This window comes from Muntiacus reevesi, chromosome 8, assembly GCF_963930625.1.
Source record: "Muntiacus reevesi chromosome 8, mMunRee1.1, whole genome shotgun sequence".
Taxonomy (NCBI): Eukaryota; Metazoa; Chordata; class Mammalia; order Artiodactyla; family Cervidae; genus Muntiacus; species Muntiacus reevesi.
The window spans coordinates 32,221,061-32,797,776 of record NC_089256.1 but is presented as its reverse complement, the minus strand read 5'-3'; the positions used below and the strand labels follow the sequence as shown (position 1 = coordinate 32,797,776).

The window sequence follows — 576,716 nt, the reverse complement described above, 5'->3', positions numbered from 1 at the left end:
GAAATGTTCCCTTGGTATCTCTAATACCAAGACCTACAAGACTTTCTAGAACTAACCCCAAAAAAGATGTCCTTTTCATTATAGGGGACTGGAATGCAAACATAGGAAGTCAAGAAACACCTGGAGTAACAGGCAAATTTGACCTTGGAGTACGGAATGAAGCATGGCAAAGGCTAATAGAGTTCTGCCAAAAGAATGCATTGGTCATAGCAAACACCCTCTTCCAACAACACAAGAGAAGACTCTACACATGGACATCACCAGACAGTCGACACCAAAATCAGATTGATTATCTTCTTTACAGCCAAAGATGAAGAAGCTCTATACAGTCAGCAAAAAAGAAAAAAAAAAAAAAGACGGGGAGTTGACTGTGGCTTGGATCATGAACTCCTTATTGCCAAATACAGACTGAAATTGAAGAAAGTGGAGAAAACCACTAGACCATTCAGGTATAAACTAAATAAAATCCCTTATGACTATACAGTGGAAGTGAGAAATAGATTTAAGGGACTAGATCTGATAGACAGAGTGCCTGATGAACTATGGACAGAGGTTCATGGCATTGTACAGGAGACAGGAATCAAGACCATCCTCAAAAAAAAAAAAAAATGCAAAAAAGCAAAATGGCTGTCTGAGGAGGCCTTACAAATAGCTGTGAAAAGAAGGGAAGCGAAAAGCAAAGGAGAAAAGGAAAGATATTCCCATTTGAATGCAGAGTTCCAAAGAATAGCAAGGAGAGATAAGAAAGCCTTCCTCAGCGATCAATGCAAAGAAATAGAGGAAAACAATAGAACGTGGACATTTACCAATCACCATTTAGAGATTCAACTATACAGTTTAATATATATAATTACATAGTTAAAAGCAACTTCTGACTTTCATAAAACATGGGTGGGATGAACCTTGGAGGCATCCAGCATTTATAGAACAATAGTCTTGCAGATGTCCCCCAACAAGGGATAAAAAGAAATTCTGTCCTCAAACAACTTTGGAAAATATGTCATTCTAATATTTGTTCAGAATTGCAACACAAATGAGCTCCAAAGATTCTGAGAAATGCCACAAGGAGAAAAAAGACAGCAGGAATCTGTTTAACTTGACCTTAGGTTTCCCAAGTTTATTTAAGGACAGGAATTAACATCTCAAGGACCCACTGCAAAACACTTAGTCCAACTCACATTTGGTGAAGGTATGAAGGGGTTAAATTATTCAAATCCCTGGGTACTCACTCAGACCACCCTGGGATGAATATTTGCATTATCAAGGATAGGATTCAGTTTTCTTTTAAATATCTCCCATCAAGGAAGGGCTTCCTTGGTGACTCTGACAGTAAAGAATCAGCCTGTAATTCAGGAGAACTGGGTTTGATCTCTGGATTGGGAAGATCCTCTGGAGAAAGGAATGGCTACCCACTCCAATATTCTTGCTAGAGAATTCCATGGACAGAGAAGCCTGTTGGGCTACAGTCCATGGGGGTCACAAAAAGTTGGATGGGACTGAGCAACTAACACTTTCACTTTCATCACAGAAAGCTCTTCCTCCAACCTGGGGTGTTTCTCTGCATTTCTTCACCCAGGACAAGTCAATTGAGGTTCAAAAGTGTTGTAGGAAAGGGGACCCCTTCCAGAGCCCAAAACTGGGCTCTTGTCTAACACTTGGAAATGAATTTCTGAGGAGACACATGTGCTGACAAAGCAAGAGATTTTGTTGGGAAAGGATGCCCAGGCAGAGAGCAGGAGGTCAAGGGAACCCAGGAGAACTGTTCTCTCACATGGCTAACAGTCTCGGGTTTTACGGTGATGGGATTAGTTTCCGGGTTGTTCTTAGCCAATCATCCTGACTCAGAGTCCTTCCTGGCGGTGCACGCCTTGTTCAGTCAAGATGGATGCCAGAGAGGATTCTGGGAGGTGGTCAGACAGGTGGTGTCTCCTTTTGACCTTTCCCGAACTCTTCTGGTTGGTGGAGGCTTATTAGTTCCCTGTTCCTTACCAGGACATCCTGTCATAAAACAACTCATGCAAATGGTTACTATGGCGCCTGGCCAGGGTGGGCGGTTTCAGTCAGTGTGCTTCCCCTAACAAGAGTACCAAACATCTAAGGTGACAGTGCTAGGGATGAATGCTGTTTGAATATTTCACCTGACATATAAATACTCTAAATATCAGAATTTATCTATCAATCCAACAACTACATATTGAGCACATTTTGCCTGGGAGTAGCTCCTCCATGCATTTAACAGGAGTTAGTACAGCTATGGAGTAACAACAATCATAACAGCTAACTCTTCTACCGCACTTATCATGGGCTGACCACTCACAGGCTTTACCTGTATTAACTCATTGAAGTCTCACCACAACCTCTTCAAGTTTGTTGCCACTATTATCCCCATTTCACAGCTGGAAAACTGAGCCAGAAAGAGAGTAAATAATTTGCCCAAGGTCACAGTGCCAACTAGTCAGGAATGGAGCAGGCCTTCCAACCTGGGCGGTCTGGCTCCAGAGGTCAGGTTCCTAACTACTTCTTTACACCGTAGACTTCGGAGAGTGTGGGTGACTGTTTAAACAATTCTGCCCACCAGTTTATTTAATGAGCTTGAGATGAGGGGTTCCCTGCGCCTCTCCCAGTAAAAGAACCTTGCTGCACTAAATGTGATCTATTATTCAAGATCCAATTCTTCAAATCCCCAGTTCAAACGAGTTAGCTCATCTGCTGAAACAGTGATCTTTTCCAATGTTGGGGTAAAAATGACAGTGTGAGCTTGTAAAGAGATGGCATGTTGGCCTCCAACACAACAGACTCGAAAGGAAGTGTTCCAGGGTGGTTTTAACTGTATGCAATTTCCACCTTAAATGCTGCTTTAGAACTGAATTCACTTTCAAGGTGTGCGTAGTGCTGAGTACAGGACATAGAAGCCCAGTTGTTATCCTGGTTCACTTACACTTTTAGTGACTCTTTTCTTCCCTGCTGACATCACCCCCGGTTTAGTTCAGGGCAGCAAGGTAACCAGTCACTTCTGATGAATCACTGTTGGTCTCTGAGGAGACAATTCTCTTCCCATCTCCTGCCGCAGCCTGCCTCTGCAGCAAGGTGGCATGAGGTAGGTCTAGCCAATCAGCTATGAAGGAACATCTGCTGGAGGACTTCTGGAGAAGCTGTGACTTTCCTGAAAAGGGGAGACAGGACCAATACAGCTTGAGTCACACCTTTCCTTTCTTTCTGCCTTGAATGCAAGTATGATGACTGCAACAGTGGTACCCATGAGGGAAGATAACAGTGACACCATCCCTGATGTCACTGAGCCAATATTAGCAACTACCCACTACTGAACCTCATATGTGAAAAACACAAACCTCAGATTCTTCACGTTTTGTGTTACTTCCTTTTGCTGTGCTGTGCTTAATCACTCAGTCATGTCTGACTCTTTGCAACTCCACGGACAGTAGCTCACCAGGCTCCTCTGTCCATGGGGATTCTCCAGGCGAGAATACTGGAGTGGGTTGCCATGCCCTCCTCCAGGGGATCTTCCCAACCCAGGGATCAAATCTAGGTCTGCCACATTGCAGGTGGATTCTTTACTTTTGAGTCACCAGGGAAGCCCAAAAATATTGGAGTGGGTAGCCTATCCCTTCTCCAGGGGGATCTTCCTGACCCAGGAATTGAACCAGGGTTTCTTGCATTGCAGGCAGATTCTTTACCAGCTGAGCTACCTCGGAAGCTCCTATTTCCTTTGACTCATAGTTGAAAAAATTCCTTTACCCATACACCTGCTCTGATGGAGCTTACCATTCGGTTGAGCAGATAGTCAATTATGTAGCACATAGATATATAGAAAGGGCTCTAGCTATATATCTGTTATAATTATATTCAGTTTGCAAACTGAAAAGAAAGAAAGTGAAGTTGTTCAGTCGTGTCCGACTCTGCGATCCCGTTGACTATAACCTACCAGGCTGCTCCATCCATGGGATTTTCCAGGCAAGAGTAACAGAGTGGGTTGCCATTTCCTTCTCCAGGGGATCTTTCTGACCCAGGGAGTGAACCCAGGTCTCCCACATTGCAGGCAGACCGTCTGAGCCATACTTACAAACTGAAGTGTGCAAGATATGTCTCTTCATAGTCTTCATAACTTAACTTTAATTTTTAATTGAGACCTCCTTTGGCCAGGCCTCTTAATTTCATTCATGTCGGTCTCCTGTTTTCCCCTGTGGTTATTTCTAAGACACATGGAGGGAATGGAGGTCATACGGGGGTTAAAGATGTTGATGGATATGGGCATCTTGTCTCAGCCATCATCTTTCCACACTAGTTTCTATGGAGAAATACTTATCGCATCCAGGCCTCACGTTCCTGACCATAGGCTTCTCTGGGCTCAACTGTCAGTGTCCTCCAGGGACTTCTTGGGCACAGAGGGACCACCTACAGTTCCCATATGGGGAATACAGGGCCCCAGGGGACAGCGAAGCTGCCTAAATCTCCTACTTCTCCATCCCATCTGGGGCTGCTCTACCCCAGTAGAGCAGTGCAGTGACCAGTGACCACACGTTTCAGTTCAAATGAGTTGATCCTTTTAATGTGTGGTTTGACTCAGAGTGCCAGGATTCTGAGGCTTTTTGTGTCTGTGTTCATCAGTGATATTGTCCTGATATTGGTTTTGGTATCAGGGTGGTGGTGTCCTCATAGAATGGATTTGAGAGTGTTCCTTCCTCTGCAATTTAATGAACAGTTTCAGAAGGAGGGGTGTTAACTCTTCTCTAAATGTTTCCTAGGATTTGCCTGTGAAGTCATTTGATCCTGGACTTTTATTGGGATTTTTAAATCACGGTTTCAACTTCAGTACTTGTGATTGGCCTGCTCATATTTCCCATTTCTTCCTGTTTCAGTCACCTCACATGGGTCAGAATGGCCATCATTAAAACAATCTACAAATAATAAATGCTGGAGAGGGGGTGGAGAGAAGGGAACCCTCCGACAGTGTGGGTGGGAATGTAAATGGTACAACCACTATGGAGAATAGTATGGAGGTTTCTTAAGAAAACTAAAAACAGAAACAGGTTTATAGACTTAGAGAAAGAACTTAGGGTTACCAGGGGGAAGCATCAGGGGAAAGGATAGTTAGGGAGTTTGGAATTGACATGTACACACAGCTATATTTAAAATGGATAACCAACAAGGACCAACTGGATAGCACAGGGATCTCTGCTCAACATTATGTAACAACCTAAACAGGAAAAGAATTTGAAAAAGAATAGATACACATGCATGTATAACTGAATCACTTTGCTGTCCACCTGAAATTAACACAACGTTGTTAATCAACAATACTAAAGCATAAAATCAGAAGTTTAAGAAGTTGACAAATTTAATCAGAATCATTTAAAAATCAAGAATTCAGTTCCTCAGTCACACTGGCTACATTTCAAGGGCTCATAAGCCACACGTGGCTAGCGGCTTTTCATGTTAGAGAGATAAAGAACATCTCCATCACACTGTAGACAAATAGGATCCCATGCTGCTCCCAGGCCCAGCCAGGCCATGGTGAGGCCAAAAGGCCTCGTGATCTTGCCCCGGGCCAAGTTTCCAAAAGCAGAGTCTGCCCCCTCCCTTGCCCCAGGTCTTGGCTCAGCAGGAAATGGGCACCAGCCTAGTCTAAGAGGCCCACCTAGCCCATCACACCTCCCCACTTCTCTCCTCACCCACAAGCTTGCCACCCTGGGCAGTCCCAGCTTGTTTGGAAGGCCGGGGGCCTTGCTATTCTTCCAAACCTACTGCCTTTGCTAGGCTCTTCCAGGAAGGGCCTAAGCTTTACATCTCAATCAAAAAAAGAAAAAAGGAACTTACTTATGAAACAGAAATTGACCAACACATAGAAAACAAATTTCTGGTTACCAAGGGGGAAAGGGAGGGGAGAGATAAATTAGGAATTTGGAATTAACATATATACAATACTATGTATAAAACAGACAAACCAGGACTGAGTAGCTATTGTATAGCATAGGGAATTCTACTCAATATTCTGTCATAACCTATAAGGGAAAGTAATCTGAAAAAGAATAGATAAATAGATATGCTGCTGCTGCTTAGGTACTTCAATCATGCCCGACTACGTGACCCTATGAACTGTAGTTCTCCAGGCTCCTCTGTCTGTGGGATTCTCCAGGCAAGAATACTGGAGTGGGTTGCCATGCCCTCCTCCATTGAGGCAGATTCTTTACCACTGAACCACCAGGGAAGCCCCTATGTGTGTGTGTGTGTGTTGTAGCCACACGTTCCAGGAAACAAACTCACTCAGCAGGACAATGCAGATAGTGGAGTGCAGTTTACTACACCAGCGGGCCAAAGGCAGAGTCTCCTCTTAGCCAAGGACCTTGACCAGTTTTTGTGAAAATCTTACAAAAGTACACATGCCCAAACCCACCTCCCCAAATTCCCTGAAACTAGTCTGAACAAAGGAAAAGAAAGATACAATCAAAGTTAACCCGCGATTCCTATGCCTTTCACCTAGGTAGTTAACAATGGACAGTTATCAATAGGCCTGTGGTCATACCCCAATAAGCATGATAGAATGTATGATTCTATTTGGTTACACAGATAATAGGGTATTCTTTTAGGCTGTGGAGAGTCTAGGCACGAACCCTGGGGCTCTTCTTTCTGGGCGCCTGGTTTTCCAGTTGGTATGTCGTTTCCACAGACACTGGGCATGGAGCTCAAAGCCTACAGTCCGGCCCAAGATGGAGTCCTGCTTTCAAGATGGCGCCTGTTCTGTTTCCTCCTTCACACACACACGTATGTGTATAGTTGAATCACTGTATAGTTGTACACCTGAAACTAACCTAACATTGTCAATCAAATATACTTCAATTTTTTAAAAAAAGGAAGAAAATAAATAAACAAGTAAATCTCAAAGTCCAAGAGAAGACTGCTTTTTCTTCAGAGGTGCTCTCTCCCTGAGGCAGAAAGCCTACGTGAAGAGTTCCAAACGTTGTCCTCTATATAATCACAGAGACTGCAGAAATACCAATGGGATGAATGCCAGCTCGATGACTCGATGAGAAAATATGACAAGGGGATCTGACCCGCCTTGTTGGAGGGGTCCAGAGAAGGCAGTCTGCTCTCTGTTTGAAATGCATGCAGAATGGACTTCGCTGCACCCCCAGAACCTCAGCTCCACGCCCCCCGACCTGAGCTCATCCCATTGGCTGAGCCCAGAGTCTCCCCACCGGCTCCCAGCTTCCACACAGAAACCGGGGGATCGTTCAGAAGCTAAAGTCAAGCCGTGTGGTTCACCTGTGCACCATCTGTGGGGGCTCTCTACCTCCCGGGGACACAGAGCCCCCGCTCCGGTCTCCCAGGCCCCCCGTGACCTGTGGCCCTCTCCCCGCCCACTGGCTCTCCTGCCCGCTCAGCCTGCCCCAGCCCCGGGAACTCCTAGCTCACCCTTAGACGAGTCAAGGGCACTCCCGCTTCGCAGGCCTCTGCACCTCCTGCTCACGCCCTCGCTTCCTCTGGTCTCCGCTCAGAGGTCTTCTAGCTGAGAACCCTCCCCTCCCACCAGTCCACAGGGAGAACCCCACCCTGTCTCAGCTTCTCCCCACTTACTGGGCTCAGGTTTCTTCTTAGCACTTCTGGGCTTCGCTGGTGACTCAGATGGTAAAGAATCTGCCTGCATTGCAGGAGACTGGGGTTTGATCCCTGGGTCAGGAAGATACCCTGGAGAAGGAAATGGCACCTCACTCCAGTATTCTTGCCTGGAGAATCCCATGGACGGAGGAGCCTGGTAGGCTGCAGTCCATGGGGTCGCAAAGAGTCAGACACCATCGAGTGACTTCACTTTCACTTTTCCCTTTCATGCATTGGAGAAGGAAATGGCAACCCACTCCATTGTTCTTGCCTGGAGAATCACAGGGACGGGGGAGCCTGGTGGGCTGCCGTTTATGGGGTTGCACAGAGTTGGACACGACTGAAGCGATTTAGCAGCAGCAGCTTTACTAATATATTGTTTAAGCACAACTTTCTAAGACACATTTCACAGGCACCCCTGCATTAAGAAACAGAAGATAAGTGTCTACATCAATATCAGATATCATAGTCATTCTGATAGCAGTGCATTTACATTTTATGAGTAAAACGGTGTCTAAGGGATTCAAATAACTTAAGACACAATATGTTTCACATGAATATATATATTCCAAAAAATTGCCACACCTTGGGCAACCCCTGACTGGAGACGGGTTTTCTTGATATCTGTACCTTTGACCTTCCAGTTAAAAGTGTCTACTCACGCTGACTTCTCAAACTTTGAAAACACATTCATTATCCACAAACACAGACCCAACATTTCTGTATGGTTGGGCATCCCAGGAACAGATTATCTCTGGTAATTTTTGTTACATCTGCCAATTAGATGACCAACAGAATGCTTCCTTTTTCAGATAAAAGATGACTAAGTTGAAAAGGGCATCTGTCTTTCTAAGGGTAAATATTCTATCTTTGGGTTATGGAGAGACATTTGAAAACAGTGACAGTTTTTCAATATTATGTTTTCAAGGTTATGAAATACTAAGACTACTTCATGCATAACTTTTTTTCTTTAGTAAGAAGAGCTATATAGTTGACTCTTGAACAGCGTGGGTTTAAACTGCACAGGTCCTCTTATATGTGGATTTTTTCAGTGGTAAATACTATCGTACTACATCATCCACAGTTGGCTGAATCTGAGGATGTAGACCTGTGGATACAAAGGACCCGCTCTTGGAGCGGGCTGACTGTAAGTTATACATGGATTTTTCCACTGCACGGGAGTCAGCACTCCTCAACCACCCCCACCCATATGAAGAATACTGGTCCCCCTCCTTCTTAGGCTGGGCCCCTACATTCCTCACCTGGCAGCACTTTGAACATCTAGTTAACCACTTGTGTTACATAATTACTTGTGTCCATCTTTTCCACCACACTGAGCCCAGAGCTGAGCCGAGAACAGCCTAACACACAGTAGGGCAACAACACAAACTTGTGGCCTGACTGGCTACCCCACCGGCTCCTTTCTGTCTCATTTCGCTGGCAACATACTAGTGGGTTCCCTGTCTGTTCCTTCTGACATTAGCACAATCCCCTCCTCGCAGACTGCCGACTCTCAGCCTCTGCCCCTGGCAAGCCATTCTGCACATGTCTGGCAGCCCACTCAGCCAAAATCCCATGTCCATTATATTGCTCCCTGAAGGAGATTTAGTGCAGCGGTTAAAGGTGACAGGTAGAACAAACTTATGATTACCGAGGGGGAGGGCGGGGAGGGATAAAGGGGGAAGCTGGGATTGACGTATATACACTGTGCTGGGCTTAGTCACTCAGTCGTGTCCGGCTCTTTGCGACCCCGTGGACTGCAGCCCGCCAGGCTCCTCTGTCCATGGGATTCTCCAGGCAAGAATACTGCAGAGGGTTGCCATGTCCTCCTCCAATATACACACTACTAGCCATAAAATAGATGACTAGTAAGGACAACTGTAGAGCTTAGCTAAGGGGACTCTGCTCAACACTCTGCATCTGGGAAAAGAATCTGAAAAAGAGCGAATGTATGTGCCCGTGTAACTGAGGCACTTTACTGGACCCGTGGAACTAACACAACATTGTATATCAGCTATATTCCAACAAAAGTCATTTGTTTAAAGTGAGAGATCTGGAATCAGACTACGTGCATTCAAACCCTGGCTTGCACAGTTGTGTGACCCTGGGTGCGTTACCTGACCTTTCTTTGTCTTATTTCTCTCATCGTTAGCATAAAGGTAACATTACAGCCTATGCCATAGAGGTGCTTCCCAGGGGGCACAGTGGTAAAGAACCCACCTGCCAATGCAGGAGATGCAAGAGACCTGGGTTCAGTCCCTGGGTTGGGAAGACCCCCTGGAGAAGGGAATGGCAACCCACTCCCGTACACTTGCCTGAAAAATTCCATGGACAGAGGAGCCTGGTGGGCTACAGTCCATGGGGTCACAAAGTGTCAGACATGGCTAAGCTGCTGAAAATACACAAGGTACAGAGTTGCTGTGAAAATTAAGTGAAATAAGACATAAAGCATTTATGAAAAGGTTTTGACATATACTAAGTATCTGTAAATGTCAGAAATTATTAATATTATCAGTATAAGAATCAAGTCTAAATTCCTGAACTCTATCCAATGCATTCTACCATCTGATCTTAGTGGATATTTTTAATTTTATCTTTTCAGTTCTACCACTTTCCCAACCTCGTGAACCATCTGCTAAATTTGTCAGGTTCTGTCCCCGTAACTTCAGCTATCCTCCTTCTGGGATTTTGGTCATATCTTTCTGTCCCCCTGGAAAGTCCTCTTACTTCTGTTTATATCATTTCCATCTTTCAGAGGACATGATATTTCGCTTCCACGAAGCCTTCTCTGATCTGATCGGGTCCCACTGGTCTTACCTGGAGCCCGAGGATTATGGCCCCGGGTAAGCAAATACTGCCCAGGGACAACTCATTTTTTTTTTTTTTTTCCTCTCTCATACAACTGACCTGAACAAAATCCTCAGTTTATAGCATACTACCATCACTGGTCAAAGGAAGAGCCCTTATTCTATCTTATTGAATTTTATTATTTGTTTGTTTTTCTTAAAAAGCTTCTGTTCTATCCTCTATTCCAATCCCAGTATTTACACATCATTATATTGTGCCTCACCCTGCTTCTTGCTTTTCCACCCTAACAATTTCTCTTTAAGATCTATCCACTTGATATACAGATCTTTCTATTATATCTTTTATTCCTTGTAGCATCTGAATAATATTCCACTTTTTTTTTTTGGCTTGGACAGCATTTTACTGCTCCCTTTTCTCACTGAAGGTCAGTGAGGTTGTTTCAAGTTTTTTGTTGTTATGAAAATTCTGGGATGAAAATCTTCTAGTTCTCAGCTTGTTTGCCTGTTTATTCCTTTATTCAACATGTATTCATCAGGTGTCTACTCTATACTCCAGGTTCTGGGTATCTGACATGAACAAAAATAGACAGAATCCTTCCCCTTCTTTTTGTAGGAAATAATAACAGACAAATAAATAATGCTAGGTTATGATAAGTGCAAAGAAGAGACTAATTCAGGAAAAAGAGGAATTTGGCAGAGGCGTGAATGAAGTGAGGGAGTAGGCAGTGCTGACATGTGGAGAAGGAGCATTTGGGCAGAAGGAACGGCAAGTGCAAAGGCCCTGAGGTGACCGTGTGCAGGGCTGCTCCGGGGATAGCAGTGGGTGCAGCTGACGCAGAACGATCGAGGGGAGGATCATCAGTGATGAGGTCACCCGGGGAGGCCAGAGTCAAAGCAGATGGAGTCCTAGGGCCGTGGAAAGGACTCCAGCTTCCAATCTGAGTGGGTGGGGAGGGTTTCAAGGAAAAGAGTAGCAAGATCTCACTGACCTTAGAAAGACGCCCCAGCAGCTGGGTGGAGAATAGACTGGAGTGGAGTGAGGGTAAGAGGGGGACAGTTAGAAACCCATCACAGGGGTCCTGGAAGGAGACCATGGTGCCCGGGTGGGGTGGTGGGTAAGGGGGAGGGGTGGGGATGCCACAGCACATTTAGAAGGTGGAGCAAATAAGATTTGCAAGTGACTTGGATCTGGGGTGTGAGAAGGAGGAAAAGAATCAAGGATGACCCTGAGAGTTCTGACTCAAGTCACCATTTACTAAGAGGAAGAAGACAGAGGGGAACAGGTTTCAGGGGTAGAGCAATAATCTGGTTTTGAGCACTTTACACCTGACATGCTTATCAGACATCCAAGCGGAGCTGTCAAGTAGGTAGACGGCTTCTGGAGTTTGGGATCAAGGTCTGTGCTGGAGCTAAACTTGGGAAGTTATCCTGGTGTGTATGATCTTTAAAGCCAGGATTCCCTAGGAAGTGAGCATAGACTGAAAAGATAACAGGGCCACAAACACATGGAGTCTGGAAAGGCCATTAGGAAACAGCGAGGGAAAGTGAGAAGGAGCGGCCATGAGTCAGAAGAATCAAGCACGAGGAATCTGTCCCTGGGGCAATGAAGACGGGGCTCGAGAAGCAGGAAACCATCAGCTGAGTCAGAAGACGCTGGTGAGCCCGGTCAAGAGGAAGGCTGCAAATTACAGACAATGCTTTGGAGAAAATTTGCTCTAGAGGAGAAGATAAAAGTGGAGAAAAGTATAGAGGGGAATGTATGAAAGAGGGAAGTTTTCTTTATTTTTTTCCCTCCTTTCTCCTCTCTCTCTCCTTCTCCTCCTCATCTTCCTCTCCTTCTTGTAGGAAGTCCTCCTACAGGACTCATACCTGCATGCTGGCTTCGACGGCTTTCTGATGTGAATGACCCAACAGGGAAGGAAAAGCAGATGATGCAAAAAAAAGAGGGAACGATCCAGGTTCTGGAGGCCAAAGAGATGGGCGGAGTCAGGATCAGAAGGGAGGAAGGCATAGGATCAGGAGATAGATTCAATGATAGGAGTGCACAGAAATGTTTTCTGTTCACTTCTGTTTTCTTGGTTCAGTAAGAAGTGAGGTCATCAGTGGAATGTGAGGAAGGAAAAGAGGGTATTAGAGGAGAGAAATTAAAAAGGACAGAAATGGAGTTAGGGAATGTCACAGGATTAGCAGGAGCACTGCAGACTGATCCGTAGGGCAAGTGGGTTGGGGGAGTGAGAGCCCCCGTGGGGCCTGTGCAAAGGAGAGTGTTTGTGAGGCTGTAGGGTTTGCAGGTACACAAACCTCCAGGACACCATGACTCACTGTCCAGAATGCCTGCATCCCTGCTCATTCATTCTTTACATTCTCAGAAGCACTTTATGAAATCCAGAGTTGGTTAGTTCAGTCTCTCAACTGTGTCTGACTCTTTGCAACCCCATGGACTGCAGCACGCCAGGCCTCCCTGTCCATCGCCAACTCCCGGAGTTTACTCAAACTCATGTCCATTGAGTCGGTGATGCCATCCAATCACCTCATTCTCTGTCGTCCCCTTCTCCTCCTGCCTTCAATCTTTCCCAGCATCAGGGTCTTTTCCAATGAGTCAGCTCTTCGCATCAGGTGGCCAAAGGATTGGAGCTTCCGCTTCAGCATCAGTCCTTTCAATGAATATTCAAGGTTGATTTCCTTTAGGATAAACCAGTTTGATCTTGGTGATAGGGACTCTCAAGAGTATCCTCCAACACCACAGCTCAAAAGCATCAATTATTTGGCACTCAACCTTCTTTATGGTCCAACTCTCACATTCATACATGACTACTAGAAAAACCATAGCTTTGACTATACAGACCTTTGTTGGCAAAGTGATGTCTCTGCTTTTTTAATATGCTGTTTAGGTTTGTCCTTGCTTTTCTCCCAAGGAGCAAGAATCTTTTAATTTCGTGGCTGCAGTTACCATCTGCAGTGATTTTGGAGCCCAAGAAAATAAAGTCTGTCACTGCTTCCATTGTTTCCCCATCTATTTGCCATGAAGTTATGGGACCAGATGCCATGATCTTACTTTTCTGATTGTTGAGCTTTAAGTCAACTTTTTCACTCTCCTCTTTCACTTTCATCAAGAGGCTCTTTAGTTCCTCTTCGCTTTCTGCCATAAGGGTGATGTCATCTGCATATCTGAGGTTATTGGTATTTCTCCCGGCAATCTTGATTCCAGCCAGGAATCATTAAATCTTGTTTCCAGTTTTAACATTTGCCAAAGGTTTGAGGGTAGTCTGGTAGTGCCCTCTACAGTTTTCATTTCTCTGATTCCTGAAGTTGAGCATCTCATCTCATGCTTAGAGCCTTTCTTATTTCCCCTTCTATGAAATGCTTATCATATTTGTCCTAATTTGCGTTCCCCTGAAAGAAGACCCTCAAAGACTTGAGTACAAGTCATTTATTCAAGTGAGGGAGTAAAGATGGTGAGACAAGGGAAAGTGAAAGAAAGTGAATTCGCTCAGTCGTGTCTGACTCTTTGCCATCCCATGGACTGTAGCCTACCAGGTTCCTCCATCCATGGGATTCTCCAGGCAAGAGTACTGGAGTGGGTTGCCATTGCCTTCTCCAGGGGATCTTCCTGACCCAGGGATTGAACCCAGGTCTCCCACATTGCAGGTAAACGGTTTACCCTCTGAGCCAATGGGGAGACAAGGAAAAAGAATTTCAAAACAAACAACAGTGGGAATGAGAAAGATGCTGCTGTGGGTACCTGAGGCTCCATCCTTCTGGAGACCCTCTGAGGAACCACACTGGATAATTGCCAACACTGTCCTACAAACGAATGGAGAAACTGGGCTATTTGTACTCTACCCCTCATCCTCATTGGCTGAGGGCCACTTGTAGGCAGAGTCAGCCATCAGCCCTTCCAGTTTGCACTGCACCTAAGTTGAATATCTCCCAAGTTGCCTGAAAGAACATTCGGACCCAGAGAGAGAGGTCCCCACATGGAGGCGGGAACCAGCTGTCTGTCATAGCTGCTGATAAAGCCAGAGGAGGGCACAGGGGGGTGGGCAGGATATAGCTACAACATCCTTTTCTTTATCTGAATTCCAGGAGTTCAATGGATTTTCCAAATATTTCTGTGTCAGTTATTACCACTTTGTCATCTCCATCTATCGCCTGTCTGTTCACTTTGTTTATTGTATCAGAAATCTTTAATTTGGTTGCCATTAACTGCATCAGCTGTCTACTTTCTGGTTTTTGCTTTTTGGCATCTTAAGAAATCTTTCTCCATTCTGATGTCACAAAAAATATTCCACCCTTTCTTCTAATAGATGTATAGCTTTCCTTTTCATATTTGACATTTCCCTGCCAAAAAAATTTTGTTGTTGTTGTTTATAGGACAAGGTATAGATCTCATCTTAGTCTTCCCCATGTAGTGAGCCAGTTTTCCAGAGACTATTGAGGAATAATCCATCTTCCCTTCCAGGCTATGATGTCCATACATACAGTGAGCTCTCTTGCACAGAACGGTTAACTAGAGTCTATTCACTTGGTTTCTATTCAGTTCTTCAGGGCTTCCCTGGTGGCTCAGAGAGTAAAGAATCTATGTGCAATTCAGGGACCTGGGTTCGATCCCTGGGTCAGGAAGATCCCCTGAATGGCTACCCACTCCAGTATTCTTGCCTGGAGAATTCCACAGACAGAGGAGCCTTGAGGGTTATAGTCCATGGGGTCACAAAGAGTCAGACATGATTGAGCAAGTAACACTTTCACTTTTTAATTTCTTCAACCCAGTCTTTATTTTGACAATTATATTTTGTATATCCAGTATCTTTAGTTGACTTTCCTTCAAAACCACCAATTCTTATTTTATACTTTCAGTGTCTTACTTAGAAGGAAGAACTGACTCATTTGAAAAGACCCTGATTACTGGAAAAGATTGAGGGCAGGAGGAGAAGGGGATGACAGAGGGTGAGATGGTTGGATGGCATCACCGACTCAGTGGACATGAGTTTGAGCAAACTCCAGGAGTTGGTGACAGACAGGGAAGCCTGGCGTATTGCAATCCATGGGGTCGCAAAGAGTCAGACACGACTGAGTGACTGAACTGAACTGAACTGAACTGAACTAAAGATTCCCATTCACATCTGTCAGTAGGTCTCCTCACACTGCTCCAGATTGTTCTGTTTGTGATTATTCTCTCACAGTACTTGTTTTCTTAAATTGCCCTGTGAGTTTTGGCTGGGTTTATCTTCAGTCCTTTGAAACCATTGACCACCTCCACTTCTGAGGTCTAACTGGGAGAAGTAGCAAAAGCCACGGCCTGGTGGGTGTGGGGAATGGGTGAGAGACATCTTCCTGTGGATGGCCAAGCTTAATGACACCCGGCGTTCCTTTGTGTGCCTCCCCAAGCACTGCCCTTCCCTCATTCCAGGACCCCCCTGGGACAGTCTCCCGGTTTGCCCTGTAGTGGCCAACCGCATCCCAGTCCAACTGTCTCTTGACCTGGCACCTCTGTCTACCCACACCCCATCCCCACCCAAGATTTTTTTCTAAACAAAACATCCCAAGAGCCTTCAGTAATTCCTCATGTCATGGCTTTCAAACTCCTGATTAACAAGAATGGGCATATTTTAATTCATCGCTGTCCTTCTCAAGATGTGGCATCCAGACCAGAATACAATGCCCCAGGGGTTCGTAAGATTTAACATTTGGCCAGGCAAACATCAAGGTAAGGTTGTAAAAAATTCTTTCTGTGTCCTTTCTTTGAACCAGCAAGTTTTCAGTGTCTACTTTAAGTCTTAAGTCTCTGAGGGGAACTTGTAAGATGTGAGAAAATATCCTAGCAAACAAGAGTGAGATTGTTCCAATCACAGATTGAACAGCAAGGAAAGAATAAGTGGAGATGGGATGGTTAAGAGAAGAATACATAGCAGGCTTCACGGGCGTGTGTATCATCACTAACGTCAGCCACCCTGGGGCAGAGAAATTATGAGGATGCCAAGGAGGAGACACGGTGAAATGTAAAGAAAGGACGAAGGGTGTGGGCTTACGAATGGGGGAAAGGAAGATTCTGGGGTTTGGAACACTCCAGAAAGAATTAAATTCAGAAATGTGAAACCTTGAAAACAAAGTGGAAACATTCATGATATTTTCCCATTCATTCCTGAGGGCAGTTTTGCTTTTTCTTATTTTGTTTGTTAAGTTTTTGGTTAGTCCCGTCTTTCTTTCTTTCCTTATTAGGTCATGTGGCACAGTTTGTGGGATCTTGATTCCAGACCAGGGATTGAACCCGTGTCCCCTGCTGTGAAAGTGCAGAGTCCTAACCACTAGACCACTGGGGAATTCTCTGAGGGCAGGTTTAACAATGAAAAGAGAATGGACTATCTTTTTAGCTGAATGAAATTCATCATATAAATTATTTGCCTGTTGCCTTCCCAGCTTCTGTTCTCTAAAAATGTCTTTTAAAAACTATATAATAAGGACATTTCCATGTAAAACAGAGGGAAGCCTGTGATTAAATCAGGGACTGTTCTTTTGGCAGATAAAACCGACCTGTTTTGAGATTTACGGATGTTTCCATCTTCATGTGTAGGAGGAGACAAGATGGAAAATTTTATCTAAAAAGGGAAAGAATTTCATTTTGGCTAATTCACGCCTCCCTCTTGTAGATCCAGGTTCAAAGATGTGGTGGCTTATGTGTTTGTGGAATGAAAGAGCGAAAAATAAGTAAATAAGTGAAAAATAAGATGAAAGAAGAAAGTAAGAGGAGGAGGAAGGAAGAAGGGAAGCGTGTGAGCAGCACGGTCAGGATTCAGGATGTCTGTGCTGAGGAGACACCATCGGGGCCACTCTGCTGGGCCGCATGGTCTGAGGAGTGTCCCACAAGCATGGCAGATGCTTCTGTTATCCTTCCTCTGTTCCTCCACCTGCTGGAGCGCGGGAAAGGAGATGGTCAACATTTGCAAATTAATCAAAATGATGATGGGATGTTTTTCTCTACTCTTTTACCAGGATTCCTTCTTAGAAAGGTATTTGATGTGTTCTCCTCTCCTCTGTCAGGTTCCCTGGGGCTCAGACGGTAAAGAATCCATCCACCTGCTGTGCGGGAGACCCAGGTTTGATCCCTGGGCCGGGAAGATCCCCTGGAGGAGGAAATGGCAACCCCACTCCAGTATTCCTGCCCGGAAAATCCCATGGACAGAGGAGCCTGGCGGGCTACAGTCCATGGGGTTGCAAGAGTCGGACACGACTGAACGACTTCACTTTCACTTTTCCTCTCCTCTGTACCCACTTCTGTACCTACTCCAGGTCCTCTCTCTCTCTCCTGAAGCCACTCCAGCCAGACACTCCCCCTTTTTTTAAGGGGAGTGTCCTTAAAAGGGGGTGGAGGGCATCCCTACTACCACGCCACCTGACAGGATACCCAGTGATCTTCACTTTGCTAAGCCCAACCTGTGGTCAAGTCTTACCCTGATCTCTCTGCCCCACTGGCAGCGGTGGTGTCCAGCTGACCATCTGAAATTCCACATCTGCTGGCTGTTCCTCCTGTGGCTTCTTCACTGGTTTCTGCTCATCTCCCTGACCTCCAACCCTGCCCCGAGGCTCGGTCCTTTGTCTTTTCTTCTTGTATCAACATTTGCCTCTATCTACATATTGACCTCCTAATTTTCACTTGACTGTAAGTCTTTAGAGAGTGCTAAAAATGATTAAAGTTATGCTTGCCTGTGGTAGAGTAAAGCTCCCCTCTCTGAAAATGTCACGGTCACAATGCTCAAAACCCATAAATATGTTACTGCTTTGAACTGAACTGTATCCATCCCCCTGCTTCTGGGCTTCCCTGGTGGCTCAGAGGGTGAAGAATCTGCCTCCAATGCAGGAGACCCAGGTTCAATCCCTGGGTCAGAAAGATCCGCTGGAGGAGGGAGTGGCAACCCACTCCAGTGTTCTTGCCTGGAGAATCCCAAGGCAGAGGAGCCTGGCGGGCTACAGTCCATGGGGTCACAGAGAGTTGGACACAGCTGAGCGATGAACACTTTCTATATTATAGCAGCCCAAGCAGACGAATAGCCACCTTACATAACAAAAGGAACTTTGCAGGTGTGATTAAACGAAGGATCTAGACATCAGTAGATTATCCTGGGATAGTCAAATGGACCCAGTGCAGTCAAACAAGGGAATGGTGATTCCCTCATAAGAGGAGAGGACTTCCCAGGTGGCGCTAGTGGTAAAGAACCCGCCTGCCAGTGCAGGACACATAAGAGACACGGGTATGATCCCTGGATCGGGAAGATCCCCTGAAGGAGGGCATGTCAACCCACTCCAGTATTCTTGCCTGGAGAATCCCATGGACAGAGGAGCCTGGCGGGCCACAGTCCATGGGGTTGCAAAGAGTCAAACAGGACTGAGGCGACTTAGCACACATAAGGGGAAGGCAGGACGGCAGGAGTCAGAGAAGATGTGAGGACAGAAACAGAGATCAGAGAGATCTGAAGACGTTATGGTGCTGGCTTTGAAGACAGAGATGCTTCCACAGTGAAAGACAGGTGTCCTGGGCAGGGGGAGGGGTGGAGAGACACTGAGATGTGTGATGAAGCCAGGACCCCAAAATGTTAGTGGTAGAATTTAGGGGGTGGGTCAATGGGTGCTAACTTAAAATTCTTTCAACTTTTCTCTGTGTTTGAAATTTTTAAAAAATAGCATGTTTTGGAAAAGCAAACAAGTAGGTAGTTATAATGATTTTTCCAAAATTTCTGTTATTTAACTTTCAGAAACAACACGTCTTCTCCTTGCCTCTTCCCTCACAAAGGCTTTGAATTTCTGTGTTATTTGTTTCTGCCTATTTCCAATGTGAGGTCCCGCTGGTGCTTGTATTTTAGAAAGGGCCTGAACGCTGAAAGGTAATCAGAGCCTGCAGAGGCTGGAGTCTTAACCTTCACATCAACAAATAAGTGGTATTTAGCTGGGTCTGCTAGCCTGAGGATAAAGGTATGTAACCTGTGGAATGCTAAATTCAGGTTTGCCATGAACCAGCTTATAAGTTCTTAAGTCAGAAAACTGATCACTATTTTGACTTCAATGGAAAAAAAGCAGAGGGGTGGAGGGAGACAGAAACTGATGTGACCTTTGAGAAGAACTAGATTCCACCCCTACCTTTATGAGAAAATTCCCATTTTCATGGGGAATACTATTGGGCAACGATGAAAACAAGCGGTGTCTGGGGGCCTTTTCATCCAGTACGGAGAGAGATCAGGAGAAAATCTGCTGCTGTGACTTCTTGAGTTAGAAGTCTGCCTTTTTGTGTCTCTCGATAGCTGAAGAAGCTGTTGTGGGGAGGATATGGGAAGGACCGGCTTCTCTGGAAAGTTCTCTGATACCGGTGTGGGGGTGGGGTGGTCATACGTTCATACATTAGCTGCTGTTTCCCATACCCCGTGATGACTTCTGTCAGTGGAAAAATGCAGCCGGCCGTATTAAACAAAGGATGTTACAGCTGCCCCAGTGGGGAGCCCTGAGGAAACTTGGGATGCAAACAGGATGCCCGCCATCTAGCAGTCAGCTGCTGCAGCCACCCCCAAAGACACACCTGAGGAGACAGAAAAAACAGGATCCGGCCCCAGAGAGCTGACCTGCATATCAAAGGAATGACTGCAATGAGCCCAGACTCTTGCATCTTCCCATACACATTGTGGTGTTTAGTCCCTACGTTGTCCGACTCTGCCACCCCATGGTCTGTAGCCCTCCAGTCTCCTCTGTCCATGGGATTCTCCAGGCAAGGAGTGGATGACATTCCCTTCTCCAGGGGATCTTTCCCACCCCAGGGATTGACCCCACATCTCCTGCTTGGTGGGTGGATTCTTTACCACTGAGTCAGCAGGGAAGCCCTCCCATATTCATAGAAAAGTGCTAAATTCATTAACCTGTGATGTCTGCTTTTCTTTAACTAGCAGCGACCTTATGATGTTCTGACTACCTGGTCTTTGTTGCAAAAATGCCTATGTGTCCCGGTTCTTCCCTTACCTCTTTAGAGCAGGCCTTGTCTGAGAGGCTGTGTCCCGGGCTTAAGCTCTCCGTTTTGTCCACCAAACAAAATGTAAGACTCAGCTTTTAAGTTGTGTAATTTTTTTCCAGTAGACACTTTCTTACCCTACATTTTCCATCACCATCACGGCCTGGTGAGGGCAGGCTGAGGCCTGTGGGTTTCCTCCTGAGGAGAGAGGCTGCAGAGAATTTCCAGTCCAATTCTGGGCTGTTTGGATTTCTAAGCAGGCCTTTGAGACGGTTGGATGGCATCACCGACTTGATGGACACGAGTTTGAGCAAACTCCGGGAGTTGGTGATGGACAGGGAGGCCTGGTGTGCTGCATTCCATGAGGTCTCAAAGAGTCGGACACAACTGAGCGACTGAACTGAACTGAACTGAAACAGGCCTTTGAAATTCATGACAGAAAAACAAAGGTTTTCATTTGCAAAAGCTGTGTTTTTTGAGAGAGAAAAAGAGTTCTGAGGTGCAAAATGTTGCTTGGGGTATCAAAAACAAAGATCTGAGGCACTCAGGGCATGCGGTGCTTTCAAACCACCCCCATTTTGCCGGGAGCTGAGACTGCCAGCAGCCCTCTTTGTATAAGGCTGAGCCTTCACTACACACTTGCCCTCTCTGCACCTCGGCTTCCTCAGCAGGAAATGGAATGCAAAACACTTACCTGGCTGCCTGATTGCCAGCATTAGGGATGTTTCTGGCACAGCCTCTGGCTCCCATTGTTTCCTTCCCTGCATGCCCAGGGCCCTTCTGAAAGAAAGAAAAAAGCATACCCCATCTTGGCCATTTCATAGTCTATATGTAATGAAATGAGAAAATTGCATTCTCCCGGTCACTGGTAACTAGAATTCATCTTGAACATAATTTTATCTTTTTGTTTGAAAAAAAATAGCTTAATTAGTACTTGAGGTGTGTGCTATTCACTGATGCTGCTGGTTCTCCTCCTTCTGGCAGATGGTAGGATATGCCCCCCACCTTGAAGTCAGGTGTGGACATGTGAGTGGAAGTGACATGTGGGGGACGTTATGAGCTAGGAAATCATTCTCCACATTCTCTCCCCCCCCCCCCCACCCCATGTTGACAGTAACTGGTGGAGTTCTCAGTGGAGGAGTGTCCATCAGCTCACAGCCTTGAAAATCAATGATGCAGAGCAAAGGTCTCTGCTGACCTGTAGTGAACAACGTCACAAACAACCTTTGTTGTTTTAAAGCACTAATTTTGGGGGAGCTGTTTGTTACCATAGCATAACTTAGCCCATCCTAACTACCCCATCCTTAAGGTGTCAGAGGAGACACCAGGGACTGGGTGTAGATGAGATGACCCTGCACAGGACAAGAGGGAAGAATGTTTTCCCCGGTGATGGAGGAGGAAGAGCAAGAACACAGAAGTGCAGCCAGCAAATGTGGAAATGCTGTGACACTGGCGTATGCTTTTCATTTTTGCAACATTCTCCACTGAAATAAGACTTCAGCTTGTCGCTCACAGCAAAGTCCTGCTTTTCTTGGGCAAGGCCAGATTAGACTGCGAGGATGACATTACCCAGGAAAACCCAGGGCACTGAAGAGACTTTCAAATTTGAAGACTATTCCATTCTGATATTTAGCCCCATTGATGAAAATCACCCTTTGGTAATTATGAGGGCTTGCATTTTTGTCAAATTGCCACCATCACGTAATTAAAAAGTCATGAGAGGTGACCCTGGGGTCGCACCTCGTAGGTTGATCAGACCTAAGGTGCAGGTAAAAAGAAGCAGAAGGGCTTCCGGGGTCAGCATTCTCCAGCCCCGTCACACCAGGGAGCCGCCTTCCTCGTGACCCTGCCAACTGCCGACCCGCAGGTTGTGACTTTCATGGATCACCAGAGACAAAAGGCCCAGGGGTTCAGAGCCTGGATGCTTTGACTCCTTGCCATCATCTAACCGGATGGTTTAGTCCGTGACTTAACCTCTCCGAGTTTCACATTCCTATCTGTAAAATATGGAAACCACTGTCCACCTCATAGGGTTGATATACAGAATAAATGAAATATAGCATATAAATTGCCTACACTTAGTGTTACCTGGCTTATACTAAGCTTTCAATAAATGACAGCAGTCACCTCTTTGAAGAATTACTTTTTATGGCATTTCCTTCTTCTTGTTGATTTTATCACGATATCTTTACTATGGAGTTTTATCCATAGAAGATCAACTAATTGAAGTATTAAGTCCATTTTTAAATTGGCATAGGCAACATAAAGTGAGATTTGGAAGGAAAGAAGGAACTGATTTCCTGCAGGTAACAGACCCTCTGCACTATTTAGAAGTATTACTGGTCATCCAGTATCCACTTTCCCCAAGCGTAGTTTGAGGCATGTATATCCTATGTGATCCAGCACCTTCTTAACTATCACCACCTTACCGCACACATACTTCCTCATGAGCTGTGCTCAGCACACACTGGTATATTTAACACTGACAGGCTTCATACAAAACTTGCTGCTTCCCAGGCCTCTAATTTGTATCTCAAATGTTCTTCCATATTCTCTGTCCTTTGCTAAACCTGCACATCCTCCAGAATGCAGCTTAGCTCCCACCCAGGGTATGTGGATACCCAGAGGCTGACAGATCCAGAGATGAGTGGAGTTGGATGTGTGATGACTATCAAATCATCCAGACTGGTGACCCCCACAGGCCAGTTCCTTACCCTCACTGAGCCTCATTTCCTCATCTACAAGGTTTGAAACTGTTAGTAGCTCAGTCATGTCCGACTCTCTGGGACCCCACAAGGCTCCTCTGTCCATGGGATTCTCCAGGCTAGGTTACTGGAGGGGGTTGCCATGCCCTTCTCCAGGGGATCTTCCCAACTCGGAGACTGAACCCAGGCCTCCTGCATTGGAGGCGGATTCTTTAGCGTCTGAGCCACCAGGGGAGCCCCACAAGGTGTGAGGACAATGCATCTGCCTGGAGTCGTTACAAAGATTAAATGAGATCCTGAGAGGGGCAAGCGCCCATCACACTGCAGGCCCCTCCCACTTCTGTCCCCAGAATTCTCCCATGGGGCTGACACCCTCCCCTCTGAGTGCAGGACGGGGGCAGACGCTTCCAAGCAGAAGGGCTCCCGGCCTCATGCGTGGTCTGTGCTCCCGAGGGAAGCCCATATTCCCAGCTGTTCCTCGCCAAAAGGAACCAGAGCAAAGCACCCTCACGCTCCCTGTCCCCTCTCTGGAGTCCTATCCTCTCAGATGACCCCCAGCTTCACTACTCACAGTTATTCTCACAGCAGCCGTGAGAAGGGAGCACAACTAGGCTTTCTGCTGGCCGCAGAGGCACTTCCTGACTCTCTTGACAACTATCTGCTTTTGGCCATGCCGCTCAGCTGGTGGGAGTCTTAGTTTCCTGACCAGGGACCGAACCCAGGCCCCAGGCAGTGAGAGCTCAGAGTTCGATCCATTGGTTGCTGTTCGGTCGCTCGGTCATGCCTGACTCTTTGCGACCCCGTGGACTGCAACCTACCAGGCCCCCTCCGTCCACGGGCTTCTCCAGGCAAGAACCCTGGACTGGGTGGCCATTTCCTCCTCCCGAACCACTGGACCACCAGGGAATTCCCTTGATGGCTCTTTTGAGGAACTTCATCAGGGGCTCTCAGGAGAGCAGCACCAGAGTGTGGTTCTTAAACTTAAGTGAGCATCAGAATCAGCTGGGGAGGGGGCTTGGTAAACCACAGACTGCTGGGCCCAGCCCCAACTCAGAAGGTCTGCATTTCCCAGTGGTGCTGATGCAGTTGGTGTAGGGCCGCACCCAGAGCGTCTGCACTGGAGACACAATCCCACTTCTTCCCGCCCTTCCCGTTCCCCTGAGGGTCCCAGGCAGGGCCCAGGCTGCCCTCCCGTGGCTCCTGCTCCTAGGACCTGCCTGGAGCCTTGTACCATCTGCGTTCTCCTCTGGTTCCCCGACGGGAGTGCCCCTCACCCTCCTCCTGCTCTCTTTCCCCTTTGCTTTCTCGACACTCTCTCCCGCTGGGGACCATGTCTGTCTTGCTCACCATGGTAACCCCAGCACTCAATCTAACGCCTGGAGAGAAGGCACTCATAAATAAATGCTGAACCGTCCAGATGACCTCCTTGAGTGTGTGATTCTTGTATCAGTCAGGACAGACCAAGTTACGCTGCTGTAACAAACAGCACCCGAGTCTCAGTGGCTCAAACATCAGCTAAAGGTTTACTTTGTTTGCACTGTGTCCGCTGCAGCCTGGCAGGGTGCTGTCCTTGAGCCCACTTCAGGACCTGGTCTAAGACACCTGTCTCATACGGAATGCTGCTGGTGAAGCTCACATCAGCTCTCACAGGCTTCCACCCAGAAGTAAGGCACTTATCTGACTTGGATTTCATTGGCTAATCCTGTTACATGGCCACACCTGACCTCAGAGGGGTAGGAAGTCAGACACCCAGCACTGCCGTGGCCAGCAGGGAAGGATAGCAGGACCCTGGGGGAGCAGTCCTGGGTCTCCCACCGCTTCCTGTAGCCCTCGTTTCTACCCTGGCTTCCAGACTTGTGTTTCCAAATGCCTGCTCGACATTTATACCTGGTAGATCCTCTAGTATGTTGATTTTAAGACTGAATATACTCCCATCAAGTTCCCTTTTCTTCCTTTGTCTGTATTACTGGGTTTATTCCCAGGAAAAATGTATTGGTTCTATCTCTTGGCCTTGTCTTTGCCCTTGCACAATCAGTTGTCATATCCAGCCAATTATACGCCTCATATATCAGTGCTTGAATCCTATCTTACACCCTGCCCTAAGTTACCATCTCATATCCATTCATCCACTAAGAGGTAAAAATACCCCCCACATGCTAGGAACTGCACTGATCTCTGGAAGCACATCACCAGTACAGAACCCCAGTGCTGGCCTCACGGAGCTTACAGTCGGAATGGTGACGACTTGACTGTCCAGGGGCCATGTAATTATGGTTGTTACATAAGCTGTGATGGAGAAAAACGAGGGTGGGGTATGTGTCCAAGGGTAGGCCAGCGCTGCCTCCTGTCCAGAATTGCTGCAGAAGCCTCATCCATGGTCCTCCTCACCTTCTCCCTCGGTCTACCCAGCTCAGCAAAAGACTAGGAAGACCAGAAGTGATCCTCCTCTGCAAGGACTTACCGTGGAATCCCTCACTCAAATGTTTTCAGTGAGTCTCCACTGCTTCTAAACAAAGTGACCTACAAGGTCCTCCAGCTTCAGCCTGATCCGTCTCTCTGCCACTGTTTCCCACTTTGCTGCCCTCACTGATGGTCAAGCCAAACCACACTGCTGATGGTTCTCCTTACGCACCCTCCATACTTTCCAGCTCCTCATCCTGTTCTCTGACTGGGATGCCTCCAGGTCCTTGGGTAAAGATCCCACCCATTCTCCAGACGTCACATCAGCACCCTTGAAGTTTTTCCTTGTAAACCCATCTGAAATGACTTCCCTCTCGCATTAATGCCGACAACCCTTGGTCTGACTTTCTCTAAGTATCTTTCCTGAGTTGTGTCATGTGCCTGCCCTATCCTTCGAGGAGACTGCAACTTTATTGAAAAGGAGATCTGGCTGTGTCGGGCTCCTGTTTCACCCCGGACTCATCAATCGCAGCTGGTATGACTGCAGAATCCATCAGTGCCTGCAGGCTCTGGTCTCAGGAATCCAGGGAATTGCTGCCCTCCGCCCCTATTCTCTTTTTCTCCTAGCAGGAGCACCTCATGATGACTTGAGAGACACCCTCCTTTCTCAGAGGGAGAGCCGTGAGCTGTATTCTACTGCACCTACTCTCTGGAGCTTTCTTCAACCCCTCGGTAAACTTTTCTGCCAAGAAAGATACCTGCTCCTTTCTCCTCCTCTGCCTAGCTCCCCCTAGATTTTTTTTTTTCCTTTTGCTGGATTTGAATGGACATATTTCCACTTCTCTGCATGGATTAAAGGACTAAGAACTGGTGGGTGAGTGGGGCTCATTGCAGCTTTGGAGACGGTCTGGCTCTGGTTTGAATCCTGGCTCTCCAGCCTAGGGCCTTAAGCTCAGGGAGATGCTTTTCTTTCATCTGAATAATGGGGATAGCCACACTCCCGCCCCAGACAGAGTGGGAAAATACACAGGAAGTGCTTTGTGCATTGGTTCCTCCCATAGACACTTCAGTCAATGGGCATCACTATTCTAGTTTGTCTTGCTCCCCTTGCTTTCCTTCCTCCCCACCGCCAACTCTTAACCTCTCTAACCCCAGAAGGAAGGATGTGCCCCAGCAAGAGTGAAATAGACACACGCCAGGGCCGCCTAGCTTCAGACTCAGCCATTTCAGCTTGCGGTATCTCTTGTGCGGAGAGCGGAAGGCTTTAAGTTTAGGGCTCACACGCGTGCTCTTCGGCTCCTCTGGACCACACCTGGTCCAGCCATCACTCTTGCCCTGCTGCCTGCTGCCACGGAATGGCCTGTGGTCCTCCCAGCCCGTCCGGGGCCTCCTGTTCCAGCCCAGCTTTCTCCGCACAGTGGCCCACAGGAAGGAAGAGCCCCCCTCTCCTTTGCCCACAGTGGTCCAGCCAAAGCTGAAGACTGGTGCCTGGCAGTGTTCCAGGGGGCCGTGCTGCAGACTTCCTGCTAAAATACCGCACAGCGACAAGGAGGGTCCCTGGAAAGTTGCAGTATAGGTTTTAATGGGTGAACTGTAATGGGTTCTACTTGTTCTTGGCCTGACTTTGGAGGGACAGTCTGTGGGACCTCAAACAGCTGGAGCTCCAGGGGCCTGCGTTGGAGCTTCAGGAAATGTTCTCGGGTTCCCCGCAGCACAAACACTCTGGGAGCCTCGAAGAAGGCATAGATTTTATGAAACCTTTAGACCCAAGGTTTCCTGGGTAATTTGTGGACATGTTAGGACTATGATCCAACATCAAAGATGCTTTTGAGTCTAAGCAGCTGAAAGCACCAGTTACAATCAGTCAAGGGTTTCTAATAGCCAGAATATTAGGAATAATGGGTAACGCATGCCAGCCACTGAGCTCAGGTTTATATGCACAAACCCTTTAATCCCTCTAACAGTCCTAGGAAACACTTTTACAGAGGAGCATTCATCACAGAGAGGGCCTATTCTGAGTGGATGCCTGGACAGCTCTCCCTCATACCTGGCTCCATAGGGGGATTGACTTTTAAATCCAACCAACAGCAGCCAGCTACGTTTTATACTATATAAAAATGTTAGGAATCATTGATTTTATTCATCCTTGCTATCTTAGTGGGGAAGGGGATCATGTGTGTGTGGGGTGTGTGTGTGTGTGTGTGTGTGTGTGTGTGTGTGTGTGTGTGTGTGTGTATCTGTATTAAGAAGCACACTGTTCCTGTTCTTGATTATCCACATCTAAGCAATGATCCATTTGTTGGTCTTCATGCCTATTAGCCAAGCTATCTGATATAGACTGCTGAGTGCCCTATGCCAAAATAAGTCAGTGTGACATTCTGATGCCTGTTAACTACAGACATGCTTATTTGACAGTTTATTCCTTAAAATGGTACCTGATTTTTAGAATTGTAATAATAGCTGTTCAACAGTATATGAACCATGAACTTATAGAAGTTCAAGCTGGATTTAGAAAAGACAGAGGAACCAGAGGTCAAATTGCCAACATTTGTTGGATCATTGAAAAAGCAAGAGAGTTCTAGAAAAACATCTACTTCTGCTATATTGACTACACCAAAACCTTTGACTATGTGGACCACAACAAACTCTGGAAAATTCTTAAAGAGATGGGAATACCAGGCCACCTGACCTGCCTCTTCAGAAATCTGTATGCAGGTCAGGAAGCAACAGTTAGAACTGGACATGGAACAACATGCTGGTTCCAAATAGGGAAAGGAGTACATCAAGGCTGTATATTGTCACCCTGCTTATTTAACTTATATGTAGAGTACATCATGAGAAATGCTGGACTGGATGAAGCACAAGCTGGAATCAAGATTGCCAGGAGAAATACCAATAACCTCATATATGCAGATGACACCACCCTTATGGCAGAAAGAGAAGAAATAAAGAGACTCTTGATGAAAATGAAAGAGGAGAGTGAAAAAGTTGGCTTCAAACTCAACATTCAGAAAATTAAGATCATGGTATCTGGTCCCATCACTTCATGGCAAATAGATGGGGAAACAGTGGAAATAGTGGCTCACTTCATTTTTGGGGGGTCTCCAAAATCACTGCAGATGGTGATTGCAGCCTTGAAATTAAAAGACATTTGCTCCTTGGAAGGAAAGTTATGACCAACCTAGACGGTGTATTAAAAAGCAGAGACGTTATTTTGCCAACAAAGCTCCGTGTAGTCAAGGCTATGGTTTTTCCAGTGGTCATGTATGGATGTGAGAGTTGGCCTATAAAGAAAGTTGAGTGCCAAACAATTGATGCTTTTGAACTGTGATGTTGGAGAAAACTTTTGAGAGTCCCTTGGACTGCAAGGAGATCAAACTAATCAATCCTAAATGAAATCAGTCCTGATTACTCAATGGAAGGACTGATGTTGAAGCTGAAACTCCAATAGTTTGGCCACCTGATATTAAGAGCTGACTCATTTGAAAAGACCTTGATGCTGGGAAAGATTGAAGGCAGGAGAAGAAGGGGATAACAGAGGATGAGGTGGTTGAATGGCATCGCTGACTCGATGGACATGAGTTTGAGTAAACTCTGGGAGTTGGTGATGGACAGGGAGGCCTGGCGTGCTTTAGTCCATGGGGTCGCGAAGAGTCAGACATGACTAAGTGACTGAACTGAACTGACTGATAGCTAACACTTCTGAGCACTGCCCATGTGCCAGACCCTCACCCCACCACACAAGTGCTACCTCCTCCCTTCCCACAGCCCCTCAACGTCTTCAGAGGCCATCAGCATAGCTCTCACTTAGAGGAGGAAGGAGGCTAGGGAGTAGGGCTGCTTGCTGAGGTCGCACAGGTTGGTCTGCCTCAGGAACCCACAGGCTTAACCACACAGCACCCTGGGGTAATAGTAGCTGATGTACTTTAAGATGTTGATTTAAAAATACATTTATTTCTGCCCTAATTTTTAAGATTTCTTTCCTTCTAATAACCCTGGGGTTCTTCATTTCTTCCTTCTCTAGTTGCTTTAGGAGTAGAGTTAGGGTATTTATTTGACTTTTTTCTTGTTTCTTGAGGTAAGCCTGTAATGCTATGAACCTTTCCCTTAGCACTGCTTGTACAGTGTCCCATAGGTTTTGGGTTGTTGTGTTTTCATTTTCATTCATTTCTATGCATATTTTGATTTCTTCTATGAATTTTTGGTTATTCAGAAGCATGTTACTTAGTCTCCATATGTTTGAATTTTTAATAGTTTTTTTTTTTCCTGTAATTGAGATCTAATCTTACTGCATTGTGGTCAGAAAAGATGACTGGAATGATTTCAATTTTTTTGAATTTACCAAGGCTAGATTTATGACCCCGGATGTGATCTATTCTGGAGAAGGTTCCATGTGCACTTGAGAAAAAGGTGAAATTGATTGTTTTGGGGTGAAATGTCCTATAGATGCCAATTAGGTCTAGCTGGTCCATTGTGTCATTTAAAAGCAACTAGAGAAGGAAGAAATGAAGAACCCCAGGGTTAGTAGAAGGAAAGAAATCTTAAAAATTAGGGCAGAAATAAATGTGTTTCCTTGTTAATTTTGTGTTTAGTTAATCTATCCATAGGTGTGAGTGGGATATTAAAATCTCTCACTATTATTGTGTTACTCTTAGTTTCCCCTTTCATACTTGTTAGCATTTACCTTACATACTGCAGTGCTCCTATGTTGGGTGTATATATATTTATAATTGTTATATCTTCTTCTTGGATTGATCTTTGATCATTATGTAGTGTCCTTCTTTGTCTCTTTTCACATCCTTTATTTTAAAGTCTGTTTTATTTGATATGAGTATTGCGACTCCTGCTTTCTTTTGGTCTCCGTTAGCGTGAAATTTTTTTTTCCAGCCCTTCACTTTCAGTCTGTTTGTGTCCCTTGTTTTGAGGTGGGTCTTTTGTAGAGAGCATATATAGGGGTCTTGCTTTTATATCCATTCAGCCAGTCTTTGTCTTTTGGTTGGGGCATTCAACCCATTTACATTTAAGGTAATTATTGATAAGTATGGTCCAGTTGCCATTTACTTTGTTGTTTTGGGTTCACGTTTATACAACCTTTCTGTGTTTCCTGTCTAGAGAAGATCCTTTAGCATTTCTAGAAGAGCTGGTTTGGTGGTGCTGAATTCTCTCGGCTTTTGCTTGTCTGTAAAGCTTTTGAATTCTCCTTCATATCTGAATGAGATCTTTGCTGGGTACAGTAATCTGGGTTGTAGGTTATTCTCTTTCATTACCTTAAGTAGGGCAGAAATAAATGCAAAAGAAACAAAAGAGACCACAGCAAAAATCAACAAAGCTAAAAGCTGGTTTTTTGAAAAGGTTAGCAAAATTGACAAACCGTTAGCCAGACTCATCAAGAAACAAAGGGAGAAGAACCAAATCAACAAAATTAGAAATGAAAATGGAGAGATCACAACAGACAACACTGAAATACAAAGGATCATAAGAGACTACTACCAGCAGCTCTATGCCAATAAAATACACAACTTGGAAGAAATGGACAAATTCTTAGAAAAGTATAACTTTCCAAAACTGAACCAGGAAGAAATAGAAGATCTTAACAGACCCATCACAAGCATGGAAATTGAAACTATAATCAGAAATCTTCCAGCAAACAAAAGCCCAGGACCAGATGGCTTCACAGCTGAATTTTACCAAAAATTTAGAGAAGAGCTAACACCTATCTTACTCAAACTCTTCCAGAAAATTGCAGAAGAAGGTAAACTTCCAAACTCATTCTATGAGGCCACCATCACCCTAATACCAAAGCCAGACAAAGATACCACAAAAAAAGAAAACTACAGGCCAATATCACTGATGAACATAGTTGTAAAAATCCTTAACAAAATTCTAGCAAACAGAATCCAACAACATATTAAAAGATCATACATCATGACCAAGTGGGCTTTATCCCAGGAATGCAAGGATTCTTTATTTTATTTTATTTTTTTTAAATATTTATTTTTATTTATTTAACTTATTTAGCTGCACAGGGTCTTAGTTGCGGCACATGAAATCTTTTAGCTGTGGCATGTGGGATCTTGTTCCCTGACCAGGGATCGAACCTGGGCCCCCTGCATTGAGAGCTCATAGTCTTAACCACTGGACCAGCAGGGAAGCCCTCAAGGATTCTTTAATAACCACAAATCAATCAGTGTAATACACCACATTAATAAGTTGAAAGATAAAAGCCATATGATTATCTCAACAGATGCAGAAAAAGCCTTTGACGAAATTCAACATCCATTTATGACACAAACTCTCCAGAAAGCAGGAATAGAAGGAACATACCTCAACATAATAAAAGCTATATATGACAAACCCACAGCAAGCATTACCCTCAATGGTGAAAAATTGAAAGCATTTCCCCTAAAGTCAGGAACAAGACAAGGGTGCCCACTCTCACCACTACTATTCAACATAATTTTGGAAGTGTTGGCCACAGCAATCAGAGTAGAAAAAGAAGTAAAAGGAATCCAGATAGGAAAAGAAGTAAAACTCTCACTGTTTGCAGATGACATGATCCTCTACATAGAAAACCCTAAAGACTCTTCCAGAAAATTACTAGAGCTAATCAATGAATGTAGTAAAGTTGCAGGATATAAAATTAACACACAGAAATCCCTTGCATTCCTATACACTAACAATGAAAAAACAGAAAGAGAAATTAAGGAAACAAATACATTCACCATTGCAATAAAAAGAATAAAATACTTAGGAGTATAGCTACCTAAAGAAACAAAAGACCTATATATAGAAAATTATAAAACACTGATGAACAAAATCTAAGAGGACACAAATAGATGGAGAAATATACCGTGTTCATGGATTGGAAGAATCAATATTGTGAAAATGACTATACTACCCAAAGTAATCTATAGATTCAATGCAATCCCTATCAAGCTACCAACAGTATTCTTCACAGAACTAGAACAAATAATTTCACAATTTGTATGGAAATACAAAAAACCTCGAATAGCCAAAGTAATCTTGAGAAAGAAGAATGGAACTGGAGGAATCAACCTGCCTGACTTCAGGCTCTACTACAAAGCCACAGTCATCAAGACAGTATGGTACTGGCACAAAGACAGAAATATAGATCAATGGAACAAAATAGAAAGCCCAGAGATAAATCCACATACCTATGGACACCTTATCTTAGACAAAGGAGGCAAGGATATACAATGGAAAAAAGACAACCTCTTTAACAAGTGGTGCTGGGAAAACTGGTCAACCACTTGTAAAAAATGAAACTAGAACACTTTCTAACACCATACACAAAAATAAACTCAAAATGGATTAAAGATCTAAGTGTAAGACCAGAAACTATAAAACTCCTAGAGGAGAACATAGGCAACAAAACACTCTCCGACATAAATCACACCAAGATCCTCTATGACCCACCTCCCAGAATATTGGAAATAAAAGGAAAAATAAACAAATGGGACCTAATGAAACTTAAAAGCTTTTGCACAACAAAGGAAACTATAAACAAGGTGAAAAGACAGCCCTCAGAATGGGAGAAAATAATAGCAAACAAAGCAACAGACAAAGGATTAACCTCAAAAATATACAAGCAACTCCTGAAGCTCAATTCCAGAAAAATAAATGACCCAATCAAAAAATGGGCCAAAGAACTAAACAGACATATCTCCAAAGAAGACATACAGATGGCTAACAAACACATGAAAAGATGCTCAACATCACTCATTATCAGAGAAATGCAAATCAAAATCTCAATGAGGTACCATTACATGCCAGTCAGAATGGCTGCTATCCAAAAGTCTACAAGCAATAAATGCTGGAGAGGGTGTGGAGAAAAGGGAACCCTCTTACACTGTTGGTGGGAATGCAAACTAGTACAGCCACTATGGAGAACAATGTGGAGATTTCTTAAAAAACTGGAAATAGAACTGCCATATGACCCAGCAATCCCACTGCTGAGCATACACACCGAGGAAACCAGAACTGAAAGAGACACGTGTACCCCAATGTTCATCACAGCAATATTTATAATAGCCAGGACATGGAAGCAACCTAGATGCCCATCAGCAGATGAATGGATAAGGAAGCTGTGGTACATATACACCATGGAATATTACTCAGCCATTAAAAAGAATACATATGAATCAGTTCTAATGAGATGAATGAAACTGGAGCCCATTATACAGAGTGAAGTAAGCCAGAAAGATAAACACCAATACAGTATTCTAATGCATATATATGGAATTTAGGAAGATGGTAATGTTAACCCTATATGCAAGACAGAAAAAGAGACACAGATGTATAGAACAGACTTTTGGACTCTATGGGAGAAGGCAAGGGTGGGATCATCTGATAACATACATTGAAACATGTATATTATCAAGTGTGAAACAGATCGCCAGTCTAGGTTGGATGCATGAGACAAGTGCTCGGGCCTGGTGCATTGGGAAGACCCAGAGGGATGGGAGGGTTCAGGATGGGGAACACATATAAATCCATGGCTGATTCATGTCAATGTATGGTAAAAACCACTACAATATTGTAAAGTAATTAGCCTCCAACTAATAAAAATAAATAAAAATAAAAATACAGAGCATTAGGGGCAGAGAGAGCAAAAAGAAGGAAATTCATGAACTAATGGGGAGCTGGTCTTTCCAGCAGAAATCTGCTCTGAATGAAAGGCTCAAGCCACAGGGAAGCTGAAGCCTGAAAGGGCCTTATTTGCAGCCTTATTCGCAGCCTTCGTGGGGTGGGGAGAGAGCTTTGGGCCCTACCTCCATGCTTTTCCTTCCCTCCAATTCTCTTGTCTCTCCTGAGCCCAGACCATTCTGTTCCAACAATGCCCATTCTCCCTGTCTCAAAAACGCGCTGTCTGTCCTAGAGGATGATTTTTATTGACACCCTCTTCTCTTTGAGACTCCTGACTAATAGGAATGCATATTAGGAATTCATAAATTTGCTTTCAAAGACGCCCCACAGGAAGCAATACAATTTTTTCACAGGTCGCTTTGTCCCCCTTCTAAGAAAAAAAATAAGCCTACAATGGAGTATAGGGAGTTTAAGAAAGGGTCTTAAGTGATAGCAATTGATTTTCTGTGAAGTCCTTTCTTAGAAGGCCTTTGAGAGAGCAGCAGGGGTCCCCCCCACACTCCCCGGGGGTTCTCTTCCTTCTCAGCTTGCAATTCTGAGTTGGCAGGGAGGTGTCAAGCCAACCGCAGAGCTGAGGGCCTGGCCCAGCCTTCAGTGTCTATTCAGGGAGGGCAGCACGGGGCTGAGTTGCCAGAAACCAGTTCTTAAATCACAACCAGCAGGAGTCAGACAATGTGGAGGTAATCACCGCTTTTCATCTGCTAGTTGCAGGGGGCGGGGCGGGGGGGGGTGCGGGGAGAATAGCAATTTAAGACCTTGTAATACAGGTTTTGTATAGGACTGTTTTCAGAGCCTCCAGGAGGATACAGCCCGTGTCACTAATGATTTCTGCGTCCTCTTCTTCACAAGGGAAAAAGCGTCACAAACTGCAATCATATCCAGGTACGCCTGTTCTTTCTTCCCAAGAAAAGCCGTTTGTTTTAAAAAATTTAAACCCTAAGAGACGTACTTTAGACTAGTGTCGTCCAAGAGATATAATGGAGACCACATCAAATTTTCTACTAGTCATTTTTAAAAAGGTAGGAAAAGAAATAACCCAGTAGTAGGTACATGATTTTAATAATGCACTTTATTTAAAACAATATACCCAAAACATCCTAACACATAAATCAATATTTTCAAGATTATTAATGAATTATTCTGCATTCTTTTTTTTCATATTAATCTCTGACCTCAGATGTGTATCTACGCATCTCAACTGGGCCAGTCACATATCAAGTGCTCCTTGAGGGGCATGTGGCTCAAGGCAGTCTGACCGAATGAGGTAGATATAGACACTGTTGGATCTATAGGTGTTGATGCATGTGTACGCTGCTTTAAACAGATCTTAATAAAATTCAAGGTTCACATAAAAGCAGGGAGTGCAACTCTGTCCTAATCTCCCCACTTGCTCTCAAACAAACTGCATGCATGTTGGAGGAAAGGATCCAACTAATAGCCTTCATGTATTTCTTTGTTAATGAGTAATGTGGATAATTTATAATGATTAGATTTATCTGATTGTATGGTTACTAATCCAATTCCTAGCCTGTCAAATTTTATCTTATTCTATTTCTTATTTTTTAAAGGGATTTTCACATTCCTATCAACCATCTATATCCAAAGTGAAAGTGAAAGTCACTCAGTCATGTCCAACTCTTAGAGACCTCATGGGCTATATAGTCCATGGAATTCACTAGGCCAGAATACTGGAGTGGGTAGCCTTTCCCTTCTCCAGTGGATTTTCCTAACCCAGGGATTGAACCCAGGTCTCCCGCATTGCAGGTGGATTCTTCACCAGCTGAGCCACAAGGGAAACCCAAGAATATTGGAGTGAGTAGCCTATCCCTTCTCCAGAGGATCTTCCTGACCCAGGAATTGAACTGGGGTCTCCTGCATTGTAGGCAGATTCTTTACCAACTGAGCTATCAGGGAAGCACTTTGGGTCTATATCCAAAGTGTCCACTTAAAGATCTCAAACTCAACTTGTCCAAAACCGAATTTTTAAAAAAATTTTATTGAAATGTAGTTGATTTACAATGTTGTGTTAGCCTCAGATGTTTGGCAAAGTGATTCATTATTTATTTGTTCTTTTTCCATATAATGGAAAAGAATATGAAAAAAGAACAGATATACACAGTAGGTTCTTGTTGTTCATCTATTTTATATATAGTAGTGTGTATATTTTAATCCCCAACTCCTAATTTATCCCTCCCCACCTTGTGATTGCCTCTGGTTTGTCTTCTATGTCTATGAGTCTATTTCTTTTGTACATGAGTTCACGTGTATCTTCTTTTAAGATCCCACATGTAAGTGACATCATATGATACGTCTTTCTCTTTCTGACTTCACTTAATGTGATAATTTCTATGTCTGTTTATGTTGCTGTATATAGCATTATTTCATTCTTTTTTATTGCTAATATTCCATTGTATGTAAGTACCACATCTTTATCCATTCAAAGGACATTTAGATTGCTTTCATCCATAGCTGGATTTTTGATCCTCCCTTCGCCACCAAAACAGAAAACCCTTGCTCCACCTACAGCCTTTGACAACAGTTGACAGCAATTCCACCTTTGAAGTTACTCAGGTCGAAAATTTTAGAGTCATCTTGATTTCTCTATTTTCTCTCACACCACACATCCAATTCATCAACCCATCATGTTGGCTCCACCTTAAAGTTTATCCAGAAAGCACCACGTCTCACCATTACTTCTCTGGTCTAAGCCACCACCCTCTCAACATGGTCCAGAAGACTCTTTTAAACCTAAGTCAGATCCAGCGGTCTTGCTTTGAAAACTTTCTGATGACTCCTTATTTCATACCCACTAGCGCCCAGGACTAACTGTGCCCTATAAATGAAACATGATCCTCCCGTCCCCATTGCCTCTCAGCCCTGTCTCTGCTCCTCCAACCCCTTCCCTCTCTCTGCCTCTTGGATGCTCCAGTGCACCCTGGCCCCAAGACTTGTGCTCTAGCAGACCCTCTTCCTCATCTGCTTCAAGGCTTCTAAGAGTACCTTCTCCAGTCAATCAGTTTACTCCCACCCTCTCTCTCTAGCCTATTCCCTGCCTCCATGTTCCCAGTCTTCATCCTGGCCGACCTATTACACAGCCCCAGACCCTCTCCTACAGGTATCCACACGGCTTGCTCCCTGCCTCGCTTGACACAGGGTAGGCACTCAACAAATCTGTGATGAACAGGGGTATCTGTGCTATGCAAAATAACGTACTTCCGTAAAACTGTCAAAAGCTTAAAAATTTCCATTACGCTTTCCTTCTCACACCCTCCACAGACCATTTCTGGGCAGTTTTGTTCGTGTTTATAGTGGTTTTATTACAGCAGAATGCTGGACCAGTTCTTCACAAGTTTATGAACTCGATGAAATTTCTCTTTATCTTTCCACCCTGTCTTTCAATATGGTGTCCCCATCTCTTTGACTTTCTATCTTGGATTTATTGAACACCGATTTAAGCCTGTTAGCAAGGATACAACAGAACTGTGATGGATATTCTGGATTCTTCACTGCTCAGTGTAGTAATCAGTAGCCACATGTAGTTATTGAGCCCTTTAAATGTGGCTAACACAAGTAAAGAGATGAATTTTTAATTAAAAGAACAATTGTAATTGATTTAAATCTAAAGAGCCACTTGAGGCTACCTTATTGGAAACTGCAGCTTCATCTTTAAAGAATCTTTATGAGCTCTTTGAGGAAAATATATCTTCTCTTATGATATAATTATAAAGAAAATCAATATCTCCTCTTTTTATTATTTTGAAGTATAGTTGATTTACAATGTTGTGTTAATTTCTGCCGTGGGTGTGTGTACTCAGTCATGTCCAACTCTTTTCGACCCTGTGGACTGTAGCCCAGCAGGCTCATCTGTCCACAGGACTTTCCAGGCGAGAAGAATACTGGAGTGGATTGCCATTTCCTTCTCCAAATTTCTGCTGTACCGCAAAGTGATTCATTTATCCATATATGCACATTCTTTTTTCATATTCTTTTTCATTATGGTTTATCACAGAATATTGAACCCAGTTCCCTGTGCTGCAAGGTAAGACCTTGTTGTTCATCCACTCTGTATATACTAGCTTGTACCTGCTAATCCAAAACTCCCAGTCCATCCCTTCCCTGTGAGTCCTCCCCTTTGACAACCACAGGTCTGTTCTCTATGTCTGTGAGTCTGTCTCTGTTTTGTAGATAAATTCATTTGTGTCATGTTTTAGATTTCACGCTTAAGTGGTATCAAATGGAATTTGTCATTCTCTTTCTTTCTTCACTTTATGATAATCTCTAGGTCTAACCATCATGTTGCTGCAAATGGAATTATTTCATTCTTTTTATGGCTGAGTAGTATTCCATTGTATATATGTACCACGTCTTTATGCATTCATCTGCCAATAGACATTTAGGTTGTTCCCATGTCTTGGCTACTGTGACTAGTGTTGTTATGGACATAGGGGTGCATGTTATATTGTTTTTTTCATTATACTGTTTGAATATTCTGGTTTTGTCCAGACAGTTTTGTCCAGATATATGGCCAGGAGTGGGGTTGGTGGATGACATGGCAATTCTATAGCTTCTTGAGGACCCTCCATTTGTATCATTTTCCATTGTGGCTATACTAACTTACACTCCCAAAAACAGTGTAGGAAGGTTTTCCCTTTTCTCCACAGCCTCTCAAGCATTTGTTATTTGTAGACTTTAAAAAACTTTTTTATTTATTTTTATTTATTTATTTTTGGGTATACCACACAGCATGTGGGATCTTAGTTCCCCCACCAGGGATTGAACCTGTACCTTCTGCATTGGAAGCTCAGAGTCTTAACCACTGGGCCTTCAGAGAAGCTCATTTGTAGACTTTTTAATGATGGCCATTCTGACTGGTGTGAGGCAGTACCTCATTGTAGTTTTGATGCATATTTCTCTAATAATTAGTGATGCTGAACCTCTTTTCACGTGCCTGTTGCCCATCCGTATGTTTTCTTTGGAGAAATGTCTATTTAGGTACTCTGCCCTTTTTTAAATTGGGTTGGGGGGGGTTTTGTTGTTGAGATGTATGAGCTGTTTGTATATTTTGGATATTAAGCCCTTGTTGGTCACATGGTTTGCAAATACTTTCTTCCATTGTGTGGGTTGTCTTTTCATTTGGTTAATGGTTTCCTTTGCTGAGCAAAATTTGATTAGGTCCCATTTGTTTATTTTTTCTTCTATTTCTGTTGCCTAAGAAAACATTGATATGATTTATGTCAGAGAATGTTTTACCTACATTCTCCTCTAGGAATTTTATGATGTCTTGTCTCAGGTTTAAGTCTTTGTTTTGGGTTTAGTTTTGTGCATAGTGTGAGGGTGTGTTCTAACTTTATTAATTTATGTGCTTTCATAAAACCACTTGCTGAACAGACTGTCTTTTCCCCATTGTATGTTTGGGCCTCCTTTTTTGAAGATTAATTTCCCATCAGTGTGTGGGTTTACTTCTGGGTTTTCTATTCTGTTCCATTGATCTAGGTATCTGTTTTTGTGCCAATGGCATGCCATTTTGATTACTGTAGTTTTGCTGTATTGTTTGAAGTCTGGGAGGGTTATGCTTCCTGCTTTGTTCTTTTTCCTCAGCATTGCTTTGGCAATTCTGGGTCTTTTATGGTTCCTATGCATTTTAGGATTATTTGTCCTAGCTCTGTGAAAAATGTTATTTGGGTAATTTGATAAGAATCACATTAAATCTGTAGATTGCTTTCAGTAGCATGGCTCTTTTAACAATACTAATTTTTCCAGTCCAGAAATCACATGATATCTCCATTTCTTTGAATCAGGTTGAATTTCCTTTATTCATATTTTATAGTTCTTAGCACATAAGTCTTTCACCTCCTTGGTCAGGTTTATTAGCAAACTTTTTTTGTTGTGATTTTAAAAGTCTTTTTTACATTCCCTTTCTAATATTTCATTGCCAGTGTAAAGAAATGCACGTGATTTCTGTATGTTAAACTATTTCCTGTACCCTAACTATTTAGTACCTTGACTATTTCCTCTTTATTAACAATTTGAGAAAGTATTACAGAAAGAAATGACTTGAGAGTCAAATTTTAGGTCCATGAAAAGTTGTGAGTTAAACCCAAGATGGCCAGGGTTGGGGGAAAGAGAGTATGGAAATTACTTTTTAAAATCAGTACGCTCATCAAGTTCTCACAATAAGCCAGTGAGGCTGGTTCAACTCTTCCTACTTTCATCACACAGATGGAAAAATGGACCCTCTCAAAGTTCAACTGTGGACAGAGATGCTGTCTGACTGACCCCGGAGCCTGAGCGGTATGCTGTGTGGCCACTCTCTCCTCTCCTAATACTGTTGTTTAAGCCAAAGCACCGTGGAACAGTAACATAGGATACTAGAGGGAAGGAGCTGGACATTCAGACAGTGCACTTGAGATTTTGTAGGGCTTATATGGAAGCGATAAAGTCAAGGATATAGCCCTGGGTATGTAGTTGAAGGTAAGACAGTCAAGCCAACAACTGAAAGAACACGCCTCACAGAACTCATTGGTTAAAACCAAAATTTTGTCATGGGTTCTCTGTGTAGGTCAAAACAATGTGGCAAATTGTGAATGTATTGGAAGTTCCTGTTTGTCTTTTTCACTAGCTGGCATACCCAGCAGAAGATGCGGCCCTCCCCTTTCCTGCAGCTGATCTTTATTAGTGTTTACTGCTCACTGGTATAAACTGTGCTACTCAGAATTGGATTAGGGAGAGATCTGGTCTAAATTAAAGCTGTAATAAATGAGCACTGTTTACATTTCCTCATACCCGCCCTTCTCCACACACACATCAAATTACTCTGGAAATGAAATGCAAAATAAAAATGAGGAAGGACTCTGTTTTTCATTAACGTGTAATTATAAAGTGCTGGGGAGCCCTGCTGGGTGGAGAAGGAAGGCCCATAGTAGGGGCAGCGATGCTGGAGGGTGTGATATTTCTCAGTGCTATTAACTACAGATGGAGTATTATTTCCACATCTTTAAGAAGAGATGAATGACAGTGAGGACTTCTATGGGTCACCCCAGGCTCAAATCAAGACATGTCGGAGCTGTGTTCCTTACTGTGCCTCTCGGTGGGGGCCACTTCCTGGTCTTTTCCAGCTTCTAGAATTCACCTGCAGTCTTTCGCTCATGTCCACCTTCTGCCACTTTCAAAGCCAGCAAGTAAGTTGGGTCCTTCTTAAGTCATGTCTCCCTGACCTTCTCCACTCGCATCTGCCCTAGTTCATCTACTATCTGTTTCCATTTTTAAGGACCCTGTGCTTACATTGGCCCCATTTAGACAATCTTCCTATTTTAAGATAATCTAATTAGAAACCTGATCTATCTAATTCAGATAATCTTCCTATTTTAAGATAATCTAATTAGCAACCTTAATTCTATCTGCAACCTTAATCCCCTTGTGCCAGGTTCCAGAGATCAGGATGTGGGCATCTTGGGTTGGGGCAGATGGGGGTACTGTTCTTTCTACCACATATCCTAACTCCAGGAATCCTTCCATGCTCTGGGACCTAAAATCCATTGTTCCTACAACTTGGAACTTTCTGTCACCTTGCTTCATAGCATCATTTCTGACTTTTCTCAGCCAGAATTCCACAATCAACTATTAAAATTGTGTCTTTCATACACTTGCCATGCCCTTGTCCCCATCTCTTGCTTCACTGTTCTTACCTGGCAAAACCTCAGGGAGTAGGGTTGAATCCAGCGCTCTGCCTGCTCTGCCCCTGCATCCATGTGGCTACAGATCTGGCCAGAGCACAGACACTACCAGTAGGACCGTCAGGCTGCCCACCAATGTAGGACAACTCCCAGGCCCGTTCATCCTCCTGCGTGACAATTTCACACTTCTTGTCCTTCAACTCTCGGCCCAGCCTCCCCCATCAACACTTTCAGCTAATGACCTTTCTCACTGAGAAAATAGAAGTGATTGGAAGAGACCTTCGGGAGACCTCACATCTAAGCCTGGGTCCCCATGTCCTCCGCCTTCCCTCCTGATGTTCCGATCTATCCAAGGACAGCACCTCCTCTTGCATCTGTATCCCGGTCCCCTACCCCATCCTTCCCTGTAGCACAAACGCATGCCTGATTTCTCTGATCCTAAAAGCAAACAGCAAAAGAACTCTCTCTTGACTCCACTGACCCTTCCAGCTACAATCCCATTCCTCTTTTACCCGTTAGGGCAAAACTCCTCAGGAGAGTTACTTGATTTGCTGTGTTCAGCCCTCTCTCTCAATTCTTCCTTAACCTTCTGCAGTCACACTGTTGACGCCAGCCCCTAATCTCAGCTGTCCTTGTTGAGGTCATCGAATGACCACCATGCTGGCAAATCCAAGGGTCCCTTTTTAGTCTCTGTCTTACTTTGCATATTAATTGTTTCATTGCCCTTGAAGTACTTTCCTCACTTGGCGGCCGAGGCTCTTCTTATTCTCCACCTACTTTATTGGCAGCTTTTCAGCCTCCTTTGCTAATTCCACCTGGATTAAAGTACCTCATGTCTTTTCAATCCATACTGCCTTCTGAATGAGCTCAGCCACTCTCACGGCTTTAAATATATCTATATAGTGTTGATGCTCAAACGTGTATTTCCAAAGCCAACATTCCCCCGGGCCCCACACTCAGAGCCAGCACATCCTGGACAAGGGCCCTTACGAGTCTGACAGACATCCCCAAACCAACCGTGTTCAAAACCAGCCAACAGTCTCCTCAAAACCTGATCTCCCTGCAGTGTTTCGTATTTCAGTAAACAGCTGATCCATCCCCTTGTTGCTTAGTCAATGTGCAGTTGCAATGCTTGTGGTCCTTCTCAGCTCCCCTCTTTTTCCTATCCACATCCCGACTACCTCAGACCCTTGACGTGGCTTTCAATGTATGTCCAGGCTCTGTGGAATTCTCTCCAGCTCCACTGCTGGCATCCTGGTCCAAGCCACCATCATCTGGACAGAGTCATTTTAAGAAACTCCTAACTGTTCTTCCTGCTTCCACCCTGGCCCCACTGTTGCAACACAGCAGCCAGAGTAATCCCTGCAAAACCCAAGTCAAAAAGTGTCTCCTGTCTCCTCCGTGGCCGCTCATTTTATTCAGAATAAAAGCCAAGGTCCTTAAAGGGCATGTGCTGTGCTATGCTCAGTCATGTCCGACTCTCTGCGACCCCCTGGACCGTAGCCCACCAGGATCCTCTGTCCATGGGAGTCTTCAGGCAAGAATACTGGATCTTCCTGACCTGGGGATCGAACCCAGGTCTCCCACACTGCAGGCGGATTCTTTACCAGCTGAACCACGAGAGAAGCCCCCTTAAGGGGCATTCGTGGCGCCAGACGCTCCGGCTCTCACTCACCTCCACGTCCTCTGATTGCGCTCTCCCCTGCACCCACATTGGCCTCCTTGCTGGGCTTTGGGTCTGCTGTTCCCTCTGCCTGGACCTCTGCTTCTGCCTCGCCCCCCACCTCACATGCTTGTATGACGTGTTTCCCTGTTAAAGCCATTTCCCCCAAGGAAATCTTCCTAGTCACTCAAAACCACAGGCCCTCATCCCTTCCTATTCTGCTTCCCCACCTGAGTTTTTTTCCTTTGGATTTATAGTCTTCAAAAAAGACTATAGAATGTGTTTACTTTGTACATTGTCTGCATTCACTAGCATCTAAGTACCAGGAGAATCAGATATGGTCTATTTTTTTTCACTGCTCTATGCCCAATGCTTGGTACATAATAACTGCTAGAAAATACTAGTTGGGTGTGAATGAACGTGCGGCTTGTTTTAAAAAGATCATTCTCAGTGAGAAGTTGGACTGTTAAGAAAAATTCAGGGAATTTCAGCTGATTATACACCTAAGCACATCACTCTTATTTTTTTTTTTTAAAGGAATTGTAGTAAATATTATCATTACCTGCAAAAGCCATTCTCCTCTCTCCATCTCTTTCATGCTGATACAATTCTGGTTTTGTTTGGGATGTGTGTCCCTACCTCCAGGAGTGGAATTATAAGGGTCTAAGCCAGTTCTGGCAATTCTAGAAACTCACTTTTTTCATCACTTTGCACCTACATATGACTGAGTAAGAGTTACTGGATGTGATGACGTTAGATGGGCACAGCTGGGGAGGATTCTGCCCTCTGGTCGGAAATGCTCTCTTTAACCTTTTCTGCTCTGAGTCTCCAGATGTCTGGGACAGCAATTAGTGATTGGGAGTTGATAGACGTAAGAAAGGAAGCCCTCACCACGAGGATGGCAGAGCAGAAAGGCACAAAGAGCCCGTCTTTGATGATGCTACTGAGCCTTTGGACCAAATCCTGGAGCTACCTACTTTCAGACTTCCTGTTTTGTGGAAGACTTTTATATCTTTTTGCTTAAGCCTCTGCTTGTCGGGTGCTCTGCTGTTTTTAACCAAAAGCATGCCTAATAGGTACACCTAGGTGAACCTCGGGGTGAACTGTGACATCAAGCAACACCATACCCAACTGAATGTATGCAGATTCACAGAGCTTCTCAAACCTCAGGGGGCATTGGAATCACCTGGCCAGCTTGTTAGGGTTCCGGTCCCGGGGCCCTTCAGAGATTCCAATGCAGGTGCCCCGGGGTGGGCAGGGGACACCGGCTGTGGAGCCATAGAGAAGAGCCCCTCCGATTCCTACCAAGAAAAAAACTGCCTTTCAGCTGCGAGGAGAACAGTCAGAAGACGACCTTGAGGAGCTGGCACCTGCAGGATCCACCCTCATTTCTGAGCCACAAGCAGTGTAGCTTGGTGAGGGTCTAGGACGTGGTCGCTCCTGCCCATTGTGGGGCTCTCCTGGGCGGTCTTTGCTCTGAAGCTTCCCACTGGCTTGGCTGAGTCTTGGTGGACCTGTGTCATGCTCTCATCATTCTCTGCCCAATTCCACTTCCTTCTCTCACATTCCCAGGTGCCAGGCAAGCACTGGGGTGTGAAGGCTCCATGCTCAGTGCCACAGCTGCTTCTTTCTGCCCCTCGCAGGCATTGCTGCTCAATAAACCTCTGTGCTCCTAATTCCTCTCTAGGAACTGCTTCCTGGAGAACCCAACTAACATAACAAACGTTTGTAAGAATCCCCTAGGGATGATTCTAATGCAGGTGATCTGTGAGTCACGTGTGGGAAATGCTAGTTTAGGACTTGGAGTAAGGAACAATCCTTACCCCAACTCAGGGGACGGTAAGAGATGTTGTCCCAGCCTCTTTACTCTTTGGTGATACTTCATTTTTCCCACTGGTACCTGAAAGGTCGGGTATGTTGAGGCATGCCCCGAAAAAAGTGCCGCAGACAAGTTCTGGACGCTGGCTAAACTTCCGGGGTCTGACCCCCTGCAGCCTGGTCCGATCAGGAGCCGACACGGAGCCCTTAGACACCCACCACCGCTGTAGCCCGCGCTTTCTTCCTTATATGGAGGGACCTGGCCTGGATGCCAGCCCTGGCTATAAAACCTCTCCCCACCTCTCATACCTCGCAGACTCCCTTTGTCCCCTCGCTCACCTGCCCCCGGGAGTTCTGCCCGAGAGCGACCGCCCATTAAAGGCCTTCACCACCGGTCCTTAGAGGTGGCTCTTTCTTCCCATGGCATTTTCTAACAGGACCTCTAGCATGAACACTGGACAAATGGACCCAACCGTAGTACCAAGAGCAAACTTTGTGGAACAGACCATTTGCTGTTGAGTCATTTTACAAAACTTGTACAAAACGGTGGTGTGTGCAATTTCACCTTGTTCTGGGGTTGTAGCACTGGAACAACCTGGCCATGCCTTTACTTTCCTTTTTCTGCAGCTAGAAGGCCCATCCACGGTTCTATTTTCTTCTGGACACTCTTATTTCCCTCTTTGGGATAACAGAACTGGATAAGGGAACTGCACACCCTGGGGGGGAGCATATCACGGAGGCCCACGGGAAAGAGGTGCCCCAGTATGGCGAATGCCACTTGACCACATTCCCTGGAACCAGATTCACCTGAAGCTCACTTTTCAGGTGTCTACCTTTCAAAACTGACTTTTTACTAAAGTCCATCTTTGGATTAGTGCTGAGAAACCACAACTGACAGATAAAGCCTAAATCGAAATTTTTAAATGCTCATTGAAGAGAACCAACCCCTCAAAAGTCAGCAAAGAAAAAGAACAAATGGTTCCCCCGTTATTTTTTATATTCTATCCACATCGTAAAGTGCCATTTTGTAGAGTGAGTGGTTCAGTACTGAGTTTGGATGAAGTGAAGTGAAAGTTGCTCAGTCGTGTCCAAATCTTTGTGACCCCATGGACGATACAGTCCATGGGATTCTCCAGGCCAGAATACTGGAGTGGGTAGTCTTTCCTTTCTCCAGGGCATCTTCCCAACTCAGGGATCAAACCCAGGACTCCCACATTGCAGGTGGATTCTTTATCAGCTGAGCCACCAGGGAAACCCAAGGACCAGGAAAGCCTTACTCAAATTCGTCTGCACTCCCCGAGGAGGCAGATGGGCTCAAGGGGCCGCTACTGGTACCAAAGCTCCAGGTCCTTGTGGAGCCCAGTTGAAGGAAGGAAGTCCACTCTGGGTCACTTCGTCGGTTGCTATAACTGTCGACTGAAAAAAGATGTACATCTTGAAAGCTGTGAGTTAAGTTTTATTTGGGGCAAAATGAGGACTGCAGCCCGGGAGGCAGCAAGAGTGCTCATTTTTCCAGCTCTTCTGGTGTCGGTGTCCTGTGACGGCAGCAAGGACGTGAAGTGCACACATCCCTCGCTGGCCCTCCACGCACTGGGTAGCTAAAGTCAGGAGTCTTCCTGTCATGAATCTCTTACCTTGCAGACCGAGCTCAGATATGTCCACCTACTCCCTGATAAGGTCTCCGACCCCGTCAGCGAAACGCCGCATCTCCTGCCTTTCTTGTTGGGCCTTGTCACCCCTCTTCTGGACTCCTCTGGACTGTCACATGAGCCCCCGTGCTTGCTGCCTTCTCGTTCTTTCTCTGCAGGGCCGTTTCCTAACTCCCAGCCTTCCGATGACTCTGCCTGAAGGCTTGTGGTTGGCCTACAAGTCCTGGAGCAACCCGACCCCTTCCCTCCTCCGCAGCATCATCTCCCTGCTCCCTCCTCCTTGTTCAACATGTTCCAGCCACTCTGGGGTTCTTGCAAATTTTTTTTTTTTTTTTTTTTGGGTGGGCCAAGTTCTTTCTCATCCCTGCTTATAACTCTCTTTCATCTACTTCTCATCAGAGTCACCACCGCCTAAATAAAAGTTCCCCTCCCCAGCCCTGCCATCTATATTTGGCCTCTTCTAGAACTCAATACTATTTCTTTATAGACATGACCGTGCGATTATTGTGCAGTGAATGTTTCTTCTGCTCTATTTTAAGCTCCAACATCAGACACAGTGCAGGCTCACAACGTATTAAAAAATGAAGAGGCTTCACTTTATCATAGCACAATCTTACTCTCAACAATTTTTCAAGGAGAATTTTTTTTATCCATCTACCAGGAAATAAAGACTTTAATCCTCACTCCTGATAATCTCTATTTTGCTGTATAAAACATTCTAGGCTTTTTGGACCTAGAGAAGAGGTGAAAAGTAAATAATTTTTATTGGTTCAAATATACAATATCTTAAAAAAAAAAAAAAAAAAGCTTCCCTGCTTTTGAGATACCTTTATTTTATTTATTTAATTTTTTAAAATGTATTCACTTTGGCCATGCTAGGTCCTCGCTGTTGCACGGGCTTTTTCTAGTTGTGGACAGCGGCGTCGGTTTCTCACCGCAGTGAGCGGGCTTCTCATTTCTGCGGCCTCTCCCGTTGCAGAGCACAGGCTCTGGGGCCCAGGCTGAAGTAGTTGCAGCGGGAAAGCTCAGGAGTTGCGGCTCCTGGGCCCTGGAGCACAGCCTCAGCAGCTGTAGTGCACGGGCTTGGTGGCACCATGGGATGTGGAATCGTCCCACAGCAGGAACCGAACCTACGTCCCCTACACCGGCAGGTGGATTCTTTACCACTGCACCACCAGGCAAGTCTCTCAAATACACACCTCTGTACAAAAAATATTTTGGAAAAATAAATAATCAGAAGGTGCTTGAAGGCTTTCAAAACAAAACCTGTGACTATTCTCTCTAGACTCAGATTCTCAACAAAGCAGTAAATTCTGCCGTGACTCTCCAGCCCAGCAAGACTCTGCACAGCCTGCCTCAGCTCAGCCAGCTCCTTAGAGTCAGCACGTGCTAACTCAATAAACCTCTGTGCTCTTAATTCCTCCTGAGGGTCTGCTTCTTGGAGGATTCAACTAACATAGGTCAGCACAGAGGTCAGGGCTGACATGTTCCCACAGCAGGGCTACATCTAGATTCTGTGTGGCAAACCTGTTATGAAGCTGACTCTCCACCTTTCAAGGCCATGTTTCCTCACTGGGGTGGAGGAGAAGGAAGGAGTTGGCATGGGCGGTTGTCTGTATAAGCGGATGAGGAAAAGGAGGGAAGGCGTCCAAGGGGTTCAAGAAGATTCCGCCACTAATCAACCAGTGAGGATTTGTCAGAAAAGCTGAACACCAGGAGAGAGAGAAATAATAAGGACTTCATTTAGGGGTATGACCTTCTGCAATTCGTGGATCTGGTTACGCAGTCTCTGTGAGGCTCCATGTCTGGTGTTAGAACTGGAAGCTACAGCAGGTTGTTGGGAAGACAAGAGGGAGATAATAAAGTGGTTCTTCATCAGGGTCTACCCCCTTCCCACCCCCACGCCTTTGCAGTCAAATGCTCTACCACTGAGCTATACCCCCACCCCCCCCACGCCTTTGGTCACTGAGCCCACCATGCACTTAGTTCACATGTCAGGAAAGTCAAAGAGCTCCAGGGGCAGGTGGAAACTCTGCAGGCCCAGCTGGGGCTCCAAACCAATCAGGGGGTCCCTCCTATAGCAAAAAAGCACGTGATCTACAACATCAACTTGGACCTCTGCCCTTGCTCCCCGCCCCCCGCAAAAGCCCCCAGTTCCACTCCCTCCACATAAAAGCAACATGACCACTGTTTCCAAATCTTGGAAAGAATGTATTTGTGGTCCCTCCTTAAACATCTGGGGAGGAAAATGTAGTCCAGCACTGTCAACTTGACATTTTATAAAGCCACCATAGGATATATATGAAAGAGTTATATTAGGGTTCTCCAGAGAAACAGACCTAGTTGGATATGTGGGTGGATGGATAGAGAGTTAGATAGATAGATAGTAAATAAGGAATTGGTTCATGTGATCATGAAGTCTGACAAGTCCCAGGATTTGTCCTCAGCAAGCTGCAGAACCAGGAGAGCCAGTTAGGTAGTTCCAGTCTGAAAGTTGGCAAGCTGGAGATCTAAGAAAATCTGTATTTCACTCCAGGTATGAACACAGGAGTAGACCAGTGTCTCAGCTCTAAGTCAGTCAAGTAGAAGACATTTTCTCTTACTCAGCCTTTTTATTCTATCCAGACCCTCAACTGATAGGATGAAGACCACCCACATTATGGAGTTCAGTTCAGTTCAGTCACTCAGTTGTTTCCAACACATTGTGACCTCACAAACTGCAGCATGCCAGATTTCCCTGTCCATCACCAACTCCCAGAGTTTACTCAAACTCATGTCCATTGAATCGGTGATGCCATCCAACCATCTCATCCTCTGCCATCCCCTTCTCCTCCCATCTTCAATCTTTCCCAGGATCAATGTCTTTTCCAATGAGTCAGTTCTTCGCATCAGGTGGCCAAAGTATTGATGTTTCAGCTTCAGCAGCAGTCCTTCCAATGAATATTCAGAGTTGATTTCATTTAGGACTGACTGGTTTGATCTCCTTGCTGTTCAAGGGACTCTCAAGAGTCTTCTACAACACCACAGTTTAAAAGCATCAATTTTTTGGCGCTCAGCTTTCTTTATAGTCCAACTCTCACATCCAAACATGACTACTGGGAAAAACATAACCTTGACCAGATGGACTTTTGTCAGCAAACTAATGTCTCTGCTTTTTAGTATGCTGTCTAGGTTGGTCATAGCTTTTCTTCTAAGGAGCAAGCGTCTTTTAATTTCATGGCCACAGTCACCATCTGCAGATATTTTGGAGCCCCAAAAATAAACTCTCTCACTGTTTTCATTGTTTCCCATCTATTTGCCATGAAGTGATGGGACCAGATGCCAAGATCTTAGTTATCTGAAGGTTGAGTTTTAAGCCAGATTTTTCACTCTCCTCTTTCACTTTCATCAAGAGGCTCTTCAGTTCCTCTTTGCTTTCTCCCATAAGGGTGGTGTCATCTGAATATCTGAGGTTATTGATATTTCTCCTGGCAATCTTGATTCCAGCTTGTGCTTCATCCAGCCTGGCATTTTGCATGATGTATTCTGCATAGAAGTTAAATAAGCAGGGTGACAATATACAGCCTTGACATACTCCTTTCCCGATTTGGAACCAGTCTGTTGTTCCATCTCCAGTTCTGACTGTTGCTTCTTGACCTGCACACAGATTTCTCAGGAGGTAGGTCAGGTGGTCCAGTATTCCCATCTCTTTAAGAATTTTCCACAGTTTGTTGTGATTTACACAGTCAAAGGCTTTGACACGGTCAATAAAGCAGAAGTAGATGCTTTTCTGGAACTCTCTTGCTTTTCCTATGATCCAACAGATGTTGGCAATTTGATCTCTGATCTCTGGTTCAACCTTTTCTAAATCCAGCTTGAACTTCTGGAAGTTCATGGTTCACATAGTGTTGAAGCCCAGCTTGGAGAATTTTGAGCATAACTTTGCTAGTGTGTGAGATGAGTGGAACTGTGTGGTAGTCTGAACATTCTTTGGCATTGCTTTTCTTTGGGATTGGAAAGAAACCTGACCTTTTCCAGTCCTGTGGCCACTGCTGAGTTTTCCAAATTTGCTGGCATATTGATTGCTGCACTTTCACAGCATCATCTTTTAGGATTTGAAATAGCTCAACTGGAATTCCATCACCTCCACTAGCTTTGTCTGTGCCCATTTGACTTCGCATTCCAGGATGTCTGGCTCTATGTGAGTGATCACAGCATTGTGGTTATCTGGGTCATGAAGATCTTTTTTTGTACAGTTCTTCTGTGTATTCTTTCCACCTCTTCTTAATATCTTCTGCTTCTGTTAGGTCCATACCATTTCTGTCCTTTATTGTGCCCATCTTTGCATCAAATGTTCCCTTGGTATCTCTAAGTTTCTTGAAGAGATCTCTAGTCATTCCCATTCTATTGTTTTCCTCTATTTCTTTGCATTGATCACTGAGGAAGGCTTTCTTATCTCTCCTTGCTATTATTTGGAACTCTGCATTCAAATGGGTGTATCTACTACCAGGGAAGAAATGTTCTCAAATTCAATTTCCATAAGAGCCAGACTAAGTGAACAGGGAAACACCATAATCTTCATTTAAAGGGAATCTATCATAAGAAGTATCTTACGATATAATAGGTAAAAAGTCCTGATGGAATTAGTTTCAAAACTATGTGAAATGCCTGTGGTTTTATGGAAAGAATTCAAGATTTGGAGTTGGAAAACTTGGATTTAATTTCTGGCATTGCCATTTGTGAGCTCCATGACTAAGAAATGGAGAAGGAGTGTTATGGACCCCCAGATTGCTATATGGAAGCCCTAACCCCAGTGTGATAATATTTGGAGATGGGGCTTATGTTAGATGGGGTTTTTGATGAGGTCATGAAGGTGGGGCCCTTATAATTCCTTATAAAGGATTAGTGCCCTTATAGAATACATCAGAAATCTTGCTCTAGCTTTCTCTCTCCTTTCCTTCCACCTCCTTCTGTCTCTGCCACATAAGGACACACACAGAAAGACATCTGTTATCTGCAAGCCAGGGAGAACCTCGCCAGAACTTAACCACGCAGACACCTTTATCTCAGACTTACAGCCTTCAGAAGTGTGAGAAAATAAATTTGTTGTTTAAGCCACCTAGTCTATGGCATTTTGTTATGATAGCCCGAGCTGACTGGTACAGGCAGGCATTAAATTTCTCTGAGCTTTAGTTCCTGATTTGTAAAGTGGAGATAATTATACCTAAGCTATAGGGTTATTGAGAGAGTCAATAAAATGATATACAATAATAATTTTTAATAAACTTCAAAAAATAGTACAAATGCATGGCCTTGTTCCATGATGACTTATGTAAAAGTAGTTAACATCTCTAGAGTACTTTGGAGTTTATAATATACTTTAATAGACATTTTAATTTGGTGGTTAAAACAACTGTAGTAGGTACACAAAACAGATAGTATGCTCATCTCGTTGTTGAGGAACTGGAAGCCTGAGGAACTAGAAAACCAGATCTTCTGACACCAAATTCAGCAGTATTCCTACCCTGCTCTTAAGAGTTTTACTCAACTTTAACAAGACACTAATAAAGTGTGATAAAGCCTGTACACAAACAGAAGAACTATTCTCCCTGGCTACTGCCCAGTCTGTCTCCTTCCATTCACTGCTCATATGATGGGTGGTATTGATTTGTTTCTGGCACAAGTAAGAAGTGTGGGTACTCAGATTAAGAAAGAAGGTGAGAGATTCCTAGACTTCAGACAAAGCTCCCATAATCAAAACAGCATGGTACTGGCACAAAATCAGACATACAGATCAACTGAACAGAATAGCTAGCCCAGAAATAAACCCATGCACTTATGGTAAATTAATCTATAGCCAAGGAGGTAACCCTATAAATGGAGAAAAGGCAGTCTCTTCAATAAGTGGTGCTGAGAAAACTGGATAGCTACATGTAAAAGGATGAAATTAGAGCATTCTTTAAAACCATATGCAAAAATAAACTCAAAATGGATTAAAGACCTAAATGTAAGTTGTCCTTGTTCAATCGCTAAGTCATGTCTGACTCTTTGAGACGCCATGTACTGTAGCGTTGACTACACCAAAGCCTTTGACTGTGTGGATCACAACAAACTCTGGAAAATTCTTCAAGGGATGGGAATACCAGACTACCTTACCTACCTCCTGAGAAATCTGTATGCAGGTCCAGAAGCAACAGTTAGAACTGGACATGGGACAAAAAACTGATCCCAAATTGGGAAAGGAGTACATCAAGGCTGTATATTCTCTCTCTGCTTATTTAACTTCTATGCAGAGTACATCATGCAAAATGCCAGGCTGGATGAAGCACAAGCTGGAATCAAGATTGCCAGGAGAAATATCAATAACCTCAGATATGCAGATGACACCACCCTTATGGCAGAAAGTGAAGAGGAACTGAAGAGCCTCTTGATGAAAGTGAAAGAGGAGAGTGAAAAATCTGGCTTAAAACTCAACCTTCAGATAACTAAGATCTTGGCATCTGGTCCCATCACTTCATGGCAAATAGATGGGAAAACAGTGAAAACAGTGACAGACTTTATTTTCTTGGGTTCCAAGAAATCACTGCAGATGGTGACTGTGGCCATGAAATTAAAAGATGCTTGCTCCTTGGATTTCCCAGTAGTAAGGTACAAATGTGAGAGTTGGACTATAAAGAAAGCTGAGCGCCAAAGAATTGATGCTTTTGAACTGTGGTGTTGGATAAGACTCTTGAGAGTCCCTTGAACTGCAAGGAGAGCCAACCAGTCCATCCTAAAGGAGATCAGTCCTGGGTGTTCACTGGAAGGACTAATGTTGAAGCTGAAACTCCAATACTTTGGCCACCTGATACGAAGAGCTGACTCATTTGAAAAGATCCTGATGCTGGAAAAGGTTGAGGGCAGGAGGAGAAGGGGACGAGAGTGGAGATGGTTGGATGGCATCACCAACTCAATGGACGTGAGTTTGGGTAAACTCCAGGAGTTGGTGATAGACAGGGAGGCCTGGCGTGCTGCCGTTCATGGGGTCGCAAAGAGTCGGACATGACTGAGCGACTGAACTCAACTGAACTCCTCCTTGGAAGAAAAGCTATGGCCAACCTAGACACTACACTAAAAAGTAGAGACATTACTTCGCTGACAAAAGTCTGTCTAGTCAAAGGCTATGGTTTTTCTAATAGTCATGTATGGATGAGAAGAGTTGGATCATAAAGAATGCTGAGCACTGAAGAATTGATGCTTTTGAACTGTGGTGTTCAAGAAGACTCTTAAGAGTCTCTTGGACTGCAAGGAGATCAAAGCAGTCAGTCCTAAAGGAAATCAACTCTGAATATTCATTGGAAGGACTGATGCTGAAGCTGAAACTCCAATACTTTGGCCATCTGATGGGAAGAACTGACTCATTGGAAAGATCCTGATGCTGGATGCTGGGAAAGATTGAAGGCGGGAGGAGAAGGGGATGACAGAGGATGAGATGGTTGGATGGTATCGCCGACTCAGTGAGCGTGAGTTTGAGAAAGCTCCAGCCAGAATTTGGTGATGGACAGGGAAGCCTGGTGTGCTGTAGTCCATGGGGTCGCAAAGAGTCGGGCATGACTGAGCAACTGAATTGAACTGAGCTGCACTGTAGCATGCCAGGCTTCCCTTTCTTTCACTAATTTTTATTGTTGTTGTTTTTTTTTCCTTTTTAGTTCACTGATTCCTAAAATGTTGATGTTCACTCTTGCCATCTCCTCTTTTAACACATTCAATTTACCTTGACTCATAGACCTACCATTCCAGGTTCCTATGCAATATTGTTCTTTATATCATTGGTCTCTACCTTCACCACCAGATGCCCATCAAAATTGAGCATCATTTCTACTTTGGTTCAGCCTCTTAATTCTTTCTGGAGCTATTTCTCTGCTCTTCCCCAGCATATTGGACACCTACTGACATGGGGGGCTCATCTTCCAATATCATATCTTTTTGCCTTTTTCTACTGTTCATGGGGTTCCCAAAGAAAGAATACAGAAGTGGTCTGTCATTCCCTTCTCCAGTGAAATGTAAGACTGTATACTATAAAACTCCTAGAGTAAAACACGCAGAACATGCTTTGATATAAACTACAGTAATTTTTTTTTTGGGGGGGGGGCGGGTAGGAGCCTGTCTCCTAAAGTAAAGGAAATAAAAGCAAAAAATATACAAATGAGACCTAACTAAACCTAAAAGCTTTTGGACAGCAAAAGAAATCTTCAACAAAACAGAAAGACAACATATTTAATAGGAGAAAATACTTGCAAATGACCAATAAGAGATTAATATCCAAAAGATATAAGTAGCTTATACAACTCAACATAATAAAAAACAAAACCAAAGAATCCGATTAAAAAATGGGCAAAAAAACTGAATATTTGTGTTTCCAAAGAAGACATATAAACAGTCAACAGACACATAAAGAGATGCTCAATATCACTAATCATCAGAGAAATACAAAACCACCAAAAGATATCATCTCACACCTGTTGGAATGGCTACTATTAAGAATACAAGAGATAAAAAATGCTGTCCAGGATATGGAGAGAAGGAAACCTGTGTATACCGTTGGTGAGAATGTAAATTGGTGTAGCCATTATAGAAAGCTGTACAGAGGCTTCTTAAAACACAAAAACAGAACTATCATATATGACTCAGCAATTCCACTCCTGGGTATATATCTGAAAGAAAGCAAAAGCACCAGTTCTAAAAGATATACACACCCCAATGTTCAGAGCAACATTATTTACAATTGCCAAGATATGGAAGCTACCTAAGTGTCCACCAACAGATGAATGGGTAATAAGATATGGTATGTACACACACACACAATGAAATACTACTCAACCAAAAAAATGAACTTTTGCCATTTGCAGCAACATGGATGGATTTGGAGGGCAATAGGCTGAGTGATTAGAGAAGGAAATGACAACCCACTCCAGTATTCTTGCCTAGAGAACTCCATGGACAGAGGAGCCTAGCAGGCTGCAGTCCATGGGGTCACAAAGAGTTGGACATGACTGAGTGACTTTCACTTCACTATGCTAAGTGAAATAAATCAAACAGAGAAATACAAATACTGTATGATATCACTTATATGTAGAATATAAAAAAATAACAAACTAGTGAATATAACAAAACAAGAGAATATATCAGGAGCAGACTCACAGATATAGCAAACAAATGGGAAAGGGGATGCGGTGATATATGGGTAGGACATTAAGAAGTTTAAACTATTAGACATAAATTAAGCTTCAGGGATGTAGTGTAAACATGGGGAATGTAACCAATATTCTATAGTAACTATAAATGGGATACAACCTTTAAAAATTATTAATCACTATATTGAACACCTGTAACATATAATATTATATAACAACTACATAGAAAAATTAAAAGTAAAGTAAAAAAAAGAAAGGGTGAGAGAAGTTACTGGAAATCTGGGCATTTGGCAGGCAAATTTAACCTAAATTGAGCCTCAATTTCTTCATCTGTAATATGGGGATAATAACAATACTATGAAAGTGAGTCACTCAGCCACGTCTGACTCTTTGTGACCCCATGGACTGTAGCCCACCAGCCTCCTCTGTCCATGGAATTCTCCAGGCAAGAATACTGGGGTGGGTAGCCATTCTCTTCTCGAGGGGATCTTCCCGACCCAGGGATCAAACCCAGGTCTCCTGCATTGTGGGCAGACTCTTTACCCACTGAGCCACCAAGGAGTGACTTAACAATACCATAGGACTGCTGCTAAGAATGAGATGAGCTGACCCATTTAAAGTGCTTCTGACACAAAATAAGTGTCAATTTATGGAGCCTCATAAGGAAGGTGACAGGGGCAAGAAAAAGGTGGATGACAAGATGAGAAATGAGGATTCATAGCCCCGTCCTGCCTTCCAGGGAGAGAAGAGCCTGTGTCCCTTCGCAGGCCACTAGTACTAGATTTGCTGGCTGAGGTCGTGGGTAAAGTGATCACAGAATTTATAGCTTTTGTGTGTAAAAGGGATGCAAAAAGAATTCATATTAGGTAATTTTTTGAAGTATTTTAAAGTGACCATTTGATTTCACTATATTAATAGATTTATTATAAAAGAGTTTTTACTCAAAAACTATTTTCAAAAATAACATTACTTCCCCCAAATAAATGCATCATATATTTTGTACATTACAGCAAATTTAAAACTTCTTTATAGTGATTATTTGAGTTTTAAAATATAATCAGGACAGAAAATATAATAGAACAGTTACTCTTGACATATATTCATTTACTTTGATAAGTTTCTTAGCTAAGTCTAATAATACCATTGATATTTTTCAAGGTAGTCTTACTCTTTTCATAAGATAACCTGAAGTCTTCCTTAAAGGTGCATCCTGTGGTTAATAATTTTGAAACTGCTGACACCTTCAATGATCCTCTGCTATAAACCATACCATTTTTAATTGAGAAAATATTCTCTCTATAGACACTGAGGTACCTGGTAAACTCATAGTATATTTTGCTACAAAGAAGATAGTCTCAATTCTTATTTTTAAAATTTGAATATTTAAATATTTCATCCCAAGTACTTTGACATGTGCTTTCTCCATTCAGAATATCTTTCTTAAACAAAGAATATTATAAAACTTAACAAATAGGGAGAAGGCAATGGCACCCCACTCCAGTACTCTTGCCTGGAAAATCCCATGGACGGAGGAGCCTGGTGGGCTACAGTCCATGGGGTCGTGAAGAGTCGGACATGACTGAGCGACTTCAGTTTTCACTTTCATGCACTGGAGAAGGAAATGGCAACCCACTCCAGTGTTCTTGCCTGGAGAATCCCAGGGACAGGGGAGCCTGGTGGGCTGCCGTCTATGGGGTCGCACAGAGTCGGACACGACTAAAGCGACGCAGCAGCAGCATACTTAAGTGGTTAAAAAAAAAAAAAGCGTTACTAGTAAGAACCAAAAAGGTTTGGCTACAAATTGTATTCTTGGTAATGTTTCTAAATGCATTCTGTTAATGTTAAAATTTCTAACATACACATTTCTTATGTGTAAGTTTAAGAAAATTGTCTTATTCAAGTATTACATGCTTGCGGCCTTTCATATAATTCCATATTACTTTTTAAAAATAAAGTTATTTCTAGGAAAACTAAAAAAAAAAAAAAAAACTTAACAAATAAATGATCTGTTATTGGTCACCATAGATACTGCAAAATACTGCCTTCTCAATCTCATTGCTTTCTAATGATATAAATTAACCCAATTAAAAATTGGAGCTCAAAAAGGAAATGGGGAGCTCCATCCAAAGAGTTAACCCTTCTTCTGGAAAATTCTTACTGCCCCCGAGGTCTCAGCATAACCATCTTCCCCAGATCACCACATTTCCCCTCCTCAGAGGCTAGTACAACCCTTTGTCACATGCTTCCACTCCATCTGGCAATATTCTGCTTAAAGTTTCCACCAGGGTCCTCAAGGCAGGGGTCGTGTCTGTTGGGTTCACAGTGGGATCCAACATGGAACCGGTCACACAGGTGAGTACACAATAACTGAATGATGAACAGTCCATTCTAAAAGGGAACAGATAATCAGATTTGACACGTGAGAACCCAATAAGATCCCATGAACTCTAATTTAACACATTTTCTTTCCCTAATAGTAACTCGGCAGTGGAGAAGCCTGGCAGAGCTACTTTGGCCACGTGATCAAAATTAACATTGCCAGTAATAAGACATATCAACATCATGTACCCCCTGATAAGATGCACTGAGAAAAGCACATCATCGCTTCTGTGGTGCTCTTATCAAAAAGTCATAACCTCAGTGCAACCATGAGAAAACATCAATTCAGTTCAGCTCAGTCACTCAGTCATGTCCAACTCTTTGTGACCCCATGAACCGCAGCACACCAGGCCTCCCTGTCCATCACCAACTCCCGGAGTCCACCCAAACCCATGTCCATTGAGTCGGTGATGCCATTCAACCAGCTCATTCTCTGTCGTCCCCATCTCCTCCTGCCCTCAATCTTTCCCAGCATCAGGGTCTTTTCCAATGAGTCAGCTCTTCGCATCAGGTGGTCAAAGTACTGGAGTTTCAGCTTCAACATCAGTCCTTCCAATGAACACCCAGGACTGGTTCCTTTAGGATGGACTGATTGGAACTCCTTGCAGTCCAAGGGACTCTCAAGAGTCTCCTCCAACACCACAGTTCAAAAGCATCAATTCTTTGGTGCTCAGCTTTCTTTATAGTCTAACTCACATCCATACATGACCACTGGAAAAACCATAGCCTTGACTAGATGGACCTTTGTTGACAAAGTGATGTCTCTGCTTTTTGATATGCTGTCTAGGTTGGTCATAACTTTCCTTCCAAGGAGTAAGCATCTTTTAATTTCATTGCTTCAATCACCATCTGCAGTGATTTTGGAGCCCAGAAAAATAAAGTCAGCCACTGTACCATGAGAAAACATCAGACAAGTCCAAATGGAGGGCCATTCCACCAAATAAGTGACCACTGGCCTGGACTGTTCCAACGTGTCACAGTTATGAAGGACAGAGACTAAGCAACTGTCACAGATCAGAGGAGACCACGGGGACATGACCACTATACGCCCTGTGGGGTCCTGCGTTGGGTCGTGACAAAGTGCAAAGGACATTTGTAGGGAAACTGGAAACATTTGAATAATGCCTGTCGATTATATAATAATATTTTACTCATGCTAATTTGGTATGGATAATAGTGCTGTGTCTATGTAACATGTTAATATTAGGAGTAATCAGGTAAAAGCTAAAGTCTCCCCAGGTATTTGTTCAAAGACCAAAAACCTTAAGCACCACGTTTAGAGTGCCTGCTCTTGCCTGAGCACCTGCACTGGTCCATTAGTGCAGATGTAGGAAGCCGATCCACTCTGTCCACCTGTCAAGGCCCCTTCAGCCTGACTGCCCGTGGGAGCAGAATGAAGCGGGTTCTGGGGTCCCCAGCACTCGTCGTATCTGTGTACTTACTCACCCAGTCTCCTGGGGACAAGGTCTTTACCTCTTCTGCTTCTGCCAAAGGCATGGTCCCTCTCCAGCTTTATGTGGCTCAGAGGTCATGAAGGTCTTCCAGAATTTGCCCTTCCCAGGGCTGATGACTCCTCCTCCCACGGCCTGGCCCTTGGATGAATGTGTGTCCCACGGCACAGCTTCCTCATGTGTTGTCCAGTCTTACCTTGCGCATCTCCTGGGACCCCAAACACACCCTGTCCAGCCCGCTCTCGGTTGACTTTTCCATCCTTTCTTCCCTTCCCCGTTCACGTTATCCAAACTCGAGCCAAATGGGATGCTCATCACGTACTCACCAGGGTCTTATCCAGCACCCAGCGAGGGATCTCACACACCAAAGGAAAGAACCGCAGTTTCCCTCCCAAGTCTTGGGCAGTGATGCTCTCCCAACTGGAAATCAGTGAAGACTTTACCTTTGTCTCTTTATACACATTTCCATCTCCTTTTTTAAGGCCTAGTTCAAATACAGTCTGTCTATTTTGGCTCTGTTGTAAGACACGCTGTGGTACACTGCCCAGATGCCCTCTGCCAGGCCCATGCACCCATGCCCCAGCTTCCCTGAGGGTTGACTGCAAATAGCTCACAGATGCCTCCCTTGTCCTGAGAACAGACCTCAGCTGGCAGGATCTCCTTGTCCCTGGAAGTGACTCCCCCAGTCCAACCAGGGCAGCCGACAGCTAACTGCATGATATGAAGTGCAAAGAGCCAACCCCCTTGTCTCAATGGGGAGAGATGGTGGAGCTGTGGGTGCTACAGAGCTGCCACAAGTCAGGCCAAGGCTGCTGAGTCCATGTCCCTGCGTGGCTTCTTCCCCTGTCTCACCGCCTGCACACCCTCCCTTATAGGTTTCTCCTGAAGTACATTTCCTCAATAAAGCACTTTCATGAGAATTCCCATTTCAGGCTCACTTCTTGGAAGCTGGCCTAGAGCAGACATGAAACCACCAACATCCAGCTAAAGGCGGGCACAGGCAGTTATAATGTGTCTGCAATGTGTCATGGACGGCAGCTATTTCATAGGCATCATCTCATCTTCTTAACAATCCTATGCCTTGGCACTGTTACTCACTCTTCTGCAGAAAGGGTAACTGCGGAAAGGCTTAAAGTTAAAATCAGAGTCATGATTTCAACTTGCATCTGTCCTCTCCACCACACTCAGCGGCTCACTCGCATAACCTCAACTCTCAGAGGAACTCAATACCTGTTCCTGAGCAAATACATGAGCCACGGTTAGGCTGTCTCAACTCCATCTATACAGTTTAAAGTTGCCTGTTACTTTGTCCAGCTCAAAGAAATTGGAGCCAGTACTGTGCTAAGAGTAGGGAGCTAAGAGTTGTAAACTGGGGGAAACTTAGTAAGACCTGTTTTGTCGGATTCCTCAGAGAGTTCCCATCTTGGAGATAAAGATCTTCGTTTCTCCCAGGTATACGGAGGACACCTCTCACATGAGGGTCTTATCACCTTCTTCAGGGGAAAGTCAAAGAGTTCTCATATTCCTTCAGCTTAAAATATTCAACACACCAAGGTGCCATGTTTGGGGGTGGCATATCTTGAACACCCCCAGCGCCCCTTTCCTTATTAAAAACCCTGTAAGAAGTGCTGTGCTAGGGAGAGAAAAACAACGGGTCTGCCTTGAAAGAACAGGGGAGGTGGCAGCTGCCTCTGACAAGGGCGGTGGCGGTGGGAGCGGTGGATCTTAGAAGAGCCTCAGGCGGGTCTTGAGGAACAAGGGAAGAGTCATCTAGCAAGCAAGCGAAAAGGGAGCGGAGAATGAGCTCGGTCAGAGAGGACGACGAGGGGCGGCGTGGGTGTGAGGAAGCGCTCAGACGTCGAGGGGCGGCGTGGGTGTGAGGAAGCGCTCGGACGGCCGCAGGTGTGAGACGTGCGTGGTGTGCAGGTGACGCCAGCGGGGAGATACGCAGGAGAGGAAGCTGCGGATCGGGAGCCCGCGACGGCCCGAGAAGGAGTTCGAATCCAAAGGGCCCGGCCCGCAGAAGCCCGGAAGTCCCCTCCATGACGTCAGCCCTCTTCCGGCGAAGGAGGGCTGGACGCTGCCCACGGTGAGACCGTCTGAGGTTGTGGAGCCAGAGGGAGGGTGGGTCGGCTCGCAGCAAAGGCTCAGCGCGGCGCCCGCCCGCTCAACAGGACTGCGGGCAGACGGAGCCAGAAATAAACACCCAGCTGTAACAGAACCAAGGCACGGGTGGTTTTCAAGTAAACAGCCTCACTTCACCCCACCTGAACTCACACGAATTCTCATTTTGTCCTGCCGGCTGGAAACTGACCCAGGAATGCAGGAATTCACTGATAAGATGTCTCGGTTGGAAGGAAACCTGAGCGGCACCCTCTTTGGTCCTTAATCGTGTGTTTTAAAGCACGAGGCCTAGTTCTTAAGGGAAAACTCATCTTGGGTATGAATTTAAGCCCAAAGGGGTAAGAGAACTGTTGAACGTTAGTTTCTGCATAAGCCATCCGGAATCAATGTCCCAGCCCACATTCTGGAATCCAAATATTCTTTAAGCAGGAAGTTTTTCAGTTCCTGATTTCTTACCTCCTTGAACAACAGGGGGCCCAACAGTTTAGAGATCCTCATAAAAATTATGTATACTTTTACATAGGCTTGAAGACACTAGAAAATACTGTCTGCCTTCAATCCCATATGATGAAGAACCATTGTTAACATTTCTAAATAAACCGTTTTGCCTGGCATGCAACTAATGAGTTGTATTCAGTAGTCACGTGACTCTAAATCCTTTATTCCCAGAGATGTGTGTGACAGTACATGAACTCTGCTCATTAGCGCTGGTGACCTGTCTGAGAAGAGATGGGAATAATAAGAGGAACTGGAATGTTCCTTGTGAGTGAGCTGGAGCAGACCGCAGGAAGACACGGCCTGGTGTCGCAGCTGGGACCCGCAGCTGGGACCCAAAGCCCGTGCCTGGTTCCAGCCTTCTCACCCTGCACTGCGGTCCTTCCACAGTGAACCCGAGGCCAGCACAGCCCAGGGGCCCTGGGGAGTGCAGGCCCCTTTGTCCTCAGCCTAGTTCATTGCCCGCCGGCAAAGCAGGAAGGTTTCGTTCCCCTCCCCTTTACTGTTCAAATAATTACCTGGGCCTCCAAAACCCCTGTGGATCATTAATCGGTTATGGACCCTGGACTTTCTCCCAGCCGTGAGCTGGAATGCCCAGTGGGACTCTAGGGGCAGAGCCAGACGAGGGAATTCGTTACGGGCACCTGCTGTCAGCAAGGTCTTGATTTCAGATCCTAAACCTAAGGCAAGGCTCAGAAGCCACACAGCCCGGGGGCTGCTGGATTAGCTTTTCCCGAGAGCTGCTCAGTAATGATAAAGTTTAGATGGATAACCACTAGAGGTAGAAAGAACATGGCCATTTCCTCTTTCGGAAAAGGAGCCCCAAACGGGTTACTCTACAAGCTAGTATACAAAAGGCCAATTTTTCTGTTTTCTTTTTTCCTTCTTATTTCTAATTAAAAAAAAATTGGGGGGGGGGGGGGGGCTGTGCTGTGCAGCTTGCAGGATCTTCGCTCCCCGAGCAGAGATCGAACACTTGCCCTCCTTGGCTGTGGAAGCATGGAGTCCTGGCAACCCGTGGACTGTCAGGGGAATTCCCCAAGGCCACTTTTTCTTAAAAAAAAGAAAGAAAGAAAATTCAGTCCTTGTCACGATAGTCTGTGTTATCCTAACTAGAATATTAGACTTTGAGGTCTGAAAAAGTGTTTTCAAGGGCTTCTTTTTCGGTCTAGCACTGAGAATTTACCTGCCAATGCAGTGGACACGGGTCCCATCCCTGGATCCCACATGCTGTGGAGCAGCTATGCCCACGCACTAAAACTCGTGAGCCCACGCACGGCAACTCCTGGATCCCGCACCCCTGCAGCCTATGCTCTGCCCCAAGGGAAACCTTGACAATGAGACGCCTGCACACGGCAATGAAGAGTAGCCCCCACTCGCTGCAACTGCAGAAAGCCCACAGGCAGCAAGACCCGCCCGGCACAGCCAAAAATTAATAAGCAAATACATAAATCTTGTTTTAAAAAATGCTTTTGCGATGATTTCACTTAAACAGGCCATCTTACAGATGAGGAGACTGAGCTCAGAGAGTCCACACGATTTACTCAAGACCCTCCAGTGAGTCCGTGTTCCCCGAACCTGAATGAGGAATCTCCAGGTCCTGGTCTAGTCCCTCTGGGGTTAAAAGTAACATGCTGGTGTATGTGTACCACAGCTTCCTTACCCATTCGTCTGCTAATGGGCATCGAGGTTGTTTCCATGTCCTGGCTATTACAAACAGTACTGCGATGAACATTGGGGTACACGTGTCTCTTTCAGTTCTGGTTTCCTCAGTGTGTATGCCCAGCATTGGGATTGCTATGTTGTATGGCAGTTCTGTTTCCAGTTTTTTAAGAAATCTCCACACTGTCCTCCATAGTGGCTGTACTAGTTTGCATTCCCACCAACAGTCGAAGAGGGTTCCCTTTTCTCCACACCCTCTCCAGCATTTATTGCTTGTAGACTTTTGGATAGCAGCCATCCTGACTGGTGTGTAATGGTACCTCATTGTGGTTTTGATTTGCATTTCTCTGATAATGAGTGATGTTGAGCATCTTTTCATGTGTTTGTTAGCCATCTGTATGTCTTCTTTGGAGAAATGTCTGTTTAGTTCTTTGGCCCATTTTTTGATTGGGTCATTTATTTTTCTGGAATTGAGCTACAGGAGTTGCTTGTTTGAGATTAATCCTTTGTCTGTTTCTTCATTTGCTATTATTTCCTCCCATTCTGAAGGCTGTCTTTTCACCTTGCTTATAGTTTCCTTTGTTGTGCAAAAGCTTTTAAGTTTAATTAGACACAATGAAATATTACTCAGCCATTAAAAAGAATACATTTGAATCAGTTCTAATGAGATGGATAAAACTGGAGCCCATTATACAGAGTGAAGTAAGCCAGAAAGATAAACACCAATACAGTATACTAACCCATATATATGGAATTTAAAAAGAAGGTAGCGATAACCCTATATGCAAGACAGAAAAAGAGACACAGATGTACAGAACAGACTTTTGGACTCTGTGGGACAAGCTGAGGGTGGGATGATCTGAGAGAACAGCATTGAAACATGCATGCTATCAAGGGTGAAACAGATCGCCAGTCCAGGTTCCATGCATGAGATAAGTGCTCAGGGCTGGTGCACTGGGAAGACCCAGAGGGATGGGATGGGGAGGGAGGTGGGAGGGGGTTCAGGATGAGGAACATATGTAAATCCATGGCTGATTCATGTCAATGTATGGTAAAAACCACTACAATATTGTAATTAGCCTCCAACTAATAAAAATAATTGGGAAAAAATTTTTTAAAAATTTAAAAAAGAAAGAAAGTAACATGCTGGCAAGAAGCAGAGAGCAAGAGGGTCACCATGGCCCATGCTCCTGAGCAATTTTCATGCAATAGTAATTCATTAACACATTGTTTTTATATGAAAATATACATGCTATTTTTAAAATTAAATTCTAAAGGTTTAAAGCAAGTCTCTTCAAGGAAATTCCACGATTGTGGTAGTGTTTAAAGCTATGTTCCTGAGCCATAACACTGGTGATACACTGTCAATATGGAAGCCACATGTGGCTATGGAGCATCTAAAATAGGGTTAATAAGAGTTGAGCTAGGCTGTAAGTGAAGACAGACTTCAAAGACGTAAGTCCAAGAAATAATAAAATTTCTCAATAACTTATTGTGGTTCCATGTTGAAATGATAATATTTTAGGTAAATTGGTTTAAATAAAGTACATTATTAGGGCTTCCCAGGTGGCTCAGTGGTAAAGAATCTGCCTGCCAATGCAGGAGACACAGAAGACACAGGTTCGATCCCTAGGTCAGGAAGATCCCCTGCAGTTGGAAATAGCAACCCACTCCAGTATTCTTGCCTGGAGAATTCCATGGATAAAGTACATTATTAAAAATAATTTCACCTGCCTCTTTCTCTTTTTAAATTTATTTCATTTTTTATTTCTCTTTGGCTGTGCTGGGTCTTCACTGCTGCACGTGAACTTTGTCTAGTTGCAGCTGAAGTGGGGGCTAGTCTTTAGTTGCATGTGGGTTTCTCATCATGGTGACTTCTCTTATTGTGGATCTTGGGTTCTTGAGTGTGGGCATCAGAGTTGTGGTACACGGTGATAGTTGCCCTGCAGCATGGATCTTACTGAACCAGGGATCGAACCCATGTCCCCTGCATTGGCAGGTGTATTCTTAACCACTGGACCACCAGGGAAGTCTTTTTCTTTTAATGTTGTTTAATAAACTGGAAGTTACATTTGGGCTTGTATTATCCTTCTGTTGGACAATGGCCAGACTAGAGGGTGGCTATTAGGGCTGCTCAATAGCTGGCTTCTCTCCCTTACAACACACACAAAGATTGCAGCTCCCTGACCCCAGTGATATTAGGTGTGGTCGTGTAATTGGCTTTGGTCAATGAAATGTGAGTAAAAAAGACATACATTCTTCTGGGCAGTGCATGTAACTGCCCACGCAGAACACTCGAATGTCTTCCAAGGAACTTGTGGACATGAATGTGGAGACTCACAACTGTCAAGCTGCGGTGAACTGAGGCTCCCACTGACTCACCTAAGATCTGGAATGTGAGCTAAAAATCAACTTTTTAAAAATATACATTGAGATTTGGGGATCATTCACTCCTGTAACATCACCTAGTGATAGGAAGTGAAAGTCGCTCAGTTGTGTCTGACTCTGCAGCTCTATGGACTGTAACCCACCAGGCTCCTCTGTCCATGGAATTCTCGAGGCAAGAATACTGGAGTGGGTTGCCATTCCCTCCTCCAAGCATTACCTAACACATTCCTAAATATAACTTTCTGGTGTAAAGGTGTGCGGAGAACTGTGCCCTAGAGCATCTCCCAAACCTGCTTCACCACAGCACACTCTGAAGGTGTGATTTATTGACAGGAGACTAATTAGTGTCCATGCATACCCAGATTAGCAAAATTTAGAACACACAGATCAGTTAATTGAGCCAAAGATCATAATTTGACTTGTCTTAGTCAATAAAACCAAAAGTTAATCACTTTTATGTTAAGAATGAACATCAAAATCATTTATTTTACTTTTTAAAATATATTTCATCAAAAATTTTTATAAGAATAATATTTTGTGACTTTTTAAAACTTGGGTACCTGCTCAGTATCAGAAATACTGTTGCTGATCAAGGATAACACCTAGTATGTTCTTAACTTTTGTCTTTACTACATTATAATCTGAAAAAAGATCACCTTTTCCAGAAAATGAAGAACAATATGATCAGTGTGTTCTGCTGTATTTGGGGGTTACTGAAACAGGCTTCTCCAAAATTCAATTATTTCATCCTGAATAGCTCACTTCCTTCTTTTTTTTAGAAAACAAAGTCTGCGATTTTTCATTTTCACTTTGAAGGATTTACTTTGTGCTTGTTTTAGACTGACACAATTTGCTAACCACTGAGCCTACTTTTGGTTTAAAACTTTCTATTTTCAATCTCAGATCCACAGAGAGCAAGGTAATATAAAAATATAGTATATTTTTACATTCACTGAGAACTATTATTACAAATTATTTTTTAATTGAAATACAATTGCCACAATCTCTTAAAGTGGTTTTTAGTATATTCACAAGTCTTGCCACCATCGTGACTAATTTTAGAATATTTTTTATCACCCTCACAGAAAACCCCATCCCCATGAGTAGCCACTCAGCACGTCCCTCTCCCGCCAGTTCCTGGCCACCACTAGTTAATTTTTATCTCTATGTATTTGCTCTTTCTGTATATTTCTTACAAATGAAATTATACAAGATGTGGTCTTCTGTCTGGCTCCTTCACTTAGCCTAATGTTTTCAAGGTTCATCCATGTTGTAGCATGAATCAGTACTTCATTCCTTTCCATGGCTGAATAATATTCCAATGTATGGAGAATAAGAATTATCATGTTTTGTTTATCCATTCATTAGTTGATGGACATTTGGGTAGTTTTCACTTTGGGGTGTTATGAATAATACTGCTAGGAGCATTCCTGTACGAGCCTTTACAGGAAAGAATGTTTTTAATTATCTTGGGTCAAATTACAATTTTAAGATGAAAAATTATTTTTATGACAAAATGCATTACATAGATTTGGGTGTTCTTTCAGCAAAATGGGGCTTCCAGGGTGGCTCAGATAGGAAAGAATCTGCCTGCCATGTGGGAGACCTGGGTTTAATCCCTGGGTCAGGAAGATCCCCTGGAGGAGGGAATAGCAACTCACTCCAGTATTCTTGTCTGGAGAATTCCATGGACAGAGGAGCCTGGCAGGCTTAGTCCACTTAGTCCACTTAGTCCAAAGGGTCAGACATGACTGAGCAACTAACACTCACTTCTTTTCACAGCAAAATGCAGACTGAACATCCATGCATCAGGTCGGGTGACCTCCTGGGGAGCAAGGGCATGCGGGAAGACTTTTATAGGCTCTGGTTTAGACCCAGTTAGTTCAGGCAGGAGCTTTTTCTTCAAGCGCCCATGATCACCACCACCCTCGACTAGGATCCACCCTGATTCTGCATGCCAGCGAGCTCCTGAACATCCTGGCTGTCATCCTTCCATGATGAGATGGAGAGGGGGCCCTGAACAAGATCTCAGAACACAGAGGGCCGTCACTTTTGCCAGAGGCTTGAAGAGCACAGTGCCCTCCTCTCTGGACCGCAACAGGAGGCATGGACAGGCCTGTGCTTGACTTTGAGAGGGCCTCCTGGGGTGGAAGACATGCTGTACTCATTCTGATGGGAACTCATGGTCTCTCCCAGGTACGCAGCACCCCTCTCAAGTGCTTCCTCCAAATCCTCCCCAATGTATTTCTTCCATCCCCAGGGTTCTTTAGAAGTATCCTGCTCTTCACCATCTTAGCAATTGCCTACCTTTTGCCAGCACATGTTGAATTCAAGAACTAAAGTATGTATTTTCTTGTCTTGGGGAGCCTCTGTCCACCCAGAGGAGAGGGTGACTCACGTCTGGCTACCTGGGTTGGGGGAAGGAGGAGGTGAAAAGCCCCCAAAAAAGGAACTGATTTTCATAGTGATATTATCCCACATAGCAGGGAGCTCAGAAATGCCATACCATTTCTTAATGATAAATTATCCCATGAAACTAAGAACCACCACAAACCGAATGTTTTTCTTAGACATTTAATATGAAAGGACATTGACTAGTATCCTGTGAATTTTCCCCCACCTGGCACAAACTTAGCCCTCTAGAGCACCCTGTTTTGGAGATGAGGCCGCCCAGAGCATGCAGCCACACTAAGGCTCTATCTTGAGCTTTAGATGTCTTCAGCTGTCCCAACTGAGGAGTCAGGATAGCTAGGTGTGTTGCAGAAACAAAAAACCCCAAATGTGAGTTGGCTTACAATAACAAAGGTTTATTTCTCATGTCATTATACACCCACGTGGCCTGCCGCAGCTCTATCCTGCCTCATCCTCACTCCAGGATTCCCAGGACAGCAGGTCCTCTCTGGGACACTGCACAGACGGAGAGACACAGCGGGCTGAACCAGACACTGGCTCTTTGCCTTGCCCAGAAGTAGCACACATCACTTCCTCCTATATGTCATTGGCCAAAGCAAGTCAAGTCTCAGAGCCACGGCCAAATTCATGAGATGGGGATGCACTTCTCGTTGGAGGGGCACCACAGTGAGGAGCCCTGAGTTTTGGCGAGCAGTAAGTGAGTCAACTACAGGACTGGAGCCAGAAAGCCCCATAAAATACGGAACCGTGTGTGGGTCCTAAGTCACCCAGCCGTACCTTCTCTTCACCTCTGTCTTTGAGATTATTCGGGTCCTTCCGTACCAGGATCACATCTCCTGGTCAAAGCCACCCCATTCCACTGCATCATCTTCCTCTAACTTTGAACCTCACACAGTAGAAGTCGGGGTCTCAGACTCTTCCCTCTGAGAATGTCCTCAGCTCCTTCCTTGGCAGGGAGCACAGTGCTCTGCTGCCTCCCTGTTCTACTTCCTACCCAGAGGCAATGTCAAGGGCAGGGGAGCCATCTCAGGAGTGGGCCACATGGCGAGCTCCAACCCCAGGCCAAGTCGTGGAGGGCCCCAGAAGGCTGAGCCACCGATTTTCTCTGCTCATGATTTCCTCCATACACTGATGTTGACTCACTATATTACATAAAGTATCACATCTTGGATATAAAACCATACAGTCAATCAACTAAAGTCAGCAGGGGATGTATTAATAATACATTGAAATGACTCAACAAGTTCTCTCAAACATGCACGCTTTTGTTTATTATCTTAAATCTAAAGCCCTCCCTTTCTCTGATTGCTATATTAGTTAACATTGCGCACATGGTAAGTCACTTCAGTTGTGTCCGACTCTTTGAGACCCTATGGACCAGAGCCCACCAGGCTCCTCTGTCCGTGGGGATTCTCCAAGCAAGAATTAAGATGGCATTCACTTGCAAATAACAGTGTGTGTATGTGCTCAGTCTCTCAATTGTGTCTGACTCTCTGCAACCCTATGGACTTCAGCTCTCCAGGCTCCTCTGTCCATGAGATTTCCCAGGCAAAGATACTGAAGTGAGTTCCATTTCCTCTTCCAAGGGATCTTACTGACCCAGGGATCAAACTCACGTCTCCTGCTTTGGCAAGCAGATTAGGCAGGCGGGAAGTAGGCAAATAACAGAACCCTCCCCTACCCCGACCCCCTCAACTGGTGACTTAAATGACTAGGTGTTCAAGGGAGTATTTTATTTTTTATTTAACACGACCTTCTAAGTTAAGCAGAGCTAGTACTGAAGTTCCATGATGCTATCAGAGACCTAGGCATTTTCTCTTTTTCTACTCCTCCATCTTTAATAACCTGGAGAAGGAAATGGGAAACCACTCCAGTGTTCTTGCCTGGAGAATCCCATGGACAGAGGAACCTGGTGGGGTGCAGTGTGTGGGGTCACAGGAGTTGGACACGACTTATTGACTAAACCACCACCGTCTTTAATAATGATTTTCACGTCACACTTGTCAGTTCACAGTCCTCAGATGGCTGCTGCCCCTCCAAGCCTCATGACTGTGTGGAAGGAAAAGAGAAAGACTGATGGGCAAGAGGCTTCTCTTCAGGAGGCTGTGCCTTTTCTTCAGGAGGTGACACAGTCAGGGCTGCCCCCTCAAGAGTTTCTGCCTGAATCTCACTGACCCGAAGTATGTCGTGTGTTCCACTCACCATAATAGAGGATAGAAAAGAAACATTTCAGCTTTTACCACCTTTGCAATTGAGACAGGTAAGGGAGATGGGGGTTAGAGGTTGAGTTTGAGTCAGCCAGCCTACAGTGCCTGCCATGATCCTTCTTTTGTGGGGTTTCAGCTACTTATACTACTCTTGGTCTGGTCAGTACAATCCCCACAATGCCACCTACTTCTGTGCTCAAATGAGGTGTCTGATTAGATTATACATATCTCCTGTGAAACCTCATGATTGTACTCTTGGGAGTGGTAGCTGTCCCAGCTTCCTTGTTTGATACCTCTGCAGTCCTCCCTTGGTAAATACCCTAATGCCAGCTGGTTTTCATTCAGGTGTGTACTATATTAATCTTAGGTGATCAAAATTACACAAAGAAATAGACGCTTGCTTTCTATTATACATTAGAGACACTAGTTAATATTAATCTGATCTGATTTTTCACTGTCCTTGTATTTTTAATTCTATTCTTGGTTCAAGCTCATTTTTCCTCAGGAAAAAACTCTTTTTTTCTTTACATGAGGCTACTAATTTTTAAAATACTAATTGTACCTGATCACAGTTAAATATTTTATTCTCAGTTTAACTCCTCATGATTTGACTCCCTAATGTGTACCAATATAGCCCATGTTAAAGGCCTGATATTAACAGGGCAGAAAAGAATTTCTTTGTACTGTTTCCCTAGAGAAGTGGGAATCTCTAGTTAGATAAGCAAGGAAGACCATTTTAAGTGGTTCTTCCCTAAATAAAAAATTTGCTCTAAAATAGTTTGCTCTGTCTTATCTAGTAGAGTTACAAGTTGTATAACAATTTATTTGTAAAAGTAGTACCACACTTTCAAAAACGGGTTGGACAAATAAGAATCTACAAATTCAAACAGTCTGTGTGTTAAAGTCAATAGTAAACAAAGGTTCAGAAGGAAAGGCGAAGTCAAATATAATCATGTCAAACACGTATGACAGTGTTATTCTTTCGATTTAGTGAGATGCAGGAAAATATAGAGAAAGAAGAAATGGACTCATATTTCGGTCTCAAACACAAATCTACATACACGATTAAATCTGAGTGTTCCATCGGTTCCATGTAACAGCGTCATCGGCGGTATGTCTGTCCTCACCTAATTCCTGCAGCAGCAGCATGCCCCTTTGAACTTCCAGGTGGCCTACAACAAATACACTGATGGTCGTGCTGAAGACAGTACAGACGGTGCTTCAGCACGTCCCACAAGGGCCTCGGCAGGCTTCTTTCCAAGTCGGCTGGCATTCACCTGTTGCTCCTTATCTTCTCTTCCTTCTCTTCTCTGGCCAGGGTGCAGACATGATGGATGGAACTGGAGCCTCTATCTCAGACCACAAGGTGCCCTTGAGACTAAATGTCACACATAGCAGACCTCCCAGACCCAAGCAACCCTGAGTCAAGGGGGACTTCCTGGAGCCATATCTGCCCTGGACTCCTCACCTCCAGGTGTTCATATGATGAAAAAGGCAACTTCAATCTTATTTATGCCACTGTTGTTTTGTGCATACACTCCAGTCAAGCCTGACCGAGACACACTCAAGGAACAGTTAGAATATGTAAATGCTTCCTCTGTATTTTCATGTTCTCTTCATGGGTGATCTGGCTCTCCTCCACTTCCATTGCCTCTGCAGGAAAGGGCGACAGAGCCTCTGGAAACTGGCAAGATGGAGAAAAGTTTCCCCCAGTTGCTCAGGAGCCCTGTGGGGAGAAGAAAGAGGAGCATGGGCTGTGAGACCTGTGTATCCTGCCACCCCACTCCAGGTCAAAGCCCCAGAGGGCCCGGATACACCGGAAGAAGGGAGGGAAAGCCCCAGGCTGAGTGGTAAGCTGGTGGGCACGCAGAGTGATGGGGTCGGGCTGGGCTGGGCAGGGTCTAGGGCTGGGTCAGCCCCAAGTCCCCCCAGCCCCCGTCCACTTGCTGTGCTTTATAGTGTGGGCTGTGGTGGGGCTTGCAGCGTGGTTTCAGGGTGGGTGCTGCCCAGACCCGCCCCTACAGGAGTATCAGGCCACACAGCTAGGGAGTTACCCATGTCCAGGGGCCTGGCAGGCCCCCCAGGGGTCATCAGCATAGAGAGCCCTCCCCCATACTCCCCCACACACTCCCACTCTACAGCTCCAACCAGTGAGGAACCAGCCTGGATCAGAGGCCCCTCTCCCCCCTCCAACAAGAGGCCTCGGAAAATCTCCATCTATCAGCTGCCATTTTTGAGAGAAATGGGAAGGAAAGAAAGCTTCCCTGGAAAGAAATCTGATCCCAAGACCCAAATGAAATGAGTTCACCCTAAAGGGGAATGCTAAGAGAGACGGAAATGTCACCCACAGGAGCTCGCTCCGCCTCATTCACACCCTCCTCTGTCCCTGTTACCCGAAGCAACCTTTTCTCTGCGTGTCTGAAGGTAGCCTGGGTGAACACTGGCCCCTGATGACCTTTGAAACATCAACAGCGGCGGATTGTTAAAGATGAGGAGTCTGCGTATCTGCTGCCAATGCTGTGATAGGAAGGTGTGGGCCTGATACAACATCATGTCTTGAAGCGCTTTGCTAAAACAATAGCATTTACTGAGAACAAGACTACGGTTTTTCGGTTTTTCGTGGCCTTAATGTGAATTCATAAGTGGAGACTGTTTCTACTTGGAATCAAAACAACAAAAAAATGTACTCCCCTCATTGTTATTGTGGATACATCTGTGGTCCAGTCATGACATCTGGAACCTGTTGGATCCAGCTCTCTTTACAAACAGAAAGAATTTTAGTATTAATTCTGTTTTTTGAAGACATGGATATTTACTTTACACTGGGGCTGTTTGATATAAAATGTTTGGAGTGTTAGGAGAAAAACAGATTTGTCTAATTTGTAGCTTGAAACAAAAGCTTTTGTGATACTGGATTCTGAAGAAATCTTGTTTTTACTTGTCAGGCTTTTGCAGAAATGCCCATTAAACATTTGGATGATCTGTTAACAAAGTAGCATTCCTTTTAAACAATAGTGAGATGTCAAGAAAACTCAAATGATTTTAGGCTTAAAACATAGCCAAGCAATCTTTTGTTCATTTTTTAAATTGTTTTCAATTAAATAGACCTTTTTTTAAAGCTCCTTAAGGGAAAACTTGTGATTTGGTATCATGTGTGCTTAAAATTGGGTTAAACTTGCCTATGAGATTAACATTGCATGGACGCATGCTCAGTCACTTCAGTCATGCCCAACTCTTTGCAAACCTATGGACTACAGCCTGCCAGGCTCCTCTATCCATGGAATTCTCCAGGCAAGAGTATTGGGGTGTGCTGCCATGGCAACCTCCAGGGGATCTTTCCAACTCAGGGGTCAAACCCTTATCTCCTGTGTCTCCTGCATTGAAGGCAGATTCTTTACCCACTGAGCCACCTGGGAAGCCCGACATTAATATTATTCTGGACTTAAAAGTCAAAATTCAAATGTAACACAGTTCTGTGAAGGCCAAAGTGTCTCTAATGGTAAAGTTTATTTGTAGCATACCCTTAGAAAAAAGAAGGAAATTAAGGAACTTATACTAAGTGGCCAAATACATTTTTCCCTGATTGCCTCTTATGAACTTATTTCTTTTCAAATTCTGAAAGTAATTTCATGGTCTGTGTAGAAAATTTGAAAGATTAGTATGATGATAATAGATCCATAATACTACCTGTTAGACCGTAATACAACTGTTTTTATATTGGTTTATGTATCTTTGTTCTTTTGTCAATTTGCTATCTTTTAAGTTAATCAAACCAGCAATCTGGAACTGTATTTTGCTAATCTGATAGATAATATATCACCATGTTTTTGTTTTTATCTACTTCTGGAAGTCTTAAAAATATTAACTAGAAGAGAGTAGCAACCGACCATTCAAACTGTTATTCAAAAAGTATTAAGGGAACTCTTCATTCTTTGTGGCCAATACTACGGGAAATAAGTAAACAGCTGATTTCTGCCTTGAGGGATGTGCAAAATGAGACAAATATGCGTGAAACCATTAAAACACAAAATAGGGCATTTAATATCATAGTAGTTATTATCTTAGTGATTATTAATTGAGACCATTTAAGTGAGTCTCAGGCTCAACCAGGCTCTCTGATTTCAAGCAACAGAAACCCCTTGAATGAGACTTACTGGAAAGATGTGAGCTCTATCACAGAATGTCAGGCGCTGGAATCAGGAAACTGCTGATTCCTGAGCTCTTAATTCATATTCTAACGGGAGAGAACCTGATTGACCCAGGTTAAGTCAATGTTCATTCTGATACAACCGGTCATGGCTGGAAGAACCCAGGTGGCATCTCGAGTTGCCCAGAGGGCAGTCATGGTTGATACCTACATTATAGCCATCCCCTAGAACTCCCTTCTGGTATCAGAAGGGAATGTGCCTGAACCCAGAGGAAGAATTATGACTAGTTCAGGCTGATTACTATAAATGCATTTCCCTTTGGCTAGAGACACACTTACCCAGACTCCCTTTGAGGTGGAAGTGCATACATCACATAGTTCTGGCCAAGAAGGTATAAAAGGAAGTCTACTAGGGAAGATTTTCTTCCCAAATAAAAGAGAGATGTAAAAAGAGATTTCTTTTCTTCCTTCCATGAGGATAAGTCATGCTTTCTAGTATAACCAAAGTGACTCAGAGGTACTGATTCAGAGCCCTGACATCATGAGCCTCAATACCAGAGCTGGCATTGCTTACCCCCAGACTTTACATTTATCAGGTGTTTTTCCTTAATTAGTTTTACTTAATCACTTTTTACCAGGCACTTTTTTTTAACCTGTATCCAAAAAGCATCCAAAACAGTAGGCATCAGTCTGGAAATGTGGTAAGAAGAGGTTCTCTCAGAAGGGTATGATAACAGGAAGCAACATGTTGCCTTATCTGGGGTTCTTTGTGGGCCTAGTGTGATGTTAGGTACCAGATACCTATCCTTCCACCTACCTTCTTCTTCCACTGACTCTCTAAGGTCAAACAGCATTTCCCCCGTTTACAGGCAAGAAAACAGAGCTCCAGAGAGGGTGAACAACTTCACCATCCCTCCTCACCACGAAGTGCTGGAGACAATGCAAACCCGATGAAAATCCAAAGACTTACTATACTCTTTCCCCACGTTCAGAGGTGTTGCCACCAAATACTGCACATTACACAACCTGGGCTCTGAAACGTCGATGAGAGGGGAAGATAAAGGTGGAATAGACAGAAAATTTCACAGGGAAGGGGAGACTTGACTGTCCTTCAAGAACAGGCAGAATTCAGGAAAGAAATGCCCAGCTGGAAGGGTGTTCTAAAAGGCAGGAACACCAAAGGCAGAATGAGAAGGGAATGTCGGCAAGACAGTCTGGTTAGAGCAATGCTGGTGAGGTCATACAGTAAGGACAGCTAAGAGTCAGGATGAAAGGTAAAATTTAATATGATGAAGCTGGAACCAGGAAACGCTGGAAGGCTTGTGAGAAGAGCGAGACAGCAATACTCTGACAGCAGTGTCTGATGCAGATTTAGGTGACGTGGATCCCAGTCACAGAGGTATTGGGATCATCCAGGCACAAGAAGAAGAGAATATGACCTGGCTTTTATTTTAACCCAGGGTATGTCCTATGGTCTAAAAGAAAGTGGTATGAACAGAAAGGAAGCTCTGCTAGGGAATCAAAAAGTCCTGGGTATTCATTGGAAGGACTGATGTTGAAGCTGAAACTCCAGTACTTTGGCCACCTGATGAGAAGAGCTGACTCATTTGAAAAGACCCTGATGCTGGGAAAGATTGAGGGCAGGAGGAGAAGGGACCAACAGAGGATGAGATGGTTGGATGGCATCATCGATTCGATGGACATGGGTTTGGGTGAACCCTGGGAGTTGGTGATGGACAGGGAGGCCTGGCATGCTGCGGTTCATGGGGTCGGAAAGAGTTGGACACGACTGAGCAACTGAACTGAACTGAACTGATAAAGGATAACAGACAGAACTTGTTGACAGAACATATTTTGCAGATATGGAAAATGACAAAAGGATGCTTTCCTCAACTGTCTTTCTTTCTTCTTTTTTTGAAGTATGTGTATTCTCTTCTTTACTATGTCTTTTCTTTATTTTCTGATTTTCCTTCAACTTGTGTTCTGTCCTTTTGACCTTTCACTTCCTTTTCCTTGTCCAGGCTGGCTGAAATGCTAGCAGCAGCTACAAAATACAAAATGTTTACCAGAAGGGAAGCCACAATAGTTCTAAAAACAGATTAAATTAAAGACAGATTCGTTTCAGTCAGTTTCACAGAGAACACAGGAAAAATCCTTAGTAGGGAAAAGGAAACAGCTTCTCCTTTTTAGGGTGATCAGAGATTAATTTTTATTTGTGTTCATCAAGTTGTTTTCTGAGCCCATCCTGCTAGGCTCTAAATGCCGGTCCTGTGAATGTTGTATTTATTCATCTGAAGTCTCACCTCTTTTCTCTACAGGTATTCTCTCTCTAAACAGAGGGGATCAGCAGCAAGAACAGAACTTCAAAAGTTGTTCGATCTTAGCATTGTTGCCCTGAGCAGATTTCTCTGAGTTTTTAGGCACTTTCTTTGACAGTAAGGGGCTGTTTGATTTAAAAAAGAATTCTTGTTGGTTTTTTAGGAGGATGTCTAGGAATGGGTTAATGTTCAAAGGTTCAACAGTTGAGGGGGAGGAGCCAAGATGGCGGAGTAGGACGGAGAAACCACTTTCTCTCCTAGAAATTCATCAAAAGTATAACTGAATGCAGAGCAAACTTCACAAAACAACTTCTAATCACTAGCTGAGGTCATCAGGCGCCCAGAAAAACAGCCCATTGTCTTCAAAAGGAGGTAGGACAAAACATAAAAGATAAAAAGTGAGTCAAAAGAGCTAAGGACGGAGATCCGTCCCGGGAAGGGTTTTAATAGAGGACGTTTCCAGACACCGGGAAACCCTCGCACTGGCGGGCCTGGGGGAAGTGTTTGAATCTCAGAGTTTGAATCTGACTGGGAGGGATACAATAAATAAAACCCACAGATTACGAACCTAAAAGCAACTCCCAGCAGAAAAGTACCCCAGACGCCCGCATCCGCAAACAGCAAGTGGGGGCGGAACGGAGAGGAGCGGGCGGCATTACTTGGGGCAGGGTCCGGGCCTGAGTGCCCTGAGGACAATCGGAGGGAGTTTTGTGAGCTCCCAGCCTGAACTGTGGGAGAGCAAAAGAGAGAGAGAAAATTAACCGGCCCGAGCACACTGCCGGCCGTTCACAGAACAAAGGGACCGAGAAAGTCCTGAGAAGAGCTCGCAGGCTGCGGACCGGCCCAGCCCCGCCTGAGGCACGAGGCAGCGGGGAGGGGAAGGGGGCAGGCTCTTCCCCAAGGATCACATCCCCTACCACACTACAAACGGGCCTCCACCTTCTAATAAAAGACCTCTCGAGATTCTGGATGGTCGACATCTGCTGGGAGGGTCGTGGCTAGACACGGCACACGAGCCCTGCCGGTGTGGGCGGGGATTGGGGCTGGGGACACGGAGGGCAGAAGGCGCACACGCCCGACTGGCGCGGGCGGAAACTGAGGCTGGGATAGAGCAGGGCAGAAGACGCGCCACACCCGGGGAGAGAGCGCCCGTCAAGCGCCTGGCTGCCTGAGCCACTCGGGCGGCGTAGGGACAAAACGCAGGGGCAGCTTTGTGTACTGCGCTTTTGTGAATCACCCGAGGGCTGGAACTGCGCACAGCGTGGGGCGCGCTCCATACAGAGCAGCCAGGAGCCTGAGCAGCCCAGACGGAGAAAATAGGGCCAGCCCCTCCCCGGAGCGCCAGCCCCTCCCCGCAGCGCGACGGAACTAGCTACCTGATTAAGAGTCCACCTCCACCTGCCTGTGTCAGGGCAGAAATTAGGCGCGAAGAGACCGGCAGCAGAAGCCAAATAAACAAAGGGAACCGCTTCAGAAGGGACCAGTGCAACAGATTAAAATCCCTGTAGAAAACACCGACTACACCGGAAGGGCCTGTAGATATCAAGAAGTGTAAGCTGGAACGAGGAGCTATCTGAAACTGAGCCGAACCCACACTGACTGCAACAGCTCCAGAGAAATTCATAGATATATTTTTTCTTTTTTTTTTTAAGTAAGAAAAAAAATTTTTTTTCTTTTTTCTCTTTTATTTTCCTTTAAAATTCCCTATTACACCCCCATTACTCCTTAACTTTCATTTTCATAGATTTTCGCGATTTTTTTAATTAGGTAAAACAATTTTTTTCTCTTCCTTATTTTTTTCTTTTTCTTCTTTTCTTTTTTCTTCTTCTCTTCTATTTTCTATTTTTCTTTTTCTCTTATTTCTTTTAAAGTCCTCTAGTACTCCTCTTACTACTTAATTTTCATTTTCAATACACTATGACCTTACAGAAAAAAAAAAAAGAAGAGAAACCCTATTTTTAAACCGAACTTCATATATATTTCTAAAACTTTTTGTGTGTGTTTTGGTTTTTGTTTTTAATATAGTATTTTTAAGAGTCTAACCTCTACTCTAGATTTTTAATTTTTGTTTTTCAGTATATGATATAAATTGTGAACATTTAAGAATCCAATATTCAGCTCCCATTTTTATTCAGGAGTGTGTTGATTATTCTCTCCCAATCTTGACTCTCTGTTTTCTACCTCAGAACACCTCTATTTCCTCCTTTCCCCTTCTCTTCCCAATCCAATTCTGTGAATCTTTGTGGGTGTGTGGGCTACAGAGAACACTCTGGGAACAGACAAATGCATAGATCTGTCTCTCTCCTCTTGAGTCCCCCTTTTTCTCCTCCTGCTCATCTCTATCTCCTTCCTCCCTCTCCTCTTCTTCATGTAACTCTGTGAACCTCTCTGGGAGTCCCTAACGGGGGAGAATCTTTTCGCCATTAACCTAGAAGTTCTATTATCAGTGCTGTATAGTTGGAGAATTCCTGAGACTACAGGAAGAATAAAACTGAAATCCAGAGGCAGGAGACTTAAGCCCAAAACCTGAGAGCACCAGAAAACTCCTGACTACATGGAACTTTAAGTAATAAGAGACCGTCCAAAAGCCTCCACACCTACACTGAAACCAACCACCACCCAAGAGCCAATAAGTTTTAGAGCAAGACATACCACGCAAATTCTCCAGCAACGCAGGAACATAGCCCTGAACGTCAACATAGAGACTGCCCAAGGTCACACCTAACACATAGACCCATCTCAAAACTCATTACTGGGCACTCCATTGCTCTCCAAAGAGAAGAAATCAAGTTCCATGCACCAGAACACTGACACAAGCTTCCCTAACCAGGAAACCTTGACAACCAATCGTCTAACCCCACCCACTGGGTAAAACCTCCACAATAAAAAGGAACCACAGACCTCCAGATTACAGAAAGCCCATTGCAGACACAGCAATCTAAACACGAGGAAAAGGCAGAGAAATACCCAACAGGTAAAGGAACATGAAAAGTGCCCACCAAGTCAAACAAAAGAGGAGGAGATAGGGAATCTACCTGAAAAAGAATTTAGAATAATGATAATAAAAATGATCCAAAATCTTGAAAACAAAATGGAGTTACAGATAAATAGCCTGGAGACAAAGATTGAAAAGATGCAAGAAATGTTTAATAAAGACCTAGAAGAAATAAAAAAGAGTCAATTAAAAATGAATAATGCAATGAATGAGATCAAAAACACTTTGGAGGGAACCAAGAGTAGAATAATGGAGACAGAAGATAGGATAAGTGAGGTAGAAGATAAAATGATGGAAATAAATGAAGCAGAGAGGAAAAAAGAAAAAAGGATCAAAAGTAATGAGGACAACCTCAGGGACCTCTGGGACAATGTGAAATGCCCCAACATTCAAATTGTAGGAGTCCCAGAAGAAGAAGACAAAAAGAAAGGCCATGAGAAAATACTCGAGGAGATAATAGCTGAAAACTTCCCTAAAATGGGGAAGGAAATAGCCACCCCAGTCCAAGAAACCTAGAGAGTCCCAAACAGAATAAACCCAAGGTGAAACACACCAAGACACATATTAATCAAATTAACAAAGATCAAACACAAAGAACAAATACTAAAAGCAGCAAGGGAGAAATAACAAATAACACACAAAGGGATTCCCATAAGGATAACAGCTGATCTATCAATAGAAACCCTCCAGGCCAGAAGGGAATGGCATGACATACTGAAAATAATGAAAGAGAATAACCTACAACCTAGATTACTGTACCCAGCAAGGATCTCATTCAGATATGAAGGAGAATTCAAAAGCTTTACAGACAAGCAAAAGCTGAGAGAATTCAGCACCACCAAACCAGCGCTTCAACAAATGCTAAAGGATCTTCTCTAGACAGGAAATGCAGAAAGGTTGTATAAACGTGAACCCAAAACAACAAAGTAAATGGCAACGGGACCACACCTATCAATAATTACCTTAAATGTAAATGGGTTGAATGCCCCAACCAAAAGACAAAGATTGGCTGAATGGATACAAAAACAAGACCCCTATATATGCTGTCTACAAGAGACCCACCTCAAAACAAGGGACACATACAGACTAAAAGTGAAGGGCTGGAAAAAAATATTTCACGCAAACAGAGACCAAAAGAAAGCAGGAGTCGCAATACTCATATCAGATAAAACAGACTTTAAAATAAAGGCTGTGAAAAGAGACAAAGAAGGACACTACATAATTATCAAAGGATCAATCCAAGAAGAAGATACAACAATTATAAATATATATGCACCCAACATAGAAAGCACCGCAATATGTACGGCAAACGCTAACGACTATGAAAGAGGAAATTAATAGTAACACAATAATAGTGGGAGACTTTAATACCCCACTCACAACTATGGATAGATCAACTAAACAGAAAATTAACAAGGAAACACAAACCTTAAATGACACAATGGACCAGCTAGACCTAATTGATATCTATAGGACATTTCACCCCCAAACAATCAGCTTCACCTTTTTCTCAAGTGCACACGGAACCTTCTCCAGAATAGATCACATCCTGGGCCACAAATCTGGTCTTGGAAACTTCAAAAAAACTGAAATCATTCCAGTCATCTTTTCTGACCACAGTGCAGTAATTTAGATCTCAATTACAGGAAAAAAAAAATGTTAAAAATCCAAACATATGGAGGCTAAATAACACGCTTCTGAATAACCAACAAATCATAGAAGAAATCAAAAAAAGAAATCAAAATATGTATAGAAATGAATGAAAATGAAAACACAACAACCCAAAACCTATGGGACACTGTAAAAGCAGTGCTAAGGAGAAGGTTCATAGCATTACAGGCTTACATCAAGAAACAAGAAAAAAGCCAAATAAATAACCTAACTCTACACCTAAAGCAATTAGAGAAGGAAGAAATGAAGAACCCCAGGGTTAGCAGAAGGAAAGAAATCTTAAAAATTAGGGCAGAAATAAATGCAAAAGAAACTAAAGAGACCATAGCAAAAATCAACAAAGCTAAAAGCTGGTTTTTTGAAAAAATAAACAAAATTGATAAACCATTAGCAAGACTCATTAAGAAACAAGGAGAGAAGAACCAAATTAACAAAATTAGAAATGAAAAGGGTGAGATCACAACAGACGACACTGAAATACAAAGGATCATAAGAGACTACTACCAGCAGCTCTATGCCAATAAAATAGACAACTTGGATGAAATGGACAAATTCTTAGAAAAGTATAACTTTCCAGAACTGAACCAGGAAGAAATAGATCTTAACAGACCCATCACAAGCAAGGAAATCGAAACTGTAATCAGAAATCTTTCAGCAGACAAAAGCCCAGGACCAGATGGCTTCACAGCTGAATTCTACAAAAAATTTAGAGAAGAGCTAACACCTATCTTACTCAAACTCTTCCAGAAAATTGCAGATGAAGGTAAACTTCCAAACTCATTCTATGAGGCCACCATCACCCTAATTCCAAAACTAGACAAAGATGCCACAAAAAAAGAAAACTACAAGCCAATATCACTGATGAACATAGATGTAAAAATCCTTAAGAAATTTCTAGCAAACAGAATCCAACCAACAGCATATTTAAAAAAATCATACACCATGACCAAGTGGGCTTTATCCCAGGAATGCAAGGATTCTTTAATATCCGCAAATCAATCAATGTAATACACCACATTAACAAATTGAAAGATAAAAACCACATGATTATCTCAATAGATGCAGAGAAAGCCTTTGACAAAATTCAGCACTCATTTATGATTAAAACTCTCCAGGAAGCAGGAATAGAAGGAACACACCTCAACATAATAAAAGCTATATATGACAAACCCACAGCAAGCATCATCCTCAATGGTGAAAACTTGAAAGCATTTCCCCTGAAATCAGGAACAAGACAAGGGTGCCCACTCTCACCACTACTATTCAACATAGTGTTGGAAGTTTTGGCCACAGCAATCAGAGCAGAAAAAGAAGTAAAAAGAATCCAGATAGGAAAAGAAGAAGTGAAACTCTCGCTGTTTGCAGATGACATGATCCTCTACATAGAAAACCCTAAAGACTCTTCCAGAAAATTACTAGAGCTAATCAATGAATATAGGAAAGTTGCAGGATATAAAATTAACACACAGAAATCCCTTGCATTCCTATATACTAACAATGAAAAAACAGAAAGAGAAATTAAGGAAACAATACCATTCACCATTGCAACAGAAAGAATAAAATACTTAGGAGTATATCTACCTAAAGAAACAAAAGACCTATACATAGAAAACTATAAAACACTGATGAAAGAAATCAAAGAGGACACAAACAGATGGAGAAACATACCGTGTTCATGGATTGGAAGAATCAAATTGTCATAATGGCTATTCTACCCAAAGCAATCTATAGATTCAATGCAATCCCTATCAAGCTACCAATGGTATTTTTCACAGAACTAGAACAAATAATTTCACAATTTGTATGGAAATACAAAAAACCTCGAATAGCCAAAGTAATCTTGAGAAAGAAGAATGGAACTGGAGGAATCAACCTGCCTGACTTCAGGCTCTACTACAAAGCCACAGTCATCAAGACAGTATGGTACTGGCACAAAGACAGAAATATAGATCAATGGAACAGAATAGAAAGCCCAGAGATAAATCCACGTACCTACAGACACCTTATCTTTGACAAAGGAGACAAGGATATACAATGGAAAAAAGACAATCTCTTTAACAAGTGGTGCTGGGAAAACTGGTCAAGCACCTGTAAAAGAATGAAACTAGAACACTTTCTAACACCATACACAAAAATAAACTCAAAATGGATTAAAGATCTAAATGTAAGACCAGAAACTATAAAACTCCTAGAGGAGAAATTAGGCAAAACACTCTCCGACATAAATCACAGCAAGATCTTCTATGCCCCACCTCCCAGAATATTGGAAATAAAAGCAAAAATAAACAAATGGGACCTAATGAAAATTAAAAGCTTTTGCACAACAAAGGAAACTATAAGTAAGGTGAAAAGACAGCCCTCAGATTGGGAGAAAATAATAGCAAATGAGGAAACAGACAAAGGATTAATCTCAAAAATATACATGCGACTCCTGAAGCTCAATTCCAGAAAAATAAATGACCCAATCAAAAAATGGGCCAAAGAACTAAACAGACATATCTCCAAAGAAGACATACAGATGGCTAACAAGCACATGAAAAGATGCTCAACATCACTCATTATCAGAGAAATGCAAATCAAAACCACAATGAGGTACCATTACACGCCAGTCAGGATGGCTGCTATCCAAAAGTCTACAAGCAATAAATGCTGGAGAGGGTGTGGAGAAAAGGGAACCCTCTTCCACTGTTGGTGGGAATGCAAACTAGTACAGCCACTATGGAGAACAGTGTGGAGATTTCTTAAAAAACTGGAAATAGAACTGCCATATGACCCAGCAATACCACTTCTGGGCATACACACTGAGGAATCCAGATCTGAAAGAGACACGTGCACCCCAATGTTCATCGCAGCACTGTTTATAATAGCCAGGACATGGAAGCAACCTAGATGCCCATCAGCAGATGAATGGATAAGGAAGCTGTGGTACATATACACCATGGAATATTACTCAGCCGTTAAAAAGAATTCATTTGAATCAGTTCTAATGAGATGGATGAAACTGGAGCCCATTATACAGAGTGAAGTAAGCCAGAAAGATAAAGAACATTACAGCATACTAACACATATATATGGAATTTAGAAAGATGGTAACGATTGCCCTATATGCAAAACAGAAAAAGAGACACAGAGGTACAGAACAGACTTTTGAACTCTGTGGGAGAAGGTGAGGGTGGGATGTTTCGAAAGAACAGCATGTTTATTATCTATGGTGAAACAGATTACCAGCCCAGGTGGGATGCATGAATCAAGTGCTCGGGCCTGGTGCACTGGGAAGACCCAGAGGAATCGGGTGGAGAGGGAGGTGGGATGGGGGACCGGGATGGGGAATACGTGTAACTCTATGGCTGATTCATATCAATGTATGACAAAACCCCCTGAAAAATTCAAAAATTAAAAAAAAAAAAAAAAAGTTCAACAGTTGATCTTTATACCAGAGATTTCCTTTCCTCTCATTTGTGGCTTACATCTCTTCAAGTTAGGGAAAGAAATTCTTGGTAATGAAGGTAAGTAATTCATCACCTTGGATTAGAACTTTAGAGAGGTACCAATACCACTGCACCCTTTGCCAAAGTGGCTGAGGAAGTCAGACTCCCATGAGACAATATACAAAAGACAAGCAACTCAAAAGTGGCCAAAGGCTAAGAACAGGCTGGAAGAAGAAGCTGAACAGTCAACAGACAGCAAAAAGAGACTCGATTCCATGAGCAATCAGGGAAATGAAAAGTAAAATGAAAATGAGATGCTGTTCCTTACCTATTGGGCTGTCAAATTCAAGTGCAATAATATCAATATTAGGTAAGTGAATACACAAACTCACAGTTATAAACTGGTATATAATGGTACAACACTTAAAGGGCAGTTTCCTACTATCTACCAAAATTTGAAAGTGCATATCCTGTGACCCAGTAGTTACACTTTTTGGTGTTCACTGCAGAAAAACACTCATGTGGCTCTAATTAGACAGGCTCGCTATTATTTGTAGCAATGAAAAAGTGAAAACAACCTAAAGGTCCCTTTAACAGGGAATAGCTAAGTAACTATGACATATCCATATTATGCAAAATTATGCCAGTTAAAAGGTATTAGATACTGATATTAGAAGTCTCTTAATCATATTGTTAAAGGAAGAAAACCAAGTTTCAAGATGCATACAGTATGATATCATTTACGTTACAAACATACAACAAAGTATTAAATATAAATATATATAATCTATAGTGTGTTAAAAAGCAGAGACATCAGTTTGCTGACAAAGGTCTGCATAGTCAAAGCTATGGTTTTTCCAGTAGTCATGTATGGATGTGAGAGCTGGACCATAAAGAAGGCTGAGCACTGAAGAATTGATGCTTTTGAACTGTGGTGCTGGAGAAGACTCTTGAGAGTCCTTGGACAGCAAGGAGATAGTCAATCCTAAAAGAAATCAACCCTGAACATTCATTGGAAGGACTGATGCTGAAGCTGAAGCCCCAACACTTTGGCCATCTGATGTGAAGAGCCGACTCATTGGAAAAGACCCTGATGCTGGGAAAGATTGAAGGCAAAAGGAGAAGGAGGTGACAGAGAATGAGATGGTTAGATAGCATCACCAACTTGATGGACATGAATTTGAGTAAGCTCCAGGAGATAGTGAAGGACAGGGAAGCCTGGCATGCTGCAGTCCCTGGGGTCGCAGAGTTGGACATAACTCAGCAACTGAACAACAAACAGCATGTGCTATATTAACTATATATAGTATATCTAGCATAAGTATCCATAGTACATATTTTAACAAGTATACTAAAAGGAGTACATATTTTCCCTTAGCACAAGGACTTTCTATAAATACAAGCCACAAACACTGCATATAAGTATCCAAAAGAGAAAGCCTAGAAAAAGGTCTGCAAGGATTCATACCAAACTGCCAACAGTGTTTACCTGTGCGGAGGGATCTGTGATGCAGAGCTGGTGGTCAGAGGGGATTTAAACTTTACCCTTAATATTTTTAATTTCTTTAGAGAGGGAATGCATTCTCGAGGTATCAAAATGGTTAAGGAAAATAAAACATTTCAATGTGGAAAGAGCAAAACTACGGATATGAAGGTGAGGGTGACTAGGGCAGAGGAAAGGGATCTGAACGAGTTCCACCAGCCTTTTTTCCTCGATCCTCCACAGTGTGAAACAGCTTCTGCCTCTCTAATTTGCAAACTTCTGCTCAGTGATGCCTCTTGATTCCAAAAAACACAGTTACAAAGTGATTGGGAGGAGTACAAGCGTGAGTAGGGAGCCAGCAGTGGGAGCCCAGCCTGAAGATGAGGCTGTTGAACAGTTTAGATGTGACCCCAACACTTGGGGAAAGGACTGGAAGACTTTCCAACAGGCAGAATTCAGAGGGAAACTTCTGTTCATCAGGTAGTCTCCTCAGGGGCCAATTGTGTTGGAGCAATTCACTGGTTAGGTTAGTTTGAGGGTAGATTCGGGGAGTTGCCTTCATTTTGCTCAAATGTCTGAAGTCTTGGTCCTGGCCCTATTTTTTAATGTGACTATATCAGAAATACTGATCAGACTAAAAACCCCTTTCTTTTTTTTTAAATAAGAAAAGCCTCCCAGCCTTCCTTCCTTGGCTGCTCTCATGGAAAGCAGGGATTTAATTTGTTCCACTATATTAGCCCTTTCTTCTTCCACAGAGTTTGCTAAAACAGCATAATGGTTAAGAACTCAGACTCAGAAGCCAGACTGGATTAAAACTGCCCCTCTGGTATTTGCCAGCTGTGCAATCTTGGGCAAGCTATTTGACCTCTCTATGCCTCTGTCTCCTTCTCTACAAAATTGGGATGGTAATAAAAGTACTTATTATTATTATAAAGACTGGATGAACTAATAGAAGTAAAATGGTTAGAATAGTTATGTAGTTAAATGGTTAAATGGTACGTGGTAAGCACCGTATCAGCAGCATGGGTTTTTGTTATCATTGTTATTTTGAATAAGTCAATCAGTTTCATGATTATCTGTTTGGGCAGGTCTTATGAAGCCCCTGTGAAGATTAGTCCAGCTTGGTTCAGATCAACTCCCAAATTCAGGCAAACTGCTTACAAGGTTAAGAGTTGAATGAAAAACGTGATGCAGGTACCAGGGTAAAAGGTGAAAAAGCAGGCCTTAAGCAACACGGCTCAGTGGAGAGACATCTCTGCAAGCATGCATAGTGCCCTCAGGAGGTATGTGCTCTGCTGACCTTGGGAATGCAGGCCCCAAAGAAGCTAAGGTATCATACATTGGCTCAAACTCTAGTGTGCAGCTGGAATAGCACAAGTGACTCTTCCTGTCTCTCTGGGAATTCTGAGTGCATGACTTATGGTTTCCAGGTCACTTCTGACTCCAAGCTCTAGTTCCTACTGAATTATTTCATCTGTGGATTGTCTTGTTGCAGACTGTGCCATCCCTATCTATACTATGTTACTCCAGAGCAAGAAAAAAGACCCTCTCTTGACAACCCTCACAAACGCCACTGGCACAAAGCCTTTATGTATGTAGCAGAACCTTACTAAAGGTTTGAAGCAATAGAGGGGCATCATGTTATGGAGTCCGAGCAAAGAGCCATAAATCTTTTAGCTGTTAACCCTCTTCTTAAAAGTACTTTGGGTGACCTCAGTTCAGTTCAGTCGCTCAGGCATGTCCGACTCCTTGCAGCCCCATGAACTGCAGCACGCCAGGCCTCCCTGTCCATCACCAACTCCTGGAGTCCACCCAAACTCACGTCCATCGAGTCAGTGATGCCATCCAACCAACTCCTCTGTCATCCCCTTCTCCTCCTGCCCTCAATCTTTCCCAGCATCAGGGTCTTTTCCAATGAGTCAGCTCTTTGCATCAGGTGGCCAAAGTATTGGCGTTTCAGCTTCAGCATCATTCCTTCCAATGAACACCAAGGACTGATCTTCTTCAAGATGGACTGGTTGGTTCTCCTTGCAGTCCAAGGGACTCTCATGAGTCTTCTTCAACACCACAGTTCAAAAGCATCAATTTTTGTGCACTCAGCCTTCTTTATGATCCAACTCTCACATCCATACATGACCACTGGAAAAACCATAGCCTTGACTAGAGGGACCTTTGTTGGCAAAGTGATGTCTCTGCTTTTTAATATGCTTTCTAGATTTTCCTTCCAAGGAGTAAGCATCTTTTAATTTCATGGCTGCAATCACCATCTGCAGTGATTTTGGAGCCCCCCAAAATAAAGTCTGACACTGTTTTCACTGCTTCCCCATCTATTTGCCATGAAGTGATGTGACCAGATGCCATGATCTTACTTTTCTGAATGTTGTGCTTTAAGCCAACATCTTCACTCTCCTCTTTCACTTTCATTAAGAGGCTTTTTGGTTCTTCTTCACTTTCTGCCATAAGGGTGATGTCACCTGCATATCTGAGATTATTGATATTTCTCCTGGCAATCTTGATTCCAGCTTGTGCTTCCTCCAGCCCAGCATTTCTCATGATGTACTCTGAATATAAGTTAAATAAGCAGGATGACAATATACAACCTTGATGTACTCCTTTTCCTATTTGCCACCAGTCTGTTGTTCCATGTCCAATTCTAACTGTTGTTTCCTGACCTGGATACGGGTTTCTCAAGAGGCAGGTCAGGTGGTCTGGTATCCCCATCTCTTTCAAAATTTTCCACAGTTTATTGTGATCCACACAGTCAAAGGCTTTGGCATAGTCAATAAAGCATAAGTAGATGTTTTTCTGGAACTCTCTTGCTTTTTCGATGATCCAGTGGATGTTGGCAATTTGATCTCTGGTTCTTCTGCCTTCTCTAAAACCAGCTTGAACATCTGGAAGTTCACAGTTCACGTATTGCTGAGGCCTGGCGTGGAGAATTTTGGGTGACCTCACGCACCACCTAATTCAGTCAAGGTTTCTTGTTGCAAGCAATAACCACAGTACTTTTGGCTTATTTAAATAGGAAAGGAATCTCAAAAAGGACTGAAGAGTCAGGTTGGAAATCTGTGTCTCCAGGGATGACACGTAGAACCATACTGGACAACTAGTATAGTGAAGATGCTTCAGACGCTACCTCTGGGCACTGAACAGCCTCACAGCTTGCACAACTGACCGCAGTAGACACTGATGCTCTAACTGATGAAGGGCTTACTGCTGCTGTGGCCACCCTTCCAGAAAGTATTCTCTGCAGGCTCTGCTTTGTGGCATCTTTAGTCCCCTAGGGTGGATGAATCTCATTGGTGTTCTTCAGGTCACAGGCCCAGGTGCAGCGACAAGAGAAGCTGGAAAAGCAGTCTCTCCCTATAAAGTGAGGGATTCTCAGATCTAAGAATGTAGGTTGTTTATGGCAAACATTCTCTATGTGTGTACTTCCTGAACGTTTTGTTTGTGAGTCATCTGGAGATCTTCTCAAGGTGCAGATTCTGATTCAGTAAGGGTAGATGGCGCCTGAGATTGCACAGCAATGCTGCTGGTCTGAGGACCATACTTTGAGTAGCAAAGCTTTATACCAACGATTTTCAAATTTAGTTGCATATTAGTCACTTGAGAAACATTAAAAAAAAACAACATCTGGGTGTCATCCTCAGCTGACTTAACTGGTCTGAGGGAAGGCCTCGTAATGCAAACTTTTAAAGCTCCAGATGATTGCAGTGACCTCAGATACCATCTTTCACTGCAGGTTCCAGCTGTTTGTCACTTTGCAAGGTTATTTCTTTTCCCCAAAAGCCCAGGTTGCCACTTTTCCAGTCTTGCTTGGTTCCCCCTTCAAACTGAATAACTCTTATTTATTATGCAGAACAATTTGACACTCCACCCCCTAGTTCCTGAGACCTAACTTTGTAAATCCAAAGACTGGATAGAGTTCTCCTAATCCAGGATTTTCCTGTTGCCCTGGGAGAGTGTGATCTAAAGTGATCCATGGACAATATTGTTAGGAATGTTAACAGTTCTATATTTTAACATGCATTGCCAAAAGATGTAACTAACACAATAATTTCATAAATATTTTTCTTTAGGACAAGTCAGTATTTTTAAAAAATAGGTAAATAATGAAATAGAGATTCTTAGCAGATACAACTTAAATTATGAAAATGGTTTGCAAATGAATGAGAGTGTTTATACTGCTAATTTTAAGCTTTCTATCCAAAGTCATGGGCTTTGGGAGCACAAAAGAACTGGCAGAAAAATTTTATTGGTCTTTTTTCTTCTCTCTTCCCTATCCATCTCTGGAGGACAGGAAGCAATACAGAGATTTATTTCTGAATTTATGTGAATTATACTATCAATCTTAGCACACTGAAATAGTTACAGTCAATCTTGATCTTAAATCACAATTGTTTTTCTCTATATTACATGGAGATTTTATAAGGTTTTAAGAAAATATGATCAACCTTTGAAAAGTCATGAGCTAAACAAAAACCATAAGAATTGCTTATGGAATATGAAAAATTAGTGAAATTCCCTAACCAGTTAATCTTTGACAAGAAAATGGGTGAAAATTTTTAGAATCCTTGAAAGTTAATCTATAATTCCAGAGAGTCCAAAAACTCTTCACCTTGCCACATCATTGTGAAATTTCAGAACACCTAAGAAAAACAGCAATTAGATTGACAGCAGATTTCTCTAGCAACAGAAACCAGAAGATAACAGAATAATATGTTCAGTATTCTGAGGAAAAAGACAGTGACCTAGTATTACACATCCAGTAGAATTATCTTAAATGAATAAGGGCAAAATAAACGTGTTTCAGGTGAAAAACTTGAGTTTGCCACATATCACACTTATTAAAGGAAATTCTATAGAATTTACTTCAGGCAAAAGGAAAACCACGCAGAAACAAGATCTGAGATATGCAAAGAAATGGTAATCAAACTATTTTTACACATGCAGATGGGTCTAAAAAAAAAAAGATGTCTAATTTACAGAAGGAAAACAGGATAGAACTAAAGTAGGGATTAATAATAGCTTCTAAATTAGTAGGGGTGTGCCAAGTTAAAACATCCTAAGACCTTTGAATTATTCAAGAGGTAAGTAAAGATATTTAGTGGCTTGGGACTTTGTTTACAAGCTATAAAACAGTAGAAAAATCACCTTACAATATACAAGGTGAATGACTCCAAATAGAGAAAAAGACACATGCCCAAGTGCATGCACTCACATAGGTGCGTGCACACGCACGTGCGTGCGCGCGCGCGCACACACACACACACACACACAAACACACACTCGAAAAAAAATTTCTTTTGCAAGTTCTTGACATTTTAGTCTTCATTGTCTGCCATTCTTATTCATGGTAGATAGTATAATTTTTCATTCTGAGCTTAACTTTAAAGGGTTCTTTTATTCTGAGAATCCCTTTCACCCTTTTATGGAAGCATCCCTACAGGCTGGTTTTGTTTGTTTTTGCCAGGCATTCCAGTTGCACCTTGTCTGGGAACTTTTTGCCGGGAGGAGGCAAAGGTTAAGAGGAATTAATTTGTAGGTTTTGAAATCCCAACACCAGCCCAAGTGCTATAAACTCCAAACTCATGAAATGCAAGCTTAGGATTTTTAAATTTCACCAGTTAAATAATTTTCATTTTCATCCAGAAAGAGGACACCTGCTTGTCTCCTGGGTGTTTTCCATTTGCCCTAGTCTGCCCTTTTCCTGAGTTGATGTCTCATGGCCAACGGCCTTTTGTAGTGTACTCGGACCAGCGCCCACCCTGCGCCACTCCACACCCTTACCTCTGCCCCTGCCCTTTCAGGCCTCAAGTTACAGTGACCAACGTTAAGATGACACAGCTGTTCTCGTCCACCTCTGACCTGGTTTCCAAGGATGTAGCGGTTTTTTAGTTCCAAAACCAGGAAGGTTCAGGGCAAAGCAGCAGATTAATCACTATACACCCCAGCCCTCACACCAACAACGATCAGAGAAGAATCAGTTCAACAAGTCACTGCTCTGATTTTCAGTTTATTTGATTTCTGGCATCTTGGTATTTGCCTTCATTTTTATGAGTTTAGCAGCACATTCAAAGTAAGGTTAATTATTATACTATCCAGTGCCGTTAGGTGTTTGTGGCCAGTTTTCTGGTTACTGAAAAAAATAACATTTTCTTGTTTCTCATCGATACAGAAGTGAAATCTGAGGATAAAAGCCACGGGTACTCCTTGTGGCCACGGCATGCTGGAAGTAGTTTCCAAAGTTCTGCGCTTTGCTGCCCCAGCTGCCCTGCAGTTCACCCTTGCTCTAGGCCTTGTTTCTCTGACCTTGAGAAGGTTTTAGAACTCTCTAATCAGGCCTAGCTTCTTTCTGTGAGGCCTAGAAGGAAAATTCTCCCCCTCACAATGTGAACTCCCCCAAACAAAGGAATGTTTGACTGTTTTGTTCCCTCCTACACCTTGGGTTTCTGGCAACCGCAGGCCTCGATGACTGTTTCTTCAAAGGAGGAACATCTTGAACGCCAAGCTGGCCTGCACTAGCTGGTGTTTCTTCCAATCCAACCCCATCTTCCTCAGAGTTGAAAGGAATTCGCCCAAGTTTTTGTACTTTTGACGCCTCCGTGGCTGTTCTCCATATCCGTACTTCTATTTTCTATTTCTGTTGGCGTTTCCATCGATTTTGGTGGCGAGGGTAGGGGTGACCAGGATCGGGCTAATCCTGTGTCTTCAGGACGCCATTTTGAAACTAGCGCCTGGACATATTCAAGTTTTTCACTTTAATGTATATGTGAGTATGTCTACTTATTTTAGGCGTGCTTCCAACAGCACTTTCGGGGTAACAGGGCTTTCGGTGGGTCAGCCCCCTCATCTGCGGGCGGTGCTTGTGGGAGGGTGGGATGACCGCCTGAACGTGCCGCCTGCGTACCCTCGGCCTGCGCACCCTCGGCCTGCGCAGTCGTGCTCCGCGAGCCTCCCACCCACCCCCACCTCCACCCCCACCTCCACCCCCACCCCCACCCCCGCCCCCGCCCCCGCCGCGGGGGGGGGGGGGGCAGCGCGGCCGCCCATTGGCTGAGGCGCCTCCCCGACGAGCCCCCCACACCTTGCGCAGGAGCCACCTTCCGGTGCCCCGCTGGCCACGCCTCAGTTCGCCGGCGCCCCTCGGCCTCACCACCCGCCTCTGACTTTCTTCGCCTGGTCTGCCGCCGCTCCCTCTGCCCAGTCCGGCCGGGCAGCAGGCACGAGCAGACCCAACAGCAGCTCCGAGCGCGGTGCCCGAAGCCAGCCTCTGCTTCATCCTCGAGCCCCTCGGAGGGAACACTGGCTGTCGCCATCATGGTGAGTGGAGGAGGCCCAAGGGGGCTCCTTGAGGTGGCCAGGACACTGAAGGGAGCGTGGGGTGGGACCCAGAGCGGGGCTGCCAGGCTTGCCTGTCCTGGGGTCCCAGTCTGAGGGCGGACTAGGCGGTCTGGCGCGGCCTCCGTGGCACCGAGGGCGGGCGGAGGGGATGAGGCCGGGCTGTCGGAGCGCTGGGGCCCGCTGCCCAGCACGTGCAAGGCTTGTGGCCTTCGGGCGGCAGCTGCCCGCGTATGGAGGGGCGCCTGGCAATCCGCCGGCCATACTCCGAGCGGGGCCCGCGCTCCCACGCCACCCCAGAAGCCTCGTTTCCCGCGCTTACTGAGGCAGACGGGCGGCCTGGCCTCCGCGAGATGGCGTCGGGCCTGGCGCGGCACTTGAGGCGCACGCGGGCGGGACGCCAGGGGGCGGGGGACACCGAGAGGCCTCTGGAGGCGGGGGCCCCACGGGCCGGAGCGAGGCCGGGGCCGGGGTCTGGGGGCCTGTGGGAGTGTGTCCATGCGGGAGGGTGCGGGCGCCGGCAAGCCCGAACCCCAGGGGTGACCTCGTGCGTGTGCGGTGGCAGCCGCCGCAGCGACCTCGGGTAGGGACGCCATCATCTCCTCATGAGGTTGGCGCTGCCCTCGGCACGGAGCGGTCGCGGAGTGGGAAGCTCGAGGAATTTTTAACTTGGGAAATACTTTCCCTTAAACCAGAAACCTTCCAACAGAGCGTCCCTCGATTATTAACGTGGTCTGTTGGGTGACATTTGTGAGCGTTTTGTTAAATGCATTAAAGTTGATTTACCACCTCAAGGGGCAACTCTTGAGAACACTTTTAACCAATTATCAAACCTTGGATGATGTCCATAGCATCAAATACTGTAGTGTAGTATCGTCTGTAGTGTAACATACACTAGTATACACTATTTTTAAAAGTAAAGGGAGAAATTTTATATACAATTTATTAGTACTCACAAAGTTTAAAAGTTTACAAGTGTATGCAACTGTTTGTAATAATCATGTCTTATACTTATCCACATCAGTAATTACTTAATAAGCTGAGTTACTGTGAATGTTTACAGTTTTGTCCTCTTTTTTTAAGAGGACAAGGGAAGGAATGAATATGTTTTTTGATTTTTTTCTAATATAAAAGTAGCATATTAACTCATTAGAAAGTAATCAGTGTAAGGAAGTAGAGGTCCATCTTAAACTAAGTATGTAAACCACTCTGAAGCTTTGATGTATGTCCTTCAAGATTGCTTTCCTGTATGGATTCCAAATAGATAGGTATATTTTATAAAAATTGTACAGTACTTTGTAATACTATATTACAACCTGTATCTTTCACTTAATATAGTGGGCCTTATTCCAAAGAGAAATTTAAAATAATTTTGAATATATAATTGCTTACTTTACCAAAAATTGTATACATAAATATTACCATTACTTATTTTACAAAATTCCTTTATAATGAATAATTTGTGTACATTAAAACAATACAGTAATGGGTAACTTTGTGAAAATGTTTTGGCCTGTTTATTCTATTAATAGCTTGAAATAAATTGCCAGGAGTAGAGTCACTGGTTGAAAGGGTTATGACCATATTTTAACAGTTTTGAACTATGATAATTTTTTCCTAGTAACTCTTGGTAAAGGATATACTAGTATATATTCCCACTGATGGTGTGTAATATGACCCGCTTTCCATGCATTTCCCAGTAAAAGGTAGTATATGTTTTAAAGTTGCCAGTCTATTTGGAAAATATTCCACTTGTGTTGGTGTACTTTTTTTTTTATCATTAGTTAAGTTAAAGTTTGTCATTAACGTTTTCCATTTTTCTTTTTTCCATTCTTGATCCACCTTTCTATTTGTATTTGTCTTTTCATGGTGATTTATAAGAACTCTATATTAATGTTTACATGTCAAATATAATGAAAAAAATTTATAGTGATGATGAGGAAAGACCCTTATTTCTCGTTTCAGCATACTGTCATGTTTTACTTTGAACTTAATGATAATCTAGAATTAAACTGATAGAAAATAAGGTTCTTTCATTTTACTTGAGTTTTTTTTTAAAATAAGAAATACTGTATTTTATCAAATGATTTTTCTGTGGTGGATTACAGTAACAGATTTCCTAATGACCATACTTGAATTTACAATAAATTGTTCTTAATTGTATATTTTTTTGTATGCTGCTAGACTTTCCCATCTCTGTGCTGAGTGCAGGAGTGGACCATCTTAACCAGGTTTTGGGATAGTAGTCATATCCCATTTTTTCAAGACTAATGTGTATTTTTGTATTCTTGCCTTTTTCTTGCTTAGTTTTCCCAGGATTGTATGTTTATTGTTTGGATTCCACCCCCTCCCCTGAGAGTTTACTCTTGGATTTCCTTAAAAGGCTTTATTCTGATTTTCATGTACAGTTTCCTTAATAGAATTTCTGTTTCTCTTTAATAACTACTTCCTTCTGTGATGTAACACTGATGACTGCAAATTAGAGACTGTTAGTTTGACCCAGTCAGTATACATAGATTTCAGTTTGCTTGCATGTAGATGTTAATAGTTGAATGAAATGTTGTCAAAGAGCTGACATCCCAGATGCTTTAATGATGATAAGTTTTATTTCCAGCTTTTAGTTATCTTTGTCACTTGGTCATTCAAATATAAAAGGGAATCCATTACTGAAATTAGTGATGAGAATTGTGTATATATTGGCCTCCAAGTTCACCCCTACTTAATATTCCAGAATTACTCATTTTAGAACCCATCAACTCAGGTGAAGGTGTAATTAAGAAAAATAATTATTTCTGTCATCTAATTTACATGCAGTTTATTTTCTGCATGCTATTGATTAGTTATGATTAATTCTTTAACACCAAACTTTTAGCTTTAAACTAAAATAGCATCAGTAGCTCAGTGGACATGAGTTTGAGCAAAATTCAGGAGATAGTGAAGGACATGGAAGCTGGGTGTACTGCAGTCCATGGAGTAGCAAATAATCAGACACAACTTAGCAGCTGAACAAAAACAAGAATTCATGTGTAGAGTATTTTTGGCAATAGTTTAAAAGTAATGAAAGATTGTCTATTGGTTGTGGATTTGTATGCATAAGTTGTGCTGCTAATGCTAAGTTGCTTTAGTTGTGTCCAACTCTTTGTGACCCAATGGACTGTAGCCTGCCAGGCTCCTCTGTTCATGGCATTCTCCAGGCAAGAATACTGGAATAGGTTGCCATGTCCTACTCCAGGGCATCTTCCCCACTCAGGAATCAAACCCACGTCTCCTACAAGTGATTCTTTACCCACTGAGCTACCTAGGAAGCTCATATATAAGTTAATAATTGTATAGAAATACACACACAGGCAAAGTTTTAAAATCCCTGTTGTTTAGGCCTCTTAAAAGGAGTACGTTCCTTAGTTTAGCTTTGAGCACCATCTGCTGGCTAACAAGATGGACAGAATGGTGCCTTCCTTAAGACCTAACCATAGTGAAATGATTAGATGAATTTTATACTTAATATCTCAATTTGTACAACCCAAAGGATACTGTCTATAGCATCTAATGGATTTTTCTTTTTCTCAGATTACTGTTTTGTTGTCTCAAATATCCATTTTACTTTGTAAACAGAACATGAGATTTAGAACTTTACTCTTCAATTCTGGCAACAATATCACTGGGTTTTTCAACTGTCAGTTCAGTTCAGTCACTCAATCGTGTCCGACTCTTTGCGACCCCGTGAATTGCAGCACAACAGGCCTCCCCGTCCAGCACCAACTCCCGGAGTCTGCTCAGACCCATGTCCATCGAGTCAATGATGCCATCCAACCATCTCATCCACTGTCGTCCCCTTCTCCTCCTGCCCCCAATCCCTCCCAGCATCTGGGTCTTTCCCAATAAGTCAGCTCTTCACATGAGGTGGCTAAAGTATTGGAGTTTCAGCTTCAGCATCCATCCTTCCAGTGAACACTCAGGACTGACCTCCTTTAGGATGGACTGGTTGGATCTCCTTGCAGTTCAAGGGACTCTCAAGAGTCTTCTCCAACACCACAGTTCAAAAGCATCAATTCTTCGGCACTCAGCCTTCTTTATGGTCCAGCTCTCACATCCGTACATGATTACTGGAAAAACCATAGTTTTGACTATATAGACCTTTGTTGGTAAAGTGATGCCTCTCCTTCTTAATATATTGGCTAGGTTTGTCATAGCTTTTCTTTGAAGGAGCAGGCGACCTTTAACTTCATGGCGGCAGTTACTGTCCAGAGTGATTCTGGAGCTCAAGAAAATGAAGTCTGTCACTGTTTCCATTTTCCCCCATCTGTTTGCCATGAAGTGATGGGACCAGATGCCATGATCTTAATTTTTTGAATGCTGAGTTTTAAGCCAACTTTTTCACTCTCCCCTTTCACCTTCATCAAGAAACTCTTTAGTTCCTCTTCATTTTCTGCCATTAGGGTGGTGTCATCTGTGTATCTGAGGGTGATATTTCTCCCAGCAGTCTTAATTGCAGTTTGTGATTCATCCATCCCGGCATAAGGAAATGGCAACCCACTCCAGTATTCTTAACTGTAAAATCCCATGGACAGAGGAGCCTGGTAGGCTATAGTCAGTCCCTGGGGTCGCAAAGAGTTGGACATGACTGAGCGACTTAACTTTCACTTTCACTTCACTCTTTATAGAAGTTAAATAATCAGGGTTACAATATACAGCCTTGCCATACTCCTTTCCCAATTTTGAACCAGTCTGTTGTTCCATGTCTGGTTCTAACTGTTGCATCTTGACCTGCATACAGGTTTCTCAGGAGGCGGGTAAGGTGGTCTGGTATTCCTATCTTTTGAAGAATTTTCCGGTTTGTTGTGATTCACACAATCAAAGTCTTTAGCATAGTTAATGAATCAGAAGTAGTTGTTTTTCTGGAATTCTCTTGCTTTCTCTATGATCCGAAAGATGTTAGCAGTTTGATCTCTGGTGCCTCTGCCTTTTCCAAATCCAGCTTAAACATCTGGAAGTTCTTGGTTCATGTTTTGTTGAAATCTAGCCTGAAGGATTTTTAGCATAATCTTCCTTATGTGAAACAAGCACAATTATATGTTAGTTTGAACATTCTTTGGCATTATTCATCTTTGGGATTGTAATGAAAACTGACCTTTTCCAGTGCTGTGGCCACTTCTGAGTTTTCCAGATTTGCTGGCATACTGAGTGCAGCACTTTAACAGCATCATCTCATAGGATTTGAAATAGCCCAGCTGGAATACCACCACCTCCACTAGCTTTGTTTGTAGTAATGCGTCCTAAAGCCCACCTGACTTTACACTCCGGGATGTCTGGCTCTAGGTTAGTGACCACACCATTGTGGTTATCCAGGTCATTAAGACTTTTTTGTACAATTCTTCTGTGTATTCTTGCCACCTCTTCTGAATCAGTTCTGCTTCTGTTAGGTCCTTACTTACTGTTTTTGCCCTTTATTGTGCCTATCTTTGCTTGAAATGTTCCCTTCGTATTTCTGGTTTTCTTGAAGAGATTTCTAGTCTTTGCCATTCTGTTGTTTTCCTCTACCAGGTACACCCCTCAGTTGAGAAAAGCAAAAAGTGCCCCTGGGTCACAAAATCTTCCCCAGGTTGAGAATCAATATATTATCATAACCCTTTTTACTCCAGCAGTTTTCTGGGCGACTACTATACCTCTCAACTGAAATACATCTATCCATGGTGGTTTATCCATTAAGTTTATCAAATAAAAAGATATTGAAAATTCATCCACGAATGAAGGGGAAATTGAAGAGAAAGTCTTTAAGAATTTTAGAACTGCCTTGGGTGTTTGAATGTGAGTTAATTGAAAGAGATTAGTAAATTTTCTATCGTGGAAAGAAATCTAGTCAAATTTCTCTATAGTTCAAGGTATATGACTTACGTAATATAGTCCCATTTAGAAAAAAGTTATAGAACATTTAAAAATGGAAAAGCTTTAAAATAGTTTTTTTCTCTCTGACTTCATTGTCATGAAACGTCACTGTAACATAGTTAAAGGAAAGAGTTAGGAGATATTCAGATAGGAAGACAAAGTATGTTAGAACATTAGCATGAGCATGAATTAATAGAGAAAAGCCCAAATACTCCAGTTTGGTAATTCAGCAATTTTTATTTCATCTCTATAGCAGTTTGTAGAAATCTTAAATTTATCATAATTTCTGACATCTAACAAAATAGGAACTCTTAATTTCCATTATTTTAACTAATTTCTATAACATTCTGCTAATACTTTGAAAAATATCTATCAGTTTCTTTTGTCTTTGTTTCTGTTTTCTTTCATAAGCTAAGGTATAATAGCTTCATCTTTATTTTGCATTCTTTTGTACTTAACTGTTATTGTTGTTCAGTCACTCAGTCCTGTCTGACTCTCTGTGACCACACGGACTGCAGCATGCCAGGCTTCCCTGTCCTTTACTGTCTCCCTGAGTTTGCTTAAACTCATATTCATTGAATCAGTGATGCCATCCAACTATCTCATCCTCTGCCACCCTCTTCTCCTTTTGCCTTCAGTGTTTCCCAGGGTCAGGGTTTTTCCAGTGAGTTGGCTCTTCACATGAGGTGACCAGAGTTTTGTAGCTTCAGTCTCAGTCTTTCCAATGAATATTCAGGGTTGGTTTTCTTTAAGATTGATTGGTTGGATCTCCTTGATGTCCAAGGGGCTCTCAAGAGTCTTCTCCAGCACCACCACTCAGAAGCATCAGTTCTTCGGTGCTCAGTGTTCTTTATGATCCAACTCTAACATCCATTCATGACTATTGGAAAAACCACAGCAGTGGACCTTTGTCAGCAAAGTGATGTGTCTGCTTTTTAATACACTGTCTAGGTTTGTCATAGCTTTTCTTCCAAGGAGCAAGCGTCTTTTAACTTCATGGCTACAGTCACCATCCACAGTGATTTTGGAGCCCAAGAAAATAAAGTCTGTTGCTGTTTCCATTTTTCCCTGTCTGTTTGCCATTAAGTGATGGGATCAGATGCCAGGATCTTAGTTTTTTGAATGTTGAGTTTCAAACTAGCTTTTTCGCTCTCCTCTTTCACCTTCATCAAGAGGCTCTTTAGTTCCTCTTCACTTTCTTCCGTTAGGGTGGTGTTATGTGCATATCTGAGGCTGGTGATATTTCTCCCAACAATCTTTGATTCCAGCTTGTGATTCATCCAGCCCAGCATTTTGCATGATGTACTCTGCATAGAAGTTAAACGGGCAGGGTGACAATATGCAGCCTTAAAAACAAATTATATTTTATAGCATCTATCATTTTAGCCTGCAAATCTAGTGATGACATCTGCTTTTCAAATTACAGTCTGCTGCAAATCCTGAGACTCCAAACTCAACCATCTCCAGAGAGGCCAGCACCCAGTCTTCTTCAGCTACCACCAGCCAAGGCTATGTTTTACCAGAAGGCAAAATCATGCCGAACACTGTTTTTGTTGGTGGAATTGATGTTAGGGTAATGTATTCATGTTTTCATTTATTGAAAGTATTTCGTGAATAGTGGAATTTGGGTACTGTTGCAAACGTAAGACTTTTTGGTTTTTTTTTTTAAGTACTTCATGCAGGTTTGGAATTGTTTATATGCATAACATTTAGGGGCTAAAAATATCTTTGATATAGATACGTAGTTTGGGGATACTTGGAGGAGATATTTCCACATCACCAAATCTTCTTTATAGTATAATTGAAATTTTTTAATGTTGAATTTTTACTTTTAAAAATCAAATTCTTCTGCATAGATGGATGAAACAGAAATTAGAAGTTTCTTTGCTAGATATGGTTCAGTAAAAGAAGTGAAGATAATCACGGATCGAACTGGTGTGTCCAAAGGGTGAGTAAAACATATGTTCAATATAAATTATAATAAATATCTGAACTATAGCATATATAGAATTTCAGAAAAGAAAAATTGAAAACTGGTACTCTAACATTTGTGTAAATGAAATTTATTACTTTGTAACTTCTTTCATGTAAAGGATAAGTTTTGCTGACAGCTCTTTTATTTAATCATTTGCCTAGTGTTTGTATTTAAACATTTCTTGTCTTCATTTCACATAAGAGGATTAGTCAGTTTTATCAAAGAATTTTTTTCTTTGTACGTTTCACAGTATCTTAAATTTTAATGATTTTGCCATAGATAATAAGTTAAACTCAGATTCACAGGTATGAATTTTTTTTGTTAAGTTCCTACACTGCCTTAATCTTTGTGAATTCTGACACAGATCTGTAGATCAGGATAGGAAAGTAAAACTGTAGTATTTATAGAGAATCTATCACGTACATCTTAGTTATTTATCTCAGTATATTTTTTATCCTTTTTCATTATTTAGTCAGTTATAGAACACTACTTTTAAAGTATGTACTGATACGGTGGTGATTTTATACTTCATCTATCTGACTTTCTAGCTATGGATTTGTTTCATTTTATAATGACGTGGATGTGCAGAAGATAGTAGAAGTAAGTAATCATCTTTTGGAAAAAGTGTCTGTTACGTTATGGATGTGGTGTTTAGTATTGTTTGCATCCTGAATATATATTCATTCTTTAATAAGATATAGAAATATATTTCCTGTTTGAAATTCAGGCTTGGAATAATTTATATAACTTATCAGAACCTCTGTATTTTTGATTGAGCATCCAGCTTCATGAACTAGAGATAGGAAAGATTAGAGACAGAATAAAGGTTTTGTTTTTTTTTTTATCAAATTTCATAACTTCTCAAAATTTGATTAGAGTGAAGGTAAGTAAGGTGGTTTCATGCTGATAAGTTTTGATTTGGTATATTCTTACCACTGATCTTATCTGATAGTAGTAATTTTAGAGAACTTGGGTATTTATCAAAGTCTTGGAAGTAAAGACTTGGACATTAATTCTAGTTTTGATACTGTTTTATTTTCAGTCACAGATAAATTTCCATGGTAAAAAGCTGAAACTGGGCCCTGCAATCAGGAAACAAAATTTGTGTGAGTAAAGAAAGGAATTTTTCTTGTTGACACATGTATGGTTTTTCAGAGAACTGAAAATAGGCTTTGTTTTCTTTTTACTCTTTAAAAAGGTGCTTATCATATGCAGCCACGTCCTTTGGTTTTTAATCCTCCTCCTCCACCACAGTTTCAGAGTGTCTGGAGTAATCCAAACACTGAAACTTACATGCAGCCTCCGACCATGATGAATCCTATAACTCAGTATGTTCAGGTAAGAAGTACTGTGTTCCTTTTTTATTTTTCTTGGTGTGTGTGTTATATTAGAGATCTTACTATTGATGGGAGCACCTTAGTAGTTAAGCCAGTCTTAGTGCTTACCCTCTGTGGAATCATGTCAACAATTTCCATAATAGGTGACAACCCTAGTGCTGTTTGAATACTTATGAATGATGGGACATCTTGTGAGAAATGTCATTCTTGGTGTTGCTTGTTCTTGTTATTGTTCAGTTGCTAAGTCCTGTCCAACTCTTTGCAACTCCATGGACTGCAGGATGCCAGGCTTCCCTGTCCTTCAGTATCTCCTGGAGTTTTCTCAAACACACATCCATTACTTCAGTGTACCATCCAGCCATTTCATTCTCTGTTGTCCCCTTCTCCTCCCATCCTCAATCTTTCCCAGCATCAGGGTCTTTTCCAGTGAGTTGGCTCTTTGCATCAGGTGGTCATATTGGAGCTTCTGCTTCAATATCAGTCCTTCAGTGAATAATCAGGGTTGATTTCCTTTAGGATTGACTGGTTTGATGTCTTTACTGTCCAGGAGACTCTCAAGAGTCTTCTCCAGCACCACAGTTCAAAAACATCAGTTCTTAAGTGCTCATACTTTATGGTCCAACTCTCACATCCATACATGACTACTGGAAAAACCATAGCTTTGATTATACAGACCTTTGTCAGCAAAGTGATGTCTCCGCTTTTTAATATGCTGTCTAAGTTTGTCATAATTTTTCTTCGAAGGAGCAAGCATCTTTTAATGTCATGGCTGCATTCACCGTCCACAGTGATTTTGGAGCCCAAGAAAATAAAGTCTACCTCTGTTTCCATTTTCTTCCATCTATTTGCCTTTAAGTGATGGGACCAGATGCCAGGATCTTAGTTTTTTGAATGTTGAGTTCTAAGCCAGTTTTTCCACTTGCCTCTTTCACCTTCATCAGGGGGCTTTTTAGTTCTTCACTTTCTGCCATTAAGATGGTATCATCTGCATATCTGAGGTTGGTGATAATTCTTCCAGCAGTCTTCATTCCAGCTTGTGATTCATCCAGCCCAGCATTTAGGATGATGTACTCTGCATAGAAGTTTATTTATCAGGGTTACCATGTACAGCCTTAAAATACTCCTTTCTCAATTTTGAACTAGTCCATTGTTCTATGTCTGGTTCTAACTGTTGCTTCCTGAGCTGCATACAGGTTTCTCAGGAGGCAGGTAAGGTGGTCTAGCATTCCCATGTTTTGAAGAATTTTGCATAATTTTTTGTGATCCATACTTTTCAAAGGCTTTAGTGTAGTCAATGAAGCAGAAGTAGTTGTTTTTCTTGGAATTCTCTTGCTTTCTCTATGATCCAAAAGATGTTAGCAATTTGACCTCTGGTTCCTCTGCCTTTTCTAAATCCAGCTTGTACATCTGGAATTTCTTGGTTTACATGCTGTTGAACCCTAACTTGAAGGATTTTGAGCATTATCTTGCTAGCATGTGAAACAAGCTCAATTGTATGGTAATTCAAACATTTTTGGCATTGCCCTTCTTTGGGATTGAAATGGAAACTAACCTTTTTCAGTCCTGTGGCCACTGCTGAGCTTTCCAAATTTTCTGGTATATTGAGTGCAACACTTTAACAGCATCATCTTTTAGGATTTGAAATAGCCCAGCTGGAAATTCATCACCTCTACTAGCTTTGTTTGTAGTGATGCTTCCTAAGGCCCACTTGACTCCACACTCCAGGATGTCTGACTCTAGGTGAGTGACCACATCCTCGTGGTTATCTGGTTCATTAAGACCTTTGTTGTACAGTTCTTCTGTGTATTCTTGCCACCCCTTCTGAATCTCTTCTACTTCTGGTAAGTCCTTGGCATTTCTGTCCTTTATTTTGCCCATCTTTGCATGAAATGTTCCCTTGGTGTTACTTAAAGCATGAATCTGCTTCTATATAGTTTGTAAGTCTTTATCTGAGAACTGATCACTGTGGCCACATAGAATATATCTCTTCTCTATTTTTCCCCCAAATAACTCCTAAAATGCTTAAAGACAGTTTTCTTCATGTGTTTACCTGGTTTATTCTTTCCTAGGGTCAACTAGTCTTTATTTGCAATGATTTCCAGGTGCCTCTTCATACAGATTGTTGATTTCTAGATGTATTATGGTTCTAACATGGATAAATTTCTGATGATTTAATTATATTTGTAAGTTCTATGAGTTTCTGGCATATAATTTGTCTTGTCTTGATTTGATATTTGAAGTGAAATTTGGAATACTTGTCTCCTATTGATAATAAATAACATTTATTTTATTCCTCCTTCGGTTTACCTTCTTCAGTTCAAAAGACATGTTATTCTTAGGAAAAGAAATAAAATAATAGTGAAAAGGCTCTGCAGTGTCTCTCATTTGTTTGCATTTTTCATCTGCCTGAGGTATAGAATATATCTTTTCTTAAAAAAAAAAAACAACACAGGAAAAAAGCCCTGCTTGTTCATAAAATTTACCATGAGGTATTACTATCTATTATGGTATATTTTTGTATGGTACTACCTAGATATTTTCAGTCAATAAATATTTATTGAAATATATAATACATTGTAGTATCTCTTTTCCAGTTTGGGGTTTGTACATTGCCCTTAACTTTTAGAAGCAAAACACAGAAAGAGCCAGAATGTCTGTGGGGAGTTTTCCATGTTACCCCAAAATACTGTCAAAGGAATACAAAACTGCCTAAAAATATTCTTACAAAAAAAGCACATGTATTAATATAATGCTAATATGGAAAACTATTCTAATAGAGCTTCATCATGATTAAGAAAGAACTTCTGGGTGGGAATAAATATACAAAAAAGATAAACGTAGGCTTGCAAAACCAGTCACTTCCTTTGTTTATCTCTTCCTTCTCCCAGCCCAAAAGGGTAACATTTGACAGAGAATACTTATTTCTTCATGAAAGCTGTCACTCAAATAGCATTTTGGATTGGATATTAAAAAATGAAGATTTCCTTATTTTCATGTTTTTATTGCATTGGGAATGATACTCCTTTGTGATTTTTAAAAATGTACGTTGTTCATTCATTCTTTCTGTAAACTTTGTTTTCAGGCTTATCCTCCTTATCCAAGTTCACCAGTTCAGGTTATCACTGGATATCAGCTGCCTGTTTATAATTATCAGGTAATTTAATAGGGATCAAAATTACTTATTTTGGAATATTATTTAGGCCTTTATGTAAGTTTTCCTAATAGTTTGTCATTTAAAGTAGTTGAGTGTGCCTAAAATTTAAGAAAAATAGAATTAGTCTAGAATTAGGGCTTCTCTATTATTTAGAATAAGAGAATAATATTTTGACAGAAATGAGCTTGGCAAGCTTTCTCTTGTACTGTCTTACACATTTTGGTGTCCTCTCCTGTATTTCAACTTGTAGTCTTCATCTTTGCTGTCTAATAGCTAAAACATACAGGCCGACTCTTAGGAGTCTTTATAGAGGCATAGATTGAGATAAAATGATTACTCAGTTCTTAGAACATTGAATTTCAGTTACGTTTGATAATGTTTATTTTAGCTGGCTACTAGAATTTCTGTCCGTAGATAGGACCATATCTGTGACACTGACTATGGTAATAATTTCAAAGAGCTACTGTCTCTTGAATTTTCCTGAAAACCAACTCCAGAAAATTGAGAAAAACATGGAGTTTATATATGAAAGTAACAATAAAATCATACATATCACAAAGTACTTTTCTCTTCCATTTTCTTTTGTTATAACAAACTCAAGGAAGCCAGCACCGGCACCTCAGCATTGTCTATTTCAGGTCCTTGTGACAATGTAAAGGAATGTTTATTTAAGTGTTCTTTTCTTTTTTTTTTTTTTTTTAAGATGCCACCACAGTGGCCTGCTGGGGAACAAAGGAGTTATGTTATTCCTCCGGTAAGGTGAAGTAGCCAAGCATGTACTTCCTATTCTGTATTTTAAAAGTATTTTACTGTTACATATTTTTAGACCTTTGTGATATCAAGTATGCCTGGAAATATTTTAAATGCCCTTTTACTTTATGTATTACATTTCTTTGCAACTCAAGTGTGTGTGTGTGTGTATATCTATATATCTCTATATATATATACTCCCATAGGAGAAACTATGCTTTTTGTTTCTCAGATTATTTTGTATGTACTTAAGTAATGGCTGCCCCGCGTACAATGGTGCTCAGTTACTTACTGATAGAATATGTCACCAAGAAAGGTAGTACTAATAACCTGTGCTATTTCTAACTCCAAGGATTTATAATTAATATTGAATCTGCCTCGAGTTTTCTAGCCAAAAAAAATCTGTTGAGAGAAGCAAAAATGTTTTCCTCTTAACACTGTTATATAAGAAAATGAATAAAGCAAAAGAGGAAGCTACCTCTAAAATAACTGAGCCTTTGTTACCTTCTGTCTTTCATCAGGATTGGATATTTGAAGGACATAATATGAGCAAAAATTCTGAGGCACTGGGAAATTCTCTTTCCATTCCCATACTACATGTTAAAGTTTCTTAGAGAAATTCTCCTCCTGATTATGTTGGCATTTCAAAATATAAGACTCCCATATTGCATTTCAACTATTTAGTTTAAAATAGTTTCTGAAATAATATAATTGAACTTCAGAACAATGCACATTTAAACTCAGTACAAGCTCACTATTTTGAAGAGTATCTAATGTACATCTCTTTAATTACACTTTTATCCTATTCAATGTAGGCTTATACAACCATTAACTACCACTGTAATGAAGTTGATACAGGAGCTGAAGTTTTGCCAAGTGAATGCTCAGTTCATGAAGCTACTCCATCCTCTGGAAATGGTCCACAAAAGGCAAACATTGAATTTTGTTCATTAATGTTTATATTTCTATATGTGCTTTTTGCAAGTTTTAATAATAGCGCTTTGAGAAACAGATATCTTTGCTCAGATTTAAATGTAATATAGAGCTTGAGTTATTGACTAAAAGCCTCACAATTTACATAAAAGTAAATGAAATTCTAGGTACCTGCAAACCAGTTACTGATTCAGTTGTCCTTCCCTTTCTTCCATTTTCATTGGGTTTTTTTGGTTTGTTTTTTAACCATAGTTTAATAAATATTAACATGGTTTGACAGAGTTCAATGGGTAGTTTTTCTTAAGAATCCTACTCTTCAAAAGAGGGATTAGTATGATTTATATCTACCTGTCTTTTACCAATTTAAACATTTACTTAGATAAATAATAATATATAATTATTTATGGCATTCTCACCGTAACATATCTGGTGGCAGTTCTCAAAAGTGGTGGACTCATTAGTAATTGAAATACTTAAATAGAGGTATTTCTTTTTTATCATTTTAGAGCAAATCCCTGTAATAATAATACTCTCATTCTTGAATTTTATGTTTTTTGAATGGGTGAAGATGTGAAAAGTAATTGATCTGATTGGAATATGCATAACACTGAACGATTCCCTTAACAGTAAACAGTTCCAATTGGAGTATGTGTACTTCCTTCATGTATTTATCAATGGAAAATTTTTAAAATTACTGATCTGTGCAGTGAAAATAATCACAGATTTGTTATATAACTTAAAATTTGGGGAAAAAAAGAAACACCAAAATAACTTGCAGTTATATTATCAGAGTTTAACCTGAATAAATGTTTCTTGAAATATTGAGACTCACTGTTTCCCATCTAACAGGAAAAATTAAAGAGACTTAAAAACAGCTATCTTAAGGCTTGACTAATTGAGCTTTCTAAACCAGTACTCTATCACTAAGTTTCTGAAATAATTCTTAAATTTGGTATAAAAGTTACATACTACATGACATGGTAAAAATTTAAAAATTGCACAAGAATTCTTTAGAAATAAGTATATATATTCATTAAGCTTTTCCAAAAGCTTGTTACCAGTGAGTAAAAGAGTGAATAGTCTACTGAAAACTTCTGTGTTTCAGAAATCTGTGGACAGAAGCATACAGACGGTGGTGTCTTGTCTGTTTAATCCAGAGAATAGACTGAGAAACTCCCTTGTCACTCAGGACGACTACTTCAAGGTATGAGAAGAATAATATGGAGGATAAAAAGCATACTTGGCACCCATATAGCATCTTTTTTTCCTGTGGTATACATATATTTATATATATATACTGAGCTTACATAGAGCATATAATTGAACTCTTAGCTTTTGACTGTAACCCGAGAGTGAGTTTTAAGTAGCAGTGTATCTGCTTAAATCTTGCTTGGTATAGTGTAGGTTACCCGTAGGGAAAAAATCTTTGGCAGAAGCATATGATTTAGGGACTAAACAACAACAATAACACTGTAATTCAAAGGGTTCTTGAAAGAAAATATTGTCTTGACTAAATAGGAAAAGAAAATTTTAAATACAGAAAACAAAACTTAGAGTGCGTGGATATTGGACTAAGAAGAAGAAAGAATTGAATACTAAGATGATGCACTTAAACCTTTGTGGAAGATATAAGTGAAGTAGTAAAAAGAGCTGAGTAGAAAGAAGCAAAAGTTGTTTCAGGATTGCTAAAGTGGAGGAGAATGTGGGTCTTTGAATTTAAAAAAGTGTCTATAGTTTCTGATCCTAGTGCTATCATCTTGGACAAATAACTTAATTCTTACTAAGGCTATAGTTTTTACAATTCTGAAATGAGGAGTCTCTAGGATCCCTTTAGTTCTCAGTCTCTGAATATGGAAAGAAACTTGTTACTTCACCAAAGGAAGAGTATTGTGCTTATTAGTAAAGGGAAGTTTTTTTTTGTTTTTTTACAGCAGCTTTACTGAGATACAATTTTCAGGCCCCGCAATTCACCCATTTAAAGTGTGCAAGTTAATGCTTCATAGAACATGCACAGAGTTGTACGGTCATAAGTACAGTAAATTTTAGAGTGTTTTAATCACCTCCAGAATAACGCTCCCTCCCCATTACTCACTCTCTGTTCTCCCCAGGTCTCTAGCCTTAGGCCACCTCTCATCTCTGTTTAAGAATTTGCTTGTTCTGAATGTTTCATGTCAATAGAGTCACAATACCTTTTGTGACTGACTTCCACCGACTGAAATATTTTTGAGGCTCATCAATATTACAGCATGTGTTAGTACTTCGTTTTCTGTTTATTTATGGATCTGCCAGTTTGTGTTTATCAATTCATCACTTACTTGATAGACATTTGGGTTGTTTTCCACTTTGAGGCCCTGATGAGTAATGGTATGAACATTTGTGTACTAATTTTTGTGTGGACATACGTTTTTATTTCTCTTGGGTATATACCTAAGAATGAAATTGCTGAGTTAAATAGTAACGGTGTTTAACTTTCCAAGGAGCTGCCAGAATTTTTCCAAAATGCAGCATTTTACATCCAAAGGGAAATTTTAAACTGTTGCTTTGTATCTTAAAACAGGGAAAGGAGAATAGCTTTTTTCCATCAATGAATGGAAATAGGATAAAACTTAAGCATTTTTAGAAGAAGTACTTAGGGCTTCCTTTAATACAAAGACTAGAGCTGTAGCACAATTAAGTTCTTAGCCATCATCTCAATAGGGAGTAGACTTAGTCATTTAAAGTTGACTTTTGTTTTCTTGTTTTTCACTGTACATAGATAGTAAATTTAAAAGGAAAGAATTGGGGGCTGTGTGACAGCTTACTTTGCCCAGGGTTCTGAAGGTTAAATAGGCAGTACTACTGGATTTGTTTGTAAAGCAGAAAATGTTTAACCAGCGAGTCTTTAAACTTGATTTTTTACCTGGTATTAAGCAAAAGTCTACCTTTGAACCTTCCAAAGTTTTCTGCTCCTCTGAGCTAAGAGTTAGAAGTTGTCTAGCATCTAGACCTGTTTATTTTGATTAGCTAAATGTTGTTATTGTTGTTTTAATTGAATTTAAATGCACTAAGGCAGGATATGGAGAAGGAAATGGCAGCCCACTCCAGTTATTCTTGCCTGGCAAATCCAGTGGACACAGGAGCCAGGTGGGCTACAGTCCACGTTGTTGCAGAGTCAGACACAACTGAGCACTCACACAGTGCAGGATATACCCTCGTTCCATGATAAATCCCACTCTTAATTCCAGCCCCTTCATAATCTTTCATACCCTATCTGATTTTTTAAAATATTTGAATTTGTGACCACTTTTCTGGAGTTTAACCTAAATAGGATATTACCCTGTTAACACATTACATAATTTCCAGAAGGTACCCTTTATATAATAGCAGAATTTAATTCCTAGGAAAAGGGCACAATTAAGCTAAAAGCATAGAGGAGAAAATACTTTTATTATGTTATTACTGGTTCTCAGCTTCATCCCTCTTTGTAAGGCCTCATTTCTTCTATCTGCACATCTGCTGGCAACGAAGTGAAAGGAAATTTTTGCATATACTTTAATTTTTCTATTCATTTCCTTAAAAATTACATATCTTCTTTATAGCTTAAGGCTATGCCTTTAAAGATGCCAAAACATGTATCTTTTAACCTAAAAGCATAGGGTTTCAGATTGAAATGGAGTGCTGTTCTCAAGCCATCATTGAGAAGCCGTGATTTCTGTTAGATGTATTTTAGTAAAAATACGACTTAAAATTTCATGTTTTTCACTTGCTCTCTTTGGGACATCAGTGCAGAGTCATGAATTAATAAGAATCTGCATATTAGAAAACTGTGTTGATTTCTAAGTCCTCGTTTTCTGAGTCATCAAGCTTTGTTTTTTAACTGAATTGTTGAATAAAACTGATCATTGGTACATTTGTTATCTGAAAGTTCAGGAATGCTTTCACAAAAAGGATCACTTTTCTCTCACTATTTATAGTTTTAAATATTAAAAAAAATGCTTTCTTTAGGTAATTTTCAAGTCTCTTAGGTCATAATGGTAATAGGAATTTTCAGTGAAATTAAAATGGACTATTTCTGTCTTTTCTAGGATAAAAGAGTTCATCACTTTAGAAGAAGTCGGGCAGTGCTTAAGTCTGTTTGATCCTTTCTGCTAACTTTCTAGTCTCATGGGAAGTCACAGGTTTTGAATAGTAAGAGACTGAAAGTTTTCCACTATTATAGAAATTTAATTCTGAATTTTGATAAATCACACTCAGACTTTATATATGTTATATTAGATTGCCTAGTTTTATTTTACGTTGAAAGTTTTTCATTAGACATTTACTTAGAAACTGGTTCTGTGTTGAATATATAGTTAAAAGTGAAAAAATAATTGAGACTGAAAATAACTTTAAGATATATCTGTAAGGATTTTTACTTGACATTTTAAGAGTTTAAAAACAAATGCTGATTTTTCAAAAAAAAATTGTTTTAGAAAACCTATTTTGAAAGGTCAGAATTTTGATGGTTTAAATACAAACACTTCACTTCTCCAACAAGTACCTATGAACAGTACAATATCTGCAATATTGTGCTTTTATGATTTATCTAGAAATTTACCACAAAAGCAGAGTTTTTAAAACTGTATTTTTAATCAGTGAAACTCAATATATAGTTAGTTTTATTGAAGTTTTCCTTATCTAAACCCAGTAAAATAGATTCTATACAAACAGTCCAATCAGTGGGTCTTATATTTATTACTTCAAAATACTTTATCTTTTATCTGGAATCCACACATAGAGATATCCGATTGGGATGGTAATTAGGATAACTAAAATTCTGGACCAATTTTTTTTAAAAAGAATCTAAAACAAACTTAACTTTTCTAGGTACATAAATTTCTTAGTTGAATTACCATTCTCCTTTTTTCTTTTACTTTTTTTTCCCTTGAAATGCTAAACTCAATGGCTGTATCTTAAATTGTGCAAAATATTGGTATTAAAGAAGGCTGAAACTTTATGTCACTTAAAAGTTAATCAGAGTATCTGAAAGGAATTGTTTTTATAAGAAACATTAAAATATTAGTTATTTGTTAAAGAACAGAAAGATTTTTATTTTGTTTTTTAGCCTGTTGTTTTTTTTTTTTTTAAGTAAAATATATCCAGGAGAGTCAGAGCAGTTTTGATGTTTCTAAACCACAAAATAAGCATATCCCAAAAATACACTTGAGTTAGTTAACAATCCATTTTTAGATTAGGTAGGCTCCTCGTTAGACATTGCAAATCGTGACAGATAACTAGAGATCCAGAGCCCCTTTGCTATACCCACGGTCTTGCCTTTCCAGTCTCCAGCGTTCTTGTAGGAGGTTTGCTCCTGGAACAGGTGATGTGAAGGAAAGAAGTAGTAGTATAAGCAGTGTGAGAGTTAAGCCTTGGAAAGGGTAGCAGTGGGATAATCCCTTTCTAAGGGAATCACTTGTAGCAGCATCATTTGACCTGCCATGGGTTTAGAGGAGCTTCCTGGCTTTTCTTTCTTGGGCCAGCCCCTTCATTAACACGTGGAAACTCCATATAGCCCTGTCCTAATGAAGCTTTCATGGGCCATGCCATCAGTGCCCATTGTCTTATCATTCCTAATATTTTTCATTCTGAATCTGAAGGGAAGAATCTTTTAAGGATACCCAAGAGGGCTTTCTTATGCCTCAGAATTTCAAAGTCCCCTGAAATTTGTTCTTTTTAAAATTCTCTGTACTTTTTTGTGTGTGTGCTATAACATTCTTACATGTATTATTCTGTGATTAAATCTCCAGGTTACTATAAATGATACCTAAATTCTAAAGAGCCAATTCTAATTATTCCAATATGACCTTTTTCCCTTAAGAAAAAGGGAATAAACATTTTGTCTGCTATTTTGTTGGACTGAAGTATTTAAAAGAGTAAGGTAGAAAGAAGAGACAAAATCCTGAACCTTTCAAAATGGAGAATTAATTTTAAACTTAAAAATGTGTTCCTATTACCTATGCTGATACTATCTTTTTGCATAAATGAATAAATAGAAATAAAGAAACTTTTTTTCCAAAAGTGTTTTGACCTGCTTACTCATCTCATGTTATCTTTAAAAAATGGTGACAATTTGGGTGGGTAGTATGTGACAAGATTTAGTGAAATCCTTGAAATTGAGAAGTGTAAATATTGTTCAGTTTCTTAAATCTTTCCAAGTTTATAAAAGCACATTTTGGTACATTGTAGTTTTGTTGCTTTATCTTATGAAGCTGAGATATTTTCATGAGGAAATAATTTCTTTTTTTGATTCTTTATTTGGTTCTAATGAAGCTAAATTAGTTTATAACATTTTGGGACCCTAAAACTAGACTATGTATGTATCTTAAAACTGTTGTTTTAAATATGCTTGATAATTTAAGCATATTTGCAGTTAAGGATTACCAGATAAGTCACAACAAAGAGTCAAGTCATTAGGATGGGAAAAAATTTTATACCATGCTTTTTTTTTTTAAGTTGCAAATTATGGCAAAAATCAATGCCATAAAGTTTGGTCACCCCTGTAAGAAACTTATTCTGCCTACTTTCTTTTTTTTCTAATAAGAACATGTTATCCTTGTGATTATTCAGAATAACTATTCAGTATTGATTAGCACCCTTGAATTGCAAGGAAGTCATTGGGTTTAGTTTATAAAACCTTGTACCCACCTCTCTGAAATTCTCTTGGTTGTCTTTAAAGGTAAACTCATAAAACTGGGCTGCCACATTGCTTAGTTGTTTTACCTCCTTTCATTGGTTGTTTGGGGGTAATAAGGAGCAGCAGTGATAAGATAGCATGCTGCTCTGCTTTCACGAAGAAACACTAGAGAGGATGGGAGACTGTAAGACAGAGAAAAGCTTTCCATTGACCGAGTCTTACAGATAGGCCCAGCTGTTGAGTATGATCATTTGGAATCCTCAGAACACTTCTAGATGAAGATTGCTCCTGTACATATTTTGATAACTCTGTAATCTAGCCCTTCCCAATGTTATGTGTAATATGTTTCTCTGTGTGTAACTGAGTATTTTTGAGCAATTCCTCACCACCCATCATCAAAGACACTGAGTTTTCCATCTGTAGATGGTACATTTAGTAGTAGAACACAATAAACATAAGAAGTTGAAACTATAAACATGCGTTTTTGAATGCTCATACAGAATATTCAATCTGCATAGCAAAGAAATGATAGGTAATTCTGCATTACATTTAGAATTAAAAACATCTGTCCAATATGGCTATAGCTGTGGGCCAATATCACGAAAATGCAAAGAAAAATTGTCTCGATAGAGAAACTGAAGCTACCACTGTACAATTAGCTCTCTGTGGTGGCTATATTTTATGTTTTTAACTGGTCTGAAAAGTTTTCCAGTTGAGTCTCCAGTTCATTTTCCCAAGACACATGGGGGCTTTGTATCTTATATTCACCTCTATTAAGGCTGTGTGCTAAGAATATGCCTTTTCTCACATAATGAAATCCTAGATCCCAGTTCGCTAGGTCCTTAACAGTAGAACAAGTGCTTGCATTACTGGGATGTTGGGATCATGAAAGCTCTTTGTAAATTTGAAGCGATAGTAACATTTCAAGCAGTTCAGGAAGTTGAAGGTATTAACCCTTAATCAGTTCTTTTTTTTTTTTAATACAAAAAAACTAGCAAAAACCCATTAAGGCTGTAGTTATATATTGTCTTTCCCCAGAATGAAATAAACAGAGATACACTATATTCTAGTTCACCATTGGGTGAAGCTGTTTACTGTAGAAGAAAGTCAGGGCAGACATGCAACTATAGGTGCTGGAAAAGCCAAATCAGCTGTTTCCAGTGGGCTAGTCCCCTCTGCCATGCACACATGTTGAACATAGTTCATTATTACCAACCTATACCCATCCCCTAGAATAAGTCTGACTGGACCAGTGAGAATAGGAGGAGTGATTTAAAATACAGAGACCATTTTCTCTTCATTTTTACCTAAACTAGACCTCCTTCAGAGTGTCAGTAAAGTTTGAGCAATATTAAAATAGCATAACTGCTATTGAGGGCAGGTGAAGGGGCAACAGAGGATGCGATGGTTGAATGGCATCGTTGGCACAATGGACATGAATTTGAGAGAGTGAAGATAGATAGTGAAGGACAGGGAAACCTGGCGTGCTGCAGTCCATGGGGTCACAAAGAGTTGGACACAACTTAGTGTCTGAACAACAACATACCTGCTAAATGAGTAAAGTTCAACTGCACTTCTTTCCTGAATGTGGCGTGGTTGCAGCTCATTATTTTGGTTGGTGATACGTCTGTCTTTGATGAAAAACCTGTATACTGCCATGAAAGGTTTTATCCATGATTAGATCAGCCTCGTAGGATGTCAGAGGACATTGAAACCATCACCCAGGGTGCTCTTCAGAGATTCAGATTCCTGGGCCCCAGGCTCAGATACACTTACACTGTAGACACAGGTGGGCTTCGTAACATGCATGTTTGTGAAAGTTGCTTGGGATTGATCTCTGTGACATTCACTTTGAGAAGTATTGTCCCAGGTGGGGATAGCTCAGTTAGCATCTCAGGCTACTTCTAGTTGGAGGATAGCTGAATTTGGAGAACAGCTCTGTCAGGTCCATTCTGATTCCTTCATAAGAAATTTTATTGGCTTCATCTTTCCCTACCAAGCCTGTGCCCAGGAGTGCCGGTTGTCCAGGGGTGACTCATGAATAGGCAGAAGAGTGAACCGAATGAAGTCTGAAAGTCAAGACTTGGGACCAAAAGTGAATGGTGAAAGTGACCAGGAGAAAGCTGGACGTTGAGGCCAGGTGTATGTCAGGGTGAGGGACTGGCCTCAGCGAGAAGAGGACAGAGTGGACTCTGGAGGCCGAGCTACCGTGTGTGCTTCCTGGAGGAAGGACCGATGTCTTTGGTCCATTTGGCCAATTTTAGTAACACATAACTGAAGTTTAAAAAAATACGGCCTTAACTCTTTGAGAGTCTCTTGGACTGCAAGGAGATCAAACCTGTCCATTCTAAAGGAAATCAGTCCTGAATGTTCATTGGAAGGACTGATGCTGAAGCTGAAACTCCCCATTACTTTGGCCACCTGATGCGAAGAACTGACTCATTTGAAAAGACCCTGATGCTGGGAGAGATTGAGGGCAGGAGGAGAAGGGGATGACAGAGGATGAGATGGTTGGATGGCATCACTGACACAATGGACATGAGTTTGGGTAGATTCCAGGAGTTGGTGATGGACAGGGAGGCCTGGCGTGCTGCAGTCCATGGGGTCGCGAAGAGTTGGACACGACTGAGCGACTGAACTGAGCTGAAATAATAGCCTGTTGTTTCTCGTTCCTTCCTTGGAATGAACTAATATGTCTCATCCTTAACAAGATTACTAGTGACTTCAATATTGGAAATAATATGTTAAAAACAAGTTTCAGAAACAGTTTTGAGCATAATGAAATCCAAATTGTGTTTATGTGTGTGTGTTTTTAAAAATTCACCCATAATTCATGTTGAGTGTAGGAATAAGTATACCTTTAAAGAATAATAAATACCCTAATTAGCTTAAGAAATATCTACCAATAAACAGCAATTCCCTCAAAAAATAAAATATTCTATTAATTTAAAAATTCCCTGTATGCCTTCCCTGACCATAGCCTTTTTCTCCTTAACAAGAGTTAGCCAGTAAATTGAATTTTGGTTTAATTACCCACTAACTCATTTGTTTCTTCTCACGTGTTTTTAGATGCTTTTAAATTATTTCACTTTTGGGGGGATTTTATTTGTTTATTTAAAGACTTCATATTTTTTTTAGAGGAGTTTTAGGTTCACAGCAAAACTGAGGGGAAGGTACACAGATTTGTCATATACCCCCGACCCCACACATGCACAGTCTTCCCCATTCTCAACATCCCCCGACAGAATGTGACGGTTGTTACAACTGATGAACCTGCACTGACACGTCAGAATCACCCAAAACCATGGCAAATCCATGGTACTTCAGGGTGCGCTCTTGGTATTGTGCGTTCTATAGGTTTGGACAAATGTATGACATAACCACCATATAGAGCATTTTCACTGGCCTATAAATCTGTTCTCTGCCTATTTATGCCTCCAACCTTACCCTCACTCCCAACCCCTGGCAACCACTGTTCTTTCTCTCTGCAGAGTTTTGGCTTTTCTGGAATTTCACATAATTGGAATCTTACAGGGTGTAGTCTTTGCAGACTGGCTTCTTTCACTTACTGACACGCACTTCTTTCCTTCATGTCTTTTTATGTCTTGATAGTGTATTTCTTTTTAGCACTGATGAATAATATCCTGCTGTCTAGATGTACCGTGGTTTATCCTTGCACCACTAAAAGCATCTTGGTCACTTAACAAGTTTTGGCAATAAAGCCACTGTAAGCATCTGTGTGCAGGTTTTCGTGCACGGAAAAGTTTTCAAACCGCTCAGATAAATACCCAGAGTGCAGTTGCTGAGTCACATGGTAAGCGTAGGTTCAGTTTTCTAGGAGACCACCAAACTGCCTTCCAGAGCGTCTGCACCGTTTTGCATTCCCGCACCAGCACGTGGTGGTGTCAGCATTGCGGATCCTGGTCCTTCCGACAAGTGTGCACTGGTATCTTACTGTTGTTTTAGTTTGCATTTCCTGGATGACACATGACATGGAGTACCTTTTCATATACTCGTTTGCCATCCGTGTATTTTCTTTGGAGAACTGTCTGTTAAGGTCTTTGGCACATTTTTTTTTAATTGAGTTGTTTTCTTATTACTGAGTTTTAAGAGTTCTTCATATTTTTGGGAAACAGTTGTTTATCAGAATTACCTTTTATTTTTACTTTATCCTCCAGGATATTTCAGATGTACCTTTAGAGAATAGGCTCTACAAGTCTGTGACATGTCTTCTCATTTCCTTGAAAGTATCTTTTGCAGAGCAGATGCTTTTAATTTTAACAAAGTCTAACATCGATTATTTCTTTCATGGGTCATGATGTTGCATATAAAAAGTCGTCACCATACCCAGGGCCATCTAGGTTTTCTCCTATGTCATCTTTTAGGGTTTTTCTAGTTTTGCATTCTACATTTAGATATGTGATCCATTTTGAGTTAATTTTTGTTAAGGGTGTATAGGTTCTTTTTTTTATACATGTGGATGTCCAGTTGTTCCAGCATCATTTGTTGAAAAGACCAGCTTTGCTCCTTTACATTGCCTTTGCCACCTTTGTTAAAAATTAGTTGACCACACTTTTTTGATCTTTTTCTGTGCTCTCTATTTTGTTCCATTGATTTTGTTTTTCCTTTTCTTTCTTTCCATTCTTCCCCTCTTCCTTCCTTCCTTTCTGTTTCTTTCTTTCAACAGTGGTATTAAAGTTGTATAATTAGTGTGCATTAAGTTACATATATTTAAGATGAACAATTTGATGAGTTTTGACATATGCACAAGCATACACCACTCCCCCCATCACAGCAATCAAGACAAGTAGCGTTGCCATCACCTCTTCGTAACTCATTCCCCATGGGCCCCCAACTACTAGCTTGCTTTTTATCACCATAGATTTGTTTTACACTTTCTAGAATTCTATATAATGGAATTATACAGAGTATTCTTTTGCATCTAGCTTCTTTCAGCATGATTATTTTTAGACTCAACCCTGGTGTTGCATGTATCAGTAGCTTCTTCCTTTTTGTTGCTGTGTTGTATTCCATAATATGAGGCTTCCCAGGTGGCTTAATGGTAAAGAATTCACCTGCCAGTGTTGGAGATGGAGGTTTGATCACTGGGTCGTGAAGATCCCCTGGAGGAGGGCATGGAAACCCACTCCAGTATTCTTGCCTGGAGACTCTCATGGACAGAGGAGCCTGGTGGGCTACAGTTCATGGGGTTGTGAAAGAGTCAAGACACAACTTAGTGACTAAACAACAATTCCATGATATAAATTTACCACAATTTGTTTATCCATTCTTCTGTTGATGGATACTTGGATTGTTTCCTGTTTGGGGCTGTTACAATAAAGCTGCTATGAACATCTGTATACAAGTCTTTGTGTGGACATATGATTTTCTTTCTTTTCTGTGAACACCTGGGATCAGCTGGGGCCATGAGAGGTTCATTTTAAATTTGTAGGGAAACTTCGAGACTGTTTTCCAGAAACACAAGGGTCAGGTAGCATCATCATGTCTCCTGTCACATTTGTGCTACTATATTATTTAAAGTTTCTTATAAACTTAAATGTGGGCATCTGCTTCAGCTGCGCTTCTGACTGCCTGGAGACAATGTCTTCCCTTTTTTTTGCTTACCATTTTATTGTCTTGCAATAGTTTCCTTGTTTTTAATTTTTTATTTATTCAGCTTTGGCTGTGCTGGGTCTTCATCGCTGAACAGGCTTTTCTCCAGTCGTGGCGAGCGGGGCAGCTCGAAGGGGTGTAAGCTTCAGTAGTTTAGGAGTGTGACCCATGGGCTCAGTAGTTCAATAGTCTGCTCCACAGCATGTGGGAACTTCTCTAATCAGGAATGGAACGTCTCCTACACTGGCAGGCATATTCTTTACCACTGAGCCACCAGAGAAACCCAGCAGTTTTCTTTTAAATCAACTTTTTTGCAGTGTAATTAGCATACAATAAACTGCACCTATTTTAGCTGAACAGATAGAGCTTTGGCAAATGTAGGTCCCCCTGTAAGCACTAATCAAGTGTAGAGCATTTCTGTCATCCCCAAACGCCCCTGTCCCATCCCCAGGTGACCACTGACCTGACTGGGCACTGTGGTTGGGACTCCGTAAGCACTAGAATTTCGTGTAAAAGGGATTGAGCAGTCTGCTTTCTTGGACGGCGTCGTGTTTAGGAGAGTCATCTCGTCACTACATGTTTCAGTGGTTCATTCTTTTTTTCCCACTAATTAGTATTTCATTGTGTAGAGGCACCACGCTTTGTCTACTCACCTGTTGTTGATGGGTAGTTGGGCTGTTTCCAGTTTATGGATGGTTATGAATAAGGCTTCTGTCAACATTCATGTAAAGGTTTTGTGTGGATATGTATTTTCATTCTCTTGGGGAAACACCTAGAAATGGAATTTCTGTTCATATGCTAAGTATCTGTGTAACATTTTATAAGAAACTTCCAAGCTGTTTCTCAAGATAGTTGTATTATTTGCATCCGCACTAGCAACATCTGTGACTGCTCACTTGATCTGTTTTGTTCACAACGCAAGGTATTGTCAGTGTTCTTGATTTTAACCACTGCCATGCATAGCAGTTTTTAAAAGCCCCCCAAAATATATATACTTTTCTGTATATAATAAATCAATTAAAAAAATTAAGAAAAAGGGGCTTCCCTCATGGTCCAGTGGTTAAGACTCTGCACTTCTGGTGCAGAGGGCATGGGTTTGATCCCTAGTTGGGGATATAAGATCCCACATGCTGTTCAGTGTGGCAAAAAAAAAATGAAAAAAAAAGTTAAAAAACAACTCCCTAAATGTTTGGAATGTGCAGCCAAGGTTGAAAACTGCCAAGCCAGACTAGACAGATTGCAAATGTTTAAATAAGGGCAGGTATTTTTACTTAAGCATTCACGGTTTTCTTTTCCCCATTCATCCCCTTATTTACCCCAAAAGAACTGTATCAGCTCTTTACTGAGCATTAAAAATATAAAGACAATACATCACTCCTGCCTGCCCTCAAGATATTTGGTGTCAAGTTTTTGTTTTTTTTCCCTCTCCTAAGGAAACCAATTTCACATGTTATGACCACAGTCATTTCAGAGTTTGGTTTCTTACTGACCCTGGAATTTTGCAGCTCTGGCCTACGTTCAGTCCTGATGGTGGTAAGAGTAGGCAATGGGGTGCTTCGTAGTGTCGAGATCCTGCTTTTTGGTTTTGTACTTTTCCTTCCCTGCCTCCTTACATACTGGTACTTTCTTACGTACATATTTAACTTTGGGGACCATGTTTTTTGTTTTTTGGGGTTTTTTGCCACACTGCTCAGCATGTGGGATCCTAGTTCCATGAGCAGGGATCAAACCCGTGCACCCCTCAGTGGAAGCGTGCAATCCCAACCACTGGAGCAATGTCTTTATATGATGTGGCAGGGATTGAACAATAAATATAAAATGGACACATTTTATCCTGGTAATCGCACTGGTGCCTGCACACAGTATCATGGCTGTCTTCTGATCTTTGTATCTTATTTCTTTCGCTGTTTATTTAATATAGAAAACAGTGAACAGAATATTCTTAGAAAAATAAGACACATTGGCATGATACTATAAAATTGTCACCAAAACCCTGGTAAAGAAATATAGTAGGCGGGTGAAGGTAAGATGGCATGTAGACTGAGCAAAGCTCACATGTTAAAACTGGGTCATTAAATAGTAAAATATTGTCTTATTTGATGTTAAACTTAGACTATAAAGAGATTTTGAAGGGATGCACCAAGGTCTGCCTCCCTGGAACCGTTAGAATGAGTTATAAAACTAAGGCAGAGTCTATGCAGAATTGTTTTATCTTCCAGGGTCGAGGTCAGTGTCAGGATTGTAAAATTGCCCATAACTTGCAAAACAGATTCTGCACAGAGAAACTAATAGAAAATAGATTCCATTTTCCTTTTCTTTGTGGCCTTAGTGGTTCCAGAGACCCCAGAAGCCTTGTGGCAAAATAGCTAGTGAAAAAATTCTGACAAAAAAATAGAAATTTATTAATCTAGCTTTGGATCTAAAGAAATCTCATCTCTAACATGGATAAATTTTCATCAAGCAGATATTTTCCAGAACAATCTTAAGTCAATTTCATCCCTTGATTGATATTCTATACAATGGAATGAAACCATTTTCAATACTTGCTCTGTTTAGTTCATTTAAATTTCTTTTCATTACAATTGTTCTTTTTTTCCAGTCATGGAAAATCCCATTCTTTTAAAAATATTTTTATTGAAGTACAGTTGATTCACAATGTTGTTAGATTCAAGTATATAGCAAAGTGGTTCAGTTATGCATATATATATCTATCCAAGATTCTTTCCCATTGATAGGTTATCGCAAAGTGTTGAATACAGTTCCCTGTGTTATACAATAGATCCTTATTGGCTCCTTTTCCTATGTGTGTTGTTTTTTTTATACAAATTGAACACATTATCAATTTTTTCCAGCTTTATTAACTGACAAAATTGTACAACTGACAAAATTTGTATATTTTTGGGTTGTCTAACATGATCTTTTAAGTATACATAATATTGTGAAGTGATTACCATAATCAAGTTCATTAGCACATCCATCATAGTTACTTTGTGTGTGTGTGTGTGTGTGGTTAGAACAGTTAAGATTATTCTCTTAGCATATTTCAGACATATAATACAGTATGATTAACTCTAGTCATCATGCTATACATTAGATCTCCAGAACTTACTCATCTTAAAACTGAAAATCTCCCCATTTTCTCTGATCCCCAGCCCCTGGCAACTACCAGTCTCCTCTCTGGTACTGTGAGTTTGACTTCTCTAGACTCCATATCTGAGATTATACAGTGTTTGTCTTCCTGTGTCTGGTTTCTTTCACTTAGCATGATGTCCTCTAGGTTTGTCCATATTGTTGCAAATGGTAGAATTTTCTCCTTTTTAATACTTGAATAATATTCAGTTGAGTGTGTATATGTACATGTGCCCCACATGGTTCTTATTCATTCATCTATCCGTGTACACTTAATTTGTTTCCGTACCTTGTATTATAAATAAGGCTGCCGTGATCATGGGAGTGCAGGTATGTTTAAGATACCTATTTCATTTCAGAAAGTGAAATCATTAGATCACATGGAAGATCTTAGTTCTTTGAGGAACCTCCGTGCTATTTCCCCTGAGTGGCTGCACCAATTTGCATTCCCACCAATAGCACACCAGGATTCCCTTTGCTCCTCATCTTGCCCACTTGCGTTATCTCTTGTGTTTTTGAGAATAGATTAGTTTCTTGAACCACATCGATCTTTCCTCATTTAGTATCAACCATTGTGATGTTTGTTTCGCTTTTCCAAAGCCAAATTTCCCCGAGGTCAAGTTTTGTGTATCTGAGTTTCGTCAAGAAAATGTAACCCTGCTGTCCTGTCTTAGTAGCATATTTTTGCCATGTACAGTTTTATTTGTTGTCAGTTTTATTCTGTGTTGATTATTTCTACCAGATGACAATTAGAAATTAAATGAAAATTGATTGTATTAATTTCCTACATAATTAGTGAGAAAATTTGGGGTCATTCAGTAAGACAGAGATATGGGTGCACAGAAGCAGAGGAAGGGCCATCGCAGTGCATGCGTGACCAAACTCTCAGTTACTGGATCAAAAATACAGAGTGGAGTGGAATTGCTGGGTCATATGGTATTCAAAGCGTTTTTTAATTTTTTCAGAGAAAGCTTTAGTTCAGAAAGGTAAGGCACTCCAGCATTCATTGCAGCACTATTTACACTAGCCAAGACATGGAAGCAACCTAAATGTCCGTCAGCAGATGAATGGATAAAGAAGATATGGTACACATATGCAATGGAATATTGCCCAACCACAAAAAGACTGAAGTATTGCCATTTGCAGCAACATGGATAGATCTACAGATGATCATGCTGAGTGAAGTAAATCTGACAGAGAAAGACAAATAGATGATATCACTTGCATGTGGAACCTTAGAAAGGTACAAATGAACTTATTTACAAACCAGAAATAGAGCCACAGATGTAGAAAACAAACTTATGATTACCTGAGGGAAAGATGAGGGCGAGAGAAATCGGGAGATTGGAATTGACATATATGCACTGCTGCTGCTGCTAAGTCGCTTCAGTCCTGTCAGACTCTGTGAGACCCCATAGACGGCAGCCCACCAGGCTCCCCTGTCCCTGGGATTCTCCAGGCAAGAACACTGGAGTGGGTTGCCATTTCCTTCTCCAATGCATGAAAGTGAAAAGTGAAAGTGAAGTCGCTCAATCGTGTCCGACTCTTACCGACCCCATGGACTGCAGCCTACCAGGCTCCTCTGTCCATGGGATTTTCCAGGCAAGAGTACTGGAGTGGGTGCCATTGCCTTCTCCTATATATGCAGTACTATATATAAAATAGATAACTATTAAGAACCTATTGTATAGCTCAGAGAACTGTACTCAATACTCTGTAAAGACCTATATGGGAAAAAAAATCTAAAAATGTAAATATATAACTGATTCACTTTACTGTACATTTGAAACTAACACAATAATATAAATCAACTATACTGCAAAAAAAAAAAAAATTCTTTTTAAATACGTAGTGGAAACATCATGGTCAACAAGGGCAGCTCCAAGGCCAGAGCCCAAGCACCCTGCTTCAGCTCTGGGCCGCTCTCTCTGAGGCCAGCCTTCACTCTCTGCCCCCCAACAGATCTCTGGTCTCTTCTCTTCGGGGCTGCCTGGCCATGCGCTCTCCTGGCTCACAAGCCACTGGCCTGAATTGGATAGAAACTCCTATTCCCCTGAATTTATATACATTGAACTTCTTAAAAAGGAACCAATTTCACTTGAGTCAATGAAACACGACCAAGCTACGTGAAGACAATAGAACAGCACAGAGGTGGATGAGGTAAGAGGACCCATGTTTCAGTGCTGGTGCCATTCTCCCCCTTTTAATTATGTGCATTGTTTCCAAGTGCACGTGGCCCCTTACACAGCCCATCCACTGCTGGGAGATATCTTGAGCTGAAACACTGCACCCCTGTCCCAAGACGTAGGTAGAAAACTGTTCATCAACAAAAATTGGCCGCAGACTAAGTGTGTACCTGTAGGGCAGTGATTCATTCAGGGTATTTTCATACTATTTAATACTGTCACAAAGCAAAGATTAACACATTCCTCTGTTAAAGAACAGATAGTAAGGGGACTTCCCTGGTGATCCAGTGGTTAAGGATCGGTGCTTCCCCTGCAAGGGGCCTGGGTTCAATCCCTGGGGAACTAAGATCTGCATGCCGCATGGTGCAGCCTAAATAAAAAAAAAAGGATGGTAAATATTGCAGACTTCGTGGGCTGCATGGTTTCTGTCACAAATAATCGACTCTGCCATTGTAGCCTGAAAGCAGCCAGAGACAATATGTAAAGGAATGGACGTGACTGTGTTCCAGTTAAACTCTAATTATAATTATTTTGAAAACGGTAGATTTGGTTTCAGGGTCTTAATTTACAGACTCCTGGTTTAAAGAGACAATACAGATTTGCATTTATTGACATGGAAAGTTCATCGTAATATACTTAGTGGTTTAAAAAACTACAGATTTTGTCATTGTGATGCCACTTATGTAAGACAAAGGGTTGTATGAGCAAATAGGTACAGATTTCCAGGTGGCACAGTGGCAAACAATCCGTTTGTCAGTGTGGGAGACACAAGAGATGCGGGTTCAATCCCTCAGTTGGGAAGATTTCCTGGAGAAGGAAATGGCAACCTGCTCCAGTGTTCTTGCCTGGAGAATTCCATGGACAGTGGGCTACAGTTCATGGGGTCGCAAAGAGTCAGACACGACTGAGCAAGCCACACTGGCATAGAGAAGGGTCTAGAAGGATGATCAACAAATGATAAGATAATATCTCGAGGTTGAAGGTTTAGGGATGATTTTTTTCTTCTTTATGTTTTATATATATGTTTTTATTATCAGAAAAATATTTTTATTTAGTAATATATACTCTGACAATATAATAGCATGGTTGTTGTTAGGGTCGCTACAAACAGCTGTGGAACCTGTGCACTGCAGTTCTTGAAGATGTCACTCACATAGACTACAGCATAAAGGGTGCCCCCTGGACTTGTGTTGTGGAGCAGCTCTCTTCTCTCCAACTCTCTGTTCAGTCATGTCCAATTATTTCAACAAACATTTACTTGGAATCTACTATGTCAAACCCTTTTCTGCCCTTGCAGTGATTACATTCCAGTGAGGGAGGAAGGCAATAGGCAGAATAAACTGAAGAATGTTAGAAGCAGTCATGAAGCAGAGTAATTAGGAAGACCTAGGATGCTGCAGCAGAGATGGGGTTTCAATTTTAAACAGTGTTGGCTGAAAAAATGCACAGTCTAAAAGTTGAGAATTATGTTTTATCTGACAGACAAAACTGAGGACCTAAGCCCAGAAGAACACCTCTCAGATAGCTCTGAGGGACTGTTTTCAAGAGGTGAGGAAGGAGCCAGGGTATACAGGAGTTTTTGTAACAAAGCCCAGGTAGTTGTAACCTCACAAGATTACTGTTAATTGAAATCAGATGTCTCAAGTCAATGAATTGAGCTTTCTTTTCTGTGTGTGGGAAGATGCCAGAGTCTGAGTTGATTAAAATGATTCCTTTGTTATGCACCTCAGTTATTGAGGGCCGGTAGCCTGTTTCTCTCCATCCTGAATCCTCTTGGGGCACACAGCAGGGGCGGCTGCCAGTTCAATGGCCCCAACATCCTTTGTTTACTGATATGGCACTAATGGTTAAGAACCTGCGTGCAGCGGGTTCAGTCGAGACTGGGGTTTGATCCTTGGGTTGGGAAGGTCCCCTGGAGAAGGGATGGCCACCCACTCCAGTCTTCTCGTCTAGAGAATCCCATGGACAGAGGAGCCTGGCAGGCTACGGTCCCTAGGGTTGCAAGAAGTCAGACACGACTGAGGCGACAGCATGCACGCACATGGCATGTGACGTTCTTCATCCACAGTAGTGAGAGACTTAAAACTTCAGCAGGTCAATAAGGAGTCGGTGAGCATTCTGCCTTTTCACATTCTTTTGCCTTAGACACGTGGCAATAGTATCTGTTATTGAAGGACATGCTTTTTTTGAGCTCAGAATGTATGTTATGGGAGAAGGTCTGGGTAAAACTTCCACAGCCTTGAGCTCTGGGTTAACCTGTTCCTTCTGGCTGATCTCATGCTGATGTCATCCCAGGATGCATGTTACAGATGAGGGTCTGGGTGAAATGTTCACAGCCTTGAGGTAATATTTTCTATTGTCAGCAGCTGGTACAAAAGTATATAATTCCCTGCCTAAAGCTAGCATAGAACATTCAAGATGGCAGAGTAGAAGGACGTGGACCCATCTTCTGTGACAACTCCAAAATTGCAACTCGCTGCTGAACAACCGTCGACAGGAGAATATTGGATCTCACCAGAAAACCCACATCCAAGGGCAAAGGAGAGGCCCCAACAAGATGACGGGAGGGGTAAAATCACGTTTAGAATCAAACCCCATACCCACCAGAGATGCTTGGAGGGCTCAAACAAAAGCTTCTGCGTACCGGGACCCAGAGACACCACAGAGACTAAGCCAGAACTGCCTTTGAAGTGTCTGAGTATCTCCCGAGGAGACACAGGTCAGCAAGGGCCTGCTGCAGGGACAGGGGCTCTGACTGCAGCAGACCTGGGACACACAGCGTGTGGCATGAGCCCTCTTGGAAGAGGTCACCATTAGCTGTACCCTAGAGCCACTGAGCAGAACAATTACACCAAAGAAATTCTCACACTGTTAAAAAAGTTCTGGGGCCAATGACAGATTTCCCAACCCGGGGATCCAGCAAAGGGACTAAGAATCCTTAGGCAATTTGACTTTGGAGGCCAGTGGGATTTGATTACAGAACTTCCACAGGACTGGGAAACAGACTCTTGGAGGGCACAAGCGAAACCTTGTGCTCACCAGGAGCCAGAAGAAAGGATAGGCCTCTTGTCCTTCTCCATTGGAGGGCAGACAGACTGAAACCACAGTCACAGAAAACCAGCCAGTCTGATCACAGGACCACAGCCTTGTCTAACTCCGTGAAACTAAGCCATGCTGTGTGGGGCCACCCAAGACGGACGGGTCATGGTGGAGAGGTCGGACAGAATGTGGTCCATCGGAGAAGGGAATGGCAAGCCACTTCAGTATTCTTGCCTTGAGAGCCCCATGAACAGTATGAAAAGGCAAAAAGATAGGATACTGAAAGATGAACTCCCCAGGTCGGTAGGTCCCCAATATCCTACTGGAGATCAGTGGAGAAATAAGCCCAGAAAGAATAAAGAGATGGAGCCAAAGCAAAAACAACACCCAGTTGTGGATGTGACTGGTGATGGAAGCAAAGTCCAGTGCTGTAAGAGACAGTATCCCATAGGAACCTGGAATGATAGTCCTATGAATCCAGGTAAACTGGAAGTGGTCAAACACGAGATGGCGAGAGTGAGCATAGACATTTAGGAATTCGTGAACTAAAATGGACAGAAATGGGCAAATTTAATTCAGATGACCATTATATCTCTACTGTGGGTAAGAATTCTTTAAAATAAATGGAGTAGACCTCATTGTCAGCAAAAGAGCCTGAAATGCAGTGCTTAGGTGCAGCCTCAAAAATGGCAGAATGATCTCTCTATAACTTCTATGCAGAGGACATCATGCAAAATGCCAGGCCGGATGAAGCTCAAGCTGAAATCAAGATTGCCAGGAGATATACCAGTAGCCTCAGATATGCAGATGTCACCACACTTATGGCAGAAAGTGAAGAGGAACTAAAGAGCCTTTGATGAAGTTGAAAGTTGCTCAGTTGTGTCCGACTCTTTGCAAATTGTCTATGACAGAATACTGCAGTGGATAGCCTTTCCCTTCTCCAGGCATCTTCCCAACCCAGGGATTGAACCCAGGTCTCCCACATCACAGGCAGATTCTTTACCAGCTAAGCCACAAAAAGCGAAGAAGAATAAAGATCCTCTTGATGAAAGTGCAAGAGGAGAGTGAAAAAGCTGGCTTAAAACTCAACATTCAAAAAACTAAGATCATGGCATCTGGTTCCATCACTTCATGGCAAATAGATGGGGAAACAATGGAAACAGTGACAGACTTTATTTTCTTGGGCTCCAGAGTCACTGCAGATGGTGACTGCAGCCTTGAAATTAAAAGATACTTGCTCCTTGGAAGAAAAACTGTGACAAACCTAGACAGTTTACTAAAAAGCAGAGACATTACTTTGCTTACAGAGATCCATCTAGTCAAAGCTATGGTTTTTCCAGTGGTCACGTATGGATGTGAGAGTTGGACTATAAAGAAAGCTGAGCGCTGAAGAATTGATGCTTTTGAACTGTGGTGCTGGAGAAGACTCTCAAGAGTCCCTTGGACTGCAAGGCGATCCAACCAGTCCATCCTGAAGGATATCAGTCCTGGGTGTTCATTGAAGGACTGATGTTGAAGCTGAAACTCCAGTACTTTGGCCACCTGATGCGAAGAGCTGACTCATTGGAAAAGACCCTGATGCTGGGAAAGATTGAGGGCAGGAGGTAAAGGGGACGACAGAGGATGAGATGGTTGGATGGCATCGCCGACTTGATGGACATGAGTTTGAATAAGCTCCGGGAGTTGGTGACGGACAGGGAGACCTGGTGTGTTGCAGTCCATGGGGTCACAAAGAGTTGGACATGAATGAGCAACTGAACTGAACTAAAACTAGCAAGGTGGGTAATCTTTCTACCCCTTTTGATGTCTATGTCAGAAGCTTTTCTCTGTCACTATCGCTTTAATAAAATGTCTACTACACAAAGCTCTGAGTGACTGAGACTGTCTTTGGTGCTGGAGTTGAATCTTCTCCTTTGCGAATCACGTATATGGCTGAACACTGTAAGCTTTCATCTATCAATAGGAAGATCAGAAGAGACCTTACTCAGGAAGTCACAATTGAGCATACTTCCAAGAAGTCAAAGAGGAAGCCCTGTTGCTATCTTGGAGAGAGCATTTGAGATGCAGGGTCAGCCAGTGCAGAGGCCTGGGGGTGAGTGTGCTTGGAGGTGTGAGCCACAGCAAGTGGCCCAGGGAGGAGGCAGGCACGGGAGCAGTTGGGTGAGGACACACCGGAGATGGGGGACGGGTCACAGAGGCCCCTGAGGGTCAGGGCCACCGAAGTGCTTTTCAGCAATGTAGAGCAGCAATACGATTTAACTGAGGCGTTTAAACGGCCACTCCGGATGCCGGGTTGAGAACAAACCGTCAGGATACCTGGGTAGAAGTAGCCCTTGACAAGGTGCTTTGTAATTCCTTTTCTCTACCCCTCTTCCCCACTGGCCTATGGAATCCTGGAGTCAAGGAGTAGTATGCGGTCTCCTCTGTTTCTGGTAGAGGCAAAGCTAGTGCGAAGGCTCCGGGACTTCTTTACTGAACAAAAAAAGGCCAATGGGGCAAATACTTACTGCTCTTGTTTTACAGAAAGGAAAAATTGGAACTTAGGGAAGTTTAAGTGATTGCCCAGAGTCAAGACAGGGTTGGCACCAGACCCAAGGTCTTTTGAGTCCAAGGTCAGGGTTCCTAACAACCTGGGACAAAGACAGACCTTACTACAAGATACACTGAAGTTGGTGAAAAGAAGTTTTGAGTTAAATTCTGCAGACCTTTATGAAAAGCCAAGGCATTGTGACTTCATGTAGTGATCATAATAACAGCTAACGTCACATTAACAAAAGATGACATACACGAGCCTGTCAGGAGATCCACTGCACATGGCTACTTACAAAAGGCAGATTAAAAATCAATGTTTAAAGTATAAGTCGCATGTATCTAATATGTGAGAGCATCACAGGAAAGATTTTCACCAAACGCTAGTGATGCTTATTTCAGGGAGTTTTTATTTTCTTCTTTGTTGTTTCCTGAATTGTTTGAATTTACTGCAAGAAGAATGTAAAAACAGAAGAATTCAAATAAAAAAGCGATGTTACAAAGATAGCACTAAGCCCAGAGTTGCATGCAGCTTGCAGTTTTGTAGCACCTGAATTGCCCATGTTCCCTTGTAAATTCCAGGGTAAGCACTGTTTTACTTGACACTGGATGCCTGGTGTGCAATGCCTGCCACAAATAGGTATGCAACAGGGCATGTGGGATAAATCCAAGGGCCTCTGTGAGCAGTAGTTCATATAATTTTCAGTAGACACAGGGAGGGGCCTGGGGCTCAGGAATGACATAAACACAGGTTCCCCGTGGAGGGAGTTGCATTGCTTCCCTGATGGGCCTTGCCCTAGTGCTCGGGAGACCAGAAATCCTTTTAAGAAGCCTCAACAGTAGATTTACAGATCTGTGATGCCTGGTCTCAGGTCCCACCACACTCTACAAAAATACATTTTTCAATGGAAGAGTTTTAGTAATGAGTCAGTGACGTGGCGAGGTTTACTCTGATCACACTTCAGTCTAGCCTTTTGGTTTTAATGACAGTTGCCGTCACTGTGGGATGACATCATTCTCAAGGAAACCTTTTATTTATTTACTTTTATATCTTTGCCCACACCAAAAGACTTGCAGGATCTTAGTTTCATGACCAGGTATCTAACCTGGGCCCTTGGCAGTGAAAGCACCAACTCCAGGGAATCCCCAGGAAAACCTTCTTTTAAAATCAGCACCTAAGGGCTCCTTTCTGATGGGGCCAATTTGAGTTCCCAAAAAAGTCCTGAGTTTTGCTCTATAAATCCTCTGTTTAGTTTTTAATCTTTCTAAAAAAATAATTAGGAGGGAATGGCTTTCAGCCATGGGTTTAAAATTAGTGGTTTAAAAATGTTTTTCCCCTCCTATTTTTTCTTCTCCATAGTCCCACCACCCCAACACAAAACTCTATTTTTCCATGTTTTTTGTGGTTCTTAACAAAAATGCACATATAATCAAAGGGTTAGTCACAATCTTTCAGTCTTCTTTGTTCACTGTGGATTAGATAATAAACATTTTCATGATGATTTTTAATGTAATTTTTATTTTATATTAGACTGTAGTTGGTTCACAGTGTGGGGTTAGTTTCAGGTATACAACAACGTGATTCAGCAAGGAGAATTCAAAAGCTTTACAGACAAGCAAAAGCTGAGAGAATTCAGCACCACCAAACCAGCGCTTCAACAAATGCTAAAGGATCTTCTCTAGACAGGAAATGCAGAAAGGTTGTATAAACGTGAACCCAAAACAACAAAGTAAATGGCAACGGGACCACACCTATCAATAATTACCTTAAATGTAAATGGGTTGAATGCCCCAACCAAAAGACAAAGATTGGCTGAATGAATACAAAAACAAGACCCCTATATAAGATGTCTACAAGAGGCCCACCTCAAAACAAGGGACACATACAGACTAAAAGTGAAGGGCTGGAAAAAAATATTTCACGCAAACAGAGACCAAAAGAAAGCAGGAGTCGCAATACTCATATCAGATAAAATAGACTTTCAAATAAAGGATGTGAAAAGAGACAAAGAAGGACACTACATAATGACCAAAGGATCAATCTAAGAAGAAGATACAACAATTATAAATATATATGCACCCAACATAGGAGCACCGCAATATGTACGGCAAACGCTAATGAGTATGAAAGAGGAAATTAATAGTAACACAATAATAGTGGGAGACTTTAATACCCCACTCACAACTATGGATAGATCAACTAAACAGAAAATTAACAAGGAAACACAAACCTTAAATGACACAATGGACCAGCTAGACCTAATTGATATCTATAGGACATTTCACCCCAAAACAATCAACTTCACCTTTTTCTCAAGTGCACACGGAACCTTCTGCAGAATAGATCACATCCTGGGCCACAAATCTGGTCTTGGAAACTTCAAAAAAACTGAAATCATTCCAGTCATCTTTTCTGACCACAGTGCAGTAAGATTAGATCTCAATTACAGGAGAAAAAAAAAAATTGTGAAAAATCCAAACATATGGAGGCTAAATAACACGCTTCTGAATAATGAACAAATCATAGAAGAAATCAAAAAAGAAATCAAAATATGTATAGAAATGAATGAAAATGAAAACACAACAACCCAAAACCTATGGGACACTGTAAAAGCAGTGCTAAGGAGAAGGTTCATAGCATTACAGGCTTACATCAAGAAACAAGAAAAAAGCCAAATAAATAACCTAACTCTACACCTAAAGCAATTAGAGAAGGAAGAAATGAAGAACCCCAGGGTTAGCAGAAGGAAAGAAATCTTAAAAATTAGGGCAGAAATAAATGCAAAAGAAACTAAAGAGACCATAGCAAAAATCAACAAAGCTAAAAGCTGGTTTTTTGAAAAAATAAACAAAATTGATAAACCATTAGCAAGACTCATTAAGAAACAAGGAGAGAAGAACCAAATTAACAAAATTAGAAATGAAAAGGGTGAGATCACAACAGACGACACTGAAATACAAAGGATCATAAGAGACTACTACCAGCAGCTCTATGCCAATAAAATAGACAACTTGGATGAAATGGACAAATTCTTAGAAAAGTATAACTTTCCAAAACTGAACCAGGAAGAAATAGAAGATCTTAACAGACCCATCACAAGCAAGGAAATCAAAACTGTAATCAGAAATCTTCCAGCAGACAAAAGCCCAGGACCAGATGGCTTCACAGCTGAATTCTACCAAAAATTTAGAGAAGAGCTAACACCTATCTTACTCAAACTCTTCCAGAAAATTGCAGATGAAGGTAAACTTCCAAACTCATTCTATGAGGCCACCATCACCCTAATTCCAAAACTAGACAAAGATGCCACAAAAAAAGAAAACTACAGGCCAATATCACTGATGAACATAGATGCAAAAATCCTTAACAAATTTCTAGCAAACAGAATCCAACAACATATTAAAAAAATTCATACACCATGACCAAGTGGACTTTATCCCAGGAATGCAAGGATTCTTTAATATCCGCAAATCAATCAATGTAATACACCACATTAACAAATTGAAAGATAAAAACCACATGATTATCTCAATAGATGCAGAGAAAGCCTTTGACAAAATTCAGCACTCATTTATGATTAAAACTCTCCAGGAAGCAGGAATAGAAGGAACACACCTCAACATAATAAAAGCTATATATGACAAACCCACAGCAAGCATCATCCTCAATGGTGAAAACTTGAAAGCATTTCCCCTGAAATCAGGAACAAGACAAGGGTGCCCACTCTCACCACTACTATTCAACATAGTGTTGGAAGTTTTGGCCACAGCAATCAGAGCAGAAAAAGAAGTAAAAAGAATCCAGATAGGAAAAGAAGAAGTGAAACTCTCGCTGTTTGCAGATGACATGATCCTCTACATAGAAAACCCTAAAGATTCTTCCAGAAAATTACTAGAGCTAATCAATGAATATAGGAAAGTTGCAGGATATAAAATTAACACACAGAAATCCCTTGCATTCCTATATACTAACAATGAAAAAACAGAAAGAGAAATTAAGGAAACAATACCATTCACCATTGCAACAGAAAGAATAAAATACTTAGGAGTATATCTACCTAAAGAAACAAAAGACCTATACATAGAAAACTATAAAACACTGATGAAAGAAATCAAAGAGGACACAAACAGATGGAGAAACATACCGTGTTCATGGATTGGAAGAATCAATATTGTCAAAATGGCTATTCTACCCAAAGCAATCTATAGATTCAATGCAATCCCTATCAAACTACCAATGGTATTTTTCACAGAACTAGAACAAATAATTTCACAATTTGTATGGAAATACAAAAAACCTTGAATAGCCAAAGTAATCTTGAGAAAGAAGAATGGAACTGGAGGAATCAACCTGCCTGACTTCAGGCTCTACTACAAAGCCACAGTCATCAAGACAGTATGGTACTGGCACAAAGACAGAAATATAGATCAATGGAACAGAATAGAAAGCCCAGAGATAAATCCACGAACCTATGGACACCTTATCTTTGACAAAGGAGGCAAGGATATACAATGGAAAAAAGACAATCTCTTTAACAAGTGGTGCTGGGAAAACTGGTCAACCACTTGTAAAAAATGAAACTAGAACACTTTCTAACACCATACACAAAAATAAACTCAAAATGGATTAAAGATCTAAGTGTAAGACCAGAAACTATAAAACTCCTAGAGGAGAAATTAGGCAAAACACTCTCCGACATAAATCTCAGCAAGATCTTCTATGACCCACCTCCCAGAATATTGGAAATAAAAGCAAAAATAAACAAATGGGACCTAATGAAAATTAAAAGCTTCTGCACTACAAAAGAAACTATAAGTAAGGTGAAAAGACAGCCCTCAGATTGGGAGAAAATAATAGTAAATGAAGAAACAAAGGATTAATCTCAAAAATATACAAGCAACTCCTGAAGCTCAATTCCAGAAAAATAAATGACTCAATCAAAAATGGGCCAAAGAACTAAACAGACATATCTCCAAAGAAGACATACAGATGGCTAACAAACACATGCAAAGATGCTCAACATCACTCATTATTAGAGAAATGCAAATCAAAACCACAATGAGGTACCATTACACGCCAGTCAGGATGGCTGCTATCCAAAAGTCTACAAGCAATAAATGCTGGAGAGGGTGTGGAGAAAAGGGAACCCTCTTCCACTGTTGGTGGGAATGCAAACTAGTACAGCCACTATGGAGAACAGTGTGGAGATTTCTTAAAAAACTGGAAATAGAACTGCCATATGACCCACAATCCCACTTCTGGGCATACACACCGAGGAAACCAGATCTGAAAGAGACACATGCACTCCAATATTCATTGCAGCACTGTTTATAATAGCCAGGACATGGAAGCAACCTAGATGCCCATCAGCAGATGAATGGATAAGGAAGCTGTGGTACATATACACCATGGAATATTACTCAGCCGTTAAAAAGAATTCATTTGAATCAGTTCTAATGAGATGGATGAAACTGGAACCCATTATACAGAGTGAAGTAAGCCAGAAAGATAAAGAACATTACAGCATACTAACACATATATATGGAATTTAGAAAGATGGTAACGATTGCCTTATATACAAAACAGAAAAAGTGACACAGAAGTACAGAACAGACTTTTGAACTCTGTGGGAGAAGGTGAGGGTGGGATGTTTCGAAAGAACAGCATGTTTATTATCTATGGTGAAACAGATTACCAGCCCAGGTGGGATGCATGAGACAAGTGCTCGGGCCTGGTGGGCTGGGAAGACCCAGAGGAGTCGGGTGGAGAGGGAGGTGGGAGGGGGGATCGGGATGGGGAATACGTGTAACTCTATGGCTGATTCATGACAGTGTATGGCAAAACCCACTGAAATATTGTGAAGTAATGAGCCTCCAACTAATTAAAAAAAATTTAAAAAAAATAAAAAATAAAACAAAAAAGTTAAAAAAAAATAAAACAGATGTGTTGTGGTTTTAACTTGCATTTCCCTCACGGCTAATGAGTTCGGACATCTTTCTTTGCGTTTATCTGTCAACCACAGGATTTTCTACTTTGTAGAAGTACCCAAATCACTTGGTCATTGTTTTATTGAATCACTTGTTTGTTTAATTACTGAATTTTGAGAGTTCTTTTCTCTGGGTGTTAAGTTTCTTGTCAAATATATTCTGTGCAAATAAATATTTTTTCCAATCTCTATCTTGTTTTCTCATTTTCTTAATTGTGTCATCTGAAGACCAGTTTTAAATTTTGATAAAATCCAATTTGTCCTTTTTCGAATTGTAGTTTTGGTGTCATAGTTAAGAAATCTTTGCCTGCCCAAGGTCATAAAGATTTTCTTCTCGAAGTGTTAACATTTTAGGTTTTACGCTTAACCCATTTTCATTTCATTTTTATAAATGATGTAAAGTGTGGATTATTATTGTTTAATTTGAATATCCAAATCTTTACAGCACCATTTGTTGAAAAAACCATCATTTCTCCATGCCTTTGGGGCGAAAATCAGTGTCCGTATACATGTGGGTCTCTTTTTGGGCCTCTGTCCTGTTCTATTTTATCTCTTTTGTCAATACCTGATGTAAAGGTTTAACAATCAGCCCTTGGGAAGGACCCTGCTTGCAGTCTGTAAGTGGTGTGAGCACTCTTACTGTGGCTGATTTCAAGCCTCTTCTGTCCTTCCTTCTTTTCTTTCCCATCCCTCTTTCATTCCCTTTCCCCCTGCCTCCCTTCTTCTTTCCCTCTTTATTCTTGCTCCATTTTCTTATTCTCTGCCCCCATCCTTCTCCCGAATTTGCATTCCACAATGGGAAGATCCAAATGTCTGTCTTAGTCATTGCTTAGAAATGCCAGACACACAATAGTTGTTCCATAAATATTTGGTGAATGAATGAATGATTTTTAATGCTGCACTTCCAGCATTTAAGAACTGAACAAAGTAAGTGGCATGCTTTTTTCATTAAAAAATTTTAAATGTTACTTTCCACTTACAGTTATTACAAAATATATATGCGAAAAAAGTGAAACTGTTAGTTGCTAGGTTGTGTCTGACTCTTTGTGACCGCATGGACCCCAGGCCCCTCTGTCCATGGAATTCTCCAGGCAAGAACACTGGAGTGGGTTGCCATTCCTTTCTCCGGGGGACCGAACCTAGATCTCATGCATTGCTGGCAAACTCTTTACAGTCTCAGCCACAATGCTCAGATATATTGATATGTATATCTATCAGTCACATCCTCTTTATCCATTCATCACTGATGGACATTTAGGTTGCTTCCGTATTTTGGCAATTGTAAATAATGCTGCTGTGAACACTGGGGTGTGTAGATGGTGTAGTCTTAAAATAACCAAATAATGCTCAGCGCTTTCAAGTTTGCAAAGCCTGCCTCACATGTCTTATCACATGACCCAGACATCATCCTGAGAAGCAAGGTGTTCCCCTCCCACACTTTACAGCTCAGGAAACAGAGACCCCAAGAGCTGGAGGTGCCCACCAGAGTCACAATGCGAGTGACGTTATCTGCAGCTCTGATTTGGGCCTGGGGCACCCAAGTGACCGAGGCCGCCAGTGACCGCCCGACTCTGAGGGGTCCCATCAGGGAGGCGGGAGGCTCCAAGGAGAATCGTCCCAGGGAAGAGGAAGGACGTGCGGGAGAGCAGGAACGGGCAGTTATATCTGGGCAAGGCTTACCCAGACCTCTGCTGGGCGGTGCCTCTCACCTCGGCCAGCACGGTGGTGCCATCAGACCCCCAACCCCGTTCCTGTCTCTGGACATTCACCGCCCGCTCCCCCAGACCCGGGATCCCTGTCTTCTCACACATCTATGAAAATGAACCACAGAGATTGCGATTGGAGATCCACCGGCTGAATCCAGTCCCTATGTACCACTTCTTTAGCCCCTGCACCGTTTTAAAATGTGGGTCAGTTTACAGAGCGGCATCTCCACACAGGTGGTTGACTTCTTTTGGCAAAGAGGGAAATCTGGCCCCCGAGTCCCACAGTCCCTTCTGGCCACTCCCTGAGACCAGACACATCTAGGTTGCCACCGTCTCCACAATTTCCGTCACTTCCCCAACCTCAAGGGCAGCAAGCCCCTGCTGTTCACCCCCATGGTTATTATTTTTCATGTTGATGAGAAGTGTACCTCTGAAGCTGTATCTCTATCAAAAGGAGGAACACAAAATAAGTAGGGCCTAATGATTTTATGACATCACAACAGGTTGTCAACTGAATCTGAGAGGCTAGGTTTACAGTTGCTTGCAAACACACCCTCCCAACAATCCAACAAAGAAGGCTTGGAGAACATCCATTTAGGTAGTGATCCTGGGGTTCAGGGGCTTCCCCGGTGGTGCTGGTGATAAAGATTGCCCCTGCCGATGCAGGAGATACAAGAGACTAGGGTTCCATCCCTGGGTTGGGAAGATCCCCTGCCGGAAGGCATGGCAACCCTCTGCAGTATTCCTCCTTGGAGAATCCCACGGAGAGAGGAGCCTGGCGGGCTACAGTTCATGAGGTCGCTTTGCGAGTGGAACACGACTGAAGCGACTTAGCACACACACCTGGGGTTCAGAGAGGTTGAGGGGCTCACCCAAGGCTCTGTAACTAATTGGAGACAGAGGTAAAACTTGAAGGCAACGTCTCACCTGGCACAGAAATCTGCATGAACCGTATTTGCCGCGACAAGCTGCTTTTGTGTTCACCGCACCTTGGGTGCGAGCCGGTGGGACAGCCCTGTGTAATCTTCCGTGCGCCCATTAGGTGGCGCCCGAAGCCAGTAAAGCTTTCTAGGACAATGCCTTTGTGGAAATTCGTTTTCTTCCATTATTACTGAATTTTAAGCCAGAATGGTTTTTCCTTTCTTTTTAAAAAAAAAAAAAAAAAAAAAAAAAAGGTCTTTCAGCACAAAATAGAGCGTGTCTTTCGTGCCAGGCGTAAAATGAAATTTGCCTTAATCCATCGCCTGGGGAGAAAGTGTTTATGTGTCACAATTGACATCTGTTAAATTTTAAATGAAGTAAGTAAGCAATAAGAAGGTCTGAACCACATTCTTTGTTCAAGAAGTCATACAGACACTGCTCAGCTGCTCTGTACAATGAGGAAGAAAACAAGCACCTTTTCTTCCCTGGCAAGCGTAGCTGAAAGCCCTAGAGAGGAGAACGACAGAGGGTGGCTGGAGCTGGGCTCTGAGACGTTAACCCGTGGGTTCAGGCCCAGCTGGGACGACCTGCTTCCACCCAGAGGGCCTTCCCCCCCCTCACCTGCTCCCCCGTTTTTTTCTTTTTTGCAAAATGTAAGACAGTGTGAGGAACTTCAGAGCAGCCAGATCAGTTTTAACCACCAGCATATTTGATGATGAAAGCTATTCTTAAACCAATAAGCGTTTGTTCTTTTGTATTTCACCCTGGCAAGGAAGCTGGAATCAATACCTCTAAAGTTAGCTCTTCCTCCCTGTTATGCAGCTTCATTATTAAAAAGAATGAGTGCAGACACAATTTCAATATGCAGCTTGAGTATCTGTTAACAGTCTGGGCCTTTTGAAGATGTACTAAGATCATCAACCCTGGAGAAGGGAATGGCTACCCACTCCAGTATTCTTGCCTGAAGAATCCCATGGACAGAGGAGCCTGGTGGGCTACAGCCCATGGGATCACAAAGAGTCGGACATGACTGAGCAACTTAGCACACTCAAGATCATCAAATGAGAAAGGGAGGCCTTGCCTAGAAAACCAAATATTATAGTTGTTGAATGGTGTATTTGGGTATTGGAATTTTTTGATTAATGGGGGGAGTAGGAAGCAAAGCTCCCTTCATTGGCTGTGAGTGGAAGTGAAAATATTAGTTGCTTAGTCATGTCCGACTCTTTGTGACCCCATGAACTGTGGCCTGCCAGGCTCCTCTGTTCATGGGATTCTCCAGGCAAGAATACTGGAGTGGGTTGCCATTCCCTTCTCCAGGGGATCTTCCTGACCCAGGGATTGAACCCAGGTCTCCTGCATTACAGGAAGAATGTTTTTACCACCAGGGAAGGCATCATTGACTGTATTGGACATGAAATAAGATGTATAAATACCTTCTTTGTGTGTTAAGCCATTGAGATTAATTCATTACAGCAGCATAACCTGTTGCAGCCAAGAAGGTAGGACTGTACCTTAGCTCACTGGAAACTGAACACTTGGCAAGGACTCCTCAAGAAATGCTTGTTGAACACATGACCCATTTTCACAGTCTTCCCTTAGATTATATGAAATACTTCAGTACCCACGAATAAACTCTAATAATTTTTTGTTCATATGTTTGTTCTATTTTTCTGTTAAGGTATTGCTATTTCGTTATTGACTTGTAAGGGCTCTTTACATATTTTAGAGATTAATTCCTTACTATCATGCATATTGCAATTATCTCCCCAACCTTTCATTTGTCTTTTCATTTCTTATATACAGTCAAATGTATCTAGCAATTTTTTTTTTTGTAATCTCTGCCCTGGAGTCATGCTTAGCCAGGCCTTCCCCATCCTAATATGGTGTAAATGCATGCTCACATTTTCTCCTAGTTCTATTGTGGTCTCCTCTCTCCATGTGAACAGTTAATCCCCTTGGAATTTATTTCTGCATGTTAGTTTTCATCCACATGTTCCCAGATGATGCAATTAGTCTATCTTTCTCCTACTTTTTGCCATTGGCCGTCTCAGGTGTGTACTCATTTGTTCAGTTGTGTTTGGCTCTTTTGCGACCCCACGGACTGTATAGTCTGCCAGGCCCTTTGTCTGTGGGATTTTCCAGGCAAGAATACCGCAGTGGCTTGTCATTTCTTCCTCCAGGGGATCTTTCTGACCCAGGGATCGAACCTGAGTCTTCTGCATTGGCAGGCAGTTTCTTTACCACTGGTGCCACCTGGGAAGCAATCTAGTATATGATAAATTCTCATTTCTAGATTTCTGGTCTCGTAATCTACTTCTTCATTCCTACATTGATAAATTTCCTAAATTATAGTGCTTGGAAATATGTCTTACCATAGGGTAGGGCTTGTCCCCTTTAATTTTAAAATATTATGTTAGCTCCTCACGAACAGATTCCTCCAGTGGAATTTAGAACTCAATTTTTCAAGTTAAAAAAGTAAAGTCCTATTAAACATGTGGGTTAATTTGGAACTAGGTTGTATCTTAGCAGCCTTGAGCCTTCTCATTCAGATGCATGGTGTTTCTCTGCACTACTCAGCTTTCTTTCTGTCCAGGTTGTATGTTTCTGTTGTATTTGGCCCCACATATAGTATCATTTTTGTTGCTTCTGTGAATGTGATATTAGCCTCATCCTATTTTCCAGTATGTATGATTGAACACTGTTCCATTGTATGCGTGCCTCGTGTTTATCCACTCACTCTGGGTGGACATTTGGACATTCGCACCTTTTGTGAAAAGAGCTGCTGTGAGCATGTGTGTCCCCGGGCTTGCATGAGCCCTGCCTTCAGTTCCTCTGGGTGAGCACCGGGAGCGGGATGGCAGCTCACACACTAACTCTGTAGTCACTCCTTGAGGATCTCGAAACTGGTTTCCACAGCAGCTGAGACATTTTGCACTCCCACCAGTAATGTACAAATGCCAGTTTCTCCACATCCTCACCAATGCTGGTCATAATTTTTAAATGACCATATTACTGGGTATTGAGGTGGTATCTCATTGTCATGTTAGCTTGCATTTCCTTAATGACCAATGACGCTGAACATCTTTTCATGTGTTTATGGGCTATTCTCTATCTTCTTTGGAGAAATGTCTGTTGAAATCCATGTCCATTTTGTAAGGACTTGTTTGTCTTTTTGTTGTTTCCTAGCTTTTTGACAGGAAAAACAGCTAATTGAAAGTTGCCATTTTATACAAAACACTTTCAAAATCAAAAGCTGAAAGATTCAACATAAAATGACTTAAATGATAGAAAATCTTTAAATGTTTGAGTGGTTACTATATGCCAGGTATTGCTCTAACATTTTCCATGTATTAATTTTTAAAATTTTAACAACACTAATGAGGAGATGGAGTCAAAATGAAGAAACATGCCCAGGTGTAGATGTGACTGGTGATGAAAGTAAAGTCTGATGCTGTAAGAACAATACTGCATAGGAACCTGGAATGTTAGGTTCATGAATCAAGGCAAATTGGAAGTGATCAAGCAGGAGATGGCAAGAGTGAACATTGACATTTTAGGAATCAGTGAGCTAAAATGGACTGGAATGGGCGAATTTAATTCAGACGACCATTATATCTACTACTGTGGGCAAGAATCCCTTAGAAGAAATGGAGTAGCCCTCATAGTCAACAAAAGAGTCTGAAATGCAGTACTTGGGTGCAATCTCAAAAATGACAAAATGATTTCTGTTCGATTCGGAGGCAAACCATTGAACATCACAGTAATTCAAGTCTATGACCCAACCAGTAATGTGGAAGAAGCTGAAGCTGAACGGTTCTAAGAGGACCTACAAGACTTCCTAGAAGCAACACCAAAAAAAAGATGTCCTTTTCATCATCAGGAACTAGAATGTAAAAGTACAAAGTTAACAGATATCTGGAGTAACAGGCAAGTTTAGCCTTGGAGTACAAAATGAAGCAAGGCAAAGAGTAACAGAGTTTTATCGAGAGAACGCACTGGTCATAGCAAACACCCTCTTCCAACAACGCACAAAACGACTCTACATGTGGACATCACCAGATGGTCAACACCAAAATCAGATTAATTACCTTATTTGAAGCCAAAGACGGAAAAAACGCTATACAGTCAGCAAAAACAAGACTGGAAGCTAACTGTGGCTCAGATCATGAACTCCTTATTGCAAAATTCAGCTTGCAAAATTAAATTGAAGAAAGTATGGAAAACCACTAGACCATTCAGGTATGACCTAAATCAAATCCCTTATGATTATACAGTGGAAGTGACAAACAGATTCAAGGGATTAGATCTGTTAGACAGAGTGCCTGAAGAACTATGATGGAGGTTCGTGACATTATACAGGAGACAGTGATCAAGACCATCCCCAAGGGAAAAAAAGTGCAAAAAGGCAAAACGGTTGTCTGAGGAGGACTTACAAATAGCTGAGAAAAAGCTAAAGGCAAAGGAGAAAAGGAAAGATATACTCATCTGAATGCAGAGTTTCAAAGAACAGCAAGGAAAGATAAAAAAGCCTTCCTCAGCAATCAATGCAAAGAAATAGAGGAAAACAATAGAATAGGAAAGACTAGAGATATCTTCAAGAAAATTAGAGATACCAAGGGAACATTTCATGCAAAAATGGGCTCAATAAAGGACAGGAAAGATACGGACATAACAGAAGGACATAACAGAAGCAGAAGATATTAAGAAGAGGCGGCAAGAATACACAGAACTATTAAAAAAAGATTTTAACGACCCAGATAACCATGATGGTGTGATCACTCACCTAGACACATTCTAGGTAACTAGACATTCCAGATATCCTGGAATGTGAAGTCAAGTGGGCCTTAGGAAGCATCACTACAAACAAAGCTAGTGGAGGTGACAGAATTCCAGTTGAGCTATTTCAAATCCTAAAAGATGATGCTGTGAAAATGCTGCATTCAATATGCCAGCAAACTTGGAAAACTCAGAAGTGACCACAGGACTGGAGAGGTCAGTTTTCATTCCAATCCCAAAGAAGGGAAATGCCAAAGAATGTTCAAACTATTGCACAATTGTATTCATCTCACATGCTAGCAAAATAATGCTCAAAATTCTCCAAGCCAGGCTTCAACAGTACATGAACTGAGAACTTCTAGATGTTCAAGCTGGATTTAGAAAAGGCAGAGGAACCAGAGATCAAATTGTCAATCTCTGTTGGATCATAAAAAAAGTAAGAGAATTCCAGAAAAACATCTATTTCTGCTTTATTGACTACACCAAAGCCTTTGTGTGGATCACAACAAACTGGAAAATTCTTCAAGAGATGGGAATACCAGGCCACCTTACCTGCCTCCTGAGAAATCTGTATGCAGGTCAGGAAGCAACAGTTAAAACTGGACATGGAACAACAGACTGGTTCCAAATAGGATAAGGAGTATGTCAAGTCTGTATATTGTCACCCTGCTTATTTAACTTGTATGCAGAGTACATCATGAGAAATGCTGGGCTGGATGAAGCACAAGCTAGAATCAAGATTGACAGAAGAAATATCAATAACCTCAGGTATGCAGATGACACCCTTATGGCAGAAAGTGAAGAGGAACTAAAGAGCCCCTTGATGAAAGTGAAAGAAGAAAATGAAAAAGCTGGCTTAAAACTCAACATTCAGAAAACTAAGATCATGGTATCTGGTCCCATCACTTCATGGCAAATAGATGGGGAAACAATGGAAACAGTGACAGATTTTAATTTCTTGAGCTCCAAAATCACTGCAGGTAGTGACTGCAGCCATGAAATGAAAAGTTGCTTGCTGCTTAGACGAAAAGCTATGATGAACCTAGACAGCATATTAAAAGCGGAGACATTACTTTGCCAACAAAGGTCCGTCTTGTCAAACTTATAGTTTTTCCAGTAGTCATGTATGGATGTGAGAAACTGTGGTGTTGGAGAAGACTCTTGAGAGTCCCTTGGACTGCAAGGAGATCCAACCAGTTCATCCTAAAGGAGATTAGTCCTGAGTGTTCATTGGAAGGACTGATGAGGAAGCTGAAGCTCCAATACTTTGGGCACCTCATGTGAAGAACTGACTCACTGGAAAAGACCCTGATGCTGGGAAAGACTGAAAGTTGGAAGAGAAGGGGTCAACAGAGGTGGAGATGGTTGGATGGCAACACTGACTCAATGGACATGAGTTTGAGCAAGCTCCTGGAGTTGGTGATGGACAGGGAAGCCTGGTGTGCTGCAGCCCATGGGGTCGTAAAGAGTCGGACACGACTGAGCCACTGAACTGAAGTGATAGGGTAGGTACTCCAATTAGTATCCCCACTTCACAATTCAGAAATATTAATAAGCGGTTCAGAGAAGTTTAAATTCACACAACTGGTAAGGTTAGAATTTGAACCTGAGAACTATATTCAGCATCTTGTGATAAAATAGTGGAGAAGAATAGAAAAAATATATTGTACATAGAGTATGTATAACTGAATTACTTTGTATACAGCAGAAATTAGCACATTGTAAATTAGCTATACTTCAATAAAATAAATTGAAAAAAAAGAATTTGAATCTTGCATAGTATTAAGTTGCATGATAATAAGTTCTTGTATAATAATAAGTTTTTAGGGAGCGATACCAGCATTGATTGGGTTAGGAGTGAGACAGTATTCAGGAATCAGGATTTTGCTATCTTTTTTGTCTATCTATTTTTTTATCTTCTAATCATCCTATGATTGCTGCTGTTACTTTCAGATTGTTTCCTCATGGTCAGAAAATGGCTACAACAGCTCCAAACATCACATTGTTTCCCAGAAACATCCAAATGCCAAAACCAGAAGGACTCTTGGATTTCTTCTTCTTTAAGAAATGAGGAAAACCTTCCTAGCAGTCTTTCTGGCCAACTTCTCATTGGCCAGAATTGTGTCACATGCCCCATCTTCAACCAGTCACTGACAAGGTGTACAGAGCTACAGTTTGGAACTGGGACGAATCGAGATTTGCACCCTGACACCCCCACTGGGCCACCCTCCCAGAACCACTTGCTGCTCAATTCCTGAACAGAATCAGTTTTCTGGGGTTTCTTTTTAAGATTTTCTTTTTTAATATGGACCATTTTTAACATCTTTATTGAATTTGTTATAATGCTGCTTCTGTTTTATCTTTTGGTTTTTTGGTCACGAGACATATGAGATCTCAGCTCCCCAACCAGGGATCAAGCCCACACTTCCTGCATTGGAAGGCAAAGTCATAACCACTGGACCACCAGGGAAGTCCCTATCTGTTAACCAAGGACTAGGAAATGACTACTGGGTTGGTGACCAACAGCTTCTGCAGAATTCCCATTAGCCTCTGTGAAGCTTAAGGTCAGTGATATTTCCTTTCCTGGAGATCCCACACTCTTGAGATTTCTCCTAAGCCTTCTCTTTGATTCCTTTTAGGCCACGCATGCAGTGCATACAGGAGATTTTGAAATTCTGTTGCACAGCTATTTGCAAAACCCCGTCCACCAACTTCTCTCCTGCCTCTGTTTCCCTCTGTGGATCACAGGGGCACGTGTGCCTATAGCCTGTAATCACAGTGATTACAGATTTAAACTGTAAGCCCCAACACTCATAAAATCCTAGTCTCCCTACATAAAAATCCCCCAAAGTGGTGCTTAATTTCACATGCTTGCCAAATCCTAAATCCCAAAGAAAAAGCTGATTTACCTTTGTGCTGAAACCTTGGCTCAACAAAGCTCTTGACTTCGGGAACGCACTGGTGTCCTGGGCAGCACCTCATAACAGCAATTTATGTTAGGGCTCTCCCTGAGTTTTTAAGTGCCATCGAACTGTCCTGGCTAAAGAGAAATGGACACAGCTTTCTACCAAAGTGTCTCAGGCAGGCTTTCCAAGTGACCAAAGTGAAATAATCTCAGGACAGACCATTTTACTCCATGTTCAGACGGTGGGTTTACTGCCTGGGACTTCGTGAATTCTCCTTTCATCTTTCTACACCCTGCCCCCAACCCATTTTAATGTATTTCTGATTATGAAAACAAAAACACACACACTTAACCTTCTAAAAGGCAGATGAAAGCCATTCACTTTGGAATCTGAGACGCATCTCTGTAAGCACCTGGTCACTGACTCAGGAGAAGCGGATGACAGAGGATGAGATGGTTGGATGGCGTCACTGACTCAATGGACATGAGTTTGAGCAGATTCCGGGAGTTGGTGATGGACAGGGAGGCCTGGCGTGCTGCAGTCCATAGGGTCGCAGAGTCGGATACAACTGAGCAACTGAACTGAACTGAACTGGTCACTGAATCTACATGATGATCGTCCTGCAATGACTCTGGAACTTCTGTGAGCTGACTGTGGTTTCACAAAAAACCAGCTTTAGTCAGAAAGCTTGTGGGAGTGAATTTCTTGTTAGAGAAAGGTAGGGAGTTTCCCAACACAGGAAGGATTCAAGCAGAGGGTAGTTGACCTTGTGTCCAGGATTCCTGATTTCAGAGAGGCTGAAGGTAAAGAATTTAAGATCTCCTCCAAAGGATCCTAAGATGAATCAGAAAACACTCTTTATTCACATGGTGTTTTACAAATCATAAAACTGTTAGACACACGTTTTATCTCACTGAAACTTCAAAACAACTCTCGGGTGGATGGGTTTATTATTTTCATTTTAGAGATGGAGAAAGGTTTAGATAGAGGTGAAGGGATTTCTCCAGACTCACATCTTTGGGAAGTGGAGGGTCTTAGGACATTGAGGTCAGAAACAGGGCCACATTCAGGATAGGGGTCAGCCTGAAGCCGGCCCATCACTGAGGCATCCTCTCTGGGGCCCAGAGAAATGTCTGTTCTGGCCATCCCTCCCTCCTGTGTCCTCAGGCTGGGCCTGGGCGAAGTTGCGTGTCCTCAGGACCCCTTATGGATGCTCAGTTACTAGAGCTCAGCGCTTCCTGTCTCCACTGAGGTGGGGTGTGCGGAGTCCGTGGTTTAAACCTGCGCTGTGTTTCAGCCCATTCCTGGAGTATTTCCTCTTTAAAAGGACCACGGGCAGAGGTGCCCTAAGACAGGGGTGTCAGGTGGGCATTCGGCGTGGAAGCCGGGCTATTTCTGCTCGGGGACTCCTTCCAGCCACACTACCCTGGCCGCCCCACCTAGTCCAGCCGTGAGAGCACAAAGGACAATGCCTCGGCCCCGGGGTGGGGTGGGGCGGTGCTGGGGGGGCAGGACGTCCGCTTCCAGCCCTCAGCCCCTGGCCCTCTGCTCGGGGGACGGCCCCTTGTGTGAGGGCCTGGGAAGCAGGCTTTCTTCCACACTGGCTGTCCTATCAGATTTTGCCCTATTTTGGTAATTCAATGGGGAATGAATCCACCCAGGAGTATGGGCTGGCCTCCAAAAGGAAGGTAAACATAACAAAGAGAAAGTCGTTGCCAGTTTTAGAGACCATGCGTTCGCAGGAATAAACAGGAATGCAGCCCAGTGGGAAAGCAGGCGTCTCACCACACCTGCAATCCAAACAGGCAGGAGTCCAGCCACAAACGGGCTTCGTATCTGCTTTCATTCGGGTTGGTCAGTGGGGATGAAGGAGGGAGAAAAAAGGACAAACAGATGGTTTCAAATATAACAGTGCTGGAGTAAACACATATATTTATTTTATATAAATTCTATTTACATTTGATATAATTTACGTGTGTATATTTACTTCCAGTCTTGTTAACTCCTAATGCACCAGGAAGGAGGTCCATTTTCAAAGAATCTGCAAAGAATTTTTTCCCATTGAGTAAATATCTTTAACAGAGTATGAGCTCTGGGTCTGTTGGCAGTAGGTTTTCTGACTCCGAGGGCCTGAGGAAACTGATGTTCAGAGAGAGGCTGAGCGACTTGCCCAGGGATGCACAGCTTGGGAATGTGAAGCCAGACTCTTGCTCAGAGTCTCCTGACCCACTGACAGAGGTTTTTCTGTGCGCCCGGATAAGGCAAGGCATGAGGGGACTAGGCACCCAGCAAGGTACATACATCCGCACAAACATGTGCTTATTTCCCCCCGTGGGCATCCTCTTGCTCAGACTGCCCTGGGCGCACCTGCTGTCTCAGAGAGGGATACTCAGAAATAAAAGTAGACACAGATGTTTTCTGTCTCCCACACCAGGGTTTTAGGGATATTGGAGCTTAAAAAGCAGAACTCTCTGGGACTTCCTGGCAGTCCACTGGTTAATACTCTATGCTTCAGTGCAGCGGTGTGGGCACCATCCCCAACAGGAAACTGAATTGGAGCTCTAAAGAATGAAAGCCCTAAGTTTATGCCAGAAACAAGAAGCTTGGAAGGATAACTGAGATTGCAGAAATCAGGGAGGAGAGCGGCTTGCTCACACTTATGCTCAGTCATGTTTTAGTCTTTGTAAGAATATAGTGTAGCCTGGAGCCCCCTGGGCTCCTCTGGCCTTGGGATTCTCCAGGCAAGTATACTGGAGTGGGTTGCCATTTCCTCCTCTTCCAACCCAGGGATCGAACCTGCATCTCCTGCGTTGCAAGCAGATTCTTTACCCGCTGAGCCATCGAGAAAGACAAGGAGAAGAGCTTAGGGTCCAGGAGAGTCTGGGTGTTCATACATCTCACTGAGAAAGGGGGCTTGGTACATATATTTCACATGTACCCAAGGGGCATGGGGGACCACAAACCTCACAGCAGCCTTGGAGACGGAGCAAGGAGATGGAGCTCTGCATGGATCAGGGACAGACAGCCTAGGCCAGCGAGGCCATCTCAGGGGCTCGGCAGAGTGCACACTGGCTGGGGACCAGGCGGCCCCTGCCTATGGTCCCCACAGTGACGGGGACCCTTCCCCGCATGCTCTGTCGCCGTGTGAGCCCCTGGAGTGTAGAGACAGCCCTGGGAACCAAAATACACTAGAACCATACACAATCGCCATTTTTTTGTTTAGAAATGATCAAACAGCTGTAATTTCATCTTGTTCAGTGTGATGTCATAGGAATCCCAGAACTGGCTGCAATTTCCTTTCCATCACCCAGCAGGGGGTGGGGATTGAAACGGAAATCAAGTTCAGTCACAGTCAAAGACACTTGGACTTGCACCCCCACACCACCCCTTGTTCAGGGGCCGCACAGCTCACACCAACACCAAGCAGTTCTTGGGATGCCCAGTGGCTCCGATCTCCTTCTCCGGGAGAGCCCAGGATATCTTTCCAAGACATTCGGCTCTAATTAGAATGGCTTCTCCTCCACAACCTGCCATTTCCGACATATACATTGCTTCCTGCTTTGGATGGAGCACAGGTGAAGCGGAGAGGACTCATTCTCTCCTTATAATTCAGTCCGGCTGACAATCTTCTCTGCGTCACACATGAGGACGAGGTGGAGGATGCAGGTCATTTTAGAGTGCAAGCAGGCCCCTAGAAATTGCCACCATGAATTTGTAAACGGGTCAGTTTTGCTGTAGGCTTCTTACCAGGGGAAGGCAGGCAGGTGGGGAAGCTTGGTTCCCACAGCAGAGGAACGGCAGCAAGGACAGTGCCGGGAAACTCATCAGCACTCTGGTGTGACCCTTAGGATGAAGTGTAACGTGAGGAGTCTGGAAGCAATTGCCAGAGAGGTTGGAGGACGTTGCCCCTCCAGAAGAAGCCATATCTAGGTGCAGTGCATGACTCACATGGCCAGGGGGACAAGGACAAGTATCTATGGCAGTGGTTCTCAAATTGTGTACCTCAGTGCATACATGGCAGTACCAGATAGTTTGGATTTTTGAGGGAAATGTGTTAACTTCTCAGACTTACCTGGTGGCTCAGATGGTAAGGCCTCTGCCTACAATGTGGGAGACCCGGGTTCGATCCCTGGGTCAGGAAGATCCCCAGGGAAGGAAATGGCAACGCACTCCAGTACTCTTGACTGGAAAATTCCATGGATAGAGGAGCCTGGTGGGCTACAGTCCATGGGATCACAAAGAGTTGGACGCAACTGAGCAACTTCACTGGTTAAATAATCGAGTTTTTTCTTTGTGTGTGTGTGTGTGTGTGTGTATGTGTGTGTCAAACTTGGCTTTACTGAAATAGAGAAAAGAGACAACAGGAATCACACTTGATGCTGGCAGCTCTAGGTCCCCTGCTCCCAGCCCTCTCAGCCCCAAGGCCTGGGGGGCTGCCTCCCCCCAGGGGACTCTCCCACTTGTCTGGACCAGGAGAGGCCTCCCCACTGGAAAACTGCGCGGGGTGGGCACTTTCAATGTGCATTTCACTGCCAGCTTTGTGATGAGCAGCCAGTGCCCACTGTGACAGCAACGACAAGACTAGACTTGACATCTCGGCAGAGGACCCGTGAAAGAGTAACGCAGACCCAGGGTGCACACGTTAACAGCAGACCCACGACAGAAGACAGGACACTAGTGCACCTGGCCACACAGCAGTAGGGGGGCGGGCGACTGGTCTGCGGGGGCTGCACCTTCACCCCCAAGATTAGAGACAGCCAACTGAATGCTCCTGTTCACATTCTCTGGGAGGACAATCAAAGGAGGTACTGAAAGAGAAAACATTTTGAGAACAGCAAAGGCTTCCCGGCCCTGGGCAGATACCAGGCCAGACACTGCAGGCAGCAAGGACCAGCTGCCACCCGGGCGAGCCTCGGCGGTGAGCTCCACGGGGCCACTCCTGGCCGCACAAGGCCTCCCACTGATGGGCCAACAGCAAGATGAGCCTCGTTGGGCTCTCGGCCCTGGGGAGAAACACCGGACCTCATGGCCCTGGCCGCCTCTGGCCGGGCTACCCGGCGCCTCCCCACAGTGGTCCAATGTGACGTGGCCCCCGGGGTGGTGGCCCTGCACGCCATCAAACACCAGGGGTGACGGCCGGCGGATGCGTCTGGTAGCTCACGAGCACGCGGCCAAGGCCCCGGGGGTGGCGGCCATCCCAAAGGGGCCATCCCAAAGCCTCTGAGGCGGCTTTGAGGCGAGCTCGGACAGTGAGTAGAGGACCATGTCTTCTTCCAAGAGGAGGATCTGGGCGCCAGGGAACTAGAGGGAGCATTTGGGGGCGCAGCAAGCCCCTGTAGTGCCTGGCTGCGGCGAGCCCACCTTGCAGGCCTGCACGTTCAGCGGGACGCCCAGCACCGGCGCCTTCTCGGGCTCAGCCCTCCTCTGGGCCGCAGTCAGCATCGGGTCCCCGACCTCCTCCTCACGGGGCTAGGGCAACTTGATGCGGCTTGAGGGGATCAGCTCATAGTTCTCCATCTCCCCTGTAGTCCTGTTTCCAGACTCAGAATAGAAGGCTTTGTGGACAGGCTCAGGAAAGGGCATGCCTTTCAGCGAGGAAAACGCGGCCATGAGGTGCTGGGGGAAGCAGTGTGTCAGGTTGCCGCTCCGTGTCCAGCAGGTAACCACCTGTGTTGGGGAGGAGCCCCTCAGCTGGAAATACTGGTCAAGAAGCCCAGCGTTTTGTTTTGTTTTGTTTTTTAAACCAAGCTTTATTTGCTCAAAAGCAGGTAAGTGCTGCCATTTACAGGCTTGGTTTTAACATATAAAGAATCAGTTACTCCAGCCCCAGTAGCTTATCTATTTATGTGGTATGTTCAGTTCAGTTCAGTTCAGTTCATTCCAGTCACTCAGTCGTGTCCGACTCCTTGGGAATCATGAATCACTCCCCATGAATCACAGCATCCCAGGCCTCCCTGTCCATCACCAACTCCCGGAGTCCCCCCAAACCCATGTCCTTCAAGTCAGTGATGCCATCCAGCCATCTCATCCTCTGTCATCCCCTTCTCCTCCTGCCCCCAATCCTTCCCAGCATTAGGGTCTTATCCAATGAGTTAACTCTTCATGCCACCTCTTTGGCATGAGGTGGCCAAAGTATTGAAGTTTCAGCTTCAGCATCAGTCCTTCCAATGAACACCCAGGACTGATCTCCTTTAGGATGGACTGGGTGGATCTCCTTGCAGTTCAAGGGACTCTCAAGAGTCTTCTCCAACACCACAGTTCAAAAGCATCAATTCTTCTGAGCTCAGCTTTCTTTATAGTACAACGCTCACATCCATACATGACTACTGGAAAAACCATAGCCTTGACTAGACAGATCTTTGTTGGCAAAGTAATGTCTCTGCTTTTTAATACGCTGTCTAGGTTGGTCATAACTTTCCTTCCAAGGAGCAAGCATCTTTTAATTCATGGCTACAATCACCATCTGCAGTGATTTTGGAGCCCCAAAAAATAAAGTCTGACACTGCTTCCCCATCTATTTCCATGAAGTGATGGAACCAGATGCCATGATCTTAGTTTTCTGAATGTTGAACTTTAAGCCAACTTTTTCACTCTCCTCTTTCACTTTCATCAAGAGGCTTTTTAGTTCCTCTTCACTTTCTGCCATAAGGGTGGTATCGTCTGCATATCTGAGGTTATTGATATGTGATATGACTACCAATAAACTCATCAGGGTTCCAAAACAATGAATTCTCTTAAATAGTTAAACGGTCTTACTGTCAAACTGAAAATGTTAGTCACTCAGTTGTGTCTGACTCTTCAGGATTTCCCAGGCAAGAATACTGGAAAGTGAAGTGAAAGTCCCTCAGTCATGTCCGACTGTTGGAGACCCTGTGGACTATACAGCCCATGGAATTCTTCAGGCCAGTATACTGCAGTGGGTAGCCTTTTCCATCTCCAGGGGATCTTCCCAACCCAGGGATCAAACCTGGGTCTCCCACATTGAGGGCGGATTCTTTACCAACTGAGCTATCAGGGAAGTCCAAGAATACTAGAGTGGGTTGCAATTTCCTTCTCCAGGGGATTTTCCTTACCTGGGGATCAAACCCAGGTCTCCTGCATTGCAGGCAGACTCTTTACCATCTGAGCCACCAGGGAAGCCTCTAAGTAGTTAAGCAATCTTCCATTTTATTGATAGTTTTATTTATTAGAAATCTTTCATGTCTTTGTCAATGTCATCGTTAATCCCCACTGCACCCCCCCCGCCCCCCGCCCCGTATGGGTTCTTATAATAACAAATTAGTAAGACCTGATTTTATAACAGTTTGGGGTAAATTCGTCAGATCCAAGGAGCCTAGGAAAGAATAATCTGAGAGGTGACCCTAGAGGGGCGCCTGGACCAGACGGAGCCTGTCTGGCATCCACGCCCCTCTGGGACTGCCCCCTTTGAGGGGTCTTCCGTCTTGTGGGGCCTTGGGGTAGGAACTTGGGCTCAGTGGCCCTTCCAGGCTCTAAAGCCTGAAAACCATGGGGCAGCAGTGGCCTTGGTGCTTCACAGGCTAAGGAGGGGTGTGCAGGTCATTCCTGGGACACTGTGCTTTTCACAACCCCCTTGGTTCTGGGGCCCTAACCTACCGTCACATCAGCCAGCCCCAGCATCCTTCCAATCACAGCCTACTCTGTCCAAGACACCCAGAGTCAGGTTTGTTTTTTTGTTGTTTATTTATTTGCTGCTCAGGTTCTTAGTTGCAACACCTGGGATCGTCTATCTACATTGTGTCATGCGGGGTCTTGAGGTGTCCATTATGGCCTGTGAACTCCTTAACTGCGGCATGTGGGATCTGGTTCCCTGACCAGGAGTCAGTTCTTTTATTTGTTAAAAAAAAGTACAGATGGCCTGCTACCATGCCCTTTTCCAAAGAGTTTTTGATCCGCAAATACTTTGCAAGCCAATCGACTGTGTTATTGATGTTAAATGTTTAACAAGAAGGAAATCAGAGTGATTTTAGAAACAAGAGCACTCAATCCTGTCTTGATTGGGAATTCCTGAGTTGAAGATTTAAGATGTATCTGGAAAAAGCCTGTGGGCTCTTAAAATGTAGCCATGTTTCCATAATTGATATATTATGCCTTTTTCATATTCTTCATCTGTGTGTGGCTGCAAAAATCATAAAGAAAACTTTCTCTTCCCAAAGGAGTACTCCTTTATGGAAAAGTGTTGATTTTTTTTTTTAAGCCACAATCGTGCTTCTGAGAATGTTTATCTTACTTTACTAAAACCTCATGGGCGTTCTTTATTCTGACACTTAAGACTCTGAGTAAGAACGCCATCCATCTTGGGAGAAAAAACATAAAGAGAATGTTTCTTTCTAAATATTCTTGCTGTTCAATTTCAAGTGTGTTTATAGTGGAGAAGGGAGAGGATGGATTTTTCTTGAAACTTTGGAGAACCTAGTTATTCAACATTGTCTATTCTAAATTACCTTTATCATGTAAAATTATTTAGAATTTAGGTCTTTGAAGGTTGATCTTCTTATTTTCAAAGGAAATGGATGTGACACCAATGACTATGTTTGGTCTGTGATATTTGTTCCGAAGGAGAGTCAGTAATTAGGAATGTAATCTTGCCTTTCTGTGTATGGAATTTTTTATCTTACTTTTTAAAAAAAATTTTTTTTGGCTGTACCTGGTGGCATGTGGGATCTTGGTTCCCAGACCAGGGATTGATCCCACACCCCTTGTATTAGAAGAGAGAATCTTAACCCCTGGACCACCAGGGAATTCCCATTTACCTTACCTTCTTAATGTTTGATTCAGCTTTGTCTCTGCTGATCACCTAGTTTGATCACTTCCCTGGTCACCTGCTTCTCTCCAACTCCACTGTCGCCATTTGGTTCAGGCTGCTGCTGCCTTCTGCCCATATTAACACCTTTTATCTGTTGGAGAAGACTCTTGAGAGTCCCATGGACTGCAAGGAGATCCAACCAGTCCATTCTAAAGCAGATCAGTCCTGGGTGTTCACTGGAAGGACTGATGCTGAAGCTGAAACTCCAATACTTTGGCCACCTGATGCGAAGAACTGACTCATTGGAAAAGACCCTGATGCTGGGAAAGATTGAGGGCCAGAGGAGAAGGGGATGACAGAGGATGAGATGGTTGGATGGCATCACCAACACAATGGAAATGGGTTTGGGTAGACTCCAGGAGTTGGTGATGGACAGGGAGGCCTGGTGTGCTGCGATTCATGGGATCGCAAAGAGTCGGACACGACTTAGCGACTGAACTGAACTGATCTGCTTTCATTGCCTCTCTTCTCACCTTTCACTCCCAATTTCCAATCCATTTTCAATAGCTAGCAAAATCTGCTAAACACACAAATCCGGTCATTTTATCATCTGTCAAATATCATTCAATGTCTTCTCATTGTTCTTAAGGTGAAAAAATCCTTAACCGACTGAGAAGGCCAACATTATCACTTTGTTTTTAGCACTAAAAAGTGCTGAAAGATGAAAGGGTCATTATTGCAAACAGATTCACCAGAGTTGGATTTTTAAATTTCATAACTTGCAATTACTTCATTTTTCAATAACTCTTTATCAGTAAATTATTTCTGTCAAATTTCATACTTTTGAGAAGGGAAAAAAACCCTGAAATGGTGAAGCAATAGAAATAATTCGTTCAATGGAAAAAAGATGTTGAAACTAAGCAAAAATGTTTAAGTTGGCAAAAATTAGAGCCAAGAAAAAGTAGAGAAAACAGCCAAAACCCATCCATCAGGAAGTGCCTGGGAAGTGCCCACATCCAAACTGGAATAGGCAATCCCCAAAGTTGCAAAATATGTGGGCAAAATGTATCTTTGACCTAGCGTCACTTATTTTTTTAAGGAAAATGGATCTCTGTGTGTGTGTGTGTGTGTGTGTGTGTGTGTGTGTGTGCATGCGCACGCATGTGTGTGTGTACATCAGTGGGAAATAAAACAATATTTATGTAAATAAAACAAGATTTGGGGATTAGATTGTTTAGCAACTTCCTAGGTGAGCATACATTATAAGAATGCTCATAATGAGGGAGCCAGAGGCAGACACTTAATGCCAGAAATGAACAACTGTCATAGTCCGGGACTTCAGATGCATCAGCCATTGAGTGGCTTCCTCAATATCAGCCCCAGTTGGCCTACAAGAAAGGACTCATGTAAAACTTGTTTTTTATTCCTCTGGCGAGAGGTGATGGATCAAGGTGCATCACTGTCTGCTGTAACTTGAGGTTCAGGAAATCTCCAAAATGGCGGGTTTGGCCATGAAAATTCTTCCATCTGAGCTGGGGGTACATTCTTTAGAGAGACAGTGACAACACCTTTGTTTTCTGGAGGAAATATTTGGAGACTATCACAGGTTACGCCCTTCCTGGGAACCACACAAGGGTCTGTGTTTCACAGTGTAGTCCATCTATTCCACATCAAAGAGGAAGAGATGGAGTCTTGGAAAGAAAGTAGACATTTCCTCTGTGCTCAGCATCCTTCTGCTTTGTCTCTGGTTTTCGTTTTGAGGGTCGTGCCTTCATCAGTCTTGGTAGGGATTAGGGGGACGCTACTACTCATGGTCTCCTGCTCTCTTCTAGCCAAGCCTGTGCACTTCTGAAAGAATCCCAATCTTGGTAAAATACCTCATGGATGGAAACTGGTTGGAGCTCTCCTAAAGTATCAGTTCCCAGGAGCTTCCTTCTAGTCTTTCTAAAGCTGGATTCTTCAGCTTTTCATCTGATACTTCTTTTCTGATCTCATTAGTCCAGAGTCAATGTCTGTTGCTTGCAATCAGATGTCCTTGGCTGAGACAATGGTCAGTAACTCACCTGCACACTTTCCCACTGCTAGGCCCAGTCCTTTTGCTTTCTTTCCTTACTGCTTGTGGTTATGATTTCCATGTACTGGGTGTGTGATGCATGTGGATCTCACCCTCTTTTCCACATCAGGAGAGTGAAGAAGGGGGTGTGTGCTATGCTGCCTAGGCACAGCTGCCCCAGTTCAAGTCCATGGATTTGTGTTTCTCAGTAAAGCCACACTGCACATGAGCTGAGCTCCCATCTCAATGTGATTTGAAGGTGACCAGAAAGACTGGTAGCCTTCACTTATTTGTCTCCTGAGCTGCTTCTGTGTCTGAAACTCCACCATGAGAATCACTAGCTATGGGGCTCTTTCTGAAAGTTTTTGTTGAGTACCATTAAGCTAGGGGTTCAGTTCTCATGTGATAGTAGGTGTGTATTTAGCATCTATTGATTGATTGTTGTTGTCCAGTCACTAAGTGGTGTCCAACTCTTTGTGACCCCATGGACTGCAGCACTCCAGGCTTCCTTCCCTGTCCTTCACTATCTATTGGAGTTTGCTCAAATTTATGTCCATTGAGATATTTGTCTCATCCTCTGTTGCCCCCTTCTCCTTTTGCCTTCAATCTTTCCCAGTATTAGATTCTTTTCCAATGAGTCATTTCTTCACATCAGGTGGCCAAAGTATTGGAGCTTCAGTTCCACCATCCATCCCTCCAATGAATATTCAGGGTTGAATTCCTTTAGGATTGAATGGTTTGATCTCCTTGCAGTCCAAGGGACTCTCAGGAATCTTCTCCAGAACCACAATTCTAAAGTATCAATTCTTTGGCACTCACCCTTCTTTATGGTCCAACTCTCACATCCATACAAGACTACTGGAAAAACCATGGCTTTGACTAGATGGATATTTCTTGGCAAAGTGATGTCTTTGCTTTTTAATATGCTGTCTAGGTTTGTCATAGCTTTCCTTCCAAGGAGCAAGCATCTTTTAATCTCATGGCTACAGTCACCATCTGCAGTGATATTGGAGCCCAAGAAAAGAAAGTTTATCACTGCTTAAACTTTTTCCCTATTTGCCATGAAATGATGGGACTGGATGCCATGATCTTAGTTTTTTGAATATTGACTTTTTTCACTCTCCTCTCTCACCTTCATCAAGAGGCTCTTCAGTTCCTCTTCATTTTCTGCGATTAGAGTGGTATCATCTGAATATCTGAGGTTGTTGATATTTCTCCCAGCAGTCTTGATTCTGGCTTGTGATTCATCCAGCCCAGCATTTTGCATGATGTACTCTGAATATAAGTTAAATAAGCAGCCTGAATATACAGCCTTATCATATTCCTTTCCCAATTTAGAATAGCTGTTGCTTCTTGACCCACATACAGGGTTCTCAGGAAACAGATTAGGTGGTCTGATACTCCCATCACTTGAAGAATTTTCCACAGGTTTTTTGTGATCCACACAATCAAAGGCTTTATCCTAGTCAATGAAGCAGAAGTCAATGTTTTTCTAGAATTCCCTTGTCTTCCATGATCTAATGAATGTCTGCAATTTGATCTCTGATTCCTCTGCCTTTTCTAAACTCACTTTTACATCTGGAAGTTCTTGATTCATGTACTGCTGAAGGCTCAGCATAAACTTGCTAGCATGTGAAATGAGTACAACTGTACAGTAGCTGGAACATTCTTTGGCTTTGCCCTTCTTTGGAATTGGAATGAAAACTGGCCTTTTCTAGTTCTGTGGCCACTGCTGTTTTCCAAATTTGCTGGCATATTGAGTGCAGCACTTTCACAGCATCATCTTTTAGGATTTTAAATAGCTCAGTTGGAATTCCATCACCTCCACCAGCTTTATTCGTAGTGATGCTTCTAAGGCCCACTTGACTTCATACTCTATGATGTATGACTCTAGGTGAGTGACCACACCATCATGGTAATCTGGATCATTAAGACCTTTTTGTATAGTTCTTCTGTATACTCTTGCCACCTTTTCTTAACCTCTTCTGCTTGTGTTAGAGCCTTACCACTTCTGTTCTTTATTTTGCCCATCCTTGCATATCTCCAATTTTCTTGAAGAGATCGCTAGTCTTTTGCATTGTTTTCCTCTATTTCTTTGCATTGTTCATGTAAGAAGGCCTTCTTATCTCTCCTTGCTATTCTCTGGAACTCTGAATTCAGTTGGGTATATCTTTCCCTTTCTTCCTTGCACTGGTTACCTAATGCTTATACAATTCTTTTAAGTTAAATATTATTCATCACAATAGGACATGTATACATCTGAATAATAGTGGTATAACCCTGTGGGAGACACCTAAGAGATTGAGTTTATGGACAGTAAAGCAGGCAGATGGATTTGAGGGTCTCCTTGCACAAACTGTGTGCCCCTAACCACCAAAGCCTCATGTGCTACAGGTGGGGAACCAGTGTAATTATCCCTGCAGTATTCATCATCACATCAGAAGGATTCACTCATCAGAGAGCAGGGATCACGAGGAACAGCACCCAGACAGAGAAGTTAGGCTGGTATCACCCTGCTAAAGGATATACATTCCGCAGGCACCTGTGAGAGTGTGTGTGACTTCCGGGGTGGTTCCAAAGACAAGTTTTGATGCCTTATGGTTTGTTTGGGTTTCTTGGAGGCAACTTCTTTGAGAATGAGCACTGGAAATGTAGTAAGTACAAGCTCTGATTTTAGGAAGACCAAATTTCTTGCTAAAACTGCCTTGTGCTTGATAATTTGGGTCCACAGCTGGGGTTTGGCAACCTGTGTGTTTCAGTGCTGGCTGAGTCTAAGGTGCATAGATTGTATGAGAGATTTGCATGGGTGGGGGTTAGTGGTGGGTGGGGAACTCAGTCTGCAAGGAGAAAAGGCATGTTTGTTTAATCTTGTTTGAGGATTGACCCTGTGGAACTGATTAAAGAAACTCAGCTAAAGTTGGAGTCAGCCAGGCCCATAAGGGGAGCTCTCCTGCCCCACCATGCATCATCAATTACTCCAAACAGGAAGAGGTTTAGATCTAGGACTCCATCAGGAGGGTACTTCTTACTATCCAGCAGGAAGAAAACTTTCTTCTGTCCCAGGGCAGTCCAGCCGATTGGAGACTGTAGCAGCTCAACCAATGGAGAAGTCTCCATACTTTGGAACCCCAGCTCTTCCAATGGGCTCTTTGGTTATCACAGTTCTGGTTTTCTGGATTTGCCTATGGTCTGACATACTTCTCCCATTCTGAATTGCAATTACTCTGGCTATTCCATAATAAATTCACTTTTTCTGGTAACATTAACAGCTATTATAGTATTTAACTTATATGCAGAGTACATCATTTGAAATGCTGGGCTGGATGAAGCACAAGCTGGAATCAAGATTGCCGGGAGAAATATCAATAACCTCAGATACACAGATGACACCACCCTTATGGCAGAAAGTGAAAAGGAACTAAAGAGCCTCTTGATGAAAGTGAAAGAGGAGAATGAAAAAGTTGGTTTAAAACTCAACATTCAGAAAACTAAGATCATGGCATTTGGTCCCATCACTTCATGGCAAATAGATGGGGTAACAATGAAAACAATGACAGACCTTTTTCTGGAGCTCCAAAATCACTGCAGATGGTGACTGTAGCCATGAAATTAAAAGATGTTTGCTGCTTGGAAGAAAAGCTATGACCGATCTAGATAGCATATTAAAAAGCAGAGACAGTACCAACAAAGGTCCATCTAGTCAAAGCTATGGTTTTTCTAGTAGTCATGTAGGGATGTGAGAGTTGGACCATAAAGAAAGCTGAGCACCAAAGAATTGATGCTTTTGAACTGTGGTGCTAGAGAAAACTCTTCAGAGTCCCTTATACAGCAAGGAGATCCAACCAGTCAATCCTAAAGGAAATCAGTCCTGAACACTCACTGGAAGAACTGATGCTGAAGCTGAAACTCCAATACTTTTACCACCTGATGGGAAGAGCTGACTCATTGGAAAAGACTCTGATGCTAGGAAAGATTGAAGGCGAGAGGAGAAGGGGACAACAGAGGATGAGATGGTTGGATGGCATCACCGACTTGATGGACTTGAGGTTGAGCAAGCTTCAGGAGTTGGTGATGGACAGGGAGGCCTGACGTGCTGCAGTCCAAAGGGTCGCAAAGAGCCAGACACGACTGAGCAACTGAACTGAGCTGATAGTGTTTGAATTGACAGCCCCAAAATGGAAGACAGGGAGATATGGACAAAGAAATACTGAGCATGTGATTTCAGCCCAGCCTCAGGAACTAATAATAAAAGCCAGAATTTATTGATAGCTTAGTTAGTGGCAGACAGCATATCCACTCCTTAGCCCTCCCAGTGACTCTGTCACAGAAACAGTTACCATCATCTCCATCTTAGAAGAAATGAGCTTTGCGATATTAAGGGACCTTCTCAGAATCACATGCCCAGGTCTTTTGCTCTTAAGGAAGGTGTGGCCTGCTGCGTGTATTTGTGGGCACAGGTCCTGGCTCCAGTGAGTGAAACCCAAAGAGGATATTTTTGGCATCTCTATGTTATCAGCTTTGGGAGTCAGGCAATCAACCAACCTCAAGGGTGAGGCATCATTCTCAAGGAACCAGCGTGAATCTCAGCTGTGTAAACTGGAGACTCAGTCTGTTCATCTGTAAAATGGGGAGAGCAACATTTCCTATTTTAGAATTATATTCAGTTAGAATGCTAGAAAACGCACACTAACAGTAGCTTAAGCAAAAGAAGTGTGTGTTTCTCTCATATAAACAAACTCTAGAGATGTACAGTCTAGGACTCATATGCTGGTTCCCTGGAAATCAAATACCCAGGCTTTCTTCATATTTGTTCTGCCATCCCCACCACACTTCTTCCACCTCATAGTTCTAAATGGCTTCTCTATCTCCAGCCATTATATCTGCTTCCATTCATCTGGAAGGAGGAAGGAGCAAAGGTCATTTCCTTTAAGGTCACTCTCTTCCTGGAAGTTACACATGCCCTTTCCATTTATATCCCACTGGTCAGAACTCAGCAAATGCCAAATCTAGTTGCAAAGGAAGCTGAGAAATGTTTTCCTCCTGTGAGGCCACTTATCTAGCTAAAAGTCAGGAGTTCCATTACTAAGAAAGAAGGTGAGAATGGGTATTGAGGTCACTGGGAGGATGAAATGAGTTAAACGTAGGTAAGTTATCCAGCAGAGGATCTTCCTAGCACTCAGGGTACACTAGACAAACACCAATTGTAAATCTTTCCTTCCTTCACAGGTTCCCTATTAAACATCCCTTTAAAACATTCCAACGTGGTCATATCAGCTTATTATGAACAAAGGGCCAATCAAACACGTATCTTTTGGAGCTCTTATTCTTTTATAAATTTTGTAATCTTGTTGTAGGAAAGATTAATTTTTTAATCTTGTAATTTTTTAAATTCCCTGTTGTTCTTGAAGATTTGTTACTAAGGAATTCTCTTTCTTCCTAATGCTGTAAACCTTGGCTCTCTGCTTTCCTTTAAGGTAATTAAGGCCCATCATAGAAGGCAAATAAAAATGATGTCAGTGTCACAATAAAGTGTGATAACTGAAAAAGTAAAGCACCATAGTCATCTTTTCTCAGCCTTGAAGTCATTATTGATATTCATGCTGTATTCCAAAAGGTGAGTAAGGTCTGCCCCGTATGAGCTACTAGGACTTGAGCAAATCAGTTCCCACCCTAAGCCTCAGTTCTACTCCAGAAGACAAGACTGTGAAGGGGTACTGGAAGGACCAATGGAAGGAAAATCTCTCCACAGACTCCTTGGCATCTGGCACACCCACCTCAAGGGATAGCTCTTTTATTTTTCTATCCAGAAGACTATCAGACTTAGTTGGAGATTTTTATTGAGGTTTCAAGTTCAGGACATTTTATTTTCTGTAATAGTAAAAAGCAAGTACTTAACAATTTCTTCAGGATAGCCACAAACTGGAGATAACCCAGTCCTTCAACAAAAGAGTGGATAAACAAATTCTCCCTGTTCTTACAAAGGCACACTGCTCAGCAATCAAAAGCAAGGAGCAGCTCACGTCCATAGCCACAGGGATGAATCCCAAACCATTGTGCTGAGTGAAAAGAAGCCAGCCCCCAAAAAGTACATAATGTATGATTCCACATATTTGTGGCAAAATTAATCTGTGGCGGAAAAGAAAAACAGAACAGTGGTTGCCTCTGGGGGGTGGCAGCAGGGAGTGACTGAGACAGGATCTCAGTGAATGTCCTGGAATGTTCCAGGGCCCTCCACTCGGGAGCATTTCTGACGGTGGTTATTCTGCATGTCTGGCGGAATTCTTCCCTCACATCTGTGGCTCCATCAGACTGTGGGTTCCAGGAGCTAGGGTCAGGAGGTTTGGCTCACCACTGTCTCTCCAGACCCCAGCACAGTAGCTGGCTGGGAACAGAGACCACTTATCGTTCACTGAAGGAAGGAGAAGGAGGGGGCGGTAGCCTCGAGGGTGTACCAGCTGCCCTCCCCCCAGGCACGGGAGCACAGATGCCCAGGGCCCCTAGCTCTGCCCTGAGCTGGAGGCCCAGCTCCAGGTCGGTGTGGAGGCTGCCCCGAGGCCCGGAACAGAGCACAGCAGGACCCTGAGTCAGTCCTGCTCCTGAGGGAACATGGGACCCCCGCGTGGCCTGCTTTTTCTCAAGGACTCTCTCACAGAAGCAGCCAAACCTGTGGACCCCAGAGCAGCCTCGCACATTCCCACCCAGTATTCCTTCCCTGCCCCCTGCCCCCTCCCTGGGGTCTGACCGGCTCCCCACCGGGCCGCTCTCCAAGTCCTTCCCAGTCCATCTCTCCTGCGGGAATTTCCGCTGATAAAAACCTGTGCAAAGCGCACCCTGTCTTGGTGTCTGCTTCCTAGAAGGTCCAAGCTGATGGAGCGGGAGGGAATGCACGTGTGAGGAAGGGAGGCAGCTCGGGCTCAGCCCCCATCACAGCGTGACTGCTGGGGGATAGGACGGGGCCCGCGCTGACCGCCGGGGCAGGACGGGGCCCTGCACCGACTTACTGTTGCTCTGTGTTGCAGGTCAGTTTCCTGACCTCCGCGCCTCGCCTCCATGATCAGCTTCCTGAAGCGGGGAGGATTGGCCGGTGTGCTTTCTGTAGTTTTTGCCTTTTCCAGAATAGGAAAGCAGTACATGGAGGAAGCAAAGTTCTAGACCCTCAACTTTAGCCACGCAAAGGATGAGAAGCACCGTTTTCTAAACTAAGCCATTTCGTAAATGGTTTGTGACCCATTGCAAGTCAGCTGAGTGAGTCTCAACCACCATTTAAGAAAAAAAATTGAAAGTAACTCAGTCTTGTCTGACTTTTTGTGATCCCATGGACTATACCATGGAATTCTCCAGGCCAGAGTACTGGAGTGGGTAGCCTTTCCCTTCTCCAGGGGATCTTCCCAACCCAGGTCTTCTGGATTGCAGGCGGATTCTTTACCAGCTGAGCCATAAGGGAAGCCCAAGGATACTGGAGTGGGTAGCTTCTCCCTTCTCCAGCAGATCTTCCCAACCCAGGAATTGAACCAGGGTCTCCCGCATTGCAGGTGGATTCTCTACCAACTGAACTATCAGGGAAGCCCTAAGAAAAGAAGGAAACCGATTGAACACATAGAACAGAGCAAGGTGTAAGAATCAGGATCCATCATAGAAAGAAGGGGCCAGATTTGTGTCCTGAATGTTGTTTTTACAGACAGGTGTGTTTGTAGCAGGTTGGGGGTGAAATGTGTTTTTAAACATTGGTGAGTCGTGGTTCAAAATGTTTAGAAAACTCTGATCTCCTGGCATCGTCTTGTTCAGCATTGCTCCAGGACACATTTCTCCACCAAAGTGCTCCTTTCTAAAGGGATTTCCTAGGCAAACTGATACGACAGCTCAGAGCCGACAGCTGACTCTCTGGAAGAAAATCTCCCAGGGTGGTCTCAACCCACGTGCAGGCTCATAGGAGTTAAGGATATTAAAGACTGCATCCGCATCATCAGTGTCACTGAATGTGTAGGACTTTCAAAACCTGTCTGACCTCTAAATGCCTCCTCCCTCTTATATTTTCAAAAACCCCGGAGCACCTCTATTTCTCTCCCTAGACATGACCGTGGAGAGAGACTGACCCAGCTCACGTCCGCTCTGAGGATTCCTCATCACGCTGTCCTTGTTGGTGGGATGAGGGGAGAGGGAGAGGGGCTGAGCCCCACCCCTTGGCCTCTGACCTCCCACTCAGATGATAATTTTGTACGCAGCTGCTTCTTGCACTCAGAGACCCACTCAGGAGTGGTGAGCACCTACAGGCTTTTCCCATTATTCCCCCAAATGCCCCCAGGATGTATTTAGGCTGTTCTGTGCGAAGTGCATGCATTTGCAGGACAGTGGCCTGTCACTGGTGTGGCCCCTGGGCCATGGCTCATCCGGGGACCCAGCTGTGACCTGCACCTCATTCCACATGCTTGGCAAGACAGAGTTCAACAGTCAGGTACTCTCCAACAAATGAAAGTCATGCCCATTGCCCATCAGCCCCTGCCACCCTTCCATAACTGGCAAGAAGGCTGGTGTGACTTTGAGGAGAGTCTGGGAGTCGGGAGGTCCTGGTTCTAGACTATGTCTTTGCTGTAGGGCCTGGGCAAGCCCCTGGACCTTATGGATAAAATCAGGCGTCAGGCTCAGTGGTCACACTGACAGAGCAGGAGAGGCAAATTGGGCCTCAGAAGGCCTTAGTTCATGTCTTTGGTTGAACAGACAAACTGAAGCTCAGAGAGGCCAAGGGATTTTACTAGACCACACAGCACAGGTGGGAACTCAGACATCTAAATCCTGTTTCAGTCATTCCCATCTGAGCACACTGTTACCCTAAGGTCCCTTCCAAGTATTTTTCAACATATAAAGTAATCAGAGAAGAGGGGCAGATAGTACACACAGCTCACCTGAGAGGTCTTTAAACAGCCTCTAAAGAAAATTGAGGAGATAGTTACAGAAACCATAATTGTTTAATAGCAGTGTATTTGCATGCATGATATTTCTAAGTGCTTTTAAAAATATCCTAAACTCAATATAAGTAAATGAAGGTTTCTCTCATTTCCCTTTGGCAAACTTCTTAATTCCAAATAAATGGCATTTACCTTGTTGGGTGTTTGTCTAACCTCTTAATCAAGAATGTCAGGTACAGTGGAGGGAAATCCAACTAAAATAGTTTGAAGAAAAAGAGGATCTATGACTAACGTAAGTGGAAATACACTTACAATTAGAGTCAGAGACTGAAAGCTGTAGTCTTGCTCTCACAGGAGTTCCAAACTCTGCGCGCATCGCTATATGGTTGAGGCATCCTTTTCTCCTTCTAAAGATGTACTTTCTCTTTTTGGAGAAGACGTTTGCCAGCAGCCTGTTTCCAGCTCTTTCACCAAAAATGATGACTTCTTTTTCTCTACCTCTAAATAAACAATCCTAGGGAATAAGTCTGATTGGTCCTGCTCGGGTCACATGACCCCTCTAAACTGTAGACCAATCACTGGGGCCAGGGGGTAGGGTTATGATAAATGGCTGGGCCCAGGTCATGTGCCTACACACCTGTGGCCAGGATATCTTTCTCCTGGGCACACACTAAGATAAAGAGCCAAATGTGAATGGCTAGTTGACTTAGAAAGTTGAGATGGTGTATGAGAGACAAGTGGGCTGCCTAAATTGCAGGAATGAACTCCTCGCCTGGAACAAATATTTACTTGTCCACACCATGTTCACAGGTATATATTTATAAAAATAATGCAACACAATGGATCAGGTTGATCTAACTCCCATTCTCAATCCTTCACCTATAGCTACTTGTTAGCTGGAGATGGCCAAGTATGTAATTCTGACCAATAAGACACAAGTTTGTGTTTACTCTGTGAGTCTTGGAAAAGCACACACTTTCCCCAGATAGGTGTTGTTTCTTCCTCCATCCTTCTTTTTTCTTATGGAAGATGGGTGTAATACTTGGACTTGTGGCAGCCTTCTTGGAAATATGAGGTAAAGGCCAAAAGAATTATAAGCTGCAAACCAGAGCCAGCAAGCTGTTGCCTTGAGACTTTTTGTTAAGTAAAAGAAACAATCCCCTATTTGTTTAAAACACTAAAGTCAGTTTTTTGGATACTTGCAGCCAAAATATTCCTAAACTGATAAAATGGATAAATGACATTCCTTGGTAGCCATAAATAAAATCTTAGAAGTTGTAGAATCTGGTATTGGTCTATATATCTCTTTGTTTTACTCTTTTTTTCAGTTATTCACCCTTTCAAACTTTGGGGGAGATGAAGAAGACACAGTTCTTTTACCCAGAGGAAGCTTACAATTAAATAGAGCTTAAAATTTAGGCCAGTGTTGAACAAAGAATTCCTTATCATGCTTAATTCCCCAATGCTGCAATTAAGCCCATTTGCTTTTTATCTCATCCTCAGTAGAGCTCAAGAATGGCTAGTTACCATCTTTTTAAATAAGGAAGACAACTTAATTAAAAATACACTTCAATCTCTGTGATGTGTGTGTGTGTGTGGTGTGTGTGTGCATGCGTGTATTTCCTTTGTTTTCCCTGGTTAATTAACACCAATTTTTTTTACTTTCTTCACAGATTTTATTTTTCAAACCTCTAATCTTTATGCGATATTTGATCAAACAAAAGCTACAGTTAACGGTTTTTAAAAGTTAGTGTGGTCACTTAGAATCTTTGGTTTATCTGAAAAATTGTAAAGACTTTTTGGCCTCCCGCTTTCAAGTTCCTTCAATCCTGAAGCTGGAGCCACAAAGCCTCTCCCAGATGATTAAACCTTCATGTTCATGACTCTGGCTCCAAATCCTATAATCAAGATTGTCCCTGGAGAGAGGAATCAGATGCAACCTAGGCTGAAGGACATCTGACTCTAAATGAGATCTAAGGACCTCTCATGATCATTTAACCTGGTCCTAGCTTACCAGTGACTGGATTCTCCAATTGTGCTCAGTCTTTTCTGACTCCTTGCAATCCCATGGACTGTAGCCCACCAGGCTCCTCTGTCCACGGAATTCTCCCGGCAAGAATACTGGAGTGGGTTGCCATTTCCTTCTCCAGGGGATCTTCCCGACCCAGGGATTAAACTAGTCTCTTGCATCTCCTGCACTGGCAGGCGGATTCTTTACCAACTGCACCTCCTGGGCTCTCCACATGCTCTTTAATTTCCTCTGTGGAGGGTATTTCCCAGTTTTGTCTTATCCCTCTTCTTCTACCACCTGTCCCCTGGTCTTCCTGTAGCCTTTATTTCTTCCTGCCCCTCCTTTATTTCTCATCCTTGTGCTTCCAGGGAAATTAACCCCATCTTTTGCTCAAGGGCGAGCATGTGACTCAGGCTGACCAGTCAGAGCATTATATCACCTTGGCCACGGTAATCAGTTCAGGATGTCCACATGAACCAAGTCGGGCTCCTCAAAGCTAATGACTTTTGTTGTAAGAATGATTGATAAAGAAAAGTCCTTTCCCCACAAGGGTTACTGAGAGGAGAGGCTATGGGCCTGGCATTATTGGCAGCCATCATGTCACCAGATAGGACACATCTCCTGAGAAGACAACACAAAAAAGGCAGGAAGAATGGAAAGACAGAGAGCCACATCTTGAAAATAACTTGGAGTCCCAGATCCAGCCTGGATCGGCACTTTCTACTGACTTTCTCATTTCATCATCCAAAACCTTTTCTTTTTAGCTTAAGCCAATTTAAGTAGATTTCCTACCCTGAAATCTGCATGTCTTCTGAGCAGGTCCCCAAATCCTGTTTGGATTCCACACCATGAATGTGGCATGAATGCACATCCCACTCAACCCTTTAGCATCTCCCATCCTAAGGGTGGACCTCCTGGACTTACTTGAGGCTCAGGCTTGTCCTGCTGGTCCCGATAGACATTAGCCCCTGAATATGCCCTCAGAGGCCCTTACACCTTATTCAGATTCCCAGTGATTCTTCTACTAACATCTCCCATGGAAATCCTTACCTGAGAAGTGCCCTTGGGCAGCTGGAGCCGATTCTTGCTGAGGTTCCTGGGAGTTACAGCCCCACAGCCGCGACTCCTTTGAGCTAGCAGGTGACTGAAGTGGGTGTGCTTCTTCGCTTCAGTGTGGGCCAGACGGTACAGAGCAATGTCAATTCCAGAGCTCCTCCCGAGACAGGGCAGAGGCTAGAGCTCACGCAAAACCACGTCTCAACTTGGTGTCTCCTTCCCTGTTCCTTCATAAGTGATTGCACAAGAATCCTTATTTCCAGCTCTGCTCCTAAAGAACCTGGTCTCTCAGTCCAGTTCAGTTCAGTCACTCAGTCATGTCTGACTCTTTGCGACCCGATGAACCACAGCACACCAGGCCTCCCTGTCCATCACCAACTCCCGGAGTCCACCCAAACCCATGTCCATGGAGTCGGTAATGCCATCCAACCATCTCATCCTCTGTCGTCCCCTTCTCCTCCTGCCTTCAATCTTTCCAGCATCAGGGTCTTTTCCAATGAGTCAGTTTGTCACATCAGGTGGCCCTAGTATCGGAGCTTCAGCTTCAGCACCATTCCTTCCAATGAACACCCAGGACTGATCTCCTTTAGGATGGACTGGTTGGATCTCCTTGCAGTCCAAGGGACTCTCAAGATCTTCTCCAACATCACAGTTCAAAAGCATCAAACTCCAGTGCTCAGCTTTCTTTATAGTCCAACTCTCACATCCATATATGACTACTGGAAAAACCATAGCCTTGACTAGATCGACCTTTGTTGGCAAAGTAATGTCACTGCTTTTTAATATGCTGTCTAGGTTGGTCATAGCTTTTCTTCCAAGGAGCAATCATCTTTTAATTTCATGGTTGCAGTCACCATCTGCAGTGATGTTGCAGATGGCAATTAGTAATTTCCAAAGATGATGACCACAATATCTCTCACTTCACATGTTCTTCTTACAACTCAACTTACCTCATTGTGGGGTGGGGGGGGGGGGTGGTCTATGTCCCTCCTCTTGAATCTGAGTGCACGTGCGATCGTTTTGTGTGACAGAGTATGGTGAAAATATTACCCTGTGATTCCCAGCGGAGCATCAGCATTTCGGTGTGGTTCGTTGTTCGGTGACAGAGTCAGGAGCCCTGAGACATCTCAGTCCTTAGCCTTTATCCAAATGTGCATGATGGCCTGATCATCCCTGGTCCTGTTGGGCAGTCCAGACAAACCAAGTTCTGGCAACATCTGTTGGTAGTCCTCCTGGCAAGCATGCCTGGAAAAGCTGTGGCTTTCCAGGATTCTACCATCTGGAAACGGGGCAACGCTGTCATTTGTGGGTTATCATTGTCCTTCCAACACCCAGGAGGGTTTATGTTTCAGGAATAGATGATGCGCTACTCATTGTGTGGTCAGGCAGATGAGTCAGGGGCTGTATTTTCCCTTCTGAACACATTTCACTTGTAATATTAATAACGCTTTTTCTGGGAAACTCCCAGACATCAAGGTTTGAAAATCCTGAAACAGCTGTTCATTCTGTCTCGGTTTTGCTTAAGTAAAAATGCTAATGAAAGTTTCTTTCGAGTGTTATAATAAGAACTAAAAATAAGAACTCGTGGGTGAGGTAAGTTAGAAGTTCTCAAAAAGTAACAAGAGTGCTTATTGTCATTGTCCCTTTGTGAGCCAAAGGGCTGTCTATTCAAATGATCTGCAGATTGAATGAAACAATGCGCAAGTCTCACAAGGTATGCATGTGAGTGTTTTAAAAGCTTAGTGATCTTTTTCTTGCATATTCTAACCAATGATTTTAAAATAGGAAAATGAGCATCTAAAAAATGTAGCTCCAGTTTTAAAAAGAAAATGGGCTTTCCTTGTGGCTCAGCTGGAAAAGAATCTGCCTGGAATGCAGGAGACCTGGGTTCGATCCCTGGATTGGGAAGATCCCCTGGAGAAGGGAAAGGCTACCCACTCCAGTATTCTAGCCAGGGGAATTCCATGGATTGTATGGTCCATGGGGTTACAAAGAGCTGGACACGACTGAGCAACTTTCACTTTAAAAAGAATGTAGAGTCACAAAAAAATGAGTGCCTCCCCAGACAAAACACCACCTGACATCTTTGGCTGAGTTGTGTTTTGTAGTAGGGAAAGACGTGGGAAGGCATGAGGGTGATGAGGAAACTGTGGCGGGGGGACGTGGTTTCCTTCAGGTTATTAACATTACACTTAAGAAAACAATCCATATGCCATTGAAATTCTAAGATTTCCATTCATTCACTGCCCATTTTCTCATATATCTCTACAGCACCAGGAACTTGGCAGCATAAAGTCTGGAAGGAGGTGGAGGAAAAATCTGGTGAGAGGGTCTTGTTTCTGATCCTTTTCTTATACCCCTTTGTCCCTGACTGTTTTGGTTAGCTCCTGCTACATAACAAATAACCCCCAAACCTGTGACAAAATAGTGTTCAGTTTTCATCATGACTTTTGTGACTAAGGAGGCACAGTCATGAGCGGGTGGTCCTGGGGGTGTGCAGTGAGGGCCTGGAGTGGCCTGGGCCCGGCTGGGCGTCCCTTCCTCACTTTCTGTGCTCCCAGAGTCTCTCCCCAATTGCACGACTTGCCCGGGGGCTTCGTGGTTTGTGAGGGAACTGAGCTTCTAACTACCGAAGTCACAGGGCTTCACCTATGCCACACTCGACTGGTTACTAATGTGTCATCAACTGCTCAGAGTAAGGGGAGGGAAATTAGACCCCTCATTTGATGGGGGAATGGCAAGGTTCTGGAAGAGAACACGAGGCAGGAGGTATTGTTGCAGGCCGCCTTGGGGAAATACAACTAGCTACACTGCTCAGGCCTGGTACCTCAGGGCTCTGATGGGCTCTGTGAGCTGCCCCAAAGCCTTTTCCTGATTTTCTTTTCACTTGAGGTCATCAGAGCCCAGGTCTCTGGCGTGCAACAGAAACCCTGCCTGGCACCCTTGCAATGATGTACAATGAAGTTTACTTAAAGATTCTTGGCTAGAACCTCTTACTGGCGTTTAGAGCAAAGATAGAGCAGAGGGAGCTGTAGGAGCCATTTTCCCTCTCTAAGATGATCAGATCTCTATAATGGTCTTGAGAGGAGTGGACAGGTGAGAACAAGACCTTGCCTGTTGTGTCTTGACCACTGAGGTCTTGTCTGTGTGACTTTACTAGCTGTGTTTTTAGGAAGTGATAACACCTGTAAAATTTGATAATTCCCTAATAATAGCATTAGTACAGAAACTAATGCTTGGACAAGAAGGCAGATGTCTGATGCTGGTTTATTGCTGGCCAGCTGTTGCTTAACTGAGGCTGCAGACCAAAACCAGGATTTACACCTGTTGAAAAGCCTCTCATGCTCTCAGCCCAAAGTGCCAGGGCTGTCAACCTGACTTCCAATACTTGGTCTTGGAAGTGCTAGGGCTGAGAAAATAGGTTCAGTGGTGACTAATAGAGAGCTCTGTTCCAAAACTCCCATCTCAGCTTAGTACAGAGACAACAGACAGTAAGAAGCAGGAGATTGGGCATTTAAACCCTCTACATGTGTTTCCAAAAGGGACAGTGAAAACAGAATGAATTAGTAGGAGTAAAAACAAGGGCTTTTCAAGAAACATTGTTAATCTAACATAGAAGTACGTGCTAGCTCCTGGAATGAATGGAGCTGTGGTCTGAACCTGTGCATCCACTCAAAATTCCTATGCTGAAACCCTAACCCCCAAGATGATGGTAATAGAAGGTGGGGACTTTGGGAGGTGATTAGGTCATGAAGGTGGAGCCCTCATGAATGGGATTAATGCCCTTATAAAAGAGGCCCCAGGGAGCTCCCTGATCATTTCCACCATGTGAGAATATATTAAGAAGGTGGGTTTTTAGAAAGTGGCCCCTCATCAGACAGTGAATTTTGTGGTGGGGTGGGGAACGATCAAGGACTTCTCACTCCCTGAACCATGAGAAACCAGTGTTGTTTATAAGCTACCAGATCTATGGTATTTAATTACAGCAGCCTAGATAGACTCAGACAAATGGTATTCATCTGTTTATCCTATTCATTCAGTTATTCACTCATCATATGATTTCATAAGCCAGAGAATGCCAGGAAATGGAGAAATGACTAGTTAAGAACCAGGAGACCCCTTGTACGGTTGGGGAAATGGGAGAGGAATAAATGGCTACATATCAGGCAAGGCACTTAAATTTCTGTTAACAAAACCTCTTGAAGGAAACCCCTTTAAAAGAAATCCTATTTGGAAATGTTTTCTAAAAAGCATACATCTTGAGAAGCTGTGCTTCACAGCATACAGCCTGAGCCATATGCTAATGGTTAAGAGTTTCTCTCTGTACAGCAGAGGGAGAAGTCAGAGGAGGACCTTATGTTTGTATGCTAATCATCAATGTCAGCCTTCAAGTGTCTAATCCCCCCTCCCTATCACACACACTTCTACTATCATAGTAGGCATTCAGATATGCTAAAATAAAACTTGAGCTTCTATAACAACATTTCTGGGGGCAGACGTGGTAGAAATTTATTCCCAATCAGTTTCAGAATTGGCTCAGCTCCCTAGACTTGCACAGGGGTCCTGGGGGGCTCACGTGCCAAAGCCTGAGCAGGGTGAGTAAACCTGGTCCGTGTCATCTACTTCCGGAATGGCTTCTGTTGGGATGTTTTCACATCCTCCAGTTGCCTATTGTTTTGTACTGCTCTCTGCTGTATTAGGGCTTCCCAGGCGGTGCTAGTGGTAAAGAACCCACCTGCCAATACTGGAGACCTAAGAGACTTGGGTTCAATACATGGATCAGGAAGATCCCCTGGAGGAGGACACGGCAACTCACTCCAGTATTCTTGCTTGGAGAATCCCATGGACAGAGGAGCCTGGCAGGCTACGGTCCATAGTGTTGAAAAGAGTCGGACATGACTGAGGCAACTTAGCACAACTGCTGTATTATACCTAAGATTTGTTGCTTCTGTTGGTCCAGGTCTCTCAAATTCTTTTAGTATATAGAAGCATTTTTGCTGCTTCTGTGCCTTCACTCACTGAAGCAATCTTTGTGGGGCTTTTTAATCACTTTGGTGCTTCCTTTGGGTCTCAGAGTCATTCTGTTTCTTTCACAGAATGGTATGTTCATGGTTTTCCTCAGATCCATCTGCCCAGACATACCATGCAGGCCACCACCCTGAGCTCAAGCTGGGGAAGGAGCCATGAGACCCTTCTGTACTGGAGTTCTGCCAAACACAACTCAGGTTTCTATTACACCACCCACCATTTTTATTTCAGATATTCAGCTTTAGAATTTTCATTTGGTTCCTTTTTGTAGTTTCTGTTTCTTTGCTGAGAGTTCCTATCCGTTCCTTCATTACAACCATATTTTCCTTTATATAGTTATAATAGCTGTAGTATACTTGTAATGGGGCTTTCCGGGTGGCACAGTGATGAAGAATCTACCAGCCAATGTAGGAGACACAGGTTTGATCTCTGGGTAAGGAAGATCCCGTGGAGTAGGAAATGGCAACCCAGTTCAGTAGCCTTGCCTGGGAAATTGCAAGGACAGAGGGGCCTGGTGGGCTATGGTCCATGGATTGCAAAAAGTCAGACATAGCTGTGTGACGGAGCATGCCACACCCACACTGATAGTTATAATAGCTGCTTTCACATCTTACTTCAACACGGGGCTCATCTTTGGTTGGTCTTCATTGATTAACTTTTATCTTGGATATGGATACGTTTTCCTTTTCTAAAAATGTCCAGTAATTTTGGATTGTATTGTGGACCTTTGTGAATGATACATTGTCAAGACTCTGGATTCTGCTATATTACTCTCAAGAATATTATTATTATTTTTTTAAATGTTAGCAAGCAGTTAACTTTGCTGAACTGAAATTCCAAACTCAGTCACCTTTGCAATGAGTACTGCTTGGAGTCTTGTTTAGGGGTCAGTCAGGGGTTATGCACAGTTTGCTGCTCCCCAATCTGTGGCAGAGTACATCATGAGAAACGCTGGGCTGGATGAAGCACAAGCTGGAATCAAGATTGCCGGGAGAAATATCAATAACCTCAGATATGCAGATGACACCAGGCTTACGACAGAAAGCAAAGAAGACCTAAAGAGCCTCTTGATGAAAGTGAAAGAGAGAGTGAAAAAGTTGGGTAAGTTGGGTTAAAACTCAGCATCCAGAAAACTAAGATCATGGCATCTGGTCCCATCACCTCATGGGAAATAGATGGGGAAACAGTGGAAACAGTGTCAGACTTTATCTTGGGGGACTCCAAAATCACTGCAGATGGTGACTGCAGCCATGAAATTAAAAGACGCTTGCTGCTTGGAAGGAAAGTTATGACCAACCTAGACAGCATATTAAAAAGCAGAGACATTACTTTGCCAACAAAGGTCCATCTAGTCAAGGCTATGGTTTTTCCAGTGGTCATGTATGGATGTGAGAGCTGGACTATAAAGAAAGTTGAGTGCCGAAGAGTTGATACTTTTGAACTGTGGTGTTGGGGAAGACTCTTGAGAGTCCCTTGGACTGCAAGGAGATCCAACCAGTCCATCCTAAAAGAGATCAGTCCTGGGTATTCATTGGAAGGACTGATGTTGAAGCTGAAACTCCAATACTTTGGCCACCTCATGCAAAGAGTTGACTCATTGGAAAAGACCCTAATGCTGGGAGGATTGGGGGCAGGAGGAGAAGGGGATGACAGAGGATGAGATGGTTGGATGGCATCACCAACTCGATGGACATGAATCTGAGTAAACTCTGACTGGTGATGGACAGGGAGGCCTGGCATGCTGCAGTCCATGGGGTCACAGAGAATCAGACACGACTGAGGGACTGAACTGAACTGGACCTGTTGCTCTCTTACTTCTGCGATTCTGCCTCTCACATTCCAGCTACTCTGATCACTCTGAACTCTGTCCTCTGATTCCTTAGCTGGTTAAGAGTGGGTGTCTGTCCACGTTTTGGCTGCCTTGTAGGGGGGCCTGGCCTCCGGTGAAAAGCAAGAAAAGAATGGAAACCCACCCTATTTTCAGTTGCTTTCTACTGCCTCCGCAGAGTTATTTTTTGAGTTTATTTAGAGTTTCTATAGGACAGTTGGTTCAGTACAAGCTACTACACCATGCTGGAGTAGAATCTGCTGCCTTCCTTTTGAATAAACTGTGAAAAGTGAAAGTGAAAATTGCTAAGTCCTGTCTGACTCTTTGTGACCCCATGACTGTAGCCCGTCAAGTTCCTCTGTCCATGAAATTCCCATGAAGAATACTAGGGTTGGTGGCCATTCCCTTCTCCTGGGGATCTTCTCAACCCAGGGATCAAACTTGGTCTCCTGAATTATAAGCGATTCTTTAGTGTCTGAGCCGCCATGGATCCCAAGTAAACTGCAGGGGCAGGACATTTGGTTTCCCTTTCTCAGGGATTTACAATGTCCATTCATCCCCACTTCTCACGTTTTTGTCCCTGCCTGCAGTCTAGGGTTATGCTATATAGTTTGAGAAGTTGGGAAGATTTTTTTCCGCCTAAATTTTTTCCCCCTAAATTTTGAGTCGCTTTGGGTAACTGAAACTTAGAAGTCAAAATTTTCAAGACCTCAAAAGCTTTTCTTTGCCACTTTGGTAAAACCACCATTCCCTGGCTATAGATGCCTTATAATATATACATTATACAGTGTGTGTCCTCATTTGCCCAGTCATGTCTAGTTCTTTGTGATCCTATGGACTGTATCTGCCAGGATCCTCTGTGCATGGGATTTTTCAGGCAGGAATACTGGACTGGGTTGCCATTTCCTTTTCCAGGGGATCTCCCCAACCCAGGGATCAAATCCATGTCTCCTGTGTCTCCTGCTTGGCAGGGGAATTCTTTACCACTGAGACACCTGGGAAGCCCATATTATACAGCATCTATATATAAATATATAAAAATACAAATATGTATAAATAGGGAAGAGATAACAGGAAATATTGGGATTGAAAAGAGCATCAGTATTTCACAAAACATTATTCCTCCATATCAGGAATGACACCTATGCTTGGTGGTGGTTTAGTACATGTGAGACTGAGTGTATCTGATATTTAAATCAATAGTTTTAAGTATTTAAGCCTTCTTAGTTTATTTATTCATTTAAACATGCTTCACACACACACAAAAACCATTTGAGAGTGCCTATTATTTGTTAGGCTTTGTGCTAGGTACTAATTATGCAATAAAAAGTGGTATTTATTAAAAAAATTCAGATCTCAGCAAACATTAGGAGTGAGGCATAAGGTAAGGCAGCCTAGAATTAAATCTCACCTGCTCTATCAAGCAGACGTGAAGCAATACAGATGCTATTATTTTAAAGTCATTTGGGATAATGAAGATAGCACAAAATTTGGATTAAAAAAGCCTAAGTTTAACTCCCAGTTCACCGTTTATTTAAACTACTACCTTGGGCCAATCTCTCAACTGCTCTGGGCTCTACTTTCATTTTCAATTAACTGTTGAATGTTGCTAGACTGAAAGCTTTCTGAGAACAGGCCTTGTTCCTTCCCCACTGTATCCTAGCCTAGTGTTGGCACATACTAGGTTCTCAATAAGTGCTTTAACATTAAATGAACAAGCAAAGAAGAGCTCTTATTGCTTTTTCAACATGGACTTCTCCAGCTGGAAATCTTGAGAATTACCAGGATTCCAGGTTAATGTAGGAAACAGTCCTCTAATTGGATTCCTCCTTTGTTCTTTTAGCTCCCAGATATACTCATGATGGCTTCCAGAGCATCTGATGGATTCTAATAGGTAATAATTAGGATACTGTGCTGTAGAAAGGAAGGACTTGCAGTCCGTTTGTGGACTAGACTGAGGAGCAGCCACCATATGGAATGTTGCCAGTGGCCCGTGAGAGGAAGGCAGGTGAGAGCTCTGGAAAGTCTCGTCCTAACAATTAAGTAATTGCTGTGGAGTGACATACGTCACTTCTGCTCACAACTCATCAGCCAGAACTAGCCATATAGCCTCTCCCAGCCTCAAGGAGCCGGGAAAAGCAATTCCACCACGAGCGCAGAAGAGGACCAGAACTGTTTGGGGAACCGCACTGATGGTGATCATAGTCCTGCTTGTAAGGGAGACCCTGAGCTGGTCCACTCAGGTTCATCGAAGTACAAGTCTGATGGGAAGCTAGCAGGCGCATTTTCACACTCTTGGATCTCCTAACTCCTCGCAGGGGTGGGGCGGGCGGAACCCCACTCTCCATCTCAAGGGCTTTACGGCATCATAGGCCTTCAGGTGAGGATTGAACTGAACTCAAAGAATAAGAGTTACATCTTTCCAGATGACTGAGAGGTTGCGCCCTGGCTGTTGATGGAAGTTCACTGCCAAATGTCTAATTCTATGGATTGTGGTCCAGTTGTATACAGGGTTCTCCAGTGGTTGTGGATGGATGATTCTCCTTTGAGTGGAGGAGCTGGGTTTCTGATTTCTGACTCCGATCGGTCCATGAGTCCTACAGATTGCACCCTATGGACACAGCCCTTTGATTTCTGCTCCCTGTGCCCCAGCCTGACAACTTCAATCTGTTCCTGGCAGGCGTGTGTGTGTGTGTGTGTGTATGTGTACATGGCGGGTGGGGGATGGTGGTGGGTAGTGGGGAAGGAAAGGAAATATGATGGGGACAATGGTTCCATCTGGTTTCATATTTTTGCAGAGTTTTTCATTTCATGTTTGGACTTGACTTTGGAAACCCCAAACCCAATACTCTGGCTTTTTTTCCCTGGTGTTTTCATGATAACTCTCCTTGGTGGCCAATGATGCTTTCTCTGAGCTTCTCTGGTGGCTGAGACAGTGAAGAATCCACCTGCAATGCAGGAGACCCAGGTTCAATCCCTGGGTTGAGAAGATCCCCTGGAGGAGGGAATGGCTACCCACTCCAGTATTCTTGCCTTAAGAATTCCACGGACAGAGGAGCCTGGTGGGCTACAGTCCATGGGGTCACAAAGAGTTGGACGTGGGTGAGTGACTAATACTCACTGTCTTTCTAACTGTCTAAATCAGTAAGAATAAAGTTGGTAAAGCGTAACAAGAGATACAGTGCAGCCCAATGCAGTATTACCCAGCCATAAAAAGAATGAAATGTTGGCATTTTCAGCAATATGGATGGGCCTAGAGATTATCATACTAAGTGAAGTAAGTCAGACAGAGAAAGACAAATATCATATGATATCGCTTACACATGGAATCTAAAAACAAGATACAAGGAACTTATCTACAAAACAGAAACAGGTTCACAGACACGAAGAACAGATTTATGGCCATCAAGGGGGAGAGAGGATGGGAAGGGATAAAATCAGGGGGTTGGGATGAATATGTACACACTACCATATGTAAACTAGATAAATAGCTATCCTCAGTGTCTTCTTATAACCTAAGGGGAAAAAAACCTGAAAAAGGATATAAACATATATATATAACAGAATTACTGCCATAATTTGAAACTAACATGACATTATAAAGCAACTATACTTCAATTTAAAAAAAAAAAAGAAAAAGGGGGAAAGGTTTTTAAAAAAGAAATACAGTGGGGAAAGGGAAATCAAATCAATTAATATATCAAAGTATTATTATTTAATGAGCTATTTCCACAATCTCCTTTATTTTCTTACATCTGTGGAACATACAGACTTCCTACATATTTCCATATATATATACATATATGAATATATGAAATATATATAATATATATGTTAAATGTATATATATACATTTCAACAGAGGATGAAATGATTGGATGGCATCACCAACTTGATGGACATGAGTTTGAGAAGCTCCGGGAGTTGGTGATGGACAAGGAGGCCTGATGTGCTGCAGTCCACGGGGTCACAAAGAGTCAGACAGGACTGAGCAACTGAAACTGATATATTTCTATCTCTGGTAATAAAGTTTGTTCCCAAATGCAAGTAAATAGGTGTGTCCCACCAGTGGAATGACCAGTGCAGAGGCGTGGCTCTTGCTAAGGGCCAGCAGTAGCAGTGCGCCTCACACTATATTCCTGCATTGAGTCTCGCACCGCTCCTTGCTCCAGAGAGCAAGTTCTATCTCAGCCACAGGAGGGCCCCTGCTTCCCTGAACTGCCTGTCTGACAGATTGGGAATTCAGAGATAAAACGAGGAGTGGATGCAGGGGCAGAATAACAATCTTTTTTTTTTTTTTTTAAATACTGGGGTGAATGGAACATTTGGCAATCATTCAAACATTTCCTGAAACTGGTGGTGTCTGCGAGTGGCATTTGCAAAGTAATAGTTTGACTACACTTTGGACAAAAGTCCCCGGCCTTGGCCATCAATGCAAACATACAAAACATCCTGACAGGCTCCCCGTCCCGCCCCAGTGCACACTCCCACGTGGCTAAGCGGCTGCAGGGCACATCTGGATGCAGGCCTGAAGGGGCCCTGCAGAGCAGGGCTCAGGGGTGCCATGGACTGGCTCGGGGTGTGTCTGCAAGCGTGTGCCCATCGCAGTGAACACAAGGGAGGGGGCTCCTGTGAAAACCACTGGCTCTGGTGCGCCGTAGAGAAACTCCTTATGTGAAGGCGCATTGCCCTAGGCGGGGCCAGCTTTCTGCAGCCATTCAGTATGGAGCAGCCAACCAAACTGTGATCTCACTGTGGCTGCAAACCCACTTAAAATACTAACAGTGATGATAAAGATGAATAATCCCTGCACCTCCGGGCATATATGAGTTTATGCTTATCTCTCCTGTCAGCCCTGAAAGGTTACTGTTCAGCTGCCCTGGAGAAGATCTGGTTTTGGTGGTCCTGCAAATAAACAATTAGGTCAGTAACTCTTCAGGCTCTGTAGCTTCTGATGGCTCTGCTTTCTGCAGAAGCTGCTGTTGCTCTCCACAGAAGGACGGGAACCGAGGGTTTTTAAGCGAAGTTGGTTGAGAGGGGATGCGTGCAGTGGGCGGTGGGGGAGAAATCACGGGCTGGGGGTGGGGTAGGGGAGGGAAGGTGGTGGGCAGGACTGAAGGTTAGCTGGGATTTTCCCTCTCAGCAAGGCTCAGCGGAGCTGTAATGCATCACAAGTGCTCTGGCGGCTGGTACCCATGGCCTTAATCATCTCCAGAGTGGGGCGATACTGCTGAGGCTGAGGGAGAGAATTGCTCCAGCGGGGGGGGCTCCGGGAACCAAGGTTTTACAGGAATTGCACAGTCTGGCCACGACTGCTTCTTATGCTTGCCTAGGCTCGCTTAACTCTTCTCCTTTCCACAGCGGGTGTGAGGAGAACCAGTTTCCCCATTAACTTGGGGCCTGCACTTTATCGACTGCAAACGCTCAGGATCCCAGCGCTGGGGCCATCTGCGACCTGTCGGGCTGTAATAGCTTGGTTTTCCCCCTGTTTGGCTCCCTCCTTGAATACTTAGTGTTAAATCATAGGGGAAGGAAGTGTGAGCAGAGGAAAAACAGCACCATTACATGACCCCCGATGAGACCGCTGTGATAGAATTAAAAGCTGCCGCCCTAGGACATTCTAACAGATGACACTGTGAGGTTGCCAAGGTAACCCACCAGGATACAGCTCCAGCATCTTTGGGGTTGATGCTGGGTGGATGAGGTCAGTCAGAGGTGAGGCCTAGCTGCCCAAGGTACATCCCTTGGCTGGCCAGTCCATGGCAGTCAAGAGGAAAATCAAGGCTGACCTCTACACAATACAAATGAACTCAACCTCGTCCCCTCATTGGCTATTCCAGGTGAAAGAGAAGCATCATACTCCAGGTCACTTGATCAGTGTATGTTACACAGGGCTGAAAAAGGTCTGTATATGAATGACTCACCCATTCACTCCATGTATGTGGATTAAACACCTGCTGTGTACATTCGTTCCATGTATGTGGATTAAACACTTGCTGTGTACCAAAGAGGAAGCATCAGAATATCTAGGGGGAAAGGTGAGTTCTAGAAAACCCCGAAAAAAATGCAGGTCCAATCAGGGAAACAAGATCATTTAAGACATTTACACACTGTCAGTAGTCAGGAAAAGGTTGAGTGGAAGAAAATGAAAAACAGAATAACTTATTAACCCCAAGGACCTAGTGTTAAAAAAAAAAATACATGCAAAAATTGTACAGAGTGGAAATGAGTTGCTTAAAAGAAATCAACCTTCTCCCCCAAACACATCAAGTTATGTGGCATTCCCCTATTTTCCCTTTATCTTTTAAATACTCCGTGTTTGCTCTGAACTACTGGTTAACACCTAGAAATGTTGTTTTCTTTCTCCCATGTAAGGACCAGAAAGATTTCAGATGGATCCTGCCTTGCAATAACTCTAGGCCTCGGGCATATAAATAACAAAGATTCCTCATTTTGGCCTCGAAGGTGGGTGTTCAAAAACCATCACTGAGGCCAGAGGACACGCTTTCCCACATGATACTGCTTGAATCTGGACCTGGGCTGTCGTCTGATCCCGTTTTCTCCCAGATGGCAAGCCAGGCGGGGGAGAGTGGGAGAGCCTGGAGGGGGTGGTGGTGAGCACAACAACCAGCGGGGCGTGGAAAGGGCAAGGGGCAAAAAAACACGCCAAGTTGGGGGTGGCGGGAACACAGAACTGGGGTGGCTAGGAAAAAGCAAAGGAGAGAGAAAGGCTGTGAGAAACTGTTTACAGGAATCCCTGAAAACAAGATAGGGCTTCCTTACCCCCGGGGGTGTTATTAGCACCAGAAGGACACCATTAAAACACTCTGGGGCCTACACTAGCCCTCCATCCTGTGGGCTCCAATGCTTAAAGCCCCCTCTTTGCGCAATCAGAAAATGTAGACAATTAATCAGATTATGTCAGTTGGTGATGGACACCAGTTGCTGCAGTCCACCAGGTTGCCAAGAGTTGGACTCGACTGAGCGCCAGAACTGAACTGAAGGGCTGTCTTACTGCAGCCCCCATATAACAAGAGGGTAACAGCTAAGCTATTGGGTGCTTTCCTAAACACTTTACTTCTAAAACCCACGAGAAAGTGCTACCTAACAAAGGAGAAAACAGGCTCAGAGCCAGTGAGGCACGTACCCACATCACACAGAAGGCAAATAAGGATGGAGGCCCAAGGCCCACCTGAACCCTGGCTCTAGGGCCCGGGTAGTAACCCTGGCGTTTTTAATTCTGCTTTGTTTAAAACGCACCACGAACAAAGACAACAGGCTCACTGCCTTCCATCTCGGCTTCACTAACGCAGCCTGACGTTTTATGCATCCAACCGCCTCCTCGGGCGGCCTAAAGTTGGTTCCCTAGATTTTCCCACACCTTCTGGGCACCTGCAGTAGGTGGGCGAGAGGGCGGCAAGCGGACAGTGGCACTAGCCGGCTTCCTAGGCACTAAATGCCCAGTAAATAACTCAAGCGCCCGGGGAAGGGCCCACCTGCAGCATGGGCAGGCGGGAGGGTCTCAACCTTCCTCCCCGCCCCGCTGCACCTCAGCGCCCAGCGCCCTCCAACACCCTGTCCAGAGCGAGGAGGGGGGCGGGCTCCGCAACCCCCACGCGTGCTTCTGACCTCGTGACCTCGGTTACCAGGGGTCTAGAAGGGGGGCAGGGGAGCCACGGGGCTCGCTGCAGAGGCGCGGCGAGGGTCTGTGGCTCCGGGGCCCGTGGGCAGGGCGCGGATCGCGGGGGCGCGGGGCGGGCGCGGGTCGCGGGGGCGCGGTTGGGGGCGCGGGGCGTGGTTGGGGGCACCGGCGCTGGGGCGCGGACTGGGAGCGCGCGGTGGGCGCGGGGCGCGCCGGCTGCTCCCCCGAAGATGCCGCGCGGCGTCTGTTGCCCGTGAGTTCAGAGGAAGAGGAAGTATAGGCGGCGGACGCGCGGCGGCGACGGGGGCGCGTCGGGGCTGCGGGCGGAGCGCGCCGGGCTCTGGGAGCCGCGAGCGGGAGCGCGGCGGCCGCGGGCTCTCGGGCAGGACGCACGCACCGCTCGCGGTGGGGGACGGACGCGCGGGCCCGCCTCGCCGCCCGCCCCGCGCCCACCCCCTGTCGCCTACGCCTTCCCCCGCGCCGCCCCCTCTGCATGGCACAAACTTTCCTCCCGGGACGGAACACGCTGTCTCCGGGAGCCCCAGCGCGCGCCCTCTCACCGGCTGGCCCTAAGCGGTAGGTGGGCGCCTGCGGGACTCGGAGCGGAGGTGGGTGCAGCGGCGCGGGGATCCCGGCGGGCGGGGAGAGCCCAGCGCGGGGCGCCTCCCTGCAGGTTGCGGGGGCCTGGGCGTGCTGCTCGGGCGCGCTGGGGCCCCCTCGTCCTCTGCGCCCGGGCTCGGGTTGGATGGGGCCGGGGACCGGCTCCGTGGGACGCGGCGATCTTGGGCCAACTTTTCTGAAAAAGAAATAAATCAGCCCTGGCGCGCTAGGGAGAGAGGCACCCCCAGAGCGGTCTGTGGGGGGTAGTGGGCTCCGCCGGCCCCAGGGCGCCCGGGGAGGAAGCGGAGGAGAGGCTTCGAGGCTACAGGTGGGTCTGGGACACTCTGCACGGCGCCCTCTGCGAAGAGCGGGCGGGCACTGGCCCCGGAATCTGGGTTCAGGAGGGCGCGAGGCGGCGGGGAGCTGGGGCGGGGTGCGTGGGCCCCCGAGGCGCGTCCGTCCCCGGGCGGGGCTGCCGGCCGCGCGGCCCCCGAAGGCGCTGAGACTCCCGGGAATTCCCGGCACCGAAAACTGCTGTCTCGTCTTCCGTAAGGGATTTCTTCCCTCGTCCTCGCAGCTTTCTTAGGCCCCAGGGTGGACCCGGGTCAGGGCAGGGTGGCGGCGGCGGCGTTTATTTCAGGAAGCCCCGCGGGCGGGCATGCCCACCCTCCTCCCCGGCCGGGTGCCCTTCACCTGCACGGTCGCTGCTTTGGCAGCGAGGGCCGCGTGGAGGCCGCCGGGCTGTAACCCGGGGCACTGCCTCCTGGCTCCCCTGTGTGACTGCGGGTGGTCCCCGGGGACGCTGGGTGGTGTCACCGAGTTTGTTAGGGGTTTTCAAAACAAAAAGTTAAAAACAAAAACAAAAACAACCCAACAGCCTGGCACGGGTCCCTGTGTTTGAGTGACTGCCCTGGCTTCCAGCAACAGTCCCTTCTTGTAACTGGTGGTACAGCTGTTTTCAGATGCTGGGCACAGTCGGGCCATGGGGTGTCATCTCAGGATAAGTGAGGCCCCGGCCAGGAAGGAAGGCGGGTGTGGTGTCAGCGACCTCTGCGCCTGTGGGGAGGGTGTGCGCTGCACCCCACGTGTCCTCAACCCCGAGTACCTCTGAAGGCTGAATTCCCTACCAAGTTCAAGTGACCCCTGATGTCACCAAACCCCACAGAGGGGTTAAAGCAGCAAGCTGTTTGGGACTCCTCCGTGCCTGTGTGTGCTAACCTCAGTGAAATCACTTTAACCTCAGAGGGAGCTCTGCTTCCTCTTTTGCCTGCAGTGGAGTTTCTGGTCTGAGAGGCAGCCCCTCATCCCTCTGTCGCTGGGTTGGTTTTTCTTTGTTTGTCTTTTGGCTGCTTGGACCGTGGGGCAAATGGAAACGGGGGTGTTGTGCAGTTAGCTAATTGATCTGGTGCAGGAAGCAAAAGAGAGTAAATTGGGAATACAAGTCAGTGAGTTCTTTTTCTCCCTCTGGAGCAGGAATTTTTGGCTTCCATTCAAATAATTGCTTTGTCTGTAGGGAAACAGGCAGAAAATCTTTGGCATGAGTGATGTGAGTTCCTGTAAAGCTACTTGCATTCTTCCAACCTTAACTTTTCAGCAGAACTGAAATTATGTGGGCCCCTGGTTTGGTGGGCATGGGTGTCTTGCTAGATTTCTGAGTTGGTGGGCTAGGGAGATGGTCCTGGGGCTCATCCAATGTCTATCTCCTTCTAAAAAATACAGAAAAGTTGCAAGAACAGGTACCACCCAAACAACCATATCTAGAGGCTGTAATTTTGCAATACTTTATTGGCTTTATTATACGTCTGTCCATCCATTCATCCTCTGTCCATCCATCAGTTCTACTCACTGTTTTATGCATTTTAAATTAAATTTCAAACATTGGTATGGGTCACCTCTAAAAGTTTTGTTAGAGTTCAATATATGTTCATGACTTTCTTAAGGTGAAATTTATACATATGATGAATTTATACATACATACCTATCGACATATAGTGAAATGCACAGATCTTGAGGGTAGCATTTGCATCATGTTTTGACAGATGCCTACACCTGTATAAACCTCATCTGTAATCAAGGTAGAGAATATTGCCCTCGCCCCCAGGAAGTTCCCGCATCCCCATTCCCAGTCAGTCTATGGCCCCAACCTTTTTTTTAAACAATCACTCCAAGCTAGTTTAGCCTGTTCTTGAACTTCAGTTATTGTAGAAATCCACAATACTGTGTAAAGCTTCTTAAACTCAGCATGTTTTTGAGATTCACTCATGTTTTATGTATCAGTAATTTGGTCTTTTTTTAAAATTGCTGGGTTATAGTCCAGGATCAGTTTATACCACGGTTTATGTATTCCCCTGTTAATGGACACAAGAGTTATCCCCAGGTTTTGGGAATGAAGCTGCTGTGAATATTTGTTTATAAGTCTTCCTAGGGACATGTGCTTCATGTTTCGTGGGTAAATGGAGTGAAATTGCTGGGTCATAAAAGAGATGTATGTGAACTTTGTAAGAAACTGCCGAACTTTCTCCCAATGTGATTAGACCATTTTACACTCCCATCAGCAAGGAATACATACGTCAGATTCCAGATACCACAGCTCATTTCCCTAGCTCAGGGTCAAGAACATGGTTGACCAGGGTTCTTCTGGGGTCAAAAGGTGCCAAAAATCGGGACCACTAGAGACAGTCTGGAGCGTGTTGTTTTCGTAGATGGAGGAGCTAAGGGAAATCCCTGACTCTGCAGGTAAATGGGTTTATCCTTAAATTATTGTGGATGATCAGACACATATTTTATTTTTAGAGGTCTTCAGAGAAGGGATTTCTGTAGGGGAACGTCCCCTTGGTTGTGAAAGAAGATTGAGTACTTTCTATATAGAGGAAAATAACCACCCCCACCTCCCCGCCAACCTTGCAGAATTCCACTAAACTTCTGCTTTGAAACTCCTGGGGGATTTCTGGTGCGTTGGTCTGGTTGCTGGGAATCTGGTGGAGATTCCCGCTGGATTTCTCTGACTGGGGCAGCTGGCTGTTTAAAGGCGTTTTGTTTGCTCTGTGAGACAGGTCAGATTTGACTTTTTGAAGGCTCCGAGAACACCGCTTTTCTGTTAGAGTGATTCGGCCTGCCAGTGAGAAACGCGGCCTGTCAGCGCTGTTCTTGTTCTGGCTGAGAGAACGGGCCGTTCCCTCTCAGGTCTCCTCTCGAACCCTTAACGAAAATTGGTCTTCGCAGATCCAGCAGTAGGGCGTCCTGCTGGCGTGGGCCCCAGGAGGAAGCCTTTACATCTCGCCAAGGTGCGTCAGTGGGGTCAGGGGACGTGTAAGAGATCGTGAGACATTGGACTATGTTTGGGGACCGTTGCCCTCGTCTGCCAGCCTAGTACAGTGCCTGCCACAGGGCAGAGGCCGTGAATAACCCTCATGGTACCCATCTGGGTGATTACCTCTCTGGAGGTTGACAGGGATCGCCAAGATGTCAGGACCCCAAGATGTGTTTTGACTGGAAGCCACTTTCCTACCACCTGGGAAACAGGTTCAGACTATTAGGAAAATTTTGCCAACTGTAAACTTCCATTCTAAGTAGCACGGTCCTTATTTTATTGTAGATTTTACTGTTGTTATTAACAGAATACTAATTACAAATCCCCTGGGCCAGGTGCCCACTTCGAATCCAACTCTCATGAGAGGTGGGCGCTAATCTTATCTGCACTTCGCCTCTGAGGAAACTGAAGCCCAGTGAGGTTAAAGAACTTGTCCCAAGTTCACATTTTCATTTTTCCTGGACATTGAGGAGAGGGACTCTGACATTCTGGTTTCACAGATGCAGATTCCGTCTACACGCATAGGTTTCCAAACGCAGGAAGCCCTTGTAGAATAGAATATAAACTGGAGCGGGGACGAAGTTGCAAGAAACGACACCCTGAACCCGCTTCCTCAAGTCTTTTGTCTGTTTCTCTTGGCGCACCTGGGGCCTGAATGGAGGTACTTGTTTTGATGCCGGTTTAAGGTATTATTAGTTATCTGATTATAATTTTATTGTGGGAAAAGAAAGACATTGCCAGATGTTTAGTTGGAGTGTCTGTCACTGAGCCACCCAGTGCTGTAGCCACGGTCTACAGGCGGCTATTTACATCTGAATATCAAGGAATAACAATGAAATAAAATGAAAAGTGCAGTTCCACAGTCTCACCGGCCACCTTTCAAGGGCTTTGGAGCCACATGTGGTTATTTGCTACCATACTGGACAGAGGAGATGTGGAATATTTCCAGCCTTGCTGAAAGTTTGGTTCAATGGCACTACTCTGGAGTGAGCAGTTCTCTTTTGTCCCTCGGGTAAGAATTGGCAACACTCTTGGCTAAAGCTTAGGCTATTTTTCACTGACAAAGAGATAAATTTAGCCAGACATTTCTTTTATGTTTACCTTTTAAAGGGGTGTGTGTGTGTGTGTGTGTGTGTGTGTGTGTGTGTGATCTTTCCTCCCATTCACATTCAGTTTTTGACATAAATTTTGAGTTTCCCTTTTCTCCTGGGCCCCCAGAGGGGTTAGCAAGAGGGGCTTACGTTATTATCATTGTGTATTTTACCAAGAGACTTTCTCTGAAAAGATCAGTACAGCCGGCAAGTGATGGCCACTGCTTGAAGCCCTGTTAATACCTTGCTCTCCAAAGAAGAATTCTGTTCTGCTTTTAAATATGCATTTGTGTTACTTACTCCCTACCTGGGCTGAATTCACGAAGAAAAAGCGTTCTCAGCAGGGCCAGGACCAAAGAGCTAGAAAATCAGGTCACATTCTACGTGTGATGGCTGCCTGCCAGGCCTGAGGTGGAGGAGATGCCCTCTGGGGTACCTGAGGGCTCTGTGTGGGGGTTCTCCTGGGTCGGGCCTGCCCCCGTGGGGTAGTGTTTGCTGGAGGGGCCGCAGGTTGTAGCTGGTGGCGTGGGGTGATGGGGAGGGGGCCTGGCTGGCTGTCCCCCTTAGGGGCATCCACTACTCAGGCTGGGTTCAGAGGAGTGGGCACCAGCCCCCGGATGTTGGCGGGAAACCCAGACGCTCCAGGGCCAGGCCATCAGCTATGAGTGCCCATCTTGTCCGATGTTCACCAAGTCTCATGCCGCTCTATGAAGCTGCGTTGGTTGTTTTCACACTGTTCAACCAGGAAACCAGAGACACTTCACTGACTGTGGTTCTTGGGCTTTTAAAACTAAACTGTCCCTAAACTGTGTTGTTCCCTAGGTGGACCCTGCGAATGGGCAGCGTTTATTCTTTGCAAAGGATTATCAGCTTCAAACTTGTGTATGTGTGTGTGTGTGTTGAAATTCCCTACTTTGTATTTCACCCCCAAGGAAATTCTTCTGTGGAAGCCTTCAAGTTTTATGGAGTAACTCCCAAATTCCTCAGATTTGGAGAAATTTTTGTAATAGACCTTATCCGTAAAGGTGAATGAGAAGAAATTAGGTTAATTTCAGACTCTAGTTAAGAGAACGTGATCATATCATGTTTTACAAAATTTTGAGAAGGCAGAGTACAGGGAATCAGACTATTCATTTAAATACTTTTTTGATTTGGAGAGGTCTTTGGGGATTTTTTCCAGTGTCTAGGGCCACTTTATAAGCACCCTTTCAGTGTGGTTTAATTATTATGACAGGTTAACAGGGATCTTTATCATGGATAACAAGTAATATCCATGATAACAACTAGTAGCAACTAATTATTAGATAACAACTAATAACAATTAACATTCAGACAGTTGTTTCTAGATGCCTCAGTTCAGTTCAATTCAGTCGCTCAGTCGTGTCTGACTCTTTGTGACCCCATGAATCACAGCACGCCAGGCCTCCCTGTCCATCACCAACTCCCAGAGTTTACTCAAACTCATGTCCATCGAGTTGGTGATGCCATCCAACCATCTCATCCTCTGTCATCCCCCTCTCCTCCTGCCCCCAGTCCCTCCCAGCATCAGGGTCTTTTCCAATGAGTCAACTCTTTGCATGAGGTGGCCAAAGTATTGGAGTTTCAGCTTCAGCATCAGTGCTTCCAATGAACACCCAGGACTGATCTGCTTTAGGATGGACTGGTTGGATCTCCTTGCAGTCCAAGGGACTCTCAAGAGTCTTCCCCAACACCACAGTTCAAAAGCATCAGTTTATTGGTGCTCAGCTTTCTTCACTGTCCAACTCTCAGATCCATACATGACAACTGGAAAAACCATAGCCTTGACTAGACGGACTTTTGTTGGCAAAGTAATGTCTCTGCTTTTTAATATGCTATCTAGGTTGGTCATAACTTTCCTTCCAAGGAGTAAGCGTCTTTTAATTTCAAGTCTGCAGTCACCATCTGCAGTGATTTTGGAGCCCCCCAAAATAAAGTCTGACACTGTTTCCACTGTCTCGCCATCTATTTCCCATGAAGTGATGGGACCAGATGCCATGATCTTTGTTTTCTGAATGTTGAGCTTTAAGCCAACTTTTTCACTCTCCTCTTTCACTTTCATCAAGAGGCTTTTTAGTTCCTCTTCACTTTCTGCCATTAGGGTGGTGTCATCTGCATATCTGAGGTTATTGATATTTCTCCCGGCAATCTTGATTCCAGCTTGTGCACATATTGCTGAAGCCTGGCTTGGAGAATTTTGAGCATTACTTTACTAGCATGTGAGATGAGTGCAATTGTGCTGCAGTTTGAACGTTCTTTGGGATTGCCTTTCTTTGTGATTGGAATGAAAACTGACATTTTCCAGTCCTGTGGCCACTGCTGAGTTTTCCAAATTTGCTGGCATATTGAGTGCAGCACTTTCATAGCATCATCTTTTAGGATTTGAAATAGCTCAACTGGAATTCCATCACCTCCACTAGCTTTGTTTGTAGTGATGCTTTCTAAGGCCAACTTGACTTCACATTCCAGGATGTCTGGCTCTAGGTGAGTGATCACACCATCGTGATTATCTGGGTCATGAAGATCTTTTTTGTACAGTTCTTCTGTGTATTCTTGCCGCCTCAGTTCAGTTCAGTCGCTCAGTCATGTCCAACTCTTTGTGACCCCATGAATCACAGCACTCTTTCCGCCTAGGGCCTCACAGTTGTTAACGTATTTAATCCTCACCATGCCAGTGGATTCTGCAGCCCTCCCCCACTTTATGATTGAGATCCCTGAGGTTAAACAGCTTCCTTGAGGTCCCTCAACTAAGAAGTTGGGCCCTGGGACCTGAATCCAGGCAGTCTGGCTCCAGAGCCTCACCCAGGGCCTGTGCTGTGCTTTCAGAAAGATGGACTTGGCAGCGATGGGCAGGTATTCCCAAGCCCCCTCTCCCTCCTTTCCCAGACGGCAGGCATCCTCGCTGCTCCTGAAGACTGTGAGTTGTGTTTCTGGTGCACCTGTTGGGGCAGGGCCCTGGGGTAGCCATTCTTGGGACGAGGCAGCGGCTGCCCTCGAGAGGTTGGCGCTCCCATGGGAAGACGGGGCAGTCCCAGGAGCGTCGGGGCTCAGCCCCGGACAGATCCATACCACTGCTCACCCTGCTGCCCTTGGCTGGAGTTAGCGCAGCCAGAACAGACTCCCACCTCCTTTGGCTCCATTCAACGTGGGAAGTGCTGCTGCAAGATGCTGAGAGCGCACGCCCTGGAGGCGTCTTGGATGCCCCGTCTCCAGACCCACGAGAAATCCCACTGGCTACCTCCCAGACATATCCAGAATTTGACTGCTCCTCACCCCTGGTCACCACTTGGTCTCCCCCTTCCCAGGGTCAGAGGGGTCCTGCCTCACCCTGGGCTCAGAACCCTCTATGGGTTCCCACCTGCCTTGAGGCAGCCAGGGGTCGAATTGCCCACGACCACCAGCTCGCGCCTTCCGGAGTCCACTGCCGCCCAGGCGCCCCTCGCCTCCCGGCAGGTCCCAAAGGCCCCAGCCTGTTTGCCACGTGAGGCCGCCATGAAGGCTGTGTCCGCCCACTTCTCCCAGGGCTCGGCTTTCTCGAATTCTGCTCATTGTCGCCTTCTGCGGGAGGCCTGCCCTCATCACCTTGTTTTTTTTTTTTCTTTAAAAATCCCTGCCTTCCTTGTCTCTGTGCGACATTCTTTCAAGCTTGAACTTCATTCATTATTTTTATGCACCTAACGTCTGTTTCTCTGCTCCTGAAAGTAAGGTTCATAAGGCTGGCGTGGTTCTTGTTTTGGTTTTTTGTCCCTGTTTCACCTTGGTATCCCCAGCGTTAGGAACCGTGTATTAGATTATACTGTTAGTCACTGAGTCATGAGTTATGTATGACTCTCTGTGACCCCATGGACTATAGCCCACCAGGCTCCTCTGTCCATGGGATTCTCCAGGCCAGAATACTGGAGTGGGTTGCCATTCCCTTCTCCAGAGGATCTTCCCGACCCAGGGATCAAACTGGGTCTCCTGCATTGCAGGTGGATTCATTACCATCTGAACTACAGGGATAGTGCCTTGCATGTATTAAGTGCTCAGTGAAGAAGGGCGTGATGGTTATCTTACTTATCAAGTTGGCTACACAGCGGTCCCCAGTTTTGGTCAAGTAGCAGTCTAGGTGTTGCCCTGCAGTATTTTTTAAAGATGTGATTGACATTTGAATCAGTAAAAGCAGACCAGTCTCCACAGAATGAGTGGGCATCGTCCGGCCAGTTCAGGGACTTAAAAGATCGAGATATCCGAGGACGGGCCTTCAGCCTCTGGGGCTCAGGGCTGCTCCATCCCCTCTTCCCTGGGTCTTTGGCCTCCTGGTCCGCTCTGTAGATTTCAGACTTGCCAGCCTCTAAGTCCAAAGACAAGTCCTCTAAAACAACTCTGCCCCAACTTCTGTCTGTAGATGTCTATATATGGAAACACATGTACACACACACAAGAAACCCAGGAGGAAGAGCTGGCTTTGGGGGCAGGACGTTGAGTTCTCTTTGGAGCATATCCTTCTGGAAGTGCTGGGAAAGAAAGTTCTAGGGGGAGATGTTGGAATGGGTAGGTGGGCCTGTGAGCTGGAGTTGAAAAGCAGTCAGGTTGAGAGGGGGTCTGACAGCTAAGGGGAGAGGAGGTAGTTAGGGAACTTTCTCGAGTGACACGTCCAGTCCTATATTGGAGGGCCCCAGACTCTGTGCTGAGACCCTCCAAGGCACTGCAGCAAGCTTGTTAGATGTCTTTCACTGCCAGCCGGAGGTGGTTCACAGTACCAACATCAAAGGGCACCACTTCCTTTTGATGATGTCGTCTCTTTGCGAAGCTGGATTTGGGGTGGTTGCTACGATCGTTGTGGAACAGGAGATGGTGGGGGGGTGGGGTGGGGCTGTCTAGTATGTCTGAGGTTTGAGAAGTTGCCCAGTGCACACGTCCCAGAAGTAAGCAATAATGGTGACCGAAAGGTGCAGAGAAAGATTTTTTTCTTTCAGTTTATGTAGTCTGTTCTTTCCAAAGACTGCTAAGTTGTTTGGACATAATTATCAATTTGTTTGAACCCGACTACTTAATTAATCAAACTTCGCAGCCTGGGGTTGCTGTGAAAAAACATACATGGACACTGGGGGTCGTACACGCCATGACCTGAAAAGCATCAGGGCCTTTGCCCTGTATTGTTCTGGGTATTATATGTAATGTGCTCAGGCGTGAGGAACAGGGACTGCAAGATATGGGACAAAGGGACTGGCATGAAGCCTGTATCCCAAAAGTATTTCTGCAAAAATAAGAGCTGAGAGCAAATAAAATGCAAGCATTTGTTAAATCGCGATAGTGGGTGCAGAGATGCCTCATTTTTTCATCCTGATCCATGTGTTTGCAGGGGTTAATAGTGAAAGCAGTTTGAAGAGAGAGAAGGACAGAAGGAGACCAGGGTAGAAATTTGGAGTGCACTTGTGCGGGAGGAAAGCAGACAGGCTGGAGAGGTAGGACATGAGGTCACAAGAGGTTCAGGAGAAACGGGGGTGAAACCAAGGAGGTCCGCAAAACCCCCCTCCTCTAGACTGCGGTCTCCAGCCCCCGGCTACGTGCTTCAGACTCAGGGCCCGGGAGACCCGGGTGTTGGGAGGCTGGAGAGGTCAGGAGCGGGAAGGGACGGGGTTTGCTCTGAGGGTGTCGGTGCTTAACCCTGGATCTCAGTTCCTGTCAGTCTTAAAAAGGGATGCTTGGCCCATCCGAACGGCCCGGGCGTCTGGACCTCCCAACAGCCGTCAGTGATCCGGTGGGCAGCTGAGATGAAGAGCCACCTCCGTGGTCCAGGCTCTCTGGAGCTTTCCTGTGGTTTAGACGTTGCTGAACCACACGTGGCAGTGTGGACTCGGACGGCAGGCCTGGGTGGGCCATTCCCACGGGTGGCGGCGCTGCTGGTCTGAGGACCGCACTTTGAGTGGCGGCCTCTTGGGAGGGGGGCTGTTTTCAGCGAAGGGTGGTTGTGATGGACGCTCGTTGGAGAGCAGAAAGGAAGTCTGGATCCGTCTCCGCCGGGTGTTTTCTTTTGATAAATACCCCTCTTATCTTTCTTTTTTTTTTTCATCTTTTTTTTTCCCCCTTATCTTTTGCTGTGTAACATTTTACCCCCAAACTTGGCAACTGGAAACAGCAGTGAACGTTTCTCGTTTCTCGGGGCTCCTGTGAGTCAGGAATCCAGAGGCGGCTGAGCTGGGTGGTCTGACCGGGGGCCTCTCCTGAGGTTCTGGCCAGGACGCCGGCTGGCCTGAAGACTGCTGAGTGGTGCTGACACTTGGGTATTGGGTTTGTGGTGGCTGTTGGGTGGTGGCCTCAGTGCCCGCCCGGGGGCTTCTCCATGCGGTTAATAGCGTGTCTTCCCAATATGGCGGGGCTTCCCCGGGGGCTCAGTGGTGAAGAACTCACCTGCACTGCAGGAGATGTGGATTCGATCCCTGGGTGGGGAAGATGCCCTGGAGGAGGACATGGCACCCCACTCCAGTACTCTTGCCTGGGACGTCCCATGGACAGAGGAGCCTGGTGGGCTACAGTCCGTGGGGTCGCAGAGTCAGACGTGACTCGGCGGCTGAGCGCAAGCACCCAGAATGGCAGCGGGCTTCCCCCAGGCACGCGCGCCCTTCTGCCGCATCCCGATGGCTGCTCCGGCCAGCCCCGTTGAGTGCGGGGGTGTCCCCTGGTGAGCAGGAGAACTACTGAGGCCCATCTTGGAGGCTGGCTGTGATACACCTTGATGTCTTCAACTAGAACAGGAATGCCCATCCAACACGGAAAACTTGAAAAATGCGAAAAGCTATAAAGTGAATGTCTCCCATCACCTCAGACCCAGACGAAAGTTCTGTGAATGCTATGGTCCCTGTCCTGTCAGTTAAGGAAAAAAAAACAAAAACACATGGATTTTCATATGCAGATGCACACATAGACACTTAAAAACAGCACCATAAAATAGTCCCTTTCATACAGATTGTTCTTTTCCTTGGCGTCAAGTCAGGCACACTGTCAGTGGGTCCGTTTCAGTTATGCTTGGGTTTCTCTCGTAGACAGTTTGTAGGATATCAAGATTTGACACCATCCAAATAGCTGGTTGGGTTTTCAAATTTTCATACATTTCTGAGTGAAGAGAAATGTTCTCATCATGTAAAAACCTCTTAATTTGGATCATCAGTTCTTGCTTTGGGTGCCTGAATGATGTAATAAACACGCTCGAGTCTTCAAATATAGGATTTGAGTGAAGAAATAAAGAATGAGTTTGCCAGCTGATCCGGCATCATTGCATATAATTGCACCATCTCTGGTCGCTTGTCATGAGCTGTTGGCAGTTGTTAAAATTAGCTTTACAGTCTGCCTCAGATTAGTAGCAAATGTGGTAAATGAGAGCTCACTCTTAATGAAACTAATTTGTATTTGAAAATATAACTACATTTATTGCCCCCATTATTGAAATACATGCATGCTAGTTGGTAGTAAAAATGAACTTTAAACTGAGGTTTTTTTTTTTTAATCCCAGCTGAAAAATAATCTTTTCAGAAGATGATCCTTTTCGAATGAACTTTAAACTGAGGTTTTTTTTTTTTTTTTTAATCCCAGCTGAAAAATAATCTTTTCAGAAGATGATCCTTTTCGAAGTGATTTTCCAGTGTTGTATGGGCATCTGGGCTTCCCTGATAGCTCAGTTGGTAAAGAATCCGCCTGCAATGCAGGAGAACCCGGTTCGATCCCTGGGTTGGGAAGATTCCCTGGAGAAGGGAAAGGCTACCCACTCCAGTATTCTGGCCTGGAGAATTCCATGGACTGTATCGTCTATGGGGTCTCCAAGAGTCGGACACGACTGAGCGGCTTTCATGGGCATCTGGGGAGATATTTAAAAAACAAATTAGAAATACTTCAAAAATAAAAATTTCTAACATTTGAAATGACACAGTGGAACTTATGTGGCGGTCCCGCGATTGAGACTTTGCCTTCCAGTGAGGTCAGTGCAAGTTCAGTCCCTAGTTGGGAAGCTGGGATCCTGCATGCCTTTTCACCAAGAAGCCAGGGCATAGAAATGGAATCAGTGTTGCAGAAAATTTGATGAGGGCTTTGGAAGTGGTTCACATTAAAAAAAAAAAAAAAACTCAACAAATAAATAAAGAAGTAAAATGGCACAGGATATTGTGTCCTGTTGCTGATGCGTTTTTTCTGGAAGCAGGTCTCTGGGGACGTGCCATCTGTTTGATTTCACAGTGGTTTTCTCTGAACGCCCTGCGCCCCACCCAGACTTCTAGAACAACCAGCCTCCCTGTTTCATGCGCATCCCTTCATTTTCTGTCTCCTTTACCTCTGGTCCTCTTGAGCCTATGACCTGATCTTTCCATTTTTATGTTTCCTAATTCAGGGCAGGACTCAAAGCAGGTTATAATAAGTTTACATTGAATGAATGAATGGGTGAACTTGAAACATAAATTCTCTCCCTCATGGAGCTGACAATTCCTGGACGAAGCTGGTCCCCATAAACACCAAAGACTCACTTCCTTCTGGGCTTGATTCAGAAAGAGTCACTTTTCCAGAATGTCACCAGTTGGAGGGTCTTTGCTTCTGGGTCATTTGCAGTGTCTAACGTCCTGTCTTTGCAATTGGGTCTCAGAACCCCCGGTGATTATCTTACTCTCCTCCCCAGTTAGCATCCAGTTCCTAATGACGCTCAGCCAGTTTCTAGTAGAGAACTGGAAGGATATTTTTTTTTCATTTATTTTTATTAGTTGGAGGCTAATGAGATGGATGAAACTGGAGCCCATTATACAGAGTGAAATAAGCCAGAAAGATAAAGAACATTACAGCATACTGACACATATATATGGAAGGATATTTTGTCTCTGTAGGAGTGGGGAAAGGCTTTCTCTTTCTTCTGCCTTTGAAGACCTCTTGGATGGGTTTTCTTGGAGCCATTAGAGTGGTATCGTCTGCATACGTGAGGTTGTTGATATTTCTCCCAGCAGTCTTGATTCCAGCTTGTGATTCATCCAGCTGAGCATCTCACATGATGTACTCTGCATGGAAGTTAAATAAGCAGGGTGACAATATGTAGCTTTGACATACTCCTTTCCCAGCTGTGAACCAGTCCATTGTTCCATGTCTAGTTCTAACTTTTGCTTCTTGACCCACATACAGGTAAGGTGGTTTGGTACTCCCATCTCTTTAGTAATTTTTTATAGTTGATTATGACCTACACAGCCAGAGGCTTTAGCATAGTCAGTGAAGCAGAAGTAGATGTTTTTCTGGAACTCTCTTGCATTCTGCATGATCCAGTGAATGTTGTCAATTTGATCTCTGGTTCCTCTGTCTCTTCAAAACCCAGCTTGTGCATCTGGAGGTCCTCAGTTCATGTGCTGTTGAAGCCTAGCTTGAAGGATTTTGAGTATTACCTTGCTAGTGTGTGAGGCCTTCCTTGGTGACTCAGATGGTAAAGAATCCACCTGCAATGCAAGAGACCTGGGTTTGATCCCTGTGTTGGGAAGATCCCTTGGAGGAGGGTATGGCAACCCACTCCAGTATTCTTTTCTGGAGAATCCCCATGGACAGAGGAGCCTGGTGGGCTATAGTCCCTGGGATTGCACAGAGTCTGACATGACCGAAGTGACTGAGCAGCATGTGAAATGAGCGCAATTTTTACAATAGTTGGAACATTCTTTGGGATTGCCTTTCTTTGGAATTGGAATGAAAACCGACCTTTTACAGTCCTATGGCCATTGCTGAGTTTTCCAAATGTGTTGGCATATTGAGTGCAACATTTTAACAGCATCATCTTTTAGGATTTGAAATAGCTCAGGTGGAATTCCATCACCTCCACTAGCTTTGTTTATAGCAATGCTTCCCAAGGCCCGCTTTGCTTCACATCCCAGGGTGTCTGGCTGTAGGTGAGTGACCACACCATCACACAAGAAGGCAAAATGGTTGTCTGAGGAGGCTTTACACATAGCTGGGGAAAGAAGAGAAAGGAAAGGCAAAAGAGAAAGGGGATGGTATACCCACCTGAATGCAAAGTTTCAGAGAATAACAAGGAGAGATAAGAAGGCCTTCTTAAATGAAAAAGAAATAGAGGAAAACAACAGAATGGGAAAGACTGGAGATCTCTTCAAGAAAAGTGGAGGTATCAAGGGAACATTTCATGCAAGGATGGGCGTGATAAAGGACAGAAACTGTAAGGACCTAAAAGAAGCAGAAGAGATTAAGAAGAGGTGGCAAGAATACACAGAGAGACTATACAAAACAGGCCTCAATGACCTGGATAACCATGATGGTGTGGTCACTCACCTAGATAGCACCCTAGAGAAATGGAAGCTTCTGTCCACAGAAGAACTTCTCCATGCATGTCTGCAGCCACTTTGTTTAGCATTGACCCAGACTGGAGAGACTCCAAATGTCCTCCCGGCATGAGTGACTGAAGCAGGCTCGTGACTGCAGACCAGTGCTTGGCCCTGGAGGCGGCTGGCCAGGATCGTTTGGCCCAGACTCATGTATAGGTTACCTCTGGCCTGAAGCATCATACCCAAACGGAGAGGCCTGAGACAGCCACAGTGGCATATTTTGCCCAGGAACCTGCTGATCTGACAGGTCTTAGGGGAAACAGCTCATTTCTGCTCTGTGGTTTCAGCAGCTTGACTGAGGCAGAGGCTTGCCTTCCAGGGTGGCTCCCTGGCCTGCAAGTTGGCGCTGGCTATGGGTTCCTCCCCACATGGGCCTCTCTTCAAGGCTACTGGAGCTTCCTCCTGGCATGGTGGCTGGGTTCCAAGAGCAAGTTTCCCAAGAGTCGGGCAATGGATGTTCCCAGTTTCTGAAGATTCGTGTCCAGAAGCTGGTACGGCATCATTTGACACTTTTTATGGCAAGCAGACTGCAAGGCTATCCAACCAGTCCATCCTAAAGGAAATCAGCCTTGGATGTCCATTGGAAGGACTGATGCTGAAGCTCCAATACTTTGGCTACCTGATGTGAACAGTTGACTCATTTGAAAAGACCCTGATGCTGGGAAAGATTGAAGGCAGGAGTAGAAGAGGACGTCAGAGTAGGAGATGGCTGGATGGCATCACCAATTCAATGGACATGAACTTGGGCAAACTCCAGGAGATGGTGAGGGACAGGGAAGCCGGGTGTGCTACAGTCCATGGGGTCCCAAAGAGTTGGACTTGACTTGGTGCCTGAACAACAACAAATGGCAAGCCAACTGCAAGGAGTTCCAACCAGTCCATCCTAAAGGAAAGCAACCCTGAATGTTCACTGAAAGGACTGATGCTGAAGCTTCAGTACTTTGGCCACCGGATGCAAAGAACCAACTCATTGGAAAAGAGACTCATGCTGGGAAAGATTGAAGGTGGGAGGAGAAGGGGATGACAGAGGATGAGATGGTTGGATGGCGTCACGGACTGAATGGATGTGAATCTGAGCAAACTCCGAGAGGTAGTGATGGACAGGGAACCCTGGCGTGATGCAGTCTGTGAGGTCACAAACAATCGGACACGACTGGGTGACTGACGGACAGCACTAGTGGCAAACAGTCATGAGCCCGGATTCAGGGGAGGTGACAGAAGCCCCATCTCTCGGTGGCAGGAATGTTGGAAGGGCCAGATGTGAAAAGAGTCACCCCGTTTACCTTCTGTCCTGCCGGAGACCTTGAGCCCCAAGGGAGACAGGCTCTGGCTGAGACCCTCGCGTGCAGCCCCGCGGACCCCGTCCGCCCGAATCTGGCAGGGCTCTGCCCTTCTCCTCCCTCCTCCCACAGCCTCACTGCCCCGCGAAGCCCAGAGCCAGCCTTGGCCCAGCTCCCTGTGGAGCTGAAATCTGCCAAACGTGGATGATCACGTAAGGTGCTGCCACGTCTTCATTCTCCTTCTTTCCGTAAGCTAGGTTTCATGCCTTCCTTCAGCACAGTAGGGACTGTAGTAGCCATTTGTGGGGCGCTGTCCAAGTCTTTCCTATTTTACAGGGGTCGGGTGAGTGGGAGGACACAGGAAGGAGCTGGGAGGACAGCAGCAATGCCAGGAGCCGGCAAGGGAGGGCTCTAACACGACCGCGTCAGAGGAACGAATTCACACTCTGCACTTTTGATGGCGGTGGCTCGGCAGGGTCTCCCTTCCCAGAGAGAACTATGCTTTAGAAGCAGTTGCTTAACTGGGGCTGCTTGTGCCCCCAAAGAAACGAATGCCTAGAATTTGTGACCTCGAGGATTCACTGAAGCCGCAGTTCTGCTCCTGGCTGGTCCAGTGTCTGATCACATAGGTGCTTCGCTTGCCCAGAGGCTCATCGCATCCTGTGAGTCCAGCACAGTGCCCTTCCGGCGGGGGTGGGGGGGTGGGGGGACTGGGGGCTCAAGTTTGGATGGTGTGATTGAAGCTGAAAATTCACAGCTTGTGAAATGGGACTTTTTCTAATAGTTTCTGGCACTCCCTCCCCTCAATGTCAGATTTGTCTATCTTGACTCATCCTGGTAATCCCCTCCTCCTTTTTTTTCCTGCTGTCAGGAACCTGTCCTGGAGAGAAGAAATTAAATCATACTGAAGTGTTAGGGTCTACCAGGAGCTTGGTTTGATGTCCTTCCCAGGGAGAAGGCAATGGTGGTTTCAGAGGCTGCTGAGGCAGAGTGTTCTCAAAGGAAGGAATCTCTAGTGCTAGAATTTACCTAGTAGGATAGCAAGAATGGAAAGACTTTTGAGGAAAGGTTTCTTTGTCTCTTGCCCGCGTGTTAAGTCGCTTCAGTCATGTCTGACTCTTTGCAACCCTGTGGATCATAGCTCACCAGGCTCCTCTGTCCATGGGATTCTCCAGGCAAGAAAACTGGTGTAGGCTGCCATGTCCTCCTCCATGGATTCTTTCCGACCCAGGGATCGAACCCACGTCTCTTACGTCTTTCCATTGGCAGGCAGGTTACCATTAGCACCAGTTGGGAAGTGCCTTTATGTTTTTTTTACTTTCTTGGAGGCCCCCATTCAGGCTTTTGTAGGAAGGAAGGTGAGTGAGTGACTGGTAAGCCTTCAGGTGTTTCCAACTCTGTTCTGGGGGTGATAGCGCTTATCTGCCCAGTTTACCTGTTCCCCAGCACTTAGGGGCCTCCCTGTCCACTTCTGCGTTGCCCCAGCGGATGCCCGTCGACTTGCTTTCTAGCAGTTAAACATACAGCCTCGGTGCATATCAGCTATTCTATCAGCAGAACTGCAGAGTATTTTACAAGTAATCAGTTCATGCAGATGGCACATAAATCATGTCTGCTCTGGCCCTTTGGACACTAATGTTCCCTTATTAAGGCATAAGTAAGCCTTCCTGTTCTCATCCATCCTCCCAGGCTTTTTTTAATTACTGACAAGTATTGCCTGCTGGTTGCTCCACCAGTCCCATCATCCCTCCCCGGCTAAGTTGCTTTTGTGAGGTTCGTCTTGTTTTTCCAGACCTGCCCAAGTTGCTGTAGGAAGCTGGGTACCTTGCGAATGGCCTGAGCCCAGGGAGACCCTTATCTCTGAGAGGAAGTGGCCGCCGCATTTGTGTTTGTGATAGTCGTGACTGATTCATGTTTTTGTGAAACGTGTCCTGATGACCGCAACGGTGCTCCAGGGAGGAGGGACAGATTGGCCAGGCTTGGTCACCATGGGTAACTGAAATCCCCGCTGAAGTCTGGAGGGTGCACGCAGAGCCGTTTCGTGCATGCTGTTCTGCCCAAAGAAACAGAACGGTCAATGTTTTTCAGCCCCCGGAAGGCCGGATGTCCAGTCCACCCTTGTGTGCGCTCCGTTTCAACATCTTGTCCTTTTTCATCCAAACCGTGGCTGCGGATCTTTGCTGTGACACACGTGGGTTTCTGCTTCCAGATTCTCCTGCCCTGCTGGTCGTGTTCAGCCAGTTTTCATTTTGGTCTGAAATGACTCTCAGAGTCTGGAAGAACCCCTGGGTTCTTGTGGTTTAGTCTCAGAATAAACAACTTTTAGACAATGCCTGTAAAAATACCACCGTCTACCTTGAGAGACGTTTTCTGAATGTGAAATCTGTCTAAATAGTTACTGTGGAGGGTGGAAAGGGCTTTGGAAATTGTAACAACTTCTTGTCCCCTTTTAGAGACCGCCACGAAGTGACGGACCATCTTGTCTCTTTTTCAGATGGGCCAACACCGTCACGCGGGGTGTTGCTTTTTAGATCTCCTTTTTTAAGATCATGCATACAGAGTATAGCAGGATTGAGGCACTCCGAGGCGTTGTTTTCCTCAGATGGGGAGAGAAATGATATAAAACAGGCATGTTTGGGGTGTCAGTTCAGAACCCCAGGCTTGCCAGCCAGAGAAGCCAACCCGAGCAGAGAGCCTCCGGGTTGCAGGTCATGGATTTCAGCCAGCCTGGGGTCCTTTATGTGGGCTTCCGGGACGTGATGGTCTTGCACACGATGGTGTGTAAGGACAGTGTCTCAGAACAGAGATCATTCTCTTTCTCTCCTTCTGCTGGCAGCTGCTGAGATGGGGTGCGGGTTGAACAAGCTGGAGAAACGTGACGACCGACGACCTGGAAATATCTACTCGACGTTGAAGAGGCCCCAAGTGGAGACCAAGATAGATGTGTCCTACGAGTATCGCTTCCTGGAGTTCACCACGCTGAGTGCCGGTGAGCCTGGGCACTCAGCCCCGGTGGGCTCAGGGGGCCTGGGGGCCTGGGGACAGGCTTGTGGGTTGGGGGGGTCTTGGGGGGACAGGCAGGGGGCCCTGGGGGGCCTAGGGGGGATGGGCTTGGGGGGCAGGCTAAGGGGCCTGGGGGAACAGGCTGAGGGACTTGGGGGGGCCTGGGGGGTCTGGGGGGATGGGTGGGGGGGTGGGAGTCTGGGGATCGAGTTGGGGGCCGACTGACAGGGGGTTTTGTCAAGAAGGGAGTGCTCTCAGGAAGCCAGATGTCTAGGTAAAAATCTCTCACTTTCTGCAAACTAGCAACTGATTTAAATGTTAACGAATTAAAACCAGGTGGGCCAACTGGTACCCGGGGCAGCATTGAATGGGGCTACCATGGGTCTACCCGCTTGCGGAGTGTTTCATGGCAGGCCGGGCGAAGGAGGTGGCGGCTGTGTCTGCTCGTGGCCGTCTGTCTGTCCTCCCAGCTCCTCCTGCCCCTTGTCCATCACGCTTGGCCCTGCGTCCCAGAGGCCCCGGGGTGACTGATGAGTGAGGCTCAGTGTTCCCATCTGGAGCATTTGCCGAGCGCCGGCTGGATGCGGAGACGCGGGTGGTGCTGCAGGGAAATCGCGTGGCCCGTCCTGGTGTCTCTCGTCCCCACGGAAGAACTCGACAGGCCGTGCCCGCAAGGTGGAAGCTTGTAAATTAGGCTTTTGGAAGAGGGACCAGGGCTTTCTTCCTTGTGGGGTGGGAGGTCCCTTGAAGTGGGGAGCCCCTAGCGGGCACTTGCTGACACGGGCGTCTGAAGACGGACTTTCTCCTCCCTGTGACCGTGATAAGAGAGGAGAATTTGTGGCTAGAGCCCTCCTAGGGGCTGGGTTTGAGTCCTGGCTCTGCTGTGGACCTGCGTCTGAGCAGCGGGTGCTGGCAGGGCATCCCTGGGGGCAGCAGGGGGGAAGTGTGGCCCCAGGTGGGCGGCTGGCCCCACTGACCACTCCCCTCCTCCCCGCCGCTGCCTAACCACCTCCATCCGGGGCTAATGCTGCTCCCTGAGCCCCGGGCGGGGTGGGCGACTGGGCCTCTCTAGGGGCGGCCTGAGCACCCCTCACAGCTCCCCAGACGGACCCCTGGCTGTCCCAGCCCACTGCTTCCTGCCAGCACCTCTGATGAATACCGCCACCCCCGTCCTCAGCAGCCAGACCCGACACCTCACTCACTGCGAACCACGCCTTCCCTTCCTCACCCCCAGTTTCCAAGCCTCTTAAAGCATCTTCCGAAAATGCTTGTGATGTCGCTGATGCAATGTGAACAAATCTGAACCCAAAAGCATTCGGAGCATTTCATCAACCAGTATTTGCTCAGTGAGCACTTGAGTGCTTTCGACGTGCTGAGCCTGGTAGACGGGTGAAGGAAAGGCCAGAGTGTGTGCAGGAGAAAAGACCAAAAGGAAACATAGCAAGGTGTTAAACACGGATTGTTAGGATGCTGACACGAGGGGGCAGTTCTTTTCCTCTTTTTCATAGTTTTGTGCATCGTGTTTTATTCCTTTCATCACCAAGAGGAGTGACGTTTTGCTTTTCATGGTGATCACTTCCAGGAACATAGCAGGTGCCTCCCCACCCCCAACCCCTGCACCTCCTGATTCTTGGCTCATCGCCTGAACTCCCTTCCCGACCTGCTGGCCTGTTTCCGTGCCGCCCTGTGCCCCAGGCGCAGCACCTACATGGCTGTCTGCGGTTGGATCACGTTTTGTTGTCTGATTACAAAATGGGCATGTATCCACTGAAAAAGTTAGGAAAACCCCAGAGCGACCCCGCTGGTCTCCCTGCTTCTCTCCTTTCCCCCTGCCCTCGGATCACGTCCCTGCCCTGGCTCCCGGCCCTGGGGCACCAGCTTCCCTCCGCCTCATCCTCCCGCTCTCTGTCCTGCATGTTCTGCTGCTTCGGCCTTGCTGTTTCTCAGCAACCCTCCCCCACCTCAGCCTCCTCAGGGCCTTTGCACTGCCTGTTGCCTCTGCCTGGAAGTCCTCCCAGATACACTCTGGGCTCAAACCCTCAACCCCCTTCTCTGTGAAACCTCCCTGACCCCCTGTTTAAAATGTCTGCCTCCCCCGACTCCCCACCCCCTTCCTCTCTTGGTTATCCTCCTGGGGAACCCTGCCATCTGCGTGCTCTATATTTCACTCGTAATCCATTTCCTTGTTTGTCGTCTGCCTTCCTTCATTAGCAAGTGGAATCCCTTCTAACAGGAGCAGGACTGTGTCTCTATTTCTTCTCTGCTATATCGTCAGTATTTAGAACAGTGCCCGGCACATAGTAATCATGTTGAATGAATCCTCAGTGTATATTTTTGTGTTCTGCTTTTATACAGCTTACAGTGAGGCACACGCTGTGGCCCCACGTGTTCCTAAAATATGGTTCAGTGGCCCTAAGTGCTTGAATCAATCAGGGTGCCATAGTTTATTTTGGGCTCCCCTTTATGGACATTTAAGTTATTTTGGGCTTTGGGCTCTTCTAAATAATGTTGTGATCAGCAGCATTGTACGTACATCTCTGCATACATTTCTGATTATTTCCTCAGGAATGGCTGAGATGAGAGATGTGGGTGTCGGGACCCTTAGTAGATTGGCACCTTGCTCCCTGGGTGGGACCTGTGGGTGTGCAGCTCAAATCCCGCCACAGTGAGCCCTTTAGCTGGTTCCCTGGGTGATGACAGGGGGGCTCCCGCTGCTGCCCAGACTGTGCGGGCCCCCTCCCTCATCTCTGCAGGATCACGTGCCGGGGCCCTCAGCCTTGCCCGCTGTCCCCACTAGGACCCCCCCCCCAGTCCAGCCTCCGTGTTCTGGCACTGTCAGACCACCCTCTGCACAGGCCCCCCCCCCCCCCGTTGCCAGCATCCCACCCTGAAGTCCTTCCTGAAATCCTTCCTCCTGGACACCCGTCCCGTCAGAATCACACTTTTCTGCCTAGCGGTTGCTCGTCCCCACTGTCTTTACGATCCTTTTATTCCATCGTATGTTAAACTCTTGTGTGTTTCCTTCAGGGCAGAGACTAAGCCTTGCCCACCTTTCTGTTCATCCTCTGGCTCGCGCCTTCTGGCCGACAACAGACAGCCATTCTGGTTAGTTGGGCTCCAGGAAGCCTGCGGGGCTGGGCTTACATCTGCTGATGCCTTTCCAGGTCACCTGTCAAGGTCCTTTTCCAGAAAGTCTCGTGGGGTCGTCTGCCACTGCTCTGTAACGGAGCCTTCTATGTGCCAGGTCCTATGATGGGGCCTTCGACCCCTGATCTCATGTTTTAAACCCTTTTCAACTTTGCTGACATGTAACTTTAGCACACCACACTGCACGTCTTTAAAATGTCCAGACCCAGGAAACCATCACCTCATCAAGACGTGGGGTGTCTTCATTGCCCCCCAAGTGTCCTCCTCCTCCTTTAGTCCAGCCCTCTGTCCCCTGACGATATGCTTTCTGTCACTGACTTCATTTTTCTAGAATTTTCTATAAACGAAATTGTGAAATTGGATTTTTCCACTCCGTTTCCTTATTTTGAGATCATTTATGTTGTCTGGTGTGCCAGTGGTCCATTCCTGTTCCGTCGCTGAGTGATCTTCCAGCATGTGGATTGACCACAGTGTATTTTTCTCTTCACCTGTTGATGGACAACTGGATCATTTTCAGTTTGGCGCTCTTACAAATTAAGTTGCTATGAACAGTTGTCTTTGTGGGCTGCTTTGGTGGTTTTATCACCGCTGTAACCTAGGGAGGTGTATGGGTACACTTGTTTTTATTTTTTATTTTTGGCAGAAGAGGAAATGGACTTTCAGAGAGGTCAAATACGTTTTCTAAAGATGTGGTGCTGGGAAGTGATCAGGGCAGAAACTGAATCTGGGTCTCTTCGGCATCCTAGCTCTTGTACCATATAAGCTGCAAGGTCCCAGATGAACAGGTGTGAACGGCGGTCGGCACGTTCTTGCCGTAAAGCTTATGTTGCCAAGCAGAGGGCTGAGCTGTTCCTCTTCCGTGTGGGGTTGCCATAGGAGGTTTTTGAGGAGCACTTGATGTGCTTATTTTTTCATAGAGAAGATGCTCGTCCGACTCACATATTCCAAGTTGGGGCTAGGGTGTTGTCCACTGCCACCTGCTGCCTTAGGAAGAGGACCCCACACCCTTTAAAAAACCGGAGAACACGCACTTTCAAGATCAGAATCCACCCTGGTTTTTCTGCCCCTCACTCAGAGCCTGGTGCTTCTGTGGATGATTGTGGAACTTGCAACCTCGCTTGTAGCGCTGACGGAGGCGAAAAGCAGCAGGAAACTCACCTCGAAGCACATAGGCTGCCAAAAATCTCAGTTCTGGGTGATTTGATTGGGCCTTCAATTTTCAATTAACTCTGGTCACCGAGGGCTGAACCTGCTCTTGGATGGGTCTCCTCGCAGGTGGAGGCCCATAAAGCATCACGATTCCCGCGGCACGGTGCCTCGTTAGCCCTTTTATGTGTGCGGCTTGCCAGCTTCTCGATGCCAGGCCACTGACACCACTCGAAAGCTACCTGTGTGAACCCATGGTGCTTGTCACAGGAGCAGTTGGCACAGTCTGCGGCCCATAGGGCGACAGTAATGCCTCGGGCATGACCCTTGCCTGACTGTCTGGCCCCACGCTGTCCAGGACAGGAGCCGCCAGAAACGCGGCTGTTTAGTATAATAATTAACACTGAATGAAATAAATGTATGAATACAGATGAATGAAAGATACGAGAAAACATGAACCGAAGTAAAAATCAGTTGCTCTGCCACCCCGGGCACCCGTCACGTGCTCAGCAGATGCGTGCGGCTCGTGGCCACCGTACTGGGCGTCACAGGCAGAGGATGTGCCCACCGGAGCGGCCGGGCCCGTGGGTGGTGCTCTCCCGGTCGGCTTTCGAGGGGGGAAGACTCGATTCCAGGTCGGACTCTGCATCCCTAATCTGGTTAACGTACCGTTGGTGTTATGAAAGCTTGCTCCTGGCTTCACTAGGGGCCGCAGGATGACAGTTCATCGATGTCATACACATTTACTGAGTGTGGACCGGACCCAGGTGTGCCATCTGGAGCTTGTAAGGGTGACCCAGACAGGAGGTGCCCACCCACCTGGGTCGCAGTCAGCTGGGCTGCTGCAGCAAAGTGCTCCAGGTGATGTTTATTTTTAATCGTGGATCTGGAGGCTGGAAGTCCACGATCGGGAGGCCCCCACAATGGGGCATTCTGGTGGGAATTGTCTTCCTGGCCCGTGGACAGCCGCCTTGCTGCCGCATCTTCACACCTGAGTGAGACAGAGTGCCCCCTTCCTGTCTCTTCTTAGAAGGACGTTGGTCTTATGGGAATAGAGTCCCACGCTTATGACCTCATTTCCCTAGTTACTTGTGTCCTGGCCGGCTCAGCCCTGTCTGATTCTTTGCAACCTCAAGGACTGTAGCTCACCAGGCTCCTCTGTCCATGGAGTTTTCCAGGCAAGAATACTGGAATGCGTTGCCATTTGTTTTTCTCCAGGGGAACTTCCTGACCCAGGGATTGAACCCATGTCTCCCGTGGCCCGTGCGTTAACAGGTGGATTCTTCACTGTTGAGCCGCCCAGGAAGCCCCAGTACATGTCACCTTAGTTACTGCGCTGGGGCTTCAGCATTTGGATTTCAGAGGGACACCATTCAGTCCATACCACGAGTCTAGCCTGCTGGTCTCCATTGCTTCAGTATCTTCCAGATGAATAACCAAGTGACTAGAGTGCTGGTGATGGAGGGGATGTGGTGAAAGGTTCCCTTGTTGGAGGATGTGTGTGTCAAGGAAGGTTTGAGGCCTGCAGGGGGATTTGGAGTTAGCCAGGTGGAGAATGCTGTGGTGCTGGAGAAGGCTCTTGAGAGTCGCTTGGACTGCAAGATCAACCAGTCCATCCTAAAGGAGATCAGTCCTGAATATTCATTGGAAAGACTGATGCTGAAGCTGAAACTCCAATACTTTGGCCATGTGATGCAAAGAACTGACTCACTGGAAAAGACCCTGATGCTGGGAAAGATTGAGGGCAGGAGGAGAAGGGGATGACAGAGCATGAGGTGGTTGGATGGCATCACCGACTCGATGGACATGAGTTTGAGTGAGCTCCGGGAGTTGGTGAAGAACAGGGAGGCCAGGTGTGCTGCGGTCCATGGGGTCACAAAGAGTCGGACACGACTGAGCGACTGAATAATAAGGTGGGGAATGAGGCTGGGAACAGGTGATCTTTTCAGGCAAAGGGGACAGAGCATACAGACAACGCCGCATATCTGAGAAGCCGTGGGTGGTTCAAGTTGATTGGCGTGTGTCCTTTTTGGGGCCAGATGACTGAAGGTCTTAGGTCTTGGACTGAGGAGTCTAGGCTCTCTCAAGAGCTCTCAAGGCTCTTAAGGTGGGGCTAGGGTAGGTGACATGATCAGATTTGTGTTCTGGAAAGCTTGCTCTGGGTTTAGAAAGAAGGGATGGAAGGGGTAAAACTGGGGGAGAGGAGAACATTTTGAAGCCGTTGCAGTCATGAGCAGGGAGTGAAGCGAATGGAGTGGCTGTCGGGACAAGACGGTGGGTGGGTTGAGAGAAGTCAGCGGGTGGCCCCAGGGCCTGACTGGCCAGTGAGGGGGTGGGGGGTTGGGGGGCGGAGGTGGCTTATCTGGGCACCTGGATGTCTGGCATGGGGGCACAGTGTGATGCTCTGATTCTGCTTTAAATCATTGACTTTTTTTTAAATTCGAATAGAGTTGCTTTACAATGCTGTGTTAGTTTCAGCTGTACCCAGCGTGAATCAGCCGTATTCTTACACATCTCCCTCCCTCTTGCGCCTCCCTCCCGCCATCCCACCCCCCGGGTCATCACAGAGGACTGAACTGAGTCCCCTGTGCACACAGCGGCTGCCCACTATCCATCTATTTCACACATGACAGTGTGCATGCCAACACAGTGTTTCCTTTTTTAAAAGCAGTTTGTCTATTGTTTATTTTGCGTGGGCTGGGTCTTTGTTGCAGCGTTTGGGTGTCCCTGGTGGTCCAGTGGAGAAGACTCCATGCTGCCAATACTGGGGGGCCCAGGTTCTAACTCGGATCGGGAATTCAGATCCTACATACCACTCCTGGGCCCGTGCACCGCAACTAGAGACACCCGTGTTGCTCGGCAACTAAAGCGTTTTCAGATAATGCCCGCAAGGAGCCTGAGAGCCAGAGGGAAGGCTCTCTCTCTCTCTCTCCTTCAGACGAGGAGATTGCCTCAACAGGTAGTAGTACTAAGTGGGACCAGAATCCAGTATTCGAACCCCCTTCACATAGGACCTTTCTACTGCGTGAAAGAGAGCGCTCAGACCTCTTGAATGATGCCTCAGTCTAAAAAAGAACTTCACTGGGGTCTAACTTACCTGCAGTAAAATGCACCCATGTGAGGTGCATGGCTTGCTGAGTTTTGGTAGCTGACACACCCTTGTGATTACCACCACATAATCACACCGCCCCCGGGGATTCCCTGCCCCGGACCGCCACTGATTGGCCTTCGGTCACTGTAGATTCACCTGCTCCTTCCAGAATAGTATAGCACTGTTGTCATACAGGGTGCAGGCTTTGGTGTCTGATTTCCTTAACTCGGTGTAATGTTTCGGGGATTCATCCATGCCGTTGTACGAATAGAGAGCTCATTCCCTTCTGTTTCTGGGTAATATTCCGTTGTTTGGATGTGCCCAGTGTTTCTAGTCATTTCCTGTTGAATACTTGGGCTGTTTCCACTTTGGGGCTAGTCTCAAATAAGCTGCTGTGAACGTCTGTGGACAAGCCTTGTGTGGACCTGTTTTCTTTCCTGTTGTGTGTAAATAGGAGGGGTGGGATTTCCGGGTGGTGTGATAAATGTATCGTTTACCTCTATGAGAAGCTGCGCAACTGCTCTCCAGAGTAACTGTACTATTTGACATTTCAAACGATACGTGAGGGGTGGTGGGGCTTTCCCAGCTCAGTGGTAAAGAATCCACCTGCCAAAGGGGAAGACGCAGGAGATGTGGGTTTGATCCTTGAGTTGGGAAGATCCCCTGGAGGAGGAAATGGCAACCTGCTCCAGTATTCTTGCCTGGGAAATCCCATGGACAGAGGAGCCTGGTGGATACAGTCCGTGGGGTCGCACAGAGTCGGACACGACTGAAGTGACCTAGTAGCAGCAGCAGCAGCAGATTCACTTTTTTACGTGTGATAATTACAGATGCCGTGTATTCAGTACCTGTGTGTGTGTGCCCAGTCTCATCCGACTCTTTGCAACCCCATGGATTGTAGCCCGCCAGGCTCCTCTGTCCAGGGGACTTCCCAGGCAAGAATACTGGAGTGGGTTGCCATTTCCTCCTCCAGGGGGATCTTCCCAGAGATGGAACCAGTGTCTCCTGCATTGGCAGCCTGATTCTTTTACCTCTGTGCCACCTGGGAAGCCCAATTCAGCACCTAGTGTGTGTTAATCAATTTTAAATGAAGTAACAACAGTCTTACGAGGTAGGTGAAGTTACCTCCAGGATATAGGAGGACAAATTGAGGTCTCGAGTATGGGGTCGTTGCTCTAGGCCACCAAGCTGCTGGGTGTTTGTAGCCAATTCCACCGTCTTACCGAGCAGCAGAGCCTTCGCTTTGGTCTGCTTTTGATTCCCGCATCGCCTGCACGCTGTGGTGGTTTTGGCTAAACAGAAGGGCTTCACCGTGAAAACGCTGAGAAGCACCTCGTGCTCCACCGCACGTCTTCTTCAAGCTTGTCTCCTGTTTCTCCGCTTAAATTCCTGCTTGTAAAACATTCCCATGGCACACGTTACAACTTCTAGGATCAGTTCACATTGCCACATTTCTAAAATTCCCGTCTTTGTGGGTTTCCGGTCTCAGAGGTCTTGAAGAGCTGACCTTTGGGGTTTTTTGCTTCAACATTTATGCTGACCAGGCTCATACTTGCATTTTGACTGCCAGCATTTCAGCCTTAAACCCTGTGGATAAATTTTGGGTGGTCATGAGAATAACACAGGGTCACATTCATTATTCAAAACATGTGTATTGTGCAATGAATCATGTAAGGGTCCAATTTTTATTTCACCTCCAGTCTGGGTAACCTTACCCTAAGCACAACTGCAGAAGCAACTGGTAATCATTGTCTCTTTAAGTTATTCTTTTAATCTCTCCTCCCAACTGGGATAGAGATTCGCCTAAAAAGATGTATCACAGTTTACTTTAAAGTCAAAAAACTAACAGGTTAAAGTGTTTTGGGGCCAAGAGCCTGGGTACTGAGTGACTTGTCATAAATCTTGGTGCTGCTAGCCTGTCGGATTTCATGGGTTGTCAAGGGACGTGATAAGAAAATTCTAAAATGTCATCAAACATGATGTTAACCTCCAGAGAAAGACTCCAGGCCTTAAGAACGAATCATTTCACTAAAGGCATGGTTCGCTAACTTGATAGTGAGTCAGAGTCACCTGAAAAGCCCTTTGAAACCCAGACTCCTGGGCCTCAGAATTTCTGATTCATTAGGTCTGGGGCCAAGCCTGGGAATGGTATTGTCACAAGTTCCCAGGTGATGCTGATACGACTCATCTGGGGACCACGCTGAGAACCTTCCAAGACCAGGTGGGCTGCGAATTTCTTTGATCTGAGTGGAGAAGGACGAGAGAAATGATACTGGTGTGACTTTTTAAAGTATGAAATAAAGTTTAGTAAATGTTTGCATACATAACTATATATCATAACCAGTTCAGATTTTATTTCCTTGAAGTAGCTTGCCATATATTTGGAAGGACAGGCCATACTCCTCAAATAAAAATGCTGCCAGTGGAACACAGTGATTCTCCAACTTTGGTTAAAAGGTTCCCATGCCAGGCTGCACCCTGGGCCCCTGAAGTCCGTCCTGGGAGAGGCAGCCAGGCCTTGGTGCTTTTTGAGACTGTGGGTGAAGCCGTGGGCAGCCGTGGTGGAGGGTGAGTGGGGGGCATTGGTGAAGTGCCAGGCAGTCTTTCCCAGCCTGGGTATCTCAGCTGGTCACCATCAGGTAGGCCACCTGTCCTGAGATTTTGTTTCCCTTCAGCCCTTGGAGAGGTTTGTAATTCCTGCAGGTCACCTCCAGTTCCCTGAAGCCTGGGTTCTTTCCCCAGAATACCGAGCAGGAGACGTGGTGTAGCTTGGAAACATGGCTTAAACAGTTCTCCAACTTTAGCAACAACAGAATCAGCGGTGGGCTTGTGGGTTCAGATTACCGAGCCCCAGTCCGTGGCTTTTGTCATCTGGACGTCCAGGATTTTGCACCTCTCGCAAGTTCCCGGGCAATGCTGCCGTTTGCCACTGCTGCCACAGGGACCACCTTGGAACCCACTGGACTGGCCCGTGGGCAGTCGGTTCCCCCAGCAGCTGCAGTCGTTCTGCTGGCCTGAGTCCCCACATCTCCATTGTCACTGAAACCCAGCCTCCCCAGGGCCCCCCGCAGACTTCAGGGGTTGGCCGTCATGAAAGCCAGTGCTTCTAACCTGGCTTCCTCCTCTCCGAGCAGACTCCACGCACCGCCTCACTGGTCCTGAGGTGGACCTTACATTTCCCCCCTCTGCCTCGGCGTTAACCATCCACCCATGGAGCACTCCCCCCACCCCCGCACACATACACACAGCCCCAAGGTCCCCCGGGGCCCACACCCTCCTTCATGGTCCTCGAAAAGCTCCACCAGCTCTCGGGGGTGACTGGCTGCGGTGCAGGCAGATGGGAGCGCGTGGGTTTGGGGATGAGAGGCTTTGTGGTTGGTAATGAGTGTTTGCAAGGAGGTTGCTGGGCTCAGCTGAAGGCCAAGGAGTGAGAGGTGGGTCTCAGTCCAGTCGCTCAGTTGTGTCGGACTCTTTGCGACCTTGTGAACCGCAGCACGCCAGGCCTCCCTGTCCATCACCAAGTCCCGGAGTTTACTCAAACTCATGTCCATCGAGTTGGTGATGCCATCCAGCCATCTCATCCTCTGTCGTCCCCTTCTCCTCCACCTTCAATCTTTCCCAGCATCAGGGTCTTTTCAGATAAGTTGGTTCTTCGAATCAGGTGGCCAAAGTATTGGAGTTTCAGCTTCAGCATCAGTCCTTCCAATGAACACCCAGGACTGATCTCCTTTAGGATGGACTGGTTGGAACTCCTTGCAGTCCAAGGGACTCTCAAGAGTCTACTCCAACACCACAGTTCAAAAGCATCAATTCTTCGGTGCTTAGCTTTCTTTACAGTCCAACTCTCACATCCATACATGACCACTGGAAAAACCATAGCTTTGACTAGACGGACCTTTGTTGGCAAAGTAATGTCTCTGCTTTTCAATAACCTATCTAGGTTGGTCATAACTTTTCTTCCAAGAAGCAAGAGGTGGGGGTCTAGGGAACAATTTTGTACTGGCTAACAGGTGTGTTGCCAGTGGTCTGGGGTCTGCGGAAGACCGTTCTTGGACCAGGGGCCTTGACTCCTGAGTGTCTGTGCCCTTCCATCTTATCCAGGGTGGAGGGGGAGCGTAGGCCAGCGGGGGGACAGTCAGTGTACTGTGGCTTGACCAGAACATGCCGGGCATATTAGGGGTCCAGTTACACCCACAACATCTAAACAAACCTTAGTTTTCATTTACACAGCTCATCACGTCTAGCTGGAAACACTGGACCTTGGCAGGTTTGTAAGATGTACTTGGGCCTCAGGGGTCACGTGGTCCAGCCTCCTCCTGGTCTTTTTCTAGAAGCCTTTGTTTTGGTTAGGTCTCTACTATCTCTGTCCCCTGCACCCTGTTTCTACTCCTTTCCCACCCTCGCCAGTGTGACCAGACCCGTAGAGATAACCTCGATCCTGGGCATATATTCAGGGAAAGCTTTAATTCTAAAAGATACATGCACCTCTTTGTTCGTGGCAGCACTATTTACAGTAACCAAGATGGGAGAGCAACTTAAGGTGTCCGTCGACAGATGGATGGATAAAGATGTCTCACAGTCACACACACACACACACACACACACACACACACACACACACACACACACACACACACACACACACACACACACACACACACACACACACACACAGAGAGGAATACTACTCAGCCATGAAAAGAATGAAATAATGCTATTTGCAGCAATGTGGATGGACCCTGAAAAGATCATACTAAGTGAAGTAAGCCAGCCAAAGACAAATGTCATATGATATCACTGGTATGTGGAATCTTAAGAAAGAAAAGGACACAAATAAACTTATTTACAAAACAAAGAGACTCACAGACAAAGAAGACAAATTTCCGGTCCCCAAAGGTGAAAGAGTGTGGCGGGGGTGGGGGGGGATGAATTGGTAATTTGGAACATGTGGAATATGTCCACACTACTGTGTGTAAAACAAATAACAACAAAGACCTACTTTTGTAGACAGGGGACTATACTCAATATTTTGTCATAACCTGTAAGGGAAAAGAATCTGAAAAAGTGTATGTATATATATACACACACATACATACATATGCATATATGTATATACAACTGAATCACTATGCTGAATACCTAAAACTAACATGACACTGTACATCAGCTATACATAAGTAGAAAAATAAAATTGAGAAATGACCCAGAGGCGACAGCATAGACCGGAGCTCATGGACTGAGCTTAAGTGGACTGGGTCAGGGCGCTGCCCGGGACGCCTGGCCGTCTGACCCCTGACTGCCATTGCCTGTGCTGCACGAGTGAGCCCCCCTTTTTCAGGGAAGCCTTCAGCTCAGGGAAGGAAGGAAGAGCCCCGGGGGATGGGGGTTTATTTGCATTACAGGAGGAGTCTCGGTTTAAAGTGGCTTTCGCCATGGGGTTCCTTTCCTGGAGCCTCGAGTGCCCTGAAGTGTTTGTTTTGCCATCCATAACGAGGTATTTATTACCTCTCTAAATATGATACCTGCAGCTTTAGAACATAACAAATTCATCTGTAACATTTGCTGCTCTTCCGCAGAACCGAACATGGAGGCTCTGATGTTGATGGTGTGTGTTTTTTTTTCAGGGAAAACAAACAAACAGATCTTGAAGTAAAATGTCAGAAGCCAGGAAGGAGGGTGAAGAGAAGCTGCTCTTGAGGCTGTGGCATAAGGCAGGGGTCCCCTGTATGTTGGGGGGACAGCTTTTCGTATCTCCCAGCCGTGAAGCTCATCCCTGAGGGGAGGGTCCTCCTGCCGCAGCCCTGAATCTCAGTGTCAGAAGGCCTGACTGCGTCTGTGCCCTCCATGGTTGGCTGAGGTTGTCCGTAGGTGATGAGGTGTGGACAGGAGCTTCCTGTGATGATAAGGGTATTATTACTGTTGGTAGCAGTAACAGCGGTGACGACTGCCAGTGAGTCACGTACCATGCCTGGGATGAGTTCATCCTCAGGGCATCCTGACTTGGGAGATGAGGAAATGGGGCTCAGAGAGGTTATCCAGCATGCCCACGGCCACACAGCACATACGTGGTGGGGCAGGCATCGGAGCTCAGACGAATGCTTTGCTTGTAAGCAGAGCTGGCTGTTGGGCAAGCCTCCCGGGCCCAGCCCTGAGGCTCGGCCGGCCCTGATCTGTGACCCCAAGACCCCAGCAGTCAGGGCTCTGCCTGTGCGGGCGGGTCTTGCTCTAGGGAGAGCGTGCTCATGTGGCTTGGTGACTCATAGGCAGTGGGGGTGAAAATAGCCGCTGACTGTGACGCCACGTGGGTCTTCATCGTCTTCATCATCTTCGTCTCAAGTAACCGGTAACAGCCCTGGCGGTGCCTTTCAGTCCTGGTATGGGCAGGGAGGCTCAGGCCCAGGGCGATTCCGTGCCAAAGCGCCAGTCTCCCTGCTGCCCGGGGCCCTCAAGACCTGGGGATGGGCAACCACGTCAGGATCACGCTGCCCACGACCTGCTGAGAACCACCGGTATTCGCATTTGCCAAGATCGCAAATGTCAGTGCCTGACCCGCTGTAGCGGAGCATGGCCTTCCGTATGTTGCTGGTGTTAAATCGGGCTGTTTGACCTCCAGCTCAGGTTTGGAGGCCAAGTGTGAAGCGGGTGCGTGTGGAAGTCTGCCACGCAGTCCTGGTTTTGTCAGCGTGCCAGGCTCGGAGCTTGTCCTGTGCTGAATATAGACTCCTCCTTTGCTGAAAATAGTACGGGCAGTAGGTAGGGAAACATTTTTCTTTCCTAGAAAATCGCTCCCTGCGCCTCTGGGTTGCTTTGACTTCTGTGAAACCATCTGTTCCTTCCGATGTAATTTCCAGACTATTAGATTAAACGGTTTCTCCTGTCCCACTTTTCAGCTTCTGCTTCCTTTCACTGTTCATTAATAAATTGCATGGCGGAGTTTTCATGGCGAGGGGGTGGGGGTGGCGTGTCTATATTTACTTAATTTCAGCTTGGGCAATGGCAATTGTTGGGGCCTGTGAATTTCTGATTTCCTACATGTGTTTCATTTTTATTTTTAGTGTCTATAATTGCTAAGAGTTGGTTGCATTTTGATGTTGTTGTTGTTTTTGAGACTCATGAAAGGAAGTCAGTTGCATGAGTTAGGAGCTGAGGTTCTGGTGGGGAGGCGCGCTAGACACAGATCCTGTTTTTAAACAGAAAATACGAAGAATTGGTAAGGAAATCGGCTCCCATAAAACATGTCTCACCGCAGATGAATACACTTGTACGGAGTCTTCAGGGATTTTTAAAGATAAATGAGATAATATGTGTGACGTGGCTTCAAGCTTTTCTGAGCATAGCTACTACATTCATCTTCTGTATGGTTGTTGCTTTTGAGAATGCAACCAAGCCTGCTATTAGTATTAATGCTATTGTTAGATATTCACTAATGGAGGTAATAAGATTTAAGAGGGAAGAGGGCATTCTTTGAATTCCTTTCTTAATGTAAAAACTCTTCTTGTTGTTTCCCCAGTGTCTCTGTGTCCATACCAGGAATCAGCACTCAGTCTTGTTTGAAAATGGGCTCAGAGGTGTGTGTGTGTGTGTGTCTGTGTGTGTGTGTGTGTGTGTCTGTGTGTGTGCAAGCAGTAAATTCCAGCAACTTAAGCCTACCTTCAGTAAAATAAAATTCCTTGGTGATGACTGTGATGTGTCAAAGCAAAATCAAATTCTTTTTCTGTAGGGAGTCATAAAAATGGCACTGTGGTCATGATAATAATTTTTATCTCCTTTGGTTAAAACAGAACAGAAAACAAGTTTATGTGCTATGCATCCTGTTAATTATGGTTATTAGCTATATTGCTCAAATAATTTTTATAGAAATGCTTTAGACAATGCTTGGACCAGATTTCACGCGTGCTTCAGAAGAAAGGTGGCCTGTTGAATTTTATCTATGAAGTATTTTCAAATAGTGTGAAAGTGTAGGTGATTCTGCCTTCAGGTCACTTGTCACTGTCGTTAATTCTGGAGAGTCATTTTCTCAGTGCTGTGTTTCAGACATGCCTTAAGCTGTTCTTTGTTTATAGGTCAGATCTCCTGATAAATAAAAATGAGGTAAGCAGTTGGTACTTGCTCGAGTCATCAGCAGCTGGGGTTTATTTCTATTCTGTTGCATAAACATGCTTTTCAGGTGCATATACATGATTCATACGGAGGAGGATACCTTCTTTTGACAGCCTCATTGGGCCCTCCTAAAAGAGGAAGGGGGTTACTTCAGTTGGGCATCTCGGGTGTAGGTTCTGAGTTGCTTGTTAAGCGTGAGGATGGTATGGAGCCATATGGAATGTGTGTTGCCTTTGATGGTGATCTGTTCCTAAGGGAGCTGGCATACTTGGTGGGTGAACTTTCTTTAATGGAGAAGGCAGCCCTGTCTGACAGGGTTATTCAACAACATGAATTCATTGGATATTTATTGATTACCTGCCCTTTCTCTGGCTCCAGGCTGGGCCTGCACGAATGAACAAGATGGCGAGGCCTCCTGTCATAGGAACCAGCGTCTGAACCCTCCCTGTCCAATTCAACCTTATTGATGCCCCAGCCTGGTGCCCATTTTCCCATATCCAGAAACCAGTCCACTGGGGCCACAGCCTTAACAGAGTCTGTGTGTTATCTTGGGAAAGCATCGTCCTTGATTTCCCATGATATGTCTTTGACCTGGTGGGCCTTGCATGGCTGGAGACTTGTCTCCTCTTGGGTGGGAGCAGGAAAGCCCTGGAAATCTTAGACCAGGTGCGATCCCTTGTCTCACACACACCCCCGCCCTGCTGCTTGGAAAAAAAGTCCTGGATTAGTGGCTCAAGTCATACCAACTTCCTGGGGCTGGAGGACTCATCAGGGCTGTTTGTGCCTACAGACTGAACTTTGGGGGGCTTAAAAGAAGCACCCAGGCTTCCAGACCACCATGGCTCTCTTGATGAGACACGGTGTGTTGGTCTAGAGTGAGATAAACCTTGGAGAAGTGGCACTGCTGGTTCCTCCAACAGCCTGGGCTGAGATGGTGCTGGAGAGCTGACGGGCGGGAGGAGGGCACCGGGGTTTGCCGGATCTGTGCTTTATCCTCTAGGCCAGTGGCCCAGCTTTGCTTGTCTAAAACCACTGTTTTCTGCCAACCTGGAAACTGTAAATTAGAGCAGAAACTTGCTCTTTTTTTTTTCTACCTGGTGATTTATTACCATGGACTTCATACAAATGGCTTAGACTAAAATAGCTAAAATCCAAGACAGCTTTTGTCCAAGAGCCTTAACTTTCTTTGCTGTAAGTGAGAAGCCAGAGGTGGCTTAGTCAGGTGATGGGGGCCAGTGCCCCCAGAGAGGTGGACTAGCCAAGGTTGTGTGCTGGGAAGTGGGGTGGAATCGTAGAGTCCTGGGCAGAGCTTGGGGTTGACAACCAAGTTAATGAAGGTGTAAACAACTTTAAACTCAACTTTTCTGCGTATTGGGCTTCCCTGGTGGCTCAGAAGGTAGAGAATCTGCCTGCAGTGAGAGAGATCTGGGTTCGATTCCTGGGTCAAGAAGATCCCCTGGAGGAGGGAATGGCCACCCAGTCCAATATTCTTGCTTTGGAATTTGCACTCCAAATTCCGTGGACGGAGGAGCCTGGAGGGCTGCAGTCCATGGGGTCCCAGAGTCAGACAGCTAAGCCTGTGTGCTCAAGAGCCTCTGCTCTGAAACAGTAGAAGCCACTGCAATGTGTAGCCCACCCACCACAACGAAGAGTAGACCCCACTCAGAGCAACTGGGGAAAGTCCATATGCAGCATTGCAGACTCAGCACGGCCAAAAATAAATAAAGAAACAGATAGTTTTTTTTTTTTTTTTTTAAAGAGGTCTTGCTTCTCTATGAGAGGCAGTGTTGTGAGTAGTTGAGGGTGCAGACTCTTGAGCCAGACTTCAAATTCTGATTCTGCCACCGATTAGCTATGTGACTTTGAGAAAGTCACTTAACCTCTCTGTTACAGGGTCATCATCTGTAAAGGGGGCATGTATTTTTGGGCTTCTAGCTTCTATATTCTAGGAAAACTACCTTGAAGACTGTGGGTGGGTTTTAACAGACATAGTCCACTCTTCCTGCCACGATGAGTAGAAAGAGGGGCCACTTGAATAGCTTTTGTGACTCTTCCAGCCTCTTAGGTGCCTATCCTTGGACTGAGGGCAGTTTTCCAGGGGAAGGGGCAGCGGACACCTAGCCTCTGGGGGAGGGGTGCTTGAGTCCCTTAAATAACAGCCGTCAGCAGGGACGATCCCTACCCTGGGTGATCTTCCAGTCCAAAAGCAGAGGACCACCGCTTGCTTTTCCATCCTTGTCTTGTCTTTGATGCCGTGAGCTGTGTCCATAGCATCTCTAATTTCACTTCATAGGCCTTGCTGAGTGGAGTGCATCTCTTCTCGAGACTAAATTCTGTTTTAGAAAAGCTTTCTGCTTTGCCACGGTTATTCTTTGGCCTGTATGTAAATCAGTCGCTAAGCCCGGCTTCCAGCTGTGAAAGTCAGGATTTGTGACCTCTTAGCCTATTGATGAAATGCAGATGCCCTGTGTTTACCCTTCCACAGGGCCCTAGCACCTGCAGAAATTCATGACCAAGAGGAGCTGGAAGACTTGGGTTTCTAGAGCCATGAGCTTGAGAACTGTTCCTCACTCATACCGGCATCTGGCCCCCCAATGGCCACGCCTGCCAGTCACTTGTAATGAGCATCACTGTTCCCGCAGGTCCCTGGTCCAGGGCAGGCTGTTTAATTGTGGGTCCAACGTGATTTTCCCTCCTTTCCTCTTCTCTTTCCTCTCTTCCCCCTTCCCTACTTCCTCCTTCATGCCTCCCTCCTTTCCTTTCTTCTCTCCTTCCTTCATCCCTCCTCTAAAAATAAATACCAAATTTTTGCCTCGGAAAAGACAGAAAAATATATAAATGAGACTCGCCTTCCTCAGTGTCTGGGTCGATCGTGCCTTCTTGCTGTTTTCACTTTCTCTGCTCTCTAGCAGGAAAATGAAATTGCATTCGATGGACGCGCTTTCCTGCGGGGAACCCAGGGTTCTATCATGCCCTTTCTGTGAGCTACTGATTGTGATGAAATGGGGGAAATCTCTGGCAACCTTAGACAAAATCAGCGCTGGCAGTTTATCCACTATCAGGAAGGAATATAATAATTTGCTCATTTTTACCCCATTAAAGAAACACCAGAAGTGCTAAAGCAGCTGATGCCTTCGGAAGACGGGTGTGCTTTAATGGAGACGCCATTAATAATTTACTTTTATAATGTAATAGTTGCCATTTTTGTGACCAAAAATTTGTTTCAACTCTGGCTTTATGGATGAAAGTAGGATCAATTAATATTGAGTGATGACAGCCTCCCTGCAGAGAGAAAATGGGAAATCTTGGTGTCGTCATCCGCCTTGTGACTAAGAAATAGCTTTTCTTAATTGTATGGAACGGAGAAGCCCACGGGGATGTAATTCATTTCTCTCCAGCTTGCGATGTAAATTGAAAGTAAGGAGGAATAACCGCAGGCTGATGTGGGCATGTGGACGCAGCCACTGAACTGGGTCTGACTTCGGGGGGGTTGCTGGAAAGGAGAGGAATGGACTGCTTCCCCCGTGATGGACCGCCTCGGTTCATGGCTCCCATATGTTGGTGGTGTTCTGGAGCTTTCTCCTGGAAGGCTGGCTCGCACGTCTTGGGGCTCATCACTTCTCTTCATCCCAGTCTCTTCTAAATGCCTTCTCCTCAGGGGGACCTTCTCTCACCCTCCTGCCTGAAATGGTCCCTCCGTTCACCCCATTCACTTGCAGCTTCCACCAGCCACTTACTTCCTCTGAGCAACTTGCCGTCATCTGAAGTCATAGTTTTGTGTGTTTGTTGTTACTTGTGGGGGCCCCCACTAATGTAGGCTCCCCAACAGCATGGCTTTACTTACTCGTTGCCAAGCCTTCCTGATGAGTGCACTGTTGAATGAATGAATGAATGATTAATGTAAGAATTCCAGGGTTGCAGAATAATTTAAGTCTCTTGAATGCACAGCAGCCTCCCTGAAGGGCGTGTTGGCTCTGGGCAGGTAACACAGTCAGAGCTGTGACTCTGAGTGTGCTCTGGTGCCAATATTTGTGTGTATCTGAGCAGGTAGCCAGCAGTCCCAGGGTGTAGCCACGCCACCGACATCCGTCCCCAGACCTCCTGTGATGCGCTCTCCAAGGAGCCTGGACGTCCTGGTGGCAGCGATCATAGTGCCTGCTTTGTTCAGCGGCTTCTCCTTGCTGGGTTTTAAGTGCCTGAAGGATCGTGGCTGTTCATATCTCATTAGCTGCGCTGTCTTCAGCACCTACTGCTGAGCTTCATGAGGCTGCTTCGGGGAGTAGGGAGAGACGCCAGGTGGGAGGCTGGAGCCGGCTGCCGCCCCCAGGATGAGGCGTCACGAGCAGAAGACGGAGGTCCCTTCTCCCCTCGCCTGCCGTCCAGTCTCCACCTAGAGCCTCCCCTGCAGACTTGATAGGAAGTTGGCTGGCAGAGGAGGAATGCTGCTTGCAGGCTTCTAGTTCACAGCAAAGATCGGGGTCTTGAAGGTAGTTTGGGAACCGAGATGAAACGACCAACACAGTCCACCCCTTTGCATTTTCCACGTCCACACGTCCTTCTCCACTTTTAACTCAACATAATGATAGAACAGCTCCGTTTCTACCTAACAAGTGACAACTACGCTTCACACAAGTGATCCAGCTCGCTCTTTCGTCTGAAAGGGGAGCCACAAGGCCCCAGGGGCACGTGTCCTCCTCTGGGTGATGGGGATTATTTTTCTGGTTCAGTCTGCAGGATAGGGCATATTCAGCTGGGACCGGGGGAACCGGGGGAGAAGTCAGCATTGCCGCCATGACTGCGGGAACTTGGCTTTGCGTTCGGCCAACACCTCACCTGGCTGGGGTTATTTGCCTGCTGGGGTAATCTAGGAATCAGAATTCTTACTGCTTCTTGCCTCCCCCCATCTCCCCAACTGCTTTAGTTTTCCATTAATATGTGCTCCTAGACAAGAGAAGCTCCAGAGACTCCCCTAGGTTCCATTTTTGATGACATCCAGTTTCCCCTTGAAAATCAGGATCGCTCACCCCAGTCACTACAGGGGCCACTTCTTGGCCTCTGTTTTCTGCGGTGTCGGTCATCCAGAATGGCCAGGGGTGCTGTCAGCTTCCGGCTCAGTGATGCCAGGGCTGTGTGGTCTGGTGGCAGTTTTCCTCTCTTGGGAACCCCGACCTCAACACCAGCAGATCGAAGCTGTGGGACCAGGAAGCACCGATTCCCCGTCTGTCTATACTGGGTTTAAGAGAGGTGAGGCACCATCCTGGCTTCACCGGTGGTTGCTAGAAATAGAGCCGATTCAGTTTACAGTCCTCGTCCTGCAGGAAAGAGCTCCAGCTTGCCTGGATGTCTCCCGCCTGGCTCTGCAGGGAATGCTGGACCAATACATGGTGTGTGTGTGTGTGTGTTTTAACAATGTATAGGATTTTGCAAACACAGTGTGGCTGAGGCTCTTTTGATAACACGGCCCTGCATGGTGAATTGGTGGTTTAAAAACAGCATTGGATGGAAGCCTGTTTCTTCCCTCACTTCTCATTGAGTGCTTTGACGAGGCCATCAGACACCCGTCGATGTCCAGGCCGGCGTCGCTCAGCACCGCAGGGCTGGCTGCCTTTCTGAGGGTGTGCTGGCCTCTTTCTTACGGCCCCAGGATCAGCCTGTGTTTATCTGGGAGAAAAGGGGACAAATAGCAGTAGCATTAACTGATTAATCAGAGGCTGTTTATCAGTCCATCAGCCTGGATGTCGGGCAGTCACCCCAGTGGAGTGATTTAAAAGCGTGGGCTTTTGGGGGAGCACAGATCTGGGTGTGAGGCTGCAGAGCTGGTGGAGAGCTGTCTCTCATTTGCTCTGTGACCTGAGTGAGGTTCTTAGCCCCTCAGGGTCTCGGTTTTGTATCTGTAAAATGCCAGCGTATTCCCCAGGGCTGTTAAAGCTGAATAGGCCTTGGGTAGCGCCATGGTCAAGGCTCAGGAGATGGTGGCCATTTTCATCACATCAGTGTAGAGTCCGTTAAGAACAGTGTCCAGGAGAGCCCAGCAGGGGTTGCTGCCCAGGAATGGAAGTGATTGAAATGATTCTTTGACCTTGCTTCCCTTCTCTGCAAAACGAGGCTGTCTGTCCTTGCTGACCCCTGTCCAGGGTCCCCTTCGCCTATAGGATGGTGGCAGGCGGGGGTTGGCCACCTGGGGTGGGACTCTGCGAGGCAGAGCCGCGGGGGTGTGGTCCAGCCCCAGGCCTCGAGGACCGCAGGCGTCTGACGAGAAGCGCCTCCTCTGAGGGAGAAACCTCTGGGTGGGAGAGACACGTGATGCCTGACTGAGTGGAGAGCTTGCAGGAAAACGGAGCGCCTCTGTGGACCTCATCTCAGGCGGTTGTTGGGTCCTTAGCCGCTTGAGTCTTACTTTATCAGCAGGTGTGATACGCCGGTGGCCGACCTTTGGAAGTCTGGCGCCCCGTGGGACGCTGGGTGCCTCAGCATCACGGCTCATGGCCAGTTTGGGAGCTGAGGTCTTTGACTCTGGCCAGCAGTGTTGAACTAGCTCGGCTGAAGGGTCTGACTGGGGAACTGTGTTTCAAGTTATTATGTGTGCATGTGCACACAGGTGATGGGAAGCGGGTGTTACAGGTAAAGATGTTTGTGGTCGATGGTGATTTTGGCCATTTAGGTCATTTAGGAGGGAGGGAGGCCTCTGAGGTCCTTGCAGTTCCAGAACCTTCTAGCCGAGTCCCCTTTGCGCCTCCCACCGTAGCCTTATCAGAAGTTCCTGGAACTTTGGGTTCCTCTAGCCTTGTCAGGAGTTCCTGGAAGCTTTGGGTTTCTCTGGGTTCTCCCCCTCCTCTTTGTGGCGTCAGTTGCCTGGGCCCTTGTGCTGAGGAATTTTTAAGGCTGTGACTCCTTCTCACGAGATGAGGGTGAGGAGTAGGCTCCTGGCTCTGGCTTGAACCCGCCCACGTAGACCTTCTCCACTGCTTCCTTGCGGCCAGTGTGTAGTGAATTCCTGGTTTTCATTTCTTGCTCACAGGGAGACAGAGGGCTCTGTGGGGAAGGATATCGCTTCTCTCTGTGGCTCCCTGTCCCAACATTTGTTGGTTTTCTTTTTTTTAAGGCAAAATCTTGAGTTTCATAAACAGTGATAATATTGGTTATGGCAGGCAAAAAAATAAAAGTGACTTTCCCTCTTCAATTCCTAGGCGGTTTCTTTTTTTTACAGCTTAAACTTCTTAATGCTGTGTCAGCTGTTAGGAAAATGGGAAGGAAAAGAAGAGAAAAACAGTGAGTGCAGGAACTATGAGCAGGCAGTCCTTGCTCTGCTCAGACCAGAGTCCGCAGTGTGGTCCTGGCAGAGATATGGTGGGCCGTCACCCGTAAGGCAAGTTCTGAGGCTGGGGTCCCTGCAGAGACATGCTGGGCCAACTCTCTGAGGCTGGGGTCCCTGCAGAGACATGCTGGGCCAACTCTCTGGGGTCCCTGCAGAGACATACTGGGCAGACTCTCTGGGGCTGGGGTCCTCGCAAAGACGTGCTGGGCCAATCCTTTGAGCTTGGGGTCCCTGCAGAGACATACTGGGCAGACTCTCTGAGGCTGGGGTCCTCACAGAGACGTGCTGGGCCAATCCTTTGAGCTTGGGGTCCCTGCAGAGACATACTGGGCAGACTCTCTGGGGCTGGGTCCCTGCAGAGACATGCTGGGCAGACTCTCTGAGGCTGGGGTCCTGGCAGAGACATGCTGGGCCGATTCTCTGAGGTGGGGTCCCTGCAGAGACGTCCTGGGCCGTCGCATGTGAGATGAGTTCTGAGGCTCTGGGTGGCCCTGGAGAAGAGGGCTGGGAGGAAGGCACTCTCAAACTGCCATATGTGAAGCAGAGAAGCAGTAAGCTTGTGCTGGATGGCACAGGGAACTCTCTTCAGTATCCTGTAATAAACCATGAGGGCTTCCCTGCTGGCTCAGCGGTAAAGAATGGCCTGCCAGTGCAAGAGATGTGAGTTTGATCCCTGGGTCGGGAAGATCCCCTGGAGGAGGAAATGGCAGCCCACTCCAGTATTCCTACCTGGGAAATCCCATGGACAGAGGAGTCTGGTGGGCTACAGTCCATGCGGTTGCAGAATCATCAGACCTGACTTATTTAGAGACTGAACAACAACAGCAACAATAAACCATGAAGGGAAAGAATACGAAAAAGGATGGGTATAGGTATAGCTGAATCACTTTGCTGTGCATCAGAAACTAACACAACATTGTAAATCCACTCTATCTTAATGAAAAATTTAAAAGACATTCATACAGATTCCCCAGGATCACCTTTTTGAAAGAATGGTTTCCTTCTAAACCACATCTGAAGACCTTTCAAATTCAAAGGAAGAAAAAGAGGATGTTTAAAAGTCAAACATTCTACTTTTAGATTTAATTTTTGGATCAAATATGTGACATGGCAGGGTTGGCTTTCTGTGTATTTTTCACATTTTAGAGTTCTTCAGGAACTTGGAATAACCCATTTACAGTGTGTTTGTGCCTGTTTGAAGAACGTTTGTGAAGAAGTGGTTGGAAACGGGAGCTCGGATCCAGGAGTTACTCCCAGCTCCTGGGCAGACTCGTCAGGTCACCTCCCTTCTCGCAACTCCTGTTTCCTGAGCACTTGACTCTGAGCCACATAGGCCCTGAATGTGAATTATCACCAGGATCCTGTGAGGCTGATACTATGATGATCAACAGTTTCCAGTAGGAAACTGAGGTGTAAAGAGGCTCCGTGACTCGTGGAGGGAGACCCAGCTTCTATGTTGTGAGGCTGACATTTGAGTCCAGGCTGTATGGCTTCTTAAGCCCACAGTGATAACCCAGTGCACACTGCCCCTTCCTTCTGCACAAAACAGGCTCTGCCACCTGGCTCAATTTTGTTTTCTAAAAAGATGTGTGGGGAAAAAAAAGATTTTTGGTGGTATCTGGGCATTACAGGCTTTGATTTATCATAACACATTATTATTTGTGTTCTGAAGAGTCTCAAGATTCTTGAGAGTCCCTTGGACTGCAAGGAAATCAAACCAGTCAGTCCTAAAGGAAATCACTCCTGAATATTCATTGGAAGGGCTGATGCTGAAGCTGAAACTCCTGAAACTCCAACACCGACTCGACGGACATGAGTTTCAGCAAGCTCTGGGAGTTGGTGATGGACAGGGAAGCCTGGTGTGCTGCAATCCATGGGGTTGCAGAGAGTCGGGCAAGACTGCGCGACTGAACTGAACTGATGTGAAGAACTGACTCACTGGAAAAGACCCTGATGTTGGGAAAGAGTGAAGGCAGGAGAAGGGGATGACAGAGGATGAGATGGTTGGATGGCATCACCGACTCGATGGACATGGGTTTGGGTGGACTCCGGGAGCTGGTGATGGACAGGGAGGCCTGGCGTGCTGCGGTTCATGGGGTCGCAAAGAGTCGGACACGACTGAGCAACTGAACTGAACTGATGATTATTTGTCTTTGTGATTTATTTAAAAACAAGATTTTGATCATAAATTCAGTCCTTGAGTATAACTTGTTCTTTGAAAAAAAGTCATGTATATTAAAATGGTTTCTTTTAATGTATGGTTTCTGGAAACATGTGAGAAGCGGAAGCCACCTAAATTCTTACGTCAGGTGGAGCATATGTGAAACTTTTCAAAGCTCCTTTTTTTACCTGACCTTAACTTCAGCTTTGAACAACTCTTTGACCTTGGTTGGACGGGTACTGAGTATACTTCTAAAGGAGCTGCTTTAAAATTCTTGTCTAACTTCCGGGTGAGTGTGGGTTGAGTTTTCTCTGAGTGTCTTTTTGTTTCTTGAGTGTGAGCCACATATTCACTTGATTTTGGATAATTCTGGATGGTGTCCTGGACACCTGTTACATCACGGAGACTCTAGATTCTGCTATGTTTGTCTGGTGAGGATTGGTTTTTCTGTCTGTTTCAGCCTGTGGTTTACTTGTGAACTGTGAACTCTGCTTCTGAGGTGGGGGCTTTCAGGGCTCTGTCCTTCCAGACTTGACGGGGCTGTTTGGAGAGTGCTTCGTGCATGTGTGGTCCAGAGGTCAGTCGATGTGGACACAGTTTATACTCAGAATGTGAGAAGTCCTCTCTCTGGCTCCCTCCTTTCTGGGATTTCCCCCTTCATATTCCAGCAGCAGAAGCACCCCAGGATTCTGTCTTTAGTTTCTCCAAGCCAGTAAAACTGAGTTTCTGGGTTTTAGATGCCCCTGTGGCATGGACCGGGACTTGACCTTGGCCAAGAGCTGTAAATAATAGGAACTCCGTGTACCAGCTTTCCTCCAAGTATCAACTCCGCTTCAGTACCTACCTGCCTTGGCTCACTCTCCAGAGCCTTCAGATAGATTTTCTTTCTTTTTTTGGTTTTGTCCTGTGTTTAGTTATCGTTTGTGGGAGACTTGTTCTGCTAGGGGCTTCCTCAGCCTGTATACAGAAGTAGAGCTAGAAGGACAAATATCAATACTCACATTTTACAGCTGGATAGATGAAGCACTGAGGAATCCACCTCAGAGCTTGTTAGTAAGGACTGAACACAAGTTTCTGGGGCTGCGAACCTGTCTCACCCACCTCTGTCCTCACGAGGACTGGCTCAGCAGTTGTCCAGGGGAAATTTCCCTTTCTGCTTCAGTGTCATTGGAAAGACGCATGAGGGCTTCCTGCTGATTCTGATAAATTGATCATCTGTGGAGGGCCAGAGCTCCGGTATGTGCTGGATGGGGCATGCTTTGGGGTCTCTGATTGATCCAGTTCATGATTACAGTTCATACTGCTTGCTGCTAACTCCATGACCTCACCTCTCTGAGCCTGCAGCGACAAGGGGTCTCCACCAGGGTGAAATGAGATGCCGTAGCCGGAGGGCCTAGTACAGAGCAGACCTTCAGGAGGTATCTCTGAATGGACAGGAGGGGTCTTTGGGCTGTCTTCTGTGATTCATCTCCCCATCTCCCGTGGGGCTGGCCTTGGCTGTGCGTCCAGGAGTTGGTATTATGGGAGGAAAGAAAGAAAGTCGCTCAGTCGTGTCTGACTCTTGCGACCCCATGGACTGTAGCCCACCAGGCTCTTCTGTCCATGGGATTCTCCAGGCAAGAATACTGGAGTGGGTTGCCATTTCCTTCTCCAAGGGATCTTCCTGGCCCAGGGATTGAACCCAGACCTCCTGCATTGCAGGCAGACACTTTACCCTCTGAGCCACCGGGGAAGCTGATGTGGGAGGCAGGGAGAAGGGAAATGTCCTATTCAAGGTGAGCAGGCATCTGCAGGGCCCAGGGTCTTTCTCTCTGGAAGTCTTCGGGGGCCCGGACCCGGGTGTCTGTGCTGAGCTCCCCTCTGTTCCCCTGTCCCCCCACTCTCCGTCCCTGGCCCAGGCTTGTGCTGAGGGCTGTAGGCCTGCCTTTCTAAGGCCTCTCAGCTCTGGCATGTCCTGCTGTTCCCATGACTGGTGCCCAGTGTTTATCCTGCCCCGATAACTGTACCTGGCTGCTGCTGACAGCTCCCGCCATTGTGAAAGCCTAATAAAAACCATCAGTTCAGCTCAGTTCAGTCGCTCAGACGTGTCCAACTCTTTGCGACCCCATGAACCTTAGCACGCCAGGCCTCCCTGTCCATCACCAACTCCCGGAGTCCACCCAAACCCATGTCCGTCGAGTCGGTGATGGTATCCAACCATCTCATCCTTTGTCGTCCCCTTCTCCTCCTGTCCTCAATCTTTCCCAGCATCAGGGTCTTTTCAAATGAGTCAGCTCTTCGCATCAGGTGACCAAAGTATTGGAGCTTCAGCTTCAGCATCAGTCCTTCCAATGAACACCCAGGACTGATCTCCTTTAGGATGGACTGGTTGGATCTTCTTGCAGTCCTAGGGACTCTCAAGAGTCTTCTCTAACACCACAGTTCAAAAGCATCAATTCTTCAATCCTCAGCTTTCTTTATGGTCCAACTCTCACATGCATACATGACCACTGGAAAAATCATAGCCTTGACTGGACAGACCTTTGTTGGCAAAGTAATGTCTCTGCTTTTTAATATGCTGTCTAGGTGATAGACACTGTTGTGGAATACTTACCAACAGCATCCCAGCGGCCACCGGCAGCTCGATCGGCATTTTACTACATGCCCGGCCCCGGTTGAAGCCTTTCACTTATATTGACTGCTTTAATCCTCATAACACTCCAGCAGGCTTGTACTATGATCATGCCCATTTTACAGATGAGAAAACGGCTAGGCACTTGGGCCCAGGTACCTAACTCCGGGAGCTGTGCCCTTGGCCACTTTGCTGAACAGATTTTATTTATTTTTTTACATGCAGCCGGGTGGGCACCTGTGGCGTAGGGACCCTGTTACTCTTTTACTTACTTAGACCTGGAGTAGGCAAGGAACTCAAGGACTGTGAGGGGCCTGTGGCCAAAGGAAACCACCCCCCTCGGGCCTGCTATCGGATCTGGTTCAGGCCGGCCGTGTGGGGGAGGACGGGCCGGCCTCCTTCCCAGGGAGGGGTGGCCACATGCTGCCCTCGCGGGCCAGCTGCAGGAAGGGGAAGCGCGTGTGCCCCTTTCTGGCTGGGTCTGATTTTGTGGCATTCACTGTCTCCCTTATAAAGATTTAATTGGTCCATTGTCCTGAGGCGTCGGGGCCTAAGTCATCTTTTACGACCGGTAAAAATTGGCTCAGCTGAAATTGGCCTCAGCTCATCCCAGTTTCCTTACCATTTTCAATCCGAGATCTTATTTTAGCCTTATCTTTGTTCCAAGTTAAGCTTTGTTTTGTTTTGCAGCTCTATGCTCTAGGTTTAGTGAAGCAATGCCTCAGTCTTTTTCTCCACCCCATTGCTCTGCTTGGTGGACCCTGATATTGAACATCTAGTCGAAGGATAGTAGACATACGAAAAACATCTGCAAAGGTCTTAACGGGGAAGACAAAAGACTGTGATGGGGGGTAAGGGCTGCATTCCACAGCCATGGGGTGGAGACAGTCAGCAGAAGAGGAGCCCTGCTCATCCACAAGAACTCCGGACAGACCCTAGTGCCTCAGAAGTTAGCAGCGCAGGTTTGGAAAGTCGCAAAAATAAGTTTCCAAATGAAAAAGATAAAAAGCCTTGTCGCCTGAAGGGGAATGAGGTGTGAGCCACATAAACTACGCTGACAGGATTTCTGGAAAGTGGGAAGCGTGCTGAGGCATGGCCCAGTGTGGTGGAGAAATACGTCTCAGCTGGCTGCCCTTCCAGGGCCTCGGGTCTTCGTATGGACATTTCCCTGTGTTTCGAGTGAGTGCTTGCTGAACGCTCTGGTCTCTGAGTTTATGAAGAGGTTTGATTTATGAAGGGCCTAGTTTATGAAGAAAAGATGGTGATCATGCATGCAGATGGTCTGCTGAGGAATTAATTTGGGGTTTTAGGAGTGAGCCTGCTTCTCCCAGCCTCCTTCCCCACAGGGCAGTTCGCAGGCGGCCGTTACTGACCTCAGGAGACGAGGGGACCGGGGCCAAGGAGCTTTACAGCCTCGTCCTACGCGTCTGCCCCACTCTGCTGTGACCAGTGCGCATCCTCCCCTCTAGAGAGAAGGTCGGCATTTAGTTGAAAATCAGAACTGGCCTTAAGGTCTGGCTCTGAAGGACACGAGGGGACCACTGGTCCCCGAGAAGCTGCCTTCTTGTAAAAAAAATTCTTATTTTTTTTGTCTGCACCACACGGCCTGTGGGATCTTCCTTCCCCAACCAGAGATCGAACATACTGCCCCTGGAGTGGGAATGCGGAGTCTTCACCGCTGGACTGCCAGGAAGTCCTGAAACTGCTCTCTTGATGGAGTTTATCAGTGAGGAGAGAGGGATATTCCACTGCATTCTATCGTGGGCTTCCTGAACCACCGACTGGGAAAATGAGAGTCGATGATGTCAGGGGTCTCTTCAGATTTTGTGATTCAGTACTTCTGTTATCCTAAGTGAATGACTGTTGGGCTTTTTATTGCTAGTACATCTTCCAGTTCAGTTCAGTTCAGTTGCTCAGTCGAGTCCACCTTTTTGCAACCCCATGGACTGCAGCACGCCAGGCCTCCCTGTCCATCACCAACTCCTGGAGTTTACTCAAACTCATGTCCATCAAGTTGGCGATACCATCCAACCATCTCATCCTCTGTCGTCCCCTTCTCCTCCTGCCCTCAATCTTTCCCAGCATCAGAGTCTTTTCAAATGAGTCAGCTCTTCCCATCAGGTGGCCAAAGTATTGGAGCTTCAGCTTCAGCATCAGTCCTTCCAATGAATATTCAGGGTTGATTTCTTTAGGATGGACTAGTTGGATCTCCTTCCAGTCCTAGGGACTCTCAAGAGTCTTCTCCAACACCACAGTTCAAAAGCATCAATTCTTCATTGCTCAGCTTTCTTTATGGTCCAACTCTCACATCCATACATGACCACTAGGAAAACCATAGCTTTGACTAGATGGATGTTTGTTGGCAAAGTACATCTTTAGAATAAAATAATTTTTCGTGGCAAAGTCAGAAGGAGGAATATGTTCCTCGAGTAGCGCTTCATTGCTTTGCAGGTTGGGAAGGCGGGATGGTGTGCTTTAAAGGGACTCTTTATTGCAGAAGTGGAGGGGCAAGGAGGAGAGGCTGGAAGGTGCATTTGGGGGAGACCCAGGGTCGGGGAGCCCCGCGGACGCTGCCCTCGGGGCTGGGCCTGCGGGCCTGGCGCAGGGCAGCCACTGAAGGGCCCAGGGCGTGAGGGTCGCGGGGCGCTGGGCTTGCCCGGGGAACGCGGGTGGGTCCTGCCCTTGCCTGTGTGTCTCGGGCTCAGTTGAAGCGCCGGGAGAATTTGGGGTGCTGTCAGTGTGGCCTCGAGGGCCCTTCCCTTCACCACGTCTGCCTTCCTCACCACGAAGAGGAGTTGATGCTTCTTTGTGAGGCCGTGATTCCATTACTTTGATGTATTCATCTTTCTCCGCGCTTACCCTGGGCTTTGCACTCTGGAGCCCTACGTGTGTTCTTCCTGGGAAAACTGGGCTTCATAGTTGGCAGGATGGAGACAAGCTCAGCTCAGGCTTCTGCACAAGATGCAGTGAAACAGAACAGGCTAACTGTGCCATCAGGGGGTGTGTGTGTATAGGCATGTGTGTGCGTGCGTATGTGTGGGTGTGTGTGTATGTATGGGTGTGTGTATGTGTGGGGGTGTGTGTATGTGTATAGGGGTGTGTGTGTGCATGCATATGTGTGGGTATGTATGTATGGGTGTGCGTATGTGTGAGGGTATGTGTATGTGTGTACGTGTATAGGTATGTGTGTGGGTGTGTGTAGGTATGTGTATAGGTACGTGTATAGGTATGTGTGTAGGGGTGTGTGTATGTGTGTGTACATGTGTAGGTATGTGTGTGGGTGTGTGTATGTGTGTGTACATGTGTAGGTATGTGTGAAGGGGGGTGTGTGTGTGTGTACGTGTATAGGTATGTGTGTGGGTGTGTGTAGGTGCATATGTGTAGGGGTGTGTATATGTGTGTGTACATGTATAGGTATGTGTGTGGGTGTGTGCCTGTGTGTATATGTATGGGGGTGTGTGTGTGTGTACATGTCTAGGTATGTGTGGGGTGTGTGTAGGTATGTAGGTATATGTGTGTAGGTGCATATGTGTAGGTGTGTGTGTGCGTGTGTGTGTATGTGTATAGGTATGTGTGTGGGTGTGTGTATGTGTGTGTACATGTGTAGGTATGTGTGAAGGGGTGTGTGTGTGTGTGTACGTGTATAGGTATGTGTGTGGGTGTGTGTAGGTGCATATGTGTAGGGGTGTGTATATGTGTGTGTACATGTATAGGTATGTGGGGGGGTGTGTATGTGTGTGTACATGTGTAGGTATGTGTGTAGGTGTGTGTGGGTGTGTATGTGTATGGGGTGTGTGTGGGTATGTGTATATGTATGGGAGTGTGTGTGTGTGTGTGTGTGCATGTACGTGTATAGGTATGTGTGGGGGTGTTTGTATGTACGTGTATAGGTATTTGTGTGGGTGTGTGTGGGTATATACGTGTAGGTATGTAGGTGTATGTGCATGTAGGTGTGTACGTGTATAGGTATGTGTGGGGGTGTGTGTAGGTATATACATGTAGGTATGTAGGTATATGTGTGTAGGTGTATATGTGTAGGTGTATGTGCATGCAGGTGTGTACGTGTATAGGTGTGTGTGTAGGTGTATATGTGTAGGGGTGTGTGTACATGTATGTATATGTATGGGGTGTGTGTGTGTGTGTGTGTACATGTATAGGTATGTGTGGGGCTGTGTGTAGGTATATACGTGTAGGTATGTAGGTATATGTGTGTAGGTATATATGTGTAGGTGTATGTGCCTGTAGGTGTGTAGTGTGTGTTCTGTGTGTGAGATAATTTTGGAGATCTTATGATCTGAAATTTTTAGCATCCGTAATTGACGTGGGGTGCTAAATTGCACCACTCATTAGATTGTACAATTTATTAACAAGAAGCAAATTACCATGTACTTGTATTAAGCAAAGGCGGGGAAAAGGAAGATGGCCTTTCTTTTAAGGCCTTAAGTTTGAAACGGCATCGGATTTTTTCCGCTGTGTTTTGTTTAGTCACATATTGCGTGCGTGCATGTGTTTGTGTCCTTCTGAGTTGCCATCCTCTGTTAGGGATATTTTTTCCTCTGCTCAGGGAGTGCCTTGATGAAAACTCTCAGCAATCAAATGGATACGGATTGAACACACTCATCAGGATTCCTTTCATTGTTCTGCCTTACATGTTTATTTTCTGAACAGCAACAATAAAAAAAGACTTTCCTACCTCAGAGTGGCATCCTTGACTACTTGTCACCCGTTATTTGTTTCAGCAGATTTCCAAGGTGACGGCTGAAATTCCCCAAATATTCCAAAGATAGACGAGTCCTTCCCTGTGTTTGCCGGGACTCTTTCTTTTTCCATATTCGGACTATCTGGTTGAAAATCATCACTCTCTCGTTGTTGTGTTCGTCTTATAATAAATCACTGTAATAGGAGACAACTTGTGACTAATGGGGAGGCAGCTGGACGAGAAACCAGGTCCCCTGGATGCAGTCTTCTCTCTGAAGCTGGCTTGTAAGTCATAAAACCAACACCCGTTCCCTGCGTGCTCCGTGCTGTGCTCGGCCACGTCTGACTCTTTGCGACCCTTTAGACTGTAGGCAGCCAGGTTCCTCTGTCCATGGCATTTCCCAGGCAAGAATGCTGGAGTGGGTTGCCATTTCCTTCTTCAAAGTTCCTTGGACCCGTATAAAATAGGCTGACACACTTTTTCTGTGAAGGGGAAGACATGTAGTTCGGGTTTGGAGGGCAGTATGGTCCCTCTCACAGCTGTTCAACTCTGCCCTTGCAGGGCTGCCAAATGCAAAAGCAGCCCCCCACAGTATGTGAGCAGTCATGACCATGTGCAGACCTGGCCACACACTGGGCCTGACCCACGGGCCATGGTTCACCAACCTCTGGTTTCAGATATCCATGTAACGAACATTGCTCCCTTTTTTTCTTATGGGTTTATAAGTTCAGTTCAGTTCAGTCAGCTCTTCACATCAGGTGGCCAAAGTATTGGAGTTTCAGCTTCAGCATCAGTCCTTCCAATGAACACCCAGGACTGATCTCCTTTAGGATGGACTGGTTGGCTCTCCTTGCTGTCCAAGGGACTCTCAAGTGTCTTCTCCAACACCACAGTTCAAAAGCATCAATTCTTCATTGCTCAGCTTTCCTTATGGTCCAACTCTCACATCCATACATGACTGCTGGAAAAAACATAGCCTTGACTAGATGGACCTTTGTTGGCAAAGTAACGTTTGTTGGCAAAGTAACGTTGACCACAGCCTTTCTAACTCAATGAAACTAAGCCACGCCGTGTGGGGTCACCCAAGATGGACGGGTCATGGTGGAGAAGTCTGACCGAATGTGGTCCACTGGAGAAGGGAATGGCAAACCACGTCAGTATTCTTGCCTCAAGAACGCCATGAACAGTATGAAAAGGCAAAAAGATAGGACACCGAAAGATAGGTTTACAAGGGGAAGGTTAAATGTTGTAATGAAAGCACTTTGAGAAATTTAAGGGAGGGTTTTCTGTTTCTGGGTGAGATTGAGTCGTTTGGGGCAAACTAATGATCCTGACAACCAAAGAAAAGCTGTATGAAGTACTTTTTAAAAGGCATTCTGTTTAAAGGCATCTGAGAGGTGTTGAGACAGTGAGGGCTTGGGAGAGGGGAGGGTGCTGAGGAGGTAAAGACTGGGGCACAGGGCCCTTTGGGGAGATTGGAGGATGCAGGAGCCGTCCAGCTGAGAGCCGGATCCTCAGAGAGGGGGACCAGCTCTCTCCAGATCAGGGTGCCGGGCCCCCCACCCCTGCTCCATCTGCTCAGCGCGAGGGAAGGACAGCCGTCTCCTGAGGAGGCACCCTTATCACAAGTCCCCTTAACTTTTAGTACCGGATGCTGGTATCAGTCAGAAGTTGTTGTCATGCCTTTGTGACTAAAAAAACAGATAACAGAAACAGACTCACAGGTGAACCAGAATTAACTGATGTGATTTAGCAAAAAAAATAAATTTACAAAAAACTATGATTCATATGCTCAAGAGAAAAGGTTTTTAATGGAGAAAAGGGGAAAAGATGGAAAATTTCTTAAGAGAATTGGAATCTGTAACGAATCAAGTGGAATCAAAAGATCAAAAAAATCTATAAAGAATCTATCTGTGGGAAAGTACCTGAAATAAAAGATCTTGACAGAATGTGGAATCACAGATCATATGTGGCAGAAGACAAGGAAGAGTGGATTGGGGAAAGGTTAACGGAAATTGTTCAAACTGAAGTGCAGAGAGTTAACAGTGGAACAAACAGAAAAGAGATATGTGGGTCACAATGAGAAAGTCTAAGGTATGTGTAATTGGAGTCTCAGGAGAAGACAGGGACAGATGGGACAGAAGCAGTATTTGAAGAGAGAACGGCTAAGAATTTCCCCCACACTTATGAGCCGTATCAGCCCAGAGAGTCAAGAAGCTATGCCAACTCCAAGCATAATAAAGACAGAACACATAGTGCTGAATGGATGAAGATGTTATTAAAAGCACACAACACGCTGGCACTTTAGATTTCTGTTACCAGTGGGTGAGGGTATCGCAGCCTCATGTTCATGTGTTTACCTAATATTTACCTATTTGCCACTCAAGTATTCTTGCCTGGGAAATCCCGTGGACAGAGGAGCCTGGCAGGCTACAGCCCCCAGGGTTGCAAGAGTCGGACACAGCTGAGCAACTAAACCAAACCAATGCCATTTTCAGCAACGTGGATGGATCTAGAGATTGTCATACTAAGCAAAGTAAGTCAGAAAGGGAAAGACACATACCGTATGATACCGCTTAATGTGGAATCTAAAATGTGACACAAATGAACTTACTTACAGACCAGAAATGGATTCACAGACGTAGAGAACGAATTTGTGTTTGCCGAGGGAACGGGGAGGAATGGCTCAGGAGTTCAGGATTAACAGATGCAGGCTATTATATGGAGAATGGACAGACAACAAGGTCCTACTGTAGAGCAGAGGGAAGTATATTCAATGTCCTGTGATAAACCATAATGGAAAAGAACATGAAAAATATGTGTATGCATGTGTATATGTGTGTGTGTGTGTGTGTGTGTGTGTGTGTATAAAACTGAATCACATTACTGGACACTGGGAACTACCCCAACATGGTAAATCAACTATACTTCAGTAATTTTTTTAATGTATTTACTTTTAATTGAAGGATAATTGCTTTACAGAATTGTGCTAGTTTCCACCAAACATCGACATGAACCAGCCGTGTGTATTCATGTGTCCCCTCCCTCTGGAGCCTCACTCCTGCCTCCCTCCCCATCCCACCCCTCCAGGTTGTTACCGATCCCGGTTTGGGTTCCCTGAGTCAGACAGCAGATTCCCACTGGCTGTCTATCTTACACATGGTCGTGTATGTTTCTGTGTTACAATCTCCATGCATCTTTTAAAAGGCAGGATGTGCCTGGAGCTACACTAAGTGCATCACACGTGTCCTCTCGTTTTTCTCAAACACCTAAGACACGTGCCATGATTCCCACCTTCGTCCGGATGAAAACTCTTAGGTCCGGAGAGCTCAGCGCTGGCCGAGGTCACCGTGCAGCCCATGAGAGGTAGAGCCAGGACTGGATGCCAGCATCTGGGCTTTGGCGCGCCCTCCCTGGTTTCTGGTCAGACTGCTGCCGGCAGCTGGCTTTTAGACCTTGGACCCTAAAGTTCTATGGCCCTGTGAGTTTTTGTCAGGGGGAAAAAAAACCTTCAAGCCTGGATTATTAAGAATATGACTCCCTGGGACTTCCCTTGTGGCCCAGTGGTTACGACGCCACACTCCTAATGCAGGGGGCATGGGTTCGATCCCTGCTTGGGGAACAAAGATCTCACAAGCTGCATGGTGCACTCAAGGAAAAAAACAAAACAACAACAGTGATGAGAGTAACATGTTAATCTGCCAGGCAATGGAGGCAATTTGCTTACACTGCTTACAGACAAGGCTGGCGTGGGCTTACTGCCGCGCACTGTGATTTTTGCTGATGGTGGAGGCGTTCTGGAAGGAAAAACTACCTCTGGATTCACTGGCCAAACCTATACCATCTGAGTAAATTTGAGGTAATGACTCTCATTATTTAGACCCTGCCTGCCAGATAATGGAGGAAAATGGGGTTATTAATTTGAAGTAGCTAGGTAATTGGGTCTGCCTCCCTTTGATAATGTAAACATGGTCATCGTGTGTAATTGTGTAATTGCCTGAAAGGGCCCTATTCTTTCTCTTGAATCGTCTGTTACTGTCTCTGGTCTGGCCATTGGGTTATAGCACTTTAGATTATTACAGACAAACTCCAGTACTTAGCTTGGCTTTCCTAGTGAGACATACATACATATATGTGTACGTGTTTATATACAGGTGTGGAGCTGCATGTATATGTTTTAATTAAAAATGAAAATATAGAGGGGTATTTTAAAGTTTGATTATTGCTGATAATTTGTGTAAGTTTTAAAGAAGTATTTGCCTCCAAGGCAAGCCACCTTCGAGTCTATTTGAGATTGACCCCTCTTTATAAGAGGCTTTTCACTGTACCCCACCCCCTACCAGAAAGTCTGTATTTGAATGTAGCAGAGATTATTCCTTGTCGAAGATGGTCAGAGAAAAATTAGGTTAGGTTTGTTAGCAGCGACCTAATTTTTGCCTAATGAGGTCTGTGTTGTGGTTTTGATGTTGAAAGAAAAGTGAAAGTAAAGTGTTAGTCGCTCAGTCATGTCTGACTCTCTGCAATCCCATAGACTGTAGCCCACCAGGCTCCTCTGTCCATGGGATTCTCCAGGCAACAATACGGGCGTGGGTTGCCATACCCTCGTCCAGGGGGTCTTCCTGACCCAGAGATCGAACCCAGGTCTCCTGCATCGCAGGCAGATCCTTCACTGACTGAGCCATCAGGGAAACCCTTCGCTGTTGAGGCACGTACGTTTCTCTCCATCCTTCCTGAGCCTGGCACTGGCCCCTGCCTCAGGGGCCTCCGTGGGCTTTTCCATCTCCCTTTCCAGAATGACTGCTGTCTTCTGAGATCTCTCCATTTGACTTTGGGGCTGATCCTCCTTTGCCTGTCGTTTCGTTTCAGAAGTCTGGCCAATCGAGGGTAGGGGCTGCCTTAGGAAGGGTGAATTTCTGGGGGTTGGGGGAGCAGGTGGAGGGGGAGTGAGTGGATCACGTCACAGCTGCAGAGACGGCGCTCAGAGGTTCTGACGTCATCAGGGTCTAAAAGATTCTTCCTGGTTTCAGACCTTCCACTCTGAACTTTGGCTTGGAAAAGGAGGCTCACGGTTCATGTCTCTTTTTGCGTAACAGGTCTCTGATGTGATACTTCTACCTTAGCGAAAAAGAAGAAAACTGGGAAGATGAAAACTGGGAAAGATGAGAACTAGGAAGTCAGTTAAGATGAAATATTCCCCACCCCACCTCTGATTGAAATGTGCGGCTCCGGTCCTGGCTGGAGGTGTGGGTGGTTGACCCCGCTGATCTGAATTTTCTGTTTCCTGCTTCAATTTGCTTGCCCAGGTGCGGTCAGGTGGTTAAGAGGGCTTTTCAGACAAAATGGGCTCAGCACATTCTGACGCGATGTCCACCTGGGCTTCCTGAGGTCTTTTCTCTGGGCTCTGGGTTTATTTATAACATGATGGGCCTTGGGGGAAGGAGAAAGGAGAAGACGGTTTCTAGAAAACCAAATATGGTTACTTAAATCTGTCCATGTGCAACTCACCACTAGCCTCCAATAAACCTGCAAATATAAAAATACACATAATAGGAAAAAAAATCACATTGCAAAAGGGGAATTGAGACAGTTTTGGTATTTTACTGGGTGAGAAAATTCCACATAATTTTTGCCTTCTGCAGTGTGTATTATTTTGCATTGCATGTGTGCTCAATCATATCCCACTCTTTGAGACCCCAGGGACTGTAGTCTGTCAGGCTTGCTTCTCTGTCCATGGGATTTCCCAGGCAAGAATACTGGGCTGCATTGCCATTTCCTCCTCCAGGAGATCTTCCTGACTCAGGGATGGAACCTGGGTCTCCTGCATTGGCAGGTGGATTCTTTACCACAGAGCCACCTGGGAAGCCCAGTGTATATTTTGCGTACTACTTATCGGATTGTGTCTGATATTCATGTGGATTTGGATCACTGTTAAGCCTCAGAAAAATTCAAACCAAAGCTATGTCCACATGCATTGTTGAAATCAGCCAATCACCTGAAAAATTCATGCTTTCAAAAGCATCTTGGTTTTGGTTATCTGAGAAGAAAATATCACATTTAATTTTCTTAGTTTTTTGTTTTGGTCTGCAAATGTCAAATAGCTCTGAGTTATAGACACAAAAAAGATAAACATAATGTATATAAATATGAGAGTTTACTTTTTTCTAACATTTAAACATATAGTCATGGTCAACATTCTATAATAACATGTTCATTTTTAATCTTTTTCTATATCATGATGATACTGACTAGGTCTTTAAAGATATGAGTGATAGCTAGTTAGGTAAGTGAATTCTAGTAAAACTAGAATTTTAAAGAATATTTTGAGTGTAGATTTGAGTTTGGTTTTTAGTTTTCAGTCTTTTGGCGTATGGTAAATGAAAAATTGTCTTTCACTATGGCAAAGGACTTTTCATGTCTGAGTTTAGACGTCTGAAATACTTTGTGAACATCACTTAGCACTTTTTGGTTCTATTAAGACTAATTTCATTCAGCAAAAACCAGGGTGTACTGGTTTGTAACTTTAGAGAATTCCTAAAGGCGAGCATCATATTTTTGATTTACTCTTCAGATTTTTATACTTTTAATCTGGTAGAAAAAAAAAGATGAACAAGCTCTCTATGTGTATAAAATAAGAGTAACTATAGCTTGAGACACTCTTCAAAAGGGGCTGAAGTTTATGGAACGTGGCTATGGTTTTGAGAATTATTTTGACTTCTTTGTGCTTTGGGTTTGTTTTGTATGCATTTGAGTTTTTAGTTGCTGAAATTTGACATCTAAATAAGAGGCTGTTACTGTGCTATGTAAATAGGACGTATGGGTCGAATGCTTCTCATTGTGGATGTTGAAAGGACAGTTTATGATTTACAAAGACGGAAAAGCTCAATAAAGATCTGTACTGAAGAGCTGGTGCAATAGAAAGCTATAGATAGACAGGCTTCTTGCAAATGAACAGAATTAATGACATGAGGGGAAGAATTGACTTCTCTGGTAGGAAGATGTTTTCCAAATGTCAGCAAGGACAATATTGTCACCTTTCCTCTGCCCTCAAGAGGCTAAGCACACTACTACCTGAGGCCCCAGGACCCAGCCTGAGCTTAACTGGACCGAGCTAGTACCATAGACATGCCCTGTTGATCCACTTCTAGCCCGCTAGACTGCATTGGCTAGACACCTTGTCTGTTTTCTTTTTATCTCTTTGGCACCTAGTACAAACCTGACACATAGTAAAGTGCTCAGTTCAGTTCATTTTGGTTCAGTCGCTCAGTCATGTCCAACTCTTTGTGACCCCATGGACCACAGCACGCCAGGCCTCCCTGTCAATCACCAACTCCCGGAGTTTACTCAAACTCATGTCCATCGAGTCAGTGATGCCATCCAACCATCTCATCCTCTGTCGTCCCCTTCTCCTCCTGCCCTCAGTCTTTCCCAGCATCAGGGTCTTTTCAAGTGAATCAGTTCTTCACATCAGGTGGCCAGAGTATTGGAGTTTTAGCTTCAACATCTGTCCCTTCAATGAATAATCAGATTGATTTCCTTTAGGATGGACTGGTTGGATCTCCTTGCAGTCCGAGGGACTCTCAAGAGTCTTCTCCAACAGCACTGTTCAAAAGCATCAATTCTTCCACACTCAGCTTTCTTCACAGTCCAACTCTCACATCCATACATGACCACTGGAAAAACCATAGCTTTGACTAGATGGACCTTTGTTGGCAAAGTAATGTCTCTGCTTTTTAACATGCTGTCTAGGTTGGTCATAACTTTTCTTCGAAGGAGCAAGCATCTTTTAATTTCATGGCTGCAATCACCATCTGCAGTGATTTTGGAGCCCAAGAAAATAAAGTCTGTCACTGTTTTCACTGTTTCCCCAACTATTTGCTGTGAAGTGATGGGACCAGATACCATGAACTTAGTTTTCTGAATATTGAGCTGTAAGCCAACTTTTTCACTATCCTCTTTCACTTTCATCAAGAAGCTCTTTAGTTCTTCTTCACTTTCTGCCATAAGGGTGGTGTCATCTGCATATCTGAGGTTATTGATATTTCTTCTGGTAATCTTGATTCCAGCTTGTGCTTCATCCAGCTCAGCGTTTCTCATGATGTATTCTACATATAAGTTAAATAAGCAGGGCAACAAGATACAGTCTGCTGTTCCATGTCCAGTTCTAACTATTGCATCTTGACCTGCATACAGATTTCTCAGGAGGCAGGTCAGGTGGTCTGGTATTCCCGTCTCTTGAAGAATTTTCCACAGTTTGCTGTGATCCACACAGTCAAAGGCTTTGACGTAGTCAATGAAGCAGAAATAGATGTTTTTCTGGAACTCTCTTGCTTTTTTGATGATCCAAGGGATGTTGGCAGTTTGATCTCTGGTTCCTTTGCCTTTTCTAAATCCAGCTTGAACATCTGGAAGTTCATGGTTCATGTATTGCTGAAGCCTGGCTTGGAGAATTTTGAGCATTACTTTACTAGCATGTGAGATGAGTGCAATTGTGCAGTAGTTTGAGCATTTTTTGGCATTGCCTTTCTTTGGGCCTGGAGTGAAAAACTGAGCTTTTACAGTCCTGTGGCCACTGCTGAGTTTTCCAAATTTGCTGGCATATTGAGTGCAGCACTTTCACAGCATCATCTTTTAGGATTTGAAATAGCTCAACTGGAATTCCATCACCTCCACTAGCTTTGTTCATGCTTCCTAAGGCGCCCTTGACTTCGCATTCCAGGATGTCTGGCTCTAGGTGAGTGATCACACCATCATGATTATCTGGGTTGTGAAGATCTTTTTTGTACAGTTCTTCTGTGTATTCTTGCCACCTCTTCTTAATATCTTCTGCTTCTGTTAGGTCCATACCATTTTGTCCTTTATTGTGCCCATCTTTGCATGAAATGTTCCCTTGGTATCTCTAATTCTCTTAAAGAAATCTCTGTAGTCTTTCCTGTTCTATTGTAGGTGCTCAATAAATGTCTATTAAATTAACATGTCTTAATGGTAAAAAAAAATCTTTTTGTAAGGATCATTTATATATTCATCTTATTCCCCACCTCACGATGACAGTTGTAGTTAAATTTTTGTTTCAGGTAGCATTCTCCATTTTCAATGAACTGAAACAAAAAATGGAAATTTTATTATTTAAAATTCACAGAATTCAACAACTTGTTTGGTAAGTTTGTGTTGCTTGTACTCCTAAAGTTTGAGCTTAAAACTGCATTGAGACTTTTGGGGTACCTTGTATATTGTCAAAGAAGGTACACTAACAGCTGATGTTTATGAAGTACTTACTATGTCTTAGGTGGCTAACCCTCTTGATTTCTGTAAATATCCTGAGAGGTAAATACTGTTATTGGCCCTTTTTATATTTGGGGAAGCGAAGGCATTGAGAGATTAAGTAACTCACCCAACACCAGCCATCAAGTGGCCGAGCCAGGATTCAAACCCAGGATATCCCACTGTAGAGGCTGCACCTCTCACCACTAGGGTCACCCGCCTCTGGGAATGACTGACTTGAATAAGGTATTTGTTGATGGGATCGCATTTACCCAGGCAGGCCCGTCCCTTAGTGAAGACATTGCACAGCCCTGTGTGGAAGCAGCAAGTCTTCTGTATCAGCAGAGGCCATAAAATCAAACGTGGTGAGCTGTAGGAGACTCAAGAGCCCGTTCTCTTGTCATCGAAAGTTGCACACATTCTTTCTGAAGTTCTCCTAGTGCTGGCATCTGTTAGCTTGTAAGCATTTTATGGATGCGTTGAACACAGTGGGTGTTTAGATTTTATGGCAGAAGTGACTCTCGAAGCAGTTGTCATCTCTGCGTCAGCCAGAGCCCAGCAGGTCTCAGAGTGTGGTCCCTGGGAGTCCCTGAGGACAGAGCTGTTTTCAAAATAATACTATTTTTTCCCCTACTTTTGCCTTCTTTTCCACTCTTACTCTTTTACGAGCCCATGGTGGAATTTTCTAAAGGTTATGTGGTGTGTAATGACACCATCACTAATTCATGTGTGCTCAGATACTCTTGTTTTTGAATTTTTCTAATATTATAAATATCACTAGATAGAATTCATAGAAACTCTTAGGGAATCTCCCAGAATTTAAAAACACAGTTTTTTTTTTTTTTGCTATGCTGGATTTGCTCTGAGGTGCACGGGTTTCTTTTGTTGCATTGCATGGGTTTAGCTGCCCTGACATGTGTGGGAGATTTTAGTTCCCTGACCAGGGATCAAACCTGGGTCCCCTGCATTAGAAGGCAAATTCTTAACCACTGGAACACCTGGGAAGTCCCTCCCAGAATTTTTAAAAATGAAAAAGATTTCTTTTTTTCTTAGATTTCCTTTTTTCTCAGTGGAGGTTGGTTATTGCTTCTTATAATAAACTTATTCCAAATCTAGGTCTGCAGTCCTTTTCCAGGGTGTAAGCAGTTCGGCAAAGTGAAATTTCTCTTCGGAAGACAAAACCATTCTCCCCTTTGAACTGCTTGCATCTTTTAGGAGAATCCCTAAGCCCTGAGCAACATATTTCCTAAAAGGAAGGGTGTTCTTTCTCTCTTGGTTCTCTGAAGATTGGGTCCTCTTTCTAACTTGCAGCGCGCATGACCCTCGTTACTGTAATTGTTAACAGGGCAGCCTACTGAGCGCCAGAATCCATTTTTCTGCGTGATCAAAACTAAGCGGCATCCCTCCTTCCTGACCTCTCCTCCACTCCACTTGGAGGCTTTGAGAATTAGCTGCTCGTAGATTAAGTGCCCTTAATCAGCTCATCTTACATTACAATGGGAAGTTTCTCTCCTGTTCTGCAGAGGGCTTGATTTTCATTTGATATCTGAGATCGTAAGAATAGTAAGTGGATTCCCAGGAAATTTCATGAAGAGGAATAATAATGCAGAGATGGGGTGGAGATAGTGGGGATGTGGAGCTAATTGATTAGTTTAGAATCTTCTAATTTCCATGAGGAGTGGAGGAGCCCAATTTGTCTTTCTTCTCCTTGGCATGGCATTCTCACAGATTGATGTTTCATTAGCATCTCGACAGAACAGCTGATGTCTAATTCTGTTGAGTAGTACTATCCGTTGTGTTTTTGCCATGTGCATTTATTACTTCGTGATTAGATTATTTGGGCTCTATTAGCTGATTATCTGAGAGCTGGGGAGTGAACTCAGAGGCGAGAAGACCTCTTGGGGTCCTAAATTTTCAGTGTCACTGGGCCTTTGAACACAGTGGACAGCTCCTGCCCTGGTGCTCACAGATTGGACTTAGGGGACCATGAATGCTTGGTGCGAATGCTGTCTCCTAATAAAACTTTGGGGCGGAATGCTCCCTTGCTCAGAATTTTCCTCGCCCTGACGTGCCGTCAGCTTCATTGTTTTCTGTCCGCCATTCCTGGCTCCTCGCCTGGTTCCAGGGTTAGTTTGCATGCTTGTCATCCTGGGGTGTTTATTTTCCCGCCTCTGACCTGTGTGTGGAGACTCTTCCCGGTGGATTTGAGAACCACCACCTTCACACCCGCACGCAGAGCCCAGGCGAACAAATGGTGTTCTTTAGCCAAATAAGCCTCTTCAGTGTCCCCTGCCCCCTAAAAACAACATCCTTCCTCCAAGTGACAGTGGCAGGAACTCATCACAGGGCAAGTTCGCCTCACGGCCTCTCAGCAGCCGAACAAACCTAGGTGACCAAACGGAGCCGAACCGAACCGAACCAAGCCACAGGAGTGGCCCCCGTGGGCGTGTCTGCGCCTGCTCCCCAAGCCCGGTGGTACCCGGTCCCAGCCTGGAGCCTCCATCACACACCCAGACGAGGCTGGTCCTGGAGCGGGACTGTGCCTGCCTCGGTCTGTCAGCCAGGCTCACCTCATCTCCGGAGGCCCCGGGTCTCGGGAGGCCGCGTGGTGCCGGGGAAGAGGCGGGCTCACCCATTTGTCCGTCGCAGTGACAGATGTGTTCGCTGCGTCATGTTCATTGCGTATCTGTCTGCTGAGTACTGTTGAGTTCTGCTTGGTAGCTGGGCAGACGGGAGCCGGTTGAGGGGACCGAATGGGCAGGATGAGGTCCAGGCCTCTTGCGAGACGCCCTAGCAGCTGCGGGGGCGCCAGGTGGGGTCTGGAGGGAGACGGGCCGTGGGGGAAGGCTGAGGAAACATCTTCTAGAAAGAGCCATGAGGGCGGATTCTCCGGGCAGACGGGACGGGGGAGGGGAAGGGCGGGAAGCTGGGCCTTGTCCACTTGCATGGATTCCGGTTCTGCCACTGCAGACGTCACCCATCCCCATTGACCGGGAACTGTTTCCTGTGAGCTCAGTCTTGGCCCCACAGCCCTTTCCAGAACACGACTCCTGAAGCCTCATACAGAATCCTCCTCGAACAGAGGGAGCCAGGGAAGCCGGTGGCCCTCTCTGTTGAGATGCAGGTCTGACCCAGTGCATGGGGAGGGGCCTGGGGATCTACCCCACCCCTGGGCCGGGAAATAGGCCTTGACCACCCAGGAGGCAGCGTCCCTGACAGCTCAGCTGGTAAAGAATCTGCCTGCAATGCGGAAGACCTGAGTTTGATCCCTGGATGGGGAAGATCTGCTGGAGAAGGGATAGGCTACCCACTCCATTATTCTGGGGCTTCCCTGGTGGCTCAGCTGCTAAAGAATTTGCCTGCAATGTGGGAGACCTGGGTGCGATCCCTGGGCTGGGAAGATCCCCCGGAGAAGGGAAAGGCTACCCACTGCAGTATTCTGGTATGGAGAATTCCATAGACAGTCCATGGGGTTGCAGAGTTGGACACGACTGAGTGACTTTCACTTTCACCCTTGAGGTACTCAGGACTACGTTCCTGGAAGGTTCAGTGTACCGTAAACTTCGTGCGCTTACTTTTGTTTCTATGCGGAGTGAAATTCTAGGCTTCGATAATTAGAGCCAGACTTTTCCTCTACAAAGAATGTCCAGCAGTATAGGTGATCTTATTTACAAAACAGAAATAGAGACACAGACATAGAAAAGAAAGATAGGAACACCAAAGGGGGAGAAGAGATGGGATGAGCTGGGAGATGGGGATTGACGTGCACACTCTCCTGTGTATAGAACAGGTAGGTAGTGAGAACCTGCTGTAGGGCTCGGGGAGCTCTCCTCCGTGCTCTGGGGTGACCGAAGTGGGAAGGACACCCCAAAAGGAGGGGCTGTATGTGCACATATAACTGATGCACTTTCCTGTATAGCAGAAACCAGCACAACATTGAAAAGCAAAACTGTACTCGAATAAAAATTAAATAGAAGTAAATTTTTATAAATGTATATTTTTGATGTACAAAAGAATAAAGCACATACTCCGGGTTATTCTATTATTTAAAAAATAAATAAAAAAGACTGTCCAGTAGGATTTTCAAAAACTGTGCGGCGGTCGGGAGAGTCCTTAGTGCCTACCCAGTGCATCGTAGCCGTCCAGCTGGCCTGGGCTCCCCGCGAAGTGATGATGAGCCCCCATCCCTGTGATAACTAATAATACCCCCGTCTCTAAAATATTCCCTGGGAGACAACCATCCCTCCTGAGAACCACTGGACCGAAGGGTGGGGCCCTGGGTTTGGGGCCGGTGGGGGGGGGGTGGGGGGTGGAGTGTGCAAGCCTATACTTTAGTCGGTTTGTCCGTGTAGACGGAGGGCAGCCTGCAGGCGGCCTGGAGAGCAGGAAAGCTGAGGCGGTGGCCGTGCAAAGGAGGGACCCTCATAACGGAGAGTTCACAGAAGGCTTGGCAGGAGACGGGCCGGTTGGATGCCGAGAAGAGCGAGAGGCGGAGGAAGCGTCCGTGCATATCCGGTTTCGGGCCCGTGTCTCCCTTGGCTGTGATGTTGCAAAGCGTGGGGAGGCGCGGGAGGCAGGGCAGGCGCGGCGGCCGTGAGCGGGTTTGTTTTGAACATGGTGAGTTTCGATCCCCTGTGGGACTTGCCAGGGGGATTTTTCTGAACCCAGCTTCAGATGGAGATTTAGGAGTGTGGGCCACGTGGAATCGTCAGGAAGGTAATGGTGCCTGCAGCCACTGGCATGGATGAGGCGTGCTTCGTGTGTGATTCCTCCGGGCCAGTTGGGGGCGGGGGTCACAGAGACCCTGGCAGTGGTGGCCCTCCCGTATTGGAGACCATGACTCTCTTGTAACTCTCTCCAGCTGTCCCCGAATAGGGTGGCTCTGAGGGGAGAAGCCCCAGTTTCCCTTTTTGCAAAACCAGTCTCTTTCTGTTAGAGTTGGAACTCTATAAAGTTCCAAAAGCATGTGTGTTTTTGAATTGTCAAGAAAAATATTTTATTAGGCATTAACACAAGGAATCTGCAATCTAAAGTTATATAGACTTGACCTGGTAGATAAGATCATCTCAGTAGCTTTACAAGAAAGAGGGCTCCTGGATGTTTAATTCATCCTCTTTTGGGGCTCTCGACCCTGTTCAGACACACGCTATTCCTGGCCCTCAGCCAGTGTGCAGGACTGTTCTGGGGGCCACGCGCTACCTGGCACCATAGCGGAAACCCAGTTCAAAGCAGTCACTTATCTGAGGGGCTAGTGGTGCCACTTTTAACTATAAGTGGGGCTTTATAGGAGCCCCGGCTTTGCATTTAGAAAGGATGCCATGTAACCCAGAATCCTCAGAGTTTCAGAAGTTTTTATCACATACACTTTTAAAACTTCAATGTTAAAAAAAAAAGAATTGCAGTACAAGCATACCTCAGAGAAATTGCAGTTCGGTTTCAGACACCACAGTAAAGCGAGTCACACAAATGTTTTGTTTTCTGTGTGTATAAAAGTTATGATTGAAGAAGCACAAGCTGGAATCGAGATTGCCGGGAGAAATATCAATAACCTCAGATATGCAGGTGACACCACCCTTATGGCAGAAAGTGAAGAGGAACTAAAAAGCCTCTTGATGAAAGTGGAAGAGGAGAGTGAAAAAGTTGGCTTAAAGCTCAACATTCAGAAAACAAAGATCATGGCATCTGGTTCCATCACTTCATGGGAAATAGATGGGGAAACAGTGGAAACAATGGCTGACTTTATTTTTTTGGGCTGCAGAATCACTGCAGATAGTGATTGCAGCCATAAAATTAAAAGATGCTTACTCCTTGGAAGGAAAGTTATGACCAACCTAGATAGCATATTAAAAAGCAGAGTCATTACTTTACCAACAAAGGTCTGTCTAGTCAAGGCTATGGTTTTTCCAGTGGTCGTGTGTGGATGTGAGAGTTGGATGGTGAAGAAAGCTGAGTGCCGAAGAATTGATGCTTTAGAACTGTGGTGTTGGGGAAGACTCTTGAGAGTCCCTTGGACTGCAAGGAGATCCAACCAGTCCATCCTAAAGTTTAGTCCTGTGTTCTCATTGAAAGGACTGAAGCTGAAGCTGAAGCTCCAGTACTTTGGCCACCCAGTGCAAAGAACTGACTCATTGGAAAAGGCACTGATGCTGGGAAAGATTGAGGGCAAGAGAAGAAGGGGATGACAGAGGATGAGATGGTTAGATAGAATCACTGACTCAGTGGACATGAATTTGAGCAAACTCTGAGATAGTGGAGGAAAGAGGAGCCTGGTGTGCTACAGCCCGTGGGGTCACAAAGAGTCAGATACAACTTAGCAGCAATAACAACAACATCATAAAGAAAATCTTACTATAATCGATAAGAAAAAGGTAAGCTGAGTTATAGGAAAATGGGCAGCAGGATTGTTAACTGAAGAATCAGACGTATATAACTGTACATTATATATAAAGCTTACTGTCAATTATAGAAATTTAGAACAAAGCAACACGATCAATTTTCACCTATTGGATGAGTAACATAGGGAAACAGGCATCGATTGGACTGTGAGTGGTCAGACTGATACATAGGGCAATTTGGGAATTCCTATCAGATCCTGAACCTGTAAAGATATGTGAACATGAGTGTTTGGGAATGTGCTAATAATGACACAAGGGGAGTAAAGGTGAATGAAGAAACTTACAGCAACACCTGTCCTGTCCCCCAAGTACCAGGGGATGCTCAAACCAGATACGGATCAGACTCTGTAGAGGTCCACCAAGGCACCTGTCACTCCCCGGCCTTGACCTTTGTCCTGTGCCTCCCCTTCTGCACTGTGGGCAGGAGTCCAGGGACATGGAGAAGGTCAGCAACGTGTTATTTGCGTTTGCTCACCTGAATTCCATCAGTCCTCACTTTATAAATATCTTTGAATGTCACTGTGAAAATTTAACTTGGCCAACTGGATTTGCTTTTTAAACAGTTGCTTTATTTTTGCTTGCCATACCCTGAAATGAGGCAAGTCTGGTTTCTGATGGTTATTTATAAGCACTAGGTAGCTATTCTTATTTTTCTGGTTTCCAAATTGTAGATTTCCTGGCTCTGAACGTGGTGCACACATCCATGCTGTACTTTTTTTTTTTCTATCATGATTACACTGCCAAATTCATTGACGAAATCAACGTTGCATTTCAAGGAAAGGCTTTGTTATGCTCAGCCTTTCAAGGAAAACAGAGATCCAAGCAGTTGGCTATTGCTGGATCAGAAACAAACTGCGGAGCCTGGGAAGGGAGCCACAGTTGTGCAGAAGCAGGAGACAGTGCCCATCGGTTTCCTGGAGCCTTTTGTTCTAATCCTACTGCGCCCGCCATACTTCTGTGGTATAGTGGGAGAGCCGTGGTCTGTGGTCCAGGGGTCTCGCAGAGTCTTGATTCTGCTGCTAGCTATGTCTATAAGCCAGTTGTTTAATACCTTGGGGGCATCACGTTACGATCTGTAAAATGAGGGGTGGCTTGGGCAGTTAGAGAAACTCATAGCATCGAGGTTAAATGCTTTGGCTCTGAATGCCTGAGTTTGAATCTTAGGCCACCACTTACCAGCTGTACAACCTTGGGAAAGTTACTCAACCTCTCTGATCCAGAGTCTTCTCATTTTTAAAGTGGAGATAGTAATAATGCACCCCTCAGGGGTGGTTTGGTAATTAAATGAGGATTCGTGTGGAACACATGAGACAATGTCTGGCATGAAGTGTATGGTCAGAGGAGGTTAGTATCATTGTTATCATCGCTGTTAGCATTATTTCTGAAATAACTTCTGTCATTGTCTCATCATCATCATCATCTTTAAGGGCTCTTTCAGCTAAAAAAAATCCTTTGAAACTGTTCTCAGAAAAGCAGGTTAAAAGTAGTATTTAAATTGTAAAACACCCAGTGGGAAAGGTTTTGATAGCTGGGGAAGGACAGGCCGCAGGCTGGCCAGATGACTCCTGACTTGTCCGCAGTCTGACTTCAGCTGAGTTCCTCTCTCACAGCTGTCTCTCTCCCCCAGGGTATTTTCTGTTCCCGTCTTACTGAATGGCTTGGCCAATCCCTCATTATCACTGTTGAGTCCATAATTGGTCAGTAAAGCAAAAAAGTTGGTTTGTCCAGGGACTCATATTTCAAGTGTATATACACGCTGTTGCTGGTTAGTCGCTAAGTTGTGTCCGACTCTTTGGCGACCCCGTGGACCGTAGCCCTCCTCTGTCCACGGAATTTTCCAGGCAGGAATACTGGAGTGGGTTGCCATGCCCTCCTCCAGGGGGTCTGTTAATCTCTTGCATTGGCAGACAGGTTCTTTACCGTGAGCGCCTCCGTGAAGTCTCCCTAATTGCCCAAACCACAGTCCTTTTGCTTTACAGATCGTTATGTGATGTCCTCAGGGATCTGGCTGAGGACACAGAGCTAACAGCAGCATTGGGACTCTAAAAGACCCCTGGACTGCATACACACCACGGGTCTTTTCACGGTACCACCCAAGTGCAGCCTCGGTCACTGCACCACCCATCTCTGCCTTCGCCGGCTTGGAGACATCACCAGCTTTCCACCCTGTAATTCAGTTGCAGGTTTCTGTTCTCTTTCTGCCTACGTTGTTTAGAGTTAAGACACTGATCTGTAGTGATAACGAAGTACTAATGATACTCCCTTCTTACTGGTATGTGGGAACTGAACATCATGAAGTTCTCATCCCACTCCCAAAGGAGCCAGACGGAAGCCCAAGAAGGGAGCCGACTCTGTTAAATAGGAGTGTGACCACAGCGATATGTTAAATGCGTGAGGGAGAATTCGCGTTTCTGGAATGTAACATAAATCACCCAGAAAAATCCAATCCAGAGCACTTGCACGGACTTAACAAAACAGACGGTAGGGATCTATTGGTATTTCTGATGTGAATAATCTCAGCCACGATGCTGGCTGGCTGGCGGCCTCCGAGGTTATTTCCAGTTTTGCCAGAGCAGTGCTTTGCAGGAGAGATGCTCTCTTTGAGGTTCGCTGCCCGGCGGGGTGAGACTCGGGTGTGTGGGCTGCAGACAGAGTAAGGGCAGAAAAAGGTTGCGAACCCACCTGCTCCAGAGAGGTGAATACCTTAGGAGCTGGTGTGATGGTGTTACTAGGAATTCCCCAAGAGCGGATATTTAAGGGCTCAGGGACCAAACGTCAGATGTGAGGGCTTCCCTGATAGCTCAGTTGGTGAAGAATCTGCCTGCGATGCAGGAGACCCTGGTTTGATTCCTGGATCAGGAAGATCTGCTGGAGAAGGGATAGGCTATCCACTCCAGTATTCTGGGACTTCCCTTGTGGCTCAGCTGGTAAAGAATCCCCCTGCGATGCGGGAGACATGGGTTCAATCCCTGGGTTAAGAAGATCCCCTGGAGAAGGGAAAGGCTACCCACTCCAGTATTCTGGCCTGAAGAGTTCCACGGAATCACAGAGTCAGACACGACTGAGCTCCTTTCACTATCAGATGTGAAGACTGTAAGAAGTTTTGCTTTTCCACTCCAATTTGGAGTAGTGACAACGAGTAAGAAGAAAAGATGTAATATATTTGAAGACAGATGACTCACTGATCCCACACTGTAAATATTTCAGCAGCTTTGCCCCATTTCTCTGTGTTACAGGTTTATTTTTGGAAAAGAAGTGACTGTACTGATGCCTGTGGCTAACGGATGCTTAGTAAGGAGCTAAATTGGCAGCTTAATAAAAGTAGAGATGGGATCATGTTTTTCTTTTTTTGACTGAAATCAGCTTAAATAATTAATTTAAAACAAAAGGTTCTAGAACAAATCTATCCAATAGAAATATAATGTGAGCCATGGATCTAATTTAAAATAAAAGTAGAGGAGGGATGTTTTTTGGATTGAAATAAGTTTAAAAAATTTAAGTAACTGAATTTAAAACAAAAGTTTCTAGAATAGACCTTGTCTGATAGAAATATAAGGTGAGCCATGGATCTATTTTAAAATTTTCTAGTAGTGACATTAAAAAAAATTAAAATAGGTAAATAAATTTTAACGTATTTTATTTAACCCAGTATATTCAGAATATTATCAATTCAACGTGTGATCAGTAAAACACTCTGAGATATTTTACATTCTTTTTCTTTTTTCCACAAAGTCTTTGAAATCGTGTGTATTTCTCACACTTCCAGTGTATCTCAGTTCACACTAGCTGCATGTCAAGTGAAAAAGGAAAGTGGCAAGGGAGGGAAGGAATGTTAGAGAAAACTTTTAAGATGCCTTATGAGCATGGAGATGCCTGTCAGGGCCTCACTGGCAGTCTCAAAGGCCATGCTTCCTGGTCCATTTCAATAAATATCATTGACTGAATCAGGGAAGTCCTTTTCCTGCCTGGTTAATATCCATCTTTCTCTTCTTATGCAAACTGTCATTGATAGATGGCATTTTTCTGGGTGAAAACACGATTTTTTGCCATGTTTCTTCTTTGTTCTATTACTCGTTCTATATCCGTTACCCATTATTCTACTTAATCTCATTCTCAGGCTTTTCCGTTCTTCCACTGAAATGCGTGAGAAGTCAGCTGGGAAGGATTTTATATATGTGTGTGTAGACCCAGACATCATCAGGGACCCCCCTTTTTAATAGTGGGAACCAAAATGCCTCCTAAAAATCAGTCTCCTGAGGCATCATTGACCGCCCCCAGCCCATATCTTACATGGCAAAAAATAAACCAGAGATTGCTGATGACAATTTTGCATGCAAATTGGTGAGTGGGGCCCATGTGTACGATTTTCTATTTCCATGCACCAATTTGGGAGTTTGCACGTGAATGCAGTAATTGTTCATGCAAAGCTGAAAATGCAGGTGTGACGCCTTTTTTAGAGCTTGGGAGCTGTCTGGTCCTATCCTCATCTGAGCGCTGTTGAATCTTTTGTGATGTCATATACATAAGAATTTTATTTATTAAAAGGCGTTTGCGTATATGGAACTTTGGTAAATCTTGCAAGTGGTTTATTGACTGCACTGCTGACTGCATGTCTCCACTGCAGCAGGAGGGGGGATCCACTGGTGTACATCGCTGGTGTGTCTGGGAACAGTGCCTTTGAAACCACAAGTGGGCTTCCTTTGAGGGTAGACGTGGTACTAAGCCAGCAGAGAGAGAATGGGATTTATTCTGTCATAAACTCTTCTTTTTTTCATGACTGAAGTACTGACATCCTATTTTTTTCAAATTTTGGTAAAGTGAAGGTGAAGTTCCTCGTTCGTGTCTGACTCTTTGCGACCCCATGGACTGTAGCCCGCCATGCTCCTCGGTCCATAGAATTCTCCAGGCAAGAGTACTGCAGTGGGTTGCCATTTCCTCCAGGGGATCGTCCCGACCCAAGGGTCGAACCCAGGTCTCCCACATTGCAAGAAGACGCTTTACCGTCTGAGACACCAGGAAAGTTTTGGTAACGCACACACCTAACATAAAACTTAACCCTTTGATCTATTTTTCTGTGTACAGTGTCATTAAGTACATTCGAATTGTTGGGCAACCATCACCACCATCCATCTCCAAATCTTATCTTCCTCAATTGAAATCCTATATCTATTAAACACCAGTTCCCCGTTCTTCCCTTCCCCAAACCCTGGAAACCATCATTTACTTCCTATCTTCATGAATCTATTCCAGGAATGACTCTACAACTTTATTTGTGTAGTGACTGAATTTTAGACATTTCTGTACGGAGCGTCTGTTGTTGTGGCACCGTTTCTAGGAAAGTTCACCTTTGGCGTGTTGATTTTTATTTACCTTTTGCCCCGTGGCAGGTGGGATCTTAGTTCCCCAACCAGGGATCAGACACACGTCCCCTGTACTGGAAGTGTGAAGCCTTAACCTCTGGGCCACCGGGGAGGCCCCTAACTGTCATAAACTCTTAAAACTAGTCTGTGTGCCTGGAGAATTTTTATGCTTTTTGACAGTTTCCATAGTGTATTATTTTATATTATTATATGCTGAAATGTAAGGGGAAAAAAAACTCTCCTAAGTAAAGACTTCATTGACATATTAATGTAAAGTCCTGTTGCAGAGTGGAGTCCCATTATGGTAATGATTCAGGATAAAAAGAAATAGTAATACGCTCTTATGTCCCATGGAAATGCCAAACTGAAGTGCACTTATGCCCCCGGGGCACCACGCTTTTTGGGAAATTTCTCCGCCCCCCCCCTCCCCATTTTATCCTGCTTGCGACTAGGATGCTGAGTCTCGGTGCTGTCTTTCGGCCATGTCTGCAAAGTGAGATTCTTGCATTCTTCCTTTGCTTCTGTTGTCACCTCAACCTTTGGTTCTTCCCCAGTGGCGGGTTTTTCACGTTTGGGAATTCCTGTGAGTCAGAGCAGCTTCTTTTTTTCTCCGTGCTGCTCTTGTATCTCTTGCCCCTGCCGGAGCGGGCAGAGGAAACAGGGCTGGGGGATGGAGGCGCGGTCCTCTCTGCTTGGGCGGCTGAGGGGTGGCTGCAGCCGGCGCTGTTGGTTGAGAGAAGGTTTCCTGGTGATGGTTACGCAGCAGCGTTAGTGTACTTGGAACTGTGGAACTGTACACTGAAATAGGGTTACAGTGGTAAATTTTTATGTATGTTTTACCATGATTAAGAAAAAAATAAACTCCCTCTGGGTTTTACCCTGGGTGATGGTTTTTTAGGACTTATTATGGTTTCTTTCATGGTGTTTGTAGTTGTTCAGTTGATCAGTCGTGTCCGACTCTTTGGGATCCCATGAGCTGCAGCACGCCAGGTTTCTCTGTCCTTCACTGTCTCCCGGAGTTTGCTCAAACTCATGTCATCTTGGTATCATCTTGGCTCATTTACTTGGAGCCTAGAGTGTGTGGCTCCTCCAAGTGGCTGCAGGGGGCAGTTTGCACTGGCCTTCCTTTGGTAGAAAAAGTCTGGTATGGTCATGACGGGGGTGGTGACCGGATCAGCCGGTGGAGGAATTCTTCATTTAGTGATGATTGTTAATGATCCTTCTCCAGGCACTCTGGGTTGGCCAGCTTGTTGGCGAACAAACCCAGCCTTGCCTGGCAGAACTTATTTATTGGGAAGGACAGAAAAAGATTAAATGAATAATTTGTATAATTAAAAACAGTGATAAATGTTAAGCAAATGCTTAATAAGTAATTATAAGGGCAGTGCTATCCCGCTCATATGTGAGCTCAATATGTAAGTTTACATTTTCCAGTAGCCACATTTAAAACAGGTAGAAACAGGTGAGATTCACTTTAATATATTTTATTTAATCCTCATATATTCCAAATATTGTCATTTCAGTATGTTAGCAGTAAAAAACAACTTCTTAGCCTAGGTGTCTTGCATTCTTATTTTCATGCTAAGTCATTGAAATCTCATGGGCATTTTACACGTGTGGCACATTCAATTCAGACCAGCCACGTTTTCAGCCTTGAAGATTTTCTGTGCTGATTACTTTTATACCAGGTCTTGAGACTTCTATCATAGAAATCCATATAGGGTCTCATTTACATTCTAAATAGTTCCATTTCCATATTGTTTGTACATATTCATTAGAGGCTGGTCTTTGATGCAATCAGTTTATTGTAGTCTCAGAATCAAAAGAGGACTTCCAGGAGTGTCAGCTATAGAGTTATCATGCTCAATTAGGAAAAAGGGCATAAAATACTGATAATTAGGTTCCCTTCTGACTCATGCTAAGCTGTTTTTGGGTCTGGTGTGAATGAGTTTGGTTAAAAGTTTGAAGACTTGGTAATCCTTTCTGTCTTCTCTATACAAAGTACATTTATTTAAGTGTGTGAAATATTTTATTAATACTGTGGGTTCAGCGTCTAGCTGGTTGCTTTTGATATATGAGCACCCTCACTGTGAGATCTAAGCTGCACTGTGCCTGGTATTGTTTTTTTTTTTTTTAATTATTTATTTTATATTGGAGTATAGGCGATTAGCAATGTTTAGGTGGAGAGCAAAGGGACTCAGCCTTACGTAAACATGTATCCATTCTCCCCCAAACTCCCCTCCCATCCAGGCTGTTCCATGGTCTGTGGGATTCTCCCAGACCAGGGGTTGAATCCATGCCTCCCGCATGGGGGATTCGTCACCACTTGCGGACTGGTGACCCCATCTCAGAACTCCTTGGATGCGCATCTGTTGTTTTGTCAGTTATTGCTGCTTGACCTGTAGAATCCTAGGTTCATGAAAGCTTGAAGAAGTCCTTTTAGTCCTACTGAGATTTCCCTCTTGAGTTTATCTGTGATATAGTTAAGGTGTTAAGAACTGTGTTTTACGAAAGCAGGTTGCTGATTGCCTGGGGCCAGGGGAGAGAGGAATGGTGAATAAGTGCTTAATGGACTTGCAGTTGCCTCATTTCAGAACTAGATACAGGCGATGGTCATATAACATTGTAAATATATTTAAATGCCCCGACTCTTTCACTTTAAATGAGTGACTTCATGTTAAGTGGATTTCAGTCCAATTAACAGAACATAAAAGAATAAATAGTCTTTTGATGGTGTGGTCTTCTGAGTCTGGAGTGTGTGTTTCTTTTTGTTTTGCTTTGTTTCAGAAACACGAATTTGTGGATAAAAAGTTGACAAAACTTTGAATTTGAAGACCCTAAGATGGACATTTTATGCCCCAGATTTAGAAATGATACCAAAGACATGGACTGCAAACCTTGTCTTAAAACGCAAATGTGTGAAAAACCCCACATCGAGCATTAATTGACTTTTGTGTTTTGCTGAATTGGTTCTACTGCGAAGCCAGGCAGATTGATATTATAGAAATGGTGGCCTTCAAGGAACTTAGAGGGAAAAAAAGAATTTGGTTGAACAGTATCCTTATCAGCCTCACCTGAGCGGGCGCTGACCCTCGGGAGATGGTGTCTGTCTCTCGTGTTGGGCTCCTGATGCTGACAGATACTGACAGATCCATTAGTGGATGTAATTAGAAAAGCAAAGTCAGACTTTGAGTAATCGGGTTAAAGCACAAACGATCGCTGGTCACGATCGTGGGGGCTGTTGCAGCTGGGCGTGGCTGGCCTGCTGCAGAGACTTAAGTCACATGTGAGGTCATTGGTCATTGTGCACACGCTTTCTTTCTTGTGTTGGAAGCTGGTGTGTGTGTGTGTGTGCTGAGTCACTTCAGTCGTGTCCAACTCTTTGCGACCCCATGGACTGTAGCCCGCCAGGCTCCTCTGTCCGTGGGATTCTCCAGGCAAGAACACTGGAGTGGGTGGCCGTCCCCCTCCAGGGGATCTTTCCTTCCCCATAAGGAAATTTGAAGCAGCAGCAACATCGCTTTGGCTCTTCTGCAGATGTCTGAAAGGCCTCGTTTCCAGGGAGTCAGTGGGGCTGCAGAATGTTTTTGTTAAACAAACATAGTCATAGCAAAAGCAATCTACTTTATCCCAGGAGTGTTAAGAAATATGTGGTTTTGTGGATTATGCTTTTCCCCCTGTTTCATTCCTTTCTTTAAAAAAAAAAAAAAGAAAAGAAAACTCCTGGAATAGTGGTGTATTTATTCATACGGAATTATGTTCTAAACACTGAAGAGCAGAACAGTATTTCAAAAGACCTTTGGACTCTCATGTTACCCAAAATACCTTTCCAGCAGTTTTGATTTTTAAAAAAGATTCTTATTGGTAATTGAATGAGGACAAAGCAAAGGTTTCCAAGGGATTTGAAATGTAGTTATATGGTCCTAATCTCTTTGTTCACATCTACATCAGTATAGAAAAGGGAGGAATTGGGGATTAACATATACACACTACTACATATAAAATAGCTTACCAACAAGGACCTACTATATAGCACAGGGAAGTATACTCAATACTTTGTAATAACCTATAAGAGAAAAGTGAAGGCGCTCAGTCATGTCCGACTCTTTGCGACCCCATGGACTGTAGCCTACCAGGCTCCTCCGTCCATGGGATTTTCCAGGCAAGAGTACTGGAGTGGACTGCCATTTCCTTCTCCAGGGGATCTTCCTGACCCAGGGATCAAACCCGAGGTCACCCCTTGGCAGTGTCACCATCTGGGATGAGAAGGATGTGGGGGGCATCCGTCCTCCTATGTTCATCAAATGCCCCAGCCAGACTCCACAACCTACCAGGTCTTGGCTCTGGGTCATGTGTGTTAGTCGCTCAGTCTTGTCTGACTCTGTGTGACCCCATGGCCTGTAGCTCACCAGGCTCCTCTATCCATGGAAATCTCCAGGCAAGAATACTGGAGTGGGTGACCATTTCCTTCTCCGGGGGATGCTCCCAACCCAGGGATTGAACCTGGGTCTCCTGCCTTGCATGGAGATCCTTACCATCTGAGCCACCAGGCAAGCTGTGTGGGGTTGAAAATGAAATGGGACTTACTTGCCAAAGCTGAGTATTAGGAGAGTTTCTACAAAGGTCAAGAATTTTGAGTTCTTGGGGGTAAGAATTAGAGAAGTTCTGGCACCATTGGACCCCCCAAACCCCTTGGTAACAATCCGACTGGGAGGACAGGTGGGATTCCCTCTCCCGGTGAGGTGGGACTTCCACCTCCTTGTCCATCCCTAGCTCTGTCTCTTGCTTACCCTATCCATTGGGCCCTGGGGGCCTCAGATCCTGGCCTTGGGTCTGTCCCAGGCCCACTGCAGGTCACAGGATGAGACCCAGCCCCTGCTTGGGCTGGAGAACTGGGCTTTTGCACGGCGGCGGGACGAGGCCCCATGTGGCATGGAGTTGGCTTCCCGAGCACGGGACCCCGGCTTGCAGACTGATCACTGTTGGTGAAGTCTGTGAAACAGGGCAGTTTAAAAAGTGGGGAGGAAAGTCTGACCTTCGAGTGGGTGTCGGGCCCTAGCCCGGAGAGTCACACTGGCCAAGACGGTCCCATCGGGGCTCTCTCCTTCAGCAGTGAGGTTTTTGGATAAGTGCATCCCAGTATCTCGGGCTGCGCTGAGTCTCCGTGGCTGTGCGTGGACCTCCTCCAGGGGTGGCAAGCAGGGCTCCTCTGGCGTTGTGGTGCGCAGCTTCTTGTTGCGGTGACTCGGCGTGTTGCGGAGTGCCGGCTCTGGGGTGCTTGGGTTTCGGTGGTCGCAGCTGGTTAGGGTTAGGGTTAGGGTTAGGGTTTTGCTGGAGGGCGCAGGCTTGGTAGTTGGGACATGCAGGCTTAGTTGCTCCGACGTGTGGGGGATCTTCCCAGAGCAGGGATGGAACCCGTGTCCCCTGCGTGGGCCCACGGACCCTTAACCACCAGGCCACCAGGGAAGGCCTTCAGTGGTGAGTTTCACCCGGCCACGCCAGCGACAGGTTCTTTTCCCCCATCTTTCCGTCTCTCCACCCGTGCACCCGCCCGTGTGGTTGTTCCTTCTCCTTTTGGCTCTGGTCGGGAGGACCCTTTCAGTTCACACTGGAAATATTTATTCTATTCTCCAATGTCACTTTCTAGTTAGAAACTTACAGCTTAGTCTCCAGCTTGAAATAATGATATCGTTGCATTTGAAAGTTGGACACTCTGAAAGGAATGGCCTGTCAGGGGTCTTTGTTTTCAAAAGGAGGAACCCAAGAGACAGGGTGGGAATTACATGAGTCGCCCGAGGTTATGTAATTTGTAAACGAAATCAGGCAAATATTACAAAACAAAAATAGTGGAGAGGTTATTCTGGTGGGAGGGGTGAGAAAAATAGACCAAGAGGCCACGTTTGGTATGTTCATCCAAACACATAAGTCAGTCTTTCATTTGTTTTCCCAGTAATAATATTAGGGAATTGGTCACTTTATAGGAACAGGGCTTTTTTTTTTTTTTTTAGGTTAAGGTTCAAAAAGAAACACTGAATTAAGGCCTTTAATCATATTTACAATAGGGGCCATTTTTTATTGCCATAAGATGGTTTAGATTCATTTTTATTTGTTTTTTAGCCATGAAGATCAACTTACTTTGACAGCATGCATACCAAAAATTAAAACCATAAAATCCCTGAGTTTTGACAGGAGATGCATCTTTAGATTTGGAGATAAAAATTTTAAAGGTGTTATGTTTTATTCAGGAGGCATTTAGCTGTAAAGTGGTTGATTGACTAATATTTTTAGTGCCCTGGTTCGGAGGGTGGAGGTGAAGGGGTGTGGGGAGGTGGGGAGGTTCAGGGTCCCCAGGGCTGAACCGTCCTCAATGTCTGCAGCTAACCAGGCCCCATGGCCAGCTGTCTGTCCACCGCTCCCCACGCTACTGGGCTTGGCCGTTTTGAGCTTCATCAATTACATGTGCGTCATCCCATGTGATTCTTACGTTGATTCTGTGATAGAAGTAATCTCCGTTTTATAAGCAGAAACTGACCATTCACACATCTGGGGTTGAGGCCAGTGAGGAACGTAGCTGATCCTAGCATCCCAAGGCTTCTGAGTGCATCGACTGCTTTTATTTATTTATTTTTTAATTATAGGATGATGTGTAAGAGGAAACACATACAAATTATTAACATTTTGGTACAAGCTTACTTTATCATTGCAGAAAGAGTCTGAGATACTTGAAACATTTACCAAATACCAACCTGTAGAGCCTGACTTTAAGGTCTCATCTTTGATGACTCACAGATGCTCTTTATGTACAGTTTCTTCAAAGAGGAGGGTGGTCTCCTTGCTGTATGGTATTTTTAGGTTTGATGGTTATTATAAAATTACCCTCCAGAAAGGTGGCTCAGAAGGTGAAGAATCTGCCTGCAATGTAGGAGACCCCACTTCGATTCCTGGGTTGAGAAGATCCCTTTGGAGGAGGAAATGACAGCCCACTCCAGTATCCTTGCCTGGAGAATCCCATGGACAGAGGAGCTACGGTCCGTGGGGTCGCAGAGTCCGACATGACTTCTTCCGAGGTGCTGCCCTCCAGGAAGGCTTACTCCAGTCAAAAGTCCATTCGGGTTTTTTAAATGAAACACGCAGTGTCTGTGCGTCACACACACGCTTCTGTTGCTTCGTCATCTGACAGCGGGGGAAACACGCCCCTGCTTCCCTATACAGAGGCCCACTCCCGTCGTTTGCAGGGCCCCAGACAAGAATGCGAGAGAGGCGAAACTGGGCCGGCACTCGGGTGAGGCAGGCGAGGCAACTTGTTTTACAAAGAGGTGATCCGGAACAGTACCGTGCCGAGCTGTATTGGAGCTTGAGGCAAAAGGAAAATCGATAATACTGATCCTATCTTTATTAACATTTCTGATAGTGTGTTCAGGGTGGACTGCGGGCATTAATTTTCGCTTTTTAGCATATTGCATTCCATATTGATTTGTTTTGGTTGCTGAGTTTTCGGCTCCCCTTGAATTTTGCACCTGCAGCAGTGTCTCCTCACCTGCTCTCTGCTAGCTTCTGTGCTGCCCTGGGCCTGGGGTGTGTGTAGATTGGGGAGGGGGCCTGTGCAGGGCCCACGGTGGGCCTGTGGCTTCCAGGGGCAGGGACCGCCAGGGTCTCAGCTGTGTGGGGTTGGAGCGCGAGTCACAGGGTCACAGGGGGGTGTGTGCCCTCAGACCCAAAGGGTCTCTGTCCCGTGGACGAACGCCAAAGGGAAACTATCTAGAAAATCACTCCTATTGTTCAGCTACTGAGTCATGTCTGACTCTTTGCGACTCCATGGACTGCAGCACGCCAGGCTCCTCTGTCCTGCACTATCTCCCGGAGTTTGCTCAGATCCATGTCCATTGAATTGGTGATGCTGTCTAACCCTCTCATCCTCTGCCACCTCCTTCTCCTTTTGCCTTCCATCTTTCCCAGCATCAGTGTCTTTTCCAGTGAGCCAACTCTTCGCATCAGGTGGGCACAGTATTGTACTTAGGCTTCAATCTCCTGGAAGGGTTGTGAATACATGAGGGGGAAAAAAAGTGAAAGTGTTAGTCACTCAGTGAGTCCAACTCTTTGCAACCCCTGAGTGACTGAGTTAGGGACTCAGTCGTATCCAACTCTTTGCAACCCCATGGACTGTAGCCCACCAGGCTCCTGTGTCCATGAATTTTCCAAGCAAGACTACTGGAGTGGGTGGCCGTCCCCTTCTCCAGGAGATCTTCCCAAGCCAGGGGTGGAATCCAGGTCTCCTGCATTGCAGGTGGATTCTTCACCAGCTGGGCCACCAGGGAAGATATATGAGGCTCCAGTTCCTATGCAGTAGGTCTAGGGTGAGGCCTGAGAGTCTCCGTTTGTAGTGACGCTGGGTGCAGCCTCTGTTGGCACACAGAGGGGCGGGCATACACGAACCCTGCTCCAAAGCCGGGGTCCTGGGCAGGGGCACCCCTGGCCCGCTGGGTTTCTGTGCCTGGGAGTATGTTCTTTCCAGACTTACCTTCAAGTCTTGTTTTGTTCTGTTTTTTTGTAAATCTGACAGCATATCTAGAACTACTCTTAAAGGGAAACATTGCATTCTTTCCAGCTCTCTCCATCAGCCTTATCTTTGTCAGTGTTATCATGGCAGTTTCTCCAGGATGGCGGTCATTTGCTTTAGTATAAACTATTGCTGTAGATTTTCTTTTCCTATAAATTTCGTGTGTGATGTGTGGAATGAGAACTATAGTGTCTGACTTTAAGTGCATTCTTAAGTACCCTTAGATTTCATCCTCATTCTGTTTTTAAAGTAACACATTATTTTTTAAAATACATAAAATTTTTAAATAATATTTTTCATCTTTAGTTTGTTTTTTTAAAGTAACACATTATTTTTTAAAATTCATAAAATTTTTAAATAATATTTTTATGTATAAAGAAGAAAATTAAAATGTCTCCTCAGCCCTCCACCCCAACGATTGCTGTGGACGGTAATAGTGTTGAAAGTACAAAATAAAGTAAAATCTACCTTTCCATCCTCCCCTCCCTACTCCAGTCTCTCCAATATTGATGCTTTTATGGTTTCTTCCAGAAAAAGAGATTTTTATTCATCTCTATCTATTCTCCCATTTTTTTTATATGTTAGTATCCTGTGATAAATACTGCTAGACCCCTTGTCTCTTAACTTAGTCGTGGATCTCGGACACATTTTCATTAGCATGTAATCCTCTTAACGGCTCATAGGATTCATCACTGGGGTGTCCCCAGTGTTGAGCTCGCTCTACAATGAAGAGCGCTTTGACTCTTAGATTTTGCAGTAATCCCGTGGTGAACATCTTTGCCCATGCATCTTGAGACACATTTATGTGTCCAGCATAGGCATAATACCCAGTGGTGAGGTTGTTGGACGAAGGGTGAATGCACTTTTAAGATTGAAGGCAGATACCACATGACCCTCCACACAGGTTCTCCCATTAGCCACGATGAGCGAGACTGTTTCCCCAACATTCTTGCCCACGATGAATATCACAGAATGAAAAGAAGGAAAAAATCTATTCAAATAGCAATAAAATATAAAATAACTAGAAGAGACTTCATAACTGTGCAGTATCTATGTGAAAAAAAATTGTAATATGCATCTGAGGGACCCCCAAAAAGTCTTGAATAAATGAAAGTCATGCCAGGTTCTTGGATGGAAACTTGTAGCATGATGAAAATATCCATTCTCGGGATGTTGACATTGTTAACTTTCTGTAAAATATTCGTTGGCTTCAATTTCCAATTCCTATGGATTAAAAAGAAACTCAAATAGTCTGAGGGGAGAGTGAAAGGTTAGGAATTTGAGATTAATATATCAAACTGCTATATGTAAAATACATCAACAGGGACCTGCTCTGCGGCACAGGGAACTGTATTCAGGATCGTGTAATAACCTGTAATGAGACAGAATTTGAAAAAGTACAGATACATAGAGATATGTATAACTGAATCACTTTTCTGTACACCTTAAACTAACAAAATGTTGTAAATTAACTGTTTTTCAATTAAAAATGAATAAAAAGAAGAAAGTCCATTCTCTCTCAGCTGTAATGTGAACATGATCTGATAAAAATAGCAGCAAGATTTTTTTTTGAGGGGTAATTTGATGAGCTTATTTTAAAGATCACTTGGAAAAACAAATAAACAGAAAGATTCAGAAAACAAACAGGGAGATAGGAAAATTCAGAAAATAATGTGGCCAGAGTTTAAAACATAATATAAAATTTTTAAAATGTGTATAACATTTATATAAAACATAATATAAAAATTATTAGAATAGATTAATGGATCACAGGTATAGACTTAAATATACTTAGGAATATAATATATGATAAAGACAACATCTCAAATCAGGAAAAAACGGATAAACTGGGAGTGTATGGGAAATGTTGAATTCATATTTCACAAATTCCTAATGGAGCAAAGATTCACATGTAAGAAATGAAATATTACTGTAGGAATTCAGCAGAGAATTGTTTTATAATACAGGTTTGTTCTGTAACCTAAAACTTAGAAGCTCCTGAAGGCAAGATTGACAAATTCAACTTCATTAAAAAAAATTCTTCATGGCAAAACTCATGTTATGCAAAGTCAAAAGACAAAACGAATTGAGAGGTATTTGCAACTGTTATCATGTATAAGAACTGGATTTCCTAATATATTAAGAATTACAAACCAGTAGATCAATAACCCAGTTGACAACTAGGCAAAAATTATGAATTAACAGAAAAGACAACATAAATAGCATTTAAACGTGAAATGTTTAATGTTTAAGTACAAATTACATAACAAGAGAAATAGAAATTACCACCTTCTAGGAATCATTTTTTCACTGTGACAATAGCCAGGGCATGGGGAAAAGAAATGGGCTTCCCGGGTGGCACTAATGGTCAGGGACCCCCCTACAAAAGCAGGAGACGTAGGAGATGCAGCCCTGGTCCCTGGGTCGGGAAAATCCCCTGGAGGAGGGCATGGCAGCCCACTCCAGCGTTCTTTCCTGGAGAATCCCCATGGACAGAGGAGCCTGGCGGGCTACAGTCCATGGGGTCACAAACAGTCAGGCAGGACTGAGTGACTAGCACAGTTGATAAAAATGGATAAAAAGTTGGATTGTAAACATTATTCTACCATTTGTACAAAAAATTGAGATACGTAAACTTATTTACTTGTGTACAAATTTAGCGATTGTTAACATGTATACCAAAAAATGGATAGTATTGATTGCCTCTAGAGAAAAAAAAAATCTAAGACATGGGGATTGGGCAGGTATGTACACTTTTCACTTGAATCTGTTAACTTTTGAATGTTGTCTGCCCTTCTCAAAAAGATTTTAAAATCATTCAGTAGGTGAAAAACATTTATTTTGATATGCAGAACTCTAATCTTGAGTTAATTTGAGTGTCCTTTCAAATAGTGATTACCCTTTTATGCTTTTTAGCCAATTACCTTTGCCCATTTTTCTTTTCTTTCCTTTTTTTATTGTTTGTTTTTCAAATTAAGGAAATAACCCCTTTATATTAAGTGGCTTATCAATGTTGTTCCAGTTTGTCTTTGGACTTTGTTTTGCTCCTGCTTTTTGCTACACAGCAGTTTTATATTTGTATGCAGCTGTCATCGTCTTCTGATCCTCCTCCTCCTTCTTTTCCTTCTTTCTTATGTTTTGAGGGGGTGGAAGTTACTTTTCCAGTGTGATATCTGGGAAGTTTGGCTCTAGATTCAGTCCAGATCAGTCACTCAGTCGTGTCCGACTCTTTGCAACCCCATGGACTGCAGCACACCAGGCCTCCCTGTCCATTACCAATTCCCGGAATTTACTCAAACTCATGCCCACTGAGTCTGTGATGCCATCCAACCATCTCATCCTCTGTTGTCCCCTTCTCCTCCCACCTTCAATGTTTCCCAGCATCAGGGTCTCTTCTAGTGAGTCAGCTCTTCGCATCAGGTAGCCAAAGTATTGGAGTTTCAGCTTCAACATCAGTCCTTCCAGTGAATATTCAGGATTGATTTCCTTTAGGATGGACTGGTTGGATCTCCTTGCAGTCGAAGGGACTTTCAAGAGTCTTTTCCAACAACACAGTTCAAAAGCACCGATTCTTCGGAGCTCGGCTTTCCTCACAGTCCAACTCTCACATCCACACACAACCACTGGAAAAGTCATAGCCTTGACTAGACGGATCTTTTTTGGCAAAGAAATGTCTCTGCTTTTTAATATGCTGTCTAGGTTGGTCATAGCTCTTCTTCCAAGGAGTAAGGCTCTAGATTGAAACTATCCAGTCGTCAGTGCCTATGGTTGAGTTTGAAATTAACCAGCTGTTTGTAGGTTTCCCTGAAGATGGTAGTTGAGAAGGGGACAGGCTCTTGAGTGGGAGGTGACCTGGAGATTTTCTGCTGGGCTGAGTGGCGCGGGGTGTGGGTGGGGCAGGGTGGCCAGGTCGGTGGGTCTCTGATGGGCCTCCCCCCTCTCTTTCCTGCAGCTGAGCTCCCGAGGGCCTCCGCCGTGAGGCTGGCCTCCCTCCTCGACCTGCCCGCCCAGCTGCTGGAGCTGTACCAGCAGGGCTTCTCGCTGGCGGCCCTGCACCCCTTCGTGCAGCCAACCCCCGAGAGGGAGAAGACGCCCCTCGAGCACATCTTCAGGGCCATCTTGATCAAGAAGACTGACAGGTAAGGCCCCTGAGGGAGGGTGCTCACCATAGCATCACCAGGTGCTTGGGAGTGTGTTGGAGGGAGGAGGGGATGGGAAAGGGTTAGGGTGGGGGCGTGTGTGTTTGGGCGGCTGCCCTAGTGCCTGAGACAGTAAAGAATCTGCCTGCAATGTGGGAGACCCAGGTTCAATGCCTGGATCTGGAAGATCCCCTGGAGGAGGGCATGGCAGCCCACTCCAGTATTCTTGCCTGGAGAATCCCATGGACGGAGAAACCTGGTGGGCTACAGTCCATGGGTTGCAAAGAGTCAGACACAACTAAGTGACTAAGCCCCACACGTGTCTGTTTGGAGTTTACCTCTGTTTCCAGGGCCTCTGCCCTCTGACGGGTTAAGACCAAACATTAGACAACTGAAGAGTTTCATAGTGTCCTGCAGCTGTCCACACCAGGAGACATAAGTAGAGAATTCATTTTACAGCCTTTTCTCCTTTTAATTTACTGGATTACACTCAGCTAGAAAAGTGTCTCCTTGAGGATGTGTACTCCCAAAACAAAGCAGCTAGTAAAAGTATAATACTGTTAATCTGAAAAGTATGGCTGGAGAACACACTAATTTTGGTTAAAGGCTGTATGCAAATTCTATGTCTTCCCCCAAACTCTAAAAATACTTGAACATTCTGTCAGTACATTCTATCAGTCCCTTGGGAGGAAACACAAAATTCACTTGAATTAAATGCTGTGATTGATTTGGTCTTGATTTGGATTTTCAAGACTTGGACTGATGTTTTTCAATATGGCTTGTCCAGTAATGCTTGCTCTTATACTCTTATTGGGTCTAATTAGGAAATGAAGAGGTGGAGATTTTTTTTTCAAAAGGAGCTGTATGAATTTTAAATGCTTTTAAAAAAATGATGAAGGGGCATGGAGGGATAAGTTAGGAGTTTGGGGTTAACATGTACATACTTCTGTATATAAAAGGTGGCTTCCTGCATCGCTGTAACAGTAAAGAATCTGCCTACAATGCAGGACCCTGGGTTTGATCCCTCAGTCGGGCATGGCAACCCACTCCAGACTTCTCGCCTGGAGAATTCCATGGACAGAGGAGCCCGGTGGGCTACAGTCCATGGGGTCACAAAGAATCAGCCACGACTGAGCGACTAGCACTTTCACTTTCACATATAAAATAGACAGCCAACAAGGACCTACTGTATAGCACAGGGAACTCTACTGAAGATTTTATAATTACTTATAAAGGAAGAAATCTGAGAAAGAATATACAAAGAATCTATATATACATGTATATGTAAAACTGCTGTAGGCTTGACACTAATACAACATTGTAAATCAACTTTACTTCAGTTTAAAATGAATAAATCAAAACAGTGAAGATGGGCTCGAAAACACATTATACTTCTGCTGCTTTCGTGAAAGTAAAAATGGAAAGCTTGGCAAAGGAGATCGGATCTGACTTTCGGCCAGTTATTAGGCGGGGAGTGACAGCTTGTGCTGTGTTTTTAAAAAAGAGACAGTAGGACAGCTGTCCGTCTTTCTCTCTTGCTTTGCCTGCTGAGCAGACGTTTGGCTGGTGATCTCAGGAGGGCCAGCTGGGAGACCAGAGGCTGTGTGACAGAGACCCACCCCTCTTTCCTGGCCAGCAGAGTTCTTCAGCTTCTCACAGCTGATCGAGCCCTGTGTCAGTGCGTGTTAGAATCTGAAGTGAAAGGGGGCGTCCACCTCTGCTCCTGCCCAGAATTACCGTGGTTTCTGCAGAGCGAAACGCGTCTCAGCGTCTGCTCTTTTTGCGTGTTGCTTGGTTCGTGTTGAACGGCAGTGGGTCAATATCTGGTCAGTCACAAGACGGAATTGTTCTGGGAGCCCTAGTGGTTTTAAGGCCCTCTGACACACAGGGAATGCATGGTAACAGTAGGTCGCATTCATTGGGCGCTCACTCTGTGCCAGGCTTTGTAAGCATCCGAGCATCCTCACAGTCAGCCTATGAAGTAGTACCTGTTCTTGGGTACCAGTGAGACAGGTACAGTTTGCATATGCGGAAGCTGAGGCGCAGCCTGGAGGTAGCTATCAAGGAGGCAGAGACGGCAGCCAGCACCCTGCCAGGCTCTTAGCCCTAACGTGAGGCGCCTGCTGCGTCCCCGCACCCAGGGTTCCTGTGGCTGACCTCTTCATGAAAAAAGCGGAAGGGGGCATCTTTGATTTTTAGATGAGGTGGTAATTTCAATGCTCTACCTTTTCTCCGTATCAAAATTCCAGAAAAGAGACAAAATAAGAGCAACTTATCTTGTGTCTTCCTGGTTACCTAAGGCATTCGCTGGGCTCCAGGGTTTCTGATCCTTGGGCCATTGCGTTGGTCTCGATGTGTGAAGGGGACAAGTCCACTTCGGTCAGGACACAGGACTGCCCCTCCCTGTAATTCTGCCGCAGGTACTGCCCATACGGGACTTGCCATGAAGTCAGCAGATCAGAAATGGACTTGTTTCTAATGTGAAGGTGTCTGCTTTTTTTTTTTCCCTCTGCTATGCAGCAGCACTTCTCAAACTTGGATGCCTTTCCCATGAGTCTCCCACAGATACTGCTCAGATGCAGAGTCAGTCAGAGGTCTGGGGTGGGGCCTGGGGCCCATCTCTAACACGCGCCCAGGTGGTGTGGATGCTCTTGGTCCATGGACCACACTTAGAGTAGCCCGAGATCCTGACTCCTCGCCTGGCTCCATGCCTGGCACTCCTCAACACCTCCTGACTCCCTGGAGAGTACTGGGCCCCAGAAAAGGGGAGAAAGAGCCCTGGGTTCCTGGTCGGAGCAACTGTGTTCTGCGCTGCACTCGGCTCCTCGTAGGAGGTGTTGTGTGCAGGACACATCAGTAGATTTTTCTGAGCCCCCATTTTCTAGCGGGTACTATGTGGGGTTTGTACTAAATGATTTGCGAGACCGGAGCCAACTCTAAATTTTAGTGTGACTGGATGAGGTGGGCGAGAAGGTTGCTCTGTAGGAATAAGAAATAAATGATCCCTCTTTGTGAGCAGTTCGTTACCAGCCAGTGGTAAAGCTGGGCATTCGGTAGGAGTTCTTTCCTCCTGAGGGCAGGCCCTGAGCTAATGCGCTTACTTTTCAGAAGAGAAAATGGGTCAAGCTGTTAAGAAGGAGACACGGAAGATTTTTCAAAAGAGAGTTGGTGTGCTCCTTGGTGTGAGTTCAGTCCAGTCCGGGGTGTCTGGACCACCTGCCTGGGTGGCTTTAATGAACACTTCAGCTCCTTAATAAGCAGATACAGAGAGAGAATTGCTTGGATATCTTGGTACCAGATCTTTGCAAGCGCTCCTCCCCCTTTAAAGGAAGTTGCAGAAGCTTGGTAATTTGCCAGGTTCGGTAACAGCCATGGTAATTTGCCATTCTCCTGGAAAACATGACCCAGAGAATTTCCCCTACTTCCACTTCGTATTAGTGGGAACCAGTCATTATACTATTTTAAAGGCTAGGCATTTTCTGCCCTAGCACATGCAATAACTCCATGTTTTTGCATCATGAGGAAAAAGACCCCATGCTATGAAAAATAAACAAAACCCAGCTGCACATTTTCCATATCAGTTGGGAGTTTAAGTAGTAAAAATGAAGCAAAGGAGATCTTATATAATTAATTTTTAATATGGGCAGTTAATGGTATTTTTTCACCAAGTCTGCCAAAGTCCTGACGGCTATAGATGCAGATCAATGAAATGATAAGCTCTCAAAGAGCAGGTGAATGCCTAATATTTTCCAAGTGAACTTCATTGAAAGAGTGTGTGTAAACTTTCTAGATTACTCTCTGCTTAAATCAACTTTGTTGGCAAGAATCATCATGAGATGACTACTTGGAATATCAACCTTAATGTGTTGAAGTGAAAGTCGCTCAGTCGTGTCTGGCTCTTTGTGACCCCATGGACTACATGGAATTCTCTCGGCTAGAATAGTGGAGTGGGAAGCCTTTCTCTTCTCTGGGGGATCTTCCTGAACCCAGGGATTGAACCCAGGTCTCCCAAGTTGCAGGCGGATTCTTTACCAGTTGAGCCACAAGGGAAGCCCCAATGTGTTGAAAGGTGAACATAAAGTTTGTAGCAAATAACTGGCCTTTGGAATCTGCAGTAAGACAGGGGGAAAAAAAAACCCAGAACCATTCAAGCTTGCGTTCACCCATTCACTCAGTCACGGATTCATTTGCAAGCATTTAGCTTCTGCTGTTTGCAGGGTATTATAGAAGGGACTTTGCTTGGTGAGAAAAGGGAGGATGCGGATGCAGGATTCAGCCGCATGTGAGACCTGCTAGCCAGGTATGTGTGTGCCTACTCGCTCAGTCATGTCTGACTCTCTGCAATCCCATGGACTGTAACCCACCAGGCTCCTCTGTCCATGGGATTCTCCAGGCAAGAATACTGGAGTGAGTATCCTTTCCCTTCTCCAGAGGCTCTTCCCAACCCAGGGATCAAACCCAGGTCTCCCGCATCAAAGGTGGATTCTTTATCGTCTGAGCCACCAGAATAACCTTCCAGGTACCTGCAGTTTAACTGAGAAAATAAGATGCCCCTCATGCATGGGGGTTTGGAAAAGGGGGAAGTCACCTCCTGCTAGAAAGAAAACTACAGAAATGTTTCAGAAGGAAATATTTCTTTTGGATAGTAATATGATTGAAGAGGGAAGAGTTTATTTAAGTCTTATAATGAAATATTTTCGAGTGAGGTTTGAGCAATTTAAGAGCATCATTGACAGCCTAACTGTATTATTCATTTCAGTTCAGTCGCTCAGTCGTGTCCAACTCTTTGCGACCCCATGGAGTGCAGCACACCAGGCCTCCCTGTCCATCACCAACTCCCGGAGCTTGCTCAAACTCATGTCCATTGAGTCGGTGATGCCATCCAACCATCTCATCCTCTGTCATCCCCTTCTCCTCTTGCCTTCAATCTTTCCCCGCTTCAGAATCTGTTCCAATGAGTCGACTATTCACACCATGTGGCCAAAGTATTGGAGTTTCAGCTTCAGCATCAGTCCTTCCAATGAACACCCAGGACTGATGTCCTTTAGGATGGACTGGTTGGATCTCCTTGCAGTCCAAGGGACTCTCAAGAGTCTTCTCCAACACCACAGTTCAAAACCATCAATTATTTGGCACTCAGCTTTCTTTATAGTCTAACTCTCACATCCATACATGACTACTGGAAAAGCCATAGCCTTGACTAATGGACCTTTGTTGGCAAAGTAATGTCTCTGCTTTTTAATATGCTGTCTAGGTTGGTCATAGCTTTTCTTCCTAGGAGCAAGCGTCTTTTAGAACCCCATGAACCGTATTATTAGTTATTACCAAAGCATAGTGCGGTAATGTTCCTCCAAGCCCTCTGCCACTTTGACAAATATAACTTCAATCCATGAAACACTGTATGATCTTTTCCTCTGAAGATTTTGATAACTGCCATTTCATTTGAAGATGACGGGTCAAACCACACATCTGATTCTGTTGTTCCTGATCCTGAGTGTGTTGAATTGAGTCAGTCAGTGACTTTGGAAAGTGACTTGAGGAGGAGTAGCTGACTATGAGATCCCTGATAAGTGAGTGTCTGCACTTCCTTCTCTCAGCTCTTTCTTGGGAACAGTAGGTGGTTTGTAACAGACAATATAGTTGCATTCAGTTTGATTTCGAAGTACATTTTAAGTTGTCCTTCATTTTTTCCCGGGCAGTTTTCCTCTGAACAAGTTGCCAAAGATCTCAAAACTTGATGGCCGAGGGCAGTCAGTTATTAAAATGTCACCCTGAGGTTTCGTGCGTGTGGGTTTAATTCTAGGTCATTTCATGGCTATGGATGTTAAGTACAGAATTGCCTTGCGCTGCGCCGTCTTTCAGCCGTTGAACTGTCGTTTTTCACACGCAGAACTAGTTCAGGGTGTCATCCATGTGTTTTTTTCATTGCTAATGGGTTGAAGCCATTTGGGTCCGGGTCCCCTGGAATAACGCCTTATATGGTGCGGGGAAGCGGGACACGTGTGCCCTCTCGACTTTCATCAGCTGCCTTCTGGCTTTGGGCCACGGAGCGGGGCACGCAGAGGAGCCGCAGCTAATGCGGGGGTGGGATTCTGAAGCCCCGGCGGAGGGTGAAAAACGCATGTAATCAAAGCTGCCCTTGAAAATCTCTTTAATTGCCCATGAAATGTAATCCTGTAGCATCTCTCTGCCCAACGAGGCAAGCTTCCCTTCAGGACTAGATCGTTTTGGTGTTTCCAGCAGTGAGCCCCGTGGGGAGGAAATCAGTTGGTTTGGGTTTATGGTGAACATTGGGTCACACCCGGGGTGGTGAGATGCTCACGCCCAGAGGGGCGTTTGTGGGAACTGAGATGGGGGAGCCGCCTCTCCCCGCCCCCACCCCCGCTCAGGTCCACTCTGGAGCACATCTGCCTGTTGGCTGGAATAACCGGCACTGTTTTAAGTGGTAAACGTTTCTGCCCTTTCCGTTAGATTTTCCTAAGGTGAATGTGCAGGGGAAACTCTAACAGAACTCCCAGCTCTCAAGAATCTTCTCCGCTAGGAGGATGAAAGTCTCATGCCAGTTGTGTGGGTGCCCACCATCTGTGGGTCTTGATTTCTTACCTCTGCCCTGGAATTTGTTAATGCAAGGGCTTTAGCAAAGGAAGCCCCGTGACTCCCGCATGCTCTGGGTCTGGACGGATGGGCAGACTGGAGCAGGGGCCCCAGTGCTGGGAAGGGCCTTCGGGAGTCTGGGGGAGCCTGGAGAAGCGGACCCTGGGGGGCGATGACGTGGGGTGACTGGAACACGAGGTCTGCAGGGAAACGCGGGGCCTGGGCAGGGGGCCTCTGGAGGCCGGGCTAAGGAATTCGAACTTCATGCTGTGGTCAGTGGGGATCCACTGCAGTGTCTTTGTATTGTTTTAGAGGCACAGCTACTAGAACTGCTGCGGTTTCAAAAGTCTGAAGCAGGGGAAGCCTGGAAGGAGAAGAAAACGGGGGCTGAGAAAGCAGAGTGCCCGTGATGGTGGGAGGTGATGGGTGGTTAAAGTCGGTCGTGCTAAGAAGGTGAGGGTTCGTGTCCCGTAGGAGGAAATACTGGGTTTAACATTTAGGGAGAAAGGGACAGCCTGGAGGAAGAGGAAGAATCGAAGTCTGAGTGAGCTTTCTTTCTTTGTAATTAATTAATTTATTTTAATCAGAGGTTGATTCCTTTACAATATTGTGGTGGTTTTGGCCATCCATCGACGTGGATCAGCCACGGGTGCACACGTGTCCCCCATCCCGAACCCCCTCCCACCTCCCTCTCCACCCCATCCCTCAGGGTGGTCCCAGAGCACCGGCCCTGAGCGCCTGCTTCCTCTGAGTGAGCCCTTGGCCCTGAGCGCCTGCTTCATCTGAGTGCGCCCTTGGCTGCGGGTGGCTGGAGGAGCAACTGGGAGGGCGCAGTGGGCAGGGGAGGGGCCGTGTCTGGTGGGATTTCCCAGCCGCAGACCCCAGAGGGGACTCCACGTGCAAGTGGCGATTAAGGTAGTGCTTCCAGGAGGAGTCCCTCTGGGATGGGGACCCAGGCAGGGAAGGGAAGGGAGCTGGCGAGCGTGGCTGGGCCTCTGGGGAGCGGCAAGTCCACGGGAGGCAGGGGCACTGGTTCTCCTGCTTCTGCATCTGGGAGCCATTGTCCGGGAGCTCCTTGGGATACTTGCAGGCCTGGGGCCAGCCAGCCGAGGCAGAGCCAGTAGTGAAGCCTACAGAAGCTGGGGGACACCCAGAACCGGGAGTGGGGTGGAGGGGGCCTAGTTGGGAAATGGAGCGCATCCTTCCCGGGAGGAGAGGAACAGCATCAGTTGGTTGCATCCTATCTGTGTCTGTTGCTGGACACACACCCGCTGGGAGGTGTCCCCTGGGCAGCCAGGAGCCGAGAGAGAAGTCCGAGCTAGGGGGAGTCTGGGGGGGAGCTCGGGGAGGCTGGGGTGAGGACCTGCTCACTGCTGGGATGCTCACTGAGCCCCTGCTGCTGACCGTCTGACCAGAGGCTTCCAGCGGTACTTAGGAGGGACTTCCCCAGTGACTCAGCTGGTAAAGAATCCGCCTGCAATGCAGCAGACCTGGGTTCGATCCCTGGGTTGGGAAGACCCCCTGGGGAAGGGAAAGGCTACCCACTCCAGTATTCTGGCCTGGAGAATTCCACGTACTGTACAGTCCATGGGGTCCCAAAAGAGGCGAACATGACTGAGTGACTCCTGAGTGCATGCCGAGAGCCTTGCGGAGCTGCTGTCTTCCACACTGCCCGTGTGCGTGGAGCCTGGGGAGGTTCTCCTGTCCAACCCCACCAGCAGGCCGTTCTCTCAAGTACTTATGAGCGGCAGACAAGCGGGATGGAGCCAGCTCTGGCCGCCGAGTGTCAGGAGTTGCAGACAGAGACAGTCCTTTGGGCTTTTTGCTATTTCGTTTCTAGGAAAGCAAGCCTCAAGAGCATTCAGCTTTCCCCCTTGCTTCCCCTTCTTGGGTCGGGACACTGAAATCTTGACGACTCTGCCTTTGTTCCAAGACAGGGCTTAAAAATGCCGGTGCCTACAGGGGCCCGGCTCCTTGCATGGGAACCCCTAGGTGAAGCTGAGCCTAACTCTGTTCCGTTGTTGCCCAGAGTTTCAGATCTTGCAGCTTTCTGCAGGAAAGCCAGAAGTCTGAATTCTTATGTGAAAACTTCTCCTTTTAAACTGTTGCCTGACTTTTTCTAAATAACATCGTGTGTCCCTGACCCACCCCGCTGGCTGCCTTGTCGCCACCTTGAAGATTTCTATGTGGGGGAGGGCTCATCACTCAGCCTTGGAGTTGCGTGTTCTTTCACTCTCAGCAGTCATCACCCTTCCAAGTCCTTTATTACTCTTTTTCATACGTCTGCCCGCCGCCCCTCCTCCTGGCTGTCTTCTTTCGTCTTTGGATTCTCTTTGTTTACTTACTAGAGTGCCAGGTGCTGAGTAGGTTTGGCCCCAGTAGAATTTTTCTGAATCAAGTGGAATAAAACCATGCTTCTGTCTTTCACTGAACAACCATAAGTTCACTGAAAGATGAATTTGTCTTTGGTTTACATATTTAACCGTTACCAGAAGTGCATCTTGTTAACATAGCCACACAGCGTGGACCCCAAATAATGGAACCACACACAGACACACACACACAAGATCCTCTTATTGCCCAAATAGCAGTGGTTTGCCACAAAGGTATGTATATGTTATTTTTCACACTTTTTTTGTTTGTTTTTAAAAAACAACCGAAGCGTGGCCTTCAAAGGAAGGGCAGTCTTTGCAGACCTTAAGTGGTGTACAGATGCCTTCTGTCGCTGTAGGAGCAGGCCCTCAAGATGCGGTTCTTCGCTTCCTGACCCGTGCCTGCCTCATGGGACTGACCTTCCCACACCCTAGCTCTGCCGGGGCCCGTGATGGTCTCCCTCGGAGGGGCAGCGAGGCGCCTGCCCCACTGCCGGTTCCCTTGGTAACCAAGTTCAGGCCGTCTGCCGTGATGCCCCCCTGACAGGCAACCCCCTCCGGCCCCGGGTGCAGAGCCTGACCCCATGTGCTGCCTGCCTTCAGCCGCACGTGGTGGGGTTTCCTCCAGGACCCTGCTGCAGACGGATGAGGCCTCCCCCCACCCATGAAGCCATTTCTGTCTCCGTGGCCCCCTCTGTGGTCTGTCTTTGGCCGTAAGGTCTTAAAGGCAGGCAGGCGCTGGCCTTGTCGGCCTGCAGGCTGCAGCCCAGTGGTGGCCTTTGTTCGTAGCCCACGAGATAACGTGAATGTTTTCGTTGGCGTTTGAAAAGGGCAGAATTGGGAAAGTACAGAATCCTGTTGGGACAGAACAGAAAATTCTTTTAAAAATTACAGCCGACAGCGTCCTCTTTAAGTGGCCCTGTGTCTCTTCGTGTCTAATTTCTACCAATTACTCTGACTCTTGGGAGAATTGCAGGGCTTCTAGAAAGAGGTTTCATAATGAAATGGAATACACAGGAGGGAGGGGTGCCTTCTGGGAGGCGCCCTAGAAAACGCTCACACGCGAGCTGGGCTTCAGCCTGGAGCGTCTGACTGTCAGAATCACACGTGGGGAGGGCGCGTAGCGCTGGGCTTGGGGTGATTGACACGTGCTGCTGTCGGGGGGACCACAGCAGCTGGTTTATTCCCAGAGAGCAGAAATGCAGGAAGGGGGACTCGGAGTTCTTTTCTTAACTCTGGCGGGGGGAGGAGGTCTTTGTTTGGTGCGGAGGTCATCGTTTGGGATTCCAATTTGGGAAGGACCCCGATCTTTCCTCACAGTGCTCCTACCCGGCCCCCCATTGCTGGCGTGGGAGCATCCTCATCAGCTTTCTCTAGCTTCCTGAGGTGTCGGGAACTTGATTAGTTCTCAGGGGCTGCTGCCTTGCTCCCCACAGAGCTGTCCGGCCGCTCCGCAGACCTCCTTAATGTATTCCTCCTATTTCCTCCTCTCACTCCAGGCTGACACCCTTCTCCGGCGTGTGGAAGTTTCAGGATTCACTGTTAATTACTGTGTTTGCACTTTCCAATCTAATATGTCGGCATATAGCCACACTCTCTTGGGGAAAGAGAGGTTTTTTTTTTTCCCCCCAATCCACACCCCTAACTGGCTTGCCTGCTTATTCTTCCTCTGTCTCTCCACGTGTCGGATTTTATCCTAGGTTGGGATAAAACTGTCTGATCGCTGTCCTGGATTGCCTGTGTCTTTCCCCACGTGTTCTACGATATTTATTTTTTTGCCTCCTCTGAGAGACAATTAGCATACTAGCGGTTTCCAGTGTTTCTCGGAAGTCGTTTGGAATGGCGGAGAATAGCAAGCAAAGTACCCAGAACACCAATATCACAAGCAACTCTGTTTCTTTGAAATTTCCTGCTGATCGTATACCCTGTGCAAATTCGGCAGTACTGTGACATGCCTGTGTTTGTTTTAGAATAAAGTAAAGAGAAGCCCTCCCCTCCCACATGCGCACACAACCTTTAAATTACCGTGGACTCTAGGAAGCTGTGTTCTGTGGCATTGTATGCTTATTCCATGTTAAATTTAGGAACTCAGAGTGTCTTCCTGGCAAGTCTTTTTTTGTCCTTAGTCTTGCTTGTCAGTTAGTAGTAACTTAGATGGTGTGTATTGCTCCAGCTAAGAAGGATACTGTGGGCATTACACGTGTTGGGGTCTGGAAAAGGCTAAGTACTCGTTTAGTTTTGCATTTTTAGCCATGAATGCAGCAGCAGGTGAGAAATAACTCCCAGATCCACATAAGTGCATTATTAGTGATGGCAACGTTCTTGAGATTGCGATGTAATGATTATCTCTATGATCTACCCAAGCTGTTTTCTGTAATGTTTTAAATGGTGGAAAAATGGAACCATTTTACAAAGAGGTAAATGCTGTAATGTGATTTAGTGGAGTACATCATTTCATTTGCTTCCTATTCAGCCACCATGAGATGGAACTTGAAATGGCTACAGAGACTTTAAAAACCAAATTAGTAACTGATATTCACATCACACCTGTTTCCGAGGGCCTGGGAGGCTTTCCCTTCATTCCTGTGTGTCTTAAGTGTTACAATCTAGTCTCACCACGTCCTCATGAGGGTTGTTTTTGTTGTCCTTGTTTGTGGAAAACACTCATGCATTCAGCAGAGGTTTTAGACTCTATTTTATAGCTAAAAAATAGAGGAAGTCTTGTGTTATCCCTCACTTCTATTTTATGTCCTAAGAAGATGAGGCTGGAGAAGTCACTGATGACCTCTCAGGACCGGAGTGCAGGCTGGGTGAGCGGGAGTGTTGGTGGGGGTGGGGCTCACAGCCCGTCTTGGGGCTCATGGCTCAGAAACGAATCTTCTTTGGTTTAAGGACCCGGAGCTTATGGGAGGGTCCTCTGAGAATCCCCAGATTCCTCTGGGCTCTGCAGTATCTGTCCAGGCTGTGGGACCACGAGCCTGGTCACCCCCATGCTGGTTTCAGGACACGGGCCGCTGCTGCGAACCATCGGGAGACCCTCAGACGCCTCCGTTCAGCAGACTGCCCGGGCCTTGTCAGTTTCTGCATTGAACAGCGCTGTACCGGGGATGGGTCTAAGGCCATCAGTACCTTGTTTCCCTCTGTGCCCTAAAAGCAAAAGCAGCATGAATCTACGTGTCTGTGTTTCTAAGGCAGTGACCCTTGTAAGGTAAGTGAAAGCAGCCTGTGCTCTGGGGGGATTTACAGCAGACCTGATTTGTCGAAGTTTTCATGATTTTCATCCTCAGCTCTACAGGTTAAGTCCCCAGAATTGCTCTGCCAGGCAACCTCGATCTTAACAAAGAGGAACAAAAAGCCCGCTTTTATTGTGAAGAACGTTTATATACGTTTGCTGCTGCTGCTAAGTCGCTTCAGTCGAGTCCAACTCTGTGCAACCCCATAGGCGGCAGCCCACCAGGCTCCCCCATCCCTGGGATTCTCCAGGCAGGAACACTGGAGTGGGTTGCCCTTTCCTTCTCCAACGCATGAAAGCGAAAAGTGAAAGTGAAGCCTCTCAGTTGTGTCCGACTCTTCGTGACCCCATGGACTGTAGCCTACCAGGCTCCTCCGTCCATGGGATCTTCCAGGCAAGATTACCGGAGTGGGGTGCCATTGCCTTCTCCCATATATGTTTGTAGGAACTTTTTTAAAAAAAAATTATTTTATTCAAGTGTCATTGATTCACATGCTGTATTAAATTCTGCTGCACAGTGAAGTGATTCAGTTATACATATATGTATTTTATATATGTACATTCTTTTTCATATTCTTTGCTGTGGTGGTTTTATCCCAGGATATTGAGTATAGTTCCCTGTGCTCTAAACAGGATCTTGTTGTTTATCCATCCTGTATATAATATGTTTGCCTCTGATAATCCCAGGCTCCCGACTTATCCTTCTGCTGCCCCGTCCCCCCGGCAACCACAGGTCTGTTCCCTGTGTCTGTGAGCCTGTTCTGTTTCGTAGAGAAGTTCCCTTGTGCCATATCTTAGATTCAAAGGCAGTTCTTAACGTGATTTACCATTTATTGGCCATGATGCTGATCATGTATTTATTGCCGGAGCCAGAGTCCTTTCTCTTTGCTTTGTGATATACCTTGTCTTTCCTCTGGGAATCCAAGATGTAGAAAACAGTGCTCAGAATGGTGACTGTCACAGTCACCCTTCTGATGGCACGGAGGAGCCGAGATTCCCCCCAGGATCTTTCTGCATCTAACACTTTAACTTTATAACCATTAGGGTTAGGGGAGGATTTTTCAACCTTCATAGCTTTTCAGCCGTTGACCTTCTGGGCCAGAAGCCATCCTGTGAGATGTAGGGTATTTGGCATCATGCCCACCTCTACCCACTGGGCATCGGTAGCAAACACCTCCCTTCCTGCCCTTGCAGTTATGACGATCAGAAATGTTTCCAGACGTTACCAAATGTCCCTGACCCACAAAACTGCCCCAGTTGGATTAGTGTAAGGGCGTGAGGTGGAGAGTCTTAACTGTATTTCCTTCTCCTTTTGTCAGCAGCATTGATTGTGCTAACCTAACTTAGCCATGGAATGAAATGCCGCCTTTATCATAGGTTGGATTTCTGCATATACCCTAATTTACTCCTGATTCTCTATTGTTCCTTTGATCTGTTGATTGATTTTTGTGCTAACACCATGCTCTTTTGATTACAATAAATTTGTAGTGTGTATTAATATCTAGTCAGGCACTCTTCTTCTCCTGCAGGATCTTGGCAACTTTTGCATATTGATTTTTTCATATATAGTCTATGGTTGTTTCCTTCAGTTCCTAGTAAACCCTGTTGAAATTGTAATTTCATTTACATGCTGATCTGAGAAGAATTTCTCCCTTGTGTTTTTAAGACCATAAGTGTAAGCGTAGTTGCTCAGTTGTGTCCAGCTCTTTGCAACCCCATGGACTATAGCGACCAGACTCCTCTGTCCATGGAATTCTCCAGGCAAGAATACTGGAGTGGGTTGCCATTCCCTTCTCCAGGGGATCTTCCCATCCTAGGGATCAAATCTGGGTCTCCCACACTACAGGCAGATTCTTTACTGTCTGAGCCACAGGGGAAGCCCACTTTAAGACCATGGAGTTCAGTATTATTGTCAGAAGTTAATTTTTTATTTTAGAGTTTTCTGATTGTTCTGAAAATTCTACACAGTCTAGACCAGTTGTTACCAAAGGTGGGCACCCATGTTAAAAGATCACTGAGACTTATGCTTATCTATATTGAAAATGAGGAGAGACATTATACATTAGTAACATCGATGTTCAGCATTCAGGTTGCAGGTAGTGGCCTGGCTGGGTGCAGACCTCAGAGGGGCCCTGTCCTCACAAAGCAGGTTGTGGGTTCCTGGAGGGGCCTGGGTTCAGGGAGCTGTTTCAGTTGAGAACCCAGAAAAGTGGATTTGTGGATTCTTTTTGGTCGTTTTAACTAAGTTAGCTCTCATGACATATACACATGGTTAAAAAATTCCAGTTAAGTGATTGCAGATTGAGGAGAATGCAGAATACCAGTCATGTAAATGTGAAATTCTCTTTCACACACACAGACACATGAAACGGCCACATTGAGCCTTCTCTTCACTGTGTGTAAGAGCTTTCTTAGTGACATTAAAAAAGCCAGTGCCTACCTACTTCGATCTGACAGAAGGTGACCAAAGAAATTTTAACTTCAAGATGACATTTTGCAATGTGGATTTACTTCCACTATTGTTAGCAGTGAACCTCATTTCCAGTGTATATTATGCCTTGGAGTATTAATTATTAATAAATAGTAACCTGTTGTGATTATAGGATTCCCTGGTGGGCTCAAACAGTAAAGAGTCTGCCTGCAATGGGGGAGACCTGGGTTCGATCCCTGGGTGGGAAGATCCCCGGGAGAAGGAAATGGCAACTCACTCCAGTGTTCTGGCCTGGAGAATCCCATGGACAGAGAAGCCGGGGGGTAACAAAGAATCAGACACAATTGAGTGACTTCACATGTATCGTGATTATACTTTTTAAATACTGCTCATTTCATCTGTGTCTCACCTTCTAAATGTTTAGTGCTATGTGTATTGTTTTCTAACATACGTAAGATGCTGGCACTATAGTACTCAGGAGACTGTTACTGATGGATTGTGTGATTAAAAAGCTTTGGAGACCACCGATTTGTGAAGTTTCCAGGTCACACCAGTGGTTCCTGAAGCAGTTTTGAGCCTGCGTGGTGCTCCATGCACAGTATCTCCTGGGAGCTCCTTAGAAATGCGGATCCAGCCGGACAGAGCGGCTGACTCCTAATCTGCATGTTAACAGGATCCCAGGGGTCTCTATGCACATCAAAGTCTGAGAAAGGCGATAAACTGTACTTTCCTCTTAGGGAGCCACTAGCACCCACACACGCACACACGCACAGCCACGTATATCAACTAAAGTTAAATAAAACTAAGCGCTCATTTCCTCAGTGGCACTGGCCACATTTTAGATGCTCAGCAGCAGCGTGTGGGTTGCTACTGGTAGCTCAGAGATGGAGCACGTGCCCTGTGTAACTCAGCAGGTTAAAGGGTGCCAGCAGGAAGACCCAGAAAAGAAGGAAACCATAAGCAAACTTGATCTGGGATGTGTGCATTATCTGTAAATGAAAAAGAGACTTCCTGTTGCTTCACCGGACGTGGCCTGTGAGAGTCTTAGGAAGGGCATTCATGTGTGGAGCTGCGGCTGTTATTTTTGTTTGCAGATATTGTGACTTTTCTGAGCCAATCAGTACCGAGCAGACCTGCCTGCCTTTATTCAGTGTTATGTTAAGTAATAAATATGCATTATAAAAATAATATTGATGCATCAGTACTACTGTTCATCATTTCCATATCTTTCAAAGCCAGGGAGGAGCCTTGCAGAGTTTGTGAGAAAGTAGGACTCTGCCCCAAGTCCCATTTCGTGCGGTGGGGGTTCTCTTAGCTGTCGTCCAGTGCGGTGGAAATTGAATTTCTTTCGCAGCAACGTTATACAGGGACCCCTGGGGTAGAGTTTGTTTGTTAGCTTTTTTCCTTGCCTTCAAGTTTAAAGGTGAACTCTTTATGTCTTGGCGCTTGCTGATGGCTTATCAACCAGAGAACACGCAGAGCAAGGCAGGATGTGGCAAGGTTTCTGTAGAATAAATAGCAGCGTGGCTGGCTAGGCACCCATGGTGCCTTGCACCCACTGGCAGCGCACAGCTCCCTGGGAGAGTGTGTGGTTAGGGTACCACTTGCACCCCCCCCCCATCCTTTCTGAAATGTTCCTGGGGATACCAAACCAGTATCCACAGCTGGGGGTGCATGTCTGTTGGTGAAAAAAGAAGGGAGAAGGCAAGGCAGTGACCCCCTGAGGAGTTCTTTCTTTCCCTTCTACTTCAGCACTCCCCTGATGAACTCCATAATGAGGTGCTTTATTGAAAAATTCACTCGGGTTTGTTCACTTGACTTTTTTCTTCCTCAAGTATTTCTTGTTTTTCAATAAGGTAGGTTTAAGTTTATTTGTTTATTTACGTGTTTCCTGGCCCCCCTTCTCAGCCTGCGGCAGGCAGGACCTTCGCTCCCCGAGCAGGGATGGAACTGGCACTGTTGCGCTGGAAGCACAAGGTCTCGAGCGCCGGGTGGCGGGGAAGCCCCTGCAAGCCTTTCTCAAGCGTCCCTGTTAGAAAAAACTGTGGACTCCAGCAGCCTTTTTTTTTTTTTTTCCTTTTGTAGATTTGGTTCATTTTACAAAGAGGAGTTCATGGGAATTGTCAGTACTGTTTTCTCTGTTGAACTAGAGCATCTTTGGGGAGCGGCAGTCTGTCCCCCTCCTCCGACCCCAGCCACCACCAACTGCAGAGATAAGAAATACCTTTCATCTCTCTCCCATCCAGTCACTCCTTCTGCAAAAAGATCTTCACTCTCATTTCTGCTCTCCTAAAATATTCTTTCACCTCCTCCTCCATTGTGCCCAATGATGCTTGCTTAATCTTCTTAGAATCTGTACTTTCCTATCTTCTTTTGTCTAAGATGATTCATGACTCCTCTTTACCTCAGATTGAAGGCCAGGCCTGTCCTGTTGCAACCCCCTCCGGTTCTTTCCATCCACCTTTCTCCCTTTCTGCTCCAGCCAGCACTGCAGAGCCCTCATCTCATCCGTTCCAACAACAGATTCACCCGTTCATTTGTCAGGCTTCTGTTTACTGATCCAGCTGAATTATAATAAACAAACCTTGCCTTCCTGTATCTTTTACCAGATTGACCTATTTATTATTTCCATCATGTAACGCTTGCTTTTTTTTTCATCTGGATCCTTACTAACTTCCGTTCTCAGTGCCTGGAATGTCTTTTTACCCATGGTCTCATGACTAATGTTCACACAGCTTCAGAGACTCAGCTGACATGCTCCTGGCTTTTTAAAACTTTCCCTGATCCCTGACTCTAGAAGCAACTGAACTTTCATAGCTCTTCTCTATGGTTGGAGAAGGAAATGGCAACCCACTCCAGTATTCTTGCCTGGAAAATCCCATGGATAGAGAAGCCTGGTAGGCTACAGTCCCTGGGGTCACAAAGACTCGGACATGACTGAGTGACTGTACTTTTCTCTGTGGTTAGAATAAACAGCAGTATTGGGTAGATAGATGCCTGTAGATGCTAAGTTTCCTTTTTAAATGATTGAAGTGTGGTTGATTTACAGAATTATATAAGTTCCAGTGTACAACATAGTGACTCACAATTTTTAAGGATTACATGCTGTTTATAGTTATTGTAAAGTGTTGGCTATGTTCCCCATGTTGTACAGTTTATTCTTATAGCTTATTTTATGTACAATAATTTGTCTTTGAAACCCCTCCCCCTAAGTCTCCCCTCCCCATTCCCCTCTCCCCACTGTTAACCACTAGTTTCTTCTCCCTCTGAGTCTATTTCTACTTTGTCATATTGACTAATTTGTTTTGTTTTGTAGATTCCACATTTAACTGATAACATGCAGTATTTGTCTTTCCCTGTCTGACATTTCACTAAGCAAAATGCTGAACTGTAAGTTTCCTGAGAGTGGGACCTAACTCCAGCCCTACATGTGGTCAGTGGTTAAGCAGACGATGAAGAAAGAGACGATAAATGAGCAGGTGTCTTTATTGTCATTAATTTTACATAAGCTCATGAAGCTAGAAGAAACTTTCTTTTTCTTTCACTCATAGATTTTTTTCAGATCTGTAGTTCATTTTCCTCCCTATTACTCCTTAAACACACACACACACACACACACACACACACACACACACACACACGAACACCATTCAGATCATTTTACTTGAACCTGGCATTGCCTTGAGGGAAATAGTTTAAAATTCCTTCCTATTCCCAGAGATAGAGAATTTGTTTCTGTCAACTGACATTTAATGCTTTTTTTTTTTTCCTCGTTGGAGAAGTGCCTAGTGATCTAAGTTTGTGTTTGTCACCATTTCTTTATGACTGTTCCTAAAAGAGACAAAAATAGCCCTATTGATGAACTGTACATTCTCCCTCATTTCTTTTCATAACTCAAGTTCAAACTGTGCTTTCTGTCCTGGGAAAAAGAAGATGATGCTTCAGCTCATGGTCTTGGAAGCTGTCTAAGGGATTAATGAGTTGGAGTGAGATCTATTACATGTTTATTATTTAAAAGACGTGTGTATGATAGATTTTATTAACATGTTTATTGTTGAAGCAGATAGTTTATAGTAGTTTTTTGACGGGCATCTGCTTTTTAGTGGCCTGATTTCAGATCTGTCTGTGAGACCAAAATAGGTATTCAACTTACTGCTTGGCATTTCATGGGAATAACTTGAGGATTAACCCTTTTGCCCTTGATCATGTTGAATGTTTAAACACTCAGAAGTGTTGCAATCGTGGACAGAAAAAGGTTCTGTCCCAGCCACCATGAGATCAGGCAGGTCGGAGTCAAGTCCTGATCCTGGTCACAGGGAGCGGAGCGGGGAAGAGTCGGCCGGGCCATCCCTAGGGGTGAAATGCCGGACTCGGGTTTCTGGGTCAGCGGTCCCGATGCTGAGCCCATGAGACAGTCTGTTCCCTCTTATCTTTCGCCTGGCCTCCAGCCTCCGTGACTCACAGCGGGGCCCTGTGTATGGATCCCAGGGGCCAGGGCCTGGTGGCCAAGAGGTCAGAGTCAATCCCAAGGACATTGACTTACGTGCTATTCATAAACATTGCTTAGAGCCAAAATTGGACATTTGTGGCCAACATAAAAACACAACTTAGTAGCCTCTTTAGAAGAATTAGAAGGTCTGGCAGCGCTGGCCTGGAGTTTTGAGTGATGGCTTGGCTTGAGCTGCCCGTCTCACGGAGCTTTCAGGGAACGGCCATGGCAGTTGTGACGGCGGTGCTGTGAGTGAGCCTGCATCTGAGTGTGAGGGCAGCATCTCGCGGAGTGAGTTATTGTTTACATGGTTTGAAACAACCCTACTGGGTTCACCTCTCAGGGGCTCCATCAGCGTGTAGATGACTCTTTGCCGCCCTGCCTTACCTTTAGGAAAGGTCTGCGCACACACACTCAGCGTCCGAATCTGGTTTCACATGTTTGTTTGACTAGCATTTATACGAATTTTCTTACATGGCCGTGTTCAGTGTTGGCCCAAGTCCCGTTTATGCAGTTTGGGGTGATGAGAAAGTTCTGGAAATGATCGTGGTGACAGCTGCCTAGCATTGTGAACGAACTTACTGACACTGAATGTTCCTGAGAAATGGCTGAAATGGTCAGTGTTTTATGTGTGTTCTGCCGCAGTAAAAAATAAGAAGAGTGCAGACAGCAACGAGTGGGAAGTATTTTTGAGTTTTTCTAATGGAAAGAGGCACAGATAGTGTTATGCATTCATATATTTCCTCAAGGTCGGGTCCTTTTTCTGGGGGCTTGGTCTTCTGAGCAGACTGGGGTGGACACGACTGGTCTCTCCAGGACCCTCTTTCTGCGTTTTCTCTTTCTTATGGACTCGTTCCTTTGTCGCCAAGGAAAGCCTCCAGGAAAGGGGCGGCTGGAACACAGGCCGTCAGTTCCCGCGCTGGCTGCCCGCCAGGATCACCGGGGTGTTTGCAGAGCCCCGTGGCCCAGGCTGCACCTCACACCAGATAAACCACAGTCTGTGCGAGCTCCCAAGGTGAGCCCAAGGTTGGGTGCAGCCGGGGGGGACACCTGCCTGAGGGGACACGCCGTCTGAGTCACTGAGCCCGGGGTTTACCTGCTGACTTGCTCCGTGTCTAAAGTCGGAGCACATCAAGGAAGATTATTCTTCCTTTTCCCTCAGACCCAGTTGTTTCACTCATTGTCTTCTTGTGATTTGAGGAGCATCTTAAAAAAAATTTATGTATTTATTTGGCTTTGCTAGGCCTCACTTGCGGGATCAGACTCTTTTCGTTGTGGCCTGTGGGGTCTTGTTCCCTGACCAGGGATCAAACCTGGGCCCTCATGTTGGGAGTAGAGTTTTAGCCTCTTAACCTCAGGGAAGTCCCTCGAGGAGCTTCTTATATGGAAAGAATAGTCAGGCAGGGGCGTCGGTGCAATTTAGGACAAGAAACACTGACTTTAAACATTACAGAATCCAAACAAACAAGCGTCCTCACCCCCAGCATTGCTGATGGCTTTCTTTCTTTAAAAAAAAAAAAAGTAAATTATTATTTGGAATAATTTCAGGCTTAAGAGAACAGTTTCAAAGAAATTAAAGAAAATTCCCTTATACTCTTCACTGAGTTTCCGCCATCATTCACATCTTACATCACTGAGGTACATTTGTCAAAACTAGGAAATTGACATCAGTACGCTGCTGGTAACTAAAGCGTGGATTTTATTTGGATTTCATCGGTTTTTCTGTTAATGTCCTTTTCTGGTTGTGGGCCCTTGTCCAGGATACCACAGCATTTAGTTCTGATGTTAAGGATTTAAAAAGCAAAAACTAAGCAGGACTGTGAAGTCTTAGTCGCTTCTCTGGTGTCTTAAGTGGTTGGGGGTGCTCGATTTATGTGCCTTGTTGACGCTTTCCTGCTGTGCTCTGAGAATCTGAACTCGTCTTGTCTCATTCATTCTTGGCTTTCAGGACCTTACATTTGTGCTGTGTGTGTGTGTGTGTGTGTGTGTGTGTGTGTGTGTGCGCGCGCGCGCGTGCTCAGTTGTATCCGACTATCTCTGACCCCCTGGAATGTAGCCTGCCAGGTTCCTCTGTCCATGGGATTTTCAAGGCAAGAATACCTGAGCAGTTTGCCATTTTCTTCTGCAGGGGATCTTTCCGACCTGGGGATGGAACCCGGGTCTCCTGCATTTCAGGCTGATTCTTTCCCATCTGAACCACCAGGGAAGCCCGCTATCCTCTGTATGCTTTTATTCCCTCTTCCTTTCAGAAACTCCCTTTGGAGTGGCTGGAAATAACCCCCTCCCAACTCTGCAGTGTGTTTAGTTGGGGCCCCAGGACATGAGATGAGAGGCCCTGTTTAGTTAATGTTCCCTCCAGGCTGGTTCTGAGAAATGACCCAACAGCACAAGAATGGTGTTTTTTTTTTTCAAAAAGCCAAGAACCCATGTCTTAGATTAATTTCACCATCAGCCCATTTAACAGGATAGTCATATATTAAATGTGAACAGATTTCTTTGCAAAGCCTTTTTTCCATAGGGTGTATCAAATCTAGTTTCTCTCTTAGGTTTTCAAGAGGATAAGTCAATTGAAGAGGATGTGGTAAATATGTTAATGAAGCCGTGAAGCCGGCGGCTCCTCCCCTCCCCTGGATGTGCCTCCTTGACTTGATCCCAGGCAGTACGTTCTCTCGGTTCTCTCTCTTCCTCTGTGGTTGCTCTTTCTTTGTCTCCTTGGCTGCTTTCTCTTCTTTCCTTCCGAACTTCTTCAGGCTGGAGGGTCCCCAGACTCAGTCCTGATTCCCCTCCCTCTCTTAATTAAGATCTCATCCAGTCTTGTGCTTTGACTAGCATCCGGAAGTGGCTAACTCGCAAATTGACCTCCCTAGCCCTGTCTCTTGAAGTCCAGACTCGAACATGAGTTCAGTTCTCTACTAGACATCTCTGCTTGGCTGTCTGCTGGATGTGTCAAGTTTGGGACGTGGCAAACCAAATTCTTCCCGGGACACTGCTCCCGCAGCCTTCCTTCCTCATCACAGTCCTGCATCATCCATTCTCTGCATCATCCATTCTCTGCCGCTGGGGCAGAAACCCTTGGAGTCATCCTCACATGCTTGCTTGCTTTCACACAAACTGTTCATAAGGAAATTCTGAAGATTCCGCCTTGAAAATTTATCCAGAATCCAGCACTTTCCACCATTGTCACACTGCTACCAGTCCACTTTGGGCCACCATCACCCCCCACCTGGACCACTGGGTTAGTCTCTTAGTGCCCCCTGAAGCCAGAAGGATCCTTTTCTGTAATACTTATTTTTATTCGATCATTTATTTGGCTAAGCCGGGCCCTAGTTAAGGCACTCGGGATATTTACTTGCAGCATGCAAACTCTTAGTTGTGGCATATGGGCCCTAGTTCCTTAACCAGGGATTGAACCCAGGCCCCCTGGATGGGGAGCGTGGAGTCTCAGTCATGAGACCCGTGGGGAAGTCCCCAGGAGGATCCTTTTAGAATAAATCAGATCATATCACTTCTCTGTTCAACATCCTCCAAGGACTTCCCCTGTCGTTCTGAGTAAACGCCGCTGTCGTCACTGTGGCCTGTGGGGTCTCTGCTCCCGGGCTCCTCACTGGCTGTCTGATCTTGTCTCTTCTTCCTCTTCTGCCCCTTGTTCGCTGAGCTGCAGCCGCAAGGCCTTTTCGTACCATCTCATCCCAGGGCCTTCGCACTGACTGGTCCTCTGCCTGGAAGCTTGTTTCCCGGCTGTCAGCACGGTCAACTGCCTCACCTCCCAGAGACCTTTATCCAGGTGCCACCTTCTCAAGGAGACTGCCCTGAGCCCCTCATAGAAACGGCATAACCCAACCCACCCCCCGATTCTCCTTACCTTGCTGTTTCTTTATTCTCCAGTGCTTGCCGCTGCGGGACGTACTGTAGGTGCTCTTGTGTATTTCTTATTAACTGCCTGTCCCCTTCCACCCGACTGTGAGCTCAGTGGGGGCAGAGGTTCCGTCTCCCTTGTCTGTTGGTCTGTGCTAAAGAAGAGTGTCTGCCACACGGTCGTAGTGTAGTCGGTATTCATTGTGTGCACGAGTAATCAGGAACCGTGGTAAAGGCCAAGAATGCAGATGATAGGAGTAGATCGGCAGCTGCTCATGTGTGAGGAGCCCAGACTTCTAGCCTTTCTTTGTGCTCAGGGCTGGACGTGTTTTTGTCTTATTTAATCTTTACGGGGATGCCAAGAGATGGCTACTCATTGAACAGTGATAGAGACTAACCATAAAATGTTTAAATCAATTCTCCAAAGACACACCTCTGGGAGATGACCCACCTCCAATTAGCTTTAAGTACTATAGCCTCTAATAAACCTAGAGGAAATTGTGGAGGGGAAGGGTGGAGGGAGGTGGGGAGGTATATTTCTTTGTTAGCAATGCTCTTCTGTGAGTGTCCGCATTTAATCTCAGTGTATTTGGTGGTAATTTCCAGATAAGAGAGGCTTTGAAGTGAAGTGAAGTGAAAGTCGCTCAGTCATGTCCAACTATTTGAGACCCCATAGCCTATAGGGTCCATGGGATCCTCCAGAATACTCAAGTGGGTTGCCTTTCCCTTCTCCACGGGATCTCCCCAACCCACAGATCGAACTCAGGTCTGCCGCATTGCAGGCAGATTCTTTACCAGCGAACCACGAGGAAAGCCCCAGAGAGGCTTTGGCTGGTAGTTAATCCTGCATCTCCAGAAATGCAGTCTGGGTCCCACTTTTTTCTTACTGTTTAGACCCAGATCTTTCTGTCCCTTCGGGAAGTGGAAGCCTGAATCGGGGCGTCAGTCTAGGGGGAAGTTTGGTGGTTTCCAGTAGCCTTTTCCAGGACAACACAAGGATGTGGCCTTTGGGGAAACGTAGGTGGAGTTCCCCTCCCACACGGGAGGGAGGCAGATGCTGCTGAGCCAGTGATGCATCTTTGGGATTCTTAGGAACTCAGCTGAGTGCAGGACACCCCGTCTGCCATGCTGGGGTCCCCTGGGGGCCAGCCCATGGTTCCTGGATTCTTAGCAACTCAACTGAATGCAGGACACCCCGTCTGCCATGCTGGAGTCCCTTGGGGGCCAGCCCGTGGTTCCTGGACCCACTTCTAGGGCGTGTCTGCTTCTTGATGCCAGGGTGGTCCTTGTCCTCTGGGACTTGAAGACCTCATCACCTGGCAGAGGCTGTTCTCAGGTGTCTGACTGGATCTTGGGGCCTAGACTTGGCCCCCCAGGAGGAGGCCTGGTCTGAGCACGAAGCTGCTGTGTCTTCCTGCTCGGCCACTGCGTGAGTTTTCTTTGCTCTGTGATAAGTCACCACCAGCCTAGTGGCTCAGACAGCATGCGTTGATGACCTCAGTTTCTCCAGCTGTTCCGGGTTCTTGGCCGTGGGCCTCGTGGGGCTGCTGCAGAGGTGTGGGCTGGGGCTGTGGTCTCATCAGGGGCTTGGCTGGGGAAGGCTCTGTGGCCAGGCTCCCTCTGGTGGTGGGCAGAATTTCATCTCCTAGGGCCGAGATGCCTGCTTCGTGCTGGCTGTTTGTTGCCCACACGGCACTCTCACTGCCGGGCAGCCAGCACAGGTGGTGTGTGGCTCACCGCTGCTAAGATGGAGTCGTACAATGTCACGTCGTCACGGGAGGGAACTTCTGTCCCTTTGCCTGGGTCTGTTTATTAGAAGCAAGCCACAGGTCCTGCCCACTCGGAGGGATTGTAGGAAGGCATGAACGCCAGAAGGGGGGGGTCACTGGGGTCACCTTAGGTCACATTCACTCAGGCAGCCAGGTTACTGCCCCCCTCCTGCCTGACCCCCAGAAGGAGCCCAGAAGCGCCCGCTGATAGTGCTGTAGGCAAACATCACACTTTTGTGGATTTGATGCTGTTTTCCGTAGGACTGGTGGCAAGGAGGGGGACTCTGCTGCCCACCCGGGCTTCCCAGGTGGCGCGGCAGCAAAGAGTCCACCTTCCAATGCAGTAGACGCGAGAGATGCAGGTTCCATCCCTGGGTTGGGAAGATGCCCTGGAGGAGGGCATGGCACCCCACTCCAGTATCCTTGCCTGGAGAAGCCCAGGGACAGAGAAGCCTGGCGAGCTGCAGTCCCTGGGGTCGCAGAGAGTTGGGCATGACTGAGCACGCATGACTGAGGGCTGGGGTAGCCAGCATCGGTCCTCAGAGCCCTCAAGGGCCCTTACCACCTCCCCTGTCCTGCAGCCACGCTTGAGAGTTCCGACCCTTTCGTTTAAACTGCAGAGTTATTCCTCAAGGTGGGGGTGTGGGGTGGTGGGGGGGTGCCTCTGAGCTACTCCCCTACTCCTCTGAAATGCATGGATTTGCTTCAAGTGACCAAGGACCAAGATGGGAGTTTTCATCTTTAATCTAGAATATTTGTAACAGTGCGACTTTCCTCCCTCTTCTGTGCTTCTTTCAGTTCAGATGTAACTGAGTTAATGCTCTGATGAAATGAACCAGAGCTGCCTTCCTCCTCAGAGTAAGTCTTGTTCCAGAACAAAAACTGGTAGCTATTAGAGCCTGTAGGAATGAATATCCCCTGGGACTGGGCCCTGAGTTGCTGAAAGATAGACTCAGCTTCCCTCCTTTCATTCTGTGGTTGTTCTACAAACTGGAAACAATGTTGACTTTCTTGTTTTTTTGCTTTCTCACTAGAAGACTCTTTTTATCTAGTTGATTTACAATGTTGTGTTGGTTCCAACAGGCACCAAAGTAATTTAGTTATTTCCTTAGATTCTTTTCCCTTATAGATTAGAACAAAATATTGAATATTTGCATTTTATATACAGTAGTATGTGTCTGTTAATCACAAACTCCTAGTTTATCCCTCCTCATTCTATCCCTTGCTTTCCCCTTTGGTAATCATAGTTCATTGTTTGTGAGGCTGTCTCTGTTTTCTAAGGAAGATCGTTTGTATGATTTTTTAATATTTCACACATGAGCAATAGTAACAATATTTGTCTTTGTCTAATTTACTTTACCGAATATGATAATCCCTATGACACCACCCTTATGGCAGAAAGTGAAGCAGAACTAAAGAGCCTCTTGATGAAAGTGAAAGAGGAGAGTGAAAAAGTTGGCTGAAAGCTCAACATTCAGAAAACTAAGATCATGGCATCTGGTCCCATCACTTCATGGCAAATAGATGGGGAAACAGTGGAAGCAGTGGCTGGCTTTATTTTGGGGGGCTCCAAAGTCACTGCAGATGGTGATTGCAGCCATGAAATTAAAAGATGCTTACTCCTTGGAAGAAAAGTTATGACCAACCTAGATAGCATATTAAAAATCAGAGACATTACTTTGTCAACAAAGGTCCATCTAGTCAAGGCTATGGTTTTTCCAGTAGTCATGTATGGATGTGAGAGTTGGACTATAAAGAAAGCTGAGCACTGAAGAATTGATGGTTTTGAACTGTGGTGTTGGAGAAGACTCTTGAGAGTCCCTTGGACTGCAAGGAGATCCAACCAGTGCATCCTAAAGGAGATCAGTCCTGGGTGTTCACTGAAAGGACTGATGTTGAAGCTGAAACTCCAATACTTTGGCCACCTGATGGGAAGAGTTGACTCATTTGAAAAGACCCTGATGCTGGGAAAGATTGAGGGCAGGAGGAGAAGGGGACAATAGAGGTTGAGATGGTTGGATAGCATCACCGACTCAATGGACATGGGTTTGGGTAAACTCCAGCAGTTGGTGATGGACAAGGTGGCCTGGTGTGCTGCAGTCCATGGGGTCGCAAAGAGTCGGACACGACTGAGCAACTAAACTAACTAATAATTAGTGATGTTGAGTATCTTTTCATGTACCTGTTGGCCATATGGATGTCACCTTTAGAGAAACCCCTATTTGACTTATGTTCAGTGATCACTGTTTTCCACTCTAGTCATTTAAAATGTCAGTGGGTATTTGTAAATATTCTTGTACCAGCTGATGTCCCCATGTGACAGCAACTGGGATCACACATCCAAGGACTTTCCTTCTCCGATTCCTGTCTTTGTTGTCTGAGAACCCCTCATGATGCACATGACCGTGTGTTGACTAAGTCTTCTCTTTTAAAAGTCTGGAATCTTCTGCTTTAGTTCCTCTTAGCCTGTCTTTTGTTCAGAGCACGGTGAGAATAACCCTGGGGAGAAGAACACGGGGGATAAAAGGAACATGAATCTAACCCCTGATGAAGTTTTAAGGCGAGAAGGGAGGGGGCTCAGAATTGGTTGATTCTTTCATCATTAGTTTATTCTGACGTAGCCAGTTTGGAATCAGCTGATTCTTTTACATATCAGAAGTATCAGTCTGTCCCCCGAAAGGATTTGTTAATGGGGAGATTAAAATCAAAATAAGTTATTGACACTTGCTTACCTAATCACAGTTGTACATGTGGGGAAATCCAAATCCTCTTTAACTTTTCCACTTTTGAATTTAGATTTTTTAAAATTTTAGTTTTATTTTTTTTAAATCATTTATCTATTTGTGGCCATGCTGGGTCTTCGTCGCTGCATGGGCTTCTCTGGGGTTGCGTTTCTCTGGTTGTGGAGGGTGGGGCTCCTCTCCGGGCACGGTGCAGGGGCTCCTCTTGTGGAGCGTGGCTTCTAGGGCTCGCAGACTTCAGTAGTTGCCACACGTGGGCTCAGGACTTGAGACTCCCGGGCTCTGGGGCATGGACTCAGTAGTTGTAACTCATCGGTTTAGTTGCTCTGAGGCACGTGGGATCTTCCCAGACTAGGGATCGATCCCGTGTCTCCTGCATTGGCAGGCAGAATCGTTACCACTCAGCCACCAGGGAGGTCCTGAGTTTAATTGTTAATGGCAGCTTACATCGCTTTGAATGATAAGTAAGACTCCTAGAAACACGTCTTAAAATAGTGTGGCCAATAGACATGCAGAAATCGTTTCCTTGTGGGATGTGCGTGTCTCAGGGGTTCAGTGTGGAGGTGCCTGTGGGGTACCCCGGCTCTCATGGGGCGGCCGCAGCCCCTCCGTGGTAGGGACCCTCCTGAGTGGGCAAGGAGGGCCCTGCCCTGCCCTTGGCCTTGGAGAGGCGCTATGCATGTTGCATGAGCCCTGGGGAACCTGGCCCTGGTCTCTCAGTCCTGCTCCCCCCAAGGAGAGGGCCCAGTCCGTGGACCCGTGGCTGCCGTCCACTTCCTGTGGTCTGCTGTCCCGCTGGGCCCACCGGTCCACTTCCATTTCTGACCACCACGTGGCTCCCAGGAGCCCATCACCCCCGAGTGTCATCCTAGGGTCCCTCAAAGGAGCGGCGTGAGTGATGGGGTATCCCCCTGGTGGCCGCTTGCTGCTGAGTGTGCCGAGTGTTGGGTCACGTGTGTGTGAGTGGTAGGATCAGGGAAGCAGCCTGCCGTCCGCAGGGCACATAGGCATCTCTGTTTTGACGCAGGGCTGAAGGTGTTTGCCGCAGGGAGCCCTTCACGTCCGCTCTTGCCCTCAGATGCCTGCTTCAGTCGCCTTGGAGTCTCTCTGTTTTTCTGAATTGAAGTGTGGTTGATTTACAGCATCACGTTGGTTTCAGGTGTATAGCAAGGTGATTCAGCTATATATATATATTCTTTATTGCACGTGCATGCACATGGGAAACTCATTTGTGGTACACAGCCGTACATGTATGTGTCATACGTGTACAAAGTGCCCTTTTTCTTTTCTGTGAGGTGGCCCCACACATCACCCTGGCATCCTGAGCTGAGGACTTCTCTGGGCCCTTCCGCTGAGGATATGGGGGGCTTCCAGAGAAGGCCTGCGCTAGGAGGAGGCTGGCTGCAGCCCCCCACAGCCGCCGCACCCAGAGAGGCCAGACTGAGGCCCCAGTGCCTGGCCCCCCACCTGTCAGAGCCATGGAAAGCCAAGGGTGTTCTCAGTGAGAGGGCTTTGGGAGGAGAGAACCAGGAAAGAACACGAAGCCGGGAGTTTTCCCGGAAGAAAAGCAAAGTCACACAGACCTGCCAGCCCCATCACCTGAAACCCTGCACAGAGCAAGCTCAGCCCCAGTGGCAGAGACCAGGCGGCCCACGCGGCCCACACTGCCGCCCTGACAGCCCGTTATACACACGTGTGTGCATATATGTGTGTGTGTGCATAGTATGGACTTCCCTGGTGGCTCAGGCGTAGAGGATCTGCCTGCAACGTGGGAGACCTGGGTTCAGTCCATGGGTTGGGAAGAACCCCTGGAGGAGGGCCTGGCAACCGCCTCCAGTATTCTCACCTGGAAAATCCCCATAGACAGAGGAGCCTGGCGGGCTACGGTCCATAGGGTCACAAAGAGTCAGACAAGTGTATATGTGTTCTTTTTCAGATTCTTTTCCTCTGTAGATTATTGCAAGATGTTGAGTCGAGTTCTCTGTGCTGTGCAGCAGGTCCTTGTTGGTTATCTGTTATATCGATGTGTATATATTAGTCCCAAGCTCCTAATTTACTAATTTACAGCCCTCCCCCCACGCCTTATAGTCTTTCTTTAATGCATTTTTAGTTTTGATAGATTTTGCCAGATTGCCCTCTGGAGGGGTTGAACTCTTTAAAAAATCTTTTGCAAATTATTTTTAAAATTTCTGAGTGACACATGAATATTTTCTCTTTCAAAAAAAAGTGAAAAAATTAGCGATCCAGCCAGAGTCCCTTTGGGTCACCAGTGGCATCCACACCCAGCTCCCTCCCAAGCCGTCCGTGTCCTCCAGGGTCACTGCTGTCCACGGGTGTTGGTTCGCCTGCATCTTAGTGGTTCTGTTTCCGTGCCCTGCGGGCAGAAGCCAGTAATGGGAAACAAACATGACTGGAGTGTGCGTGAGTGAGAGTGCATGTGAGTGCATGTGTGTGAGTGCGTGAGTGTGCATGAGTGCATGTGAGTGTGAGTGAGTGCGTGTGAGTGAGAGTGTGTGTGAGTGCATGAGTGCGTGTGAGTGCGTGTGAGTGCACGTATGTGTGAGTGTGTATGAGTGTGAGTGCATGTGAGTGCGTGAGTGTGCATGAATGCATGTGAGTGCATGAGTGCATGTGCGTGTATGTGAGTGTGTGAGTGCGTGAGTGCGTGTAAGTGTGCGTGAGTGCGTGTAAGTGTGCGTGAGTGTATGTGAGTGAGTGTGTGTGTGCATGAGTGCATGTGAGTGCACGTGAGTGCGTGTGAGTGTGTATGAGTGAGAGTGCATGTGAGTACATGTGAGTGTGTGTGAGTATGAGTTCATGTGAGTGCGTGAGTGTGCATGAATGCATGTGAGTGCATGAGTGCATGTGAGTGTGTGTGTGTGTCTGAGTGCGTGAGTGCGTGTGAGTGTGCATGAGTGTATGTGAATGAGTGTGTGTGAGTGCATGAGTGCGTGTGAGTGCGTGTGAGAGTGTGTGAGTGTGAGTGCATGTGAGTACGTGTATGAGTGCATGTGAGTGTGTGAGTGCATGAATGCGTTTGAGTGCGCGTGTGTGCGTGAGTGCGTGAATGCATGTGTGCTTGTTTAACAGACAAGCCAGGTTGTACTGAACCCGTCGTTCCATAATGATGCCTTTTCCGTGATGATTCATTGTAGAGGTTTTTCCGTGATGTAGACCCCTCTCCCTCTATATTATTTGAGTATTTTACCATCAGTTATTTTTTGAAAACTGCCTTTTGGGTGATTCGTTTAAGGGAAAAAATTAGGATTTCATTGAATACCCCAGTGATTAAAAAAAATATATATATATATGTATATATATATATATATATATATGCTGCTGCTGCTGCTAAGTCACTTAAGTCGTGTCCGACTCTGTGCATCCCCATAGATGGCAGCCCACCAGACTCCCCCTGTCCCTGGGATTCTCCAGGCAAGAACACTGGAGTGGGTTGCCATTTCCTGCTCCAGTGCATGAAAGTGAAAAGTGAAAGTGAAGTCGCTCAGTCGTGTCCGACTCTTAGCGACCCCACGGACTGCAGTCCACCAGGCTCCTCCATCCATGGGATTTTCCAGGCAAGAGTACTGGAGTGGGGTGCCATTGCCTTCTCCATATATATATATATACTGTGCAAAATCTTGATGTGTGTATGTATTTCTCTTTTTCAGATCTCAGAATGCTGATCTTCACAATGAAGGCTACATCTTGGAATTAGATTGCTGTTCTTCCCTAGACCACCTGACAGACCAGAAAATCCTCCCAGAGTTCATTAAGAAGGTCAGTGCTGCAGTCGACGGACTGTGGGGTGGGTTGGCTGGGTGTTTGCCCGGGTGAACTGCGGGTGGACCTCACTCCGCGGGCCTGCTCTAACCTGGGGCTTCGGGAGGCCTCGCAGGGGCCGCCCCTTCCTGCTCAGGCTGCCCCTGACCCTGGAGCAAGGTGGCTTCCTGCCCCCCAGGATGCCAGACCCCGCCTTTTTAGGGCTGGAGTGGCGTTAATAGCTGGCAGGCCTGCTGGCCCCACGGCCAGGAAGCCCTTCAAATCCTCAAGGCGGTGTGAGCCCCCAGCTCCCAGCTCCCACTCGCCCCGTGGGTCTTCTTCGCCTCCTTCCGTCCCTAGAGTGAGCGGGAACGTGCCACCGTCCAGCAACCACGGGCGTGCGATCATCCTGGGGAAAACTGCCTCGTTGCAGGGGCTTCACTTCCTGCCCAGAACCGTGTCTGGTTTTGCACTTCTGTTTGGGCTGACTGAGGTTTCCTGCTTAATTGCAGGGTGCACTCGGTTTCCGTATGCTGACATCTACATAGGAGGAATGTCCTTGCCCAAACTGGGGCAAAGTTCATCGCTTAATGCTCGCCTTCTCCTCCCTACCCAGTCTTCCAAGATGATTGGCAGTTCCCCATCCTGTTTAGGGGATTAGGATTTGTTTGAGATACAATCAGTCAATTGTTGTTGATGTTCAGTCGCTCAGTCATGTCTGACTTTCTGCGACCCCATGAACCACAGCACACCATGCCTCCCTGTCCATCACCAACACCCGGAGTTTACTCAAACTCATGTCCATTGAGTCGGTGATGCCATCCAACCATCTCATCCTCTGTCGTCCCCTTCTCCTCCTGCCCTCAATCTTTCCCAGCATCAGGGTCTTTTCCAGTGAGTCAGTTCTTTGCATCACATGGCCAAAGTATTGGAGTTTCAGCTTCAGCATCAGTCTTTCCAATGAATATTCAGGACTGATCTCCTTTAGGATGGACTGGTTTGATCTCCTTGTACTCCAAGGGACTCTCAAGAGTCTTCTCCAATACCACGGTTCAATCAAAAGCATCAGTTCTTTGGGGCTCAGCCTTCTTTGTGGTCTCACATCCATACATGACTACTGGAAAAACCATAGCTTTGGCTAGATGGACCTTTGTTGGCCAAGTAATGTGTCTGCTTTGTAATACGCTGTCCAGGAGCAAGCGTCTTTTAATTTCATGGCTGCCATCTGCAGTGATTTTGGAGCCCAGAAAAATAAAGTCTGTCATTGTTTCTCTCATTTCCCCATCTGTCTGCCAGTTGATTGGTGAATTAGTGAATTAGTCAACTAGTGAATTTATTAGTAAATATCGTAGGCGGTCAGCATTGGGCCAGAAATGGTACGGTGTGCTGGGATGCAGAGGATAAAATTGTCATGGTTTCTGCCCTCACGTCCTTACAAGGGGGGAATCTCTTCTGAATACGAGTGATGAGCGTGAGCAGCAGGGAAGCGGCGGAGACCCAGAGTGGTGTGGGGTCAGGGCGGTGCGTCAGGTGGAGAGGGCAGGATGAGGTCTGATGGGGCTGCAGAGGGCTGGGGCGGGGCGGGAAGCGGGGCGAGGCTGGCAGGGGGCCTCCCAGCAACGCGAGCAGCTGGTGTGAGGGTCGGAGCAGAATGAAAGGAAGATCGGGGCCTTCTGCAAGAAAGGGGCCATGAGAGGTGGGAGGACAGGCTAGGACTCAGCTGTGAAAGCAGCGAGAGTCGTGGAGAGTTCGGCAGCAGAGGGAAAGGATTGGGTGGTTCCTTTCCACAGCCAGTAACTCTGGGTTTTTTATTTGGGGGGGGTCACTCCCTGCCTCCCTCCCTTCAGCCTTGTTGAGTGTTCAGGCTCTTCAAGCCCAGGGAATCATCACTCAGGTGTGGTGGGAGCCAAGACCTACAGCCCAGGAATCAGATGACTTCTTTGGTCAGACATTTGGGTAATTTTACTCGGACGATAGAAGATTCCTTCTGCTCTGCTTAGAATTCAGATCATTACTTAAGAAATGGAAGGAAGAGCAGTTTTTGTTCACACATGCGTAAGCCTGAGAACACGGGTACTTTGGTAACTCTGGGAGATGTCCCTATAAATAGAGCCATCTTCTTTGGATTTGCTGTGAATGACTTGTCCTCATAAACTTGGTGGGGACCTTCTAGAGGTAGAATTTCCCCATCATCTGAGTCCTGGGGAAAAACGGTTGTGGAAATGATTTTGTAATGAGGACTCAGATGCTTAAGAGTATTTGAGGGCAAGTTGGTAGGATGGGGCATAGGTTCTGGCCACACCATACAACAGGCTCTTTTAAAAACACGTGGTTTGGCACTTTTGTCTTAACCCAACCAGACCCTTGCAGGACGGACCCTCTGCCTCATGGCCATACGAGCTGCCGAGCATCGTGGCGGGTGGGCACCCAGCTGCCGTGTGTCTGTAGTGCCTGCAGGTGGGCATCTGTCCCACAGGATAGAACCTCAGAGTTATGACTGGTATGCCCCGGAAGACGTCGGCTACTCGTGGCTTAATTTTTACTTTCGTCCCACCATTCTTTCCCCTCCAACTGACTGTGTGTGGGGAACAGTATCTCCTGGTTTGATCAGTATTCAGTTAGATCAGTCATTGACTCCTGCTCCTTCTGTGTTTGCATAAGAATTCTGTTATTAGCATGTAAAATTTTTTTAATTTTTTTTTTTAATGAAATATAGTTGATTTGCCATATCATGTTAGTTTCAGGTGTACAATGCAGTGATTCGGTTATACATATATATACTTACATATATACATGTATGTATATGTCTACATATTCTTTTTCAGATTTTTTTCCCTTATAGGTTTCTACAAAAAATTCAGTATAGTTCCCTGTGCTACACAGTAGGGCCTTACTGTTTAGGTATTTTATATATAGTCGTGTATTTATGTTAATCCCAAAATCCTAAGTTATCCCTCCCCTTTTCCCCGCTTTCCCCTCTGGTAGCCCTAAGTTTGTTTTCTGTATCTGAGGGTCTCTTTCTGTGTTGGAAATAAGCTCATCTGTATCTTTCTGTGGATTCCACATGTAAGTGATGTCGTATGATGTCTGTCTGTCTGTCTGTCTGTCTGACCTCACTTAGTGTGACAGTCTCCTTACCCTTCTTTTTTAACACTTTGCAGATGATACACTCTCGAAGCCCACCGGGCCGTCAGGCCCCTGCCTACCCCTGGTTTTTCAAATAAACCTGCCCGGGTTCAGGCAGACTGGACCAACCTGCACGCTCGGGAGGCATGTGGTTTCCCGTAACTGGTCTCCAGCTGTGGCCCGGAGTCTCTGATCCCTGTTTCTCTCAATGGAGATGCAGTTCGGGGTCGCGGTCAGCACAGTGGGGGAAGCCCCCAGCCCACCCTGGACTGCCCAGGTGTGGAGGTGGCCTCACCGACTGTCCCTGCCCCGTCTGTGGCTGGTGGCTCCCCCGGGAGGGTACGGCCCGTCTTGCTGTCGGTAGCGGCTGCGGCTCTGGTTTTTAGGCCTGTGACTATGACAACCAGGAGGAGCAGGACAAGATGATGGGACTGGGCCCCGCCCTCTGCTCCTGTTTCCTGTTGCTGGACGTGATTTCTCAGGAAAACACCGCCTCTGGTGCAGCAAAGAGACAGGCGTGGGGGCTCTCTGCAGGGCCAACAGCTGTTCCATCTGATGGCAGGATTTCACACGGGCGTAAAATTTGTCTGTCATCACACAGGAGGAAGACCACAGGAGTTCCCTGGGAAGAAAGGTAGTGAAAAAAAAATATTTGTGTGTTTTCAGTAAATATTTGATGAATGGCTTGGTACACACACACACACACACACACACACACACACACACACACACACACACACACACACACACACACACACACACACACTGAAGACACTTGTTAATTGCCATTCACTTAGGCCAAGATGAAGCTGTGTCTCTGGCGGCTACTGCCTACAGCCGTTCTTTTTTATCTGGGTCATTATTTTGTGTGAAATAATGGCTTCTGTTCTCATGACAAGTAGATCCATCTTGCGATGAGATGGTAATTAACTCATTTTTGTCGCTGTGCCATCACCCAGGAGAAGCTCATCTCCTTCTCCGCACAGTAGGATTAAACTCAGAACGACTCGAATTTTTTCCTTAAGAACAATGCCTCAGTATTGTTTTTCCGTTGTAAATGAGCAGCACCTTTGGATAGAGGACATAGATAGAGGGAGGTGAAGGACAGCTCATTATTTTCCACAATTAGGGCAAATAAAGCCATTTGTACCTGCGTCGTGTGAAATGAGCTGAAGGTGCCAGGATTCACAGCCCCCCTCGCCACGATTTTGCACTGGGAGTGAAGCAAGCGGGTGTAAAGATGACTCTTCCTTTCCGTGTGGCCTAATGGCGTTCTGGGCACTTTGGCTGATGGAATTAAATCTGGGCTACAGGGTTGTGTTCTTCCTCTCGTATCCCGCTGTGCTCCATGCAACCGGCCCCTTATGTGAATTGTTTATTATGGACCACAGAACATTTAAGATGCAGATTTATGGGCAGACTTGGAGAAAATGTGTTTTTCAAGCCCTAGAACCAAGTGCTCGAGAGACCGGGCTGTGGAGCTGGGAGAGCGTCAGCGCTGCCTCCTTGCTTTGAAACCAGGGCTCAGCTCGCCAGGTCGTCCCGGGGCCTGTTCTGTGTGGCGGGCGGGTCTGCGAGACCCTTTGGGGATTCCCTGTCCTTGAGTTCCCCGAGGATTGTAGAGCAGATGGGGTGATGTAGAAGGAGATGCCCACGGCTTCATCTTCAGAGGACTTTGCATTCTTCGGGGCTTCTTGGGAAAGTGCCTGGGTGTTTGGAAAGCACTTGAAACGTTGCAGAGTCGTTGTGCACAGTTTCTAACTTGGGTTGCATGGTATTTGCATCCCAGGGGCCACACTGGCAGGGATGTCTCCTTTCTTGATGAGCTGGAGAGGGTGGGGCTTCGTCTCAGGCTGGGACTGCAGAGATGAGCCTGGTTATTGTCTGCGGTGGGGGGTGCGGGGTGTTCGGAGCTCCAGCCGGGGGCCTGGGGGCTGGGATTGACGTCGGCTCTGAGTGGTGAGTGAGGAACGCTTGCAGAGGGGAGTGGCCAGGTGGACAACGCTGTTGCTGGTGTGGACGGAGGTGTGGAAGGAAAGCTCAAGCCTGAAAACGGGCCACGACCGGCCTGGCCGGAGTGTAGGATGGATAGGGGGGAAGAAGCCTGTTCTGTGCGCGGTGCTCTTGGTTACGGGGAAGGGACCCTGCTCACTGCCCAGTGTGGGGTGGGGTGGGGAGGACGGTCCTTGCTCTGAAGGTGCAGGAAGGGCCTGGAGGCTCGAGCCCAGGAGCAGTGACTCCCCTGGGGATGGAATAAGGGGGAAAGAGGAAATGGTCTCTGCATTCTGTGCTGCTGGCGTCTACCTATGTGCTGTAGGTTGATTGAGTTTTACCTGAGGCTTGACTCCGCAGAGGGAAGCCCCCAGATGCAGACCCCGTGCTGAAGGGCTGTGACCAGCACGCTCTCAGTTTCCCTCTCATCTGTTTGAAGGCCTGTCACCACCTTATGGGAAAGAAACAAAGGCATAGTTTGCTTGGAGTTACCCCAAAAAGAAGTGGGCTGGGCCTCAGTATGGTCCAGGGGCCGCACTGCAAGCCCTGGGCTCTGCTGCCTCCTCTGGGGAGCCCTCGGGGCCCGAGAGGGTGCCGTCTGAGCCCCAAGCGGGGGTGTACTTGGGGGCAGCTGTGTCCCTGTGTCTGGTACATGGGGATAGACTTTGGAGCAACTTGAGGGCGTCTCCTCGGGCAAGGCTGGGGTTCTGTGCTTGGCTACCTTGGGGAGACAGTCTCACCCCTGCCCTTGACCCCCACCAGACGTCAGGGCCTCACCCCTAGGCCTCAGCTTCCTCCTCTCTTTCCCAGATTCACTCCTTTTATGATGAACCTGCAGGATCTAGTGATTGATGCTTAGAACAGGGTGTTGGTTCTCACTGAACCATGGAGCCTTTAGAACCTCGACACAGGGGGAAGGGAAGCGGGCCCTGCCGGGTCCTGGGGGGCACACCTCAAGGTCGGAAACCAGGGAGTGGGGCACCTCAAGATCAGAACCCAGGGAGCGGGGGACACCTCGGGGTCAGAACCCAGGGAGCAGGGGGGCCCTCAGGGTGGGGAACCAGGGAGCAGGGGGCACCTCGGGGTCAGAACCCAGGGAGCAGGGGGCACCTCAGGGTCAGAACCCAGGGAGCAGGGGGCACCTCAGGGTCAGAACCCAGGGAGCAGGGGGCACCTCGGGGTCAGAACCCATGGGGTGGGAGGCCCTTGGGGTGGGGAACCAGGGACCTGGATTAAACTGCAGGCGTTGTCCTTTGGCGAATGTGCTACTTCCGTCTTGTTCTAGAGAAGTCGACATACGCTTCAGATCTCAGTGGTTTCTTTTAATGAAGCGTGGTATGCCAGATCCCCGGGACTATGAAACTTCGCCTGTGGTATCTAAGTGACTCACGTTTCTTCTGAGTGATTGTTGAGTATTCCAGGCTTCATTTCTCCAAGTGCTGCGTGGGGTCTAATTTTAATTAGTGCGAGATGCCGACCCAGGGTGAAAGGGAAATTATGTTAAAAAGCTGCCGTGTCCTCACCGTTCCCCCACCTGCTCTGAAACCTGGGGAATCATGATGTTTTTCGAAGGCTGCCTTGGCAGGATGGGGGGTGTGGTTCGAGCCTCGAGGGTGCCCTCGGCGTGGAGGGAGTTTGGCCGGGGACGGGGTGTCCTGTTCGCCATTGTGTCTCCAAAACATAGTGCGTATTTGTCATGCGATCAAACCAATGTGAAGCGGGCAGCAGAGCTGTATCATCGAGACTCTGTGTCGTAGAAGGGGTGGAGGCTGACGTGATGCTCGGTGACTGGAGAGGTGTTGGGGGGGGTCTTCTGTGACGATGAGGGCCACGCGGCCCCAAGGAGCCGTTTGGGACAGGAGGCCACGAGGTTGGCGATGGGCATGCGGTCGCTGAGGGGCCGGGGAGCCCGGAACCCTTGTGGGAACGTTCCAGAAGGCAGCTGGAACGTGGGAAAAGGCGGCAAACGGGGATCTGGCCAACCAAGGGCAGGTGAGTCGCGGGGGAAGCGGTCTGGGGGGTCGTCCGGGGGCACGTGCCCCCCTCCCATGGGCAGGCACCTTGCCACCTCAGCGCACAGCTGCCTCGTGGAGGAGACAGAGCCAGGATCTCCTGAGGTTTCCCGTGGCGTGGCTGGCTGGTGGGCTGGCTTTATTTTAGAGATGTGGGTGAGGGTTTTGATTTTCTGATCGGGAAGTCTCTTGGTTTCTCCACGTGAGGAGGTAGATCCGTCAGAGAACTACAAGAAGACCCTGGCCCAGGATTTCTCGAATCCTCTGCGGTGGAGGGCCGGGTTTTCTCTCTGTGTTCGGTTTTCTCCAGTCTGTTGAGGAGCAACCCCTCTGTGAGACGCAGCAGCGGTGAGGAGCTGGAGGAGGGTCTTGACGCTCCCTCTGGTTTCCTGTTCCCGGCTCGTCTCAGGCTGGCAGCAGACAGTTGTGCGGTGCAAGTTCGCTCGTCTTGGCAGAGGAAAGAGGGGAGAGCTCCGGAGAGGAGCCAGAGGAGGAGGGAAAGGAGCTTTTAGAAGAAGCAGGAGCAGGAAGGGAAGGGACCGGGGTCACCACAGCAGCAGGAGAGGGGTCCGTTTTAACTCACTCCGGGGGCCGGCCCACGGGCTCCGGCCGCTGGAGGCCACTCCTAAATCATACACGAGCAGTTCTGAAGGATGCACCAGGCAGAGGCCCCTCTGCCGCGGGTTTACAAGTAAGTTTAGAGGACCTCCCTGGCGGTCCAGTGCCTAAGACTCTTCACTTCCAACGCAGGGGGCGCAGCTGCGATCCCTAGTCAGGGAGCAAGGATCCCACTTCCTGAGGGGTGTGGCCAAAAAATAAATACATAAAAATAAAATAACAACCCCCCCACCGTAAAGGGGGCTTCCCTCGTGGCTCAGACGGTAAAGAATCTGCCTGTTAAGCGGGAGACTTGGGTTCAGTTCCTGGGTTGGGAAGATCCCGTGGAGTAAGGCATGGCGACCCACTCCAGTATTCTGGCCTGGAGAAGTCCATGGACAGAGGAGCCTGGAAGGCTACAGTCCATGGGGTTGCAAAGAGTCAGACATGACTGAGCAACTAAGCACATAGCCAAAAAGAGTTAAGTTTGGAAGGAGAGAAAGAGTGGTCAAGATAGGGCCCAGGTCTAAGATATTCTTGTTAGGTTGTTTCTAATAGGTGGTTTGAGTGTCTGTAAAAGCTGAGAGGTAGAGAAAAGTTGATGAAGTCGCAGGTGATAGAGGGAAGGCAGGTCCGAGGTGGGCTGAGCAGCACATGGGACACCCTGTATTAGGTGTTAGGTGGGCGGGAGGCCAGCCCGGGGGCTCCTGCAGGTGAGGCCTGACTCCCATAGCTTCCAAAACAGGTCCCAGAGAGAGTCTGTGATAGATAGGTTGGGATGACCACCAGATGTGGGCTTCCACTGCCTCTGAACCATGCTTACAACAGATGGCCCTGTTCCTCTGGGCTGGTGGGGGGAATCAAAAACACTGAAGATCTGAGCAACTTCCTGCTAAGCCATCACTTCTTGATGCATGCTCCTCGTGCAACATACACTGGAAAAACTTCAGTCCAGAATGTTTGGGAAACAGGTCTGGTGTAAGCCCTCCTGAGGGTTCTGATGCTCCTTAGGAAGAGTCAAGGCTCTGACAAGGTCTGCAATTGGGTATTTCTCAAAGGTCATTTAAGAACTTTACCCTTGCTTCTCTTTCTCCCCACATACCTCCTTATATCATGGTGCATGCTGGCAAAACTGTTCCAAGTCAACAAGGAACTCATGGAGCACTTACAGACCATGGAATGGACGGTCATAGGTGGTCAGCAGGTGGCAGGTGTGGTCTCCTCTCTTTTTACAGTGACTCCTAATACTAATTGTCTCCTTTGCATAGAACTGTCCTAAGACCATTGTAGAAAATTCTGAAAGAGATGGACATACCAGACCACCTGACCTGCCTCTTGAGAAACCTGTATGCAGGTCAGGAAGCAACAGTTAGAACTGAACATGGAACAACAGACTGGTTCCAAATAGGAAAGGAGTACGTCAAGGCTATATACTGTCACCCTGCTTATTTAACCTATATGCAGAGTACATCATGAGAAATGCTGGGCTGGAAGAAGCACAAGCTGGAATCAAGATTGCTGGGAGAAATATCAATAACCTCAGATATGCAGATGACACCACCATTATGGCAGAAAGTGAAAAACTAAAGAGCCTCTTGATGAAAGTGAAAGAGGAAAGTAAAAAAGTTGGCTTAAAGCTCACCATTCTGAAAACTAAGATCATGGCATCCGGTCCCATCACTTCATGGCAAATAGATGGGGAAACAGTGGCTGACTTCTGTTTTTCTGGGCTCCAAAATCACAGCAGATGGTGACTGCAGCCATGAAATTAAAAGACGCTTACTCCTCGGAAGAAAAGTTATGACCAACCTAGACAGCATGTTAAAAAGCAGAGACATTACTTTGTCAACAAAGGTCCATCTAGTCAAGGCTATGACTTTTCCAGTCATCATGTATGGATGTGAGAGCTGGACTATAAAGAAAGCTGAGTGCCGAAGAATTGATGCTTTTGAACTGTGGTGTTGGAGATTCTTGAGAGTCCCTTGGACTGCAAGGAGATCCAACCAGTCCATCCTAAAGGAGATCAGTCCTGGGTGTTCATTGGAGGGACTGATGTTGAAGCTGAGGCTGTAATACTTTGTCCACCTGATGCGAAGAGCTGACTCCTTGGAAAAGCCCCTGATGCTGGGAACGATTAAAGGCAGGAGGAGAAGGGGACAACAGAGGATGAGATGGTTGAATGGCATCACTGACTCAATGGACATGGGTTTGGGTGGACTCCGGGAGTTGGTGATGAACAGGGAGGCCTGGCGTGCTGTGGTTCATGGGATCACAGAGAGTCGGACACGACTGAGTAACTGGACTGAACTTCAGTTCACTGAAGGCCACAAGAGTGGAGTACATGACTGTATTTTCTTTGGTTCAACTAAAACAAGTCTTTCCTCCTAGACTCTTGGTGGAACTTTTTGCTAATCCCCATCCAGACCTCCAGCGGAGGGGAGATTTGAAGCTGGGCAATGAAACACTCCCCTTCTCTCTTCTGTCCCCCCAGAAAGACACGCACTTGGTGCCTCTATCATCCTTCTTTAATAACAGACACAGCAACCTTCTAAGACCCGATCAGCACACACTGGGTCCTGGGGTCTGCTGACAGCTGTGGGATTGTAGACGGCCTTTGCTCTGCCCTCTGGGTTGGTCCCAGCTTCTCTGACTTTGGTCTTTGGACTTTTCTGCCTTCTCCCTGCCCTCACCCCACCCGTCTGGACTTCTTCTGTCATAGTTGTGCATCAGATCTTCAAGTATATTGGTTTTTCCAGCTTTGATTTTCATTCTTTTATCTCTCCCCTATAGTGCTTATCAAAAGTGGCATTTTCAAGTTATTATATATAGAATGAATAAGCGACAAGGTCCTACGGAACAGCACAGGGAACTATACTCAGTATCCTGTGATAAACTATGGTGGAACAGAATGTGAACAAGAATATATGTAAAACTAGATCACTTTGCTGTACCGCAGAAATTAACACAACATTGTAAATCAGCTAGACTTCAGTCACATTTTTTTAAGAACTGGCATTTTATTCCTTAGCTGTGCTGGCCAGTAGAAATATAATTTGAGCCCCCTGCATCATTTGGGCTTCCCTGGTGGGCTCAGATGGTAAAGAATCTGCCAGCAATGTGGGAGATGCAGGTTTGATCCCTGGGTCAGGAAGATCCCCTGGAGAAGGGAATAGCTGCCCACTGAAGGAAGTGGGAACCCATTCTGGTACTCTTGCCTGGAGAATCCCATGGACAGAGGAGCCTCGCGGGCTACAGTCTATCGCATCGCAAAGAGTCAGACACAACTGAGCAAATAGCACTTTCACTTTCAAATTTTCTAGTAGCCCTGTTAAAAAAGTGAAAACAAAGGTGAAATTAATTTTAGTAATATATTTAGTTTAGCTCAGTATATCCATAATACTATGTTTTCAGCATCCAATGAGATGCTTCATGTTCTTTAAAAAAAACAACAAACTGGAATGTGGTATATATTTTACGATTGTATCATGTCTCAATTTGGATGCTAAGTTTTCAGTGAAGTGAAATGGCCTACAAAATAAAGTTGTGTTTAGCAGAAAAGTAGTTTATATGGCTTAAGTTTTTAAATTTAAGCTCATTAAAATTCAATAAAATTAAGAATTCGGCTCCTTAGTCAAACCAGCCACATTGCCCATGTTCAAAGGCCAGGTGTGGCTGGTGGGTACTATCTAGGACAGCATCGTTTGAAGGGCTCGTTTATTTGAACAGCTTTCCGTTCTCCATGTTTTTTAAATTGACACATAATATTTGCAATCATGAGTCTCATCAGCCCCAAGGAGAAGAAGTGTTTATTAGATAACTGAAGAAAATTTTGCTCATGGAAAGATCCAAAGAAAGTAAGTTGGGTCATTACTATATAACGTTTGAGGAATATATTTGAAATGATTAAATTTCCTTTTAGAATATTAATTATTATTTTAGTTTTCATACATATATTATCTAAAAATACATAAATTTGGAAATAGTACTCCCCCACCCCCATGTCTTATGAAAGTGTTAGTCACTCAGTCGTCTCTGAACTGGTCCATAGCTTGGATGGTAAAGAATTCGCCTGTAATGCAGGAGACTTGGATATGATCTGTGAGTCAGGAAGATCCCCTGGAGAAGGGCACGGCAACCCACTCCAATGTTCTTGCCTGGAGAATCCCATGCACAGAGGAGCCTGGCGGGCTACAGTCTGTGGGGTTTCAAAGAGTGGGACATGACGGAGCGACTAACACTTCCACTTTCCCCATCTTTACATTTCGTGAAACACTATTTTTCACACACTTTTCATGCATCTTTGCTCTCAGTGTCTCTGTCATCGCCAGAGGGACTTCTGGGAGCTTCTCACACAAGTTTCAAGCTCATCATTTTTACTTTCATCCAAATCATGTGGAATTCGGCCCTTTTCAAATTCAAGAACAATCTAAGTCCTAAGAGCCCATCCATTTAACATGAGGATGGTTGCTTTTTCTTATCTAGCTCATAAATGAATGAGAAATCTCTGGAATGCAGCTGTTTAATCTGGGTTTCTCTGTTTTAAGTCTCTTTATTAAAAATAACAAATATAAGAAATAAGAACAAATACAGAAGGATGCATAAATGGTAAGTGGACAGCTCAGTGAATGTACACAAAATGTACGCACCTGGGTAACCAGCATGCAGGTCAAGAGAGCAAACAGCTCAGGGGCCTCCCATAGCAACTCCCATCACTCCCCTCCCTTTCCTCCCCAAAGGTAGCTCTGTCTAGTTTTTAACACCAAAGCTTACTTTGCTTGGTTTTGGACTTGATGTAAGAGTAGCCTTTATAAATCACATCTTTTGCTCAACACTCTGTGAGATTTGTCCACGTCCCAATAGTTCATTTGCACTTGTGTATAGAATTCTTTGCATTGCTTTGAAAAGTGATCTTTAAGAAGCATGCTTAGCACAGCTCCTCACTTTTTTTTTAATGCTGTAGGAATTATTTAAAGTTGTTAATGAACGTATTTCCCTCTTTTTAAAGTCAAGTCCATCAGATGACTTCAGTAAATGCCCCCAACTAGCTTGAACTATTGTACTACTCCCCAGTCAGTATTTGTTGTTCAAAATAAAGTGACAGAGTCCTTGTGTTATGAGAGACTTTGTAAAAGTCTGTGAATGTATAAGTAAATCCCTCTTTTATGAGAAGTGACTCTTGGGGAGTAAAACCCAGGGAGTCCCCAAGTTGCATCCAGGAGATGCAGCGTGTGACTCACTGTGGACTGTGTATTTTCCCTTTTGGCTCGCTGTGAATTGGACCATCGAGTTGTGGTTATTGAATCCAGTCTAACTCTTGAAAAGGGACGTTGCTTTTATGGACCTCTTTTCCTACCAGACATCTGCTTGGCTGACTCCTTCCTTTCCTTCAAATCTCTGTTCAAGTTCACCTTCTCAGCCCCCTGACCATCTTTTTATTTGCTGTTAATTGAAGTGTAGTTGATTTACACTGTTTTGTTACTTTCATGTGTACAAAAAAGTGATTCAGTTACACACGCACACGTGCTTTTCAGATTCTTTTCCCTATAGCTTATACGAGATATTGAGTAGAGTTTCATGTGCTCTACAGTAGATCCTTCAGGTCAGTTCAGTTCAGTCACACAGTCGTGTCCGACTCTCTGTGACCCATGGACTGCAGCACACTCGGCCTCCCTGTCCATCACCAACTCCCGGAGTCTACGCAAACTCATGTCCATTGAGTCGGTGATGCCATCCAACCATCTCATCCTCTGTCATCCCCTTCTCCTCCTGCCCTCAATCTTTCCCAGCATCAGGGTCTTTTCCAATGAGTCAACTCTTCACATCAGGTGGCCAAACTATTAGAGTTTCAACTTCAGCATCAGGCCTTCCAGTGAATATTCAGGACTGATTTCCTTTAGGATTGACTGCTTTGGTCTCTTTGCTGTCCAAGGGACTCTCAAGAGTCTTCTCCAACACCACAGCTCAGAAGCATCAATTTTTCAGTGCTCAGCTCTCTTTATAGTTCAACTCTCACGTCAATATATGACTACTGGGAAAACCATAGCCTTGACTAGATGGACCTTTGTTGCCAAAGAAATGTCTCTGTTTTTTAATATGCTGTCTAGGTTGGTCATAGCTTTTCTTCCAAGGAGCAAGCGCCTTTTAATTTCATGGCTGCAGTCACCATCTGTAGTGATTCTGGAGCCAAAAAAAATAAAGTCTCTCACTGTCTCCATTGTGTCCTCATCCATTTGCCATGAAGTGATGGGACTCGATGCCATGATCTTAGTTTTTTGAATGTTAAGTTTTAAGCCAACTTTTTTACTCTCCACTTTCACTTTCATCAAGAGGCTTTTCAGTTCCTCCTTACTTTCTGCCATAAGGGTGGTGTCATCTGCATATCTGATGTTATTGATATTTCTCCCAGCAATCTTGATTCCAACTTGTGCTTCCTCCAGTCTAGTGTTTCTCCTGATGTACTCTACATATTGGTTAAATAAGCAGGGTGACAATATACAGCCTTGACGTACTCCTTTCCCGATTTGGAACCAGTCTGTTGTTCCATGTCCAGTTCTAACTGTTGCTTCTTGACCTGCATACAGATTTCTCAGGAGGCAGGTCAGGTGGTCTGGTATTCCCATCTCTTGAAGAATTCTCCACAGTTTGTCGTGATCCACTATGCCAAAGTCAAATAAAGCAGAAATAGTCAATAAAGCAGAAACAGATGTTTTTCTAGAACTCTCTTGCTTTTTCAATGATCCAACGGATGTTGGCAGTTTGATCTCTGGTGCCTCTGCCTTTTCTAAATCCAGCTTGAACATTTGGAAATTCTCAGTTCACATACTATATCTATTTTCTTTAGAGTAGTGTGTATCCCTGATAGCTCAGTTGGTAAAGAATCCGCCTGCAATGCAGGAGACCCTGGTTCGATTCCTGGGTCGGGAAGATCCGCTGGAGATGGGATAGGCTATCCACTCCAGTATTCTTGGGCTTCCCTTGTGGCTCAGCTGGTAAAGAATCCACCTGCGATGCAGGAGACCTGCGTTCAATCCCTGGGTTGGGAAGATCTCCTGGAGAAGGGAAAGCTGTTCACTCCAGTAATCTGGCCTGGAGAATTCCATGGAGTGCGTAAGTCCATGGGGTCTCAAAGAATAAGACACGACTGAGCGACTTGCGCTTTCACTTTCGAGTGTGCATCTGTTAGAAGAGAACCATAGCGCCTCCCGCCCCACCGGAGGGATTCCCTTCATCCTACTTTATTTCTGTAGTATCTCTTTCGCCTCCTAAGATACTTTGCCATTTTTACTGAATTATTGTATTACTTCCTGTCTCTCTTTTTTCCATGCCGTGAAGAGTATAGGTCATAGAATAGATGCTCAATGTATATTTATGGAATGACAGAGTGAAAGCCTTGGATTCCCGAGGCTTTGAAAGGTGTTAGAATTGTATATAAAGAGATGCTTTCCAGGGCTTTCTTGGTGGCTCAGTTGTAAATAATCTGCCTGCAACACAGGAGACGCAGGTTCGATCCTGGGATTGGGAAGATCCCCTGGAGGAGGTCATGGCAACCCACTCCAGTACTCTTGCCTGGACACTCCCATGGACAGAGGAGCCTGGCGGGCTACAGTCCTTGAGTCGCAAAGAGTCGGACACGACTGAGCGACGAAGCAGGAGCTCGAGCAGGCGGTTTCGGATGTGAGGCAGGGCGCCGAGGAAATGAACGTGCGCGTGTTTTGGGCTTCCTGTCCCTCGTTTTGTGGGTGCTTGAAGCGTGTCGAGCCAGCCCTCCCTCAGAATGACTTGGGAGGGTTACAGTGACGTGCCGGCCTTCTTCCCGCCAGGCCTGTTTACAAATACAGAATTAGCTGTTCTTGCCAGAGAAGTTTCTAAAGTGACACGCGTGGCATGCAAAAAAATCTGTTTTCTGGGAGGGGCCCTGGTGTGAGCGCTGATCATGCAGTGTCAGTGACACACGTGGTCGCCGGCGGGCTGAACTTCCCCATCTGGGTTGCTGGGAGGTGCCGAGCCGCCTTGCACAGCACGACCTCCTGTCTGCCGGATTTGTGTGCGATCCAGCACGGATCACAAGTGTGGGAATTTGGACAAACCTCGAGGCACGTGGAGGGTGGGGCGTCTCATCTAAGGGCTGGGACTTTATCCCTGCAGGTGATTTCTTTCCCCCCAGCTGGAAGGTTTCTGTTTTATTGCTCGAGATTGTGTGCAATCTTTTCGGAGGGCTTCGAGAGCCGGCGTGACAGGTTTATAGCCCATGTACGTTTTTCTCCTCCTCTGCCTTTGGGAAAATTCCCCCTCAGAGAGCTGGGTCCCCTTAGGACCCGTCAGCGGTGCTGAGGCTGGCTTGGGGAGGAGGAGGCACTTTGCATGCTAAGTACCCAATTCCTGAACCTGATGAGCTGCCTCTAGGAGAAATGTGGAACTTAAAAGTCCGGTTCCAGAATTTTCTCCCGACTCCAGTAAAGCAAACCTGTTGCTGAATGAATCAGGGACATGTTGGTGGCACACAGTATTTTCTCAGATTCTTGTTTTTCTTCTCTATGTAATGGAGACAAACGTTTCCCCTTCCCCGCCTCCCCAGTCCCTTGTGACCAGCATTCTACTCTGTGTTTCTGTGAGTCTGACTTTTTCAGATAGCACATGTCAGGGATATTTGCTTTTCTTTGTCTGGCTTATTTCACTTAGCGTGATGCCCTCCAGGTTCATCCAGGTTGCTGCGAATGGCAGGTTTGTTCTTTTTAATGGTTGGATTGTGTTCCATGTACACACGTAACACTTTTCCTTTAAGTAGGGGCACTATTGGTGGCAGTGTACATGTTATCGATGGGGATAGTAAGCATGTTACTGGTGGGGTGATAAGGATGTTACTGAACTGAAGGAGGTAAAACAAGTTTTATGAAGAAAACTCTTTCCAAGAGAGAAAGATTGGGACATGGTGGATACAAGGAGTAGACGTCAAAAGAAATATACCTGAAGAGATGGAAAAGCATTAAAAGCAAGTGTTTAAATATATTGCTGGTAAAAAGTAAAGTTAGCTTTTGATGGAACTTTTCATTGTTCAGTTGGCATATAAACTTCATTTCAAAGACTTCGCGCTTTAAATGCAAGATGCAGTTGCCACTCCAACTTCTGCAACACTCCCCAGAGGGCAAGGAACAAGTCTCTTTAGGATGCCTTAAGAATACAGATGGATTTTTTTCCAAAGCCTCAAGCACAGGGTCTCCCTGTGACTTTTTCCGAGTCTGATGGGGCCTGGGAATGTGGGCAGCGTTCTGTGTGGTTCCTAAGTAGTGAAATATCATCACTAATTCATGGGCTGCGCGTTTGTATCTTGTAATAAACAAGAACCAGGCCTCCCTATGCCTGCAGTTTTGCTCAGCCGGTTAATAATGTAAGGCGCGCTGCAGGGGCCACGCTTGCCTCCCCACCCCCCCGCCTGCCCCCAACCCCCGACCTGCTTGTGCCAGCCGTTCAGATGGATCATCACAAACGGAGAGGCTAATTACAGACGGCTCTTACCTCTTTATTAAAGCGAATCCCTGGAGGCCCACGCCTTGGAAGACTTTGTGTTATCCTTGTTTACATTTCTGCATGTTTGCAAATGCTCCTAACCGCCTGCTTTATAAAGGACTGTGGATTTTACTTTAAGAAATTACTGCAGTCTGCTGTCCTCCCGTGGGTATGAATTAGTGAGGATTACTGTATTTTAAGAGGATGTCTATTGCTGTGTAACCACCACCTCAAAACCTAGTGGCGTACAGCCACATTCATTCATTTTGCTCACAAATGTGCACCTTGGGCAGGAGTTGGCAAGGCTGCTAATCTCTGCTCCACGTGGTACCCACGGGTCAGTGACTGGGGAATCCACTTTCAAGATGGCGCACTCACACCATTGGCAAGTAGTTGCTAGGCTACAGGCCTCTCCATAGACGACTTGGGATTCCTCAAAGCATATGGCTGAGTTCTTCCCAAAAAACAAGGTGGAAGTTCTTGGAAACTTTATGACCAGGCCTCAAAAGTCACATAGCGTCCTTTTAACTTTACTCACTGGTGGAGAGCCATACTGGTCCAAGGAGATGGAGATAGAGTCTGCCTCTTGACGGGGGAGTGACAAGGTTCTAGCAGGTCATGGAAGGGTGAGAGATATCTTTGAAACATATAGCCTGCCACAGATGTGAACTCAGACATCTGTGTTCATTTACAGTTCATTCTACTAGGAGAGAACTTTGAGATCATTTAGGGCTCATAGAATTAAAAAATATGAAGGCAGGAAGTGGAAATAAGGAGTTGAGTGTTGAATATGAAGGTTATTGGGTGTTGGAAATCATCTTTAAGTGTAATCCTCAACAGTTGTAAATGGAAAATCAGCCCCTTAAAAAAAAAAACCCTATTTGTTACTCAAAGAGATCACATATCTTCATGAGATCTGAAACTCTCAGATCATTTTCATCTTCTAGAAAAGCCATCCCAGGGTTCTTCAGGGTATTTACAAAAAGAACAACAAAACATTCATTTCTTTAGCATTGTAATGAAAACCATCCCCAAGTACTTAGTTTCACTGTTCTGTTAACCATGGGAGTTTCAAATGCCATTCAGACTGAGTTATATTCTTGTTGGTCTGGAGTCATGGGGACCGAAAAGGGTTTTTAACCAAGGGTTAAAACTGGGACAGCATTGGTCCAACCACACCATCTCAATATTTTGTTCAAGGGCCCTTCATGAATGCTTTGTAAGCCTGTGTAAATCAGGGAATGGTGGGGAAAAGTCACGAATTCTGGATGTTAAAACAGCAGCGTAGGATGAAGGAAAACATCTGCTCCTGGTTAAACGTCTTTAGACTCAGGTTCTTTGGCCTTACTTGCTTAGCTGTGGTGCTGAGATTTGAGTTCCATGAAGACTCTCAAACTGGTTTTCCAGAACATTCCCAGGAGGGTTGATAAGCCCTTGAGGTTCTTTGTCCTAAGCTAATAATTCCAGGGTCACTGCTGTTACCAAAGAATAAAGTTGGGGTTGTCAGTGTCAGCTGATCCAGGATTCTAGATTCCAGCTGGTTCTTTCTTTGCTTTTCTGGAAATGCACTATCTTATCTTGGGTAGTGCCTGGGGAAAGAAGGCCCAGTGGAATGCCCAGCTCGGAGGCTTTTTTTGTTTGTTTGTTTTTAACCTTGATGAGAATTACTGAGACACAGGTGACCCTGTGTCTGTCTGGGTTTGCTCGGACAGTTCAGGCTCATGCCTCTTGTCACAGCATACCTTTTGCTTTCAAAAGTGTCAGACTGTTCAAAAGTTTGGACAGTAGGTCACCAATGATTTGACACATCGCATCCCATCGCGTCTCGTGGTATGTCACCTCGTAGTCAGTACTGCCATCTCTGCTCTGGGTCTCCATCTCCCTTGTCCGTCCTTTCCCACGGCAAGTGTAGTCTCTTCTGACCTCTCCCATGAGCTCTGCAGTGACTGCTGGGCCCCATCCCTATCTCTGCCTCTCCCCCCCAGCCCTCTCCCCATCCATACCACATCCTGCGGAAACATCGGTCCTCCTTGGGAAAGGCCTGATTACGTCCCTGGGCCAGAAACGGTGATGGCATCTCATCACCTACAGAGTAAAAACCCAGACTCTAGAGACTCAGTACTCTTGAAGAGCTAGCCCTGATTTTCACAATATGGCTTAAAGGGTAGGATGTTCCATTGCAGACACTTGCTGAGCAGTGTAAGAGGTGGGAATATGGAGCCTGAAGCCAGGTTCACTAGGTTTGAATCCTCCCTGAGATTTTCTAGCTGTGTGCCCTTCGGCAAACTGGGAAGCCTGTCTGTGTCTGTTTCCTAATCTGTAACATGAGAATATTTTTTTTTAAATCTGTTTTTTAAAAAATTTTATTGTAGTACAATTGCTTTACAATGTTGTGTTAGTATATATAGGGCTTCCTTGGGGACTCAGTGGTAAAGAATCCACCGGTAATGCAGGAGACTCAGGTTTGATCCCTGGGTCAGGAAGATGGAGGATGGCATGGCAACCCGCTCCAATATTCTTGATTGGAGAATCCCATGGACAGAAGAGCCTGATGGCTACAGTGCATGGGATTACAGAGTCGGACACGAGTGAAGCGACAGCACACACGCACACATTTCCACTCCCTCTGGGACCTTCCCACCCCACTCCTGCCCTCAATCCTTCCCAGCATCAGGGTCTTTTCCAAGGAGTCAGTTCTTCACATCAGGTGGACAAAGGATTGGAGTTTCAGTTTCAGCATCACTCCTTCCAATGAACACCCAGGACTGATCTCCTTTAGAATGGACTGGTTGGATCTCCTTGCAATCCAAGAGACTCTCAAGAGTCTTCTCCAACATCACAGTTCAAAAGCATCAGTTCTTCAGCGCTCAGCTTTCTTCACAGTCCAACTCTCACATCCATACATGACCACTGGAAAAATCATAGCCTTGACTATGAACCTTTGTTGACAAAGTAATGTCTCTGCTTTTTAATATACTGTCTAGGTTGGTCATAACTTTCCTTCCAAGGAGTAAGCGTCTTTTAATTTCATGGCCGCAATCACCATCTGCAGTGATTTGGAGCCCAAAAAAATAAAGTCTGTCACTGTTTCCACTCTTTCCCCATCTATTTGCCATGAAGTAATGGTGGGTACTGAACAAATTTCAAATTTTATTTCCCATGAGATGATGTATCTACATGACAGACATTGCCTATTTTTTCTGCCCTGAGATTCCTTTTCTTCTGAAAGCGGCTTTATTCCCACAGTCCAGCTGTGTGATTTCTGCAGGAGCCACCCTAACGCTGGCCAGAGCTGATTGGCCCCGAAATGAACACCTGACCCAAGCTGAGACAATCAGAGCCCTTTCCTGAGCTCTTTTACTTGTGTGGACCCAGGACATTTAGATAGTCTATCTCCAATGGCTAAGGCACGAGCAGAGAACCTCAGAAGTTGGGAGTGGCCATATTTTCTGCCCCATGGAGAAAATTGGTCCTACAAGAGAAAGAAGAAGAATGCTAACAATTTTTTTTAAAAGATGTAGGGAGAAAACCTGCAACCGTTTTCCTGACGGTGGTGGACATGCTGGTCCTAAGATTCTACTCTGGCTGTACCCTGCTGGCCACTTGGGTCACTGTTAGATCCTTCCCCAGAGATAGGCCTTTCCTTGGTCCCTTTCCATCTCTGATTTAGACTTTTGACGTCAGGTTGGGATCTTCTGGTGGGTTGGTTTTCACAGGGCATTTAGAGCTAGTTAAAGAGACTTCCCTGGTGGTCCAGTGGCTAAGACTCCACAGTCCCAGTACAGGGGGCCCAGGTTTGATCCTCAGTCAGGGAACTATATCCCACATGCTGCAACTAAGACCCAGCACAGCCAAATAAGTAAATAAATAATTTTCTTAAAAAGAGCTAGTTGAAGATTTTTGAGAGTTGAGAGCTTAACAGCATACTCCCTCTTGGGTCTACTGATTTCCCAGGAATGACATTTTCAGTGAACAGTGAAAGGATAGGCACAATGTAAGTGAAAGCACCCAGCCAGTTAATAAAGATAATGAAGGCCAATAAAACTCCTTTTGTCAGAAATACTTGCCCTGAACAGTGCCACCAGAGGATGAATCTTTTCTCTGCTTCTGTCCCAGCGCTGGACTCTTATCTCTTCCTTTTGTCTTTAAGGGAGTTTACGGTTTTCTAGGTTATTCCATCATTTCTCAAGTGTCCCACCAGGTCACTGCTAGTAGCTGAGGAGAATCAAACCTCTTCTCCCAACTGCAGCCCTGCCAGGGACTTAAGAGTTAGGAAGCAGTAGTCCTTCAGACTAAGCGCAGGCAGGTTGAGAAGGAGATCAGATGGACTCTTCAGAGTCTCTGAGTTGCCCCTAGACTGAGACCAAAAATTATTGAATCCAGGAGGTCAAGGATCGTGCCTGTTTGCTTCCCCAGGACCTCGTGCTCAGCACATAGTAAGTAACTGAATAAGTAATATCTTACTCAGTAAGATACTGAGTAAGTAATTAGTGAGTGAATTAATCCTTAGCATTATCCCCATTTTACAGATTAGGAAACTGAGGCTCAGATAAATCAACTGGGTCGACCAGTGACATAGCCAAGGGAGTGGCAGGGCTGAGTCCAGAGCTTTAAGCCTCAGACTCCTCATCTCAGGCTCATTCTGAGACCTCTCAGTCATTGAAAGAGAAAACCACAACCCCAGAAGGGCTGTGCGATCTTTCTGTGTGGTCTCATAACAGAGCTGAATACACAGCAGCACTTGGTAAAAGTTTCAGTTCCTGAAGCTACGTGTTAACACGTCAGAACTAAGGACCGCTTCAGACTTAAGCTAAAGCCTGTGTTATTTTTGAACCTCCATTTTCTGAAAGCTGTACCAGAGCTCAGGCGACAGAAGATGAGAAGGGCTATGTGTGTGTGTGTGTGTGTGTGTGTGTGTGTGTGTGCATGTGATAAAATATTCACCGTAAAGACTCACGTGTAACTGTGCAACCAGAACGGCATTTTTGTGTCTGCTCTTGACATATGGTTCATGCCTCTGTTTGTAGGTCCCCTTTGTATGTCACGGGTCCCCAGAGACTTTAAAAATGTCAGCTCTCACAGAATGTTGGCCGCTGAGTTACAGAGGGGGGTCAGAGTGGTCAGTGGTCCAGTTTAGGGTCCATTTGGGATGTGTGAGTCTTGGTCTTTACCCTGTGTTATATATATGCCTGTGCAGGCACTGTTGAAAACCCTGTTTCTGTTGCCTTGCATTTTATATGGTTTATTATGCTCTGTATGGGCAGTGTCCAGTAGAACTCTCTGTGATGATGGAAGTATTCTGTATTTGCACCAGATGTTCTATATTTGCATTCAGAAGGGCAGTCGCCAGCCACCGGGGCCGTCAAACCCTTGAAATGTGGCTGGTGTGACTGAGGAATTGAATTTTTAATTTTATTTTATTTGAAGTAATTTAAATTTAAATATTAATAGTCACACTTGGCTAGTGGCTACTATCATATTGGATGACGCATCTTTGTATTTTCAAAAAGTCAGTACGTTTCTGATTCCCAGCCTTAGTTAGCATGTTAGTTATAGGGATTCCACTCAGTTCATCTGAAAGTTACAAATTGTGTATAGACATTAAATCTGCCAGTTAAAGATTGAATTCCTTTACCGTCAAATATGGCCAGGAGACTTCTTTCACATGGGCAAGAGTAAGTGGGGTCCACCTTCTTGTGCACCTCAGCCTGTCCTCTGGGACCTTTGATCATCACCAGACTGAATCCTTTTCTTTGCTCCTGTTCGGGGCCCACTTCTCTCCCTGCCTTTGGGGACCTCTTAAGAAGCCCTTCCTTTTCTGCTCGGTCTATTTAGGTTGCAGCATCAACCTGCTGCTGCAGTCCTCTTCCCCCTCATTCGCTTCATCTGCCCTTCTCCTGTGTGACGTTTCTCCAGAGAAACAGCTCATAGTGTTATCTGTCTGTCTGTCTGTCTGTAGTAGGAGACTGAGATTGAGATTGACTTTCATTACTGGCCCAAGTGACTGTGGGAGCTGGGCAGTCCCAAACCTCCAGGGCCATGTGGTAGACTAGAGGTTTTGGGTAAGAGTGATGTCACAGTCTCAACTCTGAAGGCCGAAAACTCGGGCAGGTTGTCTGGAGGCAGAATTCCTTCTTTGCCAGGGTCCAGCCCCGGCGGAGTCCAGGGGTTCCCTTCAGATGAGCAGTGTCGGCGAAGAAAAGAAAGCGAGTCTTGGTTGAGTGCAGGATCAAGACTACTTTATTCTTTTACATCAGTGCTTATATACCCTAAAACCAATAATCCTTTAAAGAGGTTTAAGGAGGGAGGAATGATAAGATTGTACCAGGTGCATAATCATGGGTTACATCATAAATAACTTTCCAGAACATAACTTTTAAACATACCTACACATAACTTTTAAACAATTCAATGGCAGCAGCTAGTCAACTGTGAAAAGCCATCTACAAACCTTATCTTGGGAAGCTCAGCCCCCAAGGTCTTAGCTCTGGTATGTAATCCTAAGAGGGTCAGAGGTCTCATAATTCCATTCTGATCACACCCTAAGGAATCTTCTCAATCTCATAATGAACTCTATCTACTTTTGCTTATGGGATAGATAGGCCTGTTTATTGGGACCCATGTGCCCCCAGGGGCTGTGTTGCTGCCATGCTAAGGTTTCAAGGAGGGATTTTAGGTAAGAGTCAGAATAGTTTTTAGGGAATATAGAAGAACGCCAAGCATCAGAAGAAGAAAGGACGAAGACCTGGGAGTAGATGGTGGGGGGATCCCGAGAAACCCTCGGAGGACCGGACGCCTTTGCGTGCCAATTCCTTGAATCCAGACCTTGTCACGGGTGGGGTTTCTCTCACTGGCTCCAACACTTCTTCTTTGGAAAACCTTGCTCTTCGCTTTTAAGGCCTTCACCTGATTGCCAGAGGCCTGTCCCCGTTAGAGAGGGTGACTTGCTTTACTGAAAGCCAGTGGACTGTAGATGTCAACTGCATCTAAAAGTATCTTTATAGCGGTATCTGGGCTAGTGTTGACAGTTAGTCACTGTAGTTTTTTGCAGGGTGACACATACAATGAACCATGATACCGTCTTCATTAGATTCAGACCGAACGATCCTAGACCGTCTCTGGCCCTTTGCCTGTGCCATCTCATGTGGCCGGTGGGTACTCAAGTCCTGCTGACCTGTTAGCAGAAGTCTTTTCTGCTGCCTTTCCTCTATTACATATGGCTTCCATTTTTACCAAACCCAATCAGGACCCCATTTCCCCCTTACTGGTTTTATCCTCATTGCTAAATGTACTCTAAACAAGTGTGTGTTTAAGACAAGATAGTATGTATTTACACTCAGCAGCAGCTGCATGGCATTCATTTTGAAAGTAGAATAACAGACAGTATGTCCTAGATTTTCAGGGACTATCCCAACATCATGGTGTTACTTTTAATAAAAATGATTCTTGAAATATATAACCAAAGATGACATCATTTTCTGATGCATTGAGACTTTTTATAGAAACAAATTTTTTTCAATAGAAAAAAGAAACCAAAGAAATAAGAAACCTTTTTCACATTATTATGTCTGGTTTTACGTCAGGAGAATGTAATTATTGCCATTTGTTCTTACTCATCAGAGTTGAACGAAGTCTTGGGTCAGTTGAAAACCCTCTTGTTTAATTTTTGGTGCTTAAACCAGCAGTTGTTACTCTTATAAGTGTTGAGGGTGAGATTGTTCTTAAATGCAGCCAATGTGATAAAAAGGTGGATGAGGGTGTATTTCAGTTAAATCTTGTATTGAGTGGGCATCTTGGGACAGTTTGGGTTGTATAATGTGAAGGAGTGCTGTCATTTAGGAGCACTGATGTGCATTAAGATACTCAGAGTCGGATCCAGGCTTTGCCATGATCTAATTGCAGTTGTTAGAGAAATTACTTGGGCTTGTGTGTGACAGTCTGTGGGGAACTCCTTCCCCAAGGTGGCTTGAATATTCAGGGTTTGATCTTCTGTATGGATTCGATTCCATGCTCTTGAAGACCTGCCATAGCTTGACGTCATGGTGGTGTCCAGTAGCACCTAGCGAGTCCCTGAAAGTAAAGTGACCTGGATGTCTGGAGGATGGGGGTGGGACTCCAGAAACATTGCAGGATGGTTCGGCAGGACATGGTGAGTGGATACATGGGTTACAGAAAGGAAGGAGCGGAAGAAGAGGCACCTTGACCCCAGTTTGAGACCCATGGTGGACCCATCAGCTGTGATCATTAGCCATGGAGGTCTGAGCCCCAGAGCAAAGGTAGGGATGGGGAGTCCAAACTTGGGAGTAATGAACACATGACTAGTGGCTAAATCTGAGTGAGTATCTCCTAAATCTGAGGAGGTTCCCATGGGGGTGAGGAGAGCTGGTGGTCAGAAGCGAACCCTGATGAACACCGTCTCATGCCTGCCTTTCTGAGGTTTGTGAGACTTGCTTAACGAAGGTTATAAATGAAGGAATGAGTGAATGAGTAACAAACAGAGTTTGGTTTGACACCTCTAGAGAAATCAAAGGTGTCACAGCCCCTAGGGTCTGGCCAAATATTGATCTTTATAAAATCTAAATGTGGGTTTTCTGGTTAAAAAAGACTGCTCACCCTTTCTGGGAAACAATTTGGCAGCCTGCATCCAGCCTTTGAAGAGCTGATATCCCTTGGCCCACCTGTTCCACTTTCAGGAATCCACCCCAAGGAGATAAACAGAACTGCAAAGATGTGTGCACAAGGATGTTTCATATTCTTGAGATACACGTTCCCTGGAAGGTTTGCCTTGGGGAGAGGGAGTGTCTTTACCATTTACCCTGAGCATCTTTTTAAGAGTTTTGATTATTAAACAATGCCAGGTGTAGGATACAACACTTTCATTAATGTCTAAGGTAAAAAGTGAGCATTCAAAGAAATCTGAGCTTTGCCCTTGGACACTACCCACCCTACCCCCACCCCCACCCCCGGCCCCATCTGCTCTTCAGAGTTGCTGTGTTGGGTAAGTTAGGGACCTGTTGCTGCTGAGTGAAGTCTGAGCCTTTGTTGTCTTGTTATTTGGTGATATCCATGGTATGGCCCTTGTGATTTCTGGTCCAGCCTCATTTCTGGGTGCTCCTGGCTTCTCATGTCATGTTCCAGAAATATTTCTAGAAATTTCTTCAATACCCAGACTGTTGCACACCATCAGGCCTTTGACCACGATGATCCATCTTACCTGCACTGCCCTCTTGCTTTCTTTGATCTGTCTGGTGAACTCCTATTCATCCTTCAAAGCCTCCTGCAGGTTGAGTCCCCAAATAGGTTTTGCTTAGCATGATACTTGGGGGAAAATTTGAATCTGAGTGTTGCAGGAGAGGCTCACACACTCCAGCTCTGCCATGGCCTTCGCCTCCTCCAGCTGTGTTACCCTATTTCATTTGTAATAGCCCTGACCTTCTGTGAGAAAGGTCTCCGTGTCCCCTTCAGGCAGAAATAATCACTTTCTATACCTTTATATCCATTACTGTGCTTAGCTTCTCTATGAAAATTTTCTGAAATGTGTACTTATTTTCAGTTGTAAAGGTAATATGTATGCTTGTTAGATAAATTTTGAAAAATTACACATAAAGCTATCATAATGCTGTGTTTTAAAAGTTTAGAATCTTTATTTTTTATCATCATAACATAAACATTATTGTGCCACAGTAGTATAATTATTTTTAAAATATTTTTACCATAATCAACTGAATCTTTTGACAGTTAAGACTCCTCTATTTTGTAGCCCGAGCACCTAAGTGTGATGCTGCTTTGAGCCACTGTAGGAACTTAATAAATGTTTGTTAGTTTGTTGGATTCTAGAGCTGAAAAATTGGTCTCCATCCCTGCCTTCCAGGAGTCGTTCTGGAAGAAGAGACACAGATCCACTCGGTATTTAATGTGTTCATTCACTCATTCATTCAACAGATCCTTATTGATCACCTACTATATGTTAGACAAATCACTAGCAAATTACGCTTCTCTCTTATTGACCATGAGTTAATCCACTGCTTTTCTCTTTTGCCTGTGCTGCCAGGAACCTCGGCGCTTAGCCTCCCTGAACCTCAGGCTGTTTGGTACAGTTACCTCCTCATTGTTCTGTTTTTAAAAAGTTTGTGACCTATGTCTTCTTTTAGAAATTTTCTTACACAGTTTCTAAAAATAGGTAGATATCACAGATTAAAGGGTAAAAAAATGAATTTTCAGAATGGAAATGATGACTTCAAGGTTTTTTTAAAAAAGCGTTTGAAGTGTGAATTGCGCCAGCCGCGGGCACTTGTGTGGGCACGTGCATATCCGAGAACTTGACGCTTTGACATGTGTCCACTTGGCCTTGTACTTAAGAGAATGAGCTTGGACCTGAGCCAAACCTGACTGCCCACAGCTCGCCTTATAACTTTAATGTCTCTGGGCTTCAGTATCCTCATCTGAAATGAAGGTCATGATATCATGTAGGGTTGTTGGAGGATTAAGCCAAACCGTTGATATAAAATGCATGGTGCAGGGTTTGACACATAGTAGATCCTTGGTAATCATTACATCTAGCACAGGCTAGACTTTGGAAGGACTGATGCTGAAGCTGAAACTCCAGTCCTTTGGCCACCTGATGCAAAGAACTGACTCATTTGAAAAGACCCTGATGCTGGGAAAGATTGAGGGCAGGAGGAGAGGGGGATGACAGAGGATGAGATGGTTGGATGGCATCACCGACTCAATGGACATGAGTTTGAGTAAACTCCGGGAGTTGGTGATGGACAGGGAGGCCTGGCGTGCTGCAGTCCATGGGGTCGCAAAGAGTCAGACACGACTGAGCGACTGAACTGAACTGAACTGGGCTGTACTTTTGTATCACTGCTCCTGATCATGTTCCAGAACGGCCAGGGCTGAACTAAAACGACCTTCTGCCTTAAGTTCGGGTGGGCCATCCGCAGAGGGCGACTGAGGCTTGCTTCTCCTTTGGAGAGGTGCTCGTGCTAGTGTTTCTGATTCCTTCTCAAAAGACAGGAGCGGGTCGCTGCTGACGCCTGCCGGCTTTCCGAGGTCATCCACTTGGGGGTTGGTGACTGAGCCTCCCAGGGCTCCGAGGTCTCCCCCTCCTGCTGCATTTGTAAAGAGACTTGAGTACCCTTGCCCAACAAGTGCCCTAGAGCCTGTCTTCAAATTTTGGCCGGCTCTGCTTTTGTTTAGCTTTGACTTTCTGTTTGTCTTTCACTTATGACAGTTACATTCAGTTGCCTGTGGGGGGGACGGGGTTGCTTTTTTAGGGAGGGGAGGGTTCACGCGGCCCAAAACTCTTGTAGTCATGTGTCCCCCGTCTTGAGGCTCAAGAGGTGAGAAGGTGCCACCTGTTACCTGGACTGGATGGGGGATGGAGAGCCGTGGGTCAGCCTGTGCAGTGCCCACGGCCTGGGCATGGCCTTCGGGCATCCTTGCTTCCCCCTGGGCTGCTGTCCTCAGAGGTCCCCTCTCTCGGGGAGTGCCATCAGCTTTTGCACGTGGGTGATTCCTGCCACCTTTGCCCTTCTCTGCCAGAGCAGTTGTTTCAGAGAGGAAGCTCTTTGGGTCATAAAATGTCATCTGGTAGTTAGTATGTGGTTATATAAATGTATTGAGTTATACAGTAGCCTGATTAGCAGGAAGTAGGTGATTCATCAGAAAAAAAAAAAATCACACAAAAAAATAAACTCTTACCAAAATGAGCTTCCTCTTTCAGCCTCTTTTTGTTCCAGCTCATCCTTTATAGAACCTTTTTTCAGCTTCTTAGGAAAAAAAAAAAATTACTAATTGGGACTAACATAGTGTTTCACAGAGAGGCCATCCCAGCCCTTCACAGTCAAATGCTTTATTTTTTTTACAGTTTAAGAAAACAAGTCCCATGCTGTCTGTCCCCAGTCAGGCCAGAGTTGGGGTGTGGACACCGCCTTGAGGAGGTGGAGCCTTGGCCAGCTTGAGAGATTTCACGTTCAAACAGGAACATCCAGACTTCCCCGGTGCTCCATTGGTTAAGACTCAGTGCAATTGGGCATGGGTTTGATCCCTGCTTGGAGAACTCAGTTCAGTCGCTCAGTCGTGTCCGACTCTTTGCGACCCCATGGACTGCAGCACACCAGGCCTCCCTGCCCATCACCAACTACCGGAGTTTACTCAGACCCATGTCTGTCGAGTCAGTGATGCCATCCAACCATCTCTTCTGTCGTCCCCTTCTCCTCCTACCTTCAGTCCTTCCCAGCATCAGGGTCTTTTCAAATGAGTCAGTTCTTCGCATCAGGTGGCCAAAGGATTGGAGTTTCTGCTTCAGTGTCAGAGAACTAAGATCCCATTTTCCATGTGCTGCAGCCACACACACACACACACACCTGGAAACACCCCCGAGGCCTCCCTGAGGGGCCGCGTATGCCCCTGCTCTGATAGAACATCCAGTTTACCTGTTTCCCTTGGTTTGGTTTGCCTCGCAGATCCAGGAGGCCGCGAGTCGCGGCCTGAAGTTCGTCGGGGTCGTGCCTCAGTACCGCTGCCCTGGGAACCCGACGGGCAGCTGCCCCCCAGCAGATGCCCAAGACGCGACACAGGAGCCTGGTGGTCATGGGGCTGCGGAGGAGCTGGGGGCTGCAGACGCTGCAGCGGGGACCAACGGAAGCCCGGAGCCTGGCCAGGACCCCCGAGGAGAGACACCCGCCGCCCAGCAGCCCAGCTTGCTCCCGGGAGAGGGGGACGGTGCAGGGTCTCCTGCTCGAGGGACTCAGGAGGGACCAGATGCTGATCTGCCATCTGAAGGGCCTGGAGAGCCTCCCGCGGCCAGTAAGTATGTCAGCGCCGGGACTCTGAGCCACTTGGAGTGCGACTGCTAGCTTTTCAGTAATCGCCAGGGGCCTTTTAGGAAAAATGAATGGAATCTGAGCGTAGAGATGGCAGTCCATCAAACGGGAGAAGCTGTCAGGCAGTCTTCCCGGCCTCCTGACTCTTTTCCTTCCTGAGGCTGTGCCTTCTGGGGGTGGGGGTGGGCAGACCATGTGACGCTGACCTGTCGCAGCTCCAGAATGTCACATGTGCAGCAGGTTCTAGAATGCAAGGTGTTTTCTCCCCCACGCCCACGCACTGCCCCCAAATGACCCCGTGTGACCCCAGGAAGCGTGGTGATGGCTGGGCACCGGTGCAGAAAGCACCTTCCACGTCTGGTCCTCTTGTTTTGAATTTCTGCCTAAAGAAGGAAATCCAGAGCACCAGCTGAGGACAAGGTGTGCAGGAAGCTGGTGATTCAGCCCTTGCGGCTGTAAACAGCCAGGCTTCGGGGGGGCCTGTCTTGTGGACAGACCAGCACCGTGGAACACACGTGGCCAGGGAGAGGCCGCCGGGAAGCGACTGTTCTGAGTCGCGGTGGTTAACAGCCGCTGGGGCACGGACTTTAGGTTGGAGATTTCAAATAATGATGCAGGAAGGAGGCTGGCAGCCAGTGTTAGCAAATGCTTCCTTCTTCCTGTGATGTGGATGGCCGCTTTGCATCGTCACCCTGTTTACAGCTGAGCAGACTGAGGTTCAGAGGGTCCATCCGTCGCCTAGGCTGGAAACAGATTTGCTGGGTGAGCCCAGGCCGGCTCCCCACCTGGTCCTTCCTGTGTGATGCTCAGACAGCCGATCAGGGTTTATTGAGGCCCTCAGACTGCAGAGAGTGACGTTTCTCTTCGTTTCCGTGTGATTCTCTTTCACTTTCCTGCCCCAAGAAATCTCACGTCCCGCCGTTTCCTGGAAGCCAGGCCCTTGTATGAGCTGTCTACCCTTTGGAAGGTGACGAGTGACAAGACGGATGGAAGGAGGCCCAGGTCTTAGGAAGACTTTCTCTTTAGGCTTTTCTGAATCATCTCCCTGGTTAATGTTATGGTGGTTTAGTTGCCAAGTTGTGTCTGACTCTTGCAGTCCCATGGACTGGCCCTCCATCCATGAGATTCTCCAGGTAAGAATACCGCAGTGGCTTGCCATGTCCTCCTCCAGGGGATCTTCCCCACCCAGAAATCGAACCCGGGTCTCCTGCATTGCAGGCAGATTCTTTACCAACTGAGCTATGAGGGCTGGTTAGTGTTATTATTTATGTACTAATTCTTGAGGTTAGCTTCTTATAAATGAGGAGAAACTGCTTATGCTTTGAGAATAGAAAAGGGTGAGGGACTTCCCTAGAGGTCGAGTGGTTAAGACTCTGCACTTCCACTGCAGGGCACACAGGTTCAATCCTTGGTCAGGGAACTAAGATGCCACATGCCACAGGGCGCAGCCAGAAAAAAAGAGAGGATAAAAGAGCTTTTCTTGTTATGTTGTAGACTCCGAAAAGAGAATTGTGGGATGGTTAATTCTGGGGCTTGTCTGCAAGGATGACTTAGAAGGGGAGATGATAGCCACCTCACTTCTCAGAGAGATTAGGGCTAGTGTTTCATCAGGGCCTTGATTTGTGGTGGCTCAGATGGTAAAGAATCTGCGTACAATGCAGGAGGTGAGGGCTTGATCCCTGGGTCAGGAAGATCCCCTGGAGGAGGGCATGGCAACCCACTCCAGTACCCTTGCCTGGAGAATCTCAGGGACTGAGGAGCCTGGCGGGCTACAGTCCATGGGATTGCAGAGAGCTGGGCATGACTGAGCAACAGAGCATGCATGCCAGATGAGATGTCCACCTAAAGCAGTCCAAAGTAGGAGCCCTTACCACTGGGGTGCAGGCCCCGTCATCCTGACCATTGCCGCCAGCTCTGCACGGAGCCCTGGCTTTGGGAAAGGAGGCCGTCGATACTGAAAGGCCCCTCAGGAGTTTCAGACGTTCCCTGTTCCGGAGTGCACCTTCCTCCAAGACTCCCTCAAGACCGCCTGCCCCCTGGGGTTAAGTAACTGGGGAGACTTGTCCCAGGACTTTCCCTCCAAGACCCCCCCTGCTGTATGTGACTGTTCCTTCCCTCAGACCCTTCCCCCATTGCTGGGTGCACAGAGACCCCCCCAGCACCCAAGTGTCTTGGCCTGCACCTCATTTCCTCAAGCCCCTGCTCTCTACCGGAAAACCAGAACCTTCTGAGGGATGCACGGTTCAGGTGCGTCTGGAGGCGGTCAGCCCGAGCGCGTGTGAGAACTGCAACTGTGAGGGGTGACGGTGCCCCCGACCCCCAGTCCTGCTTGGTAGGTGGCTGTCTGTCTGTCTGTCGTCTGCTCATGCGCCTGGCTCTCAGCTCTCCTTGTAGGAGGCCACAGCTCTCCGAGACTTAAGTAGCTCACTGTGGCCCTTATGTCTCTTCCAGTGGAATAAATGAATCTTTGGCTCTTTCTCACCAGCCCGTGAACACACAGCGGGTACTGGTGCCCAGGCTTGGCCTCCAGGGGACAGACAGAGGACGGTCATCATGGTGACAGCCCTCCAGTGGCCGGAGCTCAGCTTGCCTGGGTGACCATGCGTCACAGTAGCTTTGACAGAAGATGCTCTTACTACGCCTGTGTCACAGATACAGGAAGTGGCCTGTGCACCCTCATAGAGTTACACTTTATCTCATAGTTTGAGCGTTAGTGCTTCCCTGGGGGCTTAGCTGGTAAAGAATCCGGCTGCAATGCGGGAGACCTGGGCTCAATCCCTGGGTTGGGAAGATTCCCTGGAGGAGGGCGAGGCTACCCACTCCAGTATTCTGGCCTGGAGAATCTCATGGACTGTATAGTCCATGGGGTTGCAGAGTTGGACACGACTGAGTGAGTTTGACTTGAGCATCCGTTGAGCATAGTTTCCGCCCCCTCGAAGGCTGGCCAGGGGCGCTGTCCCTGCTGGTCAGCTGGCCCGGCCCTCAGCTCAGTCCAGCTTCTGTTCTGGTTGTTTTCCTGTTCCAGGGCGTCCCCCAGCGCCCCCTCCCCGCTCTCAGCCCCCCTCCTCTCAGGGCCCCCTAAGGAGGGCCAAGTGCTTTAATTCTGCTTCCTGCCAGGTGGATTTAAATAGGCAATCACAGCAAGACAATTAAAAAAGATCGGAAGGGCGTCTCCCTGCTCCCCCTGCCACTCCGCCTTTAATTCATCTGCTGTATAGACGCTGGGGGGCTCTGTCTGTCTGGGCGGCCCCCCACCCCCGAGCTGTGGGGGCCCTCGGGTCCGGGGGTTCGCTCCCCACGTCCACCTGGGCTCTGGTCATCCGGGGAGCGTCCTGTCGGTTCAACGTCCGCTGGGCAGGCGTCCCTCCACACCTGCCTCGTTCCTGGCCGCGCATGGACGCAGGGCCCCCGGGAAGAGCCGACCCACCCCGGGGCTGGGTTCCCGGTCCATTTCTGTGCAGGGGTGGAGGGGGACAGCTTCCTCCATTGACTGTAAGCAGGCCAGGGGGCAAGGCCTGGGCTCGGGAAGCTTAGAGCGGCGTCTCTGGATAGGTGTTCCCTGGCCTTCTTGTCTGGCCTCCGGCATCCCTGTCTGGTCTCGGGCGCTGCAGCGTTAGTAGGAGAAACGAGGGGGCTGCCCTGGTTCATGCAGATTCAGCTTCTTCTCTCTGTCACCCGAGTAATAAGGCAGCGTCGTCCCCGAGTTGCCCTTCCTACCTACACTGGCTCACTTGAAATGTCCAGAATGCAGAAGCCTGAGCCGGATCTCCGTGTCCTTCTCCAGGGCCTTCTGTGAGTAAGCCTCCTGGCAGGCAGCTCCTTCTGGGGGGACGCCACCCGAGTCTGCCCTCCCTCACCAGACCTGGTCCTCCCCTCCCGGAGCCCCCTGGACAGCTCTGCCCTGGGGTCCGTGCGCCCCCCGCCTGCCGCCGTTGGCCTGGCCGTTTGCACTCAGTCTGTTTACAGCAGCCGCTGAGCACCTCCCCGCCCGCCCACGGGCGTCAGCTCCCGCTCTTTCTGCTGAGGAAACCGGCCTCTCCTGAGGTTTGGGAAACAGCCCAGGGCTGGGAGATTTGGAAGAGTCTTGACTGATGTTGAAGCTGAAACTCCAATCCTTTGGCCACCTGATGCGAAGAGCTGACTCACTGGAGAAGACCCTGATGCTGGGAAAGATTGATGGCGGGAGGAGAAGGGGACGACAGAGGATGAGATGGTTGGATGGCATCACCAGTCAATGGACATGAGTTTGAGCAAGCTCCAGGAGTTGGTGATAGACAGGGAGATCTGGCGTGCTGCAGTCCATGGGGCCGCAAAGAGTCAGACACAACTGAACGACTCAACTGAATTGGCTTTGCCACTTGCCGGCTTGTGATTCTGGGGAATCCATTTAAGGCTTCCAGGGCGTAGAAGGGACACGGTTTCCCCGTGGAGGTGGGCATCGCAGGAGATGGTGGCGGTAACGACCCTCACTGACACACTCGCGTCCCACAACTGCTGTCCAGGCAGTGGGTCCCACACTCCTCCTGGCGAGGCGACCTACCCCCGACCCGGAGGTGCCCCACACTGCACCCACACCGGAAGCGGCATCTCCCCGTCCCAGCACCTGGCTGGGCCCGAGGCCCCTCCTCCCCCTCGCGCTGTGGTGCCCACCACCCCGTCCTCCCAGCGTAACCTTTGGCCCCAGCCCTCCTGCGGTGACCTCAGCTGACCAGGGCCCCCGCCCAACCTGGCTCCCAGACCGAGTCTGGTGCCCACTTGTCTCTCCACCCCGGCCGACGTGCCAGCCGGCTCCTTCTCCCCGTCCAGCCTGGGGAGCTCGTGCTTTCAGCCCGACTCTGAGCCCCCCTCCCTCCTGCCACCTGGAGGTCCCCCGGAGTGCTAGGACCGCAGCAGCTCAACCTGCGGGTCACCGTCTCCCGGGGGCCCCAGCTGCAGACAGACTGCAGGCGTCCGTCCCGTGCCTACGTCCCTACTGCCTGGTACCTGCCTCGGACCTGCGCGTCTGCCTTCTTCCTGCTCGTTCCCGGGGAGCCTGACAAGGCCTGGCTGGCTGACCCCAGCTGCGGACACCCCGTGACCCCCGCCCCAGCTGCTTGCGCTTCTCTGGCTGAGGTCAGTCCAGCGAATGCACATGCAGCCCCGGACGTGTTTTCTAGACTGCCGCTTTTTCTGGACACCGAGGGTCTAGATGGCACCAGACCAGGCTCCCCGCCCCTGTGTGCAAGGGGGTCAGAGGAGACGAGACAGAAATAGAAATACAAGACAGAACCATCTGGAAGCTGCTTGGGTGCCCTGCCAGGCCCGGCCCGCAGCCATCCTCGGAACATTCTCAGCAACAACGCCTTCCCCCTCCTTGGGGACTCTGTCCCGTGTCTGCAAAAACCTTCCAGCTGGGGTCAGGGCAGAGTCAACGGAGCAGCTGAGAAAATGTAAACACACTTGGTCTTCTTTGTGGAATCCCTGGTGACCGCTCCCGTGAGGATGTGTACTGGAGAGCCAGAACATTAAAGCATGAAAAGGTGTCGTCTGGGGACAGTTTCTCTTGGCTGGTTTCCGGGTGAAGACCGTGACCGGGGAGCCGGCGGGACAGAGTTTACTGCGGGGCTGGGCATCTGCAAGCAGGTTTCTTCTCATGCTTTGGAGGCTCTTGATTCCAATAGCCTTCCCCTTTTCCTTCCCGAAAAGTTTTATTTCTGTCTCTGGCTCTGGCCCCGCTCCCCCGGGAGGACCCAGATGGAGAGCTGGGCGCGCTGGCAGCACCTCGCTGCCGGCCGGGTCTGCAGGCTCTGTCTTCGTGGCCCCGGGCCTGCACCCGCCTTCTCCTTCGGCCTTCCCCTTTTCTGTTTCGTTATGCGTGTGGGAAAGTCATGGTTCTGTCTTGCCGTGTGACTGGGGGTCCTTCTGTGTGATCAGGTGTTGGGCCGCTTCTCAGTTCCCCTTGCGGAGGCTGTGGTTTCTTTTTCTTCTTAGTTTGCATGGCCTTGGGCTTGCTTGATCGTCACCGAGTGCAGTGATGGATGCTTTGGCCCACCGTGAGGGTCACCTGAGGACAGCTTCCCTAGCCTCTGCCTGCGGAGTTCTCTGGAGTAATGGGCAGGTGCCCCAGGCATTAATGCCCCAGGAATGGCCTCAATCCGTGAGGACAGATGCCCGCCTTCCTTGCCCCTCATAGGGCAACACACGGCATCTCCGGTCCCCAGGAACCTGCTTGTGGAAGCCTGCCTTGTCTTTCATCTCCTCCTTGTTTCTTATCCCTGCTCCCCCACTCTTATTGTCTGGGATGACTCCCCAGAGAAACAGCTTGCACCCCAAAGCTTAGTCAAGCCCTCCCTAAAGCCTGCTTCCCACTCTTCCCTTTTAGTAGCTGCAGTTCTTACTTGAACCCCCAACTCCTCAGACTGGAAAAGGGCACTTCCTGTCCCACCCCCCAGCCCTAATCCCCTTGCTTGATTCTCTTCCTTTACAAACCTTTCTCGGCATGATGCCATGGCTAACACTTGAACTTGAAACTCACAAAATAGTCGGGGGATTGCTAGCTCCATATACCAAGAGCTAATTTCTCCCCTGAAAGCACATGCTGGCTGCCTTTTCCATGGCTTCCTGAGTCAGGGAAGTGGACCGAGGAAATAATTTGGGCTGGGGATGAGGGACAGGCCAGCATTGGTTGTTGGAGAGCCGGGCGGCCGTTTGTGAAGACGGGGTCCCCTCCTTCCTTATTGATTCTAGCCCCTGGATTGCTTGAAATGGCCTGCCTGACGGCTTCACTGTTGCTGACAGCAAAGTCTTTGGCCCGGAATTGCTCCCTGAGGTCTCTGCTGGCGCTCACTCAGGTGGAGCTGTGGAAAGACTCCCTTTGTCCCAAAATACAGTTGTCCTGTGAGATGACTTGAGATGCTACGTGTAGAAACGTTTTTGGTGTGAAAGTGCCTCACCACCTGCTCCTGTTTGTGGCAAATGGTAATGGTTTCCCTTATGGTTGTGAAGCATCGTTTCCTGTTTAAGCAGACTTTTCTAGATAAAGGATAGTGGGCCCATTTTCAGATAAAGGATAGTGGGCCCATTTTCAAGGGTAATGTGTTTGGAGACTGGAAAACTGGGAAATAAACAGGGGATACAGTGTCCCAGAATGTGGGGTCCAGGCAAGGTGTCTCCTGCAGGGAGTGTGTGGGTGTCCCTTGTCTTTTTTGCTAATGTCAGCCATTGTTTATGACCTTTAGAATATTTCTTTGGAAGAAGGGTGGGGATTTTCTTATTATCTGAGTAGATATTTTTGGAAACCAAAGCGTGTTCCTGAGTAGCCTGTGTAAGCAAAGCTTCTCAAGCGGGGTGAACTCTTGATTGCCCGACTAAATGAGTAACACAAAAATAGACCTTCAGCCTTTGATTGAAACTCCAGGTATTTGCTTCCGGAGGCTGAGACTGCTCGCTCATGGCCGGCCGCACGTAGGGCGGGAGGCAAGTGTCAGCCGCCTGGTGACAGGGAGCATCAGTTTGTAAAGAGCCCAGCCATAAACGAAGGCCCAGGAAGCTGCGCCTCACTGTCAGGGCCTGTGTGGCTGTTGGAGCGGCCTTACCACTCCAGGCAGGAACCCTCACTTACTGGAACGTATTTATTTTTACATTTCAATGATGTATTTTTGATGCATTTGATTAAGTATTATGCGCTCAGCCCCAGGAAACACCACTGCAGTTTATAAATAGTGAATTCAGGGAGGTGCAGAGTTCCTGGAATTACGGCAGTATTTTTGTTTTTTCATGCCTCTGTGCATTTCCTTTTTTTAAAAAAAAAAAAAGATCAGCTCTTACCCCAAAACATGTCTGCTTTTTCTTCTAAAATACACCTTTGTATGGATTTCTAGAAATGTCTACTATGTTCTTTCAAACACCTAAACCATACAAACTAATCCTAGCTAACAGCTGTACATCATGTGTCATATTCAGGACTAAGTTCTGTTGACTAAAAAACACACAGCATGAGAGTTGCAAGCTAAGTTTTACTGGGGACTTAGCCTGGGAGACAGCATTTCCGGTAGCCCTGAAAAATGGCTCCAGAGAGGTAGGGGGAGAGGTCAGTGTTACATATGGTTTCAGTGAAGGGAATATATGTGTCAGGCACACGTTTTGGTGGAGGCTTGCTGCTAGCCACAAGGAGCAGATGTCACCAGTAATGATTTTAGTCCTTTTCTCGATTGGAGGAGATGCAAGAATTCAGCTCATAAAATGTTCTCTTAAAGATACCTCTCTAAAAAAGAAAAAAAGATATCTCTCTAAAGGCTTAACCTGCCAGTTTTTCACAGAGCACAGAATACCCCTTCCCTGATCTCCGCTCTGGATGCCTCTCAGGGGGTGTTGAAGGTCCATGGCTGCAGTGGCCAAGGACTTCATCCTCATGGGCGTGGATGACAAGTGCCGGTTTTCTGTTGGCAGTCCCCGTAGGACTCGGCCTTCGAGGCCCGTGTCGCTTTCGAGGCTCCCTGACATGCTGCCTGGGTTTTCTTGTTAGGCAACAGGCACCCTCGGAGAATGCTGGCCTTTGACACCATGTCTGCAGGTTCCTGTTAGATCGCATCCGGCCCCATAAGGCAGTTTGTCACCGTTTGACCTCCTGTCTCCCCGTTCTCTTTGCGAATCCCCGCAGAAATGGAGTTCTTCGCTCTTTTCAACAAACCGAAGAGCCATCAGAAGTGCCGGCAGTACTACCCGGTCAGCATTCCTCTCCGGGTCTCCAAGAACGGCCCGACGGTCAGCGGTCTGGACGCCAACTGGCTGGAGCACATGAGCGACCACTTCCGGAAGGGCGGCGTCCTGGTGAACGCGGTCTCCTGGCTTGGCTTGGTCCACGGTAAGGACACATCCCCCACCCCACCATCAAGTGGCGCTCCTGAACCCTGCTTCTCACGCATGATATCTCAGCCCGCCTTCAGAGCACCCCCCCCATTCAGAAAGTTCCGTGGGTTTGATTTCAGTTCACACATCTGGAGTCCCTGCAAAGCCCACACCCACGTTCGCCCAGCCCCTCCAGGAGGCAGCCAGGTCTACGCTAACACCACGGAGGGGGGGGGGGGGGGGGCAGTTTCGTTTCATCATGGTGGCCTCCATCGAGGTTGCTTTTAAAGGCTTTTAAAGAGATTATTCCTGGGGTTTGTTAATTACCCCCTAGGATCCTGCCGCTCTGAAAGTGCAAATTGTTTGTAGACACCATTACAGTTTGAAGTAACAGTAGCAGCACCTTGGAATTAACAGCAGAGGAGTGAACGGAACAGCTGGGTTTCTGTAAACTCCATCGGGATGCACGCTGCTCCCAGGCCTCACGGTACCCGGCGGCCCTGCCGGTAATGGGTTCTCTCTGGGGGTTTGCTGCTCAGGCAGCCCTATTGGCGTCAGCTCCTCTGAGGCAGAGAGAAAGCTTGCCCCAAATGGGTAAGTGTGTCAAGCAAAGAAGGAGTTTTCAAGCTAACACGAAGGTGGGTTGAGTCGCTAGGGTACATCGAAAGCCAGAGACCATTTGGGGCGTGGGGCCAACCTGCCAGCACATGTGGATCCTGAGGGCTGCCAGTCAGCAGGATTCTTGAGCAAGTGAAACGTAAAGTGACACGTATCCATTGATCCCAGTGAAACCTGGCAGGGGGCACTGACGTTGAGCAGTTTTCTCTCTAAAAAATAGCAGAGTCAGGAACAGAGTTTGGATTCTGTATTACTGGTAGTCCTTGAGCTGTTAGTAGACATCCTTGGAAGAGGCATCAGTCTTAATTCTGAGTGTTCATGCGTGCAGTCATCCAAAACCTTAAGAACGTTGTAGAGTACAAGCCAGTCTTGTTCAATGCAAGTCCTTTGTCACTATCTAAATAGCAATATCTAATGGTAACGAGTCCACGTAGGAGCAGCAGGCGCTGCATAGCATCGTGGGCCACGCCCACTTGTGGATGGAAGCAGGACATAGGATAGGAGATGAATGGGCCGGTGGGACTTGCCGTGTGGGTGAAGATGTTCTGTGTCTGTGCCACCAGCCACAAGTGGCCCCTGACCACTGAAGATGTGGCAAGTAAGACTGAGAAACTCAATTTTTAATTTACTTAATTTTTTTATTAATTTCCATTTCAGTAGCCACAAGTGGCTCTCAGCTAGTATATTGGACAGTGCAATCCTAAAGCATATTTTCTTTCTTTTTTAAATAACTGTATTTATTTGTTTTCACTGTGCGGGGTCTTCGTTGCTGCATGCAGGCTTTCTCTAGTTGCAACAGGCGGGGGCTCCTCTCTAGTTGGGCTTCTCTGGATGTGTGGGCTTCTCTTGTTATAGAGCATGGGCTCCAGGGTGCGCGGGCCTCAGTCTTCGTGGGCTTCAGTTGTTGTGACACGCGGGCCTCAGTCATTGTGGCATGCAGGCCTCGGTTGTGGCACGTGGGCTTCAGTCGTTGTGGTTCACAGGCTTAGTTGCCCCACAGCATGTGGAATCTCCCCAGACCAGGGATCGAACCTGTATCCCCTGCCTTGGCAGGGTGGATTCTTAACTGCTGGACCACCAGGGAAGCCCTAGAGTATTTTTCATTAATACAGCTAAGGAAGAGCCAGTTCCGTTCCCTGTCGACAAGATCAGTAAACTCCCTGAGTGCCAGGAGCCCTTCCCTGGGCACTGGCAGAGTTCCTGCAAGCTGGGGGCTGTGCTGGCTGGTTGGATATGCACCATCCAACCCCAGGGCACGTGCTCAGAGCAGACGGTTACCGCCTCGTTCACCGACGTTGGAAGGCCTGGCAGGAACCCTTTGCCTCCTGCTTCCGCAGGGACACCCCGTCATGCCTCTCCGGGCATGCAGTGACGGCTCCTTTTCAGCTCCTCCTGGGCCCAGAGAGGCGCTCTGTGGCTACGCGTGGTTTTAAGTCTCCGCCTAGGAAACCGACAGTTAGTGGTACTAGCATCTTAAAGATGAGCAGGGAGGTGTGGGGGCCAGGAGCCGCCCAGGCCGCCGCTGGTCCTGCTCCACCCCTGGGGGAACTGGGGCTTCAGAGTGGAAGTTCTCTCTTTGGCCCTTTGCCTGTCAGGGCCGAGCCAAGCCCTGAGAGAAGACACTGTGAACACGAAAGTCTCTGCAGCCCTTCAGGGTCCATCTGGCTGTCGCGCTTCAGCCGTCTAGGCTACGTTCTCACTTCCACTCCTCCCCTCCCCTCATTCTCCAACCTTGAGTCCAGAAACACAGACAGCGCATGCAGTCTTTCTTCGCATCTGACTTGAGTGTTGGAAATGCTGTTTTAGCCTCCCTTGGCTTCAGCTGCATGAAATCCAGCCTTCCCGCCTTGAAGACAGAACATGACATTTCCTCTGGCACGTGAGCGGGAAGCCTTGCACTGAGCCCGCGGCGTCTCCACAGCAGGGCTGCCCTCCTCGAGTCCAGCTCCCCCGGCTGCGTGTCCTTGTTCCGGGAATGCCTGCAGACTCCTCACATCAAAATGAATCTAAACCCACTCAGCATTCCAACAGGCTTTCTTCCTGATGTTTCTGATGGGGTGGGTGGGGGGTGACCTGGGAGCAGAACTTACTGGGTGAGGGAGTTTCTGCTCTGGAAAAGCCGAGGCTTTCCAGGGAAGAAATACGTTCTTTTCGCAGAATTTGGGGGAAAAAAAGGAAAAAAGCAAGCTAATCATCATTATAAAAGGAACCTATTTCTAGTAGGATAATTAGCGTCCTTACAAATAAACCTGGCAGAGCCAGGAGCACATCTTTAAGCTGTTCGCCATCTGGGAAAAAAACCCCCAGTCTTCTGAACTGGATATTTGTGCTTCAAAATATTTTCCACAAAGTTATAAAATGCCTGAGAACTTTGTCCCGTAAATTAGGTGATGTTCGGCTGAAAGAATCCAGCTCAGTTCAGTTCACTCACTCAGTCGTGTCAGACTCTTTGCAACCCCATGCACACCAGGCCTCCCTGCCCATCAGCAACTCCCGGACTTTATTCAAACTCATGTCCATCAAGTCGGTGATGCCATCCAACCATCTCATCCTCTGTCGTCCCCTTCTCCTCCCGCCTTCAATCTTTCCCAGCATCAGGGTCTTTTCAAGTGAGTCAGTTCTTCGCATCAGGTGGCCAAAGTATTGGAGTTTCAGCTTCAGCTCAGTCCTTTCAATGAACACCCAGGACTGATTCCCTTTAGGATGGACTGGTTGGATCTCCTTGCAGTGCAAGGGACTCTCAAGAGTCTTCTCCAACACCACAGTTCAAAAGCATCAATTCTTCGGTGCTCAGCTTTCTTTATGGTCCAACTCTCACATCCATACAGACTACTGGAAAAATCATAGCTTTGACTAGACAGGCCTTTGTTGGCAATGTCTCTGCTTTTTAATATGCTGTCTAGGTTGGCCATAACTTTTCTTCCAAGGAGTAAGCGTCTTTTAATTTCATGGCTGCAATCACCATCTACAGTGATTTTGGAGCCCAAAAAATAAAGTCAGCCATGCTTTCCACTGTTTCCCCATCTATTTGCCTTGAAGTGATGGGACCGATGCCATGATCTTAGTTTTATGAATGTTGAGTTTTAAGTCAACTTTTTTACTTTCCTCTTTCACTTTCATCAAGAGGCTTTTTAGTTCTTCTTCACTTTCTGCCATAAGGGCGGTGTCATCTGCATATCTGAGGTTATTGATATTTCTCCCAGCAATCTTGATTACAGCTTGTGCTTCCTCCAGCCCAGCGTTTCTCATGACATACTCTGCATATAAGTTAAATAAGTAGGGTGACAATATACAGCCTTGACATGCTTCTTTTCCTCTTTGGAACCAGTCTGTTGTTCCATGTCCAGTTCTAACTATTGCTTCTTGACCTGTATACAGATTTCTCAAGAGGCAGGTCAGGTGGTCTAGTATTCCCACCTCCTTCAGAATTTTCCACAGCTTGTTGTGATCCACACCAGAAGTCTGGGGTAGGGAGACCCACTCAGAACTTGTTTCCCACCAAGGGCTCCCAGGCCTGCGGAGTCCCTGCCGCCATCAGTGGGGGCGGGGCCGCCCTCGCTGGGGGAGGGACCACCACTGCTGTCCTTGCCCCGCAGTCGCCTCCCTTTGTCCCCCTGGCCCTGGCCTTGCTCTGCGTCCCTCTTGTCCTCCCCTCCTTTGCGTGTCTTGCCCTCCCCTTGGCCTTGCCCATGACCATATCCCGGCCCTCCCCTTTCCCTCTCTGACCCTCTGACCCTCACTCTGTCCTCAGCTTCTCTCCCCACCCTCACCCTCACCTGGACTTCTGCCTCTGGCAGCAGCATCTCTGTGTAGCCTATATGTACATATCTTCCATCATTTCTAAAATGTCCTTTGCAGCACGTTGTCCAAACCAGATTCCAGTCCAGCCACAAGCACCACATACGGTGACCACATCCTCAGTTCTTTTTGACCTGAAAGGGTTGTTCTTCAGGACCCTGCCTGCTTCAGATTAACCTAGCCTCTTAGAGTGTCCTGCATTCTGGATTTGTCCAGCCAGAGCCTCATGGTGGTATCTTATTTCTCCTGCCTTTATCACCTATAAACTAGAATGTAGTTCTAAGACCTTGGTAGACTAAGCACTTAGGACTAGGATACATTCCGGATGCTGTCGTGTTTGATGAGCTGTGTCACATCAGGGGACGTGTGGTACCTGGATGCCCCGCCTTCCCTGCCTCTTCAAAGTGTAGGTTTTCTTTAAGACTGATGCCCCAGCTTCATGTCATCCAAATAACATTTGGTATTTAGATCACATTTTTGATGCCTAGAATAAGCCAGATTGCCTTATATTTGCAAAATACATATGTAAAAAACATGTGCATATTCCAAGTAAAACATACATAGGGACACATATTGTAGGCAGACATATTTTTTTACCTTTTTGTTTTGCATTGGAGTACAGCTGATGAACAGTGCTGTGATGGGTTCAGGCGAACAGCGAAGGGACTCAGTCATACATAGACAGGAGCCATTCTCCCCCAAACCCCTCTCCCGTCCAGGCTGGAGGCAGACATGTTTGCAAATCCTTGGGCAGGGCCTGCTTCCTATGCTTCTTAGCGTCCCAGTGTCTATAATCTGTGCTCTGTATGCAGAAAGCAACCAGTAAAGGTTTTCAGATGCTGCTCGGTGATTCTGGGTGCTGAGGAGAGCCGGTGTTGGGATGTGCCTCCCCAGGGTCCTGCGGACTGGGAGAGCAGGGAGGGTGAGGTTGCAGCGGGTTCACAGCCACTCCCTTGGCCGGCCACGGGCTCCAGGCATGTTGACTCCATGTTTGCAGGCGTGGCTTCTATTTCAGAAGAGCTGCTGAATAGAGCAAAGGATTTCACTAAGATTTCACTTAGGCTATGAATGCATTTTCTCCTCTATCCATGGCATGTCTTTAAGTAAACTTTTTCCTGCAGTATACCCCACATACAGACACCTACACAGATCCTGAGCTCAGCAGATTTTTCCCAAGGTGAGTGTACCTGTGTGACCAGCCCCAGATCAACAAACAGAACATCCCAACCCATCAGAGACTCTCTCACGGCCTCCTGGTGCCTCTCCCCAAGGGCGACAGCAGTGCTGGTTGGAAGCGTCGCGGATGGGCGTGAACTTTGTATGGGTGGAGCCTGCCCTTCTTGTGTTTGGCTTCTTTCCATCATTCTCTTTGTGAGACTCATCCCCATTTTTACACATCATTCGGATTACTTTTTCTCACTCCTGTGTACTACCCCTTGTGTTGATAGTTACAGCTTATCCATTTACAAGCATGTTCTTGGTCTTTCTTTGCCTGCTGCGGGAAAGGATGGCCTCTGCACAGATTTGGTCCCCAGCAGAAGTTGTCAAGCCATCTCACTGCAACTCCACTGGGATGCACCCAAAATACGAAGGCAGGAGCACAGCCTCATGGTCAGAGCACGCCTGCTCCATGAGACCAGGCTCTGAGGCTGTCCATCGCCCACCACCAGCTGGACCACAGCCCTGGCACATCCTCGTGGTAGCAAAATTAAGTGGCTGTCAGCTCTTGAAAGAACAAAGGCTTTGGAATCAAACAAACTACTTTCAGGTCAAGATTGGCCCTTGTGTGCACTTGAACGTGGACATATGACTTCAGTCCTGTAGCTTCCTTCCATGTTCTCACCACTTAGAGGGAAATATAAGCCTTGTAGAACTGGGGAGAAGATTCACCGAGAATCCATGAATGTGCCTGGCAGAGGGCCTCCTAGTCGGCATGCACCAAATCAGGGCACTTGCTTCCCATCCGGTCATCTGGTCAGGTAAATGACACAACTTTGAGTCTGACCCTTACCGGCACTGAAGGTTATTCAACGCTTCCAACAGGGACTGCAGGGAGGGAAGGCAGGCAGGTTGAGAGCAGCAGTGAGGGCTGGAGAAGCAGGAGAGGCAGATACCCTGTGGTGTGAATCAGGAGTGGCACACACCATTGCCCAGACTGGTTGATTCCATTTGCAGTGGGGTTGCGTATCCGTATAACCCAGGCAGGTAGGGCTGAGCGGTTGGTATAGGCCACTCCTGGAACCAGGGTGGTGCCATGACTGCCATGCTGGTAGGGAGAAGGGATGCCAGGGGCCCAAGTACATCTGGGATGCCAGCGACGCCAGTATGGGTAATTTACACCGTCTTAGCATATTACTGGGTTGGCTCTAAAGTTCGTTCAGGTTTTTCCATAAGATGTTACAGACAGAGCAAATGAACTTTGGGGCCAACCCAATAAAAGGAAAACAGTGACATCTTCTAGTAGACCATATATCGGCCAGTTGTCACGACGTGTGCATTTCAGGCTGGCCTTGGCAGAGGACCAGCACCCAGGGTGGGCTGAAGGATCGCTTGCTTGACAGGGTCTTCATGTCCCAGAGGCTGCAGAGGGAGAGCAGTTTTCTCACAGCATTTACCTCTTGGGGGAACAGGGCGAGTCTCCTTTTCCCACACTCTTCTTGTATATCATAAGCTTGGAAAGTCAAGGCGGCCTTTTGCCCAAAGACCAGCATCAAATATTTATACAATGCCAGGGCAAACCACTTCCTGTGCACAGTAGGGAAGCATCTTTACTTTAATAAAAAATGCAGTGATAATGGAGTGTTTTCCATCGATGGAGGGTGAGTTAACCTTTTTGCAGGGGGAGCCTCGCTCTGAGAGCGACCTTTTAATCCCATCTCGAAGCTCACGACAGCGAGGCTGAGCTGAGAAGGTGATAGAGAGACGGGCGGTGGATGAGGCCATCAAAACAAGGGGCTCTTTAAAAGCCCAGCTGTCTGCTCTCTGTGGTTCATTGACTTTTTTGCTGTTACAGATGACCAGATTTTGACAGCCGCTCTGAACGTGCTGGGTAGTTAAGTGGGTGAATCAGTACTCTGGATTCAGAGCAGAGCAGTGGGCTGAGAGGCTGGAGGTGGCACTGAATGAGGAGGATGGTGAACAAGGACTCGATTGGTTCCTGCTTCCCGCCCCCAAGCCTGGACCACACAGCCCTCCTCCCTGTGGGTGGAGGAGGGGAGGCCAGGCAGGGATTAGGAGAGCAAGTCCCCGTCCCCCTGGGGACCTCAGCTGTGTCACCTTGGGCATTCTAGTACTCAGAGGGAGCTGGGCACATTTAAAGGACTTGCAGGCTTACCGGTGAGGAAATCTGTAGGTGGAGACTTTGAAAATTGGGTTTAATATATTTTGTAGAAGCCTCGTAGGCATGTGTGCTATGTTGATATAGTACTGAAGGATCAGTGAGTATCTTCCGGTCCCAAGCATCCCCAGGTCAGGGCTTGGGAAAGCTTTATTCACAAGGGTTCCATAGGGTATCCCTACATGGCAGGGTCTTCCGCTAGACCTGTGTTGCCCAAAACTTAAAAAGTGAGCTAGACTATTGCCCATGCTTGTCCTGGATCCCAAAAGACTTACAATATGGTTCAGCCGAAGAGTAGTTCTATTCTTCCTTGCTTACCTTAGTAAAAGGTGTCTTAGAAGGGTATTGGACTTGGGAGGGACTTTTCAGCAGAGCAAATGAGAGAAATAAGGTTAGTGCTTTTGCTAAGGCTAGTTGATAACAGACTATCGGTTTAGGAAATAAAATTAAAAGCAGAGCGTGGTACTGATTAACCCACAGGGATCTTACTGGAAATGGAGTGTTGTTTTGTCAGGTAGGAATAATATGAGACTACCATGCTCCAGGAATTCCCCTGAGAGCCGTGGTTTGTTGAGTTGATCGGGCCCCTCTCTCACTCTGGAATAATCAGGAATATCCCCCAGGTATTCCTGGCCTCGAATGTCTTAAGTTTTGATCGAGCCTTGTAACGGTCAGTTATTGCCACGATAATGCTGTGTAACAAACCGCTCCAAAGTTTCCATATTTGCACTTTGGCTGGAGCAGCTTCGTTGAGGCAGCTGGGCCCGCTCTCAGGTCTGAGGGTCAGCGGATCTAGGCTGTGCTCCACTGGGGCAGGCGAGCTGGGGCACGTCCTCTCAAAGTGGTGGCAGAGACGTGAGATCAAGTTCAGCCCTGCCTGTGTTTCCCAAGCCCCCGCTTGCATCCCATCTGCTGAAATCCCACTGGCCAAGCAAGTCACCTGGGTCAGCCCCTGGTGGGCTGGTCTCCTCCCCAGCCCTAGGTTGACTTGGTCTTGACTTTCTTCTCACGACTCTGCTGCTCATCTGGCCCTCGGTGGCCCCTCATTCACTCTGCAGTCTACTCCCTTGAACTCTCAAAGCCCGTGTTCCCATGCGGCTTGCTTGCAATTCAAATCTCTACTCAAAGTGGAGGGTCCTACTCTGAGCATTTCAGTCAGAAACAGCCACATGGTTACCTCCACCTCCACACGCCTCCTCCCCTAACCCACTTTATATTCTCATAGCATTGACCTCCTCGCACGCAGTGTCATCATCTCCCTGCCCCAGGGCGGGGGAAAGCTTCATGAGGGCAGGGTCTTCATTTATCACCCATAACCTCAAGGGCACCTGGCACATAGTAGGTGCTCAGAATAGACTGAAGGAGGCAGGGTCTCTGGGGTGAAAGAGGATGGACGTTTGTCTTTCAGGCTTTTGAGACCTTGCTCAGTTGTTCTCTGGAAAGGTGGTGCAGTTAAAATTCCCTTCAGTGCTGGAAGCTTTTTCTATATGGTAAAGAGTGGTAAGCAGAGCCATTTATTTGTTCCTTATTTTGTTGCTGCAAATAAGATGCATGTTTCTCATCCTAATGGCTTTTTTGGCTTTGCTTGTGAGATCTGTTGGAAGTCAGGTGCTGAAGGTCCCTGTGTGTGTCCATCTGTCTGTCTGCTTGTGACTGCTGAACAGTGCAGGCAGTTCTTGAACTCCACTGTGACTGGGGCTTTCTGTATCTGTCCTCCTTCCCTTCCAGACGAAGACAAGATCACATTCTTGTGTGAACTGCCCTTTATACCATGAAACATGTTTTGTCTCTGTTGCTGTAACCAAACTCCATGCACTGCGGGGCTTAAGCAATAGACGTTTATCTTCTCATGGATCAGGAGCTGCACACCCGTGGTCAGGGGGCTGCCACGTTGTGTTTCTGGCGAGGTCTCCTTTCCTGACTTGCAGACAGCAACCTCTGTGTCCTCCTATAGCCCTTCCTCTCACAAGGCTGGGGGGTGCTCTGGTGTCTCTTCCTTGTCTTCTGAGGACTCCAGTCCTGTTGGACTAGGGCCACCCTTATGACATCACTGAACCTTAACTACCCCCGGAAAAGATCTGTCTCCAAATATAGTCACTTTAGAGGTCAGAGCGTCAGCGTCTGAGTTGGGAGTGGGGCTGGGGACGGAGTTCAGCCCAGGAGAATGTGACGGAGCAGATTTGTACAGTACTGACTGGCAGGAACGCTGTGTCCCTACTCCCCCTTCACAGACAAGAGGACAGACCCATGGAAGGGTCATTTTCCTTTTCCAGCACAGCACAGGCCCAACCGCTTGCTTCTGAGTCCATTCCTCTATTCCACACAGCTCTTCATCTAAGTGGATCCAGGGCATTTAGGAGCCATTTACTAGATGTACCTCCTCGAAGTTCTTCTACAGGGGCGAGGGGGGTGTATTTTTCTTGACACTCTCATTGCCTGAGGCTGTTCTGAATCGTGTCGTACGCGTGATGTAGGTTTGATGAATTGTACAGAACTCAGAATCTTACCATTGATACGCCCAAGGAAACGTTTTCCATGGTAAATCATTTGGAAAAAGTCCCCCTTTCCCCAAATTTCACCTCCTGACAAGAGCGTCCTGTGTTCGGCATGCACGTCACACAGTTGTCAAGGAACCAGCACCTGTGGATCTGGCCTGCAAGCCCAGAGCTGCTGGGTTACACCCAGCCCCCCTTCCAAACAATCTGTCTCCCCTCCGTATAGTTTTCTCCTAAAAATTGTCCCTGAACGACTGCGTTTTCCCCCCGAATCCATTCTCGCTAGTGCTTCCTGACGCTGGAGCGTGAAAAGGAAGGTAAACGCGTGAAATCAAATGGTGATTGCTAACAATGAGATTTGGGCTCATAAAATCAAGGATATTATTCAAAACCGCGAGGTAAATGAGTCTCATTCATTCTGATGGGGCTAGACTCTACGACTGTGTGTGCCTTCTTTAATTAACATGCTGAAAAGATGTTCTGATTGGGATTATTAATGAATGCAGTGAATATTTTCACTGCTTGTGAGGCTTCTGCCACAGACAGTTTACAGCAACCACCACCCCCCTCCCGCCCCGCTTTTTCTTTCTCCACAGATTCCTTGCACGACTTGACAGATGGAGTCTTCATCTTTGAAGCTGTTTCCACAGAAGACAGCAGAAACACGCAGGGCTACGATGCTATTGTAGTCGAACAATGGACGGTTCTGGACGTAAGTGTGGGGTTTGGCTGCGATGCTTTTTTGTTTGGACTGTGGTGGTTTTATCCGCTCGCTCCTCTGAGCGAGGCTGCCCCTGGACAGCAGGTGGACCTCTGGACACCCCTAAGACCCCTGTTGTTCTTAGGGACCCTCCTGTGTCCCCCAAGGTGGGAGAGAGGCCCCCACTTTTCCCCTTTGGTAGAAAACACACATCGTGTGTGCCCAACCACTGGGTAGAACAGATTCTTCTTCACTCATCTGAAAGATCCAAGTGACATAAGTGAGGTAGACGCATGGTTTGTGGGCCCCGTGATAATGACAGCGTCATCAGCATTGGAGCACAACCCTCTGGCCCCCCTCTGACAGGGGGCCACAGAAGTTTATACACCAGAACAAGTGTACATGTGCCTGTGTTTTTAACCTTTACAGTGAGTCTATGGGTGAGTGCTGTGATGGCTTCCACCATACAGATGAGGAAACCGAGGCATCTGGCGGTTAGGTCCCTGGCCCGTTAAGTGCAGCAGGATGGCTTTGGCATATTGACCCGAAAGGCCACCAGATCTGGGCTATGGGCAGAGGAATTCCCCAAGCTGTGTTCTGTTGGGATTTGGGAAGAGCTGGTACATTTCTGAGGTTTGCTGGTGTGGATTTGAAAGCTGCGAAACTGTGGACTTTTTAGACCCGTCTCTTGTGCACCCAGCATTTGGGGTGATTGAAGCTAGTGGACTGCTGTCTGCATGCTCTCAAGTCACCTTAGGAGCACAGGGTCAGTGGGCTCGGGAGGGCCCCACCAGACAGGACCGCCTATGCCAGAGTAATATGGACAAGGAAGTGGCTCTCTCTGCAGAGTGAGGGCACGGGGATCCGCCACCTCTGTGCCAGCCGGCGGCCAGCCCCGGGCACTGCTGCTTCCAGCCTTGAAGCCTGCGGCCGTTCTGAGCAGCCTGCCTCTGAGCCAGGGTGGGCAGTAACTGCTTGTAGGCGTGGCAGAACAGAGTCCACGGAAAAGCTGAGATGATCAGAAATGGGAATTCCAGCATTGCAGCAACCAAGCCAGTCAGGTTGGGGACCAAGAGTCCCATGGACGTAGGTAGAGAGGGAGGTGAGGAGGTGGGTGGTGACCTGGTCTGCCGCCCAGCTCCACCAGGGACCCCACCTGACCTGGGTCCCTGTGGGCCTCCATGCGCCTGACTGCAAACGGGATGCCAGGGAAGTGAGACTCTTGAGACTGCAGAGTCCAGTGTGGGCAGTTCATGTCCCCCCAACCCCTCCGTGGGGACCCTAGACTTCCTCAGCTGTGAGACGGCCGTCCGTTCACCCAGCCCGCCTCCGGGGGTGGGTGCAGGCTGTGGGATGGAGCAGGACCACCCAGACGGGCCCGAGCTGGCCACCCGCACCCACGGGCTACAGCAATGGAACACAGGGGCTGTGTCAGCGAGTGAGGCGTGACTACCCCAGAAACATGTGCATGATTTTGCACATGCGCGATTGGCAGCAGGGCAGTGGGGACCGTGTCAAATCCCTTGTTCTCCGCACATTAAAGTGGCTATTAAAGGCGGACTTTGAGGTTTCCTCAGGAAAGATGGCTAGATGGCAGTGATCCAGAACTGTCTACGAAAGTGGTTCTCAGAGTGTGGTCCTGGGGTCAGCAGCAGCAACAGCCCTTGATGAGGTGTTAAGAAATGCAAATGCTCGGGCCCCACCCTGGACACAGTGAATCTGAAGCCCTGGGGGTGGGCCCAATTGTGTTTTGGTGGTGGTGGTTTTTTTTTTTTTTTTCTTTTTTTTTTTTTGCAGAGGGTGGGGTGGGTTTCCCTGGTATCTCAGCAGGTAAAGAATCCGCCTGCAATGCAGGAGACTCTGGTTCGATTCCTGGGTCGGGAAGATCCGCTGAAGAAGGGATAGGCTACCAATATTCTTGGGCTTCCCTGGTGGCTCAGATGGTAAAGAATCTGCCTACAGTGCAGGAGACCTGAGTTCAAGGTCTGGGAAGATCCCCTGGAGAAGAGCGTGGCAACCCACTCCAGTCTTCTTGCCTGGAGAAAGTCATGGACAGAGGAGCCTGGCAGGCTATAGTCCATGGGGTCACGCAGAGTCAGGCCCAAGTGAAGTGACTTAGCATGCATGCAGACCAGGTCTTAGCTGTGGGATGTGGGATCTAGTTCCCTGACCAGGGATTGAATGCAGTCCCCTGCTTTGGGAGCATGGAGTCTTAGCTACTGGACCATCAGGGACGTCCCACCATTAGAGTTTTAACAAGCCCTCAAAGTGATTCTGAAGCTCACTCAGTTCTAAAGAATCAATATCTGAAAGAACGGTACAGACGCTCCTTTCTCCAGACGTCTGTGGTAATGTGGTATTTGATGCAACGGGTGATGGGAAAAGCACCCCAAGGATTTGTCCTTCTTCAGTGTTTACAGTACTGAAATTTCAAAATGTGACCTTGATGTGTAACTGGAGGGAATGCCTACAGTCTGAAATATCTGCGGGAGGGGGATATGGTTATAAACTCAAGTAAGTACATGGTAGTCTTTTCTTCCCCCTTGTCAGTTTGTAAAATTATTACTATCTTTTTAATTGAAGTATAGTTGATTTACAATGTCATGTTAGTTTCAGGTGTATAGCAAAGTGATTCAGTTTTATGTATATATATATTCTGTATACTTTACATATATTCTTCATATTCTTTTTCTTTATAGGCATACAGAATATATGTTCCTCACAGTTGGTCCTTGTTAGTCCCAAACCCCTCATTTATCCCTCTTGTCTCCCCTTTGGTAACCATGTCTGTTTTCTGTGTCTGTGGGTCTGTTTTTGTTTTGTATATAAAGTTATTCCTAGCTTTTTAAAGGTTCCACATATAAGTGATACCACATTTGTCTTTGGCTTACTTTAGTTAGTACGATGATCTCTACATCCACCCGCATTGCTGCAAATGGCATTATTTCGTGTTTGTTATGGCTGGGTAATATTCCACTGTATGTACATGCCACATCTTCTTTATCCATTCATCTGTCAGTGGATGTTCACCTTTGTTTTTCAAGGCACCCACGAGTTGCTTCTTGAATTGCGCCAAAGAGTAGACCAGTGTTTCTCAAAACTGAGCTTGTATCAGAGTCCCCTGGAGAGCTTTTTAAGACAGACACCCAGACTCTCGCCCCGAGCTCCCCACTTGCGCCCGCCGTGAGCATCAGCCCCCGCTTGCAGGAGCCACGTGTGCGCAGGTGTTACGGTGCAGCCCAGCAGGGGCCATTCCGGGTGGACTTGCCTCTGACCCAGCAGTCGGAAGAGCTCTGTCAGACCCTCGCCGCCGCCCCCAGATGGTTCCTGCCCTGCACACGTGTGCAGGTACCGTCCAGACCCCGGACCAGGTCCTCCAGGCCCGGCCCCTTCCTCTCCTCCCCACCCTTTCAGCCTCTGGGGAGGACCCTTCCATTCAAGCCTGGGCAGGGCCCTCTTGGCTCGTGGTTGGCCCTGCTTGTCTGGCAGCCACTGTCCTGGAGAAGCTCCCAGGGCTCCAACCGCAAAAGACCTCTGAGCAGCTCTTTCTCTTCTCAGAGCTGGGACTGGCTTGTCCTTATCCAGCCCTTTACTCCTGGATACGCTGATTCCTCAAACTCTGGGTGCAGACACGCCTTTCTAATTCTGCCTCGTCTTCCTGGCCATCCTGTGTCCCTCTACACACACACACACACACACACACACACAGACAGACACACACGCACACTTTCATAAGAAAACCTACCTGGCTCTTCACAGCTCTGCAGACAGTGTGAGTGAGTGAAGTTGCTCAGTCGCTCTTTGCGACCCATGGACTGTAGCCCACCAGGCTCCTCCTTGCATGGGATTTTCCAGGCAAGAATACTGGAGTGGGTTGCCATTTCCTTCTCCAGGAGATCTTCCCGACCCAGGGATTGAACCCAGGTCTCCCACATTGTAGGCAGACACTTTGCCGTCTGATCTACCAGGGAAGCTCAGTGTAGTAGGTTGCAAAGAGAATGTGGATTCTAGAATCTCGCCCGGGTACACATCCTGCTCTTTTACTTCCCGCCGACTGAGTGTGAAAAGGAAACCACCCCCTGTCTGCTTTTCCATTTTTCACTTGTGCAAATGAAGACACCAGTAACCACCTCTTGAAGTCTATGAGAATGAAAAGAGATAATGGATTTAAAAGTGGTGAATGTCTATAGTGAGTAAATGGGGCTTGCTTTCTTCATTCACCTGGGATCATCAGTTAGAAAGATCCTCCGCCTGTTGTGTTAACCTTGTCCTAAAATCCCAGAGGAGGCTGGACTAGGGAACGCGTGGAGTCAAAGGCCAATATAATGATTGCGTTTGTCTCCTACGACCTAAGACTAAAGGCAGTTGTGAATGGGATGAAAGTCCATCCATAGGGCATTTATAATGTGTGTTTTGTTTATGTTCTTTGAGCCTACTTAATTTACAGTCTGGAGTGTGAGCAGAGAGGGTAACTCTTCGAAAGGAGGAAAGGGAGATGGTGCACAGACAGAGAGGTGAGAGGCAGAGACGAGGGTGGTCTTCCCTGTATCCCGTTCCTCAGCCTGCCCGCCCCTCAGAGCCGCGGGACCTGGTGCTCGGGAGCCCTGGCGCCTCCTCCAGGCACAGCCCTCTCTCCTGCAGGGTCTTCGAGCTTCTTGTGAAACTCACCACCAGAACTAAACATAACACAGTAGGGAGAACACCTAGAGCTGACGCAGTTGCTATGGGAGCTGCGGGGTTAATTGAGAAAATCAACGCAAAGGAGCCAAAGAATATCACATTCAGAGGGAAGGATTGGGAGTTTGGGATTGCAGATGTAAACTAGTATATGTAGGATGGATACGCAGCAAGATCCTACGTATAGCACAGGAAATTATATTCAATATCCTGTGATAAACCACAAGGGAAAAGAATATGAAAAGGAATATATATATGTATCACTTTGCCAGACAGCAGAAATTAGCACAACATTGTAAATCAGCTCTACTTTAATGCAATTTTTAAAAAAGAAAAAAATCATATTCACATCTTATTCAGTTGAGTATAAAATATGTAAGTACACATCCAGTCTTTTTGAGTTTTGGGTCTGCTGGTTAGAATTCTGCTTCATCCTTGTTTTATAAACCAAAGTGTGCTGTACCCCAGAGCCAGTGACACTGTCTTTAAAGTACAGCAAAGGGCTCTGACTGCAGAATCCTGTTTCCATGATTTTTTCCTGGTCTTTTCCAGCTCCACCCCTGCCTTCCCACCTACCTGCCCCACCCACCCCCTGACAGTGACAGCTGTTATTTTTTAAGCAACTGTCCTTTGTCAGATCTCTTCAAAGCGCTCTACCTGGTTTTCCTAGAAACAACTTTCCGTTGCACTTCCTATCCACTCTAAATAATTTAAATTAAGACATGGAGCTGTGGTAACGGGTCTGACTGACCTGAATTGGTGTGGGAACACAGAAGACTCACCTGGAAGTGCTCACCTGTGCAGCATCCCGGGATCTGAAGGGCCTCGTGGAGAGCAGCCTGCCTCGTGGGCTTCTCGTGCAGCTGGAGACGGGATGGGCTTCTGGGTCCCCTGTTTGGGTCAGGTCAGTTCAGTTCAGTTCAGTCACTCAGTCATGTCTGACTCTTTGCAACCCCATGGACAGCAGCACGCCAGGCCTCCCTGTCCATCACCACCTCCCGGAGTTTACTCAGACTCATGTCCATTGAGTTGGTGATGCCATCCAGCCATGTCATCCTCTGTCATCCCCTTCTCCTCCTGCACCCAGTCCCTCTCAGCATCAGGGTCTTTTTCCAGTGAGTCAGCTCTTCGCATCAGGTGGCCAAAGTATTGAAGTTTCAGCTTCAGCATCAGTCCTTCCAATGAACACCCAGGATGGATCTCCTTTAGGATGGACTAGTTGGATCTCCTTGCAGTCCAAGGAACTCTCAAGAGTCTTCTCCAACACCACAGTTCAAAAGCACCAATTCTTTGGTGCTTAGCTTTCTTTATGGTCCAGCTCTCACATCCGTCCGTGACCACTGGAACTCCCCTATTAGAATCTCTGAACCCCCATAGGTTTCATCCCAGGAGTTGCTGTCGTCAGGGGTCTCTCCCCCCTCTACCTTTAGATTCCATTTGCTGTTGAATTGCCTCCACAGCATCTCCTCCCTTTGGTTTCTGCCCTTTTTTCCAGCCTGCTGAGAAAATTTGTGATTTTCTCAATCCTGGTGATCACATTTGTGATCAGGATCATATCATCCTACATCTGGGGGATCTTCCCAGCTCTGGCTTCTCTGAGCCTTTCTTGTGTCAGGTTGCTCCCTGCTGCCTGGACTGAGGCAGACTGAATGGAGGCCTCAGCCCTTTGGTGTGCTGTGGGAACCTCTCCAGGCCCTCAGGCGACCCCAGCCCCCTCTGCAGAGGTTTAAGACGGCCCAGTCATTCCACCCAGCAGTCCCCATCTTGTCCCTGAAGGACCCAGGAGAGGCTTGATACGAGGCATTTCTATAACTGGAACCACTCTGGGCTACCCTCCACCCCCAGCCTGAACTTCTGCAGGCTCCTGGGGGCCCATCTCCTGATTCCATGGGCCCCCAACCATCCCTCTAACTGTCCCCACTGGGATTTGCCAGGCAGTAACAGCAATGTCTGCAGTATCTAGAATTCACCACCGTCTGCTTCAACAAAGACGCCAATATTTGTCCTTTTAAAACCATCTGGCTTTTTTTTTTTCACTGCCACAGTTTCTCCAAGATAATTATTTTGGTTCTGAGATCATAGCCTTTAGTGCCAACAGCAGCAGATCTCGGCCTTGTTTCTGCGATACAGGAGATTTTCCCGTGGACGATCACTGCCGAGGAAGGACCAGGCCTGCCCTCCCAGGCGGCAGTTACACTGTGTCCCACCCAGGGCAAACCGCAGCTCAGCGGAGTCTGCCGGTGGCTGGGTAAATGAGACGTCTAGCCTCCTGGCTTTCCCTTTGATCAAGTTCCTCACTTCCACCTTTGATAGTGACATGCCAGTGTGCTCAGCACTGTTTCCTTAAAATGGAATTCTTCTTGGCTTGATGAATTGTAAATTCATCATTTAAAAAACTGAGGTTGCTTTGGAAGGCAGGTTGCCAACCTCTATGAAAAGTTTTCAACGCCCACCCTACCCATGATTTGTGACATCCACACGTCACGTCCATCTCTTTTGGAAAAACACAGGCATTTGTTCACCAGAAGGCAGATCGATACCAAGACACAGTTTCAGCATCTTAGTAGTAACGGGAAAAAGGAAATAAGGTGCATGTCCATCAGTAGGGGAATGGTTAAATAGTGGATGGTGCCTCCTTGCTGCGTGTGTGGTCATTCTATACAGACTGACACGGAAGGAACTCCAGGACATGTTCACTGGGGAGACAAGTTGCAGGTTAACTGCAATGGTTACTTTTATGTGACACCCTGGTCAGGCTGGGCTACCCATTGGTTCGGTCAAACACCAGTGCAGATGTTGCAGTGGAGGTGTACGATTATTGTTCGGAGGAGTAGACTCTAAGTAGGTGATGAACCCTCCATACTGTGAGTAGACCTCATCCAGTCAGTTGAGGACCTCAGGAGCAGGCCTACCCTGCAGAGCTGGACTTGCCAGCCTCCCAGTTGCACAAGCCAATTCCTCTAAATCAATCTGTCTCTCTCTGTCTCATCTGTCTGTCTGTCTGTCCTAAAGTCTGTCTGTGTTCTCTACCTGTTCTGTTGGTTCTGTCTCTCAGGAGAACCCTGACCAATACAGAGATACCCTCACCAATGTGATACCTTTAACGGGGAAAAAAACTTCACAAAATAATGTGATGCATATTCTGTGGGAGTATGCAAGTGCAGAGAAAGGCCTGGAAGGACCGCCATCAAGCTGGTGAGCGTGGTTACATATGACTTGGAATGGAAGGGCAGAAGGCGGCTTTACCTGTAATGGTTTAATTTTTATGTATAGAATTATTCATTCACTTGAGGAATCAAAAACTTGTTTTTAGAAGATAGCTAGTTCCGTATCCCCGTAGCCTTTCTTCTCTGAGGCTTTGAGAGAGAGAGGGAAGTCACTCAGTCGTGTCTGACTCTTTGCAACCCCATGGACTGTAGCCCTCCAGGCTCCTCTGTCCATGGGATTTTCCAGGCAAGAATCCTGGAGTGGGTTGTCATTTCCTTCTCCAGGGAATCTTCCCAACCCAGAGATTGAACTTGGGTCTCCTGCATTGCAGGCAGACTCCTTACCGTCTCAGCCACCAGGGAAGTGGCTAAGATGTATTTAGGTGTATTTATTGAACCACTTTATACACCTGAGGCTTTAGGTGTATTTATTTTCTCCTTGTGGAAAAGAAAGTAAAATAGGAATTGAGTAATTCCACTTTCCATTGTCTTACATGTATTTTTTCTTGTGCAGCTTCTTGTTTGGAACAGAATTTTTTTATTCAAGTAGATTTACAGGGTTTCAGGTATATAGTAAAGTGGTTCAATTATATATGTTATGTTCTTTTTCAGATTCTTTTCCATTGTAAGTCACTACAAGATACTGAATATAGTTCTCTGTTCTATGGAGTAGGACCTTGTTGCTTATCTGTTTTATATACAATAATGTGCATCTGCTAATTCCAAACTCCTAACTTTTCCCTCTCTCCCTGTTCTGTATGGTAGCCATAAGTTTGTTTTCTATGTCTGTGAATATATTTCTGTTTTGTAAATGGCTTCATTTGTACCATTTTTTTATGTTCCACATATAAGTGATATCATATGATACTTGTCACTGTCTGACTTCACTTGATATAATAATTTTATGTCCATTTATGTAACTGCAAACAGCATGATTTCATTCATTTTTATGGCTGAGTAGTATTCCATTGGGCTTCCATGATGACTCAGTGGTAAAGAATACACCTGCCAACGCAGGAGATGCGAGTTCAGTCCCTAGGTTGGGAAGATCTCCTGGAGAAGGATGTGCCAACGCACTCCAGTATCCTTCTCTGGGAAATCCCATGGACAGAGGAGCCTGGCAGATACAGTCCATGGGGTCGCAAAAGAGTCTGACACAGCTTAGTGACTAAACAGCGAGTATCCCGTTGTATATATGTCCCACATCTTCTTTATCTGTTCTTCTGTCTATGGACATTTAAGTTGCTTCCATGTCTTCCCCAGTGTAAATTGTGCTGCTATAAACATTGGGGTTGAACATAGTTTTGAAAGGTGTGTGCATGTGTGTATATATATATATTAGCTATGACAAACCTAGAGAGCATATTAAAAAGCAGAGACATCGTTTTGCTAACAAAGGTCTGTATAGTCAAAACTGTGGTTTTTCCAGTAGTCGTGTAACAGATGGACCATAAAAAAGGCTGAGCGCCAAAGAATTGATGCTTTTGAACTGTGGTGTTGGAGAAGACTCTTTGAGAGTCCCTTGGACAGCAAAAAGATCAAACCAGTCAAACTTAAAGGAAATCAACCCTGAATATCCTGCTATATTCAGGGTACGTACCTGAATATGATGCTAAAGCTGAAGCTCCGATACTTGGGCCACCTGATGCAAAGAGCTAACTCATTGGAAAAGACCCTGATGCTGGGAAAGATTGAAGGCAGGAGGAGAAGGGGATGACAGAGGATGAGATGGTTGGATGGCATCACCGACTCAGTGGGCATGAGTTTGAGCAAACTCTGGGAGATAGTGAAGGACAGGGAAGCCTGGTGTACTGCGGTCCACAGGGTTGCAAAGAGGCAAACACGACTTAGCGACTGAACAGTGTGTATATATGTAGGTAGTCAAATGTACCCGATCTCATTCAAGACTTGACCTTCTTCCTCCTGTGTTGGCTTTGCCTCACTCTGCCTCTCTGGGGGGCCGGGTACATCCCTTCCACCCTTGTGAATCACATTATCCATCTCCACAGACTCACCATTTTCTTAGCTGCTTCCAACTTTTGCTCGGGAGTCACATGTCCACCTGGAGCCAGCCTCCCATGGAGCACTTCTATCCGTGGGGCCATATTGAACTTCCCGGAACTTTTGAAATCCTTCTTCTTGTCTCTGGAAAGGGCTTACAGTGCTCTTTGGCTGTAAGAGACTTGGCGGAAGACAGCTTAGTCTGAACAGTATGTGTTCTCTAGGTTAATTGTTCTCCTTCCCAAACGATGGAGATCATATTTTAAAACAGTGACTTAGAAAGGCCACTCTTAGGTCATTGAGTCGTGACTTTTTTTTTTGCCTGCGCCAAGAGGCTTGTGAGATCTCACCTTCCCAACCAGGGATCAAACCCAGGCCCTTGGCAGTGCAAGCACAGAGTCCTAACTACTGGACCACCAGGCAGGTCCCAAGGCCTGAGTCCTGAGTCCTGCCCTGACTCTGACCCTGTGCTGGGAGGGCGGAGCTCAGCATGGCCCTGTGATGTCTTTAATTCTTTTCAGACAGATGTTTTCCTCTGCATCCTCCTGGTCAGCAGCAACCTGGCTGGGAGGTCATGAGTGTTGCGTGGATTGTAGCAGACGCAGAGACAGCACGTAGAGACGATGGGGGCTTGGATTAATGCCAGCCCTCCAGTTCCCCGAGATGCGGCCGTCCCTCGGTGGAGGATTACATAGGAGTAAAAATAATTTAGGGTGAAGGGGATTCGTGGGCACAAAACGGAGAGCCCTCAGGGAATCGGGAAGCCCCAGAGGGTCAGAGTGAGTGGCCGGCTGTTTGCTGTCCTGGGACGGGAATGCAGAGTCCCGGCCTGTGGGGACCCTCCAGGCGGGACGCAGACTTCCTGCAATATGTTCCGTGCCCTGCGGACAAGACGTTCGCGGGCAGGGCCGAGACTGACCAAGGCCCCTGGGCCCCGTGGGCTCAGGCGAGGTGGCCATGGTTAGGATGTGGATGAGCCGGGGGCATTAGGGGGGCTTCCTGCCGCTGGGACGTGGGGCGGAGCGGAGGAAAGGCGCGTCTGCTCGCTCTGGTCACCGTTCGGAGATGCAGCGGACACTGCCGGCCATCCTCTGGATCCCGTCTCGCTTGCTTCTTTCACTTCCCCTGTGTCTTCGCTGCCACCTGCCACTGGGTACCGAGCCTGGGGCTCAGGCAGGGGGAACTATAAGTGCCTGGAGCTTCAGATGCCCCTGGGGTGGTCCCTCCCCAAGGGGGAGGAGTCTGAAACCCGGGGTGGTCCATCTCCAAGGGGGTGGAGTATGAAACCCGGCATGATCCATCCCCAAGGGGGTGGAGTATGAAACCCAGGGTGGTCCATCCCCAAGGGGGAGGAGTGTGAAACCCGGGGTGGTCCATCCCCAAGGGGGGAGGAATATGAAACCCGGAGTGGTCCATCCCCAAGGGGGAGGAGTGTGAAACCCGGGGTGGTCCATCCCCAAGGGGGGAGTAATATGAAACCCAGGGTGGTCCATCCCCAAGGGGGAGGAGTGTGAAACCCGGGGTGGTCCATCTCCAAGGGGGTGGAGTATGAAACCCGGCATGATCCATCCCCAAGGGGGTGGAATATGAAACCCAGGGTGGTCCATCCCCAAGGGGGAGGAGTGTGAAACCCGGGGTGGTCCATCACCACGGGGGAGGGATGTGAAACCGGAGTGGTCCATCCAAGGGGGAAGAATTAACCTCATTTGGAAAAAGGGTCTTTGCCGATGTGATCAGAGTTAAGGATCTTGGGGTAGGGGATGATTCCAGATTATATGTTGGGTTGTAAGAGCAGTCTCACGGTTCTTGTTGGAAAGGAGGGTCAGGGGATGTGAAGACAGAGCTCAGAGATTTGAAATGCTGGCCTTGAAGCTCGCAGGGACGCAGCCGCAGGCCCAGGAAGGAGCCGGCCACCTGCAGAGGGGAGAAACAGGAAACAGTTCCCGGATAGAGCCTCCAGAGGGGGCATTGCCCCGCTGACGCCTTGCTCGGAGCGCTGATGCTGACCGTGAACGTCTGGCCTCCAAAACGGGGGACAATTCGTATCTGTTGCTGTAAGCCACCGAGGTTGTGGGCAGTTGTTAGCGCAGCCCTGGGAAATGGGTACAGCACCCACAGACATACCTCCAAAGGAGCCCTGGGATGTGTACTTGAGGCGGGTCTGTGTGGGAAGGGAGCCTGCGGGCGGCTCTGTGCTCCAGGCAAGTGCTGGGCTTGTGGGCTGAAGGGGACAAGGTGGGAATCTCATCAGAGAGCCCCGCTTCCAGCCTGTTGGCCTCGAAGTGATGCATGTTTGGAGAAACGGACTGGAAAGGGGAAGGCAGGCAGGAGCCTGGGGGAGAGGTCCCCAGGTGAGAGAGTAGGGGTGTTCTTCGAGAGCATCAGTCAGGATGCTTCCCACGGTCCGCGCCGAAGTCCGCCTGGCGGTGGCCGGGACTGTTGGGGTCTGTCAGCATGTTTGCCTGGGCAGGAAGTCTGGAGCAAGGCGCTGGCTGCAGAGTCAGCTTTTTCAGCAGCTTGGGGACATGACCAGGGACACGGGTACCGTCACCTCCTGCGTCCTGGTCCTTGACATGTCTGCCAGGTCTCCTCTCACGACCCCGACCCCCAGGCAGCTGCAGCAGATCCCAGCATCTCATGGGAACATGACGACTGCGACGGGGAAGAACAGGGCGTTTCCTGCCATGTGCCCTTTTTTATTAGCAAGCAAGACCTTTCCCAGGAACTCCCAAGCAGTTTCCCTTGGGTCCTGTTGGCCAGGGTTGGGTCCCAGATGCATGTCGCTCTCAAGACTGTGATGAGCTGGGGCTGGGGAGGGGCTGGGGACCTGGGCTATTGGCTTTGGAAGTCAATAGTTTGCCGCTGAGTGGGAGCAGAAGGCAGGGACGCCCCAGGAGTATTTTAAAGAAGACAGTTAATCTTGGACTTGGTGACGGCTCGCAGACCGGGGAGATGAAAGGAAGAATTTTATTTTTACTCTCTGTCTGCACTTTTTTCTTCCATAAACTAGATGGCCCTGTCTCTCCGATTCCCATACTTCACTTCCTGCTCAAAATTTAGTTATACACTCAGTTAGACTTTTTAAAAAATGTATTCAACAAATAAATATTGAGTTCCTACTGTGTGTCAGCCGCTGCGAAACGTGATGAATAGAGGAAATCCAGGCAGAAGGATTGATTTCTTTAACCGAGGGGAAGAAGTGCAGTCATTAAAAATGAATGCCACCCCCTTTCCATGCCCGTAAATAACTTCTCTTCCTTGTCAAGCTTCCTGAGGGGTGGTGAGAGGCCCTAAATCACCAGGAACCTTTGAAGGCTGATGAGAGTGGAGGGGCAAGTGTGTGGTCTGGTGAAGATCCCAGGACACAGCAAATTTAGAGCCTGGGTGCAGTGGAAAGGAGAGGGAAAGAAATCACCCCATTTTCAGAATCACGGGACAAGCGCATTGTTTGAAAGTGATATGCTTTAAACCATCCATGCGTTCCACAGAATGACAAAAAGGAGGCGTGAAAATAAAGAAAGGCTTTATCTTTAGGCTTTCTTGATGTGTTTGGAATTAGAAGGGTGGGAGATTATTCTAGAAGATCTTTAAACACACACATGCACACGCACTTTATTGTCGTATAGTTTCTGTAGGTCAGAAGTCCAGGTGAACTCAACTGGGTCTGCTCCTTCGGGTCTCGTAAGTTTGAAATCAGGGGGTGGCAGGGCTGTGGTTCTTACCAGAGGCTCTGGTGGAAGGATCCGCTCCCAGGCTCATCCAGGTTGTTGGCCAAATCCAGCTCCTGGTGGTTATAGGACTGGGGGCCTTGCTTCCTTGCCGGCTGCCAGCCGAGGGCTGGTCTTTGCCCTGAGGACTGCCTGCACTCTTTCTCACACACTCCACGTGGCCCCTCTGAGAACGTTTTAAATGCACAGACAGCCTGGGAGCCACAGGTGAGGACAGGACAAATGCTTCTCTGAGAATTTAGTACATGAAGTTAGTGAGAATAGAAGGTAGGCAAGTATTCTTCTAAGTGATCATTAATCACTGCTCCTTGGAATTTGTTCTTTTTAAGTCCAGTAGGCCAAGAATTTTAGGAAAACCAAATAAAAAGGAAGGGTCTATGAGGGGAGCAAACGGGTGAGGGGCTGCCCTCTGTAAGAACATCTGTAACTGGGTGGAGGGCTTCCTTCCTGGGCCCCATGTTGCCCTCCTGTGCCTCCTGCCCTTTTCCACATCTTGGTCCATGTCTTGTTTAGAAGGTGGGGACCTCTGGGAGGCTGTGGAGCATACAGGGTGGCCGTCAGCATCCAAAGAACAGAGGTATTCTTCAGTTCAGTTCGGTCGCTCAGTCGTGTCAGACTCTTTGCAACCCCAAAACCGCAGCATGCCAGGCCTCCCTGTCCATCACCAACTCCCGGAGTTTACTCAAACTCACGTCCATTGAGTCGGTGATGCCATCCAACCATATCATCCTCTGTCGTCCCCTTCTCCTCCCGCCCTCAATCTTTCCCAGCATCAGGGTCTTTTCAAATGAGATGCTCTTGGACTCCACAAAAAGAATTTCAGTTGTGTATGGAGTTGGGGGGAAGAATTGAGGGAATCCTTGAGAGTGAGGGGTGGGCATGATTCTGGATAACCTACTCATAGCAGTGGGACCCAGAGCTGCTTTTTCTGCATCTATCTGCTTCTCCATATTGGGCTCCCAAATTAGATTTCATTGGTCTCTGTGGAAACTCTTTCACTACTTCTTAAAAAAAAGAAACAAACAAAAGCAAAAACCTTGAGAACTACTTCTCTAGTCCAGCTTCTTTTTTGAGTAGGGTTTCCTGACTTCTTAAACTCCTTCCAGTTTCATCATCTACTAGTTTATCAATGTTAGGTCAAAACCAGTTCAATAAAATGCAATAGGGTACATTTAAGTATGAAAAAAATCAATTGTATTTAAGTGCAAAAAAAAGTCAATAATACAGAATGGAGAATACCTGATTTGAAAGCAGTCCTAGTGACTAAGTTTAATGCAGGTGAAGAGTCTGCCCGCCGCTCCCTGCCAGTACTCCAGGGCTCTGAACTGGGACCCAGCGGGGTTCTCCAGATCACACCTGCTTACTTGTCCCTCCATCTGTATCCTCTCCTGCCCTCTGCCGAGTCACGTCTGCACCCCAGTCTCCACCTCTGTGATCTTCGCCCTTCCAGCTGCTCCTCTTTGTGACGTCACCTGTGATGTCCTGGGCTGGATTTGCGTTCCCTTCCTTTTGGCACTTACCATGTTCCACCTTCCTTTAGAGTTACATAATTTTTTTAAAATATGTGTTTCATTGAAGTGTAGCTGATTTATAATGTTGCATTGGTTTCACATGTACAGCAAAGCAATTCAGTTACATGTATATATGCATTCGTTTTAAATGCTCTCTTCCATTATGTTTTATCACAGGATGTTTATCATAGTTCTCTGTGGTACACAGTAGGACCTTGTTGTGTACCTATTCTCTTTATGTAATAGTTTGCATCTGCTAATTCCAGCTCCTAATGCATTCCGCCCCTGATCCTACCTCCATTTTGCCCCGGATTGGAACCACAAATCCGGTCTCTGTGTCTGTGAGTCTGTTTCTGCTTCATAGATAAGTTCATTTCTGTAATATATTAGATTCCACATATAAGTAATATCATACACGTTTCTTTCTCAGAAGCCTTACTTCCCTTAGTATGGTAATTTCTAGATCCATCCATTTTCTAATTTTTCATTTGCTTTGCCTAAGTTTCCCAGATAAATTGTGAGCTGAAAATGGCGTTATTTCATTCTTTTTTATGGCTGAGTAGTATTCCACTATATCTATCTATCTATCTATCTATCTATATATATGAAGATGTGGCATATATGTATATGCATAGATGCCGTATCTTCTTTATCCATTCATCTGTGGGTGGACATTTAAGTTGCTTCCATGTCTTGGTTATTGTAAATAGTTCCGTTGTGAACATTGGGACACACGTATTTTTTCAAATTATAGTTTTGTCCGGATGTATGCCCAGGAGTGGGATTGATGGATCGTACGGCATAGAGTTATTTTTTAAATGCTCTGCAAACTCCTCGAGTCAGGAACTAGCTGTTTCTAATGTTCATGTTCCCTGGATCCAAATTAACCCCTTTTGTGTTACAGCTTCTCATCCAACACTGGTTGGATGGATACGGAACAATCTGAGGTTACTGCTGTGTTTAAAAGATAACTGGCCATGTTGTGAAATGCACACGGGAGGTTCTTATCCTCTGGTCTGCATTGTGATCTTGGCTGACTGTGGACGGTTATGCCCACCACACTGCTGTGTTTGACAAGAACCACAGACAGATGGGGGTGGGGGGCAGAGGTGGGGGACGTGCCTGGAAATGGTTGAAAACATGTGGGCGTGTTTATGTTGGAGGAGGAAGAAACACGGGGAGTCAGGAAGCTGATTCCGCGTCTTTGAAGGGCAAACCTCTGATAAGGGGTCAGGCTCTGTTTTCCTTGCCTGCAAGGGGAAAGTTGGGTCCCCTTGGGGAACTCTGGTGGAGCCACGTGCCAGAGGAGGTGGCTGGGGCATGCTGCTGCTGACCCAGGTACCAACTCTCAGGGGTGATGGAGGTGGCCTTCCTGAATCACCTGGGGACTTGATACAAATGCACATTCCCAGGTGCCAGCCCTGGCAGCTCAGAGTCGGGAGGTCTGGGGGTGGAGATTAGGGGTCTGCATGTTAAAAATCCAACCAGGAACCACTGGACAGAGAACCACCCTGGTCCCTTCCAGCTTTAATAAACTAGGATGCATGGGTCAACTACTGCTTTTAATTCAGTGGCCTCTTTAAGGAAGAATTCTTAAACATCCTCTTCAACTCAGTGGAAAGGGGGATCATTTGGCAAATTAGACAAGAAGGCTCAAAAGCTAGTCTAATGAGGCCACGTTTTATAGCTTTTTTCTTATTGCAAAAGTGATGCGTGGAGAGTTCCTTAAAATGTTCAGCATCATTACCATATGACTGACCTGCAATTCTACTCTAAGACGTATATTCAAGAGAAATTGAAAATGTAGGTCTGCATAAAACCCTGTACATGAATCTTCCTGGCAGCATTATTCACAATATCCAAAAAGTAGAGACACTCCAAATGCCCATCAATTAACAAATAAGTAAAATGTGTGCCATGGAGTATTCTTCAGATAACCTTTTATTCAACTCATGACTCTTTGGGTCCTCTGAGCAGTTCCTCTGCTCTGGAGCAGCTTAGCGGACCTGTCCTGGGCTCTGAATCAGGTGATGGGAGGATCCAGGTGGCCTCACTTGTGTGTCTGACAGTTGGCTGGCTGTTGGCTGGGCCAGTGGGGCCCTGTGGGTCTTAACGTCTAGTAGGCTAGCCTGGGCTTCTTCCCAGGAGGGCAGTCACAGGGCCCCCAAGAGCCCCAGGGTGCTAGCTTACTTCTTTCATTTGTTAATATCCTATTCATTTCCAAAGAAAGTCTCAAAACTAAGCTCAGATTCAAGAGACAGAGTCATAGACCCTTAGACTCTTACCTCCTGGTAGGACCATCTGCAACAGTGCAGTGAGTGGCACAGAGGCTGGGCAGGGTGGATCTGTGTGTGGTCAGTTTAATAATTTACCAGTCTTTGCTAAAGCATCCAGTGGCCTTAGTGGTTGATGACCAACGTGATTTTGCATTTAATTTTCATGCATGAATACACTTCCAGCTTCCATGTACAAAAAGGTCAGAAGGTTGGTATCACAACACCCTGGCAGATTAACTCCCATTTTTAAAGGCAAATTCCTGTCTCGTTAGTGTTGGATGTGATTTACAGCAATTTTGACAAGATTTTGAGCATATAGGACAGTGGTGGCAGAATCTACCCCAGAAATACTAGGAAAGGTGCATTCGTTCATTCACTCACCCATTTTGTGACAGACAATTCCCTAGTTGCTTGGGATCCATCAGGAATAAGATAAACCCCTTGCCTTTGTAGAGAATGCGTTCCAGGAAAGGAGATAGTGATATGTCGATAAACTCATTGGTGTTAAGTACTGATCAACATGATGAAGTGTTAGGAGACAGAGGATAGTGGGGGATTTCCTCCAGGACCCCAGGCAGAGTTGGCCAGTCTCTCTGACACCATGTTTATTTTCTTGACCTTGGTTCTCTTAGTCAGCTCCTCCTCTGATGGGTCACAACCCAGATGCAGGTGGAAACCCAGCGGGGCACCTGTGACAGCCTCTGCTGCACGTGTCTCCAGGCCGCAGTGGAGCAGGAAACCAGAGGGAACTGAAGGACTCCGGAGACCCGGGAGCCGACAGTCAGGGCTACGACATGTCCTGAAGGCTGGATATTCCCGCCAGCGTCTCCCAGCCCCTCGGAAGCTGTAGAAGATGCCCCCCTAGCAGGAGCAGGGTCCTCAGAGAGCACGCTGAGGATCTGTGCAACACAATTAGGCGTAAGGGAGAGGGGACGATAAGAAGACGGGGTCCAGTTAGCATCCTGGTAACCATGGCAACAAGAAACTGACAGTTGGGTCACCACCAAGAAACTATTGACCAGGGAGGACATTGACTGAATGCCAAAGTGGGCCCTTGAATTTCCCAGATGGAGAAAGTCAGGGAGAGAAATGTATTGTGTTGAATGTTGCACAGTGAGACTTCTTTTCGGAGTGACTGTGCTTTTCAGCTCTGATGCTGCTGGCTGCCCGGCGACAGTTGCGTAGCCCTTAACTTCCATCTCCTCTGCTCGGGTTTTGAACCAACCTTTGCTCAGGGACATCCTCTGGGCCGGCGTTTTGTGATTATTGGTAAACAGTCAGGAATGAGAACTGGTGATAACTTGGATGTAGTTTTCGAACGTTTTAGCTGACACACTTCCCCCCCCCACCCCCACCCCCGCCAACTCCAAAATAAATCCCTTTTCATTGTATACTTTGGGAAAGCTGTTTTTAAATCCTCTATTCTCTGGGTTGTAGATACGGTGGAAAAATAAGCAGAATTTAAAAGTGATCCCTCGTTCACGTCTTGTCTAAAGACAAAGTGACAAATCCCAGTTACTCCCAGAAAGCCCAGTTTCCTTTCACTCCTCCCAGCAAGTGGAAGGGACTTGGCGAGTCCCCGGATGGAGAAAACGTTTCTTGTGTAATTGTTATCAAACAAAGCTGTTTCCAAGTCTGCCTGCCTGAGAGGACGCGCTCACCCTCGACACGGTCAGCCCGCGCGCGCGCGCGCGCGTGTGTGTGAGTGTGAGTGAAATGTCCGCAGCGCGTGTGTGTGTGTGTGTGTGTGTGAGTGAAATGTCCGCAGCGCGTGTGTGTGTGTGTGTGTGTGTGTGTGTGTGTGTGTGTGAGTGAAATGTCCGCAGCGCGCGTGTGTGTGTGTGTGTGTGTGTGTGTGTGTGTGTGTGTGAAATGTCCGCTCCTGGAGGACGCGGGCCCTGCAGAGCTGCCCATGGGGTGTGACAGCTTTGAGCTGCGCGTTTGCCCTTGGAGCGGCAGGAGCCCCTGCCCACTGATGGTCAGGGTCTGCCCCGGCCGTGCCCCCTCAGCCTTAACCCGTCCAGCCTTATTCAGTTCAGCTCAGTCACTCAGTCATGTCCGACTCTTTGCAACCCCATGGACCGCAGCATGCCAGGCCTCCATGTCCATCACCAACTCCCGGAGTTTACCCAAATGCATGTCCATTGAGTCAGTGATGCCATCCAACCATTTCATCCTCTGTCGTCCCCTTCTCCTCCTGCTCTCAATCTTTCCCAGCATCAGGGTCTTTTCCAGTGAGTTAGCCCTTTGCATCACGTGGCCAAAGTATTGGGACTTCAGCATCAGTCCTTGCAATGGATATTCAGGACTGATTCCCTTTAGGATGGACTGGGTGGATCTCCAGTGTAATCGGGGAGCCCTGGTCGTCACACACCTGACCTGGTTCTCACTCTGCCCGGCCGGCAGCTCTGGTGAGCGTGTGCAGCCCCCAGCCCCTCTCCCCACACCACCCACCCCAGGACCACATCGCCTGTCCGGCCTGGAATCCAGGAGATGGCTATCTTGCTAGGCAGGTTCAGGCTGCCTGCCAGCCTGGCGCGCGTGGTGCTTTGGGAGGCGGCCGACAGCATCTCGAGCTGGCGCGCCTGCCTGCGTGCGTGTTTATCTCTCCCTCCCAGAACTCGCTGGCGGCAGTGCCCAGCCTCACAGTCGCTTGTCACCAGTGAGACTGGGGGGCCGCTGTGCCAGGCCGGGTCCCCGTGCGTCTGCCATGGAGGAGATGAGGGCGAGGTGCTGCCGGCTCTGAGGGAGGGGAGACATTAGCCAGCCCGGCTCCGCTCAGCGGTAGCAGTCACCGTCTCTCCTCTCACGCATGTTTTCCAATGAGGTGACTTTCCCTCTGATGTTCCTCCCAGAGGTCTGCCCCGGGGAATTGACTCTTTCTTAAATGATCGTGATCTGTGTTAGCTTCTGCCATGGGATGAGGCGTCCCAAAGCCTGGCGAGCTGAGATGAGCAGCGTTTGCTGTTGCCGTGAGCGCACAGGTCCGCCGGGGGTTCCTGCTCACCTGCCCTGAGCTTCTCTAACCTCACTCTGCTTCTGCATCGCTGGAGGGTCCTCGGCCCACTCCGCTGGCTCAGGATGGCATCTCTCCTGTCTGCCGGTTGCCTGGGCCGCGGGGCTCCTGTCCTCCCGCAGGCCAGCCTGGGCTTGTCCCCGGTCCCCTGAGAGCAGGTAGAAGCAGCAAGCTCCCTCTCGGCCCGGGCTGAGAGCAGCGTGTGGTCATGCCTACCATCTGCTGTTGGTCAGAGCACGTCCCAAGCCCGGCCTGGATTCAGGGGGTGGAGAAGTGGACTCTATGGGAGTTGCTGCTCATTTACCTTGTCAAGAGGCCTCGAGGCAGGCAAGTAATCATTAAGGCCATTCTTTGCAAACAATGTGTCTCAAATAATAATGACAGTCATTATTGCTATTCTGTTGGGCTCTCAAAGGGCTACTGAGTTGACTGTTTTTCTTGCATGGTAGAGAATATCAGGGTAAGATGTGAGGAACCAGCAGGGGTGGGTAAGGAGTCCCAGGAAGGAAGCCTTCCGCACATTGCATGCATTTATTTCATCTGCCCCCTTTTCCGCATCTGAGAACTAGGCTTTCTTTCTTTCTTTTTTTTTTTTTTTTAACGTATTCTCTTTGAACGTTATGAAAGCCAAAGTTGTCGAAAATGAGACCGACGGCTTTCTTAGACTCTATTATGTTGGCCTAATTACATATCAGCAAAATGTTGTTTCTGGGGCATTGTGTGTAAAACAAAGAGGGAAACAGCGTCTCCAGCCAGCCCCAGCATCGGCTGGCAGAAGCGGTGGTCCCTGCCAGCCGTGGTCCCAGGAGAGGCCTCTGGAGGGATGGGGGCCAGGGAGGCAGGCCCACAGCAGCTGCCGCTGGCTCAGAGGGGTCAGGCCTTCCCCAGAGTGGGGGGCCTTCCGCCCTCCTTCCTCAGCACACCCCGGCGGCTCCCCTCTGGGGAGGGGCCGGGTGTCTGGCCTCCCCACCCCCTGGACTAGGATTGCCTGCAGTAGCAGAAGAGCTGGTGCAGCTTCGCTTCCCTGATGCCTGGCACAGAGCCAGATGGACTGGATGCAGAGATTCCTCGGGGAACAGTGGTACCCAGGAGAGCCTTGCCCCTGGGGACACTGAAGGACGCGGGGAGTTTCCCGCAGGACCACCCCAGGGTTAATCAGCGCCCGCTTTCTATTTGATAGGGAGAAGGAAATGGCAGCCCACTCCAGTATTCTTGCCTGGAGAATCCCGTGGACAGAGGAGCCTGGTGGATTGCTGTCCATGGGGTTGCATGGTCAGACACAACTGAAGTGACTTAGCATACATGCATGCATCTATTTGATAAAGAGAGATGCAATGGTGCCTCTTTGGCCTTCCCTCCTGCCCCATCCTTGGAGCTTTCCATCACCTGAGGGCATGATCTTTCCTTCCCCACCTGCCCTAGAGGTCAGGGTCTCTGCTCAGCCCAGGCCACGTCACGGGGAAGCCCAGATTTCCCAAGAATGTGTTCACACACTGGTCGCTGCCTCCTGCCCCCTGAAGCACCCTGGCCGCGGTCACCCAAGACCTCACTGTCCATCCCGAGCTGGTTTTTCAGCCTCCACGGTGCTTCCGTTCTCAAGGCAGTAGACCCTGGGGATCTCCCTTCTCTTCCTTTGCCTGCACAGCTTGGCATGAGATCTTAGTTCCCGACCAGGGGTGAAACCCGCCCCCCTGCGGTGCAAGCGCGGAGTCTTCAACATGCGACTGCCAGAGGAGTTCCTGGATCTTTCTTCTCAAACGCATTTCCCACCCTGGACGGCCGTCTGGCCTGGTTCCTCCCAGTTCAGTGCTTTTTTATCAGCTTCTTCTCCGCCCACCCCAGGAGATCCAGTCCTCAGTCACCTCACCCTTCCTGAGTTGCCATCTGCCTGGTGTTGGCCAAAGCCTGCAAGTCTTCATTTTCACCCTGACCTCTCCCTGGCTTTAGACTATGTTTCGGTGCCGCTATGAAAAGTGACTGCAGACTTAAGACAACACAGATTTAGTCTCTCAACAGTTCTGGAGGCCAGAAATCCAAATCGAGTCGTAAGAGATTATAATCGAGGGGTGGGCAGAGCGGCTTTCTTTCTGGGACCGTCTGTTCCTCGCTTTCGACTTCTAGAGGCCGACTCGCTTGTGGCCAAGCGCTCTGCTCCCTGCCCACCTCTCTTTCCCTGACTCTGACCCGCCTCCCGCCTCCTTTTTTGATTTTTTGGCATTATGTGGGATCTTAGTTCACCAACCAGGGATTAAACCAGCGACCCCTGAAGTGGAAGCGCAGAGTCTTAACTCCTGGGCTACGAGGGAAGTCCCTAAGGCCCTGTTTGATTACACTGAACCCCCCTTGTAAATCTCCCCATCAGGTGATTCATAACTTCATCACTCTGCCAGATCCCTTTGACTGTGCCGTAGAACGTAGCCTCTTCCCAAGCCCCAGGGTTTAGGATGTGGAGATGTGGGGAGGGAGTGTGTGGGTGTTATTCTTTCTGCCACAGAAATCATTCCCTCTCGCTGTGGTCCTTGCATTGGTTCAATACACAAGGAACCATTACCGCACCCCCCAAGCCATCACGTGATACAGTATAATTTATTTAACAAGCCCAACATGCATGGACACAGGTGTCACTCAGGGTTCTGCTGTTGCAAGCAGTTCTCCAGCGAACACCTTTGTCCGTTTGTGATTTTTTATATATAGGATCCATTACCAGAAATGAGATTGATGGGTCAAAGGGCAAATGTATTTATAATTTAGAGAGATGCCATCAGATTGTTCTCCCTGAGGTTGAATCCGTCCCCCTGCCAGCCTGTGTGAGGATACCTGCCTCCCCCCCAGCCTTGCCAGCTAAGTAGTCATTAAACTTTTGGATTTTTCCAATATGAGAGGTGGAACTGTGATACCTCAGGGCAGTTTTGGTTTGGACTTCTCTTACTGTGAATTTGGCATAGTTTCCTTTGCTTCATGACCATTTGAATTTCCTTTTCTCTGACTCTTTTTGCACCTTCATCCCATCTTAAAATTTGGATTACTGGATTTTTTTTTTCTCATCAGTTTTTAGGAGCTCTTTTTTGACTGTAATTTGTGCTACAAATCTTTTCCCATCTTGTCATTTGTCTTTTGACTTTGCATAGCTTACCTTTTGTCATGGTGAAGGAGTTTTTATGTCACCAGATTTATTATTTTTACTTTATGGTTTCTGGATTCTAACCTGTTTAGAAATGGCTTCCAGTAGACCTTTAAAATTTTAAATAATAAAATTGTGTTGAATGTGGGGGATTGGCCACCGGCATCTATTTCTTCTGAAAAATCCCAGTGAACCGATACCAAGAGAATGTTTGAGAGATAGATGTGTGTAAGTCACTCCTGCTTATTCATGGATTCCATTTTTGCAAATCCTGTTTGCTGACACTTGTTTGTAACCCCTGAACCAGCACCTTCGGTGCTCCCACAGTCACTTGCAGATGTACGCTTTGTTGTTGATCAGTCGCTCAGTCGGGTCCAACTCTTTGCGACCCCATGAACCGCAGCACGCCAGACCGCCCTGTCCTTCACCAAGTTTACCCAAACTCATGTCCATTGAGTCAGTGATGCGATCCAGCCCTCTCATCCTCTGTCGTCCCCTTCTCCTCCTGCCTTCAATCATTTCCAGCATCAGGGTCTTTTCCAATGAGTCAGCTCTTCGCAGCAGGTAGCAGAGGCATTGGAGCTTCAGGTTCAGTGTCAGTCCTTCCAGTGAATATTCAGGGTTGACCTCCTTTAGGATAGCCTGGTTGGATCTCCTTGCAGTCCAAAGGACTCTCAGGAGTCTCCGGCAGCACCACATTCATGTTGCAAACGAGCGTGTTCCCAGCTGAGCAGCTTTCACGCTGCACACTAGTGTCCTGCTCGCAGCTCACTTAGGGCCGCGTCTCTCGCAGGCTCCTGCTCTTTGTCGGTGACCTCACTGTGTCGTCCTGCTGCAGGGCCGCCTGCATTCCCAAGCGCAGGAAAGCTGACGGGGACCCCACAGAGTGGATGCACGTGTTAGGAGCTCTGCTCATGAGTGAGTTACAGTGCTGCTGGCGGGAGGTTCAATAGTAACGAATCCACGATATATACTAATCCAAGGTGTCTTTCAACAGAAACTCTCGTTAAACAAAGTTATGTACTGATCAGGTAGAAAAAATCTGACCAAAGGCTCACAGGATGCTAATCCTGTGTTTCCCCAGGTGCACTGGTTCAGTATCTGCTAATTTAGTGTTTGTGATGCCATTGTAGTACATAGTTCCCACAAATAGTTAAAACTGACTGTAAAACTGCTAGATGGATAGAGACACAGGCAGGTAGGTAGGTGGATGGATGGATAGATAGGTACATACATACATAGAGATGCAGACAGGTGGATGGACGGATAGATAGGTACATACACATAGAGATGCAGACAGGTGGATGGACAGATACACAGAGAGACGATAAGCAGAGACACAGATATGTAGGTAGGTGGATGGATAGATGGATGGATGGATAGATAGATAGGTACATACGTACATAGAGATGCAGACAGGTGGATGGACAGATACATAGATGGATAAACAGAGACACAGATATGCAGGTAGGTGGGTGGATGGATGGATGGATGGATGGAGAGATACATACATACATAGAGATGTAGACAGGTGGATGGACAGATACACAGAGAGACGGATAAACAGAGACACAAATATGTAGGTAGGTGGATGGATGGATGGATGGATAGATAGGTACATACATTCATACAGATGCAGACAGGTGGATGGACAGATACATAGACGGATAAACAGAGACACATATGTAGGTAGGTGAGTGGATGGATGGATGGATGGATGGATGGATAGACAGATACATACATACACAGAGATGTAGACAGGTAGATGGACAGATAGATGATACATAGAGAGATGGATAAACAGAGACATAGATATGTAGGTAGGTAGATGGATGGATAGATAGGTACATACATACATAGAGATGCAGACAGGTGGATGGATGGATAGATAGGTACATACATACATAGAGATGCAGACAGGTGGATGGATGGATAGATAGGTACATACATACATAGAGATGCAGGCAGGTGGATAGACGGATAGATAGGTACATACACATAGAGATGCAGACAGGTGGATGGACAGATACACAGAGAGACAGATAAACAGAGACACAGATATGTAAGTAGGTAGGTGGATGGATGGATAGATGGATGCCCATAAGAACAAAAAGACTGAAGAAGAGAAAGAGGAAGCTGTGTGATTTGAACAGATTTTTAGAAGATGGCAGGTGCATGGAGAAAAGCTGACTGATTCAGCACAGTGGTGGGAGCGGCACCTGGAAGAGGAAGGGATTGTGAGGAAATCTCTGGCCTTGGAAGCTTAAGTCCCTGCAGCATGGTGGGATGAACTGTAGAGCTGGAGGCAGGCATCGGTGCGAGGTCCGCACACAGTGTGGTGAGATTCCTGGCTCCCACCTCTGCCTCATAGACGCAATCCAAGGGTCAGATGAAACCACTTCAAGAGACAGAGTATGCGTATCCGTGAGAGAAAACCAAGATGCTATAAAAAAAGAAATGATCAAAAGAGAAGAAGGAGCTTCAGGGCCTGAAAATAGGACAGCAGAGCACTTTAAAACATTACAAAAGGTCTGGAAAATGAAATAAAGGACATCTTTAAGAAGGTAAAATTAAAAAGAAAGTGAGTCCGACTCTTTGTGACCCCATGGACTGCAGCCCACCAGGCTCCTCTGTCCATGAAACTATCCCAGGCCAGGATACTGGAGTGAGTTGCCATTTCCTTCTCCAGGGGATCTTCCCAACCCAGGGATTGAACCCAGGTCTCTCGCATCGCAGGAGGATTCTTTACCATCTGAGCCACCAGGGAAGAGAGTAAGAAAACAGCACGGGGGAAGGTCATAAAATTATAATATCAGTCCTACATTTTGACTAACAGGAAGTCTGAAAAGAAAAAAGACAGAAATGGAGGAGAGCAAAATTATCAAAGAGAAGGAAAAAAGAATACTTTTCAGAGCTGAAGGGCAGGAATCGTTTGAGGGCAAAGCTATTGAGTGTACAGCCCTTTGAGTAAAAAAAAAAAAAAAACACCCACATGAAGGCATATTGTGAATTCCGGAACTTCATGGGGAAAAACATCCTAAGATCTTGCAACGCAGCACAGCAGGGTACACTCAAAGCCTGAGTAATCACATGGGTATCACAATAGCAGTGCTGACATAGAGAAGCTAGTGGAGTGATGTTTGGAAAGTTGTTGATGGAAAGTGATCACAGCCTAGACTTCTGGACCAAAATGGTTAGTTAAAGGTGAAGAGAAAGACACTTGTAGGAATGCAGGGGTGCAAATAACTTCCAGGTCACTGTTTCCTAGGGAGCCACCAGAGGGTGTGCTCCAGCAAAACGAGGGGGAAACCCAGGAGAAGACATCCGCCCTAGACAGAGCAGAGGGAGAACCCGGGCCAGAGAAGCATCCACGCCAGTTGGAGCAAGGGCACAGAACGTTCTAGAAATGAGGCCTCCAAATGGGAAAAAACAGAACTGATAGCTTATGGTGAGCGATGTCGGATTCGTGACCTCCAAAGAAGATTTAGCTTCGGGACCAGGGACCAGGTGTGATCACTCAAGAGCTTTTGTGTAGCAGAGTTTTATTAAAGTAATAAAGGGACAGAGGAAGCTTCTGACACAGACATCAGAAGGGGGGCGGAGAGTGCCCCCTCGCTAGTGTTAGCAAGGGAGCTATACACTTTAAATTAGTTATTACAGTAAATCAAAAGAATGTCTCAAGTTTGTGACGATTCTACCAGACCCACTCCTACAATTTACATTTTAGGATAACAGGATTAGAACTCAACAGTAGAAAGATCCTACCAGACCCACTCCCATAATAGACATTTTAAGATACCAGGATTAGTCAGAAGGGTTCAGGAAGGAGAAACTGCCTTCAAGCAGGATACACTGTTGTTATATAATCTTTGTGCAGAGTTTAAACTGAGTTGTTTGTTGTGTAATGATCAGTTCCAGGCTTAAAGAAAAAGCATTTTATGTGACTAAGAAATGTAGAAAAAAAAAACAAAACAAAAACCTACGTTTGTCTTTTCCTCCTCCTTGAGAATTCCAGACCCCTTTCTCCTCCTCAGAAGCCCTAGCCTCTCCTTCTTGGGGACCCCAGACTTCTTATCAACCTGCCTAGGAATTGATTCTCTCAGTTCAGTTCAGTTCAGTCGCTCAGTCGTGTTCGACTCTTTGCAACCCCATGGACTGCAGCACGCCAGGCCTCCCTGAACTAATATATTAATATTTAGGCACATGGGATATTTACTGGTGGGTACAAAGAAGAGGTGTTGGAACATGTGGAGTGAGTTTTAGTGATGAGTTCCTATATGACCAGACAGGTGAAAAGAATTGAGGCCTCAGGAAAAATAAAGGACTATATATTTTTTTAAAGGTGTCACACTTCATTACTTGACCGAGCAATATTTGCAATGCTGTAGTGACATAGACTTTTGATTTAATTACATTAAAACCATTGGGGGCACCAAGAAAGAGAAAGTAAGAAATGTGAACGGGAACGCTAAGCCTTCATGTCCCATGATAGGAAATCAAAAGATGCCTTCAGTTGATACGTAAGAAAATCATATATAAATGTGCCTTGCCAATTAGTGTTGGGCATTAGTGCTTTGGCAGCAGTTTACAAAAGCCTCTCGTGGGCTGTTACTTCACGTGTCCTCTTGGGGAATGGAGGGGAAGGACCCCCCAAGGCTGCTAGGAGACCAGCCCAGAGGTCCTGCGTACTTTTCAGACATGGAAACTGAATTCCCTTCTTCACCTCCAGTCCCAAGTCAGGAGCAAAGTGTTTTTTAAGCTGCTTTTGTCCCAGATCCTTCTAGAATGGAAACAAGAAGAAAAAGAGGTGTGTGGTGATGATACCAGTATAAAAACTTTCTCACTGGGCCAGGGCGTCACCTCCTAATATTCCCTGCTGCAGGGGATCTTGGAAAGGATTAGAAGACACAAGTGTTTGTTAGTAAACCCTGCGCGTGTTGTCCTGGTTTTGGAGGGCAAAGGAAGGTTGCGTTGGATGTCCCTTTCTTTAGTGGATTCGTAGCCACCGGAGGCATCATTGGGAACAAAGGAAAAAGAGCCATAAATACAAACGAATCCCTTTTGTGCAAGTCGAAGAACCACAGGACCTGCCCCGTTTTTTTTTTTAACACTCCAGGTGTGATCGGAGATGCTGCATCCACACAGGAGAGTGGGGAGTTAATTAAAGTTTTTGCTCCTGTTCCCTGAAATGTCTTTCCGTTTGATCAGCGGACTGGCTTTGGAGTGCTGCGTGTGCGTCCCTCCTCACTGGAGTGTCACGGAAAAGCAGATCAGAGAGAGCCTTCCATCCGACGCCTGCCCGACCCCCTTTCCTAGCGCACGGACTTGAAAGCCGCTTCCGCTGACTGCATGGGGCCCGTGTCGTGTTTTTAGAAATGTCATCTTCTGACTATTGATAATATGCAAACCGGCTTTGATACAGGTGCCTGTGGAAAACCGCATGAACCGTTAATTAAATCAGTGCCAGCCCAGAGGGCTGGGCGTGGCAGAGATTGGCAGGGTGAGCCCCCTCACCCCTGGACCGTTCGTATTTCCCTTTTCCACCCGTCCTGTGACCGCCGGCTGGCAGCACCCAGGACGGAACCCTCGGCTGCCTCAGTAGGACCGTGTTTTGCTGTGTTTTTTTCTGTTTTCCTTTTGGTCTTTATGGTTCTGGGCCCTCTGGCTGGCATCCCCCACCTTGAGGGGGAAAGCTGCTGGGGAGGAATCCTGCCGCTTTCCTCTTGAAGATGGTGAAGGAGGAGAAGAGCGCAGAGCAAAGCCCGAGCAGCTCGGGAGCCCCGTCTGGGCAGGCGGGCCAGGCTGCCCCCGGGGTGCCCATTGTCCGGCCGCGCTGGGCGCGGAGGAGCGAACCCGGCCCAGCGCCGATGAAAGGGCTCCATCCTGCCGCTCGGGCTTTGTGAGCACCGCTGGGCCTGGTCCTGGTTGCCATGGCGACTGTCTGATTGTGGCGGGCCTGTCACGGCGCTTGATAAAGTGGGAAGGCTATTCTTGATAGACCCGAGTAATCACAACCTCTCAAAGCCCGAGTGTGGATTTCACATTTTCTTCCTTCTTCAATCCGGGATGCAGGGATGGGGGCCCGGCTTCTCAGGGTAAAGCGGCCTCAGCAGGCGGGGAGGGCCCTGCCCAGCGCCGGGGATGTACTGGCCAGGAGGGCCTGGCAGGGAGGACCTCCTGTGCCCGGGGGTGGGGCAGAAATGGGGTGGGGCCTGCGTGGGGGCTTCAGGGTCAGGCCAAAACGGGCCCTCCCATCCCCTCCGCCGTTGGTTTTTACACGGCCCTCCCTCCCCCCCTCCCTCCCTCCCCCGTCCAGCTGTCCCCGCACCGTGTCAGTGCAGGGCTGAGCCTTTCAGAGCCCCCTGACCTCTCCTCCCCTCGTGGAGAATGAGGGGAGGGCTTAGCTTCCAGCTAACAGCAGACAGATTCTGGCAACAAAACTGCAGACTCTTTTCTGTCATAAGAAGAAACCTAATTGATTCTCTAGGCAGTCTTCTCCAGACTAAGTTGCATCTCAACTATTAGAAGTGTTCTTTAAAAAAAAAAAAAAATAGAGCTGCCATATGATCCACTCCTGGGTGTGTTTCCAAAGGAAATGAAAATGCTAATTAGAAGAGATACATGTACCTCAGTGTTCATAGCAGCAATATTTACAATTGCTAAAATACAGAAGAAACCCGTCGATAGATAAATGGATTAAAAAGAGTGGTGTATTTGTGTACACACACACACATACACACTATATGTCTATACACACACAGTGGAATATTACTCTACCATAGAAAAGGATGAAATAATATCATTTGCAGCAACACGGATGGACCTAGGAGGTATTACGCTTATCAGTGAAATAAGGCAGAGAAAGAGATGCTTTATGATTCCAGTTACATGTGAAGTCTAAGTAAAATGAATAAATGTAGCAAAGCAGAAACAGCCTCACAGACATAGAGGACAAGCTAGTGCTTACCAGTGGAGAGAATGAAGGGGGGGGGGGGCAAGGCAGGTAGAGGGGATCAAGAGGTACAACCTATCATGTATAAAATAAACAAGATGCAGGGGTGTAATATGCAGCACACGGAATATGCGTTTTAGGATCACTTTATATGGAGTTTCACCCAGTGACTCAGCGCTAACGAATCCAGCTGCCATTGCCAGAGGCACAGGTTCAATCCCTGGGTTGGGAAGATCCTCTGGAGGAGGAAATGGCACCCCAGTCCAGTATTCTTGCTGGGAAATCACATGAACAGAGGAGCCTGGCGGACTGCAGCCAGTGGGGTGGCGAAGAGTCAGACATGACTGAGCATGCATGTGGCGGGCACAGCTTATGTGGAATGTAATCTGTAAAAATACTGGATTGCTGTGGTGTACACCTGAAAACAACAGAATACTGTGAGTTGGCAGCACTTCTGTGATTTCCTTTGGCCACACAAGCACGCGGCATGTGAGATTTTGGCTCCCTGACCAGGGCTACTGTGGGGTCTGAACCACTAGACTGATGGCATGCCCTGGTCCCGTACAGCACTTTCATTAAGAAAAGAAGGAAAAAGCAGCCCCCTGGGCCCACCCCCAGAGTTTCTGATGTGCAGGTCTGGGTGGGTCCGGAGACTGTCTGCAGCAGGTTCCAGGGGGAGGCTGCTCACGGGACCACACTGGGAGAGCTACTGGCATGAGCCACGAGGTCCTGTGTGCAGGGGCTCCCGGGGACGCTGGCTGCAGTGGCCGCGCTGGGACAGGTGCCTACGACGGGAGATCTAGAGGCCCCTGGGGAAGCAGGGCTGCCCGCCCGCTTCTTTTTCCGGGCCCCCGGTTCTGTCCCCAGAGGCCCCCTCGCTGCAGGCCAGCCCTCTGCCCAGCGCTGGCTGTATTGCTCGTGCTGGGGTCCCCCCAGGAAGCCCCTCCCGGCTCTGCCTGTCCGCGTTCCCCAGCCCCCAAGCCCCAGGCAGCCCGCCCTCACCACGATGGCCCCGGCTGCTTTGCGCTGACCGGCCAGCCTCCTGGCCCTGCCAGTGGGCCGTCTTGTGTTCAGGGGCGTGTGTGTGTGTGTGTGCACCGTCTTGTGTTCAGGGGTGCGTGTGTGTGTCTGTGCGCGTGCGCGCGCCCTGGCGTCTGCGGGATGGGAACCCAGCGGCAGGGCTGAGCCCCTCCCCTCCGCCCCTCCACCGGCCTGCGGTCCTCCTGAGCGGGTCCTGCGGTGGTCTCGGCCGCAGGGACTCTGGACGCCTGTCAGGGTGCAGGGCCGGGTGGGGCTGCCCCCGGAAGTCCGCCAGCCTCTTGAGAAAGCAGGGTACAGGGTCAGGGGTGGGGGGTCCTAGGCAGGGGCGTCTCGGTGGGGTCCTCTCCCCGTGGGAGCAGCACTGGGTTTTAAATTGAGAGACAAGCGTCAGTCCCCTCCTCTCCTCCCTCCCTGCCTGATTGGAAGTGAAACAGGTTTCATCTACACCTTTATGGCAGGATGTGTGACGCGGTGAAGTTCCCCGCCTGTGTGCCCGCGCACACGCGTGTGTGTGTGTGACCGCGCTGGTTGGATGCAGTGACTCGATGTTTGCTCAGATGTACTCTTAACTCCCACAAGACGCTCTGAATCCGCCTGAGCAGCGCGTGGTCACGGGCCCTGGGTTTGTCCTGGAGGCGAAGTGACTGTGCTTCTTCAGTGACTCTCACGGAGGAAGCGATTTGTCCAAATGAGAGTAAAACAAACGCGTTTAACCCCTCGGCTCAAACGGCACAGACCCGGGCGAGAGGGAGACCCCACGACAGTGCAAACCTGGGCGGAGGGAGACCCTCAATGGCGCAGACCTGGATGGGGATGGGGGGAGGAGGGAGACCCCCGATGGCGCAGACCCGGGCAGGGGGAGAACCCAGGGTGGCACAGACCCCGGCGGCAGCATGGAGACCCCATGATGGCACAGACCCGGGCCGGGGGGCCCGGGGCGGGGGCGGGCGGAGGGAGACGCCCGATGGCGCAGACCTGAACGGGCTGGGGGTGGGGGGGCGGAGGGAGACCCCCGATGGCACAGACCCGGGCCAGGGGAGACCCCACGCTGGCCGTTGGACCCAGGCTCTTGCAGCATCTTTGCTCCGGAGCGCGAGCCCCCTTCCGCTCTGTTGGGTTGGTTGCCGGGTGGTCCCTCCCTGAGCCGTGGTCAGCGGAGGCGGCCCCAGCCCTGACCTGGCCTTTCTCCCCAGGGTATGGAGGTGCAGACGGACTACGTGCCCCTGCTGAACTCGCTGGCTGCCTACGGCTGGCAGCTCACCTGTGTGCTGCCGACCCCCGTCATCAGGACGACCAGGTACCGATAACCAGCGTTACCTTACCGAACGCTTGCACCATTCCGACTAGCTCTTCGTGTGCGTGACTCGTGGAATCCTATGGCATCATCTCTCCACCTGAGGAAGGGCAGGCCCAGCATTTCAGATTCTTAACCACCCCTGCCCTGAGTACCCCACATGGGCAGCCCAGCCTGTCGCGGGGCAGAGGGGGCCCAGGCCTCTCATTTGCAAGAGAAACTTAGCACCTAGTGTGTGCCCCGGGCCAGGCACGGCACAGTCTCATCTAGATGTCCAGTCTCATCCATTCCTCAGAGCATCTCGGGAGGCGGGATTGTTCGTTTTGGGGATTTATCCCAGTCTTACCAACCCTCAAAGGCCTTGTCTCCGTTTTCTGGGCTTGCTGTCAAACTAGTCCTCCTAACTACCTGTAGTTTGGTAAGCACAGATATCATGCCCATTTTATAGATGAAGAAACTGAGGCTCAGGGAGGCTCCATCACAAACCTGAGGACACAGCCTGCAGGAGCCTCAGCCTGGGCCAAGGTCCTCACTGGCCACCCATCCCGGGCCAACCAGGCCACCCCTCCCCCAGCCTTATCCCCAAAGACAGACTTGGAAGAGTTCCCCCCCCCCCCCCGCCCCTCCCAACCCGTCTGGTGTTCACGATCATTTGGCCAAGATGCCAGCTGTCATTTCACACCATGGGAAGGGGCGTTTTCAGACACAGAACTGTCTTTCAGTGGTGCCTGCTTCTGTTGGGCCCACGAGACAGCCCCCCAGAAGCAAAGGTGTATGCCGTTGGGGGACTTCATGACCTCTGACCTGTCCCTCTGGGGCAGACCCCTTCCCTCCCTGGGCGGCTGGCCTGGATGAAGTTGGAGGTGGCGGCCTCCGTGTGAGGTCTGGGCCCCTGGGTGTAACAGACTCATCCTCGCCTCCCGTGTGTGTGTTGCAGGGAGGGGACCGTGTCCACCAAGCAAGTCGTCTTTCTCCAGAGGCCATGTCTACCTCAGAAGGTCAAGAAGAAGGAATCGAAGGTGAGCGACCTTGCCGCCCACCCTGGGCCTAGCTCCGCGGAACCCGGGGGGACCCCTGAGCCCCCCTCTGCAAAAATGAGCCACGTCACCTGCAGGTGGGGGGCGCTGGGGTCCACGTGGTTGGCCGCGTCCTGCAAGGATGCTTGGGCAGGCAGGGTTCGCCTTCTTGGGGCTGAAGTGGGGGGCACGGGGAGGCGGCTGCAGCCTGGGCAGGGGACCCACGCCCGGCTCCTCTGTCTTCGTCACCGTGCAAGCTGGCCAGAGCTCCGGCCTGGCCCCCATCCCTCCAGCCATCGGAAGTTTGGAGATCTTGGCAGAGAGAACATGCCAGAACGCCTTCCCCAAAGGGCTCACGCCGTAGGGCTGAGTGGCCGTGGCTGGTGTGGGCGCAGGGAGGCGCCCCTCAGGAGCGAGTCTGTCCCTGTGACGGGCATGGCCGCGCCGTGGAGCAGAGCCGGCTGGACGCCCCCACCCTTCCCCGGGTACCGCCACAGGGCCTCCTCGTGTGCTGGGGCCTAGGGCCCTGGGCAGGCGCGCCAGGCCGTGAACAGGTTGGGGCCGCCCCTCTGCAGGCAGCACGTTGGGGGGCAGTGCGTGTGGTGGGAGGGACCCTGAGGGCAGCCTGGGGCCGGTTCTGGTGCGCGCTGGACCATCACCGAGGGAAGGGCGGGTGGAACCTGGACTGCGGGGTTCAGGATGGGGCGCCGGGCTGCTGTGAATGTTCGGCAGGGAGGGTCCGGAGGGCAGCGCCGGCTCTGCTGGGTCGGGAAAAGCGTCCACCGCGCCCAGCGCCTCAAGGCCCCACGTCCTCAAGGAGGCTCGCTCAGCCCTGCGCCTCGCGGGGGTGACTGGCAGTGGGCACTGCCCTCGCTGTGACGCGGGGTGGTCCCCGGAGGGCGGCCTGTACCGGCCCCGCCCCGCGGGCCCTCTCCTGAGCCCAGAGTTCGCTGTTCGGCTCCTGGGAGACCCCGGGCGCCCTCACACCGGCCTCGCCTTCCAGCCCAGGAAGCACTTTGTTCTCTCTCTGCCCCACCACGCCTGCCTCGTTTCCCACCCACTGCCTCTTTGGAAGCTCTGCATCTCCCCACTTTCTCTTCCTTAGAGAATCTCCTGCACCCCCAGACCTAGATGGCGCCCGTGCCTACCCCTGGGCCTTCCCCACCAAGAGGGCCGGCCCTTCCAATGCCCCAGGCTCCCGCCCCCCTGGAGCTCACCTGGGGCCTCCGTCTCCTCCCCCACCACCAGTCTATCCTGAAGGCATGTCTAGTTTTAGGCCCTTGACCCTCTGGAACCCCCTTTCCCATCATCACCTGCCTGGACTACCCTCATCTCCTGAGGACAGGCCTCCCTTTCAAGTGTGTTCTCCACTCAGAACCAAAGTGATCTTCTAAAAAAGCAGAGTCGTGTCACCTGGGCTACTTACAATGCTTCTAAAGCTTCGTGTTTTTCAAGATAAAGGTGGGAGCTTTTGCTGGGGTCCACATAGCCCTGTGGGGTCTCCCCGCACCCTGCCCCCCCCCCATCCCACCCATCTTCTGCATCCCACCTGTCTTCTGCATCCCAGCGCCCTGGCCTGCAGGCTCTCTTGGGCTCCTCGCTGCCACAGGGCCTTTGGGTGGTCCCTGCACCTGGGATGCTCTCTTCCTTTGTATTGTCTCAAGACAGCGTCCTCTCCCTTTAGACCAAGACAGGTTCTTCTGCGATTCCCCAGGAAGAGCCATGTTCCTCTCCTCTTTGTTCCTGTCTCCTCTCTGTTCCTAGTTATTTGTGATCAATAGCTTATCCTCTGTCAGGAGAATCGGACATTCACTCTGTGAGATCACACCCTTTCTGTCCTCACTGCTGTATGCCCGGCCCCTGGCTTTAAGTTCATACTCAGCAAACACTTGTTGAACCAGCGAATGAACAATCAAACTGCTGGACCCAGGACGTGCGTGGTGTGTGTAGCACTGACGTTTGAGGAAAAAGAGTACAAAATTCAGACGTCAAGGATGTGGCATATTTAGTCCTCTTTTAATCAACCAAGTGGATAAAATTCTCCAAACAGGACTTTCCAGTATTTGAAAGAAACCTCTTTGTTCACCTGTGAGTGTGGCTTTAAAAGCAAATATTAACTTCCTTTGAAGGTAACACGTGCTTTCTGCAACCCGGGAGACATCTGTCTTCAGCTAAACTACCAAAGTGGAGGCAGATACAGACAGGTTTTAAAACGTGTGAATTAAATCCACCAGCCCTGCTGACGTGGAACTCTGGACATGTGCATGCTGCTGTAAAGAGAACGGTCCCTTTCCTGCACTTATTTCGGGCACGAATGGCAAGTCGGGGTTTTCTCGGTTTCCGCGCTGGCCGCACACCCTCACCCGACTCATGCCCTGGCTGGGGAAGGCCTGTCCACCCCGCTCTGTCTGCAGCAGCTGGTCGTATTCAGAGACTTGCCTTGGAACCGCTCAGGACGCTACACGTCCTCCAGCCTGGCAACCTGCCTCTGCGTGTGATGCCGACGACCTCTGCTCAGAGCCGCCCCACGGCAAGCTCTCCCGCCTCAGGGTCTGAGATACAGACCACCCACCCTTGGACAGCGCGGAGGTTAATCTGAGTGTAATTCAGAGTGAGCCTCCCATATCTGAAGTTACCTGAATCCAAGGATGCAAGCAACCACTGACCTCGTAGCTCTGTAATTTTTACTGCTGCAAGCCACCTGCGTTAAGGGGACCCATGTGGTCCCAGGGTCAAGCGTCCTTTTGTTGTTCCTTCAAGACTGTGACTGTCCCGAGCACAGCAGTGAGGGGAGCCTGGTGAGGCTGGTGGAGGCTGGTGGAGGAGACCCTCCCACGGATGCCGGACTGGGGCTGGTGGGGGTGTGGGGGGTGGGGGGAGGCCGTTTCCCGCAGTGAACTGGTGGTGGTCTTCGCTGTGCGCTTCTCACACTGTGGCCCATGAACCTGCGGAATCGGCATCACCAAGGAGCTTGTGTGAAGGGCCAGTCTCTGTGGCCTCCCCAGGCCCCCCGATCAGAAACCCTGGGATAAGGTGGGGACCCTGTGTCTGAAGGCATCCCCCAGGTGATCCTGAACACCTGCTTAAGTCTGAGAGCCAGTGTCTCAGCTGAATAGTTTAGGGCCCTTTTCCAGGCTCACCATGTGGATCTCCATTCAAAATTTATCATTATTGATTTTTTAAAAATAGGCCTGTCAGAGTATGTTCAATGTAGATATTTGTTTTGTTTTGTTTTTAATCAGACAAACAGAAGCATCTTTCATGGCAGTTAAATCTGTCCTTCCATTAGCTGACCACTTGGTTTCATGCATCAAGCCTTGACCTAGCAGATTCTGTCCTGATGTCGTCAAGTCTGAAAGCTGAGGCACTTACGGGCAGGCTGAGCTATTCCAAAGGCGCGTGGCGTCTCCCCTGTCTTCATGTCCTCACTTCCTTCCAGAATGTGAGTCTGAAATCTTTTACCCACCAAGAAGGAGCAGACGGAACATTAGTGTAGGGTCACAGAAAGCTGTGTTTCAATTTCAGCTCTGCTGTTTTCTAGCTGTGTGACCTTCAGTTACTTCACCTCTCTGAACCACTACAGACTCATCATAAAATGGTGCCAGCAGTTCCTAGTGAGATCACTGCTTCGGGGATTCACGGAGATGGGAAACCTTGTCACAGCATGGGACACTTAGAACATTTAGTTTTCAGATTCTAGAGACCCTGAGGTTCAGCCAGGACTACTTCCCTGCTTTGTGAGAGTGCTCCCTGCAAAGGAGAGAGGGAAGGGCAGGACTCCAGTGCAGCCTCCAGGTGACGTGGCTGGGGTCTCCCAGGAGCTTGGGGAGTCGGTGACATCACCACCCTCCATCTAAAGACAGACAGAATGGTGCCATCCTTGAAGGCGTTTGGCTTGGCAGAGTTTTCCGAAGGACAGAAAAACACTGGTCGGAGTAGTCCCATCCAGCTCGGCGTGGACAGTCCCAAATCCTCCTCCGCCCAGCAGCCCTGGTGGAGGCCTGGAAAGAGTGAGCAGAGCGCCCCCCGCAGGCCTGGCCCGGCCGTGTCCTCCGTGGTGTATCAGGAGGGTGGTGCAGCGTGATCCTCTGCGGGAATCCGGACGCGGCCAGGACTCGTCTGCTGTTCACTTAGTAAGAGCAGCCTCTGCGAGGACATCAGGTTCGCATTAGAGACTCGCCAGGGTCTGCCACAGCTAAGAGATCCTGCGTGCCACGGTTGAGACCCGGCTCAGCCAGATAAATGCATAAATAATTTAAAAAGGAAAGAAAAAAAGAGCCAGGGTCCGGGGTGGACTCTGGGCCCCGGGGGATGGGCACGATCGTGTGCACCAGCCGCCTGCAGGGGGCGCTATGAGTGGGCCTCCTGCACCCCACCGCCTGGTGAGTGGGATTCCCGGGAGTGACTCACATCCACTGCGGGTGAGTGGGTCCCCAGGGGTGTTCACCCAGCCCCCGGGGGCAAGGGCAGCTCTTCTGGAGATTACTGTCTTGCCTAAGGACAGTCAGTTCAGTTCAGTTGCTCAGTCGTGTCCGACTCTTTGCGTCCCCATGAACGGCAGCCCACCATGCCTCCCTGTCCATCACCAACTCCCGGAGTCCACCCAAACCCATGTCCATCGAGTTGGTGATGCCATCCAACCATCTCATGCTCTGTCTTCCCCTTCTCCTCCTGCCCTCAGTCTTTCCCAGCATCGAGGTCTTTTCAAATGAGTCAGCTCTTTGCATCAGGTGGCCAAAGTATGGGAGTTCCATCTTCAACATCAGTCCTTCCAGTGAACACCCAGGACTGATCTCCTTCAGGATGGACTGGTTGGATCTCCTTGCAGTCCAAGGGACTCTCAGCAACACAGTTCTTTCCAGCAACACAGTTCAAAAGCATCAATTCTTTGGTGCTCAGCTTTCTTTATAGTCCAACTCTCACATCCATACATGACTACTGGAAAAACCATAGCCTTGACTAGATGGACCTTTGTTGGCAAAGTAATGTCTCTGCTTTTTAATATGCTGTCTAGGTTGGTCATAACCTTCCTTCCAAGGAGTAAGCGTCTTTTAAGTTCATTGTCGCAATCACCATCTGGAGTGACTCTGGAACCCAGAAAAATAAAGTCAGCCACTGTTTCCACTATTTCCCCATCTATCTGCCATGAAGTGATGGGACCAGATGTCATGATCTTAGTTTTCTGAATGTTGATCTTTAAGCCAACTTTTTCACTCTCCTCTTTCACTTTCATCAAGAGGCTTTTTAGTTCCTCTTCACTTTCTGCCATAAGGGTGGTGTCATCTGCATATCTGAGATTATTGATATTTCTCCCAGCAATCTTGATTCCAGCTTGTGCTTCCTCCAGCCCAACATTTCTCATGATGTACTCTGCGTATAAGTTAAATAAGCAGGGTGACATATACAGCCTTGACGTACTCCTTTTCCTATTTGGAACCAGTCTGTTGTTCCGTGTCCAGTTCTAACTGTTGCTTCCTTACCTGCATACAGGTTTCTCAGCAGGCAGGTCAGGTGGTCTGGTATTCCCATCTCTTTTAGAAGTTTCCACAGTTTATTGTGATCCACACAGTCAAAAGCTTTGGCATAGTCAATAAAGCAGAAATAGATGTTTTTTCTGGAACTCTCTTTTTCGATGATCCAGCGGATGTTGGCAATTTGATCTCTGGTTCCTCTGCCTTTTCTAAAACCAGCTTGAACATCTGGAAGTTCACGGTTCACGTATTGCTGAAGCCTGGCTTGGAGAATTTTGAGCATTACTTTACTAGCATGTGAGATGAGTGCAATTGTGTGGTAGTTTGAGCATTCTTTGCATTGTCTTTCTTTGGGATTGGAATGAAAACTGACCTTTTCCAGTCCTGTGGCCACTGCTGAGTTTTCCAAATTTGCTGGCATGTTGAGTGCAGCACTTTCACAGCGTCATCTTTCAGGATTTGAAATAGCTCAACTGGAATTCCATCACCTCCACTAGCTTTGTTCATAGTGATGCTTCCTAAGGCCCACTTGACTTCACATTCCAGGATGTCTGGCTCTAGGTGAGTGATCACACCATCCTGATTATCTGGGTCGTGAAGATCTTTTTTGTACAGTTCTTCTGTGTATCCTTGCCACCTCTTCTTAATATCTTCTGCTTCTGTTAGGTCCATCCCATTTCTGTCCTTTATTGAGCCCATCTCTGCATGAAATGTTCCCTTGGTATCTCTAATTTTCTTGAAGAGGTCTCTAGTCTTTCCCATTCTATTGTTTTCCTCTATTACTTTGCCAACAGACAGCTACCAGACACCAGAACCGGGGTTTGAACCGGGGTCTTAGCCACCACACTACCTGTAGCACTGTGTTGTCTTACTTTGGGCCTTTCAGCCGAAGCAGTCTCACCAGGTTTTTTTTTTTACAAAAGTACAACTTCTTCCAACTTCTCTGAGAGCTGGCTGGCTCTCAGCTCGCTGTATATTGACCAGCTTAACTGGCCTTTTTGTAAAACCATGCAGATGAAGAGAGTATTTGGAGTATCTGACTATTTGGAGACACCCATTTAAAAAAAAACTTCGTGTGGGCTGAAATTAAAACACAGCAGCAGCACACGAGAAGGCAGCAGTAATGAAGGATGACCGCATGGTACCCAAGAGCCATGCAGGGCTGGCCCTGGAGGCCACAGCATCCGTGCTGAGGTCAGAGGTCCTAGTCCCCCACTGGTGATCGTGGGGCCCCAAGATGCCTGCTGCAGTCTTGGCTGAAGAATCTTCTTGCCTGGAGAATCCCATGGACCGAGGAGTCTGGCGGGCTACAGTTCATGGAGTTGCAAAGAGTTGGATACGACTGAAAGAGTTGGATACGACTGAGCGCCTGACACACACAACCTCAGCATACACACTTCACTGCTTTTCCTGTTGGTTGATGGAATATCCAGATTTGCCGGTCTTGTTCAAAAGGAGTCAGCGCGCTCACCCCAGGATGTGTTCCATCTCGGAGCCCTGAGTGTGTCCAGGCAGATGTCTTATTTGGGGAAGTAGACCTCTCCCGCTGAGAATGCCATGGAGGTGGCAGATTTTTAAAGAATTTTTGCGGTACATTTTTGCTTCTTCCTGGGAAAGCACCCAGATTTATCTGCAGTGTGGTAAAGCCTTAGGAAATGGTTTTCCCTGGATGGTACAGCTGCCCGCGTGGAGCCTCACCAGAAGTCATTCAGACGGAAGGCTCCCTTCGCTTCTCTTTAAGTCGCAGAAGGGCTTAGCTCCAAGTCCGGGTTTGGTGACACCAGTGTGCTTCGACTCACGTGGAAAGAAATGAAGCGAAAGGAAGACGTGCAACTTCAAGTGGAGCCACGTGTCCAGGGGTGGGGAGACCGACACCCTCCCCTGGGGTCGAGGCCTCCGCCCCCCCCCCACCCCGTTCCCTTCCCTGTAAAACCCAAGTTTCCAGAGGGGACACCGCCCCCCCACCCCGCCGGCGGAGCTCTGGGGTGCAGGGGAAGGCCGTGGTCCCCTCTGAGCCGTCTGCACAGCGCGTGCCTCCCTTGTGAACACAGGGACCCACGTCTCTGCCTTCCTTCACCGCCCCTCGCGCCTCTGTGTCTGCCCCAGCTCTGCACCCGGATTTCTCCCTAGTGCACAGGCTCCCAAACCGCCTCCCTCCAGAGTGGCTCTTCTTGTCAGCAGGCTCAGCAGGACTTGGATGTTTTACTCCTCTTTTCTTCCCAGATTAATCTCTCTTTCTGGAGCTCCTCCAGACCTGATGTGGGGATGCGCCCCCGCCTCCTTGCTAAAGCCCAGGCTGTGTTTTGACTTAAAATTACAGGACCGGCTTCCCCTGATGCGCAGGGCAGCCAACTTGGCCGGCGCTGAGTCCTCCCCGTCATCTGTCTCACAAAGGGCTCTGAGCATCTTCTCCGCACCAGACTCCCTGCTGTATCCCTGGGATGCCGGAGCCAAAGACAGGCGGCATCCCTGACGCTCTGAACTGACATGCAGCATCAGTCGCGGTGAATACACCTGGTACATCATGTGCTGGATGCAGCGCTAAGCCTGACACGTGGATTGTCGAATCATCAAATGGACGTGAACACCTACGGCAGAGCTTGGCTCACTGCAGCTCTCAGTCCAAAAGGGGCCGGCCCACTGCCTGATGTTGTCGATAAAGTTTTATTGGAACACGGTGACGGCCGTTTATGTATTATTACCCGTGACTGCTTTTGCGCTACAATAGCAGAGTGGAGAGGCTGCAACAGAGAACACGTGGCCTGAAAAACCTAAAGTCCTTATTATCTGACTTGGTGCAGATAGAGTCACCGCCCTGATTTAAGTTAGAGGAACTCCCCCGTCGTATAGATTAGCACGCAGCCGAGCTGGGTGGACTCTGCCCTGGGCAGTCCCCCTCCACGGCGTCCCTGTGACCCAGTCCTTGTCCAGCCCTGGTGCTGACTGTGCCCTTGGGTCTCTCCGCTCCGTGGACCCCCCTGCCCACAGGGAGCGCAGCGTGGAGCGCAGCGTGGAGCGCAGCGTGGGGCTCCCTGGGAAGCGGCAGCTGGGGTGGGTTTGGAGGAGGTTTCAGGGGGAGTGCTGTGGGAACGCCGGTGGGGAAGGGGGCCGTGGCTGAAGGAGGTGCTGGGCTCCCTCACGGTGACCGCAGTGACCTGACCAGTGCTGGGGGGACCAGGAGGATGGTCCGTTGTCCCCACGTGGCCTGGCCATTGGGCGTTGCTTGGCCCAGAAGGGAGTGAAGGCTTTGGGGGGGCTCTCTAGCAGAGCGGGGTGCAGCTGGTGGCTGGCACGGCCTGCCAGTCCTTTAGGGGGACCTGAGTGCCCAGGTTCTGACCCGGGTGATACCCTGAGGAAGAGCAGGCCCGTGTGCCCACACCCCTCCTGCTTCTCCAGATGACAGGGTTTCAGCACCTCCCTTCCCAGGCCTTTGGTATGGGGCCCTCTCCCCGGAAATTCACCCCTAGAGTCCATGCTGTGGCAGGAGCTGCTGGCTCCCAGTGGGTGCGAGGTTTGGGCCGTGGCTGGGGAATAGCGGACCTTGTGTGTCTCGCTGCCAGACGTGGGTGTGAACGCAGAGCTCGTGTCCAGGGATGCTCCGGGGTCACGGAAGCTGCATGTATTTATCTCCCTTCTCCCCCGATCTCTAGTTTCAGTGGCGATTCTCCCGAGACGAGATGCGTAACAGGCCGACGAGGAAATCCAGAGGGAAACTCCGTGCCAGGGGCAAGCGGCAAGCCGAAGAAAGCGAGAAGAACCCAGAAGAGCAGCTTCCCAGAGCGGGAGACGCGGGGAGCCATGCGCCCGGGCGGGAGGACTGGGCCTCCGCGGAAGGGGCGGCCCCCGGCTGGGCGGAGGGCCCCGTGGAGAAGCCGTGTCCAGACGGACGGCCGTGTGTGGAGGGCGAGGTTGTGCAGAACGGCCCCGCGGGCCCCAGCCCGGCCCCTGTAGGGGGCAGCGCGGGGCGCCCCTGCTCTGAGCCTGGAGAGGATGCTGAGCCTGGAGAGGATGCCGGCGCGGGGGTTTCCGCGGAGGTGGCTCCGGGGCCCGCAGCAGCCGAGCGCCCCTGAGTCTCGCTGGGCCGGCCGGCTGGGGGCTTGTGCGCCCTGGAGTGGCGCGTTACCTTTGGCTTGGCGTGACCCCTCATGGTGAGCTTAATGAGCCCTCTGAGGAGGGCCGGGTCCTCGGCAGCGTTGGTTTCTGCACATCCTTTTGAAATGTGTCCTGGGCTCCAGTGTTAGCACCCAGGAGGGCGGGTCGCTTCTAGACCTCGGGGCTGGGAGTCCAACCCGGACTCTTACCGCTCCTGGAGGGGCTGCACCACCCACGGTCTCCAGGGAGCCTCAGGCCAAACCCCGGGGCCTGCCTGGCTGCCAGTCAAGGCGGACGTGGTCGTTGCCCCCAGCCCCCGCCCCGAGATGGGGGTCCAGCCCCTGCTGCTGCTGCAGCTGCTGGGTGCTTGTAACAAGCCCTGGAGCCCGGCCACTGCTTTCCTCTGTCTAACCCCTGGACCCTGCTGCTTTGGCAAAGAACGTGACATTGGGAGGGGAGGTGCCTCACCTCCTGGCTTTTCTCTAAGTGTTCCCATAGATACTGGTGATCGGGAAACGCAGAGGGAATTCTGTGCTTGTACCCACTTGGGCAGAATGTCCGCGAAAGTATTCTGTGTTCGTATTAATGCCAAAAAAAACATTTAAGGTTTTGTCTTCAGCACACCCTAGGAACACACCTTCTTTCTGTTGTTTCAGGGCAGCTGACTGGTGGGGAGCCTCTATGGTGTTTCTGTAATCCGTGTGTCCTTGGCCAGGTCGCTTCCCACGCGTGTTATGATGTGTTTATGTCGTCCAGAAAATACTGTGGAGGCTCTAAGTAGATGCAGCTGCAAAGCCTGGAGAGAGTGCTGACTGATGTAACCAGCAGCCTGTCTCTTCTCTTTCTTGTTTAGCTACTTAAAGCAATAAATCACCTGAGTTCAGTGCATTGTGAGTACCAGTCTTTCTTGACGTCACGCTGAAGAGTCCTACCCTGGTGTCCAGACACCCCGACCCCTGGTCCCCTGGTCCTGTTTCCTGAGTCCCTTAACTCCTGGCAGCAGCAGGGGGAGCCAGCTGAGCTTGCTCTGCTTTCGTGTCATTTGTACAAAGAAGATGAAAGCGGGATTCAAGGGCCACCAGGCCTGTCAGGGCACCCCCATCACCCCAGGGTGGGGGAGACAGTACCTTTTTAAAACTAAAAGCCCCACGTTGATTACTCAGCATGCCTCCAAGCTTTTTAAGTAAATTATTCAGTGTGCAAATAATTTATCTGTGTGCAGATAAATTTTTATTTATTTTTAATCTTTCTATCTGTGTGCAAATTTGCTAAAATAAAACACATTTTAAATATAATGTAATAGGGAAGAATTGAAAATCCTAACACAGTCACATTGCACATTTTCCTTTTATGAGCAAACTTTGAGCCTAAGCCCCAGAGCTTATGATAAAGGATGAAGACTGTTCAAAGAGAAGATAGGCTGTATTTCAGTTATACACCCACACACACCCACACACACTCAGATTCTTTCCTTTTATAGGTGATTACAAAGTACGGAGTAGAGCTCTCTGTGCTAAACAGTAGATCCTTGTTGGTTATCTATTTTATATACAGTGGTGTGTATATGTTAATCCCAAACTCCTAATTTGTACTGTTTCAATATGTAAGTTCATTTGTATCATTTTTGTTTAAGATTCCACATATAAGCGGTATCATATGATACTTGTTTTTCTCTGACTTACTTCACTCAGTATAATAATCTCTAGGTCCATCCATGTTGCTGCAAATGGCATTATTTCATCCTTTTTTATGGCTGAGTAATATTCCATCGTGTACATGTACCACATCTTCTTTATCCGTTTATCTACCAGTGGACGTTTAGGTTGCTTCCTGTCTTGCCTATTGTGAATAGTGCTGCAGTGAACACTTGGGTACATGTATCATTTTGAATTTGGTTTTCTCGGATATGAGCCCAGGAATGGAACTCCAGAACTGTATGGTAGCTCTGTTTTCAGTTTTTTAAGGGCCCTCCGTACTGTTCTGTATCATGGCTACACCAATTTACATTCCCACCGACAGTGTAGGATGTTCCACACCCTCTCTGACATTTATTATTTCTTGACTTTGATTATGGCCATTCTGACAGGTGTGAGGTGATACCTCATTGTAGTTTTGATTTGCATTTCTCTAATAATTAGCAATGTTGAGCATCTCTTCATGTGCCTCTTAACCATCTTTATGTCTTTTTTGGAGAATTGTCTATTTAGGTCTTGAACCCATTTTTTTTGTTTGTTTTTTAAGTTGGGCTGTTTGTTTTTTTAATTGAGCTGTGTGTGTATTTTGGAAATTAATCCCTTGTTGGTAGCATCATTTACAAGTATTTTCACCCATTCTGTAGGTTGTCTTTTTGTTTTACTTATGGTTTCCTTTGCTGTGCAAAGCTTTTTCATTACATTAGGTCCCATTTCTTTATTTTTATCTATCTCTGACTAGGAGATGGATCCAAAAAGGTCTTGCTGTGATTTATGTCAGAGTGTCCAGCCTATATTTTCCTCTAGTTTTATATTAGTAGTATCTAGTTATATGTTTAGGTCTTTAATCCATTTTGAGTTTACTTCTGTGTATGGTGTTAGAGAAGGTTCTAATTTCATTCTTTTAAATGTAGCTGTCCAGTTTTCCCAGCAACACTTAGTGACGACCTTGTCTTTTCTACATTGTATATTCTTGCCTCCTTTCACATAGATTAATTGACCATAGGTGCATGGGTTTATTTCCATCCCATCCCATTGATAATTGCTTTTGTGCCAGTACCACACTGTTTTGATGACTGTGGCTTTGTAGTATAGTCTGAAGTCAGAGAGCCTGGTTTGTCCAGCTCTGCTTTTCTTTCTCACGATTGCTCTGACTATACAGAGTAAAAGAATATGTGTACAGGCTTCCATACAAATTTAAAATTTTTTTTCTAGTTTTGTGAAAAATGCCATTCGTAATTTGCTGGAATTGCATTAAATCTGTAGATTATCTTGGGTAGTATGGTCATTTTGACAATATTCATTCTTCCAATCCAAGAACACATTTTTCATCTGTGTCATCTTCAATTTCTTTCATCAGTATCTTATAGGTTTCCAAGTACAGATCTTTTGCCTCCTTATGTAGGTTCATTTCTAGGTATTTTATTAAGATTGTTTTTAAAATAAAAGACAGTTTTAAAGAAGATGTTTTTTAAAAATTATTTTAAAATGACATTTTCCACACTTACACTCACAAATACCTACACAGTATTTTGATTTAGTAAGAATATCACCTCTTTTAGCTCATATCTTAGAGGAGTGCGATGCTTGAAAAATAAGCTCCCAAAGTAGCAGGCTGGGACAAAAGCCACACCGATTCTTAGGGCTCTGAGAAGCACAGGATGCCGGCTGCATCCTCAGGTGGATGCCTTAGATCACAGAGTGGGGTGTGTTTTTTGATAATTAAATGACATCTCTGCGGGCAGAATTGTGGAAAAATAGTCACAGGTGAATGTAGCTAATTGGAACTCCTCAGGGAGCATGGCCCCAGCACAGGGAACAAGGAGGTCTTGTTTTGGCAGGCTGCGGCACATTCCCACTGCCATCTGGTCTACCTCGGGCAGGGCCCAGATTGGCAGCACCTTAGTCACTGGGGGAGCTTAAAAATCTCAGGACTTCCTGGAGGCCTGGTGGTTGATGCTGTGATTCTGATGCAGGGGGAGCGGGTTCAGTCCCTGATTGGGGAACTGAGATCCCACAAGTGGTATAGCAAAAAAAATAAATAAAAGATCTCTGACACCTGGGTCCCACCCCAGAGACTGCCCCTGGGGAGTGGTCAGGCCTTGGGATTTGCAAACCGCCACCCCGCCCCCACCCCTGCAAATTCTCTGGTGCAGCTGAGGGTGAGACGCGTGGTCACAGGATGGCGATGAGCTGACTCCCAGCTTGTTCCTTGTGAAATGAGACATTTCTGATGAAAGGTGAATAAACCCCTAAATCCCACTCCCTTCCTCCTGCATGCGCCGGGTAAATATGGGGATTTCTGAAGGGAATTTTACATTGCCAAGGTTGCCAGTGGGGGACAAGGCCATCTTTGGCATTGCCAAGGCCCCAGGATACCAGTGAAACTTGGAGAATTTGGTGAGAGGCTTGTGTGCATGGAGATCAGTCTCTAGGGCTGCAGCTGTCACAGCAGGCCTGGAAGAAGCGGGGTGTTTTGAGGTGATCAAGTGATGAAGAGGGGGGCCCCAAGTAACCCCAAGTGGCTCCTGATGTCAGCACTGTGCAGCCTAGCGGGTTGTTCCTGACGCTCAGCCATCTCATCCCAACAGAAGCTCTATGACAACGTTTATAGTCCTAACATATTTGTTGTTCATTAGTCGTGTCCAACTCGAAGACCTTGCGAATGTAGCCCGTCAGGCCCCTTGGTTCATGGGACTCCCAGGCAAGAACACTGGAGTGGGTTGCTGTTTCCTCCTCCAGTGTATTTGTTACTGGTCTGTAAGTAACCAAACAATGAACATCAGCTCAGTTGTTGCCGAGTTTTTCCAAACCTCTAAATGGATTATACTTCAGTCATGCTTGAGGGGACCGGCTTCAAGAGGACATCAGCAGGAGACATTCTAATTCACTTCTTAGGAAGCATGTTTGATCAGTAATCTAAACATATTAATCACAGCCCTGGCTAAACCACAAATTATCCTAGTTGAGGATGAGCTCTCAAAGGGAAGAGTGGGACGTCACTGGCAGGAGTGTTGTTGTGAAGCTCACCGCCCACATCCGGGGCAGGGTCACGCAGGCCCTGGGGGCCGTCTGCTGGGCTCACCTGAGCAGGCCGAGAGCTGCAGTCAGGGTTAAAGATGACGTTGTGGGGGGCTGTATGGGGGCGAGGAGAGGGCTGGGGGCACAGGTGGCCTGGAAGAGGCTGCAGAGAGGTTGGCACCACATGGGGAGTCTGGGTTTCCTGTACCTGCCCCCAGAGTGATGGTATCCCGTCAGATCAATGACAGGACCCGCCAAGCTGTAGACTGGCTTTCCGAGGCAGTGTTCCCCACAGGTTTCTGTTGCCAAACATCACTTCTGCGGCCAGACCACAGTGAACGGTCCCCAAGTTGCGGGCCCCGCGCCCGGCTGGTGCTGGCTGCCCCCAGCCCTGCAAGACCAGCCCCTGCGCGTTCACCTGGGCATGGGCTCAGACCACTCTCTCTTCTGGACTTGCGGCTTTAACGCCTACCCCCCTGTGCTGGGTGCTGGGGAGACAGAGCCAACCCCCGCTCCCCTGGGTCCCACGGCACACCCCGAATGACTGCACAGGGGCAGGGACTGTGCTATCGTGGGCCGCGGAGCTCGGCAGGGCATGAAGGCGAACGCTGGACAGGCCGTGGAAAAGGTGGGCCCTGAGGTCGGGTGAGTGGTCTGCGGGGAGGCCGTGTGCCTGGTGGTCCAGACAAGGGGCATGGATGCTGGGGCTGCGTTGCTGGATAGAAGCCTGACAGTCACTTCCCAGGCGCGGGGTCTGGGTAATATGCATAGGACAGTGTGAGAGTTAAATGAATACATGCAGAGCTCTTGGAGAATGGCTGGCACACGGCAGGTGCTGCATAAATGTCCGTGACGAGGAGGAATCTGAGAGCGGGCTCTGAAGATTCTGCAACTGACCAGAGAATGAAGAGGTGCTGAAACTACCTGTCACACCAGAATACTGTCTTTTTTTCAGATTTTTTTTTTTTTCATTGTGAACCATTTTTAAAGTCTTTATTGAATTTGTTACAAGTTACTTCTGTTTTCTGTTTTGACTCTTTTGGCTGTGTGGGAGCCCAGATCCCCAACCAAGGATCAAACGCACTCCCTGCGCTGGGAGGCAGTTTTAACCAGTGGACCAGGAAGCCCCAGGAACACTGTCCTCATCAGACATTTCCTCAGAGGAACCAATACTGTTGTTGAGGACTTCCCTAGAACCTCTCTAGAGGGTTCGTGTGCAGGATTTGAACCACTCATCCAGCATTATTCCACAAAGTCACTAAAATGCAAGTCTCGAGCCTTTCCTTAAGACCCAGGGAATATGTCTTAACTTCTGGGGAGTCAGGACGTTTCAGGGCATCAGGGAGGCAGTTGGCGTGGAGACTCCAGGTGAGGCATGCGCTTGTACGACTGTTTACCCTGCGTGTGGGGGCAGAGCCTAACTTCTTTCTCCCAAATGATTCAACAGGGATGCTGGCAATCACAGCCACGCTGGCCACGGTATCTCAGAAACGGGGCAAAGGGATTCATTCAATCCAGAGACGGTTTAAAACGCAGACCCCATGTTGGCTGACTGGTGAAAGAGGTTTTTCACCCTATAACTAATGCAGTAAAACCTACACATCCATAGTTAAATGTGTTGCTCAGTAGTCATTAAACCCAATATGCCTCTGGATTTTTCTGCTGCCTCTAAACAATGTAAAAGTCTCAGTGATGGTAAGGAACAGCCTTCACTTATCAGGGTGAGTATTAAAATGCTCCGTGTAATGGACCCCTGTGTCTGAGACTCTTCAGGCCTGTACCTCCCCTGTCTTATGGATTCTTCAACAAAAACAACAAGGAAGTCATCCTGGAAGAAAGGACAACCAGCAAGCTTGCCAGTTTCTGGGTCCAAGAAATGCCGAAGTTGCAGTCTACAGCCTCCTTTTCTTGAAGCGGGGGAACTATCAATTCAGCCCTGTCTCAGTCCAGCCCACCTAAAGCCCCAGTAGGCAAATGTTTTGTCAGCCTTCTCTCTTATTAATGGTGATCCCACCACTTCTCTTGAGCCCCAACTCCAGAATTTAATCAGTGGCAGAGTGCAAGAGTCCTCTTCATCAAACCAAACTTTTCCCTTGCTTCAGTCCAAGGCAATTTTGTCTTATGCTGGAGATGCAAACTACAGTCACTGTGACAATTAATCAAGCGCCTGAAGACAGTTAAGACAGTCTTTGGTCATCGCTCATCAGAATGGCCAACCGCAACTCCCCGTGGCCCCTAAGGCCCGCTTTCCGTCATGAAACCATAGGACGGTAAAGCGGAAAGGGATTTCAGTTGACAGTCCTACCTGCTTGACAGATGACAGCAGGTCAGAGAGCCGGGCAAGCCGGGCAGGTCTCCGGATGCCTGGCACCACGCCCTTGCCATCAGACCACACTCTCACTCTATACTCCTCTCTAGGCGCCTGACAACAGAGATGCCAGTGGGATTTAAAAACCTCACCCAGCGGGATGCTCTCACACTGGTCAAAATGGCGAAAGTCTACAAATAATAAATGCTGAAGGTTTGGAGAAAATGGAACCCTCCTACACTGTTGGTGGGAATGTAAACTGGTGCAGCCACTGTGGAGAACAGTGTGGAGGTTTCTCAAAAAACTAAAGCTAGAACTACCATATGACCCAGCAACCCCACTCCTGGGCATGTATCCAGAGAAAATCATAATTCAGAAAGATCCATGCATCCCAGGGTTCACTGCAGCACTATTTACAATAGCCAAGACATGAAAACAACCTGAATGTCCATCAACAGATGAGTGGATGAAGAAGGTGCCAAGTATGCAGACAGAATGGAACGTTACTCATTCATGAAAAAGAGCAAGTCAGAAAGAGAAAGACAAATACCGTATATCACTTGTGCAATCACATGTGGAATATAAAATACTATACACGCGAACATACCTATGAACAGAGACGGACTCACAACTTGTGGTTACCAGGTGGGTGGGGGGATGGATTGGGAGCCCGGGCTGAGCAGATACAAACTCATATATAGGAAGGATAAACAACAGGGTCCTACTGGACAGCACAGGGAATTTTACTCAATATCCTGTCATAACCCTAATGAAAAAGAATATGAAACAGAATATGTAGATGTATAACCAAATCACTTTGCAAAAATAAATACATTTTAAATCAACTATCAGTTCAGTTGCTCAGTTGGGTCCCACTCTTTGCAACCCCAAGGATAATCACTATACTGCAAAAAAATTTTTGTGATAAGTAAAATTTTTTAATAGGAGCTCTTTTGACCCTATTCCCCTTTCCAGCTGCCATCCTATCTTTTTCCTTCCCTTAACAGTGAAATTCTTTGCAATTATAATCAATACTCACTCGCTGTAATTTCCTCCCCAAACCCACTCCAGTGTTTCCCTTGTAATGGCCCTCTTATCACGACCACTGGTGACCTTCCAGTTGCTGTGTCAGTGACTGCTCATTAGAACCTCTCTCCTGTTACTTCAAGCATGGTACAGCTGACCCATCTGTCCTACTGGAAACACTTTGCTCACGTGGGGTTGACACCACTCTCTTCTTGTCTATGCGAGCACTTTCTGCAACTCTAGAAGCGCCAAACCTCATCAACCCTCCACAGTTTACTGAGGGCCACTAACTCAGCCCAGGAAGCCCCAAACAAGCTGAACATTAAAAATTTGAGCACAGTGGATACAAACAATCAAATGTACAAAAAGCCAAGAGTTCACAGGGAGACTTAAAAAAACCTCATCGGTCACTTTGGAGGTTGCTTGGACACCCAACTCATAACAGGTTAGTTGGTAAACGAAGAGAAAGAATGGAGCGCTGATCCCACCTTTCCAATTCAGACTCATTTCAGGGCAAAGTCGATGAGGGCAAGTTCTTTGTAGAAGAATCATGGGCAATAAATGCAGGCCAGATGATAGAAATGGACAGTTAGTTCTTAATGAAATAGCACACAAAGATCAACAGCTACTAAGATAACTTGGGTGAAAGGCTGACAGAGAACTTTATAGTCGGAGGAATCAGGCTGACAAAAGCTGAACCCACCAACCAATCTTAAAAACACTGAAAGCGGGACAGACATTAGGTGCCACCTCAGGATGCAACAGAAATATGTAACACCACTCACAATGTGGCCTTGCAAAAGAAAAAAAAAATCTTGAGTCTGAGTGTAAATAAGCTCCAGACCTACTTCCCAGTTTATGTGACATACAGCACAGAGGGCCATGTTCAGCCACACCGAAGGATACCGCGGGCTGGGTTCACAACGTGGGAAAGTCTGCAGGACAGACGACCCGGTTTCTTCAGCAAAGTGTCTGGACATGCGTGTGGGGAGGGGAGAGGGGACTGTGGATTGAAAGACGCTCACAAGAGACACCAACCGAATTGCGAGATGTGGACTTCAAGGCAATGTGGGGAGAACAATGTACGGAAAACAATGACCTCTCAGACGATAGTAAGCGGTCATTGTTACTTGTGCTGGTATGACAATAGCTTAGTAAGCGGTCATTGTTACTTGTGCTGGTATGACAATAGCTTTATGGTCATGTTGAGGTGATATGGCTGTTACCCGCTCAAGAATTTAAAGCTATGATTTCTAGGGTTTGCTTCAAAATACTCCTGAAACATCAAAACCCAAGAAACTGAGGACAGACAAAAATAGACCAGAGCATGCTGGTAATCAATGACGTGGGTGATGGATGTATAAGAGTTAATTCTACTGCCTTCTCTACTTTGGTGTCTCTGCCATTTCCTCCTCCAGGGGATCTTTCCAACCCAGGGATCAAGCTCACGTCTCCTGCACTGGAGGGGGGCGGGGCGGATTCTTTACCGCTGAGGCTCCAGGGAAGCCCAGCTAAGACCTGGTGACGCCAGTGTGTGTGTGTGGTAGTCGCTGAGTCGTGGCCGACTCCTTGCAACCCCAGGGATGGTAGCTCGCCAGGCTCTGCTGCCTGTGGGACTCTCCAGGCAAGAATACCGAGGTGGGTGGCCACTGCCTTCTCCAGATGTAGCCAATAAATAATTAAAAAAAAAAAAAAAACAGGGCCCAGTTCACCAGCTCTGGGAAGGCCGTCTCACCCATGTAAGAAGTATCTACTAAGTGCCTATCTCACGTTCAGGAGAGCTCTGAACAAGGCAGAGCCCTCCTCACAGGCAGGCTCCAGGCCGGCGGGCGAACCCCGGGCTGTCCAGCCTCTCACATCTCACATCCTGAACAGGAAAAGGAAACGCAGAGTCGCACCACACGAGAGGATACAGCAGGCTGGGTTCACGCACTGCCCTGCTGAGCCCTCCCTGTGGACCACCACTTTCAGTCCTGTGAACGGCCCCGAGTGGGAGGTGGCACAATTCTGTGCCCACACTTGTGTAATTACAACCTGGGGCATGGCGCAGGTCAGCGACGAGCTCTAGGTCACCCAGAGCAGGGTGGAGCTGAGATGCGAACCCAAGCAGTCTGGCTCAGGGTTCTCCCCAGCCGCCGTTCTCAGCCACCATGCCATCAGTTCCAAGCCACGTGGGCTGGACTTCCCCGAGACGGAGCTAGGAGCTCCCAGGGGGATCCTGACTATCCTGGCCGGCAAGGGCAAACGGATATCCTTGAGCAGCGGACCAGAAGCACCATTCCATGTTCATCGCCTGAAAGGACAGAGCTGGAAGGAACTGCCGTGCAGGCAAAGGTCATGACCTGGCCCCGCAGGGGTTTACAGCCAGTGCCAGGGAGCGAGCAGCTGGTGAGAGTTAACTCAGGGCGGGAGTCTGGGGCTCTTCCAGGAGGAGGTGAACATTCTCACTCATGTTTTCCTTAAGCTGTGTGCAGCAGTGGGTCTTGCCTGAGAGCTGGCCTTTCTTTAGGACCTAAGGATAATACTGCACAAGGTCTCACTCATGGAAATGCTTTTCTCAGGCTCTTTGTTAAAGGCTGTAATTGTAGCAAATCTTGCCTGGGGACCTGTTTCTCAAGACTTGTTCCCCTGATGACACAGCCCAGGACCTGTTCTCCCTGGCTAGTCTCCGATGGTTATCTCAGGATGTCTGCCTTGGGGGAGGGTCTGGGGGAGCTCTTACCACCTCAAGGTATTCTTTTTCTCTATTCTCAGCAGTTAGCTGAGAAGTATCCAATGCCCTGCTTAAAACAGTGGGGGTGGGTACTCTTTCTATCCCCTTCTGATGTCCATGTCAGCAGCTTTATCTGTCACTTTCACTTTCAATGAACATCTACCCAAGGCTCTGGTGAATGAGACAGCCTCTGGTCCCGGAGGTGAGACTTCGGAGACCACGGATCCAGCACCGAGACTCGCATCAGCTGTGCCGGGCAGAGCTGGGCGCCCCAGGGCGGGCAGCCCTTGTTCTCTGACAGCCTGCCCCAGGCCGTGCTGCAGACGCCCCAGCACCCCTGGGCGGGCACAGAAAGGCCCGGGACAGCCCTGTGCACTGGGCGTCTCCTCCCAGGGCTGCCAGGGCCAGGGCGGAGCGCGCCACCACGATCCCCGCCCCTCCCCTCACCTGCTCCTCGGCCTCCTGACTGCGCGGCCCTCGGGCCCAGCCTGCGGCCTGGACACTCGGGGCCTCCTGACTCAGGGCTCCAAGGAGCCAGAGCTCCCTGTGTGCCCTCCACCTCTGAACATTGCCGATCACCGCCCTAAACGGACCCTGACGTTCCCATTGGGTCACAGGTCCCCCTTTGCTCCTCAGTTCAGTTCAGTTGCTCAGTTGTGTCCGACTCTTTGGGACCCAATCAATCGCAGCACACCAGGCCTCCCTGTCCATCACCAACTCTCGGAGTTTACTCAAACTCATGTCCATTCAGTCAGTGATGCCATCCAACCATCTCATTCACTGTTGTCCCCTTCTCCTCCTGCCCTCAATACTTCCCAGCATCAGGGTCTTTTCCAATGAGTCAGCTCTTCGCATGAGGTGGCCAAAGTATTGGAGTTTCAGCTTCAACATCAGTCCTTCCAATGAATATTCAGGCTGATTTCCTTTAGGATGGACTGGCTGGATCTCCTTGCAGTCCAAAGGACTCTCAAGAGTCTTCTCTAACACCACAGTTCAAAAGCATCCATTCTTTGGTGCTCAGCTTTCTTTATAGTTCAACTCTCACATCCATACGTGACCACTGGAAAAACCATAGACTTGACTAGATGGACCTTTGTTGGCAAAGTAATGTCTCTGCTTTTTAATATGCTGTCTAGGTTGGTCATAACTTTCCTTCCAAGGAGTAAGTGTCTTTTTATTTCATGGCTGCAGTCAACATCTGCAGTGATCTTGGCGCCCCCAAAAATAAAGTCAGCCACTGTTTCCCCATCTATTTCCCATGAAGCGATGGGACTGGATGCCATGATCTTATTCTGAATGTTGAGCTTTAAGCCAACCTTTTCACTCTCCTCTTTCACTTTCAATGAGACGCTTTTTAGTTCTTCTTTGCTCCTAGTGAAATCAAATCTGGGATTGAAATAGGTGACCAACGATCTCTGCTTAAAACATAACAAAATTCAAAACATCCTAGTCGAAGCTAGTGCGGTGATGCCAGCCATCACGAGGCCCCACAGATCAATGATATGTTTACGCCCTGGAGTCCCCGAGACCTGCCTGGAGAGGAGAAAGGCCCCTGCCCTCTCTCCTCAGCTGAGGACTGAACCCCCCATGGTCCCTACACCTCCAGCACTGGTCTGCCTCTCTTCCCAGACCGCACACGCCTCATGAGGTTCTCCAAGAAGCCGGCCGCAGTCCTTGTCACAGAAAAGAACGTCTGCCCTAAGCCTGGGGAATTCTCTCAGATTTTTAAAAATCTACACAAAGATAAGGAGTACAGTCTTCTTTCTAGCGGTTCCCCCAGAGCAGCCTTGAATAAGGCCCTCCACTCTTTCCACACACTCTGGGGACCACTTCCTGACCCCAGGCTTAGCAAGAGCTTAAATGGTAGCTGCTCTCTTTCAGCCACTCAACAGGTATGCGAGAAGCTGCGACGCCAGGAACAACCCTGGCCAAAGAATGAAATACGAGGCCGAGCAGCAGGACTTGGAATCAGCTCTGCACCCCCTGATCAATCCTGAGTACACGTCCACAGCCCGTCAAGCCCAGCCACTGAGGGTAGAATCACAGAGGACACAGCACTCATCGTCGCCTTGGTCCTGAAAGAGAAGCCGCCTCCCACGTGGGTGCTGAGACAGACAGCCAAGACACGGGCCTCAGAAAAGGTTTCATCTGAGAAGAAACTCAGTCAGGATACATACTTCAGATATTCATTAACACAAAGCAAATACACTGGACATTCAATACCCTAAAGCAGTTTTCCTAACAGCTTCCTATTTCCAAACCCAACTTTAACAGTCTGAACAAAGGTGGCTACAGGCCACAAGAAAGTAAACTAAGACATTAAACAGAAACAATTTCAAATGAAATTACATTTAAGTTTATTCAACAAAAGACACATAGGTGGCTGTCAAATAATTTAAAGAACCTACATTTCACACACAAAACCTGTATTTTCATATGTTTGAAGGATGTGTCTTTTTTCCCTTAAGGGGAAATAAAATACATATTGACCAATTGAAGGTACACCATGAGAAATCAGTCATTCATAAGAGAAAGTCAATGTAGTAAAAATCAGTTTAATTAATGAAGTTTTGGCAACAATTTATCATTTAAGTCTGTCAGCTGATTTTTCTTGTTTCTCCAACTGGTCAGAGTCCACAGCCTTAAAAAATAAGAGTGGGCAGAGGTAAATCATGGGCCCGAACCACAGAGCATCCTGAGTGTCAGGCCTTGGGGACCTCTGTCTGCCTCCTTCTCCCAGCCCCGCCCGCCCCTACCACCACTTCTCAAAGCAGATGTGCTCTCTGGGGACGCGGCTGCTCTCCAGCTCCTTGGAGAAGAAGTCTGTCATGGGAGGTGGACCACAAATGTAGAACAAGGTCTCTTTCGAAATGTAATCCCTTATCTCCTTCTCCGTTATTCTTCCTTCTGCCGAAAGCACAGAATAAACACCAAGTTAAGCCAGATGTGTTTGTACTGAAAGGGGGAAGGACCGACCACAGCTCGGCAACAGAGTTTATTTTCATTAACTGGGCCCAGAGGTCTCGCCCTGAGTCATCCATGCTGGACCCCAGCGGACAGCATGTCTCCAGGCTTCCTGAAGCCACAGCGAGCAACGCGGGCAACTGGTCACCATGAACTCTCCAGACAGGGCCAGGCAGCATGCTGGTCTTTGGGACAGATTCAAAACTGCCTTCAGCAAAGTAACTAAACTGCTTTGTGAGAAATCCTTCCAGGAGGGGAAACCACGAGAAATTTAAATGACTATTAATGGCAAATGGAACTGATTCAGTCAAAGCCGGAGGATAAATTCTCTGTATGCATTATTACAGCAATGACGCAAAGATCCCCGAAAAAAATGCAGAAAATAAATTTTTAATATAGGCAGCAGGAGATCTGTATATAATAAGTGAACACAACTAATCTCTCTTTATGTTTCCATGATGAATCATCTCTCAATCCCCCAGGTAGTGACATTCCTAGCCAGAAACTCCCAACAATAAAGCATTTACACTCAACCAACTGGTACGTCCACACAGTAATGGCATGGAGACAGTCAAAATACCTTTTAGAAAATACCTTTTAGGAGACTCACCCGTGATGTATGGTCTGAGGTCTGCACTGATTTGTGTAGTCTGTTTTGTAACATGGAAACTGCATGCAATCTTCTCAGGAAATTCATTTACTAGATCGAGGATATTTTTCTGGAATGTCAAACGTATTTGGTCACACGACAATTTTAAAAAATCAAAACAGATGTGCACCCCCCGGACGCCGACGCTCCACTGACAATTCTGCACACGTCCGTTGCTCGGCTCTCCACTTAGAGAGACATTGTTTGCAGCCGGGCAGGCCAGAGCAATCTGAGTGCGGGGGGCTATTTGCCTTTAATTGAAATCTGAATATGCTAACAAGCATATTACTAACTCTCCAGGAGTTTTTGCTTTTTTCTCTCAGCCGTGGGCAATTAAGCAGCAGTTTCACTGACCACAGTTGCGTCTTTTAACTGTTTCTGTTCTTTTGTTCATCCTTGCAGCTGCAAAGCAACCCAGAGCGAAAGCCTTCTCCTGTCAGATGGACTTGGTTCCTGCAGATGCGCCGATGGGGGTTTCACACACTGAGCTGGGTCTCACCTACTCCTGGGGCACCCAGGCCCACTTGTAGGCCTCCTGACCCTCTGGGAAGCCCCAGAGGCAGGCTGAATTTTCTGCTCACCCACCTCCAGACTTAAGCCCACCAGACCCGCCCTCTTCTGTGACTGCACTGGGAGGCTCCTTAGCACTAGCTTTTTTTAATAGTTTTGGGCAGGATAGGATGCGTTGGTTAATTCTCACTTGAACAGGGCTCAGCCTTTCAAGCCTCTGGCTTGAACTGTTGCAGAGAAGAGCGATGCAGAGAAGGCAGGCCCGGGCCACGAGCCTGCTCACGCCCAGCTAATCGAGACACACGCTGCTCCCTACCTTGAACAGGAGCTCGCTGGTGTCTTTTGCGCTGTAGAGCAGTCTGACTGTCCCCATCTCATACCCCCGCCCCTTGCTCGCCCATTCTCTGTGGAGGTCGGCCGCGTGCCGCAGGATGGAAAGCAGGGGGTTAATCCCAACGCCTCCTGCAATCAACACGAGGTTTCTGGAGGCGTCCGTGGGCTGCGGGTCGAAGAAGAACTCCCCCCCGACTCTGACAGCCACCTCGGAGTCCAGGGTGCACTGCAGGGGACAGAGAAGAGCCTTCAGTCCTCTGTGGCAAAGGCCTGACACCAAACGCTCGCCCGTAGTAAGGCTGAGCGTCTGCCCCCGGCGCGTCTATCGCTTTCTAGGCCATCGTCACTCACTCACAGCTGCTGTGGGGCCATGAACCGATTCCACTCGCACGTTCCCCAGGCCGTTTGCGCGTCCACCTTCGTGATGCAGGCAGCACAGCCACGCCGGATGCAGACAAGGAGTCCTGCCTCAGGGACTCTGCCACATGCTGACTTCCCGGGTGATGAACTAGCTGGCTTGTGCAGAGAGGCCCTGGGCCCAGGGGACAGCCTGGAAGCATGAGGTGAGGACCACTCCCACCCCTGCAGGCCAAGGGGCTGCTCCTGGGTGAGGACACCTAAAGCAGGGTGACTGTTGGGACTGCACGCGCTGGCTCTCCAGGGGGGCATGCTGCCCCAAGGGCGGCATTCTGGAGGCTGTAACCAGGATCTGAGGGACCCAGGTGGCATTTAGAGGGCGGGGCCTGAGATGCTGGATGTGAGGTCAGGGGTGTCCCAAAGCTGCTCCTACTAAGCAGACAGCTAAACCGGCAGGAGTTCCATGGGCCAGTTTCTGCTGGTAGTTTGATGCCAGCCCTCTGGGGGGCACTCAAACCACGGAAATCAGCAGATACAACAAATGGCAGAGAGCCGGTCTGACAGCACACCACGATCTGCAACACACAGGGGCTGCCCTGCATGATGTCTTTCTGAACGATCCACGGGACGTTCATGTAGGTAAAACCAGTTCACAAGGATCTGAGACTAGACCCTAACTCATTTTATTAAAAAAACTGAAAACAGTATTTGCATGGATCTAACGTCACCTGCTTTTGAACTATGGTGTTGGAGAAGACTCTTGAGAGTCCCTTGGACTGCAAGGAGATCCAACCAGTCCATCCTAAAGGAGATCAGTCCTGGGTGTTCATTGGAAGGACTGATGCTGAAGCTGAAACTCCAGTACTTTGGCCACCTCATGCGAAGAGCTGACTCATTGGAAAAGACCCTGATGCTGGGAGGGACTGGGGGCAGGAGGAGAAGGGGACGACAGAGGATGAGATGCCTGGATGGCATCACTGACTCGATGAACATGGGTTTGGGTAGACTCCGGGAGCTGGTGATGGACAGGGAGGCCTGGCGTGCTGCGATTCATGGGGTTGCAAAGAGTTGGACACGACTGAGCAACTGAACTGAACTGACTGAACACCACCTGAATTTTCCAGAATGTTACCGCCATGTAGACTGTATGGTTTGTGTCCAGAACTTTACCAAGCATGTTCACTGTTCTATAAAACCACACCTGAGTGTGCAGCACACATGGGTGGTCCTGTAGCCAGGCGATGGCTGTGCGCCATCTGCATTTGCAGACAAGTATTCACACATGGTGATTCTATGCTGAGGAGAAGAAACCTGACCAAATGCCTCATGCTACCTTCTAGTTTAGACATGCCCCACCATTTCCTGGGCTTCCCTTGTGGCTCCGCTGGTAAAGAATCCCCCTGCAATGCAGGAGACCTGGGTTCAATTCCTGAGTTGGGAAGATCCCCTGGAGAAGAGAAAGGCTGCCCACTCCAGTATTCTGGCCTGGAGAATCCCATGGACTGTATAGTCCACGGGATCACAAAGAGTCAGACATGACTGAGTGACTTTCATGTCACTCACCATTTCTATGCTGAAGCACAGTCTGATTATGGATCACTTTCCTTTGCTTCTCCTTTGTATTATACTTTGTATTATAGACAGCATATTAAAAAACAGAGCGATTACTTTGCCAACAAAGGTCCGTCTAGTCAAGGCTATGGTTTTTCCAGTGGTCATGTATGCATGTGAGAGTTGGACCATAAAGAAAGCTGAGCACCGAAGAATTGATGCTTTTGAACTGTGGTGCTAGAAAAGACTCTTGAGAGTCCCTTGGACTGCGAGGAGATCCAACCAGTCCATCCTAAAGGAGATCAGTCCTGGGTGTTCATTGGAAGGACTGATGTTGAAGCTGAAACTCCAGTACTTTGGCCACCTGATGCAAAGAGCTGACTCATTGGAAAAGACCCTGATGCTGGGAGGGACTGGGGGCAGGAGGAGAAGGGGACGAGAGAGTATGAGATGGTTGTATGGCATCACCAACTCAATGGACATGAGTTTGGGTGGGCTCTGGGAGCTGCTCCGTGGTGGGCTCCCTGTTGGACAGGGAGGCCTGGTGTGCTGCGGTTCATGGGTTGCAAAGAGTTGGACACGACTGAGCGACTGAACTGAACTGATGATGTTTTCTTTTTTTTTTAATGTACTTTGATTACATGAACTCTGAATTTCATTTCGGAAATGGAAGAAGGCACTGGATCTGGCTGTGTTGAGAACCCCTAGTTAGGAGAAAAACACATTGACCGAGGGGTCACTATGAGTCAGCAAGCCCATGCCCTCCTCAGAGCCTCTGCTTCCGCACCTGGACAATGGGCCCCTGCCCTCGGCCTGCTCACTGCCCCCGGGGTGCAGTGGGCATCGCAAGACACCGTGGGGAGGCCCTCGGCAGCAAGTGCCACGTGGAGGGTGTTCTGGTCACGGGGCTGTAACAGAAGAAGAGACACAGAGGTGCCTGCCTCCTTCTCTCCTGTCACCAAAGGAATCAAGAAACCTATGTTAGGAGCATTCCTGATCAAATCAACTGAGTGGACTCCCTCCTAAGGATTCTGAAGACCAACCCTGAGCACTCACCCAGCACCCTGCCCGACAAGTACGCAGTAAGTACTTTTTGATATGAATTTAATTTGTGGCTCTATCACTCAAAGAGTTAAAATTTAGAAAAAAAATCAAAGAAAAAATGAAAATCATTTGGTCAAGAACTGCTAAATGAATGGAAATCCTCCCTCTGAGTGGGGGGTGGGGGGGTGGTAACTGAACTTAACTATTCTTAACTATTTTAAATATATAGGAGATTTTTACATGAAGGATAGTAAGTGGGTTTTCATTCTTGACAGAAGAAATTAGCAGCAAGGCCACATTCCATTAGGAATAACTAAAATCTAGGAACTGCAACACTAGCTACCATGTGCTTTTAAAATGCTCCTTTTCCTTACAAGTCTCAAAAATAGAAACAAGAAGAGGCTCAACCTAATGACGACAGTGGCGTTAATCCCTCTCTAACCCCCCTCCCCTTCTTGCTTGCCTATATATTTCTCTTTATCTGTAAGAATAGAAGAGTAGAAGAGGCTAAGAAACAGGAGAGAAGACATTCTATCCAACAGTCACCTTCAGCGTGGTTAGTGATGACAAGCAAAGCCTTTAGGTTATTGTTTTTAGAAACCAGAGTATTTTCAACCCTAAAGTTGGCAAGAAAACGTGCCACAGGGAAAGATAATACTCAAGAAGCCTGTCGTATCCTTAGTGACAAGATGATCTTCAGGAGACCTATCTGCTAATTTGCTAGCATCTGGAAGGAATCAAAAGCCATCTTTGTCTTTTGTTGATCAATAAAAACCGCCAGGGTAGCAGGAACACGAGACTTAAAGGTACTGTAGAGTATAAAATTGAAGCGCGTAAAGGGACATTACCTCCAATTACACGAAAATGTATCTAATCTGGGTATAGATTTTCTACTTGTGAAATAAACAACTTTTTCACAGCAACTGGAGCCCAGCACACAATAGCTGTCTAGAACCCTTTACCCTGCCAAGAGCTTGAGCCAAAGTAGATAAAATAAAGGAAGATGTTTATGGCACTTTATTCCACGTCCCAGCAGAGCAGCCTGCTGCCACCCAGACACTCACGCGCCTCTATTGTCCACTCTAATAGCTTAATAAAGACAAATTCTCAGGAGGAAAACAGCCACCTGAGAACAGTTCCAAGAAAAACCTGACTTCATAAAGGCTGCCTGCAACTACCACTGGGCAGAGTGGAGCAGGCACCACAATTAGGATGTGCATTCAAGCAATGCCACTTGGAGATTTTCTGCAGCCTCTTAGAATAAGTTCCTTCACTGAAGTGTCAATGAGCCATGAAACCAAGCAAGGAGCTATGGACCAGGACCAGGTCACGTGGGCGGCCAACGGCCGGAGGGGACCGTGGTACTGCAGGGTCGGGGTGGCCGAGCTCCTTTAACACTGAGCTCCCGCCCCCAGGGCGTGTGTTAACAGCTCAGGATACAACCTGGAGATAGTATAGGGGAAAATCCAAAAGGAATCAAAAAAGGAATGAGGTAGCCCAGGCCACACCAAAGGAAGGACACAGAAGTTCAAAGGGTAAAAATGTGACAGGATACATTTACAATGGAAACGCCAAGGCAAGCAGCTGGAAATGTGTCTAAACTTACACAACGTGCCATGTAAAACCTAAGAATATATTTTTAATGCTGCTGTAGGTTTAGAAATCTTTTAGTTTTTAAAATTATCTTCTAGTAACATTTTTTTTTTTGTTACACAGTTCAATGAATTTTAACACAAACATAGAGAAGCGCAACTACCACCAAAAGCAAGATACTGAACAGTCCCGTCAGCGCCCCAAGCTCCACTTTGCTATCCCTTTCTGCTCCCACCCTTCCCCGCTCTAGCCCATCAAGCACTGATCTGTTTCTACAGCTGTATTTTTGTATTCCAGACTGTAGCATAAATGAGACTGGCTTCTTTCACGCACATAACGCCCCTGAGATTCACCTACGCTGCTGTGTGCATCGACAGCTTATCTGTTTTTACTGCTGAATAATAAATACAGGCAGACCTGGGAAATACTGCAGATTCGGTTCTAGACCACTGCCATAAAGTACTGAAATCAAGCATGCTTGCCTGTGCGTGCTCAGTCATCTCTGACTCTGTGACCCCGTGGGCTCCCCTGTTCATGGAATTTTCCCAGGCCAGAATACTGGAGTGGGCTGCCATTCCCTTCTCCAGGGGCTCTTACTGACTCAGGGATCAAACCTGCATCTCCTGCACTGGCAGGCAGGTTCTTTATCACTGGGCCGCGTGGCAGATCACAGCTGTTGTTAGGTTTCCCATAAAAGTTACGCTTACACTATACTTCAGTCTTTTAAGTGTGCAATACCAATGTGTCTTAAAAACACCAACAATGTACATAACTTAATCTAAAAATACTTTATACTATTAATACAAAGATATAGCAATCAAAACAGTTTTGTACTGGCATAGACAGATAGATCAAAGGAAAAGGTCAGAAAGCCCAGAAATAAATCCACACACTTATGGCCACTTAATCGATGACAAAGGAGGCAAAAATACACAGTGGAGGAAAGACAGTCTCTTTACTAAAGTGGTGCAGGGAAAACTGGACAGTTGTTATGTAAAAGAATGAAATAAGAACATTCTCTAACACCATACAGAAAAATAAAACCTCAAAATGGATTAAATACCTAAATGTTAAGACCAGATACTATAAAACTAGAGGAAAATATAGGCTACTCTTTGACAGAAATCGCAGCAATATTTTCTTGGATCTATCTCCTAGAGTAAGGGAAATAAAATAAATAAATAAATAAATGGTACTTAATTAAATTTAAAAGCTTTCCTTTGCATAGCAAAGAAAAACATAAAGACTACGGGAAAGTATTTGCAAATGCTGCTACCAACAAGGGTTTAATTTCCAAAATATACAAACAGATCATACAGCTTAATACAAAAAAAGAAGAAAAAAACAATTAAAACACAGGCAGAAGGCCTAAACAGACATTTCTCCAAAGAGATGTACAAATGGCTAATAGGCACATGAAAAGATGCTCCATATCACTGATTACTGGAGAAATGCAAATCAAAGAACTACAATGAGGACCCCCCCTCACCTCACTCCAGTCAGAATGACCATCACCAGAAAGTCTACAAATAAGAAATACTAAAGAGGGTGTTGGTCAGAATATAAACTGATAATCACAGTCACTATGGAGAACAGCATGGAAGTTCCTTAAAAAACTAAGAATAGAGTTACCATATGATCCCAGAATCCCACTCCTGGGCTTATCTAGAGAAAACTCTAATTTTAAAAGATACATGCACCGCTATGTTCATAGCAGCAGTATTCACAATTGCCAAGACATGGCAACAACTTAACTGTCCATCAACAGATGAATGGATAAAGAAAATGCAGTACACAAATGCAATGGACTACTACTCAGCCATAAAAAAGAATGAAATAATGCCATTTGAAGCTACATGGATGGACTTGAAGATTGTCATATTAAGTGAAGTAAGTCAGACAGAGAAAGACAAATACTATATAATCACATATGAAGTCTAAAAGATGATACCAAAAAAAAAAAAAAAAAAAAACGTATTTACAAAACAGAAATGAAGAGGATGGCAGTAAAAAAAAAACTCAAGGTTACCAAAGGGGAAAGCAGAGGGAGAGATACTTTAGGAGTTTGGGATTAACATACATGCACCTATAATGAAGACAGTGAACAAGGACCTACTATATAGCACAGGGAACTATATTCAGTATCTCATAACAACCTATAATGGAAAAGTATCTGAAAAACAACTTATATGCATATATGAATAGCTGAGCCACTGCTGGACATCTGATACAATATTGTAAATGACAATAAAAAAATTTTCTTCATATAAAGAAACCTTTATTGCTAAAAAAATGCTAATAACCATCTAACAGCACAGGGCTGCCACAAACATTCAATTATAGAAGAACACAATTTTCTATAAAGTGTAGTAAGGTGAAACACAGTAAAACAAGGTCTGCCTGTACATTATATGAATGTATCACAGTTCCTTCACCCATTCACCTGCTGAGGGATGTTTGGATTGTTTCTGGTTTTTGAGGACTATGATTAGAACCACTATAAACATTCAGATTCAGATTTCTGTATGAATAATTCTTTTGCTTCTCTAGAATGAACACCCAGGAGTCATACTGCTAGGTACTGTGGTGAAGTGTGTCTTTAGTTTCATATGAAATTGCAGAAATAATTTCCAGAACGGCTGTAGCCCTTGCATTCCTGCTGACACCATAAGCAACATAAGAGTTCCAGTTGCTCCACGTCGCTGGCATCACTTGCTATGGTTGACACTTTAAATCTGAGATGTTCTAATAGGTCTGCAGATGTATCCCACTAGATATAGTTTTAACCTGCATTTCCCTAATGATGAATGATGTGGACTGTCGTTTCACTCCTAATTTGTCATCTTTATATCCTTTTTAGCAAAGATTGAACAGTGTCTGTTCAATCCTTTGTCCATTTAAAAATTAGGTTTGCTTCCTTTTTGCTGCCTTTTGAGTTCTTCATATATCAAGGATACAAGTTCTTTGTTGGCTATCTAAAGTGCAAACACTTTCTCACAGGCTGTGGCTTGTTATTAAAACTTCTGTTAATAGGGTATTTTGCAGAAAAAAAAAAATGTTTAGTTTTGATTAAATCCAATATATAAACCTTCCCTTTTATGGATCTCACTTTCTGTGTCATGTCTAAGAACTATCTGCCTATGCTGCTGTCCAGAATATTTCCTATGTCTTCTAAAACCTTTATAGTTTTACATTTTACACCTTAGACCTAAAACATATTTTAATTTTGAATATAACGTGTGAGATTTAGGTCAGGGCTCTCTGTTTTATTTTTGCATATGGACAGACAACTACTCAGCACTGATTGTTGAAAAGGTCACTGCTTCTCCGTTGAGTTTCTTTAGCACCTTTGTCAAAGTTCAAAAGGTTGTATGTGTCAATCTATTTCTGAACACCTTAATTTGTCCCTTTGATCTGTATGCCTATTCCTTCACCAATACTATACTGTACTGATTATTGTAGCCTTATTTTAATCTTAAATTTGAGCAGTATGATTCCTCATACTTTAGGCTTCTTTTTTAAAACTGCTTTTGCCATCCTAGTTTCTTTTCTCTTGCATATAAATTTCAAAATCAGTTTGTCTGTATCTACAATATTTGCAGTACAGCACACTCTGTTTTGTGATCCCAGGTGGCTCAGTGGTAAAGAATCCGCCTGCTAAAGCAGGATATCCAGGTGCAGTCCCTGGGTCAGGAAGATCCCCTGAAGGAGGAAATGGCAACCTACTCCAGTATTCTTGCCTGGAAAATCCCATGGACAGGGGAGCCTGGTGGGTGGGCTACAGTCCATGGGGTCGCAAAGAGTCAGACAAGATTTAAGGACTGAGTAGGTACGCACCCATTCTCCTTTCTGGTAGAGAGGAGAATAAAGTGCCTGGGATGGGATGTAGACTGTTGGTAAGTAAAGAAGGCACACTCCAGAAATGAAGGGGATGGTAGTAAAAAAAAAAAAAAAAAGACAAGGATCAAAAGGATCAAAAAGCAAGAAGACAGATCTTTTCTGAGTTCACTCTTTATTATGAGAATTCTAGCAGATGTGTGGAGCCGCATAGGGCCGTGCTGAGCCCCACGGTGAACCGTGAGTTATTAGCAGCAAATGCAGACTCCACAGAGTCATGAGTGCAGAGCTTCCCAGAGACTGAAATGGAGAGGCAACCACACCACGGGTTTAGCAGTGCTCAGGTCTGGGCAGGAAACGTATGTAATCAGAGATCGTTTCCCCCCCAAATAATGAAAGAATGGTAGCTTAATTCCCTTCATTTAGGACAGTGAGGACAAAATAATCTGATTTATAGAATCACCACTGACAAGACACCCAGAGAGCCAATTTTCAAAACCTTACATATAAAGTAAAATGCTTTAAGTCTAAAGTAGGATTCAACTGAATGCTGTTTGCTGACCCAGAAGGAATTTCCAGACCCCAGGGTATCTTTGCATCATCCTTTAGTGCATCAGAACGATTCTGCTTCTTGGGGACTTCCCTGGTGGACCCGGGGTTAAGACTCCACCCTTCCACTGCATGGGGTGCATGTTCTTTCCCTCGTCAGGGAGCTAGGAGTCCACACGCCATGTGGCAAGACCAAAAAGTACTAAATAAATAAACAAACATGCTGCACCTGTAACCCTTCTGGAACCTGAGTTCTGGCTGGAAGGGAGCTCTTTGTGAGGGTGGACCCTTTGCACCCAAGCCTAGGTTCCTTAGGTGGATTAAGTGAGCTGAATTTTGTGAGACACAGATCCCAGATCTCCAAGTTTAAACAGAGGTTTGCTCACCTGATTGTGAATCCAGAGAGCAGGAGGGTGGTTTGTATGTTTCACTGCCAGTTCTATCATTCTCTCTTGTTCCAGCAGTCTAGGGCTGGAGTATATTGAGAACCCACCAACCACAGAGACTCCTGGGATAAAGAAATCAACCCTAAAAAGAAAAGCAAATAAATTAACTATCATTAACACTTTACAGTGGGTAACAAGGTAAACAAAACTGACAAGCTTTTAGCTAGAATGACTAAGAAAAAAGGAAAAAAAATAAAATTACTAAAATCAAGAATGAAAGATGGGATATTATCACCAACTCTACCAAAAAAATAAAAAAGATTATAAAGGAATCCTATGAATAACTGTAAGACAAAAATCTGGCTAACTCAGATGAAATGGATGCGTTCCTAGAAAAACACAAACTGCCAAACTGGACTCTAGAAGAAGCAGAAAATCTGAACAGATCCACAATAAATGGACTGAATTAGTGCAATTTAAAAATTTCCCACAAGGATAAGTCCTGATGGCAGCAGAGGTGAACTATGTTAAACATTTGAAGAAGAATTAATGCTTATCTTTCACAAATACCTCCCCCCAAAACAGAAAAACACACTTTCCAATTCACTCTATCATGTCAGTATTAGTCTAATACCAAAGCCAGACAAAGCTATCACAAGAAAATAAACTACAGCTCTACCTCCCTTATGAAAGCAGATGCAAAATCCACAGGAACATTGGTTCAACATATGAAAATCATTAATGAATTAAACCACTTAACACATTAAAAGACAAAATCCATGTGATCATCTCAACAGATGCAAAAATGGCATTTGACAAAATTCAACACCCTTACAAAATAAATATATGCAACAAACCAGGAATAAATGGTAATTTCCTCAGCCTGATAAAGAAAATTACAAAATATCTAATCATATTTAACCCTGAAAGGCTTAAAATTCCCCACCTAAGAAGAGAAATGAGGCAAAAATGTCTGCTCTGACCAATTCTACTCAACACTGTACTAGACATTCTAGCCAAGGCAATTAAATGCAAGAAAATGAAATAAGAGGCATCCAGACCGAACAGAAAGAAGTTGCAGATGACATAATATTATATATAGAAAATCCTAATGAATTTACTATAAATATATAAGAACTAAAAAATAACTTCAAATAAAGTTGCATTATATAAAATTAATAATAAAAACCAACTGTATTTCTACCCACTAGCAATGAACAATCTAAATGTGAAATTAAGAAAAATAGTCCTACTTATAATAAAGTAATAAAATAATTGGGAATAAACTTCACAAGTGTAAGACTTTGTACAAGTTATTAAAAAAATCATTATTAAAAAAATTAAAAAAAATTTTTTAAATTATTTAAAAAATCATTAGTAAAAAAATCAAAGAGATCTAACCAACAGAAACAAGATCTAAATAAACAGAAAGGCTTTTTATATTCATGGGCTGGAAGACTTAATACTGTTAAGATGGCAATAGTTCCCAAAATGATCTACAGATTTAATACAATACCTATCAAACCCTAGCCGGTTTCTTTGATAAGTTGATCATAAACTGATATGAAATTCAAGGAACCTAGAATCATCAAAATAATCTTTAAAAAGAAGAACAAATTTGGAGGATTCACACCTTCTGATTTCAAAATTATTTTAAATCACAATAATGAAGACACTGTGATACTAGTGTTAGGACAGGTATAGGTATCAATGGCAAAAGACTGAGAATCAAAACATAAACTTAGTTTATTTTTGGTCAACTGATTTTCAACAAGGCTACCAACACAATTTAATGCAAAAGAAGAGTCTTTTCAGTAAGTGGTGATGGTTTTATAATAATCTATAAAGGAAAAAGAATCTGAAAAAGAGCAATAACACACACACACACATATAACCGAATCACTTCGCTGTACACGAGAAACTAATATAACACTGAAAATCAACTACACTTCCATTTAAAAAAAAGCGCTAGGACAACTGAACAGGAACCAGAGAAGGATAAAGTTACAAACACTAACTCCAGTTAGACCAGAGAAGAATAAAGCTGGACCCCTGCCTCATACCCTACACAAACGCTAACCCCAGTTAGATCACAGCCCTAAACATAAACACTAAGATTATAAACTCAGACTTACACAGGGGTAACTTCATGGCCAGTTACGTAGAAACGACACTAAAACACAGAGGTCAAAGAAAACCTGGAGAAACTAGACTGCGTAAAACGAAAAACTCTGTGCCACACACTCATGTGTAGCACACACCATCAAGACAATTAAAAGACGACCCTTGGAATGGGAGAAAATATTTTTGAATCATGTATCCAACGAGTAATTTGTATACAGAATATAGTAATAAAAAGAAAATTCAAAGAATGGGCAAAGGAGGCCTCCCTGGCGGCTCCATGGTAATGGACCTGCCTGCCAGTGCAGGAGGTTGGTCTGGGAAGATCCCACGGGCCAGGGAGCAACTAAGCCTGTGTGTCACAACTTTGGGCCTGGGAGCCAGAGCTCCTGAGCCCACATACCCTGGAGTCCGCGCTCCACAACAAGAGAAGCCTCCGCAACGAGAAACGCACGCACCACAACTAGGAGCTCCTGCTCCCCAAAACTAGAGAGAAGTCCACGCAGCAACAAAGACCCAGCACAGCCAAAAAACTAAATAAAATCACATTTTAAAAGTGGGCAAAGGATTTGGACAAGCATTTCTCCAAAGAAGATACATAAATGGATAATAAGTACATGAGAAAACGCTCAACCTCATGTTATTAGGGAAATGTGAATCGAAATCACAATGAACCATCCCGTCACACTCACCTGGATGGATGGCTGATCAAAAAGACAATGGCAAGTGTTAGTGAGGATCTGGAGAAATTGGAACCTTTATACACTGCTTATGGGAATGTAAAATGGCCTTGCTACTTTAGAGAACAATTTGGCAGTGCCTGAAAATGTTAAGATGTGACCAGCAGTTCTACTCTGAGGTATATACTAAAGAAAAAAGAAAACACATATCCACTTAAAAATAGGCACATGAATGTTCACAGCAGCATTATTGATAACAGTCTAAAGTTCCAAAACAACCTAAATGTTCACCAACTGATGAATATGTAAACAAAGGCGGTACATTCACAGGTGGAATGAAATACTGATACATGCCACACACAGACGCGTTAAGTGAAAGAAGTGAAGTCGCTCAGTCGTGTTGGACTCTGCGACCCCATGGGCTGTAGCCTGCCAGGCTCCTCTGTCCATGGGACTTTCCAGGCAAGAGTACTGGAGTAGAGTGCCATTTGCTTCTCCAGGAGATCTTCCCCACCCAGGGACTGAACCCGGGTCTCCTGTACTGCTGGCAGACTCTACCGTCTGAGCCACCAGGGAAGTCAAAGAAGTTAAAGATGCTGGTCACAAAAAAAGACCACATACTACATAATTCCATTGACACAAAATGTCCAGAACAGGAAAATCCATAAAAGACAGAAACTAGAACAGTGGTTGCCTAAGGGTGAGGATGGGGGGTGAATGATATTCAGGGCAGAGTTTCTTTCTGGGATGATGAGAATGTTCTGAAAGTTGACTGGCTGATCACTATACAATTCTAGAATATATTGTGAATTCAATTCTGTGAATATACTAGAAATCACTGAACTGTACCCTTTAAATGGGTGAATTTTATGATACGTTTATCTTGATAAAAGTTTCTTAAATGTGAAAAAGAAGGCAACAAAAACTCTCTTGCTGGCACTTGACCAACTCAGTTAAATGCAGTCTCCTAAATCCTGACAATCTCAAGTTGCCTTCTTCGCTTCTAAGCCTTCTCCTAGAGTGGAGAACTCATGTGAGTTTCAAACCATCAATAATTGCAGGCCACAAACTTTTTTTGGGTGAGGGTGCTAGGAAATGCAATAAATCAAGTCATATACCAAGGAAAGAGAAATCTACTAGAAACTGAGAACCACAGGGAACTCCCACCCCCACATCCAGGAAACTCATGTACCCATCAGAGCTGCTCCTCAGCCAGCGAAGGACAGACAGTATAATAAAAAAGGCAACAGTCTCATCCCCCGCCCCCAGGAGGAAAAAGCACTTGATGTCCTCTCCTGATCTGCTCTATGGCCTTAGAAGCTGTTCTCTTCTCAACTCTGGCCTTAGGTATCTGGTCATTTTTTATAGCCTTAGAAAACAAGTTCTGGGCAGGAAGTGCCCCAGAAAAGGTCCCCAGGTTATTTCCGCCTGTATTTACTTCCTTCTTTCCCATGAACACTTTAATTTCCTTTCCATTTCAGACAAGATACAAATTTTAAAAGACTATAGTTAACACTTACTAACACCGCTGCTATATGCTTTCAGAGAAGAGGTGAATGGCATTTCCAAAGCCATTCACAAAGGTGAATGTTTAAACACAAAGGTTTGTGTTTAAAAAAATTAATCTCTGAGCTATTTTTTGCTGCTTTATTTCCTGAACTATAGCACCCTCTGCTGTTTGATGATGATAAAGACCTTTTTCTCAGGTAACTGACAGGGAATCCCTCTTCTCTAGTAACTCTGGAAACCCTCCACCTTTAGGAAAAAGGACTCCTTCATGAAATGCTACAGAAGAACCTCATCTGAATAGGCTTAAGAAAAGATGCACAATACATATTTAGTAAAACATCTTTCCAAGAAAGAAAAAGTTTTGGACACACACACACACACACACCCTGTTAAAAAGGATGTCCTTCACAGTGAGTACATGAAGAGCACAGACAAAGGGCCTCGTTCTGCAGCGAAGCATGCATATCCATGTCTAAGGTGACACCTGGCAGCCCTGTCCCGCCCCAGGGCCCAGCACACAGCAGGCACACGAGCCACAGCCGAGTGACCATGCTTCACCCTGAGATCCCAGCTCTCAGCTGCCCTCCTCCGCATACATGATGGACAGCATCTGTTGACCATGTACAGGCAAGGAGGCTGGTGCTGGCGGTAAAGATTTAAGTCTGTCTTGGTTCCCGCCCTCACATACCTCCCTAATGGGAGGAAGATTAACCTGACGGCTCAGCAGGTAAAGAATCTGCCTGAAATAAAGGGGACACAGGAGACTCCTTGGGTCTGACCCAATCCCTGGGTCGGGAAGACCCCCTGGAGGAGGAAATGGCAACCCACTCCAGTATTCCTGCCCGGAGAATGCCATGGACAGAGGAGCCTGGTGGGCCACAGTTCAAAGGGTCGCGGAGAGTCAGACACGACTGCGCACTAGTGTAGTCAGCAAAGAAGCAGCAGGGCTACGAAAAAAATCAGCTTGGGAGAGAACGTTCATCACTTGAGATGGGTCTGGAAGTACCATACTTAGTGCAGGCTTCTACTTAGCTCCAATATGTGTGATCCCGATTTTATCAGGAAAATACTAATAAAGCTACTGCATTTTTTTTTTTTTTTAATTTGCTTGGGGGTGGAAGGGACATGGGGAGGGGAGGAAAAAGAAGTTAATTCCACCAGGAGGAATCAGGAAAGACTTCACAGAGGAGTCCTGAAAGACAGTGCTCATCAGACAGGCAGCAGAGGAGGACACCATCTGCACAAAGACTTCCAGGAACGCGGCACCTCCCCCACGGGGTCCTGTGAGTCCGGGTCCTATGAGTCCGGCGGATGACGTAGTGCTTAAGTCTGCAGTGCAGCTGCCCTGCTGGCAGGCGGGGCAGAGTCCTAGCTCTCTAACCTGGCTCCACTCACCTCATTACCCCAAGCACTTTCAAGCATGAAATTCTGCTATCTCGTATGAAGTCAGAGACACAGCCTGCCCCACTCAGAAACGCGCTGCCTGATCCCCGGTGTGCTGTGCACACAGCCCGGGCGGGGGGCAAGCACTGCACCAGCGTTGTGCGCCCGCCCACTCCTCACAGACCGGCTGCTCTCCCCACAGTGGCCTCGGTGCCCGGGAGGCCAGCGAGGCGCTTAGTCTGTCCCCGGGACCTCACTCCTCAGAGGACCTCACCAGCACAGGTGCTCTCTGACGGCCTGAGCAAAGCACTGGCCACAACAGACACCAAAAACATGCATAAAGGAAACATCAGGCACTGTGCCAAATGCCAGACACATCCTACAACACCGACGTGTTACTCTTTCCTCTTCAAGGACATGGAAATCTAACCCCAGAGCAAAAAGGAAGCCGCCCACCTCGCAGAGCCAGCAGGTGGGAAGGGAGAGCGGCAGGTGGGAAGGCAGAGTCGGCAGGTGGGAAGGCAGAGCAGCAGACTGGGACCGTGACACAGCCCCCGGGACGGACCCGCTCACAGCACCGGCACCGCTGAACCTGGCAGCCCTGAGCACTCACAGGCGAGGGGAGACCACTGGGGCCACGCCCAGCTCCATCCTTCCCCTCCTCTGTCGGGGAAGCGCAGAGCAAGGTCCAGCGCAGAGCAAGGTCCAGCGCAGGACTCCCCAGGGAGCTACGTGCTAAGCCATGAGCTCCTGGTGGGAGAAGCCCCGAAGGGTCAGCTCTGCTCGTGCGGGAAACGGGTTGGAAGGAATTCTCCCTTTCGGCCTCTCTCTCTGGATGGGATGGCGTGAGCTCTGAGAGCGGTCTCCCAGTACAGGAAGCAGTCTCTTCCAGAGGGTCAGGAAGAACGCACCACAGCAGCGAACAGCCCCGGGAGACCATCCCTGGTCCAGGCTGGAGTGTCCACCCATGGGTCAGGGCCCAAGGCCGCAGAGCATGCACTTGCGCACTCAGAGGCGGCTCTGCGCCTCCCTTCAGAGTTTGGCAGGCGTCAGCAGGGGCCACTGCTCATGAGTCCAGGGACGTGGATCGTGGATCATGGCCCAGCGGGCGCCCTCCCCTTCACCTCCAGTTGCTCTCACTCCAACCACCCTGACCCCGCAAGCGCATGGCAGCCACATCCACTCTCCCTCCCGCCCCCCGAGTGCCATGTGGGGTGAGGGCCGAGAGGGCCATCCCGGCGACAGGGCCGACGGAGCAGTGCCCACCACCTCACATAGCCAAAGGGCTCACAGCGTTCAGAGCCGTGCGGAGAGGCGGTGTCAAGGCAGCAGCCTTTTACAGAAGTGGTCCGGGTGCCAGGGACAAGTGATGGACTCGCCTGGCAGGGAACACGGACCAGCTGGGGCTGACCCCCACCCCACGCCGGCCCTCTGCCCAGCGTGCACTGAACCAGCGCCCGCATGGATGGGCTTACCAGACCCATTCAGTGACACTGCCTATGCGACACCCACCCTGAGGAGTCTTCCACCGTGGCGCATGGGGAGACCCTAATCTGTGCATAGCGCTAGGCAATGCCGTCTTCTTACGAGATAACTACAGTTTGCATGTGCTACCATACTCACATGCACACCGCGGGAGCAGCAGGATAACCAGGCACAAGCTTTCTCTAATCGGGACACCGGGGTCAGAGCTGGCACCATTCCAAGCGGAAGGCACACAGAGAACGCTGTGCACAGAACACAGACACCTCCCCGGAAGGGAAACGTCGAAAGACAGAGCCTCATAATTGAAGTTTGCACTTTTCAAGGCAATAACTGCTAAACTAGTTTTGAAGGGTAAAAACGTTGCCAACTGCCCCCACCCTCAAAACAGCCCAAATGCACTTAATATGTATCACTGAACATGTGCAAAGATTGCAGTAAATTGCTTCACAAGCGCAAATTATTGCAATCAGCATCTTGTTTTCTGGTTCTAAATTCAAAGCAAACTATTAACACAAGCCTGCTAACTCTTGCTATTATCACACATCCTCCTCCTAACAAAACCACATTTCCAGATGGACTGCCAAAATTAGTCAAGTGGCTCCTAAGAAAGACGACTAAGATTGACATGCCAGAAACTCATTTAGAAATGAATGCTGGATTTAAATAAAGGAAACAGACACCCAAACACACCTTTCCTAAGGAAATGCGGGTTGCGTTTACGATCCAACTTCCAGAGCCGCTCAGTGAAGCCCTTCGCGGGAACACTGGGACAGCTGGGCTGCTCCCATCAGCACAACGACCAGCCCTCGGTCATGAGAGTGATGCGGGCTGGGTCCGATTGGGGGGATGTTCTGATAACAAATTAGGCAAGATATTTCAACTCAACCCAGACAAGGTGCGAGGGTTGCAGAATTCAGGCGAGACGGCGGGCACTTCTGTGAGGAGACTGATTGCCATAACCAGTTTCAGACTCATGCATTTACTAGGCATTTGACATAAAGGCTGATAATTTAAAAATGTATCCACCCACAGCAACACGTAAGTGAAGCAGAGGGGACGACTGCAGTGCATTCTGTCGGCAGCCAGTCCTGCAGAAGAGAATCACTGTCAGAGTTACCGGGTCCGGACTATGACTAGCCACTCTGTTTCCCTCTGGAAAACTCAAGGAAGCAACTTTCATCTACAATGAGAGGCTCCAAGGCTCAGAACCAAGGGGGGACCTGAGGCTAGGAAAGGAATCAGGTTCTCCATGCCAGGAAGAGTATCAGGCTGAAGGGAGACGCCCTAGAATTCTTCTTCCCAGGAGAAAAAGTAGTCACAGAAGCCTTTCTAGAAAGAAAAAGCAGCTCTGGTGTCTGATGGCACCTTGGACACTCACGCTGAGGACACAGAAGAGCCACTTACCACTGGCCGGCCTTAAAAGAAAAGTCTTTATCGGCAACGAGCAGGCGGAGCCTCTTCACCAAAGGGGACTCGCTGGCCACTCCACACACCTTGGCTGCGGAAACGACCTGGAACCAAAAGACGATGCTGGCTGAGGTTAGGGGCGCTCAACTCAGAAACAAAATGGCTTTCTAGTAACTAGATTTTTTTTTTTTTTTAATTTACAAAGATGTGGTTTTCAAAAATTGCAAAACAAGGTAGAGCATACTTTGCTTCAGAATTCTGCCTACCACCAGATGAACGAATTTCAACTACTTTGGGAGACTTGCTGTCATACTCACTGAATTTTATTCTGCGTATAAAAACTGTCTCTTAAGGGGACTGTTTAACAGGTGCGTATTTGCTGAGTGTGCAGCCTGTGCCAGCACCAGGCTGGGGTCTCTGGAAAAAGTGTCCCCCAGCCCCGTGAGGCCCTGCCTGCCACCCCAGTGCTCTGGAGCAAGCATGTTAATGAGTCACGGTCAGTCACAAGCCTGTGTTTGTACTGAGTCTGCCAAAGTCCAAGTCAAGCTGACTTGGAAATGAAAAGCAAACACTTAGAAACTTTTTGTTTAGCAATCTCGAAGAGTAAACTGTGTTTCTGTTGACTCTGACAACAGACAACAAATTGGATGTGTACTCCCTGTGTCTTTGCTTTCTTCATCTTTTCCAGTTCATTTTTATTGTATTTTACAAGATATAAACAGTTCACAACCTTCAAACAGCAACGAAAACAGACTTTTGCTACAGGTTGCTGGAGAAGCACTGTTTTAAATGACGTGTCTGATTTTCAGAAAATTCTAAACAGGCCTGAGTCAGGCCCTCCTCAGTTCAGTGTCATCCATACCCCACGTTCCTCAAGCTCCACATGGTTCTACTTCTGACATTCCTCGTTTCTTCCACCTTTGGGTCTCTTCTCTTCCTCCCAGAGCTGGGACTTTTTCACCACAGCAGAGAGAAGACAATAAGACTCTCCCCGCCTCCTAAGATTACCGCTCCACTTTTGGCAGCAAATCCCATCAGCAGCAGGTGTCCAAACACAGCCTTTCTGCCTGTGTTACCTTCTCAGCTCCACCAGGGGGCACCCCGGGGCTCTGTCAAGGTCAGGGGGCCGCCCCTGCTAATGTGAGCCTGTTTCAGTTCAGTCGCTCAGTTGTGTCCGACTCTTTGCGACCCCATGAACCGCAGCACACCAGGCCTCCCTGTCCATCACCAACTCCCGGAGCTTACTCAAACTCATGTCCATCGAATTGGTGATGCCATCCAACCATCTCATCCTCTGTCGTCCCCTTCTCCTCCTGCCCTCAATCCTTCCCAGCATCAGGGTCTTTTCTAATGAGTCGACTCCTCACATCAGGTAGCCAAAGTATTGGAGCTTCGGCTTCAGCATCAGTCCCTCCAACGAATGAGAGCTCATCCAGCCCCTTCTCTCCAGTAGGACCAAGTCTAGTCAAACAAGCAGTGGGAGACAATTCCTAAAATTCCACAGGAAAGTTCTCCAGATGCTGGTGATCTCCCTCACTGCAAAACACCTCTGAAAACGTGCTGGCTTTCTCATCCTCCTGTAAAATCCCTGCCCCTGAGGACCTTTCTCAGCACTCACCGGCCCTCTCTCGTCTACCTGAGAGTAAGCGGGGTAGCTCTGCCCTGTGGAGCCCCCACCTGTGCCTCTGTGATCCCAGCCCCACCCACCCTGCCTGGAACACTGCCTCACTCAGCTCACCCAGCCTGCCCCCCAGACTCCCGATTCATCAGACATGATGCCCAATGCCAACGGCCCGTCTGTAACAATTCAGCCAACATGAGGAAGCAGCAGAGGATGGCTGTTTGCAGCACAGGTCCCACAGCCACAGTGCAGGCTACCGCAGCCTGGCTCCACCACGGACCTGCGGTATGAGCCCCGGCACACGAGTGAGCCCAGCCCCTCAGCCTGGTGAGAGGAACAGCGTTCGTCCCTCAGAGTTGGCAGGAGGCTTCAACATGCAACTCATGCAAAGCCTGTGTGAGTAACACTGCTGCCCCTCAGTAAGTGCTCAGTAAGCGTTTACTGTATCTTACCACATTAATGGTAACAAGCCTACCAGTATGTATCTGTTATTACAAGGCAATCTTACACTTGATCCCTGCACCACTGCACAGGTCACGTTGTTGCTGCCGCCACACAGGGCCTCAAAGACCGAGCACCCAAACCCAGGAGGCTGTTCTCACGGACAGCATGGTGGTCTTGGAACCACAGCCTACATGTTATTTTGCTAGAACCAACTTAAAGCCATACTGTCTTTATTTTAGAAATCCAGCTTTTAACCCCAGAATCTACCAATACTCTCATCCAACAGAACCTTCCCTGCCCCCTGGATGCTCTCGGTGCCCACGATCACCTGGCTGCTGCCCTCCCGTGACCTTCCCCCTCCCGTGATGTCCCCTGTCCCGTGACATCCCCCCTCCCATGACTTGCCCCAGGGCTAGTGGGCATCTTCTCCAACAACCAAACTCAACACCCAGTCTCAGTTCTCAGCCTCCCTGATCTCTCCTAATCGGATGCTGCCAACTTCCTCTCCACATCCTAAGGCCTCCTCCTTGCCTGGGACATGGGACACTGAACTCCCCCAATCCCCCCCACCTCCCTGACCTGGTCCCCCTGCCCCTTCTTTGCTCCTCCTCCCATTCCTCACCAGGAGCCTCACCCCGGCTTGCTTTCCACCTTGGGGCCAAGGCCCTCAAGCACTCCCAAAGCTACTGTCCCTTCACCCCAACTTGGCATTCCTTTTCAGCCAACTGTCGGCTCACAGCTACACTCTCTGTTACGACAGCCAACATCTGAGAGGTATCTAGCACAGGTGCACTCCAGGTTCTGGAGTACATGTTAACACACCTTAATTCACTCAGCTAATATGGATAACTACATTCCACCCCAAGAGACAGGACTGTTACCCTCCATTGTGCGGAAGAGGAAACAGAAAGGTTCAGTAACGTGCTCACGATCACTCGGGCATGGCTGAGTCCAGAGTCACAACAGGCCTGTCTGGCTCTTGGCCGCCTGAGAGCTCTGTCCTGACGGCAAAGTCACTGACACGCACAACTAAACCCACCACACTCCTTCCTTCCACAACCCTTCTGGAGCCTGGGACTGGCCTCGGCGGGGTCGAGGTAGAGAAGGCTGTACCTCCCCCAGGGGCCTGTAAAAGCAGCCGCCTCCCGCCGCCGGGGCTTCCGTTCTGGATCCACCCAGAACTCAGCATGTCAACCCCACACCAGGCACAGGCACACACAGTTGGGCTCATCCCTGATGCAGGAGCCAGCTCTATGAGCTCCCCTCATGCCGTCTCCTCCCCTCGCTCACCCACCACCACCGAGCCAGGAGCCCCACTCTCCTCGCACAAATTTCCGCCTCAGCCTTCCTCTTATCGCCCTCAAAACAGCCAATAGGCTGTTGGACCTTGGTGGGTCACTCTCCCGCTCCAAACTCCTAAGGGCTCCCTAACACTAAACTGCAAACGGAATGCTAAGAGGTCTGGGCAACGCCCACCAGTTCGAGCCCCTCTTGGTGTACCAGCCCAACCAGACAGCCTGCCAGCCCTCAAGGGCACCTGACACCTGCCTACCTTTCAAAGCCCTGCTGAGGGCATGGGGGATCCTCAGTCCTGTCTGACACCCTCCAACCCACACCCCGGGCACTGCACAGGTCCTCCCTCCAATCTCCAGCCTCTCAACCTAACTTAGCATTTTATGTAAATAGAAATATTCATGAACACATCTTTTCCACACGCAGACCACAAGCCTCCTGCAGGCAGGAAGAGATAGAATGGACATCTAGATCAACTCCCTACCTTAAGCACAGGGCTAAACACATAGTTTAAGATTCAGTCAATATTTGCAGAATGGATCAAAACTCTTAGTTCAGTTCAGTCGCTCAGTCATGTCCGACTCTTTGCAACCCCATGAATCGCAGCCTCCCTGTTCATCACCAACTCCCAGAGTCTACCCAAACCTATGTCCATCGAGTCGGTGATGCCATCCAGCCATCTCATCCTGTGTCATCCCCTTCTCCTCCTGCCCTCAATCCTTCCCAGCATCAGGGTCTTTTCCAATGAGTCAACTCTTTGCAGGAAGTGGCCAAAGTATTGGAGTTTCAGCTTCAACATCAGTCCTTCCAATGAACACCCAGGACTGATCTCCTTCAGGATGGACTGGTTGGATCTCCTTGCAGTCCAAGGGACTCTCAAGAGTCTTTCTCCAACACCACAGTTCAAAAGCATCAATTCTTTGGCGCTCAGCTTTCTTCACCGTCCAACTCTCACATCCATACATGACCACTGGAAAAACCATAGCCTTGACTAGATGGACCTTTGTTGGCAAAGTAATGTCTCTGCTTTTAAATATGCTGTCTAGGTTGGTCATAACCTTCCTTCCAAGGAGTAAGCGTCTTTTAATTTCATGGCTGCAATCAGTGACCTAAAACTGGTTTCTATAACAAAGGTTAGTAGAAATTCAGGAGCTTTTTATGGTCAAAACAGAAAGAAAGGAGATGGGAGACCATTAAAGAAAGCCTGGCCTAGTTCATATTCAAAACATAGAAGACAGCACGGAAGACAGGGACTTTTTTCGTGGGATAGGACTCTTACTCACATACTCTAGTCACATACTCTAAACATCTTATTACAAAGACAAGTAACAACGATCATCAGGGGACTCTCCGTTACATTAATATTCTCAAATTTTTTTTTAGGTTTACAAAAAGGAAACATTTGTTTTCATTATTTTCTTTCAGTATAATAATCCGTGAAAACACAGCCAAAAGCTCGATTATTTCACCAAAACAGTTAAATGGGCTTCTGTCAGATTCATTAAAATCTAGGTAAGTGCAAGCTTTAAACACATCCCAAAGAGTCACCTGGTGGCAGGGAAGTGACATTCATAGTCATGGGGGGAAGGGGGGTGGGGGAAAGTGCAGAGAACTGAGCTGAAATGCAAGCTTGCTCGGTCAGCAAATGTTAGACCATGTAAAATACCATCAACAACCGTCTGTCAAAGTCCAAATAAAGAATTCAATGAAGAAGAGAAAGAAGTTACACCTCCTATTGAAAAGGTCCACTTTTCATTTGGAAAGCCTTCATGAAAAAATTCCCAGGTGCTTTTTGCCTACTTGTATTACTACAAAAGGCAACATTCCTGTGGCTATTAGTCTAAATAACCTAGGCAAAAATGCAAACTACCTTGCACAATCCTGGATTTTTAAAGACATGTCTCCCTCTTAATATTTCATTTTATTAATACAAATACTGTTCACTATATACAGATTTCTGGCGATGTAGAGTGAAAAACATTAGCAAAATCTTTTTGAAGGCCACATCATTTTTATTCTGAAAATGATTTCATGTAATTAAGATCTGTCATCATGGCTCTGGTTATATGCTATTCTTTCTCTACTTTTAGTGAAAAGGCAAAATACAATGGAGAAACTACATGTTTTAACATTTGTACTTGTTCTCATGCTCAATGAATCAGAAGATTTCGCAACTGAAACCTCAACTGGCCACGTCCTAAGGTAAAACACATGGCAGGAAATGAAGTTTTCCATAAAATAACTCTTCTACTGTTCAATAAAACAATATATTTGCGAGCTCTCAGTAGCACACATTTCTCATGCTTTGACAGAGTCAGCACCTAAAAGGAAATGCCATCACACTAATTGAGGTTTTGTGGATGGTATTTTGAGTTTCCTGCTGCTACAGGAGTCTCTGCAGGAAATGGGCCTTTCTCTGGGAAACCCGGCTGCCTTCCCCCTTCCACATCCATTCATTCTTTTGCTGGCTTAAAAATTTAGACCAAGTTAGGACTGGAGACAACCTGTAACAAAAACACAGTCGGGGCACACAGCATTGCAGGACTGAAGGAAAATTTAGTCATTACCAAGGATAGTGTGTCATCTTACACATAAGCACACCAAGGCCCAGAAACATGATTTCAATTGTGGCCGTAGAGCAACCTGATGAGTGGGAATCTGATGACGAGAAGGTTTTTACGGAAGTAAATCACTGATGAAGAAAGAGCGCACATTCTGCCACCTGTACGACCTCTTCGGTGGCTGAGCTGTCAGCACCGCAGCCTGGTGTGACCACACACTCTCCCCGCTCCTCCCGAAGACTCAGCCGCCCATCCGGACTGAGTCTGCCCTCTGCCCCTCAAGCATTCCCTTTCTTGGGCACCACCCTCTTCTCACTTGTCTCCATGACAACACGCACACCAGGGTCTCCCGCCACAGGAGGAGATGCCGGTGAACGCCCACAGACAGAGTTCACTGGGCACTGCATGCACAGTAATTGATTCTACTGTCACAACAGCCCTAAGGAGCGAGTATCACTAACATCCCCGCTTTGTATGTGAGAAAACTGAGGTCCCAGAGCTGCTAAGTGGCAAAGCTGAGATTTGAATCCAGAAACTTGACTACTGTGCTCTGCTTCCTCTCAAAATACAACACACAAAACAAGCCTCTCCCTTCATCAAGCTGTTACCCCATGTCTCTGCTCCCATCCACATAAAAAACTGAAGAGCAGTCCATGGTCCTGGCTCCACTTTCTTATTTCCCACTCGACTCCCCTCCAGTCTGGCAGGCGTTCACACTCAGTGATGCATGGAAGGTGGTCACTCTGGCCCCACCACCCACTGCACGACGCCTGGCGCTGGCCTCTCGGGATCCACGTGGCTGCCTGCACCCTCCCAGAAGCGCTCCTCCCCCTGGCTTCACCCACACCTGCTCATCGCCCTCCCGCCCCGTTTCCTCCACTGGCTAGTCCTCTTCCACTTGACTGCAAGATGTGGGCACATCGTAGGCAGAGTCCCGCAAGCCCGCCCCCTCCTCTCCACGTGGCTTACACGGTTATCTCCAGCAGCGAACTCCAAACTCATAAATTCAACTGCCGACCTCAGTTTTCAACTCAAACAACATAAGCTGACATAGAACGCTTTTATCTCTCAACGTTTCTTCCTTTTTCACTATGGAAAATTTCAAGTACATACAAAACCAGTAAAAACAGCATGATGAATTTCCATGTAGATTAACAGCTGACATGAGCTGACAAAGCTCATGGCTAATCTCATCTCACCTGTAACTCCATCCACCTGCCACCTCCCCCCCAGGCTATCCCCAAACAGAGCCCTTTATTCCCTCCTCCAAACCTGTTCTCTGTTTTAACAAATGAGCCCCCACCATCATCTTCCCCGATTATCCAAACCCCAAAGCTACAAGTCTCTGGCTCTCCTGTCCTCTTCTATCTATGTGGACCCCCCCACACCACCTGTGAATCCCATCAGCCCCACCCCAATCCCCACCACCCTGCTCTAAGCCACCATCATCTCTTCCAGGACTAAGTCATGTCTGACTCTTTGCAACCCCATGGATTGCAGCCGCCAGGTTCCTCTGTCCATGGAATTCCCAAGCAAGAATACTGGAGTGGGTTGCCATTTCCTTCTCCAGGAGATGTTCCAGACCCAGGGATTGAACCTGGGTCTCCCACACTGCAAGCAGATTCCTTACCGTCTGAGCCACCAGGGAAGCCCCAAATAGCCTCCAACTTGGTATCAAAGCACAACAAAATCAAAACAAAACCTCTGCAGGCCAGAAGAGGGCGGCATGACACACAATATTCAAAGTGATGACGGAAAAACTTACAACCAAGAACACCCCCAGCAAGGCTCTCCTTTAGAGCTGATGGAGAAATCAAAAGCTCTACAGACAAGCAAAAGCTAAAAGAATTCAGCACCACCAGACTGGCTTTACAACAAATACTAAAGGAACTTCTCTAAGTGGAAAAGGAAAGGCCACAACTAAAAACAAGAGAATGATGAAATGGGAAGGCTCACTGGTGAAGACAACATACAGTAAAGAGAGTAAAAAATCCACACACAAATATGAGTCACCTCAAAACCAGTAATCATGAGGTGAGTACAAGCACATGGCACTTGAAATGCATTTGAAATTAAGAGACCAGCAACTTAAAACCATCATATATATACACATACAGACTGCTATATCAAAACCCAATAACCACAAGTAAAAGATCTATAATAAGTATATACACAAAAAAGAAAAGGGAATCCAAACACAACATTAAAGATAGTCATCATATCACAGAAGAACAAAAGAGCAGCAAAGGAAGAAAAAAATACCTACAAAAACAGATCCAAAACAATTGATAAAATGGCAGTAAGTCCCCTACATACGAACCTTCAATTTGTTAACTTTCAAACATGCAACATGCATTCACATGTCCAATCACGTGAGTTCACATCTCTGTAAAAGTTATCTGTAAAAGCTGGATGCCTAGGTTAACTCTGTTGAACTTACAAACAAACTGGGCTTACAAATGCACTCCCAGAATACAACTCATTCATATGTAGGAGACTGTAAGAACATATATAAGCGATAATTATCTTATATGTAAATGAATTAAATGCTTCAACCAAAAACTCAGACTGGCTGAATGATACAAAAACAAGACTCATATATATGATGTCTACAAGAGGCTTACTTCAAATCTAGTGACACACACAGACTGAAAGTGAGGGGATGAAAAGAGAAAAGAGACAGTCTATGCAAATAGAGATCAAAGGAAAGCAGGAGTAGCAATACTTGTATCAGACAAAATGGACTTTAAAATAAAGACTGTTACAAGAAATAAAGAAAGACACACTGATCTCTGATCAAAGTGTGTCCACTTTGAAGATGATCAAAGAATCAATCCAAGAAGATGTAACAATTGTAAACATGTGTGCCCAGCACAGGAAGCACCTCAGTATATGAGGCCAATGTTAACAGACAAAAAGTGAGAATTGACAGTAACGCCGTAATAGTTACATCAATGGACAGATCATCCAGACAGAATAAAAGAACACAAATCTTAAATGACACATTAGATCAGATAGACTTAAGTGATATTTATAGAGCATTCCATCTGAAAGTAGCAAGGTTCAAATGTACATGGAACACTCTCCAGGACAGCTCCCATGCGAGGCCACAAAGCAAGCCTCAGTAAATTTAAGAGAACTGAAATCATATCAAGTAATTTTTCCAACCACAACATTATGAGATTAGAAATCAATTACAGGGGAAAAAACTGCAATAAACATGTGGAGGCTAAACAGTAAGCTACTAAACAACCAATGAATCACTGAAGATATCAAAGAGGAGAGTAAAAAATACCTAAGAACAAATGAAAATGAAAACACAGTCATACAAAACCTATGGGATGCAGCAAGAGCAGTTCTAAGAGATAAGTTTATAGCAATACAAGCTTACCTAAGGAATAAGACAATTCACAAATAACAATCTAACCTCACATCTAAAGCAACTAGAAAAAGAAGAACAAACAAAACCCAAAGTTAGTAGAAAGAAAGAAGTCATAAAGATTGGCGCAGAAACGAAATAGAGATAAAGAAAATAAATGGCGCAGAAATGAAATAGAGATAAAGAAAATAAAAAGATCAATGAAACTAAAAGCTGATTTCCTGAAAAGATAAACAAAATTGATAAACCTTTAGCAAGACTCATCAAGAAAAAAAGGAAGAGGGCCTAAATCAGTAAAATTAGAAATGTAAAAGAAGTTACTACTGACATCACAGAAACACAAAGGACCATAAGAGACTACTACAAAAAAACTATATGCCAATAAAATGGACAACCTGGAAGAAATGGACCAATCCTTAGAAAGGTACAATCTCCCAAGAATGAACCAGGAAGAGAGAGAAAATATGAACAAACCAATTACAAGTACTGAAATTGAAACTGTGATTTAAAAACTCCCAACAAAGTAAACTCCAGGAACAGATGGCTTCACAGGCGAATTCTATCAAACACTTAGAAAAGAGTTAACGCCAATCCTTCTGAAACTATTCCAAAATAATTGCAAAGGAAGGAATACTTCCAAACTCATTCTATAAGGCCACCATCACCCTGATTTCAAAACCAGACACAAATACCACAAAAAGAAGAAAATTACAGGCCAACATCACTGATGAACATACATGCAAAAATCCTCAACTAGCAAACTGAATCCAATAATACATTAAAAGAATCACAAACCCTGACGAAGTGGGATTTATACCAAGGATGCAAGAATTTTTTAACACATCATTGACAAGAGACATACTTATACGTCTTTTGTTACCTGAATGTTATTGACCACCATGTTTCAATATTCACTTACATAACAAATCACTGGCTACAAGCATTAATTTCTGCAAAAATTCCCCAATCAATAATATGTTAATATCCACTAATCAATCAGTGTGACATAACACATTAACAAATTGGAGAACAAAAACCACAGGACCATTTCAATAAATGCAGAAAAAGCTTTTGATAAAATTAAACATCCATTTATGATTAAAAACTCTCCAGAAAGTGGGCTTAGAGGGAACCCACCTCAACATAATAAAAGTCATATATGACAAACCCACAACTAATATCATACTCAACAGTGAAAAGCTGAAAGCATTTCCTCTAAAATCAGGAATAACACAAAGATGTCCACTCTTGCCACTTTTATTCAACATACTTCTGGAAGTCCCAGTCACTGCAATCAGAGAAAAAAAAGGCTGGGGCAGAATCCATATTGGAAAAGAAGTAAAACTGTTGCTGTTTGCAGATGACATTATACTATACATAGAAAATCCTAAAGATGCTACTAGAAAACTTCTAGAGTTCATCAGTGATTAAGTCAAGTTGTAGGATAGAAAACTAACACAAGAAATCTGCTGCATTCCTACACACTAACAATGAAAGATAAGAAAGAGAAAGGAAACAACCACATTCACTATCACATCAAAAAGAATAAGATACCTAGGAATAAACCTACCTTAGGAGATAAAAGACTTGTACTCTGAAAACTATGAGATGCTGATGAAAGAAATCAAAGATGACACAAACAGATGGAAAGATATACCAAGTTCTTGGATTGGAAAAATCAATATTGTCTAAATGACTATACTAACCAATGCAATCTACAGATTCAATGAAAACCCTATCAAATTATCAAAGGCATTTTTCATAAAACTAGAACCAAAAATGTTTTAATTTGTATGGAAACACAAAAGATCCTGAAGAGCCAAAACAATCTGGAGGAAGTAAAGTATAGCTGTAGGAATCAGACTCATGATTTCAGACTATACTACAAAGTTACAGTCATCAAGAGTAGGGTACTGGCATAAAAACAAACATATAAATCAACAGACAGGATAGAAAGTCTAGAAATAAACCCATAGACCTATAGTCAATTAATCTAGATGGAGGCAAAAATATACAATGGAGAAAGATGGTCTCTTCAATAAGTGGTGCTTGAAAAACTGGACAGCTACATGTGAAAAAATAAAATTAGAATGTTCCCTAACACTACAGACAAAAATAAACTCAAAGTGAATCAGAGACTTAAAAGCAAGTCTGGATACTATAAAACTCCTAGAGGAAAATATATGCAGGACACTCTGACACAAATTATAGCAGTATCCTATTGGATCCATCTCCCAGAGTAATAGAAATAAAAACAAAAATAAACAAATGGAGCCTAATTAAACTTAAAAGCTTTTGGAAAGCAAAGGAAACCATAAATAAAATGAAAAGACAACTACAGAATGGGAGAAAAAATTTGTAAACAATGCAACCAACAAAGGATTAATCTCCAAAATGTACAAATAGACTACACAGCTTAAATCAAAAATCAAACCACCCAATCAAAAACTGGGCAGAAGATCTAAATAGACACCTCTCCAAAGAAGATATACAGATGGCCAATAAACACATGAAGAGATGCTCAACAATGCTCATCAATAGAGAAATGCAAATTAAAATTACGAGGGACTTCTCTGGTGGTCCAATGGTAATCTGCCTTTTAATACAAGGGACACAGGTTTGATCCCTCGTCATGCAACCCAATGGTTACAGCAGTTAAGACAAGGAAGCAACCTAAATGTCCATCAACAGATGAATGGACAAAGAAAATGTGGTACGTATATATATATATATAATACATATGTATGCATGTATGTGAGTGTGTGTATATATATATATATGTATGTATATAATGGTATATTACTACATATATATATAATACATATGTATGTATGTATGTGAGTGTGTGTATATATATATATGCATGTATATAATGGTATATTACTCAGCCATAAAGAAGAATGAAACATGCCATTTAAAGCAACATGGATGGACCTAGAGATTATCATATGAACTGAAGCCAGAGAGAGAAAAAGACAAGTATCATATGGTATCAGTTATATGTGGAATCTAAAAAAATGATACAAATTAACTTATTTACAAAATAGACTCACAAAAGGAAGAGGGGTAGGAATAAGTTAGGAGTCAGGGATTAAGATACACATACTACTATATATAAAACAGATAATCAACAAGGACCTACTGCATAGCACAGGGAACTATACTCAGTATTTTGTAATAACTCGTAAGTGAAGAATCTGGAAAGACACACACATGTAAGTGTGCATGTGTATAACTGAACTGCTGTGCTGTACACCTGAAGCTAACATGATACTGTCAATCAATCACACTTTGATAAAAATAAACTTTAAAAAGAAAGAAAAAAAGAGAAGGAGGGAGCAAAAAGATTAGTGCACTAGAATTAATCAGGTACACAGAATCAGTTTCTTCTGACCACTGAGAATCTGAGATTAGGAACCTTATCTAACGTTTTCAACACTGCAGCCCCAGGACCTAGCCTAGCGTCTGGTATGTTTCTCAAAGAAAACATAAGGATTAGTAAGTTTAAAATTCTTTCATTACCAGAATCTCCCAGTAATTGATGAAAAGAGTATGTCTTGCTCAGAGAGCCAGTCCTCCATAGAGGCCGAGCAGGGAGTGAGTGACTCCCGGGGTGAAAGCTTAGTCTTGCCTGAATAATCCTTATTGCCTTGCAGTATCTCTATTCTGATCTCCTTGACATCTCTAAGGTTACCCAGACTGTTTACACTGGATCCTTAAAAGGAAAAAACGTGAGCCCGAGTTCAGAGCTCAGTTCCCTGCATCAGCAGGACTCTACAGGGCCCAGGTAAGAGGTGTTAACATCACAGGATGGCCGTTCAGGGATCCTGCAGAGGGAACCGTGCAAGTCCAGAAAGGACCCTCCCGGCGGGGTGAGCGCCCCGTTCAGGACGCAGGGTCCCAGGGACTAGGAATCAGAGACGTGGCGCTCCCCTCTGGTTCCAGGCTCTGTCCCCTCTGCTGAAGAGGCAGAGGCCAAGCAACCCTTGGGCTGCCTCCCGGGCTGGAGCTGACGGGAAGTGACGCGTGGGGAAGTCTGTGAAGCGCTCTCGCCACATGGCAGGGCCGGCAGATGAGGGAACCCGGATGTGATCCGGCCAGACCTGAGGAGCCGGTGGTGCCCTCGCGTCCAAGCTGAGGGCCCGCTCTATGGCGGGGATCGGGGGCGTGTGCTCTCTGGGGGCGTGGGTGAGGTGGCGGTCACCTCACACCACGGAAGTCACCTCACACCGCGGAGGTCACCTCACACGGCGGCGGTCACCTCACACCGCGGCGGACACCTCACACCGCGGTGGTCACCTCACACCGTGGAGGTCACGGCTCCCGATGCCCCCAAGCTTCACCCAGACCCCGCCCCCAGCTCCTGCTCTCCTTCTGTAGTGGAGGAGTGGAAACGAGAAACAGGAGAGGAGTGGCTGCTGGAAAAAATCTGCCCCTGCCTCCCCCAAAGCGATGCCACAACTGGAATCACCCCACAAATCTCTGACTTCTGGGTGTGAAAACCCTCAGCTGTTCACGCTAACAGAGCTTACACTGACTTTCTGTCAAGTTTTCTTCAACTTGGCTCAAAATAACCTCTCACAAGTCTCCATAGTTTTGTCCTGGCAAATTTTGAAATGCTACTCTGAGGGATTAGCAAACTACAATCAAACCATAGGCCAAATCCAGGTGTTCTGGTAAATACCATCTCACTGGCAAACAGCCCCACCAATTTGCCCACATGCTGCCTACGGCCATCCTCACATGACAAAGGCAGTTTTGTAGTTGTAACTAAGCTTGGCCCTGGACGCCTAAAACATTCACTATCTTGCCCTTTAAGGAAAGGCTGCCAAACTCAACTCTTAATTCCACCTGCCTCAAAATACAAAAGAAAAAAGTACAGTCCAAGCCTGCTAAATAAACTGCTTTTTCTTCAAAACTGGCAAGATTTCACTTTTCAAAATGGAATTCTAACAAATATCACATTTACAGAATCAGCACTTTTGTGTGTTGAACAAACCAAAAAAAGTATTTTCAGATTTATCATCAGTGGGAAAAGCATATTTTCCTACACATCCATAAATCTATTATGCTGAACTACTTTTACACAGACTCCTCAAAATCACACGAGCGTAAAGCTGAATCCACAAATACACCACTCTTGGTCCCAAAGCAATTTTCTGAAAGTAGAATAAGCTTGAAAAGTGGAGCCTAAATAATGCTCTCTTACATTAAATTCTATTATTAACACTAAAAACTAAACTACAGCAACAATATAATTTCTGACCATGTTTATAGAAGTGGATAATCCTTCTTTATATAAAATACATAGTTTTTTAACTGTTATAAATACTTATAAAACTAAGCTAAACACAAACCAAGTATTTGAAGAATCATTCAAAAGAAAAATCAAATATCTAATTTATGTTTTTAAAAGAAAATGGGGTTACTCCCAGAGGGAAAGGGTAAGGATCCTTTACTTTCCAGCCCGTGACACCCCTTCGGGTTGGTGGATTAGCCCTTCCATGGTCTGAATGTGGAGGAAAAATTCTGTACATGGGAAGGTAACGAGAGCTCACTCACCTTCCTTTCTCAGTTGTTAGTGCTTTCTCCCTTTTGATGAATTAAGAAGGTGTTCTAAAGTAGGGATAAGAACAAGGACTTTGAGACATGGTGCCAAAAAAAGAAAGAAAAGGCAAGCTACTCATAAAATTGAGGCTCTAAAGGAAGATCTCTTCCTAAAATAGCACCCTAAACCTTATGCCTGTGAGGTCAGTTCCCTCCGTTGCTACAACACTCCCTTCATCAGAAACAAAGCCATCCATTCTGAGTTTCAAGGGAACGACTGGAGTATGTGGCTATCGTCTGTTCAAATCAGTTGTCCTATGTCACATTTGGAGAAGTTCTGGAGAGAAATATAACAAACCTGCCCAGACTGTCCCTCAAAGGGATTCAAGCTCATCTAAAGCCGCTGTGGTAATCCAGGCCTAACCATGTGCAGACTGCAAGCTAGGAGAACCTGCCCTGGCCCGAGATACAAACCTCCTGGCGAACGACATCTGCAGTTCTCTCCAAGTGATCAGGTCTCCTTTTGGATTTCATTACACTTTAATAGAAAGTAAAATTAGGTTATTTAAGTATTATCCTCCTAAAAATTAATTATAGTATTAATTATTGTGACTATCCAGTACCTGTGAGTGGAAAGGAACACCATCCAGTACACAATATAACTGGCTGTCCAGGATACAATATAACATTATGAATCCTAGAGAACAGCCCATGGGAATCTACAAACTAACTAAAGCTTACAACCCACTGACACCAGGCACAGTTCAGAAAGATGCTACGACCTGCCTCCAACCGTCTTCAGCAGGTCCAGGCTCTTTGAAAATCCACTGCCAACGACACTGAAGATGACCACTCACCTGCTCCGAGTGAGGTGGCGCAAAGCGCTGGGTGTCAATCTCAGCAGAGCCGCCTGAGTGCAGATGGCGCCCACAGAGCCTCGCAGCAGCCTGGGGATCATGACCACCATGGTGTTTCCTGGGAGACAGCAAACTCAAAGTCACAACATTCCAAGAAAAAGGAGGGAAACATCAGACTGTCTTAGGGGCCAGTGAAAATGAGTTTGGATTTTTGTTGCTGATGCTACAAGCTGATCTAACAGCAAAACAATTATAAACCTAACTTTACCCTGACAAAACTGCTGCTGCTATTTAGAGTTGAGTCAACTGATCCCCACAACACATGCATATGTATCAATAATTATCGGTGCTGTCAAATATTCCTGTCCTCTATTAGTTTCCAAAATCTTTGACCAAGCTCGTGGGACTGATCTTACACTATCACAGAAGAGGACAGCAGATTTTATAACTGCCTAGTAATTATATTCCGCCCAGAGCACCACATAAGTCTTTAATATTTCTTATGAGATAAAGAGAAAAGGGCAGACAAATTTTCTGAGGTTCACAGCAATGAGAATAAACAGACTCCAACCACAGGCAGTAAAATAAATAACACAAATACCTCAGTAAATGAAAAGAATGACAGAAAAGACTCAAAAGAGCACCTATACAAAGCACCTATTCTACGAGTCCAGTCATACATAGTACAAAAACAGAAAAAAATGAACCTGTCAAGCTGGAAATCAAATGAGCAGTTACCCATGGTGAGGTGGCCGTAACAAAGTTGTTTCTTAATCTGAATGTTGATTATATGGGTATTTTCATTTTGAAAAAAAGTCCTCCAACACAAGAGGAGTTTCAAAGCAGTCAAAATACTCCAAATGGTACCATAATGATGGATACATGTCATCAAACACTTGTCCACATCCACAGAACATACAACACCAAGAGTGAGCATGCTGTTAGACTTGGGATGGCTCTCCGAGTCAGTGCAGGTTCACCGATTATAACCAAGGCCCCACTCCGGTGGGGGCTGTGGGGACGATGGGGGGCTGTGCATATGTGGGGGCAGGCAGTGGAAGGGAAACCTCTATACTTGCCTTCAATCTTGCTGTGAACCTAAAATTGCTCCCCCCAAAAAATTTTGTCTTAAAAATTCAACCAAGCAGTCTTAAGATTTATGTACTTTCGCTTACATGTCAAATTTCAAAATCAAGTTTAAAGAAAGAAAGAAAAAAAAAAAACAGAAAGATTCTCCAACACATCAAATTCTAAAAACTACTGCCTATCAGAAAAACCACTCATCGGGAGTCAGATGATATATTTTTTTTTGCTTCCTATCACTCTGTTCTTTCTCTGCTAATTCTAAAATCCTTCTTTGCTTAAAAGGGCTTCCCAGGTGGTGCTAGTGGTAAAGAACTCACTTGCCAATGCAGGAGACATAAAAGACATGGGTTCGATCACTGGGCTGGGAAGATCCCCTGGGGAAGGGCATGGCAACCCACTCCAGTACTCTTGCCTAGAGAATCCCAAGGACACAGGCATCTAACCCTACAATCAATGGGATCACAAAGAGTCGGACATAACTGAAGCGACTTAGCAAGCAAGCACACTGCTAAGGATGGCCACTTGTAACAAGTGATATTGCCACATATATCTGTCCTTTCCTATCTTAGTTGGCTTCAGAATAAATGAAAACATATGTAAACACTCTATTTCCTGAGCTCTTTGGGAGGTACCACATAAATGAACTGCAACAAATACAATGTTAGAAAATATTCAAGTGAAGTCTACATTCCTACTCCAAGGGAAGTGTGCTACATTCCTACTCCACACTCATTAATTTAGCCCTTCATTTGACCAATATTTATTATTAAGAGCCCATCATGTAGCAGGCCCTGGGGCCACATGAACAAAACAAAGACCTTTGGGAGCTTGAAGATACTTTAGAAGATACAGACAGGAAATGAAAGTAAATAAATTGAGAGGTGACAATTATCATATGTAATTCATTCAGTTACAATGAAATCATATTAAAAAGCCACTGCTCTCTAACTAGCCTTTGGATAAAAGATCTATTTCTTGCCATTGTGGATAAACATGCTACTTGCTGTTTTTCTCTCTAGTAAATGAACGAAGTAAAAGGCCTCTTTCCACCTCATGTAAAACGTAGTTTCTCTCCTCTGAACGTGCTAAACCAAAAATGGTATATTAATCACTGAAAGAAGGAAGGCAAAACTTACTTCAGAGGTCCACGAGAGTTTGGGAGTCATTAAGTATGTGGCTGGCTGGCTGGCTGGCTGGCTGACATGCAATATCCTGAGCCTGGAATTACACTGAGTCCTCTGGCATACACACGGGTTGGAACACAAACAGTGCCATCTACTGAAACTCTCACCAAGTTCCTACAACAGCAGAGACAACATGTAAGAACAATGTTTGGGAAGCTGTTCAAATGCACTGCCATCTCGGGACTTCCCTGGTGGCACAGCGGATGGGAGTCCACCAGCCAATGCAGGGGTATGGGTCCAATCCCTGGTCCAGGAAGATTCCACACGCCTAGGAGCAATGAAGCCCATGCGCCACGACTACTGAAGTCCGTGCTCCACAACAAGAGAAGCACGTGCTCCACAACCCCTGCTCACCACAACCAGAGAAAGCCCCTGACCCACAACAAAGGCCCTGCACAGTCAAAAACAGATAAATAGACTTGTTTAAAAAACAAACAAAAAACTGCACTCCTGTCTGTTAACGGTAAAAGCAAAGGCTCATTGTAATAAGCAAGCACCACCTCACAGCCAGCCTACTCTCCACAACGTCCCCCCTTCCATCCATTCCTCATGTTCCCACTTCTCTTGTCTGTTTTTCTTGCTGCTTCTCTCTTTCATCTTTCTTGTTGTTGTTTCATCGCTCAGTCGTTTCCGACTCTTTGCAACCCCATGTACTATAGCCTGCCAAGCTCCCCTGTCCACAGGATTTCCCAGACAAGAGTACTGGAGTGGGTTGCCATGTCCTCCTCCAGGGCATCTTCCCCACCCAGGGATCGAACCCGTGTCTCCTGCAGCGCAGGTGGATTCTTTACCGCTGAGCCACCAGGGACACCCACTCATCATTCTTGAACCGTCTGTATGTCCTGCTGCTTAGGGTCTCCACCCCATGAACAACCAGACCAGTGACTGGGCTGATAACAGGTACATGTCATTTGGGACCAAACTCCCTGACAAAATTTAACTGATAAGTAGGCAAACATGGACACACTGTTCTGCTCAATATTTTGGACATCTATTGCTACAATAAGTTACCCTCATCTAAGACACATCTTTTAGTGATTATACTGTTTGATCTACTGCTCAACTTGAGCTGGAAAACAAAGAACACTTAATTTTTAAAAGCTGTTTTCTTTAAAATTCTAAAATCTTGTTTCTTAACAATAGTAACCATAACCAAGAGTGCCACCTACTGGTAAATAAAGGGTATTTTATCAAACTGTGTTTAAAGTGCCTTCTAAAGCAATAGGGTATTTAAAGAAAAAACCTATCCATATTTTGAAATACATCCAGTGGCTTCATATAGTCAACGAAAGTATTAATTAACTATAGAAAATTAACATATACTAAGTAATTTACTACTAGACCTCATCAATGAATTTGGTAAGGTCCCAATATACAAAATTAATGCAGAGAAATCTGTTGCGTTCTGATACACTAACAATGAAAGATCAGAAAGAGAAATTAAGAAAAGAATTGCAATTACCATACATCGAAAAGAATAAAATACTTAGGAATAAACCTACCTTAGGAGATAAAAGACCTATACTCTTAAAACTACAGGAAGCTGATCAAAGAAATCAAAGATGACACAAACAAATGGAAAGATAGACCATGGTCTTGGGTTAGAAGGATCAATACTGTCAAAATGACTATATTACCCAAGGCAATCTACAGATTCAATACAATCTCTATCAAATTACCAATTGAATTTTTCACAGAACTAGAACAAAAAAAATGTTTTAATTTGTATAGAAACACAAAAAAAACCCTGAAGAGCCAAAACAATCTTGAGAAAGAAATGCAGAGCTGAAGACTCCATGACTTCAGACTATACTACAAAGCTACAGTCATACAAAGAGTATAGTACTGGCATAAAGACTAACATATAGATCAGTGAAACAGGATACAAAGCCCAGACAGAAACCCACACACCTATGGTCAATTAATCTATGACAGAGGCAAGAATATACAATGGAGAAAAGATAGTCTCTTTAATAAGTGGGGCTGCAAAAACTGGACAGCTACATGCAAAAGAATGAAATTAGAATACTCCCTAACATCACATACAAAAATAAACTCAAAATGAATTAGAGACCTAAATGTGAGACTGGATATTATAAAAATTGTGAAGGAAAACATAGACAGCACTCTCTTTAACAGAAATCACAGAAAGAATTTTTTTAATCTGTCTCCTAGAGTAATAAAAATTTAAAAAATAAGCAAATGGGACCTAATTAAACTTAAAAGTTTTTGCAAAGCAAAGGAAACCATAAACCAAATAAAAAGACAACCTGCAGAATGGGAGAAAATATTTGCAAACAATGTGACTGACCCACAAGGGCTTAATCTCCAAAATACACAAACAGCTCTATATTAAAAAAATTACTCAATCAAACAATCGGCATAAGATTAAACAGACATTTCCCCAAAGACATACAGACAGCAAAGAAGGCACACGAAAAGATGCTCAACATCACTAATTATGAGAGAAATGCAAATAAAAAATACAATGAGGTATAACCTCACACCAGTCAGAATGGCCATCAACAAAAAAGTCTACAAATACTAAATGCTAAAGAGGGTGCAGAGAGAGGAACAATTCTACACTATAGGTGGGAATGCAAATTGGTATAGCCTTTACGGAGAAGAGTGTGGAGGCTCCTTAAAAAACTAAAAATAGAGCTACCATATGATCCTTCAATCCCACTCCTGGACATGTACCTGGAGAAAATCACAACTGAAAAGATACACACACTCCAATGCTCACTGCAGCACTCTTTACAAAGTCAAGACATGGGAGTAACCTAAATGTCCACTGAAAGATGAAATGCATACAAATGTGGATAAAATACACAATGGAATATTACTCAGCCTTAAAAAAAGAATGAAATAATGCTATTTGCAGCAACACGGGTGGACCTAAGATGAACATACGAGGTGAAGTCAGAGAAAGACACTCATGTGGGATCACCTACACGTGGATCTAAAGTATGATATAACTGAACTTATCGACAAAACAGAAACAGACTCACAGACACAGAAAATAAACTTATGGTTACCAAAGAGGAAGGGGGGGTATATGTTAGGAGATTGGGATTAACATACACACACTACCATATATAAAACAGATAACCAGTGAGGACCTACTGTATAACACAGGGAACGATACTCAGTATTATGTAAAAACCTCTAAGGGAAGAGAATCTGATATATATATACATGTATGTATAATATAACTGAATCATTGTGGTGTTCACCTGAAACTAAGGGATATTATAAATCAACTATACTTCAATAAGGGCTTCCCAGGCGGCCTGCCAATGCAGAAGACACAAGAGATGCAGGTTCGATCTCCTGGAGTAGGAAATGGCAACCCACTCCAGTATTCTTGCCTGGAAAATTCCATGGACAGAGGAGCCTGGCAGACTACAATCCGGGAGGTTCCAAAGAGTAGGACACAACTGAGCATGCATGCACTCATACTTCAATAAAAAAAGAAAATTAAAATGGCCACATTTTAATGCCACATTCAAAAACTTAAAAAGTAAACAATACAAAACAAAAAGGAAAACACCTATCCATATCTTGGAATGTGTCCAATGGTTTTATTCATTCAATGTAAGCATTAATTAACTATAGAAAATTAACATATATTAAGTAATTTTCAAAACCATACAAAAAAGAACATTCCATCAACGTTTGCATCCTCATTTGGGCCTTACCTCACCAAAAAGTTATTTTATTTCTGGAACAGAGAAAAGTATCATAAATACTCAATGAAACACACAGCCATTTAAGTAGTCCTACAAGCAACAGATTAAATTTAAGATTTAAAATGAACTATACTAGCTTCTGTTCAACAAGTACATTCAAATCATTTAACAATTACTGGGGCACCCAGCACTATTTTAGGTTGCGGAGACACAATAAAGAACCAGACACAAGGCCTTTGCCATCACATGAAGCTTTTATCACAATGTCTACAGCAGCTAATAAACAGATACGTAAAAGAATAAACAGATAAGTAAAAGACACAGATCACAGTAAGTGTGCAAAGGAAATAAGAGTGATGGAGGCTGGGGAATATCAGGACAGGTCTCTCTCAAGAGGAGTCTCAGCTGAGACCTGAACTATGAGGAAGAGGCGGCCAAGTGCAGAGCAAAGGAGCAGAGGCCCCATCACAGAAACCACGCTGGTGTGTGAGACGGAGCACATCCAGTGTGACTGGAGGGCAGAGAGCCAGGGACCATGACAGACGAGCCCCAGCATGGAGACACATGCCAGGCCACGGCAGGCCACGGCTAGGGGTAGGCCTTCTTCTAAAGGCAAAGGGAGGCAACTGGAGGGTTTGAACAAACCAGAGGAGGGTCATGATCTCATTCACACTAAAGGATCACTCCGGCTTGCCTTGTAAAGAACAGACCAAGAGCTGAAGCAGGAAGTTCAGTTAGAAGGTGCCAGGCTAAGCTCAGACAGAATAAAACTAAGACAGAAACAGATGAACATGGACTAGATTTTGGAACTAGAGCCCTATCACTTGCTGAGACAGGATGATGTGTGAACAAGCAGTGAGAGAAAGAAAAAAAAAAAAACAAGAATGCCTCAAAGAGCATGAAGGCACAGAAATAAACTCAGAACTAGCACGGCACTTGCTGATTTAGAATCCCAGGTGCCAGTGAGGAAGCACAGGGGTTCTCAGCATTTGAAAAGGGGACCAGAGTGAAATACAAGTTACTGCAGAGTGCTGGACTCAGAACCAGCAGAATCGGGCTCAGATCTGACTCCTTTCTAGCTTTTGACCTTGGGCCAGTCACCTCTTCCCCTTTTTAAATGGAAATGGTGAGACTACCTCACTGGGTTGCTGAAAGGGGTACATGTCTGGGAAAATACCTGGCAGGCAGGAGGATCACTTAAAAACAACCCCAATCTAGAGGGGCAGTGGGTTATGTGCCAAAAAAACAACTGCCCAGCCTGACCTACAACAACACTCATAAACATAGCTGCTATGACATAAGTATGACCTAGTTCTAAATTCAATCTCATGCTAAGAATTTTGGTCACTGTTGTTTATAAGCAGCATTACGATTTTTAAAAAATTATTTTTAAACCATAAATGTGATCTCAAATGACCGTACAGCTTCTAGTAAACTTGTTTTTGTCATACTCTCAAGAGTCCAAAGATATCTCATTATGAAATGTGTCCACTCTTTTCTAGGAATAATAGTAGTTCAGTAGTCACTGTTATGTTTTATTCAAAAACGTTGGGTGGCATAAAATAAAGCATCACCGGTTTTGCTACAGTTTTACTTTCTTCAGCACAGTATGCACTCAAACTGACAGAACCATAAGGGGACCCACCTCTGGCCAAACAAGGGATGTGGCAACAGATGGCATGATGAAAGCAGTACGCAAGGCCAAGGAGACCCCCAAATCAGGTCTCAAGGGAACCAGCACCACTCTAGAGGAAAATCTGAGCAGAGAAAATCTGAGTGCCAGAGCTGTCTATTTAACCCAGCCCTGCTTCAAGCACCATCAGATCACAGATGGCGCTGAAGGTCATGAAGACCCAGTTTCCGGGCTCAGCCAGGCCGGAGTTCTCACCATAGCTTACTGCCATTCATGGGCTTGGTCCCTTTCAGCAAGTTTCTAAACCTAAGCCTCTAACCCTCAGGTTTCCCAATGTTAAAAATAGGAGTGATACCTATACCTCATTGTTTTAATAACATGATGCATGTAAATACCATCTGCTACAGGGTCTGGCACACAGTGCCACCTACTATTAATAAAATGGTTCATTCACTTTTCTTTTTCCATTTGAGGTAATACCTACTCAAAGAAAACTTGGAAAATTACAAAAAAATTATAAAGAAAAATTACCCAACAACTTCTGTAACTTTTAGGATTACTAACTTCAGATTTCAAAATTCCTCAGCAAATTGCTTTTGACAGACCCAAAAACAATTTGCTTTCTAAAGGGTCTACCAATTTACACTTTCATGAACGAAATATGCCCCCATTTCTGGACCTTCAAAAACAACTCACCTTTATTCTGGAGGTACTTATGCTCAGAAGTACTAAAGAACAAAAAAGATTCCCAACCTCAAAATGATCACTGGGACTACAGTTCTGACACTAACAACTCTCTTCTGTCCTCCTCTCTCCAAGAGGCTACTTGGGAAAATCCTTGTCTACAAAGACTTTCCCTGTGGCTCAGCTGGTAAAGAATCCGCCTGCAATGTGGGAGACCTAGGTTCGATCCCTGGGTTGGAAAGATCTTCTGGAGAAGGGAAAGGCTACCCACTCCAGTATTCTGGCCTGGAGAATAGTCCGTGGGGTCGCAAAGAGTCGGACACAACTAAGCGACTTTCACTTCACTCACAAAGACACAGCGAACAGCCTCTGAGCTACACAGGTTTTACTAAAAGAGCTTTTCTAAGCTCCTTTGCTCAAAGCAGAATCAGTCCAGTTAACCCTCAACGAGTTTAACAAACGTTTAACAAACATTTTCCAACTGCTGGTTAGATCTCCAATTAAGCAAAATGGAATGTTTGTGAGGCCTCTGAAATATTCTATAAACCTTCTAAATGTAACTTCCAAATTTTCTCCCAAAGACTCCTTTGCCATTAGGTTTTCAAGCTTTAAAAGAGCTAAACCAGCTGGAACTTCAGTACACACAAAATTGGTAATTCATGCAAACGTTTGTGTATGCATAAATAAGCATAGGGAAATGTACATATGTATTATGTTAACATAAACTAAATATGGTACATGTGATTGCTGAATCAAGTAAAACTCTCAATTTCCACGCAAAAGTAAAATGTTAGAGTTGAAAGGAATCTTGTAAATCATCTCTAATCCAACTCTTCTTCAGTCAGAAGAGGAAATAAGGCCAAAGAATGTAAACATCCAGCTCCCAGATAGAGATCCAAACAGTCATATTCTGAGCCCAGATCTGCTTCTCCTTAGGGCTTTTCCCCACTGCCTTACTGCTCTACCAAGATTTGAATAAATACTTAGTAATAGAGCAAAACTCCCATGAAACGCCATTTTGCCAACACAAGACCTATCACCTTTTATCTGCATTTCACTTTAAGGTATATTAAGGTCTCATGATATTATAATAACGCTGCGTCCTGATTCCATTTTCCTTACAAAGAAGAAACTGTGGTTCAGTTCAGTTCAGTCGCTCAGTCGTGTCCGACTCTTTGCGACCCCACGCACGTCAGGCCTCCCTGTCCATCACCAACTCCCGGAGTTGTGGTTCAACACCAGTTAAGTCATTCGTTCCTAGACTTTGGGGACAGCCAGGCTCTTCATTTTCCAGGTGTGTGATTTGGGTCAAGACATCTGACTCTCTGTATCTCCGTTTAAAGACTAATAACACGGTATGAATGACACCTAGATTCCCAGCACTGGTGGAAGAATGACACTGAGCGTCAACACCGCGTAAAAGACCTCGCTTTGTCCTTTCGACCACACACCTCACGGGCTCCTGAAGAGAAGCTGGGCTGAGGGAGAGGCCGGGCTGTACCTGGACAGTCAAGCGCGGCGCGATCACAAGCTACGCGCTGCTCGCAGCTCAAAGTCACAAGGTGAATCAAGACCCCTGAGGAGCTTTCCGCCCCTCACCCGGGAGGTCCAGGGGGCTGAGCAGTTCCCGCCGCCGCCTCTCACCCCGCAAAGCGCTTTCCACCAGCAGCGCCAAGGGCCCGGCTGACGCTACCTAGGCCGGCCGGGGCCTCCTACGGAGTCTGCTTAAGGCCTAAGGTCCACGGACGTGAGACACGGGACGCTACGCCTCAGTCAGGAGGCTCCACACCGCCGCCACCGCGACGACCCAGCCGCTAGAACAGCGCCAAGCTCCGCCCTGGCGCCGGAAAGCTTCCGGCGTCCTCGACGTGACGCACAGCGGCGCAGAGCGAAACCCACATTCCATTGGTTGCAGTCGCCCGATGGGCGGAGCGACGCTCGACCGACCTCGAGCCCCGAGCCCTATCCGCCCGTGTCTCCGCCCCCTAAAGCCGCCATCTCCATGGTGACCGATGCCCGGTCACCCCTTCGGCCTCATGCCCGGAGTTTCATCGTTGTCTCTGCGCCGGAAGCGGACCTCCGTAGACCGGAAGCGGACCTCCGCAGGCCGGTGCTCTGTAAAGACGCCCGTCTGGGCGGGCGCAAGCGAAGTTGGCCGAGGGCCCCGGATTGGGTCGGACGGCGAAACTGACGGGCCTATGCCGGTCCCAGTGACGATGGCGGTATTTCACGACGAGGTGGAGATCGAGGACTTCCAATACGACGAGGACTCGGAGACCTACTTCTACCCCTGCCCGTGTGGGGATAACTTCTGCATCACCAAGGTGACGGGCGGCTCCTCGGAGCGGGCGCGTGTTCGTTCTGCCGAGTCCTGCCGCTGACCCGCGCGGCTCAGAGTTATCCGCTCCCTTTTTTCATCCCTTCTGAGTTCTCCCAGAGTCGGTACTTGGCGCCGTTTGTGGCCACTTGGTTCTGGTCTTCAGTCAAGCCTGAGGGGAGAGGGGAGAGGGTGGACGGCGGCGAGTACCAGTCTTCTCGCCAACCCCCGCCGCTCAAGCTTCTCCTCCCTAGGATGCTTTTTGGAGGAAGGAGTGTGTTTTTGTCTTCCGGGGGGGGGGGGGGAGGGAGGGTGTTGAGACGACTAAACCATGACTCACCCTCCTGAGTGTTTTTTTCCCCAAGTGACGCTTCCAGGGAAGAATGGGGCTGGCATTTCTCTCGGGAGGTGCTTTTGGTCCTCACGTGCCTTGTGGGTTTGTCCAGTGGTCATGTATGGATGTGAGAGTTGGACTATAAAGAAAGCTGAGCACCGAACAGTTGATGTTTTTGAACTATCATGTTGGAGAAGACTCTTGAGAGTCCCTTGGACTGCAAGGAGATCCAACCAGCCCATCCTAAAGGAGATCAGTCCTGAATATTCATTGGAAGGACTGATGTTGAAGCCGAAACTCTAATACCCTTGCCACCTGATGCGAAGAGCTGACTCCTTGGGAAAGACTCTGATGCTGGGAAAGATTGAAGGCGGGAGAAGAAGGGGACAACAGAGGATGAGATGGTTGGATGGCATCAACCACTCGATGGACATGAGTTTGAGTAAACTCCGGGAGTTGGTGATGGTCAGGGAGGCCTGACTTGCGGTCCGTGGGGTTGCAAAGAGTCAGACGCGACTGAACTGAACTGAACTGCCTTGTGGGGAGGCCAGTCTCCTAGGAGCTTGCTCACAGAATGAGAGGGTTGGGGAGGAAGAGATCGCCAAGGGAAGGTTGCGCTGACCATACGGTGTTTAATTTTATTTATAGGAAGATTTGGAGAACGGGGAAGACGTGGCAACTTGCCCTAGCTGCTCTCTCATTATAAAAGTGATTTATGACAAGGTAAGAAGTCAGTTTTTAAAACGGGGGGTAGGGGGGAGAGGGTTGCAAGAACCTTGAGCAGTCTGCCTGTGATATGTAAGTGCAGGAGATTGTTTTCTAATGGTGTGTTAGAAAAATGCTATGTTTTTTAAACGAATTTTTAAAAGCCATTCATAAGTAATTGTAAATTAAATTTTTGTATTGTAAATTAAAATTTTAAAAGCTCAATTTATTAACTTTTTGGAGAAGGCAATAAACTGTTCTGTATCTAATGAATATTACTGGAATTACTTATTTAACAGAGGAAAATGATCATAAAGATTATTTAATTGAAAGTCTTTATTCCTCCATTATTTAATAAGTAATTAAAATCGTTCAGAGCTCCTGGGCTTATTTTGAAAGGAACAGTTTTATAGTATCTCTTACCTGACTTATACATAGAATTCTGCATTATCTTGTTTGAGCTGTGTCATAGTTGGAATTTTACAACTTTCATTTTAATCTTTAGTTGTCCTGTTGTTTTCATCCAAAGATGTTGACAATAGAAAATAAAACAAGTGTTATGACTGCCCGCCTCAGCCCTAACTTTTGGTCAGTACTTTGAAAGGAGTCTTAAGAGACTTAACATTCTACTTGCTGAGTTTGTTGTTGTTGAGATATAATTGTCACGTAACAGTGCTTAACATTCTTAAGAATAAACTCTAAAGTGGTTATAGGCAAGGTGGGCACAAGACCCTTAGACTCCTGACAGAAACAGGCTATAATTTAGACTGTACTTTAGCAGTTTACTGATTTATTCTTGCATTTAAATGTGTTCTGAAAAAGCAGAGAACAAGCCAATGGTGAGCAGGAGTGCTGGTATGAGGAGAGATGGCGATCTCAAGTCAGGTGATCAGGCAGTTAGGCTGTTGAGTAGCATCCCTGGCCTCTGCCCATCCGATGCCAAGTGGCACCCCTCAGTATGTCACCCCAGAATGTTTCTACACATTGCCAAGTGTCCCCAAAGATAAAAGTAACACCTCCTTTCCACCACCCATTGAGAACCCTGTGTTATAGCAAGAAGGCTGTTTTACAGACGTTGAGAACATGGAACCTCCTGTTGATGGTGGACCATAGGTTCCAAAGAACACAGTGGGAGGGTTCCAGGTGCTGGGCAGGAGTCAAAGATTGCCGGGGACCGAATAAGGCTGATCCTCACAGGAATCAGACTACAGGAGATGAGGAGTAACCTGGAACGCAGAGGTTTCCTGGGGTGGCAGGCATAAGCCAGGATAAATCATCAGAGGGTGAACTTCATTTACAGAGTAGCTAATTTGCAGATTATCTGTGTTGGGAAGCATAAAAGAGCTACCCACTTTAGTTGGAAGAAGTAATTTGAAGAGAACAAGTATTTGAGCGACCAAATATTGAAGTGGAGAAGTAGTAGTGCAAGTAGTAATTAATACAGAAACTTAAAAGATATAACTTGTGTTTCATAAATGTGATTTCTGAGAAGTGGGAGCTCTGTAGTGAAGATAGACATGTTTGCTTATAAGGTAAGGTGTGTGTGTGCTAAGTCACTTTAGTCGTGTCTTACTGTGCAAGCCTATGGACATTAGCCCGCCAGTCTTCTCTGTCCATGGGATTATCCAGGCAAGAATACTGGAGTGGGTTGCCATGCCCTCCTCCAGAGGATCTTCCAGACCCACGGATCAAATCTATGTCTGTTACCTCTCCTGCACTGGCAGTTGGGTTCTTTACCACTAGCGTGACCTAAGATAATAATATGGTGCATTAAATATGAATTTTGGGCTAAAAACTTACACATGTTCAAGATCATGTTTCTGGTGCTGACTTTGACCAAGGATGAAGTCATAGAGCAAAGGAAAAACTTAACAGAGCAAGACTGATTGTGTAACAAAATGAAATCTTACTATTGATGCATCTGTGACACACACTCAATGACTGGTGTAATTTCTTGTTCTGTCTTAGGATCAGTTCACGTGTGGAGAGACAGTCCCAGCCCCTTCCACCAGCAAAGAACTAGTTAAATGCTGAAGAAGACTTTTAGATTCTAAAACCTGAACTTGAGGAATGAGGCAAGCTGGAAAAGTCTAACGCAGAGTCTCCGGCTTCTTCACGGGGAACAATCATTTTGTGGTTTGCTGTTCATGAGAGTCGATTCTTTCCATCGGGCGCCAAGTTCATCTCCGGTTGAAGAAGCAAGTCCACCACATGACATACCTTGATTTTGTGCTTAAACTTTGAACTGGAAGTGTTTCCATCCAAACATAAAAGAAGATAATTTGAAATCAGTGCTTTTTTCCCTCGGTTTTATTTTTATATCTTTATGACTTTGTTATCTGACCACAGCATCATCTACCTCAAAGCATTAGGTTTCTTTAACTTAAAGATTTTTATTTTGGTCACTTACGAAGATTTTTAAAATCAGCCCTTTCTTTGCAGCTTAACATCAGCTTTGCTGCTGTAAGCTAAAGGAAGTCAGTTGCCTCTGGTCCATTGGGACTGCACCTTCTACTCACTCACCACACTGACCTTCGTCAGGGATCTGTGTTCTGTTAAATATTCCATTTCATTATGCTTCATATACTGGGTCCTGGTCGTGGTGCAAAGGAAAAATATACTGAGCTCACAAAGTTAGTGAGTTAAGAAGAAAAGTCAAAAAACAAAATGGTCAAAGAATATGGACTTTGCTTATCAATATTCTGTGTTTTCCTTGAAAATCAGGACATGATAAAAAACAGCCAAAGGAAGTGAAACTGGTAACAGAATGATAGGAGAAAACTGTGCCTACTTAGTTATTTAATTAAATGCTTGAGTGATTTTGTGAGATCAGTGCAACTAATATTTCTGTATCTGGGTTCTTGGGTGTGTATTTGTTTTTTGATAAGGCTAATGAAATTTCACTCTAGATGGGGGTTAACGTCAAGTCTTCGTGGTTGGCGGCTGTGCTTTTAGCACTACCACCAAATCAAGTCACCAGTCCTAAAAGGTAAAGCTTTGATAACAGCTCTTGTATTTACTAAGGATGAACTTGAAAATGAGATGCCTGTTCTAATTAAATATGCCCCTGAGGGCATATATGTGCTGCGCTTAGTTGCTCAGTCGAATCCGACTCTTTCTGACCCCATAGACTGCAGCCTGCCAGACTCCTGTGTCCATGGGGATTCTCCAGGCAAGAATACTGGGGTGGGTAGCCATTCCCTTCTCTAGGGGACCTTCCCAACCCAGGGATCAAACCCAGGTCTCCCATATTGCAGGCAGATTCTTTACTGACTGAGCCACCAGGAAAGCCCAAGGGCATATATAATAAGTCTCTATAAGCTGCAACCACACATACATTCACTCTTGCAGAGAATATTTGCCCTGGAGAAAAAGAAACATACAAAGATAGGCCATTGGTCTTCCCTTGCCACAGCCGTGAGAGTAGCAAAAAATAGAATCACTTGCATAGAAATTCAAAAATTCCCTTTATGTACACACCTTTGTGTGTACATAAAATTAACTGATGTCTGGTGGGTTGTTGTGGAATTGGCTCCTGCAATTAATGAGAAAAATAGCTTGCCAGAATGTGAGCATTTTATCACTAATAAATGTGCTGTACACTCATTGGGGGTTTAAATTAAAACAGGCCAGTGGCCTTTTTGCTCCTGCCAATAGCATGGCTATGTGAAGCCATTAGACTGAGAAGTAAATTGCCAAAAATTGCATGCCAGAACTGCTTGGTACAATATATGAAGTGTATGACGTGTTCTTGATGTGTTGAGAAATCACTGTCGGGGACACTGACACCCCAGAAGTCATCCACAGTTGCTTTGAAACCAGTGATGGCTCAAGTGAACAGAGCAGGGTGTGTGCTAACTGGTGGGGATGAATTGCAAAGAGAAAGACTGTCCCACACTCAGATCTGATGGTTTTGTAGATACCGATAACCGATGATGAATTTCAAATAAGAACAGACATCTTTAATGTCACTTCTGCTGTGAGCAAAAGAGCAGGAAGAAAAGGTGCCCAAGTCCAAATGTCCCAGGAGACAAGCCAATGGCACTGATGATCAGTGATATTCAAGAACGTGATCACAGGCATGATTTCATTCCCTAAAGCAACTGAGTCACTACATCTGTTAACCACAAAGAACACATCAGGATTTAATCCTATGTTAAGCAGAAAGTAAAACCAGGGTCTTGCAGATATGACTAGAGTTCTGTGGTGTCCCTTGCTTAGCTTCACAGACATTTCAGAGCCCCTCAGGACTGATTGGTAATCCAGGCTCTGTCACCTGCTAGCTTTGTAATCTTTGGCAAGACCAGTGGGTTCCTCATCTGTTAAAATCAGGAGACTGAATCGGGATTTCTAAATTCAGGACTATAATTTCAGGCTTTGTGGTTTGCAGGTGCTGGAATGGTAATCGAAACCTTTCTAAACTAAACACTAAAGATGACTTACAGAGAAGGACACTCCATTCTTCAGAAACTCCACATCAGAGGATTCTGCATATACTTGAGTGTATACATTCAGAAACCCTTTTCTTGGAAAGCACCCAACATTTTTGATAACTGTACATACTAATTTATTAATAGTTTAAACTGTGTTAGCATGCCAAATAAAGTCAGATTATTCACATCCATTTCTTTTCATATAATTTTTCTTCTGCTAAATACCAGCATTATTAATTTAAATTTGTAATGTGTTTATATATGAGATGGACATCTTTAACCTGCTTTGGGACTTTGTAGGTAGGTTTCTGGTGTGGACAGTACAGTTTTTAAATAGGAAAGAAATTGCCACTATTTCTAGTTTGGCCAGATGGGCATTGGTTCTGGATCTTTATTTGGGAAAAAATATACTTTGAATTAAGTGGCAGTAAGGCAGATAGTTGGACTGTGAAGAAAGCTGAGCACCAAAAAATTGATGCTTTTGAACTGTGGTGTTGGAGAAGACTTGAGAGTCCCTTGGACTGCAAGGAGATCCAACCAGTCCATCCTAAAGGAGATCAGTCCTGGGTGTTCATTGGAAGGACTGATGTTGAAGCTGAAATTCCAATACTTTGGCCACCTCCTGCGAAGAGTTGACTCATTGGAAAAGACCCTGATGCTGGGAGGGATTGGGGACAGGAGGAGAAGGGGACAACAGAAGATGAGATGGCTGGATGGCATCACCAACTCGATGGACATGAGTTTGAGTAAACCCGGGGAGTTGGTGATGGACAGGGAGGCCTGGTGTGCTGTGATTCATGGGGTCGCAAAGAGTCGGCCACAACTGAGCGACTGAAATGAACTGAAGGCAGATATAGTTGGCATTCTTAGGTGAGTATTTCAGTTTATTGCTGGGAAGGAAGGTTGCTACTTAATACTGATGGTAATTCTTATAGTGGTTTAAGAGCCCAGCTATAGTCAGGACACAGGTTGAATCTCAGTTTCTCCACTGTGATCTTGGACAGGTTTCTCAATCTTTATGTATCTCTGTCCTGGTCTGTGAAATATAGATGATAATGGTAGCTTTTTTCCCAGGGTTGCTCCGTGGGAACAACAGACCCACATTCAGCAAGGGTCTGTGGAATGCTTACCACTAAGTGAAGAAGGCAGGTAGGTTTGTGTCGTTATGGAGCTTACTTGCAAGAAGAAGGGAGGAAACAGAGAACAGGCTGTGTTTAAGGCCCAGGAGGAAATAAACCACGTGATGTGATACAAGTGCCTTTCTAAAGGGCAGACCAGAGGCATCTCAGTCTTGCACCTTTTCTGAGACCTGAAAAATGAAAATGAAACAGTCTTGTAAAAATGACTACTTTAGCTAATGATGACAACATTCAGTACTGCCTGTAGTATGTGCAAAAACAAAAAAGATTACCTATTCTGATGCAAAAGGAATTCATCGTTTTGAGCACTGACAACATTATATGAAACACGCAAAATATTGAACACCCTTGCTCCACATTTACTGATCTCTGGCATGGATTTTGACAAGCCCTCAACATGGTTCTGATGCAGCTAAAGCTTGAGAACTGCTGGCCGAGCACTGGTGTTCAAACTCAGCAGTTCACTAGAATCACCTGAGGAGCTTTTGAAACTGTGCTGCCCCATTGGTCTATATCTCTGGGCCAGTACCATACTGTTTTGATGACTGTAGCTTTGCAGTATAGTCTGAAGTCAGGGAGGTTGATTCTTCCAGCTCCACTTTTCTTTCTCAAGATTGCTTTGGTTATTCAGGGTCTTTAGTGTTTCCCTGAGAAATCTGTGTGTAGGTCAAGAAGCAACAGTTAAAACTGGATATGGAACAACGGGCTGGTTTCAAATTGGGAAAGGACTACATCAAGGCTGTATGTTGTCATCTTGCTTATTTAACTTACATGCAGAGTACATCATGTGAAATGTCTGGCTGGATGAAGCACAAGCTGGAATCAAGATTGCCAGGAGAAATATCAATAACCTCAGATATGCAGATGACAACACCCTTACGGCAGAAAGTGAAGAGGAACTAAAGAGCCTCTTGATGAAAGTAAAACTGAAAAGGCTGGCTTAAAACTCAACATTCAAAACACTAAGATCATGGCATCTGGTCCCATCACTTCATGGCAAATAGATGGGGAAACAATGGAAACAGTGACAGACTTTATTTTTTGAGCTCCAAATCACTGCAGATGGTGACTGCAGCCATGAAATTAAAAGACGATTGCTCCTTGGAAGAAAAGTTACAACAGACCTAGACAGCATGTTAAAAAGCTGTCTTCCCCAGCAAAGGTCCGTCTAGTCAAAGCTATGGTTTTTCCAGTAGTTATGTATGGATGTCAGAATTGAAGGCTGAGCACCAAAGAATTGATGCTTTTGAACTATGATGTTGGAGGAGACTCTTGAGAGTCCCTTGTACTGCAAGGAGATCAAACCAGTCAATCCTAAAGGAAATCAACCCTGAATATTCATTGGAAGGACTGATGCTGAAGCTCCAATACTTTGGCCACCTGATGTGAAGAACTGACTCATTGGAAAAGATGCTGATGCTGGGAAAGATTGAAGGCAGGAGGAGAAGGGGACAACAGAGGATGAGATGGTTGGATGGCATCACTGACCCGATGGACATGAGTGTGAGCATGCTCCGGGAGTTGGTAATGGACAGGGAGGCCTGGCATGCTGCAGTCCATGGGGTGGCAAAGAATCAAACATGAGAAAGCAACTGAACTGACCTGGTTTCCATACACTTTGTGAATTTTTTTTTTCTAGTTCTGTGAAAAATACCATTGGTAATTTGATAGCGGTTGCATTGAATCTGTAGATTGCTTTTGGGTAGTATAGTCATTTAGACAGTTTGAGTCTTTGAAGATAGCCTCTTCAATAAGTGGTGCTGGGAAAACTGGACAGCTACCTGTCAAAGAATGAAATTAAAACACTTCCTAACACCATACACAGAAGTAAATTCAAAGTGGATTAAAGGCGTAAATTTAAGGCCGGAAACTATAAAGTTCTTAGAGGAAAACATAGACAGTACACTCTGACATAAATTGCAGCAAGATTCTGACCCACTTCCTAGATTAATGGGAATAAAAACAAAAATAAATGGGACCTAATAAAACACTTTTGCACAAAAAACTATAAACAAGATGAAAAGACAACTATCAGAAAGGAAGAAAATAATTGCAAATGAAGCAACTGACAAGGGATTAATCTCCAAAATACATAAGCAGCTCATACAGCTCAATATCAGAAAAACAACCCAATCAAAAAATAAGCAGGAGACCTAGACAGACATTTCTCCAAAGAAGGCATAAAGATGGCTAATAAACACATGAAACGATGCTCAACATCTCTCATTATTAGAGAAATGCAAATCAAAACTACAATAAGGCATCACTTCACACCATTCAGAATGGCCATCATCAAAAAAAAAAAATCTATAAACAATAAATGCTAGAGAGGATGTGGGGAAAAGAGAATCTTCCTGCTTTGTTGATGGGAATGTAAACTAATGGAACCATTGTGGAAAAGAGTGTGGAGATTCCTTTAAAAACTAGGAATAGATCTACCATATGACCCAGCAATCCTACTACCAGGCGTATACCCGGAGAAAACCACAATTCTAAAAGACACATGCACCCTGATGTTCATTGCAGCACTATTTACAATAGCCAGGACATAGAACCAACCTAGATGTCCATCAGCAGATGGATGGATAAAGAAGATATGTTACATGTTTACATTGAAATATTACTCAGCCCTGCTGTGGATAAGTTGGGGCAGGGAGGAGAGGGTAGGACGAATTGTGAAAGTAGCGTTGACATATATCCACTATTGGATAAAACAGATAGTGTCGACTTAAAAAGGTGTTACGACCTAGAAGCTGAGAGTTACGTTTTATTTGGTGGTCATTCTTAGGACTTCAAGCCTGGGAGACAGCATCACAAGTTACACTGAGAGAACTGAGTAGGCAGGCGGAGGAGTCAGTTTATATCTAAGTTTGGCAGCAAAGGGGGCAGGTATTCTGAACACTGGAGGTTATTGTTAATTAAGGAAAGCCAGATACCTGAAACTAAGGAATTTAGCGCTCTTCTATGTATGGCAAGATGCAAACAGTGATCTCAGTGATTCAGTGATTTCATTAACATCACTCCTTTCATATGCATTTCAGCTGTCTAGGGCCAACATCCTGCTTCTTGACTTTTCCCATCCTTAGGTCCTCACTTTCCGAAGGGAGTGGCGGCAGCCGACAGCTGCTGGATCGAAGACATTGTTCTTCCTTTTGGGTGCCCGTTGGACTCAGAAATTTATGTTTTGCGGCCCAAAATTGCAATGGCTGTGACATCCTTGTTTACTGATATAGCAGGAAATACTCCATTTCACAGTAGCTGTGGAAAGTTGGTATATAACACAGGGAGCCCAGCCTGTTGCTCTGCGATGACCCAGAGGGGTGGGATGTTGGGAGGGGATATGAATATATATAATTATGACTGATTCTCTTTGTACAGCAGAAACCAACACAACATTATATAGCAATTTTCCTCCAATTAAGAAAAATGAAGATCAAACTGTGCTGCTCAAGAGAGGCTGATTTACTTGGTCTAGGTGCAATTTGAACATCAGGGTTTGTAGAGTCTCCCTGGTGATTCTAACGTGCCGGCCACGCTGTGATCCACCAGACTCAGCTGGAAAAGAGGATTCACACTCACAAAGGAAGAAAGATTCAGTTTTTTCAATGGTCACAACTTGTTTGCATGTGGAACAGGCGTGTGGGCTCACTTGGCCACCTGCTTTTATGTCCAGGCATGCAATACACCTTAACAAATGCTGGCAGAGCCCAAGCTGGGCTAATAACCCCAGTAGGAGAGCCTCAATCTGGGCAGGCTCTGAGCTGTGCCCCAGGCTTAAACAATCACATTTTCCCAGCACACACTTGGGCAGCTAATTGCACAGCTTACAGAGGTGACAGCTTCTGCAGGTGTAAGTAATTAGGATTCCTTTAATCCATTTGGGGGTGCCTGCCATCCCCTACTTCCTACAGAGCTAATTATTCAGGATTATATATTTGACTGGGAAACAATTTTTCAAATTATTCTTCTTTAAGGGTTTAAAACAAAGAAAAAGAAATGAAAAAGAAAATCACATGAAAAAGAAATCACAGTTAAAAAGGCTGTCCCCTAGCCCACAACATGCTTAAAATGCAGGAGGGATATGTCAGCCACCTCAGTCCGGCAAATGAAGGGTATTTGATGGGAAAGGGGTTCCAGACAAAGTGACTTCCAAATAGAGTGAATGTCTAGTAAGGGATGGGGTATCCTAGTAAGTGGCACAGAGCCCAGACACTGCTTCAGGGGGTCAACACTTTGGACTGTGACAGGCAAGCAGGACCCAGTCCCTAGGCAGAGATTTGAGGCCAGACTTTATTCTTGGAGGGGAACTAAGTTTTGGATAGGGCCAAAGTTTGTACATCTGGGCAGTGATTAATGCCAAGGCTGAGGGTGTGGAAGAGGGGAAACACAGTCTTAACAGGTACCTCCTGTGTTCCAGGCTGTTTCCCCGAAAGTGGGACTGGGCACCCAGGGTCACCCTAGAGAGCACTGGGTCCCGGCCTACAATCCCAAATGGCAAAGCCTGGACTATTACTGGACCCAGCAGGACTCTGAACCACCAAACGGTGATGAGGAAAAAGTCAGCCAGCTGGAAGGGGGCTTTGAACCCTGTAATGAGATGAAGTGAGATGATACACATAAAGCAGGGAGCGGTGTTTGCACATAGTAAGGGCTCAGTAAACAGTTATTTAATTGCACTTAATTCTTGCTGTATCAGAAATGACCCAGGACCACGGTTTGAGAAACTTGCCTGCATTCCAAGGTTAAGACCACAAGGAACCCAGCCATGATGTGTCAGGGTTCGATGCAGAGAAGTGGAAAAGCCATGAGTGGTAGAGAATGAGGGGTTTGTTAGAGGATCAGGCTTCACGTGATGCAGGAGTGAGAAGGAGGCATCGTACCTGTTATCTTGCACCTGGTGTTGAGATGAAAGCCACTTACAGGTCAGCCCAACACACAGGTGAGGAGAAAAAGGCTTGGTGTGAAGAAGAGAAAATACAGACTGGAGATGTAACTGTCCCCTCCCCCTAGACACCGTGGGTGATTTTTGAGGGAGACTGGCACCATTCCCTGGGGAGCTGGGTAAGTAGTTAGCCCAGAACAAGGCAAGCTGGTAGATGGGCAACAGTGTGTGTGGGCTCTCACTGTTGCAGAGGCCCTGCTCCAACCTTCCGAGCATAAAAACGCGTCTGCCATTTTCCTTCTTGCTCCCTTTTCTTGGCCACGTGACTGGTGGAAACTTAGCTCGCCAGCCAGGGACTGAACCCAGGTCCCAGCCTTAAGAGAGCGTAGTCCTAACCACTGGACTGCCAGGACGTCAGTGTTCACCCAGGACCGTACAGAGAAGGGGATTCTGGGAAATGTAGTCCCCGAGTCCCAGGGCAATCACCATACCCAAGGTTGGGGAAGCCATGGCAGGAGTGGGACACTCGTTTTGTTGTTAGACAGGTAAAGTGATCCTAGCATGGTGTCATTTAGATTACACTGTGATGTTGATTTCATCATCCCCGGATTAACTGAAATACTAGGTCATCAGCCTCTTTTGCTGGCCAGACATCAGACAACAGTCCCATAGGATTAATTTTTGCTACACTTGTGTTGTGAGATGAGCAAGGCTTTGGCTGTGCTTTCTGTATTCAAATGTAAAGCAACTTCACCCTAGCATTAAATAATCAGTTCAGTTCAGTTGCTCAGTCGTGTCTGCCTCTTTGTGACCCCATGGACTGCAGCACGCCAGGCTTCCCTGTCCATCCCCAACTCCCAGAGTTTACTCAAACTCATGTCCATCTAGTCGGTGATGCCATCCAGCCATCTCATCCTCTGTCATCCCCTTCTCCTCCCGCCTTCAATCTTTCCCAGCACCAGGGTCTTTTCAAATGAGTCAGTTCTTCGTGTCAGATCGCCAAAGTATTGGAGTTTCAGCTTCAGCATCAGTCCTTCCAATGAATATTTAGGACTGATTTTCTTTAGGATTGACTGGCTGTATCTCCTTGCTGTCCAAGAGACTCTCAAGAGTCTCATCCAACACCACAGTTCAAAAGCATCAATTTAGGTTAATATTTTCAAAGTCTGCTGTATATAGTCACATGAAGGTAGGTATACATGAGCTCTAATTATAGAGAGAAATGGAATATGTGGTCATACAATGTCATTAAAAGTGAAATGTAATACCCCTGGGAATCTTACTGATGTGTCGTTTCCTGGTTGCTGGAAAATTTGGGATGACCCATTTTGAGTGTTTTTATTGCAATGGATTCCCTGATATATTTCAGTGGTGCCCAACAGTTTCTCATCCCGACTGTTTAAAATTGGGTGAGAAGCTCACATGTCAAGTCGGATATGGTCTGAAACCTTGAACTTGGACCTTGAACAGAACCTGCCAGATATTGCTCATATATTCCTGGCAAAATACGACCTACTTATGACTTGTCCATCTGGCTTGGCTAAGTGCTTGTCACACAACGCTGAGGTCTAGAGAAAAAAAAATCTGTGAAGTTAGACATGAAAAAGGATTTTCTGCTTGTAAAAGTGTTAAGGTTATTAGTAGTTACTCAGCCACCAAATTGGATAAGCAGTGTCACTCAATCAATAAAGATGCCGTAAGCACTTTTGTTTATGAGTTAGGCCAAATCTCTGTGCCAAGAGGGGATTTAAAAAAAATATAATCATATTACAGAGAAAGTTTAAGAGCAGAATGGAAATGCTTTTCACCAATGTGACAAATATGTGTTGGCAGATATTATAAATGATTGGAAGCTTTGTTCTCTTTGCCGAGCATACCCCTTCCTCCTCAGAAATCTTGAGGAATTAAGCACCGTATGGACACAATGAGGCAGAAGGGCCCTGATCTCAGCCAGATGGCTTCTGCTGTCCCAGCTCGCACACGTGTTCCCTCCCATCTGTGGGATCCGCAGGGCAGGGCCCTGGGCAAAGCGCCCAAGGACGGTGCTGGTCACCTGTCCAGGCCTTGGTCTCTCTGCTGTAAAGTGGGAGGGGGGTTGAAGGAGTGATTTCCTCTGAAATCACTGTTGGCTCCATTCTGGCGTGACTTTGACGAGGTGACTATTTCCAGACTCCGATGAAGCTGTCCTGGCAACCTGAGGGGGCCTCCTGGAGGGGACTGCCATGCCCTGGGCTGGGAGGGGGCACACCCAGAGAGCAGGGGAGGGGACAGCCTCTCAAGAGTGGCCATGAGTGACAGTCATCAGGCCTGTGGGAGAAGCCAGAGCCCCACGGGGTACGGGTGTGGGCAGCCCAAGCCCCGCCTGCTGGGCCCCGTGTCCCCTCTCCAAATGAGCAGGCTACCACATGCTAATGCCACCTGCGGGAGCTTCAGCCCAGGTCTGCAGCAAATGTGGCCCACTAGGCCCTGGCCACCTGATGCACAGAACCGACTCATTAGAAAAGACCCTGATGCTGGGAAAGATTGAAGGCAAGAGAAGGGGATGACAGAGGATGAGATGGCTGGATGGCATCACCCACTCCATGGCCATGAGTTTGAGTAAACTCGGGGAGTTGGTGATGGACAGGGAGACCTGGTGTGCTGCAGTCCATGGGGTCGGTCACAAAGAGTCAGACACAGCTGAGCTGACTGAGCCTGCCATCTTCCTGGTCTGCCAGCTCCGCAATTCAAGTTTCTTCCTTGCCTCCACACCTGTCTCTCAGATCCATCGGCCCGTCGTGCAGTGGGCGGGGCGAGCTTGGACTCGGCGGCACGGACAGCACAGGGCGCTCCATTCAATGCTCCCATGGCTCAGCCGGTGAGTCTCAGTGCTCTGTGGCCACCTAAATGGGAAAGAAATCCAAGAAACAGGGAATGTATGTGCACATACAGCTGATTCACTGTGCTGTACAAGAGAAACTAACTTTGTAAAGCAACTGTACTCCAATAAAGATTAATAAAAATTAAATAAAACAGTGCTGGGTCAGAGTGGAGACAGCAAGTTGGGATCAAGGGAAACCCCGGAAATTTGTCAGGGGCAGGAGGATGACAAGAGCCTTTTGTGTTTCCAAGATTTAAAAAAAAAAGTATTTCAATAGGAAACTAGGCTTCATCTAGAAGTTTGTTGCTGTTTAGTTGCTAAGTCGTGTCTGACTCTTTTGCAACCCCAATAACTGTAGCCTTCCAGGCTCCTCTGTCCATGGGATTTCCCAGGCAAGAATATTGGAGTGGGTTGCCATTTCCTTCTCCAGGGGATCTTCCTGACCCAGGGACTTAACCTGCATCTCCTGCACTGCAGGTAGGCTGTTTACCGATACACAACCAGGGAACAACCTCCGATTTATCTGCTTCTGGTTTCACTGTCTCTGAGCTGTTTTAACTGGATTTATTGGTGGTGCTGTTCAGTTGCTCAGTCGTGTCCTACTCTCTGCGACCCCGTGGACCGCAGCATGTCAGGCCTCCCTGTCCATCACCAACTCCCAGAGTTTACTCAAACTCATGTCCATCGAGCCGGTGATGCCATCCAACCATCTCATCCTCTGTCATCCCCTTCTCCTCCTGCCCTCAATCTTTCCCAGCATCAGGGTCTTTTCCAGTGAGTCGGTTCTTTCCATCAGGTGGCCGCAGCATTGGCCTCTCAGCTTGGGCATCCGTCCTTGTCTGTAAGCGTTCCTGGTTCCCGGGCGTCCGACTGTTGCAGTCCGGCCACCAGGTGGCGCAGGCTCCTCGCTCAGCGCAGCGGTGAGAGGGCCGCTCCTAGGAGTCCTTTGTTGTACCGTGACCTTGGGAGAGCCGGTTTCGCCTCCTGCGAACCCAGAACCGTGAAAATCACCTTGCAGGGCGGCGGTGAGGTTAAACACAGGCTAAGTGCCTCGCACGGGTCAAGCGCGCAGTGGATGCTGTATCATCCCTACCTTTCTCTTTCCACTCCTTCTATTCACGCTTATCAGCCCCTGCTTCTGTGCTGTGGGTCACAAGCCCCCTGCAATGTAGCAGAGTGACTTACACTGTTACACACACACACACACACACACACACACACACACACACACATCTGTATAGTACTGGAATAAAAGACATGGCCTCCCTCTCCCCCAACCTCGCCCAGTTCCTAAATCACCCAAAATTTCCTCTTCTTCAGATGCATTTCAGTATGACAAGCCACATCCTGAAGAGCTAAAAATAATGATAAAAGATGTAGCAATTGTAGAAGAGTGTTAACTTTGTGTTCAGAACCTGCTATTCCCCACTGGGCTCCACTATAGAGGATTATACAGACAAGATAAGATGTTGCTCCATAAAACTAACTTGAAATCATTCTTGAAACAGGTGTGATGTTTTCCCCAGAGGAGGGACAGTGATGCTGGCTCAGGAGATCTCCCTCAGGACAGCTTCAGGCTCGTGGACCAGCAAGCCCTGAGTGCAGGGTTATAGGGCTGTAAGGAGAGGTGGAGAAGTGGATGGAGCTGGACTGGGTGGGGGTTGGACACAGCCCCCTTCTGGACTGAGGGATGATCGGTCAGCATTCCCGGCCCCACACCGTAGAGAGAGCCACGGCCCTCCAAGGCTGGGGGCTAGGTAAGTCCCTCCTTCACCCCCCCCACCCCGAACCTTCTTCCTTTATCCCACCTCCTCTTTCCCATCCTCTCCTCCTTCTATTCAATGCTTCACTCATTCATTCGTTCAGTAATTATCTTCATTCATTCATTCAATAATTATCTATGAATTCTTGGGCTTCTCTGGTGGCTCAGCGGGTAAAGAATCTGCCTGCAATGCGGGAGATCTGGGTTGGATCCCTAGGTTGGGAAGATCCCCTGGAGAAGGGTAAGGCTCCCTACTCCAGTGTTCTGGCCTGGAGAACACCATGGACTGTATAGTCCATGGGGTCGCAAAGAGTCGGACACGACTGAGCGACTTTCACTTGCACTTTTCAACCATACACCAGTTGCAAATACGTTTTAGGCCCTTGAGTCAATCAGTGAGCAACAATGACAAAGAGTCTTTCTGGAACTTACAGACACTCATTCACGTTACGATATTTATATACACACTTGTCTTCTTTTGGGCCACCACAGCTGTTCCCTGGTAGCTGAGACAGTAATAAATCTGCCTGCAATGCAGGAGACTCGGGTTGGATCCCTGTGTTGGGAAGATCCCCTGGAGAAAGAAATGGTAACCTACTCCAGTATTCTTGCCTGGAAAATCCCACGGACAGAGGAGCCTGTAGTTCTATAGTCCATGGGGTTGCAAAGAGTTGGACATGGCTGAGCGACTTGGGGCCGTCTGCCTCCCCATGTGAAAAGGCCAGCATTGTGACTTATTCTCTGAGGCCCAGCCACACTGCCGCCATTCCGAAGGGCTGGTTGAGCAATCTTTCCTTCAGCTACACAAGATGCTTTGTTATTTTCCTATAATCTCCCCGGCCTCTGAAGGACTAAGGTTGTGTCATTTGTGTTTCTGTTACCTGTCACCTAAAGGTTCTGCCAGGAAGGCGGAGCCCTTGAAGGAAGCGGATAAGAACCGGTTGCTTGTGTTAGGATGTGGGGCCAGCCCTGGGGGCGGGATTAGCTTGAAGGCCACTTGGTAGCCTGGGCCAGTCCCTCCACATCAAGGAAGGCTGCCTTCATTGAGGTTTGGCTTGGCGTCCCCTGAGGGCAGAGCCTGAGGCAAGGATTAGGTGCAGGTGCTGCCGTGGGAGGTGCGCCTCAGAAGCAGGGGCGTGTGAGTGAGGACATGGGAGGGGGAAGGAGAGGTGAGTGTAAGGGCACCTTCCCAGCTGCTGCTGGATGCCACAGGCCCTGCTGAGAAGAGTACGAGATGCCTCCCTTCGGAATCACCCCCCTTAGAGATGCAGACTGGGCCCTCCACTGGTCCCCTCCCCTCAGTGACGAGGGCTTGCCCTGAAGTGCTCACTCTCCAGGGGGCATGCTTCCTGGCTCTGTGGACTGCTCTGCCTTCAGAGAAGACCCTGGGGCAGAGAAGAGCCTCAGCACGGAGCTGAGGGAAACCGAGCCACGCAGTGATGTCCAGGCACTGGGGCTGGCGCAGCGGCGGCCACAGGACGCGTCTGCATCAGCGCCTCGCTGAATGTTGCAGCGTCCTGTGCGTTCCCTAACCCCAGCCCAGATGGGGCCGCCTCTGGCTTCTCTCCAGAACACAGCCTTCGTGCGTAACTGCGGTTTAAGCAGTGGCCTGGCAAGAAAGAGCTCAGCTTTCAGAACCTCTGAGGAGGTCTTTCTTTGACTCCGCACCATTTGAGCATCAGTGGTGGGGCTGATTTGGGGACCATGAGTTTGCACCTGCTCTGGCACATGCCGCGTTCTCCCCAGTGGACCCCGACTCTGCTGACCGCCTCCAACCCTTGATTTGCCCGACGGCGTTAAGACCCCTGGCGGTCCTCCAGCCCGGGCCGCCACTGACCCTGGTCAACACAGAGCCTGTGCACGAGCTCTGCTTCCCGAACTGGTCTGAGGGCTCCGAACCCCGTTTTAAGCTCTCCTGTGGTTGGTTGCAGCTGGCGGCCGAGCCTACAGCACGCGGAGCGCCTGCCACTCTCCTTCCTGACAGCCTGGCCCTGTTTAGCTTGCAGATCTGGGGGCCCAGGCTGTCGTCTGGGCGGTCACCATCATGCGCTGTCACCCTGAGATGGGGGGCAGGAGGCGGGTGGGTGAGCCCTGTTGGTTCTCTTGCTGCTGGCATCACTGCTGGGTTCAGCCGCGGGCACCCGGGCCACGAGTCACTGAGGATGCGGAGAGAATCCGCTCAGATGTCTGCGGCCACACTTGGAAAGAGCTCTTCAGACAGAAGAGCCTCTTCTGTGCCTGTCCCCTGCTCTTGTTCCCCGTGAGCTGACTGCCGTCTGGAGTCACACAGCTGGGCTAATGGGGTGCACAGAGCCTGTGTCGCGTGAGACCTGAGAGAAGAAATCCACGGGGCCTGGCATCACCCCAGGCTGCAGGGCCCCCATCCCTTCTCAGCACGCAGTTTCCCGGACACCAGCGTTGGACAGGGCCACTCTGGGCCGGTGATGGAGCAAGACGGAAACAGGGTCACGCCGTCGTCCGTGTGCCTGGACAAAGCGAGAACTCTGGGCAGACCTCAGAATGAGCAGAGCCCCTCCCCTGGCAAACAGGGATGGCGCTCCCTCCACCCACGATGGCTGTAGCCCTGTTCATGCCTGCCCTCACCTCGAATGAAGACCTGAGATTCCCAGTCACAGCATGGCTCCGTTTCCTGGCAGCCTCCAGCCCAGAGCAAGATCGGGTTTCCCGGTACCCTTTCCAAAGGCCCCTCGCCCCACGTCTGGCTTCCCAAGCCCCTCTGTGCCCTCCTGCTGGGACCCCCATGGTGCCTCACGGGGTGTGACCCCCCTGGCGGCAGTGAGTCCCGCTTGCACGGCCGCAGGTGCATTCCTGGCGGTGGCGTCTGGTTGGGGAGAGGCCAGTTCTGACCAGCTGCCCTGCGGGAGCTCCTGGTAACCTTCATCAGCTGCAGAAGTGTTCCCGGGAGCCCCTGGGCCGGGCATCGGTGCTCTGCACCCCCTCCCCCAGGGCAGACAAAGGGGGCATTGGATTGGCTCCTGCTGCAGACATTTTGGTACCCACCCACTGTGGCATCCCTGGCTGTGTCCAGGTTTCAGCCCTAGGGCACCTTGCCAGCGAACTCAGACTCATCTTGCGCTGCTGAGCCCAGGCCTCCCTGCTTTCCTGCCCCGGGGCCTCCTCTGAAGCCTGGAAGCTTTCTGCCCTCTCAGTCTCTAAGGTGCCCAAAGAGAGCTGACACCCCCAGGGGCCATGTCAACCAGGAAGAGAGGAGCTCTGGTGGAAAAAGGTCCCAGCCTCCGCCCTGCCGGTGGACGCTTCTGGAACACCCACGTCCTGTGAGCGTCTCAGAGGATGAAGAACCAAGCCCTTGGTTCATGTCACCCTTCCACTGGCTTTTCCTCACTCTCTACCCCACTCTCCTGACTCGCTGACTCCTCTTTCCTGGGGTCACCTCTTAAAGAAGGCACCCACATCCACAGCCTCATTCCCATCTGCTGTTAGGATTGCCCCAAGCTAGCCTGCCTCCCCAGGACCCGCCCAATACTAGCTCTTGCCTGCAGAGTTTCCGAGCTGCAGTGTGACCTGGGGCTATCTCCACTCCCAGCTCCGATCACAATCCCCAAGCTCCTGGTCACAGATGGTGGGCTGGGGCAGGTGCATCTCCCCAGCCAGTTTAAACAGAGTGACCCTCAGAGCTCTTGCTGTGGATTCTGGACATGAACTCTGACCCTGCCACTGGGCTTGTTAGGATGGTGCTTCCCTGGTGGCTCAGATGGTAAAGCATCTGCTTGCAATGCAGGAGACCTGGGTTCGACCCCCGGGTTGGGAAGATCCCCTGGAGAAGAAAATGGCAACCCACTCCAGTACTCTCGCCTGGAAAATCCCACGGACAGAGGAGCCTGGTAGGCTACAGTCCGTGGGGTTTCGAAGAGTTGGACATGACTGAGCGACTTCACTTCACTTTACTGATGAGTGCAGGTTTGTTTTTTTTTAACTCCTCCCTTTGATGACTGGGTTATGAGATGGTTGGATGGCATCACTGACTCGATGGACATGAGTTTGAGTAAGCTCCGGGAGTTGGTGATGGACAGGGAGACCTGGCGTGCTGCAGTCCATGGGGTCGCAAAGAGTTGGACACGACTGAGCGACTGAACTAAACTGAACTTGATGGGCAGAGTCTGTTTGCCCTCCTCTTCAATGTGGGTTGATCTGTGGTTGCTCTGAGCAAGGAGAATGGTGGAAGGGGTGTGTACGAGTCCCAGGTCAGGCCTTTAAGAGGACCGGCAGCTTCTGTGCTGGTCCACTGAGCCACAGGGAAGAGGCCAGACAGCGCTGCTGTAGGGACCATGGGAAAGGCCCTGAGTGGGGAGGGCCTAGCCGAGCAGCCTGCCGGACACCCTGGCCAAGGGGCTGGGTGTGTAAGTGCAGCTGTTTTGGACCCTCCAGGCTAGACCAGCCAGACACCAGCTGAAAACCACCAAGCAGCACCTGTTGTTGCCACATGAAGCAGAGGACTTGCCTAGTTCAGTCATGCCCAAACTCACAATCCATGAAACTACAAGTTATAACAAAGTAACTGTTTTAGTCCATTAATTTAGGGATAATTTGTTATGCAGCAAGAGTTGTTGTGGCCACAATTAGGGGTGTCTAAAGCCAGCAAGTAGCCATTCCTGGGGACCAGGTAATAGAGTTGAACCAGGAAATCAGACCAGGTAATGGATCTGGTGATCCTTTTGAATCCTGGATCAAGCTTGACCTGAAGCTGTCCCACGTTTGTCAGTTATACGAGTCTACTATTTCCCTCTTTTGCCAGTTAGGATTAGGTTTTCTTCTGCTTATAAACCAAAGTATCCTAAGTAATCCAGCACCCAGTTTTTTTAAGCTAGGAAGAATATAAAGTTTAGTTTTGTCCTGGTGTCTGCAGTGGTTAAAAGGCAGTTACTTGATAAGGCTACGTCTCAAGGGCATGAGAATCCTGATTCTGGCTACCTGTCAGAAACACTGAGAGATCTTTAAAAAAAAAAAAATAATACAGATGCCTAGGCCCATCTGGTTGGTAGCACCGACCTCGGGGGAAAAAATAAAAATTCAAACAAAAATCTACGTTCTAAGGGGACTTGAGGGTAGACGCACAGATTCTGAGGCTTTCCTTGCAGAGCCAGAGGGAAACTCACACCATGCCCCTCCCCATTGTCCCAGAGGTTGGCCACGCCCAGCTTGCAGTGGGACCGAGCTGGGATGAAGCAAACGCTGGGCCAGCCCAGGTGGGGTGAGGGGCCTGTCAAGGGCAGAGTGAATCTGTGGCTTCCCAGGAGGACCCGAGAGGATGACAAGCCCCCAGTGTGTCCCCGGGGTCAACTTAGCACGGGAGCCCAGGTGGCTGTGGGGTGAGTGAGGGCAGAGGGTGTCTCTAACATCCAGCGTGGGGCAGCTGAGGATGGGAGTTAGTCTTTCCCGCCCCTGGGAATATCCCGGAGGTAATAATGGACAGAAGACCCGCCCAGCAAGTCTCCTGTGGCCCCAGAGAGGCGCAGGGAGAAGCACTGTTTCCAGATCCTGAGTTCAGCAGTCTGGGCTCAGAGGGACCTTCTCCGTGTTAACGAAGAAGATTCAGAAATCACTCGTGTAGACCAAAGCAAAGATGCCCACTTGGCCTCTGACGCCTCTATCCTGTGCCAGCCCTGAAAACTCAGACTCCGCCCAGGGGAGGTGCCCAGGACTCACGGGATAGGAGCCCTACATCCACTTATTCCTGAGGAGCGAAAATAAAAGCGCGTTTGAGTTTGGGAACTGTATGCATGGCTGCTACGCTTATTCTGCGACTGTATAAGAACCCACCCCCATCGGGAATCCACTGCTCCATGTTTAACCAGAGTCTGCAGTGTGTCTTCACCTCCCTGGTTTGCTCTGGGACCCCACTGACTCGGGGTAGAAGGCCAGGTCTTCCATATGAGGTTTGGGGGCTTACTTGTCCTCTGCACTGTTACCTTCCGGGTCATTTCCAGGCTTTGAAGTGTTTCTCCTTAGTGTCCTTATTTAAAGTAATGGATTGCACATAGTCTGCTTCTATAGTCAGCACACTGACTTGCCTGATTCATGTGCCTTTATGCATCATTATTATTTTTTTTAAGATGATACTCTTTTGACAAAGTTTGATTCCAAAGAACTAGACTTGTGAGTTCTTTTAAAAAATTGTTTTAGCTTGTTTAGAACTTTTGCCTCCTAATCTAAAGAGTCTGGAAGACAAGAAAGTAATCAAGACAACATCTTCTTAATATATATATATATATATATTTTTTTTTTTTTTTTTTTGGTTATACCGCACAGCATGTGGGAGTTCTCAGCTCAAGGGTCGAACCTATGCCCCCTGCAGTCAAAGTGTGGAGTCTTAACCACGGGACCACCAGGGAAGTTCCCAAAGTTTTCTTAACTTTGAGCTCAAATAAGAGCTCTTAAATTGAAGTTCTGTAACTTTTCTTGCATTCATTCTACTTGACTCAAGGTACATACACAAACATGTTATCACTTCTGTTAAAGTTCCACAAGCGTATATTATGTGTCTAACAAAAGTCAGATACTGCGCTAGGGACTCTGGGTAAAAATATGGGCAAAACTCTAGACTAGTGGAGGAGGCATATGTTTGATCATTTCCATACAGAGTGGTCCATGTTCATGCAAAGCTACATACCCAGCTCCCCAGAAGACAGGCGCTTAGCACAGCCCTGGGGCTTGGGGAGGACTCTCTGGGGGAGATGCTACATGAAATGTCAGGCGTGATAGATAAGAACAAGCTGATAGGAGGAGAAAAGGGAGCTCTTTTTAAAAAATTATTTTATTGAAGTATAGTTGATTTACAATGTTGTCATTTCTGTCATACAGCAAAGTGATTTAGTTATACATATATAGACGTTCTTTTCCATTATAGTTTATCACAGGATATCAAATATAGGTCCCTGTGATTTACAGTAGGACCTTGTTGTTATTCATTCTATATATAACAGTTTACCTCTGCTAATCCCAAATTCCCTAATTCTCCCTCCCCCTCCCCTTCCCCCGGTAACCATAAGTTTGTTCTCTGTGAGTCTATTTCTGTTTTGCAAATAAGTTCATCTGTATCATTATTTTTTTTAGATTCAGTATGTAAGCAGTATCCATATAATACTTGTCTTTCCCTAACTTACTTCACTCAATATGACAATATCTGGATCCACGCACATTGCTGCAAATAGCTGTATTTCATTCTTTTTTATGGCTGAGTAATATTCTTTTGTGGCCTATATGTGCACCTCTTCTTCCTCCACTCATCTGTGGATGGACATGAAGGTTGCCTCCATGTCTTGGCTGTTGTTCACAGTGCTGCAGTCAACACTGAGTGCACGTGTCCTTCAGATCATGTTTTTCTCTGGGTGTACGTCCAGGAGCAGGACTGCGGTATCATATGGCAGCTCTATGTTTAGTTTTTTTAAGGAACTTTCATACAGTTCTCCACAGTGGCCACACCAATGCATATTCCCACCAACAGTGTAGGACGGTTCCCTTCTCTCTACACCCTCTCCAGCATTTATTGTTTATAAATTTTTTGATGATGACCATTCTGACTGGTGTGAGGTGATATCCCAATATAGTTTTGATTCGCATTTCTCTTATAATTAATGAACTTCCCTGGCAGTTCAGACAGTAAAGCGTCTGCCTACAATGCGGGAGACCTGGGTTCGATTCCTGGGTTGGGAAGATCCCCAGGAGAAGGCAATGGCAACCCACTCCAGTACTCTTGCCTGGAAAATCCCATGGACCGAGGAGCCTGGTAGGCTACAGTCCATGGGGTTGCAAACAGTTGGACACGACTGAGTGACTTCACTTTCTTTACTTTCTATAATTAATGCTGTTGAACATCTTTTCGTATGCCTATTAGCCATCTGCATGTCTTATTTGAAGAAATGTCTATTTAGGTCTTCTGCCTATTTTTTGAGTGGGTTGTTTATTTTTATATTACACTGCATGAACTGTTTGTAAATTTTGGAAACACCCCTTGTCGGTTACATCATTTGCAAATATTTTCTCCCAATCTGTGGGTTGTCTTTTGGTGTTGTTTATAGTTTCCTTTGCTGCGTAAAAACTTTTGAGCTTAATTAGGTCTCATTTGTTTATTTTTGTTTTTATTTCCATTACTCTGGGGGGTGGAATGAAGATACTACTGCAATTTATGTCAGAGAGTGTTCTGCCTATGTTTTCCTCTAACGTTTTACAGTGTCCAGTCTTACATTTAGGGCTCTAATGCATTTTGAGTTCATTTTTTGTGTATGGTGTTGAAGAGAGTTTTAATTTCCATTTTTTTACATGTGGCTGTCCAGTTTTCCCAGCACCATTTATTGAAGAGACCGTCTTTCCTCCACTGTATAGTCTTATCTCCTTTGTTGTAAATCAATTGACCATAGGTGTGTGGGTTTATCTCTGGGCTTTCTGTCCTGTTCCATTGATCTATATGTCTGCTTTTGTGCCAGTGCCACACTCTTTTGCTGACTATGGCTTTGTAGGATAGTCTGCAGTCAGGGTATCTTATTATTCCAGCTCCACTTTTCTTTCTAAAAATTGCTTTCTCTGTTTGGGATCTTCTGTGTCTTCATACAAATTTTAAGATTTTTTTGTTCTAGTTCTGTGAAAAATGCTGTTGGTAATTTGATTGCAATCTGTAGATTGCTTTGGGTAGTGTAGTCATTTTTGACAATATTCATTCTTCCAATTCAAAACACGGTGTATCTGTGAAAAATGCTGTTGGTAATTTGATTGCAATCTGTAGATTGCTTTGGGTAGTGTAGTCATTTTTGACAATATTCATTCTTCCAATTCAAAACACGGTGTATCTTTCCATCTGTTTGTGTCCTCTTCGATTTCTTTCATCATCCTATAGTTTTTAGTTTTTTGAGGAAGGGGCTGCACCAACCTACATTCCTACTGACAGTGGGAGGAGGGCTCCCTAGAAAAGGGCAGTCTTGGTAAAGGGCACAGCATAACAAAGGCAGGTAGAAAAGAAAGAGTGTTGTATTAGGGACTATGTGTTGGAGACAGTGGGATGAGTGGCGGCTGGTGAGTCCAGAGGCTAAAGGCCAGGCTAGGATAGACGTTGTAGGCATGCTATGTTGGGGACCCGTGGCATTACTCTGAAAATAATGGGTGAGCCATAGAGGGGATTCCATCAAGGGAAGCATTTTAGCGAGATCACTTGAACTGTAGGAAAGATTGAAGGTGCTTGAATGAATGAATCCGAGGTTCAAGGGAGGAGTCGAGGCTGGAGAAACACCTGGGAATTATTTGAATATAGGTGAATTATTACATCACACATAGGTATTTGAAGGGTCACTGGATGCTGGGCCTGTTGCTGTGGCATTTTTGGAAAAGATAATTATTTACAAATGTAAGTCTATTTTGTGTCCCACTTGGCAAGTGTACTTAAGAAGCCTGTTCATTTACTTTCCTGGAATTGTTTTTGAAATAGCTTTGCCTTCTCAGAAACCAGAGAGTACATATCCAACTCCATGTGAGTCTGTACTGATATAATAGGCAGTGAAGATGATGTATTGCAATTTTCTGATTCATGGATGGCTCATCAAGATCATCCAAGCTTAGCTTCCCCAAAACACACGGGATGAGGACTTAGCCATGTCCTTGGTACATAATAGAAATTCAAGAAATACTTGGTTCTTTTTAATTTGGAAAGTGACCCAAAGTGTCTAGAATTCACTCTGGAAAGAGCAATGTAATCTGGGATGCGAACAGTAAACGTTTCATTCAGAAGCTTAACTTTGAGCTCTGCAAGCCTCCTAAAGCCCAGCCATTGAAACTCGTCAGAGAACAAAAAGTTTCTCACTTTGCCAACTCATTCCTCGTGGGTGTCAGCAGATGCCGCACCTTCTGGTTAATCACTGAGCAAAGAAGACAAGGATTAGGACCAAAGGGCTAGAGGATTTTGTTCTAAGCACTTGCCTTATGAGAAAGCCTTGAGGAAATCCAGAGGCCCCTTGACAACTGCCATGTAATGAGCTCTCCCACTCATGAGGAGCAGATGAGTCAGCAGGCTGAAACTTGTTTTAAATAAAATCCCCCAAACAAATTCCTATATCGTACACAAGACAGGAGGAATGTCATTGTAAATCCCAAGGGGCATGACTTCCTCATGTTCAGAAGAAGCAAGCTGTATGTACTTGCTATTTATGTTTCATTTAGAAAGCAAATGGAAGCCTGCCTCTCAGAGACAGGAGTAAAGGAAAAGAGTTTTATGGACTGGTGCTTGGGGCCACGGTGTTTTCCAGAAGGTGTGTGAGAAAAGAGATCAAAACACCTCTGCGTCTTATCCCGTCTGAGCAGCCCCCGGGGGTGGAGGGTGGGATCTGCATGGCAGGCACCCAGTGAACTCCCCCACCCCCACACTGAGGTGCGGGCAGAAGCTGGTTGGACAACACCCAGGAGTTACGAGCCCAGGATTTTGTAGGTCTTGGACTCAGGGTCTGGTAATTTTCATTTCATAACAATAAGGAACAGGAGCAGAGCCCTGAGAGAAGCGTTGTCTCAGTGGCAGACACAGGCCCTGCCCCAGTCAAGCTCCCGTCTTCCCGGCTGGCAGAGCCCCAGTGAAGTCTGGGTGGCAGGGTGCCCAGCCTCCTCTGTGTGAGGTACTTTCTGTGACCCTGTGACCCAGTTCTGGCCAATGAAGCAGAGGGACGTCTAATGATAGGGAGTCAGGGGCAGGTCAGGGGAAGATCTCTCTCAGCACAAAGATGCAGGAGGAGAGCATCCTTCCGCCACCTCTCTTCCTTCCTACCTGGGATCCTGGGCAAGGACGTCATGGTAGGTGTCGGGATGGATGTCCTGTAACCATGAAGGGATGGATGCCAGAATCCAAAGCCAGCAGGGAGGATAAACGGAAGGCACCAAGAGCCTGCTGATGAATGAGGTCTGTGGGCTATTGCAGCCAATGGGGACCTACCTGCCTTTGAACAGGGCATCTGAAATGACTGAAGAGTGCCATTTCATCATCCCCTGGGAGCTGGTTATTCTTTTACTTGCACCCGAACTCATTAAACAGACTAAGTTTTGGTAGATCCTAAAACGATCATGCGAACAGTTGACTCATTGGAAAAGACCCTGATGCTGGGAGGGATTGGGGGCAGGAGGAGAAGGGGATGAAAGAGGATGAGATGGCTGGATGGCATCACCAACTCGATGGACGTGAGTTTGAGTAAACTCCAGGAGTTGGTGATGGACAGGGAGTCCTGGCGTGCTGCAATTCATGGGGTCGCAAAGAATCAGACATGACTGAGCGACTGAATTGAACTGAACTGAAAACAACTTGACCCTTATTTTCACCCATTCCTGTTTAGGTCATTGTAACAAACACTGGAAGGCAATATTGAGAGAGATAATCCTTAGGTAGGTTGATAAGGAGTCCGGGGTCCTCAAGGAGGAGAAAGGGACAAACATTTTTTTTTATACATTTTTTGGTCACATAAGATGTTCTTTTCTTAAACTCTGAGTTGTTATGACAACAATCTTTAAGACTTTCTTTAAGCCCAGAGCTAATGATTACACAACAAAACAACTCATGTTCTCCCCTACGCTCTGTGAAAAGTGAAAGTGAAGTCGCTCAGTCATGTTCGACTCTTTGTGACCCCATAGACTATAGCCTACCAGGCTCCTCCGTCCATGGGATTTTCCAGGCAAGAATACTGGAGTGGGTTGCCATTTCCTTCTCCAGGAGATCTTCCTGACCCAGGGATTGAACCCGGATCTCCTGCATTATAGGCAGATGCTTTACTGTCTGAACCACACAGTTCAATTCAGTCACTCAGTCGTGTCCAGCTCTTTGCGACCCCATGAACCACAGCACACCAGGCCTCCCTGTCCATCACCAACTCCTGGAGTTCACCCAAACCTATGTTCCTTGAGTTGGTGATGCCATCCAACCATCTCATCCTCTGTCGTCCCCTTTTCCTCCTGCCCTCAATCTTTCCCAGAATCAGGGTCTTTTCCAATGAGGTAGCTCTTTGCATCAGGTGGCCAAAGTATTGGAGTTTCAGCTTCAACATCAGTCCTTCCAGTGAACACCCAGGACTGATCTCCTTTAGGAAGGACTGGTTGGATCTCCTTGAAGTTCAAGGGACTCTCAAGAGTCTTCTCCAACACCACAGTTCAAAAGCATGCTTCCCTTGTGACTCAGCTGGTAAAGAATCTGCTTGCAATGTGGGAGACCTGGGTTTGATTCCTGGATTGGGAAGATCCCCTGGAGAAGGGAAAGGCTACCCACTCCAGTATTCTGGCCTGGAGAATTCCATGGATTGTATAGTCCTTGGGGTTGCAAAGAGTCAGACACAGCTGAGCGACTTTCACTCATTCCACTGGCTTCCCTTGTGTCTCAGCTCAGCCACACAGCCTCCCCTCAAAATCAAAAGGTGAAGGGAAGGCATCCCTCGGTGGACGTCCTCTGTACTAATGATTATATAACATCAATGTATCTTGCTCAAGGACATGTTTTTTTCCTAACAAGAAACTCTGACGAAACTTATTATCTTAAGACTGTGCGTGGGAGTGGGTCTGGTAAGACCTTTCTATTGTTAGTTCTAATCTTATTAACTTAAGATGCATGTTGTGGGAGTGGGTCTGGTAAAAGTGTATAAGGCCTTGATAAGACTAGCGAGGGGGGGTGCTCTCCTGATGTCCCCCTTCTGATGTCTCTGTCAGAAGCTTCCTCTGTCCCTTTTTACACTTTAGTAAGACTCTGTTACACAAATGCTCTTGAGTGATCAAGCCTGGTCCCTGGTCCCAAAGGTAAATCTTCGGAGATCGTGAATCCAACATCGTTCACTGTAAACTATCAATACAATGTGGAGGTTGAAAATAAAGACCTTGGAACCAGGTGAACCTGGGTTTGTGATCTAACTGCATCCCTTTCTTAGTTTGTGGCCTTGGGAAGATTTCTTCATCCATGTAAGCCTTTCTTTCTTCAACTATAGAATGGGAAAAGATAAAATGAGGATTATAATGATACCTACTTTGTTGGCCTATTGTGAATATAACAAGAAATTATGTGAGTTAAGGGTTACGCACAGATTTATCACCTGTGGCTGTCATTACTATTATTTCTGATGATGGGTACGTGTCTTTGTCACAGAGGTCTTATTGTCTCTTGCCTATTTAGCGTAGAAAGCTTTTTCAACTTGATTTTTCTCCAATCTCTTGAAACATCGTTCATCTGTACTACACTTCCTGGTTTTCCCTCTGTGATAGAATCCATGGAGTCGAGCACCCAGCCCTTGGGTTAGTGCTAAGAGGGACAGGGGCTTCCCTGGTGGCTCAGATGGTAAAGAATCTGCCTACCAATGCAGGAGACCTTGTTTGATCCCTGGGTCGGGAAGATCCGCTGGAGAAGGAAATGGCAACCCACTCCGGTATTCTTGCCTGGAGAATCCCATGGACAGAGAAGTCTCTGGCTGGCTACAGTCCATGGGGTATCGAAGAGTCAGATACAACTGAGTGACTAACCGTTTCACTCACTTTTAAGGGGGAACGAGGAAGCGCAGACCATGGCTCTTTGCTGAAGAAAGCCTGCTGCTCAGCCTGGGATAGAGTTCCACCGTGAGTCAGGCGGACATGCAGTGCTGGACAAGGGCCGTCGTAAGGCAACTGGTACCACGTGTCCATCCGGGCCCCACCTGTTAGGCTCGGGCCAGCTGGGTAGGGAGGCGATGCAAGGTTTGAGAAGGGCGCCGGAGCCCTGAGCAGCTGGGAGGGCTTTGCTCAAGTGGTCCGTGCAGAGATGTCCCTGTCAAGGGCTGGAGCCTCGGGGAGACGGGAGCAGCTCCACCACCCAGCAAAGCAACCACCACTAGAGCCGTGGGCACGGGCCTCTGTGGAGAGAGGTTAAGGATACTCTTAAGAGCTGACTGGAGAAGAAAATAGCATTCCCGATAAAGAGTAGGAAGCGGTGCTCCTCATCCTCCCGTTCCATGAGGCATCTGACCAGCAGGGGCGAACAAAGCAAGCCCTGTCCTTGGCCGCTCAGCGTGCCCAGCCGAGCCTCTCTCTGGGCAGTCGGAGCGATGCAGACGCCTGTCCCTTGTGCGTGGTGACGGCTCACTGCACAGGCGGGGTCAGCGACGTGCAGAGCAGAGGTGGGGTTGGGCGCTTTGAGCTGTGTGTGTGGTGGGGAGGAGGCGTCCCCAGGCTGTTTATCCGGAGCCAGCCTTGGGCATGCGGGCACCAACTCTCAAAGCGCATGACGGGCTGGCAGCTTTGTATGTAGACTGCACCAGGCAAGAGATGCCCCTGGGTCTGGCCTTTCAACACACTCCATGGGCCGTGTCGGCTCAGGAGCACAAGGAGGGAGGCTGGTTGGCCTCGTACAGCCTGGCCCCGAGCCCTGCTGTTGGGAGACCCTCTGCTTGACTTGATTCCAGCTTGTGTGCTGAAGTCTGGCTGAATGGGCTGCCAAGGACCAGAGTTTATGTAAACACGCAGAAGCCATGGTTCTTGCTCCACACAGGAGCGCATATCTGATCGTCCTCACATCCCAGTTGCAAGGGAAGCGTGTTGGGGGAAGGCGGGGAGGGTGTGCGCTGTCCTTTGTGAGTGTCTTCACCACTGTAACCTAGAAACACGTCAGATTTCATCTGTTCCTGCAGTTGAATCCCATTGGCTTGGCTGAGATGCTGAGGGGTACTCTGCTCCTTAGTACCCCTCCCTTCCTTGGTGATGCTGCCTGTGGTCTCATTTAGGAAGCTGGCCCTGCCCGACCTGTCAAGAGGGAAGGTGCGAGGCAGCTGTGCGTCCAGGGAAAGGCAGCTGACAGCTACAGGGTCAGTGTTTTATATTTTGATTTTTAAAAAAATGAGTCATTTGTTTATTTCTATTTCTTTCTAAAAAGGATTGGAGTCTGTTTACAATTAGATCCTGTTTTTTCCCCTCTTGTGTTTTCTTTGCCTTTTGGTTATTTATAATGTAAAAACACCCTATTTTTAAACTTTCCACCTTTAGTCACAGTTTCTTTGGGAACAGTTTTCTGTTTTTAAAGACTCTATCATTTGTCTCCTTCTGCAGCTCAAAGGAGATGGTAAACATGGCCTGTGAGCCACATCAGCCCCACCGCCTGTTTTTGTAAATAAAGTTTTATTGGAACACAGGCACGTGCATCTGTCTATTATTGACTCTGCCTGCTTTTGTGCTACTAGGGCAGAGCTGTGGAGTCAGGGCAGAGACCATGCGGCTGCAAAGCCAAAAATAGTTACTATCTAGCCCTCTGTAGAAAAAGGATAAATACTAAATATAATTTAAAACTTTAAGTTATCATTTTAAAATGCTATCTGACCCAAGTGCATTTATCCGGATTGGCACTGTGAGGTGATGTGCGGCTCGAATTGGTGTCCATTCTTTTCTGTAACAGTGTTGCCCTGGTTCCCGAGGCCCAGCCTTTTGGGATCTAAAACTTTATTTCTGACCTGCAAAGGCTGCTCTTTCTGGACTCAGTCCCAGACAGGGGCTCAGCCCAGTTCTGTGATTCCCATCTTCCAACACAGGACTCGGTCAGTGTGGAAGGCTTGGCTGAAAGTTCGGGGCAATGCAAATAAAGTTTTAGACTGAGGACTAGACACAATTCTGAAAATCCCTCTGGTAACCCTTTCTGCCCCCACTAGGAATATGTTTTTGACCATCTTGCTCTTTAGATGTTCATGATATTGTTTGACCCTTCTCTTCCACTTTCTTCTGGAGAGCTATCATGCTCTCTACTCCTAATTTAGAGTATACCTGATATCCTCCAATACTGGTATGTACCAGTAACTGAAAAATAACTGGAATATGAGAGGGAAATTTTCTGTGCTGCGGGGGAACTTTGCTTCCCTAGGCTTCAGTTTTCCACAAGGAGGGGCATCAATTAGCGGAACATGAGGGGCCTCTCTCTACTTCTCACTCACTGGTCCTCAAGGAGAGGACCTTAAGTCCAAGATGCAGGAGAATTGGCCCTGTCATCTTCATTTAGCGTTTGTCAAGGGTTCTGGAATATCACTTGACTGTGAGTTAGCTGTATGGTTCAGAAATTTTCAAACTCCTCTAAGGGCAGAAAGTGAAGAGGAACTTAAGAGCCTCTTGATGAGGGTGAAAGAGGGGAGTGAAAAAGCTGGCTTGAAACTCAACAATAAAAAAATCTAAGATCACGGCTTCCAGTCCCATCACTTCATGGCAAATGGAAGGGGAAAAAGTGGAAGCAGTGTGAGATTTTATTTTCTTGGGCTCCAAAATCACTGCAAATGGTAAGTGAAGTCATGAAATTAAAAGATGCTTGCTCCTTGGAAAAAGAACTATGACAAGCCTAGACAGCATATTAAGAAGCAGAGACATTACTTTCCCAACAAGATCCGTGTAGTCAAAGCTATGGTTTTCCTGGTAATCATGTACAGACATGAGGGATGAACCATAAAGAAGGCTGAGCACCAAAGAACTGATGCTTTTGAACTGTGGTGCTGGAGAAGATTCTTGAGAGTCCCTTGGACTGCAAAGAGATCCAACCAGTCCATCCTAAAGGAGAACAGTCCTGCATAGTCATTGGAAGGACTGATGCTAAAGGTGAAGCTCCAATACTTTGGCCACCTGATGTGAAGAGCTGACTCATTTGAAAAGACCCTGATGCTGGGAAAGATTGAGGGCAGGAGGAGAAGGGGACGACAGAGGATGAGATGGTTGGATGGCATCACCGACTCGATGGACATGAGTTTGAGCAAGCTCTGGAAGATAGTGGAGGACAGAGGGGCCTGGTGTGCTGCAGTCCATGGGGTGGCAAAGAGTTGGACATGATTTAGCAACTGAACAACAACAACAATTTTCAGACATGATGCTGATCTGTTTGGGCTGAGCTTGCAAACTATCACTGGAAGTGAAGTAACCATGCCGACTCTGTTCTTAACCCAAAAAAGAGTCAGGTGACTTGCTTTGATCTCATGAGAGCATAGCATATTGGTATAATGTAGAGACTTTGGTGATTAAAAAATATCCACATCCCAGACCTGTGCAAAGAACAGCCACATCAGCAAAGATCCTCACAATATTAAAGCAATGCTAAGGACACACTTCCCTATTTAAAGAGCACATTTTACAAAAGAGGAGGTTGAAACTGCAGAAACATTGAAGTCAAGTGAAGTCTGTTGTGTCCAACTCTTTGCGACCCTATGGACTGCAGCCCTCCAGGCTTCTCCATCCATAAGATTTTCCAGGCAAGAGTACTGGAGTGGGTTGCCATTTCCTTCTCCAGGGGATCTTCCCGACCCAGGGATCGAACTCGGGTCTTCCGCATTGTGGGCAGATGCTTTACCATCTGAGCCACCAGGAGATTGCAGAAACATTGGAGACTGGAATATAATTAACGCAGAAATAGCAGAGGATTCTAGAATCCTGGAAATATCACCTCCTTGGTTATTGTGTTCAACATAATTATTGAAAATATGCCCAAATCAAGGCGTTTGAAGAGTCAGGGCAGGACTTGTAGGTGCTTTGGGCTTTGGCCAAACAAGCTGCATTTCTAACAGAGCCTTTACAGAACAAGCATAAACAGTGTCCACAATATGTAGAGCTGTGCCCATCAGGCAGCCCACGGCAGTGTCAAGATTTAGTGACTGGTCACAGGTCGTTTGGTGCCCCACTGGCTTTTTCACGGCCTCTCAGGGCAAAGCAGAAGGCTCCCCTTGAGGTGGGCATGATAACGTGACCTCCAATGATGTCAAATTCTGGCACAGTGACTGACACACCATCAGCTTGGGCCGGGGGACTGTCTGATGTTCGTGGGAGTTGAGATTCTAAGTTGGCCAGTGAGATTAATGCATTGAGACCAAAGAGGAAATAGATCAGGGCCCCTCTGGGGATGACATCTGCTTTCATTATGAAATAACACAAAGAGTGTTGGACTCTTAACATTGTTGGCTGAAAACTCTGTCCCCACAGCAGGACAGTCTCAGGATATCAGGAGAATTTGTGTTGAATAGAAACAAGTCTGAAAGAAGAAGATGGTGGCTGAATCTCTTCTTTCCATGGGATGATGAATCTGTCTAGATCATTACTTACTAATGATGGTGAATTCAATCTTAAAATCCAAACAATAAAGTCTTATAAAATTCAGATAGACAAGTGAAACTCTTGGGAATCAAATCTTCTGATGGCCAGGTTTCTCCACTTTTAAACTGATCATTGTTGATAAAATCAGAACTGAGTCCATAGAGGAGAGGATTTGAATACTATACTCTATGATGAGAAGGTTGAATTTCTTTGAGAATTAAGTGGAGGCATCTGTTTTGTTTAAATTAAGGGTCTTTAAGTACCAGCCAGGGACTGAGTTGACAGCCATTTCTCTAACAAAGTAATAAATCATGGGGATGGTTAAGGAAGCAAGGAACACCACATTCTTGCTTTGTTCAACCAATTAAGCAATAAGCCATCTGGGTCCTTTTGCAAATTACTGTCAAGCACAACTTATACGATTCAATTCAGCCTTTCATTTAATTATATTAATTTATTCCAGCAACTTTAAATGCCAAACAATGCCAATACCAATGTTCATTGGTAAAACAGAAGTCTAGTTTAGCTTTTATTTTTTTAACTATTAACACTCTTCCCAAGGTTGTCATATGAGAATTTTTAGCTCTGTCTCAGCCTCAGGATATTAGGAGAATTTGTGTTGAACATAAACAAGTCTGAAAGAAGAAGATGGTGGCTGAATCTCTTCTTTCCATGGGATGATGAATCTGTCTAGATCAGTGCTATCCAATAGGCCTGTTTTCATGATGGAAGGTGCTATTATCTATGCTGTCCAACACAGTGGCTCTTGAGTACTTGAAATGTGGCCAGTACCACTGAGGAACAGAGCCTAAATTTTCTTTAGTTTTAATGAATTTATGTTTAGATAGCCACATGTGGCCAGTGGCTCTTTACCCAGGTCTAGAGTATATTCTAAGGAAGGAAAAATACAGTGTGCCGTTAACTTCAACAGGTAGAGAAGAGATGCATAGTTATGAGGGATATTTTTTGGAAACCCTCAGTGTTTGTTATCTGAAACACACTGTATCCCAAGACAGCCCAGAAGAGATCAGCATCTTTGAGGGGAGATTTATAAGCTGACCGTGTGAAGAGGGAACTCCATCTGGAAGAGAAATGGGCACCACCTCTTCTTAATCGCAGAACCAACCCCACTCAACAACCCTTAAGTCACATCTAGATGGGCCAAGTCACAGCATCAGAGCCATCCGGCTTTCACCAGCATGGACTCTGCCCTGACGAAGATGTGTTCTTCCTGTGGCTGAATGTTCAGATGTGGGCCCCTTTGGGGATAACCAGACATTTCCTGGGGGCTCAGACCCAGCCCTTTCAACCTCATGGACATCAACACCCCACTCTAGTTCCTCTCAAAGGAATTTTGACTCAGATGCTGGCACTTCCCTCCCAGGGAGATTTGCCTCTTTGCAAAAGTTGCTTGTTCTGATCCCATCAACGCAAGCCTAGTAACAGGACATCAGGAGTTTCTCAACTGTACACACTTCCTTTTAGTGGGAGCGTTCAGTTTAAGCTGACCCAACACCAATGACTATAGAGAAGCATATTGCATGAGAATCTGATTATGGTTAATCTAGCTAGAGAACAGTGAGGGCAAGGGTGAATGGAGGTAGAAAGTTCCAAGAAAATTCTCATGAACATGAAAACATCTTATTCCAGGTCTACTGACTCTTTGCAGCTGCTAGGCTGAGCTGAAAATTGGGCAAAAGTCTCTGTAATACTATTTTCTCTTGAGTAGCTTACTTCCTTCATCTGAGCTATGGTTCAACCAATGAACATGAAATTTGTCTCAAGCTTATTCTAAAGTTTTTGGATGTCAGAACTTTGCACCTTCTTCACACTTTAATTTTATGGTTGTCAACACAGACAGTCCAAGGAAAGGCAGTCTAGAATAAATTGATCAGTAGGAATTATGTATCCTGAAGATGTTGTCAGGCCTCTTTTCTTTGTTGTTGCTGTTTAGTTGCTGAGTTGTGTCCAACTCTTTATGACCCCATGGACTACAGCCTGCCAGGCTCCCCTGTCCATGGAATTTTCCAGGCAAGAATACTGGAGTGGGTTGCTATTTCCTTCTCCAGGGGATCATCCCAACCCAGGGACAGAACCCACTTCTCCTGCATTGGCAGGTGGATCCTTTACTGCTGAGCCACCAGAGAAGACCCTTCTTTCCTTAGTCAGAGATAAAAGAAATGGTATACTGCTCAGTAGGGGGAAAAAAAAAACAAGAATCTTCTGTACCATGCTATGATCATCTACCAGTGATGAAGACAGTGAGACAATGGGTCCATATTTTTTGTCTAAAATAGACAGTGGGCTGTGAAATAAAGGGCAGGAAGAAAAGACGTTCCGTATTCATTCATGGAGCTTGCATCTCTGTTTTTGCCACTGCACACACGTAAAGGGCCTGCTTCATGAAAGGCACGTGCTGCTGCAGTTCCCTGGGGTTGAACTGCGATGGCCACGCTTCTGTGTTCCTCCTGAGGGTGGCGTTCACCGTTCATCCACGGTGCTGACGTTGTCAAATCGCCACAGCTGGCTGGCTTTTCCATCACACTCACGCAAGTACAGATCTTTATTGTTTTCCTGTGCCACAGCTTCCATGCATTTCCCAGAGAGAATGTGAATAATCATTCCATTCTGAAAGGAGAGAAGAAAAAGAAAAATAAAGAAAGAAAACCAGTTGGACCCTCACAATCAGTCAGCAAAGAAAGAAATATCTACAATTTGTGCTAGTCATTAAGAGAATGACAAAAGTGTTGTCAACCGGCCTGATAGGGTATTAGAGTATTCTGTTTACTATATAATATAATTTATGCAGCCCTAAGTTTCCCAGGTGGCTCGGAGGTAAAGAATCCACCTGCCAAGCAGCAGACACAGGTTGGATCCCTGGATCAGGAAGATCCCCTGTAGAAGGGAATGGCAACCCACTCCAGTATCCTTGCCTGGGAAATCCCATGGACAGAGGAGCCTGGTGGGGCGATGGTCCATGGGGTTGCAAAAGAGTCAGACACAACTTCGCAACTAAACAACAGCAACAACGATATGTAACACAAAAACGCCCCGCCTTAACCATTTTTAAATGTAAAATGTATTCGTGTTAAGTATATTCACATTGTGATGAAACAGATCTCCAGAACTTTCTCTTCTTTCAAAACGGAAACTCAATACCCGTTAACTGACAACTTCCCTTTCCCTCCTTCCTCTTGTGCTAGGTAACTACCATTCTATCTTCTGTTTGTATGAATCTGACTTCTCTATACACCTCATATTAAGTGTAATCATATAGCATTTGTCTTCTTGTGACTGGCTTATTTCACTTAGAATAATGTCTTCAAGTTTCATCCATGTTGAAGCAAATGACAGGATTTCCTTCTTTCTTAAGATGGAATAATAGTCCATTGTATGTACATAGTATATTTGGTTTATTCATTTATCAATCACTGGATTCTTGGGTTGCTTCTGCCTCTTGACTATTGTGAATAGTGTTGCTATGAACAGTACCTCATTTCTTTTTATGGCTGAATGAGAATACTTTTTTAAAGTCTTACTTTTTAATGCCTGAAAGATTCTGGGTATATCTTAGTCACTAATCTTTTACACATTATGTTTAAATGCTGTTTCTAAATCTATCTTACCCAGAGGCCTTGCTTAGAACGATCCTTTGTGATCATTTATAAAGTGCCTTAATTTGGTTTCTAAGAATTCCTTGAGCACATGTGGCCCCCTGAGCCCTGGGTTCACTTGTCGCCAAAGCCCCAAGAGCTTTGTTCTCAACATTTATTGTGAGTTCAGCTTAAGTCTTACACTATATGATTTTCCTCTTTCACAGCCTGCTTTAAGAGAGCTGATGCATGGAGTTCTGATTAGTTATTTAACCTCCCATATTTCTAAGCAAAAGGTGAAGATAAGACATTTTTAAAAGATGTGTGTATTAATTTTTTTTTCATGTACTTATACCCTAGCTCCCATCAGAAGGGATTTGAGGTGAAGGAAAAACAATGTACAGACAGTTGTTAATACTGTCTCCTTCCAATCCTTAAACTGCCCACTCTGTTTAAATACTTAGACTCCTCCTATTCCCTCTTTATGGATGCTAACCTCTGGAAATGAGCTAGAGCCTCTCTCTGGGCAACGGGAATTAAATTCTTATGAAAATGATGAAATGCTCAGCACGAAATTAGCCAAGGAAGAAAGTATGATCGATGCCATCATCTATTTGATTGTGGAACAGGAGGCGGGCCTTTCCTCTGCTCCTAAAAGCACACCGCCAGTGGGGTTTGACAGCCTCTGTAACACGCCCCACAGTCCTACTTGAGGCCTAAAGCTGATAAACTTGACAGCCAGGGGGTTTCCTCTTTCCAGGGCATGAAGACCAGAGCAACACAGAGACCTGGTAAATTAGCACCTTTCCGGATGCTGGCAGAAAACTGGGCTGCGAGGCTGGCTTCACCACCCCCTGAGGCCTTAGCACCAGGCCGCTAAGTTCAGCGCCAGGGACACAGGCTTGTGTGGTAAGACTCAACCTCTCAGAAGAGCCAGACAGGTGCCCGCCAGCGGCCCCACGAGCTCCTCCTGGGCGGGCCACTCACCTTCTGATGGTCCCAGTGCTGCTGGTGGACGGCAGGGGCCCCCTCGGTGCAGTTCTGGAGAATCACCTGCTCTCCCCTGACGTCAAAGCACAGATGCTGTGGGCTGCCGTAGCGGATGGCATGCCGGCCCATGTGCTCCAAGCGCTGGGACAGAGGAACGGCTGTCAGCACAGCTAGAAGGAGACCCTGCCAAAGCTGGACGAGGGGAGGAGAGCTCACCGCAACAGGGCCGAGGTCTGGGGGCAGATTCCGCAGGAGTCAGCAAGACCCCGTCTCATTGTCAGGTCCACAGATAGCATGCTGCACTAGCCCTGACCTCTGACACCGCTTCACTCCAGTTACCGTGGCATTCATATTTATACATTCTGACAGCTTCCTCCTTTATTCTATTTACTGTGACACAGGCGAAGCCATTGGTCTTCCCTCATAGCTCAGTTGGTAAAGAATCCGCCTGCCATGCAGGAGACCCTGGTTCAATTCCCAGGTCAGGAAGATCCCCTGGAGAAGGGATCGGCTACCCACTCCAGTATTCTTGGGCTTCCCTGGTGGCTCAGCTGGGAAAGAATCTGCCTGCAATGCTGGAGACCTGGGTTTGATCCCTGGGTTGGGAAGATCCCCTGGAGAAGGGAAAGGCAACCCACTCCAGTCTTCTGGCCTGGAGAATCCCATGGACAGTATAGTCCACAGGGTCGCAAAGAGTCAGACATGACTGAGTGACTTTCACTTTCCTTTCAGGTGAAGCAATGAAGGACGCCCTGTGTTTTGTGAGGGTCCTTGGAGATTTCTCTTTGCTATAAACTTAGTTTCTTATACATAAAAAAGTGTGTTTCTTCTTATTCTTAATACAGCAGATGGTGGTTTCAGCTTAGCTAGTTCACAATTTTTCTGGATACAGAAGCCGTTGCTAATCCCCACCTCCTCACCAAGACTCTTGGTGGTGGTCTAGTCGCTAAGTCATGTCCGATTCTTGCAACCCCAGGGACTGGGAACCTACCAGGCTCCTCTGTCCATGGGATTCCTCAGGCAAGAAAACTAGAGTGGGTTGCCGTTCCATTCTCCAGGGGATCTTCCCGACCCAGGAATCGAACCCAGATCTCCTGCACTGCAGGCAGATTCTTTACCGACTGAGCTACAAGGGAAGCCCAAGAATCTTAACTCCAAAACTCCAAAACATTCCTCTTGCATGAGGCAGTCTATTATCCCTACTTGCAGGTGAGGAAACCAAGACTCAGAGAGGTTAAGAAGGCTGCCTGATGTCACACAGCCAGAAGGTGAGGTGCTTCCACGGTCACAAGGCCTCCTCACTTAACTGCTTTCTTTCTGTCCTCTGGGCCGGGAGTGAGTGCCTATGGGTGTGTTCTAGAACACTGGTAGACAGTAAAACTGGAAGGTGACAGAGGGATCCTGATTCCCTGCTTCCCGACAAGTCCTCCAGGCCCAGGGCCATCCCCTGGGGTCCCAGAGCCTCGCCGGTCCTGCCTGCAGGGTTGGACCCTCCAAAGCACTTTCCTGGCTTTGGCCCCAGGCCCTCGGGGGCTTATCTGATTCGTTCCATCAGTATCTCCAGGAACTCACACTTTGTTGTTCGTTTTTAATAGAAGCCTTTGGGATAGAACAGTTTAATGCAACAGCCCCATCCCAGGCTGAAAGCAGAGAGGTTTGGGCCAAACTTTCTAGGTTATCATCCAAGCTGTGAAAAGAAGTGAACCCCCCAACCCTCAGTCACAGTCACAGGGGCGTCCCATTACCTGGGCAGGTATCTGTGTGATGGGAATTTGAAGAGAAGAAACGCCCTCACACAGAAGGAGCCCTTCCTTATAAGACAGGACCCCACATGATGCTGGAAGCACCCTCTGCCTCTCGATCCTCCCCCTCACTCGGCGCCGATCTCCTAGTCCATCCTGCTGGCCACATGCGCCCACGAGCAGGACCTCAGGGTCAAGGAGACCCTCCCCGTGTGGGAGAACCTGCTGGTCATGCTCATCGTCTCCCTTTGGCCGCCCCTCAGGTCATAAGCTGGAGAAGGAAATAGCAACCCACTGCAGTATTCTTGCCTAGAGAATCCCACGGACAGAGGAGTCTGGTGGGCTGCTGTCCATGGGGTCACACAAAGTTGGACACGACTGAAGTGAGTTAGCAGCAACAGCAGCAGCCGGTCAGAAGCTTCTGTTGTCACCGGGCAGCCCGCCCTTCCGGCTACCCCGGGCTCCAGCCTCGCTGCAGAGGGAGCCCCCGGGAATCCGTGGACAGTCTCCATCATGCCCGCCCCAGGAGAGCTGTTCCCCTCCCTTCCCCAGGGGCGTTTCCACCCTCTGCCTCCCTTCTGACTGTGGAGTGCAAGCCCTTCTCCCCAAGGAAGGAGTTTCACAGACCACATGCTCGGTGCATGGGGAGTGAAGCCGCTGCTCTGAGACCTGCAGCCGATGACCCAGCTGGGTGACCCCTCCTCTGGCAAGTGGGGCGGGGGTCGCTGAAACCATGAGGCTGTCTGCCCAAACCCAGCCCTCTCTTCCCATCACACACACACACACACACACACACACACACACACACACACACACACGGCTCTTGTGTTACCCTGAGAGACTCCTCTGGCCTGGGAGTCTTGGTCCCCAGAGATCCGCATTAAATGCCTGAAAGACACAGCGTATCTATGCGGGCAAGACTCAGCGCCAGCAGCCTGGAGCCTCAGGAACACAGTCACGAGTCTCGGGTTTGTTGCACCGCTGTACATGGGGGACATTTTCTGGGGTCTCCTCGCTTGCTCGGGGCTTCTGTGCCTATAGCGCCTGCTTGGTGACCGACTGTCCCCGTCTCTGGTTCTAGTTGGCTAATGGTCTTGAACTGGTTTCAAAAGGTGGCCTGGTGGGAATTTGCCTGCAGATAAGTTTTCTTTGATCTCTGATTACAGATTTTTAATTTAAATGATCAACTTTTCCATTTTGTAAATAAGTTCATTTGCATCATCTTTTAGATTCCACACATAAGAGACATCTTATGATATTTGTCTTTCTCTGTCTGAGTTACTTCACTTAGTATGTTTACAAAACAGGAACAGACCCACATAGAGAGAAGATAAACTTACGGTTACCAAAGGGGAAAAGGGGTGGGAGGAACAGATAAATTAGGAGTTTGGGATTAGCAGACACAAACTACTACATACAAAATAGATAAACAGCAAGGCCCTACTATATAGCACAGGGAGCTATATTCAATATCCTGTAACAAGCTACAACAGGAAAGAACCCGAAAAAGAACATAAATAGGTATGTAGAACTGAATCACTTTGTTAATACACCAGAAGCTAACACAACATTGTAGATACTCCAGTGGAAAGAAAAAGAGGAAATTCCCTAGCAGGACAGAGGTTGGGATTCCACACTTCCCCTGTAGGGGACATGGGTTTGATCCCTATTTGGGGAGATCCTGCATACTGTGAGGCTTGGCCGTAAATTTATTTATTTTTTTTAATGGGAGTCTTTTCCATGAATTCTAGATTTCCAGTGTCTTTTATGTTTTTGGATGATCTTGTAATACTGGATCCGCTTGTGTAGACAAGACAAGAGACATGCATGCGGCCGGGGCAGGCTCTCCTCTCCGCTCCCACTGCCCCTTACCCACCGGGATTCTGGAGACACCTGCTTTGGTCGCCCTGAGCTAGCCACCCTCCAGGCCCCCGTTTCCTTATCTGTCAGCTGAACGCACTGGCTAAACAGCCTGGCCCTTCCCCTTGAGCACAGAGGCTCGCCTTCTCTGACGGCTCCACATCTAGGCTAGGAGCTGGGGACAGGTTGGGGGGGACAGGTCACAAGAGTGGGGGATCAGGCACAGTCACGGACGCGGGACCCGGGAAAGGAGAGGCCAGCAGAGGAAGAGAGGGGCATCCCGGCAAACACTCCCTGGCGGTCTGGGAGCGCTGGCCACCCACCTGCTGCTGCTGGGCGTCGCTGCAAGGGGCCAGCACCACGGCGCAGCCCGGGGCGGCCCCTTCTGCCGCGCAGTCGGCGCAGAAGCCCAGTCCCGTGTTGTGGAGCTGTAAGCAGACACACGCAGGGGTGAATCCCGCCCTCCCCGCGAAGACGCCCTCTGTCGGCTGCGTTCCCCTCCTTCACTCTCAACGGTGGCGCTCAAGGCCCACGATCGGGCTGCAGAATCGAGGGAGCCCAAGCTCAAGCCAGCGATCCTAAGAGCCGGGCCTCCTGAAGGACGTGGAAGCACCTCAGGGCGAGGGGCCCCGCGGTGGGTTACGGCCCAGCCCAGCCATCCCCCGCAGGGAGGCCCCGCTGGGCTGGGCCTGGGTGCCCGGGGCGGTGGGAGAGCCTCTGAACCCAGGGCCTGGCGCTCGGCCCCGTTTCCTCCTCCTCTGCTCTTTGTCTTTCTCATGCCTTGCCTTTCCGGAGAACCTGGGCCCGCGTTCCAGTGGGTACAGCTCGGGGTAGACGTTGGCCAGAAACCAGTGGAAGGTCCGGCAGCCCAGCCTCCTCTGCAGTTGCTGACGCTCCATGCAGTCCGGCTTCCCAGCCTGGGGAGGGGGAGACACAGGCGGCAGCCCGAGAAAGCAGCTTTACATCACAGCTCACGTGGGGGAGGGACCGGGGGTCTGGGAGGAGGCTGAGGGATGCCGACAGGACACGTCACTATGAGCCGCGACCCACGCCAAACAGTATTCACATGTCCTGCCATCAGAACTGTGCTGAGTGGTCGTGGACCAGTTGAAAATGCCCTGTTTGTGGACATTTAATCACATTTGAAAGGTTTATTTTTCTGGGCCTTTGGGGGGAGGTCCTTTACATTTACTTTTATGCTTCTATTTGTTTCACGTCTTGGGGTAATTGCATAGCCTTGAACACTTTCCCTGGGATGAAAGGGCCCTCAGGGACCCATCTCAGCAATTACGCCCCACCCAGTCTCTGCTCTGGGCCCAGGGTGAACGGTCGCAGCCTTAAATGTGATGACAGACCCTGCCCCACAGACATCTGAGGATTCGAGGCCAGGACCAGCTGTGACTGCCTCCCCCTCCAACTCCCCCCGCCCCCCAGAGATGCTGGGAGAGACAGAGGACAACCCCACCGGGAGGGGGAGCCCCTTGAGAGGGCCCCCATGGAAGTATCAGCTGGAAACTTCTGTCTGCCCTTCAAGGCAGAGGGGAAGTACTCCTGACCCAGCCTCCCCCTGGGGGAGCCCTGGGTGGGCCCAGAAGCCTCTGCTGGGCTCCCTCCTTACCTTGCTCAGGGACAAGGCCTCTGGACTGTGCCTGTAGAAGGTTTCTTTGAAGGAGCCCAGCCAGGTCTCAGCAATGCGGACCTTGTTCTGCAGGGTGGCCTCCCGCTCACGCTGGGAGTGGGCATCTTCATTTCGGTAGAGGTGCCCCACGCGGGAGCAGGGCAGGATTTCCACGGAGCCCCCACAGAGCCAGGTCTGCCAGGAAAGGAGAAGACTCACACCTCTGTGCTCCTCTCCAGAGACATGGGACATGAGGGGCCCTGGGAGGGGATGGCAAAATGTCTGGGACGTACTGAGTGCAGAATGACCCTAGTTCTCAGGATGGAACAGAGTTTACTGATCTGAGAGTTCTGGACAGGGGGGTGAGGGACAAGGTGGGGAGAACGAGGGTGGTGGTCCCCGGCTGGGACCTGTGGGTTGAGGGGCCACACCCCTGCAACAATGGGAAACAGTGGAAACAGTGGCTGACTTTATTTTCTTGGGCTCCAAAATCACTGCAAATGGTGATTGCAGCCATGAAATTAAAAGATGCTTACTCCTTGGAAGAAAAGTTATGACCAACCTAGACAGCATATTCAAAATGTCAACAAAGGTCTGTCTAGTCAAGGCTATGGTCTTTTCAGTGGTCATGTATGGATGTGAGAGTTGGACTATAAAGAAAGCTGAGCACTGAAGAATTGATGCTTTTGAACTGTGGTGTTGGAGAAGACTCTTGAGAGTCCCTTGGACTGCAAGGAGATCCAACCAGTCCATCTGAAAGGAACTCGGTCCTGGGTATTCATTGGAAGGACTGAAACTCCAATACTTTGGCCACCTGATGTGAAGAACTGACTCATTAGAAAAGACCCTGATGCAGGGAAAGACTGAAGGCAGGAGGAGAAGGGGACGACAGAGGATGAGATAGTTAGATGGCACCACCGACTCGATGGACATGAGTTTGAGTAAGCTCTGGGAGTTGGTGATGGACAGGGAGGCCTGGCGTGCTGCAGTCCATGGGGTCGTAGAGTCAGACACAGCTGAGCGACTGAACTGAACCCCTGCAACTGCCTGAATGTCCCTGCCCCACTCCTGAAACACATGCCCAGATTCAGCACTTAGAGGATGCATCCGTGCTGTTAACACCTGGACTCTCCCAAAGCTGCTTCCTGAGGGGAAAGGGAGCCCCTAGTGGCCAGGGAATCTCTAAAAGCTTGTGAAGTCTCCTGCTGCAAAGTTACCAGAAGCCATCCGGGTGGAGATCAAAGCAAGCTTTCCTCAAACAGAGTTTTTCCTACTTCTAGGAGTTTCTTTGCTCTCCACTCACTCCTACTCCCAAATGCCTGGAGTTCATCTGACAAGAAGTGTCTTATTCCCTACTTGGGAACAAAGAGGAAAGTGAAAACCTGCCTCAGATAGGCAGAACAGGAACCAAAAGACATCAAGAAGGCAAACCATGGTCTTTCCAAACTGGGTGCCAAGGCACCCCAGGGTGCCAGAGCAAACTCAGATGGCTGAGTGGGCTATTTTCAACATTCAGGAGAAACAGAATGACACCTGTTGGATGTTCTGCAAACTGATTTCAACCTCAGATTGCTGTACTTTCAATGCTGTTTGTCTTCGCTGGGTTGGGTTTTCAGGGGTTGCTGCAGTGAAAAAGCAGGCTAGAAATCAATGAGGAACAGGAAATGTGGGTGGACGGTCTATTCTGATCCAAGGCTTGAGAAATTGTGTGGTGCACAGTGGGGCTATACTGTTTGGACAAATGCTCATTAAGTTGTTTGGTGGTGGTTTAGTCGCCAAGTTGTGTCCGACTCTTGTGACCTCATGGACAGAGGAGCCTGGCAGGCTACAGCCCATGGGATTCTCCAGGCAAGAATACTGGAGTGGGTGGCCATTTCCTTCTGCAGGGGATATTCCCGCCCTAGGAATTGAACCCGGGCCTCCTGCATTGTAGGCAGATTCTTTACCAACTGAGCTACAAGGGAAGTCCCATTAAGTTGTTTGGATCAAATGAAGCACACAGAACTGTGTGGTATTTGCTCCGGCCAGTGGGTGCAGTGAAAAGTCTCTAAGGGCTAAGTGTGCTGGCCTCGGAGGACATCTGGGAAGCTCTGTGTCAGGCAGAGATGGCTGAAGACATGCCCTTTCCTACGAGTGGGCTCAAGTGGGTTCAGGAGAGAGGCTGTGGTGACGCCAGAGAGAGGCCAGAGGGGCAGAAAGCAGGGTGGGACACCCCCCGGATGATGACTCTGTTTGTCTGAAGCCGCATTCTTGACCTCAAAGCTGTGAACCTACCCATGGCTCCAGAGAACCTTCTGGGCCTCCCGCGGCCCAGGGCATACCTTGAGAGACAGCTCGAGGTTTTCGCCTCCTTGCAGTGACAGGAGAGGGTCATACGCTCCGGTGTTTTGGAAGTAATGTCGGTCCATGGCCACCACCCCGCCAGGCACCACAGGGCTCCTGGGAAGAGAGGGAGAGAACAGATCGCAGTTCAGAACCCGGAGCGCCTGGGGGTGGGCATGGCAGGTGTGGGTGCTCCAGGGGCCCAGAGAGTGGACTCGGGGCTCAGTCAGACCTCAGGGCTTTTAATTGTGAGACTGGGGCCAAGCGAGCATGTCACAAGTCCTGGTGGTTCATGAAAAGAGAGCACTGGCTGCCTGGACCTTTTATACCCCATCCTTGGACTCTGCTCCTTCAGGGAGGGACCCCTCTCTGGTGAAGTCTTTGGGAAGAAGACCTTGGTTAAAATAAGGTGCCCCCAGGCCAGCAGCACCAGGCCTGGACCAGAGGGACCAGCAGGCCTCTTCCTGCCCTCACTCTTGACCTCACACTCTTATCTGCTTCACGAGCACGCACCCCCTAAGATGAATGCTGCAGGGACTCTGGAATAGGTAGGTCCCCAGATGCTCTGGGGGAAATACACGTGCCTTAAAAACACAGAAAGCTGGAATCCCTGAGTGAGGGAATTAAGATGACAGCAACAGCCTTTAGAAGAGCTTACCTGAGGAGGACAGAGCCAGAGGCTTCGGAATCAGAATCTCTTCATTCAAAAGAGTACACATTTCAATATGGCCAAACTCTGGGTGTGCCTCAGGAGTGGATGACTCAGAGTTCAGATTTTTTAAATTACTAAGACAATAGTTTTACATGAACAAAACTACTGACATTTGGGCTATTAAAAATACGAAGTTACACCACAATAAAAACCAGTAGTGTAATTCTTTCCAGTTTTACCACTTACAATTTGTAAGATCTTGGATGAGATAGATGACCACTCTGGGCTCAATTTCATCACCTCTAACTGGGGACAATAATGGAGTTTTGGGAGACTCAAAGAAATGTCATGTAAAGTACATCTGCTTGCCAAAACCCAAAGATCTCTGAAAATCAAGTGCTTTTTCATGATGCCTTTGGCAGCAAGCCCTGCCCTGAACTGACACGGGTATCTGTATAGCCTTTATGTACCTGGCAATGATAGATTGTATTTAAAACTTGTCTTTAAAACACATCAGGGCAGAGCCATGAAGAGCATTGTGGCAGAAGACTGGCCTCCAAGTTTAACCTTGGATCTACTACTTAACAACTTTATGCAACTGGGCAACCTCTGGAGAGTTCATGTCTAATTTAACCTCTGTGTACCTCCATTTTCACATGTGTGAAATGGGACTAATAATAGTAATTACTACCAGTAACTGCTTCACAGAATCATGTGCATGGTAAGTCACTTCAGTCATGTCGGACTCTGCATGACCCTATGGACTGAAGCCCACCAGGCTCCTCTGTCCATGGGATTCTCCAGGCAAGAAAACGAGTGGTTGCCATGCCCTCCTCCAGGGGATCTTCATGACCCAGGGATCCAACCTGTGTCTCTTGTGTCTCCTGCATTGGAAGGCAGGTTCTTTACCACTGAGCCAGCTGATATGTATAATACGTTTATAGCATTAACTAAGCACATGTTCAGTAAATATCGCTTAATACTGTCATTTGCAAATGTACAAATGATGATATCCTTTCTGGAATTTTCTTGGCATCTGTATATAGTCGGTACCCAACCTCATCCTAATTCCACTTTCATGCTCTGATGAGAGAGGCCATGGAGTCAGAGTACCCAGGGTGGGGAAGACACAGTTAGAAACGTATGAATATGTGTGAAAAGAGATGTGGGCCCTTCACGGGGAGCCTGAGGCCTCCACAGGGGCCGGGCAGCAGCTGGTCTCAGGGAAGGAGCAGCTGCCCCAGGCAAAGGCGACTGGGCTCTCTCTGGCTAGAACAGGAGAGGCGCTGACTTTGGCCAATGGTAGGTCAAACTGGGTGGGTCAAGGTGACTGCAGTGACCTTGGGCATCAGAGAGACCCTGAGGCCTAAAAGAAGGTTCCAGAGAGGACTGGTGCCTAGAGTCAAGGAGCCTTTGCCTCAGGTTGGGCAGAGGTCCTCTGAGGAGTCTGTTCTCTTGAATGGAATCCCTTCGCTTTGGCTGGAGCAGAATACCTTGCTCCCTCAGGCAGGCCCCTCTCTTAACTCTCTGGGGACCCACCTATCCAGCACTCCTCATAATGCTGAGATCTACCATCCTCCCACACTATAACTCAGAGAGGTCCAGAAACTTCCCTTTCAATTCTTTGGGGTCACAGACCTCAGTAGAGTGTCTGGCATGAAACAGGGGCTCAGGAGATGCTGACAGGCCAGTAATGAAGTTAGAATTAGCTCTCTGTGCTTCCAGGATGCATGCCTATGACAGAAGGAGGTAAAATATATCTGGTTCTGCACCCTACCCCTTATACCTGCATCTTAGTACCATGACCCTTCCCCACTGGGAATACGAGGCCTGAGGTTGGTATGGGCCTGTTCCAGACTGAATGTCTGCATCCCTCCCAAATCCACATGTCAAAGCCCTAACCTGCAGTGTATTGGATTTGGAGATGGGGCCTCTGAAGAAGTAATTAAGGCTAATGAGGTTCAGCAACATAAGAAAATAAATCTCATGTTGATTAAGCCACCCAACCTGTGGTTTTTTGTTATGACTGCTGAGTTGGCTACAACATGACCCCAAAGCCAAGAACAGAGACAATAGACTCTGAGTTTTCAAGTCTAATGGCAAAGCTGAAGTCTAGGCCTAAGGTGAGGGCTCATCCTCGCAGAGCCAGGATTTTCTATGTCCAAACTAGATAAGATCCTCCAGCCTGCGGAGAGAAGAGACAGCCCATGGGGAGACCAAGACACAGAGATTCAGGTAGATCCCTGAGAAGGACCTGGTATCCACCTTGACACCTTCAGGGCAATTCCTGGAGGAGGGGGATCCCTTGCTTGTTGTTTGGGGACCAGAGAGCAGAGGGCCCATGGCCCACCTCCCAGCTGGCTGCCCTGGGAGTTCGGAGCCCCCAGATGGCCCTTGAACCCAGGAGATAGGGTCTAGGTGGTGCCTGGGCAGGCAGGTGGTAGGTGCAGCTCCTTAGAGGCTCCCGGAGCATCAGCACGCCAGGGTGGGCCGGAAGAAGATGTGGGACCTTGGCAGATGCCAAGGGGAGGGTGCAGGCCAGCGGGACCCGCGTGCCAGCTGCCATCTTCGGCCACGGCCGGTGAAAACACACGCATCATGGTGAACCCAACACAGGACAGCCAGAGCCTGACGTGGAGCACATCCTTCCCACCAGTGTCCCCCATGGAAGCCTGGAGCCCAGAGTCCACCCCAGAGGGACGGGAGGGTGGACACGCCTGGATGACAGATCTAATGACAAGGTGGCTAAGCTATCACTCAACCTGTCTAATTTATCCAGAAGTTTTCTGCCATTAGCAGACAGGGATCAAGAGAGAAATTACCTAAATTAAGTTAGTAGAAAATAAAAAGATACTTTTTACAGTTCTAATCTTGGCTTAGGTCAGCTATTAGAGTCATACACCCTCGGGTAGGCACTTGGAAGTCCTGTTTGTGACGAACGCCTCACTCTGTGTCCATAGCCTAAGCACATGGAAACAGCTTGGGTGATTGCTTGGTGTTGGGCAGGTCAACAGTGGCAGAATCCTTGTTCCTTGGGCTCTGTCTACAGTGTGACATTGACCCCAATGTGAGTTAGGGCCACGTCTCCCTCCCGGGAACCTAGGGGGCCCATGGCTGTGGAGGAAGTGACCCGGGGTGATCTCTGAGACTTGCTTATAAAAGGGGGTACATACTCTGAAACATCATGATAAGTGGGAGAAGCCAAACACAAGAGGTCACCTATTGAGTGAGCCCCTTGGTGTTAAATATCCAGAACTGATAAATCCATGGAGACAGACAGTGGATTGGAGATTGCTAGTGGCTGGAGAAAGGGGACAATGGGAGACAGCAAGGAAAGGATTTTCCTTTAGAAAAAGGGAAATGTTTGGGAGCTATAAAGAGGCAATGGTTGCTCAGCATTGCGAATATGCTGAATTGTTCACTTAGAAATGGTTCATTTTATATTATATGAATTTCGCCTCAATACATTATTTTTTTAATTAGGTAGGAGATTACAGCTTGCTTTGCCTGAGTCTTCTGGGACCCTTGCTATCTGAACCCAGTGCCAGGGTGTAGGAAGCCCCAGGGAACCCGCCTGCAGTGATCTCATGGAGAGAACAGGGAAGAACCTCCCACTGGGTCCCAGTGATGGCCAGCATCACACTCTGGGGAATCCTGCCCGGAGCTGTTGAGTCATTTCCAGCCAGTCTAGTCTAGTCGAGGCTGGTCCTGCTGAGGCCCTGGACACCACAGAGCAAACAGCCAACATCACTACTCCTCTCAGAATTCACAATCCAGAGTCCAGGCTCTTAATAAAAGTTCCTCCACACCCTAAAGTTTGGATGGTTTGTTACACAGCAGAAGCTCTCTAGAACATTGACTAGATTTTAAACATAACATATCCTACGTTAAACATAGGATATTTGCCTAAAAGTCAAACTCGTGAGAAGCAAACCATAAAGCTGGACATATTTTGAGACTTCCGGTTTCTTAGCATTTACCTAGCTGAATTCTTCCCTTTTATCAAGAAAGCATCTGAGCCCTGGGAAACTCCAGAGTTTCCTGGTGAGACAGAGCTGGATTGAGACCCCAGATAAGATGCTTCCGCTTCCTACTTCCATGGTCTGGAAACTTCGCCGGACTCCACTCGTATAACAATGTGAGGATAATAACACCCATCCCTGAGTGTCTGACAGTTTCTGCATGCTTCTCATATATTAGCTCACTGAAACCTCACAACCTCCCTAGAAGGTAAGTACCATTGTGATCCCCAGCTTATTAATTAGGTAACTTGCTACAAGCTCCAATATTGATGCTCCAATACTTTGGCCACCTGATGCAAAGAGCTGACTCACTGGAAAAGACCCTGATGCTGGGAAAGATTGAGGGCAGGAAGAGAAGGGGACGACAGAGGATGAGATGGTTGGATGGCATCACTGACTCGATGGGCATGAGTTTGAGTAAGCTCCGGGAGTTGGTGATGGACAGGGAGGCCTGTGTGCTGCAGTCCATGGGGTCGCAGAGAGTCAGACACAACTGAACGACTGAACTGAATTGCATTGAACCTGCTAGGAGAGGGGGAGAGCCCGGGTTGGCCCGAGCCCGCATGGGGGAGGCAGCGGCGAAGCAGGCCAGGGGAGGAGCCTCACCTGATGGGACTGACAGGGGAGGCGAGGGCCCTCCTCTCGCGCTCCGGCAAAGGCTCCCAGTGGAAATCCAGCTTCCAGTCCAACACTCCTCGCTGCTGGTCCTCGGAGGGGTAATACTGCAAAGTCTTCCAGTCAATCACGTCTAGGACAGGAGACACCACCCTGCTCCTGGAAGGAACCGTGAGATCAGAGAAGTGAGACACACATTCCACTTGCTGGGGGCGCAGAAACATAATCTAGCCAGCAGCCTCCAAAGTGGCAACCACCACCCACGCGGCCACTGGGCACCTAAAACACCAGGTGTCTGAACCGAGATGCGGTGTGAGTGTGAGGCTCGCACTGCGTTGAGAAGACTTAGTATGAAAAATGGTGTGCCCATCTCAGTAATTATCGTATGGATTGCATGTGGAAAGATAATATTTTGGACATACTGGGTTTCCTAAAACATTTTGTTGAAATTAATATTATCTGTCTCTTTATTTTGCAATGGGACTGCTAGAAATGTTTACGTTACACCTGCGGTTCCCGAACAGCGCTATTCTAGAAAATACATTTTTCCACAGGGAGTTGGGGGCCCGTTTCATCAAAGACTACCCTTTCTTTAAAAATGTCTCTGTTCAATAAAAAAAAAGTACAAACACACACACCACACACCACATACACACACACACACACACACACACACACACACACACACACACACACACCCTCTCTGGACAAAACTGAGAGACAGAACAGTGACCTAGGCTCAGCTCTGTCACTAATGCTCGGTGTGATCTTGAGATAGCTGTTGTGCCTCTCTGGTTCTTAGCTTCCTCATTTGTCAAATGGGAGGTGGAACTACTTCCCAGAAAGCTCTTTCTTTCTCAGCTGTAATGCTCTAGGACTATGGCTCTTGACTTCTTTGGAGGTCTTTGATTCCTTTGAGAATCATGAGAAAACAATCGATCCCTCCTCAGAAAAATAATCGTATGCATATATACAAAATACTGTGTACAACTGCAGAGGGCTCACGGGCCCCTGCTCTAGGGTCTAGTTCTGGTTCCTACCTGGATCATGAAACTTGGTTGTCTTGGGAAACCAGGATTGTCAAGCCCCAGAAGTCTCCTTGATGTTAAAGCATGTGTGTGTGTGTGTGCACACGTGCACACGCATGCACGTGCACACCTGCGTGTATATGAGTTCATGGTGTCTCTCAGCAAAGTCCTGCAACTAGATTTACTTGTTCATTTACTGTAGCTGTTGGCATTGTATTTCATCCCAGTTTTTTTGCATAACCTGGGACTACATGATGTCAGAGAGAGCCCTATGGGAAATTGGTACAGATTTCAGGACAGGTTGGAAACTCTGCCTTTTGATGCATCACTCAGGTATACCAGCAGCTGCCCTCCACTTAGTCATATCTCAGTCACATTTTTTTCCTGACCTCTCGTGACAGTTTCTTCTAAAAACTGTACCTTGGAATGAGTTAGGCATGAACTCAGGGGTTACCCAGTTAGACTGGTAAGAAAAGTCTTAGACTGGATGGCAGTTACCAGTCTAAGAAAAGGAATATTCCTAGGAAAGAGATGCCAGCCATGCTGTTTACACTCCCATCGGTTTCCATCCACCTCGGAGATGGCCGGGGCTGGCACGAGCCTAGCCCATATGGAGAGGGACAGGGTGGTCCTGGAATTCAACGATCTGTTTTAATCTGTGGCCTCCAGTGACTGGCCCTGGCATGAAGGGTCATGGGGTTTATATTTACAGCAAGGATCTTGATACATTTTCCCCTCCTTCTGGAAGGTAATGGTAACTTAATACCTCTGGCCTCCACCACTTTGGAGCACGATGCATTGACCTAAGGAAACTGAGGAGTACGGGCAAGGACTTCAGGAGGACCCCTCCCAGGTTTGCTTACTGTTGAATGAGCTGTGCAGAGGGGGTGGATTTGGCAACTGGCAGAGCATTTTGTGGAATTTCAGAATCAAGAGCCAGGGAAGCAGTATGGCTGAATTCTGAAGAATCCCATCAAGTCAGTGCCATCTTAGTAATTGTAACAGGACAAGAAAGGAAACTGCGTTCAAGTGTCTATACCATCAATTTGTCCCAGAGCTTTCAGCTGTGTCCTTCTTGATAAAAAGTTGTACATCCCTCTTCATCAGAGAATGATCACCCTAAAGTTTCTCTTTTTGCTCTTTCTCGCTGGAGGCTCAGGGTCATAAGTAAATCTAGTTTCTAATAACTGTATTACCCCCCAGTTTCCAACACCGTCTTTTCCTTTCTGAAGTCTTCTCCTTCTATTTTAGCCAGTTACATAAGTGATTCATCATAAGCCTCTGAACACACTTTGGGTAAAGATGAAGATTAAAATGTCAATGAATGAAATGAAAGGTGTTTCCTTATTTTGGTTTTTATTCCCATGGGCCAGAGTGGCTACTTGGTCAGAGCTGAATTAGGAAGACATTGGACTGGAGGGACTTGAAAAGGGGTGATTAAAAAAAAAAGTCAGCTTTGTTTTTCAAATCTATAGATGTATCTGGAGTTCTTGGAATTCACTTAGGGCAAAATAGCAAAGCTTCCCTGTCTGACTTGGAAGGAGTGAGGAAAGGACTCACTCCACCATCCTGTCACTTGTGAACTGAGTTTTAACTCAGGCAGACTTGAGGTCAATCCTCTCTTAAGCCTTTCTAAACTCTAGGTGGTCAAGCATTTGAGTTTCAATGGAGCCGTCAACAAACACCAACAAAAATTTAAATATGTGAGGTCAACAAAGGCATCACTGTCCAGAGAGCCAAAAGCTGACTGCAGCTGCAAACTCATCCACCAAACTTTTACCACAAGGAGGAAGGACCCTAGTTTATCTCACTACTCTTTGTTTTTCCTCCGGGCCTGACTGTTCCTCTTGCTCTGTGATGTAGAAAATCATTCTGGAAGCTCATGCAAATTCTCGGTGTTTGTGGGAAGTGTCTTATACTGAGAAGCAAGAAGCTCTAAGCCTCTCTTCCCAGAGCTTTGCTGCTCAGGTGCGACCCCAAGACTGACGCTGGCCCTCCCAGGACCCTGTCTGCTGAGGGGGGCAGAGTAGGAAAGGGGCTGAGAGCTTCCCTGGGGCCACAGACCGGAGGAAAGCAGCTCGCTCTGCAGGGCTGGAGGCATCTTAATCCCTTGCTGCTCCTCAACACACACACACACACACACACACACACACACACACACACACACACACGCACACGTATATGCACACACATGTGGGATTCTTCACTTAAGCCCTCCAATATGGAGCAGCCTCAACCTCAGCTGAGTACCAGGTGACCTTGAGAACCAGATGACCCTGAGAACTAGGTGACCTCGAGAATTAAGTGACCTTGGGATCTAGATGAACTTCAGAACTAGGTGACCTTGAGGACTAGGTGATCTTGAGAACTATATGACCTTGAGAACTAGGTGACCTTGAGAACTGGATGACCTTGAGAATTAGGCATCCCTTTTGGATGCTTTTGATTTGTTAATGTGGGTTCATCAATTGTAACAATTTTATCACTTTGGTGGAAGATGTTGACAACAGGGAAGGCTATGCACGTGTGGAGGCAGAGGATGTATGAGAAATCTCTGTAACTTCCTCTCAATTTTGGGCTTCCCTCATAGCTCAGTTGGTAAAGACTCTGCCTGCAATCCAGGAGACCTGGGTTTGATTCCTGAGTCGGGAAGATCCCCTCGAGCAGGAAAGGGCAATCCACTTGCCTCTCAATTTTGCTGTGTACCAAAATTTGTTCTAATAATAGAGTCTATTAAAAAAAAATAGAATGAAGACATCCCAGACCCTTCCCTTTGACCAGTGATCCAGGAGCTCTTTGGAAACTATAAAGTGATACACACATATTTTTAAAAAGAACTACATGTCCCTAGGGCAGGAGCCTGGACCAGTCTTCAAGTGGGAAACAGCGTGGTCAGGCTCCTGAGCCAGGAACACCCCTAAGAGGGGGTTTGCCCCTTTGCCCTTGGAGATCTCCCCTTCCCTCTGGCTATGACCCTTCCTCCCTGGCCTGGGCACTGGAGCTACAGTTGGCTCAGGCAGTGGTGGCCAGGGAGGGGGGTGTGTGCTGTGAGTGGCTGAGGCCGTAGACCATTTTTCCCTCTCCCGCCTCCTGCTCTACAGCCCCCAGTAGTGAGTTACCTGTCACCAGCTATTCTGGCCAGGAGGGGCTCCAGCCAGCCCGGCTGGCACTCGCAGTGGGCATCCATGAAGACCAGCACGTCCCCGGTGGCCCTGGCGGCCCCCAGCATCCGGGCCCTGCTGGCGCCCAGTCTCCTGTTGCTCCTGAGCAACTTCACCCCCTCCAACCGGGCCACATGCTCACTGAGAGCCATCTTGAGTTGTCCTGGAATCGACAGGGTGGTGGTCAGTGAGGTCATGGGATGCCACAGCCCCTGAGAGCGCAATGACCATCACTGGGATCATTGCCAACAGGCCGCTCTTGGGAGCGGTGGTGAGCATCACCTACATTACCGGGTGGTTGTTGCTAAGATACGAGAGGCTTTGTTCCTTTGGGTCTCTGGTAAAAACCAGGACAAATGGCATTGTGAAGCTAGAAGAGAAGAGAACGTGCTCACATTCTCCAAAGGCAGCAGCGAGGTTGAAGCAGACACTGCTGGTACCCCGCTCAGATGCCCTGGGATCCCTCTTTCTGGTTTGGTTTGCAGGTGCCCAGCTGCTGGGGGTTGGCTGCTAACTGAAGTCCCCATTCTTCCCTGGAGACGTGCCCCAGGGGACGTCCTGTGAGCCTCTCCTGCAAGTAGCAGGGAGTTGGGCAGAATGCCACCCCTCACCCCAGGTGGGTGGTGGGTGGTTGGCAATGACCGACCGCTGCCTGAATACCAAAACCACTCTTTGCCTCAAGGCAAGACAGATGCTGAGGTGCATCTGGGGACAGACTGTGGCTGAACTTCTGACACCGAATCTTAGCTCAACTCCTGCTTCCTCCTGCTTTCCCTGCTCCCCTAGAGTGCTCCCCTGAGAGCACCGACCCACCCCCCAATAAACATACACATGAGTCCCCATCTCAGGCTCTGCTTCTAGCATACCTGACCTAAGACACAGGGGTCAAGGAAGTCAAAGACAGAGGGTCCGTTGTAGACGGCCCCCAGGAAAGTGGCACTGGCCAGAGAGGTCTTAACTTCAGTGGTGGGGAGTGAGCAATGCCGCGGTGAAGAGAAAATGGGAGGCTAGAGACTGAGAGCAAAAGTCTACACGTTCTTTCAGGAATGACAATCCTATAGAGGATACAGGTCGAGAGAAAATTTTTAGGCTTTGTATTCAAGATCAGGTTCGATTCCTGGGTCGGGAGGATCCTCTGGAGAAGGGATAGGCTACCCACTCCAGGATTCTTGGGCTTCCCCGGGGGCTCACCTGATAAAGAATCTGCCTACACCGCGGAAGACCTGGGTTCCATCCCTGGGTTGGGACGATCTCCTGGAGGAGGGCTTGGCAACCCACTCCAGTATTCTTGCCTGGAGAATCCCATGGACAGAGAAGCCTGGTGGGCTACAGTTCATGAGGTTGCAAAGAGTTGGACACGGTTGAGCGACTAAGCATAGCACTGCACAGTCAAGATCAGAAAAACTGTGCCAATGGACAGGTGTGAGTGGGCCCAGATGAGGAAACTAGCAGAGATGGGAAGACCACCGGACAGTCATCCTTCAGAGTCGGGGTGAGGGCGTTGGTTCCAGGAGTCCCCCCACCCACCGCAGACATCAAAATCTGCAGGTGCTCTAGTGCTCAAGTCCCTGACATAAAAGGTCAGCACAAGGGACCTCCCTGCCGGTCAAGTGGTTAGGACTCCACACTTCCAATATAGCGGCGCAGGACTAAGATCCTACATGCCGTGCAGTGCGGTCAAAAAAGCCAACAACGAGAGAGCAGCACAGTCACCCTCGAGCTGCTGGTTCCGCGCCTGCGGCCAGCATCACACCCTGTGGGTATCACAGTGGGGCGGAGCCTCTGGGGCTCTTCCCGGATGAGTCTCCTGCGCCCGAATCCCTGTCTGTGGGACTGCTTCCGGGAACCCCGTCTACACAAGCTCCAAACCCTAGTCTGTGCAGGGAGCCCCCCTGGGTCCAGGCCCTCCCGAAAGAGCCTGGAGGAAGCCCGCGGCCACCTTGCTGGCTGAGGTCGTCCACCAGGACGATCTCCTTCAGAAAGGCCCTGGGCGCCGTGTCCAGGATGCTGTGCACGGTCCTCAGGAGGGTGGACCAGGCCTCGTCGTGGAAGCAGAGGACGACGCTGGCGGTGGGCAGGCTGTCTGTGGGCGGTGGCTGCTGCAGGCACCTGCAGGGAAGAGAGGCAGGATGTGAGGGGAAGGGGAGCCCCAGCTGGGGCGGCGCCTGCCAGTGACTCTCCTCCCAACTCGATGGCTCTCTCCCTGGGTCTTCTCAGAATTTCCACCAAAGAGAACCCATTACACAGAAGTGCTGTCCAACTCAATGGCTCTCTCCCTGGGTCTTCTCAGAATTTCACTAAGGAGAACCCATTACACAGAAGTGCTGTCCAACTCAATGACTCTCTCCCTGGGTTTTCTCAGAATTTCCACTAAAGAGAACCCATTATGCCCTCACAGATGTGCTGTCCACTGTCTCCCAGGCCTTGGATTCCAAGAACTGATTTACAGTGTTTATCCTTGTCTCTCCCCTAGCAGCTGAGTGGTATTACCACCATTTCTCAGCAGACGACTGTCCTAATCTGTAAAATGGAAATGAATGACAAGATCACCCACCTCTTAGAGCTGGTGCGAGGCCCTAACAGGACAAGATACACAGTAAGTGTCCTGTCAACATGAAAGATCGTCTGTTTAAGAGCAAGGACGCTATTTTCTTTATTTTTGTCCTACAATCTAGCATAGCATCTGACACAGTACATGTTAATTTTTATTTCACTCTATGTGTATCCTTTGCCCTCAAGTGGGTCTCTTGCAGGCAGCATTATTGTGGGTTCTTGTTTTTGTTTTTTTTCAACCCACTTTGCCACTCTATATCTTTTAGATGTGGCACATTTAGAGGCACATTTAGCCCACTGGCATTTAAGGTAATTATTGATAGACATGTATTTATTGTCATTTTAAACCTTGTTTTCCCGTTGATTTCATATTTCTTCCTTGTCCTTTTCCATCTTGTGGTTGGATGATTTTCTTTTGTATTAAGCTTATATTCTTTGCTTCTTGGTTTTTGTGGACTTATTGTATATTTTAGATTTTTGGTCACTCTGTTTTTCAAGTACATTAATCCCTTCCTATATCTTCTTGTATTAGACTGGTAGTCATATAGGTTCAAACACATTCTGGAAAAAAGAACTAGAGTATTTTCTTAAATACTATGAGTATTTTCTTACTCATCCCCTACATTTGATGATTTTGATGATTTTATGATTTTACATCTTCAGAATCATCCCTTTGCTGTTCATTGTAGTTGTCATCACTTTCAGAGAAAAAAGTTGTCTTTTTTTTTTTTTTTAATCTGTGTACTTGTTTATTTACATGATTTACCTTCCAATTATAATTTTATCCTTCCTATAGATTCTTACTTATTTTCTATTTAGAGAAGACCTTGCAATATTTCCTTTGGGGTAGGTTTAGTATTGCTCTATTCTTTTCGTTTTTGCTTGTCTGAGACATGCTTTACTTGTGCCTCTATTCTAAATGATAGTCTTGCTGGGTAGATTATCCTAGGTTGCAATTTTTTCCCTTTCAGGACTTTGTAAATGTCTTGCCTCTCCCCTGTGGCCTGCAACTTTTCTGTAGAGAAATCAGCTGATGGCCTTATAGGGGTTCCCTTGTCATCCTCTCTTTAAGTTTTGCCATTCATCTGTCTTGGTGTAGACCTGTGTCTGTTCAGATGACTCACACGTGCTGACTTTACAAAGCCAGGGGCAGGGGTGTAAATCCATGGTGTGCACAACTGAAGGAAGAGAAAATTCAGCCCTGCTTCCCAAGTAGTGTGGTCCCTGGGGCTCAGCTGTGGTTTCATCTACCCTTCTGCACGTGGGCAGCCTGTGGCATCTGCTGCTGAGCCCCTGAGCGGTGGCTGGGGTGCACTCTCTAGGAGCCCATGGAGGTAGGGTCAGTGTGTGGAGACAGCAGCTGCTATAGTGACCCTGCCCTTGGTGCGCTACTTAGCAATGGTGCGTTGCTACTGTGGAGGGCTGGGCTTCTTCCAAGAATACCCTTTGTTGAGCTGGGTCACGCTCCAGGCCCTTCAGGCTACCTCTGAGCAGCCAGCACCATTCCTCTCCCCAGGCCAGGCCTCTGAACTCCGAGTCTCAGCACCCAGCCCCGGTCTGTAGCAGCAGACTTATGTCTCAGACTGGGTGCCCAGGCTGGTGACTGGACTGTCCGTGCAGGCCTCTCTGCTCTGTCTGCTGCGGACTGGTGGCTGGGCTCACCTCTGAGCCTCTGAAGCTCTGTTTCTGAGCTCCCCACTGGTGAAGGGGCTTCCCAGAGTTCAGGAACATTTCCTCCTTTCAGCTCCCTCCCAGAGATCCAGGAGATGTCCCACTTACCCCCTTCCCCCCTTTCATCCTACCCAGTTGCGTAGAAACCTTTCTTGTCCTTTCAGGAGTTTGAGATCTTCTGTTGGGTCCAGGAAGGAGGTGCTCTGTGAGAACTGCCCCACCTGTAGATGTGTTTTTGATGTATTCGTAGAAGGAAGTGAGTTCCACGTTCTTCTACTCTGCCATTTTGATCAGAGCTCTCTACATGCTAATTATTATTATGATTAATATTGTAATTATTATTGAAGAAGGGGCAAGGATCGAACCTTTGGGAGCAGTAACAACATGCCAGATGCTGTGTCAAGCCCTTTATGCACATTACTGCCTGTTGAGTCTGTGGATTGGACCATCTCACTCCACTTTACAGATGAAGAAACTGAGGCCCAGAGGGAACAAGGATCATCAAAGCCACATGATCAGTGATTGGCAGAGCTGGATATTATACCTTCACAGCAGTCATGCCCTTTCCCCTTTGCTGGTTTGTGACTGGACCAATGGGTGTGTGTGTGTGTGTGTGTGTGTGTGGGTGTGATGGTGTGATCGCTGCCGGGAGATTCTTAGGTTCCCACTTTCCTCTCCAGGTGAAGAGAATGCTCTGCTCTATGTTTGCTGAGCATGGGGTCTGTGAGGACTTTGAGTGAATCCACAGTGGAAAGAACTCTAATAACACCCTGACCCATAAAGCAGCATGCAGTTCATACCTGTCCACAAAGGCACTTTCTTAAAATGCACTGCTAGAGCATGTCTTTCCAGATTGTAGCTGCTGAAACCACCAGTCTGTCCTCACAGAGGCATTTGCATTTGAACTGGGGTTGTCTCAAGGACCTCAAACTTCTAACATCTAATGGCATCTGTGAAAATTACTAGAGCTAATCAATGAATATAGTAAAGTTGCAGGATATAAAATTAACACACAGAAATCCTTTGCATTCCTATACACTAACAATGAGAAAACAGAAAGAGAAATTAAGGAAACAATACCATTCACCATTGCAACAAAAAGAATATAAAATACTTAGGAGTATATCTACCTAAAGAAACAAAAGACCTATACATAGAAAACTATAAAACACTGATGAAAGAAATCAAAGAGGACACAAACAGATGGAGAAATATTCCGTGTTCATGGTTTGGAAGAATCAATATTGTCAAAATGGCTATACTACGCAAAGCAATCTATAGATTCAATGCACACCAACGGTATTTTTCACAGAACTAGAACAAATAATTTCACAATTTGTATGGAAATACAAAAAACCTCGAATAGCCAAAGTATCTCGAGAAAGAAGAATGGAACTGGAGGAATCAACCTGCCTGACTTCAGACTATACTACAAAGCCACAGTCATCAAGACAGTATGGTACTGGCACAAAGACAGAAATATAGATCAATGGAACAGAATAGAAAGACCAGAGATAAATCCACAAACCTGTGGAGACCTTATCTTCAACAAAGGAGGCAAGAATATACAATGGAAAAAAGACAACCTCTTTAACAAGTGGTGCTGGGAAAACTGGTCAACCACTTGTAAAAGAATGAAACTAGAACACTTTCTAACACCATACACAAAAATAAACTCAAAATGGATTAAAGATCTAAATGTTAGACCAGAAACTATAAAACTCCTAGAGGAGAACATAGGCAAAACACTCCGACATAAATCACAGCAGGATCCTCTATGACCCACCTCCTAGAATATTGGAAATAAAAGCAAAAATAAACAAATGGGATCTAATTAAACTTAAAAGCTTTTGCACAGCAAAGGAAACTATAAGCAAGGTGAAAAGACAGCCCTCAGATTGGGAAAAAATAATAGCAAACGAAGAAACAAAGGATTAATCTCAAAAATATACAAGAAGCTCCTGCAGCTCAATTCCAGGAAAATAAATGACCCAATCAAAAAATGGGCGAAAGAACTAAACAGACATTTCTCCAAAGAAGACATACAGATGGCTAACAAACACATGAAAAGATGCTCAACATCACTCATTATCAGAGAAATGCACATCAAAACCACAATGAGGTACCATTACACACCAGTCAGGATGGCTACTATCCAAAAGTCTACAAGCAATAAATGCTGGAGAGAGTGTGGAGAAAAGGGAACCTTCTTACACTGTTGGTGGGAATGCAAATTCATACAGCCACTATGGAGAACAGTGTGGAGATTTCTTTAAAAACTGGAATTAGAACTGCCATATGACCCAGCAATCCCACTTCTGGGCATACACACTGAGGAAACCAGATCTGAAAGAGACACGTGCACCCCAATGTTCATTGCAGCACTGTTTATAATAGCCAGGACATAAGCAACCTAGATGCCCATCAGCAGACAAATGGATAAGGAAGCTATGGTACACATACACCATGGAATATTACTCAGCTATTAAAAAGAATTCATTTGAATCAGTTCTAATGAGATGGATGAAACTGGAGCCCATTATATAGAGTGAAGTAAGCCAGAAAGATAAAGACCAATACAGTATACTAACGCATATATATGGAATTTAGAAAGATGGTAATGATAACCCTACATGCAAAACAGAAAAAGAGACACAGATGTACAGAATAGAATTTTGAACTCTGTGGGAGAAGGTGAGGGTGGGATGTTTCAAGAGAACAGCATCGAAACATGTATATTATCCAGGGTGAAACAGATCACCAGCCCAGGCTGGATGCATGAGACAAGTGCTCAGGCCTGGTGCACTGGGAAGACCCAGAGGAATCAGGTGGAGAGGGAGGTGGGAGGGGGCATCGGGATGGGGAATACATGTAAATCCATAGCTGATTCATGTCAGTGTATGACAAAAACCACTACAATATTATAAAGTAATTAGCCTCCAACTAATAAAAATAAATGGAAAAGATAAATAAATAAAGGCATCTGTGCTGGCCTGGGAATCAGCCCTAGCTGCTCACCAGCTGGGCACCACTCTGCCGGATGTGTCCCAGCTGAAACTGGAGCTCTCAATGCACCAGAACCTTGCCTGTGACTCTCTGGGAAAAATGCTACATGGTGAGGGATTGGTTCTAGGTGAGTGCTTTCAGATAACGGAAAAACAAAAATCTTAGATGGTGAAACAACAAAGCACGTGAACGTCTCGTAAGCTAGCTGTGACAACTGTAACATTGTTTCTGTATTTATACACTGCTTCTTTTCATAAAGTATTCAAAGTCACTCCAAATTGGGAAGGGAATATGTCAAGGCTGTATATTGTCACCCTGCTTATTTAACTTATATGCAGAGTACATCATGGGAAATTCTGGGCTGGAGGAAGCACAAGCTGGAAGCAAGATTGCCAGGAGAAATATCAATAACCTCAGGTATACAGATGACAGCACCCTTATGGCAGAAAGTGAATAACTAAAGAGCCTCTTGATGAAAGTGAAAGAGGAGAGTGAAAATGTTGGTTTAAAACTCAACATTCAGAAAATTAAGATCATGGCATCTGGTCCCATCACTTCATGGAAAATAGATGGGGAAACAATGGAAACAGTGACAGACTTTATTGTGGGGGCTCCAAAATCACTGCAGACGGTGACTGCAGCCATGAAACTGAAAGGCATTTGTTCCTTGGAAGAAAAGTTATGACCAACTTAAACAGCTTATTAAAAAGCAGAGACATTACTTTGCCAGCAAAGGTCTGTCTAGTCAAAGCTATGGCTTTTCCAGTAGTCATGTATGGATGTGAGATTTGGACTATAAAGAAAGCTGAGTGCCAAAGAATTGATGCTTTTGAACTGTGGTGTTGGAGAAGACTCTTGAGAGTCCCTTAGACTGAAAGGAGATCCAACTAGTCCATCCTAAAGGAAATCAGTCCTGAATATTCATTGGAAGGACTGATGCTGAAGATGAAACTCCAATACTTTGGCCACCTGATGAGAAGAGCTGACTCATTTGAAAAGACCCTGATGCTGGGAAAGATTGAAGGCGGGAGAAGAAGGGGATGACAGAGGATGAGATGGTCGGATGACATCACCGACTCAATGGACTTGAGTTTGAGTAAATTCCAGGTGTTGGTGATGGACAGGGAGGCCTGGCGTGGTTCAGCCCATGGGGTTGCAAAGAGTTGGACATGACTGAGTGACTGAACTGAGCTGAACTGTTCAAAGGCACTCTGAAGAAGTATACATAATAAAATAATGATTTTTAAAAAAAGCCTAAACAGAATGCTGCCTGCCAGTCCTGTAAAAAAAAGAATGTTGCGGCCAGCAGACAGTACAGCTCCCTCCCTACCCCCACCTCAGTGCACCCCGAGGGCATTCAGGATAGAGGAAAACAGGATACTGAAGATGAGTATCTAAGAAATTATTTCAGTGAGCCCAGATTCTTGCATCTTCCCATACAGAGCAGCGCACTAAAATCACTAACTCGAGATGTCTGTTTCTGTGATTGGCAGTAATCTTTTGATGTTCAACTCCATTCGATGTTGACTCCATGGTTTATTTGCTTTTCTTTTTTCCAGCAAAAACTGCTACATATCTGGCTCCTCTCTTACTTCTGGGGAGCAGTTCCTCAGAGCTGCCTGAGTTGTTGTCTCCCTGGTTACAGTCCTCAGTAAGGTTCCCAAATAAAACACAACTCTCAACTTTTAAGTTGTGCATTTTTCTTTAGTTGACAAGTGGAAAGTCAACATTTGGAGGAGGACATAAATGTATAGGTCAAAAGAACCTTGGTATTTCTAGAGAGAATTTGAAATTTGACTCTAAGCTTCCTGGAGCCCAAAGTAAAATGGGAGATTTACAGAATTGTTACTGTCAGAAAAGCTACGTACCAGGTAGACTTTTTTTTAAATACAATGGATAAATTATTAATTTGAAATCATTTAGGACTCACAAGAAGTTGCAGAAGTAATACAAAGAATTCCCATGTTATCTTTACCTAACTCCACCCAGGGAGAGTATTGTACACCACCACCCACAACTGTCAAAACCAGGAATTTTACATGGTTCAATACTATTAAGTCAAATATAGGCCTTATTTAGATTTCATCAGTTTTTACATCTAGTGCTGATTTCTAAAAGAAATCCCTATGGACTTTAGGGCTTCTCTGGTGGCTCAGTGGTAAAGAATCCCCCTGTCAGTCTAGGAGACACAGGTTCAGTTCCTGGTCCAGGAAGATCCCACATGCTGTAGAGCAACTAACCGGGGTCTCCTGCATTGCAGGCGGATTCTTTTTCAACTGAGCCACAGGGGAAGCCCAACTAAGCCCAAGGGCCACAACTACTGAGCTGTGCTCTCAAGCCCAGGAACCGCAACAAGGGAAGCCTCCACAATGAGAAACCTACTCATGGCAACTAGAGAGAGACAAGCCTGCACTGCTGTGAAGACCCAGCGCAGCGATAAATAAATAAAGAAAATTTTAAGAGAAGTTCCTGTGGACTTTAGAAAGAAGGCCCTCTTAAAGAGATGACGTATTCTTAGAAGCATCCCCAAGATGAACAAAATAGTGACCTATACATGAACTTTTGCAGCTTGATTTCAGGGCTATTCAAATAACACACCAGAAGTGGAATAATACCAGGATTGGCAAACCCAAGGGTCCTAGACACAGGGGCTTCCAATGGCTACTGAAAAGAAATCTTGCCACAGTGAACCCAGTGGATACAAAAAAAACCCCAAAACATTATTTGGGCAGTTGCTTGCATGATGGCTGCTTTCCAGGTCAGATAGGAGAGGAGCTGGGGACAAAGAGGCCTGCATATGGGATTCTCACGGGTGTAGGTTCAGTGGGACTGAAGTCCATCACCTCAGAACACAGCCGCACCATCCCAAGGGAGTGACTCCTTGCTCTACCCCAATCCATAGAATATGAGGACAGGAAACAACACCTCTGTGTGTGTGTGTGTGTGTGTGTGCGTGCGAGCGTGCACATGTGTCCTTGTAGTGAAAGTGAAAGGTGCTCAGTTCTGTCTGACTCTTTGCAAGCCTATGGACTGTACAGTCCCAATTGGGAAGATCCCCTGGAGAAGGGAAAGGCTATCCACTCCAGTATTCTGGCCTGGAGAATTCCATTGACTGTATAGTCCATGGGGTCGCAAGGAGTCGGACAGGACTGAGCGACTTTCACTCACTCACTCACTCACTCACTCACTCATAGCTGATTTACTTTGCTCTATAACAGAAACCAACACAACATTGTAAAGTAACTAGACTCCAATAATATTAATAAAAAGAATGGTGCTGGCCCTGAGTGAGCACTCTGCATTCACTGCCTTCATCAGAAGATATATTACTACTGCAGGATGGATCCCAAAGGCTCTGGCAAGCCTTGAAATTCTGTGCTCCTGACTCTTCAGAGAGCCCTTTGCATAGAACAGGGAGAAGGGATGAGGACAAATCAGGGGAGCAGGGTTTTCGAAGAGAATCTCATAGGACTGTCCTCTTCTCCCTCCACATCCTGTTCCAGAGTTTTCTAGGTTTTATGAGCAGAGAGAACTGTGTTCTGTCTTCCTGGTGAGAGAGGGGTGAAGAGATGACAGGGAAGGTGCGTGGCTGGGGTGAACTCAACCGGCTTCGAGGACTTTGAAAAGCAAGCGAGCTTTGGAAAAACTCTTCAAGGCTAAGGGTCGGGCGGGGGGCTCCCTGAGCCATGGAGGCGGGCATCTGGCAGCAGCTCAGAGAGGACCCTTCACGTGCTCCAGGGAAAGATGCTCACATGTCTTCAGGACATAAGCAGATGGCCCTGGAATACCTCTTCAGGCAACCACAGCGCTGCCGGGGCTGTGAGCTGAAAATAATCACGGTGGCAACGTGATGCTCCCAGGAGGACCGGCGTGGGCTGCTGGGGGCAGGCCAGCTCTCCCACCGAGGCTCTGACAGCAGCACAGAATATCTGAGACAGAGCTTTAGTGAGGCCTGTGTCTCAGGGCCCACGAGATGCTCTTCAGAGGAGCCAGGATTGATTCTTGTGTTTCTGGGGGGTGGAGTGAGCGAGAACAGGGGGCTATGGGCCGAGCAGGCTGTGTAGATCCCTATGGAAGGAAGAGGCTCCGGATACATGCCTGGGCTTCTGGGGTCCAAGGTCAGCACTCCAGGGATGGCCTCATCAGCCTCTGGGCAGCACCGAATCTCATGGGGGTGGCTAGACGGGTCCACGTGGTAGCATAGGGGCAGAGGGGGTGTGGGAGGGGATTCCCTGAGAGCTCCAACACCCTGACAGTTGAGGGAATCTTAGGAAGTTCAGTTCAGTGCAGATACTCAGTCGTGTCCAACTCTCTGCGACCCCATGGATTGCAGCACGCCAGGCTTCCCTGTCCATCACCAACTCCCAGAGCTTGTTCAAACTCATGTCCATCGAGTCAGTGATGCTTAGGAGGAGCGCATATCAAACTCTGACACTGAGTTCAAATCCCAGAGCTGTCCTTATGTGACTTGGACGAGAGACACAAGCTGGCTGATAGTCATTCTTCAACAGTTTCCAGATCCACAGGCCCAGTCACTTCTGTAGTAACCAGTGCTTATTTTTCAGAATCTTTTTGATTCCAGCAAGTCCTTTTCAAGCAGGCAGTTTACTTTTAATTTTTTAATCTGAAAAATGGGTTTGTTGCAAGGAGCAAATGAGTGAATTCATATAAAGTGCTTAGGTCAGTGCCCTACTCATTAAGTAACCTTCCAATAGAGGCTGTTGATTATCGTTTCCTGCAAGCCTTCCAAGATCCTGACTAGCTCTCTAGGCTTCAGCTTCTTCATCCATAAAATGCGGATAAGATGTACAGTGACTGTTAAGGACTATGGGAAGATTAAAAACCTGATGTAAATGGAATCATATAATCTGTCGCCTTTCGTGTCTGGCTTCCTTCACTTTGCAGTGTTTTCAAGGTTCGTTGTTTGAAGCACATATCAGTACTTCACTCCTCTTTACTGACGAATACTGTTCCGTTGTTTGAGTAGACCTCACTTTATCCATTCACCAGCTGATGGGCATTTGAGTATTTCCATTTTTGGTTATTATGAGTGGTGCTGCTATGAACATTCATGTGTAATTTTCATGTGAACATGTGTTTCGAATTCTCTTGGGTATACACCTAGAACTGGCGTTGTTGAGCTATGTGGTAAATGAATGCTGATATTTTGAGGAGTTGCCAAACTGTATTCCAAAGCAACTGCACCATTTTTTACTCCAGCAACTTCTTTACAGCCTTGTCAGCACTTGCTATCGTCTTTTTTTTTTTTTTTTAATTTTAGTCATTTCAGTGGTGCTGAAATGGTGCCTCATTGTGGTTCTAATTTGCATTTCTCCACTGACTAATGATCTGAGCATCAGCTCGTGTACTTTTTGGTAATTTCCTCTGCATTATTTGGAGAAATGTCTATTCAAATCCTTTGCCTATTTTTAAGTAGGATATCTTTTTATCTTTATTATGAGGGCTATTGATATATTCTGATGCAAGTCCCTAATCAGATATATGATCTGCAAATACTTTCTACCATTTCTGGATTGTCTTTTCACTTTCTTGAAGCACATAATTTAAAAATTTTATGAAGCCCAATTTACTTATTTTTTAAGTCACTAAATGTTGAGGTTGTATGTATGTAGCACTAGATGAGGCATACATAGTCCATTCTAAAGATGAGAAAACTAGAACACAAAGGCCTTAAGTGACCTGTTTAAAGTTGCACGGCAAATGGGGCTTCCTCGGTGGCTCAGTAGTAAAGAAGTTGCCTGCAATGCAGGAGCTGCAGGAGACTCTAGTTTGATCCCTGGGTCAGGAAGATCCCTTGGAGGAGGGCATGGCAACCCATTCCAGTATCCTTGCCTGGAGAATCCCAGGGACAGAGGAGCCCGGTGGGCTACAGTCGATAGGATTGCAAAGAGTCAGGCATGACTAAAGTGCTTTAGCATGCCTGCATACACAGCAAATAGCTGATGGTCAGTGTGACTCTAAACCTTGTGCTCTTGACCAGTGTACGTATATTGGCATCTTAGACTAAAATGCTAACAGAATGTTGTGGATTCAGTCATAAAGCCTGTGTTCCAGTGACTGTGATGGGAGGGGATTATTTGAAGAACACATTTGTTTCATCAAATGCTCTGGGCTGTCTACACTGATTTAGTAAAGTCCTCGGAAAGCAACTTCCTTTGATCCCACTGTCTTGGCTGCCTTAGAAACTTGCTTCTGTGGAGTGTTGCTTGGCACCATGCTTTCAGCTTTTCTCAGAGAACAGTGAAAGAAAGTTTTTCATGACAATTGCTTTGTGTTATGGTCACTGTAACACCTGTAGAGGCATGGTCTCCTCCAGCACTTTCTATCCCCTCCACACAACTCTGGAGGGAAATTTTCTCAAGATAGAAGTGCCAGGAAAATTCTTTCCTCCTCTGAGGACCTGGTGTGTGTCCTCCTCCTGAGCAACAAGGGTCTCAATATTTATGGTGTTTCCTTTTTCACTGTGGCCGCCAGGAAGCTCAGAGTAAGAAAATGGTGACTCAGCTGGTTAAGAATCTGCCTGCAATGCGGGACATCTGGGTCAATCCCTGACTTGGGAAGATCAGGTGGAGAAGGGAACATCTACCCACTCCAGTATTCTGGCCTGAAGAATTCCATGGGACTGTGTGGTCCCTGGAGTTGCAAAGAGTCAGACACGACTGAGTAACTTTCACTTCACCAGTCATTGATTGCCTATTTTCATTCTAATTTTCTCTTTGATCTCAACTTTCCATTTTCTATCCAGTCATATGACAGTTATTGACTGACAACCTACTACTACTGGGAGGTAGATTAAATACAAGTCCCCTCCATACGAATCTTCAAGTTGTAAACTTTCAAAGATGTGAATGTGCATCTGATTCCAACAAGAAACCAGACCCTGTGCCGTCAGCGTCAGGGGTGAGCGACATTGCAGCTAGCCCTCTGTCTCCCAAGGCTGACAACCCTTCAGCTCTACCGTCACCCGCCTCCTCTGTCTCCTCCAGTCAGCAGCTCTTCTTGCCTGTCCTCCCAACACCAGCCCCTGCGTGCTAGCTGTTGCACTGGACTTCTGTACCCTTCAAGGTACTGCCCCATAAGAGTAGAAATGTTTTCCTTATTTTTTGTGATTTTTTAATGTATTTATTGTGTGAACAGTATTGTAAACCTGTTACAGTACAGTACTACTGAGTCAGTGATGCCATCCGACCATCTCATCCTCATTGGATGGCATCATCGACTCAATGGACACGAGTTTGAGTAAACTCCGGGAGTTGATGATGGACAGAGAGGCCTGGAGTGCTGCAGTCCATGGGCTTGCAAACAGTCAGACACGACTGAGCGACTCAACTGAACTGGACAGTTCTATGTAGCCTATTGTGTTCACTGGGTACCTAGGCTAACTTTGTTGGACTTGTGAACAAATTGGACTTAGGAATGTGCTCTTGGAATGAAACTAGTTCAAATGAAGGGGACTCCTCGTAGATAAAAGCCTTGAAGCAGAGTTGTGTGATGCTCCCGCCTGTATCCCCTGGGGGATATCCTATAGTACAGCACAACCTGACTTTCAATTGTCTGGTGGTTTTCTCTGACGGCCAGAGACGTTCTCCTTAAGCACCAGTGCCTGAAGAGCTGCAGAGGAACCTTCTCCAACCCTGGGAGCTACCCTCAGTCGGCACCTAAAAGGAGTCGGTGTATTCATATCCAGCAACCCAGACCCTAAGTGAGGGGCAGCAAGGTGCTGTCACCAGGTGCCCCGGCGAGGCTGAGCCTCAGCTTCCCACAGAGGTAACCGCCTGCAAGCCCGCTGTCAGCTGCCTCCTATTCCCTGTCTCAGCATCCCAGACCCCCAGCAGGGCTCCCTGGCACCAGAGACAAAACAAATCCTTGCCTGGGGGTCTGCCTCGGGGGGAACCCAAACTCAGAGAGTCTCTGATGTCGTGGACTTTATCTCCAATCAAACAGAAAACCAAAGAATTATTCAACAGCTGAAGTCAGGACCTGAGGGTGGGCGGGACACAGTCTGGGAAGGTGCCTGGTGGGGAATGGTGCTCCTGGCAGATGTCACAGCCTCTGCTAAGGACTGGAGGTAGGCAGGGGCTTGGCGTGTACCAGGAACGGAAAGAAAGATTTTCCCAAGTACACTTCCCTTTATCTTGACTAAACAGGATGTTAGGAGCAATTTTCTATTTCATGATGTATCTTCAAGTCCTTCAGGGGAATACAGTAGATAGGGAGGCAAAAAAGAGAGCAAAGGTAAGTGGTCCATGCAGGGGCCCTGGGCAAGTCCCTTCCCCTCCTGGGGTGACTGGCGTTCTTTCTGTCAATCGGGTTTTTTCCCTGCTCAGTCTGTACCACGGCTTTGCTGGGAGGATGGGTGAGGCAGGGCAGAGAAACAGCTCTGGACCCCGAGAAGCAATGCTCTAATGTGACCAGTTCCAATGCGGTGCTCCCACAAGAAACGCTTGCTTTTACTATTAAGTGATGGCTCCGCTTTCTTTGTCCTTCAACCAAACACCTGGTGCATATTTTACTCTCTCAGTGTGTGGACATCACGCAAGTGTCTGAAAGCCCACCCAAGCTCACTTGTCCCCCTTCTGAGCAGCAGCAGGGAGGAAGGAAGGGCCCAGGGCTTTGGAACCAAATCAATGTGGCTCTGAATCTTGGCTCCACTATTATATCCCCTAGTTGGCCAACATAGGGAGGCTGAGACTCCCCTCTAATCCAGGGATCATTCTGGCTCAGGAGAGTTGCTCAATGCACACAAACTTCACACTCGGAGATCAGAAGAGCCTGGGTCTGTGTTGACACACAGACGCACGCCCCAGCTTCCTGCAGCTCCGGGGTTCCCCATGACCTCAGAACATGCATTTGGAGGCTGATTCTGAAGAAAAGGAGTCACAGCCGCGCCCCAGATGGCCGGGCTATGACGCAAACCCTTGTCCGCCCTCCCCTTGCCTGGCCAGAGTAGAAAGGTTTCTGCTGGATTTTCTGAAGCTGGTTTGGAGTTCCTGACTCCCATGCATGCTAAGTCCCTCCACAGCTCCTACCAAATCAGTTGAGGTCCTACACTGACATGGGCTTCCCTGTCTCTGCCCTGACCCCACCTATGTCGCAGCTGGTTGCTTGCCTGCAGCCCTCAGGGTACCCCAAGCTCCTCAGGGGTGGGGCTGGGGCATGCTCACCTAACCACCTTCAACAGTTGCTAACCAAACACTCAGAGCTGGGCATGATGGAAGGGATTTCGATTGCATGTTGGCACAAAGAATTATTTATTCAATGAATGAAGGAGGATACTGTTCTTACTCTCAAGAGGTGTACAGGCTGGCTGTCTATAGGTACAGGATAATGATACAAATTCCTTGCATTCTATGAGAACCCCTGGGTTCAGCCCATGGTGCCCCTAATTGGTGGAGCTCATTGTGGAGACCACAATTTCCAGGCCAGGCCTGGGGGCCAGGGCTGCTGGGACATGGCCTGGGGGTGATGCTTTAGAGCAGTGGTCTCCAACTTTTTTGGCACCAGGGTCTGATTTCATGGAAGACAATTTTTCCATGGACTGGAGAGGGGGATGGTTTGGGGAAGACTCAACAACACTACATTTATTGTGCTTCTATGAGAATCTAGGGATTCTCTCATGCCTCAGTTGGTAAAGAATCCGCCTGCAGTGCAGGAGACACCAGTTCGATTCCTGGGTCGGGAAGATCCACTGGGGAAGGGATAGGCTCCCCACTCCAATATTCTTGGGCTTCCCTGGTGGCTCAGATGGTAAAGAATCTGCCTGAAATGTGGGAGACTCAGGTTCGATCCCTGGGTCGGGAAGATCCCCTGGAGAAGGGCATGGAAACCCACTCCAGTATTTTTGCTTGGAGAATCCCCATGGACAGAGGAGCCTGGTGGGCTACAGTCCATGGGGTCGCACAGAGTCGGACACGACTGAACGACTAACACTTTCACTACTTTCACTTTATGCGAATCTAATGTGGCCCCTGATCTAACAGGAGGCGAGGCTCAGGTGCTAATGCGAACGGCGGGAAGCCACTGTAAATACAGATGAAGCTTTGCTTGCCTGCCCACCACTCACCTCCTGTTGTGCAGCCTGGTTTCCAACAGGGCACGGATCGATGCCAGTACGTGGCCTGGGGGTTGAGGACCCCAGTCTTAGAGGGACAGACAAAGGAGCCTACATATGAGGCTGCGGCTGCCAGCCTGTCACTGCCCATGGAGGGGACAAGTCACGCAAGGTGCACGCAATCCTCTTCTCTTTGTGGAGGGATCTCCAAATCTCCCAGCCTCCTTCCGAGGGGCTCCAGGCATCCCTGGCTTTGCTCTGATCCTGGTTCCCTTGCCCTGGACTAATGATGGCTGCACACGAGAATCTGTCAGACAGTGAGTCCCTGTGGGCTGTGTTCACTTGGTTAGTCTGGGGGGAGGAGCCTGGCCACGGTCATTCATAAAACCCTCCAGCTGATTCTCACACGCAGGCAGCGCTGTGAACTGTAACCTTCATCAGTGTTACTCAAGCTTTGACACGAACATAAATCACCTGGGAATCTTGTTAGAGACAGATTTTCCAGCAGTAGGGCTGAGAGGACCTGAGACTCTGCATTTCCAATTGTTGCAGGTCTGAAGCCCCACGCTTTGAGAGGCTCTGGAGTAAATAACACCAGCTTTCCCCGGTGGCTCAGCTGGTAAAGCATCTGCTTGCACTGCAGGAGACCTGGGTTCAATCCCTGGGCTGGGAAGATCCCCTGGAGAAGGGAACAGCTACCCACTCCAGTATTCTGGCCTGGAGAATTCCATGGACTGTATAGTCCATAGGGTCACAAAGAGTCAGACACAACTGAGTGACTTTCACTTTCACTGGTAATTAAAAAGGATAAGATGCAAGCTGACCACTTCTGATCAAACCCTCGAAGCACAAGGCAGGACCCCCCCACCCTGGGCACTGCATGCTCCAACTCAGAGGATGGCACTTGGCACAGTCTACACCGCAGCCCCCTCATGGGGGCTGGATCCAGACTGGAGATGCAGAGAGGTGCCCTCCATGGCCGTGGCTTTGCTGGACTTGGAGGGCTTGGTGATCACGGGGTACCTTTGTGAGCTGATCAGTCAGGCACCACACACCCTGGCTTGTTTTCCCTCTCATTACAGGTGGGGGATTAGCTGGGCTTCAGCCTCTCATCTCTGCCAGTTACTGACATCCGCCCCCCCCCCCCCAACTCCTACCAAATCAGCAGAGGTCCCCTCACTTGCCCTATGGCCGGGCCTACCCGCTCAGATTTACTGATGCCCTGGCAGCTGCCCTCTTCTGCAGCCCAGGTGACAGAGCTATCCTGCGGTGTCTGGCTTCCTGGCAGGAATCGACCTGACCCTGTGAGGGCCACACCCCCTCCTCCTTGACAACACGTCACAACTCCAGGGGACACCCAGGCCTCAGCCCAGACTGACTATATAAGAATCCCTGCCAGCAGGACCCGGGCAGGAGTCCTTTTTAAGACTTTCCCGGCAATTCCCAGTGCTGCCAAGTTTGTGAGGATTCGGCAGCTGGAGGGGGCAGAAGATAATTCATGGGTCAGAGAAAGGACAGTGGTGTGCAGTCCTCGGGGGCGCTCTCCAAGCTTCTTTCCACCTCACTCCTCGGTCCTACCCTTGAGAATATGCCAAGGGTGTCTTCCGTTTGGACTTGAGCACTAGGGGAAATCGCACACATCTCATCTCGTTTTCATCACAACCCTTCGCGAGGGTGTTACTGTCATCACCATTTTACAGTTGGAGAAACAGGCTCAGGGAGGCTGAGTGATCGCGCAAGGTCACACAGTAAGGGGTGATGTCCAGAATTCAACCCCAGGGCCACTGTTCCATGGGTGTATGGCTTAGTCATGGTGTGGGTGTATAGCCAAGGAAACCCAGACCAAAGCATAAACACAAAGTTGGCGTTAGCAAGTAGCGCATAGCCGGCTACAGCTGAGCAATCATTTGTCTTCAAGTACAAACCCTGGACCGTGAAAGGGACTGCATTCCTTTCTGCCTCTCCTCTCTATTTTCCAATCCCAGTACTACCTCCTCTGTGGAAACATCCAGAACCCCACTGCCTCTCCACTTCACACCCAGCAGGGCTCTGCGGGCCTCCTGGGCATGAAGCCTTTCTGTCTCCCCCATTGATCTGATTACAGGAAGCAGCCTTCATTCAGCCTCCATGACCTTCCCTGAGTGCCAACAGGGGGATTCAAGCAGTTGTTAATTAGGGGAGAAGGGAGGGATGTGAGAATAGGGAGAAACAGTCAAGAGGAACAATCGTGGAGCCTTGGGCCAGGGTCCCAGGTCCCCATCAAGGGATGCACACAGTAATACCTTTGCACTGTTTTGCAGTAACTGAAACCCCCTCCAGCTGGGAGAAGTTAACTGTACACTGCCCACAAGCATGTAGACCCCAGACCAGTTGGAACCAGAGGGTTAAAGATGCTGACTCCTACTTACCTAGTGAAAGGGAAAGTCGCTCAGTCCTGTCCGACTCTTTGTGACCCCATGGACTATACAATGAATGGAATTCTCCAGGCCAGAGTACTGGAGTGGGTAGCCATTCCCTTCTCCAGCAGACCTTCCTAACCCAGGGATTGAACCCAGGTCTCCCGTATTGCAGGCAGATTCTTTACCAACTGAGCCACCAGGGAAGCCCAACTAACAACCAATTAGAAGAATGTCCATGAGCTTCTCATGCCCTCTTTGAACCATTACTATAAACCTTCTCGCTGCCCCATCCAGGTTGGGGGACACACAGTTTTGAGGGTGTTAGCCTGCTGGGGTCTCCTTTTCCTGGCAAAGCAATAAAGCTCTTCTTGTTTACTTGACCCCAAACTCTGTCTCCAATATTTAGCTGAGTGTCAGAATACAGAGGCAGATTCGGCTTCACACTCACCCCCAACTGTCTAGTACCAACTTGTAAAAATTCAGGTCGCTGGGCTGCAACTCAGAACCACCGAGAATTCCTAGCAACTGTGTCTGAAAAATCTACTTTTTAAAAAACAAGCCATCTGCAGGAATCTGACATGCACATACATTTGAGAACCAGTGATAAAGCCCCTTGCTGCTCCAAAGTGTGGTCTATGGATCAGCAGTGCTGGGACCAACCCGGAGTCTGATAGAAATGTTGCACCTTGGGCAGCCCCCCCCCCCCCCCCCGGCCAAATATGTCATACTCCACACTTTCACAAGATGCGCAGGGGATCTGCATCAGTATCGGTCAGTTCAGTCGCTCAGTCGTGTCCGACTCTTTGAGATCCCATGAACCGCAGCACGCCAGGCCTCCCTGTCCATCACCAGCTCCCGGGGTCCACTCAAACCCATGTCCATTGAGTCGGTGATGCCATCCAGCCATCTGCATACACGCTGGAATTTGAGAAGCGCTCTCAGTGCAACCTGGCGGACATAGAGTGTCCTCAGACACATAGGAGAGGTGCTTCTGAGAGGGCTGTTCTTTAAAGGACTGCGTTTGGGGCTGGTTTTAAAGTCCTGTCACCCTGGAGGAAGATGGGGTTGGGGCCTTACTCTGCCTTACTCTGCAGAGAACCTCTTGTCATCCGGGAGCCCCGCCAGGAGGGGGAGGCGCTAGCGCCCCGGGTGCCCCTGGGGGAGGGGAGCTGGGGACCCAGGGCCGGGCTCGCGGCTGCAGGGACAGACTGCAACCGGGAGAGGGCGCCGCACACCTCCGGAAAGAGCCAGCCGGGGGAGGGGCGACAGCCGGACAGCCGGGCGGGCCAGGACCACGGGGCTTCCGGGACAAGAACGTCCGGTAAACTCGGAGAGCTGGTCATTCTGACTGGGAGTGGTGCACACACACCCGTGCACACATGCACGTATGCACATCACATGCATAACACAGGGGGTCCGCACACGCACAACACTCAGCCGTGCACTTAGGCCACAACACCAACGACATACCGGCAAAAGTATACACGCACCACTTGCACAATGCATTTATAATACACACTCGGCACACGCACACAATACACATGAGCAGCACACTCATAACAAATACACATGCTCACAGACCACACGGACACGCCAAATGAGCCGTCCATCGCAGCACACACGCGCGCACACCAGCACAGCGCAGGCGCACTCCATGCCACAGGCACCGCACACATAATGCACACGTGTACCATACATGGTGGGCCACCCATGCGCTTCACACCACTCACACGGCGCATCATACGGACCATACATGTGCAGCACAGTCACAGCACAATATGCGTGCACACGAACAGCAAAAACATGCCGCCTGAGCATCACATCACGACAGAGACACAAGGTCACGTGCACCACATGTGTGAGGTGTGCACACGTCATGCAATCATGACGTGTACACACACGAACACTGACACCCTCAAGACACGCACGCGTACGTGACGGCACACCCCGCGCACCGCTAACACTGCACACAACACACTTGCACAGAGTCCATTTACCACGCAACACAGTGCATTCACCTTGCACGAGGCAGACACCCAGTCTCACACACACACACACAGCCACAGACTTGATTGAGGCCGTGTGTCTGGTTGGAAAACCTTCTTGCTCTAGGCCAGTGAAAAGATTCATCATGGAATTAGAAGACGATATACCGGCTCATTCAGCAATCACTCCTTTGCTGTGTGCTGGGCCTCCAGGCCCACTGCACGGCAGGGGACGCAGGCACTGCATAAACCAATACATCGAGGACCGTTTAGCCTCAGCTGCAGCGAGTGCTGTGAATTAAAGCGGCCGGCAGCACAAAACGGCAACAGGGCGGACCTGGCGGGGTCTGGGAGTTTCCCGAAAGGAGCTGTTTCGGTTGAGACCTGGAGACGAGCCGCAGGGCGGGAGCTTGCGACCTGGACGAGGCGCTGAAGTCCAGAGTCTGCGCATCTGCCCTATCCTGAAGGCAAGGAGCCGCGCCGGCAGGAGCCGGGTGGGCTCCGAGGACGACGTGGCCCCGCCCCCTGCTGCCCCACTCCGCCCCTCCCACCCAGAGGCGCGGAGGGTGGGTTTGCTTCCTGAGAGACTCTCCCGGCTCCGGGAAGAGCGGTGCCTACAGGGAAGGGACCCGATCACCGGCTACCCAGCTGCCCTGCCCCAGGATGCTGGGGATGGTGGGGAGTGCAGGGGTTCCAGGATGAGTCCACCGTCTCCCTGAGCACAGTTTGTGGGTCATCAGACCTCCCAGCTTGCCTCCTGGGCTGGTCCTGGAGGTGGTTGAAGCCACCCTGCCAGGCCAGACTGCATGAACGCAGTATTCTAGCTCCTGGGTCCTGCGCGGTCCACCTCGTCTAGTGGGCTAAGGGGGAAGGCATAGTGTAGGGAGGGGCTCGGGCTGGTTGGAGCAAATCCCTGCTTCGGCGCCTCCCAGCTGTGTGACTGTGGACGAGTCACTTGGCCTCTCTGTGCCTCATGAAAGTGAAAAAGTGAAGTCGCTCAGTCGTGTCTCACTCTTGGCGACCCCATGGACTGTAGCCCACCAGGCTCCTCCGTCCTCGGCATTTTCCAGGCAAGAGTACTGGAGTGGGTTGCCATTTCCTCCTCCATGTTCATACCTATAAAATAGGCATGATAGCCGAGCTAGCACCCGTCTCGCTAAGTTGTAAGGCCTTTATCAGTCGATACATGAAAAGCTCTTTGATTAAAGCCAAGCAATGGCAAGATGCACATAAATGTTAACTGCAGTCGTTACTTTCATCCAAATGAAAAGCCAGCCCAACAATCACAATATCTAACTGTGCTGGAGTGACTTAGCCCTGGAAACGTCTCGGGGAACGTCGGCTCCCAGGCCCCTCGGGGTTACAGATAAGGCTGACCGGCGATCCAGAGACATCCAGAGCCGGAAGGACTGGAACCCGGGTAGGTGGGGAAGAGAAGGGACGGGGAAGAGTTCCTCCCTCTCCGTCTCTAGGACGGTGGATCTCCCTTGGAGGGCTGCTTAAAGACAGACGGCTGGACCGCACCCGGGGTTTCTGCCTCTGCGGCTCTAAGAAGTCCCCAGGTGATGCCGCGGATCCGGGGACCACACCTGGAGAAGCGCCGCCTGCCACAGCGGGAGCGGCGGGCGGAGCGTCTGCGCCCCTCTAGGAACCGGGAAGGGGCGGTCGGGGTTTACTTACAGCGGATGCCGCGAGCCCCCCCTGTGCGCGGGGCTGCGGGCACTGGGCGCCTCCTCCGGGCTGAGCGCCGTCCGCTCGCCCTCTTCGGACGCCTCCTCGTCCTCCCCATCCTCCTCCTCGGCCGCCCAGTCCCTCTCCGGGGCCGCTGCGTCCTGCTGCTTGTGCGGCCGCTGGATGAGCCGGTAGCCGCCGCCTCGCCCGCCCCGGCTCCGGTTCCTTCCGGCCCTGAGCGAGGCCACGGCCACCAGGAGCTGGTCCTCCCGCAGGGAGACGAGGGGCGGCAGGGGGCCATACTCCTGGTCCTCCTCCTCGGACTCCAGTAGCCACTCCTGGGGGTCCCCAAAGTCCAGGCGGTAGGCGGCCTGGGGGCTGCGCACGACCGCCTGGTGGACTGGGGGCGCCCGGGACAGGGCGTGCGGGGGCGGGTGCAGGGCCCCCAGCATCAGCAGCACGCACCCCAGCACCAGGAGGGCGAGCAGCGCCTGCCGCCGGCAGGGTCCTTGTCTGCGCCGCTTCCTTACGAGCATGCTGCGGGGAGCTGCCAAACGCAACAGGTCATGTTCCACTTCACCGTCTCCTCCCGCTCCGGGGTCCTCCACGCTGGCAGCACAACCTGGCTTCCTGGGTCCACTTGGGAGCGTTTTTTTCTTTTTCTTTTTTTGCCAGCTCACTTAACCTGGTCCTTTCCCCCCCGCAGCTGACACTTGCCAGCAGCGTGTGTAAGACCGGCTGCCACTCAGAAAGCTACCGACCCAGGTCCCAGCCCAGGTCCTCTCTGAGCGGATGTCTTTAATTGCCTTCCGAAAGCCCATCCACGGGGGGCCGAGGCGGGGAGGTGGGGGTACTTCAGACTGAACCCTGGTGCCCTTTTCCTCTTTGGGAAAAAGAATAATTCCTTTCTGCTCAGGGAGCGAGTCCCACGTGTTTCGCTCCCAGCCCCCTCGCCGCTTGCTTGAAGGGTCAGGTTGCTGCGGGGTGTCTGCCGGGAGCCGGGAGGTCTCGGTCCGGCAGAGCTGACCCCCGTCCTCCTTTGGACCCTTCAGGTCAGGTTGGATCCACAGATGTGAAGCCGGAGCAGCCTAATTTGCTTTCATACATCGCTCTGCGCTCGGCCAAGACGCTGCGGGCCCGGCTGGCGGGCGGGCGCCCGGCTCCTGGTCCTAAAGCCCTCACTGTTCCCGGGAACGCGACCCGGGTAAACAAACACTGGCGCTGCTGGGACCAATCCCAGCGGGAACACCCTGGGGAGGTCCGGTCTGCATCTGATCCCAGGAAGGCTTCTCTCCCCACCCAAAGGGGCGGGAGAGAGGATTCCCGCTTGATTTCCAGAGGGCTGTTCCTGGGACGGAAATGCAGGGAGCTGGCGGGCTCAGGTGATCCCGGAGAGCCAGGCTGGGCCCTCCCTCCCTTCCTGAGGACCCCGTCCTCCTGCTTCTGAAAAGGAGGCGAGCTGGTGGAGATGCTCCCATAACAAGCTCCCCCTGCCCACCCGAGCCCCTGAATGCCCGCCTGGCCCTGGCCACCGAGCAGGTGGGGACAGGGAGGGGGATGATGAAACAGGAAGGGTACGCTCCCTCCATTGTCCACTCCCTTCATTCAAACCACACATATTGATGAGCCTCCACCTTCTGCCGAAACTATCCCCGGGGGCTGGGCGCAGAGATCGCAGGGAATAAAACAGCAAAATGTGTGCCTCGTGGAACTTACAGCCTAGTGGGAGAGGCAAACGTGTTAAGAAAGACCTACAGTGGGAGAGACAGAGGGAGGGGGCTGGAGAGCAGGGGCTGGGGGGGGGGCAATCCACGGGGAGTGAGAAAGGGGTCCCAGAAGCTCTGCTGAAGGAGGAAGGCTGGGCGGCTCAGTGCAGGGGGAGGAACAGCAGGTGCAAAGGCAAGAGTGTGCCTGGCCTTTGGAGGACTCGCAGAGGGCCCGTGAGGCCGGAGCAGGGTGGGCGGGTGGGGATGGGATGAGAGAGGTAAGGGGGGCATCTTTTAGGACCTTGGGGGACACTGCGAGCCCGTGGGCTTTTCCTCTAAGATGGGAGCCCTTGGAGGGCTGTAAGCAGGAGACAGGCACCGTGGACTAGGATGCTAACTGGACGCTCTGACTGCTGAAGTTAAACAGCGGGAGCGCAGGGCAGAAGCAGGGAGACTGACTGAGGCGTTGCTGCAGGGAGACACGAGGGCATCCCTGGGACCAGAGGTGAGTGCTCAGCTTGGGCACGTATTTTAAGGAAGAGCCTGTAAGATTTGTCGGTGCATTTGTGGGTGAGAGACATGTGAGTCAAGGATGGTTACAAGTTTCGGGTCCAGGCAACTGGAGGAATCAAGTTGCCCTCGAAGAAGACGACGGGAAGGCTGGGAGCAGGCGGAGGGCAGAGGGTCAGCAGGGACTCGGGGAGGGGGGGACACACATCATTGAAGACGGTGTTTCAACGGCCAAAGGGAGGGGAGGCGTGGGCAGCTAGACGTATGGATATATGGGGGTTTATAATAGCTGGAGGTCAGGGGACAGGTCTGGCTTGAAGATGTAAAATCAGACACCAGCAGTATAGATATGGCTTTTGAAGATTTGGGGAGTGATGGAGACAAGAATATAATCAATCTGATTTTGGTATTGACCATCTGGTGATGTCCATGTGTAGAGTCATCTCTTGTGTTGTTGGACAAGGGTATTTGCTATGACCAGTGCGTTCTCTTGGCAAACTCTGTTAGCCTTTGACCTGCTTCGCTTTGTACTCCAAGGCCAAACTTGCCTGTTACTCCAGGTATCTCTTGACTTCCTACTTTGGCATTCCAGTCCCCTATAATGAAAAACACATCTTTTTTGGGTGTTACTTCTAGAAGTAGGTCTTCGTAGAACCGTTCAACTTCAGCTTCTTCAACATTACTGGTCAGGGCAAAGACTTGGATTATTGCAATATTGAATGGTTTGCCTTGGAAATGAACACAGTCATTCTGTCATTTTTGAGATTGCACCCAAGTACTGCATTTCAGACTCTTTTGTTGACTATGATGGCTACTCCATTTCTTCTAAGGGATTCCTGCCCACAGTAGTAGATGTAATGGTCATCTGAGTTAAATTCACCCATTCCAGTCCATTTTAGTTCACTGATTCCTAAAATGTTGACATTCACTCTTGCCATCTCCTGTTTGACCACTTCCAATTTAACTTGATTCATGGACCTACCATTCTGGGTTTCTATGCAATATTGCTCTTTATAGCATCCACTTTACTTCCATCACCAGTCACATCCACAACTGTGCATTATTTTCGCTTTGGCTCTGTCCCTTCATTCCTTCTGGAGTTATTTCTCCACTGATCTCCAGTAACATACTGGGCACCTACCAACCTGGGGAGTTCATCTTTTAGTGTCCTATCTTTTTGCCTTTTCATACTGTTCATGGAGTTCTCAAGGCAAGAATACTGAAGTGGTTTGCCATTCCCTTCTTCAGTAGACCACATTTTGTCAGAACTCTTCACCATGACCTGTCCATCTTGGGTGGCCCCACACGGCATGGATCATAGTTTCATTGAGTTAGACAAAGCTCAAAAAACTAAGATCATGGTATCCGGTCCCATCATTTCATGGCAAGTAGATGGGGAAACAATAGAAAAAGTGAGATTATTTTCTTGGGCTCCAAAATCACTGCAGATGGTGACTGCAGTCATGAAATTAAAAGACATTAGCTCTTTGGAATAAAAGCTATAACAAACCTAGACAGCATATTAAAAAGCAGAGACATTACTTTGCCAACAAAGGTCCATCTAGTCAGAGCTATGGTTTTTCCAGTAGTCATATATGGATGTGAGAGTTGAACTATAAAGGAAGCTGAGTGCTGAAGAATTGATGCTTTTGAACTGTGGTGTTGGAGAAGACGCTTGAGAGTCTCTTGGACAGCAAGGAGATCCAGCCAGTCCATCCTAAAGGAAATCAGTCCTGGATATTCATTGAAAGGACTGATGCTTAAGCTGAAACTGCAATACTTTGGCCACCTGATGCGAAGAGCTGACTCTTTTGAAAAGACCCTGATGCTGGGAGGGATTGAGGGCAGGAGAAGGGGATGACAGAGGATGAGATGGCTGGATGGCATCACCGACTCAATGGACATGGGTTTGGGTAGACGCTGGGAGTTGGTGATGGACAGAGAGGCCTGGTGTGCTGCAGTCCATAGGGTCGCCAAGAGTCGGACACGACTGAGCGACTGAACTGAACTGATGGAGACAAGAGACGGCAGGGGTGTTGGCAAGCTCAGAGTCCTCGGGCATCTGGTGGACGGGATTGATGGAGGGTAGGTAGCATCATCACGAGAAGCGACTTTTTTGATAACTGTAGGAGGAACCAGGGTGTGGGGGGCAGGTTCCTCAAATGGATTGCTCATTTTCTGATTTGATTTTGATCTTAGATTGTGAGCATAAAACTTCTCATGGAAAAAAATGTTTTTTCTTTGGACTCAGTTGCTGCTTCCAGTGTGTGCGTGTGTGTATTTGTGCTCATATTTGTTTTCCCTGAAGCCACTCAGAGTCAGAGGTGAATGAGTGGGTCCTAAACAACTGTTCTCAACAGCCACGCCCCCAGAAGGAAGCTCTTTGGAATTGACAGAAATAGACTGTATTTTTCAAATTCCACATCAGGATGTCCAGGAGGAGGGAGTTGCGTGACTTCCAGGTTCAAGAGGCAGGCATTCCGGGAGATGTGGCTTATTTATTTATTTTTCTCAGATTTTTTTTTTTTTTTTTTAATGTGGACCATTTTTAAAGTCTTTATTGAACTTGCTACAGTAGTGCTTCTGTTTTTCTGTTTTTTGGCCCCAAGGCACATGGGATCTGAGCTCTCCACCCAGGGACTGAACCCATACATACCCTCTGGAGTGGAAGGTGAAATCGTAACCACTGGGCCTCCCGGGAAGCCACTGGGAGGTGTGGTTTAGAATGTAGGGACTCTGGGGGTTGAGGATGATGGGAGAGAGAGTTCCCCTTCCCGGGGGCTCTCAGAGACCTAAGGGTGTGGGGTCTCCACCATCAGGCAGAGCGCCTCCTCCCCCCTCCAGTAACACCGACCTCAGGCTGGCCAGCCTCGTCCCACAGCAAGGCCTTTACCTGATCTCCCCTCCGCTTGAGGGCTCTTTTCGCAGAGGTCCAGCCATATACCTCATTTCTCCACTTGGGTGTCAACCCCAGAGTCGCCTCTTCAGGGAGACCCATCCACGTGTGTCTTTGTCACCCCTGCTTTCTCTGTACCTTTGGGGCGCTTCTCAATATTCAATATTCTTGATCTGTTTCAATTCATTTTCTTCCTCCTCATGGGTCATGTTTTACTGACTCTTTGCATGCCTCATCATTTTTAATTTGATGCCAGATGCTGTGGATTTTATCTTGTTGGATACCGGATACTTTTGTATTTCTCTAAGTACTGTTGAACTCTCCCCAGAAGGTCTGGCCTTGAAGCGGTTTTTAACTGAGGGTCAGTGTCTCCACTGCTGAGACAGGGCCTGAGTCCTCTCCCGGTCTCCCGTGCTTGTCGAGGATCTCCTCTCTGGGAGCGGGGCTGCTGCCCACCCTGTGTGAGCGCCGGGGATTCCTCCCTCGGCTCCTCCAGGCGCTCCTTTCCCCGGCCTTGGTGAGCTTCGCCAAAGGCAGGTTCTGATCCCCGCTGGTCCCCAGAGCCCTCTGCACACAGCTCTCTGCTCCCCGGGGCTCTGTTACAGGACTGTGACACCCCTGCCTCCGGGTCTCCCAGCTCCACCTCCCCAGATCACCGCCACCCCCAGTTCCACCCGGAGAAGCTCCACCCTCCGGCCTGGAAACTGTCTCCAGGCAACACACAGGGGAAATCCCAGGACTCACCTCCTTGGTTTCCCACCTCTCTCTAGGTCACCTCCCAGTTACCTGATGGTAAGTCCTGAAATTACTGTTTTGCATTTCCTCTGGGGTTTTTAGCTGCCCCTGATTTACTTGAGGAGGAAAACAACTCTGAGATGTCTTCATTCGGGGTTCCCTAGAAGCGGGTGTGGAAGTGTCCTGATGGATTCTGTTTTTGTGGTTTCATCACTTGCTACAGTTGATCTGTAACCTCAGAATCATTTGTGGACATGCGCAGAGTGGCATGAATGTTAACTTGCGTGATGTGCCCCTTCCCAGCTGAGGTCACACAAGGTGACAGTCTGACCTTGTTCCAGCTCTCATGAAGTGTCTTTCTCACATTCTATTTAGCACTGTGTTTGCACCTTTTTGTGTTTTGTGTTGGTGATTTTGCTGTTTAAAATGGCCCCAAGCCTAGCGCGGAAGTGCTGGCTAGCGTCCTAAGCTCAGAAGGCTGCAATGAGCCTTATGGGGGAAATGCAAGAGTTAGGTGAGCTTCATTCCCGGATAAGCTCCAGTGCTGTTGGCTGTGGGCTCAATGTTCATGAATCCACAATATATATTAAATAAGGTGTCTTTGAACATAGTATATTAAAGCAAGGTTATGTATTTATTGGTTGACCAGAAGGCCAGAGAGCGGTGAGCGGTTCTGTATTCTCTAAGCCAGTATTCACAGTGACTTGGTAGAACAACACTCATATGAGGTCTTGTTACTGCACACACACAAAAACTGAACAGATGGTTTATTCAGGGAGGGGAGAGGGGAAGAGAGGGAAGGTGGGCAGGCTTTGAAGGGCACGTAATCAGGGCAGTTACTACTGTGGGTACCTGGGGCATAACATCTTGGGGGATACTGGGGGTCAGAGGGCAGCCGGCCTCAGAGTGACGGCAGCCAAGGAAGGGGGATTTGGGGTGTATATGCACCAACCCCATCAGCGGAGGACAGCTGCGGAGGGGCATTCATGGCCTGCTGGGGAGCAGATAGAGGCAGTGACTGCCAAAGACTGTCCTCAGGCAAAGAGGTGCGGACGCTGGCAACTGGGGTGCCCACTACGGTGGGGACAGGTCTGAGCACGTGTGAGCCACAGATGGAAGGGCGGGGGCCTGTGGACTCAGGAGCCCCCAAGAGCGGGCAGGTCAGGTAAGCCAGGGCTGTAGGCTGAGAGAGGCTGCAGAAGCCAGGAGATTCTCTCCCTGTCTAATAAGAACAGCTGTTTCTCAGCTATGGTCAATTTTTGCCATGCCAGAAGATAGGAACTAGACTTGCCAAATCTCCTGATTTTTTTCAAGAAAAGTGGGAAATGCAGATTTTTTTTAAAAATGTGAAATCCCAAATTTGTAAAAACTGGCAATGAATTTAAAAAAAAATTCTAAATATACTGTTAAGGCTGGACGAAACATGGCAGCAGGCCAACGGCAGCTTCGAGGTCTGCAACCTCTCTGATGGAAGGCGCCCGAGATCCCACCTGCTGGGTATGAGCCTGGAGAAAAGGTATCATCATCTTCTGCGCACGCCGAGCCTCCCGGGGTGCAGCCGGCTAAGCATTTGTCCCGACACCCACGTGGCGAGGCGCCCTTGTGTCTGTGCGGTGGGCTCACCTCGCTCTCCTGCTTTGAGGCTTCTGAGAGACCTAAGGATCACCATTTCCTGTGGCTAGTGGAGTCTCCAGCCATTTCTTGTCACCATTTGGCATTTTTCCTCTTGTGAGAAATTAGCTGAGCCTTCTAGGCTCTTTGCCTGGGACCTGCTCATCTGCATAGACGGTCAGCCTCCTCCATCCCCGAGAACAGGGCTGCCCGCCCAGCCTCCCACCTGCACGCCGACCAGAGATCGTCAGAGGCGCTCGCAAGTCGAGTGGTCCTGTGTGTGGAAGCAGAGCCCAGGGAATTGGCCGCCACATGCACAGAGGGAGAGGGGAAGATGACGACTGTGCTCCCAGGGAATGGCAGAGCACCCGTCAGCCAGTGGTCAGGAGTCAGCCAGAGAGGCAGATCCACCGAGAGACAAAAACGGGAGACGCAGGATTTGTCACAGAGATACGGCCTCACGGAGTTGTGGGAGCTGCATGTGGTCTCTGCAAGGCTGCTGTCTTCACATCTGATGCTGCAGCTTCAAGTCAGGACAGGCAGCTATGAAGGAAAGATAATACCAAGGTGGGGGATATCAAGAACGAGCTGGAACCCATAAGCATGAGCTGGAACCCCATATTGATGCCCTGCCGTCTTTGCTGTCTCTACGTGAGCAGTATGGGTGTCCAGCAGAAGACGGGCCCTTTGTCGTGAATCTAAACGCTGACCCCTGGCCCAGAAATCAGATCAGAGGTGTGAAGGAGGATTCAGGGAATATTCTGCCACTTTGGGCAGATGAGATGAGCTAGCAGATCAGTGACAACGCACATGTCCTACACGTCTGTTTCTTCCCTTCTGTCCAAGAATCTCCCCTGTGCCCCCGCCCTGCGGAGAGATCGGAACAGCTCTGCCTTCACTTCTGGGGACACCTGAACGTCTGGGTTTTGACTTATGACCCAGATGAAGGCAATGAGGTGTGTGATGTCCTGTCTGAGGTCTGAAACTCTACTGGCAAGCCTCAGGGATCTCGTCTTTGCTGGTGGATTGCAACGGCCTTGCCAGTTTTGAGAAGCCTGGCTGGATGACATAGCCCCCTTTCAATGAGTTTTCCTGAAGCCAAGTTTCCTCACCCTGGTCTTGGCAGTCCAATCCAGAGATTCAGTGCGGTCCGTGTGGACAAAGGATGCGCCCCAGTACACAGATCCTGTGTCTCAGAGCTACACTGCTGCCCTGCTTTCTCTTTCTTTCCTTGCAATGGATCTTCTGGCTTTAAATAAAAGTCTTAACATGAGGCAGGAGGAGAAGGGGACGACAGAGGATGAGATGGTCGGATGGCATCACCAACTCAATGGACATGAGTTTGAGTAAGCTCCGGAGGTTGGTGATGGACAGGGAGGCCTGGCGTGCTGCAGTCCATGGGGTCGCAGAGAGTTGGACACGACTGAGCAACTGAACTGAACTGAACTGAACTGAACATGAGTATATTCTGTGGAGTCTAGGGAATCCTTTCTGATATCTGAACTGGGGCAAAGAGTGTAACCAACCTTGCTGAAAACATGCTAAAAAGTTCATTCTGGAAAATGTGGGTCAGCCTAATTGACACGTGATGAGGTCACCATAGCATCCATGGGCCTCATTGCTCTGTGGCCGCCATCTTGATATAGGAAGCTTGCTCTTGGCATTGGTAACAAGGATGGCAGACCTAGGTCTTTTTAAAGACATCATTCTACAGATGGCTGGGGAAACCAGAGCAAATGAATTCTTAGACGAAACAGACTTGTTGATTTCTTCAGACTCTCCCTTCCTGTGATTCTGTGGCTAAAAACCCTGTGGTTTCCTGCTAGCTTCCAACACTAACAGATAGAGAATGCAGAAGGTCTGATTCTTGCTGGGAAGGACCCTCTAGAAAGAGCCAGGAAGACATAGATGAGAAAACTAGAACTGCCAAGAGGGAGTTACAACATGGCAGATTTTGGCTCCATCAGTGGGAGGACTTTATAATATTGAGAGTAAATTGTCCAACAGCTGAAGGAGTTGACTTGTGAGAAAAGGAGTTCAACTTTTTGACTTGTTAGCTTTAAGCAGAGATTTAATAATATCCTTCCTTCTTCCTTCCTTCCCTCCTTTCCCTTCTCCCTTCCCTCCTTCCTCCCTTCTTTCATTCCTTCAGTGAGTCTGTACACTCAGTTATTTTCTATGAATGCAATCAGTCCATCAACAATTATTGAATACTTATGATATGCCAAGTTCTGTGCTGGGCTCTGGAACTACAGCCAAGCAGAGAAGGTAGTCAGGGGTTATTGACTGCTTGCTGTGTGCTGGACACTGCTTGAGTTGTTAGAGTTTAGACCCTAGGATAGAAGACAATCCGGGACTGGTGTTGAGATTCTTCTATTCTAAGCCATGATTCTTAAGTGAACCCCCGATTCATGAATCCCATCCTGCTTGGCTCTACCAGCCATGATCTCTTGACTCAAAGGACCCACACGGCTTCTGTTGCCACTAAGATTGCTTTTGTTTGGCTGGGTCCAGGAAGGCTGGGATGTTCTGGGCTGTGACCTCATTGTTTATCATCGTTTTTTAAAGCTTCTCTCTCCCTTCTATGGGCTGGACCAGAGCCGGAGACAGCAGGGACTATGTGAAATAAACCCCAGCCAGCATTACTATCATCTTGAACACCCAAACAATGGGTCACACACCCACAGCTCGTGTCTTCTTGGCATCATGGCTGAGCCTCAGCTTTTCCATTTTTATCTGCCATTTGAGATAGGAAGGCATTGGAAACAGCTGATCTGTGAATATCTACAGTGTAAAATCCATGCAGAGAGAGAGGAGACAAATTTATGAGCAGTCCAATCTTAGCCCTCGGGAAAAGACTAGGAAATACATTTAGCCTGACATTTAAAAATCTGATATGATCCAGATGCCGTTAATTTAGCACCCAATTCTCCCCAAACACTATGTAGGACCTGGCAGGGGATGGCGGCCCACGATAGGACACGTGGGTGGAGGAAGACCATGAGGACAATCGTTCCTCAGATGGAGGCTGGATTTTACCACTTGGATGTGCCTTGCACTGTGTCCCAATTTACAGGGGTGAGACTGTCTCTAAAGGAGGCTTTAGCAAATATGAGATGATCCTCGAGAGAGTGTGTGTGTATAAAGCTGGAGACAGCTTTTGACAGAAGTGTTTTGCTAATATGCTAGAATGGGGCAGGCAGAAATGTAGGTCTTGGCTGCCCGTAGAGAGAAGGCAGGGCTGGATTCCCAGAGAATTCTCATTGCCTACAGGACTTTACATTAGGACTTGTGTTCCTTTATGTGTTCAGAAGGCTGTTCATCCAGATGGTTTGGGGCATAGATGCCTCAGGCAACCCCTGCAATGCTTGGAGGATGAACATCATTGTGAATGCATCTTGAATGAATGCGTTGAGTACGTTGGAAAGGGCTTGGAGGAAGTCTCTGAAAGTTTGTCTCAAGTTAGAATTAAATTTTTTAGGATTTTATTTTGTTTAACTTTAAATGAAGTATGATTGATTTAAAATGTTGCATTAGCTTCAGATGTACATCAAAGTTCTTCAATTATGCGTATATATAAATAGATATATTCCTTTTTTACATTCACTTCTATTATCAGTTCAGTTCAGTTCAGTCACTCAGTCGTGTCCGACTCTTTGCGACCCCATGAACCGCAGCACACCAGGCCTCCCTGTCCATCACCAACTCCCGGAGTTTACTCAAACTCATGTCCATCGAGTTGGTGATGCCATACAGCCATCTCATCCTCTGTCATCCCCTTCTCCTCCTGCCCCCAATCCCTCCAGCATCAGGGTCTTTTCCAGTGAGTCAACTCTTCGCATGAGGTGGCCATAGTATTGGAGTTTCAGCTTCAGCATCAGTCCTTCCAATGAACACCCAGGACTGATCTCCTTTAGGATGGACTGGTTGGATCTCCTTGCAGTCCAAGAGACTCTCAAGAGTCTTCTCCAACACCACAGTTCAAAAGCATCAATTCTTTGGTGTTCAGCTTTCTTTATAGTCCAACTCTCACATCCATACATGACTACTGGAAAAACCATAGCCTTGACCAGAAGGACCTTTGTTGGCAAAGTAATGTCTCTGCTTTTTAATATGACTATCTAGGTTGGTCATAACTTTCCTTCCAAGGAGTAAGCATCTTTTAATTTCATGGCTATAGTCACCATCTGCAGTGATTTTGGAGCCCCCCCAAAATAAAGATCATTTCAGATTTTTAAATGTCAGCCCCAAAAAACACTGTTTCCACTGTTTCCTCATCTATTTGCCATGAAGTGATGGGACCAGATGCCATGATCTTAGGTTTCTGAATACTGAGCTTTAAACCAACTTTTTCACTGCCCTCTTTCACTTTCATCAAGAGGCTCTTTAGTTCCTCTTCACTTTCTGCCATAAGGGTGGTGTCATCGGCATATCTGAGGTTATTGATATTTCTCCTGGCAATCTTGATTCCAGCTTGTGCTTCATCCAGCCCAGCGTTTCTCATGATGTACTCTGCATATAAGTTAAATAAGCAGGGTGACAATATACAGCTTTGACGTACTCCTTTTCCTATTTGGAACCAGTCTGTTGTTTCATGTCCAGTTCTAACTGTTGCTTCCTGACCTGCATATAGGTTTCTCAAGATGCAGGTCAGGTGGTCTGGTATTCCCATCTCTTTCAGAGATATATTTTGATCCCAAATCCCTAATTTATCCCTCCCTTGCCCCTTAGAACTGAATTCAGTGCACCTGATTCTGGGTTGGCCACAGGTGTGATGGAGATTAAATTCTAATCCAAAATCTGCGACTTATTCTCTGTGTGAATCTGGACAAATTTTTATGTATGCATGGAAGGAAGGGCTGGATTAAACATTCCCCAGAGATTTTTCAGCACTAAAAGTCTATGATGGAAACTGGACAGGTGTTATAAAATTGAGATTGTGTCTGAGTCATTTACACAGAATCTCCTAATAGTCACACGGCTGGAAGAAAGTGAAGAAATCTTGGATATCCTACCCAGCCTCCCTGCTTTCTGAGCAAAGGCATTCCTGGAATAACCAAGTTGCTGGAATATACAAATATAACCCCACTGAGAACCAAGTCGTCAGCCGCAAAGAGCTTAACTTCAGGTGTTTAAGACTTCCCTGCATTCCTGTTAAAAAGGCCGTGCTCTTGGCTCAGAATATTGCTGTAAGTTATAAATGATATTTGCATATTATTTTAAAAGGCCGCCTCAGCGACTAAGTAAATAAATTGATTAGAACAAGTGACTCTGGTAGCACTCCAACCCAGCAATGACATCACCCCTATAGAGCACAGAGTTGAGCTTGTCAACCAATCAAGATAATTGTGCTCTTGATCGGGAAGGATAAATGTGCTGTTGAAGGCATTTGTCAGCTACTCAGCTCGGACTGTGTGGAGAGGCTAGGAGACAGTTTCATAGAGAAAGCTGAAGCGAGTTCCCTGGGTTGGGCATTTGGTTATTAATTTTTTATTTTGCATGAGATGGGGTGAGACAGAAGCATTCATCCAAAACTGGAAACCTTGCATCATGAGAGTCAGCAAGATCTGCTATGTAGAGCTCCAGTATTTTTTTGGCTCTTCCCCTTCCTAAAAATCAGTCAGTTCAGTTGCTCAGTTGTGTCTGATTCTTTGTAAACCCATGGACTGCAGCACGCCAGGCTTCTCTATCCATCACTAACTCCCGGAGTTTACTCAAACTCATGTCCATCAAGTAGGTGCTGCCATCCAACCATCTCATCTCCTGTTGTTCCCTTTTCCTCCTGCCTTCAATCTTTTCCTGCATCAAGATCTCTTCCAACGAGTTAGTTCTTCGCATCAGATGGCCACAGTATTGGAGCATCAGCTTCAGCATCGGTCCTTCCAATGAATATTAAGGACTGATTTCCTTTAGGATGGACTGAATGGACCTCCTTGCAGTCCAAGGGGTTCTCAAGAGTCTTCTCCAACACCACAGTTCAAAAGCATCAATTCTTCAGCACTCAGCTTCCTTTATAGTCCAACTCTCACATCCATACATGACTACTGGAAAAACCATAGCTTTGACCAGATGGACCTTTGTTGGCAAAGTAATGTCTCTGCTTTTTAAGATGCTGTCTAGGTTGGTCACAGCTTTTCTTCCAAGGAGCAAGTGTCTTTTAATTTCTTGGCTGCAGTCACCATCTGCCGTGATTTTGGAGCCCAAGAAAATAAAGTCTCTCACTGTTTCCCCATCTATTTGCCATGAAGTGATTGGACCAGATGGCATGATTTTAGTTGTTTGAAAGTTGAGTTTGAAGCCAACTTTTTCACTCTCCCTTTTCATTTTCATCAAGAAGGTCTTTAGTACCTCTTCACTTTCTTCCATAAGAGTTGTGTCATCTGTGTATCTGAGGTTATAGATATTTCTCCTGGCAATCTTGATTCCAGCTTGTGATTCATCCAGCCCAGCATTTTGCATGATGTACTCTGCATTTAAGTTAAATAAGCAGGGTGACAATATATAGCCTTGACTTACTCCTCTCCCAATTTGAAACCAGTCTGTTGTTTCATGTCCAGTTCTAACTGTTACTTCCTGACCTGCATACAGATTTCTCAGCAGGCAGATCAGGTGGTCTGGTATTCCCATCTCTTTCAGAATTTTCCAGTTTGTTGTGATCCACAAAGTCAAAGGCTTTGGAGTAATCAATAAAGCAGAAGTAGACATTTTCCTGGAATTCTCTTGCTTTTCCTATAATCCAAAGGGTGTTGGCAATTTGATTTCTGGGTCTTCTGCCTTTTCGAAATCCATCTTGAACATCTGGAAGTTCATAGTTCATGTACTGTTGAAGCCTGGCTTGGAGAATTTTGAGCATTATTTTGCTAGCATGTGAGATGAGTGCAACTGTGCAATAGTTTGAGCATTCTTTGGCATTGCTCTTCTTTGGAATTGGAATGAAAACTGACCTTTTCCAGTCCTGTGGCCACTGCTGAGTTTTCTAAATTTGCTGGCATGTTGAGTGCAACATTTTCACAGCATCATAGCTCAACTGGAATTCCATCACCTCCATTAGCTTTATTTGTAGTGATGCTTCCTAAGGCCCACTTGACTTCACATTCTAGGATGTCTGGCTCTAGGTGAGTGATCATACTATCATGATTATCTGGGTCATGAAGATCTTTTTTGTACAGTTCTTCTGTGTATTCTTGCCAGCTCTTCTTAGTAGCTTCAGCTTCTGCTAGGTCCATACCGTTTCTGTCCTTTATTGAGCCCATCTTTGCATGAAATGTTCCCTTGGTATCTCTAATTTTCTTAAAGAGATCTCTAGTCTTTCCCATTCTATTGTTTTTCTCTATTTCTTTGCATTGATCACTGAGGAAGGCTTTCTTATCTCTCCTTGCTATTCTTTGGAACTCTGCATTCAAATGGGTATATCATCTTTCCTTTTCTCTTTGCCTTTTACTTCTCTTCTTTTCTCAGCTATTTGAAAGAACTCCTCAGACAACCACTTTGCCATTTTGCATTTCTTCTCCATGGGGATGGTCTTGATCACTCTCTCCTGTTAAATGTCACAAACCTCCGTCCATAGTTTTTCAGGCACTCTGCCTATCAGATCTATCCCTTAACTCTATTTCTCACTTCCACTGTATAATCATAAGGGATTTGATTTAGGTCATACCTGTATGGTCTAGTGGTTTTCCCTACTTTCTTCAATTTAAGTCTGAATTTGGCAATAAGGAGTTCATGATCTGAGCCACAGCCAGCTCCCAGTCTTGTTTTTACTGAATGTATAGAGCTTCTCCATCTTTGGCTGCAAAGAATATAATCAATCTGATTTTGGTGTTGGCCATCTGGTGATGTCCATGTGTAGAGTCCTCTCTTGTGTTGTTGGAATTGATGTTTGCTGTGACCAGTGCATTCTCTTGGCAGAACTTGGTTAGCGTTTGACCTGCTTTGGTTTGTACTCCAAGGCCAAATTTGCCTGTTACTCCAGGTATCTCTTGACTTCCTACTTTTGCATTCCAGTACCCTATAATGAAAAGGACATCTGTTTTTGTTGTTAGTTCTAGAAGCTCTTGTAGGTCTTCATAGAACTGTTCGACTTCAGCTTCTTCAGCGTTACTGGTTGGGGCATAAGCTTGGATTACTGTGATATTGAAACTATGATCCATGCCATGTGGGGCCACCCAAGACGGACGGGTCATGGTGGAGAGTTCTGACAAAATCTAGTCCACTGGAGAAGTGAATGGCAAACCACTTCAGTATTCTTACCTTGAGAACCCCATGAACAGTATGAAAAGGCAAAAAGATAGGACACTAAAAGATGAACTCCCCAGGTCGGTAGGTGCCCTATATGCTACTGGAGATCAATGGAGAAATAACTCCAGAAAGAATAAAGGGACAGAGCCAAAGCAAAAACAAGGCCCAGTTGTGGATGTGACTGCTGACAGAAGCAAGGTCCAATGCTGTAAAGAGCAATATTGCATAGGAACCCAGAATGTTAGGTCCATGAATCAAGTTAAATTGGAAGTGGTCAAGCAGAAGATGGCAAGAGTGAATGTCAACATTTTAGGAGTCAGTGAACTAAAATGGGCTGGAATGGGTGAATTTCAGTCAGATGACCATTACATCTAGTACTGTGGGCAAGAATCCCTTAGAAGAAATGGAGTAGCCATCATGATCAACAAAAGAGTCCGAAATGCAGTACTTGGATGGAATCTCAAAAATGACAGAGTGATCTCTGTTCGTTTCCAAGGCAAACCATTCAATATCACGGTGTAGGCAATTGCAAAAGTGAAACTCTCTGAGCTTCCCAGTAGCCAATGTAAAGAAGGGAACATGGTTGGTCATCAAATTCACTGTATCCTTAGAATAAGAATGTTCCAGTTGGACAATCAATAGATCCTCCTGTCATCAAACCTGGAGTTCAGGATTTTCAGCTTTAAGAGGCAAGTAAGTACCTGGAGATAAGATGTCTGCATTGATCATAGGAACAGTGCCAAGTGCTTTGACTATAAAGAATATGTAATCTAGGACTGATCTTTTTTTGTTAAAAAAAGAATTGCTTAAACCAGGATGACGCCTGAGTGGAGGCCCGTTCACATCTGCAAAATGGTGAGCTGAAGGAGACCCTGAGCAGAGCCAAGATTTTCCTGAAAAAAAAAAAAAGGATTAACTGTTTTTGACAAAGTGGAAATCATGTGCCTGGGATTCTAGGTCCTAGAGCTTCAGGACCTTAACCCTGGCTGTGGGTCAGAATGACCTTGGGGCTTTGAACGGCACAGAAGTCCAGTCCCGTAGGGGATTCTCATATGTCCCCAGAGACGGGGAGCACCGCCCAGAGTCTGAGGTTGTTTGGGGAGGAAAAACCAAAAGCCGTCCATCACAGGCCACAGCCACACTAGTAAGCTGCGCCTGCTGGATCTGATTGAGTGGCGGAAGGTCCCGGTGAACTTGGAGGAAAAGTGCAGCGGCTGGGAGTGAGGCTACTGAGTTGCTGCATCAGATCGTGGGAACTTAGCCCACGAGTCTTGGAGGATCCACAGGAGGCCCTGAACCCTTGCACACAGGGCCCTGTGACTCGCATTTACGGAGGCTGACTAGACAGCCTAGCTGGTTCACCCAGGCTAACCCAGTGAACAGTGCTCGGGGCTCTTGTTGCTGAATCTAGTGCCGACCCAAGCAAACTGGGACGTGTTGGTCACCCCGAGGCTTTGGCGTCTTCTCAGTACAGGATCAGAGCGTGGAAAGAGTGACCCGGCCAAGAGGAGTCAGGCCTGAGGCTCAGCGGGCCTTGACATCCTGTGGATGTTTATCTGTGGCATCCCTTCTAGTCGGGCTCTCGGACACAGGGTCCTCTCCTCGCCTCGTTTCCATCTCCCTGAGACATTTCTGTGTTTGTTCCAGATTCCAGCAGTGACCCAGCCATAGCTCCAGAGCCTCGAGGGCCTGGGAGGAAGTAGAGCTTCCTCAGACTCTGAAGAGCTGCTCTGTCCAACCCTGAAGGACCACAGCTTTCCTCCAAAGTCAAGACACTGGGCTTTGAGACTCACAGCCTTTTGCCTGGAGCCTTTGTCCTTGAAAGGTGGGTGGGCAACCCCTGGGGTGCAGATGAGACCGACTGGGCCCTGGGCCCTGGGCCTTTTGCTGTAGTGCTTGTCCTTAGGTGAATGTCTCCCCCAGCAGCAAAATAGAAATGATAAGGGACGAATAATAACAGTGTGTATTCACCGGTGGGGGATGCCTGGGAAATCCCATGGACAGAGGAGCCTGGTGGGCTACAGTCCATAAGGTCGCAGAGGCAGACACGGCTGACATGCTGCCTGAGCTGCAGCAGAAGCATGAAGAAGGTTCTAACACACAGCTGCCACTTCTGAAGGGCTGGGAGCAAAAGCAGGGAGTCGGGGGCAAGAGCATGGTACTGTGCGTGCCCCCTGCCCTGCACCACCCTGGGATGGGCTGACCACCAAGCCACCCGTCCTCCCCGCCCCCCGTCGCACACACCTTGGCCTTCACCCTACGTAGGGAACCAGCTCAGCCCTGCGTGAGGGGCGATCGAACAAGGATACTGTTTACTGTTCTTGCTCCCCCCACTGCGGCAGGGGCCCCAGCAAAGCCTTGCCTAAATTCCCATCCGGCCTCATATTAATTTCTATTGAGTTAGGAGGCCAAGGAACCTGGTCGGTAACACATATACTTAGATGACACGTGAGCCCCACAGGCAGATGGGGCCGGTTAGCAGGGCTTCCCTGGGGCAGTCACCTGGGGCCCCTGCTTGGACCGGTCTGTGCCTGCTGAAATGTTCTGCTGTCTTGAAATCCTTAACAACTTTTGAACAAGGGGCCCTGCAATTTCCTTTTATGCTGGACTCTGCAAACTCTGTGACCAGTCCTGCCCGCCCCGATTGGTTCTTGCTGCCTTTGCCAGAGGTGAAAACTGACAGTAAAATGGGAAATCTTCCCCGAGGGACTCACGCCCTGAGATTCCCGGCCTAGTTTCGGAACCGCTCAATCGAATTTCTTAGGGGCACAGCCCCCAAGTCTGCGTTTTAGGAGGGGTACCTGGGTGATTCTGCTGCATGGTGAAGACTGGGCTCCAGTATTTTAGAGCAGGATTTTAAGTTAAATAAAGGGGGATAAGAAAGAGTGGAAGCTGTGAGAGGTAAGCAGCTGCTGGAGCCACTGACTCAGGCCAAATTTGAGGCCCCCACCCTGACCTACAGAACCCTCATTTGGCGCTGGCTATGGACTTCCTTGGTGGCTCAGAGGTTAAAGCATCTGCCTGCAACGCAGGAGACCAGGGGTCAATCCCTGAGTCGGGATCCCCTGGAGAAGGAAATGGCAACCCACTCCAGTATTCTTGCCTGGAGAATCCCATGGAGGGAGGAGCCTGGTAGGCTATAGTCCATGGGGTCACAAAGAATTGGACACTACTGAGCGACTTCACTCACTCATGGAGACTTAGAACTTTTGTGTATTCCACTGCCTGAAATTATGAAAAAAGTCTCTACATCACCATTCCTGTGAGCAAGTTCTCTGAGGCCCGGGCCTACTCTCCGCCCACGTTTTAGCCTCTACTACCATTTGCAGCCAGGCCAGACTTCCCAGTGAGAAACCCTAGATCTGTTTTTTCTGGAGCCTCACACCCCTGCCTGCACCCTTCTTGGGTCTCAGGGCTTCCCAAATGCCCTCCTTCTGACCAGCCTCTCCAGCTGCTACACCCCGTGTTTGCTCCTGAGTTTGACTGACCCTGGTCCGTGGTTCTCAGAGGACTCCTTCTGGCACTTCCAAGGAAGCCTCCGGGGCAAATAATCGTCTGTCCCCTACTGGGCTGAGCTGTAAGTCCTCCTGATGTCTTCATGAGACTGAAAAAATGATGCCCCTAGGCAAGTCTCACACTAGTGAAAAATGTGTAGCAGTTCTTTCTGGCTTCAGGCATGGCTGGATCCAGGAGGTCTCTCTGTTTCTTCCTTCCGACTTCCTCTGTGAGTGCTTAGAGTCGCATCTTTGCATGCCAGAGGAAAGGCATGCTGACCAGCGCGCCTCCCCCTATTAGAGGCAGAAGGGAATTTGGTTGGCACAGTCTGCCTCCTCTGGGGTCTCTCATTTTCTGATTTTGACATCCAGTGATGGTGTGCTGGTCGATGTTTAAAAACTGTCTCTCACCGGGGGAGTGGGGAGTGGTGCCTTGACTTGTTGGATTTACTGGTTTCTGGGATATAAATACTGTCATGGTGACATATTTGAAGCTAAAACTGTATCTGTTAACACAGATTTGGGAAGAGATACCCAGTAGCACACCGTCATGTAGCATTTCCAGATACCATATTTACAAATAACCTCAGGCACATAGATGATAATAAAAGGTGATAAGGCAATTAAGAAGGGACGAATTTTGAGGATCTATTACTTTTTCTTTTAATGTAATTCATTTAAGTATTAACTTATATCATTTAGTTTTAATAATGAATATGCTTGACAAACAGCTATCAAGGTTCCTGAATTATTATTTTTTAATTTATTTTTTATTGAAGGATAATTGCTTTACAGAATTTTGTTGTTTTGTGTCAAACCTCAACATGAATCAGCCACGGGAGACATATCTCCCCTCCCTTTTGAACCTCCCTCCCATCTCCCTCCCCGTCCCACCCCTCTGGGTTGATACAAAGCCCCTGTTTGAGTTTCCTGAGCCAGACAGCAAATTCCCATTGACTGTATATTTACACATGGTAATATAAGTGTCCATGTTATTCTTTCCATACATCTCACCCTCTCCCCCCTCTCCCCATGTTCATAAGCCTATTCTCTATGTCTGTTTCTCCATTGCTGCCCTGTAAGTAAATTCTTCCAAACCGTTTTTCTAGATTCTGTATATGTGTGTTAGAATACTATATTTATCTTTCTCTTTCTGACTCACTTGACTCTGTATAATAGGTTCTAGGTCCATCCACCTCATCAGAACTGATTCAAATGCATTCCTTTTTATGACTGAGTAATATTCCATTGTGTATATGTACCACAACTTCTTTATCCATTCATCTGTCAATGGGCATCTAGGTTGCTTCCAGTTCCTGAATTATTTTTAATGTTCTGGTCATGCCATGTGGCATGGGGTTTTTAGTTCCCTAACCAGGGATCGAAACCATGCCCCCAGCATTGGAGGCTTGGAGTCTTAACTACTGGGCAGCCAGGGAAGTTCCAAGATTCCTGAGGTTTAACCATCGGCTCTCATGAGGTGGTACCAGCTGGATCTAACACAACGCTGATTCTGGAACTGGGCTGAGTGGTGAAACATGCTATGATCAACTAAGAACATCTGCTAAGGACCCAGAATGGAAGGAGTGTGGCAGGCATGTCACATGTGTACCTTTTCTAGAATGTCAACAATTTTCAAAAAGAATGTTTGTTTGTTTTTTAATGGCAAAGTGCCTGGGATCCCTGGGGAGGAGCACCTCGATTTTGCCCCTGTTTATGGTGCTCTGCACTGGGGTCTGACTGCATCTCATCAGCATTGCCAAAGTCAGGTGAGAAGGGAGTGGGAGCCCCTTGGGGAGGCATTTCTCAGTTCTGTCCTGGGGTGCTAAAAGCCCCATTATTACCGCATATCACAGAAAAACCAACCACTGGAATGTGGGCGTAGATTGTTTTTCAGCTTCCTTTGCTTGCGAAGAAGTAGTCTTCCAAGGTCAGAATTGCACAGTTTAGTATCTCAGTAAGATTTTCTGCATCGGCTTTCCTGTTTCCCTTTTGCTTTCCCTGGCGGAATTTGCCAGCGACTGAGCATCTCTTGGGGCGGGGCTGGTTCTCAAAGGAACCGGGCGACAGCTGCCTCCGTGGAAGCATGACAGGTTAACATGGCTTCCCAGGTGTCAAAAAGGCTCTTAACGAACCCTTAGCATTTGGTCTGATGTGGCTCAGCGGCTGTGACTTGAGGACTTCCAGGTGTTGAGTCAGGAGGTGGAAATGTCTCCCTGCGAACCAGGGCTGCTCCACCCACCGCCCTTTGCTATCCCCGTGATTAGTACAAGAATCTGTACATGGCAGGTGCTTGTCAAACCTTCATCCCAAATGGATCCGTTGCAGGGTGTGAGTCACAGTGAAGAGATAATCTTTCTTACCAACAGATTTAATTTTCAGTTCTTTATCGAGTTGCAGTTTGCATACAGTAAAATACATATGTCTGAAGGGTACAGCTCAACCCTTTTTTGCATATATCCATGTAAATATCCATGTGACCACCACCCTGTCAAGATGTAGTACATATCCTTCACCCTAGAAGGTTCTCTGTGTCTTTTTTCAATCATGCCAGCTCCCCCAGAGACAACCCCTGCTCTGACCTTGTCTTAGCTTGGGCTGCCATAGTATTTATAAAATACCATAGACTGGGTAGCTTAAACAACAGAGATGTACCTTCCCGTGGTTACTTTCCCATGGAGGTTGGAAGTCCGGGAGGAAGGTTCCAGCTGACTCAGACAGCTACCTTCTCACCGTGTCCCAACACAACCTCCTCTTTGTACTGGCAGATAGACAGTGAGCCCTCCTGTGTCTCTCCTTAAGAGGACACTAATCTTCTAGGATCAGGGCCCCTCTCTCATGATCTTATTAACCTAATCACTTTCATAGCGGCCCCTTTTCAAATATAGTCACTCTGAGGGCTATGGATTCAACATAGCAATGGGGAGAGGGGTACAAGCATTCAATCCACATAGACTAGCATTGCTAGTTCTAGAGCTTCAAACAGATGGAATCAGACAGTACATGCTCCTTGGCAACTGGCTGCTTTTTCTCAGTGTAATGTTTTGGAGATTCATCCATGCTCTTGTACGCATCAGTGAAGCACTCCTTTTTATTGCTAAATGGTATTTCATTGTATGAATAGATAAGTTGTTTATCCACTCTCCTAATGATGAACATTAGGATTGTTTCCAGGTTGCCAGTAGATATTTATTCTGTGTAGGGCATTATGTTAGCTATTAAAAAATGTTAAATATGTCCCTGCCCATCAGGAGCTTATGCTCGGGATCTGTGCTTGAGAAATAGTTAAGAATGTACCAACCTATCAAACAAAGTAGGACTCTGCTACTTGCTGAACAAAGACTGACTCAGGGACCCAAAAGAAGGGAGATTTTTAAGGAACATAAAAGTCTGTTTGTAAATACATACATGCAGAAGATGAGCCAACTTCAAAAAGCTGCCAGAGAAATAAAAGCAACTCCAAGTGAGGCTGGACCTGGCAGGTCATCAGGCTGGTGGCATGGGTACCTCTGGGAGCCTCAGGATGCTTCACCGCCTGTGTCACAGGCCAAAGAGTTCCATGAAGCGGAAATAGGGTGAAAATATTCCCTCGGAACAAAGCTGGCTCCTGCCTTGTTTTTGTGGTTTCCTCCAAGAGGGCGGGGGGGAAGTCTGGGCTCTGAAGGACAGCCAGCACCACGTCCACGGCCAGGAAGCCTCTCCGTGGCCAGCCATGGATGCTCCACGTGGCAGGAAGGCAGGATGGACAAAGGAGTATTGGGCCTGGGTCCCAGTTTGGGGTCTAGAGGGTGCACATTCACCTTCTCTGGCCCAAAGGTGGATCTGAGTAGGTCAACAGAGGGCTAGCAGCAGTGACGATGTCAAGGGCAGGGGTTCTTGACAGGGTCCTCTGGGTCTTGACAGCCCTCCAAAGGGACTGCAGGCCTGGTGGAAGTCTGTGAGCAGAGCTGCTAATATCTGTCCATGAGTCTGAGAGTTGAGGTCTTGCATGCCCTTATAAGCCTTCGGAAGCTCCCCCAAGCCTTCCCCCACCAAGTTTCACCTAATGCCCTGGGTCTTGCCTTTCCCTGTCGAGTCATATAGCAGATGGAGTTAAAGTGACCTCAGAGCTCATGGGCTTCCCAGGAAGTGCTAGTGGTAAAGAACCCACGTGCAGGTTTGATCCCTGGGTCGGGAAGATCCCCTGGAGGAGGGCATGGCAACCCACTCCAGTCCTCTTGCCTGGAGAATTCCATGGACAGAGGAACCTGGCGGGATACAGTGCATAGAGTCACGAAGAGTCAGACACAACTAAGCGACTTGCATGCACACACAGACCTCCCTAAGTATTTGGAGATGAAAGGGTGACAGAATGGGTAAGTGCGGGAGATTTTAGGAGAGTCACTCAGTGAAATCTCCTAGCCATTGTTCTGTGACCATGTTGGTGGTAACTATCAATAATAATATATAATATATATTAATAAATAATAATATATAATAAATCATGATATCAATAATATCATATAATGTTAATGCTCTGCTTGTTTGGATTTTAAACTTTCTTACACTTTTTCATTGAAAGGACAAAAGCCATGGTTAAAAACACTGAGAAAAAAACAAAGAAGCTTCCTAATGGCCCCTCCTCACAGATATTTTCATGCTTATCTTACCTTCCAATTCATATTTTATACAACATCTTTTTTTATATACTTTTCCCCTTAATAGTTAGTTTATTTACTTATTTGTGTTTGATTGCGCCAGGTCCTTGCTGCTGAGCATGGGCGGCTCTCCTTAGTTGTAGCAAGCCCAGGCGATTCTCTAGGAGCGGTGTATGGGCTTCTCCTCACAATAGCTTCTCCTGTTTCAGAGCGCAGGCTCTAGGGTGCACGGGTTCTGTAGTTATGGCTCCTGGCTTCTAGCACACAGGCTTAGTTGCTCCTCGGCCTGTGGGATGCTCCCCTGCCAGGGATAGAACCCATGTCTCCTGCATTGGCAGGTAGATTCTTTATCACTGAGTCACCAGGGAAGCCCTATACACCGTCTTCTCACAAGTTTGAGCATTTCCACTTGAGCCATTTGTCAAGTGGCCGTGATACACTTGACAATGGTTATGCTTAATAGTTGCACAATGTTTAGTGTTGATGTGCCATAATTTTCTATTGCTGGACATCTTGGTGTCCAGATTCTGCTATTATCCTTGTCACTACAATTGAGCAATTCATTTTAAAAGAATTTATACTCAAAGGTGTGCTTACCACAGCCCTTGAGGGAGGCCCAGGGTGTCATCAGTGTTTGAAGGACAGAAAGATGAAGAGGACTTGGGACTTAGAACTGCATTCTGGTGAATCCAAAGGAAATCAGAAACAGAAATGGGGGGTGGTGGGAGGAGCAGGGGACTGTAGAAAGGATGTTTAAAATGTTAAAAAAGCAAAAAAAATGTACAAACACAAAAGTCAAAAAAGCAAAAGGAAGTATAATCCTCCTATAAATATCTAAGGTGTACGTGACAAAGTTTTATTTTAACTCATTCATGAGAACCAGGTGTGTAGGATCTGATGCATGGTTAGTGAGAGGAAAAAATGGGGGGTAAGGTCACTGAGTTAGACACAAACTGTTAATTTTCTTCAAGGCAATAAAACTACAACCCTTAGAGTTATCTTCTTTATAAACAGAACATCATTTTTATCTCTACAGAAAAAAATCATTTGCACCACTACTGGATAAAAGTCATTGGTACCCTGCTGCTGCCGCTGCTGCTAAGTCGCTTTAGTCGGTTCCAACTCTGTGCAACCCCATAGATGGCAGCTCCCCAGGCTCCCCCATCCCTGGGATTCTCAAGGCAAGAACACTGGAGTGGGTTGCCATTTCCTTCTCCAATGCATGAAAGTGAAAAATGAAAGTGAAGTCGCTCAAGTCATGTCCAACTGTTAGTGACCCCATGGACTGCAGCCTACCAGGCTCCTCCATCCATGGGATTTTCCAGGCAAGAGTACTAGAATGGGGTGCCATTGCCTTCTCCGCATTGGTACCCTAATGGTTTTCAAAATTAATAGCTGATTTAAAAGAGTTATAAAATACTGAATCAAGAGTAAACAATAAATCAAAGTTATATCCTTCTAAAACGTCTAATGCTCCCAAGGGGCAGACATTCTGTTTTGCACCTTTTTTGCCTGATTTCTGACTTTTGGACATTGTTTTTCTGGAAAGGGGAGCCCATGGTGGTGTTAACTGTCCCCTCCAGCTATTTCAGAGCAGGGAAGTATTGCTGAGTTGTTCTCTGGAGCTGAAGCAGTGGGATGCACAGGTGGCTGGTGAAGACAAAAAAGGAAGTTTGAATAATTAATGCCATCCCACCAGGGATGGGTGGAGAGGAGGGCCCAAAGCCTGGAAGAGGAGTAGAGGAGAACTCTAGGATTTGGCTAGAAGCCAGACCACCCCTAACCACAGGGCTTCTGCTGCAAGGCTGCCTGGAGGGGACCTTAAAAGCTCAGTTGGACCTGTTCCTCTTATAGTTTAAGAGATCCCTTCCTTATGGAGTGGAGTCCTGCCTCAGTCCCTTTGAGCCCGCAGATAGACAGTGAGACCTCCATGTCTCTGTGACAGTGTTCACCACCACCGTGGCCACTTTCTCACCCCAAACGTCCCTTAGTCCCCTGAACCGAGAAGCCTAAGTGACTGGCGGCTCCTCTGGCTTTGTCCTTTCCCCTCCAGGCCCCAGCCTGACCATGGCATTGCTTCTACCTCCTGTTCCAGAGCAGAACCTGGCTTATCCCAATGGAGATTCTGATTGAGGAAGTGGACTCCAGCAAAGGGGGAGGGGTGTGGGGGAGGGGAGAGGAGGGATGAACTGAGAGTTTGGGATTAGCAGGTGCAAACTATTAAGAATAGGATGGAGAAACCACAGGTCCTACTGTATAGCACAGGGAGTTATACTCAGTGTCCTGTGATAAATCATAATGGAAGAGAATATATATATATATAATGTAGTCATTTTTCTGTACAGCAGAAATTAACACAACACTGTAAGTCAACTATACCTCAATAAAATAAAAAAATAAAGAGAACAAAGGAAGAGGGCTCCAGTTGGGTGATGAACTCGCCTGGTGTTCCTGGACTCTCCTGGACTGGGAAACTGAAAATTTCCACGGCCCAGGCTACTTGAGACCGCTGGCCACCCTAAGTCGCGCCCCACTTGTGTTCCAAGCAGTTGTAGGTGCTGCTTTTCCACCCCGAGTGGCTCTCTTCACTTTTCCCCCTCTGCTCTCCTAGTCTTCCTCTCATGTAATATCTCCTTTAAATACCCTTTAATTTATGATGCTACAGCAATAGCTCAGGGATCATACGAGTTCCCTGTGGACTTCAATCTGGAAAAGAAATGGATACACGTTTTGCATTTTTGTCTTCTAGCAAAGAGGTGTTGTGGAAGCCTCCAAGAAGATAGGCAGAGTGGAATGGGACGTTTGTTTTCATGGGTCAGAAATGAATCCCATCTCCTTCTTTCAGTAAATGACAGAGAGCTGTACAGTCTTGGGAAAGAAAAGACCTTCTGGTGGAGATCTGCGAAAGGAATAAAGGCTCCTCAGTGGGGAACTGAGGTTAGGAGAGGAAGATGGACAGTGGGTGGACTCTTGAGGGACAGTAAACGTCGTGCTTGTTGATAGTCCGGGGCTGTTTACCTCTGGTGCTATTTCCATACCCCCTGCCTAGGCATCCAGGGTCCTCAGAAAGACAGGTTAACAGTTGACTGGAGGGGAGGGAGGCAAAGGGGCCTCTGTGGAATGGTCCAGGCTGAACTCTTCTCAGGGCCGAAGGCGCATAAGGGGGTATCACGCCCAGCTCTGAAAATAAAATGTTATTGGCTCCAGTCTGAAGCTGTCACTTTCCACTGAGATGGAATATATTACTCAGAAGAGAAAGGCACCAAATATTATGCCGTCTGCCTTCAGGGACAGAAAAAAACACCCACTTCTTATAAAAACACTTTTTTGGGATGAAGGATTTGATTTCAACTGATGAGTCATCCCTGTGTTTTTTTTTTTAACCACTTAGCCAAAAAATGAGGTTTTTTAAAAAGCATTTCTTGAAACAAAATCTTCCATTGCTTGGGTTTCTCTCATGACAGAGAGGCATCCTGAATGGTTATTTCCACAGGCCAGAAGCTGCCTCAGTTTGCATGAAAGATATTGTGGGACAAAATACATAACAATCAAGTTTCAGGCTCATCAGGAAAAAGCAACCTTAAGATACTCTTTATGATCTAGAAGTGAGAAATGATCAAGAAACAGAAAATACATTTTAAAGCCCAAATTTCTACAAGCGTGTGTTTGGAAATGACACAGTGAATGGTCAGAGGGCAAAGGAGCTGAAGAGGGCTATGGACATTGGAGCAGGAGGGACCGCACGTCCTGGTCCGGCCAGGACAGTCCTGATTCAAGCTGGAAAAGCACCTACTTTCAAGGATGCCTTTTTCTGGACAGTGGGTTATAGGGTTGCCCCACCCACCCCCCCAGCACCCCAAACGTAGCGGTTTGAAACCACATCTGCCCATTCTTTGACATGCTTACCATGAAGAAGTATGTGTTTCTCCTTGGAAACGGGTGGGCATTTGCGACTGCCTGGATGAGCAGTGTCTGACTGCAGGGACCCCTGGAAGAAATCTGGCTGCCCAGGAGCTGCGTGCTGGAGGCACCACATGCAAAGACCAGAGATCAGAGCCCCAGATGCCTGGGGAGCCCCTACTGTTAAGGGTCTTCCCGATCAAGGCCGATCAAGGCATACGAGTGAGGAAGGCTTTGTGACGACCAGCCTTGGCCATCATCTGATTGCAGTCACATGAAAGGCCCTTAGGGAGAGCTGTGAGACTTAGCCCAGGCAAATCCAGAACGGCGGGAGAAAAAAATGACACGTGACGGTCCTCTCTTAGGCTAAGGAGTTTGAGGTGGTTTGTGCAGCGACAGACAAGCCGGATGCTAGGTACAGGCTGGTGAAGCACTTTGAGGGTGCCCACGGATGACGTTCACGTTGCTGGCGCTTTTCCATGATGCAGGCTCACTCTGCCGCAGCCGCCCTTTCATTCTGTTCCCCCTCGAGGCACCCTCCTCCTGAGCCAGTACCCACTGTCTGGAATGCTCTCCATTTCTTCCCACCTCCTCCGGATCCCACCCTAAAAAATCCTGGATCCCTCTAATGAAGTCTTCGCTCTCTCATAGCCGCTTATGAGATATTACACGTTCCAAAACTTCCCCTAGCCGCATTTCTGATCCTACCTGCGGTTCTGAAACCTTATCAAGAGATGGGGAACAGTTTCCCCTCCCCTTGAAGTTGGGCAGGAAATTGTGACTGCACAGATGGCTCAGCATCTCGCCTGCCCTCTTTCAGGACACACACCCTGGGGCCCAGTCATACCGTGGGGAAGCCCAAACTGCACGGAGAGGCAAGGTGGTGTGTTCCATCTGACACATACAGCTGAGGTCCCAGGGACAGGGCAGGGGGTTTTCCTGCAAATGATTCCAGCATCCAGCTTTTATGCCACCCCAGCTAGTGCCAGCCAGAGCTGCAGGATGATCGATTTCTGTCCAGTGATCGTCAACATCATAGTCTATTGTCCTTAAGACTGAGCATTGGGATGGTTGTTGTGCAGCTACAGGTAATCAGAACACCACTGTATTTTTATTTCTTAAAACTGTCCCAATCGCGATTCTACATTTTTTCTTTTTCCTGTGATTAAACATTTTAAAATGATTTACTGAATATCTGCTTCTCTACCAAAACTGTGAAATTCCACGAGAGCCAGGACCCTAAATACTTTGTTCATTGTTGCTGTTCCAGCACCTGATTGTGGCTGCAACACAGCAGATGCTCCGAGATGTATTTACGGAGTGAATGAATGAGTACCACAGCCTGAAAAATGCATAAGGAATGCCACCAAGGTGAAAATGAAAATCAGAACAGTTCCTGAGGATACACAGCTATTTTGGTAATCAGTGAAGTGGGGGAGGACATGTAGCTTATACAGGACATCTGTGGAGCTTGGATGTTGCTTTGTAATTTTGCATATGTCCACCATCCAATCGCATTTGTGTGTACACAGTCACACAAATCATCTCAACAAAAGCCTTTGATAATCTTTTGACACTCTAAAGAGGTTTAGAGTAGATTCTTGGTTCATACAACTTCATTAATGCATTTACCAAAGATTTAACTGCAATCACAGACCAAAAACAAGCATCATCTCCCATAAGTGGGAAGGTGTTTGTCCAATTAAATTCCACAGAGGAAGAGTTGCTTGAAGATGAATATATTCAAGCCAGTACAATGGGAGAGGTACGGAGTTGTTGACAAGTGTTATTGCAAAACACTCAGCTATTATTTTTGTACCATGTGGCAGACTGAGGTCCCAGCGAGGGGAAAGCTACAATAGTGCTCATCTTCTCAGAAGGAAATAACTTCTCAGGAAAGGAGAAAAACAGAGCGAAACACCAATTTATCAATTTGTGGTCACCAGGCAGAATCTGGCTTCAGGGAGATGGGTTTGGGGCCAGGACCAGCTCACAGCCTCCAGTGAGAGCGACAGGCTGGGTAAACAATTGCACAGTAACGAATGACGCTACTGGGGCTTCTTGGGTGTTGGACTGCAGGTGAATAAATCAAATGCCTCTTCAAAGAACAGGGCCTGAGGAGGTTTTATAAACATCTCCTACTACTGGGGGAGAAGCTCATACAATTTTGTGAGTTGGAATGACTCACATGAAGCATAGCTCCAACTAGTCATCCTTCCCTGTGTCCTGGCCAGAGCCCTCTTCCACCCTCTGGTTCATTTGCTCCAGTGACAGCACCCCCATTCTCCTTTGAGGAGGGAGAAGGGTGAACACGAATCACCCAACTAGGGAGGACTCCTACCCTCACTGCGATTAACTGCTGCCACACACCTCCTTTCCATTTTTTACAAATATTTCAGGCGTTAGGCTGCTCCAGGACTCAGTTGCGGCATGTGGGATATTTAGTTGCAGCGTACCAGGGCCCTCTGCATCAGGAGCTTGGAATCTTAGCCACTGGACCACCAGGGTAGTCTCACTCCTTTCTTTTTAAGCCCAGGATTCTGTCTATCCCAGCTGCAGGGCAGTGGACTGATGTATATGCCCCCTTCCTCCCAATTTACCAGTTGAAATTCACCCCCCTGGGTGATGGGGCAGGGAGGAGGGGCCTTTGAAAGGCCATTCAGGTTCGTGTCCTTATATAAGGGACCCCAGATTGCTCCCGTGGCCCCTTCCTGCCACGTGAGGACACTCCGAGGAAACAGCAATCCGCGACCCAGAAGATGGCTCTCACCAGCACCTGACCATGCCGGCCCCCTGATCTCGGACTTCTTGCCTCCAGGACTGTCAGAAATAAACATCTGTTACTTATAAGCCACCCACTTCATATTTTGTTACAGCACCCGGAGCCAAGAGGCACCGAACCTCTGTTCTTGGCAAATGTATCGTGTTCTCTCTTCCCCTTGTAACTCTGCCCTGAAATACCCTAGTATCCCCTCTACCATACTACTCTTGACTAGAACCCTCTCTAGAGTCAGCTCAGGCATTGTGCTAGAGGTTGGGGGCACTCACCCTGATCCCTGTTAGCTGAGCAGGACACCTGTCCCCCAAGTGCTACGAGTGTTAGCTTCTAACAGTTCAAAGCCAGATCCTTCACCACGATTCACTCTCTGCCAACAGGGGCTTCTCCCTTAGAAATATATGGGAGGCTAGGCACTCTACCCCTGGGATGCAGCTTCTAGCCAGTGACTGGCTGGTAAGAGTCCAGAAGTCTGTCCTCTTTGGCTCAAAGAGAGACAGCTCTGGTATAATTCCCACTCCCCATGGAAAGTCCCCTGGGATGAGAGCTAGACTCCAGCAGAGACCTAACTTGGTCTCTTGTTCTATCTCACTCCCCTCATTTCTTGACAGGCTTCTTCAGATGTTTCTCAATAAGTCACTTGTACACAGTTTCCCCTCCCAGACTCTGCTTTGAGGGAAGCCAGCCCAGGCAAACACTGTCTCCTCTGGAGAGACCTTTCCTGACCATTTTCCACCCATTCACATTTAGGGACCCCTGGAACAGCAGCCCACTCCAGTATTCTTGCCTGGAGAATTCCATGAACAGAGGAGCCTGGCGGGCAACAGTCCATGGGGTCATAAAGAGCCGGACACGACTGAGTAACTTGCACACACACACCTCTATCTCTGAGCGCCTCACTGAGTTCTGAGATCACTGACTTACCGCTCAGTCTCCTGCTGGTCCACTTGGCAGCATGTGAGAGTACAACACCCTGCTGACCTCTCCTCGGCACCCAGAGCAGCATCCGTCTGGCCTATAGCAGGCGCTCAGCAAAACCCGGATGAACTGAATTCTCGAGGGCCTTCTAAAAAGAGAATGTGCTCACGAGATGTACAGACATGAATTGCTGAGCCTGATTTTGGCCTCCCATGTTGGAAGAGGGTTGAGAAAAACCACAGAGCTGGTTCCAGAAATAGGATGTAGAATGTTGGTGAGTACCATTGAAAGTGGAATGTGACCTGGGATTTTGATCAGAAAATAATTATCAAATCAGCTATTACAAGGTACAATGGAAGGTTTTTTTTTTTTTAATGTGATACATGGATCTTATTTCCAAACAACTTAAAATCCAGTCTGGGAAAGTTTGACTATAAATATAAGAGGTAATCCAAGTAGAACATGAACTAACTTCCAGTCACAGTACAGAACAGGTAGAAATAAGCTTAAATTGTAGTAAGTTACATGGGAAATTTGAGCGTGACTGCAGCCATGAAATTAAAAGACACTTACTTCTTGGAAGGAAAGTTATGACCAACCTAGAGAGCATATTAAAAAGCAGAGACATGATTTTGCCAACAAAGGTCTGTCTAGTCAAGGCTATGGTTTTTCCAGTAGTCTTGTATGGATGTGAGAGTTGGACTATAAAGAAAGATGAGTGCCAAAGAATTGATGCTTTTGAACTGTGGTGTTGGAGAAGTATCTTGAGAGTTCCTTGGACTGCAAGGAGATCCAACCAGTCCATCCATCCTAAAGGAGATCAGTCCTGGGTGTTCATTGGAAGGACTGATGTTGAAGCTGAAACTCCAATACTTTGGCCACCTCATGCAAAGAGTTGACTCATTTGAAAAGACCCTGATGCTGGGAGGGATTGGGGGCAGGAGGAGAAGGGGACGACAGAGGATGAGATGGCTGGATGGCATCACTGACTCAATGGACATGAGTTTGAGTAAACCCGGGGAGTTAGTGATGGACAGGGAGGATTGGCGTGCTGCGGTTCATGGGGTCGCAAAGAGTTGGACACGACTGAGCGACTGAACTGAACTGAACTGAGCGTGGGAAAACATTTGAATCAACTTCCTGACTGCCAGGGCAGCAGAAGTCTCATCGGCGCTAACAGAGACTATTCTTTGACCAAACTCGAATCAGGCTCCCTTGACTATTGGCTGGGCCTCATCTTTGGCCCATGAGAACTGCAGGCTCTTGGCACAAATGATTTTGTCCATCCTGTATACTAAGACACTTGAACAACACACACACCTCAGGTCTGCATCCCCAGGACAACAGTCCCAGTCCCCTTAAATTGTTGCTGCTCAGTTGCTAAGTTTCGTTGGACTCTTTGTGACCCCATGGACTGCAGCACACCAGGCTCCTCTGTCCTTCGCCATCTCCCGCAATTTACTCAGATTCATGATCACTGAGTCAAGAACAGATGACAAGATAGATAGTGATGCCATCCAAGCATCTCATCCTCTGTCACCCTCTTCTCCTGCCCTCAGTCTTTCCCAGCATCAAGATCTTTTCCAATGAGTCGGCTCTTCGCAACTGGTGGCCAAAGTATTGGAGCTTCTGCTTCAACATCAGTCCTTCCAATGAATATCCTGGGTTGGCTTCCTTTAGGATTAATTTTTTTGACCTCCTTGCTGTCCTTGGGACTCTCAAGAGTGTTCACAAGCACCACAGTTCGAAAGCATCAATTCTTCGGCGCTCAGCCTTCTTTATGGTCCAACTCTCACATCCGTACGTGACTATTAGAAAAACGATAAATTTGACTATCCAGACCTTTGTTGGAAAAGTGATGTCTCTGCCTTTTAATACACTATCAGGTTTGTCATAGCTTTCCTTCCAAGGAGCCAGCCTGTTTTAATTTCATTGAAATCTCAACACTGCCAAAAGGATTTACTGTTTGTTCCCAAAACCTGATTATATGCCCCTGACTTCCCTTTTCTTATGAGCATTTACTTTGAAGAACTTGCAGTTGGAAATCCTTTCTCTGTGCTGTTGTGATGTATCTTTCACAAGCCAGTACTATCTTTTTTGAGGACCTAGGAGCCATCACTTGAAAGGTAATCATCAAGAAGGGCAGGGCGGTGTCTCCTCGCCTCCGAAGGGAGGAGGGGGAACGTGGGGGGAGGTGGGAGCCCACTTTCAGTAGAGAACACAGGTGGGGGCTTCCCTGGTGCCTCAGTGGTGGAGGATCCACCTGTCAATGCAGGAGACACGGATTTGATTCCTGGTCCAGGAAGACCACACATGCCGCAGAACAACCAAACCTGTGTGCCACAACCGCCGAGCCTGTGCTCTGGAGCCCAGGAGCCCCAGCTTCTGAATCCCGAGTGCCCTAGAGCCCTGCTCCACAACAAGAGAACCGCCACAAATGGGAAGCCCGTACACCGCAATGAAGAGTAGCCCCTGCCCGCTGCAACTAGAGAAAAGCCCACACAGCAACAGAGACGCGGCACAGCCAAAAGCAAACAAATAAAATTATTAAAAAAAACAAAACAACAAAATACGGGTGGCCTTGACCCATCACCCAGCCTCCATCACATTCTTTGTTATGTTCCTTTAGCATGCCCCAGGGTGTAAATGCCTCCTGTCCTACATTTCAGTGGAGTTGAGCTGAGCTCTCTCCCCGGCTGCAGTAGAACTGAATGAAACATGTCTTGCTGCCTCTGAACAATGTCTGGCTTTGCTTCTCTTTGACAACACCCAAGGGAAGCTGGGACTTCAGCTTTAGTAGGATGCTTTGAGGAGGAGAGCAGTAAAGCTCTGATTTCTACAGTGAAGCTGGAGAGAGGACACAGTGACCTTTTCAAGCCTCTCTGCTGACATTTGTCAGATCATGGGGGAAATGTCCCTGAGGCACCCCCTGAGTGTAAGGAGAGAACTTGGGAGAGAACCAGGCAATGAATTAAGTCCCTAAAATAAACAGAGAAGTCATTTCTAAAGTAAGCAAGACTGAGACTGATTCCTGACTCTGGTTTTCCCTTGCGAGGTGACTTTGGATAGATCACATAGCCTCTCTGAGCCTCAGTTCCCCTGTTCTATAAAAAGAAGGGGTTGTGCCAGCTGATATCTCCAGGGTGGGCTTTCCAGGTGGCACAGTGGTAGAGAATCTGCCTGTCAGCTCAGGAGATACAACAGATGTGGGAAGATCCCCTAGAGCAGGAAATAGCAATCCACTCCAGTATTCTTCCCTGGAAAATTCCACAGACAGAGAAGTCAGGCCAGGTACAGTCCATGGGGTACAAAGAGTCGGACATGCGTGGATGACTGAGCACACACATACACACACACACGATGTGTTTTTAGGCTCCTTTCCAGCCTTGCTATGTTATGCATTCCAGAGCCCCCAAATTCCAGAATTAGCAGTAAAGTCCCTCCTGCTCATCGCCCTTGATGGGCGCACTGACATGCCTGCCATCTGAATGCTAGGATGTTCGAGGACTCTCTCTTGCCCGCCAGGAAGGTAAGGTCACACCTCTTCCAGGGCCATATGCGGCCAGGACCCCCGGGAAACCAACAGCTCACATGGTTGCCAGAGTCTAAGTTTGTGACTCAGAAACTGCCATCTGCTAAATAGCTTTTAATTGAAGCTCCAAGAGGCAGAAGGTGGCTGGAAAAATCTTGCAAGTTGATCCAATAGGATTATCTTCCCTAAAAGAGGTTTTTCTCTGTTTAATTAGTTGGAAGCCACTTTGTCACAGATGGATTTTTCGCATGTCAGTCCTTTTGGTGCCCTGCCCGCCCACTTTGCACCCCCACAACCCCCTCTCTGAGTTTGAATGCCACAGATTCTTTAGTTAGCAGCAGCTTCTGATTTGTTTTATCCCTGGAGGCTGCATTGACCGTCCATGAGGCACCCAGTGTTACGGAAGACTTTCCCACCACTCAGGACACAGGTGCGTTGTTTCAACCTGGATGAAGAAGTCAAGTGTAAACAGTCTTAGTTTCTGGTAATACAGGTCCGTTACGCCAGACTCGGGAGCCACAGACTCACGGTCATGCTGGTCTGTACTGAGTCATCAGCAAGGCATGAGCCTAAAAGGCAGCTCTGACCAAAGGGAAACCCAGTCATTCCAGAGGCAGAGTGTTAACCCTTTGTACCCCAGGCTAGAGAGGACTTGCAGTGGCCGGGACCAGCTCCACTGGTTACTGAAAAGAAGCCAGTGAATGAGGGACTTCCGCTGACTTGGGATTTGGACTGCTGCACTTCCCTGGGTGTCCTCAGAGGGGCGCAGTAGGGTACTCTGGTATGACAAAATGGATAGAGTAGGGGAGTGGAGGCAGGAGAAACATGGTCAGGAGTGGCTAGAGCAACTGAAGATGACGTTCAACACACTTCCAGGTTTGCAGCGGGGCAAAACACTCCACTCCAACATGCAGGCAGATGACAGCATCTTCATTTCAACCCTTTCATTATGGGAATTTTTGAAACACACAGAAGTGGAGAGAACACCAAAGAATCTCCATAGACCATTTGCCCAGTTTCAACAATAATCAACCCAAGGCTACTCTGGTTTCACCTGTATCCCCACCAACTCCCCAGACCCACCTCACTTCCAGTATTAAGGCCTCACACTTCGTAACTGAAGACAGCAAGGCTTAAGCACAAATGAGGTTGAATGGATTGGGTCAGTTACACTCAATGACTGGAAGGAGGGAGAGGGTTCCATTCTTTGGTGGTGGCATACATATGTGTTTTGGAAAAAGCAAGTAAATAATGCTCTGTTATATAATTTCATGTGGAACATGAAAATATAATACCTATCGTCTTTTAATTATTTTATTACAATAAATTGTAATTTATTGTTAGAAAAATTACACAAAGAAAAGTTGAACAAAATTTTTCTCAAAGCAGTTGTGGGATGACATCAAGAACTCTCAGTCCATGGGATCTTTAGCTTATCATAAGGAAGCCATAGGTTAGAAAAGGTCAAAAAGCACAGAATGAGAATTTGTCCAAAGCCTATTTCCTCTTTGACCTCTCAGTATTTTTAATTCTAATGCCAGGTAACTGGGGGCCATGACTGTTTTCCTTTATAGCTTCTAGCACAATTCTGTATAATCAGGAGGCTTCAAAAATTGCTTTGAAGAAGTGGCCTTCCCTACAGTTGTAAGTAAAATATTAACAAGTGGGACACCTAGAGCAAATTGCCCATAAATATCTGAAATCCCATAAATCCCATAAAAATGGCATTTCCAAATTGGAAAATAAGCAAATCTCCAAATTGGAAAACTTTATTGAAAATAACTAAGCTCTGTAGTTTTCAAACTCTTTTCCTGGGATTTTATGGCGATATGAGAGGTTTGGCAAGTATTCATGTGTCCCAGTCAACCTTAGAAAAATTAACCTTGTGTCATTTTGCTTTATATTTGGGTTTTGCCATAAATTTTCATTCGATTAAAAAAAAAAAAAAGAGTTCTGCGCTAAAAAAAGCCAATGGCTATAGTCTCCTGCCACGGAAAGGAGTTGGTGGTGCGGAGAGGGGATGTGACTTGCCCAGGTTCACGCAACAGGGCAGCAGAGTTGCTGGGACGGAGACCTCACATCCCAGGACGTGCGGGCAGGTGGCATGGTTGCTGGGCTGGAACCGCAGAAAGTGCCCAGTTGCTGTGGTTGTTCAGTCGCTCAGTCCTGTCTGACTCTTTTCGACCCAATGGACTGCAGCACACCAGGCTTCACTGTCTTCCACCATCTCCTGGAGCTTGTTCAAACTCATGTCCATCAAGTTGGTGATCCCATTCAACCATCTCATCCTCTGTTGTCCCCTTCTCCTCCTGCCCTCAATCTTTCCCAGCATCAGGGTCTTTTCCAGTGAGTCGGCTCTTCGCACCAGGTGGCCAAAGTATTGGAGTTTCAGCTTCAGCATCAGTCTTTCCAACAAATATTCAGGGTTGATTTCCTTTAGGATGGACTGGTTTGATCTCCTTGCCTTCCATGGGTTTCTCAAGAGTCTTCTCCAACACTACAGTTCAAAGGCATCGGTTCTTCAGTGCTCAGCTTACCTTATGGTCCAACTCTCACTGGAAAAGTGTTTTCATTTCAATCCCAAAGAAGGGCAATGCCAAAGAATGTTCAAATTGCACAATTGCACTCATTTCACATGCTAGCAAGGTCATGCTCAAAATCCTCCAAGCTAGGATTCAATAGTATATGAACCGAGAATTTGCAGATATATACAAGCTGGATTTAGAAAAGGCAAGAGGAACCAGAGATCAAGCTGCCATAGAAAGTACCCAGAGTAAGTGGGAAACCCCTTTGGAGTGGAAACATACTCACTCAGGTTCTCCCGCCCCCTCAGCCCCATCAGGCTTAAAGAACAACAGAGGACATTTGCAGGGGATGTTTGGGAAGGTTCCTGCAGGGAAAACTATTGTTCCAGGATGTGACAACACGATTAGAATGCCGGCTGTGGGATTTTCTCTGATAAGCTATAGAACCCTTGAACCATGACCCTCATAGCATCCCGATTGCTTAGATATGTCCAAGTCAGAAGTTACAGATGAGTGGTAAGGAGGCTACACATTACCCCCAGAGATGTTTTGTTTAGCTTTATTTGAATACACACACACACACATTGACAGCACATGTATTACAAATATAAGTCATGAAAGAAGGGACATCACTGCAGACCCTACAGTGTTTGGATTTTGATTGAGAAAGTCATCAACACTTTTAAACTGGGGGATTAAAAATTCTGAATTTCTTGTGTATCTTCCAAAAAAAAAAAAAGATTTGACAATGCTGGGCAACATTGGCAACACATTCTTGCCACAGTCAGCTGGAAGCTGGGGCTTTAAAGGGAGCATCTGTTCTCTTGTCTCCTTTATTTCTCACTGCTCCCTACTGCCTTTTACCCAGCCTGCTTTACTAGTTCATTTTATTTTTAATTTATTTATATATTTTAATTGGAGGCTAATTACTTTATAATATTGTAGTGGTTTTTGCCGTACATTGACATGAATCAGCCATGGGTGTACATGTACTAGTTCATATTATGTCCTGGGCCCTGTTGTAGCCTGGATTGGTGACCTAATGCTCTGACAAAGGGTTTTAAACAATGATTCTCAAATATTAGCATCAGAATTCTCCATGGTGCTGGCCTGAGAGATCCTCATTCCAGTGCACAAATGAGGCTCAGGACTTGCATTTTAAAGCAGCAGCCCAGACAGTTCTGGTACAGGTGGTTGTTTTGACCACAGTTTACGAAAAGCTGCCCTGCAACTGAGGTCCTCAGTACTGGCTCTGCTTTTGCATTACCAGAAGGAGATTTTACAATGGATTCAGCTTTTACCTTCAAACAACTGCATCAGAGAACACCAGAGGCCAGACCCTGCATGGTTACTATTTCTTCATTATTTTTTAAAATTCCCCAAATACAGAAAATTTGAAAGAAGGGTTCATGGGACTCCTTTAAACCTCTTATCTAAATTTACCAGCTATTAACATCTTTCCACACCCATACTGTCTCTCTTATTACACACACATTCTCTTTTGGCCAAACCATGCCAAAGCAGTCTGCACACATTGACACTTCACTCCTAAATGTTTCAGCATGTCTCCCTTAAGAAAAGGGACATTCTCCACAATCACTACACAACCATTACATGCCAGTCAGGATGGCTGCTATCCAAAAGTCTACAAGCAATAAATGCTGCAGAGAGTGTGGAGAAAAGGGAACCCTCTTACACTGTTGGTGGGAATGCAAACTCGTACAGCCACTATGGAGAACAGTGTGGAGATTCCTTAAAAACCTGGAAATAGAACTGCCATATGACCCAGCAATCCCACTCCTGGGCATACACACTGAGGAAACCAAATCTGAAAGAGACACGTGCACCCCAATGTTCATCGCAGCACTGTTTATAATAGCCAGGACATGGTAGCAACCCAGATGCCCATCAGCAGACGAATGGATAAGGAAGCTGTGGTACATATACACCATGGAATATTACTCAGCCATTAAAAGAATTAATTTGAATCAGTTCTAATGAGATGGATGAAACTGGAGCCCATTATACAGAGTGAAGTAAGCCAGAAAGATAAAGACCAATACAGTATACTAACGCATATATATGGAATTTAGAAAGATGGTAATGATAACCCTATATGCAAAACAGAAAAAGAGACACAAATGTACAGAACAGACTTTGGGACTCTGTGGGAGAAGGCGAGGGTGGAATGTTCTGAGAAAATAGCATTGAAACAAGTATACTATCAAGGGCGAAACAGATCAGCAGCCCAGGTTGGATGCATGAGACAAGTGCTCAGGGCTGGTGCACTGGGAAGACCCAGAGGGAAGGGATGGGGAGGGAGGTGGGAGGGGGGATCGGGATGGGGAACACATGTAAATCCATGGCTGATTCATGTCAATGTATGGCAAAAACCACTACAATATTGTAAAGTAATTAGCCTCCAACTAATAAAAATAAATGGAAAAAAGAAAAAGAAAAAGGACATTCTCCACAACCACACAGCATTACCAGGATAGGATAACCACTGTTTCCTTGAGAAGAGACTCAGGTCAAGTACTTCTGGCAAGAAGCTCACATGGTGATTCTGTGTGATATTCTGCACCTCCCGTTATACCACGCTCGGAGGCAGAAAATGCAGAGGTTCACAGGCTTCAGTGTGCACCTGAAGGGCTTGTTAAAACCTAAATTCCTGTGTTCGCCCTTGCAGTTTGGGGGTCTGTGAGGGCCCCTGAGCTTTTACATTTCTCACAAGTTTCCAGCTGATGCTGGTGCTGCCAGCCCAGGGCCTGAACTTGGAGACCCACTAACCTCACAATAACCATCCAGTTGTTGGCAATAGGCCTCAGTAGCTTAAAATTCATAGGAGAAGGAAATGGCAACCCACTCCAGTGTTCTTGCCTGGAGAATCCCAGGGACAGGGGAGCCTGGTGGGCTGACATCTATGGAGTCACACAGAGTCAGACACGACTGAAGTGACTTAGCAGCAGCAGCAGCAGCAGCTTAAAATTCTGCCAGGTGACCATAGGCTGCCAGCGCTGAGACCCATTGCTAGCCTGGCCCATCACCACTCAAATACCTTCCTCAACCAACAGCATCCACATTACCCAGGAACTTGGGAGAACTGTGGAATCTCAGGCGCTACCCAGACCTACAAACCCAGCAGCTGCAGGTTCATAAAACCTGCGCTGAGCACGTGCACATTGAAGGGTGAGCAGCTCGGCTGTGGAGGGAGCCTCTTCCACGCCTCCAGTGCCTGCTGGCATCTTGGCACCTGGGGGTCTGTGGGAACCGGCGATGGTGGGGGCACTGCTGCTCCAAGGACACAGCCTCAACTCTGGAGGGAGCAGAAGAGAAAAAGAACCTGCCGGCTGACTCTGGGCCCACTCTCCCACCCCCACCCCAGCCCTGGAAGGCCTTATTTTAAGAAGCTGCTTGCTTCAGTTCTGTCTCTAAATTGAACCTTGTATTATCTGCTCCTTGTGGCTTTGTTGGGCCTCACTGTTTCTAGGTGGGCAGCATTTTGCTGAGCCCTGAAGGTATAAACTAAAACACATCCCCACCCTCAGGGAGCCTGCATCCTGGTTTCTTCTATCTTGACAGGCCGCCTGCCAGGCATTGGAAGGTCCCTGCACCAGGCTCCCCATACGGTGGCCTGTTGTACCTGCTTTAGGGCTGAGGTGAACAAAGAACTCTGCTGGCCTTTCTCTTTCCAGTTTAGATCTGACTTTTAGAGACTAGGGTCCGTGGGGCCATCTGTCTGCTATCATCAAATAGTCGTTCAACAAACATTGGCTCTAGGGGGTAGATGTAAAGGGGATAGATATGGTTCCGATTACCTACAACACAGATGAGATGGGCTCTCAGGGAAAAGGAAGTAATACCAGGAAGAATCTGTATGGAGACCTTCATGAGGTTTCAGACTGGAGAGAAATCACTATCCCCTAAGGGTCTAAGAAAGGCTTCATGGAGGAGGTGACATTTGAGAAGAGGACAGCTTCATCTTCAGGGTCAGATAATCTCTGCGAGTGGCTTGGTTTTGCTCTGAGGCCCAGCAGTAGCCTGGATTCAGACCAGATTTGCTGCCAGCCCAGTTTCACACCCCAGGTGCCAAGGAGGAGACAATATATTTGCACATAAAGTGTTTTACAAGCCTGGGCAAAGGGATGTGGATTGTGAAGAGTTCTCACCAATTCCTCCCTGCCTTGAAAATCTGGAAATTGTTTCAGCAGCTGGGAGGAGAAGAACCAGGTGGGAATATGGGGACTGGGGACTGGAAACAGCCCTCAGAAGAACTGATCTGCACTTTCCATGCTGGGCAGTGGGCAGGCTGTTAGGAGTGGGAGCAGATGGTCGGGCCAGGGAGCCTCCAAGGCACATGTGAGGCAGGGAGGTCATTGTCCTGGTGAAGTTAAGTCGGGGATCAATCAGGAGAAGAGGACAGATGAAGAATCGAAAGGAGCGTGGGACAGGGGCCATCTCATCTCAGAGCACTGGGCAGGGTGGAGCTTGAGTCAGTTCAGGAGGCTCTGCCTTTGCTGAGGGTCATCAGAGAGGGCTTTGGGGGGCTCTCAATTTTACAGCCTGAGTTGGGACTTTCCTGGTAAATGAGGAGCTATGGGAAAGTGGAGGACAGCACACGGGATGCAGGGAGTACGGTGTTCTAGGATGATGAGAACGTGGTGGACTGTGGCCCCATCCTCACCCCAGACAGGCCCTTGTTTGGGTGGCGTGAGTGGACCCAGCTCACCCCCCATCCCTGCAGCTATGCTTTCAGCTGTGACACCACACTGCCGTCTGACTCTGACACAGTCACTAGACTGAGACAGAGGAGACAGCCTGTGTTAAAGGATTAACTCCAAACTCTGCATATTCCAAAGAAGGCTTGGTTCCTGCTTCCTGGGAGGTAGCATTAAGCCCGGGGGTATCCTGCCTGACAAGAGTGTCCTTGTTTACCCGGAGCCAAGCCAGATGGTGACACAGTGCTATCTATGGTGATGCCTGGGACTACAGAGCATCACATGGACCTTCGGAGGGGCTGGTCCACACTGTGGTAAACACAGCAGCAGCCAGCTGTGCCTTCATGACCGGTGAGAACTCTGGCCACCAAGGCTCAGGGGAGCGTCCCTTGTTGCCAATATTCCCTTTGTGTCATCATACATTGCTGCTAGGAGAGATAGGCCCTGTCTGTAGACCCCCCCCGGGAGAGGACAGCTGGCCCCCAGACCCGGCCCTTGG

At 46.6% G+C, this 576,716-nt stretch overlaps 5 protein-coding genes, 1 long non-coding RNA gene and 1 other non-coding gene across 21 annotated transcripts; 5 read left to right on the top strand and 2 right to left on the bottom strand.

Moving 5' to 3' along the window:
* The first annotated feature begins 94,566 nt into the window (after nt 1-94,566).
* Nucleotides 94,567-112,784, top strand: DAZL (deleted in azoospermia like). Its single transcript, XM_065943130.1, has 11 exons — nt 94,567-94,616; nt 101,944-102,090; nt 102,374-102,465; nt 103,041-103,092; nt 103,535-103,598; nt 103,691-103,830; nt 106,912-106,983; nt 107,687-107,737; nt 108,549-108,662; nt 109,772-109,870; nt 112,731-112,784. The coding sequence occupies exons 1-11, from the start codon at nt 94,614-94,616 to the stop codon at nt 112,782-112,784; spliced, it is 888 nt and encodes a 295-aa protein (XP_065799202.1). The 5' UTR covers nt 94,567-94,613.
* A 72,939-nt stretch (nt 112,785-185,723) lies between these two features.
* On the top strand, nt 185,724-396,371 carry RFTN1 (raftlin, lipid raft linker 1). Of its 2 annotated transcripts, none has more exons than XM_065943157.1 (10): nt 185,724-185,971; nt 204,859-205,011; nt 270,818-271,004; nt 302,156-302,264; nt 331,948-332,290; nt 340,946-341,149; nt 351,978-352,093; nt 384,804-384,907; nt 385,842-385,923; nt 395,042-396,371. In XM_065943157.1, the coding sequence occupies exons 2-10, from the start codon at nt 204,867-204,869 to the stop codon at nt 395,459-395,461; spliced, it is 1,710 nt and encodes a 569-aa protein (XP_065799229.1). In that variant the 5' UTR covers nt 185,724-185,971; nt 204,859-204,866; the 3' UTR covers nt 395,462-396,371. The 2 variants fall into 2 exon arrangements, with proteins under 2 accessions (XP_065799229.1, XP_065799228.1); XM_065943156.1 differs by lacking the exon at nt 185,724-185,971 and adding an exon at nt 186,070-186,323.
* A 12,410-nt stretch (nt 396,372-408,781) lies between these two features.
* OXNAD1 (oxidoreductase NAD binding domain containing 1) lies at nt 408,782-454,504 on the bottom strand. Of its 11 annotated transcripts, none has more exons than XM_065943484.1 (9): nt 454,083-454,470; nt 446,525-446,686; nt 444,303-444,420; nt 443,920-443,983; nt 428,598-428,704; nt 420,016-420,157; nt 410,682-410,924; nt 409,817-409,925; nt 408,782-409,149 (listed from the first exon to the last, which is right to left on the bottom strand). In XM_065943484.1, the coding sequence occupies exons 3-9, from the start codon at nt 444,410-444,412 to the stop codon at nt 408,995-408,997; spliced, it is 930 nt and encodes a 309-aa protein (XP_065799556.1). In that variant the 5' UTR covers nt 444,413-444,420; nt 446,525-446,686; nt 454,083-454,470; the 3' UTR covers nt 408,782-408,994. The 11 variants fall into 11 exon arrangements, with proteins under 11 accessions (XP_065799556.1, XP_065799558.1, XP_065799561.1 ...); XM_065943486.1 differs by having other exon boundaries at nt 454,226-454,470; XM_065943489.1 differs by having other exon boundaries at nt 454,275-454,470.
* On the top strand, nt 454,489-460,561 carry DPH3 (diphthamide biosynthesis 3). Its single transcript, XM_065943495.1, has 3 exons — nt 454,489-454,905; nt 455,881-455,955; nt 457,906-460,561. The coding sequence occupies exons 1-3, from the start codon at nt 454,594-454,596 to the stop codon at nt 457,969-457,971; spliced, it is 453 nt and encodes a 150-aa protein (XP_065799567.1). The 5' UTR covers nt 454,489-454,593; the 3' UTR covers nt 457,972-460,561.
* A 14,170-nt stretch (nt 460,562-474,731) lies between these two features.
* Nucleotides 474,732-474,803, top strand: TRNAC-GCA (transfer RNA cysteine (anticodon GCA)). Its single transcript has one exon. It is a non-coding gene; the product is annotated as a tRNA-Cys (tRNA).
* Nucleotides 474,804-489,495: 14,692 nt separating this feature from the next.
* Nucleotides 489,496-535,407, bottom strand: GALNT15 (polypeptide N-acetylgalactosaminyltransferase 15). Of its 3 annotated transcripts, none has more exons than XM_065942310.1 (10): nt 534,031-535,401; nt 512,604-512,773; nt 510,623-510,827; nt 506,467-506,634; nt 501,186-501,303; nt 498,865-499,059; nt 498,032-498,163; nt 497,570-497,674; nt 493,642-493,785; nt 489,496-491,689 (listed from the first exon to the last, which is right to left on the bottom strand). In XM_065942310.1, exons 1-10 carry the CDS (start codon nt 534,555-534,557, stop codon nt 491,543-491,545), a joined length of 1,911 nt encoding a protein of 636 aa, XP_065798382.1. In that variant the 5' UTR covers nt 534,558-535,401; the 3' UTR covers nt 489,496-491,542. The 3 variants fall into 3 exon arrangements, 2 of the variants coding, with proteins under 2 accessions (XP_065798382.1, XP_065798383.1); XR_010664163.1 differs by having other exon boundaries at nt 491,553-491,689; nt 498,027-498,163; nt 534,031-535,405; XM_065942311.1 differs by lacking the exons at nt 510,623-510,827; nt 512,604-512,773 and having other exon boundaries at nt 534,031-535,407.
* Nucleotides 533,639-561,454, top strand: LOC136173054 (uncharacterized). 2 transcript variants are annotated; one of them, XR_010664165.1, is made up of 3 exons: nt 533,639-533,770; nt 551,365-551,542; nt 560,598-561,454. It is a non-coding gene; the product is annotated as an uncharacterized lncRNA (long non-coding RNA). The 2 variants fall into 2 exon arrangements; XR_010664164.1 differs by lacking the exon at nt 560,598-561,454 and adding an exon at nt 558,885-558,960.
* The last annotated feature ends 15,262 nt before the right edge of the window (nt 561,455-576,716 follow it).

Bases quoted from the DNA above. Each gene is read 5' to 3' on its own strand.
- DAZL (XM_065943130.1), top strand. The intron at 102,091-102,373 runs GTAATGTATTCA...TCTTCTGCATAG, and splicing joins TTGGTGGAATTGATGTTAGG to ATGGATGAAACAGAAATTAG. The intron at 108,663-109,771 runs GCAAACATTGAA...TCTGTGTTTCAG, and splicing joins CTGGAAATGGTCCACAAAAG to AAATCTGTGGACAGAAGCAT.
- RFTN1 (XM_065943157.1), top strand. From the start codon at position 204,867: ATGGGGTGCGGGTTGAACAAGCTGGAGAAACGTGACGACCGACGACCT. The intron at 271,005-302,155 runs GTAAGGCCCCTG...TCTCTTTTTCAG, and splicing joins TTGATCAAGAAGACTGACAG to ATCTCAGAATGCTGATCTTC. The intron at 384,908-385,841 runs GTACCGATAACC...TGTGTGTTGCAG, and splicing joins CCCGTCATCAGGACGACCAG to GGAGGGGACCGTGTCCACCA.
- OXNAD1 (XM_065943483.1), bottom strand. The intron at 443,984-444,302 runs GTGAGTGGTCAT...TTTCTATTAAAG, and splicing joins CGCCACCTCACTCGGAGCAG to TGTAATGAAATCCAAAAGGA. The intron at 409,150-409,816 runs GTGAGTCTCCTA...TGCTTTCGGCAG, and splicing joins CCTCAGACCATACATCACGG to AAGGAAGAATAACGGAGAAG.
- DPH3 (XM_065943495.1), top strand. From the start codon at position 454,594: ATGCCCGGTCACCCCTTCGGCCTCATGCCCGGAGTTTCATCGTTGTCT. The intron at 454,906-455,880 runs GTGACGGGCGGC...TTTTATTTATAG, and splicing joins ATAACTTCTGCATCACCAAG to GAAGATTTGGAGAACGGGGA. The intron at 455,956-457,905 runs GTAAGAAGTCAG...GTTCTGTCTTAG, and splicing joins TAAAAGTGATTTATGACAAG to GATCAGTTCACGTGTGGAGA.
- GALNT15 (XM_065942310.1), bottom strand. From the start codon at position 534,557: ATGCTCGTAAGGAAGCGGCGCAGACAAGGACCCTGCCGGCGGCAGGCG. The intron at 510,828-512,603 runs GTGGCCGCGGGC...TGTCGATTCCAG, and splicing joins GGACGACCTCAGCCAGCAAG to GACAACTCAAGATGGCTCTC. The intron at 493,786-497,569 runs GTGGGTGGCCAG...CCTCTGTCCCAG, and splicing joins GCGACGCCCAGCAGCAGCAG to CGCTTGGAGCACATGGGCCG.